The sequence below is a fragment of the Lissotriton helveticus genome, chromosome 9 (genome assembly GCF_964261635.1).
Source record: "Lissotriton helveticus chromosome 9, aLisHel1.1, whole genome shotgun sequence".
Lineage (NCBI taxonomy): Eukaryota > Metazoa > Chordata > Amphibia > Caudata > Salamandridae > Lissotriton > Lissotriton helveticus.
Window position 1 is genome coordinate 350,119,677 of NC_136070.1, and position 487,587 is coordinate 350,607,263.

At 46.8% G+C, this 487,587-nt stretch overlaps 1 protein-coding gene across 1 annotated transcript; it reads left to right on the forward strand.

Moving 5' to 3' along the window:
- The first annotated feature begins 23,251 nt into the window (after nucleotides 1-23,251).
- Nucleotides 23,252-487,287, forward strand: BTBD7 (BTB domain containing 7). The gene is made up of 11 exons (XM_078660088.1): nucleotides 23,252-23,562; nucleotides 126,669-126,863; nucleotides 134,258-135,340; nucleotides 221,609-221,817; nucleotides 276,775-276,850; nucleotides 298,675-298,835; nucleotides 345,292-345,435; nucleotides 412,848-413,037; nucleotides 426,887-427,065; nucleotides 428,202-428,630; nucleotides 483,166-487,287. The coding sequence occupies exons 2-11, from the start codon at nucleotides 126,767-126,769 to the stop codon at nucleotides 483,976-483,978; spliced, it is 3,381 nt and encodes a 1,126-aa protein (XP_078516214.1). The 5' UTR covers nucleotides 23,252-23,562; nucleotides 126,669-126,766; the 3' UTR covers nucleotides 483,979-487,287.
- Nucleotides 487,288-487,587: the final 300 nt, after the last annotated feature.

The following is a 487,587-nucleotide window of genomic DNA, read 5'->3' on the forward strand; positions in this document are numbered from 1 at the left end:
CAAAGGTTGGAGGAGGCACATAGCAAGAGTACAGAGTACTATAATGCTGCCCATAAGGTCATACTGATTCACATAAAAGTGGGGGATTGGGTGCAGATATAGAAGCAGGTTAAGGTGCCTAAGGCCAAAATTAAATTTTTCCTACTAGAGCAGGTGGTGGAAATCTTAAGGAATGCTGTTAAACTTAAGAATAGTAAAGTGTTGAATCTGAAGCGTGTGGCCTTATGTTCTAATGATCAGCAGATGGAGTGTGATGGTTAAGTGGAGGAGTTGATTCTCATTGGTTTGAGGATATTACTGAGTTTGAGTTTGTGGGTGCACTGTCGACATTACCACAGGATGATGTTGCTGATGTGCCGGAGTTGGAGGAATGTGTTGGTGGTGCGACTGAAGAGTAGACAAGCAATGTTGGTGAATGTTCCAAAGAAGGTGCACAGGAACAATATTCTGATGGTGAGAAAAGGAAAAGAGTATTACCATGATGGTTAAATGTTTATGTTGTAGGATAAATAGTAATTCATTTTCTGATGTTTTGATTTCTTTTATCATAGTTTTATTATTGTTCTACATTTTTTTCCATTTAATGGGGAGGGTGGTGTTCTGAGTTTGATTGGTAGTTTCCTTTTTTTTATTGCAAGGATGGGGTTGTTGTGGTTTGCATATTGGAATACAGTGGTACGACATGGTCTGGTTCCAGGGTCTTCTGTACTACCTTGTCTGGTTCCACTGTGAGCATTCGGTTTATTATGGCTGCAGCAGTAGAGCCAGACGAACCTGTTTCATGTATGGTCAGACCTTGAATAAAGAAGCAGAATTCTATGGCAGGACAGGAGGCTCCGATTATGCTGTCTCATTTCTTTACTAAGAAATACTCAGCAGCCAATCACAATGAAGAACAAAGTAACAAAAACTACATATCCCATGAGGGGTCGCCTCTCTTGATTCGGGCGCTTTGTGCCCGCGTCTTCCTGTGGAGTGGGAGCCGGGGACTCTGAGGTTGCGCGCGCTGCTTGTCGCGTGTCCCTCCGCATTCCTGCATGACAAGTAGGTGGCTATTCGCGCATGCGCGGAAGCTATTTCTTTGACGTTTCTGTGTTTCCTCACGGAGTTTCTACACGCTGAAGCAGTGTTTAATTGCTTGAGCCCACAGCCTACACAGGGAGTCCCCAGTCTACGCCCTTTCTTCTTAAAACGAGCTGGGGCTGTATAATTTCTATTAGGCATTGCCTAGAGTGGCCTGACTAGAGCAAGCCCTCCCTCCACATCTTACAATTATAAGGTCAGGTGTTTACCTTCCTTACTGGCTTGCTTTGGGGTTGTCACTCCCCCTGACTGGGTCTATAGGACTTATTGAAGACTTGTCAATTCCTCTGTGGGCGTATTTATTTTTCACTCTGTGAAAATATGGGTGATTATTATGATGATGAGGAATGTTACTACGATGAGGAACCCTCAGGTTCCATGGAACAAGAGCTGGTGGACGTTCTGGACCAGGGAGTTCAGCACGTGAATAAAGCGTTGGTCCGCGCAATTGCGCCTTTGAAGAGTCATTTGTCTGAGTATGCTTCTCAGTAAGGTTGGGTTCCCTCTGCAAAGCGTTCTTCCAAATCTCCCAAAAATCCTCATCACTCAGACTTTGCGAAATTGGCCAAGACCCTGTCTTCGGACACTGCTTCTAAGAAAGCGTCCAGAACTGCTCCCTCGTCCTCTGACGATGACAATGCTTCTTCTTCCTCTTCTTCGTCTGGTACTTCCCCTCCTCCTGCAAAGAAAGCTCGTAAGGAGCATTTTGTGAATGCGCCTTCTCACCCCCAAGTACTTACCTTTGATCCTTCTGATATAATCCATCCTAACTCAAAATCCTGGCTCCCTTCTTCAGAAGTCGCTGAGTATATTCAGGCGCACATTCGCCAACCCTTCGACCAGGAAGTGCGGGCCCGTCTTCGGTCGGAGTGCCCACGTCCTGAGTTGGCGTACAAGTTAGCGGACACCCCTGAAGTGGATCCCACTATGGTCACCTATCTTAAAAAATTCGCAAAGGATCCAAAAAAGGGTATAGACAGATCTTGGTGTCTGTGCCAAGATAAGGTTTTGGATCTCCTGGGACCCCTTACTAAAATTTTGGATTTGGGATTCCGGGCCAAAGAGTCTTCCACCTTAATCGACCCTGATGAATTGATCGGTTGGTCCCAAAGAGCTATCTGCCAGTTAGGTAATGCTAACTGTGCCATTTCCTGTGAGCGCCGTCGCTCAATCCTTTTAAAATTAGACCCCAAGTTGCTGAGTTGGCTACATCTGAATCTGGACCCCTTGCTCAAGGTTTACTGTTTGGTCAACCCTTCCTCAAGGAGTTGACCAAATTTGTCGCCATCTTCAGTGGCCTTGATAAGGCACAGTCGTCTCTCCGTCGGGCTCCCGCCCGGTTATTGGAAGGGCCGGACGTTCCAGGGGACGTTCGTTCGGCCGTGGATCTGGCCAACAGAATCAACGTGGCAATCAGTCCCAGAGGGGAGGAGGACAGGATAACTCCTACTCCGGCAACAGGTCCAACTTCTACCCCTCCCGCAAAGGTCGTGGACAGTACAATAAAGGCCGTTATGGAGGAAAACAGGGAGGACGTCAGGACTCCTCCAATTCAGGTGAGCTTGATTCCAGTTTCAGAAGTTGTTCTGGGGGGCAGGATACAATTTTTTCTCCAAAATTGGCGTGTGATCTCCAGCGATGCATGGGTGTTGGAGACTGTCCTCGGTTACAAGATAGAATTTTACAGTCCTCCACGTCAGACCCACCTTCCTTCGCCCCTTGTTTTTTCCCAACAAGATCAGGCAGTAATTTCCGTGGAAATCGAGTCTCTTCTGGCCAAAGGGGCCATAGTTCGCACATCACGTCATCCACAGGGTTTCGTCAGCGCTATCTTTCTGGTAGAGAAGAAAGGGGGTGGGTCTCGTTTGGTTCCCAATGTCAGAGACTTCAACGGGGGGGGTTGTTTATCGCCATTTCAAGATGGAGGGCACCCATTTTCTCAGGGATCTTCTTCGGGAAGGGGACTGGATGGTCCGCCTCGATCTGAAGGATGCTTACTGGTCAGTCCCAATCTACGGCGATGTGATACGGCGACCTCCCCTACCTCCCCGGCAGAGCGTCATCCAGGACGATCCCATTTCTCGGAACCCGACCCTGAAGCGTCCCTGACAACCTGGACTCCACCCTCTGTCCTTCGTTTCAGGAGCCAATCAAATTCGGAGTAGGGCAGGAAATACATTCTCGTGACCCCGGAAGTTCCACCCTACTCCCGGAGCCCGAAACCGGAAAAGACGGCGCTGGGGAGAGGTGTGCAATGCGGCGAACTCGTGGCAAGAGGCTCGGACGAACACAGCACTAGAGACGGCGATCCAGGATGAGGAAGAAGACGTGTGGAGTGAGGACTGGTGGAGTCCGCAGGAGGTGGCTGGGGAGTGGCCGCAACCCACGGAAGAGTTGCGGCGGGGCATGTGAGTACCAGAACCTCGAGAATATTGTCTCTAGCACCTTACGTGCAGTGTATATAGAAAATATCACCCTGGGACCGTAAGTGCACTGTATATAGAGCCTGTATAGCATCGCTGGAGCTTTCACTTGATCACTAGTGTAAATACCCGTGCACAGACCCTCACCTAAACACCCTCCCGTCTTTAAGCTCTCAACCTCCCTTATCTTACCCAAACCCCTCCCTTCCTCACGGTCTCTTTAATTTCCACACACCCCCTGGTGTCGGTTTCGGTACTCGCTTATTTTCAGTCCAGCCAGACTAGTAGCCCCTTTTTGTTTCTCTACTCCCTATAACCTCCGAGGACGCCATCCGGAGCAGCTCTCCCCGAGACCAGACATCCCATTGCACCATCTGGAGAGGATTCCTTCCACTTTTCCCGGAGAAGACCTGAACACCCATTCCTTCCACCTTGCCCGGATGAACTGTTGTACCATATAATAAAAAGACATCGCCCACTATATATGACCTCCACGCCTGTTATTCCGGTCCGCCACACCCACACGATCACAGGCCCTCATCGCCGATTCCTCCAGTTTCAATGGTTGGGGACCTGGTTCGAATACACTGTTCTCCCGTTCGGTCTCTCGTCAGCACCGTGGTGCTTCACAAAGCTTCTGAGACCGGTGGTGGAGTCCTTGAGGGATTGCGGGGTTCGTCTAATAGTGTATCTTGATGACATTCTCATTATGGCCCAATGTCTGGTCCTGTTACAGACTCATCTGAACTGGTCAATCGATCTGTTGCAGTCTCTAGGTTTTCTAGTGAATCCTCTGAAATCTGTCTTTCGCCCTTCTCAGTATCTAGAATTCCTGGGTTTTCTAGTCAACTCCGTCTCTTGCCAACTCCTCTTGCAAGTTAGAAAATCAGATCCATCAAGAGGGAGTTGAGATTACTTTTATTCAAACAGAGTGTGTCGTTGAGATCGGTAGCTCGGATTGTCGGCCTGTTGGCATCTTCCATCCAAGTGATTTTTCCGGGTCCTTTACATTACCGGGCTCTTCAGCGCCTAAAGATCAAACATCTCCAGAGGGGCCTTCGCTATTCCCATCTTGTTCCTCTGACGGAAGACGCGAAAATGGAAATGTTATGGTGGCTGGACACATGGACTCTTGGAACGGGAAAGCCCTGTTCGGCTGAGCCCCGGATGTGGTGTTGGAATCTGATGCCAGTCTCTGGGGGTGGGGGCCCGTTGCGGCCCCATTTCTACGGGCGGCCGTTGGTCGCAGGATGAATTGAGTCTCCACATAAATTGCTTGGAGCTTCTGGCGGGCTCTTTCGCGATCCGTTGCCTTGCACCTCACATGTCGAATTGTTGCATACTCCTCCGCATGGACAATATCTCTGCGGTTCGGAATGTCAACAAGCTAGGGGGGACGGGGTCGAGACTTCTAGCGGAGATTGCAAAAGATTTTTGGCATTTTTGCCTTCAACGGAAGATCACTGTTATTGCAGAGTATCTCCCAGGTCGCGACAATCAGATTGCTGATTGGAATTCTCGTCATCTGAAGGACTTCAGCGACTGGAGGCTTCATCCCCGGGTATTCCGGTCTCTGTCTCGGATTTGGGGTCAGTGTCAGATCGATCTGTTCGCATCTCGCCTCAATACTCAGTTACCCCAGTTTTCCAGTTGGCGTCCGGATCCAGAGGCTCTGGCCACGGATGCATTTCTTCAGGTTTGGCCTCATCACCTTTGTTATGCATTTCCCCTGTTCGCGATGATACCCAGGGTCCTGGCTCGCACCAAGCATTTCCAGTCGGAGCTCTTTCTGATCACTCCTCTTTGGAGGGCTCAGGCTTGGTTCCCGGATCTTCTGGAGATGAGTTGTTCGACGCCGCTCCTTCTTCCCCAGAAGTGGAATCTGTTGCTGAACCCTCTTCTCAATCCGCACCCTCTGGTTCAGTAGAGGTCAGCTCCTTCTGGTTGCGTGGCGGATTTCGGGGAACGCTGGCAAGTCCCAGGCCTTTCTGGAGACGCTGCATGATTTATCAGTGAAGCTTGGGCCCCCAACACACACAAACGTTATGATTCAGCTTGGAAACGATGGTGTGATTGGTGTTCACAACGGGATGTGAATCCCGCTTCCGCGGATATCGCTTTGATTGTTAATTTTCTGGCCTCACTTGCTTCGTCAGGCTTCGTCAGGCTTGGCCTATAGGACAGTCAACAATTTTCGTTCTGCAATTTCTGCGGGCCACATTTCTGTTGAGTGAAAGCCTGCAGGGGAACACCCTTTAATTTCCAAATTACTTTGAGGTATTCGGTGAAGTACTGAGTTTTTCGGAACCCAGCGGTGCCAGGGAGAACACCCAAAGACTTTGAGTTCTTCCTGTTTCAGACTACAGAATACAGAAACACAGAGTCTTCTAGGTGAAGTCAAAGATCGATTTTATTGGCTGCAGCCAGTAACAGTGTATCCTAGAAGTACAACACGGTGTATATTCTCAGGAGACTGCTCAAACTTACAAAGCCAATCTTCTCTTTTATACAAAATATTATGCTTTAGGCAAACATTCCTTATTTTACAGTTGACCATTCACATATTTTCACTACAAAGAAAGAGCAGAGTCATGATGACAAGCCCATATTTCAGTTTGTCCAGCCCACAATTAATTACCCGGCAAGGCCCAGTATTTTCATCAGATATCGACGGACCCTCAATAAAAACGGGCACCTCCTCCTTGTAAAGCAAGTCATAAAGAAAGAAACAGGGACAGGTGTGTGTAAGATTAGGCATGGTTTGTGTGCGATGAAAGGTTTATGATATGTTGTGCCTTGATACTAATCTCATTCGGCCACTGGGAGAGGAACTGCCCGAACGGGTTTGGCTTCAGGCAGTGGAGTCAGCTTGCCCAGGTCACAGAGAAGTCAGTAAAGGTGTACGTGTCCTTCGGACTCGTTTTCGGCTTCAGTCACCGGCCTATGTGAGGGCAATCACAAAATGGCTGCCGTATACAAAATGGAACCCTAGGGTTCAGGACGGAATCTCTGTTTTCAGGGTGACCTTGTGACTCGAATATGACGAAAATACTCGTGCATAGTATACTCGCCATTCTCAGTCTATTGATACTAAAATCGTCATGAAACGACGATGTTTATGACACGGGTCGGAATTTTCAGTACCACAGACCCTCCTTTTGCCCTTACATAGGCAATTAACCTATACTCATGCTAATCTGAGTCCAGGTCTATATTCGTAAAGTCATTGAGATGTTGCTGTAGCATCATCCTATTACTTAGCTCGTCCCTCGATACAGGCTTCCTTACACACTATGTAGCACAGAGGCCACATATAGCAGGAGCACACTGAACGCACAGACAGAACAGGAAAAGAATGGCTAAGATCATCCCAATGACCATCAGAATCTTCCATCCCCAGGCGGATACCAGTTCCCAGAACCACCCCAGTAACGACCAATCTCCTTTATCCACGTGAATAGAGTCGGAGATCTTGTGTAGTTTGGAAATGGCCTGGTACACTGTTGGAGCGTCATCTGGAATGAAAACACAGCAACTCGATTGGATCACTTTACATACCCCACCTCGGTCTGCAAGTATGACGTCTAACGCGACCCTGTTCTGAAGGGTCATAAGACGATCCGACTGGAGCTCAGCAGTCAAGTTACTAAGGGCGCCGGCAGTTTCGACTATGGTGGATTCAACCACCCTCGTCAATTGTCTAATGTTCCTGCTGTTAACCATGGGTCCCCAGAACGGCAGAAAACCCTTCACAAAATCTCCAAATTCTTGTCCTGCAGTGTCTTCTTTACTGAGGACACCTCTAACTATCCTTGTTTTATGGTAATCTGCCGTAGCTGTGTAGGTGGGAGGCAACAGGAACGACACAAAACATGTGCCCGAAAAATCAGGGGGCAACCATGTATAGGCTCTATCATGGCAGATGAAATAGGTACCCTTAGCTGCTAAGAACGAAGGGGAAGTCTGAGACGCAAAAACATACGTTTCAGGGCAGGTACTCTTCCCTAACTGAGCTCTGGGATTCTTGCCATTACCTTGCAGACATAGGTGACCCTGATGGGGTACAATCCAAATCGGGGAGGATCTCTTAGCTTGCTGTTTTTCATTCAGAGTAACTCCATATCCGGTCACGTTCCATCAAATGTATGCTAGTGTCTCATCTCTCGGGATAGTCTCATAGGAAGTATCTTCCCTAATCATATCTACTATACCCTTAACTAGAGCACTATTCTTAGGATTATCTTTCACAGAATGTAGGGGGTAAACTTCATGTGCGTAAATGAACATTGTCCTGTATGCCCACACAGAACCATTATGGCTAAAAGGCAGGACCAGATAGGGGATACCTTTGTCCGTTGTATGGGGCATAGAACCACACACCCAACAGTTAGTCGTGTTCATTACTAATTGGTGTTGGTGCAAGAGCTGAACGAAGGAGTTATTAATAAACTCTAATCTCCTAACAGACTCATGTTCGGAAAAAGGGTGGAAAGAATGCGAGGAAACAGTAGGAGGAGGTATGGGCTGTGTAGTGGGTGCAAATGTCACTCGAAAAGAATATAAAACATATCCTATTAAAAACATCATCACACTGAACAACATAAAAATGCACAATATCAGAAAACTTTTCTTGGTCATCATTCTGCAAATTTTAGCCTTAAAGTTCATCTGTTTGGCAGGTTTCTCCATCTCGAAAAACTCCATCCTCTCTAATTGCTGCTCACGGTGGTAGGGTGTTCTATGCTAAGGAATGCTTCTGTCAGTCCAGGGCAACTCCCTTAGACCAACCAGAACCGTCAACCTAACGTCTTTGGCTGCACCCCAAAGACTTGGGCAACCGCGACCCTACAGCTGAACCCGGATGGTTGTTCGAAAAACAAAAATAAAAAAGTTTCTCAGATGAGAGAACTGCACTTTTCGAGAATAGCAAGGAAAAGAAGAAAAATATTTTATTAGTTCATAGGTCTCGGCCTCACACTATAACTGTTTTTTCCAGGTATTGTCTGTTTTTGAAATAAAAGTTCAGGTTCGGTAGTGTCCAAGCGATTTGACGGTGGCACAGCTTCTTGTAGAAGATTGTCACTTTCTTGTTCAGAAATTGTTCCTTTCACACGTGCATCGCTGAAAGGAAGAAAACGAGGCACAGTTTCAGTCTCTGAGTCAGCGACACCCTCCTGGACCCACCGGTTGTATGCAGAGGCAAAGGGACCCTCTTGCAGTGTACGCCGTGGATCCAGTTCTTTTTCCCTTCCACTCGAACGGCTGATCTTGTTGAGAGAAGGACTAGATGGGGGCCGGTCCAGCGGGACTGATCATTCTTTGTTCGCTGGAAATTCTTGACCAGCACCCAAGATCCAGGATCGATCGGATGTCCTGGAGCTTCAGAGACCTGAGGCAGAGTATCGTGAACCTGTTGGTGTAAAACACGCAATTTAGCCGTCAATTCATACAAATAATCAAGCCGTATAGGGTGTTCGATCTCACTGAATTTTGTCGGCCTTGGCACTCCCCATATGTTGGCCGGACGGCCGAACACGATTTCATACGGACTAAGTCCCACTCGCGAATGCACAGTCATTCTTGTTGATAGGAGTGCTAAAGGCAGAGCGTCAGGCCATTTAAGACCCGAGCTTGCTTGAATTTTGGCCAATTTTAGTTTCAATGTGCCATTGTAGCATTCTACTAGTCCAGCTGATTGGGGGTGATTTGCAGCGTGGAATTTTTGTTGGATGCCTAGCCCTTCACATACTTTCTTTATCACTCGACCCACGAATTCACTCCCATTGTCACTCCAGACCATTCTCTGCATTCCGAATCTAGGGAAGAATTCTTTGACAAGGGCTTTAGCTGTGGATAAGGCAGTGTTGTCTTTCAGGGGATATGCTTCTACCCATCTTGAAAAGGCACAAACAACAACGAGTACGTATTTCAAATTGTTGCACCTTTCCATGTGGATGAAATCTAGCTGCAAAACCTCGAACGGATACGTTGGAGGCACAAAATGACCAGCTGGAGTTGGGGTTCCCCTACCAGGATTGTATTTCAGACACACCATGCAATTCTTGACCACATTCTCTGCACACTTAGGGATTCCAGCATTTTGCCATACCGGAGCCAACAACTTACAAATCCCTTTCACACTGATACGAGCCATTCCATGAGCCATTGTAACTACTGCGAGCACATATGCATCGGGTAGCAACCATCGCTGATGTTCTGACAATTCAACCCAACAACCATTCGCATCCAATTTACCCTTACTCTCTCTCCACACACGCAACTCTTCCTCTGTAGCTTCAGCTTGAATAGACTTCACACTCTCTATCGTGTCTTCACACATTCCAACGTCACCAACCCATCTTGCAGGGCCTGCAACATACATTCGACTCATCACATCCCTTGCTGTTTCTTTTGCGACTTCGTCAGCAAATGCATTTCCACGACCAACATCATCAGTAACCTTCTTGTGTGCACTACATTTCACAATCGCAACTTGTGACGGCAAAGTAAGTTAGTCAAGGAGCTCATTCACCAACTGACCATGCTGTATCTTAGCTCCATGCGAAGTCAGAAAACCACGCTCTTTCCACAATCGTCCAAAACTGTGAGCCACACCAAATGCATACTGACTGTCGGTATATATGGTCACTTTCATTCCTTTCGACAACACACACGCTCTCGTAAGTGCAATCAACTCCGCTGCTTGAGCCGAATTATGTGGAATACGTGCAGCTTCAACAATCGTATGCAAAGTCGTAACAGCATATGCCGCAGTCGTATCTCCATTCGGAAGCTTGAAGCATGAACCATCCACCCATAAGGTACCATCCCACTTCACAAGAGGAGTGTCTTGAAGATCTACTCTCCCTTTCGTTTCTTCCTCTGTCCTTAGAAAACAATCATGCTGTTCGGAAGCATCTGTCTCTGCTACAATCAGCAACAACGTAGCTGGATTCAACGTGTTGCATCTCTTTATGTGCACATGACTCGCTAACAGTGTCAACTTGTAACCTGACAATCGAGCACTAGTTAAGTGCTGTGTCTTGGTCCTGTTTAACAAAGTGTCCTCTGCATGTGGAACCATCACAATCAATGTATTATTCATCACTAAACCAGCAGACTGTTGAATGGAAACTGCTGCTGCTGCTGTGGCTCTCAGGCAACTCGGCAATGCTTTAGCTACCGGATCCAAAGTCGACGACAAATACGCGCATGGACGCTGCTTGTCTCCGAACAACTGTGTCAACACTGACAATGCACAACCCTCTTTCTCATGGACATACAATGTAAAGGGCTTACTGTAGTCGGGGGTACCCAACACAGGGGCCGAACACAATGCATCACGCAATTCAGAAAAACTTTTCTGACACTCTTCAGACCATGGAATGGGATTCGGTGTATCTTTACAAGTTAATGCCACCAAAGGTTTGGCCAACAAAGAAAAATGTGGTATCCATTGTCTGCAGTATGATGTAATACCTAGGAAAGCACGTACTTCTCTCTGTGTCCTTGGCACATTCAATTTCGCAATTGCCTGAATTCTTTCTGGGGTCAGTTTCCTTCCCTCCTTCGATAAGAGATGACCTAAGTAGGTCACTTCTTGTCGACAATATCGCAATTTTGAAAGAGACACTTTGTGATGCAAATCAGACAAATGACGCAACAACGACAACGTGGCTTCTTTACAAATCCCCTCAGTATCTGCAGCAATCAGCAAATCGTCAACGTACTGAATAAGTGTAGCGCCATCAGGTAAAACAATCGTATCAAGCTGTGTTTTTAAAGCCTGACTATATATCGATGGACTTTCACAGTAGCCCTGGGGAGCGCGTTTGAAGCGGAAACTTCGGCCTCCTAAACTGAATCCGAAAATGTCCCTACTCTCCTCGGCAATCGGGATGCTGAAGAAAGCATTCTTCAAGTCAATCACCGAAAACCAGGTGGCAGAAGCTGGAATCATAGTCAATAGGGCAGTGATATCAGGAACAACTGGAAACTGTGGCACAACAATTTTATTCTGCTGGTCAAAGCTGTTCATTGAATTTTGAGGCGGAAAGGGACGCGCGTTCTGGGGGAAATTACCACGTCCCCTACCTCTAGGAGCTTGTGAGACACCTCGACCTCTCGTGCTAGAAACACCATTCATACGCTGTAACAAAATAGGACAACTGTACTTGAAATGACCCTTTTCTTTACAATATGAACACTGATTGGGACCTACAGGGACACGTGGTTGAGAGAACTCGACCCTTTGCGAGTTTCTCTGATACTGTTGAGGTTGCTGATAGTTATTCTGACCACCATGAGGCGGATACGCCTGTTGTAAAAGGACCTTTGTCTTTAACTCTTTCGTTTTCTTGTCTGCCCTACCCTTCTCATCTTTATCTCGATTTTCATAATATTGTGCAGTAGCCAATATCTGTGCTGAAGAGGAAACGGCCCAAGAACTTTCTGAATCCTTTAACTTCTTACACAACTCGGGAAGCAAATTGTGCACAAATTTGTCAACGAACAACCGTTGACCACCTTCTGTACTCATATCTTGACCACTGTGGTCGACAAACGTCTCTTCAAACCTAGAGAAGAAATCAGACACTGTTTCATCTTTCTTCTGCTTACACGCAGAAAATTTGTCCCAATTCACACGCATAGCAGGCATTAAAGTCTTCATGTAATTAATAATCCTACCAGGGAGGTCTGCTACTAAAGGCTCGGGTTTAGCACCACCAACTTGTCTATCATTTCCAGCACTAATATTAGCCCATGAGTCACCTAACTCTTGATCATGATCCGCATGACAAATCTTTCCCCATAAAGGCTGTGGAACAACATTCCCAAACAACATGTCTATGTCCGCTAAATTCATAATGCAAGAGCCTGCAGTCTGTGACAATTCCTTGTAATACCCTAAGGATTTTTACGGGGATCAGGCAATGTCTGTTTAAGAGCCAAAACTTCAGCTCGTTTCCATGGAACATGTACCCAAACACGCTGAAAATGTGCTGGTACAGCATCAATATGATTAGCGACATCGGCCTGAACTGCTTCCTTCCATACCAGAGGGACTTCTCTCATGGGATATTGTCTCACCTTCTTCTTAACAGAAGAATCATGCTCAAACAACGACTGAGAAACACCCTCACTCCTAAACGACAATAATGTCGCAACTGCTTTCTCAACATCGGGACCCACAATTGTGCCTTTTGCAAACTCGAACCGGACACGACACAACTCAGGCGGATTGGATTCCAAATCATTTTCCTCTAAATCCTCACAAAGAAAAACACACATTTTCTCAAAAACGTATCTCTGTTTCGGTGCTTCCCACTGATGGAAGACATCCATAACAGATTCTATTTCATATCTTATGGGGTCAGTAACCCATTTATGTGCCAAATAATCTAACATTTCTTTCTCCCTAGAATCAGGCAGTTGGCTACATAACTGTTTACGCTCTGAAAAAGGAGTTACACTTGCTGCTCCAAAGAGAGGATATAGAAGACTAGTAACAGTGCTAGTCACTCTCTGGCGAACAGCGGGAGAAATCGATGAAAGGACAGGTGGAAAAGCAGAGTGAGGCAAGGCAGACGCAGAGGCGGTGTCAGGAGGAGTACCAGGAATGGTAGTCGATATAGTGGTCAAAGTCGTAGGAAGTAAAGGCAGAGCAGATGTCAAAGTCGGTGGCCCTTGAGGAGGCTGCACCGGGGGAATAGGAACCAACTGAAGAGGAGCTGGTGGTTGTGGAGGAGCAGGAGGCAACACAACCGGAGGTTGCACAACTAGAGGTTGCGGAGGTGCTGTAGCACTCTGCGCATAAGGGGGTGGCGAACTCAATAAATGAGACATTAAAGGATCTTTTTCAAGTTCTTTTGCTGCATCTTGCTGAAGAGGCGGCAAAACTGGATAACATTTATCGATTACCATTTTACGTTGCTTGTGCAACTGCTCATTCGCCTGTTCTTCTTCGTTATCTTTAAACTGCATAGCAGCTTGCATTATCGAGATACCCTTTTCTCTCTTATTTTTCTTCGTTAATTTCATTTCCTTCTGTTTGGCTTCCTTTCGCCATAAGCGGAAAGAGTCAAACATCGCCGGCCGGGCTTTCTTCTTAAACAGTTTAACCTCCAGATTATCTAAGATTTCGGTGTCAAAGCTACCATATTGGGGCCATTTTAAAACGCCATCTTTTCTGGTGTATCGGATCCATACTTTATTGTATGTGATGGGGCCTACTCCATGTTTCACATACAATTCATAGGTTGGAGTTCCAATCGGAGGAACCGGACACGAGTCCTCCAATCGGGAATCCCTATTACAACCAAGACAAAACAAATTTCCAAATCTGCTGAGACCAGGCATCTTCGCTCTCTAGTGTAGCTTCAAACTTCAAAGGATTATCGAATACGATATTCTCGTGAATACACGAGTCCCTCGGCTTTGGTACTTGCAAGTTCCAAATCAAAGATCCCAAGGGGATACCCAAACTAAGAACCAAACTAAGGACTGGGAGACGCTCCACTTATACTTAACTGAGGTATCGATGACGTCACCAGAAGACTCGTCTATCGTTTTGCTCTACCAATCATCAAGGGTCAAAAACAGGGCGATAGTCAGGGCAGCAGTCCTTCGTAGCCGTAGGGAAGCGGGGAACCTCGCAGCAAAGACTTTCGGACCACGTCGACATGCAGGGGTCGATGAAGTGGCGGCCTTCCTCCAGAATTTTCACACGAAGCTCCTCACGAACCTCTGGCTTGGACCGGTACCGCTGAAATCGCCCCACGTTGGGCGCCAACTGAAGTACTGGGTTTTTCGGAACCCAGCGGTGCCAGGGAGAACACCCAAAGACTTCGAGTTCTTCCTGTTTCAGACTACAGATTACAGAAACACAGAGTCTTCTAGGTGAAGTCAAAGATCGATTTTATTGGCTGCAGACAGTAACAGTGTATCCTAGAAGTACAATACGGTGTATATTCTCAGGAGACTGCTCAAACTTACAAAGCCAGTCTTCTCTTTTATACAAATTATTATGCTTTAGGCAAACATTCCTTATTTTACAGTTGACCATTCACATATTTTCACTACAAAGAAAAAGCAGAGTCATGATGACAAGCCCATATTTCAGTTTGTCCAGCCCACAATTAATTACCCGGCAAGGCCCAGTATTTTCATCAGATATCGACGGACCCTCAATAAAAACGGGCACCTCCTCCTCGTAAAGCAAGTCATAAAGAAAGAAACAGGGACAGGTGTGTGTAAGATTAGGCATGGTTCGTGTGCGATGAAAGGTTTATGATATGTTGTGCCTTGATACTAATCTCATTCGGCCACTGGGAGAGGAACTGCCCGAACGGGTTTGGCTTCAGGCAGTGGAGTCAGCTTGCCCAGGTCACAGAGAAGTCAGTAAAGGTGTACGTGTCCTTCGGACTCGTTTTCGGCTTCAGTCACCGGCCTATGTGAGGGCAATCACAAAATGGCTGCCGTATACAAAATGGAACCCTAGGGTTCAGGACGGAATCTCTGTTTTCAGGGTGACCTCGTGACTCTAATACGACAAAAATACTCGTGCATAGTATACTCGCCATTCTCGGTCTATTGATACTAAAATCGTCATGATACGACGATGTTTATGACACGGGTCGGAATTTTCAGTACCACATCGGCTGGTAAAACCGCCTTGCCCAAAATATGTCGCTCTTTGGGATGTTTCCATTGTTTTGCGTTTTCTGGAGTCTTGGCCCTCCAACTCTTTGTTATCTCGTAAACAGCTTTCAGCAAAATTGACAATGTTGCTGTGTTTGGTATCTTGCAAACGTGTCTCTGGCGTTCGGGCTTTGGACCTTGCTGGTCGGTCCTTTTCTCCGGAAGGTGTTACTTTTTCTATTTCCAGACGCACCAAATGCAATACGTCTTCTGTGACATATCCTTTTCCACAAAATCCGCAGTTGTGTGTAGTTCAATGCATTAAGGATTATGAGGTGAGTACCGTTCCTTTCAGACACGATTTAACTGGTCAATTATTAATTGCTTTACAAAAGCCTTTTAAGCCTGTGACGCCTGCTACTTTGGCACGCTGGCTCATGTTGGAGGCCAACATTGATGTTTCCATCTTTGGTGCGCATTCCGCATGGGGGCTATGGCTTTTAAAGCCTTTTCTATGGGTGTGAGTCTGCATGATATCATGAAGGCCGCTGACTGGTCTTCTGACTCTGTGTTTAAAACTTTCTATTTTAAGCCTAATGTGGATATTGCTTCTGTTGTGGTGGCACAGCTTTAGACAAGCATAATCGGAGCCTCCTGTCCTGCCATAGATTTAAAAATTGGCAAACATTCGTGACAAGAATTTTCAATTCTATTAAGGACACCGAGGCGAGGATTATCCCACCCGTATTATATGCCTGCATTCATCATGTCTGCTTTTATTTCCATCCATGCTGCATCGTTTTATGATGATTCTTGCACTGTTACCCTCCCTTATTGTCCATGCTTTTTTCAATGATGTTGGGTATAGTGTATTACGACTCTGATTTTCCTTTCAGGTTCGGATCCTAAATGAAGTTTTCTAATGTTTGGTCCTTCTTCTGCCTGTTGGCCGTGGATTGTCACAGAGTGTCTTCAACTACTGCGACCGTCGCTTCTCCGTTTGCCAGTGGACTGTTTCCTTCATGGCGTTCTTCCTTCCTCCTTGTTTTTCGTTTGGATATGACAATTTATTACCTTGAACTGTTGGTATTTGGACTAAGAAAGAGGATGGCCTATTCTCTATGGTCCCTTATATACTGTACATACTCTATGGTCACCAGAGTATTCATGGGATATGTTGTTTTTGTTACTTTGTTCTTCATTGTGATTGGCTGCTGAGTATTTCTTAGTAAAGAAATGAGACAGCATAATCCTCGCCTCCTTGTCCTTAATAGAATTGAAAATTCTTGTCACAAATGTTTGCAAATTTTTTATTCAGATCGCTATGCGTCTGTGTATACTTTTGTGGTATGGAATACAAAATGTTCTAGCTATCGCGACAAGAATTTTAGATTCTATTAAGGACACGGAGGCGAGGATTATGCTTTCTCATTTCTTTACTGCACAAACAGCAGCCAATGAAAATGAAACTACATATGTAAAAAACAACATTTCCCATGAGGCTTTGAACCACGCCTCCAATACAACAACCAATCACAGTAGTAATAAGCATATAAAGTATAGAGACACTAATCTGGCCTCCTCTTTCTTTGCGCGAACAGTCTCGTAATAATAACTAAGTCTTGAACTCTCAACGGAGAGAAAAAACAGTTCCTTTAGGAATTCTCACAGGAGAACAAACCATAACCACGAAGGAATCATCTTCCGCCAGGAAGGTACAGCAACACAATACAACGAAGGCACTCCACTCTTGTTGGAGTCGTTTCCTAAACTAGAAAAAGAAGTTTGAGAAAAGGAGCCCACCACTACATTTCTCACTGGGTGGGTATAAAGATGTAAACAACATAACTTTAATAACTCTACAGTTATATAACTGTCCCAACGGGTGGGATAATCCTTGCCTCCGTGTCCTTAATAGAATCTAAAATTCTTGTCGCGATAGCTAGAAAATGTTGTATTCTATGGCAGGACTGGAGGCTTCTGATTATGCTGGTTCAAAGCTCACCAAACACAGCATCAGAAACATGAGGAATAGGTTTATAATAGAAAACTTTAAACATTGAGTCCGAAGACCAATCAGCCGCTTTGAGGAAGTCCTCCAAACGGGAACCCAACAAATAGGCTTTAGAAGCCATCGCACCTCTAGTTGAGTGAGCACCATAAACAGAAATATCGATGCCAGCCTCTGACACAATCCAACGAACCCATCTGGCTAAAGTAGCCGCCGCGACTGGTTTGAAGGGTTTCTGAACAGAGATTAGCAACTGGCCTAAGGGATCAGTCCTGTGTGCAATAGTACGGTCTTCATAGCATTTCAGACACTGCAACACACATAACTTGCTGTTATGTGGAAAAGCGGGATACTCCACTGAGCGTGACATAGTCTTAGTTCGTCGTGTAATAACAAAGGAAACACCCTGTGGAGAAAACATCCTACCAGCCAAATCTAAAGCCCTAACATCTGAAACTCTGCGACATGAAATGAGACACAGTAGCATAGCACGCTTGGCAGAAAGCTGTTTTAAGGATAAATCACCATTATTGGGCCAGGTTTCCAACAAGTTAAGAACTTTTGTAACATCCCAAAGCGTGGAATACCTGGGCCGAGGAGGGTTGGCCACCCGAACCCCTTTAAGTAATTTACACACCAAGGGGTGCATCCCCACAGGCTTACCATCGATGTGATCGTGTCCAGCAGAAATAGCAGACCTGAAATTATTAACCGACCTGTAAGCCAGGCCTGAAGCTGCACATTCCGACAGAAAATTCAGAACATCAGTTACATTTGATCCCACGGGATCCACCCGCTTTGAAAGGCACCAACCCACCCATTTCTTCCAAGATGCAGAGTATCGTTTCCGGGTGGAAGGAGCCCACGCCTGCTGCATAATGCTGGAAGCCTCCTGTGAAAGGCCTGCAAGGCGTTCATGTCTCCGGACAGCGTCCACACCATCAAAGTCAACTGATTCTGCAGGATTAAGGGGTGGCAAGCTCCCACTGGATCCTGCAGAAGCGTCAGGAAAACTGGGAGCCGGAAGGGAAGGTCCACAGATAACTCCAACAGTGTGGGAAACCACGACTGAGTCGACCAGAACGGGGTCACCAACACTATCGTCGCCCTCTGCCAAAGGCCGCCACTCTCGGGATCAGAGCAAACGGGGGAAAGGCATAATTCCTCCGTCGCCCCCAATGGGGTAGGAACGCGTCCGTTCCCTTCGCCATCGGATCCGGTCTCCAGCTGTAAAACAGGGGAAGATGGGCATTGAGGCGAGAGGCAAACAGATCTATCTGACAGGGGCCTCGCATAGTCATGATCCGAGCAAACAGCGATGGATGAAGTCTCCAATCGCTGAAGTCTCGAAGAAACCGGGACTTCCAATCCGCCACCTGATTGAATTTCCCCGGAAGGTATTCTGCCACCACAGAGATCTTACGATCCAGGCAATAGTGCCAAAATTCCTTCGCAATGTGCACCAGCATGCGGGGCTTCGTCCCCCCTAATCGATTGATGTATCTCACCGTTGAGACATTGTCCATTCGAAGGAGTATACAACAATTGCTCTTCAGCGGTGAGACAGACCTGATGGCAAAGGACCCTGCCAACAACTCTAGACAGTTTATGTGTAGTGTGAGTTTGTCTGCTGACCACCGTCCGCCTGTGGTAAAGTCTCCACAGCGAGCGCCCCAGCCCCACTGGCTGGCGTCTGACTCGACTATCACATCTGGGGCTGCGCCGAAGATGGCTCAACCGTTCCAGGCCGACATGTGTTCCAGCCACCACTGAAGCTCCTCTCGGGCCTCGGGGGAAAGAGGAATGAGATGGTCGTAATGAAACCTCCTCTGTAAATAAAAGATTTTTAGTCTCTGAAGGGCCCTGTAATGTAAGGGGCCCGGAAAAATGGCCTGAATTGACGAGGCCAGGAGGCCCACAATCCTCGCCAGAACCCGCAAGGAGATCATCTCCTTGGTCAATGTGGATGTTATTTCTCTCTTGATGGACCTGATCTTGGGAAGAGGAAGGAGGAGTTGAGCTGAGACAGAGTCTATCAGAAAACCTAGGAATTCCATCTGCTGGTTCGGAATGATCACCGATTTCTTGGTAATGATGACGAACCCCAGATTCTGCAGTAGGGACGTCGTCCACTCTAAGTGGGTGAGAAAGAAGAAGGGACCGATCCTGGGCTAGAATGAGCATGTCGTCTAGATAAACAATGAGACGCACTCCCATTTCTCGGAGGCGAGATATCACAGGTTTGAGAAGCTTGGTGAACACCCAGGGGGCTGAGGACAGACCAAAGGGAAGCACCCTGTAACGGTACCACTGCCCTTTCCAAGGGAACTGTAAGTATTTTTGATGAGAGAGGCAGATGGGGACTGTCAGATAGCCATCTTTCAAATCTAAACGAACCATCCAGTCGTTTTCCAACAGAAGGTCTCGTAGAAGATGGATACCCTCCATCTTGAAGTGGCGATAAGTGACATAAGGATTGAAGTTCCTTAAATTTAACACTAGGCGCTGGCCGCCTCCTTTCTTCTGTACTAGGAAGACGTTGCTGCAGAAACCTCCCGGGATTAAGAGTCCTACAGCAATAGCCTGTTTGGTTAACAATTCTTCCAGCTCTGAGTCGATAAAACTCTGTTCTAGACGGGAAAAAAGGAGAGGTTGAGGGGGGAGACCTGTAGGGGACATTCCAACATCTCTATTTGGTAGCCCTGGACGGTCTGAAGGACCCAAGCATCTGACGTGAGGTTCTTCCAATTCATTGTAAAGTGATGCAACCTGCCCCCTAAAGGAGCCAAGTGGCACAAGGGACTTAACAGAGGACTGATTGTCGAAATTCTTGTAACCTCTGTTGACACCTCGATTAAAGCGGCCCCTGAAGCCGCGGGATCTTGACGGATAGAAACCGGCCTGGTCCGGCTCTTGCGTGTAGCCCCTGCCACGTCTGGGTGCGTACCCTCTTTGAGGACTGGTATTAGAATAACGGCCGGTCGAGCGTCCTCTACCACGCCCGGCCCTATTAGAGACCTGGTGCAACACTCTCTTCAATGAGGCTTGAGACTTATCTAGGGACGCAAAGGTATTAACAAATTTCGAAATATCCTTGACAAAGTTGTCTCCAAACAGCTGCCCTTCCGCCAGGGGACCCGGCTCAGAAGAAGCCAGTTCGACCAACTGAGGGTCAATCCGGAGCAAGACCGACTTCCTCTCTCAGAAGCTAGGGCGCAGTTGGCGTTCCCTAGCATGCAGATGGCACGTTGTGCCCAGCCCGCTAAGACCTCAGGATGAATGGCGTCTCCAGTCTCTTGAGCTTGAAGAGCCAGTTCCAGGATCTTGGCCAAATGACCCGAAAGGTCAAGGACCTTATCTTGGCACGCTCTGAGCGCGCGATCAATCCCCTTCTTGGGGTCTTTCTTATATTTTTTGAGGAAAGTAGTCATAGAAGTGTCAATGTCTGGGGTGACGGCCACCTTGTGGGCCAAATCGGGCCAGTGGCACTCGGACTTAAGACGTGCTCTCACCTCTTTGTCAAAACCTTTACGGAGGTGAGTTTCCAGGTATTCCGCCACCACAGGAGGGGGAACCCAATCCGAAGATCTAGGATGCACAATGTCCGATGGGTCAAAAGAGAAGGGCGAAGGGGTGGCAGGGGTGGGAGCATGCTTACGTTTCTTAGTGCGCTTGCGTGGGGCAGCGTCAGAGAAGTCCGTATCGGTATCAGTGCCAGTGGTGGTAGTATCTGGGGGGGGGGGACGGGACGGCAAGGCTTTGTCGCCAGCAGAAGACTCTTTGGATTTATATAACTTATCATAGGACTGGGCGTGGGGCCAGGCCGGGTCAATAGCCACCTTCTTGGGGGGGGGTGGGAATGGTCCTGATTAGGAAGAGGAAGAGGCTTACCAGGGACCAACAGCTCCAGTTTCTTGGCTAAGGGGAGCAGGGCTGAGGAAAGGGCATTATCAAGCTTAGTGTCCAGTTTTTTGTCAATAATATCCTCCATAGACTCCTCTTCGTAATACTCATCATTGCCCTGGTAATCACACGCAGTACCCTCCTCATCGCAGTATTCTGTATCTGCCATATCCACAAGGAATTGAAAATTCCACTCAAAGTCCCCAGAGGGAAGCACAATTACCAGCCCAGGTGAGGGCGTCAATCAGGGGAAGTGCCAGGCACAGGAGCCGGAAATACTAAGAGTAATTCAAATTCAGGCGTAGAAGTCCAACTCTAGGACTAATGGAGGGAAAAACAACCCTTATCTGGCTTAGAAAAAGGGTTGCCAAAAATTGTCCCACTTCCACACTCACTGGGAAGCAAGGGGTTAATGCTGTCTAGCTCCGATGCAAGAGCGCTAGAAAACGCTGCTCATTCGATGGTAAAAAACGGCCCCTGGCCAAACTGCGTGAATCCCCACTTCAGCCGGGGGCAGAGCGTCTTGCAGGAACTAGAAAAAGGCTGCGCGCGCACACAGGCGTGCGCGAGTTACCGACGGCGCACGCCGGGCGTCAGGCGAGCTCCGATGTGCGCCTCCTTCCCCGAGGGGGGGGCCAAGTCCCTCTTATTTGCGGACCGTGAGCAACGCGGCCGCGGATGAAGCAGCGATCGGGGGAGAAGGGGGCCTACCAGCGCAACACGCGCTCCAAGGGGAAATAGGCCGAAACGGAGTGGACCAGAAAAGCTCCGCTCCGAAGTCGGGGGGAAACAAGGAAGCCGACAGCGGCGTACAATTAAGAATCACAATACCGGTGAAACCTGCAAACAGGGTAAAATAGAGTAATACACAGTGTAAATAGCAATATTCAGCAAATAAGCGCCATGGGCGAAAAGCACAACATGAGGCCTGTCTTGAGACAGAATAAGCATATAATGTAAAGAGCACTTATCTGGGCTGCGGAGCAGCAAAGAAAGAGAAGGCCAGATTAGTGTCGCTATACTTTATATGCTTATTACTACTGTGATTGGTTGTTGTATTGGAGGCGTGGTTCAAAGCCTCATGGGAAACGTTGTTTTTTACATTTGTAGTTTCATTTTCATTGGCTGCTGTTTGTGCAGTAAAGAAATGAGAAAGCATAATCAGAAGCCTCCGGTCCTGCCATAGAATCCTCTCCAACATTTGAGTCCTGCTCTGTGTACTGGAAATAGTAACTTCTGTCTTGTAGTGCTACGAGGTCACAGCCTGCGACTAAATGCACTGTGTACACACCCATTGTTTAAAACTGTATTACATGCTGTATGAGACAAGCTGCCCTAAACCGTTCTTTAGTGTTCAATAAAAAGCAAGCATTAACCTTCCATTTCAGTGGGTTTGCAGCAGTTTCAATATAGTCAATAGAGCAGTTTCTGATATTTTTTGCGTTCCAGGCACTTCTTCATTGCTTTGATTTACGCGCGAGAAAGTGTCACTCTAAGTGTCACACATTTGCAGTTGAATGTGACTCTGAAACCATGGAAATGTCACGCATTAGCTGTAGCAATCTAGAAACTTGGCAGCTATGCATAGTTCACTGGCAAAGGGGTTAACAGGCAACATCTGTGAGCTATCTGAGAGGCGTAAAGACAGCGGAGAGGCGCTGAGATCCAGGGACGGCAGTTTTCTATTGGTATCTTCTAATAAATGAAGATTGGGAGCCTAAGTGGTACGTGGGTAAGTAAGACTGTCTCGGAGAGCGCTTCCAAATTCATCGTACGAAAACGAAAATAAACCCAGGGGTAAAACAACATAGAAAGGTAACAATTCAATAGATATGAACGAATTCTGCGCCATTTTAGAAATGAGCAGTATCCACAACTCACTAAATAAGACTACAAATCCCGGTCCATACAACTCCTTTAAAACAATTACACTACTTATGATTTATCAGAACATACTTTTAAAACAAGTTTAAATGTCAATACTCCAATGCAACAGTGCATAAAATAAGATTATTATTTGGCACTGGTTGCTAAAATATAAAATAAACATATTCGTTTATTTTTTATTAATGTGATATCAGGGGTTTCTAACACTTTATATACTTCTGTAACGTAAACTCATCTAACCTGCGTTTACGCACCTCAGCAAAATCCGAGCGAACCAGAAGAGTCCTTTTTCTCTGTTTAGACTGTCAATTCAGTCAACAAGCAAAGGATGTCGCGCGCACGTCAAACCCCGGGTTCGTGCGCGTTCATCTTCCCCAAGCACGCGCTCGTCTCTCTCGCAGGGACGTGCGCTCTTGCAATTCTACGACGTCGAACGTGAAAAAAAAGCCCCTGAGGGGGAAGGGAAGGAAGAGGGAAAATGGCGGAGGGAGGAAGCGGGTAGAGGTGGGGGTTGTGGCATCTATCTGATCGGACGGGGCACCTACGGGCTGCGGCCGAGGAAGAGGAAGGCAATGTAATGAGACCAGGGACGCAGAAGGAGCGTGTCTGCCTGAGGTGAGAAGCTCATAGGAAGGGGCGTGAGAGCTGTGCTTTGGCGACTTCTTGGAGGATGGGGGAGGGATTAGATATATTGTAACTAATTTTCCCGCAAATCGAAGCAGGCATATGGCATATGTGAACTCTCGTAACTCCTTTCAAGCGGTACCCCCTAACGTCACTTGCCTTGGCATTGTATAACCCCATCGTTGAGTACTGTTAATTAGGATCCCGGGGTTGGGAGGTTAGGATCACTGGGGTTACGAGTTACGATCTTAAAGGACCGGTCTGGGTGTTCTAGTTGGGGAGGTGTGGGATCAGGAGTTGTGTGACTCCTGGGGGAGGATAGGGGCGAAGGGAATAACGTTTGGCATGCAGGTAAAGGTGGGTTTAGGAGTGAGGTTAAGATTCATGGTTCCCAGGGCCAGGATTTTATTTGAAAGGGGTAGGAAAGTGTTGCTTGTTTAGGTGAGAGAGTGAAGAAAGGGTAGTGAACAGGAGGGGTGGGTGGTATTTGGGTTCCACGGTGAGGAAAGAGATAAGGGTCCATTCAGACTAGGGGGAGGGCGGAGTGTGTGTATCTTTTATTCTATATTCACTTTCATTTCTGTTATCAAGAGAATGTTGTCACTTATATAGTTGGGATGACTTTTTTTTGGGGTGGTAGGATCTAATTGAGGTAGTTGAGCCTTGAAGACCGGGCGAATGGCTGGGCGAAATACAGGGTAACGTAGGTGTGGTGAAGCTTTGGTGGTCGTATCGTATCGTAAGGGGTGCTTGTAAAGCGCACTGACACCATGGGTTTCCTGGCGCTGGTTGGAAATAGAGGGGACAGAGAGACTAACCAGATTGAGGGAAAAGCCAAGTTTTTAGAGATTTACGAAAAAGGGTCAGAGAGTTGGAAATTTTAAGAGAGAGAGGGAAAGAGTTCCAGAGCTTGGGGGCCAGGTATGCAAATCTCCGGCCTCCAGATGAGCGATGGGCTAGTATTGGCAACCTAGCAAGTAAGTGGCGTATTGTTGGGTATTTAGTTAATGGATGTAGTGACATATTTCGGTTAAGTGAGTAGTCCGAGAGTGTTGTACATGTCAGGAGGCAGAGGTGTGGTGAATATCTAGATGAGATGCGTTTGGAGTCCAGGTACTAGACTGATGTGTGTTGGGTGTTAGTTGATGGGGTTGGCTCCAAGGAGGAGAGTGGTGTATTAGTTGTGTTTGCATTTATATTCAGGGATAACTGGGGGAGACAGGTATGCAGTGTTACGGATCTGAGAAAGGGAATTGTGATGCATCTGTGGTTTGTTAACTGGTATGTGTTGATAGTGTTGAGATCAAGGTAGGCGAGGCCATCTTGGAGGTCAGATAGGTGTGTAAGAGGAGCTGTTTGTGTTAAGTGGTATTGGGGTGGTCGTAGTGAGGATAAGGGGGAATGATGGGCACCAGGTGGGAGAAGGATCGTTCGAGAGTTCTTGATGAAGTTTTTAAATAGAGGAGTTTTTCAGATCCGGTAAATGGAAGGATAAAGTAATGTTTCTGATCCAGAATAGTTGTGGATAACTTACAGATTAAGTGTTGCTATCTGATGAGGTTTTTTGTGGTACTGCAGCCGGGGAAAATGGAGCTGAAGTCCAGTCGAGGAGGGCTTAGTAAGGGTTGAACTATTAGTGGTCTATGATTGGTCGTTAGAGGGTTCAGGTGAAGAGTGTTATGGGTACAGTTGAGAAGTAAAGGGACGTTGGCCGTCCCCATGAAACAGGATCTTAGTTGTAGCGGACAAAGGTGAATGAGGGGCGGTAGGAGGGACAGAAGAGGGGGCGTTTTGGGTACTAAGCAGCAGCTATTTTGTCTGTTACATTTGCCACAAGTAGTGTTTTTTGATTCCAAAATATTTTATGAATTGTGGTTTGGGGTTTTTATGGCCGGGTTGCAACATGTTAATCTCTTCAGGGAGATACAGGGAGTGTGCTTACCTCTAAGTTTGAACTTAATATTTCTCTGTATTGCCATATTTAGGGTGAATCGGTTTTACAGGAACAATAGCGGCAACATCTGTACGCCACAGCCATGTGTTTTTATAGGCGATTTATTTTCAATCATTGCTGATTTAAGGAATGAGAATTTTTGTGCTTAAATAATGGACCTACTTAGTTAAAAGTAAATTCTGCACTTAGCCTACATGGCTGATATGCGTTTTGTGACGTTTGCAGTATAGAGAATCAAACAAAAGAATATTTGCTGCAAAAAAGTGTTTCCCTTCCAGAACCGGACTAGTTGAGTAAATCTACGAATTTATTTTCCATGCAGTCAATTGCTATTGTTAAAGGTGTAATTTGCCTGACACACAATGTGCTTAGATTGTTTTACTCGTTTGGGAACTAGGTAGTTCAGATACTAGGTTCTAGGAAAACATCTATTTCCTCATGTTAGTGTGTGATGCACAGTATCTTGCATTTTCCACATTGTATTTAAAATATGCATTAATTTTCATGCTTATTTCCCATTATTGCGCTCGCAGTGCTCTTGGTAAAACTGAGTAAAATTGTTTGTGCCAGTTTTTCCTTCTGTGCTCTGATATTAAAGATGCTGGTTGCAAATTTTAAATGAGGCTGTCTGTTATGGAGACCAAACAGCAAAAAAAAAGGGCTTGGTTGACAGTCCATAATCTCAACTTTTTCTACGGTTTTAACACTGCATTACCAACTGTGTTAATGATTGCAAAGACATTGACTCTGAAGGCGTTAAAGTCGTGATCCAGTACCATATTTGAAGATTAGGGTATAGAATTGCTAATAACTGCAAAATGTGACAGAGATGTCCTTCACGACCAGTCTATTGAATATAATACAGAATACGGTCAGTCTTTATTTACTTACTACCCTCTCTTAATTAAGAAAAGTTTTATCACTTGTAAAGTTAAGTCTTGTATTTCTAATAGTATGTTATTGTATGTTCTATTGTGTTTAATATAAATGAATGTTACAAATTATTGAACCTTTTTAGGTAAATAGGTAAAATTTGGCAACTATTGTGAAACACAGCACTAGTCATGTAATGAAAAAATGTGAAGACAAACTGTAAAGTGCTACTTAACAATCTGAGCGACTGCTGAAAATGGTTGTAAGTCTTTTTTTTGGCTCTAGTTCCTAGCACACTGCCGATTTATCCTTGAACGCTCATTTTGTGGGCCAACTTTTCCTGCTCACTGTCCCCCCCCCCCCCCCCTCCCCTTGATAATAAAGTGCACAACTAGGTCAGTACTAAAGTGGATATCCAGGTATCTGATGTGACCCGGCTGCCACTTGATTCCCGATGTACCCAGCACCTCTTTATTGCAGTGGATGTTTAGCGGTATGCATTCTGACTTATCATTGTTAAGTTTGTATCCTGAAATGGTAGCGTATTCGTTAATTTAGGACATGAGTGCTTCTAACGAGGTCTTTGGCTGTTCTGTCATTATTAGTATATCGTCGACGCAGGCAGCTACTTTTATAGTAGTCTCGCCGATACATATCCCTCATATTTCTCCGTTTAGTTTGATGTTTTGGATTAGGGGCTCTAGTGCCAGTAAGAAGAGGGCGGGCGATAGCGGGCAGCAGCCCTGTCTCGTGCCTTGTTGAAGGATCAGTGGTTCTGATAGGCCCCCGTTTATTAGGTCGCGCCTGCGATTGCAGGGGCGAAAGCCCCTGCTGTCGCAAAGCGATCTATTGCAATCATTTCAGCCATTTTCCCGTTCAAGGACTAGGCAGAGACAACAGACTGTCACGAGCACGCAGCCGGCCGGGATCGGATCAGGTCACGCGCTCCGATCCCGGCCGGCTGTTCACAACACATGCACACATGCACACGCAGGCACAGGCAGGGACACACACACACAGGCAGGCACACACGCAGGCACAGGCAGGCACACACGCAGGCACACACAACACACACACACACACAGACAGACGCACGCACACACATCCCCCTCCCCCCAACTCACCGGGCTCTTTTAGTGCATTCTCGATCCTCGATCTCCCTCTGCAGGCCAGCGCTGGTCTTCACCCGGGCCCCCTCCTGGGACCCGGGACTTCAGATGCCACACTCCGCCCTCTCACGCTCAGCCCGGGCTGCTTGCGGTTTGGTAGGTGAGTGATGAAACCTCGTCCTGCAGCCTGTGAGCGGATCGAGGGCTGTCCTGGCATTTCCAGCAGTGGGGGTCGGTTCTCCCCGAGTGCTGCTCTCAGCAGTTGGCCAGCGGTGTTGTAATTAGACCCCGCCCCGCGGACTGCTGAGCGCTCCAGAAGGAGTTTCTTGGTTTGCTTCACGTAGCATAATCGTGCGTCAGGTGGCAGTTTAAGACTTATGAAGTGACTCCACGCGACTGCCTCTCTGGAATGACGTCTCGCGGCAGTTGTGTCGTCACGAGGCAGCAGTTAACGTTATGAAGTGAAGTACAGCAACTGTTGGTGTTGCGAAGTGCGGTGGCGCAGCAGCTGTTTGAGTTCCAGTCTTCGGGCTCGCCCTGCCCCGAGCGGCGGAGGCAGCTCCGCGAGAGGAAGGAGCACGCGCCGCCCCGCCCCCGGCTGCCAGCAGCAGCTGCACGCGCTGCGCCTCGCTCTGCACAGGCTCCCTCAGCCCCAGCCGCTGCGCGGCTTCCCCGGCCGCCCCCATGTACGGATCGGACAAGCCCGTCCTGAACATGATGGACTATGGATTCAGGGTTCCGGCGCCCAGCGGAGACTTTAGCCCCTTCAGCGCTAGCATTCCGGCCACCAAAGTAGAGCTGACTGTTTCCTGCAGGTGAGTGTCCAGACTGGGCATAGGGAAGCATTCACGAGCAGTCTGGGAATATATGTGTGTACACGCTTTGGCTTGAGAGGTGGGTTCCATTGGACCATAAGTAGCGCTTTAACCATTATACTCAGACAGGCACGGGTGCTGTCACTAATGTGTTTAATGCAGGTTTGTTGTCACTGGGGAAAGATAGCGGTTCCTAACACAGGAATCCACTAATTAGGACGTGGTTGCAGTCACCAAAGAAGGATTGTACACACTAAGGCAGGTTCGCTGACATGGACACGATTGCATTCTAGCAGAATTATAGTAACTAAGGGAGGTTTGCTGTCACTGACAAAAAAGTGCATTCGCTTTGTTTTCTGTACTAAAGTTAAACTAGAACGTCGGGCACTAAAGCAGGTATGTTTTCACTTTAACAAGACTGACTGCAGTTTCTCTGGATTTCACTTATTAACTCAGGATTAATACACGACTACGGTCACTCTGGCAGAACTGCGTCCCCTGAATCAGGATCACACTCACTAACAAGATTGTGGTCACTCTTGGCAGTAGAAGTACTGCTACTCTCACAAAATTGCTACCACTCTGGTAGTATTGCAGGCGAACAAGTAGGGTCGATGATTGTGGAGTAGGATTGCCATCAGTGAGGCTGATCCAAGTCACTCCGACAGGACTATCCTCACCCAGGCAGGGCCGCAGTCAGAACCATATCTTCCTGAAAGTCTCCAAATCGCTATCCTACTGTTGCATTTGTTCGAAGTTTTTGAGCGTGCTTGCTGCCTGGCTTGTTCTATCTATATATTTTGTTTACCATAGAGTGCATGTATATGCTTCTTTTCTCTGGTCAGCTTGAGGGATCCTTTCTCCTGTTACTCGGGAGCATCTCTAGCTGCTCCTTGTTTGAACCATGAACACCGCTGCGTTATTATTACAGTAACCGGGGGAGGATTGCAGCCTCTCGTACAGGGCTGTAGTCACTCAGCCAGACTCGGTGCCTCAAACCACATTGCACTCACTTGGGTAGGATAGGACTCACTGTGGCAGGGTTGCAGTCACTGATGCAGACAGGTAGCTCCGCAGACGGTAGTGCAGTTGTTTTGAGGCACGGATTGCACAGGAATCTTTATGGGAGTGCATTCATTCTTTGACAGAGCTGTTGACCTCTAGGGCCCTACAGATCATCTGAGGAGGGGTTACGTTTTCTCAGCCAGGATTACATTCCTAAAAACGGGATGCCCCGCTGTTGTTTTTCGAGATCGGTTCTGACGTGAAACCCTAAATTAGCAGCACTGCCCGAAGACGCAGATTATTTACTCCCAAGAGCGAGCAAGCGCTAGATATCGAATACTCCATAAAATGGATCATTCATGGCGGGGTGGGGAAGAGAAGGCGGGCGTGACAGTCTCCATGCCTCATTCAGCTTGATGCCCCTTCTGCGGCACCTGGACCAACGAAAGCGCTGCCATGCTGTACTAATGGCAGGCTGGCAGGCTGTTTGCTATATAGATGCTAAAAACATTGACCCTGTCCTTAGAAACCCTGGAACTATTGCTAGTGAGGATTATCAATATTCAGTCCCTAGTGCACAGACTATCGAAAGTGCTTTGATGCTGAACAGTTTCATTTTGTTTGTGCGCTATATACTCGCTAAATAACAGCAGCATTGTGGTCAGAAGCTCCGAGACAGCTAATAAAACGAACCTGTCTTCGCTTTCATTGTGGATAGGAGTGTGAACAGGTTTGCAGTTTTTAACCGCTCATCACCTGTTGTGACTTGAATGATCGGAGCAGATGTGCTGCCGTCTACAAACTGACTGCTGTGCACGTTGGAGGAAACCCCTGGCACCCCATCTTGTCCTCAATGGATGCACATTTTTTTTATTGTTGCCTAATCGTTTATAGTTTTTGTTTCCAAGAGTCGACTAGCATATTCATAAGAATCCTGCTAATGCACATTTTCTTCTAAATGTTGTAATTGGGGTTTACCAGGGAGGGAAAGACTATCGTGATTGTACTTAAGATATGTGTTTCGTGTACACCATTATTCACGCTTGGAGGGAAGCGGGCTTCGCCTTAACACAAGTGATGTCACCTTTTCCACCTTGCATGGATTCAGTATACATTTTTATATGGCAGAATAACATCTGTCGTTCGTTGAACGAGATCTATGTACGTACGTAAATCTGTCAGTCTGGGGGATAAACAAGAGAACGCTTCAGTGATGGTGGTTGGTCGAGGATATTAAGGCGATTCGTATACATATTTTACAGTTCCAAACTATATAATTACAATAGTAAGTTTGTTGGAAATTAATGCAAAGGATGGATTGTCATATTAATGTTGAATACCCCACATTCACACCTTTAAGTAACGGTATGTTCGCTTCCTTTTTGTTGCAATGCTGATATTGACTCATCCAATCTAAGTGCTAATATTTCTGTATCTGAATACTGTCATTTACTTTCTAGGTTCAGTGGCTGTGAGATAAAGCAGACAGCGGTAGTGGTCATGTTTAATTGCCTGTGTTGGGTGGCATGGTATTGAAGTATTAATAGCCCTATTAGCCATATGCTGCTGGGCACAAACAGCTGATATTTGCCCTATTCTCATTTTGATTCCTCACATTTATCCCATATTAGTGGGCTGATAACTAAGATTTAAAGCTCTGTACAGCAGGCTTTAATGCTGAGAATTCCTTGAGTAGAAGCAACTGATGTGTAATTATTAGTCTGGTGACCTTGATGCGCCTCAGAGCTATTTTCACGAACAGTATCACTAATCTTTCAGTAGGTATACCATAAGTAGGAGAGGAAATTAGCATCTATCTAACTGCTGCCCTCCAACAGCAATGACATGAGCTTGAGAACACCAAAGTGATGGATGAAAATGCTTGAATTAAACTGAACCACTGGTAATTACTATGTGTGCTCTACTTTCCATATTTCTTTAGCTCGTTTGTACTAATCCAGACAAAAACCAACCACATGCACATTTTTTTGTGAACAAACATCCCCTGGCCTCTTTGTTGTCAGTCCATACCGAACTGATAACCCATTTTAACCAGAACACAAGCAACCTTTGATGCTTTTGGCCTGAGCCAGAGACCATTATCTAAACTGCTGCCTGTGACCAGATTTTTCTTAATAAAATGTGGACCGTTAAGAATATCCTTTCAAAGGTGTGTTAATAACACCTAGCCTACTTACTGGGGCAGTAAATATGTTTGTTTGCCTAGTATGTTTAAAGATACAGGTCTCATTCTTTGTATGTAAGTGTGGTTACATGAAAGGCTCTTGTGACTATGCTTGAGATGCGCTTGTCCCACACTGACCTACTTGTCCAAGTGAGGCCATTTGACCAGTTCTTACACTAGCTCTATAAGCTCGCAGCCTTACTTTGTGAAACTACCAGTACTGGAAGGATAACAAAGGAGATCTATCTAACACCTAGTGTGTCTTAAAGTATTCTCCAGTACATAGTACATGGGACCTCGGAATTTCCTTTTTATATCTATAAATTACATTTACTATGATATTGGACTCTGCTACTACTAGATTAGTCAAATTACTCAAAATTCCTAATGGAGCCTGAATATTATCTTAGCCTTGAAAAAGCTGTTGACCTTCACACTATCATATAGGGTGAAACACGTGTTGGCTGACAATTGGAATAGTAAATAGCCACAAAATTTGGATCTAAGGATTTTTTTTGTTAATCTGAGTACAGTTTACAACTTGTATGGTAGAAAGGTTCATGAAGACATTAATAATATTACGAGAAACATCCAATGATAACTGTTTTGCTCTCTGTAAATGAACCTTTACACCTTTGAGAGAATAATACATAAAGCAGGAAGATTTTGGTAGAAGCATTTGTCATAGGATCAAATAGTATCATTTGTGCCGACCTGCAAGAGTGCACATTTGAAAAACGTGATCAAAAAGAATAATGCTCAAAGGGATCTCAAATGAACAATAATGATCATTTGGACACGAATTATGAATATTAGAGCTTAACATAGTGCACTATCTCTGTACAAGAGAATAAAAAAGTCCATGTAGACATAAGGTCAAAGTGCACAGTATTGTGGAAATTGGCTAGTTGCACTCTTGTCACACGTTTTGATGCTCAGAGGGCTAATAAGATGTAAACTATTCAGCCCTAATTGTTTTTATTTCACTGCTCACCACTAGATATTTAGAAATATTTAATTTGACACTCATGAGCTTGATGCTCAGATGTAGAGTTAGCACTGTAGATGCACACATGTATATACTGCTAGAGTTTGTAAGTAGTTCATAGTACCACAGGAATACAACTTTGCTGGCATCTGATTTGTTATTAGGCTTGTTAGTCCCGCCTTAGTACCGCGTTGTCTTAATTTTTAACCTCACATGAGGACTGGCCCTTTTACTTCAGTTGTTACACAGTACTACTCCTTTAGTCTTTAAGCACTATTTTGTTTGAGGAGTTTCTCTTATTGCATGTGGCAGGAGGGTCTCTCTTGCGTTGTTGTGACCACCGGCTTGTTTATTTAACTCGTAGCAAACAGGGAGCTCTTCAGGGGCCATGGGAGACAGAAGGGGGGCAATTCAGCGATTCCTTCAAGCATTTGGAATGCAATAGTTCTCGCATTTGCAAGAGTTTAAGCTATTGGCATTGTAAATGACTGCCTTTTATTTATGTTTTAAAAAACAATATATAAATAAAAGGCATTGCCATTAACAATGCCAATAGCTCAAACTTGTGAAAATGCGCGACCTATTGCATTGCAGATGCTTGTTATGATGCCTGCCGTGGGTGTCTGCTACAGGGCCATTATCCTTATGCAGTCCTCCCCTGGGTTGAAGTTTTCCATGCATTGCTTTAGGAAAGCCCATTAAACTTTATCGAATGCTTTCTCCGCATCTAGCGCTATGGCAGCGGCTTGGGAGGGGCTCTTTGAGGCTTGTTTTAAGACATGACATAGAAGGAGTGTGTTGTCACTGGCCATTCTGCCTTTCATGTAGCCCACCTGGGTGTTACTTATCAGTTTGGGCAGTATCCAGTTTAATCTTGTAGCTGGAATCATTGCGTAGATTTTGCAATCTATGTTGATGAGGGAGATTGGTCTGTAGTTTTTGGGTAGTTGATGATCTTTGTGCTCTTTGGGTATAACTGTTATGTAGCTCCTGTCATGGTTGCTGGTATTCTCCCTGTTTGTGCTGCGTGGTTAAATACTCTTTTCATGAGTGGTGCGAGTTGCGGTAGGAAGGACTTGAATAAGTCTCCCGTTTAACGCTCCGGGCCGGGGGCTTTGTTCTTTTTTAGGGACCTGACTGCCATTTCTCTCTGTTGTGGTGAATTCTGCCCCCAGTTTCATGCTGTCCGCACTATCTAGCTTCGGAAGTCCTAGGTACTTTTTGCATGCATCTTTATCTAGTTGTTTTTCGTTTTTGTAAAGGTCTGAGTAAAATTGCCTGAAGACTCTGAGAATGTCCTTGTGTTTGGTGTATGTTTTGTTGTCCGTGTCAGTGATCGCTGTGACTGCCCTTTGATTGTTTTTCTATTTCAGTTATGAGGCCAGGAGTTTCCCTGCTCTATTAGCTTCGCATAGGTTCAGTGCCTTGCATCTGTTGAACCAGAGGCCAGCTCTTTCGCTAGTGATTTTGTTTTATTCATATCTGGCGGTCGTTAGCCTGTGAATAATTGGGTCAGCTCGATTGTCCTTTATGAATTAGCGTTCAAGTTTTTTGATTTCTGCCTCTAACTCAGTTAGCCTTAAGTTTGCCTCCTTTCGAATCCTAGCCGATATGTCGATTAGTTTCCCTCTGATTGTGGCCTTCAGAGCGTCCCATAGTGTGTCTATGCTTACCTCGTCATTATCATTTGTGGTCATGTATTCGGTGAGGGCGTCTATGATTTTGTTTTCTGTGTGTGTGGTCTGTGGTAGTGCTGCTTCTGTACCTCCATCGACGGGCTCTTACCTTGTTGTGTTGGCCAGCTAGGTTCAGGCTGACTGCTGAATGGTCTGATACTAGCCTTGGTTCTATTAGTGCCTCTTCTATCATGTGCGTGTGGGTCCCTGATATTGGGGGGAGCCGACACACTACCGAAAAGATATTCACCCTGCAAAACCACCTCCAGAGACTTATGGAAATCATTGGACAAGTCCCTACTAACTTTTGACCCACCATAAGATACAAACAATCCAAATGGACCCCTAGCCATCAGAAGTGTACCACAATGCCAGAATAATACCTTGCTGTTACCAGACCTAAGTTATAATCTCTCTCTCTTTACTTATTCACATCTTTCTCTTTCCTTCTCCCAAATTACTCCTACAAACTACAATAGGGGGCCCGTCATAAACTTACCATGTATGACATACCCACGCCGGCAGACTACCCATAGTGAAGTAAAACCCTGTTTACTGTATGTATATGTATAAATACCATTAAAAAAAACAGTGCACAACTAGACCCAGCATTGGCAAAGCAAATAGGCCTAGCTTTAAAGCGCCTGCACACTTAGAGGCATTAACAAATGCTGACTACATTTGTTGCATGCACAAATGCAGTATATCACATTAAAGTGTGTACTATTGGCTTTGCCAATGGTGTACGAAAAAAGTATTCCTTTTTGTTGAGAGTGCATATAAGAGATAAAGAATTAAAGATGACCAGCAGCTTGATGACCGAGTATACTTTTCAGATGTAAAAAAAATAATCCCTCAAGCATTCCAGTAGAAACAATTAATGGCAGGTTGAAAAGGTTAAGTAACTAGCCGATAGTATGAGATGAGACATTAATTTTAACTCTGCGTGGAACCACAGACCACTTTATGTATATATTAAAGAATTTGTAACAATGTCTACAAATCACTGTACTGTCAAGCCAGACCTTTACAGTATGGTAACTTGAGGAAAGACATTTGTGTACACTATGATAACATAAATGCCCAGTGCAAATGTTGTTTCCTCCGATTACTTTTGGCACTGGCCTTTAATAGAGAACCTAGGAATACATTTGTTTTTTCTGATCAGTTAGCTGAGAATTTGGGGACGTAACAGTCCAATGCAGAACAAAGTCCTACTCAGCCCTATAACTCTTCTGAAATAGAACTTTCCCTAGATTTAACCAACATAAAAACTTTCACTTTCCTCTAGTTTGGAATCATACTTCAGTCCTTAAGACAGCAATGAGAATCTATTAGAATTTCATTTTAGTAGCATGTTGCCAAGCACAGCTATTATAGTGACACTTGCAAGGTGGCAGTTGTGCGATCATCTTCGCTTGATCAATCTGTAATTGTGCTTTTCATATTTCTCGGCTTCTATAAAAGACTTGATGATGAAATTAGAAATAGAAACTTTAAAGCCATGTATTTCCACTCTTTTTGAGTGATTTGATGTACAATTTAGGGTTTTCCTTACATTTTGTATTCAACAAAGATGCAGATTCTGCTGACAAGGCTGTTTAGAAAACTAGCTTTATCTTGAGTACAAAATCGAAGTGACAGAATGCCTCCGTTTTGTAATGTGGCAAACTGGCTCTTTCATGTAAAGTGTGGTGGCACTGTACGCTGGATCGGTGCACAGCCAGTGTTTGATACCTTGTACTTTACTCTTTTGCATTTTATGTTGGGAAAGTAAAAAACAAGTCTCCTTGATAGATATATTATTTGGAAAGGATTCCACAATGAAAATATGAAACCACACTTTTCCAAATAACATTTTTGAGCCAGTTGCCAATCTGTGTACTTTTCCTGTTAATTAATTTTAACACATCTCGAGGTTACTTACCGGTAATCCTCATTATCTTTGAATCCTTTCTTCCTAGGGACATTAATTTCAGTTATAATGCATGTAGTAAGTACTGTGCTGAAAAAAAGGAACACTTATGTACATTGTCTTCCAGAGGTAACTTTGTTTTTGTCCTTTACAAATATGTTGTGCATTACTAGGGGGTTTCAAATTCATTAGACAGCCATCACATTTCAAGATGTTCCTACACTAGCTGTCAGTAAATTAATATACCTGCTTTTCCCAAGAGGATGTAGATGTATGTCACTGGAAAGTTTGATTGTATCCCTCCAACAAGGTCAAGGGTTTATATATTCTGAAAACAAATGTAGTATTATTTCAGTTGTGTTTATTGTAATGCTCCCCATCATGTTCTCTCTCGATTTTTGTTGCATATGAACAGCAGGAGTTAAACTAGATGATACATAACACTTTTTAGGATGTTGATTTGCCCTAGGTTTTCGGGGAAATCATCTCCTAGTTTAGTTCTTGCCTCTATCAGTGATCTGTCAGAATGTCTGGACCATCACTATTTTGATATGCACAGTTTATGCTGGCACTGGAGCTCTGAAGTGTGGCAAGTTGGTCGAAAGGGCGAAGGACTGATAAAAAGTTGAGTTTTTTCATGATAGCCTTCCAAGTTCGAGGGTGGATTCGGGGTTGTATCTGGTGCTCTGTGGATAGATAAGACAATTCATTTCTGAAGGTGGATACATACTCTTACACAGTCCAAAAAAATGATGCCGTTTTGTTTGTGTATTTCTTTTGTCTTGGCTAGAGTTTCTGTAAACCTTTAGTGGGGAGTTGGGGACAGTTCGAAATAGTATGGATTTGTTTTATTTAGCAATAGATAACAAGCAGGATGCAGTCTTTTAGAGAGGCTTTAGGTGAATGTTGCCTGATTTGTCTGTGCATTGAAAGATTGCGGAGGGTGAAGGAGAACCACCTCGATTTCACACTTGTATTACTTGTGCTGGTGGTTGCCTAAAATGGGTAGGATAACAGTCTTTCTGGAGTGATGTTTTGTATTCCTGGTCACTATCTCTGTTTTGTCACTAGTTACGCTAAGTCATTAAGGTGCATCTAGAGTTTAGAGATTTGTCTTTAGGTCTTCTCAGAGAGTTCCCCCAAGGTTTGATGTGGTTAGGTACAATAGCTCATGCCCGGGACACTCTACTCAAATTTAAAATACGTGGCTTTTTATTTTTTATATTATTTTCTTAGGCTAAGCCCATATTACCTGGGAAACATTGCATTTTTGAACTGTACCTGTGATGTTTCCACTGAACATGACCGGGTCAGGTAAATGCAGTGAAAATACCATTACCACCAGCCCTTTTCTTCCATATTTATTTTTCAGTCCAAGAACGTGTGGATTTTCACCAGCAAAATGCTGCCAGAGACATCTCTTGAGAATGATAAAGTTCTGTATAAATTATGTACTACAATTTGGCAATCTTATTTCCCCCCCCCATAGTTTCTTGTGACCTCATCCACCTGTCATTTCACCCTGGTTACCAAGACTGTTTACAGCTAATGACCCTGTTAAAGTTTCTTCAAAGTAGGAGTCGCTTCCCCCTCTTCCCTGTCTCTCTCAACAACACCATCTCGTAACGTGTTTTCTCCGTTTTCCCAACATCTTAAACCTAAATTTCCTTTTCATCTGTCTGTCAATTTGATAGACATTGTTAATGTGAAAAAGGTTGTGCGACTGTGCCAACAAGTTGGAGCGCATAAGATTTCTCCTGCATCTGTTGATTAAAGAGAGGACACGGTCACTACCAGTGGCTGTTAAGTATCTCTTGAACATTGCTCAGCCGCAGGTGATTTCCAAATTGAAAACATTTTGGACATCGACAAATCATTAAGGAATAAAATGTATCATTTTAAAGACCGCACCATTTCAGGGCGAGCTTTAAGAGTTAGTTACAAATTATGCAGCTAAGAAGTTTGTTATAGATAACTTGTTTTATTCAGACCCCAGGTTTTTATTAACCACACTGCTAACACAAAAACACGCAGAGAAAATATAAATAATTGGCTCATTTATATGTCTCGATTTCTAAATTTTTTATTCTGTTAAATAATGATGTGCTTAAATTATATGGCTGCAATTAGAAACGCGCATTGACTATCATGTCATGTTTACCTTGAGATGCGCTGCAATTTTATTACCGACCGTGAACACTATAGTCGTATATGTTATCAAAGATGTATATTTTACACAGCACAAGTTGTTTTTTTTGTCAAAACACGCTCTAAAACAACTTGTCTACATGAATTGAGTGAACCTGTATGATTGAGAAGATGTTTTTCACCCATTAATTTTTAACATATAGTGGCTAAAATTATGTAATGACTCTTTGTTTAATCTTTTTATGGCATCTAGCGCTTTAATGAACTTGATTGTCTAATAAAGTATTTTTGATGACTGTGCCAACAACATTTTCTGAAACTGTTTTTAACATCCTGAGTACTAGATGAATTCCTTAGATTGAACAAAACAATCCAGTTTGCAATGCTCAATACAGAAAAGTTACCTCAATTATTCATTGTACAGTGCATAGTTTACTGTGGCCATTGTTTATTTTTCTGTAAAGCATTTGTAAGACTGTTTATAATCTTGGTTTGTGGTGTACAACTGAATTTATTAAGATGTTTTACCTCTTAGGACAGTTTTGAATTTAGGGTTGTTTGCCCATGACTGCAGAATATAGGGTGACCAATGTACATACCTTAATCTGAAGATGTAGTGATTTTGCTCTAAAAGGCCTTTGTTGCAAACCATTCATGAATCTCTTGTCTACTGGATGAATAATACAGTTAGGGAGGCTCAAGACATTGGTCTTGGACCTCTCCAGATCCCCAAGTTGTATTTTATTTCTCCCGAGGCTGCTCAGACATGTTAACATAGAATTTTCTCATCCTAATCTATGCGGGGATTATGTCCATTTTCACCATGATTTTTTCTGAGCACCGTTTCATATTAGTCTTTCTGGGCAGTTCGAGAACTTACTACTGCTATTTCCGACTATGATGCAAATGTAATGGGGTTCCCCTGCTAACCAATGTGGTTCCTAAGGCAGGGATAATCATATCCAGTCCAGAACTGAATAGTTGCTGAGGAATGCCCGTTTAACCAGATTTCAGAACTTTCGTAAAAGCAGATATTCCGGGTTTTGATCTCAGGAGTGAGTCTATGGTGTAGAGTTAGGTTCCCCCCCCTAAGCTCTCCTAGAGCTGCTTAGTTAAATTTGGCTTGTATCCTTATTTCGTTTCACCAACTCAAGAGCATGATATGAAGTTTAATGGGGTACCAGTTTCTGCATTTGTTGGCTTCTTAATTTTCCTCATTAGATTGAATTTGTTTCTGTGATTGGGAGTTGGTGGAGTTCATTCGAGGCTAGCATGGTCAGTTGATTTCTTTAGGTTCGAACTGATCCTCGTAGCTTGACTTTTTTGCTGAGATCCGGAGCTTTAATTTTTTGACCTGCCCTTAAGTTCAATGCAGTGGTTCACTTGGGGTATTCAACTTGGATTGATAAATAGGATTCACTGATGTAGCTGTGATTTGTGGAAGGTAACATTGTTCTCTAAATGATTTGTTACCCCAACCACTCTATTTTTTGTGGTACTTTTTTTGACATGAGATTGATCCCAGGTTATGTAGAAGTACTACTATTCTGGTTTGAATTTGAGATTATCAGGATCCTGGCCTTTGAGCTGATGAACTTCATAAAATAGTTAGTGTCATAAGCAATTGTTCAGTGTTTATGAATTGGCATCCAGCCATAGGTGTCTGCTATTTTCAAATGAATTAAATTAAAGACCATATTGAGTGATAATTTGTCAATGGTCACACTAGATGTTGATAACTGGCACAATGGAGAGCCTTTCTGGATACTTTGAAGGAGGTTCACTTTGTTGTTAATTATTCTGACTTATTTGTTCCAGTTAATAACAATAAAGTCAGAAGTTAAGTGACCGCGATTAAGAACAGTAATTAAATCTGAAGTCTGATAGGAAAAATGTTCATACATGTTAAAGGATTCAGCGGAGTAAGACATTTTATGATTGAAGATAATGGTAAATTGATTTGCGCATCTGCATTAGTTTGATCTCCTCATATGTCATAGCAAATAGACTTAGAAGCCGAGTGAACACTTAAGGTACGTTCAGGATGTAATGTATGTAAGTGTAAAAATGTCAAAATGTTAATGGAAGAAGCTGAGGGCTATAGTCAGGGTGGCCACCAGTGCCAAGGAAGATTGTTCTTGCAGAGAATTTCCCTGCATCGGCTCTGGCGTGGTAGGCCAAAAGGAAGAAGTGAAGCAAGAAAGAGCAGTAACAATTACAGAAATAAAGAAAGTGCTCAAAGAAGTTATAAAGTAAGCAAGAGTGCAGGAAATGTATCCCAGATAACCCATCAAATGTATATCCTGCAGAAAAAAGTAGCTAATTCAAATTAGGCTGCACTGTCAACTCAATTTTACTTGATGATGACAAGAAAAAGGTAGAACAATTGAAACCAAAGGCAGTGAAACCAGAATATTAGTCTCATAAAACCTATCTTTTTGACTTTTAAAATACTTAATTTAGACTGTCAAGTCCATTAAAGTGCCAAGTACAATATACAACGAATTGTGCAAGCAAAACATTTTTTAAATGTATAAAATGAGCGCAAATAAGCAACAACTCATTGTGCAATACAGTCCATGCATATGGAGCATAAAAACAGATGAAATCATAACATAATATCTTTAAAATTTCGACCCAAATCCAGTATACATTTTCCAGGATGAATGACAGAGCTTGGAGCAGTAACTGAGTTCCTAAGTGTTTTATCCGCTCTGTCCATGAATTTTATGAGACAAGCAATTGTTTGAGAATGAGCTTCATTCAAGAGAAAATTAATAGCTGCCGGTTTTGACAACGTCCCTTGTTTAATCAAAACGTATTTACATTCAGGAGTTGGATATTTTTAGTCTAATTGTTTACTGAACTACTAAATTATTATTTTGTCAAGAAGTCCAGTGTTTTCACCAGCTTCTTTCAAATGGATGGTAAAAACAATAGGCCCAGATTGATATTAATATTCTTTAGGAATTTTTCTTTTTACATTTTGATTTTTTTTTTTTAATCATTCATGATATCACGACCTTGCAAACCATGAGTTATAGAAAACAGTACAGTTTCGTTAATGCCTGATAATGGCTTCAAAACTGCAAGAAAACTGTGGCAACTGGAAAAACTGACAACTAAATTTCATAACTAGTCAAAATTGAAAACCTGCTAATGTAAATAAGTAGGGCACTTGGGTCGATAAAGTCGTGTAGCGGTTAGCCTAAAATAATTTGAGGTAGCTGGAAAGTATACTTAAAGGCAAAGGTGTTCCAGAGTACAGAATTTGATTCGGCCCAAGATGTGTGCTTCCACTGAAATGAGTTCTTGTATTGCACTTTTTGGCTTGTGGCAAATACAGCAGTATTTAGTAGGTTATTGTGGCAAGTCAATTGATCCTGATTGAAGGCCTGATCTGTTTTAATAAAATATTATGTAAAAACCAGTAGGCCTGACATACTTATTATGAAAAGCATACAATAATAACCCTAAAAAGGGTGATTATTGTAACTTTGTATGAAAGCTTGCAGAAGAGTTTGCTACGTGGCGTATCGGAGATTACTGTAGTAGGAAATGGTTTTGGTTTTAGTTACCCTTTGTGACAAGCTGGATATAGATTTGTTTTGTGGGAATCCTTGTTCTCTCCTCTTAGGAGAGATTGTATTTTGTTTAGTCAGGTATCATTTTGTATACCTTTGCAATTTTGACTGTCTCTGATGGTCACTGTGTGTGAGAGCTTAAGCTAACAAAGTAGAGCTAAGTGGGTTATGGTGACCAATATTAGACCTGATTGGTGCACTGGGGAGTGTTATGTTTGATGCTATAGGTTTGATCTGCCTATGTTGGAAAGTTACGACAAAGGCAGTAGACCTATCCTATCTATTGTGAAAAGCATATGTTAAAGCTAGTAGGTCAGTGGGTTGTTGTCCCAGTTTGTTGCAGGTCACAGACTGGTAGTTTGATAGATGCAATCTTACAGATTACTATGTAGGCAAGGGTTTTGGTGTTGACCACTCACTCCCGAAGGTGTTTATTTGAGATGATTTTTACTAGGCTGTATTAAACAGGGGTTGCATGTTTTCCAAACTGTATTTATTCTACATAAGTGTAATTTTTGTTTGTTCATGTGCACTTGACTAAGTCTGTGTTGGTTATGGTTCAAGACAATAGTAAAGGCTATTGGCCTTATAGGTTCTTTGGTAGAAGTTATATCCGAGTCCATAAGTGTGTTCTGTTTATTACCCAATTTTATGACAAAACCATTGGCCTGACTTGCATATTGCGAAAAGCATGTGATACAAGGCAATAGGCTTTTAAGAATGGATTGGTGTTGCTAACGCCGATGGACAGGTACTTGATTTCATGGAATCTCACAGATTACAGTAGTAGGCAAGGTTTTTGGTGCTGAATGCCCTCTTTGAAAAAACATGTAAACCATTTGAATTTTGAGACCCTCGTATGAGAGATAGTATGTTGCTTTGCCGACTGTATCCTTGATGGTTACCTTGTGGGAATACTTTCGGTTCATACAATAAGCATGAGTTGATGGTGACTTGCCAATAATAACCAATCTATGCGTACTGGTTAATTAGAAAATTATATTTCGGCTGCCATAGGTCTGATATGTTTCTTACGGAAAATTACGAGAAAGGAAGTTGACCTGGTTTATTAACTGTATAACACATGTTAACTATAGCAGGCCGATAGAGGTGGATTTTTTATGCACTGTGTTAAAGCTGACCGGCATTTTGTTGCATGAAATCTCACAGACTACTTTTTCTAAGGAAGGATTTTGGTGCTGGTTACCCCCTTTCACTAACCCAAGGGGTAGAAGGTTTGCAGGCTAATTTTCACAAGTTTTGCTTGTCTCTTGGGAAAGTCTGATATGCCTAGCTGTTTTATCCAGGATATTGTAATCAAAAAAAGTTATAGCCATATAGGTCATAGAGGGCCTTTCGGTCAGCCCTCTCCCGTCATTGGTCTGGCTGTCATGAATTGAAGCAGAGTGTAACTAATACTGTGTACTGCATGGGTTTATGGTTCAGTCCACATCAGTCACTAGCTCTCTCTCGGCCTGTGAATGACTGCCTTTTCTGATCACATGAGCACACCAACCTGATGATGAATGCACTTCACTGTAAGTGATGGTTGGCCAGTCATTTAGTATTCTCCTTTTTAGGTTTCGCCTGTCGAAAGCTGCGCACCGCGCAGCTTTTCGGCGCAGGCGAAATCTAATGTTGACAATATGTGGCTTGGGAATCCGCCCTCAGTTCCATTGGCTAGCTCCATAAATGGAGGCTAGCCATTGGAACAGAGATCTGTCCGTCAATTGTGGAGCAGAATCGGGGGAGTTCCGGCCATTTTTACTCATCCCGCCCCTTTGTTGCCGTCATTGCGGCGGTGGGTGTAGTCTTATTTTTTTTTCGACAGGATGTTTGCGGCCACCATTTTTTTTTTCTAGGAGCTAGGGCGAGCGGGTGGGTTCACGTAATGCTCCTTTCTCGTCAGGAACCTCCTGCAGCCTCTCCCTGCCCTGCCAGAGCCGAGTACACACAGCCGCGGCATTTCTCCCCGTTCCTTCCACCCCCCTCCCAGTCCGATGCCTTTTCGCTGATCACGCAGCCGCGGCATTTCTCCCCGTTCCTTCCACCCCCCTCCCAGTCCGATGCCTTCTCGCTGATCACGCAGCCGCGGCATTTCTCCCCGTTCCTTCCACCCCCCTCCCAGTCCGATGCCTTCTCGCTGATCTTTTGTCATGCAAAAATGTGTGCTGTGATTGCCCGTCTTGCCACGAAGGACGAGGAAAAGAGCTGAAGCCGGCGCCGCGCCTGACGGTGGGCTGGGCCGGCCGGGACAGAGAGAAGAGCCTCGCAGGCTCCATTTCCGTTTCCCCAGGTTGGGAGGAAGCTATTGGCCAAGAGAAAGGCAGGAAGTCCACGGAAGCCTACCCCGTGCTCCTCCACCACCGGAGTGTAGCCAGCGTCCCTCCCCGAGGCTCCCCCAGCGAGAGGCCGGTGAAGGAAGCAGCCCCCACAGCCAGAGAGTCCCGCATGCCAGCAGCAGAGTGACCCGATCGGAGCGGGACCGGAGAGAGGATTCTCCCCCCTCCCCCCCACGGAAGCCGGTGAGTCGAAGCCGGCTGGGGGGGGAAAGGGAGTGGGGTGGCACTCCGCCGGTGCCTTCACCACGAGCGGCCCCACTTGATAGCGGGCCGCTCCCACGGTTGCGGAGCATTCTTGTTTCTAGAGCCCTGAGAGGCTCTGCGCCGCAGTTGTTTCTTCGGGTCCCCAGGCTCTAGCGCGAGTGGGACTCCAATGAGCGGAAGCATTTGTGCCGGACCCACGAGGGTCCCGGGGGGCATTTTTATTACCGAGCCCAAGAGGCTCCTGGCCCACATTTGTTGCGAGAGCCCACGAGAGGCTCAAGGGGCATAATTGAGTGAGAGCCTGAGAGGCTCCCAGGGGCATTTTTGATTTAAAGCCCACAAGGGCTCCACCTGGGCATGGTTGGTACCGAGTCCCCCGAGGAGGGACTCCCACATCTGGGCATAGTTGCTTTAGAGCCAGCGGGCTCAAACGCAAGTAAGGCCCACCTGCACCCTAAGCCAATGAAGACTTTTACACTGAAGGGCATCCTGAGGTTCTTTACTCCTCCCTTCGGTACATAGGTGATGATGATGTTTTTACAGTCATTAACCAGTGATGGTAACTTTAATAGCGACATGGAATATTTTATTTTTAGTATTTTACTTTTAGTTCCCTGCCCCCTCGCTGTGCTTGCTTCCCTGCAAGTATTGGCTGCATCTCAAACACAAATTCAGTCAACTGTTAGGATGTTCCTTATACCTGACGAAAAGCAAACTTTGGATATTGAACTGTGAATTGGTGCATTAGCATTTGGTAGATGCAATATCTGGTATTTTGATGTGAGCGTGTCACAGGAATTGGACCAAGCAGTGCAGCTGATCTGTCTGTTGCCTAAGAAAGTGATTGAAAATTATTTAGATTTTAAACTTTCCCTTTTTCTCCGCATCCTAGAATAGGTGGACTTTTTACAAACATTCATACTACCAAATCTTTCTATTTTTTTTTCTATATTGTTTTCTATGATTGTATTTTTTTTATTAACCCCTTCAGTGCGCATGACAAAGCCAGCTCGTCATGGGCCTTACCTGCACTACGCGCATGACGAGCTGGCTTTGTCACGTAACGCGCGATTTTCAAAATCGCAGCGCACAGCGGGAAAACCCGCTAGCGCGCATGCGCTTAAAGAAAGCAAAATGTATTCGTATAGAAATTAAAGAATGTTTCACCTCTTAAAGTCCAGAATGACTTTCACAAGGAGGCATGTATTGGCTTCTATGTACTTTTGCTTGTTTTTTTCATTATACTAAACTTGTGATGGCTTCTTCAAAATGTACGGAATGTATTCTCTCCATTGCTGAGGAATTATCATCCACTGAAGTAAGCACCAGCTTTCTGTTCAGTGTTTTCATCTAAATGCGGCAAGAAAATCTGCCTCAACTTGAATGAAGAAGTCTGATGTGGTGCAATATTTGTAATGTTATGAGGTTATGTTGGCGAGGTCTGCACGGACACAAATTCCTTATAATGTGACTTTAACATTCTCTTAGCGTTAGCCATTCCATTTATAGGCCTCGGATACTGGTAGCGTAAGTGTCAACGGCTGGACATGGTAATTGCCCTATTATATTCGACCCCCGGTAGCCCGCACGGTCTATTCTTGTATAGTGTGCCAGTGCCGGTGTCTGCAGAAAAGAGTTCCCAAATTGGAGAAGAAAAGCCTTACAATAAAATTTAAAAAACTTCCTTACTGAGCCCTAATGGCTTTTCTTGTTATTTCCCATGCCTCCCACCCTTGTGCTCCCTCCTGTCCCAGTCCCCACCCTGTCCATTGCTTCCTCCTTGACTTTGTTTACATTTTTATAAACTTTTCCGTTCACCCCGTGTGCTCCCAGTATCCGCTTTCCACTGATTCTCTTGCACACACTTCTTTGTTGCTCCCCCACCCCTGAAGTAGTTTTAAATAAAAAACAATAAATATTCCTAGTTGCCATTCATCAGCAGGCCACTCTGCTTTTAAGAGAGAACTCTTGTCCAAGTATTTTTTTTTAATTTGTTTTCTGATTTAAGCGGCTCCTATCACCTGGGATCGGTAAATGAAATAAAAGGGTAGAAAAGAAAACCGTGCTCATGTCAATCAGTAGGAATGCATGGTGGTGGGTGTGTGCACTTAAATCTTGAAGCATGCACAAGTTTACTGAATACCGCAATGCTAGCAGTGTTGTGTGACGCAAAGACGCTACACACACTCCATGTCTCAATTCTTTTGGCAGTGGCGTACAGCATCTACAAAAAGCATTTACACTTTTTACCCACTTTGACTGCTGTCCATGAATAAAAGCACATTTTGATACTTAATTTTCCGAATGGTGGGCTTTCTGTATGCTGGAACTGCGACATGGTTCACGTATGGAAATGTGTGTGTGTGTTTTGTTACACGAAACTGTCAACACATCTAAAGCTGTCTCTAGGGCAGACCTAAAAACAAATCCCCTTTCCTCTCTACTGTCTTTGATGTGGTTAGTTACCAAAGGGTGTAAGATTTTAAACTACTTTATTAAGTTGTTAGTTGCAAAAGGGCAAACACTACGTCTTCAAGGAATTTACCTTCTATTTAGCAGGCTCTTTTGTCCTAATGTATTTGCTAATTGTATAGAAAGCAAAATGCTCCCTCCTGTCGCAGGTGCAGCCATGCTCTTTACAAATCCAATAACATAACATTATTCACCAAGGGATGGTAATACGTTATTGTGCATGCAAATTGTGCTTCTCCCCTCCCCCCCCCACCCCCACACACTTGTCTCAAACCCCGACTTGTTGTTACAACAGCATGTCTGCTTCTGCATTTTAAAAAAATATGTAATGCACTAATTAGGAAGCGAGTGCTAGGATTTTTTTATACTTTAAAATCTGTAATATTTTAGTTTTATTCTGGACTCTTATCTGTTATGCCAGCTCAGTAAATGAGCTTATTCTTCAGTTATCAACCCCCTTTATCACCTCATATGTGAATCTAAAAAAGGAGGTAATCAACACCTTCAGAAACACGTAATGATAAATTATTCATTAAGCCTTTTCCTGTTTGAATTGCAGTGATTGTTTCCTGTAACGGAGGTTGAGGGCTTTTATGCGTTAAAAATCCAATGTGTCCAGTGACATTGCTAGCCTCTGGGGTGCAGCTTCGGGTTGGGGGGGGGGGGGCGGAGGTCTTACACCACCCTAAAAAACGTATTCTGTACTAAGTAGGTGGGTACAAGGGCTTTCAGTCAAGTTTGATGAAGTGGCTGTCGAATTTCACTTGGGATTTTTACATGCCCACACTGACACATGTACTCGTCTGTTCTAAAGGCCTCAATAAATGTGGATTATTTTGAATGTGTGGCGTCTTAGTGCCCCTAACAAGTCGCACTCCTCTAGCTTTCCACTGTCGCTTAAGCCTTCCCCCCCCCCCCCTATATCCTGCTTCTCATATAATCTGTTTTAACAGTATTTTATATTTCAACGATACTGTTGGGAATTTTAAAGCTCACTCCCGCCACCCTCAAGACATTTCTGTTGGTCATCCTTCTAAAGTGTTAATTTGTTTATCTAAAGTATTGTTCTTTGATTTTGATTACACAGACTGGACTGTTTATATTTATGCAAAATAGTTTTTGAATCAGTTCTTCTTAACTGCTCTTGATTATAAAGTAATTATGAAGTGGAAGAAACGCCTTTTTTAGCTAATGAATTCATTCAGTGGTGAAGCTTGCTCGAGCAGTAAGCAATAGGCACTCTAAATACATTGTAGACTTTTATTGTTACTTTATGGAATCATTTGCAGAATTCCTTCTTCCAAGGTCCACCCCCACTCTGTTTTTCCTCGAACTGCCAAAGTATGCATATATTTATTTAGCATTTTCCTACGGTTTTAGAATGTGCTTTTTATAAGTTATCGTTCTGGCGTAATAAGGTCCGGGTAATTAATGTTTCTGAACATTTAGTTTTTTCATTGCAACCCCATCGTCATATGTTAATCATGTTTTGCATAAGGTGCTGTAACCTAAGTACGCGGATTTACCCCAAAAGTACACGATATTCATTGTAAATATGCATGAAGCGCGATTCAGCTTTTAGCTCTTAATTTTGCGCTAAATGCCCTTGCACTTTTAAAATAGATGCAAAGATGTATATTCCACTATGAATAATACAAATTTAAAACTACCCAAAAACTGCGTGAGCAGCAGTTAGCGCTTGCTAAATTCATTGTGTGCTTATTCCCCAGCCCCCCGCTCCCCCAAATGACTCTTAATTATGCATGATATCATATTCATTGGTAATTCTGCATCAAAGAGTAATGTGGAATCACAGCGATTACTCCTGCATATTTAAAATTACTCCCAGGCCTAGTGTCTTACTACTTTTAATGCAGATGACATGACCTAATAGTAAGTTTTAAGCTGCGCAGTTTCCTGAGGCTTCGGTTTTATGTTATAGATATTTTGTGATTCGTCCTACTGCTCTTTCTCTTCAGAAGAGAGGAGCAGGTGTGTTTAATAGCACAAGGCTAAATAAAGTACATACTCTGAACCATAGACCGTTTTGAAGAGCTGTTTTTTCAGCCATCTACAAACCTTCTGAATGTGTGTTCTAGCTATTTTGAAGCGGTTGGGAGTTAAAAAGTTTGAGTATTTGCTTGCCCAGGACCTTCTAATACTTCTAGTCTCCTCTTACTGGGTGTAGGACTAACATTTTCACGATTTCTGTCCTTGGGTTCCTGATCGATTGATTGCCCTCGGGTTCCTCATCGATTGATTGCCCTCGAAGGTAACAAAATCAGGCAAATGCTTTTGGTGCCCTATAACTTGGGAAGGGGTATGAACAAGAGGGCATTGTGTGATTGTCTTACTAATGGACTGTTTATGTTTAGAAATTTTTTAGTAAGAACATAAATAATGTGAAAAATGTGAGTTACAGTCCACGAGTATACACATCAGTAGATTGGGTGCCTGCAGGTGAGATCTTTTACAGGATTCGGCAAATTAAAGGGTTGCCTCAGCCATTTCTTCCAAGATATACAAAAAGTCTTTTTAGTGGACTAATAACAAGGAACTAACTAGCATGTGTGAAATCATTGAGCAGCAAGACCTGTTCATAGCATTTGTCTGGAATCCAGCTAATAGCAATACTACTCTAGATCAGTGTTATGTTTGTGCCAGAAGCTGTAAAATGTGTCTTAAAGCATTTTATGAATAATTAAAAAAACTATTAAGTGTGGTCGACATTACATTAATGCAATACATTTAAAAATACGTTTTATTAGCTCAGGGAACAAAGTTTTTGAAGTATGTTTGCTGGCAAAAAGACAGGTTATAAAGGTAGTTAATGCAGTGCCCATTACCTCATAGACTGTAGTTTACCTGTTCCATGACCTCTCTTCCAAGACTGTTAATTGTGGAAAATGCCTGTTGCAATATTTTTCCAGCTAATTCTGTCCCTCATTTTTTAAAAAAAGTTTCATTTGTTCTATGTAATCTCCAATTTTATAATTTGATGCTCAAAATGATCTTCCCTAGTCTCTCTGGCCTCGTACACAGTGATGACAGTAGTGACTGTCATTGCAGAATGTTGAAATCAGAAAAGAGGCTGAAGGGATAAAGCAACACTTTCTGCATTACATCACTTAGCTACAAGGAAAAGATGGGTTCCATGGGGGGATGGGGCATGAAAAATTGAGCATTAGACTGTTGTCATGGTTACTGTGCTCACATGTTTATCTCTGTATGTTTCAATTGCATTGATTATTTTTTTCCATTTCTAAACGTCCATTGTTCGGAAGGGTACTATAGATTCATTTTCATGCTATGTTCGAAGTATCAGCTTTTGTTATTGGGTTTCTTTTTTCTCGCTCCCAGTCATTCGTCTGTATAGTTTCAGCACTTAGTATCTCGTTTGGTGCAAGATGCTTTAAAAACGGTAGGTCCTTGACGATATCTGTAGTGTTCCTGATGCAGAAGATGAAATCAGAATAGCAAAACCGTACTTGGGGCTCTAATGGTGTGCCTTACTTCATTGACACTTTTCACTTCATAAAATAACCAGCAGAGGAAAATGTTGAATACAAGTCCCAGATAATAAACTCGGTTTTTAACTTTGGTATGAGTCGTATGTGTGCATCCAATTTATTTAAAGGTATTTACTAATCATAATGTGACGTTTTCCAGAGGATAGAGTAAACCTTAGCGTTAATTGTGCCTTAATGTGGCTTAGAATAAACACTCAACATTAACAATCTTTTTTTATCAAGTTCGTTATCAGTCCTAGCTGAAATAACCCACCATTAAGAAAAAAGCTGGATCTTATACTGGGGGCCATATTTTTAAGGGTTTACATACCGAAAGATTGTATGCAACGATCTTAATACTAATGGGTGTAGAAATGAAGCAGATGAGCTAGGTTGGGGATATTTGGGAAAAATCATCCCTTTTGGAGTAATCCTAATTAATAAATTGTGAACTGTTCTTGGTAAAACACACAGACCACATTCTGACATTGGCAAAGGCTTTTTATGACTTTCTGGATGTCCCGGTAATGGCTTCCCATGTGGTTCTGGTGTGACCGTCACCGGCTTGAGTCTGGTTCAGTTTGCAATGTTTTAGGGCAGTGTTTCCCAAACTGTGGGTCACGGCCCACTGGGTCTCCAGCCGATTTTTGGTGGGGTGCGAAAATCTGAGAAATAAAGAACACCTATAAATTCTGTTTATATTTTTTTACATTTGGTGCTTCAAAGTCAGAGGTCAAATGACATACTATGTTTTCTGACAAATTGCAGTAGGGGAAAGAAAAGTAAACACCAATCCCATAAGCAGCAAGGTGACAGGAGTTTTTAAAATAAATTATGTGATAATTTTGCTGGAGTATATCAGTCTGATGCCATTTTTTGAAACGCACAAAATGTAGATACCTGTAAATGTACTGTATTCATTTAGCAGTTAGGAAAAGCAAGAATGAAGCAATTTTATTTTTTTCTTTACAATTCTGAAGTGTGCTAAAATAAGATATTGTAATACGAGCATAACAAATCCAGACACATTACTTGGTGATGCACAAATGATAAATATTCACAGAAACTTGATTTTCACACGCCATTTGTGCGATTTATATTTTTAGCACTTAAACACTATGTCTGCGCGAAGTTCGAGGCCACTAGAATAGAAAATGTACTGTCTGAAAATGTCAGTGCGCTACAACACAATGCTTTAGTTACATTAAAAAATAACACCTCCTAATGTCCATTAAAGTTAGGTGGTTTGTGAAAGTTCAATAAAGTGGGTTGTGGTCTAAAAAGTTTGGGAACCACTGTGTTCGGGTATTGTTCTCTGGTCATGTTCATGGTTACGTGGTTGCCTTATTTCTGTAGTAGGGGATCTCTGTGTATAGTCATAATCTAGTGAATAGTCCCGCCCATGTGCGTGGACCCCGGAGCAATCAAAAATAATCTCTTACAGTGTCAAAAAATGCAGAAAATGCATAGACACTTAAGAGAGAATTTAAAGACAGATAATGCAGCCAAAAAGGCTACACTGTCCAGTACTTCAACTAGAAATTCCACCATAAAATCCACAAAACAGCAAAGCCTGTACAGATTTCCCTTGCTTAACAGCAAAATCCCTCAGGAATGATAGAGAGAAGAACCTGGACAGACAAGCCCCATAGGCTGCCATTATGTGGCTTAATTAGGATACTGTGCCTTTAAGGAACCTTCCAGAACCTTCTCTCAGTATCCCAGAATGCATAGCAGGTCCAACTTAGCCTCAGTTCTTTTTTCCGGCTCCTGCAAGCAGGACCCTGGAGCATTGAGCTCTCCCTTTTCAAGGGTTTTTGTTAGTGTTTTACACTGATTTCGATTTTTGGTACTTTTAAAGTACTTTGGTGACTTTCTTTCTGTGTTTCTGCACTCTTTTTTGTCCATAATGCCTGCATTATTCGACAAATGCCCTGAGTGCTCAAGAAAGAAGGCCAGGTCAGACTCCCATGAGGTCTGTATTCTCTGCCTTCCCTCTTCCCACATTCCTGAGGAGTGTGTGATCTGCAGAAGCTTCTCTGGAAGGACCCTGAAGGAGAGGAAGAAGATCAGGCTTCAGGGACTTGAGGAGAGAAAGTTGAAGGCACGAGGTGGGTCAGGAGGGGCTCCTTCTACCCATGCTGAGGCCTCTGGGGGGCTCCCCACGGGCAGGAAGACCAGCCCTCGCCCAAGGTCTCCGTCTGGGTCAGTTGCGCTGACCACGACGTCGAGGGGACGGTCAACGGCCAGTTCCAGGTCTCCCCAGGGCTCTGGGTCGAGAAAACGTCGCCCGTCGACGTCGAGGAACGTGTTCCGGCCGCCGTCGAAGCCGGTGTCGATATCCTCGTCGTCGCTGTCGGCGTCGAGTGGTCGACATCGGAGGGCCCGGCGTCGGCGCTCGCCGTCGAGGCGACACCGCCGTTCGCCGTCGAGGGGATCCTCGTCGTCGAGGTCGCCGTCGAGACGGAAGGCGTCTCCGGCGCCGAAGAGGTCGACGTCGAAGCATTCCAAAAGACCGACGTCGAGACGGTCAAGGAGATCGACGTCGAGAAGGTCAGAGAGGTCGACGTCGAGAAGGTCCAAAGGGTCGACGTCGAAGCGATCCAAGAAGTCGACGTCGAGGCCGGCGAAGAGGTCGAGGTCGCCGTCGAGGCACCATCGCCCGTCGTCGAGGTTTCGTGGCTCGTCGATCTGGTCGGGGTCGACGTCGAGACGGAGACACGGTTCGACGTCGAAGTGTGATTCGGTCGACGCCGAAGGACCGTTCGACGTCGAGGGGACATCGGTCGTCGTCTGGACACCGGTCTTCAATGTCTGGAGGTCCTAAGGACAGGCCCAGGACTGTGGGGGGCTCCCCACGCTCCGGAAGGGATGGTGGCTCGCCGGGGACGGCGCATTCCGGGGTGGATACTCCGATGAAGCCTTCTACACCTCCTTTGCGGCCTGCTATGCCGAAGGGTCCGCCTCCGAAGGCCCCTACCCCACCTCCGAAGCCGGCTCCGCAGAACCCGCGTCCGGTTGCTCCTCCACCCCCGGTCCCACCGAGGGCGGTGTCGATGCCTAAGTTTCCGACGCCTCCGAAGAAGACTCCTAAGAAGCCTAGGGCTCCTGACCCTGGGAGGCCGAAGGAGCGTCCGAGGCCCAAGAGGTCGAGGTCTCGCTCGGGGAGACGGGACAGATCAAGGAGTGGCCGTGGATCTTCCTCACGATCCAGGCGTCATCACAAGAGACGTCGGTCCAGGTCACGTTCTCCGTCTGGGACCCGTTCCTACTCGCCCACGCTGTCCGATTCGCCGGAGACTAGGGTGTCTCCGATAGACGATATAAGCACATTTCAGGAGGTTCTCCTGCGTGGAGCGGCGAAGTTGGGCATTGAGGTTGAAGCACCTACGGCTTCTACCTCGGTGATATTTGAGACATTACACAAACGGCACTTGTCTCGCCCCCTGTTACCTCTGGTGCCGGGGCTCCTTGAGCCCGCCGAACAGCTATTCCTGACGCCGGCGACGGTGAAGTCTGTACCTTCCAGGATCCTAAAAAAGTACAGGGCTCCGGACTCAGACCCAGCCTTCTTGAGGAAGGACCCGGTACCGGATTCGGTCATCGTGACTGCTGCACGGAAGCTTCATGCCACCTCCCCTGCTTCCACGGTGCCTCCGGACAAGGAGAGCCGTTGGATCGATTCTGCTGGTCGCAAGGCGTGTGGGACATCCGCCTCGTCCATGAAGGCCGCCAGTGACTCGGCTTTGCTGGGATGTTACGACCGGTCCCTGTGGGACTCGATGGAGCAGTTCGCAGACCTTGTCCCTCGAGACCGCAAGGAGGACTTTGTGGAGATCGTCAAGGAGGGGATGCTGGTCTCTAATCAGGCCATCGGCGCCGCAGCGGACATATCATTGCTGTCCGCGCACGGATATTGCCACGGGATTCACCAGAGACGCCACGCTTGGCTCAGGTTGACGTCATTGAAACCGGAAGCACAGCAACGCGTGGCGAATCTCCCGTTTTCCGGAGATACCCTCTTCGGGAAACACGCGGATGATGAGATGGCCAGGATGAAGGCCGAAGCGGAGACCCTGACGGCAGTGGGCTTGGAGAAGCCCAAGGAAAAGAAACCCTTCCGACAGTACCAACGTCGGTTTGGGTCGCAGGGTCGTGGAAGGGGGCAGTCTGCTGGACAACATCAACAGCAGCAGCAGCAGCAGCAGTACAGGCGGCCCTTCCAGAAGCGACAGGGTGGTAGAGGTCGTCAACAGTCCTCTACCGCGACCAAGGGCCCGGCCGGGTCCCGTCCCTGAGCTGTTACTTCCCCCTCGTCCGTTACCCGCTCCGGTGGGGGGAAGCGTTCAATTTTTTCTGGCAGAGTGGAGAAAAATTACTCAGGACAAGTGGGTGCTGAATGTTGTTTGCAATGGATACAGTCTACGTTTCACCAGCCCTCCTCCATCGATTCCTCCCGTCAGCTCGCAGTATCAACTGCGCGAGCTTCAGACGGAGGCGGACATTCTGCTAAGGAAAAGGGCGATCGAAGACGTACCTCTGTCTCAAAGAGGAAGAGGTCTGTACTCTCGGTTCTTTCTTGTCCGCAAGAAGGACAGAAACGAGTTCAGGCCCATTCTGGATTTGCGGCAGGCAAACAAGTGGATTCGCAGAGAAAAGTTTCGCATGCTGTCGTTGCATCAGATCTACCCTCAGCTGCAACGAGGAGACTGGATGTGTGCCATAGATCTACAGGACGCATACTTCCACGTGCCCATTGCATGCAAACACAGGAAATTTCTGCGCTTTCAAGTCGGCACCAATCATTATCAATACACGGTGCTACCCTTCGGACTGAAGTCTGCACCCAGGACATTCTCAAAATGTATGGCAGTGGTAGCGGCACACCTGAGGAAGAACAAGGTGTTTGTCTACCCGTACCTGGACGATTGGTTGATCAAAGCCTCCTCCTTCTCGGAAGCTCAAGCACACTTCCAGAAGACGTGCGTTCTCTTGAACAAGCTGGGGTTGCACATCAACATGTCCAAGTCGGTCCCGATTCCGGTACAGTGCATCCAGTACTTGGGGGCCTCCATCAATACGCTGTCAGCAAGCGTGTCTCCTTCGGAAAAGCGACGTTTATCACTCGTTCGGAAGGCTCAGGCTCTCATGAAAACGCCGTCTACGACTGTGAGGACGGTGTCTTCTCTACTGGGATCGATGGCCTCTTGCATCTTTCTCACTCCTCACGCACGGCTACAGATGAGACCTCTGCAGGAGTGCTTGGAGGATCAGTGGGACCAGAGGAGAGGTTCTTGGGATGACAGGATACGACTGTCTCTACATGCTCTTCAGTCTCTGAAGTGGTGGTGCTCGAAGGAGAATCTCCTCAGGGGCGTTCCCTTCCACAAGGACATTCCCACACAGACCATCGTGACGGATGCGTCTCTCCAAGGTTGGGGGGCGCATTCCGGAGACCTGCAAATTCAAGGGACGTGGTCCCCGACGGAGTCCACGTACCACATCAATTTCCTGGAACTGAGAGCTGTTCACTTGGCACTGAAGGCCTTTCATCCGTCTTTTCAGACCAACTCTCTGCTTGTTCAGACGGACAACACGACAACGATGTATTACCTCAACAAGCAGGGGGGCTCGAGATCGCGCACTCTGTCGCAGGAGGCGCAGGCGATCTGGCACTGGCTTCTGGCTCGAGGACTGTCGATAACGGCCACCCATCTGCCAGGTGTGCAGAATGTTCAGGCAGACGAACTGAGCAGAATCGTGCAGGAAAACCACGAATGGGTCATAAACGACGAAGTACTAGGAGAAGTCTTCGCAAGGTGGGGAACTCCAGACGTAGATCTGTTTGCCACCGCCGAAAACAGCAAATGCCGAGGCTTCGCCTCCAGGTACTACCAGCCAGGGACGCTGGGGAACGCGTTATGGATCAACTGGTCGAACAGCTTTTTGTACGCTTTTCCACCAATTCCCCTGATTCCGGCGGTTCTCATCAAGCTGTCTCAATCCAGGGCGAGGATGATTCTGATTGCCCCGGAATGGCCCAGACAGTGGTGGTTCACGGACCTACTTCACCGATCTCTCCTTCCTCACATGAAGCTGCCGTGCTGGCCGGACCTCCTCACGAAGTTCGGGGGGCGGATGGTGCACCCCAACCTCTCGTCTTTGAGTTTGGCGGCATGGCTCCTGAAATAGTGCAATATGGCCATCTGAATCTCCCAGAGGATTGTATGGGCATACTGAAGGAGGCTAAGCGACCTTCCACTAGGACTTCCTATGCTTACAAGTGGAAGAGGTTTTGCATCTGGTGCAAGTCTAAGAACTATGACCCTACGTCATGCAAGGAAGATGTCATCCTTCCATATCTGCTTCATCTGGCGCAGTCGGGCCTTAATGTCCATTCCATTAAGGTTCATCTGGCTGCTTTGACTGCCTACAGGAAAGGACCTTCACAGACTTCCTTTTTCCAGATCCCTGTGATCAAAGATTTTTTGGAAGGCTTGAAGAAAGTGTTCCCTCCTGTCAGGCTTCCTTCGCCTTCATGGGACTTGAATGTGGTGCTGTCCAGATTGATGAAGGAGCCTTTTGAACCCATTCATAAGGCTTCGTTGCAGCACCTGTCCTGGAAGGCGGCGTTCCTCGTGGCCATTACTTCGGCCCGCAGGGTGAGTGAGATTCAGGCATTGTGTTGCCAAGAACCTTATACTGTATTTCATAATGCTAAAGTTGTTATGCGTACTCACCCTAAGTTTCTTCCCAAGGTTGTTTCTGATTTTCATATCAATCAGACTATCACTTTGCCTACGTTCTTTCAGAATCCTTCATCTCCGGCGGAAAGGTCTTTACATTCCCTGGATGTGCGGAGGGTGCTGAAGTTTTATCTTGATAAGACTAAAGATATTCGTAGGTCAGACCAATTGTTCATCAATTATGGCTCAGTCAGGACGGGTCTTGCTACCTCTAAACAGTCCATCTCTAGGTGGATTGTGTCCTGCATTCAGTTGTGTTACTGCAAAGCTAATAAGACCTTAGGGGGCAAACCTAAGGCTCATTCCACCAGGGGCAAGGCTGCTACGACAGCTATGCTCCGTAATGTTCCCATTGCAGAGATCTGCAAGGCGGCCACTTGGAAGTCGGTCCATACCTTTGCTAAGCATTACTGCCTGGACACTGATGCCAGGGCAGACGCTCAGGTTGGGCAGGCTTCGCTGCGGAATCTGTTCGCACAGTAGTGGCGTTATTTTATTCTCCACCGCCGCTTGGTGTGGGGATGGGCTTGCCATTCTATTCACTAGATTATGACTATACACAGAGATCCCCTACTACAGAAGGAGTAGTTTCTGTCCTGTAACTCCAGTTCTGTAGTAGGGGTATCTCTGTTATAGTCATAAGCGCCCTCCCGCCTCCCCGGTGGAGTGTTGTTCATGATCATAATGCTACAGGTCTGGCGTTTTCTACGCCTTCGAAAAGAACTGAGGCTAAGTTGGACCTGCTATGCATTCTGGGATACTGAGAGAAGGTTCTGGAAGGTTCCTTAAAGGCACAGTATCCTAATTAAGCCACATAATGGCAGCCTATGGGGCTTGTCTGTCCAGGTTCTTCTCTCTATCATTCCTGAGGGATTTTGCTGTTAAGCAAGGGAAATCTGTACAGGCTTTGCTGTTTTGTGGATTTTATGGTGGAATTTCTAGTTGAAGTACTGGACAGTGTAGCCTTTTTGGCTGCATTATCTGTCTTTAAATTCTCTCTTAAATGTCTATGCATTTTCTGCATTTTTTGACACTGTAAGAGATTATTTTTGATTGCTCCGGGGTCCACGCACATGGGCGGGACTATTCACTAGATTATGACTATAACAGAGATACCCCTACTACAGAACTGGAGTTACAGGACAGAAACTACTCCTTATTGAGGTTGTAAGATTTTGGTTTTTATGGAAATGCCTGGGATGTGCAGAATGTACGAAAGGTGTTTCACCTCTGTTCTGTCAGATGTTTGTGTTTGTTGAATCATAGTTTTGAGCTTCTTGACTGCAAACTCTAGGCTAAAATTGGCTATATTGTAAGTATTTTCCTTTGGTATCAATGAAGGTAATGCATATTATACAGGGCTTTGCTAAGACTGCTGTTATTGAGTTGCGAAGAGCTCTTAATGGAAAAATATCCAGTAGTGCTGTGGTCCTGTTTTTTGAATGTGCAAATAAAATGTGCTGTTCTGTTTGTTGCTTTGTAGCTGAATTAATTTCTACCCGTGAAGCAGAAATAATTACTCTTTGATAATTATATAGATTTCACGCTTGCTTCTAGGCATCTATAGCTCAAATCTAGACTGGACAGCAATCCAGTAATCTAGATGGTGACGTGAGCACACTCTTCAGAAACCTTTAAAGGTGTGGGTATAACGTGCAATTCTGTACATTTATGCCACAAAGTGAAGTAACAAATGGAAAAAAAAATATTTGGTAACACGAGCAGGCTCTCTGCAGCCTTTGAGGCATAGATTTCACCTACTCCACCTTCAGCAAGGATTTTGAGCCTCAAGCTCTTATACTAGCTTGTTTTGATGTAAAGAGTGTATGGTTCCCTATGTGTATAGAGTAGCGTATGATGTGGAAGTTGAAAAATAGAAAATGTCTAGCAGTGAAATCTGTAAGAAAAAATATTTTGTTAGTTGTCAATGATCTTAATTATCCAGAGTATCCATTTTGTTTTCAGATACTCACACAAAATGATTCCAAACACTTCTTATGAGATGTATCCTAGCTTCATGTACTTAAGTTTCCAATACAGTCAGGTATCCTTGGGTATGATAATTATTATGCAGGATATTGTCTGCTTTTAAGCCTGATTCAGCTGACAAGTGTTCCACCCCTTCCTTTTGGCACGCAACCCTGAAATTTGTGGAAATTTATGATGTAACCAATTGTAGTTAATTTTAAAGATTTTTGATACTCTGGTTAATGGTGCAAAACCATAGTGACTATATAGTCCTTAAGTTATTGCACTGCACTCGTGATTTAATGAGTACGATTTGTTTTCCATGTAAGTGTTTTTAATTGTCTACTCCTGTAATCAATTTAGTTGTAACAAGAGCAAAGTGACTGAATAGACAGCCCGACATGTTAGAGTAAATGTTCCTCTGAATGAGGGCAAAACGAATGAGCAGAAAAGCACAAGTCTTTGGTCCAAAAAGCTTACCTTACTCAGGCATAATACCCTTTTTCCGATCCCTGCTGTCCTGTCTGAGCTGTGGTCTGCTTTTGTGGCATCCCGGTCAGGCGCCATTTTTGAAAGACTTTGTTAATATCCTTCCTTAGTATTTATAATCTACATAACAGCGAAAGCACTAGTCATGAGGGCACCATGTTGGTGTTATTTGTGGTACAAAAGGGGGTGGTGATGGACGGAGCATCTGAATCAAACACTCACACCCAGTCAAAAGATCTGGGTTTAATCCATCACCGTTCTTTAGCCCACCCTGCCACCCCAGTTCAGACATGGCTATATGCAAATCAGTCTGACCCTGTACCTCATGGGAACAGTCCAGCCCGAACTGCCTAGCCATGTCTTCCCTGGACCGGAAACAAGCCTCTGAGGACCGGTTTCTGGCATTCCAGCCGTCTTCAGCCCGGCTTGCTTGAACCCAGTGGCAAAGTGAGCAAAGGACTCACGTCTGAGCATACCCTGCCACACTTATGGCGGCCAAAAGCGGTACAAAAGGGGGTGGGTGTGAGTGTTTGATTGGTTCTGATGCTCCGTCCATCACCACCCTCTTTTGTACCGAAGTGTTATTTGTAGCAAGTAGTAGGCTATGAAGGTCAGGAACAATAGTAATAAACTTGTCTTTTTTGCTGTTTATAAGATTTTAAAAGCAGAAAATAAGCCTATCGAGACATGAATATGATCACTTTATTTTCGAAAATGTATGAAAACATGAAATCCTTTTTGGTTACTTTCTGGTGATTAAGTAAAGAATGTGCTATGTTCTGCTCGATATGCTCTAGTTTTACCTCAACCTTTAAAACCCCAAGAGGCATCCTGCTCCCCTGCCGACCCCCACAGCCCCATCATTCCCCTCCCGCCCTGGGGGCTTACATCAACCCCATCCCCATGGTAAGTGTGAGAAAATTGGGATTTATTTGGGCATCATTTTGCCATATTGGGTGGCAAAGAGAGTAAAGGCCAATTTCCTCTCACTTCCCTTGCAGCAGAAAAAAATTATTAAATAGAATATGAAAATGACAAAAGTTGCACAGAGGATTAGGAGATGAGAATTTGTGATCAAAATGCCCAAAAGCACACCTGTTTACGAAGGAAATGCAAAATATATGGTAGTCCAGGCCTATTATCAATAGTGACCACTCTTGTACTAAAAATGATCAAACAGTTACCAGCAAACTGTTCTTCCCCACAGAGACAAACCGCGGGGGAGATGCAGGGGCATTTAGTTTCCAGTCTAGCAGTCAGTCAGTCAGTCTAGCACTCAAATTCTTGCGGTCTTCCTCACTGTCTTCCATGAGGACCACCCCCAGAGATCCGAGGGAAAGACAACCTTTACCAACCCTTGCTTCCTGCTACTTTAAAAAGTCCTAGTTTCTTCAGATGCTTATTAACGTCCTTCTTGGTCCATTTTAGTTCCCCAACAACTCAGGAGCTTTCTAGGGTACCAGCCTACAGTTAGCACTAGGAGGAAGGCTTAACCTTTTTTCACAAGTCAGGACACTTGGAACATCTGCTAGTCCCAGCTGGTCTGCTGATTATTATTCCAAGATGTCCTCCTTCCGTCTTTTATGTTATTGATGCTGCTAGCGACATACTGCCGTGACCTTTTGAGAAGCACTTCAATCTTTGAGACTTGACCTGTTTAACAGACAGTTGTCTTAAAGTCCAGTTGGTCTTCAAAAGTGCTGATAGTGGGTGGGAAGCTTTTTTTAGTGCACATTAGTCTGTGCTGTTGTTCACTCCTGAATCAATACTAAGAGAAATCCATTTGTGTCTGTTTTACGGTAATCTCAGTACACCTTTCTCTTTGGTTATTCAGAGTAACAGAATCTCTGTGTCAATATATGCTTTTCTTAATTCCTACAATTTTGGCTGTTTTATCGAAATAAGGGAAGCCAACCCTTCCTGTTGAGAGCAGAGACAGATTAGCTGGGAACAGACCACCTTCGAATGGATTCCTCACTCTAGTCCCGGTTTACTATTGACATGCCACACTCTTGGTCTTTAGGAAGCCTTTTGGGGGTTAGCTGAGCATTCACCTGGTTTACATGGCAGAACACAGTTGCTAGAAACTGTTAAGCAACTTCAGTACCCATAATCAAAACATAAAAGTACGAAAAGGCAAATGTCCCTACATAAACTTCTATTGTTGGAACTCTTTTACACAAAGAAAAAATGGTATAGTGGGTATAAACTATTTGGAATGAGAGGATTCTTTTTCAGGTATATTTTCTAACATTGAATGCCCTAGCCTATTTATGTACATTGGAAATGGCTGTAGTTCTCAACCTGGTCACATTCGTGCAAATAGAAGCAGAGGAGGGGTAAACATAGGTGAGAGATGTCTCGGGTCATAGGTAAGTGTTTGAGATGTTCAAAGAGTGGTAGTATGACTTGTAGATTTACTCAGTGGCGGCAACGTCTGGGTCCCGATTCTGCTACATTAGAGATGGAAGTGTTAAGACTGCTATGAGGTATGCATGGTGGTTGAGACATTCTGGTGGGCTTGTCTTCTCTCTTTTTTTTTTCTTTTCTTCTCTTCATTGTCAGTAATTTAATCTGAAGAGGTGGGTGAGATGCGGTATACAAAGATATCAGAGTTCTAGAGTGGAGAAAAATGTTTTGAACTTAACACGTTGAAAAAATAGCCTTCGTGTGTAGAACTGGATAGCCAGAGAATGTTTTGTCTGCTCTTTTTCAACTGTGATTTCCGTGTGCTGAGTTGACAAGGGTGTGAGAGAGCTTTAGGATGTGTACTGTTGTGAAACAGTTTTACCTTGAGTTTAGCATGTAACAGATATGATCCAGCGTGAAAGAAATGCTGCATTTTAAGTTTTCAGTAACTTGAAAAGAGTTGGAGATAGACTTAGTTCAAAAGACTGATTTTAAAATAGCAGATAATGAGAAACCATTAAAATGCAGAAGTTAGTTGCATTAATTACTTTTTGAGGGAGAAAAAAGTGTATTTATTTTTTATTTTTTGGTGTGTGTATCTTCCCTTTTTAAATAGAACTCCTTTTTCCATCGTATTTGTTGAATAACATCTGTGGCCAGCTTTTGAGAACTCTTACATCTAATTTCATTGCTAGGAAGGAGTTAATAAACTAATTGTATTTTTTTTTTTTTTTTTTTCTCAAAACCTTTATTGCACTTTGCATATTCACACAGCGGATCGCCTACAACCCTACGGGCCGGCCGCTAAAATGTGGATGATAAACATGGCATAGTTTTGCGGTGTAACACAAAAATCAACAGCGCTCGTAAGAGTCCAGTAGAGCATGCTACAAAGTAAAAGTGCATTCGAAATATCATTACAAACAGTAGACGAGGTTTTGATGGCATTTTGTCTTTTTGAAAAACAACAAACTCTACACCTAAAACAATAGGAATGATAATACGGTCATATACGGGTCAACAATGCAGATAAGCGCCTCTAGGGAGAGGCCTACTCTTATCCCTCGCCCCAGTATGTCAGTGTCCCTACCCACATTATGCTCACGTCCACCCCTGTCCCTCATTTTGCCAGCCAAAGGAGGTGACGCGCTTAACAGCCCCGGCCGCTCCCTTGCCTAACCATTTCTATTAAGTTCACCCCTCCTCCCCCTCCTCGTCAGAGTCCTCCTGTTCATCCTCCACTAATGGATCACAAATGTCCCCCCTATATCCATTCCATTGCAACCATACTTTGTTCCATTTCCCTGGGCAGGCTCGCCTAGAATACACCGCCCTCTCGGTCACCATCACCGTATCCATATGCAGGCACCATTGGGACTTGGACGGGAGGTCTGCCACACCCCATCGCTGCGCTATGTCACGCTTCGCCACCATCAACCCCACTGTGACCCAGAGTTGTTCATACCTGGACAGGTCATTGGGCTCCCAAATGTTAAGTAAGCACCTCCGTGGGTCGGGCAGTAGGGACCGATTCAATGCTTGGGAAATCGTACGGAGTATTTGCCTCCAATAGTCCTGTATCTTGGGGCACTCCCACATGGTGTGAAAAAACGTGCCCTCCTCCCCACACCCGCGAAGACAAAACGGATGGGGCGCCCTGTGTATGTGGTGTAACATGGTCCTCGTGTAGTAAACCCTGTGTAGGATTTTGAACTGTACCAGGCGCATGCGCGACGAGATGCCCACCTCTTTGGGGGATCCTAGAGCTTCATACCATTCATGTTCATCCATGTCTCCTACTTCCCCCTCCCACTTCGCTTTCAGTTGGAGTGTTGGATCCGGGGAGTTGTTGAGCAACTTGCGGTAAGTGAGTGACGTTGCCCTTTCTAACATGTATTCAGTGAGGAGGCGATCTTCCAACGGCGAGGATTCGGGTAACGGTGTGTCTGGGGATAGGGCCGTGAGCAGTGCGTGCTGTATTTGGATGTATCTATAAAGCTCCCTGTCGCCCAAACCATACAATTCTTTTAGACGGACAAAGGGCATCACAGCATTCCTCTCCCACAAATCACCCACCGTGGAAATACCTATCGTGTCCCATTGTTCAAAACCCTTAGTAGTCCTCATGTTGCCCAGTGCCCGCGAGTCCCACAGCGGAGTCATCCTAGTGATCTTCCCCTTCCAACCCAGCGCCGCCGTTGCCGTATGCCACAACTGAACGGTCAATTTAGTGGGGCCCACTAAGGCCCGCACCCTGCGGTGATCATACAACGGACCCAACAAGGTATTCGTGCCCAATTGTGCCCTATCTGACTGGAAGGCCGGTTCGGTTTGTGGGGCGTGAATCCAATGATTTATTGGCTTCAGGTGTGCAGCCCAGTAATACAACCTAAGGTTTGGCAGCGCTATACCCCCGTCGTACCAATCTCTATACAGCTTTGATTGTGCCACGCGCGCCGGGAGGTTCCCCCATAGAAGGTTCGAAACCAGAGCAGCCACATTCTGGAAGAATCGGGGAGCCACGGGGTAGGGTGTATTTTCGAGAACGTACAAGAAACGTGGCAGCGCCATCATTTTGTAAAGCGCTGCCCTGCCCAGGAGTGTCAGCGGCAGGCCAGACCAGAACTTGACATCCCGTTTCAGCCTGTCCAGGTGGGGTTTCAAATTTTTATCAACAAATTCACTCGGGTCTCTGGTGATATGGATACCTAGGTATTTAAATGAAGAGCCCACCAACTTCAGTGGGCAAGTGTCGGCCAGAACCGGGGCCGGACCCCGCAACACATAGAGCTCCGATTTGGTCCAATTCAACGCATAACCAGAAACACTGCCATACGTATCACAAATATCTAGCAGCGCTGGCACCCCGTTCACAGGGTCTGTTAAGTATAGCAGCATATCGTCTGCGTATAATGACAGACGGTCCTCCCAACCCCCCTTCCACGTTATGCCCTTGAGGAGAGGCGAGGTCCTTAAAAGGGTCGCTAGAGGCTCCAAAGAGATTGCAAACAGCAGGGGCGACAGAGGGCACCCCTGCCGCGTGCCCCTCCCCAGCGGAAGTGTGCGTGACATATGGCCGTTAGCCACCACGTGGGCCACCGGGTCGGTGTATAATAGTTTGATCCATGCAATAAAGCGGGGTCCGAATCCCAGGCGGCGCAACGTCTCGAAAAGGTACTCCCATTCCACCAAGTCAAAAGCCATTTTGGCGTCAAGTGCTAAAATTACTGCTGGCGTGTCGATGGTATCCGCCCTCGCCAGTACCCCATGCAGCCGCCGCAGATTCAACGATGTATTTCTATGCGGCATAAATCCGGACTGGTCCGGATGTATAATCGATGACAGATGGGGCAAGACCCTTTGCGCCAGGAGTTTAGCCAATATCTTCACTTCGGCATTCAGTAAGGAAATGGGCCGATAAGAGGTACATTCCACCGGCGGCTTGCCGGGCTTGGGGATGGTCACGATGGTCGCTTCCCGCTGGTCTGGCGGGAGGGAACCCCCTTCCAGGCAATCCTTATACATCTCCAACAGATGCACACTGAGGATCTCAGGCATCGCTTGGTACCATTCAATGGGAATGCCGTTCGGGCCCACCGCTTTACCCGGACGTAGGGCCTTAATTGCCAACTGGATTTCGTCAGCAGTAATGTCCGCCTCCAGCTCATCGGAGGCCTCCCGCGACAACGTCTGGACCGCTATCGGAGCTAAGAGGGTCCTGGCCCTCTCAGCCGTGACCGTACGTTCCGGGGTGTACACTCGCTCAAAATGGGCCGCCAGTATCTCCGTGATACGCCGTGGATCAGTATGCACCACCCCGTGCTCATCCTTCAGACTTTGAATCCCCCGAGAACTACCCTCCCGCTGATCTAGCCATACCAACATTTTCCCCGCTTTGTCCCCTACCTCATATAGTCTATTGCGAGTATCAGCTATGTGTCCTTTTACCAGCTGGCGCAGGTGAGCAGTATATAAGTGTTGTTGGAGGGTGAGGGCGTGAAGACCGGTGGAGGAGGGGTTACGCTCATGGGCTTCCGTTTGGTCCTGCAGTGCCAACTCAAGATCGGCTAGTTCCCGTGACAGCTGCTTTCTATGCCCCGTGATGGAATTAAGGGCTTGCCCCCGTAGGACCGTTTTATAAGCTTCCCAGAGTGTCGCCGGGGAGCGCACAGAATGCACTTTCTCAAGGAAATACTGCTTTGTTGCGGTTTTTAGAGCCTTACGAACCTGTGAGACCCTGAGGTATGCAGCACTAATGGGGTAGATGCGTTTACGTGTGCTAGTCTGCGAGGAAAGTGACAGCGTGAGTGGCGAGTGGTCAGAAATCCCTCTAGGGTGAATTACCATTGCATCAACATATTGGAGGCCCTCCCCCAGCGAAAGGAAATAGTCAATGCGCGAAAGGCTGCCATGCACCGCAGAGTGGAAAGTGTACTGCTGCGCGCTGGGGTGTAAGTGTCTCCAAATATCAGTCAAACCCATAGCTGCTGCGAAGCGCTGGAAGTAGGAGCCCCCCCCTTGTGGAACCGGTGCGGGGTGTTTGTCTAATTGCGCGTCCATAACCGCATTAAAATCCCCCCCCAGAATGGTCTCGCCCTCAGGAAGAGTCAAAAGGAATTTTCCTAACTTAGGGAGGTGGACCGATTGCAAAGCTGGCGGGATATATACAGACACCACATTGAAGAGCTTACCCTCCCATTGTCCATGAATGGCTGCGAAGCACCCCTGGTCATCAATCTTAGTCGATAAGGGCAGGAATCGTGAGTTTTTTTGTACCAGAATGCCGGACCCCCTGGATCCTGACGTAAATTCAGAGTGGACCCACATTTTATAGCCGCGTCTGTCTAACGCTTTCACTGCCCCTCCCACCAAATGAGTCTCCTGCAACAGGGCCAAGGCAGGTCGCTGGCGCTTAAGTGCAGTCAACACCAACCCCCGTTTAACCGTGTCCCCCAAGCCCCTCACATTCGAGGACAGCAAAGGTAGGGGAGGACAGGGTGAGTCAGAGGAATCTACGGCCACTGCCGGGCCAGATTCATCAGCCATCGGTGCATAACGGGCTCGGGGCGTACCGGATGAAAAGCCAATTAGTACTAGTGGCCGCGCCCTTGCACAGCAAAAAAGCCAGGGACATTATGGGGGCATAGTATCACAGTCCTTCCCCAGCAACATGCACTGGCGCACATAGGGACTAAACCAAGGACCCCGACCGCAGGTATACATTCCCAACATCAACAAACACAATTCAGAACAAACCCCCCTCCCTGCTCCCCTGCCAAACGGACTTTGAACTGCCCGCCACCCCAACCAAGCAGAGTGCTTTACCCATCCCACAACCAGAGTACTTGCGCGTAGGGGGGAGAGTGTCTCCCCGGGCGGGCGGCCTCCCTGTAAGCCGTCGGGGCGGCCATGCCAGAGTCGACGTGCAGCAGTTCAAACAACAAGCCATCTCGGGAACCAGCGACCTTTAGCAATGCTGAGTTTGGGGTAGGAGTCATTCGTCCCCCACCTCCCCCTTCAAATCCATGGGACGGAGACCGATCCGCTCCCTCCATTCGACCAGAGGTTTGGGAGTCTGTCTTGCTGCCACCCCTGCGGTCTGGATTCGGCCATTGCGTCTTGCGTTGTCTCCCAACAGTGTGCCAGCCCTCCAGCCAGTCTTGGGCCGTTTCAGGGTTATCGAAGAACCACACCTTTTTGTCTGCCACCACTCGAAGCCTAGCCGGGAATAACATGGAGTATGGTAGTTCCTTTTCTCTCAGGGTCTTTTTCACTTCCAGGAACGTTCTCCTCTTTCTGGACACCTCCGCCGTGTAGTCCGGGAAGAAAGCAATCCTTGAGTTCTGGATCTGAATGGCTGGCGCCACTCTCGCGGCCTGCAGAATGGCGTCGCGATCGCGGAAATTGAACATCCTTGCCAATATCGGTCGTGGCGCGCTCCCCGTTTTGGGTTTTCCTCCCGGAACGCGGTGAGCCCTTTCGACCGAAAAAAAGTTTGACAGCCCCTTGGGTTGCAGCCTAGACTTGATCAAGTCCTCCACGTAGAGATCCATCGCCCCCGTGTCCTCCGATTCCGGCACGCCTATAATACGGACATTGTTGCGTCTGGAACGACCTTCCTGGTCGTCCAGCTTGTCTTTGAGCAACTTGTTATCAGCCTGCAGCCGTTCCATCGCCGTTTGCAGTTCGGACACGTCCTCGACCAGCGATTTGGTGACCACTTCAACCTGTTTGACCCTCTCGTTCATCTTCTGGAGATCCGCCCGTATTAAGGTGACTTCAGTCGCTGTGGCCCCCACCGTCGCCTGCACTTGGGCCAATGCCGCCAGGACATCATCCAGTGTGGCTTTCTTCGCCCCTTCGGTCTCCGCCATCTTGCCAGCATTTTTACGTTGCTCCTGGGGCGGTGACTGTCTGTCATATGCAAACTTGTCCAGCCTGGCTTGGGTTGAGGTGTTTCGAGGGCCCCTATTTGACATGGCGCAGGCTGTATTCGCCCCGAGGGGGGGGCTGCTGTTGGACCCGTTCGAGAGGAGCCGAGTCGCCCCCTTACACCTCGACTGTCGGTCGTTTCAATGCGTGAATAGAGTATCCAATATGGGCTGAGGACGGTTCCTCGCAAGGTTGTAGCAGGCGGGGGCGGGGGGGGGGGTGGGGGGGGTCGCCCCCAGCCCACGCTGCGCACCGGCCGTCCGCCGGATCTAAGTCGGATCTGCACCCCAGTAGCGGGCCCGACGGGGAGCCTCGGGCCTCGCCTCCGTGGTATGCCCCGTGGGCCGCCCCACCACAGTGCCCCCGTAATGTGATGTTGTCCGATCCCCTGCCCTGCCGATGGATCCACTGGTTAGCGCCGTTCGGATGCCCCTGAGGCGATTTCAGCACCCCTACACAGCGGGCACCATGAGGAGTAGACGGCCGTTACCTGGCCCTTGCGCGTCGGTGCAGCGGGAAAGCGGTGGCGCCGAACTTGAGGCGCACAGCGACCTCCGCTCCCCGGAGTGTAGCTCGAGGGTCAAGAGATGTGCTAGGGCTGTTATCGGACGCCCCCAAGGCTGGAAGGCTCCGGACGGGGCTCCGTGGCTGCTCGGATCAATTCACCCGGCTCACCGGCACTTCCGGCCACCCCTCCTCCGACTTCAGGCCGCTTCCGGCCGGCTGCAAACGCACTGTGGCTCCGCGGCTGTGTCGTGGAAAGCAGGCCCCACTCCTCCCCCGCCTGCAATCGGTGATTCCGCACTCGGTGAAGCCTTCGCCGCTCCCAAAATTCTGGCAATGCTTGCCGCACGGACTCCGGGTCCGGTCCGCCTCACCCAGCTGACGAGGAAAGGATAATTATTACGGATCGGTGCGGGAAGCCGCTTCTTCCCGGGAGCCTCCCTAAGCAGCGGCCGCCATCATCGGCTGCTAGCCACGCCCCAAACTAATTGTATTTTGTTCAGTTCTCTACTCCCATGAAATGCAATTTGGGAAAGGGCTGTGCACTACTCTTGACCTATTTTAGGTCTAGATTGACTGCAGCTGTCTACATGACCTGTTGTTTTTGAGCAACAACACTCTCTCTCTATCTCTCTCTACATCTCTCTATATATATATCTCTCTATATCTAGCTTTCCCCCCTTAAACCAGTGGTTGATTCGATCAGTAAACTATTGGCTTAAGACACTGTCAGTAAAGTTACATCGAACCAGAGGAGTATTTCTGATTGTCATGCTATTGCTTTTTGTTTTGCCACCTAGAGTTCTTGCACTGCAGTGAGACTTACTTTTTTACATCTGAAAGGTAAACTGACCCATCACCCTTAGTGCCACATTCGTTTCTTTATCTAAAACATGCGTAAAGAAAACAAGAAGCATTTTTTTCCACTGTGGCAAGCACTTTGTGAATGTTTGTCATAACTCATGACCTCATCCTAACATGGCTCCCAAATTACTTTTTGTTTTACATAACTGAAAATACCACCTCTCGCAAGAACGCCAGTGCTACTAATATCCATACTACTACCAACACAACCACCAATCCTGCAAACTATACCACCACTGCCACCAAAATATTGCAACTGCCATTTACTCTAACTTTTATGTGCCTTTTCAAGGAAACATTTATTTTCTAGTGCCTTTGTGTTGCTACGTGAAACCCAGTCCTATTACCTTTGCAAGTGCTTGGTTTAAAGTGAAGTCTGCTTAAAAGTGATTCCCATGGAATGCATTCCAAATTGCAATCTTTCCCATGTGTCCTAAAGCCGTTGGGTTGAATAGCTTTTTGTGTTTATTAAAAAAACGAATTGCTCTAGAATGTTATTTTATTTAATGTTTTGGTTTCTGAATGTCACGGGGCCCATATTAAATGTCCTATACATTTTATGCGTGCGTTGACAATTTGTTCACCTGTCCAGCTAGCTAAAGGTAATGGTTGGATAAACTAAGTGCGAGCAAGTCGTGCACTATAAGCGCAAACAAATGGTTATATGTGGCGAAGTGCGGTTAACCTTTAATGACTTAAATGCACGAACTATGCTTTCGGTCCCCAAACTCGCTAATTTTAATTGACTTATTTTTATTTGAACTTTGCAAATGGGTATGCTTGTTATTGGATATTGTTGAATTTTATTCAAATGCTGTGTGCAACTGTATTGAATAGTGTAGCAAATCCTAACATTTTGCATGGGCAAAAATTCGAAGTTATCGCCTTTATAAATGGCATCTCGTTAAATGTTTTTTTTTGTTTTTTTTACAGAAATGGGATATTCTTTCTTTAACTTTTCAGTGCAACACGTTTTAGTGCGGCCAGTTAAATATACCATCTACTCCAATGTGTAATAGGACTTCATTCCCCATTAAAATCTGCACGCCTCACATCTCCATCCTTTCAGTGATGTCACCCCAGAATCGATGCACAAGCAAGAGCGCTGCAAGCGCATATAAACATAAAGAAAGCGCTTCACTTTACCGTCCAATCAAAAGTGTGAAACAATGCTTCTCTAGTACCAGAAAAATGCCGGTTGTGACAGTGAACAGACAAGTATGATACATTTAATATTGTTTGTCATCGCCATCCGTTCAGTGGAAGTATGCCCTAGCAGAAGTAGACTGCTGTACATAATTGCCTAGAGAACCAGCTTTTCACGACAGTGGTAATTCAGTCTTTTTTCCGATAGAAAGTCAAGGCCACGTGTCGCATTTTGAAACACAGCAGGGTACCATCCGCTGCTCAGCTAATAGGCTTCGTATGTTTGTTTGTCTTGACTAGTCACAGCATATGTTTTTGGTATCAGACCAGCTTTTCAGTTTATTGTGCCATTTTACTCGATTTGTTGAATATTTACTCTCGAGCAAGCAGTGGTGAAAAAGTAATTTTATACTGTTTGGATTTTTTTTATTTTTTACTTACATTAAATATATATGCATAATTTATGAGAAACTATAAAGAAAAGGAGTATCTGCTTGGATGCCGCTGTGACCTCCTGTGAAGCAGCACATGATTTTGCAGCTGGGTTTCTGTCCTGGTGAAGTATTTGTATTAATCTGTTGACGGGCGTGCATTATCTAAATTGCCACCCTGACATGTCACAAAATTTCCTATAAACCTTTATGCATTGTTCTTAAAGTTGTTCAGAGACCTCCAGTATATTTTAAACAAAACGTACCTGCCAAATGTATCTTTGTTCTACCTATCAATTCTGTCCATATTTCAAGAGTAAAGAAGGGCATCAGCTTTGTCTGCTATCACTGTCTGGCCACTTGGTCTCAAATATTTATTTGTTTTTCCTTGATGAAAGTATTTACGTACTTGTTTAAGGTTACCTCTCTTGAAGGTTGGTTCCTTGAGTAAACTTTTTTGATTGTTTAGTCGATCCTTTTCCCGAATGATTTTACTGATGTGCTGTATGAAAGTACCAGCTGTTAATTGTTTAGCTATTTACAGCTGGAGAACACCAAAATGAGTCTACTTTGTGATTTTTGAGTTTATATACTTAGATGTTGTTGTCGTGATCTTTTTTTTAATAGTAAATAACATATCTGAAGCAATGTTGACAGCCTTCCAGTCTAGGCATGTTCCATCAGAGGCTTCCAGGAGTTACCGGATCTAGATGTTAGCTGAATTATAGAGGACCTATAGGCATCCTTTGTTTCTTAAGCACGAAATAAAGGTTCTGCGATTGCATAGACGATGGGAGCGTTTTACAGTTGGTTACCAAAATGAAGAAAACTTTGCATTCCTTGTCTGCTGAAGTGGTTAGTGCATACCAGGTGCAAAGATACGTTGTTGATCATCCATGTAGTGGGACATTTTGGGGGGGGGGGAGCTGTGGGGGGAGGGGTGTTATGTCCCCACTACCTGCCTGACTCCTCCGAAATCTTCCTTTATCCCTATAAAGTGATATGTAAATTGTTAGGAAAGAGTCTATCAAGTTGCTCATGCTAGAGTAGCTGTAAAAGTCATAGAACATCGTGTAGGAGCTGCCCAGTGCAACTTATTTCTTCACATTGGTAGCTAATGGGGCATGCAGCGTGGGAGTAGAAGTGTTCTGCTGTCCTCCACTGTATTAGCTCCATATGTCAAAGCAGCTCAGTGAACCCTCTCGCCCTGCCCATTTACCTGGATTTTTGCTTACTGCATTTTCTATTCTAATGTGGAAAAGCGGTTGTCTGTTGACTCAGTTTGTAACTGGACGCGGGACAGAGATTCTGGTTGCAGCTCCGGATGCAATGACATTTTGTGATTTGGGACGAACACTGTATTCCTGGGGCTCACTTCTTTACTTTTGAAACCTGGAAGTGTTTAGAAACGTGCTTACCACATTATTGCATCTGCATATATTGTTTGCTGAAAACGAGTTTAGAATTCAATTTATGCTTCCAATATATGTTTACTTTGTGTCCTAAATGTAAAATGCATGGTATCACAGATGAAAGTTTTACTTTAATACTTCTGTTTTTCTGCTTAAGGTCTGTTGTTTTAGAGAACGATTTGATCAAAATCTTTACGGCAATGTCACCAAGGATGTTGAGCACGACTTTTGTTTTTTAACTTTGTACTGTGCAAAAGGTTGCCACGTAACATTTAATTACTCAAGATTTTCTCAGTTGCTCACTTATGGATATGACTTGCTACCAGTGAGTCTTCACCTGGTAAACTATATCCTTAATATTGTCATCGAATTGTCAAATTAACGTTTAGAAATGCCATATTAATTGGCATGCTCCGATATAAAATGGTACTTGTGGGAAGCTCTTCAGCGTTTCTTGAGCACTTCCCTTCCATGAGGACATGCTTTGTAAAATCATAAATGAATGTTGTTGTCATTGCATCACAAATAGTAACAGCCATAAAGAGATGGGATGAGTCATTTCCTTAAACTAAGTTTTCCATTTGTCATGAGTGTAAGTTTTTGTGGTACTACCGGCATGGCGATGCTAGTGGATTTATTATCAAACACAATCTGATCTGTGATCACAGAAGGTTTTACTTGATTTTGAACGCAAACCGTATTAACGCAATGGGCTGCCATGTTTTATATTTTTCGTCCATGAGGATTCATTGTAACTACTTTCTGTTGTCTTTAGGAAGGTATTCGCACAGAAAACTCCCCCATTAAACATGCAGTCTTTTATTTGTGCAGTTCAAGCACTATTTCTTGTTTTGTTTGGGTGAATCTTAGGCAGGGCTGTCCTAGATGTTTGTGTAATCATTGCATTGAAGTTATTCTTCTAAATTTGAAAGTGGTATTGTGCAATAGTATTTTGATTTTGAACTGACCTGGATGCAGCAGATTGAAGTATTGCAATGCAACCTGCGTGAATCTGTTAGGGGATTTTTTTTAAGCCATGTAAACATTTATTTCTTGTTTTAGCTAATGTGTTCTTTTGTGGATTGCAAAACTGAAGCGTACATTATCAGATCTCCATATTTTCAGGTCTCTACATAGATAATCTATTGGGCTCTTTCCAGGCTTGACTTCAGAGGGAAACCCAAGGATTTATCAGTAGTAACCCTTATGGGAGTAATAACCGCCAACTTATAAGCATTCAAGCCAGGTTGCTGGTCCAGTGTACTCCAATAGGAGGCAAGTTTGAATAGGACTGGCAGGCATTAAGAATAGATCTTTTTTGGCAAGCTGGGTTGGGAAGCAGAGCCGTCAAGACTTTAGAGTACTGTAGCCTCATCTGCTAATTTCAAGAAGGTTATGTTTTTACTTCTTGAGTTTATGGAGACACAATTTTGATGATTTAGCAAACTTGGACGTGCTATGAGCGGTTTCAGTTGGAGTTGAGAAAGAAACCGAAAGATTCAGGGAGCTATGCCTCACCTGTTGGGAGTGATATCTGCCAACTTTATGGATGTCCTATGTGATGAGAGAGGAAGAACTTAGCTTGGTTCAAGGGTGCAATGAGTAAATAGGAAATGGGGGTCTGCCTAGATTGGAGTACCTGTCTAATATATTTGGTGTGTTTAAAAATACAGCAAATTTGTGCAGCTGGAGCCTTCAGGACTAGGGGAGGCACTTATTTATTTTGATATGACTTAAGTACATTTAATTCGTTATTTACGTCTGCTCTTGAGAATGGAGTAGTTTGTTTTGTTGTGACTCTTCTAGCTCTTATAAAGAGCATCTTTTCCAATAGAGGTTGGCTGAGAACCCCTTGGTCCTCAGGCTTTTTATGGAGAGATAAGTGAGATAATCCAACAACAGCTTTGATACAAGATTTGTATCTTTAGTGTAGCCAATGATCATACTTCGGGCCTATGGAATATCACAGATGTGCACCATTATGTTGCAGGTGAAATGTTTGCACTTTCTGCTGAGCTATTTTACATGCATGCAACTGTTACCCAACCATGTCTATCCATGTATCGCAGGCATGCCAAACATGTTGGTATTGGCAATGCTTGTTTAAAGTGAAGTAAGTGTTGTAGGAGGCAAGAGGGTGGACGAAGGTAAAAGAAATGGAAGTGCTCTTGGCTCTAAGTCGATCACTGTAATCCCAAATGTACACTAGCTACTTTGTATGCCCCAGACCTCCCACTATTGAGTTACAAGCTGCTAAGTATTTTGCTTTTGGCATGGTTAATAGTGTAGTGGTAAAAAAATACTCATTATTTTTAGTTTTACTGCTTTGGAAGCAAGGTATTAAGCAGAAAAACGTTTATTTCTATTAGAATGTTTACTATTTGTTCTGTGCATGTATCCTTCCACTTATGAATAAGTTGATTGTTGATTTCATTAGCTAATGGTTAACCTCTTCGGTGCTCAGGACGGCCCCGGCCGTCCGACGTCATGGTGGGCGTGTGCTAAGGATGACCGGGGGCCGTCCGAATCCCGCCCACTTATTTATTCTCACGCACAGCGGGAGAATTTGCGCATCGCTGAAGGGGTTAAGAGTATTGAAATGTATGTTTTAATAAACAATATTCACATAACCAATGCACTGTTTGGGAGTAGTGTCTGCAGCAGTACGTTTTTGTGAATTGTGTTGCAGATTAGTCCAGCGATGGTCTCCTGTAAAAGTATGGATTTTCATCAAGGCGGTATCGTTCTACATTGCTAGTGCTTCAAAAATGCGCTCATAAGAAAACTCCGCTTAGATAAAGTAAAATCTGTTCTCTTGTAGGGATCCTACATCAGTCCCACAGATCAATGAGATAGATGGGTGTGCAGAACTTTCAAGTTCATTTTACACCTTCCTAATTTTTGGCAATTGAGAAATTGAATAATTATTTAGCATACTGATGCCTAATCTAATCTTGATGGCCATATTTATGGAAGGATTAGATCTTGTCTTGCACTTATATAGGTCTTGGAACACTGTGAAGATCGCAAAATTGGGCAGATTACCCCTTTTGATAAATATTCCTTATCATTGCACCTTTTAAGTATTTGAAACCGAAATTCCGTGTTGAAAGAACGTTCGTAATTTGTGAGAACACTGAGTGCTTTGGTAATGCAACTGAAAGCCACACACTCATCCTAAATATCATTGTCTGTTTTATCCAGTAGGATTGTAGAGTATTTTGTTGCAAAAATCCACGAGACCAGCCCAAATAGTCTGATCTGCTTATCTGCTCACTTGAAAAGATCAGCGTATATCAAGAATCTACTGCATACTTTCTAAATGCAGTGATCTCACAGAATTACTAGTTTGTATAGATCCGTAGCTGGCTGCCTGGTCTGGTTAACTCTTGCCGTTTTCTCTCTGGCACTTTAGTAGGTGAGTGGTTGGATATGTCATTGTACAGTGGTTCTTAACTTTTTTAGGTCTCGACCTGCCAATGCGCTTGCGCATTGCTAGCGAGACATATAGAGGGCCACCAGCAAATCCTACCTAGAGGTTTTGGAGTGTGGATTATGCCCAGTGCATGTGAGGCATTCAAGCGCGAAGCTTCGCCAGCGGGCGCTCAGCCTCATTTCCTGCTCCCCAGACTTGAAAGGAAGCCGCTTGCACACCACCATTTGTCGACTTGAAAGGCTGCTCCCCCGCCCATCAGACTTCAAAGTAATGCATTCCCGAACTTGCTGGCCTCGCTCTCGTGAGCCTTTATTTACTTGTTTTACTAGTTGCCTACTTATTTGCTGTGGTTTCCTTGACAACCTGACTCTTATCTGTGTATTTTAATGTTACGCGTGGAAACCGCTTCTCCCCGATTTCTGCAAAACACTAAGAATGTGAAGCCGAATATTTATCAGTGTCTTCTTTAGTTTCTCAATCATTCTTAACTGGTTCAGCGCTCCCATTGGTCGATTCTCTGCTACTTATCTTAAGGTCCCACTCTACATTTAGGCAGAGAATTCATGGAGCAATCCGAGCCAGGGACTGGCGTGGCTCCGAGACCTCAAACTCTTGTGGAGCTGGCAAACAAATTGTCATGTGACCACTCTCTCACATTCCCTCATTCTCCATCTGCCTCAGAGGCTGCCTCGCCTTCCTCATCCTCCCTATGCTGTGCTAATTGTTTTAATCTCCATGTTTCCTCAGCTGACAATATGATGTTTAAATATTTTTTTTATCTTTAGATTAATAGGACGTCATACTCTCACACTTCATTTTAATACTTGAAATTAAGCATGTTATATTGTTCATAACCTAGTTTGCTTGCAATAATTTTAATTAAGTGTGCAATAAAACATTATCTATCTATCCTCCCTCTTTCCGTCTTTTAGTGTCTCTATCGTTTCTCCTTGTGACTCCCTTCTCTTTTTCTCTCCTTTCTCTTCTGTCTTTCTGATTACTCCCTCCGCTGTTCCTCCCTTTACCAGTCTTTCTCTTCCATCCGCTCTTTCTTTCACTGTCTCTCCTTGGGCACCACTCTCTCTCTCCTTCCATCCCTCTCATGCACTGTCACGTCATTCATCGCAGACAGGCTGTTGTGTACTTCTGCATTTTGATTGTGAATAATCAACTACCCTGGCCAGCCCCTCTTGTGCTGCACACCGGAGGCTTTGGAGAATATAGGGACAGCAACTATCATCTTGGATTATTTTTGGCTTGTGGGTCTGGGTGAGCCAGAGCAGGACATCTGACTCGAACCAGGCTCGAGCCTTCAGTGACATCCAACATTTGATCTTTTACGCACACTTTCATCCATGTCACCTTTATTATTACAACAGTCTTCCTTTCCTATGTAACATCTTGAATGTTGGCCTTCTTAGACATGCATTTCTTAGTGTTTCCATTTGACACTAAACACCCTTTTAAATGTTAATTTAACTTTTATTTCATTTAAAGTCATAATCCGTTGATTTCTGTAATGTTGGGAACTGACTCCGGACAGAGCAAGTAAGGCACCAGGGATTAGTGACTGAAGTCTCCATGTGAGCGTAGCACTTCCCTTCATTTACCTGGTTACTTGTTCTTTTTTGTTATTGTTTCCGGCTTTGATTTTCCCACACAAATTTATGGCTGTCACGCTCAAGCGCAGCCCTTTCTCCTTATTGGGGATTAGCATTCTGTGACTCTTATCTTTGCCTGTTCACTAGGAACGATTCAACAGAAGAGATGCGTCACTCACTGTACTGGCTCTTTCAAGGCCAGGCATCTGTGTCCTCTAGTCATCTCTAAATACCGTGACCTCTTTGTAAAGGGATCGCTGCAGGTCTTCTAAACGGGTTACTGCAACTTGTGCCCAAATGGGTTTCCAATGCCGAGACGACAGGCAACGCCTTTCTATTGTCAAAATTAGGCTGGGGGGGAGGCCCAGCTGTCACCCAAATCCTCTTAGATATAAGAATCACCCGGGGGCGCCGCAGCATCACCCTGGGGCGCCGCAGCATCACCCTGGGGCGCCGCAGCATCACCCTGGGGCGCCGCAGCATCACCCGGGGGCGCCGCAGCATCACCCGGGGGCGCCGCAGCATCACCCGGGGGCGCCGCAGCATCACCCGGGGGCGCCGCCGCGCCCTCCCTGACCGCCGCCCTCCCTGACCGCCGCCCTCCCTGACCGCCGCCCTCCCTGACCGCCGCCGCGCCCTCCCTGACCGCCGCCGCGCCCTCCCTGACCGCCGCCGCGCCCTCCCTGACCGCCGCCGCGCCCTCCCTGACCGCCGCCGCGCCCTCCCTGACCGCCAACGTCAATCTGTACAACCATTCAACAACTGGTTCAAATATGTTCTCTCAATGTTTAAAGCTTTATTACAAATGTCACAAAAAGATGTTAATATTTCATATGCTTCTGTTCTTGTATTTTCGTCACAATAAAATACACTGAACATAATCTTCCCAAAAGTTATTTACAAAAGTTTAAGCTATTGCCATTATAAATTAAAATAACTTTTAAGTATTAATTATTTAAAAAAAATAAAAGCCATTGTTATTTGTAATATCAATACATCAAAGTCGCGTAAATACTACACATATTGCATTACAAATGCTATAGGTGTCACATTTGCGAAAGTTATAACTATTGGCATTGTAAAGGACAAAGCTATTAATTTACCTATTTTCAAAACCAAAACTTAAATAAAAAAATTGTCATTTACAAGACCAATAGCTCAAACTTTCCTAATGCGAGACCTATTGCATTGCAAATGCTTGTTGTCTGTGCATACCATTTTGCCTTCATTTGAGGCCACCAGTAGTCCATACAAGATTTAGTTTACTGTTCTAGTTCTGCCTTCACAAATCAAGATAATGACAAAAACGTAATTTTTAGCTTCCAATGTAAAATGTCTTCCCATATACAGAGCATTTTAAAATGTTCAGTTTTGCTTTTTTATGTATATAACTTTATTAATCTGCTGAAATTTAATTTTATAAACAGCCACAGCCCCACTGAATAGAATTAAGAAAAGAAATAATAGTCTTCAGATCTGAGTGATACTAGTGGCTGACAAATAGCACTTGGCCATTTGTAAAGGAAAGAGCCAGACACGCAAAAAGTGTATTCGTGGAATGCATATTGGGCAGGACTTCCAGCTCCCCGTAGTTTTTTAAAGATTTTTTTTATTTTATTATTTTATTATTTTTTGGTTTGTTTTTTAGTCTTGAATTACTTTGTTGTATATTATCACATAAGTGCAAAATATTAAAATGCAAGAGCCCCCTCTCCCTTGCTTAAAACATTCTGCACTCCTCTCTCACTCAATCATCTCATCTTCTTTAGGTCTTGGTTAGACAACCCATGCACTCTCTCTGAGACTGTTTTATCGTAATTAGTGGGCTTCAGCCCGCCCATAGGCTTACCATTTGTTTCTTACTTAGTCGCTCTCTTGTCCTAAATTTCTGCCGGTCCATGGCACGCATGCGTCATGCCTTTTCTTGTGTTCAGCCCTACCCCATAGCATGCACCAAGTACTTATAAAGTACTTATATCCATCCACTGCTCCCATGTTAGGAGCTACTCTATTCTATGTTTTGAAGCACTTGACACGAGTGCTTGTGTTTTCACTCGCTCAATTTTGCAGTTTTTATTTTTACTTTCACAGAACAAAGGATGCTTGCGTGGTCTAAGGTGGGCAGTTTATCAGGTCCCTACCCACCCACATTAGGAAACATGGACTCTGGTATGGATTGTTCACGAGCAATCTGAAATGCTCCAGGCGGCAGACTTTAAAGTAAACAAAATGCCCTCGAAAAACACCTGCGTCCAATTGGCTCTGAAAAGCTTCTTTCATCCTAAAAACATCACTTTTTTTTAAGAAGGGCAACCAACATTAACCCGTTTACTGCAGCAGCATTTCCGCCGCGGTGCAGGCGTTCCATTGCGCAGGCGGGGCCGCGCCGGCAACGTACGTGCGCAGCACTACCGAGGTAGTGCTTGCGACGGCTGTTGGCCGACGAACAGGGGTTAAAAAGGTTTGAACCCGCCAAATCATGGGTATCGTGAAAAGCATTACAAAGGAAATCCCCCTCCCCCCAATATATCCATTACCAAGAACACAGATTGTTGTAATTGTAGACACCAATGGAATGATAGCTGTTGGCGTACGCAGATCTTAGATATTAGGTTTGTTTTATCTTCTGATATGGCCTCCTCAACTACACGCTTATCAGTAGGTGTCCTCTTTGTGTGTCTGTTCCCTCTGGTGCTAAACCTATTACTCCCAATGTATGGTTGTTATACTGCCTCCTATTCCCTTATCTGTGTCTATGAAACTCGCCTAGTATTGGAGTCCATTGTCAGTGTTTGTAAACACTAGTAATTTTGTGGAGTGAAGCAAGCGTAGAATTCTGTAGTGACAGCAGGCACGAGGCGTGGAAGAGCATCCTCCGCGTCCCGGGAGAGGTAGTGAAAATACCCACGGGAGTAAAGCACAGCACCCAGAAAGAAGTAGTTTCTTATAGTTTTCCATGCCTGGTAGGGGGATCTGCATCCGCAGCCAAGGTGGCTGAAGCAGCATGGGGCCATGAACCGTAGCTTAAGCAGGTCGCATAACCTGTGTTTCCTGGAGAGAAACAACATTGTGGAAATGAAGAGTAAGGTGCGTTGGTTCAGCTCTCAATTGCATTGAGGTACAAGTACACTCCCTTTGTAGGTCTCGCCTAGCGAATGCAGCGCAGCTGTTTTCGCTTGTTCTGTACAGCACCTGTAGTTTGGAGAATGAAGGCTGTGGAGTAAGTTAAGCCTGGGAATCTCTGGAATGTCAGTAGCCAGTGCATCTGTGACCATTTTTGTCTTTCCCCGCTTCAGACCTATTCCCTTTCATACACCCCTTTCTAAGAGGAACAAAGCAGAGCTAAAGACCATGATCTCAGCATTGTATATAATTCTAATTGTTATTTGCAAAGGTTCTGTTAGCTTAAAAAGTACGATGAATAGCGGGCCTGCCTGGATTACACGTTTCTTACGCAACATAGGCTGTTGCTCAATGATGTACTGGATATACCAGCCTTTTGTCCCCACCCGCTTTTTTTATGGTCCCTCCGGCCACTATGCTGTCACTCTTTTTTGGTAGACAGTCTGCAGTATTTAGGTTTAGATTTTGTTGCTGTAGAGAAAGCGTGTGGGAGGTGGTGGTGTCACCAGTCCCAGTTTGCAAGTTACTGCAGTCTGTGTATCCCTTGCACTGTGAAACGTTTGCATTGCTCGCTACAGGCATGCATTGGAATCTGCTGTTGGGGTCAAGATACTACTGAAGGTCGTATGTCCATCACACAAAATGATCGCAAACACATCCATTTAAGAAGGAATCGATCCTGTATTCAAAATGTTCTCACCAGGCAGCCGCAGCTCCCTTCCCAGATCAAGCTGTTACTTTGCCCGGGCATCGAGGCTAAGGGTGGAGAGGACAAGGGTAAGTGCCTGTTTGAGCCTGGTCGGGACCAGGGCCAGGAATCCTGCCCATTTTCCCATTCATGAATACCCACCCTATGCATTTGTCCCTATGTAGATAAGCATTAATTTTCACTATAGATATGTACCTATCTTTGTGTATTACTTTGTATAAACGTGTACAATAATTATGTTGTTATAAAAACAAAAAACAATTCTTTGGTCTACATGTACTTGCTTCCTATTGTGCATCTATGTACCTCCATGTACTTGGATCTGTGTTTGTTACTTTTCTCCTGAAAAGGCATATCAAATGCACTACCCTATTTCTCATCTGCTACCTCTATCAATATCTTTAATCTGCATATACTTACCTCCTTTATGCATCTATATACTTTCAATATACTTATGGATCTATATATTTATCACTTTCTTCTAATTAAGCATTTCCAATTCTCTACCCTATCTCTCACCCTATAAATCTATCATTATATCCTCTACACCCACTCTCTCATTTATCCCAAACCCCATACCACGACTGTTCACTTAAATAACCCTTTCTTGACTCTCTCCTACTCTACCCCTCCTTGCATCATCTGACACCTTGTACTATACCGATCCCCCAAAACAAACCTTTCTAAACTCTTCCTTCTAACTCTTCCCCTCCAAAAACCCTTTTTACTCATCCAAAAGCCTCCTCCTCCTGCTATAACCTAAAAAAAGAAATCCTTCACTCTTCTATCCCTCCACGATCCTTTACAATCAAAATAACAGACTAGCATGTTCACTTCTCTAATTCCATATTCCACTATACTAATTCACCACTAATCCTTTATGGGTTCCAGAGTAGCGTGATACTCGCCAACAAAGCGTTTCAAGAACTAATCAGGGTTATAAGCCCTATATAAATGCAAACCTTTTTTCCTTTTTTTTACCCCTCCCCAACCCTTGTCAATCCAAATAACTGACTAACCTATCCACCACTCAAATTACTTCATATTTCAATATATTAATTTTCAACACTAATCCTCTATGGTTTCCGGACTAGCCTGCTACTTGCCAGAAAAGCGCTTCAGCACCCCATCAGGGGTAACAGGCGCTATATGAATGCAAACCTTTATTTCCTTTCTATCCTTCCCCTATCCTTCTCACTCCAAGTAACTGACTAATACCCACCACTCAAATTACTTTCATATTTCACCATACTAATTCACCACTAATCTTTTATGGGTTTCCGTAGTAGCGTGCTACTCATAAAAAAGCACTTCAACACCCCATCAGGGGTTAGAAGCGCTATATAAATACAAACCTTCTTTCCACTTATTTCCTTCTGCTATCCTTCCAAATCCAAATAACTGACTAACATATCCACCACTTAAAATTTACTTGCATGTTTCACTATACTAATTCAACACTAATCCTCTATGGCAAAAAGCGCTTCAATGCCTCATCAGGGGTAGTAAGCGCTATATAAATGCAATTACAATACAATATTCTTTAAAAATATATATTTTTATTGGTTTTTTACACTTACAACATATGACAAATAACATGTAATCATCAACCCATTGTCCATACTGGGGTGAAAGCCCATGTGGCTTAGCAGCTGGTAGTACAGTTTTACTCAAAGAGCACATAAGCTTGAACGTCCCTGCCTCACTTCCATCCAACATATAACATATATTCATTGGCGCTTTGTGCTGGGGGTAACCGTCAGGCTGATCGGACTGAAACAAAATATATGCATGATCGGCCCCCTGTCTATCTGTCTACTCTGAAAGAAAAAGAAAGATGGGGGGGGGGGAGAAGAGTTTAGAGTGGGGGGTGTTCTGCTCTAATGGTTGGTGTGGAGGTGGGCCCTTTGACTGTTTCTGACTAGCACTTTCATGGGGGTTCCTAAGGGATTGGGAACTTGTCCAAGGATGCCCACATACCCCTGTTGTGTTTTCTCCATGGTGTGTATCGTAAGGCTGTGATGTTGGCTCCTCTCAGGTATGACACCCAGTTGAGCCACCCCCTGAAGGTGGCTTTGGAGGTGTATTTCCACTTGGTGAGTACTATTTTGACTGCTGCCGTTAGTAGGAGATCTAGAAGGTTTCTGTCATTTTGCGTGTCTGTCAGATGTTATAAATGCAGTGGTGAGTGAGGCAAACTGTTTTAAGTGTGTACCCTAAGGCTTTATTTATGAAGGTGAATATTTTTTTCCACATTTTTTTTACCTTTGTGCAGTTGAAGATGAGGTGTGCCAGGTCCCCCTGCTCTGTCACAATTCAAACAGCGGTCGTTTTCCCTCAGACCTAGGGCCGCTAAGCGAACCGGGGTCCAGTAGGTCTTGTGCAGAAGCCAGAATTTTGTCTGAGCTAACACCAGGGAGATCATGTTTTTCGATGGGGATAACCAGAGGATGTGTCTTTCCTGCTCGCTAAGTTTGATGTCTAGATGTGATTCCCAGTAGCTGGTTGTCTTATTGTTAAGCTTGGAGGAGCTGGGGCGGAGTATTTTGTATATGTGGGACACCTGGTAGCCCACTTTGTTCAGATTCTCCATATACTGGATAATTGAGGGTTTGTTGCTTGTTATTTTTGATTTGGTTAGGGCTGTTCTGATTTTAAGGAAGTTGTAGAGTTCTATATCTGGTAGGTTATGATGTTTTTTTTAGTATGTTGAAGGTGTAGGGGGTTCCCCCTTCCTCCAGCTGGGCTGGGTATGAGATCCCTATTCTTTTCCATGAGTCTATGGCTAGGGATTTCCCCCTATATTTTATCGTAGAGTTTGCCCACAGCGATTCACAGTTACGATTTTTTTTAACGCTGTGTTCCAGTTTTTGATCTACCTTAAGCAGGGCGTATCTAGTGTTTTTAAGTATAGGGCTATCTTTTTGTCTGTTTGTTCACGGTGAGAAGTGTTATTGGGTCAATATTGTTTAGTATGGCTTTCTCAATCCTGAGCCAGACCGACGTGTAACCCTGGTTAGGCAGGATCCAGTACACTCCCTGTCTCGCTTTAAATGCAGTCTGAAATGTTCTGAAATCTGCCAGGTTTAGACCTCCTAGTTTCTTATCTAGTCTGTTTTTTCAGGCGTATCCTCTGCTTTTTTTCTTGCCATAGGAACTTGTTTATCATCTTGTCTGTTTTACAGTGGAATTAGTCTGTGAGTGTAAGTGGGAGCATTCCCACCAGGTAGTTGATCACCGGGGTGATAATCATCTTAGTTTCTATCCTCCCCCACCATGTTATGAATTTGGGCGATCAGGATTCCAGGAGCCTTTTTCTTTACTAAGGTTAGTTTCTCGTTTTGGTCGAGTGTGGTTTTGAGGTTTTTGCCGAATTGAATCCCTATATACTTGATGAACCTGGGTTGCCGGACTAATCCTGAGTTGTCTAGTACTTCTCTGGTGGTGTGGACGTTAAGTGGCATACATTTCGATTTGTCTGTTTAGTTTGTAGCCAGAGTGGGCTGATTATTTACCAATGGTGTCCATGAGGGCAGTGATAGAGGGCTTGGGGTTCTCTGTGACTATGAGGATGTCGTCCGCATAAGCTGCAAGTTTGGCTGTGGCCTCGTTGATGGTGACCCCAACATTTCTCTAATGGCTACAATATCTCTGATCAAAGGTTCCAGTGCCAGTAAGAACAGGGCGGGGTTCAGGGGACACCCCTGTCTTGTCCCACGTTAAAGGGTGAATTGTTCTGAGACTGCCCCATTGATAGCTATGTGCGTACTGGGGTTTGCGTACAGTGCCATCAGCTTCTTTGTATACTTATCTCCCAGGTTGTACGCCTACATGCACTGTTGTAGGAAGTGCCAGGACACACTGAACGCTTTCTCTACGTCTAGTGTTTTTGCCACCGCATGCTTATCAGACTTGGAGGACTGTTCGAGAACATGGCACATGTGTCTTCAGGAATCCTACTTGTGATTTGCTTATCAGTTGAGGGAGTACCGTGTTGAGCCTTATGGCTAGGATTTTGGCATAGATTTTACAGTCTATGTGAGATGGGCCTGTACTTTTGGGGCCATAGTGTCCTTGCCTTCTTTAGGGATAACTATTATGTTTGCTTCGTATGGACTTTGACACCACTCCCTCCCCCTCGCAGTGGTAGAAAACTTTTTTCATAGTTGGGAGTAGGTGTGTTTGAAAGCTTTTATTAGAAGGAGGCCGTGAATCCGTCTGGACCCGGTGCCTTGTTGTCTTTAAGAGACTTAATCGCCATCTCCATTTCATCTGCGCCTATCTCCCGTTCTAGTGTCAGTGCTTCCTTGTTTGTTATCTTAGGAAGGTTTAGTCTATCCAGGTATCCGGTGCAACTGTCCTAGTCTAGTGTTTCGTCCCTTTTTGTAGAGCTCCTGGTAGAACTCACTGAACGTACGTAGAATGTCCTTGTGCTGAGTGTGCATGTTACGTGAGTCCGTGATGGATGAGATGGTGTGTTGTATTTGTTTATGCTTCAGGTATGACGCTAAGATTTTCCCTGCCTTGTTTGCCTCGCATAGGTTAATCTTTGTATTTGCTTATCCACAGACCAGCCCTTTCACTCAGGATTTTGTTGTATTTGTATTTTTTTCCGTCCGCTCTTTTAAGGCGTAATAATTCCTTGTTATTGATGTGGGTTGCTTCTAGGATTTTGATGTCTTTTTCTAGTTGGTCTGGGTGTATGTTGGCTTTCTTATTCCGTCCTGCCTGTCGCTTTAAGCGCGTCCCACAGAGTCCTGGGGTCCATGCCTGGTGTGTCGTTATCTCTAATGTAGTCATTAATGGCTTGCTCTATTCTGATCTTGTCTTCTTGGTTTGCCATAACTTCATTGTTAAACCTCCACCTGCGGGTGAGGTTCTCGTTGTGTCGCCCTGCCAGTTGTAGGCTGATGCATGAGTGATCTGAGATTGTTCTAGCTGCTATTTCTGAGTGTTCTATTAAGTGGGTGTGTGAGCCGGAGATTGAGATGTAGTCTATTCTACTGTAGGAGTTGTGAGGATTGGAGCAAAAGGTGTAGTCTCTGGTGTCTGGGTGTTGTAGTCGCCATGGGTCCTTCAGGTTAAATCAGTTGCATATGTTCTTTAGAATGATGTGTGAGGTTAGAGGTAGGGGGTGGGCCTGCGATTGTCTGTCCGGGGTGTAGTCTAGTGCCAAGTTAGTCATCTGCAGCAGCGTCCTGTCGTTTTGGGGGCCGGCTTCCAGTCTCCTCGAGACTCCCTTCCAGGAAGCGTTGTTGTCTGTATTTGGGACATATGTATTCACTACCTGGATGGTTTCGTCCCCTCTTTTCAGTTGTGTTATTAGTAGCCTCCCTTCCTCATCGTGTTGTTGGTCTTCAATGGTTATCTTCGAGTTTGATTTATCAGCGTGAACACTCCTCGTTTCTTCCCTATCGCCGGTGAGCAGGCTACCTGTCCTATTCATCTTGCCCTGACTCTTGGTGCGTCATCAAGGGAAAGCTTGGTTTCTTGTAACAGTATGATGTCCCCTTTGGGCTTAGCTAGGTAGTCTAGGATCTTTTCCCTCTTGGCCGGGTGGTTGAGGCCCTTCAGATTTGCTAGCAAAGAGGAACTGTTAATCTGTGTCATAACTTATAGTGTGTGTGCGTCACGGTTCCTCTCCACCCCCTGTGGTGGGTTATGCTCATGCCCTTTTGTTTTGCTAGTGTTTCCTGTGGAGACAATGGGCTCTCCCTATGTTTCCTCACGTTGGTTCCGATCTGTCCCACCTCGTACCTTTTACCCGTGTTCTTGCTTTTATGTGGGACTGTAGCGAGCAGGGTGTAGATAGGGATGGAGAGAATGGAATATGACAGAGTAGATAGGTGAGACAGACAGTGAAAACAAGATGAACTAGACGACAAGACAGACCCCAGCCCCCCCCCCCCCCCCCTCCCCATCCCAATACCTTGCACGCTGGACGTGCGACCGCAAGATCCTCATTCCGCCATCCCTGAGAGTATTCTGATCGTATACTTGTCGGGAACGCGTAGGATTCTCCTACTTCCTAATTTTGTAACACAATCGACCGGTTCCACAGTTACTATGTACTTTTCTTATCTTGCGTAGTGCTCCCCCCCTCCCCAATTTCTCTCCCCCACCCTAATATGCCCCCAGTGGTCCTATCGCTAACTGCAAATGAAAGCAAAAGGATATAGAGGTAAACAGCTTGTAGTCTCTCGTTCTCTTCATCTTGTGGCATACTGCTTGTCCTTGTGAGTACCCTCTACAACGTAGTGCAGGCGGGAACATTTCTAATGTGTCCTGACGCAATGTCTTGAGGTAGCTTTGTTGTATTTGTTTAGGGCTGAGGTGGGTTTCTGATCTGAGGTAGGTGCGGTTGCTGTCCTGGTTGAGGCTTTGTCTCCTGCGCCTCACCTGCTCACTCCACTCTTGGCTCCGGCGAAGCTCTCCTCTTGCTTGATCCAAGTTGTGTGGTTTCCATATCTTGTTGTGTCGGTCCTTGTAGGTATCTGCCCAGCTCTCTAGGGTCCTCGAAGACGTGTGTTCTTCCCTTGTTGGTAATTTTTAATTTTGTGGCGCCCACAAATGACAACAAGATATTTTCTTTTCTTAATTTGTCTCTGGGCTAGGAGCCCCTTTCCTATGTCCACTGTAGTTTTTTAGTAGTCCTGGGTGAGTATTATCTTGTGACCATTCCACTGCATGTTTTGATTTTTCCTTTCTACTCCGATAGCTTCTGTGTGTATTGAGCGTAATGGTTTTCAAATGATTGGGCGCGGGCCCTTCCTATTTGACTCTTTGAAGGCTGGCACCCTGTATGCCTCGTCTAGCTCGAAAGGTTGGTCCAGTATGATGTTACTGAGTTTGGGGATCAGCTCATCGATGAGGGCCATGAAGGACTCTGCTTTGTCTTCCTCTCCCTCTGGGACCCCCAGGATTCTTATATGACCCCTTCTGTTAAGATCATCCAGCTCCGCCGTCTGCCTCAGTAGCGTTGCAGTGGTCCTTGTCAGGGCGTCTATGGCCTTGATAGTTTGTTGGTCTCCGTCCTCTGTCGCTGACTCTCTGCTCCACCACTGAGAGTCTGCTGTTCACCTCGTGGATGTCAGCCCTGACCGCCGCAAGCTCTAGTTGTATTGCGTCCGTGGTCTGTTTTGTAGATTTGGCTAGGTCTTGTACATCGGCTCGTTTTTCCAGGATCATATCAAGTGTGGCGTTCATATCCGCTCTTTGCTTGATGGGTGAGTCCGTGAGGGAGTCCCCCCTGTTCTGCTGCTGCTGCTGTTGTATTTTCCCCCTCGTTCCCTGCCATAGTTGGCAGACCTCTTCGTTTGTATTAGGATGAATCTTCTGTCCTTCTGTGCAGTAGGCCGATTTGTTTTGCCTCTAGGCTGCCGTGCCTCTTTGTTGATCTCTAGCAGGTCCCCCCGAAACGGAGCTTTGGTAGTGTGTTTTGTATATATTGTTTGCTCCTCTTTTACATATGGTCCCTTCTGCTTCTTTTGCCCTTCTTGCCGGTCACGTTGTCTTTGTGCTGACCTAGTTGCCCTTGTAGTTGCCACTTTCCTTACTCAGCGTCGTTTTGCTTATAGCAAGTTTTAGTGCCCCAGATTTGTATGGAGCCTGACTCTTGTGTGCTATTAGGCTTTCGTTTTTTGGCTCCGCTGGTGGCCCAAGATTCTTCGCACTGCGCTCACGAGTTTACTTCTGAACTTAAAGCTGGCTTTTAATGTTCACTGCCCCTTTTGTTCCTATTTTTGCCGTTGTTCGTGGTACATGGTACGCTGGAGCGCTTGGTGTTACCATGGACTACATCCGAGTTAACTCACTTCCTCAAAACACCCTTGCTATGCTGCTTTTGGTTTTCTGCCGGTCCACACGGTCGCTGGCAGCAATTGCCGCACTCGGGCTTCCGCAACACACTCTGTGGAGGTGGTGGCTTTTGCATTAATTAGTGTGAGCAGCTGCTCCGTTGCACCCCGCTCCACTGCCTTAGTTGTTTTTGTCCGCTATTGTCTGCCCGCCCAGCACTTCCACGAGCACTTCTTTGTTGTCTCGCTCCTTCTCTTAAGATGACGGCCCCCAGCAAGCGTATGTGGTTGCGAATTCGGTTTTGTTTCTGCTCCGGGTGGTTTGTGTTGTGCTGCCGCTCGCTTCTCTCAGGAGTTCATGGGGGGGGGGGGTTACACGGGTTATACTGTGCAGGCGGCGGTCTGCGGATCTGTTTGTTTAATGCCAGCCGCTTTACCTGCTCTTCTTTGTTTGGTGCTGCTCCCGCTTTCCTAAGATGACGGCCCCCTGTGCTAGTTAAGGTTTCGCTTTCCTTTCTTCGGTGCGGGTTACCCTCCTCGACTTTGGGGGTTTGATGGGGGGGGCCCGGGGGGGGGTTCGGGGGTAGCGATAGTCGCCCCGACCTTCTTTGCCCCAGTTTCGCCGTGATAGTCTGCAGACACAGCGTTCAGTGGGCGGGTGCCATGTTTGGATCGCGGAGGTCGGAGCCTCGGGCGGGTTTCGGCGTTTTTCTCCTCACTTCCTCAGCGGGCAGTGTCCCTTCCCTGCCAATCCTCTTCTCTGCACGTTCTGCTTGCCGGGATGGAAGTTTTTCTGTGTCCCCGGTTGTTGCTTGCAGGCTTAATTACTTGGCTTCTCTCCGGGAGATCTGGAGCTCCGTATTCAGGCAAGCTACCACATTGCCGCCCAAGCCACGCCATCTTGACGTCCAAGCCACGCCCCCAGATTGTCTTAAGTGTGCAAAAGCAATGTACATCGCATGGTTAGCAGAGGTGAGAATTAGTTTATGTAGGATTAGTTATGGACAGGTTTTTGACAATCCCAACAAATTAGACACTGTTGAGGAAAAGGAGCTGTGGGCAGCCCTGTATAGGCGCTATAGCGAGGATAGATTGGCCAAGGAGTCCAGTATACCTAGCATAGCTGTGTATATGAATATTGAGAATGATCAACATCTGGCCAGTTATCTTACTAAATCTATGGGCCGACAGGAGTGTGGCCTTTTGTTCTGCCTAAGGGCAGGCACTGTTAAGTACCTATTATGCTTTCCTCTGGGGTTTCAAGTAAATCTTGATTTTATCCCCTGTCCATGTGATGGGCATTCGGGCCAAACCCTGTTATATTTCTTATTTTTCGGTAAGTATTATGAACAATATACTTAACCGTTCCTCCTCCCTTTTGTTTTTTAAAACGCTCATACGCTGACCGTAGAGATGCATACAAAACCCTTATCACATTGGGAGAGGACGAGTTAATAATTTGGGTGGGCACCTTTTTGAAAACTGCAGTTTGAGCCCATATTTCGATGGACACTGTATAATTGCACTTTAGTAGCTTGTACTGAAATGAATGTGTTAAGATTTTATGACTTTTTATGTATTTATATATTTTATGTGCTTCCTTCTTTTATGGATGTTTTTATCCAAATAAAGTGGTAAAAGGTAAAGGTTAATTTACTATTCTGTAGCTACAGCAGGTGATGTATGAGCAATGGCAAGTCCCCAAAACAGTAGATTATGAATTTGTGTTTTAAAAACAGAGTATCCAGTCTCAAAGCAGATCTGAGATTTTAAGATCTTATAAATATTTAAAAGCATGCAAACATGCAACCTATTTAATAAAGCTGCTGTAGTAAAGTGGAGTATTATGTGGTGGTTGCTGGTTAGGCCTCGCCATTCAATACTCTCTCAGACCCCAAAGATGGTTATTTAGTTCACACTAATAAATCCTTGGCTCAGTTCTTGTAGTGTGGTAAAGAGCAGTCCTGTTTTACTAGAGGAACACGTGCTAACAATTTCGGAGTACCAAAATGAACGAAAAGTAATTGACATGACTGGAGAGTAATAATACACCAATTTATAAAAAGAGTATTCTTATATTAATCTAGACACCAAAACAAATGGTGTATATATAACTGGAGTTATAGATTTTAGAAGCAATATAAAATCAGTGCAAAATAATACAGTGAAACTTTAACATTGCCGACAATGGGGGAAAAAACAGTGACAATAATTCACTTGCAGGTCGAGTTGTGTGGTAGCCGTGCCGTGTACAGGTGATGCGGGTCCCAGGACCAGGTCACGACAGGCAGTTAAATTTTACCTGGCCTGCGACTCCCAGTTGTCCTGGCTGTCCCTGGTGCTGAACAGGAGCCGCAGGAAAGCTGCTTTTAGCGCTTACAGGAAACTGCAAGATGCAAAAAAACAACGGGGTAGTTGCTGACATTGGTCGAAGGTCCGATGGAGCTCCTTTAGGTGCAGCATCGAGCTCAGTTGCCGGACTGCGACCATCCAGCCTTGGCAGCGGTAATCCTTGGAAAAAGATACTTCGATGTCTGGTGGTCCTTCGGAAACGCAGTAGCTGCCTGTAACTTCGTGGAAGGCAGGACTACAGTTCCCACATTCACTAGAAAATCTGGATTTGGGAGAGGAGCGTAGTTTTACCGTGAGTTCGTAGTGGACTAGTGCCACAAGTTCAAGGTAGTCTAAGGGTGCTTCAGGCTTTCACAGGGGTCCTTCTGTCCGGGCGAACAAAGTTAGCCTAGGAAGAGCTTTGATCAGGCTGTTCCAGAAGCGTTGCCACAGGTGCAGAGTAGCCCTCTCTTGCTTTGTGCAAGTTCTGTTTGTCGCAGACACTGGTTGATGCAGGTTGTTCAGAACTGAGTTTCTGGTGTACGGGGTAGCCCTTAAATCATAGATTTTAGGGCATTAGCTGTGTGGGTGCAAGTGGCCAATGGGCTGATTGCTGCAGAGGGATAAATTCACCCCTGAGGTGACCACAAACTGAGGTGTAGGTCACCTTTTCTATCCAGAACCCTCTATTCTGCCACTTCTAAAAATGACAAAACCCTTCTTTCAGTCTACAGACAGGGCTGCCCACCCTGGAGGCTTGGCTAGCCTTCTGGGGGTGTACTAATTTCTTGCCTGCTCAGGTGCAAATGTGCCTGGGACAGGTAAAGGGCTGTTTATTTCTTTGGGAGTCAGCCCTCATGCATATCCGAGGCGGTGCAGCCTTTGAAGCTCACCTCCTTGATCTGCCACTTCACTAACTTTCCTGGGAGGGAGGAAGTGTGTCCTCCCTTCTGCCCGGGTCTTTGTTCCTGACTACTGGGAGTGCTCGCACTGCCTGGCAGAAGGTCCGAATCCTGTCTTGGTGGCAGCAAGCGCATGCTGCCAGCCACAGCACAGAGAAGCTAGCCATACCTCCCTGGACTCTCCCGGGTGTCTAGTTTTTATAAATGTGTGGATTTGGTAGGTTTCCCTAAATGGGAGAAAAACCCAGGTGACACCTTGTAAAACGAGGTCATTTTGTCATGGGTAATTTTGATGTCTCCACAATACATTTGCCTGTCGCAGGTACTTGGCCCACTCACACAAGTTAGGTACTATTTTTATCAGGAGAACTGGGAGGAATGCTGGATGGTAGAAAAATTGTGGAGCACACAAAGTAGAAACTGCCAAAATATTGCTCCCCAAAGGGGAGCGACCCTTGCTCAAGGGGCTGCTCCCCGCAAATGTATCCCTGGTGGTCAAGTGGGAAACAAATGGCCCGATATGCAGAAACAGCCAAAAACGTTGCTCCCCAAAGGGGAGCGACCCTTGCCAAAGGGGCAACTCCCCACAAACAGAACAATACCCTTTAAAAAAAAAAAAGCACCCCTTGCGCAATCGTGCTGCAGGAATGCTCAAAAGAGGCATTGAAGGAAAAGGAAAACTTGTTCCTTTCCCCCCCAAAGCCTCTTGTTTAAATTCCCTCCTCCCCGAGGAGAAACTCGCCTCCTCTCTACTGGATGCGCTGGAAGCAAATGGCTTCCAGCTCGTCCTGTTTCATGTAATGTCGCCGGCGGCCGCGATGCGCTGACATCATTAGATGACGTGGAGGGGCAATGGGGGCCAGCGGGAGGGCTTCCGCTGCTCTCCCTAGTGGGGGCACCATGAACGGCGGCCCACAGGGTGAGTGCCAGCAACTCCGCCGTTGTTGGCTGCTAGGACGGCCGGGAGCCATCCGACGCACGCGCCCACCCCGACGGCTCCTGTCAGTCTAATGCACGGAAAGGGTTAACCTGTATTATAGGAGATACCAGTTAGCTGGTCAAGGAGGGGGGTGGTGTCCTTTCTAGTCTCACCCTAATAACAACAAGCATTGGAAATGCAATAGGTCTCGCATTAGAAAAGTTGGAGTTATTGATCTTGTAAATGACATATTTTATTTATTTGTTGGTTTTTAAAATTGCTAAATTGATGGCTTTGTCATTTACAATGCCAATAGTTATAACTTTCGCGAATGTGACACCTATAGCATTTGGAATGCAACATGTTTTGTATTTACGTGACTTAGATGGCAGCTCTGGTCGTTAGGCCACATCTCTAGAGAGCAGGAGAGTGCAGCAGGGGAGAGAAGCACAGCAATGCAATAGGTCTCGCATTAGGAAAGTTTGAGCTATTGGTATTGTAAAGCACACATTTTTATTTATGTGCTTGTTTTGAAAATAGCGAAATTAATAGCTTTGTTATTTACAATGCCAATAGTTTTATCTTTCGCAAATGTGACACCTATTGTAACACAATATGTGTTGTGAGGGTGAGGGGGTGAGGGGGTGAGGGGTTGAGGGTGAGTGACGGTGAGGGTGATGGGTTGAGGGTGAGTGAGGGTGAGGGGTTGAGGGTGAGGGGGTGAGGGTGAGTGAGGGTGAGTGAGGGTGAGTGAGGGTGAGTGAGGGTGAGGGGTTGAGGGTGAGTGAGGGTGAGGGGTTGAGGGTGAGTGAGGGTGAGGGTGAGTGAGGGGTTGAGGGTGAGGGGTTGAGGGTGAGTGAGGGTGAGGGGTTGAGGGTGAGGGTGAGGGGTTGAGGGTGAGGGGTTGAGGGTGAGTGAGGGTGAGGGGTTGAGGGTGAGTGAGGGTGAGGGGTTGAGGGTGAGTGAGGGTGAGGGGTTGAGGGTGAGGGTTTGAGGGTGAGGGTTTGAGGGTGAGGGTGAGGGGTTGAGGGTGAGTGAGGGTGAGGGTGAGGGGTTGAGGGTGAGGGGTTGAGGGTGAGTGAGGGGGTGAGTGAGGGGGTGAGTGAGGGGGTGAGTGAGGGGGTGGGTGAGGGGGTGGGAGGGGGTGGGTGAGGGTGGGTGAGGGTGGGTGAGGGAGGGTGAGTGAGGGTGAGGGTGAGGGTGGTTGAGGGTGGGTGAGGGTGAGGGTGGGTGAGGGTGAGGGTGAGGGTGGGTGAGGGTGAGGGTGAGTGTGGGTGAGGGTGAGGGTGAGGGTGAGGGTGGGTGAGGGTGAGGGTGAGGGTGAGTGTGGGTGAGGGTGAGGGTGAGTGAGGGGTTGAGGGTGAGGGGTTGAGGGTGAGGGGTTGAGGGTGAGTGAGGGTGAGGGGTTGAGGGTGAGGGGTTGAGGGTGAGTGAGGGGTTGAGTGAGGGTGAGTGAGGGTGAGTGAGGGTGAGTGAGGGTGAGTGAGGGTGAGGGGTTGAGGGTGAGTGAGGGTGAGGGGTTGAGGGTGGGTGAGGGTGAGGGGTTGAGGGTGGGTGAGGGGTTGAGGGTGGGTGAGGGTGAGGGGTTGAGGGTGGGTGAGGGTGAGGGGTTGAGGGTGGGTGAGGGTGAGGGGTTGAGGGTGGGTGAGGGGTTGAGGGTGAGTGAGGGTGAGGGTGAGTGAGGGTGAGGGGTTGAGGGTGAGGGTGAGGGGTTGAGGGTGAGGGTGAGGGTGAGGGGTTGAGGGTGAGGGTGAGGGGTTGAGGGTGAGGGTGAGGGGTTGAGGGGTTGAGGGTGAGGGGTTGAGGGTGAGGGTGAGGGTGAGGGGGTGAGGGTGAGTGAGGGTGAGGGGTTGAGGGGTTGAGGGTGAGGGGTTGAGGGTGAGTGAGGGAGAGGGGTTGAGGGTGAGGGGTTGAGGGTGTGTATGTAAGCGATGGTAGAAATTTGGCAGCTACAATCTTTAAAATATGGCCGGTGGAATTTCCGCATAACTGTTTTTGGATGGTTTTAAAGGCAAATTGGAGTTGCTTGGCTTTCGATTTCCCCTGTTCCAAATGCTGGTTGAACCTTAACCTATGGTCCAGTAAAATGCCCAAGTATTTGTCTACCTGAGTTAGTATGGTGGAATTTATCTTCCAAGCAAATTTATTTCTCTTCTTGCGTGGACCAGAGAAACATAAGATGTTTGTTTTCTTAAGATTTATTGATAATTGTGCATTCGAGAGATATGTCGCAAGTTTGGAGATCATGCGTTGTAGACCAAGTGGAGTTTGTGACAAGATCACAAAATCATCTGCATATTGTAGACTAATGATGGGTGAATTACCCAATTTTGGTGGGTCTCCCTGGATGGAACGTAAGTCACTTTCTAGGTCCGCGGTGTAGATGTTGAAGAGGCAGGGGCCAATACACAGCCTTGTTTTAAGCCGTTGAGCGTACAAAATTTCTTTGTCAGGCATCGGCCGTCTCCTTTTTTCACTTGGACCCATGTGTGTGAATTAAGCTCAATTATTGATCCCAGTAGCTTTGCCGGCGCGCCCCAGGCTTTCATTTTGATCCAAAGTTTGGATCTGGGGACTTTGTCAAAGGCCGCTTTTAGGTCCAAAAAACAAGTGAACAGCGAGTTCGAATTGTCAATTGCCTTTTTAGCAAGGAGGGTTATCGCGGATAGATTTGTGCGAGTACCCATTCCTGGGCGGAAGCCTGTTTGTGTCAGGGGGGTTAGCCCTATGCTGCTAACCCAAGCTTCCAATTCTACCAATAGAATTGACTCGTAGATCTTAGCCTCCACATCTATTAGGGCTATTAGCCTATAGTTGTTAGGATCCGAGCAGGACCCGGATTTGTGTATTGGGTGTAAAATTGCTGCCCCTCCACGATTCGGGGATGTTCCCGGTCCTTAAACTGTGGGTGAATAAGGGGGATAGTTGGCTGGCCCAAAAAGTAGGGTTTTTCCTGAATAACGCATTGGGAAGACCATTTGGTCCAGGTGCTCTCTTTTATTGAAAGAGGTATACATATCACAAGGAAACATCGGAGAATGACTGAGCACCCTCTGTCACATACATCACTTGTCTCACTGATGCTGGTGTGTGCCCCCAGTAAAGCTTGCCTCATTACCTAAATTTGTTGGTGCGGTGTCCTTGTACGAGATTTATCGAGGAGCATGAGTGCGGTTGACAGCCAGCCCCACTCTAATTCTGCTACTTGTGTCCCTGTGCTTTACAAAGAGGAAAGAAATCTCTACTTTCGGTGATTGTCGTTTCTATAATCAATCAATACACTTGTAGAGCGCGCTACTCACCCGTGAGGGTCTCAAGGCGCTGGGGGGGGCGGGGGGGGGGGATTGTGTAAGGTGCCGCTACTGCTCGAAGAGCCAGGTCTTGAGGTGTTTCCTGAATGTGCGGTGGATCCCGGTGTTGTGGAGGCGGGTTATTAGGGTGCGATGGCAGACAGTATCAAAGGCGGCTGAGAGGTCTAGGAGGATGAGGGCGGTGGTTTCCCCGGTTGTCGAGTAGGGTCCTGATGTCGGTGGCTGCGATGAGGGCGATCTCGGTGCTGTGGTTGGCTCGAAATCCGGACTGGGATGGGTCGTGGGATCCATTGGCCTCGAGGAATGCGGTAAGCTGTTTATTGACTATCTTCTCGGTCACTTTCGCCGGGAAGGGAAGAAGAGAGATGGGGCGGAAGTTTTTTAGGTCTTTAGGGTCCGCTGTGGGTTATCTATAATATTCCTGGGTATAGACTACACTAGGGTTCTTTCTTTAGTGGACATCTTAATGGATATTGGTTTAGGTACAGCGAATGTGTGGGAAAAATGTTTGTTTATTGTTATGTATTTTACTGCATTGATTTTATGGTTGTTTTTTACACACCGAATAAAGCTAAATTGAATTGACATTGCAGATCAGGCGGAATTCTCAAGTTAGTTTTGATCTCTTTGAATACATTGTCTAGATCAGATGCTAGTGTGCTTAATTTTATCAATCAGTGGCGTGCAGGAGCACTCTGTCTGATATGCAACATGCTTGTGCACAAATTAATAGATTGTTCAGATCAGCGCGCTTCATATCTGTACACTGGACAAATACTACATGTGTGTTCAAAAGGTCTATTTCCAAGTCCATTTTCTTGTACTGATAGTTCAAGGCATCAACAGATGGCTGAAAGGTTAACAGGATGACCCAGGTATCCCTAGATGTAATTGTCAATTCTTCTGAGATTAATTGTATCATCTGTTGCTGAGTCTTTTTTAGGTTTTGCCTAGCAATGCGTACGAAGTACGTATGCGCTAGCAAAACCTCTTGAGTTCTATGTCGGGTGATGACCCGCCTCTGTCTATCATTGGCTAGCTCCATAAATGGAGGCTAGCCATTGGGAGACAGAGGCTGTCAATCGCGCTTTCTCTTGAAAACGCGATTCGGGGGTGTTTCTGGTGCTTTTTTAAGCCCCGCCCCTTTGTCCCTGGCCGCGCTGCGATTGGCTGCTGGCCCGGGACACCCCCGTGACGTCATTCCCGGGCCGCGCTGTGATTGGCTGCCGGCCCGGGACACCCCCGTGACGTCAGCCAATCACAGCGCGGCCCGGGACCTGACTTGTTTATGTATGACTTCTGAAAATTCTAATCCTGAATTTTTATGGTGTATACACTGCAAATGGCAAAATTGTAGACAGCTTACGCCCCCGAATCTGGTCCGGGATTGACGGCACCCGCCCTCATTGCAGCCGCCGTAAATTCTGAAGTGGTTGGCCGGCCGGCCGGAAGTCCCGCCCCCGCCCGGAGACGCATGGAGAAGTGCTGGATGGTGCGGGGCTCCCGTGTGCTGAGGGAGCCCCGGGGGAAGAGACGGCAGGAGCGGAGCTGTGTTCCTCCAGCTGACGGATCCGGTGAGTTTGCAGAGAGGGGAAAGCCGAGCGAAATCCTGGCCCGCCTCCTCTCTGCAGATATGCTCTGACTCCCCGCCGCCTCAGGTACAATAAGCGCAGTGGCAGGACACGGAGGCGGCGCTGCTGCTTGGGCAGCTGAGGATCGGTAGCCCCTGCGCCTACCTCCAGTCCCGAGCACGTTTACTTGGCACAGGAGCGGAAGACGCAAAATACCCCCCCCCCCCCCCAAACAAATGGCATTGTCATTTACAACAGCTTTCACCTTGCATCCATTATGTATCGTCTACATTTTTTCCCCCATGATGGCAGCCCTGTTTACTCACAGAGACTACTTCAGTAGTTCTGTTCGTTTGCAGTCTTTCTTCTATTTCCACGGCTTCGGTGATGCTCGGTTTACAAATTGTGCCATGGCGGGAGGTGTTGTATGTCAGAGCTTCGCTGTCATTAGTAGGTTCTGTGGGACCTTCTTATCTTGAACCATGCAGAGGGACGTCGGCAGCTTCCCCCGGCGGTAAAAGTGAAGCTTATCAGCGCCGGCTTCCAGAGTGCTCAAGAACTTCTAGAAGTCAGTCCTTGCGAACTCAGCAAAGGTACCATTACCAAGTTATTCCGACCATTCTGCCTTCCCGCCGTCCATTCCCGCCCCCCCCTCCCGCTGTCCGTGTGCTACAAAACCTTTCCGACCATTCTGTTGTTTCAAGTCGATTCCCTCGATCCAGCTGCTGCACATGAAATTGTCTCCTTTGCTGGTTATCGGTCTGAAGTTATAAATGGCCATTAAACCTACTTTATCTGACGTTCTAGCTGTAAACATGCTGTGCAGTATCGTACTTTGCACCAGACTGCAAACTTGTGTGTGTGTCACTGATTAATTTGTTCTCTGTGACACCGACTTAGATGCTTGCAGAGATAGTCCTAGCGCCACTCATCCCTCCACGCTGGCACTCATCACAATGTCAAGAGAAGAGCCCTTAACGTGGTTGTAGGTGGTAGGCAGGAAATGAGAATGTAGGAGGGTCAAAGGGCTAGTAGAGGGTATGTGGGGGCCGGAGGCGTCTCAATTCTGTGCCAACAATCAACACGCTCTACAATATCAAATGTATAGCCTGTGTTGCCACTCTTAACAAAAAGACGTAACGGAAATTAAGTCCGAAGTAGAACTTGTACGATTTCTTTGTCAGCCCACGGTAGTAGCGGTGGCGTCACTTGGGGGATGCGGACCGCACCAGCACATGGGGTGACACCAATACGCTGTGTTGTCCAATGTCCAACTTTGCAGCCTCGCCTCTGCCAGGTGTACCGAGGCTTTAACAGCGAGCAGCTGGACCACGTGTACCAGAATGCACCTGTGATATGTGAAGCTGTTGCTGCCTCAGAGGTCCTGGTGCTGGGCAACAGAGGAGGGAAGATAGACAGACGCAACGTGGACTCCTACTGAGCCTAGAGCAACGTGGGACGGGGCACAGGAGGACAGACAGAGGGCTGACCTCTTACTGAATCTCCCCAGCACGGAGGAGAAGCCGGCCCGGTGGCCGGTAACGCCCCAGTGAAGCTCAGCAGGCAGAGAGAGGGGGAAGACGGCGATCCGCAGGGGTCAAAACTCCTGCTGGCGCTAAGAGCAGCCGGGGTAGGGCAGGCGGGTGAAGCGCGGACAGACTGATACAGTCAACTGAACTCCCTCCACGCACTGGAATTTACCGGAGCATCTGTGCCTAGTCGAGCTCCCTCTGCTGCTCCAGGAAAAGCAGGTGAGTGTCTGTTACTGCTGAGGTGTGTAATGTTCTGCTGAGTGTCTGTGATCCTGTCTTGAACCCTACGCAGCCTCCTTTACTCCGTACAGTATCAGGAACACAAGGGTGTAATTATGGTAGTATGCTGACGTTTGTGAATAACCGGTTGCTACTGATGTCGGCAGCCTTGAGGTGCTTGGATGATACTAAGGTGGGTGTAGTGTCGGTACATACATAGCAGAATCCAAGCAGGGTCCTGCATGAGGGCTGGCAGTAGTACAGTGCGAAGATGGGTGGGTGTGATGGAACATCAGATGCATTCGCTACAATCTGCGTTTGCATCAATATTTTCTTAAGGTCGGTCCTGGCAGTGTGTGTTTGGAGTACTTGGGGAGAGGGGGCGTAATCTCCTAACGCATGTGACCCCGCCCTGGTTAATTTGTAAAGCAAAGTGTGTGGAGAGAAGATGGCCACGTGTGTCTCTTTGGCTGCTGCGTCCAGTTGGCAGAGGGGTGGGGGAGATCCCCCTGCCTTCAACTCACGTTTAATGCCTACTCAACACAACCAAGTGCGCCTAAAGAGGCGACAAGTGTGTGCATGCGGGTTAGATACCCACTATTATATGCGGCGGTGCCAGTGAACCTTTTTAGCCTGTAGCATTTTCGCATTTAAATATTGACACAGTGCGATGTTAAAAGCGAAACTACAAGTCCCAACATGCAAAGTTCTGTTGACTAACATATCAGGATTGACAAAAGTTATCACACATGGACACTTTTTGACCGTGTTTCCTTCTGTCTTGCTTTGGGTCATTATAGACCCTCTTTTCTCTAAAACTCATACATTTAAGGAATAAAAGCTCAAAGAGGGTGGAGAAGTCCGAATCATTGAAACCTGGCTTTAGACACATGGAAGCAAACGACCCGAGAGGCAAGAAAATTAGGCAGGAATGTACTTTCTCTGTATGCTTGAAGACAACCGCACACTGAGCCATTTCTTCTAAACTCTGTAAAATAAGTGTAACTTTCTGTGATTGAAACAAATAACGTTTTGTCTAATGGAATTATCCCTTTCCAAGTTCCGCAGCAGCCCGATTTTGGAGGAAAGATCTATATTACAAAATGTATGCAGCGGGGTCAATGCGCCTCGAGTGAAGGAAACAGGAAATCCTCATGTGAGGCTGGGCTGCTGATTATTTTTCTGCAGCACGAATACTGTCGAGTCCTTCCGTGGCGCTTGCAATGTTAGTCAACTTAATTAAATTTGAAGTTTAACGAACTATAAAACTGGCCATACATACAGTTTGCTGCTCTTTAGAATTGTATTACGTAAAGCAAGTACCTTTGATCAGATATGCAAGAGTAGCATGTTTACGGAATTAATAACTTTTTGTTCGGGTGATATATTTGCATAACCTGACAATTTATATTTTACTTTGGAGGACATTCTGTGAACGTTCTATTTTTCTCTGGTGAAGGATTTTGTGCATTTTTAAAACTCAAATGAGGCCGAACAAATTATGATAATTCTCGCCTTTAGTACTCTTTAAAGGAAAACTTCGGCATAATAATCCAATCTGTGCATTTTAAGATAATACATCTTCAGCTGCTGTGTTTTTACCGGCGCCCGGTTGAATTTTTAGGTAAATTGACAAAAGGAATGTAACGCCCATATCCTGTTGAAAAAAGGTGCAATACATTAAGGAACCGGTTGCTACCGATTTTGCGTTCTTCACGCACCCTGCAGTATGTGAATATAAATTAATCACACCATTGTATTTGGGCCCCCTCCTGTCCCCATACGTTTTTTTACATTTGCAATGCAGTGGGTGTGCCCTCGACCACCTAGGGTATTTTCTTTATCAAGAAGTTGCCTCTTTCCTTTGTTGTGCCGAAATGGTTGTGTTTGGAGGTCCATTAGCTGGGAAAATGGGAGAGCGCTTCCGCCGGTTTGTACTTAGCATGAAACAGCCTTATCTTTGGGGCAAGCCAGATTGCATCATAGTCCTCCACAGGCCGACTTTAGCCTGGGTCCCATACCCCGGCACTGATGGATTCTCAAAAGTTATAATATGCAGGAAAACATATAATGACATTTCCTAGGAGGAAGCAAATATTGGTTAGGCACGTACACCTGAAAAAATTGAAAACATATGGTTAACCCCTATCTATCATATTTACCTAGATCAGGGTTCGGGAGGAACTTCAGACATGGGAACGCTCAGGTATGGGGACCAGATTCCGGGAAGGGTATGTCTACACGGGACACCACCTGGGACTGCTACTGGGACAGGACAGGGGGGCTCTGTGTGGGTGTGGGTGGGGGGGATCTGTGTTGGGGGGTCTCTGTGTGGCTGTGTGTGTGGGGGGCTCTGTGTGGCTGTGTGTGTAGGGGGGCTCTGTGTGGGGGGGCTCTCTGTGGGTGTTTGTGTGTGGCATTTGCGAGAGATTAAGCTATTGGCATTGTAAATGACAATGCCATTTATTTATGTTAAAAAAACATAAATAAAAATGTCAAGAGCAATGCCAATAGCTCTAACTTTAACAAAGGCAAAACCATTGCATTGTAAATGCTTGTTTTTTTTTTGCTTTTCATTTTAAATAACCATACAAGAGAGAATAGCATGTAAATCACTGGCAAGGCACATACTTAACAAGTACAGGTATCTCTGGTGACCTGATTACCGAGCGTACAGTCCAGGTTGCAGTTGTACATATGTGAAGCAAATCGCAGCAGGAGTGGAAACACACCCCAGTACATCACCCACACGTCCCCTTACTCCCAGCCAAGGGAACCGATCACACTTTCCTTCCACTATCTCCACAGAACGAGTACAACCAACTGCTTCCACAGGCTCCCCTTACCACATTTCTTAGTGAGCACTACATACATTAAGCGGCTCTGGGGGTCTACACCGCCTGTTGTGAGCTCGTACCCGCACATTTGTACTTCACGCTCCCCCACGTTATCTGCCACAATGGCTGCTGTCCAAGCCAGAAAAGCCTGGTAGGGTCCCCAAATATCCTTCAGGCAGCTGCAAACCGGCATCAGGTCATGATAGGCATCAGACTAAGCATTGCAATACTCCATATCCACACGCCATTCCTTTAGTGTAGGGAGCTGTCCCTTCACCCACTGTATCACTATTCTACACCTTATGAGTAATTGTCCCAGAGCCACTTAATTTACTCCCCTGTTATCCTGCAAATCTGCGAGTACAGCTTCCCAATAGTGCTGCATCCCTGGACAAAACCATGCTACATGGGCAAACCTCGGCCCCTCTTCTCTGCATCAAAAGCAGCAAGAACTATCCCTGAAGCTGCAGCAAATTAACATTATTATTATCCTAATCAGGTTCTTGCTGATGTCCTGATGATTGTAAAAGTTGTAGGTCTGTAAGCCCACCTCTTGACACCACTTTTTTTTTTTTTGTCCCTAAAATTGATAATTGACGGATTTTGTTTCTTGCGGCACTTGTTGCATCTCAACGACTAGTTATAAGCCCCTGAGTCAAATTGTGATGTTTATGAGGTAGACCGTTCTTTCTCAGTCTACGAGGCATCCTTTACAATTGTTCCCTTGTTGGGGCCGATTTTGTGCTCTCTTAAGGGGGGGGGGGTGTTCTGTTTCTCCCTCGATGACCTCGGAGTGGACTTTTTAAAAAAAAATTATTTTTATTAACCAAACAATCATGGCATTGATACATACGGACAAAGTAATATACATTACGTGAATCCCTAAAAGAAAGGAGCTCCGTCCATTATCTGAGACAGTTATAAAAGCATACATATTGACACTGGAGCCTACGCACACCTATACATGGCGACACTGTCATTCTGAGGCACTGTCATTATTGTCAAGATGTGGGGGATCACAAATATTCCCACGAAATTTATTCCTGGCCCCCCATTTTTCCCCCCATTTCTTGGGGCATCCACGATGGATAAATACCGACTTTTCTGCCACCATCATTTCATCCATATCTCTGCACCATTTACGGAGGGTAGGTAGCGCCTCCGAACCCCACAGTAAGGCAATGTTACGTTTTGCCACCATCATGCCAAGCATTACCCAGTCTTGTCGGTGATTTAGGTCGTTTGGCTCCCATACATTCAGTAAGCAACGCCGAGGTTCAGGCGTCAGGGATATGTTTATAGTTTGGGATATTGTACGCATGACAGCCGTCCAATACATTGCTATATGCCTACAGTCCCAAATGGTATGGAAGAATGTCCCCTCATCTCCGCAGTGTCGTAAGCAATATTTATGTGGGGTAGACCCTATTTTGAATAATGTTGTTCTAGTGTAGTATGTGCGGTGCAGTATTTTGAGCTGAACTAGTTTCAGCCTGGAGGGTATTGCTGTTTCTCTGGGAGACGAAAGGGCTTCCCGCCACTCGGACTCATCAAAATCACCCACATCACTGGCCCATTTGTGTCTCAGCGCGGACGTCAAATTAGGGAGGTTATTGATCAATTTCCGGTAGGTTAAAGAAGTGATGGCATGTGCTCCGTCAGAAGTCTGTCTTCCAGAGGGGAGGATTCCAGTTCGGAGTTGATTTTTAATGTCTACTCCGTGTGCCCTTTCATTTTCAGTTATACTAGTTATGGTATTGTAATTGCATTTATATAGCGCGTACTACCCTAACGAGGCGTCAAAGCGCTTTTTGGCAAGTAGCACGCTAAAGGATTAGTGTTGAAATAGTATAAAATCAGTTAACGTTTTAGCATGCGGCTCCTTCGGTTCTCTTCTATCATCATGGCACACAATATTCCGAGTCCTTTTCAATCTGAATTCCGTGCTCCTTTCAGCACAGAAAGCAATTGAGATTTCAGCCACTAATGATAGTAACGTGAATCTGATAGACTTCTTGCCGCAGATTTATTACCGTAGAATGTTTCGCAGGCATCAGACTGAATCTGGAAACTTTTGAGCAGTAACCTGCATGCCGGTAACTGGTGTCGTTCGGCTCTGCGCCGGAATTGACATGCACGGAGACTACGTAGGTGCCACCTCAGCCTTCTGATGTTAGTTCTTTTCTTTCTTCTCCAGTCAGCTCAGATCTTTCAAGATCTACCACTCAGTCCATTTTTGGCAGACTTTTCCCAACATTTTTTTCCAGAATTTCTTCTCCTGGTTTTGATGGACCGTAAGAAACCATCAGGTTTCAAGCTATCTGGTGCATGTGCAAGCGGTCTTAGACTTTGCTGTGCCTGTCCAAGTCCTTGGACGAGGCGCTGGGGCTTCGGGAAGCTAGGTCTTGCTACTCTGCTGAGCCTGTGTCAGGGTCTGCTGCTTGCCGCCCTGACTTTTCCCTTGCTGGAGCCCCCCAACTAAATGAGTTTTGAGTCCATGTTTGGAGTGCCTTTGGGCCCCACCAGTTTGGGAGGAGTGCCTACTGGTTTTCTACTGGCGGGTTTCAGTCTGGCCCATTGGATCCAGAGCGGTGCCACTGGCGCAACCACAATCTTCCTCAGGCCTGCTTTATTACTGATGCTTCTACAGCAGACCATGGGCAGCAACAGAATCTCAGATTGTATGCGATTATCAGCCCAAGAGACACTATTCACCATCCGCAGTGCTGGGCTGGCGTAAGAGAACATCCTCTGATAAAATTAAAGACAGCAAAGTGGCGAAATCCATGGGAGCACTTCAGTCACCCTCTAACAGATTCTCCTCTTGCTGCTCATTTTATAGGGAAGACTCAAAAAGTACCTCCGCGGATGCCACTGCATCTTCCTACGGGCCTCAAACTCAATCCTCCCTCTCCAGAGGATTCTACAAGGGTGGTTATAGAGTAACCAATTTTAAAGGAAGAGGTACACCAACACACACCTCCATCTCCCAACAATTTGAGACTTCATAACAATTCTCCTTGACCATCATACACCTGTCAGGTGTAGGACTAATGGGAAGAAACTGCACCAGTTTCTTCCCATTAGTCAGTCAATAAAATCAGACAAATGGGTATTGGACATTATCCAGCATGGTTATTGCGTGGAGCTCACCAGCAATCGTCGCAATATTCCACATCACATTCACAAACACTCTAGAGCACCAACAACTGCTCAAACAAGGAGTACTAACTCTTCTAATAAAAGGAGCTATAGAATCAGTCCCAGTACACCACCAAGGGCAGGGGTTTACTCCCTTTACTTCCGAATCCCCCAAAAGGATGGTTCTCTACAGCCAATCTTGGATCCCAGGCCTTTACACCTTTACATACTATCAGAACACTTCCATATGGTCCCACTTCAACAGGTGTTTTCCACTCTTACAGTAAGGCAACTTTAAGTCTACACTGAACTTAAAGGACGCATACTTTCGCATTCCTATTCACCCAGCACATTGCAAATATCTCATATTTGTGATGGCAATGAAAGCACCATCAATTCAAGGTTCTACCATTAGCAATCGCTAGTGCACGCAGAGTATTCACCAAATGGTTAGCAGTAGTAGCAGCTTGTCTAAGGAGACAACAAATTCATGTCTTCCCATATTTAGACGATTGTCTCATCAAAGCCAACACACACCACAAGGGTTTACAACACATACAAATTACCGTAACTCTTCATCCGTTAGGATTCACAGTCAATGCACAAAAATCCCATCTTTTGAAGTACTGGGTTTTTCAGAACCGGTACTGAACCGGTAACCCAGCGAGCCAGGGAGAACACCCAAAGACTTTGAGTTCTTCCTGTTTCAGACTACAGAAACACAGAGTCTTCTAGGTGAAGTCAAAGATCGAATTTATTGGCTGCAACCAAGTAACAGGCGTCCTAGAAGTACAACACGGTGTATATTCTCAGGAGACTGCTCAATCTTACAAAGCCAGCCTTCTCTTTTTATACAAAATATTACGCTTTAGGCAAACATTCTTTGTTTTACAGTTGACCATTCACATATTTTCACTACAAAGAAAAAGCAGAGACATGATGACAAGCCCATATTTCAGTTTGTCCAGCCCACAATTAATTACCCGGCAAGGCCCAGAACTTCCATCCGATATCGGTGGACCCCCAATAAAAACGGGCACCACCTCCTCGTAAAGCAAGCCATAAAGTAGGAAACAGGGACTGGTGTGTGTGTAAGATTAGGCAAGGTTCGTGTGCGATGAAAGGTTTATGATAAGTTGTGCCTTGATACTAATCCCATTCGGCCACTGGGAGAGGAACTGACCAAACAGGTTTGGCCTTGGGCAGTGGAGTCAGCTTGCCCAGGTCGTAGAGAAGTCAGGGAAGGTGTGCGTGTCCTTCAGGATCGTGTTTGGCCTTAATCATTGGCCTATGTGAGGGCAACTCACAAAATGGCTGCCGTACACAAAATGGAACCCGAGGGTTCAGGGCGAAAACTATGATTTCAGGGTGATTTAGCCACTCGAACATGACTAAAATGCTTGTGCATAGTCTACTAGTCATTCTCGGTCTGCTGATATCAAAATCGTCATGATACGACGATGGTTATGACATGGGTCCAGAATTTTCAGTACCACAGACACTCCTTTTGCCCTTACATAGGCAATTAACCTATACTCATGCTAATCTGAGTCCAAGTCTATATTCGTAAAGTCATTGAGGTGTTGCTGTAGCATCATCCTATTACTTAGCTCGTCCCTTGATACAGGTTTCCTTACACACGATGTAGCACAGAGACCACATATTGCAGAAGCACACTGTACGCACAGACAGAACAGGAAAAGAATGACTAAGACCATCCCAATGACCATCCGAATTTTCCATCCCCAGCCGGATACCAGTTCCCAGAACCATCCCATTAACGACCAATCTCCTTTGTCCACATGTATCGATTCGGAAATCTTATGCAGCTTGGAAATGGCCTGGTACACTGTTGGAGCGTTATCTGGAATGAAAACACAGCAACTCGATTGGATCACTCTACATACCCCACCTCGGTCTGCAAGTATGACGTCTAACGCGACCCTGTTCTCAAGGGTCATAAGACGATCCGACTGGAGCTCAGCAGTCAAGTTACTAAGGGCACCGGCAGTTTCAACTACGGTGGACTCAACCACCCTCTTCAATTGTCTTGTGTTCCTGCTGTTAACCATGGGTCCCCAGAACGGCAGAAAACCTTTTACGAAGTCTCCAAATTCTTGTCCTGCAGTGTCTTCTTTACTGAGGACACCTCTAACTATCCTTGTCTTATGGTAATCTGCCGTAGCGGTGTAGGTGGGAGGCAACAGGAACGAAACAAAACATGTGCCCGAAAAGTCAGGGGGCAACCATGTATAGGCTCTATCATGACAGATGAAATAGGTACCCTTAGCTGCTAGGAACGAAGGAGAAGTCTGGGACGTGAAAACATACGTTTCAGTGCAGATTCTTTTCCCTAACTGAGCTCTGGGATTCTTGCCAACACCTTGCAGACATAAGTGACCCTGATGGGGTACAATCCAAATCGAGGAAGATCTCTTAGCTTGCTGTTTCTCACTCAGAGTAGCTCCATATCCGGTCACGTTCCATCCTATGTATACTAGTGTCTCATCTCTCGGGATAGTCTCATAGGAAATATCTTCCTTAATCATATCTACTATACCCTTAACTAGAGCACTATTCTTAGGATTGTCTGTCACAGAACGTAGGGGGTAGGTCTCATGTGCGTAGATGAACATTGTTCTGTATGCCCACACAGAACCATTATGGCTGAATGGCAGGACCAGATAGGGGATACCTTTGTCCGTTGTATGAGGCATAAGACCACACACCCAACAGTTAGTTGTGTTCATTACTAGTTGGTGCAAAAGCTGAACGAAGGAGTTATTAATAAACTCTAATCTCCTAGCGGACTCATGTTCAGGAAGAGGTTGAAAAGAATGTGAGGAAACAGTAGAAGGAGGAGGTATGGGCGATGTAGTGGGTGCAAATGTCACTTGAAAAGAGAATAAAACATATCCTATTAAAAACATCATTACACTGAACAACATAAAAATGCATAGTATCAAAAAACGTTTCGTTATCATTTTACATATTCTTGCTCTAAAGTTAATTGTTTTGGCAGGTCTCTCCATCTCGAAAAACTCCATCCTCTCTAAAATGCTGCTCGCGATGGTAGGGTGTTCTATGCTAAGGAATGCTTCTGTCAGTCCAGGGCAACTCCCTTAGACCAACCAGAAATGTCGACCTAACGTCTTCAGCTGCACCCCAAAGACTTGGGCAGCCGCGACCCTACAGCTGAACCCGGATGGTGGTTCGAAAAACAAAAATAAAAAAGTTTCTCAGATGAGAGAGCTGCACTTTTCGAAAATAGCAAGGAAAAGAAAAAATATTTTATTAGTTCATAGGTCTCGGTCTCAAATTATAACGGCTTCTTCCAGGTATTGTCTGGTTTTGAAATAAAAGTTCAGGTTCGGTAGTGTCCAAGCGATTTGACGGTGGCACAGCTTCTTGTAGAAAATTGTCACTTTCTTGTTCAGAAATTGTTCCTTTTACACGTGCATCGCTGAAAGGCAGAAAACAAGGCACAGTTTCAGTCTGAGTCAGCGACACCCTCCTGGACCCACCGGTCGTATGGCAGAGGCAAAGGGACCCTCTTGCAGTGTACGCCGTGGATCCAGTGCTTCTTCCCTTCCACTCGAACGGCTGATCTCGTTGAGAGAAGAACTAGGTGAGGGCCGGTCCACCGGGGCTGGTCATTCTTTGTTCGCTGGAAATTTTTGACCAGCACCCAGGATCCAGGATCGATCGGATGTCCTGGAGCTTCAGAGGCCTGAGGCAGAGTATCGTGAACCTGTTGGTGTAAAACACGCAATTTAGCCGTCAATTCGTACAAATAATCAAGCAGTACAGGGTGTTCGATTTCACTGAATTTAGTTGGCCTTGGCACTCCCCATATGTTGGCCGGACGGCCGAACACTATTTCATATGGACTAAGTCCCACTCGCGAATGCACAGTCATTCTTGTTGATAGGAATGCTAAAGGCAGAGCGTCAGGCCATTTAAGACCGGAGCTCTCTTGAATCTTGGCCAATTTTAGTTTCAATGTGCCGTTGTAGCACTCTACTAGTCCAGCTGATTGGGGTTGATTTGCAGCATGAAATTTTTGTTGGATGCCTAGCCCTTCACATACTTTCTTCATCACTTGACCCACAAATTCACTCCCATTGTCACTCCAGACCATTCTCGGCATTCCAAACCTAGGGAAGAATTCTTTGACAAGGGCTTTAGCTGTGGATAAGGCAGTGTTGTATTTTAGGGGATATGCTTCTACCCATCTCGAAAAGGCACAAACAACAACGAGTACGTATTTCAAATTGTTGCACCTTTCCATGTGGATGAAATCTAGCTGCAAAACCTCGAACGGATACGTAGGAGGTGCAATTCTTAACCACATTCTCTGCACACTTAGGGATTCCAGCATTTTGCCATACCGGGGCCAACAACTTACAAATCCCTTTCACACTGATATGAGCCATTCCATTGAGCCATTGTAACCACTGCAAGCACATACGCATCGGGTAACAACCATCTCTGATGCTCTGACAATTCAACCCAACAACCATTCGCATCCAATTTACCCTTACTTTCTCTCCACACACTCAATTCTTTCTCAGTAGCTTCAGCTTGAATAGACTTCACGCTCTCTATCGTATCTTCACACATTCCAACATCACCAACCCATCTTGCAGGGCCTGCAACATACATTCGGCTCATCACATCCCTCGCTGTTTCTTTTGCGACTTCATCAGCAAATGCATTTCCACGACCAACATCGTCAGTGACCTTTTTGTGCGCACTGCATTTCACAATCGCAACCTGCAACGGCAAAGTAAGTGACTCGAGAAGCTCATTCACCAACTGACCATGCTGTACCTTAGCTCCATGCGAAGTCAGAAATCCACGTTCCTTCCACAATCGTCCGAAACTGTGAGCCACACCAAATGCATACTGGCTGTCTGTATAAATGGTCACTTTCATTCCTTTCGACAGCACACACGCTCTCGTAAGTGCAATCAATTCTGCTGCTTGAGCTGAATTATTTGGGATACGTGCAGCTTCAACAATCGTATGCAAAGTCGTGACAGCATATGCTGCAGTCGTATCTCAATTCGGAAGCTTGAAGCATGAACCATCCACCCATAAGGTACCATCACACTTTACAAGGGGAGTGTCCTGAAGATCTATTCTCCCTTTCGTTTCTTCTTCTGATCTGAGAAAACAATCATGCTGTTCAGAAGAATCTAACTCAGCTACAATCGACAACAACGTAGCTGGATTAAGCGTGTTGCATCTCTTTATGTGCACATGACTCGCTAACAGGGTTAACTCGTAACCTGACAATCGAGCACTAGTTAAGTGCTGTGTCTTGGTCCTGTTTAACAATGTGTCCACTGCATGTGGAACCATCACAATCAATGTATTATTCATTACTAGACCAGCAGACTGTCGAATAGAAACAGCTGCTGCCGCTGTGGCTCTTAAGCAACTCGGCAACGCTTTAGCTACCGGATCCAAAGTCGACGAAAAATACGCGCATGGACGCTGTCTGTTCCCGAACAACTGTGTCAACACTGACAATGCACAACCTTCTTTCTCATGGACATACAATGTAAAGGGCTTACTGTAGTCGGGGGTACCCAACACAGGGGCCGAACATAATGCATCACGCAATTCGGAAAAGCTTTTCTGACACTCTTCAGACCATGGAAGGGGATTCGGTGTATCTTTACAAGTTAATGCCACCAAAGGTTTGGCCAACATAGAAAAATTTGGTATCCATTGTCTGCAGTATGATGTAATACCCAAGAAAGCATGCACTTCTCTCTGTGTCTTAGGTAACTCAATTTCGCTATTGCCTGAATTCTTTCTGGGGTCAGTTTCCTTCCCTCCTTCGATAAGAGATGACCTAAGTAGGTCACTTCTTGTCGACAATATTGCAATTTCGAAAGAGACACTTTGTGATGTAAATCAGACAAATGACGCAATAATGACAATGTGGCTTCTTTACAAATCTCCTCACTGTCTGCAGCAACAAGCAAATTATCAACGTACTGAATAACGGTAGCGCCGTCGGGTAAAACAATAGTGTCAAGCTGTGCCTTTAAAGCTTGACTATATATCGATGGGCTTTCACAGTAGCCCTGGGGAGCGCGTTTGAAGCGGAAGCTTCGTCCTCCTAAACTGAAACCGAAAATATCCCTACTGTCCTCGGCAATCGGGATGCTGAAGAAAGCATTCTTCAAGTCAGTCACCGAAAACCAAGTGGCAGAAGCTGGAACCATAGTCAATAGGGCAGTTATATCAGGAACAACTGGAAATTGTGGCACAACAATCTTATTCACCTCTCTAAGATCGATCACAAACCTGTAAACAGGTGGCTGAGAAGGATCAGTACGTTTCAAAACCGGCAGAACAGGGCTATTGCAAACGTTACCTCTTGTCTCTTCAATTACATCTTTTTCAATCAAATCGTAAATGATCGCTAGCAATGCTTTTTCACCTTCACTAGAAATCCTGTATTGGGGAATGCGTGGCATTTTAACATTGGCTTTCAACGTTACGACATATGGCGGTATTTCCAAGAGACCCACATCATTAGGACCAGTAGCCCAAAGAATATCAGGGAGAGATGACAATTCGGTCGGAAGTTTATCCTTTGACAAGTACATTGAAGAGACCAATTTCTTACCCAGTGTAAGTTGTACTCCCGAAGGAGAGCAATACAAAGTCGCATACAATCTTTTCAACAAATCCAGTCCTAACAAGTTTTCACCACAACCTGTCGTCAGAATAAGGGGTGCTTCGAATTCACAAGGTCCAACAGAAAGGGACATAGGAGAAGAAATCGGGTTCCTAACCGGGGCGCCAGAAAAACCTACTGAAACATTCATTTCGCCAGACAAAGGTGCGCCAGGGAGTTTAGAGTGCATTATAGAACTCTTTGTAGCACCAGTATCCAACAGAAAAGGCTCTGACACACCTAATGTAATCACCTCAACATAAGGTCCACTCTGATCTACTGGAACTGAAACAACTCCCTCTCTTTGTCTATGGCTGTCCTAGCAATCATTACCTTCCATATTCTCATCTTCTGCATAGTAGTCATCAGCATAGTACTGAGCCGTCCTACCAGACGCGTTATGCTGTTGATCAAACCTATTCATCGAATTTTGAGGCGGAAGGGAACGCGCGTTCTGGGGGAAATTACCACGTCCTCTACCTCTAGGCGCTTGTTGAACACCTCAACCTCTTGCACCAGAAACACCGTTCATGCGCTGTAACAAAGCAGGGCAACTATACTTGAAATGTCCCTCCTCTTTACAATATGAACACTGATTGGGACCTACAGGAACACGTGGTTGAGAAAACTCGACCCTTTGCGAGTTTCTCTGATACTGTTGGGGTTGCTGATAGTTATGCTGGCCATCACGTGGCGGATACGCTTGCTGTAACAGAACCTTCGTTTTCAACTCTTTAGTTTTCCTGTCTGCTCTATCTTTCTCATCTTTATCCCTATTTTCATAATACTGTGAAGTAGCCAATATCTGTGCTGAAGAGGAGACGGCCCAAGAACTCTCTGAATCCTTCAACTTCTTACACAACTCGGGTAACAAATTGTGTACAAACTTATCAACGAACAACCGTTGACCACCTTCTGTGCTCATATCCTGACTACTGTGGTCGACAAACGTTTCTTCAAACCTGGTGAAGAAATCAGACACCGTTTCATCTTCGGCTTACACGCAGACAACTTATCCCAATTCACAGCATATCGCGCATTAAAGTCTTCATGTAATTAATAATCCTACCAGGGAGGTCTGCTACTAAAGGCTCGGGTTTAGCACCACCAACTTGTCTATCATTTGCAGCACTAATATTAGCCCATGTGTTACCTAACTCCTGATCATGATCCGCATGACGAATCTTTCCCCACAAAGGCTGTGGAACAACATTTCCAAACAACATGTCTATGTCTGCTAAATTCATAATGCAAGAGCCTGCGGTCTGTGACAATTCCTTGTAATACCCTGCAGGATTTTTACGGGGATCAGGCAATGTCTGTTTAAGGGCCAAGACTTCAGCTCGCTACCAAGAACCATGTACCCAAACACGCTGAAAGTGTGGCGGAATGACTGGATTAGCATTTGGGTCCCCTTCTCTCCATTGTGGGGGAACCTCTCTTATGGGATATTGTCTCACCTTCTTCTTAACAGAGGAATCAGACTCAAACAACGACCGAGAAACACCCTCACTCCTGAATGATGATAATGTCGCAACTGCTTGCTCAACATCGGAACCCACAATTGTGCCTTTTGCAAACTCAAACCGGACACAACACAATTCAGGCGGATTAGGCTCTAAATCATTTTCCTCCGAATCCTCACAAAGAAAAGTACACATTTTCTCAAAAACGTATCTGTTTCGGTGCTTCCCACTGATGGAAGACATCCATAACCGACTCTAGCTCATATCTCATCGGGTCAGTAACCCATTTATGTGCCAAATAATTCAATGTTTCCTTCTCCCTAGAATCAGGCAGTTGGCTACGTAACTGTTTACGCTCTGAGACAGGGGTTACACTTGTTCCTCCAAAGAGAGGATATAGAAGGCTAGCCACAGTGCTAGTCATTCTCTGGCGAACAGAGGGAGAAGTCGACGAGAGAACAGGAGGAAAAGCAGAGTGAGGCAAGGCGGATGCAGAGGCAGTGTCAGAAGGAATACCAGGAGTGGTAGTCGATATAGTTGTCAGAGTTGTAGGAAGTAAAGGCAGAGCAGATGTCAAAGTCGGTGGCCCTTGAGGAGGCTGCACCGGAGGAGTAGGAGCCAACTGGAGAGCAGCTGGTGGCTGTGGAAGAACCTGAGGCATAACAACCGGGAGTTGCTGCACAACTAAAGGTTGCGGAGGTGCTGTAGCACTCTGCGCATAGGGGGGTGGCGAACTCAATAAATGCGACATTAGGGGGTCTTTTTCAAGTTCTTTTGCTGCATCTTGCTGAAGAGGCGGCAAAACTGGATAACATTTATCGATTACCATTTTACGTTGCCTGTGCAACTGCTCACTTGCTTGTTCTTCTTCGTTATCTTTAAACTGCATAGCAGCTTGCATTATCGAAATACCCTTTTCTCTTTTATTTTTCTTCGCTAATTTAATTTCCTTCTGTTTGGCTTCCTTACGCCATAGGCGGAAAGAGTCGAACATCGCCGGCTGGGCTTTCTTCTTAAAAAGTTTAACCTCTAGATTATCTAAGATTCCTGTGTCAAAGCTACCGTATTGGGGCCATTTTAAAACACCATCTTTTCTGGTGTATCGGATCCATACTTCATTGTATGTGATGTGGCCTACTCCATGTTTCACATACAATTCATAGGTTGGAGTTCCAATCGGAGGAACCGGACACGAGTCCTCCAATCGGGAATCCCTACTACAACCAAGACAAAACAAATTTCCAAGTCTGCTAAGACCAGGCATCTTCGCTCTCTAGTCTAGCTTCAAACTTAAAAGGATTATCGAATACGATAGTCTCGTGAATACACGAGTCCTTCGGCTTTGGGACTTGCAAGTTCCAAATCAAAGATCCCAAGGGGATACCCAAACTAAGAACCAAACTAAGGACTGGGAGACGCTCCACTTATACTTAACTGAGGTATCGATGACGTCACCAGAAGACTCGTCTATCGTTTCGCTCTACCAACATCAAGGGTCCAAAACAGGGCGATAGTCAGGGCAGCAGTCCTTCGTAGCCGTCGGGAAGCGGGGAACCTCGCAGCAGACACTTTCGGACCACGTCGACATGCAGGGGTCGATGAAGTGGTGGCCTTCCTCCAGAATTTTCACACGAAGCTCCTCACGAACCTCTGGCTTGGACCGGTACCGCTGTCATTGCCCCACGTTGGGCGCCAACTGAAGTACTGGGTTTTTCAGAACCGGTACTGAACCGGTAACCCAGCGGTGCCAGGGAGAACACCCAAAGACTTCGAGTTCTTCCTGTTTCAGACTACAGAAACACAGTCTTCTAGGTGAAGTCAAAGATCGAATTTATTGGCTGCAACCAAGTAACAGGCGTCCTTGAAGTACAACACGGTGTATATTCTCAGGAGACTGCTCAATCTTACAAAGCCAGCCTTCTCTTTTTATACAAAATATTACGCTTTAGGCAAACATTCTTTGTTTTACAGTTGACCATTCACATATTTTCACTACAAAGAAAAAGCAGAGTCATGATGACAAGCCCATATTTCAGTTTGTCCAGTCCACAATTAATTACCCGGCAAGGCCCAGAACTTCCATCAGATATCGGTGGACCCCCAATAAAAACGGGCACCTCCTCCTCGTAAAGCAAGCCATAAAGTAGGAAACAGGGACAGGTGTGTGTAAGATTAGGCATGGTTCGTGTGCGATGAAAGGTTTATGATATGTTGTGCCTTGATACTAATCTCATTCGGCCACTGGGAGAGGAACCGACCGAACAGGTTTGGCCTTGGGCAGTGGAGTCAGCTTGCCCAGGTCGTAGAGAAGTCAGGGAAGGTGTGCGTGTCCTTCAGGATCGTGTTTGGCCTTAATCATTGGCCTATGTGAGGGCAACTCACAAAATGGCTGCCGTACACAAAATGGAACCCGAGGGTTCAGGGCGAAAACTATGATTTCAGGGTGATTTCGTCACTCGAACATGACGAAAATGCTTGTGCATAGTCTACTAGTCATTCTCGGTCTGCTGATATCAAAATCGTCATGATACGACGATGGTTATGACATGGGTCCAGAATTTTCAGTACCACACTTTACCCCTCACAGCTGCAGCTCTATCTAGGAGCTATACTAAACACTCGGAAAGCTTTAGCCTATCCAAATGCAGCCAGGATTCACAATTTTCAAACATTCTGCTACAATTCCAAAGCAACCAGTATCTAACAGTCAGAACTTTCATGTCACTCCTAGGGATGATGGCATCATGCATAGCCATAGTGCCTCATACAAGATTACACTTGCGTCATCTATAGGAATGGTTAGCATCTTAATGGCATCATTCACAGGGTATGTTAAAAGATCTAGGGTTGGCAGACGGCTGCACCCATCGCTCTCTGCAGTGGTGGAACACACAAGGTCTGCCATTTACCGACCTTGTTCCACAGATCGTGCACACAGCAGACTCGTCCCTCACAGGGTGGGGTGCTCATCTACAGCATCTAACAGTTCAGAGTCTCTGGGACATCAAAATCTCCACATCAACTAGCTAAAGCTTCTAGCTGTTCACCTAGCGCTAAAAGCATTTGTACCTCAACTGATGGGCAAAGTTGTCCTAGTCTGGATGGACAATACGACAGCTATGTCCAGTAACAGGGAGGGGACACACTCTACAGTTATCATGCCTCTTTCAGACCATTTGGCATTGGCAATGCATCACAAAATCCAACTACTAGCAGAACACCTTCCAGGGATGGACAGCCAATGTGCTGACCTCAGCAGGATGCTGAAACAAGTCCATGTCCTCCTCCCATACTTCCACAAATGGGGGTTTCCACAAATAGGGGTTTCCACAAATAGATCTTTGTAATAGCAGAGAACTCAAAATGCCCAAACTTTGCCTCCAGGTTCCCACACCCTCTTTCCAAAGGCAATGCCCTATGGATGAATTGGCCATGAATATTTGCTTATACTTTTCCCCCTCTCGCTCTTATTCCATTTCTTGTTCGGCAGCTCAGGCAAGCCTCTCTCACCCTTATTCTAGTGGCTCCCACATGGGCTTGTCAACCATGGCTCACCACACTACTAGACTTCTCAGTTGTTTCACACCAGAAGCTTCACCTCACCTGAAACCTTCTCACCCAGAACCACAGAGATATCGGACATCCAAACCCCAGGGAGCTCAACCTAGCTATTTGGCTCCTGAAGTCATAGTTTGGATACCTAAATCTACCACCGGATTGCATGACAATTCTTAAAGAAGTAAGGAAACCTACCACTAGAGCATGTTATGCAGCAGAGTGGAAAATGTTTGTTATATATTGTAATAGCCAGACAATTGACCTACTAGATGCTTCTATACAACAAATTATTTCTTATCTATTCCATCTACAACATGCAGGCCTTGCCTACACATCCATACGCCTACCTCTTGCAGCGGTGGCAGCATATCTTCAAATAAGCCAACACTTATTCCGATTCAGAGTACCAGTAATTATGGAAGGCCTTAAGAGTGATACCATCAAAAGTTCCACCTGCATGGAGCCTTAATATTGTTCTAACAAGACTTCTGGGTCCACCTTTTGAACCACTGCTCAATTGTCCACTGCAATTCCTTACTTGGAAGGTGGCTTTTTTGATTGCTATCACTTCACTAAGATGTGTCAGTGAGCTTCAGGCAGTAACATTTGAAGAATCGTTCCTCCAACTCCATAGAGACTGAGTGTTTCTTTGCACTAACCCAAAGTTCCTTCCAAAAGTAGTCTATGCTTTTCATATCTGTTGTTACTTGCTTTCTTCCCTAAATCTGATTCTGTGGCAGAAAAAGCTCTACATATATTAGATGTCAAAGGAGCATCATTGTTTTATATTGATAGAGCTAAATATTTTCACAAAAAATCTTTTTGTTGCATTTACTCCTCTACATTAAGGTAAATCTATCTCTAAATCTGGTATTTCTAGATGGATTGTTAAATGTATCCAAACATTGTATGCTATATTAGCCCGTTGACCGCGGCGCGAATTCCGCAGCGGTGCGGGGGATTTATGGAGTCGGCGTGTTTCAGGTTAAAGCCAAATGAATGTTGTTGATGCCTCCTAGAGCACATTCTACTCGGAAAATAAGCACATATATGGTCTTTTTAGGTAACATTCCCATAACTGACATTTGTAAAGCAGCAACATGGTCTAAATGTACACATTTACCTAACTCTGTTGTGTGGATGTATTAGCACGTCATCAAGCTAATGTAGGACCGGCCGTGCTAGGAATACTTTTTCAGACCACTGCAACGCGCCCACTGGTTAGCCACTGCTTTGGGAGAGTTCTACTAAACAGTCTATGCAAAGCATGTGTACCTACAGTTCAAATGCCTCATACGAAATATGTTACCCGGGAGGCATCTGTTCTTGGCATGTAGAGCTGTAAATTCACATGCCGCTCTTCCTCCTTCTCGGATGCCTGTGGTGGTTGCATTTATTATTCACTTTATACACGCATGGACATCTCTGTACTACTCACTCACTCCGGTCTAGCCCTCTTGCGGGAAAGCAATCTAACAATGGAGTCGTTGCCCATGCGCAGTATCAACGAAAGGATGAGTCACCTTACCTCGTGACTGGAAAAGACTTCTTTGAAGAAAAAAATACTTGCAAACATCTGGACCCAACACTAGATGTCAGGAGCATGCAAAGCATGTGAATCTACAGCTCTACATGCCAAGAACAGATGCTTACAGGGTAAGTAACAGCCTTTTTTTAATCTCTCCACCTCGTGGCATAATATTCCTCATCCACTTCTGAATGACTGACTGACAACCGCGAACTATCAGTCAGTCAAAACTGCTTCTCACATTTCCTGACAAGCAGATCCAATGCACTATCCATAGCTCTTTCCATTTGGATCCTCTTTTAAAACAATACCTTCTGGTGTGCCAAAGGGATCAGCCCTCAGTTCCACACACACCAATATCTGTGGCCCCTCCTGCTGCCCTGATCCAGTCATTTGACTTTATTCTTTATGCGTACTTGGATGACATGCAACGGGTTCTAAGATTCTGCTGGTTTCTGCATCTGTGCAGTTTCGATTTAAAGAATGTAGATTTGCCATCTTATACTGGATGAATGCCAACTAATGCCTTTATTCAAATGGAACAGAAATACTTCGTTTTGGTAAATCTATCTGGAACTATACTTCATGGCTATCTGAACTTGGACCCCTGCAGACTCCTGCTGCGTTTGCTCACAGTCTTTGTAAACCATCTCTCAGTCTGCTCTGTTTTGTGCTACAAATCAACCAAAAGTGGTGTGGTTCCGTTTTAGAATCTCCCTGCAAGGTTCTGCTGTGCCTTCTCTCTGTGGTTGCTATAGATTGGTGTTACAGGCTTTTATCAACTTTCCTAGTTTCTTGAATTTCTTATAACTGGACTTCAATGGCTGTCTATCCTCTAAACATTAGCATATTTAAAATGGTGTGGCTAGATTAGTGCCCAGACTAAATGGATGCTCGCAAACTTCTGTCCATCCTAAATCACTACATTGGCAACCAGTGCAAAAATGCTACATCTTTAAGGTAGAAATCCAGGTTGGTTTGCAAAGAATGTTAACCTTCTACCACGCAACTGGCCATCTTCTATCAATAAAGTCCAATCCGTTGGCCATTCCAAAAAGCACACGTTTGCAAGCAGGATGCCGGGCTTTTGCTTGACATTGCTAAAGCATAGAATTGACTTACCCTGTCAGTGAGATGTCTAACCCGTCACTTCTCCTCTTGCAGACTCCTTCTTTGCTTTAAGGTTTCCTCACTTTCTCCTTTGCTATGTTGCTTTATAGTGCTGGGACGCCCTCTACATATCTGCTAGTCATTCCTTCCCGTTGAACCTCAAGGCTGCTGTATGCCGGTCAGCTCTCCTACCAATCACAGTCATAGCTGAAACAAAATCCTGCACGCCCAGCAGCTTTGGGAAAACGTAGGTTTGACCTATAATTGGAAATGCAAGCCAGGCCTAATTTCATTATTGAAAATAAGATCTCTGTCGTAAAGGGCGAATGAGTGTAGTTACTACAGTAGGGCGTCAACCCTGAAAGATACGCTTGCTTGCACAGTGTGTGCGTCGAAATTCGGAGGATGCGCAGGGGGATGGGCAGTTTGGTGTTTGCGTGGTATAGGGAGGTGGGCGGCCCAGCAGGAGGGCGACAACTTGGAGTTTGTTCTCATTTCATTATATTTAACTTAGAATTTCGTGTATTTTTTCAGCCTTGGTAAGACTTTCCAGTGCGGACCTCCAGCGCTCTTACGCTAAGATAACGCTTCATTGGTTGATGAACTTGAACTTTCTACGCCTTAGTTCCTGAAAACGCCAGAGGCACGTTTTACTTTTCCTTTCACCTCGTTGAACGTATTAATTACAGAAAGCATCCATCCATTCAGCAGGCAGGATGGGCTCAAAGGGAAACTCCAACGCCCTTTATATAGAAAAAAACTAGAAATTCCCGTTGGTGTATTTGGCTCATCTTTCTGTTATCAGTGCTCCGTCTCACTCGCTTCCTCTCTTCTAGCGCCAGCCAGACAGCAGATGTCCGCCTGCTCGAGGTTTTTTGTTGCTGATTTTATCGCACGCTAATCTCTGAAAAGAAGTATGCTGAACATTCTGAGCAAGAAAGCTTGTAAACAGTGAAAGGGCGTAAACATCTTTTATTCAATAAGAGCAGAAAACATCGTTGGAAAATAATTCGTGGTGGACTGGTTATTCCAGTCAGTGGTGAGATTGCGCCGTGCCCTTTATAAGCTGTGCTGTCTCTTAGCTTTTTTTGTGTCTTAAGTGTTGTCTTGTTTTCGAGGTAATAAAAACAATCAGATCTGCACCTGGATCATCTTAAACTCCGACTGGTCAACATGTTTCTTTTAATACGTTTATTTTCATGATACTGGTTGTGTATCTCTTCGTGACAATGGATGTTCTCAGGAAGTTCTTAGAACATGCTTTTAGACCAAAAGGAAATGGAAAGGAATATTTGATTCCAAGAAAGAAGCATTTGAGAAGGGAAATGTTATGTTTACTTTCAGTGCAGATTTATTGTGACAGCCGGAACATACAAAGAGCATCAAAGGAATTTAGGAATTACTCTCTTCATGATCAACTGTTGGAGTGCAATCCAGAATACCCTCTCACAAAATAAAGCATGTCACAAAAATATCAGTAGGTGAGAGCAGAGTAGGAGTCGCCACATAAACATTGGAGCGTTTTGTTTTGTTTTAAGCGCTTATGTCAACTTCTATTTACTTTTTGGGTGTGGTTGTTGGGATAATGTGTCTGAGGCTGTGTCAGGCACACTGGTAGAGTAGATGGATCACATTAGTGGAAGGTTGAGGTCCATTAAGAACATTGCCTGATGTTGCTGGACATATATCTTGAGATTGCTATTACAAATCGATTGGCGTGCAGAGCAGAAGGGTTTCTTCTGTTGTCATGAACCCAATGAAATATTTTGTAGTGCAGAAGGTTTAACCGCATGCGTGCGGGCGGAATTCCGCTCGTACGCTGAGATTTTTCAAAGCGCATGTTACGTGACGAGCTGGGCTCGTCATCAGCGTAGCAGGAGGCTACCTCATGATCGGCGTCGAAGGGGTTAAAGAGGGTGTGTGCTGGAGGGTGGATTCATTAAGGGACAATATAGCAAAGGTTACTAGTGGTCAAGCCCTTTCAACTTTTCTTCATGCCTGCTGGCAGTGTCCTCCACCATGGATCCTGTCCCATGCACAACCAGATTGTATCCTCCTGCAACGTGCCTTTCTAGCCACAGACCTACAATATTTCCCATATTCTTGTCAATTGTATTTAGAAATGTCTGCATCCTACCCCAACAACGCAATCTAGGTGTGTTTTGTTCCCTTCCCAGCTGCTCCTTTTTTGAACTGTTCCAGCTCCGACAGCTGATCTACAATAGGCCTTTAAGAATCCCAGATTGCTGGAGTGATGACTTTCTGCATAGGAGTCATACCTTAACTCCTTGTCCATTATTTTTATACCTTTTATTTTAAGGGCTTTGAATGACAGTGTTAAAAGTTAAAGGGGTCACCCTGAACCAGTCGATTTGGTGCGACTTGGGGCTAAAGGGCTACCATCTTTTTCTGGAGCAGCAGTGGTTCAGGGATTTCATTTAAGAGCAGTGTGCAGTTATTAGTCCTTTTACAGCACAAAGGCTAACTGGTCTGAAGAACTCTCCTCTTGCAATTCTGCTATAATGGGTACTTCTAACCGCATATTGCTCACCTTTAGAATATCTCCAGGAGCCAGACAGGATCCAGAGAATTTCAACATGGTTGATGCAGTGTGCTGGCATATGGCATTGTTGCTCTACAGCAGCTTTGTACTGCCCTGGACACATCAGAAAGAGGCACACAAGTGTCACCTCTGTGCCCTCGCATCTGTTTTTACCTGCTGTGCATTCTGGCTCCGTTCTGGAGCTTTGCTTTGCTTCCAACTTGTGGTTGTTAGGACTACACCAAAATATGTAGACCATGTACTAGGGAGTCGTGCACCTTTTTAAATCTTCAGACTTTAGACGCATGCTGAGACTGCAGGAAGCAGGTGCAGATAACAGACCTGCATGAGGGGTGCCTCTGGTGCCCGGGCTCTGCTTACTGCACTAAGTCATGCAATACATGTTCCCTTATCAATACGGACTGTGTGGGGTGGGGAGGAGGCGAGGGGTGAGGGGTTGGTCAAAGTTTTACATCTCTCAACACAAGATGCAGCAGTTAAATCTCTGTTCTCCCTCCTGCTTCATGTTGTGGGCCTGGTCTCGGTCATGAGGACATTTCCCTCGAATGATCTATTTCCTACTCCAAGCCTTTTATTTGTTTGTGGAGTTTTATATAGCGCGAACTAGATCCGAAGGTATCTGAGTGCTTTACATGAGCACCAGTTACGTTACAGACGGACACTTTCATTTTTGTTGAGCACAGGGAGATTCTGTGATTCTGAACAAATCACTTAATGTCGCGCATCCCTGCCAAGACTCTAACCCGGTTCCCCAGCTCTGAGGTCAACCGCCCTAGCCTTTAGGCCACATTCTTTCCCCTACCTTAAGCATTCAGTCAAGTCTAAACAAACTTTAAAAGACTAAATGGGACTTGCCCCATCCCCACACTCTAGCTCAAAAGAGAATGTGCATGGGTTTTGAGAATAATCTTCCAACCACAGACTTCCAAAGAGACACTCAAGAACCAATGAAACCGTGCAGATCCAGGTCCTGAGAGAAAAGTAATGTGAAGAGGGTGATAAGGGAGGGTGGCAGGAGAGGGAGGGAATGCGATGAGGGTGGTATGAGTCGGTGCCAGGTCTCGGGTGGTGTTTTATTTTTGGGTGAGAGGGGATTTGTAATTTTGGTGGCAGTACACCAGTTCATTTATTTTTGTTTGTGGAGGGGAAGGTTTTTATAGGGTGATTTGGGCTGGGGAGGAGCTGGACATTAGGTGTAAGTTGTAATGTTTATGTGACGTGTGACTGGGGAGGTAAAGGTTTTGCCATGACTGCTCTGTCCCTGTGCTGCTCATTTGAGCAATGCATAAGGGTGCAGGTGCAGTGGAGTTTAGGCATAACATAACATTGTGCATGGGTAGCATTGTATAAAGGGGATGTTTTTCACCTTAAGAGTTTAGGTTCATATCAGAGACCACTTGAGCTTCACCCTTGTTTTCTATTTGATGTCACCCAGACCATCACCATGTTTCAGTTACCTAGTACATTTCTTTGTTGGGCTTTAGAGTCCTGTAGTGTCAGTCACCCATGACATAAATGTCTGACTAGGAATGAGCATTAACAGCTCCAGGCAATAATGGCTACTGTTGGACCGGTTCTGAGTTATTGTGCAGATTCAACCTGGTCAATAGAAATGAATTACACTAGCTTTGAAGGAACTCTATTAGACCAAAGAAATAAGGAGCCTGAATTGCTCAATGCCATAATGAGCATCAAAGTTCCAGGGCTGTAGCGGGCCTGAATTAGCCTTGGTGCCCATAGGCATTACTGAAACCCACAATTGACATAGACAGTAATGTCTGTGAATGTATGCACCTATTAAAGGCGCATCAGTATACCAAGATAATAACTCTCCTGGATAACCTCGTGGAGTCTTGTATGAAAATAGAGGCTATTTGGGCTATCATGATGCATGCCAGGATGTTGATAAAGATCTTGGGTTCATAGATATGTAATGTTTGTTGCTTTGCTGTGTTAGGTCGAGCCTACTGGAAAGTGCAAGCCTTACATGCAGTGCCAATTGTCTGGTATTGGTAGGTTAGTAAGAACATACAGTGAGTGTAAAGTCCCACCCTGGTGCTTACTACTGGTTGGCTCTTACACGTTCATTTGCCTGTTTCTTATTTGATAGTTTGCTTTATCCATTTTGTTTGTCCCATGCTCACTTTTAATTAACTGTTCTTTTCTTTTTGATTAAAAACCCAATAAAAGTGCATTCGTCCAGCTGTCTCTCTTCTGTGCTTTTCTTCCTTCTGCATAGCTCTTGTCCATATGCTTCTTCCTGTGTTCTCTCATCTGTGTGCTCCATGATGCTCCTACCTGCATGGTTCTCCCTTCGCCTCTTTCCTGGTCTCACTCGGCCTCTTGTTGCTCCTTCGTGTGCTTCGCCCCTTCTTTCCTCCGAATGCCATTACCCTCCTTCCCCCTTAATTGTTTTTTACGTTTTTGTTGTTGTTGGCCCAAGCAGGAAACTTATGGCTGCCCTTCTGCTTTATACATGAAAGCTGTCGCTCTAATTAATATATATATATATATATATATATATATATTTTTTTTTTTTTATTTACCGATCCATCTTGGATCTGTGAATAAAAAAAGGTACCTGCTTCACATGCATACAGGATGGCACATTCATGCTTATGACATGAAGCATTTGTTCACCTACAAAATTCCTTTTTGAACTAAAGGAATTTGCAGAGCCATTGTGTCTCAAAGGTGAGACCTGTTGCCTTTGACAATGCTTGTGCTTTTGCTCTGATGCACCAAGAGCCACCGAAGCCAGAGAGAGGAGTGTGGATTGTGATGGAGTTGTAGAAGATACAGTTGGTTTTGAAGATGTTACGGGGGATTTAGTGCTGTTCCAACAGGGTGGGGTGGTGTGAACATGTTTCTTTAGGGCTATTATGAGGCATTCTGCGATGTGTAGAATTCCATCGAGTGTGGGCCTTGTTAAGCCTGGGAGGCAGTGGGGTAGGATATTGTCATCCAAGTGAAAAGGTGTGAATAGCAGTACTGAAGTAGTTTTATGAGAGGAACAGTTTCACAGTCTATAGAGATTTCTTTTTTTCTTAAACGAGAGACTTCATTATCCTCTGGATATTCAGTAATTCAAGGGATTAAGACTGCTACTTTTAATCATTCATATGCCTGTAGTATTCAAATTCAGGGAGGCAATTTGTGATGTTTTGATTTACTTTCTGTATTGTAGTTGCTGATTAAACACCTTGCACTCTTTAATGTATGCCACCTATATACTGATTCTCAAGATAGTTTGAAAATGTTTTTCAATTAATCTCTCGGCTCACCCTACTGGAGATTGCCTGACACACAGGGCAGGTCTGCCAAATGACAGATAGCAAATACAGCAAGCGCTCCTCAGTTTAAGTAAGATTATCCCTGCCCATTTGATGCACTCTATCCTGCTGACCAGTCCCTCATTTTAAACTCCAGTAGCAAAGGGGCAAGCTAGTGATTACGATTAATTTAGATACACTTTCTAAATCTGTTATAATCCGTACAGTGACCTCCATCATATCTTCACTGGGGAAAGCACAAATTCAATTTTGCATACTTTTTATTTTTCAGAGATGGATGAAGGCCGTCTAGTATGATGTTACCCAGACTGAACTTTTGCAATGGATTGTGGGGTTATCCAGAGGAGACACTTCAGGCAGAATGCCTGAATGACTGGAAAAAACATGGGCGCTAATGCATCAAACTACCCACACTCGTGTTCCCCGAGGGTAGGGGGAAATGCACCGACGCAGCAGACCTTCATTGGTAAGACGCTAGCAGGATTTAAAATCTATGTGTAATTCCTAAAATGTAATCAATAAAATATGCAAAGTGGTAAATGCAATTTTAAGATAGAACCTGAATAGTTGATTTTCAACCCTACTGACACTGAGCCATTACTATCAGTTAAACCCTCTGTGTCTAAATAGGCATCTGCTCATTTTATTTGTTTTCGGGGATATTTATAGAGCCCATACCGATGCCTAAAGTGCAGTGTAGCACTACACCCAGCAATCGGGATACATATCGTACATGTGACAGACAAACAGATCTGCTTATATTAAGAAGTCTTGCAGTACTACTAACTGTAGAAGTCATAGCAATCTAAAGAGGTAGGTTTTAAAGTCTTTAAGTTGCATCATTATGGGTAAAAGTCTTAAATGCATATGGCGATTGTTCCAGAGTTTTCAATCTTGGTTCCTATGCTCAAAAAGCCTTTTGGCGCATACAGACTTGTATTATTTAAAGTCACCGGGTTACATAGATAGAAAATAGATCTCATCAGATGTTAACTAGGCAAAATATAAACAGGTTTTGATTCACAGCTAATCATCAGCTACCCTCTATCTCCGTATCAAGGGGCGTTCTAATTGTAGCTTAGGGTTTTAGGGGAGGGTCAGAAGTATCTGTGGTGGGGAAGTATTCTAATAATGTTCTAGTTTATTGCAAGTATGAGCGTCTTCCAGATTGAACCTTAAATATTCCCAAGTTTGCTAAGCCATAGTTCTGTAGTAGGGGATCTCTGTGTATAGTCATAATCTAGTGAATAGTCCCGCCCATGTGCGTGGACCCCGGAGCAATCAAAAATAATCTCTTAGTGTCAAAAAATGCAGACCTGCATAGACACTTAAGAGAAAATTTTAAAGACAGATAATGCAGCCTAAAAAGGCTACACTGTCCAGTACTTCAACTAGAAATTCCACCATAAAATCCACAAAACAGCAAAAGCCTGTACAGATTTCCATTGCTTTAATAGCAAAACTCCCTCACGAATGATAGAGAGAAGAACCTGGACAGACAAGCCCCACAGGCTGCCATTATGTGGCTCAAAACAGGATACTGTGCCGTTAAGAGAATCTTCCAGAACCTTCTCCCAGTATCCCAGAATGCATAGCAGGTCCAACTTACTTTCAGTTCTTTTTTCCGGCTCCTGCAAGCAGGACCCTGGAGCATTGAGCTCTCCCTTTTCAAGGGTTTTGTTGGTGTTTTTCACTAATTTCGTTTTTTGTGTACTTTTAAAGTACTTTGGTGACTTTCTTCTTGGATTTCTGCTCTCTTTGGCTGTTCATAATGCCTGCATTATTTGATAAATGCCCAGAGTGCTCCAGGAAGAAGGCCAAGTCAGACCCCCATGAGGTTTGTATCCTCTGCCTTCCCTCTTCCCACATCCCAGAGGAGTGTGTGATCTGTAGAGGCTTCTCTGGCAGGACCCTGAAGGACAGGAGAAAAATCAGACTTCAGGGACTTGAAGAAAGAAGACTGAAGGCTCAAGGTGGGTCTGGAGGGGCTTCTGCTGCCCATGCAGAGGCCTCTGGGGGGCTCCCCAGGGGCAGGAAGTCCAGCAAACGTCCAAGATCTCCGTCTGGTTCAGTTGCTATGACCACGACGTCGAGAGGAAGGTCCACGGCCAGTTCCCGGTCTCCCCAGGGCTCTGGGTCGAGAAAACGTCGCCCGTCGAGGGACGTTTACAGGCCGCCGTCGAACCCGGTGTCGATCTTCTCGTCGTCGGCGTCGAGTGGACGGCATCGGAGGGCCCGGCGTCGGCGCTCGCCGTCGAGGCGACACCGCCGTTCGCCGTCGAAGACAAGGACATCGTCGTCGAGGGGATCCTCGTCGTCGCGGTCGCCGTCGAGACGGAGGAAGTCTCCGGCGCCGAAGAGGTCGACGTCGAGGCGTTCAAAGAGGTCGACGTCGAGGCGTTCAAAGAGGTCGACGTCGAGGCGTTCGAAGAGGTCGACGTCGAGGCGTTCGAAGAGGTCGAGGCGGTCGAGGTCGCCGTCGAGGCGTCATCGCCCGTCGTCGAGATTTAGAGGTTCGTCCATCTGGTCCAGGTCGACGTCGAGGCGGAGAAGCCGGTCGACGCCGAGGAGTGTGAAACGGTCGACGCCGAAGGGCCGCTCGCCGTCGAGGGAACCACGATCGACGTCTGAGCACCGATCGTCGACGTCAGGAGGTCGTAAGGACAGGCCCAGGACTGTGGGGGGCTCCCCACAGTCAGGACAGGATGGTGGCTCGCCGGGAACGGCATACTCCGAGGTGTATACCCCGATGAAGCCTACTTCACCGCCTTCTTTGCCTAAGGGCCCACCTCCGAGGGTTTCGACCCCTCCTCAGTTGCCTCCTCTACCGGCGCCTCAGGCCCCGGTTCCAACTGTTCCTCCTCCCCCGGTTCCACCGAGATCGGTGTCGATGCCCCAACTCCCGACACCTCCGAAGAAGACTCCGCAGTCGAAGGTTCCTCCTAAACCCAAGACGTCCGACCCGGGGAGGCCGGCGGAGCGTCCCAGACCCAAGAGATCGAGGTCCCGCTCAGGTAGACGGGACAGGTCGAGGAGCGGACGCGGATCCTCCTCGAGATCCAGACATCGCCATAGGAGGCATAGGTCCAGGTCTCGTTCTGCCTCGGGGACCCGTTCCTACTCACCTACGTTGTCAGATTCACCGGAGACGAGGGTGTCCCCGATTGATGATATTGGCACGTTCCAGGAGGTTCTCCTGCGCGGGGCGGCGAAGTTGGGGATCGAGGTTACGGCCCCTACGCCCTCAACTTCCGTGATCTTTGAGACATTACATAAGAAACACCTGTCTCGCCCCCTGCTGCCTTTGGTGCCAGGACTACTTGAGCCGGCGGAGCAACTCTTCCTTACGCCGGCGGTGGTGAAAGCTGCGCCTTCCAGGCTCATGAAGAAATACAGGGCTCCTGAGTCGGACCCGGCTTTGTTTCGGAAGGACCCGACACCAGATTCGGTGATTGTGACGGCGGCTCGGAAGATCCATGCCACCTCTCCTGCCTCCACCGTACCTCCCGATAAGGAGAGCCGCTGGATTGACTCTGCTGGACGAAAAGCGTGTGGGACGTCCTCTACAACGATGAAGGCCTCAAGTGACTCGGCGTTGTTGGGACGATACGACCGTGCACTGTGGGACTCCATGGAACGGTTTGCGGACCTTGTTCCGCGCGACCGGAGAGAGGATTTCATGGAGATCGTCCAGGAAGGGATGCTGGTTTCTAACCAGGCCGTTAGCGCCGCGGCGGATATCTCCCTGCTGGCCGCGCATGGATACTGCCACGGTATCAATCAGAGGCGCCATGCTTGGCTTCGGTTGACGTCGCTTAAACCTGAGGCGCAACATCGTGTGGCAAATCTGCCGTTTTCCGGGGATTCCCTTTTCGGGAAACACGCAGATGACGAGATGGCCAGGATGAAGGCCGAGGCGGAAACCCTGACGGCGGTGGGCTTGGAGAAGCCCAAAGATAAGAAACCCTTCCGCCAATTCCAACGGCGTTTTGGATCGCAGGGTCGAGGAAGGGGACAGTCTTCTGGGCAACATCAGCAGCAGCAACAGCAGCAGCAGTACAGAAGACCCTTCCAAAAACGTCAGAGGAGTAGAGGTGCACAGCAGTCCTCTACCGCGACCAAGGGCCCGGCTGGGTCTCGACCCTGAGCAGTTACTTCCCCTTCGTCCGTTACCCGCTCCGTGGGGGGAAGCATTCAATTTTTCCTGGCAGAGTGGAGAAAAATTACTCAGGACAAGTGGGTGCTGAATATTGTTTGCAATGGATACAGTCTTCGTTTCACCAGCCCTCCTCCATCGATTCCTCCGGTCAGCTCGCAGTATCAACTGCGCGAGCTCCAGGCGGAGGCCGATATCCTGTTAAGGAAAAGGGCGATAGAAGATGTACCTCTGTCTCAAAGGGGAAGAGGTCTGTACTCCCGGTTCTTTCTGGTCCGCAAGAAGGACAAGACCGTGTTCAGGCCCATTCTGGACTTGCGACAGGCAAACAAGTGGATTCGCAGAGAAAAGTTTCGCATGCTGTCGTTGCATCAGATTTATCCTCAGTTGCAACGGGGAGACTGGCTATGTGCCATAGACCTACAGGATGCATACTTCCATGTGCCCATTGCACACAAACACAGGAAGTTCCTGCGATTTCAAGTCGGCACCAATCATTATCAGTACACGGTACTTCCGTTCGGGCTGAAGTCTGCGCCCAGGACGTTCTCGAAGTGCATGGCAGTGGTAGCGGCACACCTGAGGAAGAACAAGGTGTTTGTCTACCCGTACCTGGACGATTGGTTGATCAAGGCCTCCTCCTTCTCGGAAGCTCAAGCACACTTCCAGAAGACGTGCGTTCTCTTGAACAAGCTGGGGTTGCACATCAACATGTCCAAGTCTGTTCCGACTCCGGTCCAGTGCATCCAGTACTTGGGAGCCTCCATCGATACGCTGTCGGCAAGCGTGTCTCCTTCGGAAGAGCGACGTTTATCACTCCTTCGGAAGGCTCAGGCTCTCATGTCCACTCCATCCACGACAGTGAGAACGGTGTCTTCTCTGCTGGGTTCGATGGCCTCCTGCATCTTCCTGACGCCACATGCGCGGCTGCACATGAGACCGCTGCAGGAGTGTTTGGAAGATCAGTGGGAACAGAGGAGAGGATCTTGGGACGACAAGATACGACTGTCTCTACATGCTCTTCAGTCTCTGAAGTGGTGGTGTTCAGCGGAGAATCTCCTCAGAGGGGTTCCCTTCCACAAGGACATTCCCACTCAGACTATCGTGACGGATGCTTCTCTCCTGGGATGGGGAGCGCACTCCGGAGACCTACAGATTCAAGGGACGTGGTCCCCGGCGGAGTCCACGTACCACATCAATTTCCTGGAACTCAGGGCTGTTCACTTGGCGCTGAAGGCCTTTCAACCGTCCTTCCAGACCAACTCTCTGCTCGTGCAAACGGACAATATGACCACAATGTATTACCTCTACAAGCAGGGGGGCTCGATCGCGCACTCTGTCTCAGGAGGCGCAGGCGATCTGGCATTGGCTTCTGGCTCGAGGACTCTCGATAACGGCCACTCATCTGCCAGGTGTGCAGAATGTTCAGGCAGACGAGCTGAGCAGACTGATTCAGGAAAACCACGAATGGGTCTTAAACGACGAAGTACTAGGAGAAGTCTTCGCAAGGTGGGGAACTCCAGACGTAGATCTGTTCGCCACTGCCGAAAACAGCAAATGCCGAGACTTCGCCTCCAGGTACTACCAGCCGGGGACGCTGGGGAACGCGTTATGGATAAACTGGTCGAACAGCTTTCTGTACGCTTTTCCACCCATTCCCCTGATTCCAGCGGTTCTCATCAAGCTGTCCCGATCCAGGGCGAAGATGATTCTGATTGCCCCGGAATGGCCCAGACAGTGGTGGTTCACGGACCTGCTTCACCGGTCTCTCCTTCCTCTCATGAAGCTGCCGTGCAGGCCGGACCTTCTCACGAAGTTCGGGGGGCGGATGGTGCACCCCAACCTCTCGTCTTTGAGTTTGGCGGCATGGCTCCTGAAATAGTGCAATATGGCCATTTGAATCTCCCAGAGGATTGTATGGACATACTGAAGGAGGCTAAGCGACCTTCCACTAGGACTTCTTATGCTTACAAGTGGAAGAGGTTTTGCATCTGGTGCAAGTCTAAGAACTTCGACCCTACGACATGCAAGGAAGATGTCATCCTTCCATATCTGCTACATCTGGCGCAGTCTGGCCTTAATGTCCATTCCATTAAGGTTCATCTGGCTGCTTTGACTGCCTACAGGAAATGCCCTTCACAGACTTCCTTCTTCCAGATCCCTGTGATCAAAGATTTTCTGGAAGGCTTGAAGAAAGTATTCCCTCCTGTCAGGCTTCCTTCGCCTTCATGGGACTTGAATGTGGTGCTGTCCAGATTGATGAAGGAGCCTTTTGAACCTATTCATAAGGCTTCGTTGCAGCACCTGTTTTGGAAGGCGGCGTTCCTCGTGGCCATTACATCGGCCCGCAGGGTGAGTGAAATTCAGGCGTTGTGTTGCCAAGAACCTTATACTGTATTTCATGCTGCTAAGGTTGTTATGCGTACTCACCCTAAGTTTCTTCCCAAGGTTGTTTCTGATTTTCATATCAACCAGACTATAACTTTACCTACGTTCTTTCGGAATCCTTCATCTCCAGCGGAAAGGTCTTTGCATTCCCTGGATGTTAGGAGGGTGCTGAAATTTTATCTGGATAAAACCAGTGATATTCGTAGGTCAGACCAATTGTTCATCAATTATGGATCAGTCAGGACGGGTCTTGCGACCTCTAAGCAGTCTATCTCTAGGTGGATTGTGTCCTGCATACAGCTGTGTTACCAAAAAGCTAATAAGACCTTAGGAGGTAAGCCTAAGGCTCATTCCACCAGGGGCAAGGCTGCCACGACAGCATTGCTCCGTAATGTTCCGATTGCAGAAATCTGCAAGGCGGCCACTTGGAAGTCGGTTCATACCTTTGCTAAGCATTACTGCCTGGACACTGATGCTAGGGCAGATGCTCAGGTTGGACAGGCTTCGCTGCGAAATCTGTTCGCACAATAGTGGTGTTGATTCTCTTTTCTCCACCGCCGCTTTGGTGTGGGGATGGGCTTGCCATTCTATTCACTAGATTATGACTATACACAGAGATCCCCTACTACAGAAGGAGTAGTTTCTGTCCTGTAACTCCAGTTCTGTAGTAGGGGTATCTCTGTTATAGTCATAAGCGCCCTCCCGCCTCCCCGGTGGAGAGAGACATATTCCTTTAAGGAATGCTACAGGTCTGGCGTGTTACGCCTTCAAAAAGAACTGAAAGTAAGTTGGACCGGCTATGCATTCTGGGATACTGGGAGAAGGTTCTGGAAGATTCTCTTAAAGGCACAGTATCCTGTTTTGAGCCACATAATGGCAACCTGTGGGGCTTGTCTGTCCAGGTTCTTCTCTCTATCATTCCTGAGGGAGTTTTGCTATTAAAGCAATGGAAATCTGTACAGGCTTTTGCTGTTTTGTGGATTTTATGGTGGAATTTCTAGTTGAAGTACTGGACAGTGTAGCCTTTTTAGGCTGCATTATCTGTCTTTAAAATTTTCTCTTAAGTGTCTATGCATGTCTGCATTTTTTGACACTGTAAGAGATTATTTTTGATTGCTCCGGGGTCCACGCACATGGGCGGGACTATTCACTAGATTATGACTATAACGGAGATACCCCTACTACAGAACTGGAGTTACAGGACAGAAACTACTCCTTTGTCTCCAGGCTGTCATTTTCATATGTTTTGGTTATGTAATGTATATATTTAATCACTGCAGTTCTTGTCATTCAGCTATTTCCTCTTCAATCTACAGGAACATCCTCCTACTCTCATCAAGGCTATGGGTATGAGGCTAAATTGTATAGCCTCGACCATGGACACGAAAAACCCCAAGACAAGAAAAAGAAAACCTCTGGCCTTGCCACACTCAAAAAGAAGTTCATAAAACGGCGAAAATCTAGCAGGTCTGCTGATCATGCCAAGCAAATGCGGGAACTTCTTTCGGGCTGGGATGTTCGAGATGCCAATGCTTTGGTAGAGGAATATGAGGGCACGGCTGCCTTAAAAGAGCTTTCTCTGCAAGCCAGTTTGGCAAGACCGGAAGCCCGAACGTTGCAGAGAGACATGGCAGATCTCTACGAATACAAATACTGTACAGATGTAGATCTAATATTTCAGGAAACATGCTTTCCTGTGCATCGTGCTATTTTGGCAGCAAGGTGTCCATTTTTTAAGAAGTTGCTTTCCTCGTCGCCGGAGTATGGTGCTGAGATTATAATGGATATCAACACTGCAGGCATTGACATGCCCATGTTTTCTGCATTGTTACACTACCTTTATACAGGAGAGTTTGGTATTGAAGACTCTAGATTCCAGAACGTTGACATTTTGGTTCAGCTCAGTGAAGAGTTTGGGACACCAAATTCTCTAGATGTGGATATGCGTGGGCTCTTTGATTACATGTGCTACTATGATGCAATTCTCAGCTTCTCATCTGACTCCGAATTAGTTGAAGCTTTTTCCGGAAACCAGGGCTGCTTAGAAGATGAGCTCAGAGCTCATAAAGCTATTATTTCTGCACGGTCTCCTTTTTTTCGAAACTTGCTGCAGCGGAGGATAAGGACAGGTGAAGAAATCACAGACCGCACACTCCGGACTCCAACCCGCATCATACTGGACGAATCCATTATACCAAAAAAGTATGCAAAAGTAATTTTGCATTGTATGTACACTGATGTAGTGGACCTGTCCTATGTTTTACACTGCAGCCCATCATTAGGGAGCCTAAGTGAAGTACAGGCTCTTGTAGCAGGAAAGCCTAACATGACGCGAGCTGAAGAAGCAATGGAACTGTATCATATTGCACTATTCTTGGAATTTAACATGCTTGCACAAGGTAAGTTTTCAGTTTACATGCTGTACAGCTGGCAAATATATTTTGGAAATGAGCATGTAAAACTGAATTCTTGTGTATGGACTATAAAATGCAATGTGTTGGGAAAGTTGGTGAGAGGGTTTTGCAACCAGCAATTCTCCAGAGATACATGACTCAAGTTACAACAATGTAATACATATGAAAAAGATTTTCAATCACGTGAATGGTGTTTGCATCTTTCTATAAAAATATATTATTTTTCTGATTCATTTCGTTCTTAATGCAGCTTCGTAAAAGGTGCAACAGTTGATTGGATGTAATAAAATTCCGACAATATAATGAACTGTAATTTAGAGCCAAAATGTTGTTTCTCATGGTTATACGAAAAGGCCATTAATTTCACCTCTTGCTGTTTTTTTTTATGTTGATACATTTTACTTGTCGCAGTTTCATCCTTTGAAATCTCTCCTCTTTTGGTATGTTGCTGCAGTTTTTTTCCTAGTTAAGAAACAAAAAAACAAAAAAATCTGGAAATTCTCCATTTATTAGTTCCACAATCTGTAATTCGCACAGTAGTCAAGCAAACCAGAACTCCTACACCAAATTCGTTCCTGATGACCTCTCCAACAATGTGACAGTGCCTGTCACAAATGCTTAATTCTCTCTTGATCCCTTTTATTTAGTAGATTTTTACTCTACTCAGAGCAGTTTAACATCTGGCGCCCACTTGCATGTCCGTCCTATCCATGGTTTAAAACCGCTTCAGACCTCTCCTTGTAACTCACTGAAATTAGCCATTAACTCCTCCTTTGAGCACGATCTTTCCTATACCCCTTAATTCTGTCTTTCTTACTCCTTTTATAAAGAAACCTGGGGCTGACTCTGCCATTCTGATTTCTTTTTTCTGTCTCTTGTTAGCAGCAGCAAAAATGCTAAAACATCACGTGGCCAAGACGTTAAGTATTCCTGTGCAACCATCTCACATTTATATAAATAAACAAGCAGGTCTGCACCATGATCTTAGTACAGAATTGATGATTTGGACCACATATGATGAGCTCAAGTTTGCAGTGTCAGCTTGGTTTGGCATTTTTTACCTCCGCATATTCTTTGGGGGGGTCAAGGGCAACAAGTCACCATGTTTATTTTGTCCACAGGAGAGGTAGGTCCAACCCACTTTATCACTAACCCCTTTGCCAGATTAGAGGCCGCCAAATGGTTGCGGGAAAGAGGATTTTCTACTAGTAAGACCAGATAAACACCTATATGTATATGTTCAAATTTATGGATCATTAATGTAAATGTATTATTGTTATGGCGAGCACTGTAAGAAAATAGTGGGTTGTACGCTCAGCAGCTATAATGATCCCAGAATGCTCCTTCGTTGACTGCAAATACAGACGGGAGAATGGAAGCAAATTTGACAATTGTATTTTGATTGACATTTCTCTACAGCATCATTTTATGTATGATAAAAATCGAGTGAGTGTAAAACCAGTATAGGAATCTTAAAACCAACATGGGAATCTTAAAACTAGCATGTCCCCCTATTCTTATTAAACAAAGTCAAAGAAGCACGTCAGTAGGCCAGTGATTGATATACCTTTTAATTGGTGTAAATTGAGGATTTTCATGAATTGACGAGTACAGAAGAATGTCTGGAAACCTGCAACAGTTTGAGGGTTACAGGTGTACTCCTAGCAATCGTTTGTTAATTTAGCATGGATAAATAGACCTGTTTTTGTTCATGCTAAAAATCTTCCTATTGCATGAAAACTGACTTGTTAAAACATTTATTACATTTTTCTCTCTAGAGGGTCGCAGAATATATTTCTAGAGCCCCACCTCTCGGGTAAAAACTAACTTTCCACCCTGGAAAACATTTTACTATTGCCCAGTCAATAATCTATTTCTGACCTTTTCCATGGTTGAACGAAGAGCTTGTGAATAATCTTAAACCTGTAGGTTTGTGTGTGTGTGTGCAAACTCACAACGCATTCCAGTACTCAACTGATTACTACCTGTTTGTTCCAAACCCTGTGAGTAATTTGCTGACTTTAAAATCTTCATGTGAGTGAATCCTTCTGTGAGTTAAAAAAAAATAATTTGCTTGCGTAAAATAAACATACATGCATAGATGGTCCAGAAAGTTTTGACTAAATAAAATATAAATGTCCAGTAATTGAGTTCACACTGTCTATTCTAACAATTATAAATAACAAAGATAACTGTGGCACAGTGAGATGAAGGCTCTGCCCCAGAATTGCGTAGTGTGATCAAGTGGAGAATTGTTAAACTTAAGCGGGTCCTTGGTCTTCCTAGGCACGTTATCCTTTTTGTAATCGAGTGAAAGCTTAAAAATACATTTACCAGAGCACTTCATAAGATGCTTCCTCATAGCAAAAGTAAGAAATATTGATGATACATCCTGAACTCTGCTATAAAAGAACTCCAGCATAATGCAAATGCACTGCCTACATCAGAAAGCTAGCATAAAGAAAGCCATTTATAAAAAGGCCATCTGTATATGCACACAGTGTGAAGGGCTGGTATGTCTAGAGCACTGTACAATCGGAACGTTTTATGATCTTAGTCTTGATAGAATCCAACCCCATGCCTAATATGAACCCTGGCATAATCACAGAGGCTATGAGATTTCACATGAGAATACTGCTGTAATTTGTCACATTTTTTCATAATTTCAACTAGGACAAGGGAATTGTTTATATGAGAGATCATAATGATTTAGTCCTTGGGGCAAGAAGACATTGTATACAACTCCCCCTTGAAGAAAATAAAACTACAGACCCCTTTTATTAGATTTCTCTGCTGCATTTGGCATAGTCCGCCGTTGTATCGGCTGAGGACGATAATGATTACAGACATAGCTTTGACTTGCTTCACCTCTCTATATGATATTTGTCAGAGTGCACGCTGTCTGTCAGGCTTCGTCTGTTTACCGTCCCTTATACTTTCCTTCTTGTATGTTGCCCCACAGGATTCAATCCTATTGCCCCACCTTTTTACTCTTCAGGGGTGTGGAATTTATTAAAATATCTATTTGTCCATGGGGCAGGTTGCTTCATAAATCTACTTGTCCTGTAACAAAATCCACTTGTCACTTCGGTGCCATGTAGTGGGGTGACAAATTATGGCAGCAATCATATTATATAAGAGCTCTGATACAGCCTCTCTGATTATGCCAGGGCTCATACCATAGTAGTGTTTGAATACTTGCAATCCCCTTATTTTGCCATGTTTCCATAGATCAACATAATGGGGCCGAAGGTAGTGGTAAGCAATACTTCCCGGGTTAGAATGCCCTTTTGAGTCTGTGCAAACCTACTAACTTGCATGTCTTAAGGGTTTTCAACAACTCTTCTTTAACCTTTCCATACTGAGAAATGTTGGAAATGTAATCCTGACCATGGCAGATGTAAACCTTCTTCTAGAGTTGGGGAAAAAAGTGGTTGGAGGGAAAGTGAACTTGCAAACACTCAGATTTTCGCATGAGCAAATCTACACATGTATTATATGCTCATGCTAAAATGCAGTTCACAAATATTTTCTAGGAGTACTATTTTTTGTCCTACTTCTGTAAATTCTTGAATTCACAAAACCCGTATAGCTGCACGTAATGCAGGGACATATACCATGGGTGCACTTTTGAGACTTTCTTAAATAATTGGGCCCTTAATTTGGTCTGGCGTTGACCATGACCTTTTGCATTTATTATAATTCTGTCTTTCTGTTTCAACTGGCTTCACTGTGAGCGACAGCATTCTGCACTTTCACAAGGAGCTTATCGGCACACAAAGTAGTTGTGTTCAGTGCCAGTAACTACTGTGGCAGTGTGTGCTTTTTGAGACCAAAAACAGTTTTGCTTTTGCCAATCTTTATTTTGGTGAGTGCCTGGAAGCTCCCACACCAATAAGGCTTTACAAAAATCATGCCAAAACAAGTCACACATTGACAATACTAAAAATCTGACCACCAATTTCAAACCTACTGGCTTTTCCAATGCTTGTTTATTTTTGTTTCCTTATATCCTATTGTAACTGGTTACACAGATTTTCCATTATGAATATTTTTGGGAAATGCTAGCATGTATGAACAGATGATGCTGCAAAGAAAAGGTACCTGAAATTTTACAGTAGTATGGTGAAATGTTTTTTTTCCTGCTTTAATTTTTTTATCAACATTTTATTTTGAAAGCAAAGAATCCTCAATCTTGCTACCAAGCTTCTGCAAATATTTGCATCAAATCAGTGAGCATTCTGGAAGCATTGTACATAGCCTCATATTACTAAACTATGAACATGTATGTACACATTTTTTACTGGAACCACTGTTAGAAGTGCAGTAAGAGCTTACAACATTTACTTAGTGCTCACTCTAATAATAAAGGCTTTCAATTAATGAACCACAAATACAAGTTTGAACAACATCAACATATGGACAAAAAATTATCTTAACTGCAGACAGTGCCCTTTCCTGATCCATAATGTGGGTCTGCAAACTGGCAGCCAAAGGGTTTGTGCTGCAGGGGGTTGGGCATACTTGTCCCAAGGACAAAAGACACATGAAAACGTGTTGCCCTTGACCCCAAACAATATGTCCTGCGCGTCGGGCTATAGGAATTCCACATCTCTGCTCTACCTCATACTATTTGCCAAATTCATCCTGTCTAAAGGAGTTAATTTAACCATGTATGCTGAAGGTAACCAGTTGTTAGTAAGATAGGTGGTGACCTTATAACTTGTGTACATTCCCAAAGCTGTATGAGGTGTATTTGGGAGTGGATGCATAGCAGTTGGCACAAGGTCAACAGGGAGAAGGTTGAATTGATTGTGGTGAGTTGGTAGCAGAACTTTGGCTTAATGATTACAGGCCAGCTGAATTGGGGACTTGTCTCCCCCCGTGGAGAAAGCAAGTTTGGTAGTAAAGATAGATGATCCATCCATTTTCTGTAAGGTCTCTGCTCTTACGTCAAATTGTTCTTATATAAATTACTGAGGAAAACGTATTTGTTTTTAAAAAGAATGGTGTAAGATGGACCATCTCTCTGATTGTTAGTTCCAGAGTAGACATGCCACTTCTCTTCACCTTTGCGCACATGACTACCTGATCCATAGAATGCAGCCACAATCAAGCAGCTCGATTAATACTGGCACCTCCTAAATGGCCATACTGTACTTCTTCATTCTTTGCACTGGCCTCTTAAAAACAAGCATTTGCAGTGCAAGAGGTCTCACATTTGTGAGTGTTTGAGCTATTGGCATTGTAAATGACAATGTATTTTATTTGTGTTTTGAAAATCTGCAAGCATTGCGTAAACACGCACTTTGTACTTATAGTAGTTGCTTACTAGAAGCAAGGCTGGCAGTACCTGGGCTCCTTTTACTGCCAGCCTTGCTTCTCGTAAGCAAGGACTACAAGTACAAAGTGCGTGTTTATGCACTGCTTGCAGATTTTCAAAACACATATATAAAAGGCATTGTCATTTACAATGACAATAGCTCTAACTCTCACAAATGCTAGAGCTATTGCACTCCAAATGCTTGTTTAATTACATTCTTTTAAAAGTACACACTTCAAAGTTTAACTGGCATCTCCTTTACAATACCTCTCAAAAAAGAATATTCCAGTCGGATTACCAGCCAGCAGTCCTGACTTCACTCCTGGAAGTAAATGGTTCAGGGATATTACAATTTCTTGAGAGATAATTTTGTTCCATTTACTAATGTGGCTGCTCTAAATGTACGAGGGTGTTTTTTTTGTTTTTTTGTAAAGTGCATCACATGTAATGTTTAGACCATGAGAAAAGTGTTCCCGCGTTAAACTCTCTAAAAACAGGTTGTGGGAGGCGAGGTACACTGCCTTATTAAATTGAATTCGAAACACATGGACATGAGATGTTACACTGGCACTCCACTGACCCATGCACCTGGACCCATCTCCTAATTTACATAGCGCACACAGAATTCATATCTTTCTCTTGGCGCCCCAGCGATAATTGTTGAAGGTAGCACAACACTAACAGGTCTTCAACATTCCTTATTCATAAACTGGACACAGCTCATTAAAGTTACACAGCACATCTCCGACTGAACCCAGGGTCAACAGAAGTAGTCCGAGGATCAACCAATGCTTAATATTCTAGCTGCATACTCCCTTTGCAGCAACACACACTTTATTTGTAACTACTTGAAGATTCCATAAACGCACAAGCTCCACAGAATAAAATGACCGAAAGGATGAAACTCAACACAGCCACAAATAATAAAAAAAATTAACATCGCCGATTTGATTAAATGGAGCCACATCCTTTGGGTAGGGGCATATTTTCCCATCACATGGCTCAAACCAAGCTACAGGCAACCAACGTTGAAGAGGGTACACGAGCACTCAAACTACTTCACACTACTCCAACACTTTAAAAGAGAAGGTAACAAGCATGCCGTTTAAAGTTGGATGGTCTGAAAATACAAGCAAGTTTTCAATGTGTGGCAGAAACGCTGACATTGAAAGGGCCATAAACATGGGTTTAAAGCCAGGTTAGGGAGTAGACCGTCTGGAGGGTTCGAGTAGGAGTACCAAACCACGCATGTCAGTGGTACTTTAAGGAACAAAGCATTGGCATCGCTAGAAACAGTTCAACCACACACTCTGACATGCGTCTACTGCTGGATCAAAACAAGCTTACCACGAAAATGAAATCAATGCATTCCTAGATAACATTACAGCGAAGAAAATGACTCTAAAAACTGTCACTGGTGAGTAAGATTAAATCTGAAGAGCAAATTCAGAAGCAATAAAATGACTGTAGCTGGGCTGAGATCTAAAACGCACCCACGAGGGCCTTGAAATCAAAAACAGATGCACAGACCAGCCTGGGCCACTTCCAGACATTTCAACGAGACCCTAAGATGCTCCGGGTGTTTGGGGTTTTTCGAGTTATCATACAAACAGTGTGGAATATCTTCTTTCCTGGAAGAAGAGGGTAGGAGACTGGACAGGACCCGGAGCAGACGAGTATACTGAGGAGCCGAGGGGGAGTAGGGGCAGCGAGCACCGCAAGCAGTGGACAGCAAGGGGGCTATTGGGATGGCTCTTGCCGGAGAACCCTTGCTCGTGATTTAAGCCCAGGATGGAGTGCCTCCTCAGATACAGCCATCAGGGTCTCCACTATATGATGCTCTGTCCATGAGGTCAGAATGGAAAGCACATTTCTCATGGCTGCATGAGAAGCACACTGCACAGATTGTGCATGAGGTACTTGCGTTGGGTTCCCTATCTCTGAAGTTGCACGGGATTCCTGTTATCTGCGGGCTGTGATGCTGGAGCTTGCAAAAGATCCGCATTGCATGGGTTTTGCACAGGATCTCCATTCTCGCGATGATGTATGGATTCTCTGTCCTTGGCACGAGGACGCATTCCCTGGCTTGTGCCTGGTAGCTATATTCTCTGGTGCTTGCACGGGAGTTGTATGCATTATATGAGGGTGACTGCACAAGGCTGGGTATCTGGGATAGATATGGGTGCACACGCCCTGTGTTTTAGCTACATTGCATGGGATTGGGTCGACATGGGGTTTCAAGCATTGCAATACACCCACTCCTAGTATTTGTGGTTTCCTTACCAGACTGCCATACGCGATAAATTACACCACCTGGAAGAAGCCTTCATGACCCTCCTCACGCGACTAAATAGGCGTGGAGAGAAGGAAGTGGAGGGTCTGTACGTCGTCGAGTGAATGGTGGAAGGGAAACAGGACACAACGTGAAGAGGCCAGCGCGAATGCCCTGCAACCCTAGGCGAGTGGGCGGGGCCTAACGAAAACAGGGCGGACAAGAAACCCCACTTCCAAAGAAGCCCGACACAAAACCAACAACAATAGATCTCGCCAAGGCGAAGCAGCGCATGCGCTGCAACGCAGGCGAGACCTAAAAATTTCCCACCTAACCAACGCATGATACTGTACGCTATGGTTTTAACAAAAACGTTTGACTAATTATTAACCTTTTGGAGCCTTACGTTTGCTTTCAGTCAATCTTTTGTTGGTAACTACTTTTGCCAAACGTAAAGTGTGAGGTCCAAGCTCCACAGTTCTTCATCAAACTTTAGAACTCCTGGCAACAGGTTTAAAAACGTGTGACTTCTTTAGACAAAGGTGTTACTAACCACTTAAGATGAAGAAACAGAATTACCTAAATCTAATATACTGTTGTGTTCTAATAAGATGCAGTTTTGCAGCGTGAATCTTTCTGGATTCACTATGCTGTGCATTATTCCGCGGTCTAGTGGTTGGGTCCGGAATCGTAGCTTTTTTTTTTTTTTTTTTTTCGTAGCCGAGGTGGGCGTCGACATCCCACCTTTTGTTGTACTTCCTGTGACGTCGGCACGCTTCCTGCGGAAGCTCCCACCTTTGGGTGCCATCTTCAGGTTCTTTTTTCCGCCGTACGGTCTGGATCGTCACCGAGAGGCTCCAGAGTTTTTGGGAAAAAAGAAGAGGAAAAAGACGAAACTTTCACAGAAAAGATTGGAGAAGATACCGAAGAACAAGATCACCAAGCCGGGACGACTAAGAAGGAGGAGAACTTCGAGATCTTCGACGTCCAACGGAGAATGGGCACACAGGGGGCCCCCTAAGCGCAGGAATGGACAAAACGCCCTTTAAATTCTGCCGTAACTGCCACCACAAATACGCGCAGAAGGACCAGCACCCGGTCTGCAACCTCTGCTTACTGGTCGACCACGAGAGCAAGGATTCCAACGCCTGCTCTGCCTTAACCCCAAAGACACCCTGGGTTAGAGAGAGACAGAGGAGAGCCAACTACAACATGCAAGGCAAAGGCCAACCTCCGTTGCTTCAGGACCTGGGCCTCTCAGCGACGAAGAGGACAACATCACCTAGGGACCAGATGACTACACAGTCATAGAGACAGATAAGAAGGCATCTAAAGAGGTAGGAGAGACGTCGACCCCTAAACCCCGACAAACTCTCAAAAGCCCGATCAGGACTTTCGAAAAACAGTCGAAGTCCTCGAAGGGAGCACTGGCGCCGAAAACCTCGACTGCTGCAGCTGCATCCAAGGACAAACAGCTCAGCGGATCCTTCGAGAAGGACTCCCAGGCGGCGAAGACCGGCGAAAAGCCAATGTCGTCGAAGCTCGTCCCCGAAAAGGACCGCTCAACTTCAAAGGAGAAGGACCCGAAGGTCGCTTCGACATTGACGACTAAGTCGAAGAGATCGACAGAAACGATTGGTGCCGAGCATGCCGCCGAGATGGAGGGAAAAAAAGAGAAGGCTCGAGGCCGAAATGGAGAACATCCTGCAAAGGAAGAAAAAGTTTGACGAGAAAATGAAGAGTTTCGCGCTTCAGTCGAAGGCGCCGACGATGATAGTTGAAGAGGGAGAAGAGTTCGACCATCAAGAGCTCCCGAAAATTCCAGCGCCCCAGGAACACCTCGAAGAAGAGGGCCTATACTATGAAGAAGAAGAAGGCGACGATGACCAGCGAACGACTTTCGGCTCGGCATCCTCGATGACACAAGACCTGGAATGGCAGGACATCGACTCCAAAAATCCGGAAGAGCCCGTGGAGACTTATCCTTCGAGGCCTTTGCCACCAGATGACATTGGGGCCTATAACATGGTCATCAAGAATGCGGCAGCGGCCTATGGAGTCAAATTGGAAGAGGAAAAGCCTAAGGCATGTTTCCTTTTGGAGACCCTGCTCCCCACTCAAACAAAGAGTCTGTTTCTCCCCATGTCATGGACCAAGGGAGGGAGGCGTTCAAGGACCCAGCAACCTGTGACACCGAGAACTGAGAAAAAATACAAACACTCTTCTCAGGATCGTCCCTACATCCAGGGATCCGTCACAGCGGACTCCATTATTGCGGCAACTGCCAGAAAGAGGGCTAACGTCCCAACACCAGGCCCACCACCAGACAAAGCAGGAGAATGGACCTGACTGGGAGAAAAATAGAGAGAAATGCAGCAGTACACTTGCGCATGGCAAACTCAAATGCCCTACTGAACAGACACCAGTACTAGCATTGGGACGAAATGGGGCAACTACTCAAGCACCTCCCAGAGGAATACCAGCAAAGGGCATCACATCTGGTGGAAGAGGGGAAAAATATAGCAAATGCTTACCTGAAAACAGCCTTGGATGGGGCTAACACATCCCACAGACTTATGATGATAGGAATTACAGAAAGAAGGCAGGCCTGGCTTAGGATCTCAGGCTTCAAGTCAGAAGTGCAAAACAACAGTGTCTCTCCATTGAAGGGAGTGCTTAGAATGTTCAGGGCACCGGTGGATGAGAAACTCACCCAGCTCAAGAAAGAAAATGAAACGGCAAGGTCCATGGGGGCCTTACAGTTCAGAGGGATGAGAAGGGGTACCCCGACACGGAGACTAAACGAAAGGGGAGAAAACCAGCTGGGAACGTTGCACCAGACATTCCAGCAGGCGCACCAGGGCGACAACCAATCCCAGCAGGGGCAGCAAAAGCAAACCTGGCCGTACCAGCCTCGGAGCCAGTCCTTTCGCGGGAGGGCGAATGGACGAAGGCATGCAAAAAGAGGACCAGCAGCCCACCTCTAAGTGACTTCGTCACGCAAAACGTGCCCACCCACACGACCCCTCCGAGGGTGGAGCACAACAAGACCAACAAGGGGGAGTTACACGGACCAAACATCGACAAACATGTAACACCAGTGGGAGGCAGACTAAGACACTCCTGCCAGGAGTGGAAGAAGATCATTACAGACAAATGGATACTCCACATCATACAGTTCACTAACTGCATAGAGCTGGTAAAGAAACCGCCAAGCAGAAAATAAAAAAGGAAGGTGCATTCAGGAAATGAACTAGCGCTACTCCTAGAGGAATCACAAGAACTCCGGAAGGAAGCCATCGTACCAGTTCCATTCAGAGAAAGGAACAAGGGAGTGTACTCAAACTATTTTCTAGTTCCAAAGTGGACGAAACGCTAAGACCCATCCTGGACCTAAGGTTCGTAAACATATACATAGGACACAAGTTCAAAATGACATCCCTACAAGAGGTCATTCCTCAGATAAGGGACGGAGACTTTATGTCCACCATAGACCTCAAAGATGCCCACCTGCACATCCCCATGAACAGGCAGCACAAACATCTACTAAGATTTACTAGCAACAAAGAACACTACTAGTTCACAGCCCTAGCCTTCGGACTAAAGTGCGCACCAAGGGTGTTCACAAAATGCCTCGCAGCCGTGGCAGCGTACCTGCGCAGAGAAGGGATTCACATATACCCTTACCTCTACGACTCGCTAATAAAAGCAAGTTCACACAGGACATGCAAGGAACACGCACAGCGTGTCACAGAGACCCTGAAAGACATAGGATTCTCCATACACCGGGGAAAATCCTCAATGGAACCAGAGCAAGTCAAGATCTTCCTAGGAGCACAGATCAACCCCATTCAGAGCAAGGTGTTCCCCAGCCACAAGAGAACACTGGCCCTGCTGAATGAGACACGCCGCTACCGGAAGGGGCGAGCTCTGACGGTGAGGACAGCAAGCAAAATCATGGGGATGATGGCGTCCTGCATACACCTGGTCCCCAATATACGGTTCCACATGAGACTATTCCAGGAATGGCTGCAACAGCAATGGTCACAGGCTACAGGAAGTTGGGAAGATCTAGTGGTTGTAACGCACGCAGTGCAGGAGGAGATTACATGGTAGAACAGGGAGAACATAACAAAGGGGAAGCCCTTAACACCACCAAGCCCAACAGTGACCATCACCACAGACGCATCCCAGATGGGCTGGGGAGCACATATGAACAAACTCAAGGTGAGTGGTCTGTGGACTCCAGCGGATGCGGCCAGACACATCAACTACCTGGAACTGAAGACCATGTTACTTGCCCTGAAGGCACTCCAGAAAAAACTGAACAACCAGAGAGTGTTGATTTAAACAGACAACACAACAATGTTCTACATAAACAAACAGGGAGGAACACAATCTGTTGCACTGTCAAACCTAGCGCAGGAAATATGGAGATGGGCCATCCCACTCAAAATAGACCTGCTAGCCATACACCTACCAAGGAAGGACAATGTGGAAGCAGACTGGCTCAGCAGACAGACATCGGCATCCCACGAGTGGGAGCTCAATGCACAGGAAACGCAAAGGCTACTCAGGAGGTGGGGAACACCGACAATAGACCTATTTGCAACACACCAGAATGCAAAATGCCGACACTTCGCATCCAGGCAACCAGAGGAGCGATCCCAGGGGAATGCCCTATGGATAAGCTGGTGGAAAACATTTGCCTACGCTTTTCCCTCGATACCACTGATACAGAGTACTCAACAAGTGCAGAACCAGCAACATGACGCTGATCCTGGTGGCACCCCAGTGGGCCAAGCAGACCTGATACTCACAGATAATGGAAATGGCACAGGGTGCACCCCACAAGTTCGGGAAAAGGAAAGACTTAATCTCCATGCAAAACTGAGAAGTACTACACCCAGAGCCTAAGAGTTTCAGCCTAGCAGCATGGCTCCTGAAGACATATTTTGCACACCTAAAGCTACCTGAGAGCACCCTGCGGGTGCTACGAGAGGCAAGGAGACCTAGCACACGAAGGTGCTATGTGGCAAAATGGAAGAGGTTCACACAATGGTGCAGCAAGAAGAAGCTACACAAGAAGATGACAAAGGAATCAATGGTTCTGAGATATCTCATGCACCTGCTGAAAGCAAAACTAAGTTCATCCTCACTAAGAGTACACCTAGCAGCGATAGTAGCCTACACAAGAGGAGAAACCGGGAAAAGATTCTTTATAACAGATAGTAAAGAGATTCCTGGAGGGGGCAAAGAGGATGCCGCCACCGGCATGGAACCTTAATTTAGTCCCAACATAAAGCACCCTTTGAACCCATTCATAAGGCCTCCCTACAAATGCTGACAATGAAAACAGCCTTCCTGGTGGTAATCACCTCGCTGCGCAGGGTGAGCTAACTACAGGCGCTAACGCTACAAGAACCCTACATCCAGATACACAATGATAGGGTGGTGATGAGAACTGACCCACACTTTATGCCAAAGGTGGTGTCAAGGTTCCACATCAACCAAACGGTACAAATACCAAGCTTCTTTCAAAAACCGGCCACAAGCGCAGAGAGGGCACTGCACACTCTGGACGCTAGAAGAGCAGTAATGCACTACATAGAAAGAACCAAGGAGCACAGGAAAATAAAGCAGTTCTTTGTGTCCTTCGCAAGTAGTTTGCTGGGTAGACCAGTAACAAAGGGAAACATTGCACGATGGATCGTACAAACTATGCAATTCTGCCACAGGCAGGCCAAGAACTAGCAGAAGGGGCATGAGCCCACTCTACCAGGAAAAAAAGGGCAACAATAGCCTGCCTGACTAACACACCCATTCAAGACTTATACCTGGCGGCAACATGGGCTTCAGTGCACACTTTCACTAAGCACTACTGTGTGGATATACAAATGAACAAGGAAGCACAAGTAGGACAGAAGGTGCTTCAACATATATTGAACAATTAACACTTATCTTCCACCCAGCCGCCACAAACATAACAAACCGCTACAAAGTCTATGCACAGCATAGTGAATCCAGAAAGATTCACGCTGCAAAACGAATAGTTTCTTACCTGTCGTTGTAGTTTTGCAGCTTGAAGATCTTTCTGGATTCACTAGCGAACCCACCCACCTCCGCCAGAAAGATGAGGCAGGAGAAGAAGGCGGTAATACAAGGACAATATGGAAACAGACACCTTAAAGAACAAAGCGGAGAAATCACTTACTTGAAAAAGAAATAGAGAACATTGCCAAAGGATTCACAAACCGAACACAAAAACAAGAAAAAAAAAAAAGAATCCGAAGAAGGTGGGAGCTTCCTCAGGAGGCGTGCCGACGTCACAGGAAGTACCCCAAAAGGTGGGACGTTGACGCCCACCTGGGCTACGAAAAAAAAAAAGAAAGAAAAGACTACGATTTCGAACCCAACCACTAGACTGTGGAATAATGCACAGCATAGTGAATCCAGAAAGATCTTAAAACTGCAAAACTACACAGACAGGTAAACTATTCATTGCTTGCATTTGGTGAAGAGAAGTTATTGACTTTTCCTTCTAACTCTCCATTATATGTTGGTCTCTAAATGTATAAACATTGATTCTGACCAAGTTCACACAGCCGTATATTGTCAGGGGAAGGTTCTGCCATCTAGAGAAAAGATGATCAATCTCCTTAGCCACCTTCTTCTTGATGGTCTGAGTAATACTATTAAGGTCTTGTGTTCTTATTATCCCCAGATACTTAAACTTACTGATGCGGGCACCGGCCCAGTTATCAACCCCCAGCACATAACCTCAGTTTTGGAATTGTTAAACAGGTAACCAGAGTACAGACCAAATTCAGTCAGAGCATCCTCCACCCTAGGCAACACCTCCGCCGGATTGCTGGTATACACCAGCAAATCATCAGCGTACAGGGCTAACTTACAGCTGTAATCCATGACTCTGAAGGGGGTGATCAAATCGTCCATCCTCAACGCCTGTGCCAGGGGTTCGATATAAATATCGAACAAAAGGGGCGAAATAGGGCATCCCTGCCTAGTTCCCTTTTTATGTTAAAACACAGCGTCAGGAGGCCATTTAAGAGTATAGCTGCGGAGGCGCCCTCATAGCACCCTCTGAGTGTTTGAATAAAGGTTGTACCAAAGCCCATAGTTCTTAACACTTCCCATAAAAAACCCCAGTTGACTCGGTCGAAGGCCTTCGCAGCGTCATACACAGCCACTGCCAAGGGCTACGACCATGCCAACGCTAAATCAATACCTCCTATTAATTGTAGAGTTAACTCTTGAATATATCTACCAGGAATAAATCCCTTTTGGTCCGAGTTAATAAGTTGTGGGGCCAGCTTAGCCAGTGTCCCTGCCAAAACACTGGTAAAGATCTTATAATCCACGTTTAGCAGGGAGATAGACCTATAGGAGTCTGCCTTAAGAGGGTCCTTCCCTGGTTTTAAAATAAGTACTATTATGGACTCTTTCCAAGATGGAGGAGCCCTACCATCTGGACTGTATACATAGTTAAACAACTCGCAACGCCTTGGGACCAAGACCTCCTGAAAAACTTTAAATATCTCTCCTGGAAGAGCATCAGTCCCGGCGGCCTTATTCTTTATTTTCTTAATATGGGATCTGATTTCCTCCTCCGTGAAGGGGCTATTCAGCATATCTCGGCCTTCCTCTGTCAAGCTTGGTAAGGCCTTGCTTTCCAGCCATTTTAGAGTGTTATCGGGACTTTGGGAAGATGACTTCTCATAGAGTTTAGAGAATAGGGAGAGCAGATGCCTCTGCATATCCTCCTGATCCCAAGAGATAGTTTCCTGATCGTCTATAATTGTATTGAGGTCATTTCTAACCCAGTCTGCTTTGGTCTTACGGGCCAAAATTGCTCCAGCTTTTTCGCCATATTCGTAATTCTCCATACCATGGGCAGCCCATTGCGCCTTAACTTTTAGATCTAACTTCCCCCTATATTCCAAACGTAGGCGTTCGAAGTCGTCAAACACTTATGATTAGTCCAAAAGAGGCCCAGAATAGGACCATCTGGAGAGGGCTATGGAGGGTATTTTTAAAGTTAAATTGTGCCTTATCACAGCTAGAGTACTGTTTGGTTTAGAGGCTGATCCCTTAACCCCTTCCATGCTGGTGACGAACCCCAGCCGTCACGCTCCACGGTGCTCGTGTGCTGATGACGGCTGGGGTTTGTCACGGCCCCGCCCTGTTCGTGCGGCTGCCGCACACGGGGGGAATTGTGGCCGCACGGAAGGGGTTAAGGGGGCTAATGGTGTCAAATGTGGCCCTGTTTTTTTGTCTAATCTTGATTGCCCGCAAAGAGATCTGCAAACTATGGAAGGATGCTAGTCCGCCTCTGTACGAAAACTGGTTGCGTGCAGAGTTAGGTATGGCGCGTTTAGAATTGGGCATGGCACATAATGTAAATAGCAATGTTTGGAAACCTTTGATTTCGTGGGGCAGAGAAAGGAGGCTGGTCTAAGGCCTCAAAGGTTCTATGATTACACCATGCCTCGGACAAAAGCAGGCCGGGTTCGCTCCAGGTGAATGCAAGAACATCAGCCCTGGGCGCCCAGGTTGGATCGGAATTTAAAATGTTCATTTGCAGATGCCAATGGTGAAATAAGGACCAAAAAAAAATTGATTCTGTCTCACCATGATGCAGGGTCATAGTTTTGCAGTGAGTTGCTTTTTAGATTTGTTTGCCAAACTGAAACCTTCAAAATACCTGCTTTGTATGAATCCTGAACTTACTGAATCTTATATTCATAGTATAGGAGCAATTTCCTCTGCTTTTTTCTCAAATTTAAAAATGCATCACGGAGTGCTTTAAGTCCATCATAATTTATTGCGGCTCATTTTATATAAAAGGGAGAAAATATTGTCTCCCACAGGCAGTTTTTCCGCCTAATGCATTTTAAAATTTAAAAACTTATATTTAAAAAATGTGTTTTAGAATTCTACGTATTTGTGGAGTCACTGACTTCAGCTGCACCAACATGTTCAGGCGTCTTTAAGGGTGTTTCCGGATTTGTGTCCATTTGCCATCTAAAGGATATGGAGGCCAGGTAGTCGGGTATTGCCTTTCCTGCAGAAAAATGTAGAGATTACCTCAGAGTAGGGGGTCTTATAGATAAAACGAAAGGAGTTTGTGACGAATCTCACTTCTCATCTCCCTTATTTTCTTCCATTTTTTTCAGTTTGGGGGGATAAAAGGTTTACTGTATGAGGGACTTGTGAAAGTTACTAAGTAGGTAATGTAGTAGGGGCTAGTTCTCAAAGTAATTCCTGTTCATTCGGCGTGGTTGAAATCTTTGTCCTGGACCGCATCGGCGTTCCTTAACTACGTTCCTCTTGGAGAACGCATTTAAAGTGATGTCCCTGCTTTAAATCCTCAAAGATTTGAAGGTGCAGGTTTGACTGGTCTTCTTTGTCAGCTACTTCTATTTGTCAGCTACTTTCTATTTGCTGGATTGTTTTGTTTTAAGCTCTCCAGCTTGAGTTGGTCCCTCCTGTGGAGTATAGCCTGTTAATTGTATTTTTCCACGAGTGGATTGAACAAAACCATTTAAAATAGGGTCCAAGGGATATATATTTTAAAGACCCACACCTGATTTTATCCCCAGCACCAACTGAATGTATAACACACGAAACACAGGGGGTCTAACAGCCAAATTGAGAGGCTACACTGTCGATACTGAGTCAACAAGATCTCAAAATATCTTTATCGCACACACAACGTATTAATAAGGATAAAGAAGGAAAAAAGGCTAACACTACATGCATAGAGGAGACCGGTACATCATCGATTATTCGTAAAATGGCTGATTAATCCACAACAGATTGTAAAGGGTTTCCATCAAATTAGACTCAATGATCAGTCCTATCATTTGGCCAAACCCATGTGCAAATGAGGCTGGTCCCCTGATCAGTGGGACAATCAGCTCCGCACCTTATTATTGTATCAGGATTTGGTCCACCAAATACACAAACCGTCCATGATGACTGATCTTTTGATAGTAAAGTAAGAAGAAATAGTGCAACGAACAAGAAAGTGATTTAAAATAGGATGGAATGTCCTCCTTCTAAATACTTTGTTCTGCGGACTGGACATGCCTCCTAATTAAAAAATAGAACAGTGCAAGAGAAGACAGTGACAATTATCTGTCCACATAAGGGCCAACATGTTTCTGCCTAACGGGTATTTAATCCCTTGGCATTCGTCAGGGCCTCTGCTCGTATAATAGTTGCACTCCTAATAGTGAAATATAGAATTCACCACCATCACCAAAACAAATTGTAGTAAAACTGGTTAGAAACGGTACAACCTGTAACAACCATGGACATTAACCCTCCGATTCACAAAGTCTCAGATGGGAGTTTGAGGTACCGACGGAAAGTGCGGGGCCTCTTAGTACCTGAGCAGTGTCCAGGTGAGGTGAGGTCTATTGCCCTACCACAAAGGAATTCACAGTAACCATTGTGAATCGGAGGGTTAATGTCCATGGTTGTTACAGGTTGTACCGTTTCTAACCAGTTTTACTACAATTTGTTTTGGTGATGGTGGTGAATTCTATGTTCGAGGCATGTGGGCTGCTAAATTCATATCTATTGCATAGATCGCCGCCTAGTGTTGGGTCCGGATGATTGCACATTGTTGTCCTGGAAGAGTCTTCGAAGTATCACGAGATAGGTGGCTCCTCCCCTGGACTACAGTGCGCATGGGCATCGACTCCATCCCCAGATTGTTTTTTTCCGCCATTGGGTTCGGATGTGGTTTCGACGTCTCCGTGTCGGAACCGATAAACTTTGTTCTTAAGGCCAAAAGGCCTTCGTTACCTGCGTCGGTATTGTTTGCGTACGGTCTCGAGCGTCGTCCGACTCTCTGAGCCGGAAATCTACGGAGTCAAGTAACTCCTCGGACATCGAGGCCCTCTCGTCGCAGCAAGACCCGACGAACTTAACATGGAGCGGAGCCCGTTCAAGTTCTGCCCCGTCTGTGGATCCAAATATCCACACATCGATGTGCATCCGGTCTGTAATAAATGCCTCTCACCAGACCACAACGAAGAAAACTGCATGGCCTGCTCTAAGTTCAGGTCAAAGAAGACGCTCAAGCATCGGCGCGCGGCGCGCCTCGAGGCACAGCGAGCGGCAACGGCACCCGATAACATATTCGACCCCGCAGAAGAAGGCGGTAGCCATCACCTCCAGATTTCACCACCGTCGACGGAGGTCCAGGCCGATCCCGAGGAACACGTCGAAGGACAGGGCCCAGACCTTGAATACGTCGAGGAGGTAGGGGACGACGAAGAAGTTTATGGGGCCGCGGAAGATAGCTCAGAGGAAGAGCTATGCCCCGAAGTCTACATTACTCAGGCTCAGGTCACGCGATCGCCACTCGGCCTTACCCACGACCCTGCACCGCTATCCCCGGCCCCGCCTTCTGGCCCGGCCACGGACACTCAAGCGGAGCCGCCATTGCACGTATCGAAACCGAAACCAAAACGTTCGGATTCTACGGCACCCAAGATGGCCGACGTCCAGCCGAAATCGAAACCGAAACCTACGGATTCGACAACACCTAAAATGGCCGACGTCCAACAAAAAGTATCGAAGCCTGCTCCTTCATCGACTCCGTCGCCCTCCGGCCCACAGAAGTCGAAGAAGGCTGTCGAGTCGACAGCGCCGCAGAAGGTGCACAAGGAACCATCCTCTAAGAAGGCCGTCCAACAAGTGTCGACCACTGTTGCTCCGGCACGGACATCTAAGCCTGTTGACACGCCTTCAGACGCTCCTACGGCGCCGTCAAGTAAACGCCCAGTCGAACCAAAGTCGACTAAAAGCCACGACCTGAAGGCCGCAGGCACTACGCATCCGCACAAGGATGCCGGATCTGCAGCAACGGCGTCAGCGCCAAAACCTACGACGGAGCCGCGACACATTGCAGCCGAAGATTCGTCGACGCAAATACCGTCGACACCAAGGGACTCCAACGCCACAGACCATCGGCCGTCGGTTATAAAACCCTCTGCCTCCTTCACAAAGCAGGTCACCGACTCCCTGAAACGTATTCGGGAGAAGACTTTGTCGTCACCGGCTCCGAAATCGGTGGACACACCTCCGAAGACCTCGACCAAGCTTCTTTACACTCTGCCACCGAAGGTGGCACCGAAAGCATTTGCACCAAGATCGGTGCCAAAAACTTCGGATCCTTCGATGCAAAAGAGCCGCTCGGATCAACATCAAGCCTCAGAAGACCAATCTGAGCATTACATCGATGCCCAAACAGGGAAATTGACCCTTTACAAAAGGAAAATCACTTCCCAACCACTGGAATCCTATGTTATTCCACTAAAGAAGAAGAGGCCAGCACAGGACATTCCTGCCCTTATTGAGCCTATTCTGCCACCACCAAGAAGGAGTCCATCACCTTCCCCCAACCAATCAGGAGGAGAGGATGATCAACAAGATGACCAATACAATTTCCCAGTTGACAATGACCCTGATGTTCAGCAGGACTCATATGACGACACTGGAGACCAAGGTGGACATCAGGTGGTACAAGATCCACCCGGTTTTGGGGCACGTACATCTCCAACAGAGGATTCTGCAGCATTTAATACTTTAATCGAACGGGCAGCAGCAAATCATGATGTGGACATGCATGCTGACCCGGTCGAGGAAGATTTTTTGTTTGACACTTTCTCTGTCTCAGAAAGAACAGTTAAAATACTTCCTATGCTCAAAGGTGTCCTTAAACATGCCCCAGAGATCTTTAAGGAACCTACCAGGGCAAGAGTGGTGAACCCACGTATCGAGAAAAAATACAGGCCAGCACCTGGAGATCCTGCATATATTCGAGGACAGTTGCCTCTAGACTCGTTGGTGGTCGCCAATGCCCGCAAGAGGGCAAACTCCCAAACTACGGGTGAAGCTCCTCCCCCAGACAAGGAGTCGAAAGTGCTTGAGGCATCCGGCAAAAGGGTGGCTGCGCAGGCTGCCAATGTATGGCGTATAGCAACCACACAGGCACTATTGGCACGATACGATAGGGCGCATTACGACACCCTAGAACAGCTCCTTCAACACCTACCTGATGAGTATAAGGAGGCAGCCGAAATGCTCATACAAGAGGGAAAGCTTATCTCAAACGCTGCAATAAAGTGTGCACTTGATGTAGCAGATACAGCGGCTAGGGGAATTAACACTAGCGTCATGTTGAGGCGACAAGCTTGGCTTCGTATATCTGGATTTAAGCCTGACATTCAAACTACAATACTCAACCAGCCCGTCAATCCTGACAGACTGTTTGGTCCAGATGTAGACACCACCCTTGAAAAGATTAAGAAGGACAACGAGACTGCGAAGTCCATGGGGGCGCTTCAGTCACAACAGTTCAGGGGAAGCACTTTTCGTCGCTCAGGAGCGCGTGGTGTTACCAGAGGACACTTGGGTCAACAATCACAATTCACAAAGGGTGGTGCACAATCCTCGCACCCCAAGCAGGGTAGAGGGGGTTACAGAGGTAACAGTGCCAAGGGCAGAGGCAGAGGGAACAACAACTCCCGTTCCTCTGCCGCCAATAAACAGTGACTCTCTGTCACTGCCCCCCGACCATCCAACACCTGTCGGGGGGAGACTCCAGCAGTTCCTGCCAGTCTGGACATCCATCACCACAGACAGGTGGGTGAGAAAACTTATCCAGTACGGTTATTGTTTGGAGTTAACATCCACTCCTCCCAACATTCCCCCAAGACACCGTCCTATGTCGGCAGAGCACTTGCACTTATTGCAGCAGGAAGTCTTGGTGATGCTGCAAAAAGGCGCAATCGAGCTCGTACCTGTGGAAGAGGAAGGCACAGGAGTCTATTCCCTGTACTTCCTCATCCCAAAAAAGGATGGATCCCTCAGACCTATTCTGGATCTACGCCCCCTCAACATGTACATACTGTCAGAACACTTTCACATGCTGACACTGCAACAGATTCTTCCCCTACTAAATCAAGGGGACTTCCTAGCAACCTTGGACCTCGAGGATGCTTATTTCCACATCCCACTCCACCCATCCCACAGAAAATACCTCAGGTTCACCATTCAAAACAGGCACTATCAATTCAAAGTCCTACCCTTCGGGGTGACTACTGCCCCCAGAGTGTTTACAAAGTGTCTGGCGACAGTGGCGGCGCACCTCAGGAGACAAAACGTACATGTCTACCCGTACCTAGACGACTGGCTTGTTCAAGCAAAGTCGGAACAACAGTGCGCCGCGGACATGTCCCACACTATTCAACTCCTTCACAGTCTGGGGTTCTCGCTAAACTACCCAAAGTCGCACCTTCAACCAGCCCATGTGCGGCAGTATCTGGGCGCGACAATAAACACACTGACTGCTATGGCTCAGCCAAACCCAGCCAGAATCAACAGCATTCAGTTGCTAATCCAGAGGTTCAGACCGCAACACTCCCTGCCAGCGAGAGTGTTCATGCAGTTGATAGGCATGATGGCCTCCTGCATCTTCATCGTCCCGCACGCGAGGTTGCACATGCGTCCGCTCCAAGAATGCTTGGCAAATCAGTGGACACAGGCTCGGGGACAACTGACAGACCTAGTGTTGGTGACCGGTCGGGCATACAACTCTCTGCATTGGTGGAATCCACACAACCTTTGCAAGGGACGACCGTTCCAAGAGCCAGTGCCACAGATTATCCTGACAACGGACGCATCTCTCCAAGGGTGGGGAGCTCATGTGCTCCACTACACTGTGCAGGGACTGTGGTCCACCCAGCAACAAAAGTTGCACATCAACTACCTGGAATTGATGGCAATCTTCATGGCGATTAAAGTCCTTCAAAGTACATTTGTGCAACAAAGTCGTGTTGATCCGGACGGACAACATGACAGCCATGTACTACATCCAGAAGCAGGCAGGTACTCACTCACCACAGCTGTCTCATCTGGCTCAGAGCATGTGGAAGTGGGCCATTCAGAGGAACATTTTCCTCATGGCGGAACACCTCCCAGGCAAGGACAATCAGATGGCGGATCTGCTCAGCAGGTACAGCCATCAAATGCACGAGTGGGAGATGCATCCATCAGTACTCCACCCGTACTTCCAGCAGTGGGGTCATCCAGAGATAGACCTGTTTGCCACAAGGGAAAACGCAAAATGCCAAAGCTTTGCCGCCAGGTTCCCTCACCCGGAATCGCAGGGGAATGCGATATGGATGAACTGGTCAGGCAAATTTGCGTACGCTTTTCCCCCAGCGCCTCTCATTCCGCTGGTGGCAAAAAAGCTAACGCAACACTCGATGACTCTCATCCTGGTTGCTCCAACGTGGGCACGCCAACCATGGTACACCACGTTTCTAGAACTTTCCGTGGTACCGCATCAAAGGCTGCATCTCACATCCAGGCTCTTGACGCAGAACCATGGCGACATTCAGCATCCAGATCCGCAACAGCTCAATCTGGCGATCTGGCTCCTGAAGTCTTAGAATTTGGCTACCTCAACCTGCCTCCTGAATGCATGGACATCATCCGGGAGGCAAGAAAGCCCACGACCAGAGCTTGCTATGCTGCAAAATGGAAGCGGTTTGTCATTTACTGTACAGACAACAATATCAACCCGCTAGATGCATCCATTCCTAACATCATCTGCTATTTGTTACAGCTTTATAAATGCAATCTAGCATACGCTTCCATTCGGATACATTTATCCGCCATAGCGGCTTATCTCCAGAATAGGCTGAGCACCTCTCTGTTTTCAGGGTGCCTGCCATTAAAGCCTTCCTGGAGGGACTGAAGCGAGTCATTCCTCCAAGAACACCACCAGCTCCGGTGTGGAACCTCAATGTGGTCCTCACTAGGCTAATGGGCCCACCTTTCGAGCCACTGCACTCCTGCGAAATTCAATTTCTAACGTGGAAAGTGGCTTTTCTCATTGCTATCACGTCGCTCAGACGTGTTAGTGAGCTGCAAGCGCTCACAATCCAAGAGCCATTCATCCAAATACATTCTAACAGGGTGGTGCTCCGCACTAACCCCAAATTCCTTCCTAAGGTGGTGTCACAGTTTCATATCAACCAAACTATTGACCTGCCTGCATTTTTCCAAAACCCACAAACGGTAGCAGAAAGAATGCTTCATACATTAGACGTTAGGAGGGCGCTAATGTACTACATTGACAGAACACAACCCTTTAGAAAGACACAACAACTTTTTGTTGCCTTCTCAGCACAGCACAAAGGCAACCCCATTTCCAAAGCAGGAATAGCCAGATGGATTGTTAAATGCATTCAAATCTGTTATCAAAAGGCTAAACGCACTTTAACAATACCCCCAAGGGCGCACTCCACACGCAAATTGGGGGCCTCCATGGCTTTCCTGGGGAACATTCCCTTGGAAGACATTTGTAGAGCAGCCACATGGTCTACACCACACACATTTACCAAGCATTACTGTGTAGATGTGCATTCCAAACAGCAAGCAGCGGTAGGACAGGCTGTTCTCAAGACACTTTTTCAAGCTTCTGCAGCTGGCACGGGCAACCGCCCTTAATGGAGGGACTGCTGTGTATTCTATGCAATAGATATGAATTTAGCAGCCCACATGCCTCGAACTGAATATGCTACTTACCAGTATGCATCTGTTCTTGGCATGTAGGGCTGCTAACATTCATATCGCCCGCCCTCCTCCCCGGTGCCCGTAGCGGCTGCAGACACTCTCTTGCATTCATCATTAGCATGGACATCCTTTACACTATTTCACTCCATCTCTGCCACAATGGCTAAAAACAATCTGGGGATGGAGTCGATGCCCATGCGCACTGTAGTCCAGGGGAGGAGCCACCTATCTCGTGATACTTCGAAGACTCTTCCAGGACAACAATGTGTAATCATCCGGACCCAACACTAGGCGGCGATCTATGCAATAGATATGAATGTTAGCAGCCCTACATGCCAAGAACAGATGCATACTGGTAAGTAGCATATTCAATTTCACTATTAGGAGTCCAACTATTATACGAGCAGAGGCCCTGACGAATGCCAAGGGATTAAATACCCGTTAGGCAGAAACATGTTGGCCCTTATGTAGACAGATAATTGTCACTGTCTTCTCTTGCACTGTTCTATTTTTTAATTAGGAGGCGTGTCCAGTCCGCAGAATAAAGTATTTAGAAGGAGGACATTCCATCCTATTTTAAATCACTTTCTTGTTCGTTGCACTATTTCTTCTTACTTTACCATCAAAAGATCAGTCATCATGGACGGTTTGTGTATTTGGTGGACCAAATCCTGATACAACAATAAGGTGCGGAGCTGATTGTCCCACTGATCAGGGGACCAGCCTAATTTGCACATGGGTTTGGCCAAATGATAGGACTGATCATTGAGTCTAATTTGATGGAAACCCTTTACAATCTGTTGTGGATTAATCAGCCATTTTACGAATAATCGATGATGTACCGGTCTCCTCTATGCATGTAGTGTTAGCCTTTTTTCCTTCTTTATCCTTATTAATACGTTATGTGTGTGCGATAAAGATATTTTGAGATCTTGTTGACTCAGTATCGACAGTGTAGCCTCTCAATTTGGCTGTTAGACCCCCTGTGTTTCGTGTGTTATACATTCTTCCACGAGTGCCCGCTTTTTATGAACAAGTCTTAAGATTTGTTTCTTATCTTGTCTCGTTTGCTGTACATTGAGTTGGAAGGCAAATGTCAGGCTCTGTCTTCTGAGGGAGCTTGGTGTTTACTTTTAATTCTCTGACTTCAAAGGCTAGGTTTTGTGTCTTGCTGTGAAAGGATAGTTTTCTTTCGAGGATTTTCTTTTGATATTAGGGCTTACTTTCAGGCTTTGGGAGGTCAGTGATTGATCCTTAATAATGAGAAATACCTTCCTCTCACCATAGCTGCACATTTTAGGCCACACCAGGCTTTGCCTCTTCGTTATTTTAGTACACCCACCTGTTTTCTTTTTGGCTTTTCGCCAGTCACTGTGGAGCAACGGTGAGCAATGTTGTGTTTTTAACTGTAATTTGAATTGTAATGTAAATTGAATCACATTAATGCTCGATTAAACTTGCTTTTCCCTATTAAACTAAATAGAATGACAACCCTGCTGCAGCTTTCCCCATTCTATTTAGAGTAAAACTGATAACAAGCAATAATACCTATATGAGTACTGGAAACTAGAATTCCTTCGGAGAATTGGGGGGAGCAGAGGAAGGAGGGAAGGGGGGATGCAACCTACACCAGAATTATGCTTAATTGTGCACACTGTTTTTGTACTCCTTTTAAGGCCATACAAAGGTTATTCTTAAAGAGAACCCTTCCATTGCCTCAAGCAGATATTACATTAGCCATAACATTCATCTCCGTTAAACCTTTTAAAATGTATTTCAAAGATAAATTCCTTCATATTATTTGTACCTATTAATTTAAAGTTGACTTCACAAGTTGACGTCACTTCAGACTGTCAGTTATGACCAGTGCATGCTATGAACCAACAAAGAGTATCTTAAACAACTTAGGAAATGTTCTGCCATTTACTTTGATAGTCTACCATTTCATAAATGGTGAGGCATACCAGACAAAGCCTAAATAATTTACCAATCTTATTTCCTGCTTTTGATCGTCAGTAATCACTTCTGCATTTCCTTTGCAGGACACTCATTGCACAGTGATCCTCGCTGGCTATTACTACTACAGAAAAGTCTACAATGTCTTACAAATGGCAGAATGTGTGCTGTTGAAATCCATCCTTTGTTGGTCAACTTGGTCCACACATTTAATTCTGCTCCAAAACCTGCCAAAATATTAATTTGTAGCAAACTATTAGCTACAAATTCTCATACCAATCTCCAGTCTTCATCTTGGTTTATGGTCTGCAATTATTCCTCCTTAATGATGGCCATTTCAGCAACCTACAAAGTGCTTCGACTGTCTGGCCCACTAACAGCATATTGTATCAATTACAGACTCTAGTCCATACTAACCTGTAGATTAAAGTTGCTGTGGGCATGATGAGGGAACCCACCAGTCTTCATCAGTGTCGACAGCTCCAAACATGCCCAAGACTGCACTCAGTGCTGACTGAGAAGAGGGTAGAGATAATGGAAAAGGGATGCAATAAGTTATTTGTTTGTAGTCCCACACCTCATCAGATGGAAGCTCTCTTGGATTTTCTGAAATCTGTTTAGTATACAAAGGCCATCGTTCACAAAACCACACCGGGCTACTGTTACTTTATGCGTACTTCAAATTAAAAGACATAGTTGTATAAGTTACGTAGATTTCGCATAAATGATCACATTCTACATGAACTGAGACGTCCACAGAATGTACTCCCAATAACTGATCCACTGTAGAAAGCATTTAGCCTATGATGTGCACAGTCTTGCTTGAGCCGGAAGAATAGTTCTTGTTCCAATGGCCTGATGTAGTTGTTAGTGCTCTGCAATTTAATACACGAACAAAGATTCACACAGGATCTGCATATAACACTGTAGAGGCTCAAGAGCCAGCTTTCTGATGGATACATCTGCCAGTGGATTCCTCACCATGTGAATATCCCCTTGCGTCGGCAACATTCGGAAATTCTTTTTGTAGCTTTGCGCCGATGTGGAAAACGTCAGAGGCACGACACCACGCAAGACTCCGCTGACGTCACCGACTCCATAATAGGCCCACGCCGGCGTGATGACATCAGTTCCCTTTTTTCTGCGTCGTCGACACTAACGGTTTCTAGGGATCCTCTGTAGCTGTTGGTAACTTTGTTACTGTTTGTTTCATTTCGGTGTCCATTTGCTTCTTTGTGTCAATGTCCTCGAAGAAGACTGGATTCAAGCCCTGCGGAGAGGGCGGCAAGATGATGTCTATGACTGATCCGCACGAGTGCTGCGTCTGGTGTTTGAGTTCAGACCATGACGTCGAGGAATGTTCATCCTGCAAGAAAATGAATCCTAAGGCTCTCCGTGAGAGGAGGCGAAACTCCTTGTTGCAAAGTTGAAGAGCAGGAAGGACAAGAAGAGGTCGAGGTCACGGACTCGTCGGTCGAGGTCTCCCTCGAAGTTGTCTTCGGTGCATGCTTCGAAGTCATCGAGGAAGAAGCACAAGAAGAGATCTCATGAGCCTCGTCATCATTCTGGGAACGACTAGAGCTCGAGACCGAAGTCGCAGGTGAAGTTACTTTGCAAAGAAGTGGAGGCTCCGACTCAGGAAGTTCAAGTCTCCGAAGGTGAGGCTTCGCCTGTGAATTCGCCTGTTCATTCACCGAAGCCGATGTCGAATCCTTCTCCGACTCATTCTTCTGACCAGGAGGGTGAGGGAGATGAAGAAGATAAAGGAGAAGAGGTGGCTCCGTTGCCTGCCGGTCCGTCGACCCCGGTGCACCAGCCTGAGGTTGAGGTCGAAGTCGAGAAGACTCCGCTCCCTCGAGAGCAAACTGTGGGCTCTTATCAGGACCCTACTCAGTTCCTGAATGCTATGTATGGAGTGTATTCAAGAGCTATGTACCCCTCTGGTGCACCGGTTGGTCCCACGGGTTCATTAGCATACAATCTGGGAGTCCCCCAGTCTTATGCTCCTGCGCCTTTTATGCCATTTATGCCGGCTCTGACGCCGCCTTGGCTGTACTAGGCGCCGCCGAAGCCTTCGACGCCGAAGCCTTCGACGCCGAAGCCTTCGACTCCAAGACGCCGATGCCGAATCCGATCCAACCTCGTGTTCAGCGGTCTGGTCCTCCGACTTGGGGCTCGATGCCGGCCCCGGCTCCGACTGAGTCGATTCCAGATCCGTCTACTTCATTCATGAAGGAGAGGTCGAGGCGTGAGGCACAGAGACTTCTGGAAGAGCAGAGTTATCGTGAAGCAGAAATGGAAGAGGGTGAGCTACAGGATTCAGAGGATCTTTTCGATGATCTGAGAGAGGCTAGTGGTCTTGAACTTTCCCCTGATTGGGATTTGGCCTCTATTTCTGACGCCCCTTCTAAGGATGTGACACCTTATCACGTGGTCATAAGAAAGGCTGCAGACTTGTTGAATTTAACACTTCCAACGGCAGAGTATAAAGTTAATTTACTGACTGAAGTCCTTCATTCGCCTACCTCTGTGGTAAAGCCTATGCTCCCTTTTAATGACACTTTGGCGGAGCCTATAACTGAGGTTTGGAAAAGACCGCTTACAGCCTCTGCTGTTTCGAGGGCGGTTGCAAGAAGGTTCAGGGTGGCGCCTGGTGACCCGGACTTTTTATCCACACACCCCTTGCCAGAGAGCTTGGTTGTGCAGGCGGCCTGCTCGAAAAAATCTGCGGGCGCTTTTCCACAGGTTCCTGGGGATAAGGAATCGAAGAAGCTGGACCAGGCTGCTAAAAAAGTCTTTATCGGCAAGCATGGCGCTTAAATCGACTAATGCAACTTGTCTAATGGGACGCCATATCCATGCGTTGATGGATTCAGTAAAACAGCTGGTTCCAAAGCTTCCTGAGGAGGATAGGAAGGATTTTCAAGAAGTGATTGTTGACACTCGGGCTGCCGCTAGACAGGTCATTCAGAGTGGTCTGGACACTGCTGACTCAGTAGCAAGAGTGATGGGTTCTTCTGTGGCCACAAGAAGAGCGGCATGGCTTAAATCATCTGAGTTCTCTGCGGATGTCCAAGCTGCCTTGATGGATTTGCCCGTTGATGGGTCAGGTTTGTTTGGAAAGAAAGCTGATGCTGCCTTAGAAAGATTCAAGGACAGCAGAGCGACAGCGAGATCTATGGGCCTGCAGTCCAGAGGTACTACCGGAAAGAGGTTCAGAGCAGCAACAGCAGCAAAATAAGCTGTACAAGTCGTACAGAGGCAGGCAAAGAGCTCGTCCAAGAGGTCGTCAGGCCTCCTCCTCCTCCTCTACCTCTTCCCAACCCCCTGCCACCACAGCAAACCAGCCCTAGATCCGCCATTCCGGATCATGTGGGCCCAGTGGGGGGGTGACTTACCCATTTTCTACGAGATTGGGAATTGATTACTTCGGATCTTTGGGTTCTCAATCTCGTGGAGAATGGGTATGCTTTTCCCTTTCGGGAATTTCCCCCCAATTACCCTCCTTGCCAAGATTTTTGTGCGGAGGACCACCTGCTGCTCTTGCAGGAAGAAGTCCTGGCTCTGTTCAGAAAGGGTGCAATAGAGGTGGTTCCAGAGCAGGAGAGGGGTCAGGGGTGCTACTCCCGGTATTTCCTGATCTCCAAAAAGGATGGCAGACTTAGTCTAATCCTGGATCTCAGGATCTTGAACCTTTACCTGAAGCAGGAGAAGTTCAAGATGCTCACCCTTGCGCAGGTTCTTCAAGCGCTGCTGGAAGAAGACTGGATGGTGTTGATCGACTTGCAGGATGCGTATTTCCACATCCCCATTCTGAAGTCGCACAGGAAGTATCTCCGTTTTACGGTGGGATCGCAGCACTACCAGTTTGCGGTCCTTCCGTTTGGACTTACTACTGCGCCTCGAGTCTTCACCAAGGTGATGGCTGTGGTGGCTGCACATCTCAGAAGGTCAGGGGTTCCGGAATTCCCTTGTTCGAGGCATATGGGCTGCAGATGGTACATTTATGAATAGATCGCCATCTGGTGTTGGGCTCGGATGATTGCACTTTGGTTTTCTTCTGGAGAAGTCTTTGTCGTCATGGGTGACTCCTCCTCTCGGTGTTAGTGCGCATGGGCATCGGCTCCATCCTTAGATTGTTTTTTTCCGCCATCGGGTTCGGATGAGGATCGAAGCGCTCCGGACCGACTTCAACAAAGAAGGTTATAACCGGCGCGTATTCCTTTCCAAATCGACGGTATCGTTATCGAACGCGACTTCACTCCATACCGACGCGATTCGAAGGACGACGACTACGAGAAACTCGACGTAGTCCAGCCCGGGGTCCATGGAAAGGACTCCATTCAAAAAATGTCCAACGTGTGGTGCTAAGTTCCCACACAAGGACCTACACGAAGTGTGCAACCTCTGCTTGTCCCCTGAACACGAATCCAGGGACTGTGAGGCCTGTGCAGCGTTCTCGTCAAAGTCGACGATTAGAAACCGTCGAGCCCGAAGACACGAGGTATCGAGAATGCAGTCACAAGCAATCCCGGAGCTGTTCGAGGACCAGCACCCAGAAGAGGAGGAAGAAGAGGCCGACGAGGCGGGGTCAGAAGCGGACGAGTCCGACGTCGAGGAAATCGACGTCCAACAAACCGTGAGTGACGACGTCCCTTTACCGAAAAACAGACCCCGCACGGTGTCGACCCCGCCCTCGAGCCCGGTCAGACAACCGAAAAAAGTTTCCAACGCCCCGCCTTCGAGCCCGGCAACGAAACAGAAACCGAAACACTCGGTTCCCCATCATAGTGGTTCCGGTTCCGATAAACCGACCACATCGACACCGAAGCACCAGGTCAAGGAAAGCTCGAAGTCGAAGCAGTCCATGTCGACACCGAAGCACGCTTCGGCGCCGAAAACACCCTCGACACCGGGGACATCTTCGATACCGAAGAAGTCGGATCCGAACAAAACTTCGGCACCGAAAATACAAATGGACATTTCAAAGAAAAAACACCTTTCGGAACCGAAAACTGCGGTACCGACACAGGAACACGGAACGGATCCTAAACAAAAGACTTTGTTTATTGACCCAAAGACTGGCAAGGTAGTCACAGAACTACCTAAAAAGAGGAAACATGAACATTTGGACGACGAGGCTCATCCAAAGAAGAGAACAATGGGGACGAATACAACTCCTCCCCCTTCTCCCAAACCTCACACACCATCTTCGCCTCTTCCTCACAATAGGCCAGATATTCCTCCCACACGTCCATCTACACCTACAACAGATGGAGAGAGTGACACAGGGGAGGGGGGACACCCTGGGGATGATGAGGACACAATCCCAGAGGAGGCAGACCCATGGGAGGAGTATAATGTGGGATCAGGTAATGATACCGACCTTGAGTCATATCCCTCAAAACCTTCACCTCCTGATGACAATACTGGGTTTGCACAACTCATTACTAGAGCAGCAACATTTCATAAGGTAGACCTACATACAGAACCTCTAGTACAGGACTTCTTATTAGAGACACTACCTACTGCACAAAAAACATCAGGAACACTACCAATGCTAAAAGGCCTTCTCAGTCATACATCAGAGATATTCAAAGACCCAGTGAGGGCTAGGGTATTGAACCCAAGAATTGATAAAAAATATAGGGCAGCTCCAAAAGACCCAATATACATTAAGGGACAAATTCCTCTAGACTCACTAGTGGTCACAAACGCTCGCAAGAGAGCAAACTCTTTATCTACAGGAGAAGCGCCACCTCCTGACAAAGAGTCTAAACTAATAGATGCCTCTGGCAAGAGAGTAGCATCTCAAGCGGCAAACAGTTGGCGCATAGCTAATACGCAAGCACTACTTGCAAGGTATGACAGAGCGCATTATGATGAGTTAGAAACACTCATCAAACATCTCCCTAAAGAACATCAAAAGAGAGCTGATCAACTTATACAAGAAGGGAAGTTAATTACTAACACTTCAATAAAGTGCGCCCTAGACGCGGCAGAAACTGCGGCAAGGTCGACAAATACAAGCATCATGTTAAGGAGACATGCATGGCTCAGAGTGTCAGGATTCAAACAAGAGGTACAAACCTCGTTACTTAACCAACCTTTTGATGGGAAAACACTTTTTGGCACAGGGACAGATGAGGCCCTAGAAAAAATGAAAAAGGATACAGAAACTGCTAAATCAATGGGAGCATTGCAACAGCCGACACAAAGAGGTTCCTTTCGTAGATCCACCTATAGAGGAGGATCCAAAAGTACAGGTACAAACCAACAGCAAACCTCTTTTACACCTACATCACCCAGAGGTAATTCTAGAGGTGGATACAGGGGTAACAACAACAAGGGTAGAGGTCGCGGAAACAACAACAACCGCAACTCTCCAACCCCAAAACAGTGACTTCATAGAGCTTCCCCCAGACCATATAACACCGGTAGGGGGACGCCTATCACAGTTCCTACCTGTCTGGGAAAACATCACATCAGACAAGTGGGTAAGACAAATTATCCAACATGGTTATTGCCTAGAACTCACAGCTACCCCACCAAACATCCCCCCCAAACAGCGTCCAATGAAACAAGATCACCTGACACTGTTAAAACAGGAAGTAATATCACTGCTAGAAAAGCATGCCATAGAGAAGGTTCCACAGCACCAACAGGGAACAGGAGTATACTCCCTATACTTCCTAATCCCCAAAAAGGACGGGTCTCTAAGGCCAATACTGGACCTAAGACCTCTCAACTCATACATAAATTCGGAACATTTCCACATGGTCACGCTCCAACAAGTACTTCCTTTACTGAAGAAAGGGGACTTTCTTTCTACACTGGATCTAAAAGACGCTTACTTTCATATCCCTATTCACAAAGCCCACAGGAAATACCTCAGGTTTGTGGTAGAAGGACAACATTATCAGTTCAAAGTCCTCCCATTTGGTGTCACGACGGCACCAAGGGTGTTCACAAAATGCCTGGCAGTGGTAGCAGCTCACCTAAGAAGACAACAAATTCATGTCTTCCCATACTTGGACGACTGGCTAATAAAAGCCAGGTCGCAAGAGGAGTGTCTGCAACACACACAAGACAATTCAGCTACTACACCAGCTAGGGTTCACGGTGAACTACACAAAGTCACACCTACAACCAAACAAAGTTCAACAATATCTGGGGGCTACCATAGACACAGAAAAAGCCAAAGTGTACCCCAACCCAATCAGAGTCCAAGCAATGCTTACAATCATTCAGAGATTTCAGCCACAACACTCACTAACAGCAAGAGTGTTCATGCAGCTATTAGGCATGATGTCATCCTGCATACTGCTAATACCATATGCAAAACTACAAATGCGTCCGCTACAAGAATGCTTAGCGACACAGTGGAATCAGGCTCAAGGACAGATTACGGATCTGGTGTTGGTAGACGACCGCACACACCGCTCTCTGAAGTGGTGGAACAGAACAAACATTACCAAGGGGCGGTCGTTCCTAGAGCCAATTCCACAGGTGACAATAACAGCAGACGCATCGCTCACCGGATGGGGAGCACATATGGACAAATACACAGTACAAGGAAGGTGGAGTGTGCAGGAAAGAACACTGCACATCAACTATCTAGAACTACTGGCAGTGTTTCTAGCATTGAAAGCCTTTCAGATACATGTTATCCACAAAGCAGTCCTGATCAGAACAGACAACATGACAGCAATGTATTATATTCAAAAACAGGGGGGGACGCACTCTCTCCAATTATCCAGACTAGCACAGGAAATTTGGAGATGGGCCATTCCTCAAAACATCTTTCTGTAGTAGGGGATCTCTGTGTATAGTCATAATCTAGTGAATAGTCCCGCCCATGTGCGTGGACCCCGGAGCAATCAAAAATAATCTCTTACAGTGTCAGAAAATGCATAGACACTTAAGAGAGAATTTAAAGACAGATAATGCAGCCAAAAAGGCTACACTGTCCAGTACTTCAACTAGAAATTCCACCATAAAATCCACAAAACAGCAAAGCCTGTACAGATTTCCCTTGCTTAACAGCAAAATCCCTCAGGAATGATAGAGAGAAGAACCTGGACAGACAAGCCCCATAGGCTGCCATTATGTGGCTTAATTAGGATACTGTGCCTTTAAGGAACCTTCCAGAACCTTCTCTCAGTATCCCAGAATGCATAGCAGGTCCAACTCAGCCTCAGTTCTTTTTTCCGGCTCCTGCAAGCAGGACCCTGGAGCATTGAGCTCTCCCTTTTCAAGGGTTTTTGTTAGTGTTTTACACTGATTTCGATTTTTGGTACTTTTAAAGTACTTTGGTGACTTTCTTTCTGTGTTTCTGCACTCTTTTTTGTCCATAATGCCTGCATTATTCGACAAATGCCCTGAGCGCTCAAGAAAGAAGGCCAGGTCAGACTCCCATGAGGTCTGTATTCTCTGCCTTCCCTCTTCCCACATTCCTGAGGAGTGTGTGATCTGCAGAAGCTTCTCTGGAAGGACCCTGAAGGAGAGGAAGAAGATCAGGCTTCAGGGACTTGAGGAGAGAAAGTTGAAGGCACGAGGTGGGTCAGGAGGGGCTCCTTCTACCCATGCTGAGGCCTCTGGGGGGCTCCCCAGGGGCAGGAAGACCAGCCCTCGCCCAAGGTCTCCGTCTGGGTCAGTTGCGCTGACCACGACGTCGAGGGGACGGTCAACGGCCAGTTCCAGGTCTCCCCAGGGCTCTGGGTCGAGAAAACGTCGCCCGTCGACGTCGAGGAACGTGTTCCGGCCGCCGTCGAAGCCGGTGTCGATATCCTCGTCGTCGCTGTCGGCGTCGAGTGGTCGACATCGGAGGGCCCGGCGTCGGCGCTCGCCGTCGAGGCGACACCGCCGTTCGCCGTCGAGGACATCGTCGTCGAGGGGATCCTCGTCGTCGAGGTCGCCGTCGAGACGGAAGGCGTCTCCGGCGCCGAAGAGGTCGACGTCGAAGCATTCCAAAAGACCGACGTCGACGTCGAGACGGAGACACGGTTCGACGTCGAGAAGTGTGATTCGGTCGACGCCGAAGGACCGTTCGACGTCGAGGGGACATCGGTCGTCGTCTGGACACCGGTCTTCAACGTCTGGAGGTCCTAAGGACAGGCCCAGGACTGTGGGGGGCTCCCCACGCTCCGGAAGAGATGGTGGCTCGCCGGGAACGGCGCATTCCGGGGTGGATACTCCGATGAAGCCTTCTACACCTCCTTCGCGGCCTGCTGTGCCGAAGGGTCCGCCTCCGAAGGCCCCTACCCCACCTCCGAAGCCGGCTCCGCAGAACCCGCGTCCGGTTGCTCCTCCACCCCCGGTCCCACCGAGGGCGGTGTCGATGCCTAAGTTTCCGACGCCTCCGAAGAAGACTCCTAAGAAGCCTAGGACTCCTGACCCTGGGAGGCCGAAGGAGCGTCCGAGGCCCAAGAGGTCGAGGTCTCGCTCGGGGAGACGGGACAGATCAAGGAGTGGCCGTGGATCTTCCTCACGATCCAGGCGTCATCACAAGAGACGTCGGTCCAGGTCACGTTCTCCATCTGGGACCCGTTCCTACTCGCCCACGCTGTCCGATTCGCCGGAGACTAGGGTGTCTCCGATAGACGATATAAGCACATTTCAGGAGGTTCTCCTGCGTGGAGCGGCGAAGTTGGGCATTGAGGTTGAAGCACCTACGGCTTCTACCTCGGTGATATTTGAGACATTACACAAGGCACTTGTCTCGCCCCCTGTTACCTCTGGTGCCGGGGCTCCTTGAGCCCGCCGAACAGCTATTCCTGACGCCGGCAACGGTGAAGTCTGTACCTTCCAGGATCCTAAAAAAGTACAGGGCTCCGGACTCAGACCCAGCCTTCTTGAGGAAGGACCCGGTACCGGATTCGGTCATCGTGACTGCTGCACGGAAGCTTCATGCCACCTCCCCTGCGTCCACGGTGCCTCTGGACAAGGAGAGCCGTTGGATCGATTCTGCTGGTCGCAAGGCGTGTGGGACATCCGCCTCGTCCATGAAGGCCGCCAGTGACTCGGCTTTGCTGGGACGTTCCGACCGGTCCCTGTGGGACTCGATGGAGCAGTTCGCAGACCTTGTCCCTCGAGACCGCAAGGAGGACTTTGTGGAGATCGTCAAGGAGGGGATGCTGGTCTCTAATCAGGCCATCGGCGCCGCAGCGGACATATCATTGCTGTCAGCGCACGGATATTGCCACGGGATTCACCAGAGACGCCACGCTTGGCTCAGGTTGACGTAATTGAAACCGGAAGCACAGCAACGCGTGGCGAATCTCCCGTTTTCCGGAGATACCCTCTTCGGGAAACACGCGGATGATGAGATGGCCAGGATGAAGGCCGAAGCGGAGACCCTGACGGCAGTGGGCTTGGAGAAGCCCAAGGAAAAGAAACCCTTCCGACAGTACCAACGTCGGTTTGGGTCGCAGGGTCGTGGAAGGGGGCAGTCTGCTGGACAACATCAACAGCAGCAGCAGCAGCAGCAGTACAGGCGGCCCTTCCAGAAGCGACAGGGTGGTAGAGGTCGTCAACAGTCCTCTACCGCGACCAAGGGCCCGGCCGGGTCCCGTCCCTGAGCTGTTACTTCCCCCTCGTCCGTTACCCGCTCCGGTGGGGGGAAGCGTTCAATTTTTTCTGGCAGAGTGGAGAAAAATTACTCAGGACAAGTGGGTGCTGAATATTGTTTGCAATGGATACAGTCTACGTTTCACCAGCCCTCCTCCATCGATTCCTCCCGTCAGCTCGCAGTATCAACTGCGCGAGCTTCAGACGGAGGCGGACATTCTGCTAAGGAAAAGGGCGATCGAAGACGTACCTCTGTCTCAAAGAGGAAGAGGTCTGTACTCTCGGTTCTTTCTTGTCCGCAAGAAGGACAGAAACGAGTTCAGGCCCATTCTGGATTTGCGGCAGGCAAACAAGTGGATTCGCAGAGAAAAGTTTCGCATGCTGTCGTTGCATCAGATCTACCCTCAGCTGCAACGAGGAGACTGGATGTGTGCCATAGATCTACAGGACGCATACTTCCACGTGCCCATTGCATGCAAACACAGGAAATTTCTGCGCTTTCAAGTCGGCACCAATCATTATCAATACACGGTGCTACCCTTCGGACTGAAGTCTGCACCCAGGACATTCTCAAAATGTATGGCAGTGGTAGCGGCACACCTGAGGAAGAACAAGGTGTTTGTCTACCCGTACCTGGACGATTGGTTGATCAAAGCCTCCTCCTTCTCGGAAGCTCAAGCACACTTCCAGAAGACGTGCGTTCTCTTGAACAAGCTGGGGTTGCACATCAACATGTCCAAGTCGGTCCCGATTCCGGTACAGTGCATCCAGTACTTGGGGGCCTCCATCAATACGCTGTCAGCAAGCGTGTCTCCTTCGGAAGAGCGACGTTTATCACTCGTTCGGAAGGCTCAGGCTCTCATGAAAACTCCGTCTACGACTGTGAGGACGGTGTCTTCTCTACTGGGATCGATGGCCTCTTGCATCTTTCTCACTCCTCACGCACGGCTACAGATGAGACCTCTGCAGGAGTGCTTGGAGGATCAGTGGGACCAGAGGAGAGGTTCTTGGGACGACAGGATACGACTGTCTCTACATGCTCTTCAGTCTCTGAAGTGGTGGTGCTCGAAGGAGAATCTCCTCAGAGGCGTTCCCTTCCACAAGGACATTCCCACACAGACCATCGTGACGGATGCGTCTCTCCAAGGTTGGGGGGCGCATTCCGGAGACCTGCAAATTCAAGGGACGTGGTCCCCGACGGAGTCCACGTACCACATCAATTTCCTGGAACTGAGAGCTGTTCACTTGGCACTGAAGGCCTTTCATCCGTCCTTTCAGACCAACTCTCTGCTTGTTCAGACGGACAACACGACAACGATGTATTACCTCAACAAGCAGGGGGGCTCGAGATCGCGCACTCTGTCGCAGGAGGCGCAGGCGATCTGGCACTGGCTTCTGGCTCGAGGACTGTCGATAACGGCCACCCATCTGCCAGGTGTGCAGAATGTTCAAGCAGACGAACTGAGCAGAATCGTGCAGGAAAACCACGAATGGGTCATAAACGACGAAGTACTAGGAGAAGTCTTCGCAAGGTGGGGAACTCCAGACGTAGATCTGTTTGCCACCGCCGAAAACAGCAAATGCCGAGGCTTCGCCTCCAGGTACTACCAGCCAGGGACGCTGGGGAACGCGTTATGGATCAACTGGTCGAACAGCTTTCTGTACGCTTTTCCACCAATTCCCCTGATTCCGGCGGTTCTCATCAAGCTGTCTCAATCCAGGGCGAGGATGATTCTGATTGCCCCGGAATGGCCCAGACAGTGGTGGTTCACGGACCTACTTCACCGATCTCTCCTTCCTCACATGAAGCTGCCGTGCAGGCCGGACCTTCTCACGAAGTTCGGGGGGCGGATGGTGCACCCCAACCTCTCGTCTTTGAGTTTGGCGGCATGGCTCCTGAAATAGTGCAATATGGCCATCTGAATCTCCCAGAGGATTGTATGGGCATACTGAAGGAGGCTAAGCGACCTTCCACTAGGACTTCCTATGCTTACAAGTGGAAGAGGTTTTGCATCTGGTGCAAGTCTAAGAACTATGACCCTACGTCATGCAAGGAAGATGTCATCCTTCCATATCTGCTTCATCTGGCGCAGTCGGGCCTTAATGTCCATTCCATTAAGGTTCATCTGGCTGCTTTGACTGCCTACAGGAAAGGACCTTCACAGACTTCCTTTTTCCAGATCCCTGTGATCAAAGATTTTTTGGAAGGCTTGAAGAAAGTGTTCCCTCCTGTCAGGCTTCCTTCGCCTTCATGGGACTTGAATGTGGTGCTGTCCAGATTGATGAAGGAGCCTTTTGAACCCATTCATAAGGCTTCGTTGCAGCACCTGTCCTGGAAGGCGGCGTTCCTCGTGGCCATTACATCGGCCCGCAGGGTGAGTGAGATTCAGGCATTGTGTTGCCAAGAACCTTATACTGTATTTCATAATGCTAAAGTTGTTATGCGTACTCACCCTAAGTTTCTTCCCAAGGTTGTTTCTGATTTTCATATCAATCAGACTATCACTTTGCCTACGTTCTTTCAGAACCCTTCATCTCCGGTGGAAAGGTCTTTACATTCCCTGGATGTGCGGAGGGTGCTGAAGTTTTATCTTGATAAGACTAAAGATATTCGTAGGTCAGACCAATTGTTCATCAATTATGGCTCAGTCAGGACGGGTCTTGCTACCTCTAAACAGTCCATCTCTAGGTGGATTGTGTCCTGCATTCAGTTGTGTTACTGCAAAGCTAATAAGACCTTAGGGGGCAAACCTAAGGCTCATTCCACCAGGGGCAAGGCTGCTACGACAGCTATGCTCCGTAATGTTCCCATTGCAGAGATCTGCAAGGCGGCCACTTGGAAGTCGGTCCATACCTTTGCTAAGCATTACTGCCTGGACACTGATGCCAGGGCAGACGCTCAGGTTGGGCAGGCTTCGCTGCGGAATCTGTTCGCACAGTAGTGGCGTTATTTTATTCTCCACCGCCGCTTGGTGTGGGGATGGGCTTGCCATTCTATTCACTAGATTATGACTATACACAGAGATCCCCTACTACAGAAGGAGTAGTTTCTGTCCTGTAACTCCAGTTCTGTAGTAGGGGTATCTCTGTTATAGTCATAAGCGCCCTCCCGCCTCCCCGGTGGAGTGTTGTTCATGATCATAATGCTACAGGTCTGGCGTTTTCTACGCCTTCGAAAAGAACTGAGGCTGAGTTGGACCTGCTATGCATTCTGGGATACTGAGAGAAGGTTCTGGAAGGTTCCTTAAAGGCACAGTATCCTAATTAAGCCACATAATGGCAGCCTATGGGGCTTGTCTGTCCAGGTTCTTCTCTCTATCATTCCTGAGGGATTTTGCTGTTAAGCAAGGGAAATCTGTACAGGCTTTGCTGTTTTGTGGATTTTATGGTGGAATTTCTAGTTGAAGTACTGGACAGTGTAGCCTTTTTGGCTGCATTATCTGTCTTTAAATTCTCTCTTAAGTGTCTATGCATTTTCTGCATTTTTTGACACTGTAAGAGATTATTTTTGATTGCTCCGGGGTCCACGCACATGGGCGGGACTATTCACTAGATTATGACTATAACAGAGATACCCCTACTACAGAACTGGAGTTACAGGACAGAAACTACTCCATCTGTTAGCCGAACACCTACCAGGAGTTCAAAACCAGATAGCAGACATCTTAAGCAGACAGTCGGAACAAATACACGAATGGGAACTGCACCAACAAATACTGCAGCCATTCTTCCAAAGATGGGGACAACCAGAGATAGACCTATTTGCCACTCATCAGAACGCAAAATGCCAAAGCTTCGCGTCCAGGTACCCACATCACCTGTCGCAGGGCAATGCGTTATGGATAAATTGGTCCAACAAATTTGCATACGCTTTTCCCCCTCTCCCACTAATCCCATTAGTGGTCAGGAAACAGCAACAACATTCAATGACCATGATACTAGTAGCACCCACGTGGGCAAGACAGCCGTGGTTCACCACGCTCCTGCAACTCTCACAAGTGCCACATCAAAAGCTACGAATTCTACCCATGCACCTTACACAGAACCATGGAGAAATAATGCACCCAGATCCAACTCAATTGAACTTAGCGATCTGGCTCCTGAAATCCTAGAATTTGGTTACTTAGATCTCCCCCCAAATTGCATGGAAATAATTAAACAAGCGAGACGTCCAACCACCAGAGCATGCTATGCAGCTATGTGGAAGAGGTTTGCTATACACTGTACTAATAACAATATCAACCCTCTAGACGTATCAACAAGGGAGATTATTTGCTACTTGTTACACTTACAGCAATGTAATCTAGCGTACACATCTATCAGAGTACATCTAGCAGCTATAGCAGCATACCTACAAAACAGGCAGCGCATATCACTGTTCAGAGTACCAGCGATAAAAGCATTCATGGAAGGTCTTAAAAGAGTCATTCCACCAAGATTACCACCTTCCCCAGTCTGGAACCTCAACGTAGTACTCACCAGACTAATGGGGCCACCCTTCGAACCTATGCATAGGTGCGAAATACAATTCCTTACATGGAAGGTGGCATTCCTTATAGCCATTACCTCACTCAGAAGAGTAAGCGAGTTACAGGCATTAACAATACAAGAACCATTCCTACAGATACACCAGAATAAAGTGGTTCTTAGAACAAACCCAAAGTTCTTGCCTAAAGTAATTTCAGCATTCCACATCAATCAGCCAGTGGAATTACCAGTCTTCTTTCCAAAGCCACAGACGGTGGCAGAAAGGGCTCTACATACACTAGATGTTAAAAGAGCCATTTTGTACTACATAGAAAGAACACAAGACTTCAGGAAAACTAAACAACTATTTGTAGCATTTTCCCCAACACATAAGGGCAATCCTATCTCTAAAGCAGGCATCGCTAGATGGATTGTAAGATGTATACAAATATGTTACATAAAAACAAAGAGAACATTAACTGTTCCTCCTAGAGCTCATTCCACAAGAAAACTAGGAGCATCTATGGCATTCTTAGGGAACATTCCCCTAGATGACATATGTAGAGCAGCAACTTGGTCTACACCACATACATTCACAAAGCACTACTGTGTTGATGTACAGGCTGCACAACAAGCCAGAGTGGGCCAAGCTGTATTAAAAACTCTATTTCAGACAGTTGCGACAGACACTGGTGACCACCGCTAGGGAGGTAACTGCTGTACAATCTATTCATAAATGTACCATCTGCAGCCCATATGCCTCGAACGGAATATGCTACTTACCAGTATGCATCTGTTCTTGGCATAGAGGGCTGCAGAGTGGTACATGCCCTCCCTGCCTCCCCGGAAACCTGTGTCTGTCCCAACATTATCTTATTTAGATACATTTACATGGGCATATCTTTATGTACTACACTACACTACTCCATCTAACCCTACTATGGCAAAACAATCTAAGGATGGAGCCGATGCCCATGCGCACTAACACCGAGAGGAGGAGTCACCCATGACGACAAAGACTTCTCCAGAAGAAAAACAAAGTGCAATCATCCGAGCCCAACACCAGATGGCGATCTATTCATAAATGTACCACTCTGCAGCCCTCTATGCCAAGAACAGATGCATACTGGTAAGTAGCATATTCCATCTGGAAGATTGGCTGATCAAAGCAGAATCTCCGGAGAAAGTGCTCCATCATCTGCAAGTCACAACTCAGTTGTTGTACAGGTTGGGTTTTTCAATAAATGTACCCAAATCTCACCTGGTGCCCTCCCAGCGCAACCTGTTCATAGGTGCAGTCCTGGATACTACTGTATGTCGGGCATTCCCTCCACCTGAAAGGATTCACGACATAAGGAAATTATTCCTTTATTTCTCAAAGGAGCGATCGTTCCAGTCCTGAAGGTCCTTCGTCTGCTCGGTCTGGTGGCTTCTTGCTTTCTGTTGGTCAACCATGCACGCTGGCATATGAGGGCACTCCAGTGGTGCCCCCGCAGGCAGTGGTATCAACACAACAGAGATCTCAGGGAGTCCATCAGGATCTCCAGAGAAACTGCAGTGGATCTGTCTTGGTGGAGTATGGAGGGCAATCTGTCTCAAGGAAAGCCTTTCCAACTTCCTCCAGCGGTGGCCACAGTGATAACGAATGCGTCCACTCTAGGGTGGGGTGCTCATCTGGCGGATCTGGAGATCAAGGGTCTTTGGTCTCCAGAGGAAAGGTTGCTTCACATCAACCTTCTGGAATTGCGGGCGATACGTCTGGCGCTCAAGGCCTTCCTCCCTTCCCTTCGCGGTCAGTCGGTTCAGGTCCTGACTGACAACACCACCGCGATGTGGTATGTCAATAAGCAGGGAGGAGTAGGGTTGCACTGTCTCTGCAGAGAGGCTCTGCGTCTCTGGTCCTGGGTTCAGGATCATCAGATTTGTCTGATGGCAAATCATCTGGCCGGAGTTCTGAACGTGCGTGCAGACAGTCTGTCGGCAGTTCTCAGCCGACTACGAGTGGAGGCTTCATCCAGAGGTAGTTCGTCACGTCTTTCGGACATGGGGGACTCCTCGGGTGGACCTGTTCGCCACTCGCGAGAATGCTCACTGCCCGTCATTCTGCAGCCTCCAGTTTCCGATGCAGGGAGCCTTGGGGGGCGCGTTTCAGTTGAGTTCGGACTCGCAACTCCTTTATGCTTTTCCTCCCATACCCTTGATTCCTCGGGTTCTGAGGAAGATTCGCCAAGACCGGACCCAAGTTATATTGGTAGCCCCGGATTGGCCAAGAAGGGTGTGATACACAGATCTTCTCCACCTCTCCTCGTGCCCGCCGCTCTGTATCCCTTTCAGGGCAGATCTCCTCTCAGATGGAGGGGCAGGTTCTACACCCCTACCTCCAGACCTTACACCTTCATGACTGGAGATTGAACGGGGCAACCTGAATTCCTTTTCTCTCCCACATGATGTGGTGGATGTCATTCTTTTGGCCAGGCGGGACTCCACTAAGTCAATCTATTCTTACAGATGGTCTACATTTGTGACATGGTGTGGGGAGAAGTCCATTGACCCTTTGAGGGCTCGTTTGTCAGATATACTTCTATTTGCTCTTTCTTTAGCGCAGCAAGGTTTTGCTGTGGCTACAGTGAAAGGTTATTGTAGGAGAGTAGAGTCTGCAATCCTATGATCACCCAGATTTTTGCTTTTTGCTTCACTGGTTTACGACTTTCCCTGGCTGTGGGCCTGCTAATCAGACCCACAGCCTAGCTGTTCTCTCTAATCCAAATTGTACCCAGGTACTGAATTGGCACTGGGCCCTTTCAAGTCCCTGTAACCAGGGCTGAGGTGCACCCAAAAGTCTCCCAGGGGCTGCAGCATGTATTATGCCACCCCTGGACTGACTGACTAAATCTGACACAACTGGCTGCACGACAGCTGGGGGCAAGGAGGTGTAAACACCCTTTGCTTTAGATATAGTCTTCCTATATCTAAACCTAAATGGACACACAGATCTCCTTTCAGTCACTCCTATGGCAGGCCTTAACATTCCTGAAGGCAGAGTGCTTGGAATCGTGTGAGATAGTGCTCTGGCATGAGCTGAGCCTGTCTGCGGCTTTCGGGATCTATCCCTTAGCCGTTTCCATGATATCGCATACCATATACTCTTAAGTGCATTATAATCCTCGCGGTTATATGCCAACTCTGGTATCGCTTTATCAAAACATGTCGAGTAAGGTGTCATACGAATTGGAATACTAACCCCTCGCCAATTCTGGCGACGGGGTTAGCATTCCACCCTTCTAGAGGGACACGACATGGAGGTAACCTGTAACCCCGGTTAAAGTCAGACAGAGCCTTGGCATCCACAAAATGGATGCTGCCACCGAGACACAAGTCTGCCCTCCTGCTGCTGGGAGTCCTCCCAGAGCAGGGGGCAAGGACAAAGGGTTTCCTGCCAGGGGCGGTGCCAGCACCGTCCCAGACAGGGTTTTGTGTATTCCAGGTAGGCAGGGCTACAGAGGAAGGTGACTGCAAGTGGCACCCCGGTGCTCACTGTGCATAGGCCGGCTTGAACCAGTTCCAGGGGCACACCAGCCCCTGAGCTGGGGAAAGCCCGCCAAAGGAGAGGGGTGTAACCACCCCCCTCCTGGTCCCACCCATAGGGCAGGACTTAGTCGCGTGCCAGCCCCCTTTTCCCAGATAAAGGTAGGAGCAGGCCCCCTTCCAAATTAGATCATCTTTGGAATCAAGACACGACTTTCTACGAAAGGACATCAAGATTTCTTCTTCAAGATTCTCCCTTGTGACTAAGGAGTAGTCACCCTGCATCCGCAGGCACCATCTTAAGAACATTGCGGTCTGCTGCAAGTCCTTCCTCCGGAATCTGACTGCCCAGCTCGACGAGAACCGGCTTCCCTGGCACCTCTGACCTCTACCCACCTCTACAGCCAAGCTGAGAACCGTGGGTGCGACGAGACCTCGAGGGACCGGCCATCTTCAAGACTGCACGACTTCTTTCTAGCACGACCGCCGAGGGATCCTCTGGTGAGTGCTTTGGGGTCCGAGAAGCCCCGACCCTGAGCAGCCCCAGCACCGAAGTTCAGCCTCCCAGCATCTCCACGATCTGCGTGGGGCCCTTCTGCTTTTTGCTGCTCACCGCGTTGTTTGGCTACTAGCCCGCTGGCTTGTGGCCTTCTTAACGACGCCCGACGACATCACTGTTGCTGGTCTGGTTGCTCCAGACTGGCCCTTGCTCCCTTCCAAAAGAGGAGCACCCCGGACCCTCCTGGTCCACTCCAGACGCCATTTTAGGTCCACCGCGTGGGCTTGAATTTGCCAAGACTTGTTGCCCCAATCCTGGGTCCAGCGACGTCGAGAGCATCATCCATCGTGGGACAGCTCGTACCTCCATCCTGGTCGCCGACAACGCCTCCTGGTCCGTGAGACTACCGAGCCCAGCGTCGCCCACTCACCTAGTCGAGGTGACTACCATCCGGTGCCCTCCTGGTGCCACCTGACTACTGGCTAGTAGTCACGAACTTGGTCCCCTCTGCTTTCAGGTGTCCTCTATCTTCGATCCAGGCTTGGATCACCCGAACAATCTTCACTGGTCGCCTGCCAGCAACTCCTTTCCTTCAGGCTCCTGGTTCGTCAACGGAGAATCCCGACGTCTTTTCAGACCTATGCAGCTGCAGCTCCTGGGCTAGGTAACTTCGGCATTTCGGTGCCTCAGCATAGCCTCACTATCCAAGGGTCCAGATCCACTTTCGTTTTTGACCTACCTAGTCGGGTTCGCCCGAGAACATTAACTTTGTCTTTACTAGCTTCCATAGACTTTGTCCCGCATCCCGCGTGAGAGTGCACACTCTGCACCCGAGTTCCCTAGGCCTCCTGCTAGTAATCTAAAGGTTCAGTAGTCCAGCCCTAGCGATCCCAAAGCCTCTGGGAATCGTTACTTACCTGCTAGTAATTCGCATTCCACTTTTGTAGTATATGGTTTTTCGTGCCCCTCGGGCATTTGTGTAAATTGTGCGACTTGAAGTATTTTTATAAGAGTTTTGTTGTGTGCTTAGCTCCCTGTCTCATAAAGAGCCAGGGTAGTCTTGTTATAAATAAATACACTGTTTATTTTCATAACAACTTGTGTGGTGTCCTTTCACTGGTGTTCAAGGGGTAATGTGATGGTAAAACAGCTGGCTTAACACGCCCTCTAGAGTCTTAGCCTTAGACTGCTCGTATCCATGCTACTAGGATAGCTGGTCTATAAGGTTGACTTACAACCAATCATCAATAAGGGTTGTTTGGACTGATACATAGTGATCACTAGAGTAGTGAGCACTGCATATCAGGCCAACTTCTCAGTTATCTTTCGGCTTTTCTCTGCCTGCCGGATCAGCCGTCCTTATTTAAATCTCCTTTTGTTTTGAGATTTCTGAAGGGCCTTACAAATAAACTTCCTCCTACTCCTTTTATTGTGCCTCAATGGACCTTGAATCTGGTGCTTACTTATCTAATGGGTTCCCCTTTCGAACCTTTACATAATTGTCCCTTGAGGTTGTTGTCTTTTAAGACGGTTTTCCTAGTTGCAATTACCTCGGCAAGGAGGGTAAGTGAGCTTCAAGCTCTTAGTTCAAAGCCCCCATTCTTGACCATCCATGCTGAACGAATGGTTCTTAGGACCAGTGCTGCTTTTCTGCCTAAGGTGGTAACTCCCTTCCATCTAGGACAGTCAATTACCCTTCCTACAATCTATCCTCCCCCTCACCCTTCCAAGGAGGAGGAGCGGCTTCACCGTCGGACCCTAAGAGGGCGGTGAGCTTTTATCTTGATAGGACTAAGGACTATCGTGTTGATGACCAGCTGTTTGTTGGATTTGCTCGTTCCAAGAAAGGAAGAGCTGTGTACAAGCGCACACTTTCGAGATGGATAATTCTATGCATCAAGATCTGCTACGCCCTGGCTGGTAAGGAACCTCCAGAGGGTATAAGAGCTCACTCTACTAGAGCAAAGTCTTCAACATCTGCTTTGTCTAGGGGTGTTCCTAGTGAGGATATTTGTAAAGCGGCAACTTGGGCCTCCCTCCACTCTTTTGCGAAGCATTACTGCTTGGATACCGAAGTGAGGAGGAAAGGCCACTTTGCGCGTTCTGTCCTCCAGGATTTTCTGGTATAGGAGAGTGGACACCCTCCTCCGGAAGTGGGGACTGCTGTGGGAATCTATTCACAAGGTGAGGAATCTACTGGCAGATGTATCCATCAGAAGAACAAGTTACTTACCTTCGGTAACGCTTTTTCTGGTGGATACAGTATCTGCCTGTGGATTCCTCACTGACCCACCCGCCTCCCCGTTGTCCACTCTTCTATACCGGAGTGACTGTGATGTTAATAGGTTTTTATTGTTGAAGGAAAAGTTTTATTTCAATTGATTTTCTAGATTGGTTTCACACTATGTGTGTTATCTTGACATTTGTGCACTGTGTATATATCTACTGTTGTTGGTCCGTCCGTGTGCCTCGAAGGCACGGAAAAAAGGGCGGAACTGATGTCATCACGCCGGCGCGGGCCTATTATGGAGTCTGTGACGTCAGCGGAGTTGCGCGGTGTCGTGCCTCTGACGTCGTCCACGTCGACGCGAAGCTACAAAAAGAATTTCCGAATGTTGCTGACGCGAGAGGATATTCACAAGGTGAGGAATCCACAGGCAGATACTGTATCCACCAGAAAAAGCGTTATCGAAGGTAAGTAACTTGTTCGTTACAGCACAGCTTTGAGGGTATAACCTAATGCTGGTATGTAAGTGCAAGAGACAATACATAGGCCCAACAGGAGTCCCATAATCCAAATAAGTACTATCCAACTCTCCCGGTCTATCACTAACCTGAGTTCTCTGTGGAAGAGGTTGGATAATCCCAAGGATGCGAGGAATGTCTGTGAAACGACATTGCAGAAGGAAATTAAGAAGTCTCAAACAGAAAGCTTTTCGAAACATGTTCTTGATGTCTGGCTTGAAGATTCTCGACTGGAGAGCCAGGAATACATATGAAGAACAGAACCCAAACAGTGGCTTTCTGACATCAAGAAAACCAATCATCTAGCCACACCCTGATGTGCCTTTTATAGACTGCTGGTTCCTCCAAACCTGAGATCCGTTAATCCTGTGGTAGATCCTTGAATCCCAGAATCTTGAAGTCTTGCTATAGATTTTGGAATCCTTCTGTAGCCCATCACTCAAATGGGGTTTGTGGCTACAGCTTGTGGGGTGACTGGACGGGTAAAGGATTGAGTGCTGCCGATGGGATGCAGGGGGCTAACTATGGAGCAGAATACATGTGAAACCCACAATCCTGGGTAGCATGACTTATGTCACACCAGTGTAGACTACATTTTGAGTGGCATGTCCCGTTTAGCATGAACGGTGATGCCAGCCAATGGAAAAGAGGGGCAGGGCAAAACCTCGCTAGTGAAACGTACTCTAACTCATTAAATCTCGTCAGTTTGACTGCGCATGAGCGCAGCCTACGCTAGCCGAGACCTAAATATGCCAGGGCTTTGACCTACCGGTTAGTCAACCGAAGCTTTTTTGTGCACCACTCCAGTAGTGGTAGTGTTTTGTGAACCCAGTACTCCTATCCAAATGCCTGCATGTGTATAGTCAGTTTTATTCATCATTCGCTGCACCCAGGCTGGGCCACTGTAACATGAAATTGAGTTGAACCTTACCATATATATGTGTGTGTATATGTATATATATGTATATATATATATGTATATGTATATGTGTATGTGTATGTGTATATATATGTGTATGTATATGTGTATATGTATGTATATGTGTATATGTATGTATATGTGTATATGTATGTATATGTGTATATATGTGTGTATATATATATGTATATATATATATATGTTTGTTAGAAATGGGGGTCTCTAGTTGGCGATGGTTTGCACCTTGTCCAAGTAGGGATTCTTCCTTCTAGTCAGGATAAGGGGGTTACACTCCTAAAATAACCCCTGCTCACCCACTTGGTAGCTTGGCACGAGCCGTCAGGCTTATCTTAAAGTCAGTGTGTAAAGCATTTGCACATAATCAACAGTAATACAGTGTAAGCATAAGCACTACAAAAGGAGACCACACCAGATTAGAAAAGTATCCAATATTTTTATATACTCAAGACAAGACTGTGAGAAGTTGGCCTGATGTGCAGTGCTCACTATTCTAGTGATCACTATATATCAGTCCAAACAACCCTCATTGATGATTGGTTGTAAGTCAACCTTATAGACCAGCTATCCTAGTAGCATGGATACGAGCAGTCTAAGGCTAAGACTCTAGAGGGCGTGTTAAGCCAGCTGTTTTACCATCACATTACCCCTTGAACACCCAGTGAAAGGACACCTTACAAGTGTTATGAAAATAAACAGTGTATTTATTAGAATCACAACAACCCTGTACTCTTTATGAGGACAGGGTGCTAGGCACACAACAAAAACTCTTACGAAAATACTTAAGTTAGCACGTTATACACAAATGCCCGAGGGGCACGAAAAACCATATATTCTAAAAGTGGAATGCGAAATTACTAGCAGGTAAGTACAGTACTAATAGGCTTTGGAATCGCTAGGACTTGACTATAGAATCGTTAGATTACTTCTAGGAGACCTAGGGGACTCGGGTGCAGAGTGTGCACTCTCACGCGGGATGCGGGACAAAGTCTATGGAAGCTAGTAAAGGCAAAGTTAGTGTTCACGGGCGAACCCGACCTGGTAGGAAGAAAACGACAGTGGATCCTGACCCTAGGATAGTGAGGCTATGCTGGGACACCGAAGTGCCGAAGTTACCTAGCCCAGGGGCTGCAGCTGCATAGGTCTGAAAAGACGTCGGGGATCTCGTTGCCGGACCAGGAGCCTGGAAGAAGGAAGTTGCTGGCAGGCGACCAGTGAAGGAAAGTTCGTTGGATCCAAGCCTGGATCAAGGAAGAAGGAAACCTGAAAGCAGAGGGGACCAAGTTCTTGAATCACTAGCCAGTGATTAAGTGGGCACCAGGATGGCACCGGGCGAAGTCACCGCAGTCAGGTGAGTGGGCGACGCTGGCTCTGCAGATCTCACGGACCAGGAGGCGTTGTCGGCGACCAGGATGGAGAGGCGAGCTGTCCCACGATGGATGAAGCTGTCGGCGTCGAAGTTACCCAGGATTGGGCAACAAGCCTTGGCTAATTCAAGCCCACGCGGTGGACTCAAAATGGCGTCTTGAGTGGACCAGGAGGGTCCGGGGTGCTCCTCTTTTGGAAGGGAGCAAGGGCCAGCCTGGAGCAACCAGACCAGCAGCAGAAATATCGTCGGGCGTCGTTCAGAAGGCCACAAGCCAGCGGGCTAGTAGCCAAACAACGCGGTGAGCAGCAAAAAGCAGAAGGGCCCCACGCAGATCGTGGAGATGCTGGGAGGCTGCACTTCGGTGCTGGAGCTGCTCAGGGTCGGGGCTTCTCGGACCCCAAAGCACTCACCAGGAAATTACTCGGCGGGCTTGCTGGAAAGAAGTCGTGCAGTCTTGAAGATGGCCGGTCCCTCGAGGTCTCGTCACACCCACGAATCTCAGCGTGACTGATGATGCAGGTAGAGGTCAGAGGTGCCAGGGAAGCCGGTTCTCGTCGAGCTGGGCAGTCTTGATCCGGAGGAGAGACTTGCAGCAGACCGCAGTGTTCTTAAGATGGTGCCTGCGGATGCAGGGTGACTACTCCTTAGTCACAAGGGAGAAATCTTAGGAAGAAGTCTTGAGTTCCTTTCGTGGAAAGTAGTTTCAGGATTCAAAGATGATCTGATTTGGAAGGGGGCCAGTTCCTACCTTTATCCTGTAAAAAGGGGCTGGCACGCGACTAAGTCCTGCCCTAGGGGTGGGACTAGGAGGGGGGTGGTTACACCCACTTCCTTGGCGGGCTTTTCCCCAGCACAGGGTCTGGAGTGACCCTGGAACTGGTTCCAGCCAGCCTATGCACAGTGAGCACCGGGGTGCCACGTGCAGTCACCTTCCTCTAAAGCCCTGCCTACCTACAATACACAAAACCCTGTCTGGGACGGTGCTGGCACCGCCCCTGGCAGGAAACCCTTTGTCCTTATCTCCTGCTCTGGGAGGACTCCCAGCAGCAGGAGGGCAGACTTGTGTCTCGGTGGCAGCATCCATTTTGTGGAGCTGAGGCTCTGTTTGACTTTAACCGGGGTTAGGGGTTACATACATGTCGTGTCCCTCTAGAAGGGTGGAATGCTAACCCCGTCGCCAGAATTGGCGAGGGGTTAGTATTCCAATTCGTATGACACCTTACTCGACATGTTTTGATAAAGCGATACCAGAGTTGGCATATAACCGCGAGGATTATAATGCACTTAAGAGTATATGGTATGCGATATCATGGAAACGGCTAAGGGATGGATCCCGAAAGCCGTAGACAGGCTCAGCTCATGCCAGAGCACCATCTCACACGATTCCAAGCACTCTGCCTTCAGGATTGTTAAGGCCTGCCATAGGAGTGACTGATAGGAGATCTGTGTTTCCATTTTTAGGGTTAGATATAGGTATACTATATCTAAAGCAAAGGGTGAGTACACCACCTTGCCCCAGCTGTCGTGCAGCCAGTTGTGTCAGTTTAGTTAGCCCAGGGGTGGCATAATACGTGCTTCAGCCCCTGGGAGACTTCTGGGTACACCTCAGCCCTGAGTACAGGGACTTGGAGAGGGCCCAGTGCCAATTCAGTACCTGAGTACAATTTGGATAGAGAGAACAGCTAGGCTGTGGGTCTGATTAGCAGGCCCACAGCCAGGGAAAGTTGTAAACCAGTGCAGCAAAAAGCAAAAAATCTGGGTGATCATAGGATTGCAGACCCTACTCTCCTACATGACCCCCCCCCCCCAAACTTTGGGACAATAAACTAACCTTGACCAGGTGAGTCTTCTTGCTCTAAGTGGAAATACCTGGAGAGCCCATCAGCATTGCTGTGATCAGTACCAGGTCTATGCTCCACTGTAAAATCCATCCCCTGTAGGGAAATGGACCACCTAAGCAGTTTGGGGTTTTCACCCTTCATCTGATTTAGCCACAAGAGGGGCTTATGGTCTGTCTGAATGGTGAAGTGAGTGCCAAACAAGTAGGCCCTCAGCTTCTTCAGGGCCCAGACCACAGCAAAGGCCTCCCTCTCAATAGCTGACCAATTTTTCTCTCTGGGTGTCAACCTCCTACTAATGAAAGCAATAGGCTGATCATTACCATCAAAATTCAGTTGAGACAGAACAGCCCCCACACCCAACTCAGAAGCATCTGTTTGGACAATGAATGGCTTGGAGTAATCTGGACTCTTTAGGATAGGTGCTGTGCACATGGCCTGCTTTAGGTCATCGAATGCTTTCTGACAGCTTGCTGTCCACTGAACTTTCTTTGGCATCTTTTTGCTTGTCAGGTCATTAAGAGGGGTCACTATGGACCCATAATTTCTGACAAACTTCCTATAGTACCCAGTCAGGCCCAAGAAAGCTCGAACCTGAGTCTGGGTGATTGGAGGAGTCCAGTCCTTGATGGCCTGTATCTTACTCTCCAGTGGCTGAACCTGGCCTCCACCTACAAGGTGGCCCAGGTATACAACCTGTGTCTGCCCTATCTGGCACTTTGTGGCCTTGATAGTGAGGCCTGCCTTTTGCAGGGCCTCTAACACTTTCCTCAGGTGGACCAGGTGATCCTCCCAGGTGGAGCTAAAGACAGCAATATCGTCAAGATAAGCTGCACAGAAGTCATCCAGCCCAGTGAGGACTTGATTCACCAACCTTTGGAAGGTGGCAGGGGCATTTTTCAGTCCAAAGGGCATTACCACAAATTGATAATGCCCTCCAGGGGTAGAAAATGCTGTCTTGGGTTTGGCCTCCTCAGCTAACCTGATTTGCCAATACCCAGCTGTCAAATCAAATGTACTTAAGAAGTTGGCAGAAGCCAATTTATCTACAAGTTCATCTACTCTTGGTATTCGGTGGGCATCAGTCTTAGTGACTGCATTGAGGCCTCTGTAGTCTACGCAAAACCTCATCTCTCTCTTACCACCCTGGGTGTGAGGCTTTGGCACTAGAACTACTGGGCTAGCCCAAGGGCTATCTGAGGGCTCAATGACTCCCAGCTCCAACATTTTCTGCACTTCAGTTTTGATGCAGTCTCTAACATGATCAGGCTGTCTGTAGATTTTACTCTTGACAGGCAGACTGTCTCCAGTGTCAACATCATGGGTACACCAATCAGTTTGGCTGGGTGTCAGAGAGAACATATGTCGAAAGGATTGCAGAACTTGCCTGCAATCCTGTTGCTGATGTTCAGTGAGGCTGCCACAAAAGACAACACCATCAACTGACCCATCATCAGGATTCTGAGTGAGCAGGTCTGGGAGAGGGTCACTCTCTTCCTCCTGTCCCTCATCTGTGGCCATGAGCAAGCTCATGTCCTTCCTGTCAACATATGCCTTGAGCCTGTTAACATGGAGCACTCTGAGAGGGCTCCTGGGAGTTCCAAGGTCCACCAAGTAGGTAACCTCTCCCTTTTGCTCAATGATGGTGTGGGGCCCAGACCATTTGTCTTTCAGAGCTGCTGGGGCCACTGGCTCCAGCACCCACACCTTCTGTCCTGGCTGGTACACAGTCAGAACAGCCTTTTGGTCATGCCAAGCTTTTTGAAGTTCTTGGCTGGCCTCAAGGTTTTTGGATGCCTTTTCCATATACTCAGCCATCCTGGAGCGGAGACCAAGTACATAGTCCACTATGTTGGTGGCAGGCTTTTTGAGAGGTCTCTCCCATCCTTCCTTCACCAAACACAGGGGTCCTCTTACAGGATGCCCATACAGAAGCTCAAAAGGGCTGTAGCCAACCCGCTTCTGTGGGACCTCTCTGTAAGCAAACAAGAGGCAGGGGATCAGGACATCCCATCTTCTCCTAAGAGTTTCAGGTAGTCCATGAATCATCCCTTTCAGGGTCCTGTTGAATCTCTCAACAAGCCCATTGCATTGTGGGTGGTAGGGTGTGGTGAACTTGTAGTTCACACCACACTCCTTCCACATTGCAGTCAGATATCCTGACATGAAGTTTGTACCTCTGTCAGAAACGACCTCCTTAGGGAAACCCACTCTGGAGAACACTCCAACTAGGGCTCTTGCCACTACAGGGGCTGTAGTGGTCCTAAGGGGAATAGCTTCAGGATACCTGGTGGCATGATCCACTACCACCAGTATAAACTTGTGCCCTGATGCTGTCTGGGGTTCCATTGGACCAACAATGTCAATCCCCACTCTTTCAAAGGGAACCCCCACCACAGGTAGTGGTATGAGGGGGGCCTTTGTTGTGCCACCTGACTTACCACTGGCTTGGCAAGTGACACAGGAGCGACAAAACTCCTTGGTATTCTCATTCATATGGGGCCAGTGAAAGTGTGAGACAAGCCTGTCCCAAGTCTTTGTCTGACCTAAGTGACCTGCAAGGGGAATCTCATGGGCCAAGGTGAGAAGGAAACCTCTCAGAGACAAGGGGATGACCAGCCTCCTGGTTGCACCAGGCTTGGGGTCTCTTGACTCAGAGTACAGGAGTCCATCTTCCCAGTATACCCTGTGGGCACCTGTGGCATTCCCTGCAGCCTCAGCAGCAGCCTGCTGTCTGAGGGGTTCAAGGGAAGGGCAGCTCAACTGTTCCTTCCCCAGGTCTGCTCTGGAGGGTCCCCCTGAGCCCAGAAACTCAACTTGATCAAGTTCAAGCTCTTTAGGCTCAGTTTCCCTCAGCTCTTCCAGATCAGCCTCCTCAGAGACTTGATCCTCAACCTGGGGTAAGGGGGAAGGCAAAGCCTTACCCTTACTGCTCTTCTTCTTGGAAGGTGTCTGGTCCATCATTTCAGGATCCAGCACCTGTTCAGTGGGGCATTTTCTGGCCTGTGACCTAGTCACAGCAAGCACATGTGCTGGCAAGCCTAACATTTCCATGTGAGTCCTCTGCCCCACTTCTGACCATTGTGATGACTCCAAATCATTGCCCAACAAACAATCCACTGGGAGGTCTGAACTGACTACAACTTTCTTTTGTTCCTTCACTCCACCCCAGGAGAAAGCCACAATTGCCACACTATGACTAGTAGTGACATTGCTGGCATTGGTCACCAGGAAATCAGTACCTGGCATGATCTGTCCAGGGTCCACAAAGTTAGGTGTCACCATGGTGACACTGGCACAAGTGTCCCTATAGGCCTGAGCCATTTTGCCATTTATCAAAGGTGTCTGCCTGTATTTGCCCAAAGTATTGGGACTTATCTCAAGGGACATATCCATATCCCCTGTACAGACAAGGACAGCCTGAGTGAGTGTGCCAACTAAGTTGTCAGACCCCTCAGTACCCAAGGTTAACCCAACTAATGCCTTGGGAGGTACACTACCACTACTGACTGTACTAGGGGGTGCAGTTGCCTTAGGGGCTGTAGTGGCAGGAGTTTGTCCTCCCCTTTTGGTGCACTCACTAAACCAGTGAGATTTACTTTTACAGTACTGGCACCACCTTTTTGACTGGCCTTCTTGAGTCTTCTTCTTCTGGGAAGCCTGACCCCCACCCTCTTTGGTTTGTTGGGGACCTGGTGAAGACTTCTGGTCATTTTGCTCATTCTTAACATTACCCTTCTGGTCTGCTTTCTTCTGACCACCCTGGTTCTGGTTCTGGTTCTGCTTGATCCTTGTCCTGACCCATTTGTCTGCCTTCTTTCCCAATTCTTGGGGAGAGGTCAGATCTGAATCAACAAGGTGCTGGTGCAGCAACTGGTTCTGACAATTGTTTAAAATTTGTTCTCTCATCATTAGATTATACAATCCTGTGTAATCTGTAACCTTGCTACCCAGCAACCAGCCCTCCAAAGCCTTAGTGGAACAATCCACAAAGTCAGACCAGTCCTGAGACTGAGTTTTCTGGGTGTCTCTGAACAGCAACCTGTACTGCTCAGTGGTTAAACCAAACCCATCAACCAGTGTATTCTTCAGGACCTGGTAATTGTTAGCATCCTCTACTCTTGTAGTGAGGAGCTTATCTCTACCTTTACCATCAAAGGAGAGCCACAGTATAGCTGCCCACTGACTCTGGGGAATGCACTGCACAGTGCAGGCCCTCTCCAGAGCAGCCATCCATTTCTGGATATCATCCCCTTGCTTAAAGGGGGGCACTATTTTAGTCAGGTGTTTAGTATCTAAACCCTTCTCTCTATCTCTTGGGAGATTGCTGCCACCAGTGGGAGCTAGCCCACTCATCTGCTGCTCTCTAGCAAAGGCAAGCTTCTCTTTGGCCAGGGCAAGTTCTTCCCTTTCAATCCTCAGTTCAGCTTGTCTCATTCTAGCTTCATGCTCTTTTCTCTGAGGGGAAGTAAATCTCCTCTGTGGAGGATTCCTTCTCCCCTGAGAAGAGGCATTAGAGTGCAGAGATCTATTGGAGTCCCTAGAAAGAGATCTATCTCTCCTAACTCCAAGGTTAGGCCCACTTCGGGTTAGTACTGGGGGTCCCCCAGATCCTAGCCCAAGTAAGTCTAAGTTGGTCCTAGTTAGCCTTCTGACTACCTCAAGACCTTTGTCTACCTCATCCCCAGAGAGTTCCTCCTGATCCTCCTCCTCCTCAACTGCAGTAGCAGTGTTGGGGAGGTCTGGATCCCCAGAGGTTCCCTCTAAGGCTGGCATGTTCTCATGTAACTGAGAAAGCTTTCTGGCATCATATGTCTCTAAGATTCCTATCAGAAAGGGAATGGTGGGGTTAGACCCCTGCTTCAGTTTTCTGGAGACACAGATTTCTCATCTCCTGGAAACTGAGAGCTGCATATCTTGAAGTGACCTGTGGAGGGTCAACACTGACCAGGGGAGTCTCAGTAGAATCTCCCTGGGTAGACATGCTTTTCTAGTGAGGTGTAAGTGGTGCACTTACCTACACTATATGTTTGCCTACTGATCCCTTGCTAGAGTTGTAGTTTAGGGGGTGCTAGGCCCTAGGAGCTACAACAGCTGGTTCAGTAGAACTCAGAGTATTCTAAGCTAAGTTATATGTACCTTTAGTACTCATGTGATCTTTCACAAGATATTCTTAGGGCATGTGTGGCAAAACAGCAAGCTCAAATCCCACCGCTGCCACCAATGTGAGAAGTTGGCCTGATGTGCAGTGCTCACTATTCTAGTGATCACTATATATCAGTCCAAACAACCCTCATTGATGATTGGTTGTAAGTCAACCTTATAGACCAGCTATCCTAGTAGCATGGATACGAGCAGTCTAAGGCTAAGACTCTAGAGGGCGTGTTAAGCCAGCTGTTTTACCATCACATTACCCCTTGAACACCCAGTGAAAGGACACCACACAAGTGTTATGAAAATAAACAGTGTATTTATTAGAATCACAACAACCCTGTACTCTTTATGAGGACAGGGTGCTAGGCACACAACAAAAACTCTTACGAAAATACTTAAGTTAGCACGTTATACACAAATGCCCGAGGGGCACGAAAAACCATATATTCTAAAAGTGGAATGCGAAATTACTAGCAGGTAAGTACAGTACTAATAGGCTTTGGAATCGCTAGGACTTGACTATAGAATCGTTAGATTACTTCTAGGAGACCTAGGGGACTCGGGTGCAGAGTGTGCACTCTCACGCGGGATGCGGGACAAAGTCTATGGAAGCTAGTAAAGGCAAAGTTAGTGTTCACGGGCGAACCCGACCTGGTAGGAAGAAAACGACAGTGGATCCTGACCCTAGGATAGTGAGGCTATGCTGGGACACCGAAGTGCCGAAGTTACCTAGCCCAGGGGCTGCAGCTGCATAGGTCTGAAAAGACGTCGGGGATCTCGTTGCCGGACCAGGAGCCTGGAAGAAGGAAGTTGCTGGCAGGCGACCAGTGAAGGAAAGTTCGTTGGATCCAAGCCTGGATCAAGGAAGAAGGAAACCTGAAAGCAGAGGGGACCAAGTTCTTGAATCACTAGCCAGTGATTAAGTGGGCACCAGGATGGCACCGGGCGAAGTCACCGCAGTCAGGTGAGTGGGCGACGCTGGCTCTGCAGATCTCACGGACCAGGAGGCGTTGTCGGCGACCAGGATGGAGAGGCGAGCTGTCCCACGATGGATGAAGCTGTCGGCGTCGAAGTTACCCAGGATTGGGCAACAAGCCTTGGCTAATTCAAGCCCACGCGGTGGACTCAAAATGGCGTCTTGAGTGGACCAGGAGGGTCCGGGGTGCTCCTCTTTTGGAAGGGAGCAAGGGCCAGCCTGGAGCAACCAGACCAGCAGCAGAAATGTCGTCGGGCGTCGTTCAGAAGGCCACAAGCCAGCGGGCTAGTAGCCAAACAACGCGGTGAGCAGCAAAAAGCAGAAGGGCCCCACGCAGATCGTGGAGATGCTGGGAGGCTGCACTTCGGTGCTGGAGCTGCTCAGGGTCGGGGCTTCTCGGACCCCAAAGCACTCACCAGGAAATTACTCGGCGGGCTTGCTGGAAAGAAGTCGTGCAGTCTTGAAGATGGCCGGTCCCTCGAGGTCTCGTCACACCCACGAATCTCAGCGTGACTGATGATGCAGGTAGAGGTCAGAGGTGCCAGGGAAGCCGGTTCTCGTCGAGCTGGGCAGTCTTGATCCGGAGGAGAGACTTGCAGCAGACCGCAGTGTTCTTAAGATGGTGCCTGCGGATGCAGGGTGACTACTCCTTAGTCACAAGGGAGAAATCTTAGGAAGAAGTCTTGAGTTCCTTTCGTGGAAAGTAGTTTCAGGATTCAAAGATGATCTGATTTGGAAGGGGGCCAGTTCCTACCTTTATCCTGTAAAAAGGGGCTGGCACGCGACTAAGTCCTGCCCTAGGGGTGGGACTAGGAGGGGGGTGGTTACACCCACTTCCTTGGCGGGCTTTTCCCCAGCACAGGGTCTGGAGTGACCCTGCAACTGGTTCCAGCCAGCCTATGCACAGTGAGCACCGGGGTGCCACGTGCAGTCACCTTCCTCTAAAGCCCTGCCTACCTACAATACACAAAACCCTGTCTGGGACGGTGCTGGCACCGCCCCTGGCAGGAAACCCTTTGTCCTTATCTCCTGCTCTGGGAGGACTCCCAGCAGCAGGAGGGCAGACTTGTGTCTCGGTGGCAGCATCCATTTTGTGGAGCTGAGGCTCTGTTTGACTTTAACCGGGGTTAGGGGTTACATACATGTCGTGTCCCTCTAGAAGGGTGGAATGCTAACCCCGTCGCCAGAATTGGCGAGGGGTTAGTATTCCAATTCGTATGACACCTTACTCGACATGTTTTGATAAAGCGATACCAGAGTTGGCATATAACCGCGAGCATTATAATGCACTTAAGAGTATATGGTATGCGATATCATGGAAACGGCTAAGGGATGGATCCCGAAAGCCGTAGACAGGCTCAGCTCATGCCAGAGCACCATCTCACACGATTCCAAGCACTCTGCCTTCAGGATTGTTAAGGCCTGCCATAGGAGTGACTGATAGGAGATCTGTGTGTCCATTTTTAGGGTTAGATATAGGTATACTATATCTAAAGCAAAGGGTGAGTACACCACCTTGCCCCAGCTGTCGTGCAGCCAGTTGTGTCAGTTTAGTTAGCCCAGGGGTGGCATAATACGTGCTTCAGCCCCTGGGAGACTTCTGGGTACACCTCAGCCCTGAGTACAGGGACTTGGAGAGGGCCCAGTGCCAATTCAGTACCTGAGTACAATTTGGATAGAGAGAACAGCTAGGCTGTGGGTCTGATTAGCAGGCCCACAGCCAGGGAAAGTCGTAAACCAGTGCAGCAAAAAGCAAAAAATCTGGGTGATCATAGGATTGCAGACCCTACTCTCCTACAAAGACCAAAAACAAAAAAATCCTCACTACAGTACTTAGAAATCTTCAGTTATCAAGATAACCTTGAAAAACAGTTCCTTGAAGTCGATAGCTCCCTCTGGGCTATCACTGTGTCGTGAGCAATCCAATCAGTTCTGGCTGACCGCGGCGTCGCAAGGCAGCTATGGTGTGAGAAGGACCCGCAAAACAGTACCTTTTTAGAAATGCAGGGTGTTGGCAACCTCTCGTTGAGCTTCCGAAAGCAAGTTGTCAGCAGGCGTCAGTTCTGGAGGTCGGTGCAGGAGCCGTCAGTTCCTCAAGTCACACGTTTCGCAGATCGAGCTCCTTGCGATTGAAGTCCGGAGCGCTGGCTTCGGGTGCTGTGGTGCGACATTTATTGGTGCGGCGTGCGATGCCCTCCGGTCACGTGCGAGCAGCAGCTCCGTGGCGGTGTCAGATGATGTCTGTGAGACCAGGGTTGTGGTGCGAAGTTATGCGGTGCTCGTCGCAGTGCTGTCAGGTCAGGGTGCAGTCAGTGACGTCGTTGTTGCTGAAGTGCTGTCGTCTGCCACAGGCATCGGTAGGCCAAGGCTGCGGTGCTGGGTGAGGGCAGTGTGCCGTTTAGCTTTACGAGCGGTGCCCTTGAACCACGGTGCAAGCATCGGCGTCTATTTCGGCATGGAGCAGCAGCGTCTGGGATACCAAGGCTGCGTCGTGCAGCGATGCGGAGCCAACAGGTCATGGTGCGAGCAGCGGCTCTGTGGCTGCGTCAACAGGCGTTGTGGGTGAGACCAGGGTCGTGGTGCGGCGTTGCGCTCTGCGGTGCCTTCAGGAGACAGAATCGGCAGCGGCATCGTAGACGGTGTCGGGTTGCTTTTTCTTCTGTTGCAGCACAAAAAACACAGTCCCCAGTGCTGAGGGCAGAAGCACTCGAAGTCTTCGCTATTCCTGAGACTTCTTGAACAGGGGGCAAGCTCTACCTCAAGCCCTTGGAGAAACTCACAAAAATAGATTTCAGAAAGTTCAGTCCGGTACTTTAACTGCCCAAGACAGAAGCAACCACTGCAGGACAACACAGTAAAGCACTCAGCAAAGTGATAGTTCCTCCTTACAGCTTCTCTAGCTCTTCTTCATCTTGGCAGTCTTCTTGGTCCAAAAGATTTCTAAAGTTTAGGGGTTTAGACCCCACTTTTTATAGCCCAAATCATTTGTTCTCTCAGGCAGAAGGTGTCGGTGGCCCAGCCAGAACCATTTCTGCCCTCTCTGGTGTGACTTTCTGGCAGGAGGTGGAGACGGCATTGTCCGAGGCAGACCAGGCCCATTCAGGTGAAAGGAAATCCTCCCCCCCCCCCCTACAGTAAATGCAGCCCAGGTGTCTATTCAGCCCTTTCCTGATGCACCTAGACTATCTGGAGCCACGGCTCCTCTCCAGCCCATGTCATCCAAAACCCAGACAGTCAATCCACAAACCCAGCAGACGCCTACAGGATGGCTGGGCAAGAAAATACCTACTTTCTAAAAGTGTTCTTTTCAAACACAGGATGTAAGAATCACCTTAACTAAAAGATGCATCTTTAGATTCTGAGTTCAGGCATACTAAACTTTATTTTTAGGTCGAGCTGGAGAAAGCATGCAAAGCATGCTGGAGTCCAGCTCGACAACTATAGGCGCCCGTCTCCTGGGAATCTGAGACAGGGGTCGGGCACAAGCGTCGACTTCACCTCGTGGGCGCGCACGCCCAGCCCAGTGCCATGCACATCCCCTGCCTCAGATTCCCAGCAAGTCAGCACACAGCACGCGCACACACACGCACAGCACACACGCACACACACACACACACACGTGCGCCCCCTCCCCCCTCCCACCCCCACCCCAGTCACGGGCTCACGCACACACACAGCCACCCCCCCCCACCCCACTCACGGGTCTCTTGGGCTCCTCTCGTCCCGCGGTGGTGGCGGCTGCACGCATTGGTAGGCGGCGGGGGCAGGCACCAGCAAGGCAACCTAATTAATACTAGGAGATCAAAACCTTCACTGGAATGAGACGAACAACCCGGTGATACTTCAAATGAGCTCCTTCACAGTAACAATCTGACCCAACACTGCACCGAACAAACTCACATCAAAGGCTTAATTGTAGATGCTATCATAGCTCATGAAGACTCAATCACCATCAACTGTACCCTCCCTGTTGACTGGTCAGACCACCATATCATTTGTTTCCATATTAATCAAAAGACCCAGCGACCGCCTCACACAAATTTACACTTTCACTGGACGAGAGACCTGAGCCAGATCCCCCTCGAAGAACTAGAAGAAAGGTTAAGTACACTCCCCTCCATCGCATGCAACAGGTCCACAACAGAACTTACCTCACAGTACAATGTGTCTATGACTGCCATGCTGGACCAAATAGATCTCTTGAAACAAAAACAAAAAAATCAAGAACATTACATCGAGATTGTGGTTCAGCACTGACCTAAACTTCAGAAAGAAGAAAACTAAGAGCTACTGAAAGACTTTGGTGCAACAACCCTTTGACAACACACCTTGATCATCTCAAAAAGGAACGTAGGAATTATAAAAAGTACATCAAAAATGAAAAATCCACCTTCTTCTGTGGTATTCTAAATAATGTTAAAAATCGCCCTAAAGAATTCTTCAATATCATTAGGCAGCAAACATCCATACCACCACCCTCTGCAGTTCCGGCCTCCAAAGACCTATGTGACAAATTAGCCAATTTCTTAGATGAAAAAATATCAAAGATGGAGCTCTCTCTAGAGGATTGCCACCGACACCCCACCCCTCCCCCAATGAAGGTCCGCCCCTCTATAGAGAAAAGCGATACAAAAGGGGATGATGGGCGGAGCGTTTGAGCAAATCAAACACTCACCCCCAGTCAACTGATCTGGGTTTAATCCATCACCATTCTTTAGTCTGAACTGGGGTGGCAGAGTGGGCTAAAGAACGGTGATGGATTAAACCCAGATCTTTTGACTGGGTGTGAGTGTTTGATTGATTCAGATGCTCCGTCCATCACCACCCCCTTTTGTACCTCTATAGAGAAGGCATGAACCCACTCCGTCAATCTGCAAACAACTGGAAAACATTCGAACCCATCACCGAAGCTGAAATTATTGAATTGACTACCTGATCCAATCCCTCTCCACATGTAGAAGACCCCCTTCCTGCCCAACTGGCTAAAACACTCAAACTCTCCCTAGCCCCACTCTGGTCGAAGATTATAAACAGTGCCCTGAAAATTAGAATCCTGTCTGACTGCCTCAGACCGGTCAAGTAACACCCTTACTGAAAAAAAGCAGGCGCCGACCCAAACTATCTCAACAACTTCAGGCCTGTCTCCAATCTCCCATTCTTAGCCAAAATACTAGAAAAATGTCTTTTCCGTCAACTCACTCATCACATGGACAACAACGATCTCCTCACCAATCCGGCTTTAGAAAAGGATACAGCACAGTCCGCCATCCTGAATGCCATTGATGACGTCCACAAATCACTTGACAAGGACCGCTGCTGCCTACTCATTCTCCTGGACCTTTCAGTGGCCTTCAACACGGTTGATCACAAACTACTCTCCGAGAAAGGGTAGGAGCAGAAGGGGTGGTCCTACAATGGTTCACCTCCTTCCTGCAAAACCGCTCTCAAAGAATAAAAATCAGAAACTTCACGTCTGACCTTCACCCCATAAACAGAGGCGTTCCCCAAGGATCAGTTCTCTCCCCCGCACTGTTCAACATCTGCATAGCCACTCACCACCATCCTCAAAAAAGCCAACATACCCTTCCACCTTTATGCAGATGACACCCAGATCTACTTTGAAACCTCAACCATAGCGGTCATGCAAAGACTCAATGACACACTAATAGAAGTCCAACAAGCATTGGCATAGCAAATAGGTCTCGCATTTGGGACATTATAAGTGTTTAGCCATGCAGCAGTTGGTGTTGTTGCACCAAGGATATTCTGCTGCATAAGTAAAAAAAAATAATAATAATAAAAAAAAAAATATATATATATATTTTTTATTTATAAAGTTTTATATTGCGCGGACTAGATCCCGAAGGATATCAGAGCGCTTTACAGTTGTAGGGAAGGTAACAATCAGAACTTGAGTCAAACATGGGTAGTAAAATAAACATAAGATCAATAGTTCACGCATAACAAATCAATTATAGTCCAGGGAGAACAAAGGGGGCTATATGAAGTAGCTTGGTGATATAAGGGTATTAAGTGAATAATCAAACATGAATAATAGTCAACAATATAGTAAAATCTAAACAGGAGTTATTTGGGGCTTAAACTAAGCATTGAGTCAAGTGGTAAGCAGCTAATAAACATTTACCCTTGATAACTTTATTTCGGTCAAAGACCATAAAAGTGCACATAAAATACAAACCAGCACAAGTTTTTAAAACCATAAATAATCTTTAAAAAATTTAAAAAGAGAATTAAACTATTAGTTATCAATTAAAAAGACAGTAATTTCATGAATACTAACATTTAGGTTAAAAATATTTGTCTCCTACGCCACATACTGAATAAATATCGAGATACAGCGAACACAATGGGGGGATGGGTGTCATAAGTCAATATTCTACATGCCTGGAAATAATGCAGAAATTTAAGATTCTTACAAATCGGAATCAGCCAGCAGTTTCTAATTGCAGAATAGGCAGGGCAAAAGAACAAAACATGTGGTACATCTTCAATTCTGTAGTCACAAGCAGGGCAAACTACAGTGTTAGTTTTAGACCATTTGGTTGTAAATTACCTAATGGGTAAGGTGCCATGCCTTAACTGAAGATACAGCTTTCTGGCAAGAGGGGGTTCAATTAGATCCATGAATTCCTCGATTTTAAACTCTGTTTTGACTAAGAGGAACTCAGACGTTAGCCTGCCCATAGTTGCAGAGCTCAGAAGTATTTGAGTATTCCATGTACGTATCAGAGCACGGAGTTCTTGTTTTGGTAACCCAGGGCAAAAAGTCTCCGGTTTTTCCCACAGTTCCGGAAGACCCAGCCGAAAACTGTCTGTCCTGATGTGCTCCAACCACGGGATCTTTATATTTTTAAGAGAAGTCCAGATCTCCGATAGTTCTGCTCTGTAGGCGGCCAATTCCAAGACTGACCACAACCTCTTCCAGTACATAATTGGTCTTGCACTCACGATTTCCTCTATTGTCTCCATCCCAAAGTCCATTCTTAGGGGGATCAAGGTGTACTAGCAGGTAATCCAACTAAGTTCCTCATAATCCTGGGTGCACGCGCGCTGGGAAGAAAAATCATTTACAAGGGTGAATCATGCTATACAACGAACGACACCTTTCGGGCGGAAAATAAAGTACAAGAAAGGTATATATAATGTCCCTCCTATTAAGGTAAGAACTTCTTCTTGAGGAATTTCTTCGCTTCCAATTAGAAGGTGGCCTTGGAAGAGATCCTCCGAATTTCGGGTGGAGGAGAGTTCCAGATTTTAGGAGCAAATCCTGAGAAAGCTCGGTGGCAAGTTCTTTTTTTGCGGAAGGTCCGTGGTTTCAGGAAGAAGGAATTAGCACTCCTTGACGATCTACCTCCTCCAGATAGTTTTAGTTTTTGTGCGAGGTAGGTAGGGGTTTTGAAGTGGAGGGCTTTGTGTGAAAGGCAGGCAATCTTCAGATGAATTCTAGCTTCATAGAGTAGCCAATTTAGTGATTTTAGAACCGGAGAGATGTGTGTATTACGCTTGGTGCCCATGATCAATCCGGCCGCTGCGTTCAGAGAGGCCTTTAGGGGGGCCAAAGCGTATTTGGGGAGTCCACATAGCGTGGCACTGCCGTAGTCAAGTCTCGGTAGGACAAGCACTTGGACCACTTGCTTGAAATCTGCTTGCGGTAGAAAAGGTTTCAGATTTCTGAGTGTTCTTAGAAGGTGGTTAGTTCCCTTGCACACGTTTCTGATGTGAGACTTCATATTCAGATGCTTGTCCAGAGTAATTCCTAGGGGTTTAGCTGAATCGATGATGCGGGGGTAGGAGTTGAAGGTGGTTAGTTGGTTCATCCATAGGTCGATATAAGGAGTATATTTCGGAGGAGATATGAGGAGGAATTCTGTTTTAGAGGTGTTTAGCAGAAGGTGGTTCTTAGTCAACCAATTTTGGGTAGTCAGGAGGGTAGAATTGAGTGAGGTGATGTCTTCCGGGGGGGAGATTTTTAAATCGAGTTGGGTATCCTCTGCATACATGTGGAACCTAGTGTCCAATGAATTTAGAACGTTAGCTAAAGGTTCCAGGAACAGATTGAAGAGAATGGGAGATAAAGAGGATCCTTGGGGAACGCCCATGATTACGGGGATGGCTGGGAGAATGAGTGATTCACTTTAACTCTTTGGGTTCTGTGTTGCAGGAAGGACCCAAACCAATGCAGCACCTGGCCTGAGAGGCCCATCCTATGTTCCAGAATGAATAGGAGATTGTCATGATTAACAGTGTCAAACGCGGAGGAGAGGTCAAGTAGGATAAGGAGGCAGGATTCATTTAGATCAAGCATTGTTAATATATCATCAATCACGTGAGTGAGGCCCGATTTGGTGCTATGTCCACTACGAAAGCCAGATTGATGTTGGTCCAGGAGGTGGTAATTTTCAATGTGTACACATAGTTGTGAATGGACGCATTTCTCCAGGAGTTTGGCAAGGGTAGGAATACTAGAGATAGGTCGGAAGTTAAGATCTGTACTATCGGCTGTGGGTTTTTTCAATATAGGCGTTAACTGTGCCTCTTTGAGGCATTCTGGGATCATACCTTGCGACAAGGAAGCATTCACTATCTTTGTCCAGAAGGGGGTGATTTCGTCCTGAACTAATTTGAAAATATTAGGTGGTAACGGGTCATTGAAGTGATTGGATGGGTTGATAATCCGCAGTACCTTTTTGATATCATTTTCGTTAAGGGGGGTAAAGGTGACCCAGGAAGCGTTATTCTTGATACCCCATCTAGTTGGTGTTTTCTTGTCAGGAGCAGCCCGTAGTAGTGCGGTTTTGTTGGGTGGCAATAGTGTCTTCCTGGTTTCCAGATCAGGGATGATCAGCCTATTTTTTTCCGTAAAAAAGGCAGCCAAATCAACACAAGAGGGAGGTATGATGTCTGAAGCTGAATGGTTAGGGGCTGCTATCAATTGTTTAACCAGTTCGAATAGTTTTTTGGGTCGATTCGCCGCTTGGTTAAGTTGGGTTCTAAAATAGTCCGCCTTGGCTGTCTTGATTTGTTTGTTATATGCCCTTCTTGCTGCTCTAAGGTTTTTTAGATTTTCAGCTGAAGGGCTGGTTCTCCAGGACCGTTCAAAGGCCCTTAGGTTACGCCGTTCAGAATTTAGGTTGCCATTGAATCATGGTTTGGAAATCTTTGCAGGCCATTTTTTTGTTGGAGTGGGGCCATCAGTTCCATGATATTGGAAATGGAAGAGTTGTAGAATTCAGTGAGAGCGTGTACTTCAGATAAATCCGAATGTGGAGAGAGGGCTTGATTGCAGCGGGTAGCTAGTTCAGCTGTATTGAAATCTCTGAGATCCCTTTTCCAGATCTTCAGTTTGGTTTTTTGTGTCTTACTCCGGTGAACCTCCGAGTTGATATGGAAGGAAATGATGTGATGGTCTGACCAATCACAAGGCATAATGGAATCCAAAGAGATGGATTGATCTTTGGAGATGATGAGATCTAAGGTTTCCCCTTTAGTGTGAGTAGGCTGGTCACAATGCTGAATCACGTCGTGGTCGAGTAAAAATGATTTTAGGCATGAGACGGCATGATCATTAGTGTTAGACCAGTGAAGGTTAAAATCTCCCAGGTAGATGTGAGACTGGGTTGAGTCTACATTGCCCGCAATGATTTCCAGCAGTTGTTCAATGAAGGGGAGATTATCACCTGGGGGATGGTAGAATGAGTGTAGTTTGCAGACCAGATGATTGTGAGAGGAGATACTGAGACAAAGGTATTCGCATGTTACCAGCGAAGATTACTCTGAAAGGTAGACCGCAAGTGTACTCCGGTGTATACAGGCTAGGCCCCCACCCATCTTCTCGTCTCTGTCAAGACGAATTATGTCATGGGTGGGGGGGGTACCAAGAGGTCGAGAATTGGAGTGGACGAAGGTTTGAGCCAAGTTTCTGTGAGGATAATGATGTCTATCTCATTCTGTTGAATGAGGTTGAAGATCTTGGAGGCATGCTTGCTAGCAGATCTACAATTAAGTAGTATACATTTGAGTGGAGCCGCACTAAGGGGGGGGGGTCTGTGAGATATTGACTTGCTTGAGGTTATCCTTATTTATGGATCTGCTGTTAAGGTAGGATTCTCTGTTAGTGTTAGAGTGAATGGTATGGATTAAACCATTAGGGTTAGTGTTCGGGACCACATTGGACGAGTAATATTTAACCAAATTGTCGATCTCGTTTGGTGTGAGATCGGACGAGCTTCTTGGACGATAGGTTGTGTTAGGTAGGGGAACAGATTTGTAGGTGGTAGGTGATAGGGGAAGATCGCAGGGAGGTGTGTTTGTGGCCTTGGAGGGTGCTTTGGGCCTCGGACTGGCGAGGAGGGGTCTTAACAAGGGGAGATATTCAAATGAAAGAGTTTTCAACCCGTGGAGTTCAAGGGAGAGATCGTCCAAGCGTGCCAACAGGTATGGTTGTTGGGAGAGGGGAGGAAGGTGAGTGTGGAGACCTGAAGAGGAGAATGGGTGACCAAAAGTGTTAGAGGGGTCCGAATCGATACCGGGGGAAGCACTGGGAGAGGGTGTGTCCCTGAATATAGGTGGTGTTCCGGGGAGCATGGACCAGGAAATTGATTGGGTGAGTAGAGCAGCGGAGGGTGAAGAGAGCTGATGAGTGTTACCGGTGCTAGTGACAATAATGGGAGAGTCAAGATGGGGGGGGGGGGGTTGATCACTAAATGTTAGAGGTGTGTCAGGCGGTATGGATAAGGAGGAAGGAAGTGTAGATAGGATTAGTGGTCTAGAAGTAGGATTCAACAGTGATTCGACCCTTTCAGCAGCCTGCAAGGGCATGGTAAGGATGATGGGTGAGGAAGGGTGTGAATATGAGGGGGGAGTGGGAGAGGACAGGTGTGAATCTGAGGGGGGAGTGGGAGCAGTGAATTGGAGTGACCTTGGACTGGTTAGTGTGGTATCACGACGCCCTGGGAGTTAGTAGTTAGCTACCAAACTTTTAATCTTCAGAAAGAGTTTGTCGAACTGCTTTAGGTTTGGATTAGCAGCTTGAATAAGAACAATCTTGTTGTTATAGATGGTAATGGTGAGATCTATGTTGTGAATCGAGGAGTGAGAGATGACGAGACTAAAACCATAGGGTATTTTCCTTAACTGTGTGCAATGGAAAAATTAAATGAAAGTTTTTCTCCATTGGGCTCTTAGTCGTGAAGAAGATTAGATCAGACATGGTGTTACCATTATACATACTGAAGTATGTATGTTACAAGAGTTTCAGGATATTTTTTTATTAGGTTTGAATTTTTTTGACGCATTCTTAGTGAGGTTAGTCGGATAGGTAATCTTAAAGGCACTGGCTCCAACTTAAGAAAGCGAACCTTCCGTTAGTCTATTGTTAGCGGCCATAGTGAAGACTGAGCTGGAAGGGGTGTGACTAGTCGCTACAGAATTGACAAGGGGGGAATGACTGCAGTAGAATTACCCGTGTATAAGTTTGATAAAAGTCGGTCAAAGTCGTACACCAGCCAACATAAACCGCATTAACTCGGGGGAATGAATGCAAGAAAGTTTCCAGTAGATGCAAAAAGTCAAAGTTTCCGCCGGTAAAAAAATAAAAATAAAAATCCTTTTATAGTTTTCACCCTTTCTGTAGTCCTTTTTCAAGTTCTAGGACTTATTGTAGTTCCTGGACTTTTTGTAGTCCCTTTTCAAGCTTTAGTGCCAAGACCTTCACCAAAAAGGGAGAGCTATTGGCTATGTCAATGCTTGTTTGTTTTTTGTTGTGGTTTTAAGTTGCCAGATTTACAATAGCTGGACATGGTTTTTGTTAACCGTTCTTTGCATCAAATGAACTTGTTTTCATTGCTCTGAATGTTTCCATTTTGGTTGTAGGAAGCAGTCATTTCCGGGGGTGTGGGGCCTGCCTAGCTGTGCCCATGCGCCGAACTTTGCAAATGAGAAAAAGCCAGGTGCAGGCGCAATTTACAAGTGTGGCGTGAGTGAGCCCCAGGCAGCATGACTCACTCACAAAGGAGTTCATGCACTGCACCTGCATACTCAGTAATGTTTAAGAAAACTCAACCCACTCCCTCCCAAGCATCGAACACATATTTACCAAAGAACTCTGAGAAGAGCCTGCCTGCTGCACTTACGGCTGGTGGTGTGTGCGCCTGCTGAAAGCGCGCACTGACGGCTGGTAATGTGTGTGCCCGGTAAAGCGTGCACTGACTGCTGGTGGGGTGTGTGCCTTGTGGAAGCGTGCACTGACTGCTGGTGGGGTGTGTACCTGTTGGAAGCGTGCACTGACTGCTGGTGGTCTGTGTGTTCCTGGTGGAAGCGTGCACTGACGGCTGGTGGTGTGTGTGCCCGGTGGTGTGTGCACTGACGGCTGGTGGTGTGTGTGCCTTGTGGAAGCGTGCACTGACGGCTGGTGGGGTGTGTACCTGGTGGAAGCGTGCACGGACTGCTGGTGGTCTGTGTGTGCCTGGTGGAAGCGTGCACTGACGGCTGGTGGTGTGTGTGCCCAGTGAAATCGTGCACTGACGACTGATGGTGTGTGTGCCTGGTGGAAGCAGGAGCATTCACAGTGATAGAAGACACAAATGAAACTGACGAAGAGGAGGGGGAGGCAGGGGAGAAGGGAGGGGGGAGTGCGAGCAGAGGAGCATTCTTCACAGCTAGAAGACACAAATGAAGCTGACCAGGAGGAAGGAGGAAAGGGGAGGGAGGTGGTGCAAGCAGAAGAGCCTGATTACAGCAATAGAAAAACATATGGCAGCTGTGCACAAGCTCGTGAACGCAAGCTGTAGGCCAGCAAAAGACTGGTGGCTCTTTTAAAAGCCACTTGCTAAATTTCTCGAAGAGACAGCGCATGCGCAGTCTGAGGCGAGACCAAAAAATGGCTGTCCCCAAACCATCTGAAAGTCAACAAAGACAAAACAGAAATCCTCCTCATAGCCAGCAAAGAGCAGACCCCTTGAATCATGGCATGAATAAAGTCTATTAATGCTCTTAACTGCACTCTCATCCCAGCAGACTCTGTCAAATCACTGGGAATCACCCTGGACCCTAACCTTGACATGGTCAAACACATCAAGAACACCGCAAGATGTGCTTTCTTCAACTTAAAACTACTTAACTAAATCAACCTTTTCATCCCTCCAAAAGATCTTAAGCAAGTCACGCAATCCCTCGTGCTATCTAGATTAGTCTACAGGAACGCCACCCTCACAGGTTTTGGCAAAATCACAACGTGCTGCTCTCATATCAACCCTAAATGCTGCAGCCAGAATGGTGACCGGAGTAAAGAACCTCGAACACATCTCCCCCGCTCTCCAAGAGCTAAATTGGCTCCAAATAGAAATGCGTGCTAACTTCAGAACTGCCTGTCCACCCACAAAGCTCTGCACACTGGCAAACTTAACAAAGTGGGGCAGACAAGAAATCTCAGAAGCACCAACACTCTTCTACTCATCCCCCCCCGAAAACCCGCAAAAAAACCATATCTCGTTCTTTCTCTGGAAATGCACCCAAAATTTGGAATGCTATCCCAGTACACATCCGGACTAACCCTTCCTTCAAAAAATTCAAAAGCTAGCTCAAAGTGCTCTGCCTTAATCGAGCGCTCATGAAGTGACAATGGACCCACAAAATGGAACTGCACCCTAATGAGGATCCAATCACTATGATAAGAACAACTTCCTACAGCTTATTCCTCTTGACCGGCACACCTCCCCCCCCCCCCTTACTACTACGACTACTACTACTTTGCACTCGAATGCTACGTGACATATGTTGATCGAGGATCCGTCTTTAAGCACTGTGTTTACTGTTGCCACTGTGTATACTCGACCTTCATTTGACAAGCACTGCGATACGTGTGGTGATAAACACGAACTGGACTGGATTAATAGGCTTATGGCTTTCAAGCAGGTGAAGTTGTCTGTTTACTGCATTCTCAATAACTTTAGATGGAAAAGGGAGCAGTGAGAGCAGTGACATTGCATTAATTACTAATGATGTTGGTGTCCGCAGAGGGCTTCTTTATTAGCTGGTTGGTGTATGCATGTTTTGCAGCAGGAATCTTTTCTGGATTCAGACCCTGTGCATTATTCCGCCATGTAGTGGTTGGGTGTGGAACTCTCACCTTACTACTGTTTCTCTTTTTTTTGTTTTCTAGGTAGAGCCTAGGCAGCGCACATGCGCGGTCTCTTGGCATGCTGCATCTACTTCAGTGGGCTTTCACCACACCCATCACTTTAATTTGTTCCTTGGCTTGCCTTTCAAAATTCCTTTGGTTTCATTGGCACATGGTTTACATTCGTCCCGCCTTTTGGTTGTTTTGGTCCTGCCCTGGAGACTGACCCTGTTACATGGATCAGTTCACTTCTGACTATTTGGTTAGTTCAACTTTTTCTTTCAACTCTGCTTTCTGGATACCTCTCACCCATCGCTGCGTTTTCTGTTCGTGTCTGCTAGCCCCAACCACCCCTCCCAGGTCCCTGCTTGCTCGTCCCAACTCCCCCCCCCCCCCCCCTTCCCTCCCCGCATCCCTGCTTGTTTTACATACAGAATGCTGCAATAAAATGTCTTGCTACACACCGACAGGGTTCATCTGGACTCTATTGACTGACCATTGATGTTTGCGACAATGTTATCATTGGTTAAAACTCTTCTCAAGGCATCGCGGAAAGTGTAGCTTTACTGCAGCAGTGTAATTGAAGCCTGAACAAGATTGGCATATTGCGAGTTGGATACACATTACAAATTATTAATTTGTAATCATTGGCGCCGGTTCACCTAAACACCACGGATTGTAGTGAATGACGCCATGTACTTATTGCCCCGCCTACATTTACATCACTGGGTTTACCTTTTTCCCAGCCCTAACCCCTTCATTGTTGCTTCCATCAACCCATCTCTGCAACCCCCTCCCACAACACTGCTTGCCTGCCCCCACCAACCCTCCCAGGTCGCTGCTCCTTCTTCACAAGCCCCCCACAACTGCTTGCTGGCCCCCACCATCCCTCCCTGGTCGCTGTTTGCCCATCCCAACTCTATGCATCGCTGATTGCCTCGCCTCTCTTGCTGCTTGATTTAAGTGCTTCTACCCCTATGGAGGCCATAGTCTCCTTAACTGTGAGGGCTACATGCAGAATGCAGCAATTAAATGTCTAGATACATGCTGACATTGTTCATGTGGGCTCTGTTGACTTACAATTGGTGTTTGTGACAATGTTATGATTGTTTAAAACTCCTTCCAAGGCACCGCGGGAATAGTAGTTTTATTAATGCAGTGTATTTAAAGCCTGAGCAGGATAGGCATATTGAAAGTATCTCTTCTTTGCCGTTAAAATGGTTGCTCCTCATTTCTAATTATTAATTTGTAATAATGGGTGCCGGTTCACTTCAACAGGGGTTGTAATGAGTGACGTCATGTACCGTTTGCCCCTCCTACATTTAGATCACTGGATTGACCTTTTTCCCGCCCTAAACCCCTGACCGCCTTTAATGTCCTACGGAAGGCTAGGGACGGATGTTGCTTATTTACTTACTGTTCCTGCTGCATTGTGGATGACCTCAGAATGTAGGGGCAGTAATTACTGCATTAGGAGTAACTAGGGCACAAGCAGAGAACAGGGGATCTTTATCTCACCATTATCATTCATCTGATTATTTATGTACTGATACAGGTTTTTTTTTCTCAAACTCCTGCCACCTCTATCTCCTCTCCCATATTCTGGCACCCGTTTCCCCACCCCTTAATCTTCTGGTTGGGAGGCAGCCTAGCGTTTACCCTATCCTTTCTGTACTTCGGAGCTCGTTCTCACGCTGAATGTGCAAACGAAATAGAAGGTATATTTTGCTTTGCTGTATTTTATCCTCTTAATGCAAAGAAAAGAAAAACATTTGTTTTTCATAATACACCACTCATTGCACATGTAACTGATGCTTTTAAAACAAACCGACTTTCAGTTGTCATAATTCAACAGCGCACCTCATAATTAAACTCCAAGGCATACCACTCTGCAACACAAAATACCATTCCACATGATTACACTCCACGACACACAATCCCACTCCACACAATTCCAGCACGCTGGAAGGTTGCAGCTGTTAGACCCCTTCAGAAAAAAGCTCTCCAAGACCCCACAGTTTTATCTAATTTACGGCCCATTTCGCTCCTACCAGCCGTATGTAAGCTTGCATAGGCCTGTGTCAACAAACAGCTCACGGCATATTAGGAGAAGAATAATGTTCTTCATCCGAATCAAGCTGGCTTCAGGGCCCACCATTCTACAGAGTCTGCTTTGCTGTTTTCCACGGAAACAATCAAGGCAAAAGGGCAGTCTTGATCCTGTTGAATCTATCTGCAGCATTTGACACGGTGTCCCATGCTATTCTATTACATCGCCTGACGAGTGCAGGCATAGCGGGCACCGTGTTAAAATGGTTTAACAACTTTCTGACGTAAAGACTGCAGATTACTATGCTGGGGCAGTTCTGTTCCGAAGAGAGGAGGGTTCATTCCGGGGTGCCTCAGGGCTCTAGTCTGAGCCCCATTTTATTCAATCTCTACATGGTCCCCCTGATGAGCTCATCTCCTCCTTTAACATCAGCACAATAGCATATGCCGATGACACCCAATTAGTCCTCACCTTGGATGAGGACCCGGCAACTGCTGAACAGACTCTGAAGTATTGCCTGAAGGCAACTTTTGCCTGGAGGAACAACAATCATTTGAAATGCAACTCTGCAAAGACAGAAATCCTACAGTTTGGTAAAAAAAAAAAACTTCTCTCCCCAGATTTGTTGGCCGGAAGAGGTAGAGGCCCCGCCCAGAACCATCGTAATGAATTAAATTCGATGAGACCCTATCTTTTAAACAACAGGCAAGAGAAGTGGCTGGGTCATGCTTTAATATAATAAAGGGCCTCAGGAAATTTTTTGACCTCCTCCCTTTGTCTGCCAGGCACACTGTGGCAGTGGCGCTAATCACATCCAGGTTGGACTATTGCAACAGCCTGTATGCGGGGGCAAACAAAGCGGCCCTGCACAGGCTGCAGATGGTCCAACATGCCGCAGCAAGACTAGTTCTTGGATGGCCCAGAGAAACCACAGCCTCTGCAGTACTGGATGTGCTTCCTTGGCTTCCCATTCAAAAGCGCATCCTGTTTAAGGTCCTGATAATTACCTTTAGGGCCTTTTACAAGCAGGGTCCACAATACCTGCTCAAAAACTTTAAACGCTACGATCCTACTCGAGAACTTAGATCTTCAACAGCCAATTTGATGGTCGTCCCAAAGTTTAGACTTGCTACAAGATGAGGAAAAACTCTAGCAGTAAGAGGTGCTAAGGCCTGGAACAAATTGCCTCATCAACTCCGCGAAATTACCTGCGAACAGAAGTTTAGAAAATCCCTTAAAAGATGGATCTACAGTATGGCGGATGCAACCTGCAAAACACTTGTCTAGGATTCCCAATGGCAATGTGAGAATAACAAACCTTACCATCTTTGAGTACACGAGTCAAAGCGCCAAGATGCTCCTTGGAGTGGTAGTGCGCTATACAAATTCCTCTCACATCACATCACAGTACACTCAATACCACATTATTACTATGCTCCTAATTCCACTACACACCAAATCACAAAATTCCACTACACAAATCCACTCCCCTCCATACAATCCCACCACACACATTTCCACAACTAACCATTCCAATACAACCCACATAATACCACTCCACACCACATCAAAACACATGGGTAAAAGACATCTTGATTTACAACTCCCAATAGCTCTAACACGCACAAATGTGAGACCTATTGCTTTGCAAATGCTTGTTTGGTTGAGCTTCGGCGCCTGTTACCATTTGGTGCCTTGTTCATCCCTCTGGTAACGTCAGATGCCCGCCCCGGAAGCATGCCCGCCATCCTCAGATAATTTTTTCCGTCGTTGAATTGTAAGCAACAGCTGAAGTTCTATGGATTCCATAAGTAAAGGTGAGAAATTTGACAGTTTGAATTAATTCTCAATAAAAATCGATCTTCAATCTACATAGAGTAGAAAGAAGAGGATACCAAAATGCCCAGAAAAGCACAGAAGTAGTAGGCGAAAAATGCACTTCACATACTGATCAGTCTGAAAATCCATAGCGAGTGGGTCGGAATCGCTGGGTGCTATGCAGAACACACCTTTTAGATGTTGCCCCTAGTGCCTCACAAATCTGCCTAGAGACCGCCTCCAAGTCTGCAGTCTTTATCTACCAAAGGACCACAGTGCAGAATGCTGCAAAGCGGGCACGGAGTTTCAGGCAAAAATGCGTTGAATCAGGAAGGAATTGCACACGATACTAAGGCACTGATCTTGAATAATCTCAACATGAAGCTCCTGTGAAATTTGCACCTAGCAGTTTGCATATTGCTGCCATGTTTTGTTTCATTGGATCCGGCAGCAACTTTGCTTGTAAATGAAACCTTACCTCTCCAGCACAGTATTTTTCAAAAAACCAAACATTTCTGATATATCGTTTATTGCTAAAGAGTATTCTTCTTTGTCCTTTTGATCTCCAGGCGTTGAGAAATGTTTCACTTCACAGCTCAAATGTCAAGATTTAATGTTCGAGGCATGTGGGCTGCTGAATTTATATCTATGCATAGATCGCCGCCTAGTGTTGGGTCCGGATGATTGCACATTGTTGTCCTGGAAGAGTCTTCGAAGTATCACGAGATAGGTGGCTCCTCCCCTGGACTACAGTGCGCATGGGCATCCTCTCCATGCTCAGATTGTTTTTTTCCGCCATTGGGTTCGGATGTACTTCTTAACTCCCGTTCGGAATATATATTAGATACTCTTTCTCAAGGCCAAAAGGCCTTCGGGGCGTCGGTATTGTCTTTCGTTTGGTGCCTTGTACTTGTTTCCAGTTTTTAGAACAGGACGTCGAAGGACGATTGCCTTTTGACACCAAAGGCCCTATCGACGATCGACAATGGAACGGAGTCCGTTCAAGCGCTGCCCCGTTTGCAATTTGAAATACCCTCACATCGATATGCACCCAGTGTGCAATAAATGTCTCTCACCGGACCACGACGAGGCCAGCTGCATGGCCTGTTCCAAATTCAGATCGAAGAAAACTCTGCGTCTTCGGCACGCTGCACGACAGTCGGCGCGGGAGTCGGCACCCGACCCAGAAAACATCTTCGGGGGTGACGATGAGGAGGGTGTACAAGAGGAGGATCCTGAACAGCACTCGGATCCTGCGTCGGAGCAAGACTCCAACTACAATGAGGACGAGGAAGAACTCTACGTCCATGATGAAGACATCGTCGAGGTAGGAGACGACGTACAACCTATCGGAGCCGTCGACGACGACTCAAGCGAGGAGCTAGGCCCAACTGCAGTAGCGGGGCCCCATAAAGACTCTTCCACGGCTCAGGTCGAGGCATCGCCGGAAGGCCTTAGCCAAGATCTTCGTCCACGTTCTCTAGTCCCGCTTCAAGGCCCGACTAAGAACATTCCCAAAGAACCATCGGTCGATCGGCCACAATCAGTGGAAAAATCGAAACCGAAACAGAAAGACACTAAATCGAAACCGAAACTGGTGAAAGCAACCATCGGCTCGACGACTTCAGAACCTACCAAGTCGAAACGTGTGCTCAGGGTCGAAAGGGGGCGTTGAACCAAAGATCGTATCGACTACGCCCGTGTCTACAGTTAAGCACGTCACGCTCACGTCGACGTCCGGCGCCAAAGATGGCGACTCTTCCAAAAGACTCGAGGCCCAAAAACCCATCGATCCGAAAATTAGGAAACCGCTGTTCGTCAAAGCCTTCGAACCGAAACCGAAACCCAAACTCGGACCAAAGGAACAGACCGCGTCGAAGCCCAAGAGCGTACCTGCTGCGCAACAACGGCTCGAGTCGACGCAAGGCCTCAAGCACACAGAACTATCGAAGTCGGTCGGATCGAAGACAATCGAAGCAAGCCAGTCCGTCACCGACGCTTCCGGCGCCGATAAAATACGGACTGCCCCCGACAGCAAGGCCTAAAACTGTTCAACTCCCAAAGGCTACCGACTCATCCAAGTCAACATCAGTAGCCGCACCCACTCAGCCTAGGACGGATGACGTTATGTTCCATCCACCGTCCCACGACAACCAGTCGAAACTATACATCGACCCCGAATCAGGTCGACTCACCGTTTATAAACGCAAAATCATGCCTGAAACTCCTATGGAGTCTTACAGGATACCACTAAAGAAAAAGAGGGACTCTACCACCTCCCCTATCCTTTTTGAACCCATTCAATCATATGGGCGAGACTATACCTACTCTCCCACACATGTCACTGAGGATGTGGAGGAAGGGGACAATGAGGACCAGTTTAACTATCCCATTGATACAGATCAGGATGAGTCACAGCCATGGGCTGACACTGTGGACCCTGATGAACCACACACCACCCCTGACACTCAGTCATATGCGGTCAAACCTTCGCCTACTGAAGATACTGCTGCGTTTAACGCACTGATTGAAAGGGCGGCACATAACCATGATGTCGACATGCACGCCGACCCCGTGGAGGAAGACTTTCTCTTTGATACGTTCTCAACATCAGAAAGATCTATAAAGACTCTGCCTATGCTCAAAGGTGTGCTCAAACATGCAAGCGACATTTTTAAAGAGCCCACTAAAGCAAGGTTGGTGAACCCCAGAATTGAGAGGAAGTACCGGCCTACGCCTGTGGACCCTACATATATCAAGGGCCAACTCCCACTGGACTCCTTAGTGGTGGCTAATGCTCGTAAAAGAGCGAACTCTCAAACAACTGGTGATGCTCCTCCTCCGGACAAAGAATCCAAGATCTTAGAAGCCTCTGGGAAACGTGTAGCAGCTCAAGCAGCTAATATTTGGAGGATCTCCAATACACAAGCCCTGTTAGCAAGATATGGTAGGGCCCACTATAACACGTTGGAGCAGCTAATGCAACACCTGCCAGATGCTTATAAGGAGGGAGCAGAAATGCTTATACAAGAGGGGAAGTTGATCTCCAACGCGTCCATTAAATGCGCGTTAGATGCAACTGACACAGCAGCTAGGGCCATAAACACTAGCGTAATGCTCAGAAGGCATGCCTGGCTCCGCATCTCTGGTTTCAAGTCGGAAATCCAAACTACTCTACTTAATCAGCCAGTTAACCCTGACTTCCTGTTTGGTCCTGAGGTAGACACCACTCTGGAAAAGATTAAAAAAGACACAAACTACAAAATCCATGGGAGCTCTGCAGTCTCAACAGTTCAGGGGCAGTTCCTTTCGTCGCTCCGGTAACAGGGGAGCTTCTAGAGGACAAGTGTCGCAACAAGCCCAATACACCAAGGGAGGCACACAAACAACCTATAACAAGAACAATAGGGGTGGATACCGTGGGAACAGCACCAAAGGCAGAGGACGTGGAAATAATAATGCCAGATCCTCCGCCACTAACAAACCGTGACGTCTTGTCACTGCCCCCCGACCATACAACACCGGTCGGGGGAAGACTTCAGCAGTTCCTGCCAGTCTGGGAAAGCATTACCAGGGACAGGTGGGTGAGACAACTTATACATCACGGTTATTGTCTGGAATTAACCTCCACTCCACCCAACATACCCCCAAGGCACCGTCCTATGTCCGCAGAGCACATGCACTTATTGCAGCAAGAAGTCATCACCATGCTGCAAAAAGGGGGCATAGAACTCGTGCCTTTAGACCAACAGGGTACAGGGGTGTATTCACTGTACTTCTTAATCCCAAAGAAAGACGGGTCTCTCAGGCCCATTCTAGACCTCAGACCCTTAAACCAATACATCCTATCAGAACACTTTCACATGCTCACTTTACAGCAAGTTCTGCATTGCTCAGTCAGGGAGATTTCCTAGCAACCCTAGATCTGAAGGATGCCTATTTCCACATTCCCATTCACCCCAGTCACAGGAAATATCTCAGGTTCACCATCAACAACCAGCATTACCAGTTCAAGGTACTGCCTTTCGGGGTCACTACAGCCCCCAGAGTGTTTACAAAGTGCTTGGCGAGAGTGGCCGCGCATCTTCGGAGACAACACATCCATGTCTATCCGTATCTAGACGACTGGCTTGTCCAGGCAAAATCGGCCCAGCAGTGTGCCAGCCACATGTCCCGCACAATTCACCTCCTACACAGTCTGGGATTTTCACTAAATTACCAGAAGTCTCATCTTCAACCCGCACCTGTACAACAGTACCTAGGCACAGAAATACACACTCACTGCCACAGCGCAACCGAACTCAGCGAGAGTCAACAGCATGCAGGTGCTGATTCAAAAATTCAGGCCACAACACTCACTCCCAGCGCAAGTGTTCATGCAACTAATAGGCATGATGGCCTCCTGCATCTTTATAGGCCCTCACGCAAGGCTACACATGCGTCCTCTTCAGGAATGCTTGGCACGCCAGTGGAACCAGGCTCAGGGACAGCTGAAAGACCTAGTGTTGGTGACCGGTCGTGCATACAACTCTCTGCATTGGTGGAACACACAAAACCTTTGCAGGGGACGACCGTTCCAGGAGCCTGTACCACAGGTAGTGCTAACAGCGGACGCATCTCTCCAGGGCTGGGGAGCTCATGTCCTCCATTATACTGTGCAGGGACTGTGGACCACGCAGCAGAAAAGGCTGCACATCAACCTACTGGAGCTGATGGCAATCTTCATGGCGATGAAGGCATTCAAGTTGCAGCTCTGCAACAAAGTCGTGCTGATCCGGACGGACAACATGACTGCGATGTATTACATTCAAAAGCAGGGAGGGACACACTCTCCACAATTGTCCCACCTAGCACAGTGCATGTGGAAGTGGGCCATTCAAAGGAACATGTTCCTCATGGCGGAACACCTCGCAGGCAGGGACAACCAGATGGCGGACCTGCTCAGCAGGCACAACCATCAGATGCACGAGTGGGAGATGCATCCCTCAGTGCTACAACCATATTTCCAGCAGTGGGGTCATCCAGAGATAGACCTATTCGCCACACAAGAAAACGCAAAATGCCACACCTTCGCCAGGTTCCCACACCCGCAGTCTCAGGGCAATATGATATGGATGAACTGGTCGAACATATTTGCGTACGCTTTTCCTCCGGCACCACTCATACCGCTGGTAGCACGCAAACTGAGGCACCACTCCATGACACTCATCCTGGATGCTCCAACGTGGGCAAGGCAAGCATGGTACACCACGTTCCTAGAACTTTCAGTGGTGCCCCACCAGCGCCTCAAACTCACACCCAGTCTCCTCACTCAGAGCCATGGAGACATTCAGCACCCAGATCCGCAACAGTTGAGCCTTGCGATATGGCTCCTGAGGTCATAGAGTTTGGCTACCTGAAACTGCCCCCTGACTGTATGGACATCATCAAGGAGGCTAGACGACCTACCACCAGGGCATGCTATGCGGCAAAATGGAAGCGTTTTGTCATCTATTGTTCCAATAATGACATAAATCCACTGGATGCTTCCACGCAAAACATCATATGTTATTTGCTGCACCTATACAGATGTAATCTAGCGTATAGTTCCATCAGGATACATTTAGCTGCAATGGCAGCTTATCTTCAAAATAGACAGCACCTATCCCTTTTCAAAGTGGCGGCCATTAAAGCTTTTATGGAGGGACTCAAAAGGGTCATTCCTCCAAGACACCCGCCTTCGCCTGTCTGGAACCTCAACATAGTCCTCACCAGGCTCATGGGTCCACCATTTGAACCTCTTCACTCTTGTGAGATACAATTTCTCACATGGAAAGTGGCTTTTCTGGTGGCAATCACGTCGCTAAGACGGGTTAGTGAGCTGCAAGCCCTCACTATTCAGGAAAATTCATGCTAATAGGGTAGTGCTGCATACCAACCCTAAATTTATGCCCAAGGTAGTGTCACAGTTCCACATTAACCACTTCCATGCTAATGACAAGGCCAGCTCGTCATGCAGTACACTGGAGCTGTGCTTATGACGAGCTGACCTTGTCATGAACAATGGAGATCCTTCATGTTCAGCACCCAGCGGGAATTGCCTTTGCATTGAAGGTGTTAACCAAACTATTGAACTACCGGTATTCTTCCCAAATCCTGATTCAGTGGTAGACAGAGCACTACACACACTAAATGTTAAAAGGGCTCTCCTGTATTGCATAGACAGGACTAAAGATTTCAGGAAAACTAAACAACTGTTTGTTGCCTTCTCTCCACAGCACAAGGGCAACCCAATTTTAAAATCGGGTATAGCCAGATGGATTGGTAAGTGCATACAGATCTGTTATCAAAAGGCAAAACGCACATTAACAGTTCCCCCAGGAGCGCATTCCAAACGCAAGTTAGGGGCATCCATGGCTTTCCTAGGTAACAAATTCTAACAGGAGGGGGGAGAGAGAGAGAGTCAGTGGATTCAGTCTCCCGAGTCATATAAATAAACAAAGTGGAATCCACTCAAGTGATAGTGATCCCTAGAGTGATGGGGAACACACAGTGTTGTTTAAATGCCCCTCACACACCAACAGGCCCCTTGGTGTCATGCTTCATCATCGGGGCCTTCGCACCCCTCTACGGGATGCGGCGTGCTACGACTCGCGAATACGCAGGAGCACTTGAAGTGAACTATGTGTGGGGGTGTGTGTTTAATATCAAGATGTGAGTGAGGTGAGGTGAAAAAAGTGGGTGGTTTTAAAAAAATACCTGGCACGTGGGAAGAAAAAACTTTATTAAATCCCCGGCTGGTATTATTAAAATAAAAGTGCAAGGCGTGGTTTTTTGAAAGATACGTATTAGGGTATCAAACCACTGTGTTAAAAGTCAACATGTTTCGGAGGTCAAAGCCCCCTTCTTCAGGACAAGGGTGAATGCACTCACCCTCCCCTTACTCACATGTAAGATGTAAAAGTGACAAATAAAAATTACCACAATGTGTAATGTTCCTCACAATGTTATATGTGAGTGAGTGTAGTTGCGCCCAGTTGGCGTAAGAACCTGTGAAAACAAAATCATAGATAAACATACAGATCTACGTATCACAGTTTTAGAGGAGAAGAATAATGCTTCTCTGAAAAAACATCAGGTAGCACCCAAAAAATAATTGGAACCTGGAACAGAAATAAAGAAGAAGGAAAAAAGGACACTACAAACATACACACACGCAAACCAACACAACTCTCTGCTCACATGGAATGAGAGCAGAACATTGAGGACAGAAAGATCTTACTTAAAGTTCCCAAATACAGGACTTCATGAGCCTTTAACGTATATTGGGGAATCCTTCCTTTCTAATCAGAAACCTAGGAGATCAATATCAGGGATTTAGTAGAGGAACTTAATAACCAGAGTGCCAAAACTACAGTATGGAAGTGCTTCTCATGGTGGTCTTATAACTCACGGTTACAGCAACAGCTAATCGCCTGCCTTCCCTCAACGCGGCTCCGATGAAGTGAGCTGCAAGGGGACTGGGGCCTTTTTATATGCTTGCCTGTAGGTAATTAGTGGAAATTGATTGAATAATTCAAGCCGGTATATGCCCAAATACGGAGAGAAATCTCCAAGTGTCCGGTAATGCGCTAGTGCCATACGCTGATCCCCCGCGCATGCGCACAACTGTGCCCGACAGACGCATGCGCGGCTGATTTATTGTATGTTCTACACATCCGTGAGAGTAGAGCAGGTGATTAGCTGTTGCTGTAACCGTGAGTTATAAGACCACCATGAGAAGCACTTCCATACTGTAGTTTTGGCACTCTGGTTATTAAGTTCCTCTACTAAATCCCTGATATTGATCTCCTAGGTTTCTGATTAGAAAGGAAGGATTCCCCAATATACGTTAAAGGCTCATGAAGTCCTGTATTTGGGAACTTTAAGTAAGATCTTTCTGTCCTCAATGTTCTGCTCTCATTCCATGTGAGCAGAGAGTTGTGTTGGTTTGCGTGTGTGTATGTTTGTAGTGTCCTTTTTTCTTCTTCTTTATTTCTGTTCCAGGTTCCAATTATTTTTTGGGTGCTACCTGATGTTTTTTCAGAGAAGCATTATTCTTCTCCTCTAAAACTGTGATACGTAGATCTGTATGTTTATCTATGATTTTGTTTTCACAGGTTCTTACGCCAACTGGGCGCAACTACACTCACTCACATATAACATTGTGAGGAACATTACACATTGTGGTAATTTTTATTTGTCACTTTTACATCTTACATGTGAGTAAGGGGAGGGTAAGTGCATTCACCCTTGTCCTGAAGAAGGGGGCTTTGACCTCCGAAACATGTTGACTTTTAACACAGTGGTTTGATACCCTAATACGTATCTTTCAAAAAACCACGCCTTGCACTTTTATTTTAATAATACCAGCCGGGGATTTAATAAAGTTTTTTCTTCCCACGTGCCAGGTATTTTTTTAAAACCACCCACTTTTTTCACCTCACCTCACTCACATCTTGATATTAAACACACACCCCCACACATAGTTCACTTCAAGTGCTCCTGCGTATTCGCGAGTCGTAGCACGCCGCATCCCGTAGAGGGGTGCGAAGGCCCCGATGATGAAGCATGACACCAAGGGGCCTGTTGGTGTGTGAGGGGCATTTAAACAACACTGTGTGTTCCCCATCACTCTAGGGATCACTATCACTTGAGTGGATTCCACTTTGTTTATTTCCTAGGTAACATTCCTCTAGAGGATATATGTAGAGCAGCCACATGGACCACCATACACACATTCACCAAACACTACTGCGTGGATGTACACTCAAAACAACAAGCTGCTGTAGGTCAGGCTGTCCTCCGAACTCTTTTTCAGACTGCTGCAGCTGGCACGGGCAACCGCCGCTAAGGAGGGTACTACTATTTATTCTATGCATAGATATAAATTCAGCAGCCCACATGCCTCGAACGGAATATGCTACTTACCAGTATGCATCTGTTCTTGGCATGTAGGGCTGCTGACATTTATATTGCCCGCCCTCCTCCCCGGTGCCTGTCGCAGCTGTAGCACTCAGAATTATTCTCAAGCATGGTCATCACTTACTATATCATACTCCATCTCTGCCACAATGGCGAAAAACAATCTGAGCATGGAGAGGATGCCCATGCGCACTGTAGTCCAGGGGAGGAGCCACCTATCTCGTGATACTTCGAAGACTCTTCCAGGACAACAATGTGCAATCATCCGGACCCAACACTAGGCGGCGATCTATGCATAGATATACATGTCAACAGCCCTACATGCCAAGAACAGATGCATACTGGTAGTAGCATATTCCTTAAATATCGTGAAATGGCATAGTAAAAGTTGCTTTCTATGGCGTCCAAATATAATGATCAACTCCTGTTTTTTATAGATTCCCTTTTTGATCAAAATCACTCTCACATTTGTGAAAGAAAAAGCGACCTAGTCGTTCTCGCGGAGCGAAACAGTTTTGTGCACTGTAGTCCATAAAGGTACCAAAGTAACTAAAATTAAAATATTAGTCATCAACTAAGCTTTGTCTTGTAGAAAAGAAGACCATGTCCACCATTTCATTTAATTGAGCCCTGCCATCGCTGACAAAATAGCATCCTTACGTCGCTAGTGCAGGACAGCTGTAGGATAAACTAAGCATGCTTGTGAATTCACTTGTTCATAGTAAGACCTGGTTTGTTGTCGGCGTACTGAGGTGGACAATTACAACAATAAAAGAGGAAGCTAGTAGCACATGACCACTGGAACATATTTCCTTTAAATCTTTCCAAAATCAATCCCGATATGCACAGTAATTTTGAGAAAAAATTAACAACTGCAGTTCTTTCAGATCCATCACAGGACATGCATTTTTAAATAATGTATATTTATATATCCAATTCATGGGCACTTTATTTTCCTACTTAATGAGTCTGTATTTGTAACCATTTTATCTAATTTAATAGTTTTGCTGAATTCTTCAAATAACTGTATAATAATTTTGCTTTCCTTGTAGGCTGTGAGGATATAATAGCAGAGAGCATCTCTTTAGAAACTGTCCTCGCCATTCTCAAGTGGAGTTCTCAGCCATATGGTTCCAAGTGGGTGCATCGTCAAGCTTTACATTTCCTCTGTGAGGAGTTTACCCAGGTCATGACGTCAGACGTTTTTTATGAACTAACCAAGGATCACTTGCTTACCATTATTCAGTCTGATTATCTCCAGGTAATTATATCAAATTCAACTCAGTGTGATTGGTATTATGGTTTGTTTTTTTGCAGTGTTTTCTAAAATAAACTTGATGTCATCGCTCTTATATTTCAAGTACCAACCCCTTTACACTAGGTCCATTCTGAAGTGCAGGTACAATACGATATCGGTGTCAGCATGCTAGATAGGCAGTGGGTGCTTTCACTGTTAAGCTTGTGGCAAAGTGTTTCTCACGGTGTTGATAGAATACAATAGAACTGCGCAAAGTGTGAACAACTCTTTGGCCGGAGAGGGTGTTTGTTCCTCAATGTCTGTTTTTTCAAAGATATTTCAATCAGTGGAGCAGTCTTTGGAATTAATGCAAAAATCTTAATAGTGAAGATATCTATTCGCGTTAATTGAAAACCTTTCCTGCGAAATGTGACTTAAAAGGACTAAGCAAACATTACCGTCAGAGCACAAGTTTAACAGTGTAATTTTTGATTCAACGGACCGAGTCAATTTACTTTCGTCTTAAAGTAGTGAAAAGGTTCAAACTGGAAAAAACTGTAGCACTACATCTGCATTTTCTCAAACTTGGGAGGTATTGCTTACGTATGCTTATCCACATCTGTGAGATGATCTTATTCTTTAACGTTGAGATGATCTTATTCTTTAACGTGCCTTCAGAAATTAGAAATGCATACTTAATTGTTGAGCACTAAGTATTTAAAGCCTTTCTCTACTTATCTGCTCAGTGGTCTGTAATTTGTCAAAGGCTCTTAGCACTCTGTCAGACTAGAGCTTGTTATTTTTGTAACTCTGAAAGTACACTGGTTCATTTAAATACATTTTCTCACAACTTGTAAAAAATACATGTTATAATAAGAAAGGCGTGCTTACAGGCGTAAATTGCAATGTAAAGGCATTGAATTCCCTTTTTGATCTTGCTACAGACGGCTTTAGCTTTTTGGTAAGGTCTTACGTCACCACGACACTCCCACCTTCATACAATTGATTACTGATAACAGATATACTCATAGAGCTGGAAGCAATTTGGGACAACCTTCTTAAGCCATCTGTTTGTTTAGGTGAGCCCCATTCAGTCATTGGGTCTAACTCTTGCTTTGGCTGTGCCCGCAGCATTTTGCAGATTAACACATAATATATCATCTTAGATTCTCTCATGCTCTGTCACACTCATGCACACACATGCACACTATTTGGCCATTAACTGTGCGAGCATTGAGAGTGCACACATACAAACTTTACGGCGCTTCGGGTGGTCTATGCATAACAGATCAGTTTTGATAAAGTAGACCACAACGAAGATGCCTACGTTGGAGTGGCATTCAATCACCCTCCTGCCTTGGACCGGAAGCCAGGCATATGCAGTCGTGCATGTTGTGCTCTGAAATGCGCCACAATATTCTTGAAAAGTCCTGGGCACATACAGCAAGGGCAGTGCACCAGGCACTAACTACATACATTTCTGTGAATTGAGTGAGTTCCCCAGAAGTTAACTGCTATTGTTTCATATCAGTAGATCTACCATCTGGAAAACAACAGTTTTATACTTCCAATGCCTGTGGGCGCATGTCACTCTGAAAGGGCTTCTCTCCATTTCCTGTGGTACAAGGTAGGCCAAGAGCACTTTCAGTGCACCGTGTTCCCCTTTGGCCTTACCAGGGCCCCTCGGGTGTTCACCATGGTGACGGCGGTGGTAGCAGCTCATCTGCGCAGGTTGGGCGGTTTAATCTTCAACTACCTCGACGGCAGGCTGTTAAAGGCAGCCTCGCCTCAGACTGTCTTCTCCTACCTACAAACTACGGCGGACCTTCTGCATTTGTGGATGTTCTCTATAAATGTGCCAAAGAGACACCGGACTCCTTCTCATATGCTCACTTTCATCTGAGCTGTTCTGGACACACTGGTTTCGGGCTTATCCTCCCAAACAGCGAGTCCAGGATATTCAAATTATGATATCGATGTTTCAGCCTCTATCCTGATTTTCGGTGAGAATGACTTAGGATGCAGGAGGCCTTGAGGCCTCCTGCATCCTGTTGGTAAATCATGCCAGATGGCATATGCATGCTCTGCAGTTGAACCTGAAGTTCCAGTGGACACAGCATCAGGGAAATCTCTTCAATGTGCTCCAGATGTCTGAGGGAACAGCAAAAGACCTGCAGTGGTGGCTGTCGAACCAAGTTTGGGTCAGAGGCAGTCCCCTCTCCCTTCCCAAACCAGTTCTCACCGTAGGGACAGATGTGTCCATCTGGGAGATGTGGCGATCAGAGGACTCTAGTCACTGGCAGAAACCGGACTCCCCATGTTGGAGCTCTGGGCGATACGACTAGTATTGAAGGCATTTTTTCCCTCAGTCAAGGGGAAGTTAGTGCAAGTGTTCACGGAGAAAACCACCGCCATGTGGTACTGCAACAACCGGGCGGACCGGGGTCAAGGACTCTTTGTCAAGAGGCCCTGTGTCTCTGGACATGGCTGGAACAGGGCATAACCCTGGTGGTCCATACCTGGCAGGTTCTCTGAATGCCAAGGTGGACAAACTCAGTTGTCGATGCCTGGCGGCTCATGAATGGTGTCTCCACTCAGAGGTGACGCAAGGTCTCTTTCAGCAGTGCGGAGAGCCATGGTTAGATCTTTTCACTTCTGAAGAGAACACAGTGTCAGCAGTTCTGCGCATTCGAGTTTCCAAAGCGGCTATTGCTCTGCAACACTTCCTCACGAGTGGAGCTCCGGCCTCTTGTACACCTTTATGCCCATACCACTCCTGCGCAGAGTTCTCAAGATCAAGACTGACCAGGCCCAAGTCATTCTTGTAGCTCTGCCAGGCGCCCCTCCTCCAAAACGGTAAATGTCTGCTGTGGGATAAATGTGTTAAATATTGTACAGAAAAGTCCAACCCTCTTCCTTCCTCTCTTTCTGATATTCTACTTTTTAGGTTTTGCCTAGCCAATGCGTACGAAGTGCGCATGCGCTAGCAAAATCGTATGTTTTTCTCTGTGGGGTCGGGTATCCGCCCCCTCCTCCCATTGGCTAGCTCCATAAATGGAGGCTAGCCATTGGGAGAGGGCTCTGTCCGTCAATCTCGGACCAGATTCGGGGGCGTTCCCGAGAATTTTTCGCTTTTGGGTACGTCAGCCGAAAGCCTGTTCTCGGGAACGCCCCCGAATCTGTGCCGGCATTGACGGCACCCGCCTTCCTGCTCGGGGCCCTGCTGTCTTGTAGGTTCATTGCTGTTCTACATTAAGGTAATATTAAGCAGCTGCCTGACCCTACCGCTACACACGGACGTTTCATTTCCCTCGTCCGCTTCTCAGCTGGTCGTCGGACTCAGGTCCGGACTTTCCCCTTGCCCCTCGGTGCTGGGCGGGCGGCGTCTCCTGCTGTCTGGGCGGACATATGCCGGTGTCTGCCGGGAGAGGAGCAGCCGAGGAGTGTGGAGCGCCGGGACCCCCACAGCAATATATACGTCAAATTGAATTTAATTCATAGAGTTTTCATTTTAGCCCAGATACTGCTTGATCCCGAATGCCAATTCTATAATAATATTGAGCATTTTCTAATTCTTTCAGTGTCTTTGTCAAGCTTTGAAATCGTGGCATTCAGACCATCGGAGATGCTTGCAGCAAACGGCTAACTCGCTGAGCCACCGTGTCTCCTCACATCTTGCAAAGCAGTGCTGGTAGTTCCTTAGATAAAGAGACAGTCTCACTCGTGGTCACATCATAAAGATGGCTATTATTAACAGTAAACATCTGTCTAGCAAAATGCACGTCCTAGCATGCTTTGTGGGCTAGCCCTGCACAATGACAACTGCTCGAACACCTGTGCTGCAGACAGAAAAATAAGTATGCCTTTTTTAAGGCTGTGCGTATAATGAAAGATTCGAGCAGCAGCGAGGCTTAGAAATATTTCTTTTTAAGGTTCTCGACGGGTGCTGTCATGCTTTATGATGTGGCGACAACTCCGTATCAGAAATGCTTCCTTGCGTTTACCTGTTCTTAATACATTATTCTGTAAATAAAGCCGCTCTGTCGCCTCATCCGTCAGGCAGGCGGCCGAGGAGCGCGCGCCCATGGCTCTCCCAGCGAGGCCTTGGCTGCCTGGTATCAGCGCCTGAAGAAGAGCGCGCGCCAAGAGCAGAGCGCCCAGACACGTGCTGCAGGGCAGGCCCATTCGCGGCAAGCATGTTTATTCTTAAAATAAATGCATGGCAACAGAAAACTTGCTTCTGATCTGCACTGCAGAAGGACCGGAAATATATTTGGAGTGTTTGCCAGTGCCTGGGCCACCACCCTTCAGCAGTCTGAAGAGGACATTCAAGGTCATTCAAATATTAAATACCTAATTTAGTGCTGCTGTAAGTCTATCTGCAAATACGCCCGTTAATTATTTTTGTGCTATGCATCATCGAGAGCCTTCTTCACCGGATTTACATAGCTCTGATAAATGCGGGAAATAACGCGTTAATTTCAGCTACCTATACTAACCAAACATTCGTTTCAGGAATTCTGTTGACGTTTCAAGGCCCTTGCACTTTGCTCTTTTGATGGTAGGAGTTATTTAAGAGGGTGAAGGTCACAGGAAATAAGATGGAATTCACCATCTCTGGCATTAGGCAAGACCTTTTGTTTTTTATACAATTATGTATATACTTATAGGCGTATTGAGCCACTCCTCTTCATCCATTGGGCTGTACTTGTGTCATTAACTTTGTATTTCCTGCAAATGCAGCATGGGGCACCGTGTAAACCCTCCTCAGTCATTAGCATCACTGTGACTGACAGCTTTTTGCTCATTCACAAGGAGCACACTAGCACACAAAGTAGTTCCCCAGGGATTACTAGGGCAATGTATTATATTGTGTTGTAATTGCATTTATATAGTGCTTACTACGCCTGACGAGGCGCCAAAGCGCTTTTTCAGCAAATAGCACGCTACTCCGGGTGCTTTTTAGTCCCAAAAAATATTCCTGTTTTAGCCAATTCTTTACGTTTAATATATTTATAACGTTTTACAAAAACCTTGACAGAACAATGTCGAAAGACCAATGGTGTAGCTAGACCTTTGGCCACCGGTGGCGGTCCCTGTGTTTGCCGCTCTTTGGTGGGCAAGAGTGGAGGGTGCCGGGAGAGGAGCAGCCGAGGAGTGTGGAGCGCCGGGACCTCCACAGCAGCCCTCTGACCTAGGGACCGCATTGCTCGTAATCTGGCTTGATCCTCCGACCCCCATGGGTTGCGTCCGGGCCTTGGAGAGGAAATGCTGCTGGGATCTTCTTGCGGCAGGTCGAAGGATCCCAGGCATGTGTTGTGGGCGGGAATGGGAACAGGCGGGGAGGGGGTGCATTGATGAGTGCTGTCGTCATGCCCGAGCTCTGACCCTAGATTAAACGCCTGCATGAAAAGATGATGGAGGGGTGTTGAACGTCTTGGGAAATGGATGGCAAGAATAGAGAGAGAGCCCGCCTTGAAAAGGTTCTGGAATCGCAGCATCGGTTTGTGCTTTTTCGTCGCAGTATGTTGTGATTAATGTTTACACACATTCTATGGGCATCTGCTTTTCTGCTCAGGGCGTGTGCTGTGCGACTCCGAGGCTCCTCTGTGATTTAGTCTGTTAGTAGAGGGCACTCCCATAGTATGTGTAGAGGGCTCTGGGGGCACTGCTTAGTTCTGCGAGCCCACAGAGGCTCGAGAGCAGTTTCTTATTTCCCCCCAAGTAGCCCCATTTGATTTCGAGTCCCGAGAGGCTCCCGACCGCATTTCTCATTTTGAGCCCAGGGGGGCTCGGGCCGCATTCTTTGTTAAAGAGCCCAGCGAGGCTCAAGGCTTAATCTTATTGGTTAAAGCCCTAAGAGGGCTCCGGGGGGCATTTGTAATTAGGAGCCCCGAGGCTCCAGGGCCACATCGTTGTATTGAGAGCCCAGGGAGGCTCTAGGGGGCATTCCTTTTGGCCAGAGCCGCGCTGCTCCCCTGCCTGTCCATGTTATGCTGCCCTCCTGTACGTCTCCCCCAAGAGTTGCGTTCTAATCCATGTGCTCCTCCCCACCCGCTCCATGACGTTCTTTCGCCTGTTGCTTCCCCCTAACCCCGACCTCCATGTTACTTTCCTCCACCCGCACCCTCTGTGTTGTTTCCCCACCCTCATCCTTTGCGATTCTTCATTCCACCTGCACACTACATGTTGTATCACCCTACACCGCTATCATGGGATCTCCTGGCCCGCGGCACAGTACCCCATCACCCAGCTCACCACTGCCATCCTCAGGAGAGTGAACGAGGCATCCGGCCTGTACCAGATGTTCGAGGTCCTAGGGGACGTGGTACTTCTGAGCCTTGTACACCTGATGTTACACAACGAGCTTCTCCCACCCAAACCTACCCATTATCTACACACTCCCTCTCAGACTTCTTGCTGTGTACAACCCTTTTCACACTCCTCTTTTATCTGCACAATCCCTCTCTCTCTCTCACTCCTACATCATCATCTCTCTCCCCAGTCTGTCACCTTTGAAGTCCTTTTTACACCTGTTGGTTACCTATGCGTTTCATCTCTAACAACAGTGTATAACTTGCACAGGGGGGCTCGCAGTGTGTGGGGGGCTCTGTGTGGGTGGGTGTGTGGGTGTGTGGGGGGCTCGCAGTGTGTGGGGGGGTTCTGTGTGGGTGCGTGGGGGGGCTCTGTGTGGGTGCGTGGGGGGGCTCTGTGTGGGTGCGTGGGGGGGGCTCTGTGGGTGTGTGGGGGGGCTCTGTGTGGGGGGGCTCTGTGTGGGGGGCTCTGTGTGGGGGTGTGGGAGGCTCTGTGTGGGTGTGTGGGGGGCTCTGTGTGGGTGTGTGGGGCTCTGTGAGGGTGTGTGTGGGGCTCTGTGAGGGTGTGTGGGGGGCTCTGTGAGGGTGTGTGGGGGGCTCTGTGAGGGTGTGTGGGGGGCTCTGTGAGGGTGTGTGGGGGGCTCTGTGAGGGTGTGTGGGGGGCTCTGTGAGGGTGTGTGGGGGGCTCTGTGAGGGTGTGTGGGGGGCTCTGTGAGGGTGTGTGGGGGGCTCTGTGAGGGTGTGTGGGGGGCTCTGTGAGGGTGTGTGGGGGGCTCTGTGAGGGTGTGTGGGGGGGCTCTGAGGGTGTGTGGGGGGGCTCTGTGAGGGTGTGTGGGGGGCTCTGTGAGCGTGTGTGGGTGTGGGGGGCTCTGTGAGGGTGTGTGGGGGGGCTGTGTGTGGGGGGCTCGGTGTGGGTGTGTGGGGGGCTCTGTGTGGGGGAGCTCTGTGTGGGTGTGTGGGGGAGCTCTGTGTGGGTGTGAGGGGAGGCTGTGTGTGGGGGCGCTGTGTGGGTGTGTGGGGGCGCTGTGTGGGTGTGTGTGTGGGGGGCTCTGTGTGGGTGTGTGTGTTGGGGGCCCTGTGTGTGGGGGGCTCTGTGTGGGGGGGCTCTCTGTGGGTATGTGTGTGCCATTTGCGAGAGATTAAGTTATGCCATTTATTTATCGGTTTTCAAAACTAACACATAAATAAAAAATTTGTCATTTACAATGCTAATAGCTCTAACTTTTCCAAAGGCAAAACCGTTGCATTGTAAATGCTTGTTATTCTTCCCCTTGCTCAGCAGGACTCTGCTCTGGGCACTCTCAAGGGCTATATTTCTGCTCGGTTTAGTCAATCTGTCCGAAGCCCACTGCCTGGATGGTATCCCTTGGGAATCTATTCTGAGGTAAGGAATTTGCAGCTAGCAGTCTCTATCAGATTAACAAGTTACTTACCTTCAGTTAAGCATTACCTGGTAGAGACCATAATCTAGCTGCATATTCCTTACAGACCCACCCATGCTTCCCCACTCTGCAGACATATTTAGACTAGGGTTGCTCCCTTTTCAAGCCCCTAGTTTAAACACTCATTAGTCAGTTCACTTCATGGCTCTGCGCTTCTGGCGTGGAAAGTCATGAAAAGTAACTGACGTCCACATGCCTAGCTGCCACTATCTAGGTTTCCTCAGCGTTACATCTGGCGCCAACAATGTGGACGACACCATGTGGAGCCGAATTGAGCCACCAGACGGCGCACAGGGGTACTTCTCAGGCAAAGGTTTCCCGGTCCAGTTTGATGCCTGGAAAATTCAAAAGTAAGGAATCTGCAGCAATATATTGTCTCTGCGTTACCGAAGTGCACTTAGTATAGTTCACGTTCCTCTACTCGTCAAAAAAAGGAACATTGACCTGACGATCAAGCGTCTTGAGTATAAAGCCCTACTGCAAGAGAAAGCAAGAGCACGCCTACTGTCCACATGTCACAGAGTGAATGAGATGGGGGAATGGGCGGGCAAGATGCTGGCCTGGCTGGAGCGGAGAGAGCAGGAACACAGATGGGTGCCAGAACTATCCACTGATGAAGGTGTGAGAATATCTGACCCACAGGACATTGCAGATGCTTTTGTGAGTCAATTGGAGGGCGTATATACTCCCTCTACCACCTACACATCGGAAGACTCCAGACAAATATTGATGGAGAGTAACCTGCCTTCCCTGTTGGAAATCGAAAAGGCTGATCTAAAAGCGGATACTACAAATGAGGAACTCTGTAAAGCCATTTATAGCGTTCACTCAGGAAAAGCGATGGGGCCTAATGGTATCCCGATAGTTTCTCAAATCCGTGGCGATGAAGGTGGCCCCCCACCTCCCATCTTATGTACTCAGGGAGCCTGGAGAAGGGCATATTGCCACCAGACCAAAGACTAGCCTCTATAGTGGTCATACGAAAACCCAGGAAGGCGGCAGATTGCTGCGGGTCGTATAGACCTATTTCGCCCATAAACTCAGAAGCCAAGATCCTGGCGAAACTGTTGGCCTCCAGCTTGAACGCTGTGTTGCCCTCCCTGGTCCACGCAGATCAATTTGGTTTCGTACCCGGTCGGAACAAGGCACTGAATATTCGCATGGTGAATAATGTGCTCGCGAGACCACCCTCCTTGGAGGAGGACACAGTGATAATGTCCCTGGATGCCTCGATGGCATTTGATTCAATAGAATGGCCATACCTTTTCTAAGTACTCGCACGCTTTTGTTTTTGCCCCAAATTTATAGCCTGGGTCCGTTTGTTGTATACTGACCAGCGGGTGCAGGTGAATGACCATACCTCGAGGGAATTCCAGTTGCTCCGAGGAACTAGACAGGGCTGCCTTCTATCCCCCTTGCTTTTCGCGCTTGTGCTAGAACCGTTAGCCGCATGGGTAAGACGAGACTTCGTGGGTTAAAATGGGATGACGACATAGAGGACAGAATATCATTATACGCAGACGACATCCTCATTTATTTGGCTTCACCATACGCCTCGATCCACACTATACTCTATATTTTTACTAATTTTGGGAAATATTCTGGCTATGCCATTAATTGGGCAAAATCCATACTCTACATTCTCCATGGCCCTAAGCCTCGACTACCTAAAGGGTGTAACGTAGAAGTAACTAGGGATGGCTTCATGTACTTAGAAATCTTCATCACCCCAGACCCCAAAACCTTTCATAACAAGAATCTGGCCGCCCCTCTGCAGAGATTCAGGCGAGAAGTCAGACTCTGGAGATCATTGCCACTGTCGTTATTGGGGCGTGCAGCCGTGTTTAAAATGTTAGCGCTACCATGGTTCTTTTACTCACTCCATATCTGCCCATATCCCAACCCGGACTCCTATTTTGTTAATGTGGAGGCGGAGGTTCGGACTCTGTTGTGGGAATGAGGGACGCCTCGTATTGCCCTAGGTAAATTGACGAAGAGCTGGTACGATGGGGGCATTGCACTCCCAGATTTGCATCTTTATTACTGTGCTTCACAATTAGTGGCAACAAACCACTGGCTGTACAGTCCCCCGTTGAATCCAGCATACCACCTTGAAAGGTATCAGACTGGCCGGGAGGGGTATTTAGGAGCCTTATATGCTAAACCCCGCAAGGGGAGATTTCTTGGTCCAATGGCTCACACGGTCTCAGTCTGGCAGGTTGGCTAATAAAAGATTGGGATGGCAGGGAAAGCTGACGAAGTCCACTCCTCTATTGTCCTCTCAACAACTGGGATTATTGTGTTATCAGGTAGGATTCGACAGATGGGATACGATCGGGATCTCCACGGTTGGGGAACTTTTACATAAAGGGAAATTAATCACATTCTAAGAACTACAAGTGAAACATGAACTGGCACCCAAAGAGATTTTCAGGTACCTACAAATCCGTCATGCCCTTAGCACAGCACTAACAGACCTGACTACTTTCCAGGACTCGTCCCCTCTGGAAGACCGACTCCTCTCTGAGCTCCTTCCTACTAAAGTCATTTCCCTCACTTACCGTAAATTGTGTAATAACCTCCCAGATCCCTTTCTCACTCTCAAGAACAGATGGCAATCAGATTTAGGACCGCTTGAAGACGAGGACTGGCAGGCGGCTCTGATGTCCCCTAGGGAAGTCGTGATTCACCAACTCTTCAGATTGGTTCAACTTAAGGTCCTACACAGGACATATTTTGCCGGGGTGACTCTAGCTAAGTTGGGGACACGACAGGATGCGCTCTGCCTTCACGGCTGCCACCAAATTGCCACATTTTATCACATATTATGGGATTGCCCCTACATACGCCACATCTGGGAACGGGCCAAAAACAAGATGCAGGATGCACTGGGAAAATCGCTTGTGCTGACACCCCCACTGGGAATCCTGAACGTTTGGGAAGCAACTGATCTCCCAGACATTGAACAGCAGTTCACCACCCTGAGGTACACCCTGGTTAAGAGAGCCATTGCTTTGAAATGGGGAGTTCCGACAAGCCGTTGGCGATTGGCTGGGTGGCGGAAATGGACAAATGTATGGTCACCGAAAAGGAAGTTTATAAAACCAGAGGATGTCCTAAAAAATGGGTTCAAAAGTGGGGGCCTGGAATGCCTATCGGGGAGAACTCTGCACTTCACCAACTGTGGAACTTGAACTGTCACAACGAAACTTACGACACTGTAATGACTGATTGATTGTATTGTTGTCTATACAATTGCATATCTTTTTCCTTTCAATGATACAGTATATACTATTAAGGCCTGTATATGCCGAAAGTTTATTTTCAATAAAAAAAGTTAAACCAAAAGAAAAAAAGGAACACTGGAAGAACTTGCAAGCGGTATGCAAATGAAATAACTTTCCCTGAATTGAGTGAGCCACCCCACTAGAGTGTAATGTAAACTGATTCTTTATAAAGATGTGCAACAGTCTCAGCTTGCTCTTACATTTATCAAATTAAAAGGACCGGGTCATCAATCTTTAAAGAGTAACAGCTTTAGCCTTCATTTATGGCCATGGAGTTTGCCACTGCATCACCAGGAGATTGAAACGAACATCATGGTGCTGATGGGCTTGGGTACCCAGTTCCTCTTCACTACACGCCAGCAAGATGCTCCCCTGACCTTGGGAGGTGACATCGGAAGAGGGTCAGGATATCTCAAAGGTAAGTTGACACCTGCAACATTCTCACCAAACTTCCCCCTCATGTCTGCCATCACAGCTCCCTTTTGATATGTGCACTAGTCTGGCTTCTTTTAGAGCTCTCACACACAGCTGGGCAGTAGCAGCTTAGGTCATCTAAATGCCACAAATATATTGCTAGGACACACAGATTGTGAACACTACACCACTTCTATTGTATGCGCAGTACAATCGGAGAGAAACTGAAGATAATGCACTATATGTACGATTGTATCATATTGTACAGAAAAGTCAATTTATCCACTTTCTGCCTTCTTTTCTCATATTTTGCTTTTTATTCTTACCCTTGACCAGCAGGGCTGTACTTTGTGTACTCTGAAGGGTTATCTTTCTGCTCTGTCTGTCTTGTTGGGGCTGCCTGACTAACCCTCTTTATTTAAGTCTCCTATTGTAAACAGATTTCTGAAGGGCCTTGTACATATGTTCCTCATTTCTCCTTTTACTATACTTCAGCGGAACTTTAATTTGGTTCTCGCATTCTTGATGTGTGCTCCTTTCGAGCCTCTTCACAATTGTCCCCTCCGTCTGCTCACAATTAAAACCGCCTTACTCGTGGCAATTACATCTTCCCTGAGGGTGAGCGAACTACTGGCTTGGTTATCCAAACCTCCCCTGTTCGAGGCATGTGGGCTGCTAAATTCATATCTTAGCATATCTTAGCATTAGATCGCCGCCTAGTGTTGGGTCCGGATGATCGCACATTGTTGTCCTGGAAGAGTCTTCGAAGTATCCTGAGATAGGTGGCTCCTCCCCTGGACTACAGTGCGCATGGGCATCGGCTCCATCCCCAGATTGTTTTTTTCCGCCATTGGGTTCGGATGCGGTCTCGACTTCTCTCTGTCGGAACCGAGTAAAACTAACTTTTTAAGGCCAAAAGGCCTTGTATTTATAGCGTCGGTATTGTTTGCGCACGGTCTCGAGTTCTTCCGACTCTTGGAGTCGGATTCAGCGGAGTTTTTTCACTCTTCGGACATCGAGGCCTTCTCATCGCGACACGACCACGACTTTCCAGCATGGAGCGGAGTCCGTTTAAGTACTGTCCGCTCTGTGGGTCCAAGTACCCACATATAGACCTGCACCCGGTCTGTAACAAATGCCTTTCACCGGACCATGACGACGGCAAGTGTAAGGCTTGCGCTCAATTCAGGTCGAAAAAGACTCTCAAGCTTCGGCGCGCGGTGCGCCTGGAGGCCAGACAAGCGGCCCCGGATCCAGAAAACATCTTCGGCGACCAAGAAGAAGATGAACAGGGTCATCATCTCCAAATATCCCCACCCGAAACGGAGGTCGAGGCGGATCCGGTAGACGACGACGGAGTCGTCGATCAAGGCCTTGAATACGTCGACGAGGTAGGGGACGTCGAAGAGATTTATGGGGCCGCGGCAGATAGCTCAGGGGACGAGCTATGCCCCGAAGGTTTCGAAGATCACGATCGGGTCACGGGATCGCCAGTTGGCCTTACCCAAGACCCCGTACCGCAAGCCACGGCCCCGCCTTCAGGCCCGGCCGTGGACATACTTGCTGGGCAGGCCGGATCGAAACCGAAACTTACGGTATCGACTACACCTAAAATGGCCGACCCGAAAACGAAACCGAAACTTATGGACTCGAGCGTCCCTAAAATGGCGGCCGGCCAACCGAAAACTACTGCACCCGCCGCCGCATCGGCTCCGTCGACCTCCGGTCCACAGAAGTCGAAGAAGTCGGTCGATTCCACAGGGTCAAAATCGGCGCCAGAGGAGGGATCCTCTAAGAAGGGTGGTCGGCACGGATCAACCGCTGCGACACCGTCTAAGCACGCCAAGGCCAGCGGCACGGCTCCGGTTCCGACTGGGACTCCGTTCGTCGGTCGCGTAGTGGAGTCGGAGGCGACACAAGCACACGGATCGACGGCTGGCACATCTGCGCATCGATCCAAGGACTCTGGGTCGGCGGCAACTGCATCGGCGTCCAAGACTCAGAAAGGCCACCATGACGTCGGATCCGAGGGGAAGGTCAAGGCATCCTCGTCAGCGCCAAAGGCCACTGTAAGTGAAGTGTCCCCCATCGCCGCTTCGCTACAGAGAATCAGAGACAAGGCCGCTGCTACGTCGGCTCCGTTGCCGTCGCCTCAGACGCCGAAAGACACTCCGGCAAAGCCTAAGAGTAAGCTTCTCTTCCTTCTGCCGCCGAAAGAGGCTCCGAAGGCCTTTTCTACGAAATCGACGCCAAAGAAGTCGGATTCTTCTACGGCAGGGGTACCTTCAGGTCGAGAACTCGAATCAGAGGACGATTCTGAGCACTTCATCGACGCCAACACTGGCAAATTAACCCTATACAAAAGGAGGATCACTTCGGAGCCTCTGGACTCCTATGTCATCCCTCTAAAGAAGAAGAGGGTTCCTCAGGACGCTTCTAGCCTCATAGAACCTATCCAGCCTCATCCAAGAAGAAGCCCTACTCCCTCACCAGAACACTCTGAGGGTGAGGGATATGATGAAGATGACCAATACACCTTCCCCATCAATGAACCAGATGCACATCCAGATGCATATGATGACATTGGTGACCAAGGCACCCAAAGTGTGGGGCAAGACCCACAGGCTTTCAGTGCACGTGCATCCCCAACAGAGGATTCTGCAGGTTTTCATGCACTCATTGAGAGGGCAGCTGGTAATCATGATGTGGACATTCATGCTGACCCAGTGGAAGAGGACTTTCTCTTTGATACTTTTTCAGTCTCTGAAAGAACTTGAAAACGCTGCCTATGCTCAAGGGAGTCCTCAAGCATGCAGCTGACATCTTTAAAGAACCTACCAGAGCGAGAGTGGTCAATCCACGTATAGAGAAAAAGTACAGACCAGCACCTGCAGACCCTGCATACATTCGGGGACAGTTGCCACTAGACTCTCTTGTGGTCGCAAATGCCAGAAAACGGGCCAACTCCCAGACGACGGGTGAAGCTCCTCCCCCAGACAAGGAGTCCAAAGTGCTAGAGGCAGGGGGCAAAAGAGTGGCGGCACAAGCTGCCAACTTTTGGCGTATTGCAAATACACAAGCACTCTTAGCACGTTACGATAGGGCGCATTACGACACCCTAGAGCAGATTGTACAACACCTGCCTCCAAAGTTTCAAGAGGGCACCAAACTGCTTATAGAGGAAGGGAAACTGATCTCCAACGCAGCCATCAAGTGTGCACTTGACGCCGCAGACACAGCAGCTAGAGCGATCAACACTAGCGTCATGCTAAGACGACAAGCTTGGCTCCGCATATCAGGGTTTAAACCTGATATTCAGACAACCATCCTTAATCAGCCAGTCAATCCTGATAGACTGTTTGGTCCAGATGTTGACACCACCCTCGAAAAGATAAAAAAGGACACAGAAACTGCTAAGTCCATGGGGGCCCTACAATCACAACAGTTTCGTGGCAATAATTTTCGTCGCTCAGGTGCACGTGGAGTCACCAGAGGACAAATGGGTCAACAATCGCAATTCTCAAGAGGTGGAGCACAATCCTCGTTCACAAAACAGAACAAGGGAGGTTACAGAAATACCAGCAACAGAGGTCGCGGCAGAGGAAACAACAACTCCCGCTCCTCTACCCCAAGCAAACAGTGACTCTCTGTCACTGCCCCCCGACCACTTAACACCTGTCGGGGGGAGACTGCAGCAGTTCCTGCCCGTCTGGAGAAACCTCACCACAGACAGGTGGGTGCGACAACTAGTCCAGTATGGTTATTGCCTAGTTAAAATCCACTCCACCCAACATTCCGCCAAGGCAAATGCCTATGTCCGCAGAGCACTTGCACTTATTGCAGCAGGAAGTAGTGGCGATGCTGCACAAAGGCGCAATCGAGCTCGTGCCGGTGGGAGAGGAAGGCACAGGGGTATATTCCCTGTACTTCCTTATTCCAAAGAAGGACTGATCTCTCAGACCCATTCTAGATCTACGTCCCCTCAACCTGTACATACTATCAGAACATTTCCATATGCTTACACTGCAACAGATTCTTCCCTTGTTAAACCAAGGGGACTTCTTAGCAACCTTAGATCTCAAGGATGCGTATTTCCACATTCCACTACACCCGTCCCACAGGAAATACCTCAGGTTCACTATTCAAGGCAAGCATTACCAGTTCAAGGTCCTACCCTTCGGAGTCACCACAGCCCCAAGGGTGTTTACCAAGTGTCTGGCGACAGTAGCAGCGCACCTCAGGAGGCAGAACATCCATGTCTACCCCTACCTGGACGACTGGCTCGTTCAAGCCAAGTCGGAACGACAGTGCGCCGCGGACATGTCGACCACCATTCACCTCCTTCACAATCTAGGTTTCTCGTTGAACTACCCAAAGTCGCATCTTCAGCCGGCACATGTCCGGCAGTTTCTAGGTGCGACGATCAATACCCTGACGGCCATGGCTCAACCAAACCAAGTCAGGATAGACAGCATGCAGTCTCTAATCCAGAAGTTCAGACCACAACACTCGCTTCCAGCGAGAGTGTTCATGCAGTTGATAGGCATGATGGCCTCCTGCATCTTCATAGTCCCTCACGCACGGTTACATATGCGCCCGCTCCAGGAGTGCTTAGCAAATCAGTGGACACAGGCTCAGGGACAATTGACAGACCTAGTGTTGGTTACCAGTCGGGCATACGACTCTCTGCATTGGTGGACTCCACACAACCTTTGCAAGGGCCGACTGTTCCAAGAGCCAGTGCCACAGATTATCCTGACAACGGACGCATCTCTCCAGGGATGGGGAGCTCATCTGCTCACTTACACGGTGCAGGGACTATGGACGACGCAGCAACAGAAGATGCACATCAACTATCTGGAACTGATGGCAATCTTCATGGCACTCAAGTCCTTCATTGTACATCTGTGCAGCAAGGTAGTGTTAGTCCGGACGGACAACATGACCGCGATGTACTACATTCAAAAGCAGGGGGGCACCCACTCGCCACAGCTGTCTCATCTGGCTCAGAGCATGTGGAAGTGGGCCATTCAGAGGAACATTTTCCTCATGGCAGAACACCTCCCGGGAAAGGACAATCAGATGGCGGATCTGCTCAGCAGGTACAGCCATCAAATGCACGAGTGGGAGATACACCCATCTGTCCTCCACCCGTACTTCCAGCAGTGGGGTCATCCGGAGATAGACCTGTTTGCCACAAAAGAAAACGCAAAATGCCAACACTTTGCCGCCAGGTTCCCTCACCCACAGTCGCAGGGGAATGCGATATGGATGAACTGGTCAGGCAAATTTGCGTACGCTTTTCCGCCAGCCCCTCTGATACCGCTGGTGGCAAGAAAGCTAAGGCAGCACGCGATGACTCTCTTCCTAGTTGCTCCAACGTGGGCGCGCCAAGCATGGTACACCACGTTCCTCGAACTCTCAGTGGTGCCGCATCAAAGACTGCGCCTCACGCCCAGACTTTTGACGCAGAACCATGGAGAAATTCAGCATCCAGATCCGCAACAGCTCAACCTGGCGATCTGGCTCCTGAAGTCCTAGAGTTTGGATACCTTAACCTACCTCCGGAATGCATGGACATCATCAGGGAGGCAAGGAAGCCAACTACCAGAGCATGCTATGCTGCGAAATGGAAGCGTTTTGTCATTTACTGTACAGCCAATGACATCAACCCGCTAGATGCATCTATCCCTGACATCATTTGCTATCTGTTGCATCTTTACAAGTGCAATCTAGCGTACACTTCCATTCGGATACATCTATCCGCCATAGCGGCTTATCTTCAGAACAGGCAGCATCTCTCTGTCTTCAGAGTGCCTGCCATTAAAGCTTTCCTTGAAGGTCTGAAACGAGTCATTCCCCCAAGAACACCACCAGCTCCGGTGTGGAACCTCAATGTGGTCCTCACCAGACTGATGGGACCACCTTTTGAGCCACTGCACTCGTGTGAACTCCAGTTCCTAACGTGGAAAGTAGCTTTCCTAATAGCTATTACGTCACTGAGGCGGGTTAGTGAGCTACAAGCGCTCACAATCCAAGAGCCTTTCATTCAGATTCATCCAAATAGGGTAGTGCTACGCACTAACCCCAAATTCCTTCCGAAGGTGGTGTCACAGTTTCATCTCAACCAAACTATTGACTTGCCGGCATTCTTTCAAAACCCACAAACGGTAGCGGAAAGAATGCTCCATACCTTAGATGTACGGAGGGCGTTGATGTACTACATAGACAGGACACAACCCTTTAGAAAGACAAAACAACTTTTTGTTGCCTTCGCACCACAACACAAAGGCAACCCTATTTCCAAAGCAGGAATAGCCAGGTGGATTGTTAAGTGCATCCAAATATGTTATCAAAAGGCCAAGCGCACTCTAACGATACCCCCCAGAGCGCACTCCACACGCAAATTGGGGGCATCCATGGCTTTCCTAGGGAACATTCCTTTAGAGGACATTTGCAGAGCAGCCACGTGGGTTACACCACATACCTTTACAAAACACTACTGTGTTGATGTGCATTCCAAGCAGCAAGCTGCTGTAGGACAGGCTGTTCTCAAGACACTCTTTCAGGTTTCTGCAGCTGGCACGGGCAACCGCCGCTGATGGAGGGACTGCTATGTATTCTATGCTAAGATATGAATTTAGCAGCCCACATGCCTCGAACTGAATATGCTACTTACCAGTATGCATCTGTTCTTGGCATGTAGGGCTGCTAACATTCATATCGCCCACCCTCCTCCCCGGTGCCTGTTGCAGCTGCAGATATACTATTGTATTCAGTCATTAGCATGGACATCCTTTACACTTTTCACTCCATCTTCTGCCACAATGGCGAAAAACAATCTGGGGATGGAGCCGATGCCCATGCGCACTGTAGTCCAGGGGAGGAGCCACCTATCTCAGGATACTTCGAAGACTCTTCCAGGACAACAATGTGCGATCATCCGGACCCAACACTAGGCGGCGATCTAATGCTAAGATATGCTAAGATATGAATGTTAGCAGCCCTACATGCCAAGAACAGATGCATACTGGTAAGTAGCATATTCATTTCTTGGTTTACCCCAGCGAACTGGTGCTGCGCACTAGGGCCTCTTTCTTTCCAAAAGTGGTCATGGTTTGATCCCCAGAGATGGGCACTTTGCTCGTTTGGTCCTTCAATACCTCCTAGTTTAAATTTGTCCGCAGACCCTCCTCCGGGGATGGCATTGCTTGGGTATCTATTTAAAGGTTAGGAATCTGGTCAGAAGTCTCTCTCGTATGAGCAAGTTACTTTCCTTGGTAGAGACTATATCAAGCCACAGGTTCCTTACCGACCCACCCATCCTCTCTGCTGTGTGGACACATTTCTAGGGCCAGGGACGATCCCTTTCAGGGCCCTAGTTTAGACACAACCGTGTCAGTTCATTTCATGGCTCCACGCTGCTGGCGTGAAAAGTTGTGAAAAGGTTATCGTGCCTGGGTAATGCCTATATAGGTACTGCAATGTCACTCAGGCGCTGACGACGGACACAGAGCCGATCAACGCCACTTACCACTTACGTCATATGGTCTGATCACCTCATAATCAAGTTCAGCATCTTCGTAAACCTCACTCAACCCCACCTCAGAAAGGAAGTGAAAATGAGCCGATTCTGGAATAAGATCAACCTTGATTTGTTCTCTACTTACTTTGTTCCTCCCCAAATCACACAGTCAACCCACCCCAATAAGGCGGCTGCCAATTTAGACCGGGCCATCACTACTGCCTTAGACATCATAGCTCCGAAACAGGCAACTAAATGCCCTAATAAACTTTCCCCCTGGTTCACCCCCAATCTAAAAACAGCTAAACAGGCTGCCAGGACAGCCAAACGACAATGGCGAAAAACAAAAAATATAGCGGACAAACAGTATAAATCCTTACATAAAGTTTACATGAACGAGATAGCCTCAGCAAAAAAAAAGTCTACCTCGGAAACAGGATTAGCCAGGCAGGGAATTCACATAGAGAACTGTACTCAATAGTAAAAGAATTAAAAAACCCCCTCATCCTGCCAACTCCCACTCACTGAGTCTCAGTAATGGGTTAATGTCCTCTCCACTTTCTTTACGGACAAAATAAATGACATTCATAACCTCTTTCCCAAACCGACCACGCCACCTATAACCATAAGTCTATCTGATCAATTTTCCAGAGAACAACTCCCCGTTCACAATGTCCTTAAAGAATTTCACACATTTTCAGAGAAGGAAGTGGACATCACAATAAAGAAAATCAAATCAGGGTCCCCAGCTGACCCCACCTCCTCCCAAATCTTCGCTAAAATGGCACCGACCCTGATCACCAACTTTTCCGCCACCCTTAACCTATCTTTAACCCATTGTACGGTCCCTGCCCACTGGAAAGCGGCTATAGTTGGACCAATACTAAAAAAGAACAACGCCGACCCAAAACAACCCCTAAATTACCGCCCGATCTCCCTCCTACCACTCTTTGGGAAGGTCATGGAATCCTTAATATATAAACAACTAGTTAATCATCTGGAAGACAACAAGCTACTGGATCCATCCCAGTCAGGCTTCAGAGCTTTTCACAGCACTGAGACTGCCCTACTTGAGATAGCGGATAATATTCGGCTGACCATCGATGCAAGACAATCTGCCATTCTGATCCTACTTGATTTATCGGCAGCCTTCGACACCATCTCATACTGGCATTCTTTTGGAGCGCCTAGTAGAGATCGGTGTCGAGGGCTCAGCCCTACTTTGGATCAAGAGCTACCTGACCAGAAGGCGGTCTAGGGTCCAACTCGGGTCTTTTTCCTCAACAAACGTGGAAAACGATGAGGGAGTTCCCCAGAGATCAATATTGAGCCCCACACTTTCCAACTTATACCTATCCCCACTGGCCAAGGTAATCAGAGCTCATGGCTTTGAAACTGTGTCTTACGCTGACGACACTCAGCTGTTAATCACCCTAGGTCCAAACCCTACAGACACTAAATCCAGATTCCAACATTGCATGACCTCTATAAAGGAATGGATGACCAACAACTACCTGATGCTTAACGCCGGAAAGACCGAGATAATACTGTTTGGAAATGCGCAGAAATAGTGGTCAGACGAATGGTGGCCACCAACATTAGGCCCCAGCCCTGCCCCGAAGAACTCAGTTCGGAATTTGGGAGCCACTATCGATAATAAACTGTCCATGTTGGTCCATGTCAACAAAGTAGTACACACCAACTTTGGACTGATGTGCAGCCTCAGGAAGATCTTTAAGTGTATTCCCATATCATCCCGCATGCCAAACTTCAGACCCTGCAAAATACAGCGGCCAGGATGGTACTCGATTTCCCCCCCCACCACCCCCCCCCCCCCCCCCCCCGCACTTCATCGGCCCCATGTTTCAGAAAACTACACTGGCTCCCCATAAAAAACGCATCAAATTTAAAATATGCTGCCTAGTCCACAAAACTATCAATGGCCAAGGACCTAAATATTTGGAAAGAAAACTCTCCGATTACTGCCCGACTAGAACCCTCCGTTCCTCAGATAAGCACCTCCTAACAATCCCGAAAGTCCGCACGGTCAGAAATGGGGACAGATGTTCTTCTAAAATAGCCCCAGAAACCTGGAACACCCTACCCCTTCAGATTAGAATAGACCCTAATCACAACACATTCCGCAGAAACTTGAAAACCTGGCTATTTTAGGTCCTCTAAGTCTGCCCTTCCCTCTGTTTTCTCACTGACTCTCTGCAAGCGCTATGAGACCTATGGGTGATATACGCTCTATACAAATTCAATTTCAAATTCAAATTACCGGCATGCAGAAGTATTGCTTGAAAAACGTCCGGATCCAGTCTGACACCTGGGAAATTCAAAGGTAAGGAATCTGTGCCTAACAGGTAAGGCATTACCGAAGGTAAGTAACTTGTTCAACATGCTGACATGGGAGGCAGAGAAGGGACACCAGTTTCCCCAGGAGCGTGTAGCCCTGGGGAAACTGGTGCCAAATCCCCTCTTATCCCCAGTTTAGGAAATCGCTCAAAACATGGCTTTTTTTCTCAGGCCTACAACTAGCTCCCTCCCGCTGTTTGTCAATGCCTCTCTGCCTAAGCGCCAAGAAACCGCTGGTGTACGCGCTCTCAACAAATTATTTTATCATATCGTAGCCACACCACAGAGGTGGGCTAGTGAGGTCTGTACACCAGGAGAGGGGGTCTTGCCATCTTGGGATGGGCAGAAAAGTGCAATCTGGGGTATCCAGATGCCGCACACCACAGGAAGCTGCCACCAGGTGGGAGAAAACCTGATAGCCCATTGGCTATTAACCGCATCCTTCCTTGAGGGCTCTTTCCAATCATAAAGGGGTCGCCCCTGGCACCGAGACGTCAGATCTCGGTTGACTTGGAGAGGACTCCCCAGCTGCACCGAGGGACCAGCAAAGAGGCTGCACCTACTGCACCTGGCGGCTAGCAAAGACACGGACTGTCCTGCTCACGGAAAAGCAGTCTCCAGAGCCCAGTCAAACCAACAGAACTCCAAGGGCCAGCTGACTGGCCTCCTGTTCGCAGCACAAGGATGCAACAGCTGAAGAAGCATGCTGTGACAAGTTGTTAGCCCAAAGTCTTCAAGCCGCTAGCACCACCACTGTGCAGCACCGTAACCAAGACTGGATGCTTAGTTGCACCCAAGCTCGCTGAGTGGGGCGGCGTGCTGTCTGAGAGATGCTGGGATCCTTCGAAGTAAAGTTAGCGGCCCACTAAGGATTTGCCTGTGACCAACAGAACTGGCAGTCCAGTGATGACTGAATTTCGGCCAGACTGAAGAGGACCTTGAGGGATGGCGACCCTGAAACTAGGGCTCCCTCACCCTGTTCGTGGACCAAGGAATCCCTGCAGGAAGACCCCCCCACCCCCCACCCCTCCCCCTGTCGACCACATAGCATCCACAGCATTCTTGGAACATCTTCAGCATCCTTCAACTCTTGCATCAGGACCACTCCATTGGAATCCATTGCAAAGCTAATAAAGTGTCTGGAACTGTCCTAAGACGACTACTTTGAAGGTAACTGTACTTGAGATCCTTGCTGGTCCCCCTGTCTATCTCGCTATCGGAGTTGGTTGCCCCAAGTACTTCTAACCAACCACATTGATACTTACCTAAGATTTTTTTTTTTTTAAGTTTCTAGGTGTCCAATTTGTTGACTTTGCCAAGGCTTGTTCGCAGTTGAAGTGAAATTGCACTTTTATTATTACTTGTAAAAATCTGTATCTCCGGTACCCTTTAGTGGATCTTTTTCGTTCTGGTGTCTAAATTCATATAAAAATATAACCTATGTTTATAAAATGGTGTCGGATTGTTTGAGGGTTGTTGGTTTTTTCTTCAGTTGTTTTGGCGCTGCCTACATGCTTAAAACCTGCTCCTCTGTGTAAGCTTTGATGCTCAGTGCCACAGTTACGCAGTGTTGAGCTTAGGGTTTGCCAGATGAAAACATACTGGACCTAAAGGCCTAAAGGGGTTGGTAAGTGCATTATACAGTGAGGTCGCACAACCACTCCATATATTACACCCCATTTCCTCACACATATACATTGCAGCTATTGGGAGAGGGGGGCATTAACCGTCCCAGTAAATTTGTGTCCAATTGGCACAGGTGAAAACGCTTGGCTTTGCTAATAGTCTGGTGCCACATAAACTGCTGCTTAATATGCCTTTCATTTCACTCAATAGCAGTACCACATTAGTGATGCTCCATTGGTGCATAATTCCTGCAACTCTAAATATATCACTCACTTTAAACAACATTTGTAGTGTACCATAAAGCTCCCATTATCACATTGTCAAGAAGTGGGGTGAGGTTCTGGAACAACCACATTTTCAAGCACCTACATAATCTCAACTGCTTTTTAGTCCCTCTGAAAAAGGGTTAATTCCACTCCAATTCTGGAATACTTACTTGCTGTTCTATTTAAGAGTGCTGATGCCTTCCTTTCAGCCACAATGAAAAATACAAAAAAGATGACATGCTTGAATTAATCTTGAATTGAGTTCTACGTTCTCACCTGAATAGACCACTCGTTCAGTCTAGAAATGTATCTCAAATTCTTTTTATTTATTCAAATTTTTAATTTTTTAATTTTCTCTTTATTGAAAACGTCCACATTTAGTATACAAGAAAAATTATTAATGAATCTACCTATTTACACTAGTAGTGATTTAGATGGAAAAATAAAAGATGAGTTTGTGAATATATACACAGGGGTGTCAGGGAGGATGTGCACACAATGCAGTAACACAATATTCATTCAACATGCATTCAGAAAGTTCATTTCTCAAATTTACAGACATACATCCAGAAATCATTCATAACAGTGAGTGTTGGGAAGGGAAGAGGGTGGTGTGGAGAAAAAAGAGTTTAAGAAATAAAAACCCTGAATCAAAATTATTTCCTTAGTCGAGGGTTTTAGAACAAAGATAGTTATTTATTCCTATAATCACCAGACAGGTGATTAGGCCATCTTCTACTTGTTTTCTTTTTGATTATTTACAACAATGATTGTCCTAATGGTATTGGGAAGGAACTTTTAAGAGGTAAAAAAACGATGTTACACCACATAACAAACAAAAGGCTCAAACAATGGGGTCATAAAAGTTCCTTCCCAATACCATTAGGCCAATCATTGTTGTAAATAATCGAAAAGAAAACAAGTAGAAGATGGCCTAATCACCTGTCTGGTGATTATAGGAATAAATAACTATCTTTGTTCTAAAACCCTCGACTAAGGAAATAATTTTGATTCAGGGATTTTATTTCTTAAACTCTTTTTTCTCCACACCACCCTCTTCCCTTCCCAACACTCACTGTTATGAATGATTTCTGGATGTATGTCTGTAAATTTGAGAAATGAACTTTCTGAATGCATGTTGAATGAATATTGTGTTACTGCATTGTGTGCACATCCTCCCTGACACCCCTGTGTATATATTCACAAACTCATCTTTTATTTTTTCATCTAAATCACTACTAGTGTAAATAGGTAGATTCATTAATAATTTTTCTTGTATACTAATTGTGGACGTTTTCAATAAAGAGAAAATTTAAAAATTAAAAATTTGAATAAATAAAAAGAATTTGAGATACATTTCTAGACTGAACGAGTGGTCTATTCAGGTGAGAACGTAGAGCTCAGCTGGATCTTTCTTTGTGAGAATAATTGAGCAGTATTGGCAATTGTTTTGTTACTTCTGATCGTGGCGTAGCCTTACTGCGCTAAAGCCAAACCCTTCTTTGTTCAAAAATGAATTAATCTTGGCCACTGGTAATTACTCAGGGCTGCATCCCTGTCCATCTATTTTTGCAACCCCTTATCTGCTTTGATTAGTCCCAGCCATGTACAAATCAGTGTTGATCCTGCTCCACTGGAATGGTCCAGCCCAACCTGCCAAGCCAGTTCTTTTCTGAACCAGAAAACACACCACTCAAGACACGTTTCTGCCTTTTTGAGCCTCTTGAGATGGTGCAGCTTGGTTCTAGTGGCACAATGAGCTCGAGGCTCACATGGGCATATACCCATCGCATTGAAGAATACAAAAAAGTGATGAATGGAATGTTTGAATTAATCTTAACCACCTGGACCAAGACTGATTTCCATAATGCAGGGGCCTGTCTAGAATGGCACAGTGGGCACAAAAACAATAGTCTAAAATGTGGCCTGAGCTATTGTCAGTTGCTAAGATTAATTAATGCCTTCCTTCCATCACCCTGTTTTTGCAATAGACATCCTAGGTACGATGAGTGTGCCGAGGTGTGGGTTCCTTGCTCACTGGGCTTTCTGGTTCAAGCTGTACCTCACTGCCGAGATCTAAGTAGGTTGAAACTGGCCTGGGGTAGCTTATGCTCGCCTCTAGAGAGGGCCTGGCAGTTCCGGATGAACTGTTCATATTGGAGCAGAAAAATGTTTGATTTTATAAGGCGGGTCTTCCTCTAGACTGACACAATGGGTAAAACAATGGTCTGGAATACTTCCTGTGTAATTGTCAGTGGCTGAGATTAATTAAAGCATAGTTTCCAACACATTTATGTTCTTTCAGCCAAGCATTTGTCCATTATGAGTTTTTTTTCCACTTACTCCTTGATGGGCCAGTACCAAAGAAATCTGAATATTTGTGTAGCTTCATTAGTCTCACCTTGTTAACCTCCTGCATTACAAATGCAGACTTTACACAAAATACTTTTCTGCACATTCGGATGTAAATGCATAGGCATTTACTATTGTAGTTTAGGTTTCCAGTGCATACGGATATGAATTTCAATTTTTTTTTTCTGGAGTGGGATTTTAATGACCCTTTTGAAGAGAGATTGAGATGCTGAACCTTAGCCAGAACTTGTGTTACAAGCTTGTCCCTGATTTCATTAATGCAGAACTACCATACCCACTGCCAAAGATCTTTGTTAGAGATTTTTCAAGCATGAACCTATTGAAGATTCAGATGCTGTTAATTATTCTGACATCTAGTGGATAGTTCTGGAAACTACTTGTAGTAAACAAAGTTTTTGGGTTTGCTCTTCAGACGTAGGCAGAGCACCTCCTCAAAGCCCAAAGATTTACACAAATGATCTCCTTTTAGATCAGATTCAGGTGGTCTTGCATTTCCTGAAGAACATGATGTCTGTAAAGAGGATGATGAATCAGAAGCTGACAAACTCCTTTTCTATTACAATATACATGTTGGTACCTATTCGATTTCGCAATATATCCACAAGGGTTCACTTAAGGTGGTTCTTAAAGCAACTAAGACGCTGCAGTTTACCATGTTTACCATTGAAGCAAAATCCAATATTCGAACTGAAATTGTACAACCCCTCTCCAGTTTTAAAACCTCTGCTGCGATTTAATGAAGTACTCTTGGTTAATGAGGTACTCTCAGAACCAGTGTTGGGTGCCCTGGGAGTAACCCTTATTGGGCCTGGCAATCCATATGCAAATTGACCTGCTCCTTGTGAGCCAAAGATTCTGTTTTCTCAAAGTTCAGCCTCCTTTCAAAACTGAATCAAAATGCTTTTCCTTTTCCCTCTAGACTGAGATTTGAAGAGGCTGATCTCTATGATCTGCAAAGTTTTGACGTCTGGCAGTGGCTTGGCTCATGGCGGTAGTTATTTAACCCTAGGTTGCCAGAGTTGGATGCATACCACTAGCTTTTCAAGCGATGGCTAAGTGCTCCTTCTGGACATTCCCGTTAAAGTGCAGACGTTTGCAAAGAAGGCATACATCTTCCCTGCAGTGCTTCAAAAACAGCAGAGCCACAGTACGATTGCTGGGCCTGGCTTCCCAGCGAAAAAGTTCAACCTGCAGTACCCAAAATTTGAGAGCTGCTTTTGGGCAACAGTCCCCGTAAGCATCAGTCTTTACAGCTGAGCCAAAGACCAATTTTGATCCTTTCCGGGCAGAGATGGATCTAAGGGATTAGAGGAAACAGGCACATTCCCAGCCATCTTCTGCTGGCTCTGCTGCCTCAAAACCACTCGAACTCCCCCACTACATCTTTACACTACTAGCTGCTGTTGGTTATTAAAGGTTTCACCACCGTTTGGGAGAGGATCACAACCAATCTTTGGATGATTCAGCTTATCTACAATCGCCATGCCCTCTTTTATCTCTATCCTTCCAGGCTACCCTCCTTCTGCTAGGACATGCTTTAGAGTAGGTGCCTCAATCTTGGATGTAGAATTTCTTGCTCTGTTGAACAAAGGGAACATGAACCTGTGGCCTTGGTAGAAGGGAATTCTCTATACAACTTCCTTTACTTCTTGGTTACCAAGAACAACATAGGTATAAGATCAATCCTGAGCCTTTGTCTCTGGAATTTGTTCATTCAGCCGAACTAGTTCAAAATATTGTCCTTTGTCCTTGTTGGTACTCCGAGGTGGCTTGTCTATTATGGCTGAGCCCCATCATAGGACTTGGAAGAGTAGATGACTAAAAATGACGTCCACGTGCTGGGAATGGTGACTTTATATGGCTCAATGCCATCACTTCTGGAAGTGGTGTAATGTTGCTGCGAAGTCCAATGGCGGCACCTGTCAGCACAGGGGAGTATTTGCTGGAAACAGTAAGTAACTATTCTGGTGCCTTGGGGAATCAGCAGTCAGACAGTGTCCTCTAGAAAGAGCGTTATTGATGGTAAATAACTTCTTTATTACTCCTAGCCGGATCTTGTGGGGCAATCCAGGTATTTTCTTTTCCATTTCCCCCCCCTAATGCTATATACAATATTGGCATCTTTTAAATGAGTCTTAGCCTGTCGTTTTTTTTTTCCTTTTTAGGTTTTGCCTACGCAATGCGTACGAAGTACGCATGCGCTAGCAAAATCCTTATGTCTTGCTCTGTGGGGTCGGGTATTTGCCCCCTCCTCGCCCCCTCCTCCCATTGGCTAGCTCCATAAATGGAGGCTAGCCATTGGGAGCCGGATCTGTCCGTCAAGGCCGGACCAGATTCGGGGGCGTTCCCGAGAATTTTTCTCTTTTGGCCACGTTATGCAGCGGTGGGCGGGGCTTTTTTTGGGGCTCGTCGAGGTTTGTTTGGGCCATTTGGCGGCCGACCGCCGGCCGAGGAAGTCCAGGTGAGTGGTTTCTTTACTTTCCTGTTCCCCCTCCCGCTGTCGGTTCCTTTCCCACCCCCCCCTCCCTCTGGCCGTTCCTTTCCCGCTCCCCCCCCCCTCCCGCCGGCCGTTCCTTTCCCGCCCCCCCACCCCCCCTCCCCCCGGCCGTTCCTTTCCTGCCCCCCCCCCCCCACCCCCGGCCGGGAGCGCCTCGCAAGCAGAGGAGGCGCCTCCAGGCGCTCGAGCCGGGGTTCACCCTGAGCCCCAAAAAGAAGCTTGAGCTGCACGAGGCGCTATCTACCCTGATCTTCCTAGAGGAGGCGCTACACACCCTGGTGTGCGCCTAGAAGTCTTGAGGCAGACAAGGTTACGGTGGGTAATGAGGAGGCGCATCTCCTGAGGACGTCGAGGCGCTATCTGCTCTGTCTGCACCATGTCATGAAGCCTTGAGGATGACAAGGGACTATCTGCCATGTGCTGCAAAGCCTTGAGGGGTTAACAAGGCGCTACCTGTCCTGCTCTGTCGTAAACCCTTGAGGAACACGAGGCACCATCTTTCCTGCTCTCTGTGCAAACCTGGCGGAAGTCGAGGCGCTATCTGCCGTGCTGCCTGCCGCCAAGCCCCGGGGTTGTCGAGCCGCTGGCCTTGCTGTGAGCGCCCTTCACGTGGAGAAGGCGCTATCCGTCCTGGAGGTGTCCAGAGGTCACTGGGTGCACGTGGCACTTACAGCGCTGCCCCTCCCTGAGCACTCTTGAGGCGGACGAGGCGCTATACCTCCAGCTCCCACTGAGAGGCCGCGGGTGGACTCCTCTGGGACCAGCAGACTTCTGAGGCGGTGCAGCTCGGGGGAGACCCCCCCCCCCCCGAAGAAGGCTTGAAGGGAGTCAGCTGGGAAGATGTCAGGTGAGAAACCCCACACTGTCCCATCATGCCCCCACCGCGTCCCTGCAGTGATACCTGCTGTCCGGCCATGACCCCTGCCCCCTGCAACCAGCCTGCTTTATCACTGCCCCCAGACCGCCATGGAGCCCCTCTGACTGGGTATTATGACCTCTCAGTTGCATTTTCAGTGCCCCCCCCCGGATTCCTTTAGGAGATCCTATAGCTTTCTGTAGGAGCCCTCTGACCTTCTGTAAGCCCCCATGCCTTCCTACAGGGACTCCCAGGCCTTCATATAACCACCAATACCTCCTGTACGCGTCCTTACCTTCCGGTCATGACCCCTTTCCTTCCGGTCATGACCCCTTACCTTCCTATAGTGGCTCCCAATACCTCCTGTAAGGCGCCCTTACCTTCCTATAGTGACTCCCAATACCTCCTGTAAGGCGCCCTTACCTTCCTATAGTGACTCCTAATACCGCCTGTAAGGCGCCCTTACCTTCCTATAGTGACTCCTAATACCGCCTGTAAGGCGCCCTTACCTTCCGGTCATGACTCCCAATACCTCCTGTAATGCTCCCTTACCTTCCTATAGCGACTCCAATACCTCCCTGTAAGGTGCCCTTCCCTTCCGTTGATGACCCCTTACCTTCCTAAAGTGACTCCCAATACCCCAGGTGAGTGGTTTCTTTCCTTTCCTGTCCCCCCTCCCGCTGTCGGTTCCTTTCCCGCCCCCCCCTCCCTCCCTCCCTCCCGCTGGCCGTTCCTTTCCCGCTCCCCCCAGCCCCCCTCCCCCCGGCCGTTCCTTTCCTGCCCCCCCCCCCACCCCCCCACCCCCGGCTGGGAGCGCCTCGCAAGCAGAGGAGGCGCCTCCAGGCGCTCGAGCCGGGGTTCACCCTGAGCCCCAAAAAGAAGCTTGAGCTGCACGAGGCGCTATCTACCCTGATCTTCCTAGAGGAGGCGCTACACACCCTGGTGTGCGCCTAGAAGTCTTGAGGCAGACAAGGCACCGCCAAGCTTACGGTGGGTAATGAGGAGGCGCATCTCCTGAGGACGTCGAGGCGCTATCTGCTCTGTCTGCACCATGTCATGAAGCCTTGAGGATGACGAGGGACTATCTGCCATGTGCTGCAAAGCATTGAGGGGTTAACAAGGCGCTACCTGTCCTGCTCTTTGTCGTAAACCCTTGAGGAACACGAGGCACCATCTTTCCTGCTCTCTGTGCAAACCTGGCGGAAGTCGAGGCGCTATCTGCCGTGCTGCCTGCCGCCAAGCCCCGGGGTTGTCGAGCCGCTGGCCTTGCTGTGAGCGCCTCTCACGTGGAGAAGGCGCTATCCGTCCTGGAGGTGTCCAGGGGTCACTGGGTGCACGTGGCACTTACAGCGCTGCCCCTCCCTGAGCACTCTTGAGGCGGACGAGGCGCTATACCTCCAGGTCCCACTGAGAGGCCGCGGGTGGACTCCTCGGGGACCAGCAGACTTCTGAGGCAGTGCAGCTCGGGGGAGACCCCCCCCCCCGAAGAAGGCTTGAAGGGAGTCCGCTGGGAAGATGTTAGGTGAGAAACCCCACACTGTCCCATCATGCCCCCACCGCGTCCCTGCAGTGATACCTGCTGTCCGGCCATGACCCCTGCCCCCTGCAACCAGCCTGCTTTATCACTGCCCCCAGACCGCCATGGAGCCCCCCTGACTGGGTATTATGACCTCTCAGTTGCATTTTCAGTGCCCCCCCCCCGGATTCCTTTAGGAGATCCTATAGCTTTCTGTAGGAGCCCTCTGACCTTCTGTAAGCCCCCATGCCTTCCTACAGGGACTCCTAGGCCTTCATATAACCACCAATACCTCCTGTACGCGTCCTTACCTTCCGGTCATGACCCCTTTCCTTCCGGTCATGACCCCTTTCCTTCCGGTCATGACCCCTTTCCTTCCGGTCATGACCCCTTTCCTTCCGGTCATGACCCCTTTCCTTCCGGTCATGACCCCTTTCCTTCCGGTCATGACCCCTTTCCTTCCGGTCATGACCCCTTTCCTTCCGGTCATGACCCCTTTCCTTCCGGTCATGACCCCTTTCCTTCCGGTCATGACCCCTTTCCTTCCGGTCATGACCCCTTTCCTTCCGGTCATGACCCCTTTCCTTCCGGTCATGACCCCTTTCCTTCCGGTCATGACCCCTTTCCTTCCGGTCATGACCCCTTTCCTTCCGGTCATGACCCCTTACCTTCCTATAGTGTCTCCCAATACCTCCTGTAGGCAATTTTACCTTCCTATAGTGACTCCCAATACCTCCTGTAAGGCGCCCTTACCTTCCTATAGTGACTCCCAATACCTCCTGTAAGGCGCCCTTACCTTCCTATAGTGACTCCCAATACCTCCTGTAAGGCACCCTTACCTTCCTATAGTGACTCCCAATACCTCCTGTAGGCTCCCTTACCTTCCGGTGATGACCCCTTACCTTCCTATGACTCCCAATACCTCCTGTAGGCTCCCTTACCTTCCGGTGATGACCCCTTACCTTCCTATAATGACTCCCAATACCTCCTGTAGGCGCCCTTACCTTCCGGTGATGACCCCTTACCTTCCTATAATGACTCCCAATGCCTCCTGTAAGGCTCCTTACCTTCCAGTGATGACCCCTTCCCTTCCCATAGTGACTCCCAATAGCTCCTGCAAGGCTCCCTTACCTTCCTATAGTGACTCCAAATACCTCCTGCAAGGCTCCCTTACCTTCCTATAATGACTCCCAATACCTCCTGTAGGCTCCCTTACCTTCCAATGATGACCCCTTACCTTCCTATAGTGACTCCCAATACCTCCTGTAAGTCGCCCTTACTTTCCTATAGTGTCTCCCTCCCAGTTTCTTAGCAAAATTTGCCACTGCACCTAGGGCCCTAGAAAAGGCAAATTTTCTTGCGGGCGCAGCAGCCTGCCATGTCCCATTTTTATCAAAGTTGATGCCTAGGTCAGAAAATCTGTTGGAATGCTCAATCTTGTTTTTACCCAAGAAAATAGCATGTATAGTCTTTATCCTGCTTCCACATATCATAGTATATGCTTTAGGCACATTTATTTTTAACCCTCTTACATTCATGTATGTTGCGAATTTTGTTACCGCCCACTGAAGACCAATCTTAGTCCGTGACATTATTACGGCATCATCCGCATACAAGAGGATAGGGATCGGGGTGTCTCCGACTCTTGGATAGGGGAAACATCCTTTACAACGCAACTTTTACCACGCAGTGCCTTTACAACGCAACTTTTACAACGCAAACCATTACAACGCATTGCGCTGGGGGGCGCTCTAGGATAGGGAATACGTTTAATTTACTATCCAACACCTTCCCTAGTGTCCACGGGGACTGGAGTTGAAATAGTAAATTAAACTATTCACAATCCAGCACCCCAAAGCGCTATGCATTGTAAAGGTTTGCGTTGTAAAAAGCGCGTTGTAAAGGCATGCGATGTAAAAGCATGCGTTGTAATGTCATACATCCCTTGGATAGTCGTGTTGGAATTCGCTGAGATACGGTCCTATACTGTTAATATTGAGGGTGAAGAGAAAGGCTGCTAAAATGCACCCTTGTCTCACACCTCTCTTTATTTCGAATTTAGTTGAACACTTCCACCCCCAGCCAAACCGTACCCTAGCTTCCGGACCCGATACAATTCCTTAATGAATAGGAGGATCTGGGGGGTCTACACCCACATCACTGAGTTGCTCCATAAATTTTTCGTGATCCACACAATCGAAAGCTGAGCTTAGATCAACGAACGTCAGGAAAAGATCCCCCTTCTTAGCCTCGGTGTATTTTGCAATTATCAAGGCAAGGTTGAGACCCTGTTCTGTGGTACCTCTCCCTGTCCGAAACCCGTACTCTAAATTGGAAATCACTTCCTTCCCCTCTGCCCATTCTTGTAAACTATTTAAAATTATCCTACCGGCCGCTTTCATGAAGGCATCCAGTAAGGATATGGGACGATAACAAGTTGGATCATTTCTGTCCCCTTTTTAGGTTTTGCCTAGCAAAATGCGTACGAAGTACGCATGCGCTAGCAAAATCCTTATGTTTTTCTGTGGGGTCGGGTATCTGCCCCCTCCTCGCCCCCTCCTCCCATTGGCTAGCTCTGCGGACGGACAGAGACGAGTATCTCAGCCACGCAGCTGATGGTCAGGGGCGGGTGTCTGAGACTCTGACCGCTTTATTAGCCTAGTGGGTTTAAACAGACCAGTCTCCAAGCAGGCAGCGCTGAAGACAGCCCTGTCCCACCCGCAGGACCCCGCCTCCCTGCTGCCTGTGCCTGGCTCTGGCTGTCAGTGACAGGCTGCGGCTGCAGGAGAGTGGAGGACCGAGCCAGGCGCCGTGCAGCCTCTCTCCCGGCAGTCAGAAGCCGTCACCCCTCCCGCAGGACCGTCTCCCAGCCCGTGGCGAGGCACCCTCGGATCACCCCACTCCTTGCAGTATGTGCACGGGCCGGTCACTAAATTCCCACCTCCAGTGAAAAGCTCTGTATGTCAGTCACCAGAGGTAGCCTCCCCTTGAAGCCCCCACCCTCCTCCATCCTTGGGGGCCTACAGATTCTACCCCTATCCCTTCTAAAGGCAGAAAACTCTCCATTTGCCAGACAAAGATTCACCGTCTGCTACAGCCATCTCTTCAACAAAAGTAACCCTGAAGCACTATCTCTGCATCTTTAGAAAACACCCTCTCCCAACCTCTGTTAGTATCCTTCCAGGCAGTTGATCATTTTCATCTCTCAGGAGCCCTGCCCATTCATTTTAATGATAGACCCCTTTTTACCTTCGGTGGGTGAGCTTTGACCATTCCTTTCTAGAGTACCCCTCTCCTGGACACTGCTCCTTTTAATCGCCCCTCCAGGGTCTCACTCTCCTCTGGTAAAGCTCCGGCACTCAGAATAAGGAAGCCTCCAAAAGGGGGTGCCCCCTCCCAAAACCAGCCAGGCTGTTGTGCCTGGGCAGACTGCCCCCGTCCCTGCCCCAGGGGTGCGGTGAGGCTTTGGGGGCCAACATGGAGCGCAGGGAGCAGCGACAAGGCCTGGACTTCACAGTGGAGAATGTAGAACAGGTGAGCAGTTGTGTGCCTTATTTATTTGTGTTTGGTGTACCTTGAGTCAGTAATATGGTATGCTGCTTGGAAAGAATGGAGGAAGTATCAAAGAAAGACAGGTGGAGCATAAGAACCGAGCTAGGGGATGCTCATCCATGAAAAAGGAGGCTGCTGTTCTTTCCATGCCCTCAGAAAGTTCTCTTTAGGCCACAGGCCCCTAGATTTGAAATGGCTTGCTACCTACCATTTTCAGAACAAAGAAAGGGGCGTGGCAGTTATTTTGATGAGGAGAAGAGATAATGGGCCAGAAGGTGTGTGGGGGGGCTTTGTGTGGCTGTGTGTGTGGGGGGCTTTGTGTGGCTGTGTGTGTGGGGGGCTTTGTGTGGCTGTGTGTGTGGGGGGCTTTGTGTGGCTGTGTGTGTGGGGGGCTCTGTGTGGTTGTGTGTGTGGGGGGCTCTGTGTGGGTGGCTCTGTGTGTTTGGGGGGGCTCTCTGTGGGTGTTTGTGTGTCATTTGCGAGAGATAAAGCTAGTGGCATTGTAAATGACAATGCCATTTATTTATGTTAAAAAAAACATAAATAAAAATAATGTCAAGAGCAATGCCAATAGCTCTAACTTTAACAAAGGCAAAACCATTGCATTGTAAATGCTTGTTCTTCATTGCTGCTAGAAAAAGAGCTGTCTCTGTATGCTGTCTGGAAAGTTGGAATGATTACATTTTGAAGTGTTGCATGGAGTCTGTCCTACTTCATCAAGTTTCCTCTCTCCATTGGCTTAGAGATCAAACCTGTTGGTTGGATCTCTTGGGAATCATGTTTAATTTGATGCTCAATCTTTTTCGTCCTTTTTTCTTTGTTTGTCATGGTTGCAAGGTTGATAAAATTAACCTGCAGTAACATCCTCTACATTGACCTAACCATTACATCTAACAGAAACTTCTAGTCACAGATTCTTTTAGTTGAAATTATCCCCAGGCCTTAGACTGGATCTGGAAATTTTACGTGAGCAGTACCTCAGTGGTGGTGGGTGCCACTGTTCGTCTCTTCATGGCATCATCGGCACTGGAAGTGACGTGCGTGGTGTCTATATAGGTGCCACCCCAGCACGCGGACGTCAGTTCTTTTCGTTCATTGCCAGTTAACGCAGATCTGGAGAGAGCTACCCACAGGCATTTTTTTGACTAACCTTTTCGAATTTTTGTCAGTCTTTTTTGGGATCTCCTAGTGTGGCAAGGTGTCAATTAGGAAGGCCCGCTTCAAGCCCTGCGGTGCCGGTCAACAACAGATGTTCGTGACGGACCCGCCCCTTGTTTGCCTCTGGTGCCTTGAGCAACCATGAAGCGAAGACATGCATCGACTGCTGCACCATGCAACCCAAGGCCTTGAGGGAGCACTCCCTCAAGCTCCTTGCTCCTTGCTGCTTGATGTGCGACGGTCTCTATCCCAGTCGAGAGGATAGTCCCGGAATCGCGGTAAAGCCTAAGATCTTCATCACATTCCAAGTAGTCTTCGAGTAAGTTCCACAAGAGAAAGTTAAATAAGAAGTCGAAGAGGTCCAATGAGAAGATGGAGCAAAGTCATTCCAGGCATGGCTTTGCAGTTGAGCCTGGGCCAACTCTGGGCCTTTACGAGTTTCCAGGAGCCTGAGCCACCCACCTGTTCCTGAGTTCTAGGAGGCCATGTAATTAATATGTGGGCGACCTGTTCCCGTGCCTTCAGGTCCTGCAGGTTCATGGGGTGGGGGCCATTGGTTCTACACCCACGGTTCTGGCTCTGCTCCAGTCTGGCCCCTTGGCTACATGGATGAATCCGGACGGGGGTGGTCATCTCGCCTCGACCTTCCCATGGGGGCCTGTCTTTGTTTTTGTGACGCTATTCTCATTCCTGACTGATATGGAACCGGAGGGGCGTCGTCCGACACCAGCGCAGACTGAAGCCATGCCTTCCAGGGAAGAGCCCTAGCCCTAGTCCATTGGGCTGGGACTCGGCAAGGATTGGGAGGGGTCGCTGGACCTTGAAGAACTTCAGCCTCTAACATGGACTGGTGTTCGGAATTGGTGGATGCCAATAGACTGGACAGCTCTCCAGATAATGGCATGGTCTCCTCCTGGCTATGGAGGAGGGAACCTCTTTTTCTGTGGTGATCAGGGCAGACGAGCTGCTGGACCTTAGCCTACCTTCAGTGGCAGTTAAGACTCATGTCTTGACAGGTGCATCAGCCTTTAGTACCCCATCAGAACCGCTTCTCCCATTTAATGAATCCCTCACTTATGTGCTGCTTGGGTTTTGTCCACGCCCTGCACAGGGGCTTCTGTGAACAGGACCATTGCCTGTTGCCACTGCCCTGTGGGACCCCAAATTCCTCATGCAACCCCCTACCCCAGAAAGCTTGGTGTCCATGCTTTAACCTCCCTTGTAAATCCTGGCACATTCCCTACCACTCCACTTCAAAGGGAATCCAAGAGGCTGGATACTTTAGGAAAGAAAATGCTTTCTTCCACCAGCCTGGCACTATGATCTGTGAACTCTGTGTGCCTTTTGGGCCGTTATTCCCATGCATTGTGGGATTCGGTTCCACAGGTTCTGCCCATGGTTTCGGAGGAGGCCTGGGCCATACTCTCCCAAGCTATAACAGACAGAGAGAATCAGCCAAGTTCATGATCAGATGTGGGCTAGACATGACCAACTTGTTAGGCAGAGCAGTTTCTTTGTCGGGGGCCTTGCGGCGCCATGCCTGACTAAGAATGCCTGGCTTTCCTAGTGATATCCAAGCATCGCTGTGGACATGCCCTTTGATGGCTCTTGTCTTTTTGGATACAAGGTTAATTCCGTGCTGGAGCGCTTCAAGGATACCAGAGCTACGTCCAGTTCCTTGGGCCTTTCCTTGGCCTCTTGCTAACAGTCCACTAGTTGCTTCTTTCTTGATCATGACTACAGAAGGGGCTTTTCAACCGCATCTTTACCCACCCAGCCATCATGGTGCACACGAGTCACACCCTTTGTGAGGATGCGGTACCTATAGACCCTGTGGGTCCGGCAGGCAGTGGTCCGGCCACCCTTGCCACTCAATTGCGACAGGCTGATAGAGGTCCATCTCACATTGCTCCACCAGAAAGTAGCTGCTCTCTTGCCCAAGGGAGCCAAAGAGGTTGCTGATGCCAGAAGTAGGTCATGGTTGTTACTCCTGCTATTTTGCTATTTTCTGGTGCCCAAAAAGGACAGAGGGCTTCATCCTATCCTAGACCTGTGCCCTTTCTATTTCTTCCTGTAAAAGGAGAAAATCCAAATGCTCACGCTCACTCAAGTCCTGTCTGCCCTGGACCCAGGAGAGTGGATGGTAGTGTTGGTCTTGCAGGATGCATACTACAATATTCCCGTTCTGTCTGCCCACATGCGTTTCCTGCACTTTCAGTTCGCCATGCTCCCTTTCAGCCTGACCAGTGCCCCTCTGGTGTTCACCAAGGTGATGGGTGTTGTTTGCAGCTCATCTGCGGAGATTAGTAATGCCAGTCTTCCCCTGTCTCGACGACTGTCTTTTGAAGGCGAACTCGCCCCAGGATGTCGTATCCTGCCTCCAGACTACAGCGGACCTCCTGCTTTACCTGGAGTTCACTATCAACGCACTGAAGTCATACATGACCCCCTCCCAGACACTTCCAACTGAGCTGTTCTGGACACAGTGTAATTTCTCATATCCTCTGGAACAGTGAGTCAAGGATTTTCAGGCTATTATACTGATGTTTCGGCCTGTATCCTAGATTTTGGTGAGACTGACTGTGGCTTCTGGGCCATATGCCTCCTGCTTCCGGCTTGTGACACATGGCCACTGGCATATGCAGGCTCTGCAGTGGGACCTAAATTTCCGGTGGGCGCAACATCAGGGGAATCTCTCCGGCATGGTCCAGATCTCAGAGGGAACTGCAAAAAAATCTGCAGTGGTAGTTAACAAACTGCGATTTGGTCAGCAGCAGACCCCCCTCTCTTTCCCAACCAGATCGGACAGTGGTGACATGTGTCACTCCTGGGATGGGGCGGCCATCTGGGAGAGGTGGAGTTCATTTGCCTCGGATCTATGGCAGAATCCAGACTCCACATCAGCCTGTTGGAGCTCCGAGTGATCTGCTTGACATTGAAGGACTTTCTACCCTCCATGAAGGAACGGCTGGTCCAAGTGTTCCCTGGGGTTCACATCGCATGCCCACTGGCATATTCGGGCTCTGTAGTGGAACTTAAAGTTCTGGTGGGCGCAGATTCAAGGAAATCTCTTCGACGTGGTCCAGATCTCGGAGGGAACTTCAAAAGATCAACAGTGGTAGTTAACGAATCGGAATTGGGTCAGCAGCAGACCCCTCTACCTTCCCCAACCTGATCCGACAGTGGTGACATGTATCACACCTGGGATGGGGCAGCCATCTGGGAGAGGTGGATTACAGATGCCTCTGATCTCCAGTGGAATCCGGACTCCACATCTGCCTACTGGAGCCCCGGGCGATCCAGGTGGCAGTAAAAGCCTTTCTGCCCTCCATCAAGGGAAAGCTAGTGCATTGCTCACAAACACCACCGCCGCCATGTGGTATTGCAACAAACAGGGCTGTGTCCGGTCGTGGACCATTTGTCAAGAGGCCCAGCGTCTCTGGAGATTTCTCAAACATCAGGGAATATCCCTGGTGTTCCAGCACACGGTGGGCTCTCTGAACTCCAGGGCGAACAAACTCAGCCGAAGATGCCTAGCCAATAACTAGTGGCGTCTCCATCCGGAGGTGGTGAAAGATCTCTTTAAGCGAAGGAGGGGGTCTTGGTTATATCTGTTTGCCAATGCTGAGAACGTGCAATGTTAGCGATTATGCACTCTGTAGTTTCCAAGGTAGCATGTGCTTGGAGACTCTTTTCGTGTTAAGTAGAGCTCAGGCCTCCTGCTTACCTTTCTGCCAGTGCCACTTCTGTCCAGAGTTGTCAAGAAGATCGGGAACGACTGCGCCTAGTTTGGCATCCTTAACTGTTGAACTTGGCCATCGGTCCTCAGATCAGGCTGCCCCTTCGGAAGGATCTTCCGTTACAGGAGCAAGGGAGGGTTCTCCACCCGAACCGGTCAATGATTCGCCTTCATGCCTGATTGAGCGGTGACAGTTGACAGCTGTTGACCTTCCGCCAGAAGTCTGCAATTTTATCTTGGAAGCCTGGTCTCCCTCTACTAATACTATATAGGACGGCCTTGGCACGGTGTGCAGAGAAACCGGTTGACCGTCTTTCTGCTCCCCTTGCTTAGGTCTTTCTCTTTATCCTTTCCTTTTGCCAAGCAGGAATCTGCCTTTCTGCAGTTGCCAGATTCTCTTGCCCAGCAGGGCTTTGTCTTTCTGTAGTTGCCAGATCAACCATCCTTGTTCAAATCCCCTGTGGTGAATAGGTTTTTGAAAGGCTCGCAATACGTTTCCACCTTTGCCCTTCAGTATTCCTCAGTGGTGCCTCAATCTCGTCCTTATATTTCTGATGTGCGCTCCCTTTGAGCCATTGCACAACTGTCCTCTCAGGCTCCTTACTATCAAGAAGCCTTCCTAGTGGCAATAACAGCTGACCGGGGGGGGGGGGGGTGGGGGTCAGTGAACTTCAGGCCTTGTCATCTAAGACTCAATACCTGAACATCTTCACAGACAAGCTGGTTGTTCGCACTAGATCTTCTATTCAGCCGAAACTTGTCACTCCTTTTCATGTAGGCCAGTCCATCGCCCTACCTACCTTTTTATGCTCCGCCACATCCCTCTAAGGAAGAGGAGCAATTTCACCGACTTGACCCAAAAAGTGTTGTGGTTCTACCTTGACCGCACATAAGACTTCTGGGTGGGGCGGGGTATGTTGGAGTGACGAAGGGAAAGGCCGTGCAGAAACGGACCATCTTCGGATGTTGCACTGCATTAAGATATACTACGCATTGGCCAGAAATCATCTCCCCTCAGGGTTTGTGTGCTCATTCTACCAGTGCGGCGGTTGCAACCACTGCATTATCACGTGGAGTTCCAGTCCTGGTTATCTGCCGGGCAACAATGTGGGCTTCTCTGCACACGTTCACAAAGCATTACTGGCTGGACAGTAGGGACTGTTGAGATAGGCACTTAGCTCGTTTGGTCCTGCCGGACTTTTTTTTAGGGTGAAATAGTTTTGCAGACCCACCTCTGAGGAGTTATTGCTTGGGTATCTATTTTAAGGTAAGTATCTGCAGCTAGTAGAATCTATCAGATGACAAGTTACTTATCTTCTGTAACGCCTTATCTCGTAGAGTCTCTCTCTAGCCGCTGATTCCTCACTGAATCACCCCTCCTCCCCTCTGTGAGAATGTATTTCTAGGGACATTGCTGTGCCCTAGTGTTTGTTTCCCTGGGCTCCTGCCGTGTAAAGTAGCGAAATGAAACCGACATCCGTGCACTGGGGTGGAGCTACGGGGAGCCGAATGCTGCCACTTATCAGCATGCAGGCGTTCTGCTTATTAGTAATTTCCAGATCCAGTCTGACACCAGGGGATGATTCTAAGGTAAGTAATCTGCAACTAGGCAGAGTCTCTACCAGATAAGGTGTTACCAAAGTAAGTAACTTGTTTATCACAGGGTAAATGTATTGAAGTTGATTTGTATAGGAAAGTGCCCCCTTTTGCATGGTTGCCCCACTCCTCTCCCCCATCTTTTGCCTGATGTTTGATGCTTCTTGACTAAGAGAGCCCTGGATTCCCCCAAACTGTACCTTTCCTCCCACATTGACACTCCTCTGGCCTATGTAAAAGGTGCTAGGGGCCTTGGTGCCTTGTAGACCGAGAGGGCTCTGTGGGCTGAAGCATATATTTTGCCCCCGCGAAAGCTCCTTCCCTGACCCATGCACACTTCCAGTGCAGTTTGTGTGCCAGAGAGAGACCCTAAAACTACAAGTCGACATGACACATCCCTGTGTGCCATGCCCACCAAAACACTGCCTGTGGCATAGGTCAGTCACCCCTCTTGTAGGCCTTACAGCCCTAAGGCAAGGTGCACTATACCATAGGTGAGGGCTCAGTGGCATGAGCCCTGGACCCCTAGAGTACCTGTGCCATTCACAGGTATTGTAAGTGCAGGGAAGCAATTTTAAACAATGGCCTAGGAGTTTGGCACCCCGAACTCACAGCTCCATGATGGCTTTACTTAAGACTGAGATGTTTGGTATCAAGCTTCTCAGCTCATTTAACCCACACTGATGCCAGCGTTGGATTTATTACAAAATGCACTCAGAGGGCATCTTAGAGATGCCCCTTGAAAAATTACCTAACTCTAGTGTCCTGGCTGGGTGGCGGCTCGCCAGCTGCCACACTCGGACATTTTTCTGATCCCCTGGGTCGAGAGCCTTTCGCTCTCGGGGTCCTGAAACAAAGCACATCCTGGGCAGAGGTGCCAAGCCTCCTCCCCCAGGATGGGCAGGGTCCACGAAGAGGAAGCTTCGAAGGCTGTGTCGCCTTTGTTAGCATATCCTGCCTTTTGTTGCTCCCAGCAACTGGCCCCACTGGTTCTGACCCCCACTTTGGGAGGTAGAATCAGTGGGAAAACCATGATAGGAGGGATGTGCCCACCGTTACCAACTCTACCCCTCGGGTGAAGGAGGCGAGGCGAAGCGCACCTCTCAGGCCTCACCATCTTGAAGATGGGGGCCCAGCCAACCAGAGAGGCTTATGCTCCCCTCCCACTGGAGGTTGGCATCATAGAGTATGTACCCACCCCAAGGAAGGGACCCATTGGTCCCAACCTGTGCCTACCTGAAACACCCCTAATTATATGATTTAGGGGCGACCCCGAACCTTGCCTCCTCAGACAAGCAAGAAGGAGGACCGAAGAGCCATGCTGAAGGAAGAAGAGAAGGACACCAACTTCCTTTGCCCCAGCCCTACCGCCCTGTCCTGATCTTGACCTGCTCTAGCAGTGTCCAGCAGCCCACCAGAATCCAAAGGACCTGCCCTGCCTTCCCTGCAATGACTAGGTCTCCCAAGAGGACAGGACTTGCTCAAGAACTAGGCTCTTGCTCCGGCCAAATCCGTGAGTCTTCACCCAATGCCCACGGCCAGAGTTCGAGTGACCCAACACCACGGGGAGGTTACCCCAGCGAACCTGACCTAGGATCTGGTGATCCCTGACCTGCCTCGAGCCTCCTGACGAAACCTGCACCCTCTACCTGGAGGATCCCACCAACCGCAACCAGAGCTGGTAAGGAAATCTGACTCCTATAGATACCCCTGCTCCCGACGCCCCTCGTCCTTGGATGGCCCAACCGACGGTGTCCAGGCACCCCCTTTCATGCCAACTTATCTTTCCAGCTGGTAGTCGATCCAGGAAGCCACCCTGCCTGAGCCTGCAATCTTTGTTCTGACCAGAGATCTCCCAGTGTAAACAACAGTGCGCCCGACGTCCACTTAGCACCCTGCACCTGGCCGCCACTGTGGGTGTGCCTTGTGTGCTAACTCTGACCCCCCCTTTTCCCTGAGCTTAACCCTAGGAGCGTTGCTTCCATAACCCAGTGGCTTGCCAGAGTGCAGCCACCAACTGACGGACCCCTAGCCCCATAGGCTGACATTGGGCCTTAGCACCCTGCACCCGGCCCCCCTAGTGCCACTGAGGGTGCTCTTTGAGTGCATCCTTGAACCCTGGGAAACTCTTCTTCTAACCCCAGAAACACGAGACTCAAAACCGATTGCTGACCTGTAAACTGATAACCACATTTTCTCCCATAGGATTGCATTGACTGTTTTTCCTCTGAAAAGGTTGTGTTGTGTTTGTATGGAAACCCAAGCAACTGTGTTTTAATGTTAAAGTGGGTTACTTACCTTTGTCTAGGAAATGTCCCAGTGTGATATCTAGGCATACCACACTGAGTAGAAAAAGTAATCTCAAAAGTACTCTAAAAGTAATCTCATCAGAAATCTCGAAGTAATTTTAAAAATAAATAATTTATTTTATTAATTTTCATAGAACAAACAAGTGAATACGTGGTACCGTCTTAAATTACACATAGCAAAAACGTAACTTTGAGATTTTCTAATTTACATAATCCTTAGCTCATTGACACACCATACTACTACCAGTCGGACTTCAGCAGGTTCATCTCCCCTCCCCCCACATCACGTAATGACTGCCTCCCAGCCCAATTCAAATGACAGTAATACAGATAGAAACCATGAGCAAATCTGTCACAATCTCAGATAGACATACCAGCAACTCAATTCGGCGGGCAGCCCTGCGTAGAATTCACAGTATCAGATGCCACAGATGTATAGGATGTGTATAACTCCCAGAAATTTCTTGGCCTATTACGAGGAGGTAGAAGATCACTGAACAGTTAGGTCAACGTGCAACAATAAGTCATGTCATGGGACCATTGAGTGATTGTAGGTACTGAGCCACGAAGCCAATTAAGGGCGACCCTGCGCTTCGCCATCAGCAGTCAACCAGACGCCTAACCCCTTTCTTTTTTTTTTTTTTTAAGAACCTTTATTATTGTATTACGGAGATACAAACATGGGCCTACAACCAATCCGGCCGGCCGCTATTCAAATCGGTTAGAAAGTAATGTAATAGAAAAACATACAGCAGTCCGGAGTTCAAAGGCTGAGTAGTATCCAGGATATGTCATATAATTAAAGTACCATGCGATAATAAGGATCAGAGACAGTTCATTTTTCAATAACGAAAAAGAAAGTAAAAATCAATGTCGCATAATCACACACACCCCTAAGACAGCTAACTAAAAGCAAAAGGTTTTACGCCAGTGATGTACATAGAGTGTAAGAGAGGGGGGAAGGGGTACATGAGTCAGGATAGATGCAGTAAACACAAAGCAATCATGGCGAACTAACCCCACCCCTCAAGGCGAAACACAATATGGGAGACATGGAAAACGACGACATCGGAAGAGGAAAAGGGCAAAGGGCCATAGAAACAAAGCGAGAACAAAATAACAAACCCATCCCCCAACCCTGCACCCTGCACCCCTGCAGAAGGCTACGGCCTACCCCCCCAGCAGCGTGCCTGTCGCCCTAAGTAAGAGACCCGAAATACAGTGAAGAAAAAGAGAAAAAGAAGAGAAAAATACAGGAGAAGGGCCCTCGATCCGGTCATCCGGCCCCTCCCACCCCCGCGTGCAAAAATTCGTATAAACAGTAACGGTAGAAAAAGTACAAGTAGCAGCAATCACTTATAACGCAATCAGTTACATCCCCGCTAAGCGCCCCTTAAATCACCATCAACCATCTAAGAGTCCCTCCATGTCCCAAGCAAATTCACCCCTGGCCTCGTCTGTCAATAGTACCAACGTCGAGCCATCCCTCAAACGGGATACAAAGTAGCACAAATGGTCCGATTGTACCGGGAGGATAAGGCATTGTCGCCGCTCCATAGGATCCCTGCCACCGAAATTTCGCCGATGATGCATGGCGGAAGTCTGATTGTGACAATGTCAACATCGCCAACAGTCTCGAGTCCAAACACAGTCCCGCCAGACATGGAAAGGGAAACACACGATGCGGGAAGTGCCGAAACCCCGACGGGGCCACCCAAACCGTGTATCGACGCTGTTCCTCCACTCGCCAATCAGAGAAAGGCCCCGATGAGACAATCACATGCGCCACAGGTGTATCCACAGTAAGCTCATGAATCAAATCAGTCCACGTCTCCAAGAATGTAGACTCATCCGGGGAATACGGCAACGAAGCAGAGGCAGACACATCGGCGCCTCCGTGAGAGCGATCTGTGCCGTTACAAGGTGGCGGGACAACAATGGCGGCCATCCTTTGTCCCAATTCTCGGGCCTCCCGGATCAGGGCAGTCTGCAGAGTTGTTAGTGTAGCCAGTATACGTTTGGGCGGAGGCGTTTTCTCGCATAGCCAAACCCCGGGATTCTCTTGTGCACCGGTTTTTCCGCCCGGATGAGGGGTGCACGAGAAAGTATCATCCGCCATTTCCGCCTTCACGTTCTCCTTCCCCTCCGCCTCACCTCAGGATCGGGTCCGACCCCCGGGACCAGAAGTATTCACAGCGGGATCTGAATGGTCGGGGCAGGCAACAGAAAGGAGAGTCACTGAAAGGCTAAACAAGCTCCCTGCTGTCTCCCAGGAGTCACCCACCGGCTCCCGGGGGGGTCTGTTAACATGACCGGGTATCACACCGAAGCGGAACTGGGCATCATGGACTCTCTCCGGCCCAGCTATATCACACCTCCCGCAGGGCAACCCACTATTGGGAGTGGGTTGGTATCATCTCTCCCGGCTCGCGGATCTCAGGTTCTCTCCGACCGGCTTCCCATCACAACCAGAGGCCGCTGGTGTTGCAATCACGGCCGGACACTCTCCTCACTCGAGATCCCGGTCTCGGCACCTCGAAGGCCGCCAAACAGACGGGGACATTTCTTCGGGTCTACTGCACGGTGGAGCCTCAAAAGCAGATGGTAAGTGAATGCTTTCCGTCACCTACTTAGATTAGCAAATACTGCTCAGGTTTATCAGGATATACGTGCGGGGCGGGAGGGCTCGCGGAGCCAAACGGTTATGCAGCCATCCCGATCGCCATCTTGGCTCCTCCTCCCCTAACCCCTTTCTTGATCGGTTTAGAGTAGCCCAGTTGAGGGTCTGGCTCCAATGGTAATTTGGTTATTTGCCTAAGTTACTTAAATACCGCCACCCAAAAGGCCGAGACACCCTCACAAGTCCGCGCTAAGTGCAGAAAGTCTGCCATCTGCTCCGAGCAACTGTCGCATCTAGAATCCCCCCTTATCCCATATCTATGAAGCCTCTCGGGGGTGTAATATACCCTGTTAAGATATTTGAAGTGAATAAGCCTGTGCCTCCCATTAAGTGTAATACGTTTGGTGCTAGTGCAACAATAGACCCAAATATCATCTGTTATGTCCATATTGAGGTCCCGCTGCCAAGCGAGGTTTGGAGAAATAATTTGCTCTATAAGCCATGGAAGTGTTATATATCTTAGACCCTATACGTTTTTGGGGATTTAGCACCAATAATGTGTTAAGGCCAACAATTCTGGTGGTTCCTGATATTGGTCCCCCAAGTTCTCCCTCAACACACGGTGCACTCTGTGGAATTGAAACGTACTCAGCAAAATGGGTTCTGAGTCAGATAGGGAAAGAAGCTCCCACTTTTTAGCCGTACCTTCCACAAACAAGTCACCCATCATTCTAATGCCCAGGGCATGAAGGGCAAGCAAAACCCCCCTTTCATTACATTGCTGCAACCATAAGCACCAATCTATTGGGGCCTGTGGCGAATATAGTATCGCACAAGGTTGCTGTTGCAACAGATAGTGCCCAGGCATGGACCGTGGAATTAATTGAATCCAATATACCCGTCCTCCTATCCGCCTCTTTAAACAATAATGTGGGCAATGTGAGTGGTGAGGCCACCTCTTTCTTTATGCGTAGGTGGGGGATATCCGGGGAGCTATCCATCCATAAATATGCATGCGCACTCTGTGCCGCCCTATAGTATAACTCAAAGTCCAGTGCCCCCCCCCCCCCCATATGATAAGGTAAGACCAGTATATGCCACTTAACCAGAGCCTGTTTACCTGTCCAGGCCAACTTAATTATCAAAGTGGTGAGGCGGTGAAAGAACACTCTAGGGCACCAAAGGGATGTTGGCAAACGAGAACAGCAGCCTCGGTAGTACAACCATCTTCATAATTGAGATCCTACCCAGGAGGGACAATGGGAGTTTTATCCATCTTTCCATATCATCTTCAAGTTTACTGTAGGTCACACCATAGTTCTCTCTAAACAGTATATCTGGATCTGTATGCACTCGTATGCTGAAATACCTCACCGCATCCGTGGACCAATGTAATGGATATTCCAGATCTATACCGAGAGTATTTGGCGTTAATGGGAAGATGATGGATTTAGGCCAATTGATTTGAAGACCTGACAGAGCGCCAAACCGCACTACCTCGCAGAGGACTGCAGCAAATTAATTTCGGGGTTTGTAATGTATAGTAGGGGGTCGTCTTCGTATGCGGAAAGTAGGATTTTATAGTGAAGATAGCTGATACCCCTATGCTGCTGATACTCCCAGAGCACGCATGCAATCGGCTCTACAACGAAAGCATATAGCAACGGGGGTAAGGGGCACCCCTGGTGCGTATCTCTTGTGATACTTATGGGCTCAGTGACTATGTTGCCTATTTTGATCCTGGCTTTAGGTTTTTGTAAAGTGTACCAAGCAATTGTAGGAAGGTTAAGCCCACTCCCATCCTGGACAATACCTGTGTCATGAATGGCCACTCCACAGAGTGAAAAGCCTTCTCAATATCCAGGAAGACTGCTACTGCAGGTCTCTCAGGCTTTGTGTGCTGTAATACACCAAAAATCGTGCGCAAATTATGTCCGGTTTCTGCCCGATACGAACCCCGCCTGCTCAGGAGCGACTAACAGTGGGCTAAGGGGACCAGACGATTGGCTAAGATTTTAGCAAAAATTTTCGTGTCAATGTTAATCAATGACAATGGGCGGTAGGAGGCACATTCCTCCGGCGGTTTACCTGGTTTAAGTAGCGCAACTATGACCGCCTCTGTCATTTAGGGTGGCATTGTACCTGTGACACACGTCATCGAACAAGGTGGTCAGTTGAGGCAGAAGTTGATCCAGAAAGGCCTTGTAAAAGGAAACGGACAGTCCGTCCGACCCTGGAGAGCTCGCCGCTTTCATACCTGAGAGGGTTAAGAGGATTTCATCACGTTCAATAGGTCTCATGAGAAACTTCCTGTGTCTGTGAGCCATGGGAGTTGTATATGCGATAAGTAATCTAGAATATCATCCTCCGAAGCTGCACTACGAGTAGAGTATAGCTCTGAGTAGTATTGATGGAATCTGTCTGCCAATTCGGCAACTTCCGTTAAAGCCTCACCTTCAATTGATCTAACCTCGGCCACCACTACTTTGTCCCTTCTTTTCTTTATCAATTGGGCCAGGACAGACCCCGGTCTTTCGCACTCACCGTACATACGTGCAGTGGCGTATTTACCCATATGTTTAACTTCGTCATCTGCAGCCTCGTGATATGATTCCAGCAGTTATGCAAGCTCCTTCTTGACAGAATCATCTGAATCAGTCAATTGTCGTCTCTCTAGTATCTTGATCTTCCCTTCTAAATCAGACAATCTGTTCCGAAGAGAACGCAGGACACCCAAGTGTTTAGATATAGTAACTCCTCTGATGTAGACTTTAAATGTTTCCCAGATAACTTGGTAGTCTTCGACTGAGCCCACGTTCACATCAAAAAATGTATCTATTGCCTCCGCCAATTCCTCTTTGAACACTATCTAACACGGAATATGGCGGAAATCTCCATGTAAATGAAGGGATTCCTTTCTGGGGGGTGTCTATAACCAGTAGGATCGGCGAGTGATCCGATAAGGTACGAGGAAGCACCTGACATTTGCGTACTCGATCACAGTGTGGTGGCAGCTAACCAATAATCAATACGAGTGTGTAGAGAGTGATGGGCTGAATGTGTAAAGCCTCCTTGGCGAGGGTATTTTGTGCGCCAAACATCCCTAAGCTCAAACCTGACCATCATAGCGTCTAACATCTTGGCTGCAGCGGTCGCAGGCCTTTCTGGACCGCCTGATCTATCGAGTTTAGGGTCCAGCACCAGGTTGAAATCCCCTAACCCCCCCCTCCTTCCAGAGCTACTCACCCATTTCCAAATTACTGAGTAAATCTGACAGTGAACCAAAAAAAGTCGGGTTGTCAAAGTTAGGACCGTAAACGTTAACTTCCAGTTCTCCATCATGGGTATCTTTGTTAGATTATTGAATACTTCATTGATTGATATATTTTAAAATTTATATAGCAATTACTGTCACCCCACGGGTATCCTGGCGCTTCAGACTAAAAACTGAACCATGATCGAATAGGTCACACCTGCCAGAGCCAAGATAGAGGACTCAAGCTAAGCTTTAGGAAAAAGCCAGGTTTTCAGGTTCCTGCGAAACTCTAGCAAGGCGCTGATCTGTCTAAGGCTCTGGGGAAGTCCATTCCACAACCGAGCGCCGGCCACACTGAATGCTCTACCTCCGAACCTAGCCCATTTGAACCTAGGCACTTTAAGTAGGGCGGCACTGGCCGAGCGGAGCTGCCTAGTGGGTTGATACCAAGAGAGCCTTTCCTGCATAAGAATGGCCCCTAGCTCATGTACCGCTTTAAAGGCCAAACATAGGGATTTGAAGCGGATACGTTCCATCACTGGTAGCCAATGCAGCTCTCTCAGAGCCAATGTTGTCGAGGAGCAGCGTTGCCAACCAAGGGCAAGTTTAGATGCTGCAGACTGGATTCTTTGGAGCCCCTGCAGAATGTATAATGGGGGCCCCTGATACAGGGAGTTGCTATAATCCAGCCTGCTACCTACTATACTACTTACTACCAATGATCGCGCCTCTTTAGGTAGCAAGGGAAGTATTTTACGCAGCATATGTATTAGAGCAAAACAGACATTGGCAGTCTTATTAGCCTGTGATTCTATCTGGAGATCATTGTCAATCAGCACCCCCAGATTACGTACTTTACTTGCTAGGGTCAGTGGTTCCTCCTCTGGGGTAAGCCTAAATTCAGAGGGGAATTGTCTAGGTAGCCTACCCGAGGAACAGTAAAGCACCTCTGTCTTTCCAGCGTTAAATTGTAGGGAGTTCCTACTAAGCCAGTTGTCTGTCCTCCGCATGCATTCCTGAAACCGGTCAAGGGAAACTGCGTTGTCACCTTCCAAAGAGAATGCCAGTTGTGTATCGTCCGCATAATTGACTAAGCAGACTCCGGCAGACTTTATAATGGGGAGCAGGGGCTGCAGATAAATATTAAATAAGATGGGACTGATCGCCGAGCCCTGCGGCACCCAATAGATGACTGATGATTTACTGGCAGTGAAAGGAGCTAGTGTTACCACCTGGTGACGTCCTGCCAGGTAAGATTGTAGCCATTGCAGTGCCCGCCCCCTCACTCCTAGATTCTGTAATCTTTCCAGTAGGATGAGATGGTTCACCGTGTCGAATGCGGCCGACACATCGAGAAGCACTAGCACAGTCGCATTCCCGTTGTCTGCACGCATCCGCAGGTTGTCCAACATTGTGACCAGGGCCGTCTCCATCCCGTGACCAGGGCGGAAGCCAAACTGATCTTTGTCCAGCAAACGCGACAGTTCCCTACTAACTGTTTTCTCTAAGATCTTCACTGGGTACGGTAGGAGAGAAATAGGCCTGAAATTGGCCGGCACTGATGGATCCAGGGAAGGCTTTTTAATCAGTGGTGTCACCACCGCCAGTTTCCATTCCTCTGGGACCTCTCCTTTCTCCAGGGACTGATTACATATCGGCCTCAACCAGGGAAGAGTGTCTCAGCCAGATGACTTCCATATTCTAGAGGGGAAGGGATCATTCAGTGAGCCTGGGGAGACACTTTCTACCAGACTATCAAAAGCAGCTTTAGGGAGGGTTTGGAAGTTATTCAGAGATACCAGTTGTAGTTGATCGTGATCTTCAGCTCCCGACTGTACAGGATTAAGTTGTTCAGCCTTGTTGTGGGCAGTGAGACTATCCACGATCTTAGCGATCTTGTCCTGGAAATGTGTGGCAATTTCATCGCAAAGTTTTTGAGATGCTGCCACTTTATTGTCCATGCATTTAGGGGCAGACAGTGCCTTAGTAATTTCAAAGAGGGCTTTTGTCCCATTTGATGCGTGAGCAATTGAGCTGGCATAGAAATCGGCCTTGACCTTAAGGATGCTTTCCTTATAGTGCAGCTGTCTCCGTCTTAGTTACATTTTCTCTTCCTCCCCATACCCCTTCCTCCATTTTCTCTCCGCCTTCTTGCGAAGCAAGCGGAGCTGTTTCGGCTCCTTATTGAACCAAGGCGCCATAACCTTCCTTTTATTTTTTTATCCTCTTCATGGGGATTACCTGGTCTAGGATGGCAGATATATGGTTAGTGTAAACTATATAGTTCACTTCTACAGATAGCATGGGGTCAAAGTATGTGGCCTCTGGATAAAAACTGGGGTTCTAGTTTGACCCAGTTTCGCCCATTCCCTACCTATCCTATAGGAACTTTGCTGACCTTCACTGTCCCTTGAATGCATCGTCCTGATGCTAAACAGGACTAAATAGTGGTCTGACCAACTCTGAGGCATTACATTTAGTACCCTCGTTGTGGCCTGATTAGGAAATAGCAGATCAAGGACATGCCCCCCTTCATGTGTCGGGCTTTCCACCATCTGGGTGAGATCTAGATTAGTACAAGTATGTCTTAAATCTCGCAGATGGTTATTAGCCTTCCCGTCTTCCCAGAGAATAAAATCTCCAAGAATAATCATTCTAGAGTGGGCCAGCGTAAGATTGGTAATAACATCAAAGAGGTTCTGATAATCTGTAGAGCCTCCCGGGGGCCTATAGTCCAGTAAGTAGGTTCCCACTTAAGGAGTACCGTGAGAACCCCATCACTTCTATACCCTTTACTTCATTAGTCTGTAGGAGTCTGAAATCGAGCTCTTCTCTAAAGATTACTCCCACTCCCCCCCCCCCCTCTCTGCCCGTGGCCCTAGGCTTATGTAGAATTTTATAGCCGCTAGGGCAGGCAAATCCCAGTACAGCGGTAGACTCTACATTCAGCCATGTTTCTGTTAGGAATAGTACATTGAGTCGCATATCCTCAATCAGATCTGAGACCTCTGTGGCATGCTTCGTGATTGACCGGCTATTAATCAGCCCTCCCCTTCGAATCTTCCCATCAGCCCTCACGGGGGCCCTCCGCCTTACCTAGCACCAAAAGTCTTTCTTTACCATATTTTATCCGCCTTTGGTCGGTTTCCAGACGGGCAGTGATTCGTGCGCCTCCAGGGCGCGTACGGGTGCAGACGGGCTTGCCGCTGGCGTGCCCGCTGCACACTTGCTTTTCCCCCTTTAAGTATACTGGGCCCTGTGACTAGAGCGCCTCACAAGATGGCGCCTGCCGATGGTCGTGACCCTGCCTCTCCCACACCCAAAATGGCGCGATGGTAGCTGCATAGGAGTTTCTAATCACGCAAAAATAGCGTGTGGTGGGTAAATTTTAATGTGCAAGTGAGCAAGTACTTTTAAAAGCAATACAATCAATCTGTGATTAAAATAGCACAACAAAAAGTATTGATAAATGCTGCGATTTTTAAACAGGTATACAGGTTCCTGTCTTCCTAACAAATACAACCTGCGAGATCGCGGTACAGTTTAGAGTCTAAGCTCTGGCTTGGCAGTTGCATAATGGCAGGGATGGAGATGCATTTTCTTTTACCTATCTGTCAATATGTCGTGAAGCCGTATCACATAATGAATTAATGAATTTAAAACTTGCAGAGGGCACTGCCACTCGCAGTGGAGCATCCTGGCGATGAAATATGAATCCATTGGTCCCAGATGAGGGGGAAATTAGGTGGGAGGTAAATTAGATTAGGGAATAGCAGTGTGTGTCAGGGGGGAAAGAAAAGCCAGGTCTCCAAGTGCTTTTTCTATAAGACTTTAGATCCTATGAACCGCAGAGGGCTAGGGAGTTGGTTTGGTTCCTAGTATCGAGAAGGATTAGCCGACTTGGATTTTAAGTCAGAAGAGATGGGGCATTATGAAGGTTGGCCTGGTAGGATCTGTGTCCCTTGGGCTGTATGGGGCGTGAATCTGGCAGTCAGGAATTTTGGTCTGGTGGCCTTAAATGCTCTAAAGGCCAGTGTAAGGATCTTCAAAAGGATCCTTTTGTGCATTGGTAGCTAATGTAAATGTTTTTGGAGCTGCGGAAGCAGAACACCTTAGGGAGTTTCTGCACAGATCTGTCCACAAACTGCAGACGATGCAACATGCTGTGAAGTATTTGTTTCAAAGATCCTGCATAACGACTATTACAATAGTAGAGTCTAGAAGTGATGAGCTCAAAGTCAACTGTTTTTCTGGCTGCTAGTTGGAGAAAGTCAAATAACTTGATCAATGATTTGATTAAGTTGAAATACATTCCTGCCACTGCATTAGCTTCAGGGCTGATTGAGAGTGTTGCATTTGACTCCCAAGTTTCTTGCAACTTCCACTGTGACAGGGGGCGGGGCACTGAATTCAACCACTATATGGGTTGGAAAGAACAGGTTAGATTTGCCAAATCTTAGTTTTATCTGTTACATTTTAGATGGCTCGATTGCATCCACCCACAAAGTGACATAATTGAGCCAGTTGTAGAAGTTTAATTTCGAGCCAAGGGATCATTTGTCAAGCAATAGGATCAGCTGCGTAACATCAGAATGACGTAGTGGCAATGCCAATTGAAGCTGTTGGGGAGATTAGGGGGGCCATATATATATTGAATAACTGAGAGCTAAGTGATGAGCCCTGCGGAATTCCCAGTGCCACTGACATTTCTGTTGATGAAAAAGGTCTTAATGTGACTGCTCGTCACCTACGGGTTTGAAAATATTTGATCTAGTACTGGGCTTTGAGAAATGCCGCAGTCCTTGATTCATTGAAGGAGCATGGATTGTGAGATGGTGTTAAACGTGGAGGAGATATCAACACAAATTATTTACCACGTCCCGGGTAATTTTTATAGACTCTTAAACTACCAGAAGAGCTGATTCTGTGGAATGTTTGGGCAAAAGCCAGAGTGCTGGAGATGAAGTTAATTACAATTTTCCAGAAAGGAAATTAGTTGCAAGCATTTTCGTTAAATGCTTACATTAACGTAAATGCAAGCATTTTGTGGGCCGAAGGTTGGACACTGGTGGGAGAAGATTTCTTTTCACGACTGCCAGTTTCCAGTCTGAGGGACTTCTGCATTTGATAATGAAGTGTTGAGAATTTTGTTGGATTAAGGGTTGGCAGTATCCACAGCCATATTGAATGGAAGAATAGCCTGTCATGATGGGGAGAATGAAATATTCCGAAAGGCTGCAAGAGTTTGTTACATTCTTTAAGGGGTTATCTAATGAAAGTCAATTGGGGAATGGTGGTTGGGAAGCCCTGTTGAATGACATGCATTTTCTCTTCAAAGAAGGAAGAGATCTAGCCTCAAAAGGTAGAGGTAGGGGGAGGAGGGGGACTGTGTGCGTTGGGAGGCGGTGGGGGGCTCCCTAACCAGTGATTTTGGTTGTAGAAAGGCATTTGAGATATTAAAAATAATTTTAGGGTCTTACTGGGCAGTAAAATCGGCTTTCATGGCTGCCTTGATCTGCGTACGATATGCTTTTTGTGCAGTTTTGAAACTGGAGGTCATCGGGTGTATGCCTGCTCCCATTTGCTTTATAGTTTTCAGAGCAGCCGCTGATCTGCTACATTTGGTGAGAACAACAGAACTGGGGGTTGGATCTATGATTCTTGATATTCGGCCTTTTCAGTCTGGGCAGTAAAATAGGCTTTCTTGGCTAACTTAAAATGAGTATGGTATGCTTTTTGTGCGACTGTCTTGGTTGATCGAAATTTTGAGGGGGATTAATTTATGATACGGTCTGGTCTAGTGAATAGGTACTTTTACTACTAGTTTGGGGTTGTTACAGTAAACCCAATTCATGCCCTTCAGTTTGTGTGGGGGTGGTTACTAGCTGGTTAAGGCCAATAATACTTGAGGTGTTTATGAAATTGGATACATCAGGGTTGTTGGTGACCTCAAGGTGGTAATTAAAGTCACCAAAAATGGTAAAATGTGCATATTTTCTATGGAAAAAATACTGGGGCCTCGGACATGGATGGAGAGTATTAAGTGTGTGTGTGTGTGTGTGTGTTAAAGGAAAATAGAACTTATAAGCCGCCTATTGGAGGTGGAACAGATTTGGTTAACCGGGTATTCTTACTCAAATATTCATAACAATATTTGAAAATATGTAGCTAATTCTGATGTAATTGTAATTTCATTTAATACCCATATTAACTACTTTTATCAAACTTAACTATTTTATTTTGTGCATTTACTTTAAAGTCCTTTTTTCTCTTACAGGCAAGTGAGCAAGAGATTCTTAAGTATCTCATTAAATGGGGAGAGCATCAGCTGATGAAACGAATAGCTGACCGAGGTGAGATTAAAGGATTGAGGTCCTAAGAATAAAGAGCTACATTTGGAATTGTTCCTTGTCTAATTATAAATGTTGTGATCTTAAATAATAAGGGTAATCTTTTTGTACCATAGTGAAAAGCATATGTCGTTGTTAGACATGCATACACCTATTTTTGTTTACCCAGTTTTCTCACAATCTAGACTTGAAATCCACTTTTGTAGTCATATAACTGAAATGTATGGTAAGTGCACAACTTTTCACAGAGTTGTTGTGATTGTCTGATTCTATCTCTTTCTTAAATGCTTTCCCAGACACAGACTGTATTTGGAAAGAAAACCAGAAATAATTGCTCTCTATATACAATGCTTCTGAAATAATTAAACAAATTTGTGATGATTCATAATATTTTTGGGATGGAAGCGTTCCTCGTGCATTCCAAAGCAGGCCTTCGATAAGCGGTAGAGGTTAGATCCAGAGTATCCTCTGGTTGGAGCCAACGATGAATTGAAATATGTTTTAAAAAACTGGTAAGAATATATCTTTCAGACTGTTGCATTAAGAAGCCAGATTTACTAAAGAAAAGAAAACCCTTAAATTTTAAAAATGGTGGTGAGCGAGGGAAACTCTGTAAGACCTCTTTATCTGGATTAAAGTTGAAAGCTACTCCTAGAACATGCAGAGAAGTCATTGACTCATGCAAACAAGACTTAGAATTTAACCAATACAGACAAGTCATACCCCCATCCAAACCCCTGTCCCAATAAAATTAGGGAAAAAGAAAAATAGCTGTCGGAAAAAAAATGATTTCTTTAGTATTGAAAAGCAGAATGTTAAAGAAGCTGCCAGCATTCAAACCTCTAAAGCCTGATGATAAAAAGAAACCTTAATAAGAAACAAACTAAAAAAAAAAGACCACACCATTGATCCCAACCACTTAAGATTTGTTAGGCGGCGCCAGTAATCCGAGCATTTCTTTGATAGGATTGCACATGTGGAGAAGGAACAGATAAACAAGCCTTGTTCAGATGATATCTGGCAAAATATTGAGGCAGATGCACCAGTGGAGTACATAGAACTTTACCCACGCAGCCTTTTATACGACATTTAAACCCATCCATACTTATACATTTGGCTGGTAAATGGAGGCACATTGAAGGAATGCTATATGAATGTACTAAAGATAATTGACAAGATGTTATCTGTGGTCACAGTGAATATGAAAGCCAGAGAAAAATACATCTTTCTTGGCGGCACAGATAATCAGACAGTCTTGGCTTACCAACACTGAAGAAAATTGTTATAGTAGTTTTCCCTTTATCGGGTGTAAGTCTCTGACACTGGAGACTGTGATGATGCTACCAGCAAACACGTCAGGCGCAAATCATTGAACCTAACAAAGTGGATACATGGGGATAAACCCATGAACACACTGGTTATTCAGTGACACTCTAGGTAACCCCATCTAGAGAACTGTGCTGCAAAATCCATCAAACAAACAAGCCTGTCTTGATAACATGACCTTAGCTGTAGCAAAAAAAAGATAATTTGCTCAGAGATAACATGGGCTCAGCAACAAAAGCTGGAAACACAGCTCCATTGAGCTCCACTGACAGGTCTTTCGTTGCCAAATCCAAAGATGTTGACACTCATTTTGAAGCGGCTACTGGAGGAGCTCTTCCAAAATGAAAAGGAAGACTTCGTGTAATATGCTGATGACCTCGTGCAGTAGGACCATTGGCATGAATAGAATGTGGTTAGGTCATAGTAGGAACGTACGGAGGGAGAGGACATTTGGGCCTGAGAGGGTGAAGAGGCTGGATGGAAGAGGTCTTCTATGTAAAGAATAAACCTCCTACTGATCATCAGCTACTGTTCTACCATCTAATTAGTGGAGTACGGAATAGAAGCCCCGCCCACCACCCCATATTTGTAATTGGCTTGCGTCATTGTCCTTCATAAACGCTGGCTTCCGATTCATTATTAGGCTTGTTAGTCCCGCCTTGGTACCGTCTTGTCTGCATTTGTTATCTCACATAACGAATGGATCTTTTACGGCTGTTGTTACATGGTCTGCTATATAAGTTGGTGAGCTCTATTTTATTTAATGCTCTTCCCCTATTCCACACACTATCTCGCAGCACGCCGCCCGCTTTTATTGTTTTAATGTTTACTAATGGCGGTCAGCTTTAACTATAGTGGCTGTTTTTTATTTATTTATTTTAGCAGCGCGGTCCGCATTTAGCGGCCGAGCTTCCTTTTTTTTTTTTTTTTTAACCTGCACCAATGCGGTGCTTTCCCATTCATAGAGGCCGCGTCCCTTTCTTTACACAAACTGCATCTAAATAAATGTATGTGGCCGACATTAAAGAAAACGCGCTGCATAGGCGCTTTTACCAGAAAAAAACATCTGTTTGTCAAACATACTTTTTTTGGTGAAAGCCCATACTCCGGTTTCCCTTTAAAGTAGGACAGCCCTTCATGAATGTGAAATTGCAGCTAGTAAAATAAAACAAATATTTGCAATGCAATAGGTCTCTCATTTGCGCATGTTTGATGTATTGCATTGCTAATAGCTTAAACTCTCGTTAATGCAAGACCTATTGCAATGCAAATGCTTATTTTTTTACCAAGAATTCTTTTCAATAAGGGCTTTGCTCATGGAAGAAGTTGGGGCGGGGGGCAGCTGTCGCAGTCCGAAACAAATGCTTTTAAATGCCCCTGCACGGATGCATTTTAATGTATTGTGCAGAATACATTATGTACCAGAAGGAAGAGATACAAATAACCTGTTGGAATGTCTTCAGCCTGATGGCGAGGCAAAGGGGGCATTTTTAACACTCATATGTTTCTGTGGGAATTTTCAGGCGTGGCCAGCTGGGCTATGATCTAGGATGGCCACAAAACAAGACGTCACCATACACTCACGCCACTGCGAGCGACAAGGAGGGGAGGGAGTTATCACAAGACGGCGGTCAACACGGGTGTATGGAGTCCCCTTGTAATGTTTAGAACGAGGACTCCCTTCCCCTTAGCCCAACCCGAGACGTGTGACCTTGTGCCCCAGCACTGCATGTATTTTTAAACACTGCAAGCATTATGTTTGTAAACCTCCATCCCTACTGGAACTGCCTTTCATTTGAGAGAGGGGGTTATGTTTTAACCTCTCATGTGAGGAACAGACTGTTAACCCTTCTATTGCTCAACGAATTGCAAATGTGAAGAATTGTTGTGCTTTGAAGCACAATAAAAAACTGAAGATGTCCGGTGTTCATTCGATGTTCTGGCTTTGCATTTCACGACGTCGAGCTAGACGATCGCATAGAGTTTTCTTGGATCAAAAGTATCTGCCCATTTTCCGCCTATCTTTTCAATTATCTCCTGTTACTTTTGTCGAAAAAACCTCCAACGGAGTTCCGATGCTTCCGCAGTAGGTACGGGCAGAGGGTCTCAGACCTTGATGAATGTGTGATAGGTCGGGCCCCCCATGGAACTTATTCCTGCAAGTTTCCGAGAATTGAGTCATTAGAGGAAACCATCCTCTTCCACATACCGCACCTTAAGGCGTGCGCCACATAGTTGGTCTCAGTACACACTTTTTAGACTACCATTTTAAACCACACACATAAGGTTCTGAGGAAAGCCACTGGGACCTGGCTGAAACAGGTTGACCACACTGGATATTGGAGTCATTAATCATCTCCACTAATATCCACTTCTCAGTTTTTTATCACTGCCAAGTGCCCACCTTTAAAATAGTCCTTTGATTTATGGGACCCTCTGAGCAAGAAAAATTAGAAGCACAAGGGACCGAAGAGGAACAGGAAGCACAGCCCTCATCGATTCCTGAATCTGAGATGGATGAGGACATACCGCAGGGTCAAGGTCCTGTGGGTACCGAACACCCTTTGCCCTGAAATCCAACTCAAATGAAACAAAGGGCTTCAGTTCCAACTCTGCCTCTGGGCCAAGGTCGGCACAGAGAGGATGTTTGACGCCCTGGCACCGAAACCCATTTTCAAGCCTTGCTCGGGATCGAGTCGCCCAAAGTCTGGCACCGAAACCTTTGGGCTCAAAGCTGCTTGGAGCCAAAACCCTCTACGCCGAAATCGAAAACTGCTTCGGAGCCCAAATCTTCCGCACCAAAAGGTGATTCCGTCCTGGCACCGAAGTCCTCAGCCCCGAAACTGAAAGATGCTCCTTTGAAGCCGCAGGATCCGATTCTCGACTTACCACCCCCAAATCGGATCCTAAACTAAAGGAACTTTACATCAACCCTGAAACAGGAAATCTTCTTACCAAACTGCCTCACAAACCCAAACCTGAGTCGGAGGATATACAATAGAAGATTTCTTTATAGAGGAAGAATTTTGGTACTAACCCTTCTCCTCCTCATTCACCACGTTCCACTACACCTTCACCACCTTCTCCGATATTGGAACATTTACTGATCACACCACACAATTCTCCACCCTCACAGCATGATGATGATGGAGATATTTAATTACCTGTAGATCACTGGAAAGACTACACTATTGATCCACCTACAGATAATGACCCAGACCGTTACCCTGCAAAACCTTCCCCTCCTGATGACAGTGTAGGTTATTTAGAGTTGCTTGCTAGAGCTCACAATATCATGGGGTACAAATACACAAAGAATCCCTAGAAGAAGATTTCTTGTTCGAAACTTTAAGTAATACACACAGATCTAGTCAGACTCTCCCTATGCTCAAAGGCAGGATGAGACATGCTGATGACTTCTTCAAAGACACTGTTCGTGCTCTCATTCTGACTCCTAGAATAGATAAAAAGTATAAGCCTGCTCCCTCTGATCCAGTCTTTATAAAGGGACAGTTACCCCTTGACTCACTTGTCTCTAATGCGGACAAGGAGTCAAAATCAATAGACACCTGGCAAACGAATAGCTGCCCAAGCGGCTAAGCATTGGCGCATTGCTAACACCCAGGCCCTCCACACACTATGATCCTGCGCCCTATGGGGCCTCAGGAGGAGGCAGTGGTGCCCCGGAAGGGGTGCATACATGATCACTAAAACTTCCTAGGGAGAAATAGGGCCCTCTCTCACAAGGTTAGGATTGAAGCTGTGCTTCTGTAGCGTTGCAGGCACTTTAAACATGCATATTTCAAAGTGGAATACTCTGCTAAAACAGTTTCCATTGATTTAAAGCTGAAAAGAATGATTGAGTGAAATAAAGTGCTGCAATAATGACGCAGAATTTCCATTTTTGTGCCGCAAAATCTGCAAATCTGTCGCAATAATCTGGGGTGGGGGGTCTGATTTAAGTCATCAGAAGTCTTCAACATATGAAGTTAAACGTCTGACTTTATCTCAACCTTAGTGGCGGCAGCAGAACGTTATGAAGATACATTTCTTTCCACACCCGTTCTCACTGATTTGTTAGCGGACAATTAGATTGTGAAGCTACGGAAGCATACAGACGTGAGGGACATGAGAGAAGCGGATGCTGCTGTTCCGCTGTACTAAATTCTGCTGTTGATTGGAACAAGTGGTACACCAATTGGGCAATCAGTAGTTTAGAGTAGTAGTTTTTTTTTTCTTTCTTAAACAAGTTATTTTCCACGCGCCGTTACATGCCTGTGGGTTTCTACTAGTCGTGTGCTGTTACTGTACGGCGCAATTATCCCTACTTGGTACGTGTTTGTGTCAGGAGGAACAGCCGTGACCAGCTCCGTAGGGACAATAGTCTGTGTCCACGGACTGTTTATGCAGCTGCATGCTCATCTCTTTATTTAGTGTATGCAGCTGTGCACTTATCACGTCAGCAGATGAATCAGTGTGTGAGGTGGCAGCTGCGTGCTCGTTGCAGCTGATTAATGCCTCTGAATCCTGGTACGCGTTCCCTGCAGCGCCTTTGATGCGGCACGTGCTTTGTGGAGGCCATTTTGAATTGGGAATACATGTGGTGTCTAGCGGGATTTTGGCAGCGACATGCACACTTTCGCAAGCTAAGTTTTGCGCTGTCATCAACCATAACACTATTCTTCCTCAAACTACATTCAGCTTTGCGTGTCATTGGCAATAACACAGACCCTTAGTAAAAGGAGCAGTTTCAGATTTGTGATCAGCAGTAACACGCACACTTACTCAAACTACATTCAGCTTTGCGTGTCATCCGCAGTGACACACATACTTTTTCAAGCTATTCTCGGCTTTGTGCGACAGTGACACACACAAACTCTTTGAACATTAATATATTTCCGTTTCTTCATGCTCCACAGAGATTCCTTATTGGTTGGGATATACAACAATTGGTACACTAACTGCCTGATGTTGTGTATTTATTTATTTTACCTAATGATCTGGAAGGAAAACTTGTTTTCCTGCAATGGTTGGAATGCGACAGTCTTGAAAGTATTTGTACATTGAACTTTAACTTAAAGTAATTTGCAGGTAATTCTGTCACACATTTGAGTGTCTGTGTTAAGCATATAGAACAAGTATCTTTTGTGTTCAGAGCATATTATTAGATTACAATGCAGAATATTACAGTGCACCATTTTTTCTAACTAATCCTGGTGATTTACCTGTTAAATGGCAAAAATGGAAGGAAGTTTTTGAGAGATATTCCAGAGTATCTGGCACTAGTCTAGGGTCTGAAAGGAAAACAGCGCTGTTTTTGCACTGTCTTGGCTCTGAAGGTCAAAACGTTTTTGACCACCAACTTGACATTTTTGATGAGGATGCTGAACATCTAAATGAGTACGAAACTTGTAATAGATTGCTGGACAAACACTATCTCCCTAAAGTAAGTACTATATTAGAAAGGTATCCATTTGGAAAACTTAACCAAAAGGAGGGGGTAGCCTGTTAAGAATTACGTTACAGCATTAAAGAAATTGGCCTCATCTTGTAATTTTACAGATCTAGTAAAAGAAAGAATATGTGACCAAATCATGTTAGGTTGTAGTATTGAAAGTGTACTAGAAGAACGTTGGAAGAAAGATGGACCAACACTAGATTTTTATTTTTTCTACCAAATTTTATTGACTTTTCAAGATAGTCGCATTGGTTACACACATTGATCTTGTCATTGTCTGGACATGTAACACATTCTTATACTTCAATATGCATGGTTTAACACTCCTTTTAACAAAACAAACCCCTCCTCCCCCCTTGAGTTGCGCTTAAGTGAATGTATGCTGATCTCTAGATTCTGCTGGGTTCGTGCAATATGTGGTTGTTAAACAGCGTATTTGGTGACATCTATTGTTGCTGCTCTAATTGGTCATTGCCCTCTCCTACCCTCTTGATGAGGTGTTAGTAGCTGAAACTATAGAGCACCCTCTGAAATATGTAGAAACCTTAAAGGGAAAATGCAATGGTGAGGAAGTGTCAGTTAACAAACTCATGAGGAAAATAAAGAAAAATAAACATACATATACTTAGAAGGATTAGTTTGCAAGGTTCTACGTAACATGATTGTGTTGAGTGTACTGTGTTTTAGTCTTTTCTAATATATTCTGCTCATAAGAATGAAGCGTCTTGTCATGACTTGTATAATTAGACATAATGTTTTTTACTATGAATTTTTATTTGGTTTTAGGAGGAAAGGATTCACAATTTATTGTTACGTTTAGAATTTTAGCAGAATTCTACCATGATATGTTTAATATTTTTTTTAAACAAATAAAACCTACCATGATTTTTAACTGCTTTGTATTGTTATATGTGTCTTTTATGATTATTTATGATCGAATAAAGACTGATTTGATTTAAAGAAGAGATTTTTCAGGATATGTGGAAAGACAGGGTTTTTGGCTAATGAGAAGTGTCCTGCCATCAAAGCGGTTTGTAATTATTACAATAAAATTGGACATTTTTGTGCCGTATGTAATAAGAAGGGTTTGACTTAGAAAAAGGTTTGTGAAATTCATGACCGTTGAAGTGCTACAGTGTCTGATTACGAAGGTGGTCAAATTATACTGCAAGTGGGTGGAATAAATCGCAGTTCTCCTGCGGTTGAGATAAGAGCGAATGGTGAAAAATCCAAATTGCTTTTCGATTCTGGGGCTAAAATCACACCTTTTTATGAGGAGAAACTCAAAGGAAAGGTTGAACTACACAGCTCAGATATAAGACCGTATGCTTATGGTGGTAAACCAATTGATCTTCATGGTTAATTTAATGTCACATTTGAATACAAGCAGAGGTATATAAGTGCAAAGATGTATGTTTCAAAAAGAGGAGACTGCATGTTAAGTTGGTTTCACCAAAGAGACTTGGGGATAATTCTTGGTTTTAATAGTGCTCCTCCAATTTTACTAAGGAAAAATCATGCAGTACAGAAAGTTGATGAAAGTAAATGTGATACATTGCTTCAAGAACTGAAGTCAAAATTTCCGAAAGTGTTTGAACGCAAATTGGGGTGCATGAAGGGCTTGGTTAAAAAATTCAGTTGACAAGTCATGCAAAACCTGTCTGTGGTAAGCTTCACAATGTACCTATAGCTGTGAGAGAGGGTGTGAGAAAGGAGTTTGAAAGACTCAAATCCGGGGAATCATTAAAGAGGTTGAAGGTATGGCATGGCTGGCACCCATTGTAGTGGCCAAGAAGGTAAATGGAAGTTTGCGCTTATGTGTAGACTCAGGGAGTTCAACAAAAGTCTGGTAGTTGATAAATATCCCCTGCCCAGTTTTGCAGACCTGCTTTTACTGCTAGAAGAGGCCAAGGTCTTTCGACCATCGACTTAACATTGGCTTATCACCAAATTGAATTGGATGAAGTGTCAAGAGACCTTACGCCATTCATCACCCCTTTTGGGACATTCAGGTATGCCAGACTGCCCTTTGGCCTAGTTTCTGTAGCCTCTGTTTTTCAGAGAGCTTTAGAGAAAATTCTAAAAGGCTTGGAAGGCATCAAGATGATGTATTGATATTTGGGAAATATTGAGCAGAGCATGATTCCAGGGGGAGGCAGGTCTTGCAAAAATGTGATGAGTGTATTCGAATGGTGAAGGTTGAGAAGTGCAAGTTTTTGAGAAACTCAATTGACTATTTAAGACATGCTTAAGCAATCGCAATGGAGCGCACACCGCTAGCCCCTCCTCCGGTTCACCCCTAGGGACTCTGGTACATGGAGTTCTCGAGTGGTTCACCCCAGTGGGTGCAAGTAGGTACTTGTAGAACTGATGATCTCTAGACCCGATACATGTCCCGGGTTTTTGGATATCGCCCGAGACATGGCTCGGGTTTCGGGATAACTTCCCTCATCAGTAGAGAAAATAGTTAGGGGTGGAAGAGAAGGCCGCCAAACAACCGTCAAAGGCCTCGATGCCAGAACCGGCACGCAGGTGCGTCGTCCAGGAGCCCGTCGGCTCAAAGCTCAAGGGAGCCAATTTGTATAAGCAATCTCAATGGAGCGCACACCGCTAGCCCCTCCTCTGGTTCGCCCCTAGGGACTCTGGTACATGGAGTTCTCGAGTGGTTCACCCCAGTGTGTGCAAGTAGGTACTTGTAGAACTGATGATCTCTAGACCCGATACATTTCCCGGGTTTTTTGGTATCGCCCGAGACATGGCTCGGGTTTCGGGATAACGTCAGTTTTCTTCTTTTCCGCGTCCCAACACAGATCCAGGAAAACCAGCCGTTCCTTGGCCTGTTTTTCGGGCCTTCTCGACGCCTTTGGCATCACAGAAACAGTGTGCGATGCCTTCGGGCTTTAAGGTGTGCGAGACCTGTACGCGGCAAATGTCTGTCTCGATCCGCACGCAATATGTATGTGGTGCCTGGGAATGCACCACGACTCCGAAGAGTGCGACCTCTGTCGGCAGATGAAACCAAAATCCCTAAGGGAGCGTCGTTTGAAGCTGCTAGCCGGCTGGATGTCCGGTTGTGTGCCTTCATGCCACAGATCTCCCTCTCTGGATTGGGCCCGCTCACGGGATAGATCCCGCGGACGTCGTTCGGAGACAGGTAAGCACAAGTCACGGAGGTCGTCCTCCCTTAAACGTGACGCAGGGGCCCACTGCCAGGCACAGACACCCAGGAGTCGTCATCCCCCATACCCACCCTTCACAGGTGTCCGTGACAAGGAACCAGATGGAGGCCTATTCAAAGGCTCTCCAGTCTTTCTTCAGGTCACCCCCTCTCCCTGGTGCGCCTTCGGGTCCCACAGAGGAGGAGGGCACTCATGTCGGGTCTTCGCAGGCAGATTTGTTATCTGTGCCGGCTGCGTGCATGGACTCCGGTTCCAGAGTCAATATGACGTCGGGACACTGCCCGGAGGGGCATCCCTATCGTCCGTCCAGCCCACCCATCCAGTCGCCGCATAGCCCTGTGCGGCTTCCTGCGCTGATGTCGGCTGCGGCACGGAGTTCAACGCCCTGTTGACTTCTTGCCTCCCCGCAGGTGGAGGTAGAGTCGCTTGCCCAGTCCATGCCCAGATTCTGTCTGCGTATCCCTTCACCCTAGAGCTAAGGGTCTGGTTGTCCAGGCGACTTTCGCCTTGCAGCTTTCGTCTGCTCTGCTGTTGCTACCTCCCACTGAGTCTCAGTGGCTAGAGACATGTGGTCGCCACATTTTTCCCTCCGCCATTGCGGTCCTTGACCACGTCTTGCGTGTTCGCACGTGCTTCCTTTGCCCTTTGGAACTTGGTTGAGCTCCTTCTTCCTTCTCTCACAGAAGGGCCCTGGGCTGACTTGCATCGCCTTCTTCTTGATGGCCGTGGAATGGAACATTTTTCCCTTCAATCGGCCCTGGACGCTACTGACTCTTTGGGAAGGGCAATGGCCTGGTCAAGTCAAGTCAAGTTAACATTTGTATAGCGCACTACTCACCCGGAGGGTCTCAAGGCGCTTGATGGGGGGGGGGTTGTTACTTATCAAATAGCCAAGTTTTGAGTTGTTTTCTGAAGGAGAGGTGGTTCTGAGTAAGGCGAAGGTGGGTGGGGAGAGAGTTCCAGGTTTTGGCCGCCAGGTAGGAGAAAGATCTTCCTCCCATGGTGTTTTTACAGATACTTGGAATCGTGGCGAGGGCTTGATTGGACGATCGTAGTTGACGGGTGGGGGTGTAAAAGGTCAGGCGCGTGTTGAGGTATTTGGGTCCTAGGTCGTAGAGGGCTTTGTGTGCGTGGGTGAGAAGACGGAACGTTATTCTCTTGTTGACGGGGAGCCAATGAAGGTCTCTCAGGTGACCGGAAATGTGGTCGTGGCGGGGTATGTCTAGGATGAGTCTGGCAGAGGCGTTCTGAATGCGTTGGAGTTTTTTCTGTAATTTGGCTGTGGTTCCAGCGTAGAGGGTGTTTCTGTAGTCCAGTCGGCTTGTGACAAGTGCCTGGGTGACTGTCTTTCTTGTTTCGGTGGGGATCCATCGGAAGATCTTTTTGAGCATGCGTAGGATGTTAAAGCATGATGATGAGATGGCGTTGACTTGTCTGGTCATCGAGAGGGAGGAGTCTAGAATGAATCCCAGGTTGCGAGCATGGTCCGTTGGTTTGCGCGGGCTGCCTAGGGCTGGTGGCCACCATGAGTCGTCCCAAGCGGAGGGTGATGATCCTAGGATGAGGACCCTCGTCTTGTCTGAATTTAGTTTTAAGCGGCTGTTCTTCATCCATTCGGCTACGTCTTTCATCCCTTCGTGTAGGTTGGTTTTGGCGGTGTTTGGGTCTTTGGTGAGGGAGAGGATCAGCTGTGTGTCGTCAGCGTAGGAGATGATGTTGAGGTTGTGTTGGCGTGCAATGGATGCGAGGGGGCTCATGTAGACGTTGAAGAGTGGGGCTGAGCGAGGAGCCTTGGGGAACGCCGCAGATTACTTCGGTGGCCTCTGATCTGAAAGGGGGGAGGCGGACTCTCTGGGTTCTTCCGGTGAGGAACGATATGATCCAATCCAATGCTTTTCCTTGTATTCCGATGTTGTTGAGGCGTTGTACAAGGGTGCTATGACAGACTGTGTCAAACGCTGCGCAGAGGTCCAGGAGGATGAGGGCAGCTGTTTCTCCGTTGTCGAGTAGTGATCGGATGTCGTCTGTGGCTGCGATGAGGGCGGTCTCTGTGCTGTGTTTGGCTCGGAAACCGGACTGTGAGGGGTCGAGGGAGCCGTTAGACTCGAGGAAGGCGGCGAGCTGATTGTTGACGGCCTTCTCTGACTTTGGCAGGGAAAGGGAGGAGCGAGATGGGGCGGTAGTTTTTAAGTTCAGTGGGGTCTGCTGTAGGTTTCTTCAGGAGAGCACTGAGTTCGGCATGTTTCCAGCTTTCCGGGAAGGTAGCAGTGTTGAGGGAGCAATTGATGATATTCCGTAGGTGGGGTGCGATGGAGTCGGCCTTGTTGACGATGTGGTGGGGGCATGGGTCGGTTGGTAATCCGGAGTGGATGGAGTTCATCAAGCGGATGGTGTCTTCGGTGCTGATCGGGTTCCAGACGTCAAGGGTGGTGGTGGGGGGGCTTCAGTTCGGTGGTAAGGGGGGTGGACTGGTCGCAGAAGCTGTTATGTATGTCAGCGATTTTACTGTGGAAGAACGAGGCTAGAGAGTCGCAGAGGCCTTGAGAGGGAATGAAGTCGTTGGTGTCGGCGCTGGGATTGGTAAGCTCTTTGATGATGCTGAAGAGTTCCTTGCTGTTGTGGGCGTTGTTGTCGAGTCGCTCCTTGAATGCTGATTTCTTGGTGGATTTGATCAGCTGGTAGTGTTTGCTGGTGGCCTCCTTGAGGGCGGTCATGTTGTCTGTGGTAGGGTTTCTTCGCCAGGCTTTCTCGAGGGTGCGGCATTTCTTTTTGGAGTTCTTGAGGTAGTCATTGAACCAAGAGGCTTTTTTGCTGCCTGGCTTGTTGTGTTGCTTTTTCAGGGGAGCTAATTCGTCGGCGCAGTGGGTGATCCATTGTGCGAGATTGATGGCTGCTTGAGTTGGGTCCGATGATTTGGCGAGAGGGTTTTGGTATAGCGATGTGGTGAGCTGGTCGGTGGTAAGTTTGTTCCAGTTTCTGCGGGGGACTTGTTGTGGGTGGTGGTGGGTCGTGGTCTTTCTGAAGTTGAAATGTACGCAGCTGTGGTCCGTCCTGTGGCGTGATTGAAGGAGACGTGCTTGCTGGAGGAGAAGATCGGGTCGAGCGTGTGTCCGGCAAAGTGGGTGGGGGTATTCACCAGTTGTTTGAGTCCGAGATTGGAGAGGTTGTCCAGAAGGGTGATGGTATTGCTGTCATTGTTCTTTTCCAGGTGGAAGTTGAGGTCCCCTAGGAGAATGTAGTCCTCAGGGGGGGGGGAGGGCGTGTGGGCTGATGAAGTCAGTGATGTCTTCGCAGAATTGTGTGCGGGGTCCTGGTGGTCTGTAGATGAGGGTGCCTCTAATTGTGGTTTTGGGGTCGGTGTGTATCTGGAACTGGAAGTGGAGGTGTTCGGCAGCTGTGAGGGTGTAGTCGGAGCTGGTCGTGATGCGGATGGTTTTCTTGTGGACGATGGCGATGCCTCCTCCTGTCTGGTTGATGCGGTCCTTTCGGATGATCTTGTAACCGTCCGGTATGGATATGGCGATGTCGGGCGCTGATGAGGCGTTCATCCAATTTTCTGTAAGAAAGGCGGTGTCCGGCGTGGTGTCTAGTAGGTTCCATAGTTCAATGGCGTGTCTGTGGATCGAACGGGTGTTGAGCAGGATGCACTTCAGGTGGTTGTTGTCGGAGCTCTGTTTGTCGTTTGTGGATTGAGTGTGGGTCTTGAAGCAGTCGAACTTGTAGGATTGGCAGGTGAAGGGTCCATGCGTGCGGCCTGGGGCAGCTTGGTGACAGTCGGGGAGACGGCCGGTGTTGAGTGCAGAGAGGGTTGCGACGTCTTACATTAGGCGGGTGGAGTGGATTTTGCGGGGGGGCAGGGGGTCTGGCGCTGGGCACAGTCCAGGCGCAGACGGGCGTAGACAGGCTTACCTTTGGCGCACCTTCGGCACGCATAGGGCGCGTCCGCTGCGCGTATGTTGCTCTGACATAAGTGGATAGTGGAGGGGGGGCGGAGCGAGGGAGGAGCAGCTGGGAGGCGGGAGCGGGGTGGCGAGTGGGTAGGGTCAGTAGGAGCTGGAGGGAGCGGGGGTGGGGCCGCGGGGGAGCAGCGGCGTGGACGGGCTAAGGGCACAACAACAATGCTGGGCGAGATCACTGGCACAAAGGAGGTCGTGGGCACAAAAACAATCACTGGCACAATCAATGGCACAGAATGCGGTCGCAGGCACAAATAGCTGGCACAATTGTAATCAATGCAGGCAACGATACCAGGCACAATGCAGGTGGTTGGCACAGATAGCAGGGCAGAATGCAGGTCGCTGGCACAGATAGCAGGTCGCTGGCACCGATAGCAGGGCAGAGTGCAGGTCGCTGGCACAGATAGCAGGGCAGAGTGCAGGTCGCTGGCACAGATGGCTGGGACGAGCTGCGAGTGGAGCGACCAGTTCTGACCGGAGTCAGGATGGTCACAGCTCCTTGTCTCGCGTTAGTAGCCTAAAGTTTGTTTGTGGGAGGGAGGAGCAGCTGGGAGGCGGGAGCGGGGTGCCGAGTGGGTAAGGTCAGTAGGAGCTGGAGGGAGCGGGGCCGCGGGGGAGCAGCGGCGTGGACGGGCTAAGGGCACAACAACAATGCTGGGCGAGATCACTGGCACAAAGGAGGTCGTGGGCACAAAAAACAATCACTGGCACAATCAATGGCACAGAATGGGGTCGCAGGCACAAATAGCTGGCACAATTGTAATCAATGCAGGCAACGATACCAGGCACAATGCAGGTCGCTGGCACAGATAGCAAGGCAGAATGCAGGTCGCTGGCACCGATAGCAGGGCAGAGTGCAGGTCGCTGGCACAGATGGCTGGGACGAGCTGCGAGTGGAGCGACCAGTTCTGACCGGAGTCAGGATGGTCGGTTGCTTTGCGACGCCATGCATGGTGCGCGATAGTCGTTTTCCTGACAATGTTCGGGAAGCTCTTCGGGATCTGCCATTAAGTGGCATGGACCTTTTTGACTGTCACGCTGAATTAGCGGTCTACCGCCTCATGTCTGGTCTTCCGTGATTTTCTGGTCCTTGCAGCATGGCTTTCTCGTCCTTGTTGCCTATCTTTTTCATATGTTGTATGACTTTCTTTTGCTTCTTAGGCAGAGTTGCCTTGTTTGTTTTGGACCCTGGGTTCATTACTTAATACCCAGATGGTCTAGGCGGCTACTCCCCCATGTTTGCATTTGTTCAGTACAGCTGTTCAGTGAGTTCTGCCTTCCTGTCTATCCTCTGTCGGTGAGTTTGTCTCAAGAGGGGCACCCCTGCTGGGGTTAAAACTTATCCTATGTGGGGTATTTGCAAGCTATTGTGTAGCTGCCTTCCTACACGGAAGGCTTGGCACGCTCCTGTGGAGTCTTCTTCACAGAGGTTCTTCTTTGGCTTTCTGCTGTTATGCGACACACAAGTTGGCATCGCTCTATTGCACTTTCAGTTAGAGTTGGGGGTCTACGGTTGTCCATAGTACTAAAGAAGCATTGGTAGAGGTTTCCTACTGTGAGGCTTCTGCCTTGGCTGCCTTTCCCTGGGGCGTTTTTCAGCTTTTCTGTGCTCCTCTTTGTCCATGTTGGCTGCACTTCTTTTCGCCAGCCCTTGTCCCTTGGGACCCCATGTTCTGTTCTGTTCTGTTCCGGCACAGTTCTTCTGCGGCTGATGCCCTGCCATCGTATAGTGCCAGGACAGGGCTGCTGCGCTGCACACTTCTTCAGTGTTTGCGCGTAGTGTGGGTGCACCCTGGTATGTTTGCTATCATGGGGTGCCTGCGTTCTTTTTCTATTTATATGTGCTCTGTGCTCCTCCCACAGCAGGGTCACGCAGGCAACATTCCCTGCTGCAGTGTCTGTGGTCTTTGCCCCGGTCTGCTCATGGTGCGAGCTCTTGTGTGTGTGTCTGGCTTGCCGGATGCCCCTATTTTCCGGTTGCCTACCTGGTGATGCCTCCTTCAGATCTGGGCTGCTCCCGCTACCCTCCAGGGGGATTTTCCCTATACTTGGTGTGGTTCTGGCATCCACACTGTATGCTTGTGTATTTCTGTCTTCCACATGAATACCAGTCTTACTGTGGTCCTGTTCTGGGTGCTTCTGCTTGTTACCGTCCGCCATCTCACATGTCTTTGTGAAGGAGCGACTCCGTACTGGAGTGTGTTGTGTTTCTGGTAAATGACTGCACTTTCTGGCCATGGGTCGGCATCCTGTCAATGCTGTCCCACATATCTTAGCTGGTGCAGGTTCAACAGTGCCTTTTTTCACTGTTGTACATACTCGACCGGTATGCGCGGTCATACCGTTTTATCCTCTCTTTGGGTCTTGCTTCCTGTCGACACATCGGATCCTGCGGATCCATCGGTCCCTAGGCTCAGTTAATTTTCTTTTACGAAGCCATGGACTCTCACTTTCGCACCAGCATTTCTGGCTCTGTGCTTTCTTTCTCTCAACATGTTATACACACGGGGGGAATTCCCTGCTGTTCTTTGACTGCTTGTGGTGCCTTTACCTCCCATTTTTTTCCGTTCTTTTCAGAGCTTCTTGGTCTGGTGTTGGCTGCGCTGGTATTGATGTCCCCATTGTGTTTCTTCCCCTTGTTGACGGCTAAGTTCTCTCTGGAACTTGGTGGGGGTTCAGTCGCAGACCCGCTCTTCTATGGGTATGGCTTTGGTATCTGTTCTAAGTTCAGGAATCTGCAGCTAGATGTCTCTTATCAGATGGATGAGTTACTTACCTTCGGTAACGATGTATCTGGTAGAGACAGTCTAGCTGCAGATTCCTTAATGCCCGCCCATCCTCCCCCTTCTGCGATTACCTTTTCAGGTTGGGTTTTCTGCATTCGCCTCCCTCCTGGAGGCTTTGTCTTTCTGCGGGGTGACATCTTAAACTTCACTCCTCAACGGGATGCTTCATTTGGTTTTGCTTGCTCTACTGAACCCATTCTCGTGATTGTGCAGTATGCTCATGTGTCATGTGTCCTATACATCCCTACGCCCTAGGTCATCCGGTGTGGGGTCTACTCATGTTCTCTCCCCCCCACCTCCCTCTCAATCACCTTGGGGTCTCTTACCTCCCCTGCAGTCCATTGGTTTGAAGTCTATTGGCTCTGCCTCAGTCTATAGGTCCCTTATAAGGGATACAACATCCCTTTCTGGTGCTACCTTGTGGTGGATTGTCATTGCTTATGTGTTCCGGACTTGTTGCCCTTCACAGTTATATATTGTGGTTTGCAGACTTTCTGTCGTCTGCCATGATATTTTTTCAAATCATCTTCTGTCTCTGGAGAGGGTTTAGCCTTCGCTTTTGCAGGGTTGCTACTCAGAGCAGTGCTCTGCTCTTTCCCTTCACTATTTTTCAGTGTACAGTGCCTGGCACTGTCCTTTATGGTGCTGTTTTTCACCATTCAATTTCTTTTTAATTTTTTTCGCACACTGTTCCTATAATCTCACAGTTTTTGGTGGTAGCTCCACATTGTGGCGTGAAAAAGTTTCTCTGACGAAAACTGACATATGCGTGCCGGAAGGGACTTATATGGCTCCACTGAAGTCACGTCCGTGGACGATGTCAGGGCGGAGCCGTGTGGCGCTGTCTCCCAGCGCGCAGAGGTGCTAATGCAGAAAGTTTTCCGGATCCAGTCTGATGCCTAGGGATAGTTAAAGTTAAAGAATCTTCGGCTAGACTGTGTCTCTACCAGATACATCGTTACAGAAGGTAAGTAACTCGTCCTTTAGGAAAGTTCAGGAGAAAATAAGTACATTTCCAGAATTAAGAAACTTTAATCCCAAAGTGAAATCTATTCTCATCATAGATGCTAGTTTAAATGGTGTGGGAGCGGTATTACAACAAGGTGAAGGAGCTCTCAAAGAATGATGTTGTTCCTCTCCAGAAGTTTTAAGGGAACCAGAAACAAGTTACTCAGTTATAGGAAAAGAGGCACTGGCAGTATATTGGGCAGCAAGAAAACTCAAAAGATGTTCGTGGGGAGGAACATTTTAGATTAGAACAGACCACAAACCTCTGTGTAATGTATTTAAAAAAAAAAAAAGGGCAATTGATTCGGTCTCTTGCAGAATTACCAAGTGGGTGATTGCATTACACGAATAGGAGTTTGAAATAAAACATATTCCTGGTGTGGAAAAGATTGTTGCAGACTCGTTATCTAGACTAGTTACTATGGATGAAACACTGGACACGGATACATTTGATGATGAGGATAGGTTTGATGATGAAATGGTTTGGAGTATGGATACTGCGACAGTATCAGAAGAGAAACTGTGACTAGAATAGACTGATAGTGTGCTTCAGGAAGTACTTTACATCCCTACGCCCTGGGTCATCCAGTGTGGGGTCTACTCTTGTTCTCTCCACCCTCTCCTTCTCAATCGCCTTGGGGTCCCTTACCTCCCCGGCTGTCCATTGGTTTGAAGTCTGTTGGCTCTGCCTCAGTCTATTGGTCCCTTACAGGGGGATACAACATCCCTTTCTGGTGCTGCCTTGTGGTGGATTGTCATTGCGTATGCCTTTCGGACTTGTTGCCCTTCACAGTTATATATTGTGGGTTGCAGACTTTGTCTTCTGCCATGATGTTTTTTCAAATCATCTTCTGTCTCTGGAGAGGGTTTACCCTTCGCTTTTGCGGGGTTGCTTCTCAGAGCGGTGCTCTGCTCTTTCCCTTCACTTTTTTTCAGTATACAGTGCCTGGCACTGTCCTTTATGGTGCTGTTTTTCACCATTCAATTTTTTTCTTTTTCATCTTTTTCGCTCACTGTTCCTATACTGTCACAGTTTTTGGTGGTGGCTCCGCATAGTGGTGCGGAAAAGTTTCTCCGACGAAAACTGACGTCTGCTCGCCGGAAGGGGCTTATATGGCTCCAATGACGTCACGTCCGTGGACGATGTCAGGGCGGAGCCGTGCGGTGCTGCCCCCGGCGTGCAGAGGTGCTGCTGCAGAAATTTTTCCGGATCCAGTCTGATGCCTGGGGATATTCGAAGTTGAAGAATGTGCGGCTAGACTGTGTCTCTACCAGATACATCGTTACTGAAGATAAGTACCTTGTCCTTTAGGAAAGTAAGAGAGAAAAGAAGTCAAGCTCCAAAATTAAGAAACTTTAATCCCAAAGGAAAATCTATTCTCATCATAGATGCTAGTTTAAATGGTGTGGGAGCGGTATTACAACAAGGTGAGGGAGTGCTCAAAGAAGGATGTTGTTCCTCTCCAAAGTGTTAAGGGAAACAGTCATAGGAAGAGAGGCACTAGCAGTATATTGGGCAACATGAAAACTCAAAAGATGTTCGTGGGTAGGAACATTTTAGGTTAGAACGGACCACAAACCTCTATGTGAGGTATTTAAAAAAAATAAAAAGGCAATTTATTCAGTTTCTTACAGAATTACCAAGTGGGTGATTGCATTACACGAATAGGAGTTTGAAATAAAACCTATTCCTGGTGTGGAAAAGATTGTTGCAGACTCGTTATCCAGACTAGTCACTATGGATGAAACACTGGACACGGATACATTTGATGATGATAGGTTTGATGATGAAATGGTTGGGATTATCAGGGAACGTCCTAAAGCTCCTTAGCAGGAATTTGCTTTGTACATACTAGGTCCTAATCAAGGTGTGGTGGCGATAGGCATGTTTTCCAGGTGGCCTGAAGTTTGTTTTACGTAGGGCATTGAGACCAAATGTGTGGTAAGGTTTTTGAGAGGTTTGGGGAGGAAGGTTTACAGCGAGTGATACGTACCGACAATAGGGTACTTTTAGTCTCTCACGAGATGGAGAGATTCTTGTGTGACTGTGGAATAAGACATGCATAGTGTGTTATACAATCCCGAAACCAATGGGATGGTAGAACGCTTCAGTAGGGTTCTGAAAGAAACCATACATTTGGCAAAGGATAATGGCCTGAATTGGAAAGAAGAATTTAACAAAAGTGGTGACTTTCAGATTTACCTCACACTTTGCAACTGGGAAAACCCGTTTTGATCTGTTTCATGGAAGAGCTCTTAACATTTTAGTAGTTCCTAGCTGGGTAAATGATGCCATGGGAAAAATTGTAGTTACCCATGGATGACAACTGGAAATTGAAAGAGGAAAGAAAAGTAGCGGCTTGTATGAAATTTCAACAGAAGAAATTTGTTAAAGTTGTAGTGAAGGTTGGTGACTGGGTTAGGATAAAAAGATCTTGTGGAAAAGAGGGGATTGTGAGATATTCTAAGGCAATAAGAATGCCTAACTTTTCACTAACGGAATCTGAATAGAGTAGTTCCATTTAAAGGAAAGTTGGATGCTGCAGGTAAACCGGAGATTCTCACTCCATTAACTAATGAAAGGAATACTAGTTTGAACAAAGTTTCAAAGAAAACGAAGAACATTCCTGATGGTATGGTGTGCAAAAGATCTCTTAGAGTAAAACAAAAAACTCCTGGCTATTTAAAAGGAGTATGTGACTGTAATATGAATAACCTCTTAGGTTGTTGTAAGGTTTCATCCAATTCGATGTATGTTGGGATAGTTAAAATTGCATGATTATTGTATCTACTTTCATCTATGTATTGTTTATACAACTTTATAATTTTATTAACCCGTTTACCACAAGCTTGCTTAATATAATAAGGGATGTGTGTAATATGCTGATTACTTTGTGCAGTAAAATGTGGTGGAGTGTACTGAGGGAGATGCCAGTTGGACCTGAGAGGATGAAGTGGCTGGATGGATGAGGTCTTCTATGTAAATAATCAACCTCCTGCTAATCATCAGCTACTGTTTGGAGTGATCTCTCATGGCGAGGGCACCTTGTTACATTTAGGCTCTTGCAGGAGTGAACTAAAACGAGAGATTTTGGAAGTTTACAAAGGCAAACATGACCTGGGAGGAAATGTTCTCACCTGGAGTCAGGGCATTACAGGGTCTAGTAACTTCCTATCCTGCGAATTGAATTTTATAAACTTGCTGGAACAAGAACTTTATCCTTCAGGGTCACAATGACATAGACAATCACTCTAGATGAAATATTGTAAGGATTGAGAGGGCAGGGTGAGGTGCTGAAGGTGGAGACATTTAGGGGTATTTGCATTGACTCTTTAAGTGATTTCAATAGAGAATGCAAAATTTGTGAAGGGGACATGGACTTTCTCACTATGCAACACCTCAATTTCAAACGTTCTACTCGCATACCATTTTAAGGACAAGGACTATGCAGCAATCAACTCCATGCCAAAATACCTTTCATGGGAAAGAATTAGCTAAGGTACAATATGTTCTTCAGCCCCCTGAACGTGTCTCACTCATTCCTCCCTGGCCACAAATCACCAGTAGGGGACAGATTAAAGTGTTACCTCAAGTGCTGGCAGTAGCACTAAATAAATGAGAGCACAAAAAGAACACCCATATCTGCTCCTCAAAGAAGTCATAAAAATGTTGTGATACTTGGTATAGGCAAGTACGCCACTTGTTCAATGCTGCTGTTAAACCTGTACACAAAAACCTGTGATTTCAAAGGTAATAAGTATTGCAATACCATGTAAAAATGTATTAATACACTTGGTTTTAAAGATGTCACTCATTACAGATTAGCTGTATCTCTGATGTATGAGACTTGGAACTTGTGAATAAAAGCATCTGAAGTGTGCATAAAGCTTATAATGCAGTTAGATTGCTTTTTTTTTTAAATCTAGGATAATTTTCACTGACTGGGTTCATCTGCTTTTTTGTTATTAAAGATTGACTTTGTGTAATCCTCATTAAATCAATTGTAAATTGAAGTTCTGCCAGAGACTTGTTTTAATTACCAGATTTGTTGGCTATAGCATTTCTTCTCAAACAATATTATGCTAATATCCAAATGTTTTGAATATTTTTCAGAGCCCAACTTACTGAGTGGTACAGCCCACAGTGTGAACAAGCGAGGCGTAAAGAGGCGGGACCTAGACATTGAGGAGTTGAGGGAGATCCTGTCGCCAGTGCTTCCTTTCGTCCGTATAGAACACATTTTGCCTGTGAACAGCGAAGTACTGAGTGATGCTGTAAGTTCTGTGCCCCTAATGGTGAATTCTGTGCGACTTAAGAGTGATATCTGTTTGACATTTTTTTTGTGGTACATTTCGCAAAAATATGTTTTCACTTAAATAATGAATGAGCGATATGATGATTAATTCCAAAAGTGTTGCAATTTTGAGTTGCCTTTTACTATGGTTTTGCCCCATTTTTAGGTTGAGCTTTCGAGACCTCTTGTACATACTTCAGTATATCCTTCATATATTTTAGTATAGCCATCTTTGTGGGCTTACTGCTTTTAATTTGGTTTTTTTGTGTCCTTTAAAAATCCTTGCCTGCTAGTGGTAAAACTTTCCTATTTGTTCCTCCTTTTCACTCCATGGAGCAATGTCCCAGCATTTGTACCCTTCCACTTGTCTCACTGTAGCATTTGTTAAGGGAATACTTTTCCATTTCTCTAAGAGCGTTTGACCAGAGCGATGTTTACCTGCTCGTGTTATTGTTTGCCTGTTCTCCCACTTCTATTTATGTAAACAGGGCTGTGTGGTAGCGGTCTAGTTGTTCCGGAGACGGAACAGGAAGCAGCTAGGCAGGAAGCGGAAGGCGGCCATGTTGTTTGCTGGCGCCGACCGCGATAAGAGTCACGCAGACCCGGCGCTCCGAATAAATACCTTACTTTAAAATCTAAACGGTGTCAATCATCATCATTACAATGGCGACGAGTCGGGATCTCTAAAGACCCGCGCAAACACACGCTACCTCGGCGATCACAACCGCATTGAGCGTGAGACACAGAATGAACCCCGGAGCGTGGCAGAGGAGCTGGGACCAGTGAAGTTGGCGCGAAGGTGAACCACCACGTCCCCATGCCAAGCAACGGACAGCCAGCCAGCCAAGCATAGTGCACCACCCTACCAAGCTGAAATAAAAACGCCCAGAAAAACGCCCAGACAGCAGAGAGCACCAAAGGACAGTGAGGGACCACTGCTGACAACTAGGAGGGCACGGCAGTGTGTGCACGGCGGAGGAACATCACCTGGTGACCAGGTACCCGGGCAGAGTGACACACGCTGGCGCAAAACGCAGGCCCATCACGTCCAGGGACGGTAAGGGCAAGGCAGGCGACATCCGACACCACTAGGGGCACGCTAGTGGAGGAGAGTGAAGAGGAGAACGGGGGAGACGAAGGAGTGGAGCAGGACGCTCCGGGCAGTCCGACCAGGCAGGCGAACGCCGCATCTACTGAAAGGAGGAACGCACCAGCCATGGCGAACCCGAGCAATTCCCTCACGCAGCTAGTGCCATTCCTTACGAAGAGCGGGGAACCTGAGAGAAAATGGGAGGACTGGAAGAGGTACTTCCTAAATTACCTGGAAGCATTAGAAGAGGAGGGCGACACTCCATTCACAAGCAAAAGGAAAAAGAAAATTTTGCTCCACAATTTAGGCCCAGAAGGGCTCAGGATCTACGACACCATTGTGAAAGGTGAGAGGACGGCGGGGGACGCGGAAGTGTTTGATCACGCCATTGAGGATTTAGACGCACATTACAGACCAGTGGTGTGTGTCGCAATTGACAGGTTCAATTTCTTTCAGAGAAAGCAGAAAAATGGAGAATCGGTGGACGAATACGTGGTTGCACTGAAGAAGTTGGCCATCACCTGCAAGTTTGGAGCCCTACATGATGAACTTGTCAGGGACCAAATAATTATGCATACCACCAGCTCTCACATTCAGGAGAAGCTGTGGGTCAACGGCGACGCTCCCCTCAAGGAGATCTGGGCGATGGTAAAGAAGGCCGAGTTGTCGAAGAGGTGTGCTCAGGCGGCGAAGAGAGAAGCCCAAGAATCTCAGGCGGTGTGCAGAGTGATGACGCCCAACAGGAATGATCGATGGAAACAGAGTGATGCGAGGAGGAACCAAGGAGGTAGCAGAGCAGAGTTCAATGCAAGACCGCAGTTGGACGGCAGGACACACAAAGCGGGTAAAGCACAGTGTTACCGGTGCGGCAGCAGCTCTCACTTGGGCAACGACAAGGCATGCCCCGCCTTCAGGGCCAAGTGCTCCTACTGCAACATATTCGGACACTATGAGAAAGTGTGTCGCAGGAAGCCCAAAAGCGCAGTGGTGCGGCTGGTGGACCAAGAGCAAGGAGGAGATCCCAGCGACCAGGAAAGTGCAGTGGAAGAGGAGGAATTCCTCTACATCGACGTACAGATTTTGGAAATGGATGGCTCCAACACGGATAGACCCAGACTTGACATGCACATAGGGGGAGTACCCCTGGAGATGATTGCGGACAGTGGGGCACCTATATCTATAATCCAGAGACGGGTGTGGGAGAAAGATTTCGCACCCATTCTCAAAGACACTTTGTTACCCATGGATGTGAGACCGGTAACGTACACCGGACAAAATATTCCCATGCTGGGCTATTGTCCACTCATGTTCGAATTTAGAGGCCGGCAGGCGCAATGTAAACTGTATGTGGCCGAGAAAGGCCCATCTGTACTAAGTTGGAAGGACCAAGGGGCATTGGGAATTCAACTCAACCCGGGTGGCATAGAGAAAATTCTACTGATGGACATGGAAGTCAAGGAGAATGTGCAGTTGTGGCGGGCAACGTATCCGAGAGTCTTCAACGGGCAGATTGGTGAGCTGAGCAAATACACGCATCTCATCAAACTCAAAGAAGGAGCAGTGCCGGTAGTGCACAAAGTGAGGAACATCCCGTTCCGCAGCAGAGAGGCGGTACAAATGGAATTGGAAAGGCTGGAGAGGGAAGGCGTCATCAGAGCAATTGAGAGTGCGGAATGGCTATCTCCCCTGGTCGTTGCCCAGAAGCCCAACGGCAAGGTACGTCTATGTGTAGACCTGAGAGAATTAAATAAGAACATTGTCGTGGATAAATTCCCTCTTCCGCGCATCAATGAGATGTTGGCTAAAACTAAGGATGTCACATGGTTTTCCACGGTGGACCTATCATCCGCCTACCATCAAGTGAAGCTTCACCCATCGTGCACACACCTCACCTCCTTTATCACGCCATTTGGGTGTTATGAGTTTGTGAGGATGCCGTTCGGCCTTGCCTCGGCAGCGGCCGTATTCCAGAAAATAATGCACAAACTGTTGAAAGACCTGAAGGATGTCCTTTTCTTCCAAGATGACATTTTAGTGATGGGGAAATCAATGCATGATCACAACGCAAAGCTTCACAAGGTGCTACAGAAGCTGCAGGATAATGGGTTGACGGCTGAATGGTCCAAGTGCAGTTTGGGAGTTCAGTCTGTCACATATCTCGGTCATGAGATTAGTGGACAGGGAATAACACCCAAGAAGGCAAACATCAGAGCCATCGAAGAGGCACCCACTCCAGAAAAGAAGGAGGATGTTCGGTCATTCTTAGGAATGGCTGAGTATTACAGCAAGTTCATCCCACAGTTCGCAACCAAGACACACTTTATGAGACAACTGCTCAAGGATAGAAACAGGTTCCAGTGGAGTAAGGAAGAGCAAGCAGAGTTCGATGCACTCAAACGAGAAATGAGCACTGCTATTCCCCTCAAGGGCTTCGATCCCAGAGCTGAATCCGTTCTCACCACGGACGCAAGTGACCGAGGCCTAGGGGCAGTCCTGATGCAGAGGGAGGATTCAGGTGTGATGTCTACGGTCAGCTTTGCCTCCCGTTCGTTGACGCCTAGTGAGGAGAAGTTCAGCGTGGTGGAGAAGGAAATGCTGGCTGTAGTCTGGGCAGTGGAGAAATTCAGGCAGTATCTATGGGGGGCCAAGTTCCTTGTCAAAACGGACCACAAGCCATTAGTTCGTGTCCTGACGTCGAGCGGACATGATCATGCCACACCCAGAATCGCCAAGATGACCCTCCGATTATTGGATTTTGTCTATGATGTTGAACACATACCAGGGCCCCAGAACAAAGTGGCTGACTTTCTTAGCAGGGCGGCGGCCATGGACGAGGCACAGAATGAGGAAAAGAATGAATGGGAAGGATATATGGTAGCAACCATTCAGGACACTGAGGAAGTAATAAGTGCCCAAGACTGGGAAAGTGCCTACAAAGAAGACACGGATCTGGAAGCAGTGAAAGGTTACGTGACACATGGCTGGCCTGAGAAGAGACATTTGAAGGAGGAGTTGAAAAGGTACTGGGAAGTTCGGGAGGAGCTGTCTATAGCGGACAACCCGGTGTTCCTACTCCGTGGTGACAAGGTGGTACCACCCCAGAGCATATTGGAACGGCTGATGTCCTTACTCCATGAAGGGCACCAAGGGATCACGAAGACAAAAGCATTGGCCAGACAGGCATACTGGTGGCCTGCCATTGATGCACAAGTTGAACGGCACGTGCGCAACTGTGAGTCCTGTGCCAGGGCTGACAAATCTCAAAGCATGCTCAGGCCGCCATTGGGAAGATTTCCTATTCCGGAAGGTCCATGGGAAATGTTATCGGTGGACATAATGGGGCCGGTCCTGGACAAAGATGGTACTCCGAAGTATGTACTAGTGGCAATTGATAAGTATTCCAAGTGGCCGGAGCTGCAAGTATTGGAACAGGTGGACACTGAGGCGGTGATACGTTTTTTGCGCACCACGTTTGTCAGCGAGGGCATCCCAAGGATCATCACCTGCGACAATGGTCCCCAGTTCACGTCTGAGAAGTGGATCGCCTTTACCAGCAGGAATGGCATTGAAGTGAAACACTCCCCGATCTACCACCCCGCTGGAAATGGACAGGTGGAGCGCTTCAACCGGGTGATAATGGGCACCATACAAGCAGCGATTGAAGATGGCCTAGATTGGGAAAGAGAGTTGGAAAAAATGATTTGGGCATATCGCATTACACCCGGAAGTACGGGCTATAGCCCCTTCAAGATCTTAAGAGGCAGGGAAGCATTCACCAAAGACAATGCGGCCTGGAAGAAATTGGTGGTGCAGAGCAAGTGGTCACTAGCGGTGGTAAGAAAGAACCTAGAGAGAGCACAGGACATATACACTGTGCATTACAACAAAAGGAGGAACACGCGCAGTACGGAATTGGACAAAGGAGAGTGGGTGAGGGTTAAACTCGCCATCAAAAAGAAGAAAGGAGAAAGTAAGTTTTCTCCACCCCTCAAAGTAGTGGAGCCATACTCCCGATCTGCACTGCTGAGCGACGGAAAGGTATGGTCTATGGACAGAATGGCCAGGTGCAGCAAGATAATGAAATGGGAGGAGGAGATAGAAGAAGGAGCGGAACAGGTCATTGAAGAAGGAGAAGGTGAAGTGAGTGTGAGACAGGAAGAGAATGTCGGAGGAAGTGGAGAGAGACAAGGAGAGAACGTCGACGCGGCTGATGGGAGATCTGCAGGTGAAGGAAGAGAAAGGGGGAAGCCAACAAGAGAAGGAAACAGAAGAGAAGGAAGTGGTGAGAAGAGAGAGAGAGACAGAGAAGAGGAAAGCAATAGAGAACTAAGAGATAAAGGTATGATGGAAGGTGAGAGGAAGGAAGAGAGAATGGAGACTCGTGCAGGAAGAAAAACCAAGGTGCCGGAGAGATTCAAAGATTTCGTGATGGACTAGAAGTAAGACATTGTAAATTGTTGTGTGATTAAAAGGGGGGAGATATGTGGTAGCGGTCTAGTTGTTCCGGAGACGGAACAGGAAGCAGCTAGGCAGGAAGCGGAAGGCGGCCATGTTGTTTGCTGGCGCCGACCGCGATAAGAGTCACGCAGCCCCGGCGCTCCGAATAAATACCTTACTTTAAAATCTAAACGGTGTCAATCATCATCATTACAGGCTGTACTTGTTATCTCCTCACATTTGCTGTGCATTCAAAGAACGAGATCAAATGCCAAACACAAGGTAATTTTCTTTCCCTGACTTTAAAGAGGATTTCCCCATCCCCCGAACCCCTCCTGCGTTGCTGCTTGACAGATTTTTGCTGTCGTTTTTTCTTTCACACTGATTTCCAGCCTCTTAATTTTGGTAATTTTAGTAGCCTGTGGTCCTGGTCTGCAAAATGTTACATGACAGCGACATCTTGTGGTGAAAGGAAGAAAGCACACGATGTGGCTACACCAACAGTCTGACAAAACAAACTTTCGGCATACACCGAACAGTGGCTCTAAAGTTACTACAAAAATTACAACGAGGGAAATACGGAGCTTCTAGCGCACTTCACTAGTGAGAGAAAGGCAAAGAAAAGACACTGCGACTGAGAGATTAAAAGCCAACACTAAAGCAAAAGTTATTTTACACATCCTTCTCTCGTGGCTGTTATTCCCGTGTGACATTTCTGCTTAACCTCTTGAGCGCTCATAACGAGCTCAGCTCGTCATGAGCCACGGCGCTCCGGTGCATGACCGCGCCCGTTAGATGGAACGCTGGCACTCTGGGCTGATTCCCCTGCTGTGCTGAATGTTCCATTGGAACGGGCGCGGTCTGCTCGTCATGAGCACCGGAGCGCCGTGGCTCATGACGAGCTGACCTCGTCATGATCATGGGGGCGCTGTACGTGCCCCGCCCCCCAGCACAGCGGGGAATCCCGCCAGCGGCGAAGGGGTTAAGCCATCTCTCCTGAGAGACAGTGTATGCAGTCGACATAACCAGTGCTTTAAATGGGAAAAAATAAGTGCAGGTACTCATTAAAATGCGCTAGAGGTGTAGTGAGTGGGCGGGGCTAGGGGCGGGGCTAGGGGCAGGACATGATGATACTTAACGACTTCTATAATAGTTGCAGCACACACCAAAACACATGATAAATGTGGTTATATAAACAAAGCAGGCTAAATCATTACATAAAATGAAAGAGAAATGCAATAATATGTTAACATTTACTTTTTTTGCAATATTTGCACCTTCTTAATGCCATACTGTTAATTGCTGTTTAGCACAATACTATATATTTTTGAGCAAGTGAGTAGGAAGAAACTGAAAATACCCCACTTCAAACCTAAGCTCTTATGGCACGAAGCAAATCATCATGACCCTCCCCATAAGATATCTCTTGTCTCTTCCATCGATCTATCCATTCATCCTTTCATCCAACCATTTACCTGCTGATGTTCACCATTTACCGTTTACATTCTGTTGTCTATTCAGTTTTTCATCCATCATTCAGTTGATTTTCACCATTCCGTCTGTCCACCCTTCATATCCAAACCTATCCATCCCTCCTTAAACCTATCCATTAATCTTTTCACTCATCCATCTCTTTATACACCTTTTCACTCACCCATCAATCCTTTCGCTCATCTATCCATCAACACTTTCACTCCTTAATACCATCCGCCCTTTCATTCCATCTACCCTTTCACTCAATCCCTCCTTTCACTCATCCATCATCCACCCTTTCATCCATCTCTACCTTTCATTCATTCATCCAATATTTAACTTATCCATCCACCCATTGTCGGCCCTTATATCCAATCATCCACCCTCTTTCACCCATCCATTCACTCATCCATCCATTCATCTGCACATCCACCCTTGCTCACTCATTCACCCATCCACTCACTAACCAACCCTCCCTACTACGTTATTTATGAACCTTTGTCGCCGAGCAGACATGTACACACAAAGGGCCACCCATTTTCTTTAAAATACCTCCTGAGAGTGTCTTGATTCTTTCTCTCTCACTTTTTTCTTACAAAAAACAGGCTTACAAATGCAGGCAAACAGACGAACATAAGCAGACACACAAAAGATTTTGGTATGTTAAAAGCCATGTTATACTCTTCAGTATGGCTTTTTTAATTGCCACTGCCAGGGGATTGCCAGGATTCCTCTGTTTACGCAAATGCAGAGGATGGTGTGAATGTGTTGACAGCTCAGGACCAGAATGGACCCCAGTCAGAGCTGCCAAGGTTTCAGATTTCTATGTGTGACATTTTCATATTTTCATTGTAATTATGAGTGACATTTCAACGATGTGAGTGACACTTTCTCACTAGCAAAATGAGGGTATCCTATAAATATAAAAAAAATTACACATTTGAGATTGCTTATGTGTGACATTTTCATAGAGTCAGTGGATTTACGAGAGTCAGGCAACAACTAGATGTGTAACATTTAGAGTGGCACATTCTTGCGAGCATAACCATGGTATGAAGTCAATGGAAGTAGACAAATACCATTTGCAAGGCACTATGCCGTGCTGGAGCCCTAATCATTTTTGTAACAAACAGTTTAAATGTCAGCAGCAGGAGAATATTAAATGATCTCTTTATTGCTGTACGAACGATCCACAGAGGAGCTGCTGGCTGGCACTGCGGGGATCGCTAGCCTGTCTCTTCTTCAGAGAGTCAGACAGCGAGCTCTGATGCAGTGTCTCTGCTTGTGCCACCTGCTCCCACTATGAGACTCACGATGGCGTGGTGAGTCTGGGGCAGAAGTCGGGCTCTACTGGGCACAGCAATAACAGGAGGAGGTGAGCAGGTGATTGATTCTCGAACACCGGCTTCCTCCTTCTACTCCAGGCAGCAGGGTAATTTCATGGGTGCACTGGGGCCCGGCTGGCAGGCAGGAAATGAAACATCCTGCCACAGCATTGGCATATAAGAAGCAGACCGGCCAATGGAGGCCTTTGGAAGGTAAGCGCCTCAATGCAGAAAACGGATTAGCCCTCCAGGGGCCACTTCAATCGCATTGTCTGGGTATTAACACTCACATCAAACCGACAGGACGTGTGAGATTCCGCTGCCCTTTTGTCTGATAACATTTATGTTCAAAGTGTTACCCTGCACTGACTTACTTTTCACTTATCACTACCTGAAGGTCGGCGCTTTGAAAATCACACGCGCACACTAGCAGGTAAAATGAATCCTGACCCACCTCTTTCAAGCACAGCATGACGGCGAGCACCGGACATTATCCACAAGAGCTGTGCTGAATAGTTCAGCTGGGGCTCTGATGGGTGGGAGGGGGCTGCAGAAGCGGCGCCTCGGCTGCCAGTGACATGTCCCACTCCGGCTCACCAGCACAGCCACGAGTCTACCTTTTTATGAGTACCGGTACTCTCCTTTTGAAGAAGAGAAGTGCCGGTACTCAAAGTGATAAATTTAGGAAGTGCCGGTACTCAGTACCAGTGAGTACCGGCCCATTTAAAGCACTGGACATAACAGTTACGAAAGCAAGCAGCTGCACAAGACCTTGGCAGCTCAAAAATTGGGAGCTATGCGGAAATAAGCTTGCTTAATAAAAATGATAAATATGCATGGGGCTACCAGTGTTGCCAGGGAATAATTTGTCTTTAATGACATTTTGTGTCACATAATTTGCTCTTCCTTGATGCATAATTTAAGCGCTTTGAGCCTCACAAGGGGCAGGTGAGTTCTATATAAAGAAAACACAATATAGTTAATCAGTAAACGCTGCAACATAATTTGGTCCTCTATTGGCCTCGATTAATTTATACTACACTTGTTGCCTATTTTATTTGAGCTCACAACAGCCAGGATGATGTGGAAAACTTCGCAAATTTCTGCAGCGCGTGCTGGACTCATGGAGCCATATTCATGTCTGTGAGCACAAACTCACTCTGTGGACTTCCCCTGTACAATGCGTTATGAAACCATCTCCCATTGTCAATGCATGGTTTAAACACTTCACTGGAAGGATCAACAACAATGCAATTGATGCTGATAATTATTCCCATTAGTGTTATTATTAATGTAATTAGGTTCAGCATATGACATTGCACAACAATGAGTATTTCTGTGACCATAAGGAGGTCTCTTAAGCCCGTGTAACTTTGGCGTAACTTGTAGTATTGTCATCCACCCGAATTATGTGATTCTGCAGCTTTGGTGTTTTCTGCATAGACATGGATTCCCCACATAATCCATTATCTGCTTCCTAATTTGCAGATTTCAACTAAATAAAAGGCTTGATTCTACCTCCAGCTAGGATCAAACTTTACTAAAGCATGACAACGTGTTTTGTCATGCAGTGGAAGGCCTTTGGCAAAGACGAACTGGTCAACTTTTGGTTGCTTATTGCTAGATTTTGGTGATAAACTGGTGCTAATGGGGTTGAAAACTTTTTCCCAGTGAGTTTGTAACGTGTAATAACATAATGCATCATGCTATCACAAAAAATTCATTTTTTCTTGCTACATAATTTGTTTCTCCCTTGTCACATAATTCCAATGGCCCTGTGCATGACTAAGGCAGAAAATATTTTCTGTACGATCGGTGTGATCGCATGGCATGTCTGTAATTCTAGAACTTCATACCCTGCCAACATAGGGCGAACACTGATGAATTTAACCCAGATCTGTGACTGAAAGTGAGTGTCTGAAAAGTTTCAGCGCTCTGTCCATCTCCTTGTGCTTGCTTTGTTCTCCCAAAGTTTGCAGGGTATGTCCAGACGTGGGTCCCTTGCTCACTTTGCCACTGGATTCAAGCTAGCCTGGCTGATGAGGGGTGCTACCCTGAAACTTGTCCCAGGATGCTTGTGTCTGATTCAGGGAAGACTTGGCTTGGCAGTTCGGGCTGCACTGTTCCCATGAGGCACAGGGTCAAGACTGATTTGCATATGCCTGGGTCTGTACTGCGGTTGTGAAGTGAGCTAAAGAACAATGATGGATTCAACCCAGATCTGTGACTGGGGGTGAGTGTCTGAAAGGTTTCAGCGCTCTGTCCACCATCTCCTTGTTTGCTTTGACCCTACTTATATACAGGAAGCAACAATCCTTTGTTCCGACCATGGTCTCCTACTCGAAAAATTTGCATTTGGTTTCTTTAGATAACTAGTGTAAATCTTATTTCAACAACTGTTTGTTTAAACTCAATCTAAGTGTTTTGTGGGAAAGCTCTTCTGTTCAACGCCTGAACTTTGATTTTCAGGTTCCACATGGTGAAACTCCAGTGTTATCCTTTCCCAGCCCTCATCTTTCAGACATCTGTTAACTCACTTGTTCGATGGCATGTGTGGCTGTAGTTACACATACTCTGCATACTCTTACCATCTTGTGTTGGGTTGGAGTTGTGTAAACTTGTTTTTTAGGTCTCGCCTCGCGGAGCGAGACTATAGGGGCTTAAACAGACTTTACCTAGACTGGCGATTTGATGCTGTGCCCGCACGCTTTTAGGTCAATGCGCAAGCGCATTGACCTAAAATGCGCGTGCACAGCATCAAATCGTCAGCCATCTGTTCCCCAGCAGCTCTTCCCGCTCCGCCCCACAAGCTTCCCCCAGCGTAGGCTCTGCCTCAGCCGCACTCCTCCCACACCTTTGAAGTGAAGCTTAGCTTCACTTCAAAGGCCCCTGCTGCTTCACACTATTCACTCTCCCTCATCGCCGCTCTCCCCGCTCCGCCCCCTGCTGCGGCCGTGTCGCATTTCTCCTCCCCCTCCCCACAGCAATGCCCTCCGTCTTGTTTTCATGCTTGTCTTCTCTTCACCTTGTCTCCCTTTCCATCTGCTTTCGCTCTGACCATTACTGCTTGCCGCAGCGGGGTAGATTTGCTTTATCAGTATGTCTGGACGCTTTCCCACTGCTGTGCTTAATGTTTATTCAATTTGTAAAGTGTGTTAACAATGATACAAAAAACATTTGCCTTTCTCATCTGATTCTGAAAATGTTGCTACAAACTGCTATGGTACAAGTGCAATCTACGTAGTTCATCCCTTACATTGTGTGACTGGTGCTGCTAATTTTCCCCATTGTTGTCAACAAATGTGGAACTCGCATTGAGAAAGGGTCATTCATTGTGTATCAATGGCGCATCCGCGCATGCAAGCTGCGTGTTTCTTCAAGGGCCTCTTGCACGATGTGCGCATTATTAGAACGCTTGAAATACCTGCTAAAAACGTGTTTTCCCAAAATTAATTGCGACCATGTGTCCAAAGCGAAAAAATAAAATGTATCTAAATAAAAAAAAATGTAAAAACAGATCCCAAAACCTCATGGGCACAGGCACAAAAACGAACACAGGTACTACACCGCAAACTCGTGCAGGTTTTGATAATATAGCCCCTGATGTTTTCTGAATTGCTTTTTATGTTCGTTCAGATTAATAGTAGTGCACATTTTATAGCCCATCCACCTCTAGGCGCTCTTCGGCATATTCATCAGGTTTCTATGTTTTGCTTTAAATAATCTTTATTAGCGTTGCAGTGGAAATATTGTTCACAAAGTTCCATGGTGTTTGCGTTGGAATAATACATGAAAGGCTTAATATCCGAAAAAAAAGGAATTGCAAATGTGTAAGGCCGAGTTTTCCTTGTTTTAAACGTGGGCAGAATTAGAAAGGATGCTTTGTTTTAGAAAGCTGCTTTCGCCACTCACGAGTTTCATTAACGCACAAGCGGCAGCTGGGTAGAGGTGGTCTTCAAGACATTCTAAAGCTGCAGAGATGTGGCTGATAAGTTTCCATTGCGTCTCACCCACAAACCCTTTACAGTACTTCCGTTAATTAGTTTAGTGGGGAACATCAAAAGGAAATGTCACCATGTAAAGGAAATGTCACCATGTAAATGTATTTATTGTTATTTAGCGCACTCCCCCGGAGAATAGGCAATTTGGTAGCCTTCCGTATTGCAAGCGTCCTGGTTTAGCGCTTTTGCTGCCATTTCTCTGCCAAGCGCCTCCCTGCTGCTCTAACTTTCCCGCCCCTACCAGGACTGATGCAACGTGCAAGTGCCAGCACACCTCTTCCACAGCCGCTCTGGGGACCCCGAAAGATAGTAGCACGTGGGAAACCTTAGCAGGATGAACAGGCAGAGCACCGAGGTCTTCCATAGCTGCTGAAAATGACGAAAGGGGGGACCATCAGCGCCGTGGTCTCCTAGTTTAGACTTCACATTGTTATGCCATTTGCCCATTCTTTCTGATGCATCCATCAACTGTATCAGGATGACCTTGCACTAAAGCCTTTCCTACTGCCCCGGATGCCACACCCACGTAACCAGTGGTCACACTTTTCCCGTTGTTTTTATAATATGTTTATTTACACATTACTGCAGGCACCGCTTTTCCATGCCGTACAGCTAATCTTTCAATACGGAGTGTCTGTTCAGATTTCACTTTTTGAGACATCCCTTACGAGTGACAGCTTTCAGAGCAGGTTGCTTAAAACTCACGGTTGTTCCCCATATCGTAGATAATACTCGCTACATTCACCATTTGCTACGCATGATATCTACCGCCCGGATTTTTTCTATCTCACCCTCACACCCACCCCTTCACCCTCACACACCCCCTCACCCCCACATCCCCTCACCCCCACATCCCCTCACCCCACATCCCCTCACCCCCACATCCCTTCACCCCCAGACACCTCCTCACCCCCAGACACCTCCTCACCCCCAGACACCTCCTCACCCCCAGACACCTCCTCACCCCCAGACACCTCCTCACCCCCAGACACCTCCTCACCCCCAGACACCTCCTCACCCCCAGACACCTCCTCACCCCCAGACACCTCCTCACCCCCAGACACCTCCTCACCCCCAGACACCTCCTCACCCCCAGACACCTCCTCGCCCCCAGACACCTCCTCGCCCCCAGACACCTCCTCGCCCCCAGACACCTCCTCGCCCCCAGACACCTCCTCGCCCCCAGACACCTCCTCGCCCCCAGACACCTCCTCGCCCCCAGACACCTCCTCGCCCCCAGACACCTCCTCGCCCCCAGACACCTCCTCGCCCCCAGACACCTCCTCGCCCCCAGACACCTCCTCGCCCCCAGACACCTCCTCGCCCCCAGGCACCTCCTCGCCCCCAGGCACCTCCTCGCCCCCAGGCACCTCCTCGCCCCCAGGCACCTCCTCGCCCCCAGGCACCTCCTCGCCCCCAGGCACCTCCTCGCCCCCAGGCACCTCCTCGCCCCCAGGCACCTCCTCGCCCCCAGGCACCTCCTCGCCCCCAGGCACCTCCTCGCCCCCAGGCACCTCCTCGCCCCCAGGCACCTCCTTGCCCCCAGGCACCTCCTTGCCCCCAGGCACCTCCTTGCCCCCAGGCACCTCCTTGCCCCCAGGCACCTCCCTTGCCCCCAGGCACCTCCTTGCCCCCAGGCACCTCCTTGCCCCCAGGCACCTCCTTGCCCCCAGGCACCTCCTTGCCCCCAGGCACCTCCTTGCCCCCAGGGCACCTCCTTGCCCCCAGGCACCTCCTTGCCCCCAGGCACCTCCCTCGCCCCCAGGCACCTCCTCGCCCCCAGGCACCTCCTCGCCCCCAGGCACCTCCTCGCCCCCAGCACCTCCTCGCCCCCAGGCACCTCCTCGCCCCCAGGCACCTCCTCGCCCCCAGGCACCTCCTCGCCCCCAGGCACCTCCTCGCCCCCCTGTTTTTAATTTATAAATTACTCTCGGTTGGGAAGCCTACGGCAGTCCAAGAAGAATTCTGCACGGTGGACAGCTGTAACCGAGTAGCAGAGTTTTTGCCAACAAGGTAGCAACTATCTATTCGGCCTTCCCAAGCCGGGCTATCATAGATCCCGAGATGGAAGAGGTGCCTGGGGTAAGGGGAGAACGGGTGCTAACCACATTCGTCACCCCGCCTACTGAGAAACTTATTCAGATCTGTGGATCAATAAAATCAGGCTCCCCTAGGACCCTACTACACCCAGCCGCCTGATGGGCAGTCTGCACGTATTAGGCACTAAGATGGCCGCCGGGTAGGAGCTCTGGGTAAGAGCTCCGAGTGCTTGGGATCCCATCCTTGGATTTTATCCCTGTTAGCACCCAGCAGCAGCCCCACCGTTTTGAGCAATGCAACTCGCAAGTAACAGGATTTGACAAAAGTAACTGGATTTAAACAAGTAACAGGATTTGAACGATATAATCCTTACCTGTCTGTCGGTGGACGAGGCGTGCTGGAGATCCCCGACCTGCACGGAGGCTGTGAGCATCGCTGGAGAAGACTTGCGTCCACCGGAGGGTCCGACCCGCCTGAAATCACCGCCGCTGGCGCCGGACTGGGTGGAAGTGGACCCGGACGGCTGGATCCCTGCGGCCGCCACCCGAGGGACCGACATCAAGAGGCGCCGGACGGACATCGAGAACCCAACGCTGGTGGAGACCGGGACGGCTGGTAGGAGCCCGCCGGAGACTGCTGAGGATCGCGCACACGTCTGGGACGCCTTCGCCTGGTGTCCCCCCCCACCCCCACCGGGCTGCTGCGGGACACTGTTGGTCCAAGACTTTGGGAACCCCCATCTGCATCGGATGGTGCCCGGGCGGAGCGGCTGGAGCACCGGGAAATACAGGGCGTGCCTGTTCCCGCGATCACCCCCACCGGGCTGCTGCGGGACACTGTTGGTCCAAGACTTTGGGCACCCCCATCTGCATCGGATGGTGCTCGGGCGGAGCGGCTGGAGCACCGGGACATACAGGGCGTGCTGGGTCCCGTGATCACCCCCACCTCCACTGGGCTGGCTCTGGACTCAGGCGGTGACCGAGACGGATGGACGGAGCCTGCCGGAGGGTCGCACAGACGCCCGGGAGGGTCGCGCATCGCCTGGAGTCCTCCCAAAACCCCCCACCCCCCTCCTCGACTGGCTGATGCGGGTAAGTGCGGGACGGACCCCCTCGCCCTCGGCTGGTTACTGCGGGACACCGCTGGCACTGGGATCGAGATCAGGATTAATGTCTGGGTCATTGCTGGACGGACCCCCCCCCGCCCTCTGCGGATTGCTGCGGATCGTTGCTTGTACTGAATGCTAAGGACCAAAGTTGCTTTCTGGGGTTCATGCACCTTGAGGCGCCCTCGCCTGCTGCGGCGATGCCCTAGTGGAGTGACTGAGGCACTGGGACACACTGGGCAGCGCCCCGACTCACGGAGCCGAGGTGCAGCACGGGGACAGACGGTGTCTCGCCGCACGGAGCTGATTAGGAGCCACGAGACAGACTTGGCAGTGTCTCGCTGCACGGAGCTGGCGGGTAGTACCGGTGAGTGCAGTGCAGGGTCTCGCCTCGAGGAGCTTTCTGGGGATCTCAGCTATCCCGGCCCCTTGGCTCTCCCGACTACTGACTGGCTTCCCGCCTGCACTGGGAGTCCGGACCGGGGTGGGGCGCTGGAGCAGAGTCTCGCCTCGAGGAGCTCGCGGGGGCTCACAGCGAGCCCGGCCCCTTAGCTCTCCCGACTCCTCCTGACTGGTAGACCGCCTGCACTGGGGACCAGGACCCTGGGGATCACCGGACCTGTCTGTGCAGTGGCTCGCCTCGGGGAGCTTTTTCTCTGGGGCTCACTGCGTGTAACATTAACCTGTGAACCTCGATGCCCTGAAGTTTTTAAGGTACTGGCATGCAAATTATTATTCTATCACCCATGCCGGCTTTCCATTCTCTGCCCGGAACTTTTTTTAAAAAACTGCAGAAACGTTCAAACTTTCTTCACGGGCATAACGGTCTTTTCTCTCTCCACTCCCCATTGTCTAAAATGGCGGGGGCCATTAACTGCTGCAATAAATCGCCTCCACTGCCCACAGATGACCATGAGGCAGCATACCAACGCGGTCCTGGGTCATCAAAACGGAGATAAGGCTCTCTCCTCCCGACCGAGCAACATAGAAGCTGGTCTTCTCCTCCCCATCTAGCAACATAGAAGCTGGACCAACTCGACTGCCCCAGAGTAGAAAGGGAAACTTAACCCTATAAATCCCAACAATAACAACAGACAAAGGACTACTACTCTTGTCTCCCTATATTCCATTTTGGCGGCCATCTTAGACTGGTCCTCAACTTTGGTGGCCATCTTAGACTAGTCATCCTCATTAAACTGCCCATACCTATGGCTATCCCCATCTCCTCATTCTCTTTGCACTTTCTTATCATTCTTAGAGCCCTGTAACGTCACCCACTCACCCTCGCACACCCCCCCTCCCCAACCTACCCAACCTTCACCTCCTCTACCATCGAACGCATGGGCACTTCACTTCACTTTCTTATCATTCGTAGAGCACTGTAACGTCACCCACTCACACATGCACCCCCCCCCCCCTCCCCAACCAACACCTCCACCACCATGGAACGCGTGGGCAAGCACACATACTACCCACCTGAATGCACCCAAAAAAACGCCAAACGCTTCAAACACAACTTCCTGAAGGCCCACCCTGATACCCCGTTTGTGGACACCTACTTCTCACTGATCAATGGAGCCACGAGCACCGACATCATCCTCTACACCTTACGGAGAGCACAATGGAGGAAAGCGTTCCTCTCCATTCTCACTGTCCCCACCACCAGAAAATCCGCTCATGGCCTAACGCTCGCTATCACGCCATCCCAAGTTTTCCCAGGCAAGGCCACCATCACCATCTACAACAACTGGATCATCCTACTCCAATCCACAGATAGGAACCTTGACCTACTCGACAACCTGTTCCCCACCTTCATTGAACATATCTCCAACCTGCGGACCCCCTTTCCTAACACCTCAGACTACTCAACACCCTCTACTTCCAATCATCAATCTAACAGATCACAACACCTGAACGACACACACCTCTCCTCTCAGCGCGGTAGTCAGTCACCCACTCGAGATAACTTCCCCTCTCCCCATAGTCACTGGCGAAGTTCACTCCTACACCCTCCATACCCCCACCCTCCCTAGCCCACACCTCACACCTCCTTCGAGTCCCGCAGAACCTACCTCCCCCCTGATCCTATCTCCCCCGTCCCGTGACAGGACCATCTCCCACTCACTCGCTGAGGAAGATCACTCCCCGTCATACACCCCCCATACCCCAACCCTCCCTACCCCCCACCTCTCACCTCCCACGAATCACGCAGAACCCACCACCGCCCTCTTTTCTCCCCTGCCCTGCGACAGGTCCATCTCCCACCCTATCTCCCCCCCCACCCTGACTCCCCACTACCCCACTCTCCCAACTAGTCTCACAGAACACACCTCCACCGCCCTGAGCATATCTCCCACGCCCCGCGACGTGACCAAATTTCACCCTATCTCCCCCCCCATTCTCACTCCCCACTACCCCACTCTCCCGGCCAGACTCTCGGAACATACCACCTCCCTTATCCTAACCCCTTATCATCTAGCCCCCCCCCTTCCTAGCCCCCATTATCCTACTGTCACTCCCACCTTCTCCAGCCTACACTCATCCCTCAACTCTCCTGCGCCGCCTACCACCAGCACCATCACCTACGCTACCAACCTCCCCCCTTCCTCATCCACGCCCCTTACTCACAAGCTCTCTCATCCATCGAATGCCACCCCACCTACTACGGCCGCAGAGCCCTGCACCGTCGCGTGCACATCCCGCCCCAATCTATCCATTTCCCACCCCATTGCCCCACTCAATCACTCACCCACTGCTCTCAGTCCCAATACCATCCCCAATCCAACCCTGGACATGATCATATCCACCCTCCTACAAGTCAAAGAAGATCTTCACTCCATCAAAGAACTTCTTTTCGCACACCCCAGACACCCTCTACCCACCACTTCCGCGCCCAACAAGTACACCACCCGCCCCTCAAACCATTTAACTCATCACTCCCCACGCTAGCCCTCTATCCCCGATTGCAAGGCCACCGGCCGCCCCCGTCGCACCCTAAACCCCCTCTCTGATCGAGACTTATACACTCTACTCCGTTCATATGGCCCAGGTCCCACAAAACACCCACCCACCACACACCTTCCCATACCCACGATTCTCACAAATCCCCTCAGGCCCCCCACACTGAGCAACAGAAGCTCTGTCCCCAGTAATCTCAGAAAAGTCCCCCTCTCCCTAGAACACTCGTCCACTCTCCTCACCCCCAGACTAAAGTGTATCCTGCTCAACTGCAGATCGGCCCCGAGACACTCCTCCGGCATCGCGGATCTCATCTTATCAATGGACCTCGATCTAGCCATTCTGACTGAAACGTGGCTAACTGAAGCCTCCACACCTATAATGGACATACTAGTCCCCCCCCAATTACCACATTATTAGACTCGACAGAAATGGCAAGACGGTCGGGGGAATCGCATGCATCTATAGGAGCAACCTCGCTGTTACCAAAAGTCCATCCCCTTCCCTCACCTCCTGCGAACTCATCTGCCTCGATATTACTAGCGAGGGCAAACCTGTATGCTCCCTACATGTCATCTACCACCCACCTGGGGACAACCTCACCTTCTCCCAACAACTCATGGACACGATAACCACCAACGCCGGTCGACAGATTACTCAAATCTACTTGGGAGACTTCAACCTCCACTGGAACGACCAGAAAGACGCTGTGGTGAATAGCCTTAAAACTTTTCTCAACGCGCTTGACCTCACCCAAATCTGCAACCGTCCGACACATAAAAAAGGCTCCATCCTCGACCTTATCATCGCCAAAGAAGACTCTACCCAGCTGGAGGCAATCCAACCCTGTGACTGGTCAGACCACCACATTATCACCTTCTTCATCAACGAAAAGGTCAAACTTAATCCGACTCAACCTACCAAAACAAAGATCTGGAAGAGGGACATGAAGAATCTTAACCCAAACTCCTTGCCTGCCCACACAGGCAGTCTCCTACTTCCCCCGACGGACGTCTCTGATGTTCATTCTCTGACCGACCTCTACCTAGACACTATGACTTCAATAATCAGTGAAGCCGCACCCCTGCAACTGAAGAGTCTCCACCAAGAACTCGAACCCATGGTATGATGGTAGACTCAATGAAGACAGACGTGCTATGCGCATGGCAGAGCGCACGTGGAGATCTGACCCCTCAGCACTGCACCTTAAAACGCTTAAGAATAAGAGAAACGCCTACTTCAGAAAAATCAAACGCTCGAAATCAGTCTTCTTTAGCCAACAGCTGGACCAAGCAAAAAACCGACCAAGAAAACTCTTCGAGTTGGTCAATACCCAAACCAAGACGCAACCTCTACAACCTAACAGCTCAACAAATGATATTCCAAGCTGTGAAGACTTTTCTGCTTTCTTCAAGCAAAAGACCGACAATATAAGAAGTGATCTCCTCAAGGATGTAAGTCGATACTCCTGTTCCATCTCCATAACTAACACTCAACTTAAAAACAACGCTGCATGGACGTCCTTCGACACCTATTCTGAAGAATCAATTCACAAACTGCTAGGCACCTTGAAGCCCGCTAATCACCTCACAGATCCCCTGCCTGCCAATGCTGTCAAAGCCCTCACCCCCCTGCTCCTCCCACTCTGGACTAAAATCATCAACTGTTCCCTTCAACAAGGACTCATCCCAGACTCCCTCAAGATGGGGCAAGTCACGCCTATACTCAAGAAATCCACAGCTGACCCGGTCGACCTAAACAATTACCGCCCTATCACCAATATCCCCACTCTGGCCAAATTGCTAGAAAAACGCGTACAACTCCAATTGACAAAACACATTGATCAGTTTGACCTCCTCAACCCTCACCAATCAGGATTCAGAGCAAAACATAGCACGGAAACGGCTATGACACACATAATTGATGACGCCCTCCAAATCCTTGATCACAATGAGTCCTGCCTCCTCATCCTTCTTGATCTCTCCTCAGCATTTGATACGGTCAAACACGAGAATCTACTGGAGCTGTTAAATACCAGAATTGGCATATCCGGGACTGTTCTCAAATGGTTCACGTCCTTTCTACACAACCGATCTCAGAAGTTCAAGATCAACAACGCATTGTCCTCACCTGTGCCTGTAACACTAGGCGTCCCTCAAGGTTCCTCCCTATCCCCCACATTGTTCAACCTCGTCATGGAACCACTCACTACCTTGCTTCAAGCATCAAATGTACACTTCCATATGTACGCCGATGACACTCAACTCTACCTCAAGCTACAATCCCCAGAAGACATCAAACTTCTGGACGCCACACTAAGAAATACCCAAGCATGGCTGGCCGATAATCACCTCAAACTCAATGCTCTGAAAACTGAGTTCCTTCTGATCTCACCTCCTGCGAAAAAGGCCATCACCCAAATCTGGCTCAATCATCTAACGGCACTCAATGTCCAGCCCACCATCGTGGACTCTGCGAAATCCCTTGGCATCACACTTGACTCCAATCTCAACATGCAGCAGCATATTAGCAAAGCAACTAAAGGAGCCAACTTCCAAATCAACACTCTGAGAAAACTTAAACCCTTCCTACCACCCAAGGACTTCCAAACTGTTGTACAAGCCCTAGTCATTCCTCGCATAGACTACGGAATTGTGGCTCTCAGCGGGCTCCCCCTAACAACAACGGCACCACTAAGAGCCTCTCTGAATGCGGCCGCGAGACTCATCACTGGCTCAAGAAAACACCCGCATATATCCCCTGACATAAAAGCCCTGAATTGGCTGCCTTTTGAAGCCAGAGTTCAGCTGAAAATTGCCTGTATGACACACTCGGCCGTACACCACAAGTCACCCAACTACCTCACTCACAAGCTGACTATATCAGGAGGCTCAAGATCCAACAGAAGCACAAAAAACCTCCTGAAACCTCGTAGATTCCGGAAGGAAAAAACATACAAACGCTCCTTCTCAGGAATGGCACCTAGGATCTGGAATGCACTCCCGCCAGAAACTAGGCTTATCCCCTCCACTGTACTCTTCAAGAAAGAGGTAAAAGCCATCCTTATGGCTAAGTTCACCTGAACCCTTTTGTTACTGGAACAATGACATTACACGGCTACTATATTATCGGCTACCTGAGTGTTTATCTGTGTTATACTCTTGTTTGATTGCTACTGGATCAAAGTCATTGCACGGATTCTATATTACTGGTTTCCAGATTGTTTATTAGGGTTTACACTATGATTTGATTGCTCTACTAACTTGCAATCCACTTACTACTGACTACTATACTGTTTTCAACAGTGTGTTTACTCACCCTCTGGGGGGCTATAATCTTATTCGATCGCTACTGGAGCAAAGACATTGCACGGCCTCTTTATTATTGGTTTCCTGATTGTTATTATTGTGTATACTCTTATGCGATTGCTACCCTACCTTGCACCTCACTCACTACCGAATAATATATTGTTTTCAAGAGTTTGTCTACCCTACCTCCTGTTTCTGTAAAGCGCTCTGAAATCTGCAAAGATCTTGTCCGCGCTATATAAAACCTTAAAAATAATAAATAAAATAAAAAATAAATCCGAGCCGTACATTCGCCACCTCCTGGACATCTCTTTTGGGACCCATACTGTCCCTGATGCCTGGAAACGGGCGGTGGTCCTTCCTCTCCAAAAGAAGCCCAATATCAGCTATGACAGGTTAGACAATCTTCGACCCATTTCTCTTTTGCCATATATGGCGAAGGTTGCTGAGAAAACTGTGAACCTCCAGCTGATGGGCTTTGTGGAAGAGGCTTCCTTACTTCACGACTCTGTTTGGCTTCCGTCCACGGCACTCGACGGAGTCAGCATTGCTCATGGCAGTAGTCCATACGACAGGGAGTGGATGAGGGCCAGACTATGGCCCTGATCCTCTTGGATCTAAGCGCAGCATTTGACACTGTAGCTCATTCCACCTTGCTACAGTGTCTATATGATGGAGGGGTACCGGGCTGCGCTTGGATGGATCCGGTCTTTCCTGACAGGTAGATGCTTTCAAGTCCGCCAGGGAGAATGTTATTCTAGGGAGATTAGGTTGGGCCAGGGCGTGCCGCAGGGCTAGTCCCTGAGCCCAACTTTGTTCAATCTGTACGTCTCCCCGCTGGCGGCTATAGTTGAAAGCTATGGCCTGCGCCTCGTGTCCTATGCCGACGACACGCAGCTGGTCATATCCCTCTCACGTGTGCCTGGTCTTGTGGCGAACAATTTCAGAGTTTGCATGCAAGAACTGGCAACCTGGATGTCCGCCAACTGCCTGAAACTCAATGGCAGTAAGACCGAGGTGCTCGTGGGGGGGGGGGGGGGGGGGGGGGGAGAGGGCATCTGTATGGTAGTCGGCATGGTGGCCACCCTGTCTAGGAGACACACCTGTTCCTTGCCAGGAAATAAAGAATCTTGGGGTATGGTTGGACGTTGACCTTGCCTTTGGTCCCCAGATTGGCCGAGTGGTAGGGACATGCTTCGGAATTTTAAAAACTCTGAGGAAGGTCTTGGATCTTCTGCCCATTACAGCTCGGCGGACGCTGGTGCATGCCCTAGTCACCTCGCGCCTAGATTACGGCAATTTGCTGTATCTGGGGGCCACGGGAAGGGTCTTCAACCGCCTCCAAGTGCTGCAAAATGTAGCCGCTCGCCTAATTTTGAGGCTCCCTAGAAGATCATCCTCAAAGGCAGCGCTCCAAGCCCTGCACTGGCTTCCTGTCAGGAGCAGGGTGGAGTTCAAGGCTGTAGCCATGTGTCACCGCATCCTGGGCGGCAAAGCCCCAGCCCCGCTACAGAGTTTGGTTACCCGGTATGAGCCCACAAGGAATCTGCGCTCCTCCTGCACAGGGCTACTGAAAATCCCTAAAATAAAGAAAGCGCGAATGGGGGGGCAGATCTTTCAGATATCAGGCTGCTAAGCAGTGGAATGACCTACCATCAGAGTTACGTCTGGAGCTTTCAGAATCCATGTTCAGAAGGAAACTCAAGACTCACCTATTTGGAAGATAGGCGGCTGTGATGGCTGCTTGGACTGCTTACCCCACTTACCATAGCGCGAGGACACGCCGGTGTGCGTAAACCAGGCGCTCTACAAATTTCCCTAATAATAATATCTATCGCCCTCACTCTATCTATCTATCGCAGTACCACAGCATCACTCAGGGGCACCACAACATCACTATGCGCTACCACAGCCTCACTCAGCATCACCACAGCATCACTCAGCATCACCACAGCATCACTCAGCATCACCACAACAGCATCACTCAGCACCACCACAGCATCACTCAGCACCACCACCGCATCACTCAGCACCACCACCGCAGCACCACTCAGCACCACCACAACATCACTCAGCAGCACCACCACAGCACCACTCAGCAGCACCACCAGAGCACCACTCAGCAGCACCACCGCAGCACCACCACAGCACCACTCAGCAGCACCACCACAGCACCACTCAGCAGCACCACCACAGCACCACTCAGCAGCACCACCACAGCACCACTCAGCAGCACCACCGCAGCACCACCACAGCACCACTCAGCAGCACCACCACAGCATCATTCAGCACCACCACAGCATCATTCAGCACCACCACAGCATCATTCAGCACCACCACAGCACCACTCAGCACCGCCACAGCACCACTCAGCACCGCCACAGCACCACTCAGCACCGCCACAGCACCACTCAGCGCAACCACAGCACCACTCAGCGCAACCACAGCACCACTCAGCGCAACCACAGCACCACTCAGCGCAACCACAGCACCACTCAGCGCAACCACAGCACCACTCAGCGCAACCACAGCACCACTCAGCGCAACCACAGCACCACTCAGCGCCACCACAGCACCACTCAGCGCCACCACAGCACCACTCAGCACCACCCCAGCACCACTCAGCGCCACCCCCAGCACCACTCAGCGCCACCCCAGCACCACTCAGCGCCACCCCAGCACCACTCAGCGCCACCCCAGCATCACTCAGCGCCACCCCAGCATCACTCAGCGCCACCCCAGCATCACTCAGCGCCACCCCAGCATCAATCTGTTCAACCATTGAACAACAACCGGTTCAAATGTGTTCTCTCAATGTTTCAAGCTTTATTACAAATGTCACAAAAAGATGTTAATATTTCACTTCTGTTCTTGGATTTTCGTCACAATAAAATACACTGAACATAATCTTCACAAAAGTTATTTACAAAAGTTTAAGCTATTGCCATTATAAATTACAATCACTTTTATTTAAGTATTAATTATTTTAAAAAATGAAAAGCCATTGTTATTTGTAATATCAATACATCTAAGTCATGTAAATACAAAACATGTTGCATTACAAATCCTATAGGTGTCACATTTGCGAAAGTTAGAACTATTGGCATTGTAAATGACAAAGCTATTAATTTAGCTATTTTCAAAACCAACACACAAATAAAAAAAATTGTCATTTACAAGACCAATAGCTCAAACTTTCCTAATGCGAGACCTATTGCGTTGCAAATGCTGGTCTTTGAAGAAGTCTTTCGAGTCACTAGGTAAAGTGACTCCTCGTCTCGATGATATTGAGCATGGGCATTGACTCCTTTGTTAGTGTTTTCTCTCCGCTGTCTGGTTCAGATGCCCGTGCCTCTCTTCTGTGTTCAACTCCAGTTGGTACAAGTCTTTGATCCTATCTCGCATGCACTGTGTGTGCTGAAGATACATTCCTGTTGTAAAGGGCACCTTTTCGATGTTGCCCGCTGTGCCACACCAAATATCTGCACACTGACCAACACCAGGTGTGCAACCTTTTCCTTACGCCTGATCATCGCGAGGCTGACTGAAACGCCTGCAAGTCCTTCCGAACAAAAAAGACTCCCTGTTTGAAGGGTGTGTCGACTGGAGATGTCTCACGGCAGTGAAGGAGACACTCAACATTTTCGATGAAGAGCACCCATAGGAAGAGTCTGCTGCTGAGGAAGAAGGGGTGTTCTCCATCGATGAGATTTCTGGCTCCAGTGTGAGGACGAATTGTAGTGTACCTGCCACTCTGGGAGCGTGCAAGTACTGTCCCCTAACACTGCTCCACCCCCCAGAGACATCCAAACATTTGCCCTTACCACTCTTAGAGGTAGCCAGCCGGCCACTTCCTATGGTCGGATCTGAAAACCTACTTTGGATGCCCCATTTTTGTCCCCTTAACCGAGAACTACCACCAAGTCTAAGTCATCGGTATCAAACTCCTCGTATAAAGCGCATTTATCAGTCTCCACCCAACTTTTGGTACTGACGCAGCAACCAACACCATCTCCCACGGTGTGGTGCAAAACTTTACTCCACTTCCAAACCCTCCGTTCTGAAATATACAAAGACAAAACCCTCGAAACAATCCTTTGATTCTCTGTCTCCTGTCGAGCCAATTCTGGAGAAAATGGATATTAGATACAGGAAAATCCACATTTAAGAAGGTACAGGGTGAATTATGGCCTCTCCACGACCAAAGAGGCAGTTGACTTTTGAGTAGGAATTTTACATTCCTGTACCTCTCAACCAGAGGATAAAGGACTGGGCTACCACCCCTACTCATCATCCTCCACCCCCCTCACCCCCACCAATCTCCACCTCCCTCCTCCTTCATCACCACCTCCACCATCATCACCACCTCCACCATCATCACCACCTCCACTAGCCCCTCCTCCTTTATCTCCACAACATGACCCTCTCGATGTTACACCTCCAAGTTCACCAAGGGCACATACAGGGAGTATGGGAGAACCATTAGGGAATCCTGATCTTTGAGAAAACCTACGGTACAGATACCATGACTCCTGATGACCCAGATCTCTATCCAGCGCTCCCCTCCTGAAGATGCTAGTGCTTATCAGCTGGTAATTTTTAGGACAGCTACTTACCAGGGAGATTCATTTTGTACAAAATTTCCTTTTTCATACTCTGTCATCCACTCACAGACAGTTTTTGCCTATGCTTACCAGTCCTCTACGTCACTCTGATAACGTATTTAAAGAGCCAGCACGTGCAAGTGTAATTACCCTATTGGTAGATAAAAAACAAATAAAGTGGCTCCTTCAGACCCTCTTTGTATAAGCACTACAGCTCGTAAGAGAGCCAACAGGCAACTGGGGATACGCCACCTCCTGAAATAAACATATTGATGTTGCAGGAAAACGAGTAGCAGCGCAAGCAGCTAATCATTGGCGCATTGCCAATTCCCAGGCCCTTCTCACACATTGACGGGGCACATTGGGACGAGCTAGAACAGCATCTCCCTGAGGAGCATAAACAAGGAGGGTAGCAAATTGGGCCAGAAGGTCTGGCCATCACTAAAAAGTCGATTAGATGTGCCTTAGGTGCAGCAGATACAGCCGCTAAGGGTGTTAATACCGGCATATTCTTATGAGACATGTTTAGCTCAGATGTTCTGGCTTTAAACCAGAGGTCCAACAGGCAGTCCTCCACATGCCTTTCGAGATCTGTTTGGCCCTCAGGTAGACACCACTTTAGGATGAAAAAAGACACCAATACTGCTAAAGCTTTACAAACTTCTACGCCTAGAGACTTCTTATGTTGCTCAGGATACAAATCCACCACCACAGGCATCTTCACTTCTCAGCTCTCAACAGAAGCAGGGCTAAACCATCTATAGTAAAGGTTTTTACAGAGGCACCTTCCAAGGTAATAACAGAAAGGGATATGGAAGCCTCTACAGGTGGAGCAGCCTCCACTGCCAAACAGTGACTTCCCAATCCATCCCCCGACCACATAACACCTGCAGGGGGAAGACTACAGTAATTTCACACACTCTGGGTGTCCATCACATCAACAGAGTGGGTACAGGCCATTATCCAATGTAGCTACTGTCTCAAGCTCATTACCACACCACCCAACATCCCACCTTGCACTCACAGGTTATCACACGAAAAAAGTTTAAGTGAATTCAAACTTTGCAAGTGAAAGAAACGTTTAAACTAAAAGGAATCCATGCCGAGTGGGCAGATAATTCAACTCGTTAGATTTATAATTCATTTAAAGACGTGGGTTTCCTGTTGTGTGAAACATCGAGAAAAGTGCAACCCTTGCATCTACACCACAATATTGGACGAACTCCAATTTAGACCTCGTTCCTAAGATTCTGAAGATCATTTGATGATCGGTGTCATAAGAGTCTTTGGTCCTGAAGAGAACCCCAGGAATCAGTGGGTTCGAAACGCGTATACCTGTCTTTTACCAAACAACTGTATTTTGTAAAATTGGTAGTGTAGTTGTGCATTTGGAAACATTCTTTTGTATTGAACAAATTATATTGTGATTATGTTTGATGCACAACTGGAAAAACGTACACATTTCCCTTGTTTGGTTAGGTATCATTGGTCCTTTGAAGTGGAAGAAAACAGATGTTTTAGAACACCAAGGAGGAAAATTAAGAGTGTTTGTGTGATGAAAGTTAGTATGGATGAGGAATGTGGTATGACTGATTCAGAATGAATGTAAATGGTGTGTGTAGCCGAAGATTGGGCTGGTCATTGTGTTGTGTAAGAATTTCTTTTTTTGACATATTTTGTTGTGGTGTATCTTGTAGATAGCATATATGTACAAAAATGGATTGCATAAAATAAATAAATGATCTAAATTATGGTGTTGATGATAAATATTATTGAAAAGTAAAGGTGTATATTGACTTGGTAGCTTGTACGCCAATTGAATTGCGTGGTAGTTAATCATCAGTATTGGCAGTGGTGGTTGTTTTTTCTTATAAGGCTCAGCCTTACTGATAAGAGCCAGACCCATTTTTGTTTCAGACTATCTCCAAAATAGACTGCATAGATGCTCTTCAAAATCCCAGTCATTAAAACATTTATTGAAGGACTAAAACTAGTCATTCTGCTTCGTGTACTTCCAGCACCCTCTTGGAATCTAAACATTGCACTTACTATGCTCTTGGGTCCTCCTATCGAGCCTCTACTCATGCCTCCTTCAATTTCTATCATGGAAAGTGGCATTTCTAGTTGCCATAACCTTCCTCAGGCGTGTTAGTGAGCACCAGGTACTAACCTTAGAAGAACTTTTCTTTCAAATAAATAAAGACAAATTGGTTCTTTGCACTAATCCCAAATTCTTACCTAAGATAGTCTCCCAGTTTCATCTCAGTCAATCTATTGAACTACCTGTTTTGTTTCCTAACCCTGATTCTGTAGCAGAAAGAGCTCTTCATACCCTAGACGTAAAAAGAGCACTCATGTTCTGCATTGTACTTCGTACATGGAACTAAGACTTTAAAAAACAAAGCAACTTTTTATAGTCTTTTCTCCATCTCGTAAAGGCAACCCTATCTCCAAAATATGGCATAGCCAGATGGATAGTTAAATGATTCCAAACATGCTATACTATAGCCAAAGGACCTTTACCTTTTATTCCTAGAGCACACTCCCCTCTTAAAAACAGAAGCGATTATGGCTTTTTTTAGGAAACATTCCCATTGCTGACATTGGCAAGGCAGCTACATGGTCTACCCCACATACATTTACTAAACCCTATTATGTGGATATTTTAGCACGCCAGCAAGCTAATGTAGGTCAGGCAGTGCTAAGAACCCTGTTTCAAACTACTGTAACTCCCACAAGCTAGCCAACGCTTCTAAGGAAGTACTGCTTTACAGTCTATGCAGAGCCCGTGTATATACAGCCAAACATGCCATCAAATGGATTGTTACTTACCCTCAAAGCATCTGTTCGTGGCATGTAGTGCTGTAGATTGACATGCATCCTCCCTCCTCCCCAGACGCCTGTGGCAGTTGCAGTTATGCTTTTACACTTTTTTCTAATACATAACTATTAGCATGATCCTCTTTAGTCTCACATTTGCCTTACACTCCTTTCTCACCTGCCTGTGGGAAATTAATCTAACAAAGGAGTCTATGCATATGTGCTATATCAGTCGGAGGAGCAGTCACTACCTAGTGACTCAAAAGACTTCTTCGAAGAAAAAGTTGACTAACTCCAACCCAACACCAGATGTCCAGAGGATGCAGAGCATGTGAATCTACAGCACTACATGCCACGAACAGATGCTGAAAGGGTAAGTAACATCATTTTGCTCTCACAAATCCATGTATTTGTTTTAAAAGACTAAAACACCTTATCCTTAATTTATTCTAGGCTACAGTTATGAAAGCAGAAATGGTACAAATAATTTAGGGCACAAAACATAGGTTGGTGAAACAGTTCAAGTGCATTAAAAGAGTTAAAATGACTGCTATTTGAAGGAATGAGACAGTAGTCCTAGTTTTAGTGAGCTGCTGAGCTTGTTCTGTTTCACTGCTGAGGTTAGAAACGACTTGCAATCCGGTTTTGTAGGCACTATCTGTTCCCTGTGTCCACAGTTTTTCTCTGATGTACCCAAAGGCCACTAGGGAGAGGGAAGGCAAAATGTATGCTGCCCAGCAAAAGAAACACACGTCCCGCTGCCAGCCATAGACTCACTTCGAGTTCTACTCATTGGTCCCCTCCGGTACCAGGTTTTAGTCACGCTTCATCTCATCGTCCTCGAATAAGTCAGAGGTGAAGTTGAGAAAAGCCTGACCACAAACTCAAGCAGGACTCTTCTCATTCCCATCACTCACGTGATGCGGAGATATCATGCAGCCTGCACTTACTGGAGAACCTGAAAAAGCACATTACCACGCTACACACCCCTCCCCCGTCAGAATTGGAGTCTATCCTGAAGCTGGTCCTGGAACACCATAAATCTCAAGGCCATTTTTCATTCTCCTGGATTGTGGCACAGACTGTTCTGAGGCTTCTTGCGTCTTGGCCTTGTGAATCCTCCTGATCTCTTGTACCTATTGGCACATGCTTGCTCCGCATTGCCTCCACCTGCAGTGGGCCTAACACTGGGGGTTTCTGTAAGAAAGTGCCCCTTTTTGCATGTTTGCCCCCACTTTTTGCCTAATGTTGATGCACTTTGACTGTGTGCCCTGGGTTTTTGCCAACCAGGTACCTCAGGGCCTATGTTCTTTCCCTAAACTGTTGCAAAAACCCCATTGGCAACTCTCTGGACACATGTAAGTCCCTTGTATAAGGTATGACGGGTACCGAGGGCACTGTGACCAGGGAAGGCCTCTAAGGACCGCAGCACTTATTGTGTCACCCTTAGAGGCCCTGTACCTTTACTTACATACATACATGCACACACACTCTCTGCATATGTGCAAAAACTGACTTAGTTCCCTTTCCTCTAGGAAATATCCCAATGATATATTGAGGCGTATAACACACTGAGTAGAGAAAGTACCTGAAAGGTAATTCAAACTGCTTTTTAATCCAATGACTTACCTGTAACCAATCCAGTTGCATTCAACTGCACTCAAACTGTACTTAACTGTATTATTCTTGCATAGTGTTATTATACTTATTATACTTACGTGTAGAAAATAAAATACAACTAAATAATAATTTTATACAAACAAACTGGTCTGAGTTCAGTCTTTGAGTGTGTTGCATCATTTCTTGCCTGAGTGTGTACAATAAATGCTTAACACTACCCTCTGATAAAGCATTACTGCTCGCCCACACCACCACAAATAAAGATTAAGGTATTATCTACTTTTTAGCTCTGCCTACCTTTGGGGTTCCACCGGACTCTGTGCACACTATTCCTTACTTTGTTATAGTATGTACAGAGCCAGCTTCCTACAGTTGTCTTGGACTACATCAGTGTTTAAGACGAGCTAGTCAGGAACCACCAGTAGTGGCTGATAGAAGACAGCCTCACTTGCAGAAGGCTGTTATGCCAACCTCATCCACAGCTTGCAGTAGTGACATATGCTTTTTCTTTTGTCTGGTCACCTGGAGCAGGTGGAAATCAGGAGCCTTTGAACCCTGGAGGAGCCAAAGCAGCAATCTTTTGGAGCTTCTTGCCATTCAGTTGGCCCTGAAGAAGTTTCTCCAATCAATCAAGGGGAAGCCGGTACAATTCCAGGCAGACCATAGAACCACTATGCGGTATTTTAACAAGCAGGGCTGTTTAGGGTAGCAGCTTCTGTGCCAGGAAGCGTTGAAGCTCTGTGGTGGGCCACTCACCAATGGATCTCTCCAGAGTGTGGTGTTGGGTTCAAATCAGGCCTACATACTCTGCTAAGCTCTCGAACACCTTAGTATAGAAGTTGGCACGGACACTGGAAAAGGTAAAAGACAAGTTTATTAAGACCCCATGGGGTGGTGATACATTCCTACAGCACCCTTCGGCAGTGTAAGAAGTAGCACACCGAACATTGGTGCGCGACCTCTTTTATACAGTTTAATAGCAATAAAAAGATAGGCGGTCACAAGTTACACATTTTAGGTACATATAAGGTCATTTTTGGAACACAGCCAGCATGTGGGAGGAGTTAAATAGCACTGGTCAGTTAGTACCAACATTCCTAAAGACTGACCAGTAAATGCATGATGCGCATGTGCGCTTGACCAGTACTAAAAATAGCCTGTTGCTGAGCAGAATAAGGGACCATGGATATCGAGAAAGGACGAAAGGGCACACTGACCACGAGGCAGCGTGTTCATAAGAAACGGAAGTTAGAGGGATTCAAAATGGCCCCCGTTCGTTTTGGTCAAGTTAACAGAAAAGACCGTGTAGCTGTGCTAAACGCTAACTCAGGAGCTGCCAAAACACGACAGACGGCCCTTTTAGCGTTTAGCAAAAGCTACCTCATACTGAACATAATCAGAATGTTCATCATCAATGTTAATAGCCATTAGTTTCAATACTTCGTCGTTGATCAGTTTCTCTTGTTTAACAATAGCTCGTTTGGACGGAATACAGGCTGTGATACATACAGAACATAACGTAGGGCCGCATTGAATACATAGACAAAGGGTAAAAGAGTGTACCAAGCATGACAAGAACCATTATGAGAAAACGGGAGAGGAATAAGTGGTGTTCCTCCCTTCTTCTGATGTCCGGGCAACATTCCACATACCCAACAATTGGACATGTTGGTCATGTTATGAGTATGATGCAAAATCTGAATAAAGCTGTTATTCAAATAAGTCTGCCTATGTCTTTCTTCGTGAAAAGGCAAAGTAAAATGAAAATGTTCAGATGGACTCGGAGTGGTGGGCAGCAAATGTTCTCGTACAGGAAACAATAGTTCTATAGTCCAAGCTAATACTGCGATCACCACTACGGTCAAGACAAAAAAAACAGCACCAAGAATTCTCCCTTTTCGTGTCGAAGGAGATGCCATAGTTCACAAAACAATATTCTTCAAAAGCAACACTAAGCGGAAAAATAAAAACGATGGTTCTGGACCGAGGCTGCCGTTGATTTGTTCTCCGGGATTCAAGACGGGTGTCGCTACACTGGGTAGAACTGATCCCCCCCCCCTTGATATTCCCGGCTTCCGTTTCACAAACCTCAGAGCGGTTACCAACCAGTTTCAAAAACACAAAAGGGAATCTTATTTCCTGGGACGTAGATTGTACTTCACTTTATCAGAAACAACGTGGTCCGGGAAGGCTCCCTCCAATTCATCAGGCGTGACAGCTGGGCTCTTTTCTGTATCCAAAATCTTTCTGTAGTCGGATAGCACCACAGGGCTCACCAGATCCGGAGAGACACGTCGGCAGTGCGTTGAATGTATCCACCGCTTCTTGTTGGTGACTCTTACAGCAGTTCGCGTAGCCAGCAGCACTTGTTCAGGGCCATGCCATCTCGGTTCCAAACTGCTGGATCGCTCAAATACTTTGACCATCACGTGGTCCCCAGGGTGGAGATCGTGAGCCTCACCAGTGGAGTTATCAGGGAGCGCCTCTCGAGCCTGTTGATGAATAGAAAGCAAATCATTTGTTAATCGTGCCAAATAATCGTTCATCATTATACAAGGCACATCATGTATTATACGAGGTTTTGGAATTCCCCAAATATTCATCGGCCTTCCAAACACCACTTCATAGGGTGTGAGGCCAGATCGGGAATGTGGGACTGATCGAAGGGACAGCAATGCCAAAGGCAAAGCATCCGGCCATTTCAGAGATGTGGATGCCACTATCTTTGCTAGCTTCAGTTTCAGAGTTGCATTGTATCTCTCGACCAAACCTGCTGATTGTGGGTGAAAGACTGCGTGGAATCGCTGTTTGATTCCCAATCCTTTCAGGATGTACTCAATTACTTTCCCAATGAAATGAGGACCATTATCACTCCACATAAGTTTACAAACACCATAGCGCGGGAAGTACTCTTTGAGTAACACCTTAGCTGTTGTCAATGCTGTATTGTCTTTCGTAGGGTAAGCCTCAATCCATTTGCTGAAGGCACACACCACCACTAGGACATACCTGAGATTATTACAGCGCTCCAGCTGGATGTAATCCATCTGCAGTACTTCGAATGGTGCAGTAGGTGGAACAAACCCTCCTTTGGGAGTATGAGTCCCTTGTCCAGGATTGTGCTGTAAACATATCAGACAAGTCTGTACTACTCTCTTAGCCGTGCTTGCAATATCAGCATTTTCCCAAACTCGTGTAAGCAATTTAGTAATTGCGAGAGCTCCAATGTGTGCCAGCCCGTGTGTCATTTGCACCATTGTTTGTAAATAGGCCATGGGTAGTTTCCATCTCTCCATATCTTTACTACGCCAGCAACCCTCATCATCCAATACTCCTTCAGTGGCCCATTTCGTAAGTTCTGCCTCAGATGCAGACTTCTGTATATCTAATATTTCTTCTCTAGCATCATGCCACCGCTCAGCTTGTGACTTCACCACATACATGGGGAAATTATTTTGCAGCATAGCGGTCTCTCTCGCAATGCGATCTGCGAAAGCATTGCCTTGCCCTATTTTGTCCGTCACCTTTTTGTGTGCACTGCACTTGACTATTGCAACTTTCTTTGGGCACAACAGTGCATTCAGGAGATCGCGTACCAATTCTCCATGCATGATGTGTACTCCGTGTGAAGTCAAAAATCCTCGTTCCTTCCAGAGTAAGCCAAAATCATGCACTACTCCAAAAGCATAACGACTATCCGTGTAAATGTTCACACATAGTCCAGTACTTAACTCACATGCTTTCGTTAAGGCTATCAGTTCAGCTGCTTGAGCCGATTTCTGGGGTATTCGTGCTGCCTCTACAACTGTCTTAAGTGTCGTGATCGCGTAGGCTGCAGAAGTCGTACCATCTGGTAACCTCACGCACGATCCATCAACCCACAGTTCCCCATCTACATCTGGAAACGGTGTATCCTGTAAATCGATACGACCCTTTGTCTGTTCCTCAGTCAGAAAAACACAATCATGTTGTTCTTCCTTCTGAGTCTCAGCAACAGGATCCGGCAGTAAAGTAGCAGGATTCAGTGTCGTACATCGTTTTAGTGTGATGTGCGGCGCCAACAATGTTAGCTCATATCCTGTCAAACGGGCGCTGGTTAGATGCTGTGTTTTCGTTTGATTCAGTAACGCATCTACCGCATGGGGAACTAACACCAACAATTTGTGTGACAAAACTATTCCCTCACTTTGTCGTATCGCAACTGCTGTTGCTGCAACTGCTCGAAAACATCCAGGCAATCCTCGAGCCACAGGGTCGAGTACCGCCGAGAAGTATGCACAAGGCCTCTGTTTGTCTCCGTGTGTCTGCACTAGCACTGACAATGCGCACCCATCCTTCTCGTGTACATACAATGTGAAAATCTTCGTGTAATCAGGTGTACCTAACACTGGTGCAGAACAAAGAACTTGTCTTAATTGTTCAAAAGCATTCTGACATTCATCCGTCCATTCAATGGGGATCGGTGTATCTTTAGACAACAATGCCAACAATGGTTTAACGATGTGTGAAAAACCTAATATCCATTGCCTACAAAAAGACGTCAAACCTATAAAGGCACGAACATCCTTCTGGGTGCGAGGAACTGGAGTGTCTAGGATTGCCTGAATTCGATCTGGTGTCAATGCACGGCCCTCCTTAGACAAAAGATGACCGAGGTAGGTCACCTTTGGTCTACAATATTGCAGCTTTTTCTTCGAAACTTTATGATTATGTTTGGCCAGGAAGGAAAGCAAGGAAAAGGTACTCTTCTCACATTGTTCTGGCGTGTCTGCAGCAAGTAAGATATCATCTACATATTGAATAAGAGCCACTCCATCTTGTAATTCAAAGGAATCAAGCTGTCTTTTTAATGCCTGACTATAAATGCTAGGACTTTCAGTATAGCCTTGAGGAACTCGACAAAATCTGTACGATTTGTTATTTAATGTAAAGCCGAATAGATATCGACTGTCAGGATGTACAGGGATCGAAAAGAAGGCATTCTTCAAATTGATGACTGTAAAAGTAGTTGCCGTCGAAGGAACCAACGTAAGCAACGTGGTGATGTCGGACACCACCGGGTATTGAGGTACTACTATCTTGTTTATTTCCCTCAAATCAATAATGAAACGGTAAACCTTAGCATCTGTATCTCTTTTAAGGATCGGTAAAATGGGGCTATTGCAAACATTGTAGGGGACTTCCTCAACTACTTCTGCCGAAATCAAATCATTTACAATGTGTATCAAAGCAAGTTCACCCTCTCGGGAAATCTTATATTGTGGGACACGTGGTAGAGATACTCCCTCCTTTACAGTAATACGTACTGGAGGAATTATCATCCGCCCCACATCCGTATCGGAAGTGGCCCACAACGTTTTCGGTAAAGAGGCCAGTACTTCAGATTCATGGAGAAAACACACTCGTTCTAATTCTGGGTAATTCTCATTCAACACAACTCGCACTCCTTCTGGGGCACAGCGAATAGTGGCGCGAAAGTGTTTTAACATATCGAGTCCCATAATATTATCTGGTGTATTTGGGGACAACAAAAAGGGACAAGGGGCAGCAAATTTATCAACATGAAATGCAACTGGTTGAGACAGTGGGCTAGAAGTAGGTGTTCCATCGAACCCTATAGCTGTAATTACCTCGCCAGACAGGGGAGCCCTTGGAACCAAGTATTTGGACAAGGCGCTACGAGTAGCTCCTGTATCGACCAGATATTGATCAGTAGAACCCAGAACATGTGCTTCTATATATGGACCCCTTTGATCAACCGGTACCTCAACCGATTCCACACCCCATCCTACGCAATCCTATGCATAGTGCTCATCCCGTGGTTCAGCAGAACCACCCTCATTTATCTGATATTGATTACGATTATCAAACGTATTATAGTCTGTCTGACCACGACCCCTTGCTCCATATCCTCCGCGATCATTCGTGCCATAACTTCCTCGATCAGTCGTTCCATAGCCTCCTCTCGACCCCCCATAATTACTTCTAGACCTCCCACTTCCTCGTCCCCTCAAATTACGCTGCTCTCGAAACACCGGACAGTCTGCAATCCAATGCCCAAACTGTTTGCAGTATGCACATTGATTCACAGAAATGTCAGAACAAGGGGGAGGAGCATTACTGTACGATCCTCGCCCTCCTCTATTGTTTCCTCTCGTAGCCTGAACCTGAGCTAACATTACCTTCGTCTTCAAATCCTTCGCCTTCTTTTCACTACTTTCTTTTGCCTCCAATTCCTGTCGTTCATAATATTGAGCCATAGTCAATAAAGAAGCAGGGGTTGCTGTGGTCCATGAACTTTCACTCGCTTTTAATCGTTTCGCAATCTCCGGTAGGAGATTAGCCACATACTTATCAACGAATAAATGCCTGCCTGTATCTTCTGTCAATGATTGACCACTGTAATCATGGAACGCTTCCTCGAAGCGAGAGAAAAAATCAGAAACCGATTCATCCATTTTTTGTGTACAAGAAGCTAACATAGTCCAATCAATCTTTTTAGCGGGAGCAAGAGTCTTTAATTTTGTTAGTATGGCCTGTGGAAGGTCTAATATTAATTGACACGGCTTACATGCTGGTTCTCTATCTAAATCAGCCTGAACAAGATCTTTCCAAGTGGCCCGAGAGTCGTGAGGTCATCAAACTTACGAATCGCTCTCCACATATCAGGAGGCAATATCAACCCGAAAAACAGGTCAATATCAACTAACGTCATAATACACGAAGAAATCGCGCTTTCAACATTTTCATAAAAAGCCGCAGGATTTTTACGGGGATCAGGTAAAGCATTCTTAAGCGCCATAACATCTGCTCTATTCCAAGGCGTATAAACCCAGTTATATACAAAATACCCTTTCGCATCTTTGGATCTTTTATCATCATCTGTGCCATCCCCTTTATGAGGGACATATAAAGGCGCAGCTTCTCGCATAGGTCTAACATTAATCGCAGCAATCTTATCTGTTTCAAAGATAGGGCATTCTTTGGATATCCCCGTCGCTCCGGACGCAGACGAATTCTTCGACTTTGCCAACTCCCGTAGTCGTGTCGCCTCATTTCGCAGTGGAATCAAACGCTTGAAGAAGTCGTCCGCATCTGAAAGAACAAAAAGACCTTTACGAAAATTCTCACGACCCTCGGATATCTCCTTTGGCTCTAACTCGAGAGAATATTTTCTGTACCGCTCAACAACTTCATCTCCAAAATGATCTAAAAAATACAGTCGCTCCTGATCAGACCACTGTTCCATTTTCGCAGTAATGTCAGAAACAGTAACAGTATTAATATTTAGCTTTCGTGCAAATGAACGTAATTCCGCAGTTCGTTCCGCATGTAACCTGGTACGCTGTGTTCGATCACTATCCTCGTCTGATTCCTCGTTCGGAGCCGTAGGTGCGACGTACGGAGGCGGACAACGATCTAGTAATGAAAAATCATCTGTTTCATTAGTAAGGACTGGATAAAGAGGACGCCTGATAGGGAATTGACCATTAACCTGTAAATTGCGTTCTCGTCTCTCCCTCTCTTTCTTTTCCTGTAATTCCTTCTCCTGTAGCTGTAAAGCTTTGTCATGTGCAGCCTTCCGCTGCACTTTCTCCGCCAAGGCTTCCTCACGCTTCGCTCGCTCACGCACCTCTTTCTCCCACATACGCACACAATCAAACATATCTTGTCTAGACCTTCGCTGAAACAAACACTGCTCTACATATTGTACCTTTCGAATGTCAAACGATCCATATAGTGGCCACTGTAATTCGCGATCAGTCTTAGTATACTTATGCCATAATGTACTATACATTATTGGTGGAATACCGAATTTGACATACATTTCACGATTTGGAGTCCCCTCTGGGGGAGCCGGCTGTTTTTTACTTAATCGATAATTGGTACCATTTTCCGGACAGCACATCCTGCGGAGTGTGCTAAAAACAGGCATGTTTCAAAAAGTACCACGAGAACGCGATACTACAAAAATGACACCTAACGCGGTGTACCGTTCAAATCAAATAATATCAGAGAAATATCCCTACATGCCTGCCTATGTGAGGTGCACTTCACATATTCAAATTCAAAGATTCAAACGTTAGCTAACTTCAAACAAATTCAAATTCAAAATTCAAAAAGCCACAGTAAGTGTCAGTAGACTACCTCACCAATCAAAAGCTTACCAAATATTTTCAAACGTCCAAAGTCCAACTGCCAAGTTCTGTGGTCAAATCAGCCAAAACGGCACATCACGACAATCCAAGATCAGAATCTCAGTCGGAGACCGGCGCCACCTGGAAGGTCAGATCAGAAGGAAGGAAAAACACACCGTGGGTGCCAAGACTCGGGTCACTCAGTGGCAGCGTACGCGTCCATGGCGAGTTTCCTAACCTTCGTCACGACCTCTCCTTCGGGCATCCGAGTCGCCGATGAGTCCCTTTGTGATCGCCAATTGTGGTGTTGGGTTCAAATCAGGCCTACATACTCTGCTAAGCTCTCGAACACCTTAGTATAGAAGTTGGCACGGACACTGGAAAAGGTAAAAGACAAGTTTATTAAGACCCCATGGGGTGGTGATACATTCCTACAGCACCCTTCGGCAGTGTAAGAAGTAGCACACCGAACATTGGTGCGCGACCTCTTTTATACAGTTTAATAGCAATAAAAAGGTAGGCGGTCACAAGTTACACATTTTAGGTACATATAAGGTCATTTTTGGAACACAGCCAGCATGTGGGAGGAGTTAAATAGCACTGGTCAGTTAGTACCAACATTCCTAAAGAGTGACCAGTAAATGCATGATGCGCATGTGCGCTTGACCAGTACTAAAAATAGCCTGTTGCTGAGCAGAATAAGGGACCATGGATATCGAGAAAGGACGAAAGGGCACACTGACCACGAGGCAGCGTGTTCATAAGAAACGGAAGTTAGAGGGATTCAAAATGGCCCCCGTTCGTTTTGGTCAAGTTAACAGAAAAGACCGTGTAGCTGTGCTAAACGCTAACTCAGGAGCTGCCAAAACACGACAAGAGGAACCCATTTGGCTGGCTAAATAAATGTCTAGTAGGATGAACATAGTAGGTTTCCTCTGGCAGACCGCGAATGGAGTCTTCATCTTGAGTTTATGGCGTCTTCGCCTTGTGGGGCATGCCTTGAATGGATCTTTTGTCACTGTCGGGAATGTGCAGTGTTATGACTTGTATGCTGGAGTTTCCTCCTCTAGCCTCCCTTGAAGTCTCGGTTATCCTTCATTGGGACTTCTGTTTGCTTTCACACCTCTAACCCTCCTACTCAGAGTTCTGAAGAAGGCTAGGAGTGCATGAGCCCTGCTCATCCAGATAGCCTTGGTTTGGGCCAGGAGAGTGTTGTACTCCAACATGCTGTACCTTGTTCATTTGCCCTCTAGTTCATGTGCTTCTTCATTAGGCAATGTTCTGCACCTGAAACTCAACAAACTACACCTCAAGGCTGGAGATGGAGTAGAACTAACTGAGTGGATTTGACCTATTTGCGAAAGTAGTGGCTGTTATCCTTGCCACTCTGTACCAAATCCATTTTTGCTGGTCTTTGGTAAAAGTTATTGGTGCACAGACAGTCAGGTTGATCCTCTTCAAGCGAAGGCGTCTAATGTTTTCATCACTGGCCCAACAAGTCTTTTCTTTGGGCACCGCTAATGATAACTTTTCAGCCTGCTTGGCCTTTTCATGTTTGCCTGATGAACCCTAGTTATTAAAGTCACCGATTCTGATGCCTTTCTTCAAACAGCTCACATTTTTATTCCCTCCTGTGCCCTTTCATTTGATAGACTACTAGTCCTTACCTTCGAATAATCCCCGGGCATCAGACTGGATCCAGAAATGTTTCATGAGCAGTATCCCACTTGCGCTGTGCCTATATGGGCACCACCCAAGCTCACTGACATCAGGTCTTTTCTTTCCACACCAATCTGCGCAGATCCAAAGATTAGCACCTCCCTAGTCTTTTTTGACTGACCTTGTTTAGGCTTTCTGTTGAGATTTTAATGAGGCCATGCACCTCATATTTGGGCTGCCCCTCTCTGCCTTTGAGCCACATGGACTCGGAGGGGTCCCTACTAGTCTCCAGCTGGCAGATTCTCCCTGGTGCCAGTCAGGCCCCTTGGATCCGTTGATGGAACCAAAAAGTTGCCAGTTTATCCACCTCGACCATCTCCGCTTCCTGCCTCTGTGCTGACACCCTGATGGCGCCGCCCCTCGATGATGCCATTACATACCAAACTCTATCGGAGTCTGACGGGCATCGTCCGGCGCCACCGGGGAGCAGACTTCCCATAACGGAGCCAGTGCCTTTTTTTGTATGGGAGGCCTGGATTGGGGACGAATGGGAGGGGTCTGCGGACACCTATGGTTACCAGTTAGAGGGAACCAAAGACAACTGGTACGAGGATCTGACTGGGGCTAGTTGACTGGATACCTCCCCAGACACTGGCCTGATCTTTACCCCAACCGGATGAGGGCGCCAAATTCGCAGTGGTGGGTCAGAGGGCGGTTGAGGTCCTGGACCTTAATCTTCCTTCAGTGGTAGTCATGACAAACGTCTTGACGGAGGTGCTTCAGCTGAGAGTTGACCCCACCAAACCTTTACTTCCATTCAATGAAGACCTTACTGACGTCCTACTCTGGACATGGTCGCACCAGCCCAGCATGAGAATTGTGTTTCTGGGAGAGAAGGATATTCTCGAGGCTGACCTGCAATTTCTCTATATAACTGATCATCAGAAAAAAATATATTATTCAAACACATGCTCATAATCTCTAATACCATTGTGTGTTCTCGAAAAGACCCGTTTTTCTCTAGTTTAAAAAGTATGTGTTCATTCTTGTTTGATCTTCGCAGGTATATAGCAAGATCACATTCATTGTGATGAGGTTGTAACTATCTAACAATATATTTTACAGGTGAATAAACATCTGAGAAATTTCATTTATCCTCTTCGGTTACTCATATCTCTTTTCGCTTGTTCCTTTTTACTTCATATTCTTCCATATATTTATTCTGTAATTTGTCTCTGGTTTCTATTGTTTCATTTAGTGCTGTAGTGCTTCTTTGATATCATCTTACATATTCATTACAACAATGCTTCCTCCTTTGCCTGCATTTTGATTTCTATAATTTTTTTGTGCAGGTTGTTTAGAGATTTTGCTGTTTTTCTGTTAGATTGTCGTTTGTTTGCGTTTCATGTTTTTGTGTGTTATGTCCAGTTCCCTTTTCCTAATAGCCTGCTGTCTTTATTTCCACCATAAAAGTTCAGGACATGTCATATCATGATTTTTCTGGACTATCTGTAGATCTTGTTGCACTTATTTAATATATATGTTCCATTAAGTCTTTGGAGAGCTTCATGTTGTAATCAACAGATTCTCAGAAAAGTTCAGCAGAAAGTTCTTGATTACTTGACATTATGAAGATTCTTAGTTCCTTAGGAACTCTGTTGACTTCAGTATATTTTGCCACGGAATGGGTGTCCCCAGTGGGCCTGCAAAATTTGACATTGAAGTTGCTGTCTTTGTAGCCATTGTTTCTTTCATTCAGCTATCGGAGCAGCAATAGGGCTTTTCAGGGAAGCTTAACGCATCACTCCACTCCTCCCATTAACAAGCATTGGCAAAGCCAAAGCCAATAAGTCTTGGCAATGCCCGAGCTATTGGCGTTCTCAATGTGAATGTCTTTTAGCCATGTTGTCTAGCAGCACATCTGCAGTTCAAGTTACTGAAAGACCAGAATCACAGGATGTTGCGACGACAGAGTCTTTGCCCCCCCATGTTGAATTTGTCCTTCCCCTCCTTACACACAAAAGCGTTGACGTGGCCTGCGCTGGCTGCATCATAGCACCTTTTCAGTGACATTTAGCTATGCTGAACAGCAAATGTGCTGCTAGACAACATAGCTAAAAGGTATTCAAATTGATAAGGCCTGTAGCTCAGGCATTTCCGAGATCTATCGATTTTGCCAATGCTTGTTTGGTGTTGACTGAGTTTTTGCTGAACAAATGTGGAAATGATAGTGAGAAACACTTGACGAGCTTTGAAGTGAGATGAGGATGTGGTGTAACGGCCAGAGCTGCCGACCGGAGAACTGGAGAACCAGGTTCGAATCTCCGGGTCGGCTGAACAGTTTGTGATTCTGGGCAAATCACTCACACGTCTCCCTGCCTACGACAATGCATGTATCATTGTGTAATGTAACTGGTAAGCACTTAAAACTGGTGACTTAAAAATTAATAGCTACATAACAGACGGGTAGGTAACAGATGGGTAGCTAAAAGATGGGTAGGTGGATAGGTGGGTAGGTAAAAGAGAAAGATAGGTAAAAGAGAAAGGTATGTAAAAGATAGCTAGATAGGTAACATATAGATAGGTAACTGATAGCTAGAGGGTAGATGATAGGCGACATAACACGTATTTGTAATGCGCACTTATCCCTCAAGAGTCTCAAGGCACTGAATAACAGATGTTTGTTACCCAACTCAATGGTACTCATGTTATCGATCTCCGAAGGATGAAAGGCTGAGTGGACCCGCGTGGATTTGAACCTGAGAACGTGAGGTAGAACACGGGTCCCTGCAGTGGATGCATTAGTCCACTAGGCTACCAGACCTCGGCTAATAGACGATAGGTAGATGATAGCAAGATGGATAAAATAGCTAGCTGGTTAAAAGACGGCTATTTGAAAGACAGCTAGCTAAAAGTTAGATAGCAAAAAGACTTTGTTATGCTTTACTATATGTATATAAAGCTGTGATTGTCGAATTAAATATAAAATAAGCCTCCACAACGTCTCCCTAAAAAAAAAAAGGCTGAGTACATATGTCTGGCATTACCTGACATGAAACTGATGTTTGCAGCAACGGAGCTCCCTCTTGCTTGAATTTCCGACCATGCACTTATTTTATATACGGAACGACTACCACATAATCAACCAAGACCTATTTGCATTGTAGTGGAACCAAGATGTACGCACATAAAACGGGATCCTGGGCGTTTCTCTGTCAAGTTCCTTCCTTCCCTGGGTGCTGCTGCTGCTGCTCATTCGATGTGCACGCCTTGGATGCAAAGAATCTACGCTGCCCGGCTCAGGCGAAGGCAGAGAATGAGAGGGAGTGCAGTCCATGTTTAGAAATAATTATTTCAGTGTTGTACGTGGGATCTTACAGAAAACCATGCTATTGACTTGTTCGTTATGTTTTTCCACTTTCACATATCGAAGGGAAATGACCCAAGCTTGAAATTTAGTTGATGGATATTTCATGATGAAAGCGAAAATGCTCAAAAACAATCACGTGAATTGCTCATTTGCTGTTCAACTCTAAAGATGGCAGTTGCCTGTTAAGAACGGGTTCAAACTAATGTGCCCTGTTTGTTTTTTTGTTGAGATTTGATAGCAAATAATTTCCCTACAGGGAAAAAAGTGCAGTGTGAGTAACTGCAGAAAGGAAAGGCATGTGATGACCCCTGTGAAAACAGGGTCTGTACTGACTATTGTCCAACTGCTGGAGAGAGGATGTAAAAACAACAATTGATGGACAGAATGCAGAACAATGTCATACATTCACCCCAGTACAGAGATCTGGGCCTAAATCCATTGTTTTTTTGCACTCCACACCACCCCAGGTCAGACATGGCTATATGCAAATCAGCCTTGACCCTGTGCCTCATGGGAACAGTCCAGCCCGAACTGCCAAGCCTGGTCTTTCCTGGACCGGAATCAAGCATCCAAGGACCGGTTTCTGGCTATCAGCCTTCATCAGCCTTGATAGCTTGACTCCAGTGGTGTGGAGAGCATGGGACTCCCGTCTGAGCATACCCATCCCACTCGGGGTGACAAATGCAAAAACCAATCAATCAATCAATCAGTCATGAAATTTGTATAGCGCGATACTCACCCGGAGGGTCTCAAGGCGCTTGGGGGAAGGGGGTCCGCTACTGCTCAAACAACAATTGATGGACAGTGGCAGGGTATGCTCAGACGTGAGTCCCTTGCTCATTTTGCCACTGGATTCAAGCAAGCCGGGCTGAAGACGGCTTGAATGCCAGAAACCGGTCCTCTGAAGCTTCTTTCCGGTCCAGGGAAGGCATGGCTTGGCAGTTCGGGCTGGACTGTTCCCATGAGGCACAGGGTCAGACTGATTTGCATATAGCCATGTCTGAACTGGGGTGGCAGAGTGGGCTAAAGAACGGTGATGGATTAAACCCAGATCTTTTGACTGGGTGTGAGTGTTTGATTCAGATGCTCCGTCCATGACCACCCCCTTTTGGAGAGAGGATGTGGCATAATGCCTAGAGCTGCCGACCTTGGCGCTGGGCAACCAGCTTCGAATCTCTGCATCGGCCCAACATCCTGTAATATTGGGCAAATCACTTAATCTCCCCGGGGCTACCAAGAAATTAATGTATACTTGTGTAATATAACAGGTGCTAAGGCAAAGCACTCCAATCTCTTCTGGCTGAGTTAACTCCATTAAAAAAACTGCAAAAGAAAAAAACCTAGAGGGAGACGGGATGCAACAACAGACAGTGACAGAATGGGGAGTGAGAGCAACATAGAGGGATTGTGCGAGGCAAAAAGAAATAACGAGGCAGCACAAGCAACAAAGAACGGCGCTAGTAAAAACAGTAGTGCTTGTGTAAAATGCACTTATCGTAATAAAATGGGCCCCAAACAATGCCTTAACATGACCCCTGCATATGTTTAGCAGTAATTGGCCATTGCGCTTGAGGTGGGCTAAAGACTAGAGGAGGCATGTCGCATGCATGCCATGGGCAAATTTGGAGAACAAATGATGGAACGACGAGGGACCCAGCAAATGGCAAACCGATTAGCGGACTGAAACTCACAAAGTACATACAACAGGTTTCTTTTCGAGACCGTGCATGCGCTTTTCTCTAACTAGTTAAGACATATGCTTACCACGCATTACAACACAAAAGCTAGTTCCAGAGCAGATAATAAGTCTGCCATCCATCTTCTTTGGACAATGTATTTACATGATCACCTGAGCCATTCTTTTCTACTGCCTCTGAGCTTGGGTCATGCTTGCTATTCTATTGTTTATCTGTGTTAGAATCCTATGCAAGTGTCAGTAAAGCATGCACATGTTCACAGTGCTCCATTATTGGTATTCTGAATTTAGAAACGTCCAGGCCTGCTCTCCGTGGACCATGAACAGAGATGGATCAGATGTCAATGGATCCTTATTTATGTGGATTTCTAGAAACAAATTGTTTACACCCTGCTCAACTTGGTCGTTCTGGAGTTTAGAAACTTTGTGTTAGGTTGTCACTTTAGCTACAGCCCAAGCCTAGTGCAACATTTTCTGCTTTGTTTTTCCAGCATAAATTTCTTTTACAAAATGGCCTTTTCACTTTAATGTCCACTGTTTTCATGAATCTCCTAATAACATTATACCAAATGTAGGCTTGTTTCCTTGGTTATAGTTATTCAAAGAAAAATTTATGAAAATTGTTACAGATTAACGTACAAAGGGTAGTAGATGATCCCTTTTTTTGTAAAAAGTGAGAATACCCATGACGAAGAACTAGAATAAAAAGAGTAAACATTTTTGTCCACAGGATGTTATCTGTTCACACTGTTAATTTGTGTATTCCTTATCTTTTTCCATTTCTGAATCCAGATGAAGAGAGGTCTAATTAGTACACCACCTTCAGACATGTTACCAACAGCAGAAGGTGGAAAATCAAATGCCTGGTTAAGGCAAAAAAATGCTGGGATATACGTCCGGCCTAGACTGTTTTCACCTTACGTGGATGAGGCTAAGGTGAGTTGAAACATATTGTTACCAAGCTTTTAAATGTATTTTTAAGTGAATTAGGGCCATATGTAGTTAATCCCTATTTACCGATTCTTAAATACCGAATGATACCAAATCGATATTTAAGAATCGGTAAATAGTATGTAGGTAATAATTTGGTACATTTGCCTGAATCTGTAATATTCGGTATTACCGATTCGGTAATTCCCATTCATTCCTATGTCCTATGGGCCTGGAGGCCCATAGGAATGAATATAATAGGGGGGAACATATTCAAAGGTGGCAGGATGTCACATTGACACCCTGTTGCACCCCTGAATCGTGCATATGTGGCGCACATACGTGCCCTAAGGGCATATATGTCTGCCACATGGCACTGAAAAAAAAGCAAAAAATTGCTTTTTCAAGGGTATTCGGTATTTACCACCAACTTATAGTTGGTGGTAAATAACGAATCCTGAATGCAAAAATGCACTCACTTGAGTGCCTCCTATATAGGATTTTAAGAATTCTGTAATTTACTGATTCCTTAAATTACCGATTACTTGAAACCTGCCTGACCGGTATTGCCCCACCTACAGGTGAGTTTGTATATGAATGTATAAAGTGCAATCCTATCTACAAAGCTATAGGTTCGAGGCATGTGGGCTGCTGAATTCATATCTATAGCATAGATTGCCGCCTAGTGTTGGGTCCGGATGATTGCACATTGTTGTCCTGGAAGAGTCTTCGAAGTATCACGAGATAGGTGGCTCCTCCCCTGGACTACAGTGCGCATGGGCATCGACTCCATCCCCAGATTGTTTTTTTCCGCCATTGGGTTCGGATGCATATTCGATATCTCCAGTTCGGAATCGATATAAACTTTCCTTAAGGCCCGAAGGCCTTTTCTTTAAGCGTCGGTATTGTCTTGCGTTCGGTGCCCAACTCTGTTCCGACTCCGGTCCCGAGTCGGACTTCCTGAAGAGTCGCGTGTCTCTTCGGTGCTCGAGGCCCAGTCAACGCAACCAGACTTTCAACGACACATCATGGAACGGAGCCCGTTCAAGAGATGTCCCGTGTGCAACTCAAAGTATCCCCACATCGACGTCCACCCGGTTCATGATGAAGCCAACTTTATGGCTTGTTCCCGTGTTCGCTCCAAGAAGACGATTCGACTTCGGCGCGTGGCGCGCCAGGAGGCCCAGCAGTCGGCCCCGGCACCGGTGGACATTTTCGAGGGGGAAGAAGCAGACGAGCAAGAGGATCGAGAACCGATTTCAACTCCAGCGGTAGAGATCGACTCCGACTATGACGCAGACGTCGAAATGCTCGATACAGAAGAAGTCATCGACGAGGTAGGAGACGACAATGAGGCCTATGGGGCCACGGAAGATAGCTCGGGAGAAGAGCTATGCCGCGTTTGTACGATCACTAAGGCTCAGGTCGAGGGATCGCCACATGGCCTTACCTAAGATCTTCCACCTGAATCCAAGGCCTCGCCTACGGGCCCGGCTACGGACACTTAAACGGAGCCGCCGTTGGTCAAACCGAAAGTGAAGGCTTCGGTGTCGACGAAAACGAAAGTGATAGAGACGCCTTCGAAACAGAAGAAGTCTGTCGCTCCGGTCGCCTCCTCGTCTTCCGACGTGTCGGGGCAGCCGAAGCCGAAGAAGGTTGTCGACCAGGTGAAGTCGCACAAGGGCGTCGAGCCGAAGTCGATAAAGGGCGTCGAGCCCAAATCAATTAAGGGCGTCGAGCCGAAAACTGGGACACCAAAATCCATTGTCAAGGCCGCCGACCCGAAACCGTCGGCGCCGAAGGCCGTCGTCTCGGAAGAAGGCCGCGGCGCACCGAAAGGGGCTGATCCTGCACATCGGCCGGAGAAAGCCAAGACATCGGCGCTCGAGTCTGTACATGCTGGTGGACCGAGAACGTCTGTCGGATCGACGAAACCGTCCGCATCCTTCACAAAGCAGGTGTCGGACTCGTTGCAACGCATCAAGAACAAGGCTTCCGCGGTCGATCCGAAGGATACTTCCACCCCGAAGCAAGCTGCCAAGACGCCAAAGTCCTCGGCGCCACTCTTGTTCACGCTGCCGCCGAAGGTGGCGCCGAAGGCGTTTGCGCCCATATCGGTCGCAGTAGCGCCCGTGAAGGTGTCAACAGGGTCGAAGCCTTCCCAGCCACTTGTGACCTCGAAGCATCGACAACCCCTGATGGAGGAGCAGTCGGAACATTTTATCGACGCCAACACCGGGAAAACTTACCCTCTTTAAGAGAAAGATCACACCGGCACAGCCTATGGAGTCCTACACTATTCCGTTGAAGCGCAAGAAGCCTTCTACGGATTCCCCAGTTCTGGTTGAGCCAATTACTCCTCAAACTCGAACCATTGCTCCACCCTCACCCACTTATTCAGACATGGACGCTGGGAAGGGCAGGATGAGTAGTACAACTTCCCTGCCGACACTGATCCTGAGGATAACCAGGACTCATGGGCAGATGCAGGTGACCCAGGGGATCAGCAAACTGCCCCGGACACTCAGGTGTACAATGTCAAAACCTCTCCTACTGAGGATTCGGCAACATTTAATGCCCTAATTGAGAGGGCGGCTAAAAACCACGACGTCCAGCTGCATGCTGACCCCATTGAAGTGGACTTCCTGTTTGATACCTTTTCCACCACTGAAAAGTGTCAAGACTCTCCCTATGCTAAAAGGGGTTCTGAAACATGCTGCAGACATTTTTAAAGAACCCACTCGTGCCAGGGTTATAAACCCTAGGATTGAAAAGAAGTATAAGCCGGCACCTGGCGACCCTACCTACATCAAGGGACAGTTGCCGTTGGACTCTGGTTGTTTCTAATGCCCGGAGGAGGGCGAATTCACAAACCACGGGTGATGCTCCTCCCCCTGACAAAGAATCTAAAGTGCTAGAAGCATCAGGGAAGAGGGTGGCGGCCCAGGCGGCCAATATCTGGCGTATTTCCAACACTCAGGCACTCTTGGCCAGATATGACAGGGCACACTATGATACACTAGAGACCCTGTTACAACACTTGCCAGATCAGTATAAAGAGGCAGCAGAGATGCTCATTCAGGAAGGGAAGCTCATTTCAAACGCTTCTATTAAATGTGCACTGGACGTAGCGGACACCGCGGCCAGAGCCATTAACACAAGTGTGATGTTGCGACGTCAGGCCTGGCACAGGATCTCCGGGTTCAAACCAGAGATACAAACCACCATCCTCAATCAGCCTGTGAACCCTGATCGATTATTTGGCCCTGAGGTGGATTCCACCCTGGAAAAAATAAAGAAAAATACCGAGACTGCGAAGTCCATGGGGGCTCTCCAGTCCCAGCAATTCAGGGGCAGCACTTCTCGTCGCTCAAGTCATAGAGGTGTTTCCAGAGGCCAGATGTCCCAGCAAACACAATACACTAAAGGTGGGGCGCAGTCCTTTTACAACAAGCAGAGTAGAGGAGGCTATCTGGGCAACAGCACCAAGGGCAGAGGTCGTAGAAACAACAACTCTTGCTCCTCCGCCACCAGCAAACAGTGACGCCTTGTCACTACCCGCCGACCATACAACACCTGTCGGGGGGAGACTCCAGTAGTTCCTGCCAGTCTGGAAATCCATCACCACAGACAGCTGGGTCAGAAAATGTATCCAGTACGGTTATTGTCTGGAGTTAACATCCACTCCACCCAACATACCACCAAAACACCGTCCTATGTCCACAGAGCATTTGCACTTATTGCAGCAGGAGGTACTGGTCATGCTGCAAAAAGGGGCAATCGAGCTCGTGCCAGTGGAGGAAGAAGGCACAGGAGTGTACTCCCTGTACTTCTTAATCCCAAAAAAGGACGGGTCCCTCAGACCCATACTGGACCTCAGACCCCTGAACCAGTACATTCTATCAGAACACTTTCACATGCTAACGCTGCAGCAGGTTCTTCCGTTGCTCAATCAGGGAGACTTCCTCGCAACCTTGGATCTCAAAGATGCATATTTTCACATTCCACTACATCCGTCACACAGAAAATACCTCAGATTCACCATTCAGAATCAGCATTGTCAATTCAAGGTCCTCCCTTTCGGGGTGACCACAGCGCCCAGGGTCTAAAATGCCTGGCGACAGTGGCTGCGCACCTCAGGAGGCAGAACGTTCACGTATACCCCTATCTGGACGACTGGCTTGTCCAAGCAAAGTCGGCCCAGCAGGGCGCCGCCAACATGTCCCACACCATTCACCTTCTTCACGATCTGGGATTCTCACTAAATTATCCGAAGTCGCACCTTCAGCCAGCCCATGTGCGGCAGTATCTGGGCGCGACTATAGATACTCTGGCAGCCACGGCTCAGCCCAATTCTGTGAAGATCGACAGCATTCAGTCGCTAATCCAGAAGTTCAGACCGCAACACTCGCTTCCAGCAAGAGTGTTCATGCAGTTGATCGGCATGATGGCCTCCTGCATCTTCATAGTCCCGCACGCGAGACTCCATATGCGTCCGCTCCAAGAGTGCTTGGCGCACCAGTGGACTCAGGCTCAAGGGCAGTTAAACGACCTAGTGTTGGTGACCGGTCGGGCATACAGCTCTCTGCATTGGTGGACTCCACACAACCTTTGCAAGGGCCGACTGTTCCAGGAGCCTGTGCCACAGATTATCCTTACGACGGACGCATCTCTCCAGGGCTGGGGAGCTCATGTACTCCACTACACAGTGCAGGGACTATGGACGACACAGCAACAGAAGATGCACATCAACTACCTAGAGCTGATGGCAATCTGCATGGCGTTGAAGGCGCTCAAGGTACATCTGTGCAACAAAGTCGTGTTGATCCGGACGGACAACATGACAGCCATGTACTATATTCAAAAGCAGGGAGGAACACACTCTCCACAGTTGTCTCATCTGGCTCAGAGCATGTGGAAGTGGGCCATTCAGAGGAACATCTTCCTCATGGCGGAACACCTCCCGGGCAAGGACAATCAGATGGCGGATCTGCTAAGCAGGTACAGCCACCAAATGCACGAGTGGGAGATACACCCATCAGTACTCCGCCCGTACTTCCAGCAGTGGGGTCATCCAGAGATAGACCTGTTTGCCACAAGGGAAAACGCAAAATGCCAAAGCTTTGCCGCCAGCTTCCCTCACCCACAGTCGCAAGGCAATGCGATATGGATGAACTGGTCAGGCAGATTTGCGTACGCTTTTCCCCCAGCACCTATCATACCGCTGGTGGCACGAAAGCTAAAGCAACACTCGATGACACTCATCCTGGTTGCTCCAACGTGGGCACGCCAACCATGGTACACCACGTTTCCAGAACTCTCCGTGGTACCGCATCAAAGGCTGCACCTCACACCCAGACTTTTGACGCAGAGCCATGGCGACATTCAGCACCTAGATCCGCAACAGCTCAACCTGGCGATCTGGCTCCTGAGGTCTTAGAATTTGGCTACCTTAACTTGCCTCCCGACTGCATGGATATCATACGGGAGGCGAGAAAGCCCTCCACCAGAGCATGCTATGCTGCAAAATGGAAGCGGTTTGTCATTTACTGTGCAGAACACAAGATCAACCCGCTAGATGCATCTACTCACAACATCATTTGTTATTTGTTACATCTTTACAAATGCAATCTAGCATATGCTTCCATTCGGATACACTTATCCGCCATAGCGGCTTATCTCCAAAACAGGCAGCATCTCTCGGTTTTCAGAGTGCCTGCCATTAAAGCTTTTCTAGAGGGACTGAAACGGGTCATTCCTCCCAGGACCCCGCCAGCTCCTGTATGGAACCTTAATGTGGTCCTCACCAGGCTAATGGGCCCACCTTTTGAACCTTTGCATTCCTGCGAGTTTCAGTTCTTAACATGGAAAGTGGCTTTCCTAATAGCCATTACGTCTCTGCGACGTGTTAGTGAGCTCCAGGCGCTCACCGTACAAGAGCCATTATTACAAATTCACTCGAACAGGGTGGTGCTGCGCACTAACCCTAAATTTCTTCCTAAGGTGGTTTCACAATTCCATGTCAATCAGACTATTGAACTGCCTGTGTTCTTTCAAAACCCAGAGACAGTAGCCGAAAGAATGCTCCACACTCTGGACGTCAAACGTGCTTTGATGTACTACATCGATAGGACCAACGATTTTAGGAAGACGAAACAACTCTTAGTTGCCTTTTCTGCCCAACACAAAGGCAACCCCATTTCGAAAGCAGGTATAGCCAGGTGGATCGTTAAGTGTATTCAGATTTGCTATCAGAAGGCTAAGCACACTTTAACGGTCCCCCCCAGAGCCCACTCCACACGCAAGTTGGGGGCCTCCATGGCTTTTCTTGGTAATATCCCTTTGGAAGACATTTGTAGAGCAGCCACATGGTCTACCCCACACACATTTACTAAACACTACTGTGTAGATGTGCACTCCAAGCAGCAGGCAGCTGTAGGGCAGGCTGTTCTAAAGACACTTTTTCAAACGTCTGCAGCTGGCACAGGCGGCCGCCGATAATGGAGGGACTGCTATATATTCTATGCTATAGATATGAATTCAGCAGCCCACATGCCTCGAACTGAATATGCTACTTACCAGTATGCATCTGTTCTTGGCATGTAGGGCTGCTGACATTCATATCGCCCACCCTCCTCCCCGGCGCCTGTAGCGGCTGCAGAATTTACACTTACTCTTAGCATGGTCATCGCTCACACTGTTACACTCCATCTTCGCCACAATGGCTAAAAACAATCTGGGGATGGAGTCGATGCCCATGCGCACTGTAGTCCAGGGGAGGAGCCACCTATCTCGTGATACTTCGAAGACTCTTCCAGGACAACAATGTGCAATCATCCGGACCGAACACTAGGCGGCGATCTGTGCTATAGATATGAATGTCAGCAGCCCTACATGCCAAGAACAGATGCATACTGGTAAGTAGCATACTCATTTTGCAGCATGAATCTTTTCTGGATTCACATGCTGTGCATTATTCAGCCATCTAGTGTCTGGGTCGGAATTCTTTTTAAAACTTTTTGTCTTTGCAATATTTTTGTGTTTTGGTGGGGGTTGATGTACCCCATTTAGTGTCCCCTGGGACAATGTCATGCTTCCTGTGGAAGCTCCCACCTCATGTCGCCATCTTCAGATTCTTTGTTTTCTCCTCATCTTCTTGGCGGAGGAGGGTGGGTTCACTTGTGAATCCAGAAAATACCCCAAGCTACAAAACTATTCCGACAGGTAAGAAACTATACACTTTGAAGCATAAATCTTTCTTGATTCAAATGCTGTGCATAGATTTTTTTCTACCGTCTGAAAGCATACAGAAGCATCTCCAACAATAGGTAATCTCCGAAAGTTCACAGGAGTGAGGAAGCCATCAATAGAAGATATCTGGAGAAGTTCTGGATGCAGGACTGGGTATCTTCCCTTAGCAATGGATACAGGAAAAGTTGCGTGCAGGGGGCTTCCTGTACTTGGTAATGGAGAAGACACCATTCCAATTTAGCAAAAGCTGCCACCACAAGTTTGCAAAAAAGGATCAAGCACCCGGTCTGCAAACTCTGCCTGCTAATAGATCATTGGAGTGAGGATTGCAATACCTGTGCGGTGTTCACCCCCAAGACTGAGGGTAAGACAGCGACAGAACAGCCCACCATAAAACGCAAGGACAACATCACACTCAGTCTCTACGAGATTTGGGCCTCTCCAGCAATGAAGAGGAGAATGTCCCCAAAGGACCAGAAGGGGACGAGGAAGCTGATCTCCAAATAGTGAATGCTGACTGAGGGGGAGAGAAGTCTTTGAGATCAGAGGTAAGAGACTGTGTCCTAAACCTTCAACCGACTCTAAAACCTCTAAGGCGGCATCGGTGTTGAAGCACTCAGTGACTGCAACTATGTCCAAAGAGAAAAGCACCCTCTGATCCTTTGAAAAGGACACTGCAGAGGTAAAGACCACCCAAAAAATCCAAGACGTCAAAAGACGGTCGAGGAAAAGACGCATTGACGTCGAAACAAGAACGATCGAAAGTCACAGGTAGACGAGCATGCTGATTCGTCATCAAAACATGCATATGAACATCTCGACGACCAACAACAAGCGGCTGAGATCGAGAAAGAGAGAAGATTACTTGAAACTGAAATGGCCTGCATTTTCCAAAGAAAGACTTTGACAAAAGCCTTTGATGTCGAAGGAGTAAGGGGACGAAAGCCTCGAGGAAATAGAGCTGCCTTTAACCCCAGAAACTGAAGAGGACTAAGATCAAGAGATCTTCAAGGAGGAACAAATTTACCAGGGTTCTAAGGCTGCAGAGTACCAAGACTCTCAATGGCAAGACCTGGAAACACTCACCAGACGAAGGGGTAGACTCATAGCGCTCAAGACCATCGCCACCTGATGATATTGGAATGAACAATCCGGTGACAGAGAAGGCAGCAGAGAGATTTGGGGGTAGTGTTATAAGAAGAGAGGCAACAATCATGTTTCATATTAGAAACTCCCCTGCCTATACAATTAAGGAATCCGTTTTTACGAATGCTCCCCAGTATCCTGGATCATGGAAAAGAGGTTTTCAATGAACCGGCAACATGTAAGACGGTCACTCCAAGGGCAGAGAAGAAGTATAGACATTCTTCAAAAGATTCCAGTTATCGAAAGGGAACAGTACCATCAACAGCCAGGAAGAGAGCTAATTCCCCAAGCACCACAGGGCCGCCTCCAGATAAGGAAATCAAAAGGATGGACCTTCTGGGGTGAAAGGTAGAAAGAAGATTGCAAATCAGTGGCAGATTGCAAACGCACTGCTAAATCGTCACGCCTACCAACATTGGCAAGAAATAGGTGAACTAATTAAACATCTCCCAGAACAGTACCAGAAGAGGGCAGCACACCTGGTGGAGGATGGCAAACACATCACCAATCCCTGCTTAAAATCTGCACTGGATGCAGCAGAAACTTCAGGAAGACAAATGATATTAGGAGTCACAGAGAGATGCCATTCCTGGCTAAGAATTTCAGGTTTTAAACCAGAGGTGCAAGATAACATGCAAAATGCACCATTCATTGGTAAACAATTGTTCGGAAGTGCGATAGACGAAACCCTGAATCAGTTGAAAAAAGAAAATGAAACTGCAAAATCAATGGGGCCCTACAGTTTAGAGGTAACATGCGGAGGTGGACAGTACCCTCACAAAGGCCTACAGGAAGAGGCCCCTTCAATACATGTTCATCCGATTGAATATAAGCTTTATCAGTAGGTAATCAAAAGGGTCACAAACAGCTGACACAAAGCTGACAGTACCAACAAGGCAGACAGTCGTTTCGCAGACCACGTGGTAAAGGACAGACCCAGCAAGTGGGGTCCCTCCCAGTAAGTAAGTAAGTGACTGCTAGGGGTCACACAAAGCACTCATCAAATAACAGAGTGCAACAACAAATGTACAAACAAGATAACTTATACATTAAAACTGGTAGGGGCAGAGTAAGAATGTTCCTTCTAGAGTGAAAGAATATCACCAGACAAGTGTCTTAAAATCAGTGCAATTTGGATAATGCAGCAAATTAAACCAGACACCTCCAGAAAAGAGACCAAGGTACATTCAAGGGAGGAAACAACCCGTCTACCTAAAGAGGTAGAGGAGTTGCGTTCAAAGGAGGCTATAGAATTGGTGCCAAGCATGGAGAGAAATGAAGAAACTACTAAAGATGTTTTTTGATTTCAAAGGTAGATGGGCCATTCAGACCAATTCTAAGATCTCAGGTTTTTAAACAAGTTCATAAGAACTCAGAAATTTAAGATAACTACCTTATAGGCCCAGATAAAAGTGGTGTATTATATGGCCACAATAGATTTAAATGACGCTTGTTGGACCCGGGGTCACCGGTCCGACTAGGGTAGCCTGGCACAAAGTGGGAAGGCTAAACTCCAAGGCTTTCGTGTTACACTTGCGTCACACTCAACTCAGCGTCACAGCGTACCTCCACTAGAAAAATGACACCACACCATCTTTTTAGAAAAATAGAAAGACTTTATCAGTTGCATAAGCCTTAACATACCATCATTTTACATTTAATGTTCCTAACTCTGTGAATCTAGGACATGGCACAAATCATGTAATTCTAGCGAACCTCACTTAGCCATGAAATTAATCAGCAGGATAAATTCAAACAGAATCCTTTTTCAAGTAATAGCCCATTTAAATATTATAAAGACTAGAGGGAGGACCTGAGGCGGATCAATAGCAAGGCAGTATAATAGAATCAGCAGATGGTTGCTTCAATTGTCTAGCAGAATAATGCTTGAATGGAGAAGACAGATAATTCTCAGTAAAACATTTCAACTTAAATTCAATTACAAATTTACATTCGCCTTTCAAAGTCTAAACATTAGTTTTAGAAAAGAATCACAGTTCATGCATTTAGTCAGACAAGGTGCAACTCCAAACTCGTGAATAACCCTGCCTTTAGTTGGTTATTTCACCATTACTTGTATTGCTACAGTTGGATCAGCAGTTGTTCCTTGGTTCGCTGATCTCGAGATCTCCCTGGGTAGCTCCGCTGAACACAGATTCCCAGTCCCCCCCTCATTCACTAGACTTCTGTGAGGCAGGAATTCCAGGTATTCACCATGCCCAGCAGAGGGATCCGTGGGACACACTCCTCCCTCCCCAAATCCCTGCTTACTTCTGGATTAGGCGTTTGATTGGCCGTTCCGACCAGTGCTGGCTGCCTGAAGGGCCAAGACTTTCCTCTCGGGAGTCTCAAATGCTTATTATGGCCCAGTTCGATAACGGAAGACTCACGGAGGCAGGTTCCACCCTGGAGGCAGAACACGCTTCAGTTTCTGCTGCTCCGCTGCCACACGCCCACTGAGAGAGGATGAACTCCTCCCCTCCCAGCCTCTTGCAATCCCGCCTTACTCTTTCCGGGTGCTTCCCTCGCAAGTCCCGGGGCAGGGCTCCACCCGGGTCTCCTCCGCTGTCAACAACCTCCCAAGGACGGCCCCTCCGGTCAACTCTGGCGCCCCCGGGCTCTCCTCAGTCAGGAACTAGTCCACCGACGGGACCCGACATCTGTTCCTGCCTCCCGCTTCACCCCCGTGAGCTCCGTACTGAGGGCGCTGTCCGCTCCGATGAACCAGCGCAGCGTCCCTCACCTCACGAGAACCCACAGACCCGCAGCGGAGAGTCACACAAGCGCGGGGAACTCAGGACCAACTGGAGACCACCATAAATTTAGTAAGTTCCTGGTCAAGGAGTGAGGGCAGACTCCGGCAGGTCACGAAGCTGCAGTTGAAACTGATCGCGCCGGGGTACTGAATGTCGGCAGGGACATGGGTCTAACTCCGCAGGGGTTTTAATTCCAAAAAGGAGGCAGACTTAGCTGCCCTCACCTGACCTTCTTCCTCAGTCCACGTCCCGGACTACCCACCTGAGGGTAGGCACACCTTTTCAATGTTGAGGGTAACAGAAGTAGTTATTCCTGCTGGGTCAGATCAACGGGTGAGGGATAGCATCAGCAAGTAGAGAGAGCAGCCCCACGAGGCAGTCAAACCCCCCACACTGCGCCAACCTCCTCTCCCCACAGCCTGTACTCCAACTGGCACACTTCTCAGAACAATCCACAAAATGGTCGCTCAACATTCCACCTCATATAGCCTGTCCCTAGAGTGACCTGAGAGGTCCAGAAGGTTCTGGAATCCCTCATATTACCCTATGGCACTAGACTATGAGGTAAACTTGTCAGTTGGCAGGCCACCATTTTGTAAATGATCACTTACTCCTACCTCCATTTTAAAAGAGCATCTGTGCCTCATTGTTATTTAGTAGCAATGGAGCGCCCAGAGACCTAAGGTCAACACCAAAAAGAAAATGTAGTGGACACTAAAATGAAAAAATAGGAGGCAAAATGGGAGAAAATAAGGAGGGACCACCCAAAGGGCTGACAGGTCTAACAATGCTTATTTACACTTTCCAATGAACCCACGCCACAAAAACGTCCTCAGATTTGTGGTACACAAGGAGTACTACCAGTTTGAAGTACTGACTTTTGGGCTATAATCCGCACCAAGAGTATTCAGAGTGCCTAGCGACAGTAGCAGCACACCTACGAAGGCAAAAAATACACATTTACCCCTATCTGGATGACTGGCTGGTAAGGGAAAATTCATTCAAAGATGCAAAGACCACATACAACAGTTGATCACATTGCTTGTTCAGCTGAGGTTCTCAATACACATAGAGAAATAATCACCAGAACAGGAAAAAATGTTTTTGGGAGTAATAATAAATTCCAAAGAGGGAAAGTGTTTGCAAGTGAGAAGAGAACAATAGCGCTTTTGAAGGAGACAGACACAGCTGTACCAGAAAGGGCAAGCTCTGACAGTGAGGAGGGTGGGCAGGAATGATGGCTTCTTGCATTCCTTTGACACCAAACACAAGACTTCACATGAGATCATTTCAGGAACAGCTGCAAAACCAATGTTCACAGACAAAGGGCAGTTGGGAAGATCTAGTGGTTGTCACGCAAAGGATAGAGAAAGAGAGCCTGGTGGAGTAGAGCAAATTTATCACAAGGAAAAACGTTCACACAACTAACTCGTACAATCACTATAACATCAGATGCCTCCCAGATGGGATGGGGAGCACGCATAAACAATCGGTCAGGGGAGTCTGGAAGAACCAGGAAGCAGTGCAACACATCAACATCCTAGAGCTAAAACAGTATTCCTATCCTTAACCCCTTCCATGCTCGTGACAGAACCATTCCGTCATGAGTCACGGTTGGGCTGTGCTGATGACGGAATGGTTCCGTCGCGACCACGCCCGCAATAGGAATGTCCAGCACAGGGCTGGAATTCCTGCTGCACGGAAGCAGTTTAAAGCCTTTCAGAAGGAGCTCTGAGGAACATTGATATTAATACAGACAACACAACAACCATGTTTTATACAAATTGAGTTGGGAGGGAGGGGGGGGGAGATTCACAGTCTCTACCACTATCAAGACTAGCACAAGATATTTGGATATGGGCTATTCAGAGGAAAATAGAGATTGTAGCAGTCCACCTACCAAGGAAGAACTACACAGATACCACTTCTTATCCAGTATTAGGGGTGTCTTTCATAGATTCACATGCCTGAATCATTCCCCGTCGTCGAGACGGGAGCCTCCGGTATATAGAAAAGTAATGTCCTATAAACATACATAAAGAAAAATAGGCCTAAGGGATTCACCTTAGTAGCCTATCCTCGTCCTTATGCAAAAAGGACCAAACTCTTAGAGCCAGCCAATCAGCTACCACCTCCCTCTAGAACCTTCCCTGCAGGAGCCTCAGTCTCTCAGATTTTCTACCGCACGTTGTGCTAGGGAGTCTCCAACCTGAGCTCTCCTCAGGATATCTTCTAAAACTACTTTTTCACTTGTGAAAAGGATTGCCTTCTCCAATTCTTCAACAGAGATACTTCAGACTCTTCTCTTGCAGTAAGTGATTTCTTTCCTTACAATTTTAAGGAATGTCTGGATCCCAGAAGAAAGCCCTTTTCAGGGCCTGCTCTTCATGTGGGAAGAAAAGGCTCCATGTCGAGGACAAGCACGACCTGTGCTTATACTGCCTTTATCCGGACCACGTCCCCAAAGACTGTAAAATATGTCGCTCCTTCCCTAATAAGACCTTGAGGGATAGAGAAGGTCGACTTCTCATTTGGCTGGACAGGCTTAAACAGAGGGATAATGTGGAGTCCTCAGAGGGCAGCTTCTCCATGACTTCGGACGTCTCCCTCAAGAGGCCAAGGGGGGACCCCCTGGCCCCTCAGACACTCCTCCTATGAAGATACAAAAGAAATCTTCAGAGGCAAAATCTACAGCTTCTTCAGTGTCTGACACAGGCTCCCATGCCTTTAAGAAACCTGCGCACTCATCCTCCAAGCCTGCGTCATCTTCAACGCTAAAGAGAGCTGTGATGACACTCGCCGTCTCCACAAAGACGACGACGGTGTCGACGACGGCGTCGTCAGTCCTCGCCTCGACGACGACGACTCCATCATCGTCGTCGGCGGGTAGACCCATACCATCGGTCATACTGCCAAAGCTGTCGTCGACGAAAACACCTTCGGCGATGAAATCGGGTCCGTCTACGACGACCCCGTCGACGAAGATCCCATCGACGACGAAATCGGGGCCGTCGACGACGACACCGTCGACGAGGATCCCATCGGCGATGAAGACAGGGACGTCGACGGCGTCGACGAGAAGCCCGCCGTCAACGGAAGAATCGGTGCCGAGACAGTCGACGAAGAAGACGTCGACGAGGAATGAATCGTCGACGAAGAACGAATCGTCGACGAGCGCGTCGACGACTAGGATGTCGTCGACAACGAAAATCTCGTCGGTTGAGCTGACGACGGAGGACATGCCGTCGACGACGAGACCGTCGGCGGGAGGGTCGTCTACGACCCGGGACAACGCGGAACCATGGAAGAAGTCCAAACTGGTAGAACCGTCGTCATGGACATTACCACCGCCGACACTACCGCGCAAGGTGCCTAAAAGCCTAATCACGCCAGAAACTACATCCCCGAGCAAAGTACAAAGCCACTTACCTTCTGACATTCTCCAGAGCGAAGAATCGGAAGAGGAACCTACAACTCAGGCTATGTCCATTTCAGACCTTCATGTCAAATGCCAAAGCACTGATGAGGAACAGGAGGAGCTGGCCTACCAGGAACACTCTTTCCAAGCTCATGTACGGACGGAAGTGACCCCAATGGTGTGCCTTCCTTCTTCCATCGTGGATGACCTTAAACATCTCATCCAGGACTACAAGCAACGTTTCCCGGAAGCGCAGGCTACTGAGGATAGGGGCCCGACGCCGGCTACCTCTGCTCCACCGGCAGCCCCACGACAGACGCGACCACCTCCGCAGGCCTACCATGAGGCAGTCTCGCCTCAGGTGGTGGAGTCCTCAGATGAGGAAGCTGAGGAGATGGAAGAGGGCGAAGTCCATGAGGATCGCACGGATCAGGACGACGACGAGGAGTATGTCGCACCCTCCCCAGCTTCACCCCAACCGCGCCAGTCGGACTCTCCGCCAGTGGTCATTGGCGGTTTCCATAAGATAGTGGAACGGGCAGCAAAGCGTTTTCACATGGAAATGGAAACGACGGAAACAGAATGTTTCTTATATGACTTTAAGGAACAAACTAAAAAGATCACGAAATCCATTCCAATTATTGAATTTCTCTGGGAGCAGGGAAAGAAACTGATGGCCACGCCGGCCTCCATACCTGCAGTGATCCCACGCCTGGACAAGAAATACAAAGCTCCCACCAAAGCGGCAGTTTGTTTCAATGGGCACCCAAAGCCAGATTCGATGGTGACCCAGGCAGCTCAGAAGAATTCCCGCAACCCTTCCTCTCCCTTGTCAGCCCCACCGGACAAGGAGGGAAGAAAGTTGGATACCATCGGGAAAAGGTTCACCACTACGTCAGCCATGACTATCAAAGTTGCCAACTCTATAGCCCTGTTGGGACGTTATAATCGCCAACTGTGGGAAGACATAGTCCCTTATTTGGCGGAACTACCAGATACAGTGCAGGAAGAGGTCAAGGCTCTGCTCTCGGAAGGACAAGCCTCGGCAGCGGAGATCATAGATTGTGCCATAGACGGAGCCATGACTGGCTTTCGTCAATTAGCTGGAGCAGCGGTCCTGCGGCGCCAGGGCTGGCTTAAGGCTACTTCATTTAGACAAGAAGTACAAACAAAGGTGCTGGACATGCCCTTCGACGGACAACATCTTTTCGGAGCCACAATTGATGAAGCGCTCCAGACCATCAAAAAAGACACCGATACGGCTAGAGCACTGGGTACGCTACAGGCTAGAAACCAGTCCTTTCGGGGTAACCGGTCCAGAGGTCAACCCTCCTACAGGGGGTCCTTCCAGAATAGATCCTCATATTCCTACCAAAATAAATCGCAGTATCCACAGAAGCAACAGCAGAGTCGCCAAACTTCGTACGGAAGATCAAACTTCCGAGGGAAGAACCAGAGGAGAGGCACTGGCGGATGCCAGTGACCGATTACTCCAGCCAGTCCAGCAGCAATATCCCTCATTAAAAATTGGAGGGAAGTTGACCCATTTCCTACAAAATTGGCATCTCATAACCACAGATCGGTGGGTCCTACAATTGATAAGATTCGACCATTCCCTGGAATTCACCTCCATCCCACCTCCAACACCGCCACGCAAACTGCCACACAAACATCTACGGCCGTTGCTCCTGGAAATATCTGCGATGTTGAAGAAGGGAGCGATCGAGATGGTCCCATCGTCTCAAAGAGGACAGGGATTCTATTCCCGCTTCTTTCTTATTCGCAAGAAAGGGAAAAAGTGGAGGCCCATTCTGGATCTCAGAGCCCTCAACTCTTTCCTAAAGAGTCAGTCGTTCAGGATGGTGACGATCCAGGAAATACTAGGCATCCTAGAAAGAGGAGATTTCATGACATCCCTAGATCTCCAGGATGCCTACTACCACATCCCGATACTCAAAGGGCACAGAAAATTCCTAAGATTCAAGGTGGCAGGACGCCACTACCAATTCAAAGTACTGCCATTCGGCCTCAAATCCGCCCCGCGGATTTTCACGAAGTGCCTTTCTCCTGTGGCAGCCTTCCTACGTCAAATGGGTCACCAGGTCTTCCCTTACCTCGACGACTGGCTGGTGAAAGCTCCCTCAGCGACAGGCGCAACCTCCTCCTCCAACGCCTGCACCAATCTCTTTCTGCAGCTGGGATTAACTCTCAATCTCGAGAAATCCTGCATGACCCCAACCAGGACCATCTCCTTCTTGGGGGCGACCTTGAACACGGAATGCGCAAAAGCATTTCCTTCCAAGGAACGGAAACACAAGATCGTATCTCTGGCCACGGCTGTGGCTTCAAGAAAGACCATAAGAGTTCGAACTTTCAAATCACTACTGGGCATGATGTCGTCCTGTATACTCCTCATCCCGCACTGCCGCCTCAGGATGCGCCCATTGCAAGAAGCCCTCGCATGCCAATGGACTCAGAGTACGGGTTCTTTCGAGGACACAGTGAGAATAACACCACAAATGTCCAAGACCCTGCAATGGTGGATGAACCACAGGAATCTGTCGGCAGGCCTACCCTTCCTTCTTCCAGCAGCACCTTTGGTGATCACCACGGATGCATCCCTGGAAGGATGGGGAGCGGTCCTCCAGGACCTCCAAATAAGCGGCAAATGGACAGAGCAGGAGAGGCAATTCCACATAAACCTTCTGGAACTGCGAGCGGTGTTCCTGGCACTGAAGGCCTTTTTGCCACGTATCCAAAACTCCCAGGTGCTCGTCAGGACGGACAACACCACGACGATGCACTACCTGAACAAACAGGGAGGGACGCGTTCGCTCACTCTATCACGCGAATCGCAAGGAATCTGGAACTGGCTAGTGCTCCAGGGGATCACGCTCAAAGTGGACTATGTCCCGGGCAAGGACAATACCATTGCAGACGCACTCAGCAGACAGACGTCTCTCACCCACGAATGGGAGCTCGACCAAGGTACGCTGGATCGGGTATTCTCACAATGGGGAACCCCAAGAATCGACCTGTTTGCCACCAGGTAGAACGCCAAATGCCCAAACTACGCAAGTTGGCGTCCCCAACCACGGTCACTCGGAAATGCCCTTTCCATCGGTTGGTTCAGCCTATTTGCGTACGCTTTTCCCCCATTCCCGATGATTCCCAGGGTCCTCAGGAAGATGAAGGCGGAGCCTTGTACCCTGATCCTGATTGCCCCGTTCTGGCCGAGGCAGCACTGGTTCTCGGACCTTCATCGCCTCTCCATCAGAACTCCGATTCGTCTGAGACAGCACCCGACCCTGCTGACTAAGTCCAACGGACAGATCCAACACCCGAACCTACAATCGCTCAGATTATCAGCCTGGCTCCTGAGCACAGAGAATTCGGTCATCTAGACATCCCACAAGAATGCAGGGAGGTCCTAGCGAAAGCAAGAGCGGACAGTACCAACAGAACGTACTCTCTCAAGTGGAAACGGTTTTGCTTATGGTGTGTGGAACACGGACTGTCACCTCTCCAGGTTACTCCAGTACAGATATTGCCATACCTTCTACACCTGGCGGAGTCAGGGTTGGCGCATGCATCTATAAAGGTTCATTTGGCTTCGATTTCTCGATACACTAGGTCCTCGAAGGCCCCTTCGCTTTGGTCCAGCAGACTTATCAAACAGTTCCTCAAAGGCCTATACAGGTCGTACCCAAGACCTAGAAGGATTCCACCTACATGGCAGCTAAATTTGGTCCTCACCCAACTTATGAGGCACCCTTTCGAGCCCATTCATCGAGCACCCATCAAGTACATCTCATGGAAGGTGGCTCTTCTACTCGCTCTAACATCCGCCAGGAGAGTTAGCGAGTTACAAGCTCTATCCATTCAGGAACCATTTATGCAATTTAAACAAGACAGTGGTGCTGAGGATGAATCCCAAGTTCATACCAAAAGTGCCTTCAGACTTTCACCTCAATGAACCGGTGGTTCTCCGTTCCTTCTTTGCAAACCCTACCACTGCAGCAGAAAGGACATTACACTCCTTAGACCTTAAAAGGTGTATAAAGTTTTACTTGGACAAGACGAAAGACTTCAGGAAGTCGTCACAACTTCTTGTGGCCTATAGTAGACCAAGGCTTGGTCTACCTCTAACGAAACAGAGTATCTCCAGGTGGATCTCTTCGGCGATAGCATTCTGCCATGAACAGGCCGGCCGGCCGTTGAATGCCACGGTTCATGCACATTCCACAAGAGCAATGTCCACATCAGCAGCGCTGTTCGCTGGAGTGCCGATTCTGGACATATGCAGAGCAGCGTCGTGGAAGTCACCGCATACGTTCGCCAGACACTATTGCCTGGATGTTGAGCTTCTGCAGGACGCAGCAGTGGGTCAGGCGGTGCTTCGACATCTATTCCAGTGAGGTGAGCCTTCCTACATCCCGCCATCCTGGTATGCACATCTCTTCTATTTGGTTATGTTGATGTATGCTAATGCGTACAGTCGCATGATACTAACTGTATTTTCTAACTGATTATATGGCATCATTGCATCAGAAATGTGCATAATATATTGCTAACTACTCTGATTCAGGCATGTGAATCTATGAAAGACACCCCTAATACTGGATAAGAAATGCGTTACTTACCTGTAACAGCAGTTATCCAGTATTGGTGTCTTTCATAGATTCACATGCAACCCTCCCGCCTCCCCTGGAAGGTCTCATCTCGCTCTCTAACATATATTACGCCTACCTAGCTTGGTGTGTACGAAAATCTGAGAGACTGAGGCTCCTGCAGGGAAGGTTCTAGAGGGAGGTGGTAGCTGATTGGCTGGCTCTAAGAGTTTGGTCCTTTTTGCATAAGGACGAGGATAGGCTACTAAGGTGAGGCCCTTAGGCCTATTTTTCTTTATGTATGTCTATAGGACATTACTTTTCTATATACCGGAGGCTCCCGTCTCGACGACGGGGAATGATTCAGGCATGTGAATCTATGAAAGACACCAATACTGGATAACTGCTGTTACAGGTAAGTAACGCATTTCTTCACAAGGTGATCAGCAAATGCAAAATCAGCAGTGTGACCCTAATACTATTTGCACCACACTGGGCAAGACAAACGTGATTCTCTGAGCTCATGAACCTTTGACCAGAGAATATTCACAAACTACCAAGAAGGCACAATCTGCTCTCAATGCAAGAAGGAAGGTTGCTCCACCCAGAACCAAAGTCTTAAAGCCTGGCAGCATGGTGCCTGAAGGCTTTGAATTTGAACATCTGTAGTTGCCGGAAAAGACAATGGCTAGAGAAGCTAGAAGAGCAACAAGTTGAAAGTGTTGAATAGCTAAATGGAAAATATACTCACTATGGTGCAGGAAACGAGGATTATTAAAAAGGATTTCCAGGGAGAAGACAGTGCTAAAGTACTTTAAAACACCTAGAGTGTAAGCTGACCTGATCATCTTTAAAGGTACATTTAGCAGTAATAGTGGCACACACAAGGGGTCACATTGAGAGAAGTCCCTTCATGTCACCGGTCATCAACCGCTCTTTGCTGAGGCAAAAAGAAATTGCAGCCCCAAAGAGGATGCCAGCTGCCGCATGGAACCTAAGTATTTGTGTTCACAATTAAGGAAGACACCCTTTTAACCATTACATAAGGTAACATTACAAATGCGCTCACACAAGACTGCCTTCTTGGTGACTATAGCGTCACTGCACAGCGTTTGTGAATTACAAGCACTCACGATACAGGAACCTTACTTTCAAGTTCACCAAGCTTCTTTGAAAATCCAAAGACTCATTCAGAAAGAATATTGCACACTCTAGATGCAAGACGGGCATTAATGTACTACATTGAAAGGACAAAGGCTGACAGGAAAACAAAGCATCTTAGTATCATTTGCAGACAGTTTCTGGGGAAAACTGGATATAAAGAAAAAAATTCCAAGATGGATAGCACAAACTATTCACTTGTGCCACAACAATGCAGAAAAGAGGTTTCAAAACCCTGCTGGCGCACAGTCAATGAGGACAAGGGGGGGCAACCATTGCTTTTCTGCCAAGTACTCCAAGTTCTCCACTACAATACATCTTTATGGCAGTAAGTTGGTCATCAGTGCAAACGTTCACCAAATACTATTGTGTAAATATTCAAATGAATAAGGGAGCACAAGTAGGACAAAAGGTCTTACAACATCTGTTTTCAAATCCACGCTCATCTTCAACTCAGCCACTGGTATAGTAACAAACTGCTACAAAATCTATGCACAGCATTTGAATCAAGAAAGATTTATGCTGCAAAATGTAAAGTTTCTTACCTGTCAGTGTAGTTTTGCAGCTTGAGGAATTTTCTGGATTCACAAGTGAACCCACCATCCTCCACCAAGAAGATGCGGAGAAAACAAAGAATCTGAAGATGGCGTCATGAGGTGGGATCTTCGGAGGAAGCACGACTACGTCACAGGGGACACCAAATGGAGGTACGTCAACGCCCACCAACACCAAAATAAAACAAATAGTAGAAGGACAAAGTTTTGCAAAGAATTTCGGACCCAACCACTAGATGGCCTGTTAATGCAGAGCATGTGAATACAGAAATGTCTTCAAGCTGAAAAACTACACCGACAGTTAAGAAACTGTTACATTACTGCAGAGGTAGGCCGGTTTGAAGTACAGAAGGGGAGGAAGGATACACTATTGTCCATGGTAGAGGGATGAGTTACTAGCCAATGGCTGGGATCTACTGGTGCACTGTGGAGAATGGTGGGTGAGGCAAGTGGAAAAGATTACTAGTGGCTGGAACCCTACAGGTGCACTGTGAAGGGTGGTGAATTGAGCATATAGAAAGTGTTACTCGGTCTGTTCTTTGAGAAACCTGATGACCTGTTTTGTTCTTATTTGCTGAGAAATTGGTAATGTTTTATTTTTATAAGGCACAAATACATTTGTTTTTTGCACAAGCCTGGCAATTTTTTCCACTTTGTGTTAATGAATGTAATGGCATGTTGTGCAAGGGGAGACTGATTGGGCAGTTCCCCTCACAAACCAAAATATATTTGCTGTGATTTGATCCACTCCCAAGTGTGTATTTCTCATCCCCCTCTCCATGTGTCACTGTATGTCCTCACTGTTCCTCCTCAAAACTTTACTGAGGTACACATCTAGATGGCTTGACTAGGAAGTAGACTGCCTTACAGTCCAGGAGAACCATGGTGCATGTATGTTTTTTTTTCATCTTTTTAATTACCATGTAAATGGTGAGCCCTTCTGAGTATTCGGTCTGTCATTCAAACTTAATTTTGGCTTTATTTCTAAGATTTGTTTCTTGTGATGCCTTTTCACAATTACCTCAACACGGGTTCTTATGTTGTGAACAGTTGAAAATAATCCCACCAAGGCCCCCATATTTTCATGTTTGTTTAGGCATCCTCTGTGTCTGTAAATTGCTTCTTCTATTTTTGAGCGCCAGTTTATACCCCCAGGGATGCCTGATGCATAGGAGTGCTCTCCAACATGTAGTATATGGTTATATCCCTCAAAGTCTGCCTTTGCCCACCAGAATGTGTTTTTTCCCTGGAGGCCCAGTGTGAGAAAGTGAGTTTCTGTTGCAGTACCCCCTCACTTTTTGCTTGATACCTGATGCACTTTCCCTTGGTGTGCCCTGGGTCCCTGCCAATCAGGGACCCAGGGCCTGTGTTCCTTCCTTAAAAACTGTACTAAAGCCTAAACCCAATTGGCATCTCTGGCCACATGTCTACCCCTAGTAAATGGTACCCGAGGTACCCAGGGCATTGTGACCAGAGAAGACCCGTAAGAGCTGCAGCACTTATTGTGCCACCCTTAGGGCTACTGTACCCTGACACACACACACACACTGCCTTGGCAGGGTGAGTTCCTAGGTACAGAACTCAACAGTCGACATGGCACACATCCCTTTGTGCCATGCCCACAAACCCACTGCCTTGGCACACATCAGCCACCCCTCTAGCAGGGTGCCCTATGCCAGTGGTGTGGGCACAGGTGCATGAGCCCTGTGCCCCTACAGTACCATTCCTGGGCTCTGAAGGCTGACAAGTTTGATATCAAACTTCTCGGCACATTAAACCCACACTGATGCCAGTGTGGGATTTAATGTAAAATGCACTACAGAGGGCATCTTAGAGATGCCCCCTGAAACCTAACAGACAATCCACGTCTTGTCTGAGTGGCTGCCTAGGCTGCCACACAGCAGACATGTTGCTGGACCCCTGGGTGGAGAGCCCCCACTCTCCTGGGCCTGCAACAATGCACATCCTGGGACGTGATGCCAAGCCTCCTCCTCCAGGATGGGCAGGGGAAGATTCAAAGGCATTCCGCCTTTTTGAGCTTCTCCAGACCACTTGCTGTACTCCGCAACTGGCCCCCGCCAGTTCTGACCCCCATTCTGGCAGGAAGACTGACGGGAAACCCTACATCAGAAAGGGGGATGTGCCAGCCTGTGCCAACCCCACCCCTCAGGTGGGAGAGGCAAGGTGAAGCACGACCCCGAGCTAGGGCCATCTTGAAGATGGGGAGCCCTGCCCAATCCCAGCTAGGCTCCTGCCCCCCTCCCACAGGAGAGAAGCAGGCTAGGGGGTATACCCACCCCAGGACAGGGACATATTGGTCCCTACCCTTACCCTACCTGTAACACCCCTAAATTTAGTATTTAGGGGCACCCTGAACCTTCCTTCCTCAGATCCTGAAAAGAATAAGGAAGATAAAGACCACCCGCCGTGCAGCAGCTACCCACAGGACAACACCAACTGACTTTACCCCAGCCCTACCGGCCTGTTGATCCTGGAACCTGCTCCTGCCTAATCCCGGCGACTCCTGCGGACAGCAACCTTGGGACAACCGGAGGACCTGCCTGCCTTGACCCCCTTAAAGACTGGGACGCCCATAAGCAGAGGCTCTGCTTCAACAACCCTACTCCTTGTGCCAGCCAGGAAGCACAAGACCAACCCACTCTGAACCTGCCCGGCCCGTGTCAGAGTGATCCAAGACCATGAGGACGTCCCCCCGGCGACTGGGACCCGAAGTCCAGTGCCCAAAGATCCTCCTCGATGACCCAGACGATGCCTGCAGCCTCATAACCAGAGACCCCCCACGCCCCCAACCGCGGCCAGCCGTGGATAAGATTCCAGACACCAAAAGACACCCCTGCACCTGGCTCCCTGCAGCCCCCTGTGCCTTCCTTTGGGGTACATACCTCTTCTCCAAGATCCCAACTTACCTCTCGAAGTGGTGGAGAATCACCATCCTCGAGTCTGCAGCCTTTGTTCCCTTTTTACCTTTTCTATTGAATAACATTGGGCGCCCGATGGCTCAAAAGCACCCGGCACCCAGCCGCCTGAGTGCCGCAGAAAGTGCAACTACTACCCTACACTACTTCCCCACTTGCCCAGAGTAAGTGACCAGGAGCTCAGCTCCCCCAGCCGCTTGGCCTGCTTACCTGCAGCCATCAACCGAAGGCCCCCTCCCCTCCATTGGATAACATTGGGCCTACCTACCTCTGCACCTGGTTTCCCCTGTGCCGCTGAGGGTGTACCAACTGTACCTACCTGACCCTGGGGGACCCCTGAGTCTATGTTCAGAACCTTAACTTCACCATTCGAATATTCACCTGGAAACCGGTAACTCACTTACCTGCCGGTGGATAACATTGACTGGTTTGACTTGAAAAATCTTATAAGTGTGAAGTTTTGAAACTCTGAAATTTTCCTATAAAATCATCTGAGTAACAAATTGTGAAATACTCACCTAGTATCAGGAGAGGAGCTTGTCCCTTTCAGCCCAGTACTGACCTACAAAAGTAATTTTAACCGTACTTGCCCATAACTGAATTTTCTCCCATAGGAAACCATTGACTGCTTTTTGCTGAAAATTCTTCTGTCTACTTTTGAAAATTACAAATATTCTTCAAATATCGTAACAACTACTGACACGTAATTGCTTACCTGTCTTGGGTAGAGTTCCCAGTGCTGGACCTAGGAGCCCAGTACTGGATTACAAAAGTAACGAGAACCTACTTAACCTGCGACTTGAATTTCCTGCCATAGGATAACATTGCCAGTTTTTCATTGAAAAGTTTGTCAACTTTTAAAATACCTTTTTATTCTTTAAAAATCATTGCAATAACCAAAACGTTTTTACTAAACTGTTTCAGATTAGTCTCTAAGACTGAATCTAGGATCCAGTCCTGGGATTACAAAAGTAATCTATAAAGTAATCAACTGCATTTATGTAGAAAAGCCCATTGAGCTCAATGTTAAATTGTGTTTAGAATTGTGTTGCCTACTGTAACCCCGGTACCTATTGTGCTTACAAAGTTTATTGCCTTTCTGCAAAGTATTCATCTGAGATCACCCATATTGAGAAAAGTGTATTTTGATACCTGTTGGTTCTAAAAATAAAACTATATATTTTGATATAAAAACAATTGGCCTGGAGTTCAGTCCTTGTGTGTGAAACCTTTTGCTGACTGAATGTGTACAACAAATGCTTTACACTGTCCTCTGGTACTGCCTTACTGCTCGACCAAGCTACCACTTTAGAGAGTAAGGTAACACCTGGCTTTAAGCTCTGTTATACCTCTGGGGATTGTGGGCTCTATACACACTGGAGAAGTGTGGCTCAATGGTTAGAGCGGCAGCCCCTGAAGCGGAGGTCTAGCCCGGGACCAGGGTTCAATTCCCCGCCTCGGCGGGTCTTGGGCTCAAAATTCCACGGACCTGATAATTCTCGCCTCGGTGCCTATTCCAATAATGGAGCCCCACTCTGCAACTCTGGGCAATAGCTTGCTTAATCTCCACAAGGGCCCCCACACCGCTAAGGATGCCTGGCCTCCACCTTGGGGGTGCCCAGAAGTGGACACCTCACAGGGAAATCCAGGATGGGTTCCACAGCGGTATTCGTGCAAGCGCCTTGAGACCCTTGGGGGTGAGTAGTGCGCTATACAAGTATCAATTTACATTTTACCTTTTTTTGTTCCTGTATATATAGAGCCACTTTCTCACATTGGTGGAACAGCTGTGGGATACAAACGTGCATTTGTTGGACTACTTGGTTACCATCTGATCACACGACAGCACTCATGAATTGCTTTTAGAATTCTGAAATTGTTTTTTCCAAAATACTAAGTCTGGTAGGGCCTTGCTTAAGTCCCATTAGAATTTTAGAAAAATAAGTCACTATAGTTAGCGTAGAGAGTGAGAACTGTCAGGTTAGAATGTCTCAACAGAACCCAGCTATTAGTGGAGATAACATGGACCTGGTTGAGGAGCTCGTCCTCACACCTTACTTGCACTTGAATTTCAAGGAATTGAGGTCCCTATGCAAACTTAAAATATATATTCATGGGCCTGCATCCAACCAAACAAGGGCTCCAGGAGCTCCTGGGTGAGTATGCAAAAGGCCACCCCTCTGAACAGGGTGACACCAGGTCAGAGGAGGAGGAAGAAGAGGAGGAGGATAATGACAACCCCCCCTCCGTTTCTAGGGAGGAAAGGATCCCCGTACCCTTTACTCCAAGAGTCAACTTCTGGGAGCTTGGGAACCACACAGGTGGACTAGGCCCCAGAGAACACATTGGGGAGTCCCCCAATGAAGAGGACAACTTTTTAGCAAAGTTGGCCAAGAGATTAGATCTAGAGTCCAGACTCCTGGCTCTCGAAAAAGAAAGGAAAGAGATGGGGTAGCCCCAATCTCTGGTGGCAGCAATACCAATAATAAGGATAAAGAGCAATCATATGATCCTAAAATCACCAAAGGGATTGTCCCTAAATTTGAGGAAGGTGATGAGATCACCAAGTGGTTCATAGCCTTTGAGAGGGCTTGTGATATCAGAAGATTAAAGAAACCTCTCTTGGGGGGGGGGGGCACTCCTGTGGGAACTGTTCTCTGGTAACTGCAGAGACAAGCTTCTGACCCTCTCGGGCCAGATGCAGGGCCTTATGACCTCATGAAGAAAACTCTGATTGAGGGATTTGGACTCACTACTGAGGAGTACAGAATTAGGTTCAGGGGGGGCTCACAAAACCCAGACCCAATCCTGGATAGATTTTGTAGACTACTCAGTAAAGCCACTGGATGGTTGGTTAACTGTACACAATGTGCATGACTTTACTGGATGGTATAATTTGTTTATGAAGGAACACCTTTTGAGTAATTGCACGAATGAAAAGTTACATCAGCATTTTGTAGACCTAGGTCTAATTTCTCCCCAAGAAGTGGGAAAGAAGGCAGACCACTGGGTCAAGACTAGGGTGACAAGGACAGCCACTGCGGGTGACCAAAAGAAGGTGGTTACAAAACCTCCCCAGGGGAAAGGTGGTGAGAACCCCCAAGATAAAAAGTCTATGTCTTCCAAAGGGCCCCAAAAACCTGTTCAGGGGGGTGGGTCCCAATCTACTCCCTATGTGCCTCAGCCCTATAGGGGAAGAAACTTTGATCCTAACAAGGCCTATTGTAACAACTGTAAGAAGTTGGGACATTTAACTGTAGAAAAGAACTGCCCCTACAACAAAGCCCCTAAGGCACCCATTCCAGCTTCTCCAGGGACAGTAAATCTACAGATGGGATCAGAGGAGTGCCCAGAGCAAATCTGGGAATACACTCAAGCTAGTCTAGTCTGCTTGGGGAATATGGAGGTTGCCAGTGTGGCTGGGTGGCCAACCAACTGTAACAAATATATGCAATACCCCTCCATAAATGGAACAAGAGTAAAAGTCCTGAGGTATACAGGTGCCAGCATCACTATGGTAAGGGAGAAGCTGGTTTCCCCAGAGCAATACCTGGTTGGGAAAACTTACCCAGTCACCAATGCTGACAGCATTACCACACAACGCCCCCTATCTATGGTAACATTAGGATGGGGGGGGGTTACTGGCCTGAAACTGGTAGTGGTCTCACCACAATTGCCAGCTGACTGTCTGCTTGGAAATGACCTGGAGTCTTCAGCCTGGGCTGAAGTTGAGCAAGTAACCCATGCAGCCATGCCGGGTATCCCTAGAATGGTGTGTGTCCAAAACAGAGCACAGAGCAAAAAGAAGGGTGAACAAGTGGGTTTGGAGCCTGAAAGTATGGCCCAACCAACCAAGAGAAAAATCAAGGAGACTGGGGAACCAGCTTCTACACAGCCAGCCTCCCAGGACCCCTCTCCTCAGGGAGAGGACTTGGAAACCCTAGAGGGAACTGAGCCTATGGAGCTTGAGCCTTACCAGGCTGGTCTCCTGGGCCCAGGGGGCCCACTAGGGAAGGGCTGTGACAGGGCCAGCGAGACTGCCCCACTCTTGAAAGCGTGAGGCAGCAAGCAGCTACAGAAGCAAAGGGAGATTTCAGTGGTTCCCACAGAGCTTATTGGGAAGAGGGATTACTGTATGCTGAGGCACGAAACCCCAATCCTGGAGCTACCAGGAGAGTGGTAGTGCCACAGAAGTACAGAGAGTTCCTCCTAACTTTGGCTCATGGCATCCTCCTAGCTGGACACCTGGGGCAAACCAAAACTTGGGAAAGGTTGGTTAGCCACTTTTACTGGCCCCAGATGAACCAAAAAGTGAAGGAGTTTGTGAGCTCCTGTGCTACCTGTCAGGCCAGTGGCAAGACCGGTGGCAAGCCAAAGCCCCCCCTGATACCACTGCCAGTGGTGGGGGTGCCCTTTGAAAGGGTAGGTGTGGACATTGTGGGTCCTAGAACCTCCCACAGCCTCAGGGAACAAATTCATTCTAGTAGTAGTGGCTCATGCTACTAGGTACCCTGAGGCAATTCCCCTTAGGGTGACTACAGCTCCTGGAGTAGACAAGGCCCTCCTAGGTGTCTTCACCAGGGTAGGGTTTCCTAAGGAGGTGGTTACCGACAGAGGTACCATCTTCATATCTGCTTACCTGAAACACATGTGGAAGGAGTGTGGGGTGCAGTACAAGTTCACTACCCCATACCACCTACAAACCAATCATCTTGTAGAAAGGTTCAACAAGACATTGAAAGGTATGATCATGGGACTCCCTGAAAAACTCAAAAGGTGATGGGATGTCCTGTTGCCATGCCTGCTTTTCGCTTATAGGGAAGTGCCACAGAAGGGAGTGGGGTTTTTACCCTTTGAACTTCTGTTTGGTCATCCTGTAAGGGGACCACTTTGTCTTGTGAAGGACGGTTGGAAGAGGCCTCTCCAAGAACCCAAACAGGACATTGTGGACTATGTGCTTGGCCTAAGGTCCAGAATGGCAGAGGACATGGATAAGGCATCCAAAAATCTTGAGGCCAGCCAGGATCTGCAGAAGCACTGGTATGACCAAAAAGCTGCCATGGTTGAATTTCAACCTGGGCAACAGGTGTGGGTTTTGGAGCCAGTGGCATCAAGGGCTCTCCAAGACAGATGGAGTGGCCCTTACCCTATCCTGGAGAAAAAGAGCGAGGTCACTTACTTAGTGGACCTGGGCACCAGCAGGACACCCAAAAGGGTTATCCATGTGAACCGCCTCAAGCCCTACCATGACAGGGCTAACCTCACCATGCTGATGGTGACTGATGAGGAACAGGAAGCAGAGAGTGAACCTTTCCCTGATCTCCTCTCTATCAGCCCAAAAGATGGGTCAGTGGATGGAGTAGTCCTTTCAGACACCCTCACCCCCCAACAGCAGGCTGACTGCAAGCAGGTCTTGCAGCAGTTTGCTAGAATCTAGTCCTTGACCCCTGGTCTGACCAGCTGGTGTACCCATGATGTGGACACTGGTGACAGTAACCCTGTCAAAAACAAAATCTATCGACGATCAGACCAAGTCAAGGAAAGCATCAAAGCTGAAGTCAGCAAGATGCTGGAGCTAGGGGTGATTGAACCCTCTGAGAGCCCCTCGGCCAGCCCAGTGGTACTAGTCCCCAAACCTCATCAATAGGGTGGAAAGAGAGAGATGAGGTTAAGTGTGGACTATAGAGGGCTCAACTCTGTCACCAAGACAGATGTTCACCCCATTCCAAGAGCAGATGAGTTGATAGACAAACTAGAGGTAGCCAAATTTAGAAGCACCTTTGACTTGACTGCAGGGTATCAGCAAATTGACATGGCCCCAGGAGCCAAAGAGAAAACAGCATTCTCTACCCCTGATGGGCACTATCAGTTTACTGTGATGCCTTGTGGGTTAAAGAATGCTCCTGCCACCTTCCAGAGGTTGGTGAACCAAGTCCTGACTGGGTTGGACTCCTTCAGTGCAGCCTATCTTGATGATATTGCTGTCTTTAGCTCCACCTGGCAGGATCACCTGATCCACCTTGGGAAGGTTCTGCAAGCCCAGCAATCTGCAGGACTGACTATCAAGGCATCCAAATGCCAAATAGGGCAGGGCACTGTGGTGTACTTGGGCCACCTTGTTGGTGGAGGCCAGGTCCAACCATTACAGGCCAAGATCCAGAGCATCCTGGACTGGGCAGCTCCAACCACCCAGACTCAAGTCAGGGCATTCCTTGGCTTGACTGGATATTACAGAAAGGTTGTGAAGGGATATGGGTCTATTGTGACTCCCCTCACAGAACTCATCTCCAATAAAATGCCCAAGAAAGTGAACTGGACTGTTAGCTGCCAAAAGGCTTTTGACACCCTGAAAGAAGCAATGTGCTCAGCACCCATTCCAAAAGCACCAGACTACTCCAAGCACTTCATAGTGCAGGCTGATGCCTCAGAGCTGGGGATAGGAGCAGTCCTCTCCCAGATCAATGAGGAAGGCCATGACCAACCTGTTGCTTTTATAAGCAGGAGGCTACTCCCCAGAGAGCAGCGTTGGAGTGCCATCGAGAGGGAGGCCTTTGCTCTGGTTTGGTCCCTGAACTTGAGGCCCTACCTGTTTGGGACTCACTTCCTGGTTCAAATGGACCACAGACCTCTCAGATGGCTAATACAGATGAAAGGGGATAATCCAAAACTACTGATATGGTCCATCTCCCTACAGGGTATGGACTTTGAAGTGTAACACCGACCAGGGACTGCCCATGCCAACGCAGATGGACTTTCCAGGTTCTTCCACTTAGAGAATGAAGACTCCGCAGGGCAAGGTTAGTCTCATCACCTATCGTTTGGGGTGGGGGTGGGGGGAAGGAGGGGTTGTGTGAGAAAGTGCCATCTTTCTTGCCTTGGTATGCCCCCACGTTTTACTGAACTGCTGATGTACTTTGACTGAGTGTGCCGTGGGTCCCTGCCAATCAGGTACCCAGGGCCTGTGTTCCTTCCCCACAAAGAAAAGCTATGCTAAAACAAAATACCCAATTGGCATCTCTGGCCCCTGTCAGCCCCTAGTAAATGGTAATCTAGGTACCCAGGGCATGGTGACCAGAGAAGACCCCTGAGGGCTGCAGCTCTTATTGTGCCACCCTCATGGGCCCTGTACCCTGGCTCCCACACACTGCCTTTGCAGGCTGAGTGCCTAAGTACAGAACTTAAGCAAGAGTCGACATGGCACACTGTGTGCAATGCCCACAGAACCCACTGCCCTGGCATACTTCAGTCACACCTCTAGCTGGGTGCCCTATGCCAGAGGTGTGGGCCCCGGTGCGTGAGCCATGTGCCCCTACAGTACCCTGGGCCATTCCTGGGCACTGTAAGTGCAGTGTTTCCATTTAAGAGTATATGGTGCTTGGAGGTTGTCATTCACGAACTCCACAGCACCATAATGGCTTCACTGAAGACTGACAAGTTTGGTACCAAACTTCTCAGCACATTAAACCTGCACTGATGCCAATGTGGGATTTAATGTATGATGCACGAGAGGGCATCTTAGAGATGCCCTCCAAAAACCTGAACCTACAATCCACGTCTGGGCTGCAGAGGCTGCCACCCAGCAGACATGTTGATGGACCCCTGGGTGGAGAGCCCCCACTCTCCTGGGTCTGCAACAAGGCACATCCTGGGTGAGGTGCTATTTCTCCTCCCCCAGGATGGACAGGGTGAAGCTTCAAAGGCATTCCGCCTCTGAGAGCTTCCCCAGACCATTTGCTGTACCCAGCAACCAGCCCCCCACCAGTCCTACCCCCATTCTGGCGGGAAGACTGGCGGGAAAAACTACGTCAGGAAGGGGGGGGGGTGCCAACCGGTGCCAACTCTACCCCCCAATCCCAGCTAGGCTCCTGCCCCCCCTCCCACAGGAGAGGAGCAGGCTAGGCTAGGGGGTGTGCTCACCTCAGGACAGGGACCCATTGGTCCCTGCCCTTGCCCTACCTGTAACGCCCCTAAATTTAGTATTTAGGGGCTCCCTGAACCTTCCTTCCTCAGATCCCGATATCAAAAAAGAAGAAAGATCAAGAAGAAGACGACCCACCGCGCAGCTGCTAACAGGACAACAACAACTGACTTGGCCCCAGCCCTACCGGCCTGTTGATCCTGGAACCTGCTCCTGCCTAAACCCGGCGACCTCCGCGGACAGCAACCTTGGGACACCCAGAGGACCTGCCTGCCTTGACCCTCTTGACGATTGGGACTCCCATCAGCAGAGGCTCTGCTGCAACAACCCACCTGGTGCCCACCAGGAAGCTCCGGACCAACCCCCTCTGCACCAGCCGAGCCCGGGCCGGGCCAACCCGAACCAAGACCACGAGGACGTCCCCCCGGCGACTGGGACCCGAAGTCCAGTGCCCAAAGACCCTCCTCGATGAACTAGCCGACGCCTGCAGACTCAGAACCAGGGGCCACCCCAACCGCGACCAGTCGAGGGTAAGGTTTTCCGACACCCAAAGACACCCCTGCACCCGGCGCCCTACAGCCCCCTCTGCCTCCCTTTGGGGTACCTACCTGTGCTCCGACATCCCAACTTACCTCTCGAAGTGCTGGTGGCCCCTAGAGAGTCACCGTCACCGAGCCTGCAGCCTTTGTTCCTTTTTCAAGATCCTCATTGGATAACATTGAGCGCCCGACGGCTCAAAAGCACCCTGCACCCAGCCGCCCGAGAGCCGCTGGCTGTGACCTCTTTGCCCTATCCTACTTCCCCCCCTTGCCCAGAGCAAGTGACCAGGAGCCCAGCTCCCAGAGCCGCGTGGCCTGCTAGCCAGCAGCCACCAACCGAAGGCCCCCTTTGCCTCATTGAATAACATTGGGCCTACCTACCTCTGCACTCGGCCGCCCCTGCGCCGCTGGGACTGAACCAACTGTACTCACCTGACCCTGGGGGACCCCGGAGTCTATGCCCAGAACCCTAACTTCACCAGCCAAGTACTCACCTGGAAACCGGTAATCCACTTACCTGCCATTGGACAACATTGACCCATTTTTGACTCGAAAATTTTCGAAGTGTGAAGTTTTCAAAACTGAAAATGTTCCTATAAATTCAGCCAAAGTCCGAATTCGAAAATACTCACCTGTGATCAGGAGAGAAGCCAGTACTGTACCTTTCAGGCCAGTACTGAACCGCAAAAGCAATCCCTAGCGGGTTTACTAGTAACCTGTATTTTATCCATAGGAACACATTGTCTGCTTTTCTATGAAAATTCTTCTAAGTGTCTACTTTTGAAAACTGTAAATACTCTTTAAAAATCATACGAAATACTGAAACGCAATTACCTGCCTGTTTTGAGTTATGCCCCCAGTGCTGGCCCTAGGAGACTAGTGCTGGGTTACAAAAGTAACACAATCGTACTTTACCTGTAACCTGAATTTCCTCCCATTGAATAACATTGTGAGAATCACCTCGAAAAGTTTCTAAGTGTGAACTTTTAAAACCGCTTTATATTCAGGAAAAATCATCACTGTGACTAAAACGTTTTTGCTAATCTGGTTTCAGCTTAGACCCCAGGACTGAACCCAAGATCTAGTCCTGGGACTACCAAAGTAATCCGTAAAGTAATCAACTGTACTTTCCTATGAAAACCTATTGAGCTCAATGCTAGAGTGTGTTTTAGAACTGTATTGCTTATTAGCTAAGCTGTGATTAATGTGTATACAAACTTATTGCTCCTCTGCAAAGTATTTACATGAGAGTACTCGTAATGTGAAAAGTATATTTTTTCTACATTTTGGTTCTAAAAATAAAACAACCATATCTCTGGATATACAAATAATTGGCCTGGAGTTCAGTCCTTAAGTGTGTGAAACCTTTTGCTGACTGAGTGTGTACATCAAATGCTTTACACTGTCCTCTGGTACTGCCTTACAGCTCGACCAAGCTACCACGTTGGAGAGTAAGGTCAGTTCTGACTTTAACCTCTGTTATACCTGTGGGGTTGGTGGACTCTATACACACTGTACTTCCTTCTATATAGAGCCACTTTTTCACATTGGTGGCAGCGGTGGGATACAAACTTGCATTTATTGGACTACTTGGTTACCATCTGATCACACCACAGAACTCAAATTACCTTTAGAATTCTGAAATTGGCCTTTTCCAAAAATACTAAACCTCTGGTAGGGCCTTGCTTAAGTCTCATTAGAATTTCTGAAAAATAAGTCACTACAAGCTGGGGTAGAGGGTTAGAACTATCAGGTTATAATGACTCAAAGTGCCCCAGCTGTTAGTGAAGATAACACAACCTGGTGGAGGAGCTCAACCTCACACCTTACTTGCACTTGGACTTCAAGGAAATGAGGGCCCTATGCAAAGCTAAACACATAACTGTAGGTCTGCATCCAACCAAACAAGAGCTCCAGGAGCTCCTGGCTGAGTATGCAAAAGACCACCCCTCTGAGCAGGGTGACACCCACACAGAGGAAGAAGTGAGGGAACAGGGGGAGGATAATGCCCCCCCTCCTTAGGGAAGAAGGGGTCCCTGTACCCTTGATTCCAATAGTCAACCTTTGGAAGCCTAGGAACCACACAGACCGACTGGTCCCCAGAGAACCCATTGGGGTATCCCCAGTGCAGAGGACGACTTTATAGTTGGCCAGGAGATTAGACCTAGAGACCAGGCTCCTGGCTCTAGAAAAAGTAAGAAAAGAGATGGGCCTAACCCCCATCTCTGGTGGCAGCAATACCAATAACAAGGACAGAGAGCAATCTTATAATCCTAAAATCCCCAAAGGGATTGTCCCTAAATTTGAGGAAGGTGATGACATCACCAAATGGTTCACAGCCTGTGAGAGGGCTTGTGATATCAGACAGCTAAAGAAACCTCTCTGGGGGCACTCCTATGGGAAATGTTCTCTGGTAACTGCAGAGACAGGCTCTGACCCTCTCTGCGCCAGATGCAGGGTCCTATAACCTCATGAAGAAGACTCTGATTGAGGGATTTGGACTCACTACTGAGGAGTACAGAATTACGTTCAGGGGCTCAAAAAACCCAGACCCAATCCTGGATAGATTTTGTAGACTACTCAGTAAAGACACTAGATGGTTGGTTAACTGGACACAACGTGCATGACTTTTCTGGACTTTACAATTTGTTTATGAAGGAACACACTTTGAGTAATTGCACAAATGAAAAGTTGCATCAGCATTTGGTAGACCTAGGTCTAATTTCCCCCCAACAATTGGGGAAAGCTGGCATACCATTGGGTCAAGACTAGGGTGACGAGGACAGCCACTGCGGGTGACCAAAAGAAGGTGGTTACAAAACCTCCCCAGGGGAAAGGTGTTGAGAACCCCCAAGATAAAAAGTCTGAGTCTTCCAAAGGGCCCCAAAAACCTGTACAGTGGGGTGGGTCCCAAACTACTCCCTATGTGCCTCAGCCTTATAGGGGGAAGAACTTTGATCCCAACAAGGCCTATTGTAACAACTGTAAGATGTTGGGACATTTAACTGTAGACCGAAACTGCCCCCACAAAAATGCCCCTAAGGCACCCATACAGCTACTCCTGGGACAGTACGTCTACAAATGGGATCAGAGAAGTGCCCAGAGCAAATCTGGGAATACTCAAGCTAGCCTAGTCTCCTTGGGGGAAGGGGAGTTTGCCAATGTAGCTGGTTGGCCACCCAACTGTAAGAAGTATTTTCAATACCCCTCCATTAATGGAACTAGAGTAGAAGCCCTGAGGGATACAGGTGCCAGTATCACCATGGTGAAATATATGCTGGTTTCCCCAGAGCAATACTTGATTGGGAAAACCTACCCAGTCACCAATGCTGACAGCATTACCACCCAACGCCCTATGGCTCTGGTGACATTAGGTTGGGGGGAGGTTACTGGCCTCAAACTGGTAGTGGTCTCTCCACAATTGCCAGCTGTCTGTCTGCTTGGAAATGACCTGGATACCTCAGCCTGGGCTGAGGTTGAGCAAGTAACCCATGCAGCCATGCTGGGTATCCCTAGACTGGTGTGTGTGCAAACCAGAGCACAGTGAAAAAAGAAGGGTGTACAAGTAGGTTTGGAGCCTGAAAGTATGGCCCAACCAAGAGACAAAACAAGAAGACTGGGGGACCAGCTTCTACACAGCAAGCCTCTCAGGACCTCTCTCCTCAGGGAGAGGACTTGGAAACCCTAGAGGGAACTGAGCCCATGGAGCTTAAGCCTTACCAGGTTGGACTCCTGGGCCCAGGGGGACCCACTAGGGAAGAGCTGTGCCAGGGCCAGCGAGACTTCCTTACTCCTGAAAGCCTGAGGCAGCAAGCTGTTTCAGAAGCACAGGGAGGTGTCGGTGGTACCCACAGAGCTTATTGGGAAGAGGGATTACTGTTTGCTGAGGCAAGAAACCCCACTCCTGGAGCTACCAGGAGGGTGGTAGTACCACAGAAGTACAGGGAGTTCCTCCTAACTTTAGCTCATGACATCCTCCTAGCTGGACATCTGGGGCAGAACAAAACTTGGGAAATACTAGTTAGTCACTTCTACTGGCCCCAGATGCACCAAAAGGTGAAGGAGTTTGTGAGTTCCTGTGTTACCCATCAGGCCAGTGCCAAGACAGGTGGCCACCCAAAGGCCCCCCTAATACCACTGCCAGTGGTGGGGGTACCTTTTGAAAGGGTAGGTGTGGACATTTGGGGGAAACTTGAACCTCCCACAGCCTCACGGAACAAATTCATTCTAGTAGTAGTGGATCATGCTACTAGGTACCCTGAAGCAATTCCCCTTAGGGTTGCTACAGCTCCTGCAGTAGCCGAACCCCTCCTTGGTGTCTTAATCAGGGTAGGGTTTCCTAAGGAGGTGATTTCAGACAGAGGTTCTAACTTCATGTCTGCTTACCTGAAACACATGTGGAAGGAGTGTGATGTGCAGTACAAGTTTACTACCCCATACCACCTACAAACCAATGGCCTTGTTGAGAGATTTAACAAGACTTTGAAAGGTATGATTATGGGACTCCCTGAAAAACTCAAAAGGAGATGGGATGTCCTGTTGCCATCCTGCTTTTCGCTTATAGGGAAGTGCCACAGAAAGGAGTGGGATTTTCACCCTTTGAACTTCTGTTTGGTCATACTGTAAGGGGACCACTTTGTCTTGTGAAAGAGGTTTGGGAGAGGCCTCTCCAAGAACCCAAGCAAGACATTGTGGACTACGTTTTTGGCCTGAGGTCCAGAATGGCTGAGTATATGGAAAAGGCATCCAAGAATCTTGAGGCCAGCCAGGAGCTTCAGAAGCAGCGATATGACCAAAAAGCTGCCATGGTTGAATTTCAACCTGGGCAACAGGTGTGGGTCTTGGAGCCAGTGGCACCAAGGGCTCTCCAAGACAGATGGAGTAGTCCTTACCCTATCCTGGAGAAAGAGTGGGGTCACTTACCTACTGGACCTGGGCACAATCAGGACACCCAAAAGGGTTATCACTGTGAACCGCCATAAACTCTACAATGACAGGGCTGACATCACCATGCTGATGGTGACTGATGAGGAACAGGAAGCAGAGAGTGAACCTCTCCCTGATAACCTCTCTTACAGCCCAAAAGATGTCAGTGGATGGAGTGGTCATTTCAGACACCCTTTCTACCCAACAGCAGGCTGACTGCAAGCAAGTCTTGCAGCAATTTGCTAGCCTCTTTTGCCTGACCCCATGTCTGACCAACTGGTGTACCCATGATGTGGACACTGGTGTCAGTCACCCTGTCAAAAACAAAATCTATCGACAATCAGACCAAGTCAAGGAGAGCATCAAAGCTGAAGTCCGCAAGATGCTGGAGCTTGGGGTTATTGAACCCTCTGAGAGCCCCTGGTCTAGCCCAGTGGTTCTGGTCCCCAAGCCTCATCAACAGGGTGGAAAGAGAGATGAGGTTCTGTGTGGACTATAGAGGGCTCAACTCTGTCACCAAGACAGATGCTCACCCCATTCCAAGAGCTGATGAGTTGATAGATAAATTGGGGGCAGCCAAATTTCTCAGTACCTTTGACTTAACTGTAGGGTACTGGCAGATTGGCATGGCCCCAGGAGCCAAAGACAAAACCGCATTCTCCACCCCTGATGGGCACTATCAGTTTACTGTAATGCCTTTTGGGTTAAAGAATGCCCCTGCCACCTTCCAGAGGTTGGTGAACCAAGTCCTGACTGGGTTGGAGTCCTTTAGTGCAGCTTATCTTGACGATAATGCTGTCTTTAGCTCCACCGGGCAGGATAACCTGATCCACCTTGAGAAGGTTCTAAAAGCCCTGCAATCTGCAGGACAGACTATCAAGGCATCCAAATGCCAGATAGGGCAGGGCACTGTGGTGTACTTGGGCCACCTTGTTGGTGGAGGCCAGGTCCAACCCAAGATCCAGAGTATCATGGACTGGGCAGCTCCAACAACCCAGACCCAAGTCAGGGCATTCCTTGGCTTGATTGGGTACTACAGGAGGTTTGTGAAGGGATATGGGTCCATTGACTCCCCTCACAGAACTCACCTCCAAGAAAATGCCCAAGAAAGTAAACTGGACTGTTAGCTGCCAAATGGCTTTTGACACCCTTAAAGAAGCAATGTGCTGAGCACCCATTCTAAAAGCACCAGACTACTCCAAGCAGTTCATAGTGCAGACTGATGCCTCAGAGCTAGGGTTAGGAGCGGTCCTATCCCAGATCAATGAGGAAGGCCAAGACCAACCTGTTGCTTTTATAAGCAGGAGGCTAGTCCCCAGAGAGCAACGTTTGAGTGCCATTGAGAGGGAGGCCTTTGCTGTGGTTTGGTCCCTGAAGAAGTTGAGGCCCTACTTGTTTGGAACTCACTTCCTAATTCAAACTGACCATAGACCTCTCAGATGGCTAATGCAGATGAAAGGGGAAAATCCCAAACTACTGAGATGGTCCATCTCCCTACAGGGAATGGACTTTGAAGTGGAACACCAACCAGGGACTGCCCATGCCAATGCAGATGGACTTTCCAGGTTCTTCCACTTTGTTAGAAATGGGATTTCTGGTTGGCTGAGGCTTGCGCCAAAGCCAGGCAGAAACCACCACTCTAGTCAGGGCAAGCGAGTCACACGCCAAGATAACCCCTGCTCACCCCCTTGGTAGCTTGGCAGAAGCAGTCCGGCTTATCCTTTAGGCAATGTGTAAAGCATTTGCGCAACACACACACAGCAGCAACACACTAGGCACACCACAAAAAGGAACTCCACACAAGGTTATATATAAAAATAGCCTTTGTATTACCATAAACACATTAGATCATAATAATAATAATAATCCACATTTGTAAAGCGCACAATCACCCGTAAGGGTCTCTAGGCGCTGGGGGCCGTCGGGAAGATTAAGCAAGCTATTGCCCAGAGTCACATGGTGCTGGGCTAACCTGCCGCCGGAGCCGGGGATCGAACCCTGATCCCCAGATTCCAGCGTCAGTCGCCCTGGCCGCGGCGCCACACCTCTCCTAATAATTACACTGTGCCCACTGGCACTGGGCAGTATTTACAGGGGATTATATACACCGGACAGGGCCACGTGGACCACTATCAGGGATAGCACTTAGTAGGAATAGCACGTAGAACATAGGATAATTGTAGCACCAAATAGCAACTGTAGCACACAACCAGTAACCACTGGTAAAAGGTAAGTACACACTACGCAATCCTAACCACCATAGGCATATATCACGCAGGGAACCATGAACTCAGTAGCATAACTATTCTAGGTCAAACAACCTCCTAGGCATGAAAACACATTTAAAGGTATAGGCAAAAAGGCATTGCATATTATGCATAAATCACATTAGGCAAGTAATCACCTTTGCGCAAAAATCACATAAGGCATAACCATGTACCCCAAGCAAGGGCACAACGCATGAAACTGTCCCCAGGCCAATTTGGCTTTTCAGGGGTCTGAAACGCCCTTTGTCCAAAATGTCAGGGCTACCAGCTGCCAATGCAGCGATGAGCAGGGGCACCACCTAAATGTTGCAGCTGCCCACTAACTGCTGGGCAGCTGGGGAAACTGAGCCTGGCACCAGCGTGCCTCCTGGCTCTCCTCTGGGCTCTTAGAGCAGCAACAGTGCCTAAAACAATGTGGGAGCCTCTCGGGCTCTAGATACAGAATGCCCCCGTAATTGTTGGAGCCTCGTGGGCTCTGACTTCAACAATGCACCAAAAATGATGAAAAGGGGGATCCCCACGCCGGGGAATCCTTCGCAAATGCGCTCGCAGCTCCGTGCTGCAGTGGAAAACAGCAGCGCTGCTCTGGAGGAAAAATCACGCGCTTCCCAGGTGCTGGCAGGCAAAGTTCAGAACAAAGTCCTTAGGAAGGCAGGGGGGGGCAAAGGCTGGGCCCAGGGGCTAGCTCACAGGGCACTCCAGGCAGGGAGGCAGTCCCCAGTGGCGGTTCCTCCTGGCGCCCAGCAGCAGCAGGTCCCCCTCAAGTTAGGATCAGGAAAGAACATTTTTCATGGGGTCACAGCCCCTTATTATACACCAAATCCCTTTGTCTCAGGCTGCAGGGTTAAGGAAAAACCAGATGCAACTGGTTTTGGAGCACTCTGTTGTGCTCAGCCCCTCCCCATTCACAGGACCGGCTAGGGACATCAGACGCACCACAGGGGGGGGGGAGCCAGCATTGTGGAGGGAAAGCCTAGCCCTATTCAGGTCCCAGGTGCTCTCCTCCCTGCCATCAACATGCAGATCTCTCCATTCACCACTGGGGCAGACCTATCCTGATTCCTGGAGCCAGGCACACCAGCCAGCTCCAGCCAATCACAAGCCAGACAGTCAATTCACATTTACTACACAGACATGCCAACTTCTAGAAGTGGCACTTCCACAACAAACACATTAAATCTACGCACATCATCGCGCAACATTTAATCTCACGAGTTTGCACATACCAAACTTGCCTCTGCACTCCCCCCACATCAGGAACTACCATGGACACATACATTCCCCATGTATTCCAATGGGAGTGCAGGCCAATCTCACATGTACTCAGAGTGCGCACGCCATTTACACTGGGAGACAGTGTTAAAGTGCGCAGAAGCCAGAAACGACCAACACCAACAAAAAGTTTAGGGGTGAACCTGCCAAAATGGCCAAGTCCAACATGCTTAGACAATGAAGACTCCCTAGGGCAAGGTTAGTCTCATCACCTTTTGTTTGGGGGAGGGGCGGGGTAAGAAAGTGCAATCTTTCTTGCTTTGGTATGCCCCCACTTTTTTCTGAACTGCTGATGTACTTTGAGTGTGCCCTGGGCTCCTGCCAACCAGGTGCCCAGTGCCTGTGTTCCTTCCCTAAAACTGTACTGAACCTAAAACCCAATTGGCATCTCTGACCACCTATCAGCCCCTAGTAAATGGTACCCAGGGCCTGGTGACCAGAGAAGACCCCTAAGGGCTGTAGCACTTATTGTGCCACCCTTAGGGGCCCTGAGGCCGACACCCACACACTGCCTTTGCAGGCTGAGTGTCTAAGTACAGATCTAAACAAAGAGTCAACATGGCACACATCACTGTGTGCCATGCCCACAGAACCCACTGCCATGTCATACTTCAGTCACCCCTCTAGCTGGGTTCCCTATGCCAGTGGTGTTGGCACAGGTGCATGAGCCCTGTGCCCCTACAGTACCCAGAGCCATTCCTGGGCACTGTAAGTGCAGTGATGCCATTAAGAGTATATGGTGCTGGGAGGTTTTCATTACGAACTCCACAGCACCATAATGGCTACACTGAAGACTGACACGTTTGGTACCAAACTTCTCAGCACATTAAACCCACACTGATGCCAGTGTGGGATTTAATGTAAAATGCACCAGAGGGCATCTTAGAGATGTCTCCAGAAAACCTAACCTACAATCCACGTCTGGTCTGAGTGACTGCCGAGGCTGCCACACAGCAGACATGTTGCTGGACCCTTGGGTGGAGAGCCCCCTGCTCTCCTGGGCCTGCAACAATGCACATCCTGGGCGAGGTGCTAGGTCTCCTCCCCCAGGGTGGGCAGGGGGAAGCTTCAAAGGCCTGCCGCCTCTGTGAGCTTCTCACAGACCATTTGCTGTACTCAGCAACTGGCCCCCACCAGTTCTAACCCCCACTCTGGCGGGAAGACTGGCGAGAAACCCTATGTCAGGAAGGGGGTGTGCCAGCCTGTTTCAACCCCACCCCTCAGGTGGGAGAGGCGAAGTGAAACACAACCCTGGGCTCCGGCCATCTTGAAGATGGGGAGCCCTGCCCAATCACAGCTAGGCTCCTGCCACCCACCCCAGGACAGGGACCTATTGGTCCCTGCCCTTGCCCTACCTGTAACGCTCCTAAATTTAGTATGTAGGGGCACCCTGAACCTTCCTTCCTCAGATCCCGAAAAGAAAAGAAGAAAATCAAGAAGACCCGCCGTGCAGCAGCTACCCGCAGGACGACACCAACTGACTTGGCCCTAGCCCTACCGGCCTGTCGATCCTGGAACCTGCTCCTGCCTAATCCCGGCGACTCCTGCGGACAGAAACCTTGGGACTCCCGGAGGACCTGCCTACCTTTGACCCTGGGACACCCATAAGCAGAGGCTCTGCTTCAACAACCCTACTCCTGGTGCCAGCCAGGAAGCACAAGTCCAACCCACTTTGCACCCGCCGAGCCCGGCCTGTGCCAGAGTGATCCAAGACCACGAGGACGTCCCCCTGGCGACTGGGACCCGAAGTCCAGTGCCCAAATACCCTCCTCGACGACCCAGACAACGCCTGCAACAATTGGCCTGGAGTTCAGTCCTTGAGTGTGTGAAACCTTTTGCTGACTGAGTGTATACAACAAATGCTTTACACTATCCTCTGGTCCTGCCTTACTGCTCGACCAAGCTACCACTTTAGAGGGTAAGGTCACACCTGGCTTTAAGCTCTGTTATACTTCTGGGGATTGTGGACTCTATACACACTGTACCTTACTTTGGTCCAGTATATATAAAACCACTTTCTCACACTTGGTCCAAGCCCTCCACAGTGCCCCCTGTGGATCGGAATGTGGCCCGACGCCACTGCCCGGCTCTGGGCGACCCCTGCTTTCTGTCCTTACACCCCACCCCCGAGAGCCTGGTGATCCAGGCCTCTATGTCCCAGACTGCATTCCCGACTGCTCCTCCAGATCGGGAATACAAAAGGTTTGACCAGTTTGGGAAGAAACTGTTCTCCTCACTTAGTCTGGGTTGCGGTCTATCAAAACCGTTTGCCTTTTGGGCCGTTACACCCACTCTTTGTGGGATATGGTTGCGCAAGTGCTGCCCCAGTGTCCGGAGGAGGCCCACTCACGGCTCTCCCAAGCTCTTGCTGAGGGGCGGGATGCAGCACTTTATTCAATCAGATGTGTACTTGATATCACGGACTCGCAGGGCAGAGCGATTTCCATGACGGTGGCGATCGTCACCACGCTTGGCTGAGGTCTGCCAATTTTTAAGGGGATGTCCAGTCCACGCTCATGGAGATGCCCTTTGATGGTGGTATCTTTTTGGCGACAAAGTAAACAGTGCGCATGAGCGTTTCAAGAACTGCAGGGTTATGGCCAAGTCCTTGGCCTTGTCCGGCCAGCGACAGCAGACTTCTGCTTTTCGCCCCTTTCGTGGCCAAGGAAGGGGCGCCCCCACACATTCGTCCAGCCTCAGGCAGCAGAACCAACCTGGTCACGGACGTGGTATCCGCCATGGCAGTGCAGGGGGACAGAGGACTAGTCAGTCCACATCCACTCCCGCAGCATCTGCCTCAAAGCCTTCCTAGTCCGAGCTTTCAGGCCCATTCTATGCCAGTGGGGAGCATGGTTCGCCATCACCTCCTCCACTGGCGTACCATCATTTCGGACAGGTGGGTGCTGCAAATCGTCCGAAGGGGCTACTCCCTCCCCTTCGAAGCGACCCCTCCAGCAATGCCACCTCAGTGCCACCGCATGTCGGGGGATCACTTGCAACTTCTGCAGGAGGAAGTTACAGCCCTCTTGGCCAAGGGGCCCATCAATCGTGTTTCTGGGCCAGAAGTAGGACATGGTTGCTACTCCCACTACTTTCTGGTTCCCAAGAAGGTCAAAGGAGGGCTACACCCTATCTTGGACCTCCGGAGCGTCAACGGCTTCCTCCGGGAGGAGAAGTTCAAGATGCTGACTTTAGCTCAGGTCCTGGCTGCCCTGGACCCTGGAGACTGGATGGCAGCGTTGGACTTGCAGGACGCTTATTTCCACATCCCCATCCTGCTGGCCCACCAGTGCTACCTGCTGTTCACGGTAGGCCACAAGCACTTTCAGTTTACCGTGCTCCCCTTCGGCCTCACCATTGCCTCTCAGGTGTTCACGAAAGTGATGGCGGTGGTCGCACCTCATATGCGCAGATCAGGGGGTTGTCTTCCCCTATTCGACTGGTTGTTGAAGGCGGGCTCGCCCCAGACAGTCATCTCCCACTTCCAGACTATGGCCGATCTCCTGCACTCGCTGGGGTTCTCAATCAACGTGCCGAAGTCACATCGGTGCCCCTCTCAGAAGCTCCTCTTCATCGGAGCGATTCTGCACTCTGCGCAGTTTCAGGTTGATCCTCCCGAACAGCGGGTTCGGGATATTTAGGCTCTGATTCTGATCTTTCAGCCTTTATCCTGAGTTTCGGTCAGGCTGACACAGCAGCTCCTGGGGCTGATGGCCTCCTGCATCCTGCTGGTACATCACGCGAGGTGGCGGATGCGTGCTCTGCAGTGGGACCTGAAGTTCCAGTGGGCACAGCATCAGGGCAACCTGTCTGACCACGTCTTGATCTCGGAGGGCACGGCAAGACAGTTGTAGTGGTGGCTCATGGACCGCAATTGGGTCAGGGGCAGATCCCTCTTCCTTCCCCAACCGGAGCACGTAGTAGTGACGGATGCGTCCCTCCTGGGATGGGGGGGGGCCACATGGGAGAGTCGGAGATCAGAGGCCTCTGGTCACCGCCAGAGTCCTGGCTTCATAGCAACCTTCTGGAGCTGTGGGCGATCCAACTTGTACTGAAGGCATTCCTTCCCTCTGTCCGGGGAAGTGTAGTGCAGGTGTTCTCGGACAACACCACCGCCATGTGATACTGCAACAAACAGGGCAGGGTGGGGTCATGGACCTTTTGTCAGGAGGCTCTGCTCTTCTGGACATGGCTGGAACACCAGGGCGTCAGTCTTGTGGTTCAACACCTGGCAGGTTCCCTGAACGCCAGGGCGCACAAACTCAACTGCCTGTGCATGATGGATCACGAATGGTGTCTGAACTCGGACGTGGCGCAAGGTCTCTTTCAGCAGTGGGGAGAGCCTTGGTTCGATCTATTTGCCACCGAAGAGAACGCACAATGTCATCAGTTCTGCGCGTTGGAATTTCCAAGGCAGCACCCGCTCGGGGACGCTTTTCGTCGCGAGTGGAGCTGCGGTCTGTTGTACCCCTTTCCGCCTATATCACTTCTGCCCAGAGTGCTGAAGATCTGATGCGACCAGGCCCAAGTCATCCTTGTAGCTCCGGACTGGGCACGAAGATACTGGTATCCCGAGATATTCAGCATGTCCGTCGATCCCCCGATTCATCTGCCTCTTCAGGAGGACCTTCTGTCGCAGCAGCAGGGGACGGTCCTCCACCCGAACCTGTCCAGTCTCCACCTACATGTGTGGAGATTGAGCAGCGACAGTTGAGGCCATTTGACTTGCCTCTTGAAGTCTGTGATGTGATTCTGGCAGCCAGGCGTCCCTCCACAAAAACGGTATACGCCTGCAGGTGGAACAAATTTGTGGCATGGTGCATAGCAAAGGCTGTGGATCCACTTTCTGCCCCCCTTTCAGAGGTTCTCCTCTTCCTTCTTTCTCTTGCCCTGCAGGGCTCTGCCCTGGGCACTATCAAAGCCTATCTCTCTGCCATTTCAGCCTTCCTGATCAGCCTTCCCTTTTCAAGTCCCCTGTTGTAAATAGATTCTTGAAAGGCATCACACACATGTTCCTTCCTGTTCCTTTCGTGATGCCTCAGTGGGACTTGAACCTACTACTTATCTGATGTGCGCTCCCTTTGAGACACTTCATAATTGTCCTCTTTATGTTCTGACTCTTAAAACTGCTTTCTTGGTTGCCACCACCTCTGCCAGAAGAGTGAGTGAGCTCCTGGCTCTGTGCTCTAAGCCTCCTTTCCTCTCTGTCCATCAAGGTTGTTATGAGGACTCATCCTTCTTTCCTGCCCAAGGTGGTTACAGCCTTTCACATCGGGCAGTCCATCACCTTGCCCACCTTCTTTCCGCCTCCGTCGAAAGAGGAAGAGAGGCTCATGGGCTCTCCATGTTCGAGGCATATGGGCTGCAGATGGTACATTTATGAATAGATCGCCATCTGGTGTTGGGCTCGGATGATTGCACTTGTTTTTCTTCTGGAGAAGTCTTTGTCGTCATCGATGACTCCTCCTCTAGGTGTCAGTGCGCATGGGCATCGGCTCCATCCTTAGATTGTTTTTTTCCGCCATCGGGTTCGGATGAGGATCGAAGCGCTCCGGATCGACTTCGATAAAGAAAGTTATATTCGGCGCGTAACCCTTTCCAATTCGACGGTATTGTTATCGAACGCGACTACACTTCCATATCGACGCGTTTCGAAGAACGACGACTACGAGAAGACAACTTGATGTAGTCCAGCCCGGAGTCCATGGAAAGGACTCCATTCAAAAAATGTCCGTGTGGTGCTAAGTTCCCACACAAAGACCTACACGAGGTGTGCAACCTCTGCTTGTCCCCTGAACACGAATCCAGGGACTGTGAGGCCTGTGCAGCATTTTCCTCAAAATCGACGATTAGAAACCGTTGAGCCCGAAGACACGAGGTATCGAGAATGCAGTCACAAGCAATCCCGGAGCTGTTCGAGGACCAGCACCCAGAAGAGGAAGAAGAGGGCGACGAGGCGGGGTCAGAAGCGGACGAGTCCGACGTCGAGGAAATCGACGTCCAACAAACCGTGAGTGACGACGTCCCTTTACCAAAGAACAGACCCCGCACGGTGTCGACCCCGCCCTCGAGCCCGGTCAGACAACCGAAAAAAGTTTCCGACGCCCCGCCTTCGGGCCCGGCACCGAAACCGAAACACTCGGTCTCCCATCATGGTGGTTCCGATAAACGACCCACCCCGACATCGACACCGAAGCTCCATATAAAGGAAAGCTCGAAGTCGAAACAGTCCATGTCGACACCTAAACATGCTTCGACGTCAAACAACCTCGATACCGAAGACACCCTCGACACCGAAGACATCGGATCCGAATAAAATCTCGGTGCCGAGAATACAAATGGACAGTCAAAAGAAAAAACACCTTTCGGACCTGAAAACTGTGGTACCGACACAGGAATATAAAACCGATCCTAAACAAAAGACTCTGTTTATTGATCCACAAACTGGCAAGGTAGTCACAGAACTACCCAAAAAGAGGAAAAGTGAACAATCGGACGACAAAACTCCTCCGAAGAAGAGAACAATGGGGACAAATACAACTCCTCCCCCTTCTCCAAATCCTAGAGACACACCCTCTTCTCCTATTCCTCACAATAGGCCAACTATTCCTCCCACACGACCATCTACACCTACAACAGATGTAGAAAGTGACACAGGGGAGGGAGAACATCCTGGGGATGATGAAGACACAATCCCAGAGGAGGCAGACCCATGGGAACAGTACAATGTAGGGTCAGATAACGATAACGACCCTGAATTGTATCCATCAAAACCTTCACCTCCTGATGATAATCCTGGTTTTGCGCAACTCATTAATAGAGCAGCAAAATACCACAAGGTAGAACTACATGCAGAACCTCAAATAGAGGATTTCCTATTAGAAACACTACCTGCTACACAAAGAACATCAGGAACACTACCAATGCTTAAGGGCCTTCTCAATCAGACATCAGAGATATTCAAAGACCCGGTGAGGGCTAGGGTATTGAACCCAAGAATTGATAAGAAATATAGGGCAGCTCCAAAAGACCCAATATTCATCAAGGGACAAATTCCTCTAGACTCACTAGTGGTCACAAACGCTCGTAAGAGAGCAAACTCTTTATCTACAGGAGAAGCTCCACCTCCTGACAAAGAGTCTAAGCTAATAGATGCCTCTGGCAAGAGAGTAGCATCTCAAGCGGCAAACAGCTGGCGCATAGCTAATACACAAGCACTACTTGCAAGGTATGACAGAGCGCATTATGACGAGTTAGAAAAACTCATCACACATCTCCCTAAAGAACATCAAAAGAGGGCAGATCAACTCATACAGGAAGGGAAGTTAATTACGAACACTTCAATCAAGTGCGCCCTAGACGCAGCAGACACTGCAGCAAGATCCATAAACACAAGCATCATGTTAAGGAGACATGCATGGCTCAGGGTTTCAGGGTTCAAACAAGAGGTGCAAACTTCATTACTGAACCAACCTTTTGATGAGAAAACACTTTTCGGCACAGGGACAGATGAGGCCTTAGAAAAGATGAAAAAGGATACGGAAACGGCTAAATCAATGGGAGCATTGCAACAGCTGACCCAAAGAGGTTCCTTTCGTAGGTCCACCTATAGAGGAGGATCCAAAAATACAGGTACAAGCCAGCAACAAACCTCTTTTACACCGACATCACCCAGAGGTAATTCTAGAGGTAGTTACAGAGGTAACGGCAAGGGTAGAGGTCGCGGAAACAACAACCGCAACTCTCCAACCCCAAAGCAGTGACTTCATACAGCTCCCCCCAGACCATATAACACCGGTCGGGGGACGCCTATCACAGTTCCTACCTGTATGGGAAAACATCACATCAGACAGGTGGGTGAGACAAATTATCCAACATGGTTATTGCCTGGAACTCACATCTACCCCACCAGACATCCCCCCCAAACAGCGTCCAATGAAACAAGATCACTTAACACTGTTAAAACAAGAAGTACTATCTCTGCTACAAAAGCATGCCATAGAGAAGGTTCCAAAGCAACAACAAGGAACAGGAGTATACTCCCTATACTTCCTAATTCCCAAAAAGGATGGGTCTCTAAGGCCAATACTAGACCTAAGACCTCTCAACGCATACATAAATTCGGAACATTTCCACATGGTCACGCTCCAACAAGTACTTCCTTTACTGAAGAAAGGGGACTTTCTTTCTACACTGGATCTAAAAGACGCTTACTTTCATATCCCGATTCACAAAGCCCACAGGAAATATCTAAGGTTTGTGGTAGAAGGACAACATTATCAGTTCAAAGTTCTTCCGTTTGGTGTCACGACGGCACCAAGGGTGTTCACAAAATGCCTAGCAGTGGTTGCAGCCCACCTAAGAAGACAACAAATACATGTCTTCCCATACTTGGACGACTGGCTATTAAAGGCCAAGTCACAAGAAGAATGTCTTCAGAACACACAGAAGACAATTCACATGCTGCACCAACTAGGGTTCACTGTGAACTACACAGTCACACCTGAAACCAAGCAAGGTTCAACAATATTTAGGGGCTACTATAGACACAGAAAAAGCCAAAGTATACCCCAATCCAGTCAGGATCCAGACAATGATTACAATCATTCAAAAATTCCAGCCACAACACTCACTAACAGCAAGAGTGTTCATGCAGCTATTAGGGATGATGTCATCCTGCATACTGCTAATACCATATGCCAAACTACAAATGCGTCCGCTACAAGAATGTTTAGCGACACAGTGGAATCAGGCTCAAGGACAGATTACAGATCTGGTGTTGGTAGACGACCGCACACACCGCTCTCTGAAGTGGTGGAACACAACAAACATTGCCAAGGGACGGTCGTTCCTAGAACCAATTCCACAGGTGACAATAACAGCGGACGCATCGCTCACGGGATGGGGAGCGCATATGGAGAAATATACAGTACAAGGAAGATGGAGTGTGCAGGAAAGAAGGCTGCACATCAATCATCTAGAACTACTAGCAGTGTTTCTAGCATTGAAAGCCTTTCAAATGCATATTACCAACAAAGCAGTCCTGATCAGAACAGACAACATGACAGCAATGTATTATATTCAAAAACAGGGGGGGACGCACTCTCTCCAACTATCCAGACTAGCGCAGGAAATTTGGAGATGGGCAATTCCTCAAAACATCTATCTGTTAGCAGAACACCTACCAGGAGTTCAAAACCAGATAGCAGACATCTTAAGCAGACAGTCGGAACAAATACACGAATGGGAACTGCACCAACAAATACTGCAACCATTCTTCCAAAGATGGGGACAACCAGAGATAGACCTCTTTGCCACTCATCAGAACGCAAAATGCCAAAGCTTCGCGTCCAGGTACCCACACCACCTGTCGCAGGGCAATGCGTTATGGATAAATTGGTCCAACAAATTTGCATACGCTTTTCCCCCTCTCCCACTAATCCCATTAGTGGTCAGAAAGCTGCAACAACACTCAATGACCATGATACTAGTAGCACCCACGTGGGCACGACAACCGTGGTTCACCACGCTCTTGCAACTCTCACAAGTGCCACACCAAAAGCTAAGAATTCTACCCATGCACCTTACACAGAACCATGGAGAAATAATGCACCCAGATCCCACACAACTGAACCTAGCGATCTGGCTCCTGAAATCCTAGAATTTGGGTACTTAGATCTACCCCCAAATTGCATGGAGATAATTAAGCAAGCGCGACGTCCCACCACCAGAGCATGCTACGCAGCTAAGTGGAAGAGGTTTGCTATATACTGTACCACTAATAATATCAACCCTCTGGACGTATCAACAAAGGAGATTATTTGCTACTTACTACACTTACAGCAATGTAATCTCGCGTATACATCTATCAGAGTACATCTAGCAGCTATAGCAGCGTACCTACAAAACAGGCAGCACATATCCCTGTTTAGAGTGCCAGCGATAAAAGCCTTCATGGAAGGCCTTAAAAGAGTCATTCCATCAAGATTACCACCTTCCCCGGTCTGGAACCTCAACGTAGTACTCACCAGACTAATGGGACCACCTTTCGAACCTATGCATAGGTGTGAAATACTATTCCTTACATGGAAGGTGGCCTTTCTTATAGCCATTACCTCACTCAGGAGAGTAAGTGAATTACAGGCACTGACAATACAAGAACCATTCCTACAATTACATCAGAATAAAGTGGTTCTTAGAACAAACCCAAAGTTCTTGCCTAAAGTAATTTCAGCATTTCACATCAATCAACCGGTGGAACTACCAGTCTTTTTCCCAAAACCACAGACGGTAGCAGAAAGGGCCCTACATACACTAGATGTCAAAAGGGCCATTTTGTACTACATAGAAAGGACACAAAATTTCAGGAAAACTAAACAACTATTTGTAGCATTTTCCCCAACACATAAGGGCAATCCTATTTCTAAAGCAGGCATCGCTAGATGGATTGTAAGATGTATACAAATATGTTACATAAAAACAAAGAGAACATTAACTGTTCCTCCTAGAGCTCATTCTACACGTAAGCTAGGAGCATCTATGGCATTCTTAGGAAACATTCCCCTAGATGACCTATGTAGAGCAGCAACTTGGTCTACACCACATACCTTTACAAAGCACTACTGTGTTGATGTGCAGGCTACACAACAAGCCAGAGTGGGCCAAGCTGTATTAAAAACTCTATTTCAAACAGTTGTGACAGACACGGGTGACCACCGCTAGGGAGGTAACTGCTGTATAATCTATTCATAAATGTACCATCTGCAGCCCATATGCCTCGAACGGAATATGCTACTTACCAGTATGCATCTGTTCTTGGCATAGAGGGCTGCAGAGTGGTACATGCCCTCCCTGCCTCCCCGGAAACCTGTGTCTGTCCCAACATTATCTTATTTAGATACTTACATGGGCATATCTTTATGTATTCTACTACACTACTCCATCTAACCCTACTATGGCAAAACAATCTAAGGATGGAGCCGATGCCCATGCGCACTGACACCTAGAGGAGGAGTCATCGATGACGACAAAGACTTCTCCAGAAGAAAAACAAGTGCAATCATCCGAGCCCAACACCAGATGGCGATCTATTCATAAATGTACCACTCTGCAGCCCTCTATGCCAAGAACAGATGCATACTGGTAAGTAGCATATTCCTTATCTAGACTGCCCACGCCAGTTCCGGGTGGATGACCAGCTCTTTGTTGGTTACGTGGGCGTGTGCATCAAGGTCTGTTATTCCTTGGCGAAAAAGGAGCCACCTGTGGGGCTGCGCGCCCATTTCACTCTGGCCACAGAGGCTACTACTGCCCTGGGTCGAGGAGTTCCCTTGCAGGACATCTGTAAGGCAGCTACGTGGGCCTCGCTGCACACATTTGCTAAGCACTACTGCCTGGACAGCCAAGTCCGGAGAGATGGCTTTTTCGGCCGTTCCGTTCTCCAGGACTTCCTGGTGGGATCTTGGTTCGCAGACCCACCACCGGGGATGGTATTGCTGGGGTATCTATTCTAAGGTAAGGAATCTAACACTAACGTGTTTCTTTCAGATGCACAAGTTACTTACCTTCGGTAACGATATATCTGTAGGTAACATTAGTTAGTGTTAGATTCCTTACCACCCCACCCATTCTCCCCGTTCTGCGAACCGATATCTAGGGTTAAGGTATCTACCTTTGAGGGCCCTAGTTTCATGGCACCAGTTTTGGTTTCTTGCCTGGCTCTGCATTCCTGGCGTGGAAAGCTATGTACAGAACTGACGTCAGCGCATGAGGGCGGCGTTTAAGTACTCCGGCGACGTCATCCCAGCAATCACGCCGCCGGACATGGAGCCGCAGACGACGCCTACCGATGCGCAAGGGTACTGCTGATGAAAACTTTCCGGATCCAGTCTGACACCTGGGGATATTCTAAGGTAAGGAATCTAACACTAACTGATGTTTCTTACAGATATATCGTTACCGAAGGTAAGTAACTTGTGCTTTGAAGACATCTATTGCTTATTTGTTTGTCTCCTGCATCTCAGATTGACACACTATCTAGATTGGATTGACTCGCTCTAGAAAGACTTTTTTTTTTGCAAAAGACTGAGCCCATTGGAAAAAGTTGCAGGCGACTCAGCTAGGCTACACCCCTCACTTTCCACAATGAATTCCTTCACAATAAGCTTTAGAGAAGTTGCTCAGATTCAACCATCGTTTATACGAAAAAAAATTATTTTGCCTATGCATAGTGGTTCTTGCAAATGCGGTTCTGTGCTCTTGCTTTTCACTCTCACCAAATATTAGAAATGGAAAGGAGGTGGTGTTAATCCACCATGTCACCAGTAAGCTGAGTAATTATGCATAGAAGGGACTGTACTACTAGTGTCTAGATGTTCTGATACCGATGATGACATGTTGGGAAATTGTAGCGTTTAGAGCAGTGTACACAGAACTTGTTAAAACAGGTGGGCAGGCTTTGCAAAGTTTTAATGATGCTAAAAGAGTGCAGGATCTGAATATAAAAGCGAACAATTTGAGTTGTGTTATTGAGTTTTACGGACTTGGAAGGTAGTGGCTGTGGGTTAGGGTAACCGCATGGTTTGGTTTTCATGTCCTTGTTCTTTCAATGTGTTCTATTGTGGAATCTATCACATTACTTTTTAGTTATTTAGTAGCCATTGTGAAAAAATTAAAATCAGTTTTTCTGCCTTATAAGCCGTTCACTTATAGGAAGCCTCCTTCTTGATCGTTTGCTGTTCTAGCTGTGTTCCTTTGGTTATTCAATATATGCAAATTCGTTTGTTTCTTTATACTGTTTATTTTAGATTACTTCAAAGTTCATATAACATTTTTAAATAGATAAAATCTCTTGATTTTTGTCTTAGACCTCATTTGGGCGATACAGAGAAAATATTGCAAGTGAAGTGCTTTTAGTTGGAATCCACTTGTAACTGCAGCCAGTGATCTATATAGCATACCAAACGTTCAATTTTTATATATCCCTTGCGGCTCCTGCTAAATGGTTGGCATCTTTAACCCGTGCAAAATTCAAAGTTTTCATTCTCATAGTGAGTCAGAGTGAAATCCACCATTAATGAGGTGTAACATGCAATTCATTAAAAATAGGCACAGCGGAAACCTATTAATGGACTGCTCCCCTCATTTTAAACCCGAGTTATCTCAAAAGTTTCAGAACTTGGTTTGTTTTGATCCAGCTGTTAACAAGCTGTGAAAGTGTTTCTCTTGGTATTGCACCCACCTAAAGTGGAATTTTAAGGACTGTAAGGAAATGTGTCCTACCTAAATATTGATTGCCTCTAATCCTATATTGTTTCCCTTTAGGATTGGCCATCTGCCATTATCACATTTCACTTAACAAAAATAGATTTACATCTCTGCTTCAACATATAAGTACTGCTAAAGGAGCTTACAAAATATATGTTCGAGGCATATGAGCTGCAGATTGCACACTATGCATAGATGGCCACCTAGTGTTGGGCCCGGATGTTTGCAGTTTGTTTTTCTTGTAGAGAGTCTTTGGAAGTCATGGGATAGGTGACTCCTCCCTTGGGTGATACTGCGCATGGGCATCGGCTCCATCCCCAGATTGTTTTTTCCGCCACCGAGCTCGGATGTGGTTCCAGCGCTCCGTGTTGGAACCGATTAACCGTCGACGTGCAATCTTCATCGGCTTCAAGAAACTACTCTACAAAGCTTTTTCCAGTCGACACAACTCTTCGACTCCAAGGACGTCCATTCCGGTAGTCGAGTCCAGCTAATGGAAAGGACGCCATTTAAAAGGTGTCCTCAATGTGGGTCGAAGTTTCCCCACACCGACCTCCACGAGGTCTGTAACCTCTGCCTCTCTCCGGAGCATGAGGCCAAGGACTGTTCAGCCTGTGCCTCGTTCCGCTCCAAGAAGACTATCAGGGACCGGAGAGCCAGGCGAACAATGGCTCAAAGATATTCGACTCCGGTTCCGGACGACATTTTCGAAGAAGGCGCCGACGTCCCAGAAGAACACGACGTCGACAGCAAATCGGAGGCAGAAGATTCAGATGTCGAGTACCTGACCCCAGCGCAGCGGGTCGTAAGTAAGATCGTCAACCCCCACACTTCCTCGACACACCCAAAAAAGGCTACGGTCACGCCCTCTGGCTCGGGTGCATACCGAGACAATACTTCCACGGCCCCACCTTCGGGCTCAGCCAAGAAGTCGATAAGGCCTTCGGGCGACTCGGGCTCGAGTCGACCCTCGCTCGGTGCCGGCACACCATTACCGACACCGAAAAAAACATCTACTACCGCACCAAAGCCGTTGGCGCCGAAACACTCAGTTTCCTCGGCACCCAAACCAACTTCGGAGCAATCGAAAGCTTTCGGCACCAAAAAACCACCGGAGCCGAAGCACCCATGGGAGCCGAAAAGAGTGTCAGACTCGAAAAAACACTCGGAACCGAAAAAGCCTTCGGATCCGAAAAAGACACCGGCTTCCCCCGTTAAAGATAAAAGGTCGAAAGAAGCCGAAACGTCCTTCCACGCCGACAGGTCATACTCCTGAAAGAGACTTATTTGCTCCAGATCCAAAGCAAAAGACTCTTGTTAAAGACCCAAACTCTTGTCGACTGACATTATCAAAGAAACGACCACCAGAGGCGCTTGCACCAGCTCCGGCCCCAATGAAGGACATGGCTACCTCACCGATGCATGTACCTCACCCAGCTCCTGCACCCACTCCTCCACCCCATATTTCACCACCTCTCTCCCCTGTACCATCTAACACACATGGAGATAATGGGGATGATGAATCAGACACAGGGGCTGATCCACAAGAGCCAGTTGATCCCCCAGACTCGCCAGACCCATGGGTAGATTACAACACACCAGACGTCCCACAAGATGATATATACCAGTCTAGGCCTTCACCACCAGAAGACACCATGTGGTTCAACCAGTTACTAATCAGAGCAGCACAATACCATGGGTTGGACATGCATCTGACCAGTTAATAATCAGAGCAGCACAATACCATGGGGTGGACATGCACTCAGATGCAGTGGAGGAAGACTTCCTCCTGGACACATTTGACAACGCACAAAGGTCTTCAACAATTTTGCCAATGCTCAAAGGGGTGGTTAAACATGCCCCTGAGGTATTTAAAGACCCTGTTAGGACTAGAGTCATAAACCCAAGAGTGGAGAAAAAGTATAAAGCTGCACCATCTGACCCAGCATATATAAAGGGACCAGTTCCCCTCGACGCGTCAGGGAAAAGAACAGCCTTACAAGCAGCAAACGTGGCGCATTGCTAAAACACAAGCTTTACTAGCAAGATACGATAGAGCACATTATGATGAGCTCGAGGAAATAATGCGACATCTCCCTGACCAATTTAAGGATAGAGCTAGTGAGCTAATTCAAGAAGGCAAAATTATTACTAACACATCTATCCGCTGTGCACTAGATGCAGGAGACACTAGATGCAGCAGACACTGCCTCAAGAGCAGTCAATACTGGCGTCCTGCTGCGCAGGCATGCTTGGCTGCGTATATCAGGCTTTAAGCCAGAAGTCCAAAGTGCCATAATCAATCTGCCATTCGATCAACAACACTTATTTGGCCCCGAGGTAGACGTCTCCCTCGAAAAGATGAAGACAGACACAGCAAAATCTATGGGAGCCCTGCAGTCACAGGCTCCCAGACGTCCCTTTCGTCGCTCCACATATAGAGGTGCGAACAGAGGGTACTCATCAGATACACCATCCACAGGTTATAAAAGCCCCACTCAGTCTACCTACGGTAAGGGCTACCAAAGGGGAGGTTACAGCGGTAACAACAACAAAGGCAGAGGCAAGAATAACAACTCCCGCTCTGCCTCCACCCCTACGCAATGACTCCCCTCCTCTTCCCCCGCCCCATTCCACTCCTGTCGGGGGAAGGATACAGCAACACCGGTCAGCTTGGGAAGACATCACATCAGACAGGTGGGTGCTTCAAATAATTCAGTCAGGTTACTGTCTAGAACTAACATCTACCCCCCAAACATACCACCCAAACAGTGTCCAATGTCACAAGATCATTTAACGCTGCTCAGACAAGAAGTACTTTCTCTCCTGCAAAAAAATGCAATAGAGATAGTTCCAAAACATCAACGGAACAAGGGAGTATATTCCCTGTACTTTTTGATTCCAAAAAAGGACGGATCTCTAAGACCTATTCTAGACCTCAGACCTCTGAACGCTTACATACAATCAGATCACTTCCATATGGTCACACTTCAGCAAGTCCTTCCACTCCTGTTACAGGACGACTTTCTGGTCACACTAGATCTCAGACGCCTACTTTCACATCCCAATTCATCAGGCGCACAAGAAGTATCTACGATTTGTGCTGGAAGGACAGCACAACCAGTTCAAGGTACTCCCATTCGGAGTAACCACAGCGCCAAGAGTGTTCACCAAATGTCTAGCAGTGGTGGCAGCACACCTAAGAAGACAGCACATACACGTCTTCCCATATCTAGACGACTGGCTCATAAAGGCACAGTCATACAACCAATGTGTACAACACGCTCACAATACAATACTGTTACTTCACAACTTGGGCTTCACAGTAAATTACACCAAGTCACATCTGCTACCGTCTTACACACAACAGTACCTAGGATCTACAATCAATACTCAACTAGCACAAGCTTATCCCTCTCCAGCAAGGATAACAAGTGTTCAAACGCTCCTAACAAAGTTCAAATCACAACACTTGCTTCCAGCTCGAGTGTTTATGCAACTCCTAGGGATGATGGCATCTTGCATATTCATAGTACCTCACGCAAGACTGCAAATGCGTCCGCTTCAAGAATGTCTAGCACGTCAATGGAACCAGGCTCAGGGTCAGATAATAGACCTAGTGTTGGTAGACAGTCGGACTCATCGCTCTCTGCAATGGTGGAACACAAAAAACCTGTCAAAAGGGCGACTGTTCCTAGAGCCAGTTACACAAATTACACTAACAGCATACGCATCGCTCTCTGGCTGGGGAGCCCACTTACTGCATCACACCACGCAGGGAAAGTGGACACCAATGCAGAAACTACTCCACATCAACCATCTGGAGCTATTAGCTGTGTTTCTAGCTCTAAAAGCATTCCAAAGGCAAGTGGTAAACAAGACTGGTAAACAAGACTGTCTTAGTCCGCACAGACAATATGACAGCCATGTATTACGTAAACAAACAGGAAGGGACACACTCTCTGCAGATCTCTCAACTATCTCAGCAGATATGGAGGTGGGCTATACCTCAGAACATCTTTTTAATAGCCCAACACGTCCCAGGCGTTCAGAACACCATGGCAGATCTGTTAAGTCGGCAGACCCAGCAAATGCACGAGTGGGAACTTCATCCACAAGTTCTACATCCGTTTTTTAAAATGTGGTGTCAACCCCAATTAGACCTCTTCGCCACCCACGACAACGCAAAATGCCCACACCTCGCCACCAGATACCCACACCCATTAGCCAAAGGCAATGCGATATGGATGAACTGGTCAGGACTATTTGTGTACGCTTTTCCTCCTCTACTAATGATTCCTTTACTAGTACGCAAGATGCAACAACACTCACTAACGCTTATACTAGTAGCTCCAACGTGGGCCAGACAACCGTGGTACACCACACTGCTACAGCTATCTGTGGTACCACACCAAAAACTAAACCGATCTCCACATTTTTTAACCCAGAACCATGGAGAGATCAGGCACCCGGACCCAGCTCAACGCAACCTTGCGATCTGGCTCCTGAAGTCATAGAGTTTGGCTATCTTAAACCCCCTCAAGAATGTATGAATGTTATCAAGGAGGCAAGGCGTCCCACCACTAGAGCTTGTTATGCAGCCAAGTGGAAACGTTTTGTGATATACTGTCAAACCAACATGTTGAATCCATTAGATGTATCCATCCAACACATTATAGGCTATTTACTACATCTTCAAAAGTGTAATTTAGCCTACACATCTATCAGGTTGCACCTAGCTGCCATTGAAGCTTATTTACAAAACAGGCAGCACCTGTCTCTATTTAGAGTGCCATCCAATAAAGCTTTTTAAGGAGGGTCTCAAAAGAATAATACCTCCAAGAATGCAAACTTCGCCTGTGTGGAACTTAAACATAGTGCTCACACGCCTCATGGGACCTCCATTTGAACCCTTACACAAATGCGAATTGCAATTTCTCACATGGAAAGTGGCTTTCCTAGTAGCCATTACTTCTTTAAGAAGAGTTAGTGAAATGCAAGCATTTACCATTCAAGAACCTTTTATGCAAATGCATCACAATAAGGTGGTCCTTCGTACAAACCCTAAATTCCTGCCAAAGGTAATTTCACCGTTCCATCTAAACCAATCTGTGGAACTGCCAGTTTTCTTCTCGCAACCACAAACAGTAGCAGAAAGGGCTCTGCACACCTTAGATGTCAAAATAGCGTTACTATATTACATAGAGAGAACACAAAGCTTCAGGAAAACGAAACCGCTTTTTGTATCCTTTTCTCCACCACATAAAGGCAACCCAATATCGAAAACGGGTATTGCCAGGTGGATTGTTAAGTATATCCAAATATGTTATCATAAAGCTAAGCGTACACTGACAATTCCTCCAAGAGCCCATTCTACTCGAAAAATACACCGCACACTTTCACAAAACACTATTGTGTAGATGTGCAAACAAAACAAGCCACTGTAGGCCAAGCCGTACCTAAAACACTTTTTCAAACAACTGCAACAGATGCGGGTGGTCGCCGCTAGTGTGGGTACTGCTATATAATCTATGCATAGTGTGCAATCTGCAGCTCATATGCCTCGAACGGAAAATGCTACTTACCAGTATGCATCTGTTCTTGGCATGTAGAGCTGCAGAATTGCACACGCCCACCCGCCTCCCCGGCTACCTATATCTGTTCCAGTGTTATTGACATTAGATACAAACACACATGGTCATCACTATCTCTTAGCTCCATCACTTCCCTAATGGCGAAAAACAATCTGGGGATGGAGCCGATGCCCATGCGCAGTATCACCCAAGGGTGGAGTCCCCTATCCCGTGACTTCCAAATACTCTCTACAAGAAAAACAAACTGCAAACATCCGGGCCCAACACTAGGTGGCCATCTATGCATAGTGTGCAATTCTGCAGCTCTACATGCCAAGAACAGATGCATACTGGTAAGTAGCATTTTCCTTCTAGAACCAGGATAGCAAAAGTGTGGGAGATGACTAGTAGAGTGTCTTGGTGAAGCGCTACTTGAGAGGTACACTTGGTTCTCAAACGTTTCATTATGTGTACTTAAGTTCCAATCTTGCACTTTTGCCAAGCAGCCATTACAATACATGAACATTATTTTAGGCAGGTTACATTTCCTTTGTTTTACTTAAACATAATTTATGTTGTCAAGCTCTGGCTACTGTACTTTGATTTTCTGCGCCAAAGTTTTTGGACCATGGCCGTTTTAAAGACCGATACTAACTTAAGTTCTGAATGCCTGGATCTCTTGTTTTCCCCATTTTTATTAGGTCGAGCCTGGCGACGCAGCACGAAGCGCTGCCGCCAGCGAGAACTATTGTTACGGAGTTGCCTCTCATGCGAGACAAGAGATGGGCACTCGCAAGAGACGGACTGGCAATGAGGATAGGCGCGTGAACAGGAGATGTTCATGTGCGAAGGGCTCATTTCCAGTCCGTCTCTTGCCCGTGCCCATCTCTTGTCTCGCTTGAGAGGCTACTCCCTGTGTAGTGCACGCAGGACAGGAGATATGCATTCGCGTCGCGTTCGCACAACACCAACAGCATTTTAAAATGTGCCTCGGCGGCTGCCCACATATATCCCTCCCCCCCCCCCGCACCTCAACCTCCCAGAACCAACCCCTCAATAGCACCATGCCTGACACCCACCGTCCCGCACAAGCAAACCAAGGACACCAGCAGCTCCCCATCCTGCGAAGCCCCCTTGTGCCGTCCATAGTCAGCTGATATTGCAGAGGTGGAAACTCACACGAAGCTTCAGGACAGCGCGCAATGCTTTCACTTTCCCTCCCCCCCGTCGGCTCAGCCGCTCCTTGCAGCCTTATTTCATGGGAGGAGGCTTTCGAGCAGCTTCAACCCAGCTAAAACTCCCTACTGGTACAGCACACGTAGCAGAGCTGACAAGAGACCCCAAATCACAAGAGAGAAAACCTTAGCCAGTCCTGTATTGTAGGCTAAACGCCAAGACGGGCTTTAAGTGTGCCATACAGTCACATGGCAGATATGGGCACAGCATAAATGAATTGCTGGGAGAGACCACACACTCGATTGCTGAACCCTTGAACTTAACTTTCAGCAGGGTATGTAATTTATATTAGATTTTTTTTTATGTAATACGATTTCACTGTCACTGCCTGTGATAGTGTATACACGAAGTCTGAATAACTAAACCATACAACAATAAAAAGCGCAACCAAAGACTTTAAAAATATGTTAAGCAGTATCTGACCTTTCTCCCTCTCTCCCTAGCTAGGACAACCAGTCAACCATGGGCCCGGCCGCACATCTTCCCGGGGCAGCAGCGTGGGCACCCAGTTTTACAATAAGTGTGCTGTGCCACTGCTCTAACTGCAGGGCCTTGTCACACAATGCACAGAGATGGTAGTGTGCGTGGCATATCATTTTCATGCAGTTGCGTTATTCTAACCCGTGAAGCGTGGCTCTGGGCAGGTCTGAGAATACAATGACAAGATGTAATCTGCCCCACCAAGGACACTGAACGAAAGAAAACGTCTTTCAAAATGAAGAAAAAAACATTAGAATTACCGGGCTTCACACTAGGTTCAGTTACTGAACTGCTGATTAACTGTATAAGAATTAGTGTTCAGAAAATGTCCGCGAAGGGAGACTAACCATGGGCGTGCACGGACAGCCAATGTTCGCGTGCATGGCGTCTCCTCTCTGGCGTCTCCTTTCTAGTTCAAAGTTGCGGGCATCTAAAAGAACGAGCCATACTTATCTAAAACAAAAGAAAACGCTATTTGGGAGGTGAATTGAGACCGACAAAACGTTTCACTCGTCAACGAGAGAGCTGTATTTCTTGGATATATAGAGCCCAGAACAGAAGCAGTCCTCTGTGCTTTACACGCTGTGCTTGCCGGCCTCAAGGACAGTGGTCGGGGCACTGAGCGCATTCCGCAGGGAGGAGCCCGGCACGTCCGCAGACCCGGAGGGGTGTGCACCACCAGCCGTGCTTGCACATACACGCACGGCTGCTAGTGTGAGGACCCCTCCCCCACCGCCCACTGGGGCCCCTTCACTACAAGGCGGCCCTCCTGTTCCTGAGACCACTCTGTAGTGGGTGCGGTTTAATGGGTCTGGCGGCTATGGAAGCATGCGGGCTTGTTTTAATCCCGACTTTACCAGAACAAAAGTGTGTGAACACAGGCAAATAAAGCTATCCACCGGTGACCAAGTTCTTGTGCTCAGAAGCATTCACAAATGATGCGGACACCAACACGAAGCGCATGTTTGTGAAAAAGAGATTACTCTGTTGAGCCTGGTTGCGCCTAGAAACAAACAGCTCCATGGCGCTATTATGTACAAGTTAGTCTCCGGGTGTCGTTAGTTACTGTGACATGCACTGAATAAACAACACGTGTCGAACGGGTTTTCTACTCTAAAAAATTAAAACCAGTTACAATTCGATATTATCAGTAAAGAACTATAAAAACAAATTCCTGACATCCCTACCGTGCATTGTGTGATCTTGCCCTGTTAGTTTAATTAACCTTTCCTTTTTTTCTGTGATGGCTTCAACGGTCGTTTATTTGATTTATTCTGTTCGGCTATCCAGAAGCCTGGAGCTGCCTTCGGTTAAACGCAGTGCTTTTTAGGCAATAATATAAATATGTAAACGTTTTTAAAATGAAAGCAACATCTTATCTCTCTGTCCCTGACCCTCATGGAACCCACAGAATGTGTGGTCAGTGCTGCCAGAGTGCTGAACCATCAAAAAGGAGATGTCGACATTTATACGATTCAACTGTGTGTTGCTGTTTGGTATAGCGCCAACAATTTGCCTTTTAGAGAGTGCACTCTCGGGTTTTTTAACAGGATACACATAAATATTATTAGCCTACTGGTTCGTATTTTGTAGAGCGTTAACGTGGTGCCTTCAAGGCACAAATGAATATTTTGAGAATCTGGAGTGATGGAGGGAGCTAGGCTCGCCATGCTGTATTCCTACCCAGCAAAAGACCCAATAATGCAGTTATTGGTGTTTTGCGTCACACCAACACGCTGCCTTCCAGGCACTTCAGTGCGCCTAGATAGCCTGCAACGATTGATGAAACATTCTATCATTTGCATACAAAAGAAATACATATTTTACATTTCACCAGGGCTGACTTTTGAAATTTGTGTAGCGACTGCATTTTGCCTTAAAGATACTTCAGTTAGCAGGAGAGGGGTCACTTCACCTACAGGGAGGTCTATCTGGAGAGTTTCTTTAAACACATGTCTTCAGTGTAGCATCAACCGTGCCATGTTGTAAGCCCCAGTGAAAGGTAGAAAAACAATGATGAAGGGATAGGATCACTGCAAGTGTAAGAGTAATTTAATGATGTCTATAGGAGATTGAGTATTCACAAATGCATCAAAGGCTGTAAAACTGTTCTTGGGTACATTGTTTGCATCCATAATGTTGGGTAACTTGGAGTTGAAGATGCATTCCAAGTTTCTGACTTTACTTGACGGAACTGGTGTAGCAGCAAATCAACATTTAATCCTACGTGTCTGCACAGTCTGAGCAAGGTTTCTGTATTTACTGTACTGATGCAAAGACAATTTTGGCTTACCAAATGATTTACATGTGAGAGGCTCTCTTTAAAAATGTAGCGATTGGGGAGGAGCTACGCTAGGAACCAAGATGGCCGCGTAAGCTCCCGGCTCCGCCGACCTCCGCCAGTTGCTCATAAATCCTGCTATTAATCCTGAATTCGCACCGGACTCCTGTGTGGCTGAAGTGTTGCTGAACTCAAAGCTGCGATCCCGAGCTTTTTATCATCCCGAATGGTGATACTACGCCGTGTTTTCATTCTCGGCCTAACTCAGCGTGGAAGCCGGGGCCTCCATTTCTGATCCACCCTGATTGGAATTGATCAACATCGGACGCGGGACCTGGGCGGAGACCGGTCTCTCGGAGTGGAACCTATCCTGTCTGGTTTGGATGGTGGTGCTGAGATCGTGCTGATACTGAGTGTGCGGTGGCCAGCAGCATCGGCAACTGTGAGCCAGGGTCTGTGGGCCGAAGTCCCTGCTGGCCCCTCGGGGTCGACGGCATCGGATCCTCGCGGACGGCGATGGTGTGAGAATACGAACTTAACGGTTGCACGCCGCTACAATCTACACCTCCTGTGCTTGTTGCCCCGGAGTAGTTGACCTCCGGGGTTAATAACTCGGATCTGTTGCCCTGCGGGAGGTGATGGAACGAACGGATTGTACGCCATCGCTTCGGACCGTTATGGCCGCCATTGAGAAGCTTCACTTGCGGGTCACCACCATCATCCATAAAATGACCGTAACAGCTGAAGGTTTGATTTTGAGACCGGACCGCGACCCATTGCCAGATCTGGAACACGCTGTGTCACCCGCGAACCTGATCCCGCCTAAGACAGGAGACCCGGTGCGGAAACTGGACCTGGTGTTTTTTGTTAACTCCCGAACCACAACATACGAACTCGGAACTTCCACCACTTGATATCCTCAATGGCGCAACCGCCCAAGATGGACACAGTTGATTGTACACCCCTGGACTGCGCCCTTAGTGACTATCGGACTGATTTCTTCCTTGTCCCCCAGTTGGCTCCGGTACATTCTTGTGACTTACTGATTATGGACGGATCTCCTTGTTTGGTTTGCGGACTTTGTGGACCAGTTCTGTGGTATTGCCTCAAATGTAATGGCTCTGGCTCTATTGACTGTTTTGATTCCTTCCTTAAGATGGCGGCTCGAGCAGAGAGAGTGCGCACAATGGATCGCTGTGGCCAAGGATGAGTTCTGTTGTTCGGGTCTTGATTTAAAACTTTCGTAAATGGGATTTGCAGCTTACAATGTGACGGGAGTCGGGCGGTATTTGTGACCTCCCCCGGGTTGTTTGGCTTTTAATCGTTGCTTCCGTAATGTTTTGATTATCCTTAGGGGTGGGTTGCTTCTGGCCGGGGATACGGGAGACCGGGAGCCTGTTCGATCTCTCCTCCTCCACTTTTCCTACTTTTAGGTCTTTAGTTCTGGGGCGACAGGCACGCTGCTAGTGGGGTTAGGCCGTAGCCATTGCAGGGGTGCAGGGTGGGGGGTATTGGGGGGGGGGGGGGGTTGTTTTTGCCTTTATTTAGTTCCATGGCCTTTTTTTTTTCCTTTTCCTTTATACGAGAGGTGTTTGCCTATCCTGATTTGATCCTTTACACATTTCTGGGTGTCTGCTCTAGTATTAATTGTCCTGTATGTGGGTGGATGGGCATTGACGTTTTTCACTTCACAGGGTTGATGATTCTAATGTTTGCGCTAAGTGCCTATTCAATGTCGATATTCATACCCCTTGTTTGAAAGTATTGTCGGTTTATGAACCTGCTCACCGTTTAATGGTACCTTATTGTATGATGCCCATTGTGTGTATTATCTCCTCTCGTTTTTCTCTATTAATAAAAAGAAATATAAAAAAAAAATGTAGCGATTATCCACATCCTTGAATATTTTGATTTTGTTGTCGGCTTACAAGTGATACCCTAAATTGTTGTTCATCATTTCACTAAGATGGAAAAACAGAGATCATGTGAATCCTGCAGGTCTCTGTAGAAGGCCATAGTTCTTTTGTATGAGCAAAAGTAACCTATTTGTATCTGTTTTGTACAATTTACTACGAATGACCTAAATGAATGAATAGCTATCGCATCTGTTGATTGGGAGGTCATGAACCATGGTTCACTGTGTCCAGGGGCGCCGATCGGTTAGTGAAGATCTAGTACAGAGTCTTGGCACTGGTCCTTGCTGATATTCATTGGGTAGTCCTGGCGCTTCTGCTTGGAATTAAGTAAGACTGGAAATCAGAGAAAGTGTTATTTTTCTTTGTTGGCAGAGAACTGGACGGCGATCAGTTTCAACAAGCATTTGCAATGCAATTGGTCTCGCATTTATGCAAGTTTAAGCTATTGGCATTGTAAATGATAATGCCTTATATTTATGTTTCAAAAACGAAAGCAAAAATAAAAGGCATTGTCATTTGCAATGTCAATAGCTCAAACTCTCGTAAATGTGCGACCTATTGCATTGCAAATGCTTGTCTATAATTCCAGTAAGTGCCCTGAGGCATCCAGTTGTTGAGTGTGGTTCTGTGTAGAATCTTTATGCCCAAAACCCGAATAATACCATCTAGATTTTGTTGACGTAATGGTAGCAGGGCCTTTGTTATCAATAACTTTGGTGACAAACCTTTATGTTGTGAAATTTACGCAGCAATGTGTACTGATATACAGAATATTTCAAGTTGGTGATGTATTAAATATCAGTACAAGAAAATATTTTCCTGTTGTAGGTGAATATTTTTTTTTGATTGATAATTTGAAGTCCAGAATTCAGGTCTTTATACTACTAATGATGCTTCTATGTGGCTTGTTGCTTTAACAAGTCAGCGTTGAAACATCCAAATTATTTGTTTTCAGCTCTACATTAAATCATATATATTCCAAATTACCCTGTGTAGACATGTCGTTTTTTTTCTGAGAGCAAAATTCTTAATTTTTTAGGTACACTTGACAAAGCAGTCAAGAAAAAGCGCTGTCTTGATTTTACTTTGATTTTACCAAACACTACTGAAAAGGAGCAAAACTTTACATTGAGAAGGCCTTTCGTGTGCGAAGGAATGCCTGCAACTGCTTAATATGTTGAGAAAAACACTTGGGGCATGATGTACAAAGATATTCTGCAGCTGCAAAGCCTGTGAGTCGCAAATCATGGGGTTTAAGGATAGCAAAATATATTTTTCCTTTGTACGAAAGCCCTTTTTAGGAGTCTGTTAAGCCTTTCGAACTCGTATGAGGCTTTTGCACTCGAATCATAAATGGGGTGTGAATTAGGTGCCCCCCTTCTATTTGTAATTCAAAGAGGAATGCATCAATGACTTGTGACCGCAGTTGTGTATCTGATTCGCAACGGGTAAGCTGTTGTGAAATGTGTGCTTTCATTTTGGGGGTTGCCACTTGCCCACTTATATTTCAGAAAACAACTTTGGCCTTAGCTTTAGCTAAAAGATCACCTCAGGAGGATTCTTCCTGTTTATCAAATGATTTAATGAATGCTGAAAAGGCTTGCACAGCTTATTCTCTTATTGGAATAATCAGTGATGTTTGTGTCTCTGGCTTAAAATTAATACATTTTAAATGGTGCCCTTAAACGAAGAGTCATGCAAACAGTACTTTTGCTTAATTTCTTTGTACTTTGGAATTAATTTACCTTGATGTATTTGAGAATTGTAGTGACATTTTTATCCTGTGTTTTCTTTAAAGAATTTCTTCAGTGTCTTTAGCACCAGCACAGTATCTAAACAGTACCCATGTAAACTTGGATGTATTATTGGCTAATATTAATAGTTGTATTCATGAAGTGTTGTCTTTTTTCAGTCTGTGCTAGATGAGATGATGGTGGAACAAACAGATCTGGTTCGGTTGCGAATGGTTAGAATGTCCAATGTTCCCGACACACTGTACATGGTAAACAATGCAGTGCCACAGTGCTGTCATATGATCAATCATCAGCAAATGAACAGTAGCCAGTCTAGTCCTCCCACAGTGGTTGCAAACGAAATTCCAGGTAAAGAAATATCTATTGTCTTGTTTGAAATGTGTTGACAGTTTAGGTGATTGCGTTTTTTTGCCAGTCTCCACTGGTGGCAGGAAACCTTAAACTTGTAAAATGTGCATACTAAAGCGTTCAGGGTGATATTCAGTCTGTTGAGTCCTCACCGTCATTCCTCTCTGGTACATTTTGCAACAAATAATCATAAAATCACTCATTTAAATTACACTTCTCAATATCATTATTTTATATTGCTACAGTTAATTACCCGTTGTTCAAGTCACTAGTTTCCCGGTTACTTAAATCAATAATCACATTTTTTTGTTGTATTTTTTTCTTGTCCTTTCTTGTCCTTAAAATCTGAAGAATGTCTCCTACCCTCTTGCAATGTATGCAGAACAATGACTAGCAAGCAAGTATTTTGCGCGGCATAATAAAAATACACAAAGTGTAATTTACCATATAGTAAAAACCAAAAAAATGCAGTCGTAACAACTTTTACATGATCACAATATTTCATTGTAGTTTTATATGGGTGTGAACAAGATCTATTTGGTAGCAGAGCACTTAACATAGCAGAGGTTGATACATAAAGCAACAGACAATATACAAAACTGATCAAAAAGGCGTGTAATATAAAATGTACAGTTTTTGGGGCTGGTGCTTGTCCTCTAGAGCAGAAGGTTTTCATAATATAGTATGGATTTGGTAGGAGTAATACAAGCAATCAGTACCTACCTAGGCCGGGCGGAGATTTCAATTCTGCTGGTGGAATTCAAGGAATTTTGGAAAATCTGTGATTTACTTGTAATGCTGAATTACTGATTTAATAAAAATGCCTCCGCTCGGCCGGCGTAACTCCATTATGCAGTTGTTTCTAAAGTTGAGAAACCACTACATACCACTCGGCCCCCTTACATACTCTGCAGTGATTAAGACTTTTAATCACTGCAGAGTATGCAAGAGCTCCAAGTGGTATTTGGCTGCGCTGTTTTCATAGAGCAAAATGCACCCTTTCATCCATTTTTGGACACAGGGTGCATTTTGTGCTATGAAAATAGTGTCAAATGCACACTCCGCCCAATTGTGGAATTCTGTGGAATATGGTGGAATTTTAATGTAGTTCTGTGTGATTCCGCAGAATCAAACTCTGACAATTTCGCCAACCACTGTAGATGTGCTAGGGATCACTGTGGATTAAGTAAGCCTAGAAATTATGTAATATATGTTGGCTTTTTGCAGCGATACTTCCTCTGGGAAAGGGTTCATTGTTGTGTATCAGTATCTTTGGAAGAGCAGTTCTTTGAGTTATTTTTTCTAGGTTGCCTATGGGGGGTTAATTTTTCAGGAGTTTAGGGTAGTGTTCAAAGTTTGTTCCCCACTTCTCCCCCTGTCAGGGAATCAAAGAGGATGGAAACCTATGGTAAAGTTCTCCTTCGCAAGCGTCACACTTGTGTCTAGCTGCCTCCTAGGCCACCACTCTCACGCTGTGTGGGACTCAGCAGCTCGGTTATTGCCTATGGTCCTGGAAGAAACATGTGCCATCCTTTCTCAGGGCATGGAGGATGGTTGCGATACAGCCACATTCACCATTTGCTGTGGGCTCAATAATACTGATTCCATTGTAGACATGCATGGATGAGATCTACTGGCATTTCAGAGACATCACGGCTAGCCTCAAGGACATGCCTCTTGATGGTTGCCGACTTTTCGAGGTCCAAGAAGACTTAGCATGGTTAAAAGATAGTAGGGGAACAGCATGCTGCTCCCATCAGCCAGTTGCATCAACAGCTTTGTCCCCTCTGTTGCTACAGTAGGTACTTCCAGGATTGCTAATAGCCTCAAACGGTGCGTCAATCGCCTACAAAAGTCAGGTGCCTTTGTCCCATATTAGACCTTCCCCATCTCAATTCTTTCTTGTGAAAAACAAGCTAAAAATGCTCATTCTGGCCCACATCTTGTTTGCCCTTGAGCCTGGAGGCTAAATGTTAGCGCTGGACCTGCAGGATACTTATTACTACATTCCCAGCATACCAATAGGCATTACCTGTTCATGACAGGCCAAAAGCATTTTCAGCTTTCTGTGCTCCCTTTTTGGCTTTATTAGCACTTTTGGATGTTCACGAAAGTAATGGGAGAAGTTGCAACACATCTTTGAAGGTCAGAGGTCTCAGTCTTCCCCCTACCTTGGAGACTGACTGTTGAAGACCGTCTCGCCCCAGGCAGTCGTTACCCACCTCCAAACTATGATGAACGTCCCAACATTGTTGGGATTCACTCCCAAGATTGTTTGGGTTCACTGTCAACGTGCCAGAGGTCACATCTGAGTCTCTCAGATGCTCCCCTTCATGGGAGTCACTCTGGACACTGCTGGATCGCAGAGTCTGGCATGTTGGAGCCAAAATCCCAATGTTTCAACCTCTGTCCTGGTTGTCAGTAAGGATGACTGTAAAGCTGCTGGGACTGACAGTCTCCTGCATTTTTCATGGTCCAGCATGCCAGATGGCATTAGCAGGTTTTGCAGTGGGATCTGAAGTCTGTGGGCTCAGCACCAGGGAATTTCTCCGATCAGGTTCAGATTTCGAAGGAGACTGCAAAAGCTCTGCAGTGGTGGCTACAAGATCGCAGTTTGGTCAGCGGCAGAACCCTCTCCTTATCCCACCCAGAACTCAGTGTTGACCATTGCATCGCTTCTAGGTTGGGAAGGCCATTGGGGAGGGGTGGAGATCCGAGACGTCTAGTGTCTTGTGGAGTCCTGTCGCTATATCGTCCTTCTGGAGCTGCGAGGCACCGCTTGGCGTTGAAAGCTTTCCTGCCCACAATCAAACGGAAGATGGTGCAGGTGCTCACTGAAAACACCACCACCTTGTGCTTCTGCAAAAAGCAGGACCGGTTGGGGTTGTGGACCCTGTACTAGGGGGTTCTGCGTCTCTGAATGTATGTGGTCTGCCAAGGTATTTTTCTGGTGACACACAATCTGGCGGGTTCCCCAAGCTAAGCTGTTGACGCCTTGTGGACGCCTTGTGGATCAGGGCCCTTCCCGTGAATGGGAAGAACCCTGGCTCGATCTTTTTGTCACAGCCGAGAACGTGCAATATCAACACTTTGTGCTTTGGAGTTTCCAAGGAGTCTCTCACTCTGAGACTAGTTCAGCATTGAGTGACACTCTGGAGTCTTCTGTGCTTTCCTGTCCATGCCTCTCCTGCCTAGAGTTGTGAAGATGACCAGGACCAATCTGCCACAAAGCATCCTAGTAACCCTGGAATGGGCATGGAGAGTACAGTATCCCGAACTCCTGGGCATGAAAATCTGCCTTACGTTTAGGCTGCAACTTCTGGAGGATCTCCTGTCACAGCAGCAGGGCAGAGTGCTGCACCCCTGAACCTGCGCTAGCTATCATCTTCATGCTTGGAGATTGAGCTGTTAACCGCTTTTTACCTCTCCCCCCCCCCCCCCCCCCCCCCGAAGTTTTCATCCTGACATCCAGGCATCCCTCAACCAAATCTGTATACACCTGAAAGGAGTCTATTAAATTAACTTTGTTCTCCAAATGGTAGGCTGGAGCACACAGTTTGCCAGACAAGCTCTGAGGGCCAAGAAGCACTATCAGGGAGGACGATGGATCGGAGACTGACCTGAAAGAGGTAGCGATTCGATATTAATTGAAATATGTGTTGACATCCAGAGCAAAGTAGACTCCAGCGGAGTAGCTGCATTGCTCTTCTTTGACATCTTATCTTGCTAATGTGGTGGACCACTCATTTCTACTCCAAAGACCAAATGACACTGTAATGCGGGCCACTACTCCGATAGATTCAATCATACCTCACAAAACTCTCATGTCACTGCTTCTATTTGCTTCAACACCGTGCTTCTTGTAAAAGGTGTGTCCTGCAAAGCTCAGTAATTCACCCCATTTCCGTCATTGCATACTTAACCCTAGCTTAAGCTTCTCTCCCTTAAACTTAACTTGTTACAGCTATGTCCAGGACATCAAGGTTATTCTTCTATTGGGAGCCTGTAAAATGTAGAACATGTGGCCCCACCTAATGCCTGCAGGCAGTATCCGACTGTTACAAGAACATCTGAAGCGAAGTCTCTCAAAAGTTAAGTTTAATTTTGAAACGTGGACAACAATTGGTCCAACTGGAGCTTGACGTAAGGCGATTGGACCTGCATACAACACATCGACAGAAGTAATAAACTTGGAACTCATTAGGTACTTTAAAATATCACTTGAAACTTAGGTGCACAATGTGACAAATTGTATCTTTTCACTGTTGGAGCATTAAGGGAGATCTTCCCCTACCTGACTTATCCACTTAGTTTACTGATCTTGCTTGCTTTAGTACTGTCACACCTGGACAATGCTAATACATGGGGCTTACTATGCTCTTGCACAGCAAGTTCTAGCTAACACAAAATGCAGCTGCCAGATACTGTCTTAGGCTGAACTAACAAGGCCACACCACCCTTTCCCTCAGTGTTACGTTGTCAGTGGAAGAATATCCTTCAAAGTGGTCTGCATTTTGCATGGACTATCCGATCTAAATTCAAACATTTCTCCCAAAATAGGAACATTGGATCAACAATTGTATTGTATTGTAATTGAATTTGTATAGCGCTTACTACCCCCGACGAGGCATCCAAGCGCTTTTCGGCGAGTAGCACGGTACTCCAGGACCCATAGAGGATTAGTGTTCAATTAGTATAGTGAAACATGCAAGTACATTTTAAGTGGTGGATATGTTAGACAGTTATTTGGATTTGGAAGTATAGCAGAATGATAGAAGAAAAAAAGTTTTTATTTATATAGAGCTTCTTACCCCTGATGAGGTGTTGAGGCGCTTTTTTGGTGAGTAGCACGCTACTCCGGAAACCCATAAAGGATTAGTGGTGAATTAGCATGGTGAAATATGAAAGTAATTTGAGTGGTGGATATTAGTCATTTGGAGTGAGAAGGATAGCGGAGGGATAGAAGGTAAAGAAAGGTTTGCATTCATATAGTTCCTGTTACCCCTGATGGGGTGTTGAAGCGCTTTTCTGGCAACTAGCAGGCTACTTCGGAACCCATAAAGGATTAGTGTTGAAAATTAATATAGTGAAATATGAAGTAATTTGAGTGGTGGATATGTAGGTCAGTTATTTAGATTAAGATGGGTTGGGGAAGGGTAAAAAAGGTAAAAAGGTTTGCATTTATAGATCGTTTGTAACCTTGATGAGGTGTTGAAACGCTTTGTTAGCGAGTAGCACGATACTATGGAACCCATAATTAGGGATGAATTAGTATACTGGAATATGGAATTAGAGAAGTGAACATGTTAGTCTGTTATTTTGATTGATAAGGATAGTGGACGGATAGAAGAGTGAAGGATTTCTTTTGTTAGGTCATAGCAGTAGGATGAGGCTTTTGGATGAGTAAAAGGGTTTTTGGAGGGGAAGAGTCAGAGGGGAGAGTTTAGAAAGGTTTGTTTAGGGGGATCGGTATAGTAAAAGGTGTCAGATGAACGGAGGGGTAGAGTAGGAGAGAGTCTAGAAAGGGTTATTTTGGGGGTCATAGTCATGGTATGGGGTTTGGGATAAATGAGAGTGGATGTAGAGGATATATTGATAGATGTATAGGGTGAGTGATAGGGTAGTGCATTGGAAAAAGTAGTAGAAAGAAGTTAGAGATGAGTCAGAAGGTTGGCCCAGAGGATATATTGAGAGAAGTATAGGCTGAGAAATAGGGTAGTGCATTGAAAATGCTAAATTAGAAGAAAATGATAAATATAGATCCATAAGTACATTGAAAGTATATAGATGCATAAAGGAGTAAAGTATATGCAGATTAAAGATATTAATAGAGGTACAGGATGAGAAATAGGATAGTGCATTGGATATGCTTTTTCAGAAGAAATGTAACAAACACTCAGATCCAAGTACATGGAGGTACATAAATGCACACTGGAAGCAAGTACATGTAGACCAAAGATGATTTCTTTTTTTTTTTTTTTACAATATATTTATTCTACATGTTTATACAAATCAATATACACAGATAGGTGCCTATCTATAGTGAAAATAAATGCTTATATACAGGGGGACAAGTACATGGGCAGCATTATTGGGACAGATCCCGGCCAGTCTCGAACAGGCTCAAACAGGCACTCACCCTTGTCCTCTCCACCCTTCGCCTCGACGCCCGGGCTGAGAGACCCTAAGCCTTGGCCGTTTATAGCCCTAGTAGTCAGGTGACCCCTTCAGCCAATGGGAACCCTAACACTATCCAATCACAACACTAGCCCTAACATCTAGAACCAAAAGGAGACCAGGACCTTACAGCCAATCTTAGCCCTAGTCTGAGCACCCAATCAGTTTCAAAAACCCTGATCTCTACGTCCAATAGAGACCCTAGCCCTAGCAGTAGTCCCAACCCTAATCCAAGCAACCAATGACACAGGAAGCCCTAGTCCCTACTTCCAATAGAAAGCCTACCCCTACTCTGAGTCCAACACCTAGTCCAACAACCAATAACACCAATAGCCCTAATCGCTACTTCCAATTAAAGGCCGAATTCTAACACTAGTCCCACCCTAGTCCCAACAACCAATAACACAGGAAGCCCCAGTCCCTACTTCCAATAGAAATCCTAACCCTAGCCCTAGTCCCACCCCTACATTGATTGAATCACAGACCCAGAAACCAATCATAACCCTCAAATACCCAACCAATGAGGACACTAACCCTAATCCAATAGAAAAAACTAGTTATGGGACTGCTGGTAATCATCTCTCTACAGGAAAACCCAAATAGGTGGCAACTCGTCTCTACCAATATGTTTGGAACACCTTACCAAGAAAATACCAGTAATCTGCAACCAACTAGACGTGAACATTTTTTGTAAAAACTTGGCCGTTTCTTCTTTCATGGCTCAACAGATCAATAATAATGATACATTTTTGTGACTTGCCATCTGTTAATTAAAAAAAATACCCAATTTGCCATCCAGCGCTGGAGCTAGGCACTGCTGCTCTATTCCCACTGTGCTATTGGACAGCTGGAAATATATGGAGGATCCCGGTCAGATCCCAGAGTTCCATTTTACCCAATATATAATTATAATATGTGGACTGCACAGATGGCATCAACGGTTTCCTCGTTTTATATCAATCTACACTTAAAGATGGTTATTTTCATTGTGTGCAGGGCTCCATACCATCCATACGTATGCACTGCACCAATTGTATCCTGGCTCCAATTTTCACGCCTTGTACCCATTTCCCCCCTTGATAGGCCAAGCCACAACCAACACACGTTCAACCATACACCACCCAGAGCCCCAACACCTAGATGAAAATTGGAACTCTGTGACCTTGCCAGAGTCCTGAAGTGCTATATAAATACACATAACTAAGTAGTACTCCGCAGCCAAAAAGTACATTGGGTTTCTCAAGAGGTATGAAAAGATATAGATATAGATGTATTTGGATGTTAATCGGGTCCCTCGTGGGCTCCGTATCCTTCTAGCACCAACCTATGACAAACCTAACCCCACACTAATGCGCGAATGGGCTGACTTCAATTTGAACAATTCGAAAAGACTAATGCAAATTTTAGTCAAACATGCAGAGTTGGACAGAACTGAACTGTTGAAAGAAATCGATAAGATCAATGAGGAAATTGAAACTCTCAATAATGTGGAAGAAGCCACTAAATTAAGACAGGAAATGTGCACGAAATTAAAAAAAGAAGAAGAAATCATAAACAATCGCAAAACCTATAAATTTTTCCGTGACAAAACGGATTACAAAACAGGACAGATCTTTACCTTCTCTAGGAAATTTGAGGCACTAAGAAAAAACAAACAAGCAGCCAGAATTGTAAGACCAGAAAACATAAACCCAGGCTCATCGACCTCTATACCAGAAGAAAGTTCAAATCCTGATAGTGATCTAGAGAGAGAGGAACAGGCAAGGGCAGCGCAGCGGGGCCTAAAAACACACTGGATGAAGAGTTGGCCCTTTTTTGCGAGGACAGAAGACAAACATTACGTCCTCGGACAAGACAACAACATTATGCCGCTCAAAAAACTGCAAGCGAAGAGAGCGGAGGAAAGCCATCAAACTCAGGGGGAAACTGGAAAAACAAAAAGAAAGGGGGTTGGAACAAAAATCGGTAACCCTGACAGATCCTGACAAAACAATTGTGAACCTTGCTGGTATTGAATTGAACCACAAAGATAAAGAAATTCTCAGCCTGGGTCTATCATACGGTCCCAAACGGGACTTTAACTATGTAAATACAAGACTGGATGTATATAAAAGTACAAGGAAGCTCAAATTAAAGAAACATTTCTTATTAAATAAATTTGAAAGAGAACACAATATTGGGCCTGAAACTTTGACATCTGATGTAAATCCAAGCTCTCAAGCCACAGAAAATCTAATGGAGGAACTAGCAGAAATGTGGCAATCCAATGCACCAAATGAGAGTGGATTATCTCCAATCCAGTCCGACAGCAATACTTCGATTGGTGGTGAAATACCTGCTCAACCAAAAAAGCCGTTGACAAATTTCAAAGCCAAATCCAAATATATGCCAGTCATGTTAAAAGACTCTATAGATCTCTACCATGAACAAGTCACCAGCCAACTCAAGGACTTGAATATGAAAATCTATAGAGGCAAACACAAGTACAATAAGGAAACGGCGAACTACAGAGCTCTAATAACCAAATTACAAAAAAACTGTAAGGTCATTGTCCGAGCTTCGGACAAAGGAGGCAATATTGTGCTAATCCATAGAGACATGTACATGAAGGAAGCTCTTTTACAATTCAACGACAGATCATGTTACACTAGATTCTCATGGACAGAACTTAAGACTATGTATGCAAACTGCAATAAAAAACTTTCCAAATGGAAATCCAAAGGCCTTATCACCAGTCAGGAGCACAAATTCCTCAAAAATGACTATCCTGTCGTTCCGACAATGTACTTTTTGTCCAAGCTGCACAAAAATCCTACAAATTCCCCTGGACGCCCAATTATCTCTGCCAGGAACAGTTGCCTAGAACATATGTCGCAGTATGTCGACTTTTTTCTGCAGGGAGAGGTCAAAAAGCTTCCGTCCTATGTCAGTGACACTAGTGACTTTCTAAATAAAATCAGAAACATTGAGTGGCAACCTGACTATATATTAATTGCATTGGATGTATGCTCGCTGTATACAAGTATCATTCATTCAGATGGACTTAATGCACTTGATTTCTATCTCAAAAGATCTCTACCAGAAATGCCTGACCACAGGGAAATGTTGTTGGAAATGGTGAAGTTGTGTTTGGACAATAATGTTTTTATGTTCAACAACTTGATGTACAGGCAGTTGAGGGGTGTTGCCATGGGGGCCAGCTTCTCCCCCAGCTACGCGTGTTTACACATGGGCTGGTGGGAGGAGCTGGTCCATTTGGTTCAACCCTCAAGAATCATGCAACTCAATGTTATAACGTGGTTACGCTTTATTGACGACCTGTTTGTGATTTGGAGGGGGGATATGACATCTGCTGAAACCTTTGTGTCAGAATTAAATCAAAACAACCTTAATCTCCAATTCACAGCTACATTGAGTATAACTTCCATCACCTTTCTGGACACTGAGATTTTTATCAACAAGGTAGAATAGAAACCAAGTTTCATCGTAAGGCCACAGCGGGCAACTCCACCCTGCATGCTGGAAGTTCACATGTCAAACATTTAGTGAACAGCATCCCTTATGGGGAGATGCTACGTCTGAAAAGAATTCACAGCAGGCAAACTGACCTAACAATTGCACAAAGTGACTACAAGGCGAGATTTACTGAAAGGGGTTACTCTTCTAAAATGATAGATGCAGCGATTCTCAAAGCCAATCAGAAAGACAGATCCTCGTTATTGGCTGGTGGCTTACAGACAACACAGAATAGTGGGGAGGGCACCACAAAGTCACCTGAATTCAGATTCATAGTGCAGTATAACGCTCAATACAAGGAGATAGAAACCATCATAACCAAGAATTGGCCAATACTTCTCAGAGACCCGGTGATAGGAAAAGACCTCCCTAAGAGGCCCTCCATTACGTATCGGAGAGGACAGTCCATGAAAGACGAAATAATAAAAACCAGCCCTGAAGTCTTAGAAAGTTCTGCCTGGTACCAAACACACACAGGATTTTTTAATTGCAAGGTATGTAAGGCCTGCCAGCAAGCTATAAATAAGACCAGCTATCACTCACCCTTTGATTGCAGGGAACACAAGATCAACAAACTACTGACGTGCAAGACGGAATTTGCAGTCTATGTACTAGTTTGTCCCTGCAATCTGTGTTACGTAGGGAGCACTAAACTCCCTGTACACAAGAGAATCTTACAACATCTACGGGCAATATCCAATCAAGACAATACATACCCAGTAGATAGACATTTTAAGATCAAACACAAGTCTAGAAGCAGTGAATTAAGATACTTTGTAATTGATTGTGTACTGGCTAGCAGACGGGGTGGTAACAGGGAGGAGAAACTTCGCCGACTCGAGACACAGTATATCATCGAACTGAATACAAAGCAGCCTTCAGGCCTCAATATTACGGAGGACCTGTATACATGTCTGTAAATATTGAGATTTATATTGGCCGCAGCTTGTAAAATTGTACAGTAAGGTATAGGATTCGTAATTTTTGCAATGAATTTTATGAATTTCAGAGTTATATTTATGTATTAATGTTGAATCAATTCAGATTTTTAACAATCAATTTATACAATCTTATAGGTTTTTAGATGCATTATATGAAATACATGCTTTTAGCCTGTTAGTAACCAATCTTTTAGGTTTTTATAAGCATATTTATGAACCCTATTATGATGTATTTCTACTACTTGCCTTATATTGATTGTTATTACTCTATAATATTCTATGTAAGTTCTTATCTCTTTGAAACCAGCACTAGTTGCACAAATTGCGAATCTGAATTATCTAGGATGACCATTACTTACCCGGGGATCACATCTAATCATTAAGGTATTTGACCGATATTAGATGTACTTAATGGTGTGACACCGGTGTACTTGTGGCATTTTCCCTTGTACAAACACAGAAATTTATAAATCACTGCAGCACTTTATTCCCTCTAATACGGCCTGAAACATACATGGACATTTCGAACATATGGGGCTCCGTAGTGTTTCCATGCTTATAATTAAATATGTGTGCTAGTACACCTTGCACAGAAAAGCACAAAATAATCTTTAATTGTTCATACATCTGAAAAAACGTCGCACTCTGTACGTTTCACATTATTTTAAAAAATACTAAAAAAAATCTTTTTGGATTGTAAATTCTAATATTTACTTCTCTCCGTTTTTGCACTATCACCCTTATTTAATTTTCACGCATCAGGTTTACTAATTTACATACCATACTACCACGATAGGCTTTGGCTCAACCACTTATAAACAACAAAAGGTAAAGTGTAATGAATGCCTGATAAGCCCGAATGTCGTGCGTAGTTCAATGACTTTAGAACTCTTCTATGTCTATACAAGTTGTAGGCTCTAATGTCATGTGATTTTTGTATTTAAACCTATGCTTGGTGGATAACTGTGTCATGTGATCAAGCGCTCTGTGAAGCGCGAAACGCGTCGTGACGATTGGGAGCACCGAGGTCGAATAAACTAATTTTACACTAAAACTGGGTTCGTGTCCATGCTTGCAGCCAAGAAGTAATTCTGCGCCTTGTCGGATTATTCCTGGGGGAAATATATATATATATATATATATATATATATATATATATATATATATATATATATATATATATATATATATATATATAATTTCTTGTATAAGAAACACGCCGCACACCACTCTTTAAATTCCGCTGTTTATTTCTTGTAGGTCTCCCACCTACGCGTTTCGGACTGCAAGAGTCCCTGTTCACGGTTTGACAATCAGGTAAGCACAATTAGAGGAGCTTTCAGAAACTCCGCCACACCGGCCACTGATGAAGGGATTTGGTTTGTCCTGAAACGCGTATGGCCATTATTAACTTTTGAGAACTGAAGCCTTGCACTGTTTACCGGCAAAACGTGAAATAAACCTAAGTGTAAGATACTTCGAGTGGCTTCCTCTAATTGTGCTTACCTGATTGATTGGATATTTTCGGCTGGCCACGGTCGAGGAAGGAAGCCCGCCGCCGCTGATGGCGGAACCGTGCAGGCGACATTCCGTTGTTTGCAGCTACGGTGAGAAGAGCAGACAAGGCGCCATTCAGGTTGGTGCTACCTGCGGACACTGTTTCATGTTTGGAAAGCGGGGTACGCAGTGAAAGGAACAGTGCCTCGAATTCACTTGAATAACATTGACTTGGTTATGGAGGGACTGCAAAGCCGCCCCACTTGGGAAACATGTTGTTACTGCACTACATTGCCCAGGTGTCCCAGCGAGGACACGCCCACTGGGGCAGGTAAATGGAACTACATTTAAGTGCGCTACGTTAACAGAGCTTTCAGAAACTCCGCCACACCGGCCACTGATGAAGGGATTTGGTTTGTCCTGAAACGCGTATGGCCATTATTAACTTTTGAGAACTGAAGCCTTGCACTGTTTACCGGCAAAACGTGAAATAAACCTAAGTGTAAGATACTTCGAGTGGCTTCCTCTAATTGTGCTTACCTGATTGATTGGATATATATCCATATATCCAACTACTTTGTCTCTCCACCACAGAAATAACGGACCACCAGGCAGCATAGAGTATTCCACTCGGCATGACGCGTTTCGGGTAACAAGCACCCTTGTTCACATAACGGGCATGCAGTACATATCGGCATATATATATACTTGTTTTTTTACATTTCAAACACCACGTGACCATAGATAGTGAAAAAATACTTGTGTGCAAATAAGGCAATGTTATGGATTCCACTTTCTCCCTTTGTGTATATATTATATAGCCTTTACATTTTCTGACAGCATGTAAACATATCCATATTACTATTTTCGGTTCATGGCAGCTTATATATATATATATATATATATATATATATATATATATATATATATATATATATATATATATATACATATATATATACATATATACATATATACATATATACATATATACATATATATATATATATATATATATATATATATATATATATATATATATATATACATATACTCAAACACTTCTCACCAACCGGTAGAAGAACAAAGGACACAACAGGGGTTTCACAGGCTGCTTTATTCTGAGATTTAGGCAGACCGATTTCAGCGCATAGCTTTCATCAGTGCCAGCAGTCCAAATACACAGTTTTCCCACTGAGTCTTAAAATACGGCCCCTCCTTCCCAGTCGAATGAGGCTCCCCTGCCCTGGGTTCTTCTTAGCGCTGCGCAGATACCGAGGACTACCAGTCCCACAATGCAGCGTGCGAATATCCAGTGCGTGTGGGAAAACGTGGCAAGATTTAAATGTCACTAGCCTTGTGGCCCCTTCTTTCGACCATCGAACCCACAGGCACCTAGGTTGGAGGCGCAAATCCAGTGACCTATTCCCGTCAAGCAGTCTTGACCCGCTTCTCGGTGCTTTGCAGGTAATGATGGTGGGTCAACAGATGATCCGATGCCTCGGCTAACTACAAACAAAGTTCCCATGTTTCTGTGACCATATATATATATATATATATATATATATATCATACAATTAATTAAATGTTGTCTGTTCTATGTTCTATGTGCAGTCAGCACTGAAGTGCATTCCCATAAAGGAGTTCTACAATTACGATTCAATCCACAAAGTTTTCCTTCCTTTTTCTGACTTTTTTTTCTGTTTTTCTTTCTGCAGTTCCTCATCTTAGTGTTGTCAAAGAGATGGTCAAGCGTTTGCAGGAACTTCGGCACACGGAACAAGTGCAAAGAGCATATGCTCTTAACTGTGGAGAGGGAGCCACTGTCAGCTACGAAATTCAGATTCGTGTGTTGCGAGAGTTTTCTCTCTCGGACGCTGCTGCTGAACTTCTGCAGGTAAATACTGGATGGATTAGATCAAAACATTGCTCTGAAACTGGACCTATTATACAGCAGAGGAGATACATAATGACATGCACTTTCATTGGGACAGTTTCCTGTGGTGCCATGTGCATTGCAAGTTACTGCACAAAGACTTAGCTGGCTTATGTCTCTCTGCACAGTCTAGTACCAGGTAGTGAAGGGCTGTCCATTATTCACCAGTTTGAGACTGTTACACATTTCTTGGATTTAAAAAAAAAAGGGCCTGGTATTTTCTAAAATTACTGAAACACCATTAGGAAACCAAACTGATGTTTTTTTTAAATTTAACCACAGACATGATTTTAAATATGGGGCGACCAATGTTAATGTCTAAACATTTTCTTTCCGATCATCTTCTAGTGGTATTATTTAAAGAAATTATACATTAAATCCTTGTTTAAGTTTGAGAGGCCGGTCATCCATCCATTTTATTTTAAAGAGTTGGTATTCTCGATAGGCTAAATGACTGCAACTCAAAAGTGTTACTCTGGACCATGATGGGCTTGCTTGTTCTAGAGAGAAATATTAGACTGGGAATAAAACTGTGAAGGTCCACTGTCAGTCACCTGCTTTAGACTCTTGGGAATGAAAGTTGGATGATTAGTAGTCCCATGTTGCTCCTTTGAGTTTTTGAATTGTACAGCTCTGATAGCCGTGTAATTCTTAGGTATCCCTTCATTGGTTTAAGATATACAAACTGAAACACTAAGGGCCTGATTTAGATGCCGGTGGATGGGTTACTCCATCACAAAGGTGTTGGATATCCCGCCTGCAGAAATATAATTCCGATAGTACAGAGTGGGATTTGTAATTCAGTGGATGGAATGTCCTTTACCGTTGTGATGTAGTTACCTGTCTGCCGAGATCTAAATCGGACCCTGAGACTACTGAAACAAGTGTTTTTTTTTAACTATATTCCTAGACGATTGTAAAAGAAGCATAGAAGGTTTTCAAGCCCATATCGTGCAATAAACAAATTGTTTGTTACTGTATTCTGGTCTTCAATCAGTAAATCCTCACTTAATTGGAATAGAAATCTATTTTAACGAAATGTATTAGTTGATGAATGAATTTATACTAAAGTGTTATCTGTCTTGTCTCCTTTTTAGAACCCTCACAAGTTTTTTCCAGATGAACGATTTGGAGATGAAAGCCCACTTCTACCTGTACGTCAATCTGGACGATGTAGAGTGAACAGCACCCCTGCTACAGAAACCATGTTTACAGATCTAGACTCTTATGTGGCCTTTCACCCACCATTGCCCCCTCCACCTCCTCCTTACCATCCACCAGCCACCCCTATACATAGCCAGTTCCGTGTAGGTTGGAAGCAGCGGGTGCCCAGCCAGCATCCCTCACGTTCTTTTTCATATCCCTGCAATCATTCGCTCTTTCATACCCGAACTGTTCCAAAATCCAACCCACCTGTTTACTTATCTGGTGCCAAAGTTGCACCACCTGATTGCACTAATACTACAGGAATGGGGAGACAGACTGTAGCAGCAGCAGCCGCAGCAATGGCAGCTGAGCAACAAGCGGTAAGAGTTTTTGAAATACAGGTTGTTTAAGGTTTACAATGCACTCTTCCCCAATATTGCCCATCTAATAAATTACCACAATTCATATTGTTGATCTGAGTTAATATAAAGAACTTCTCATTTGCTTTTAATTGTAAGCCAATTGTATTTTCAAAGTGTGATGTGAAGAGCAGTGAAGCCATCTTCATCCCTTCTCTAGACCAAAGATTGAAGTCCTGTTTCTGTAGATTCGCAGCTCTACTATTGTTTGTGTGCATATATATGTTCATGTTTAAACAGATATGCAAGAGTTGTTAAGACAATTGCCCGGCGCCACACCTCCTACATACACGTTACCCTCCAGTTGCACTTGTTTATATCTAATGTACCAGACAAACCTTAACACTCAGAACGTGATTATAGTTATGAAGTGCGAATGATGCTGATTTCTTAACATTAAAAGGATTTTTATTCATCATAATGTCCATGAATCAAATCAGTTGCCATTTCTGTAGTTTAACATATTTTCATATTCTTTGTTGCTACAGCCACCACGTTTCGTGGATAAGCTTCTTTCTCAAGGCTAGGTGGACTCGCCAAATTGCAAGATTTTCATATGTATCGGCGTCACTCTTTTAGATGAGTGTCAGGGGGATGATAAAAAAAAGAAATGAATCAATGCTCAAGGTTAATTTGCAACAAATTTCTTGCAACGTTGCTTTGTGGTGGCTAGTAGCTCTGCAAAGAAACCTACAGTTTTCTGTTGAAAGAAAACATCCTTTAGTACTCAATCCCTTTTCGGACCAGCACGGATTCTGCACTTACTCTTATATTGGATGACCTACTAAAAATGCTCAATTGAAATGATTCATTCCTTTTGATATTGCTTGATTTATCGGCTGCCTTTGAGACGGTCAAACACGATAAACTACTGACCTTACTGCAGCAAAGGATGGGCTTATCACGGGTCATTTTACAAAGGTTCTCTTCATTCCTCCCAAAAAATACCCAAGAGTCAAAATGAATCAATCTTTGTCTAAGCCCCATGCGATCACTCTTGGCGTTCCTCAAGGATCTCCCATTCTCTTTATCCTATTCCTGAAACCACTGGCAAACAACCGCTACCATATGTACCCTGATGAGACAGCTGTATCTCAAAATACTACCGACCCCCCCCACCCCCCCCCCCCCCCCACCCCCCTTCCCGGACATTCTATCCCTCAGTTTTGCAGCCTGAATCTTTCTGGATTCATTATGCTGTGCATTATTCCGCGGTCTAGTGGTTGGATCCGGAATCGCAGTCCTTTTTTTTTTTCGTAGCCCAGATGGCCGTCGACGTCCCACCTTTTGGTGTACTTCCTGTGACGTCTGCACGCTTCCTGCGGAAGCTCCCACCTTTGGGCGCCATCTTCAGATTCTTTTTTCCGCCGTTGGGCCTGGATCCTTCCCGAGGGGCTCCAGAGTTTTGGAGGAAAGAAGATGCAGAAAAGTCGAATTTGCACGAAAAAGACTGAGAAGACGACGAGGAACAACACCATCAAGCCAGCAAGGAGAAGAAGAACTTGGAGAACTTCGACGTCCACCGGAGAATGCGCACACAGGGGGCCCCTGAGCGGAAGAAATGGACAAGACACCTTTTAAATTCTGCCGTAACTGCCACCACAAATACGCGCAGAAGGACCAGCACCCGGTTTGTAACCTCTGCCTACCGGTCGACCATGAGAGCAAGGACTGCAACGCCTGCTCCGCCTTCACACCGAAGACTCTCAGGGTTAGAGAGCGACGGAGAAGAGCCAACTACAACATGCAAGGCAAGGGAAACCACTGTCTCTTCGAGACCTGGGGCTCTTGAGCGACGAGGACGACAACGTTGCCGGAGAAGACAACTACTACACGGTCGTAGAGACCGATAAGAAGACTTCTAAAGAGGTAGGAGAGTCGACGACCCCTAAGCCCCTGACAGAACCTCGAAAGTCTGAGTCAGACTCTCTAAAAACAGTCGAAGTCCTTGAAGGGAGCTGCCGAAAAGTCCCGAGACCCTGGACCATCCAGAGGAAGAAACCTTCTACTACAAGGAGGAGGGCGACGACGATCAGCGGACGATCCTCGGCTCGGCATCCTCGGGGACACAGGACCTGGAGTGGCAGGACCTTGACACCGAAAGCCCAGAAGAGGCCGTGGACACGTACCCTTCGAGGCCTTTGCCGCCAGATGACATTGGGGTCTATAATATGTTCATCAAGAACGCGGCAACAGCCTTTGGAGTCAAGGTAGATACCTTCCACCCAAATCCACGGCCTCGCCTACGGGCCCGGCTAAGGACACTTCTGCGGAGCCTACGTTGGTCAAAACGAAACCGAAACCTTCGGTGTCGACGAAATCGAAACTAATAGAGACGGCGTCGAAACAAGACGTCTGTCCCTCTGGCCGCCTCCTCGTCTTCAGACACCTCGGGGCAGCCGAAGAAGGCCGTCGACCCGGGGAAGTCGATCAAGGGCGTCGAGCCAAAATCGGCCAAAGGTGTCGAACCAAAGACTGGGGCCCCGCACCCAGTACTAGAGTCCACCGACAAGACAACGTCGGCGCCGAAGGCAGTCGGCGCCAAAGGAGGGCACGGTGTGCCGAAGAGGGCTGATCCTGTGCCTCGACCGGATAAGAACAAGGCATCGAAGCTCGAGTCTTCACTCGCAGGTGGACCGAAGACGTCTGTCGGGTCGACGAAACCGTCCGCTTCCTTTACGAAGCAGGTGTCGGACTCTCTACAACGCATCAGGAACAAGGCTTCCGCGGCCGCACCGAAGGATGCTTCCACCGCGAAGCCGGCTGCCACAACGCCAAAGTCTTCTACGCCACTCCTGTTTACATTGTCGCCGAAGGTAGCACCAAAGGCCTTCGCTCCACGGTCGGTCACCGAGGCGCCCGTCCAAGTGTCTACGGCGTCGAAGCCTTCTCAGCCGCTTGGGAGCTTAAAACCTCGACAACCCTCGGTGGAGGAACAGTCGGAACACTTTATCGACGCCGACACCGGGAAACTGACCCTCTACAAGAGGAAGATCACGGCAACCCAGCCTTTGGAGTCCTACACTATTCCTTTAAAGCGCAAGAAGCCTGCTGTGGACTCCCCTGTTCTGGTGGAGCCTCTTGCTCCACGGACTCCACGAGTGGCTACACCCTCACCCACTTATTCAGACGTGGAGGGTGGAGAAGGTGAGGACGAGGAGTATAACTTTCCTGCCAACACTGATCCTGAGGATCACCAAGACTCATGGATGCAGGGGATCCGCAAACTGCCTAGGGCCCTCTGGTGTACAATGTCAAAACCTCTCCTACTGAGGATTCTGCGGCATTTAATGCTCTAATTGAGAGGGCGGCTAAAAACCACGGTGTCCAGCTGCATGCTGACCCTATCGAAGTGGACTTCCTCTTTGATACCTTTTCCACGGCAGAAAAGACTGTCAAGACACTACCCATGCTGAAAGTGGTTCTAAAACATGCTGCAGACATTTTTAAGGAACCCACACGGGCCAGGGTGATCAACCCTAGGATTGAAAAGAAATATAGGCCGGCACCTGGCGACCCCACCTACATCAAAGGCCAATTGCCATTGGACTCTCTGGTCGTTTCTAATGCCCGGAAGAGGGCGAACTCGCAGACCACTGGTGATGCTCCTCCCCCTGACAAAGAATCTAAAGTGCTGGAGGCATCAGGGAAGAGGGTGGCGGCTCAAGCGGCCAATGTCTGGCGTATCTCTAACACTCAGGCACTACTGGCCAGATATGACAGGGCACACTATGACACGCTAGAGACCCTGTTGCAACATCTTCCAGATCAGTATAAGGAGGCAGCTGAGATGCTTATTCAGGAAGGGAAGCTTATCTCCAACGCTTCGATTAAGTGTGCACTGGACGTGGCGGACACCGCGGCCAGAGCCATTAACACAAGTGTCATGTTGAGACGCCAGGCCTGGCTCAGAATCTCCGGTTTCAAGCCGGAGATACAGACCACCATCCTCAATCAGCCAGTAAACCCAGATAGGTTATTTGGTCCTGAAGTGGATACCACCTTAGAAAAGATAAAAAAGGATACCGAAACTGCAAAATCCGTGGGGGCTCTCCAGTCCCAGCAGTTTCGGAGCAGCACTTTTCGTCGCTCAGGCAATAGAGGTGTTTCCAGAGGCCAGATGTCCCAGCAAACGCAATACAATAAAGGTGGGGCCCAATCCTCTTACACCAAGCAAAGTAGAGGTGGCTATCTGGGCCACAGCGCCAAGGGCAGAGGTCGTGGAAACAACAACTCACGCTCCTCCGCCACCAACAAACAGTGACGCCCTGTCACTGCCCCCCGACCATACTACACCTGTCGGGGGGAGACTCCAGCAGTTCCTGCCCGTCTGGAAATCCATCACCACAGACAGGTGGGCCAGGAAACTTATCCAGTTCGGTTATTGTCTGGAGTTAACATCCACTCCACCCGAAATGCCACCAAAACACCGTCCTATGTCCACAGAGCATTTGCACTTATTGCAGCAGGAGGTGCTCGTCATGCTGCAAAAAGGGGCAATCAAGCTCGTGCCGGTGGAGGAAGAAGGCACGGGAGTGTACTCCCTGTACTTCTTAATCCCAAAGAAGGACGGGTCCCTAAGACCCATACTGGACCTCAGACCCCTGAATCAGTACATTCTGTCAGAACACTTCCATATGCTCACACTGCAGCAGGTTCTCCCGTTGCTCAATCAGGGAGACTTCCTCGCAACCTTGGATCTCAAGGATGCCTATCTCCACATTCCACTGCATCCATCACACAGAAAATACCTCAGGTTCACTATTCAGGGTCGGCATTATCAGTTCAAGGTCCTACCTTTCGGGGTGACCATGGCGCCCAAAGTGTTCACAAAATGTCTGGCGACAGTAGCTGCGCACCTCAGGAGGCAGAACGTTCACGTTTACCCTTATCTGGACGACTGGCTTGTCCAAGCAAAGTCGGCCCAGGAGTGCGCCGCCAACATGTCCCGCCAACATGTCCCACACCATTCACCTTCTTCACGATCTGGGATTCTCACTGAATTATCCCAAGTCGCACCTTCAGCCAGCCCATGTGCGGCAGTATCTGGGTGCGACGATCGATACTCTGGCAGCCACAGCTCAGCCAAATTCTGTGAGGATCAACAGCATTCAGTCACTGATCCAGAAGTTCAGACCACAACACTCGCTTCCAGCAAGAGTGTTCATGCAGTTGATAGGCATGATGGCCTCCTGCATCTTCATAGTCCCGCACGCGAGGCTACATATGCGTCCGCTCCAGGAATGCTTGGCTCATCAGTGGACGCAGGCTCAAGGACAGTTGAATGACCTAGTGTTGGTGACCGGTCGGGCGTACAGCTCTCTGCATTGGTGGAATCCACACAACCTTTGCAAGGGCCGTCCGTTCCAGGAGCCTGTGCCACAGATTATCCTGACGACGGACGCATCTCTCCAGGGATGGGGAGCTCATGTACTCCACTATACGGTGCAGGGAATATGGACAACGCAGCAAAAGAGGATGCACATCAACTACCTAGAACTGATGGCAATCTTCATGGCATTGAAGGCATTCAAAGTACATCTGTGCAATAAAGTCGTGTTGATCCGGACGGACAACATGACGGCCATGTACTACATTCAAAAGCAGGGGGGTACACACTCTCCACAGTTGTCTCATCTGGCTCAGAGCATGTGGAAGTGGGCCAGTCAGAGGAACATCTTCCTCATGGCGGAACACCTCCCGGGCAAGGACAATCAGATGGCGGATCTGCTCAGCAGGTACAGCCACCAAATGCACGAGTGGGAGATACATCCATCAGTACTCCACCCGTACTTCCAGCAGTGGGGTCATCCAGAGATAGACCTGTTTGCCACAAGGGAAAACGCAAAATGCCAAAGCTTTGCCGCCAGGTTCCCTTACCCACAGTCGCAGGGCAATGCGATATGGATGAACTGGTCAGGCAGATTTGCGTACGCTTTTCCCCCAGCACCTCTCATACTGCTGGTGGCACGAAAGCTAAGGCAACACTCGATGACACTCATCCTGGTTGCTCCAACGTGGGCACGCCAACCATGGTACACCACGTTTCTAGAACTCTCCGTGGTACCGCATCAAAGGCTGCACCTCACACCCAGGCTTTTGACGCAGAACCATGGCGACATTCAGCATCCAGATCCGCAACATCTCAACCTGGCGATCTGGCTCCTGAAGTCTTAGAGTTTGGCTACCTTAACTTGCCTCCTGAATGCATGGATATCATACGGGAGGCAAGAAAGCCCACCACCAGAGCTTGCTATGCAGCGAAATGGAAGCGGTTTGTCATTTACTGTACTGAACACAACATCAACCCGCTAGATGCATCCACTCCCAACATCATCTGTTATTTGTTACATCTTTACAAATGCAATCTAGCATATGCTTCCATTCGGATACACTTATCCGCCATAGCGGCTTATCTCCAAAACAGGCAGCATCTCTCCGTTTTCAGAGTGCCTGCCATTAAAGCCTTCCTAGAAGGACTGAAGCGGGTCATCCCTCCCAGGACCCCGCCAGCTCCTGTATGGAACCTCAATGTGGCCCTCACCAGGTTGATGGGCCCACCTTTTGAGCCTCTACATTCATGTGAGATTCAGTTCTTAACGTGGAAAGTGGCTTTTCTCATTGCCATTACGTCTCTACGACGTGTTAGTGAGCTACAGGCGCTCACTTTACAAGAGCCATTCATTCAAATTCACTCCAACAGGGTGGTGCAGCGCACTAACCCTAAATTTCTTCCTAAAGTGGTTTCGCAGTTCCATGTCAATCAGACCATTGAGCTGCCCGCGTTCTTTCAAAACCCAGAGACGGTGGCTGAAAGAATGCTCCACACACTTGACGTCAAACAAGCTTTGATGTACTACATCGATAGGACCAAAGAATTTAGGAAGACACAACAACTCTTTGTTGCCTTTTCAGCCCAGCACAAAGGCAACCCCATTTCCAAAGCAGGTATAGCCAGGTGGATCGTTAAGTGTATTCAGATTTGCTATCACAAGGCTAAGCGCACTTTAACGGTCCCCCCCAGAGCCCACTCCAACCGTAAGTTGGGGGCCTCCATGGCTTTCCTTGGTAATATCCCTTTGGAAGATATTTGTAGAGCAGCCACATGGTCTACACCACACACATTTACTAAACACTACTGTGTAGATGTGCACTCCAAGCAGCAAGCAGCTGTAGGGCAGGCTGTTCTTAAGACACTTTTTCAAACGTCTGCAGCTGGCACAGGCGGCCGCCGTTAATGGAGGGACTGCTATTTATTCTATGCTATAGCTATGAATTCAGCAGTCCAAATGCCTCGAACTGAATATGCTACTTACCAGTATGCATCTGTTCTTGGCATGTAGGGCTGCTGACATTCATATCGCCCGCCCTCCTCCCCGGCGCCTGTAGCGGCTGCAGAATTTACACTTACTCTTAGCATGGTCATCGCTCACAGTTACACTCCATCTTCGCCACAATGGCTAAAAACAATCTGGGGATGGAGTCGATGCCCATGCGCACTGTAGTCCAGGGGAGGAGCCACCTATCTCATGATACTTCGAAGACTCTTCCAGGACAACAATGTGCAATCATCCGGACCCAACACTAAGCGGCGATCTATGCTATAGATATGAATGTCAGCAGCCCTACATGCCAAGAACAGATGCATACTGGTAAGTAGCATATTCAATTCTAGCCACGCATTTCTTACCTGTGTATTATCCCCAGGTGTAAGACTGGATACAGAATTTTTTCTAAGCAGTACCTCTGCGTGTCAGTAGAGGGTGTTGAGTGAATCCGTAACAAAATCTGTATCAAAGCCCTCCCCTAACATCAGTTTCTTTCCTATTTGATCCGTAGAGCTTTCTCTGGCCATTTTTGGCCTCCCACGTCTAAACAGTGTGATTTCTCTGGTTATCTTCAAGGTCCTGTGGACTATAGTGTCGACCACTCATCCTATTTGCATGTGGTGTTTAGGCACACTCTGACTCCGAAAGGTGTGACTAGTGTCTTCAGCTTCAGTCGGTGCTGCAGAAGTGCCATCTGCCAGCTCCCGAAGTCCTTTGTCATCACTGTTGCCTGGTAAGCCACACTATAGGGGGTTGGCACCGCGACCTTCAAGTTTACTGCATACGTTCGGTGTCCCTGACTCGCCTCCTATTCTCCTAATGTTGGCATGTGCGTCTGTCCTATACCTTCTGGATTTTCCCGGCGACTGTCTCAGATGAGAGAATACTATTTATCCCTTCATGCTATTTTTGGTTCTCAGCCTCCCTCTTGTAGGAGGTAGATGAGGCCTCTACTACCTCCAAACCGGTGGAACCTCGTCGGCAGGGCCCTCCAAATCTGTGATGGACTTCATCTTGGCTTCGATGCACAGCCCTTCGGGGCCCTTCCAACTTCAGCGACACTGATTGCCCCTCCTTTATCACTCCTTCACAACACTGAGGTGTTTCCCTCTCGACGCCGGTCCATGTCTGGATCGGCGTCGGTGGCACCGTCCTCTTCGTGCTACCTTCCTTCTCCTTAGGAGGAGCCCCCTGTTATTTTCTCCTTGACACACATGCATTTTGGTTATGTGGATGATCACATGACTGAGCATCCTCCAGAGTTTTATTGGGTTTCTGCCTTGGTGACGCTAGTGACCTTGATTATTCTCCATCCACATGCCTGTTTTCTCCTCCTCGCCTCACTTCGGAGGCTAGGTCAACTTTTGCAGAGTGTTTTAGTTCTGTGGCTGCAACTTCCTTCTGTGTAAGTGGCCATTGATCCTCTACTTGGAGTCCTTCAGCAGGGCCAATTGAGAACTCAGCCTCTGCTTCCCTTCAGTGAAACAGTCTGATATTCTGTTGAGTACTTGGGCTAAACCCATTTCAGTGGCTGCTGTGAAGAGACCCGCTCTGCCTTTCCTGTCAGCCTACTCCGCACAGCTATGTGATTCAGGCTGTTATGGCCTCCCTCAGCATCTGCGCCGTGCTTGACTTTCCTCTGTACAGGGAGTCTAAAGGTCTGGATGCTTTAGGTCGATATCTCTTTTCTGATACCGGCTCCGCTTTATGGTCCTTAAATACAGCTAGTGTGTTTCTAATGTGTTGTGTGATTTGGACTTGTGCCTTCTCCCCTCTTTGACTGATGAATCCTGGGACATTCTTACTCAGCTGATCCAGGATGGGCATTAGGCAGCTACATTACTTATTCATTGTGGCATGTATAACAGATTCTGTCAGACGGGCCATGTCCCTTTCGGTAGGTCTTCACAAGCGTGCCTGGCTCTGTACCTCCAGCTTCTCTGAGGCTGTTTAGTCCACCTTGTTGGACATGCCTTTTGATGGTCAATATCTGTTTGACTCTCAAGCTGACTGCTTTGCTGTGTTTTTGGGATAGTCTGAGTGGGATGAAATCTTATTACCTGGTTGCCATGCCACCACCCCCCCTTTTTTTTTTCTCTATCAGGCTGGGAATGGTCAGCTACATTCTCTTCTGTGTGTGCTGCTCTAGGGCAGTGCCAGTTGGCTTCTTTTATTCACTTGCTACCTCCGCTTGTTGTCCGGTGTGGTGCCTCTGCCCTGGCAGGTATTTCCTTTCTTGCTATCTTATTCTGTTTAGTACAGGTTGTGGTCCCTGGCTGTATGGTGTGATCTGTCTTGATTACTGACCCTGTTTGGTGTGTACACTAGTGGGTGCATGGTGTTCTTTATTTTCTACCCATGTTCTGATTGGGGGTGTTTTCCTGGTATAGTGCAGATGTCTTATAGGTGTTCCTCCGTAAGTTTCTGACGAAATAGTACCTCTTTTTGCGGACTCCACCTACCGTGCTTTGGTGCATCGGCGCAAGTTGGACGATGGTGCCGCAACCCCCATGGTTGTTGAGTGCTTCTCCACTTAGCCCAAGGATTCCTTTCACTCTGTCTGGTGCTCTTCTTCCTGTCTGACGCAAGGGAAGGGGCATGGTTCTTGGCTATGGTACATTGTATGGTCCTTCCCTGCATGGTGTTGCTTCCTTTCTTCAGGCTTTAGCAGTTATTGTGGTAGCTCTCGTTGTACACTGGCAAGACTGGCTCCTGCCCTATTTATTTTTTCTCTTAGGTTCCTTGTGGCCATGCCTAGCCTGGATCTTGGCATGGCTGGCCTACTTGGCCGTCCTACCTCTTCTTTGCCTCTACATTGCCTGTTTTACCTCTGCTTTTCCCTTGTGCGAATCTGCGGTTGCTTTCGCTTTCTGGCTGGTGATATTTCCACGACCCCTCTGATACCTAACCCAATGTTTCGTTAGTGGTCTGGCTCTTCTTTAGATGTACCTACTACCCTTTTTCGGGTTGCCATTGTTCTTGGACATGGGTTCCTTCCCCATCCACTCTGGGCTGGGTCATACGCTGGTTTGTGATACCTTGGAATTCTTTCCCAGGAGTTTTCTCTGCTTCTTGCAAGTGCGGTTGCAATTCTTACCCTTTTGGGTGTTTGTATCCCTTGCACTAAAAGGCATACCAAGTACGATCTTAGGTGAAGTTGGGATCATCCCTCACATTGTTCCCTGGATTGTTAGCCAGGTACAGGTTGTCCTGTACACACATGAGTTTTCTTTTGCTTCTACCCTTCATACGTTATAAGCTGTGGGCACTGCCTCTCCATCTGTTCAATTCTTTACAGTGGCCCTTAGTATGGGAAGACCATTGCTAGAAATAAGGTCCAAACATTTCACTTTTGCAATGAGGACTAGTTATCTTAATAGGCCTCCCCTTTGTTGGCCCTGTCCAACTCAAATCTTTTTCTGGTCCTCCCTTGTGGTATTTCTCTATTCTAGTGGGGTTGTTTCTCCCCTGCGGTTTTCTTTTCACTTGTTTCTCAACTTCCTATTTGTACCTGTTAATCGGATTTGCTGTTTGTCACCTCACTTGGCTTTCTGGGGTCTATGAATTCTACCCTACCCTCTCCCTTTAGCCAGGCCATGCAACTGGTTTCCAGTTCTTAGTTGTCTCACCTTCGACCCATGGCTGTTGTGGTTAGTTGTATGTACTCTCCTTGGGCAAATGTTATTATACAGTGTAATTTCTGTATATGCTTCTCTTAGATGCTCTCTGCATTGCCTGCTTCTATGGCTAGGAGCTTTGGCCCAGTAGTTTCAGTTGTTGTCCTTAGCCTCCTGACTTGGTCTCTTGGGCTGACTGACCTTCTGGGGGGCATTGTAGTGCTCTGTTTATATGGAGTGTTCTTCCTAATCATCTTTTTCTTCGGCCATGGTGTTTTCCTTTGTTTTTCCCATGTTTTTGCACAGCTGCGGATTCAGTTCCGTACAGGGCGTTCTCCGTTTTCTGGTGGGATGTTTTCTTTCTCGCCCTCCTTTCCCAGTGAGCTGGCGGTCTCTCTCTCAGAACGTAGTCGCAGAAGAAACTTCCATCAGCACATCAGGGCAGAGGTTATATGGACTCTGACGTCACAGCCGGTAGACAACATTGTTACGGAGTCGTTCAAGTGCCTTCTACCGACGTGCAGAGGTACTGCTGTAGAAACATTTCTGGATTTAGTCTGGCACCTGGGGATAATTCAAAGGTAAGGAATCTGTGGGTAGATCTCGTCTCTACCAGATAAGCTGTTACCGAAGGTAAGCAACTTATTCTTTAGTGCTCATTAGAGCGAGGCACACTTGACAGAGCCCCCAGGGGACTGTATTTAATAAGTAGTCCATCTTGCAGTTCAGTGTAAGCACGAGTGGCGTTGAAAGTTTACCATTTTGTAGGACAAAAGAGCGACTACGGTTCAATTGGTCCCTTTGGTTTTAATCTTGTACTACATTTCTATAGTGAAAGTAAAAGAAAAGCTACCTTGGTCCTTTACGGGCAATTTTATTCTATAATTGATTTTTCATCTTGTTATTGTTGTTGTTATCTGGGTTTTATATAGCGCCAAATCACCGTCTGGTCTCTAGGCGCTTCTGACAGATATAGCAACAGAGATTAAAAAATAAACAAGGAATTCAGATTTTATCAACCTAACTCACAGAGACCCAAAGGCGTCTCTGAATAAAAGTGTCTTCAACGATTTCCTAAAAAGGAGGAGGTTGGCTTCTTTACGAAGGGCCTCGGGTAGTTTATTCCACATTTGTGGGACTTGGATTGAAAAAGATCTCCCACCTTTGGTTGCCATTTTGAAGCGTGGGCATGACAGCAGTTGGGAATTGGAGGATCTTAAAGCTCGCTTGGGATTGTAAAGTTCAAGCCTCTTTTATATAGGCAGGTGCCTGCCCATAAATTGCCTTATGAGCGATGCACAGGCTCTTAAATTCCACCTTTTGCTTTATGGGGAGCCAATGTAACCTGTGCAATAGTGGGGAAGCGTGGGTCTGTCTGGGTAATCTGAAGATTAACCGTGCTGCATCATTCAAGGTGACCTGCAGGCGGTTAGTCAGATTTTTTGGCAGACCTAAATATAATGCATTCCCATAGTCGATCCTAGAGACTATTGTTGCTGAGACGATAGTTCGGAGCATGTTCAAGGAAAGTAGGGGGGCTAACTTTCGCAACTGCCTAATCAAATTAGTACAGGTTCCAACAACGGAGGATACTTGGCTGGTCATTGAGAGCTCCTGGTCGATCTTAATACCAAGGCTCTTTACGCTAGGGCATGGCTTTGGGGTCGGTCCGAGCTCTTGGGGCCAAAACAGGTCATTCCAAGGTGAGGTGGCAGTTGAAACTACCAGGACCTCCGTTTTATCTGGATTAATTTTTAGCAAATTCGTCGTCATCCAGCTCACCGTGAACCTTAATATATTCTGGGCCGTGAACTGAGCCGTTGTTGTATTCTCGATACTCAGCAACAGCTGAGTATCGTCGGCATAATTAAAAACTTTACAGCCCATGTTGGCCAGAGAATCTATCAATGGCTGCAAATAGAGATTGAACAGGAGTGGTGAGAGTGCGGACCCTTGCGGGACTCCACACTCCAGGACACCCATCTCCGAAACACAGTCTGCTAGTTGAATCCTCTGAGTCCTCCCTAACAAAAAGGATTTTAACCATTGGAGGGCCCGATCTTTTATCCCAAACACAGCCAACCTGTCCAGGAGCAAGGCATGGCTGACAGTATCAAACGCCGCTGAAAGATCTAAAAGTATCAGGGTGCTTGGTTTTTTACTGTCAGCCATGCATCTAAGCTCATCCAGCACCGAGAGCATTACTAGCTCGGTGCTATGATGGGCACGAAACCCCGCTTGCCGCTCCTGGAGTAGATGAAATGACTCCAGGGAAGATGACATTGATTTCAACACATGCTGTTCTAAAATCTTAGACAGGAAAGACAGCTGGGATATTGGCCTATAGTTTTTCAGGCAGGCCGGGTCCGCCCCTGGTTTTTAGGGCTCGGCTGAACGCGCGGAAGCGCGTCTCCGCCGAGAACCTATTGTGGCCGTGTCTCCTTTCCAGGAGATATTCCTGGCCGCGCGCATCGCCTTGGAGGCGATTCGAAACGAGGACGCGCACGCGAACGTGCTCGCTGCATTCACTGTAAACTCCTCAGCCCCGTGCGCCGTTTTCAGGCTTCCTGTGTGTGATAAACAAGCGCCAGCTTTGTTTTCCTTCCCAGCTCGCTCGGTCCTCCTAAATATGACTCAGTGCAAGGCTGGGTGTTTTAGGCAGGGTGCGTGTAGCTTCTGAAGGAAGTGGGCGTTTTTTTTGTTTGCAGCTAGTTTTAAGTTTGGGACCGCTACTTTTATTTTTTTCCAGTGAGATTTTGGATGCTTGTTTGCACATATTCAGTGAAGTTACATATTACCGTACGCGTTTCAGGAATAGCTGAGTTTAAAATCAACATTATTCAAAAATGAAGATCTCTTGTAGGTCTGTGAAACTTCAGTCACCCGGTAAATCCACTTATATTGATGTACCAAACAATTCGACCTCTTACTTTCCAAGTGCTTGCCTTAACGAGTTCACACCCTCATTTGAAGCACTGGAATGGGTCTATTTTAGTAGCATTTTTCTTTATTATTCCTTTCCTAGTGTCGATACAACCTGTCTTCTTTTGTGACTCAAAACCAGTAGTGTTGGGAGGCATAGGCATGCTGAACAAGACAAAAGCAGAAGCAGTGACCCATCCAGCTGCCAATGCACCGCATAGTCGGACACCAGACACATGAAGACGTATGACTGCTTAGGCCTATTTCACTGGAATGTCAGGCATGAGGTACTTTAGTTTCCATTTTGATGGCCGTCCGAGTACTTATCCAGATGCGTCGCACTGCAGCATTGTGCCTGCATTTCTCAGCTGAGACATTTAAAAGGAAGCCCTTATTAATGTGTCACACAAACACCGGGACACGTGAGATTTATATCTGGAGCCAGAGCGACAGGAAATAGGGAGGAGTGAATTTATTTCCTGTCTCATGGGACACGTGCCTCGCTCCTTACACGATGCGGCTATCCAATAGAAAATCTCGTTGGCTTATCGCTGCACGACCACACTAAAAATAGAGCCCAGCGATAGTGTTGTTACTGCCAGTGGTTTATCATCAGAATCGACCTCGGAGGCAAGCATTTTTAACCGCGAATATTTGCTTTTGCCTTCTCAGTGGATTGTAAAAATACTAAGCTGTTTAGGGTGCACCTAGCAACATGTCCATATTGAATAATCATTCAAGCTACTGTAAATAGACTTGACCAGTTCTTTACAATATATTGTTAGTGACAGAAAGTAACGTTTTGTGATCACATCATGGACTGTGGGGTCCTCAAGGAGCCAAGTTAGAGATGTTTTTGCTTGTTTTACTTCTTCAGGGCAATCGTCTAAACGAAAAATAGGGCATAGCCCCAATAATAACAAGCATTGGGTAACGCCAACGCGTTTTACGTTTCGAGTACTAACTAAACATTTTAAAAATGCTTGCAGCAGTGGATTTTTTTTTTCTGTCGAACGGTTCATCTGAGATAAATAATGTAAGGTGTTAGACTCGCAGTACATTTGAGATGTAAAATGGTCCCTGTCATCTTACTTTTGGAATGTAAAATATTCCCTCATGCATGGGAGTGCAAGCGCTCCATAGGCTGTGGATTGATAAACCAAGGAGCCAGTACCATGTGATGAGACCATAAAACTCCTCTGAGTGGAACCAATGCTCACAGTGTATTTTTAAAGAATGGTAGCATTAGGTTATTAGCCGCGGCACTATGAAGCCAAGCTTAAAAATGATGATTTAATAGATCTAAATCAGAATCCTGCTTCACTGATATGTTGAGGTAAATGCTATCATGATGCTTCTGTTAGCAGCGGTGCCTGATCTGTGGGGATACGTTTAGTGCCTTTTCATATATTTGACATACATGCTTACAAGAAGGGTATGCTTTCAACAGAAATAGCGATTTATTGAATTGAAAATCCATTTTTATTTGTGACAAGGGCTGCGAGCCAATTCTCAGAGCGGAAACGTGCAGCCTGTGCACCAATCACAGCCCGAGGAAGGGTGGGCCACGCAGGGGTGGTGCAGCTGCACCACACACACAACACAAACACAGAGGTGTGCAGGTGGCACGCTGCGCAGAAACAGGCAGGTACTACAGTCATGCTGCAGCACACTCTGTACAAACGACACAAACACAAAGACGTGCAGCAGACTTAAGCACCACTGCCATGCACACACGGACACCACCACTGCCATGCACACACGGACACCACCACTGCCATGCACACACAGACATCACCACTGCCGTGCACACACGGACACCACCACTGCCGTGCACACACGGACACCACCACTGCCATGCACACACGGACACCACCACTGCCATGCACACACGGACACCACCACTGCCATGCACACACAGACACCACCACTGCCATGCACACACGGACACCACCACTGCCATGCACACACGGACACCACCACTGCCATGCACACACGGACACCACCACTGCCATGCACACACAGACACCACCACTGCCATGCACACACAGACACCACCACTGCCATGCACGGACACCACCCGTGCTTACTTTGTAAAAAAAAAAAGTGCCAGTGCTTTCATTTGTAAAACATTACGTGAAAGGGCACTCGCCAGGAGGCTACTGTAGTTAGCCATACACATTACGCGACTTTGAGCTATTGGCATTGTAAATGATAATGACTTTTATTTATGTTTTTGTTTTTAAAACATAAATAAAAGACCTTGTCAAGACCTTAAACTCGCGTTCATTTACAATGCTAATAGCTCTAACTTTTGCAATGCCGTGACCGTTGCATTGTAAATGCTTGTTTTATCAAGGGTTTGACACAGGCCTCTTTAAAACTAGCTGGTAATAGGCCTGTGTCTAGTGAGTTGTTTAAGAGGCCTAAGATCTGGTCCTGCAGAGCGGGGAGCGCCAACCGAAAGATTTCAGGGGGCAGGGGTCTGCGGGGGAGCCTGACTAAGTCAAAATGGCAAGCTGTCTTAAAGTTGTAGAATCTATGCTTGGAAATCTAGAGATGGTGCAGTTCGGGGGAGTTTTGGGGGCCTGCAGGATAGTGGGCATATTAGGGATATCCTTCTTAATGTCTAACAGAATTGTTGCCACTTTCTCAAGGAAGTAGCCTTGAAAGGTGTTACAATCTATTCCTATATCTATCTTTTCATCCTTCTTACTTAGTTCTTTTAAAATTTTGAAAGTCTTTCTGGACATTAACTGCATTTTTTATGCGGGTTTCATAATAATCCCCTTTAGTTGATACAATAAGTTTTTTATATGCCTTCAAGGATGTTTTATAAAGTTCGCGGTCTGTATCGTTTTTTGACTTCCTCCAGCATTTCTCAAGGTGGCGAAGCTTTCTTTTTTGATCCCTCAAAGTCGGGGTAAACCAAGGGGCCCCTTTTTCTGCGCCCTTTCTTTTCTGTGTTTTTTCCGGGGCTATCTGGTCGATGGACTGTCTAAGACTCGCCACTATGGTGTTGTAGTTTTGGTCTAGATCTAAGTTGTCGTGTGGGCTCGTTGTCTGTTGTAAATATTTAGAGAAGACATCAGTTAGGGTCTCCGAGTCAACTTTTTTCCATTGACGCACTTTTTTAGTTTTTAACGAGGGTTTGACCTGAGGACTATCCTGTGGAACATCACACAGGAGTAGATGGTGGTCCGACCAGATACACGGTACAATACTCGTGAGGGTCACCTCTGGGATGGAGGTCCAGATTAGGTTGAGGGTGCGGCCCTTTATATGAGTTGGGGCTTCCACTAGTTCAAAGCCTAATGCAGTCATGGAGGTCTGTAACTGACGTGTTGGCAGATCTTTGTCTGCCTTGTCCCAATGGACATTGAAATCACCTGTCACCAAAACTTTCTTGTATCGTGTACATATATCCGATACAATAGGGGAAAAGAGTTCATTGAGCACTGAAATACATTGTGGTGGACAATAAACAGTAAGAACGATAAAGCAGGAATTATTGCGGGTGATTTTTACTCCAAGTAAGTCTACAGAGTTTGTTTCAGCTAGGATTTTGGCCACTGTTAACTGTTTTTTGAAAATGATTGCAACGCCTCCACCTCGAGTCTCACCCGGACGATTATGCCAGATCATGTCGTATCCACTAGGGAGAGCAGCTATGATGTCGGGGGAGGAGTTTTCACCTAACCATGTTTCCGTAAGGGTCAGTATGTCGATGGTCTCATCCTGTAAGAGAGTGAATATTTCCAGGTGATGTTTCTGAAGTGATCTAGTATTTAGGCTGGCAAGCTTCAGAGGAAATAGTTGGAGAGTGCCCCTACCATTAGGAAGACGTAGGATGTTAGATTCCATTAGGATGGACCAGGTTGTGGAATTTACAGTATAAATGTAAATTAAATGTAAAAATGTAAATGTCGGAATTTGTAAAGCGCACAGCTACCTCCACCGGAGGTGTCCCGGCGCTGTCCGTATACCGCTTAGGAACCCTTCCTGGCTTCCCTGGGAAATGTCCACTCCTGGGCATCCCCCAAGTGCAGCCAGGCATCCCAGCGCTTTTGGGGCCGCTGTGGAGATTAAGCAAGCTATTGCCCAGAGTTGCAGAGTGGGACCCATGATTAAAATAGGCACGAGGCGAGAATTATCAGGTCCGGGGAAATTGAGTCCAAGAGCCGCCGAGGCGGGAATTGAACCCTTGTCCCGGGCCAGACCTCTGCATCAGGGTCTGCCGCTCTAACCATTGAGCCACACTTCCCACACTACCTGAGTCCAATAACAAAAGGTCACTTGCCGAGTAGGTCAGACGCCTATCAACATGCCTGGTCCCTGAGCCCGATCAAGCGCGGACGGGCGCAGACGGGCAGGACTCTGGCACGACTCCGGCGCAGGTCCGGCGCGTCCGCTGTACGCGTCCGCTGCCAGAGTCATCACCGTCCGTTTTTGTAGTGCTGCCAGAGCGCGTCACCAACCCAGCCCAACCCAATATGGCCGCCGAAACCGGAGACCCTGCCCTCGGCGTCTACACTCGGCCAAGAGCCGGTCCGGAGGTAAAGGGAGGGGGGAGGAGGGACACAAAGCGCCAAGAAGCGCAGGGGAGTCTCTACACACTTTTTTTAAATCAAGTGTGCAAAAACGCAATCAAGTATGCAACAGACGATTTTACACAAATAAAAATGCTAATGGTTAAAAGTACAGGTAGGAGACCTCCCGGCTTCCGCCTCAGGAGGGAAGAATAGCTATTGTCAGAATCACTCGCTCCGGCAGTCTGAGCTCTTTTGTAGTGCTGCCAGAGCGCGTCACCAACCCAGCCCAACCCAATATGGCCGCCGAAACCGGAGACCCTGCCCTCTGCGTCTACACTCGGCCGAGAGCCGGTCCGGAGGTAAAGGGAGGGGTGAGGAGGGACACAAAGCGCCAAGAAGCGCAGGGGAGTCTCTAAACACTTTTTAAAATCAAGTGTGCAAAAACGCAATCAAGTATGCAACAGGCGATTTTACACAAATAAAAATGCTAATGGTTAAAAGTACAGGTAGGAGACCTTACTTATCTTATACTTGCAATATTATGTATTGTCTAAAATTGAACTAGATCATGGTGGTTTGTTGTTAAATTGGAACATCAGTTGGTCAATCCGGGATTTGTCAAGCGTGCTACTCACCCGTGAGGGTCTCAAGCTGCTTGGGGGGGTGTATGGGGGTAATGAATGCAATCTCTTCGTCTGTGGGGCTGTTTCTCACTATGTTAGACAATGTGATGACTGTCTGCATTCTGCACACGTGGGTCCTTCAGCGTTATTTAGCTTCCATTTTCTTTCTTTTTAGGTCTCGGCTAGCCGCGCGAAGCGCGTCTCCGCCGAGAACCTTTTGTCGGCATGTGAGCTTCCCAGTAGACAATCCTGGCCGCGCGCATCGCCTTGGAGGCGATTTCAAACTGACACGCGAACGAGCGCTGTAGCCAGGCGCTGTCTCCTGGGCAGCACACACGCATGTGCATACACACACACAAGCGCCCACGCACGCACATACATACAGAGACACCCCCCCACACACACACACACACACACACACACACACACACACACACACACACACACACACATACACACACATACACACACACGCGCGCGCACACACACACTAACTTTTCTGTAACCCCTTTTCGATTAGGGAAATTACTATGCAGGGTACAGCAACACCACCACAATATGAGCTGATTGCAAAGGTGACGTGTGCGGCGCTCTGCTATACACCCAAAATACATATGTAAACACAGACCGAGCGCTGGTCAGGTGCAACACATGATGGAACAAGGAGGCCCAATTTACTAAAAAAAAAACCAGTGGCACCGCTAGGTGTAAGTAAGGGAGTAGGAGAGCTTGAGTGAAGTCTCCCGCTCGCACTTTAGAAGTCTCAAAGCAGTGGCGTAACGCCCTCCCCCTCCATATCATCACCAAGGGAAGGCATGAGATAGAATAGGTTCCCCCTGGAAGCAGCACCCCCTGCCCCGCAGAGGCCTATCTACGCCCCGTCTCAAAATGTCAGGAATTATTACAAAAAAAACCAACAACTGTAATGAAAATATTCAATTTGTGAACCACGTAACAAAACCCGCGAGCCGGGAAGGCTGAAGTTAATTCCCGCTGTAGCCACGCAGGAATAAAGTGAAACTGACCAGAAACAAAGGTGGGTAAACATTACAAGTTATTGGAACAGGTAGGAAATGAGCATACATTTGTTGTTCGGCGCCCGTACAGCGCACGCAAAGGGAAGGTGCGGGAGACAAGGCACGCCTGCCCAGGGTCACCGGTTCCCTCTTCCTAGCATTGCAGCGCCCTCCTCTGAGACTTACCCGCGGCGGGTGCACCGACTCCTGGGCGCTCTGCGCCTCTTTGTCCTCGCAGGTGAACTGGCTGAAAACGCAGCAGCCGGCGTCAGTGGCACCAGAGGAAGGTTTGAAACAGGGGAGTCGGTCGCGGAAACGAGTCCTTCTCTGCCTCCCCTCCCCTGTGAATACTATTGGCAGGGGAGGTGGCACCAGCGCCGCCTCCGAGGGGCGGTCACCCGACGCAGGCGCACGCCTCTAGGAGAAGGGAAACCGACAAGCTTTGAAATTTGTGAATGGAGCACGCGGCCAGCGAGTGGTCGAGGTGTGACCAGAGGCCCACACACCAACTGCTGCCCCCCTGCCCCCAGGATCATCTCGTGACAGCTGCAGGACGCGGCTTTTCTCTTTCATTGCCCAAGCTTTTGTGAAATTTAGTTAGGTGATCAGTTAAAGTTCGCCTTCTGTATATTTTATTTTTCACAAGGTTGTTTCGTATGCCTGGCACTTTAGATTCTAAAAATTCAACGTAAGGTGGCCTTTGTGGACACCAGCGACATTGGAGAAAATAAATAGAGCGTAGACAAGGAAGAAAGAATTAAAGCCTTGGAGGGTGCCAAGTGGGAATTGCTTACAGTTTGCCACACACCGGGAAAAATCCCCAATACGAAAACAACTAATTAATTAAACATACAGAGCATTTGCGAGACATTAAGCTATTGGCATTGTAAATGACAATGCCATTTATTTATCTGTTTTCAAAACCAACACATAAATAAAGACGTTGTCATTTACAATGCCAATAGCTCTAACTTTTGCAAAGGCGAGACCGTTGCATTGTAAATGCTTGTTTTCTGTGATGCTTGGTACAGTAGTACCAACTTTAATGTATAATACTCGTTTTAGGGCTGGAGGTCCTTTTAATTTCTTTTCCTATTTTTGTAGCAGGTCTTGTGGGATTTCCTCACTTTGCCTAGGTTGGATTTCCTTCTTGATATTCTTACATCTTTTTCATGATGTCACTATGGCTTTCTACTTTTCTATCCACATGTTTTCCAGTGTTAAAGCTTTCATAGGCGGTCATGCATAAGTAATTCCTAGTAATTGAACGGGGACATTCCAAGGTCTTATTGCAAAGAAATCTTTGTAGAAAACCGAAGAAAATTATTCACTGTAGTAGGTCAAATCACTTCATAATAGAAGATATGACCCAAAATTCAACTCCGAGGTGGGAACAGTCTGAACTCCAACTCCCCTTGAAGCCATGTAGTTCAGATTTCTGAAGGGGAAAATCTCCTTGTCACCTCCAACCCCTGAACCACGCGATGACGACCTCGAGGAATACATAGACGCACCAGAGGAAGAAGAAGCCTATGAAACTTTAGATGATCAATGGAACGACCTCGACACAGCCCAGAGGAGGAGATACGCTGTTATCCATCGAAGGCTTCTCCCACACACCCCTCCTGGATGATATCGCCTTCTACAACGGCCTAGTGAAGAGAGCAGCTGACACTTTCTGGGTCACCCTTGAAGAAGAGAAGGGAAATATGCTTCCTCTTAGAATCATTAGCCCCTGCCAACAGGGACACAATACTTTCCGATGCTACCAAGCATCCTGTATCAAGGCTAAGAAGCCTTCAAGGAGCCCGCCTCAGTCAAGGGGGTGACACCAAGGGTCGAAAAGAAGTACAAAGACTCTTCCAAGGACCCCAAGTATATTTAAGGAAATATAATGCCTGACTCCATTATTGTCACCATGGCAAGGAGGAGGGCAAATGCCCTTTCGAACAGTGGACCACCTCCATAGAAGCCCAAACAAATGGATATGGTGGGCAGAAAGATGGAGAAGGATGCAGCGATGCTATAGCGCATTGCAAATTCAAATGCCCTGCTAAACAGGTATGGCCACCAGCAATGGGATGACATTGAGGAGCCCATCAACAAGCTCCCGGAAGAGGACAAGAAAAGGCCTAAAGCTGTTGTCCTGGAAGGCAAAAACATAGCAACCACATGACATTCGACCCAGCAGACACAGCCAGCAGACAAATGTGGACAGGCACTACACTAAGAAGGCATGCTGGCTACGAATATCAGGCTTTAAACAGGAGTTTCAAAGCTCCATCATTAATAGACCGTTTGCAGGGGACGCTCTGTTCGGAAAGGCGAATCCTTCCAGCAAATAAGAGGATAGTGAGACTGCGAGAGCAATGGGAGCCCTGCAACAGACAGGTGCCTTCAAAAGAGGAGGGTTTAACAGAAGAAAACCCTGAGGAAGAGGGCACTTTGCTCAAGGAGAGCAAATGTCTTACCAACAACAGGGCCAAGGCAACAGCCAACAAGCAAATCAACAGGCCGGATCCCAGAGCTGACAACAGCCGAAGCAGTCCTTTAGAGGGAGAGGCAGTGGCCAGTCCTCCAGAGGAAGAGGAACTGGATCAAATTGACTCATGCTTGGAAAAGGACCCACACACCACACCAGCGGGAGGCAGGATATCACAATACCTGCTACAGTGGCAAAAAATCACAACAGACAATTGGATATTACATTTGAAACAGTATGGGTATTGCATAGAACTGACAACAAAATAACACCAGCAACCCCCCCTCCCCCACATGAGGATAAAAAAGGTTCCTCAAATCAGAACTGGCACAGTTAGGATCAGAAATCAAGGAACTTCTTCAAAAACAAGCAATAGAAAAAATGCCAAAGCAAGACTTTTTCAAAGGAAACTACTCACTATATTTCCTAGTTCCCAAACAAGACCTTTCACTAGACCTAAGGTTCATAAACAAATGTATTTTGACGTAACATTTCAAAATGCCCTCACTCAAAGAAATACCGCAAAGGGGAGATTACATGGCAACAATAGACCTCAAGGATGCCTATTTACACATTTCCATGAACAGGTATCAAAGAAAAGATTCCTACACTAGGGAATACAGTACCAGTTGAGGGTACTCCCTTTCGGAATAAAATCAGCTCCACGTGTCTTCACCAAGTGCCTAGCCGCAGTAGTAGCGAATTTGCGGAAATATGGAATACACGTCTACCCTTATCTAGACGACTGGCTTATAAAAGCAGATACAAAACACAAATGTCTCACCCGTTTTCAGACAGCAATCCTCACACTCGATTAGGATTCTCAATAAATCACAAGAAATCCTCCACAAAGCCAGAAAAAGAAAAAACATTCTTAGGTGCAATACTCAACTCAAAACTCGTATTTGCTTATCCCAAACAAGAGGATACAAGCCATCAAACAAACTTCCCTTTATTTGAAGGGTCAATCACTTCACAGTGAGGAGAGTCATGACTCAGGGGCATGATGGCATCATGCATCTTACTCATTCCTCATGCCCGCCTCCATATGCGCCCCTTCCAGGAATGGCTTTCCAACAACTGGCCATAGGGAGATGGGAGGATCTCGCGGTTGTTACGCAGAGATTGCAAGCAGAAATACAATGGTGGGCATCCAAGAACATAACACAAGGCAAACCTTTCAAGAACCCAACTCCTCCTGTGACAATCACAACCGATGCATCCCTCAACAGGTTGTGAGCGCACTTCCGCAAACTAAAGATACGATGCCAGGGGAACGACCTCGACTCCATAAAACACATCAATTACCGGGAGATGAAAACAGTCCTCCTAGCATTGAAGGCGTTCCAGAAACCCATTTGCAAGAAGACTTTCTTAATCCAAACAGACAACAACACCACAATGTTTTACCTCAACAAACAAGGAGGTATGAAGTCATTCCCACTCGGCAAGCTAGCACAACAGATCTGGCAATGGGCAAGCTCACAAGAAATCAATCTGCAAACAATACACCTACCGGGAATATACAACACAACAGCAGATCAACTGAGCAGGAAGAACAACTGCTCCTACGTGTGGGAATTGAAACACAAATCAATACAATACATCTTCAAACTCTGGGGAACCCCAGAGATAAACCTGTTTGCTACAATGCAGAACAAGAAATGCCAGTTCTTTGCCTCAAGGTTTTACACCACCTGTCAAAAGGGGATGCCCCGTTGCTACATTGGTCAGGGACATTTGCATATACTTTTCCACCAGTGCCTATAATCCAAAGAGTCCTAGACAAAGAAAGACAACCGGGGACAGACCTAATTCTCAATGCTCCACAATGGGCCAGACAAACATGGTACTCAGGTCTGCTAGAACTGTCGAAGGACAAATAATCCAACTCCAAGCGTACAAGTACCTACTAACAATGCAACAAGGCAAAGTATACCACCGGAGCCAGCGACGCTACGCCTAGCGACCTGGCACCTGAATACGTAGAGTTTGGTCACCTAAAACTGCCTCAGCGAACAATGGAAATTCTAAGGGAGGCAAGAATACAAGCCACAAGGCAATGCTATGTCGCAAAATGGAAGCAGTACACCACTTGGTGCACAACAAACAACCCAATGGACTCAATCACCACACAAGAAACAGTAATCATATACCTAATTCACCTCCTAGACAGTCACATCAACTACTCATGCCTGAAAGCACATTTTGCGGCCATCATAGCCTACACAAGGGGAAAAACATGCAAAAGCTTCTTCAGAAGACCGGTTGTAAAAAAAGATTCCTAGAAGGATCTCAAAGAATTGCACCCCCAAGGACCTCTCCAGCTCCTCCCATGTGGAGTTTAAATACGGTCCTCACCCAACTTGTGACCGAACCATTTGAGCCCATGCACACAGCAGACCTCAAACACATCACTTTAAAGACCGCATTCCTAATAGCCATTACATCATTATGAAAAGTAAGTTTGGTACAAGCATTAACCATACAAGAATCATACATTCAAATCCATGAAGATAAAGTTATCATAAAAACTCATCTTCAATTCTTACCAAGGTTGTGTCCACGTATCACTTGAATCAAAGCATTCTCCTGCCAGTCTTCTAAAGAGACCCGCAAACAAAAGAGGAAAGAGCCCTCCATACCCTGGATGTAAGGAGAGCGCTACGTCTTATCTATAAAGAACAGAACAAGCTCACAAAAGCAAACATCTGTTTGTTACATACTCGCATACTAAGACAGGGACGCCTGTTACAAAGGCAGCAATTGCACAGTGGATAGTCCAAACCACCCAACTATGCTATGCCACCTCAGGGAAAACTCTAAGCATATGGTCTAAAGCTCACTCAACTAGTAAGAAAGGAGCAATTCTAGCATTCATGGCCAATGTGCCAATAGACACTATAGGCTGCAGCAACATGGGCTTCCCCACACACGTTCACCAAACATTACTGTGTGGACATACAAATGAACAAGGAAGCACAAGTAGGACAAAAGTTACTTCAACGCCTGTTTGCAAGAATGGAGAAACATCCACATTTTCTAATGCACAGCATGTGAATCTAGAAAAGTATTCATGCTGCAAAACAAAATGGTTACCTACCAGTAGGAGTATTTTTGCAGCTTATAGAGTTTTCTGGATTCACATGCTACCCACTCAGTCTCCCCTACAAGGAATACAAACAGGTGAGGAACCTAACAAATCTCTAAAGAACCATCGAAATAACTAAAACTGAAACACAGAAAAAAGAATCCGAAGGTGGCTACTACGCACAATGACCTTTGGGGCGCTGTCTGAGGTCACGCAGGGGATGGACCTGGTACCAAATGGTGGTTGACGACTCTCCAAAACAAAAACAGACTATTCCGGTGGCAACCACTAGATGGCGGAATAATGCACAGCATATAAATCCAGAAAACTCTTTAAGCTGCAAAACTACTCTTACTGGTAAGTAACCATTTCGTTCTCCCTCATTCACAGACGCACATATACCTGTTGAAAGGTAGAAAGTCTGGATTTTTTCTAATTCTGTCTTTCATTTTCATTCTTGAAGATTCCTTTCTTTAGTCTCAATGCACCGTTCTCTTATTCTTTACTGAGGGTTTGTTGTCTGGTTCACCCAAATCCATCTTTGGACCATAGTAAGTATCCTCCAAAGATCACTAACTTAAGCTCCTGAACTTTCAGCATATATCTTGTCCTTGGGGAATTATGTAGCCACAAATGTCCAGAACTAATCACAGTTAACCTTGAAATGTGCTAGTATCAATTCACAATAGTGAACTCTATCTGAGCTCACCTTTACAAAATCTCATTTAGTCTCCAGAAATATTCATCTTCTTGACCTGAAAAAAATAAGATCTTTCTCACCTCATGAGTTGCTATGTTTTCTGAAAACATAGCTTTCTCTTTTGAATCCTTTTTAAGTCGAAGCCTACCAGACAGTGCACCTGTCTGTTTTTCTAATGATGCCTTAGGGACATTACAAAGCTTCATCTGCAAATATATTCCACCCATTGCTTACAATTGGCTTTGTGGTTTTCAAACCACATTCGATTGCTTTCTATTTGCTGGCTTTGTTTTAAGCTGTCAAGCTGGAGCTCTCACCCATTTTACTATATTTGGTTGCAGCTCACTTTCTGTGAACAGGCCTTTGAATATTCTTATCTTGTCACATTTGCTGTGCATTCAAAGACAAGTCACATGTCAGACACTGTCATCCGAGGTAGCTTGGTGTTTGCTGTTCTATCTCTTTTTTCAAAGTGAGTGGATTTATGTGACAATTCTACTGGGTACCCATACGAGAGGATAGACAGGAGGATGTTATTTTTTCTACCGTACAACAAGATTTAAATGTCTGGAAATGATGTGGAAATATTTCAGAATAGATCAGAATTAGGAAAGCACAAAGCAAGCAATTTGTTCGAGGCATATGAGCTGTACATCATATGCTATGCAATGATCGCCATCTAGTGTTGGGTCCGGATGTTTACACTTTGTTTTTCTTCGAAGAAGCCTTTCCAGTCACAAGGTAGGTGACTCCTCCTTTCGGTGATAGTGCGCATGGGAATCAACTCCATTGTTAGATTGTTTTTTTCCACCATCAGGTTCGTATGTTACTGGCTGTGCTCTTGTTCCACATGGTTCCTTCGGTGCGCAAGATGTCTTACTCAACCTCGATGCTATTGTTTCCGATTGTGTATACTATTCTTCGCGTGTCGGGTTTTCTGGTTAAATCTCTTTCGACCAGGAAAGTTTGTGGTGGGTCGTCGGGCCTACCCGCGTCGGTTCGACTTAGCGGTCGATGTAACAAACTCCCTTTAAATTCTGCCCTCGGTGCCACGCAAAATACCCGCGCTCCAAACTTGTGCTTGTCTCCTGAGCACAGAGAACAGGACTGCGACAGGTGCAAAGTGTTTTGCTCCAAGAAGACACTTCCCGACATGCAAAGTCAATGTACAGCCTCCATTCAGGACCTCTTCAGGCCTCATTCAGATGAAGAAGCCGAGGACGCTATCGGGGCCGAAGAAGAGCAGGAACCGATCTCCGTTTCAGAGTATGGCTCCGTTCAGGATGATGACATCCCACAGGGACAACGTACTGTGAGTACAGAAACTCCCTTGCTCCCAACATCCACTTCAACCATAAAAAGAAGGCTCAGGATCAACCCTCGCCCTTATGCCCCGGTCAGACCCGAGATCACGCTTCCGACGCCCTGCCTTCGGACTCGGCACCGATGCCTACCAAAAAGCCTTCTGGCTCCCAAACGCCCCAATCCAAAACGGGAACCGAGCCGGAACCTTCGGGATCGAAATCTAAGTCCGGCTCCCACCCAAACACACTTCAGATCCGAAAACACCAGCCCCTAAACCATCATCGCAGAAGAAACAACCGCAGGCACCAAAAAAACACTGTTTCGGCGATCTGCTTGAAAAACCGGACCGGAAACAGAAAGTGTTGTACATTCATCCAAAAACTGGGCATATCACAACCACAGCGACTCTAAAGAGGAGGACTGATGCTGAAGAGGAATATCACATTCCTTTGAAGAAAAGAACTGTTAGAACTAATCCTTCCCCTCCTCCTCTGCCTCTCTAATCTCCTCCTTCTCCACAGTCTATACCTGTGCCTACTTCACCTCAGCATGCACCACATACATCTGACAACCAGGATGATGGGTATGATAATGAGGATGACAATGGTCAGCCAATACCTGCAGACCCATGGGACGAATACACATTAACATTAACTCGCCCACAGGCAATGACCCTGACCTATACCCTACCAAACTCTCTCCACCAGACGACAGTGTAGGTTACATTGAATTGCTGGGTAGGGAAGCCAATTACCATAGGGTGGAGCTCCACAAAGATTCCCTCGAAGAGGATGTCCTTTTTGAGACCCTTAGCACTACTCAAGTCATCACACAATTTACCAATGCTCAAGGGGATGATCAGACATGTGGATGATACCTTTAGTGATCCTGTGAGGGCACTTGTTACCCCTAGGGTAGGCAAAAAATATAAGCCTGCACCATCTGACCCAGCGTACATTAGGGGACAATTACCGTTGGACTCGCTAGTAGTGTAACGCACGCAAGAGGGCTAACTCACAAACCACAGGAGAAGTTCCACCCCAGATAAGGAATCTAAGCTTCTTGATGCTTCGGGAAAGAGATTCGCATCTCAGGCAGCAAACTTCTGGCGCATATCCAACACAGGCGTTGCTACTAGATCCGACCGTGCACATTGGGCGAGATGGAACAATTGCTCCAATATCTACCCCAAGAACATAAATCTAAAGCTGAAGACCTGATAAGGGAGAGACAACTTATTTTCAACAGTCAAATCCGGTGCTCCCTCGAAGCTGCAGGCACAGCTACCAGAGCAGTCAGTACCTGTGTCCCCTTAAGAAGGCACGCCTGGCTACGTATATCTGGATTCAAACCCGAGGTTCAAACCTCTATATTAAACACACCTTTTGATAAGGAACACCTTTTTGGCCCAGTGGGAGACTTCACTGGAAAAAATTAAGAAAGACACTGAAGTGGCAAAATCCATGGGGGTGCTTCAGTCACAAGGCCATGGTTCCTTTCAGCGCTCTTTCTATCGAGTGGGGCCCAAGAATTATTCCTCAGAAAATACCTCCACCTAAAGGGTAATAACCAAACCCTCTGGCTCTAAGAACTATTTCCGAGGGGTTACAGAGGAAACAACGGTAAGGGAAGAGTTAAAGGTTCAAACACATGCACCTCCCCTTCCCCCTAACACCTGTCTGGGTAAGACTGTCAAATTTCTTAACAGCTTGGCAGTCAATAACACACATGTGGGTTCTGCAGATTATCCTTTCTGGTTACTGCCTGGAGTTCTTCAACACTCCTTCAAACATTCCCCCAAAGTCACACAAACTCTCACCGGATCATCTACACCTCCTCAAACAAGAGATACAGTCTCTACTTTTAAAAGGAGCTATAGAGCCCGTACCTCTACAACATCAAGGGTTGGGCGTGTCCTCCTTTTACTTCCTAATACCAAAAAGGACGGGTCTCTCAGACTAATCTTAGATCTCAGAGAACTCAATTTTTTACATACAATCAGACCATTTTCACCTAGAAACACTTCAACAGCAGGTACTACCTCTTTTGCTAAAGTGCGACAATCTCTCTACTCTAGACTTAAAGGACACCTACTTTCATATTCCAATCCACCCTGCTCATCACAAATTTCTCAGGTTTGTGTTAGCGGGCCAACATTACCTGTTCAAGGTACTCCCATTCAGAGTCACAACTGCCCTCAGTCTTCACAAAATGTCTGGCGTTAGTAGCCGCTCATCTCAGGAGACAAAGCATCTTTGTCTTCCCCTACTTAGACGACTGGCTCATCAAAGCCAGCTCGTACCACCAGTGTCTCAAATACACTTTTCTAACCATCAAGTTACTGCATCGACTAGGATTCATAGTCAATGTGCCAAAGTCAGATCTTCAGCCAGCCAATATCCAGAACTACCTAGGAGCCACTTTAGATACTCAAAAGGCTTTAGCGTTTCCCAACGCAAACAGAATTCACCACATTCAGGCTTTGGTTCCCCAGTTTCAACCCAATCAATCTCTTCCAGCTCGGGCTTACATGCAACTGCTGGGGATGATGGCCTCTTGCATCATGATCGTCCCGTATGCCAGGCTCCACATGTGTCCGCTTCAGGAATGCTTAGCCAGTCAGTGGAACCAGTCCCACAGTTTATTAACCGATCTTGTGTTGGTAAGCAGCCGTACTCATCGCTCTCTGCAATGGTGGAACACACAAAATCTGTCAAAAGGACGGCTCTTTATAGACCCGGTTCCACAGACTGTTCTAACAGCAGACGCGTCTCTAACTGGCTGGGGTGCTCATCTACAGCAGCACACAATACAAGGCCTGTGGAGTCACCAACAACCATTTAGAGCTCATGGCCATATTTCTAGCCCTCAAAGCCTTTTAAACCCATCTGGCTGGCAAAGCTGTCCTGGTGAGTACTGACAACATGACAGCTATGTATTACATACAAAAACAGGGGGAACACACTCCCTCCAACTGTCCCACCTAGCCCAGGACATCTGAAGGTGGGCCATTCATCACAAAATGTATCTCTTAGCAGAACACCTCCCAGGAGTAGACCATCAGATGGCAGATCTGCTAAGTCATCCGACACAGCAAGTCCACAAATGGGAACTACACCCTCAAGTTCTCCTCCCATTCTTTCAAATGTGGAGCTTTCCAAACATAGACCTGTTCGCCACACACCTAAACGCAAAATGCCCAAACTTTGCGTCCAGGTATCCACACCCATTGTCCAAAGGCAATGCACTATGGATGAACTAGTCCGGGATATTTGCTTACGCTTTTCCGCCTCTCCCACTCATTCCATTAGTGGTTTGGAAACTCAAAAAAGTGTCCCTGACACTAATCCTGGTTGCTTCCACATAGGCACGTCAACCATGGTTCACAACCCTTTTGGAACTCTTGGTAGTTCCTCATCAAAAACTGTCTTACACCCAATCTCCTCACACAGAGCCATGGAGACATAAGACACCCAGACCCCAGTCAACTCATTCTGGCGATCTGGCACCTGAAGTCCTACAGTTTGGCTATCTTCATCTACCGCCAGACTGTATGAATATTATCGAGGAAGCTAGACGTCCTACCACAAGAGGTTGCTATGCAGCAAAGTGGAAGCGGTTTGTGATTTACTGTAATAACCACATCAACCCGCTTGATACTTCTGTGCAAAACATTATATACTATTTGTTACATATACAACGTTCCAATTTGGCATACACGTCCATACGTTTACATGTAGCTGCAATAAATGCATACCTGCAAAATTTACATCTAGAGGACCTGTCATTAAAGCGTTTATGAAGGACTCAAAAAGGTTATTCCCCGCGATGTCTACCTGCTTCAATATGGAATCTCAACATTGTCCTCACCAGACTAATGGGTCCACCCTTTGAGCCATTGCACAAATGTGAACTGCAATTTCTCACAAGGAAAACTGTTTTCCCGATGGCTATCACATCACTCAGAGTGGGTGAGTTTCAGGCATTAATTCTAGAAGAACCTTTTTTTTACAAGTGCACCAAAATAAAGTTGGTATTCGGACTCATTTTAAATTCCTTCCTAAAGTCATTTCTGCTTTTCACATCAATCAATCTGCTGAGTTACCTGTGTACTTACCTCAACCAGATTCAGTAGCAGAACATGCCCACACACATTAGATGTAAAGAGAGCATTGGTGTATTACGTAGAAAGGACAAAACCTTTCCGTAACACAAATCAACTTTTTGTGCTTTTCCTTGGCCACACAAAGGAGATCCCATACCAAAGTCAGTATTTGCAAGGTGTATAGTCAAGTGCATTAAAAATCTGCTACACAAAAGCAAAACGCCTAGAGCACACTCAACAAGCAAACTGGGGGCTTCTATGGCATTCTTAGAAAATATACCCATAGATGAAGATGACTTATGCAAAGCTGCAACATGGTCTACACCGAACACATTCACAAAACACTATTGTGTAGATGTGTTAGCAAGACAACAAGCTAGAGTCGGCCAGGCAGTTTTACATACACTATTTCAGACCACTGCAACAGATACAGGTTAGCCACACCTTTGAGAGATACTGCAGTCTAGTGTATGCATAGCATATGATCTACAGCTCATATGCCTCGAATGGAAAATGCTATTAACCTAGAATGCATCTGTTCTTGGCATATAGAGCTGTACAGTCATATGCGCCCACCCACCTCCCGGGTACCTATACCTGTTGCAGTAACATCTTACTTAGATCCATACATTCATGGACATCTCCTTTTACTACTCATACTATCTCCATTATCACCCTCTGCGGTAAAACAATCTAACAGTGGAGTCGATGCCCATGCCCACTATCACTGAAAGGAGGAGTCACCTACCTCGTGACTGGAAAGACTTCTTCGAAGAAAAACAAAGCGCAAACATCCGGACCCAACACTAGATGGCGATCTATGCATACCATATGACTCTTCAGCTCTATATGCCAAGAACCGATGCATACTGGGTAAGCAGCATTTTCCTTTTTGTCATTCTGAAGTGTGATGGAAACAATTATTTGAATGGTGCCATACAATTATTTGAATGCCATCAAAATAAGTCAGTATACTTGGTGATACCATTTCCACACATTGTTTGTGCACTCAGTAAAACGGTATGCCTGTGCAAATGTTATTGTACTTTCAATAGACAATGAGTTGTCTGTAATGGCAGTGCACTACCACACCACGTGCACTCCACTCTGCCACTCCTCAAACACCTACTCCAGTCCTACCTACAACACTGTACTCCATGACTCACTATGACACTATACTCATCTCTGCGCCACTCCACACCACTGTACTATACTCCACTCCAAGCCTGCCACTCCATCTGACACTTTACTCCACTCTTTGCTACGCCACTCTACACCCCTGTACTCCGAAACTCCATGCCACTGGATGACGCTTATGCCACTCCAAGCCACTACTCCACGCCACTTTACTTCACTCTAAGCCACTCCACTGACACTTTACTCCACTCTATGGTACTGAACTCTATTCTACGCCACTCTGTGCCCCTTCACTCATCGACACACTACTCATTCCACAACACTCTTTACCACGCTACACCACTCTACTTTACTCCACTCTGCTGCTCCATAACCCACCACTCTGACACTCCATCCCACTCTTTTCTATGTCACAAAACATTGGCGATGCTTGTGTACAATATGGCTAAAGCACATTGGGAAAGCAAATAGCTCTTGCATAGTCAAGACCAATTGGCTTTGCCAGTGCTTCTTTCAGTTGGTGATCTGCGTGGCTCTCGGCATGATTGTTCCTGGATGGATACACGCTACTGTCAAATGGCGGGGACTGTATTTGTGCCGGAACTCTGCCCATGATGGCCTCAAGATATTGTATTTTTCCCAACACACCATGAGATCTCGGGCAACCCGTCTGCCATGAAGGAACCTGCCCTGGGCATAGTTTTCCCCAGGAGAAGCAATGTGTAATACCATGCTGCAGTTTTCCACTAAGCCCACTGAGCCTGAACCTGGGCTGATCACTCTAATCACATGATCTCTCCCCGAAAGGTAGATGGGAGTGTTGGCTGGAGGGCAGTCTTGTGAGGCAACAGGAGGGGTCTGATGTGTCACATGGGTTAGCTGGGTCCTGACACCGCTATAGCAAAACCTGCTGATCCATTTCTTACCAAGTTTTTACCAACCTGGCTTTGTTAATGAAGCCTAAAGAAAATTTGGATGACAAATTCATGACTCAGTGGGTTTATATGGGCTGAATATTTAGAACGAGTGTGCAGTTGCCAAGGGATTCCCAGCTCTGCAACTAGCAATGAGTTCCAAGAGATTCTGGCCAAAGCATGTAGACTACTAGGGCATACCATGCAAAGTGAAAGCACTTTTATATCTGGTGCAGGAAAAAATACCTGCATCCTATATATGCTCAGCATTATGGGTTATTTTTCCTTGCCTCTCTGTGTTAGCCTTCAGGTCTGAAATACACCTCCACAAGAGTACAATTAACAGCTATAATCAAGAGTTAAACACTCCACTACCTCTGCATCACTGTTTTCAACAAGAATGTGAATACAAAAATGAATTACCTGTAACTGCAGTTCTCCGGAGTTGGTATCTTTCATAGATTCACATGCGTCCATCTTTCCTGCTCATTGATAGGTGCTGATTATTTAGAGCCTTTTCACACAGTCCTTAAGAACTCTGAGCTGTGGTGGCCTCTCTGGACTTGAATGTCTCTTTGCTCTCTCATTGAGTGAACTTTGAGTCTTCTGAAATTAGATGATTGGGCTAGTTAAGTTAATGTTTGTGGTTTTCTGTGAAAATCACATGGTTGCGGCTATTGAAATACAATTGTAGAGGACTCAGTTTTGACAACTAAGAATGAATCAAGCACATGCATCTATGAAGAATAACAACGGTGAAATGTACTTCAGATAAGAACTTCCTTTCTTTTTTTAAAAAAAGAGTACCACTGCAAGAGTAACGTTTCAGGTTTTCATCTCAGCCTTAAATGATGGGTTTGGCCGAAGCTCTTGTCCAGCTTATTTCTGTCTTTTTAGGTCTCGCCTAGGCAGCTGTTGCACTGTCTCTTCGAGACATGCTGTATTCAGGATATGTGTTACAGCAAACAAATGATGAACGGAATGCCAACAATGCAAACTTTCTCCCCCAGTCAAAAGATCTGGGTTAAATCCATTGTTCTTTTGCCCACTTCGCCAACCCAGTTTGGACCCAGCCATATGCAAATCATGTACCCTGTGCCCCATGGGGAACAGTCCAGACCGACCTGCCAGGCCAGGTCCTCTATGGACCGGAAACCAGCATCCTGGGACCAGTTTCAGGGTATATCACCCTTTTTCAGCCAGGCCAGCTTGAATCCAGTGGCATTTCGGGTTGGACTGTTCCCACAAGGAACCGGGTCAAGACTGATTTGTGATGGCTGGGTCCAAACTGGGGTGGTGTGGTGAGCAAAAGAATGATGGATTAAACCCAGATCCTTGTGATGGGGGTGAATGTTTGCATTGTCCAGCATTCCATACATCAATTGTTTCTTTTGCATATGTCGCCCTATGTGGGAAGGGTATTCCCAGACATGGGTCCTGTGCTCGCTACACCACTGGATTCAAGCGCCTTGTGACTGGGGGTGAATGTTTGCATTGTCCAGCATTCCGTCCATCAATTGTTTCTTTTGCGCGTATTCAGGATTTAGTCACAAAGTCCGCCCACTTTCCGCCCATCTTTTTAATTGGCTACTTTCCTTTGTAAATGGTGGATTTTCATTGATCAATAGGCTTGGTAGTCCCTCCTTAGCACCGCCATCTCTCTTCTTATAACCTCCCATGAGGACATACTCTGTTACATATGTTGTTACTCCCCAGGTTTTAATTACAGCTTCAGAGCACTATTTTCTTAAAGGGCTTCAGGTAGGACACCGCTTCGTCCTATGTAAGGCTGGCAGTCGTTACTATACTCACTATTACATCTCACATTTTTATGAGACAGTTTATAAATTTCCCTTCATCAGCTCCACACAGAGTATAGCCTAACTGAATTAACATTATAATTCTTTTGTTACATTTCAAAGCTACTAATTGTATATATGGACATAGCTATTTGAAAGTACTTGGGGTACTGTCTTGCATGCAATGCATTATGGGTAGGGTGGATTTCCCATATCTTGTGCAGGGTGCAGTACCATATTTGACCAAAAGAGATCCCATGGGACCTCTTTTGGCTACATATGCTCCTGCAACATGGCTAGGTAAAAAACATTGCAGTTTAGAATGGCAATAACTCCAAAAAATGGGAGACTGATTGTATTTCCAATGCAATACATCTCGCATTTGTCAAAGTTGGAGCTGTTGGCGTTGAAAATGAGTTTTTTACTTTTGCATATCATTGGCTAAAGTGCTATGCAAAAATAACTTCACTGCAAATAAAAAAACAAAAGTAAAAAACATTGTTATTTTCAACGCCAACAGCTCTAAGTTTAACTAATGCGAGACCTATTGCATTACAAAAGGTTGTTGTATGTTATATCTCTGACAGACCTCATTGGTCTAGGTCTAGTTTCTCGCTTCAAGTGGGCATATATATATATATATATATATATATATATATATATATATATATATATATATATGAATGAAACTAGTTTAGTTTATAAAGCACACAGCTACTCCAACGAAATGTCCGCTTACCGGTTTACTTCTTTATTTTGGGGCTGTTGATGAAGGTCCGCATTTCTGGCCTCCACATTTCCTGCATTCACTCATAGAGCATCATATGAATAAAACTGCAATACAGTGTAAGAGTTGCAGATAATTTTTGTGATGTACCCCCAGATTTTTGCCTGAACTGTTTTTGCTCATTGTTGAACTCTGAACTTGACCTCTGCTAATCAGTGGTACGGTGCCTGCACTCCCCCTTTAAACATAACTAAATTGATGTACACCTGATTGGCATACTTAACTTACCTGTAAGTCCCGTACACCTGATTGGCATACTTAATTTATCTGTAAGTCCCTAGTATATGGAACAAAGGGTGCCCAGGGCCTATAAGTTAAATGTTACTAGTGGACTGCAACAACCATAATGCCATTCCCTACAGTGACAGTGCAAACATGGCTGCAGGCCTACCATTTGTAGCCTGGCTGTTGAAGTTGGAAACTGCAAATTTGATCTGTCAAAATAACCCTTTAGCAGGTCAAAACTTTCCTTTTTAGATTTCGCTTGTGCTGTGCTTGTGAAATCTATTGTATTAAATATATCTTAAAAGGGACTTACATCCCGCCTTCACTTCCTATTGGCTCTTGTGCTTGTCACTTTAATTTTCATTGTTTCTATTGGATTGAGGCGTTCTATTTTCTGTTCTTCCTTGTGTCTTTCTCTGATCAGTTTCCTTTCTGCAAAGTACCATGCTAATCCGCTTTGGTGGAACTTCTGTAAAGCGGCGCCAGCAACAATGGGGAAAATAAAATAAAAACAAGAGCTGCACCCTTGCTTTAAAGTTAAAGCGCTACCCGAGTGCCGTGTGCTCAGTGCACTGGGCTCAGCGGAAAACTCGTGAACCAAGTTCTGGCACGGCACTCACCAGTTTTCAAGGGGCCGAAGCAGGCACTCACTATAGCGCTCCCTAGGGCTCAACAGTTAAAGCAAGATATGTAAAAATGTAAAGCTAATCGATGTGGAACTGTGGAAAACGTTTCTAATCTAAGTAACATCTATTCCTCAAGAAAAGACTGGACGTTTGGTTGTAAAGTCTTATCACACATCTGTGGCTTCGTTAGCAAGCCCATCTACTTCCTGGGAAGATCCAAATGATCTTTTTGCGATTTTATTTAGGCAAGTTTTCTGAGGCTCTACCAAGCAACAGAAAAAAACGTCTTGAAAATGGTTAGGAGAACTTCTAGTTTAATCATATACCAGTCATCAAGGTCATGATGCTTGGTGGAAAAAATTACAACCCTCTCTTTGATTGAAGATATATTATTTAGAGTCAGGACTGATGTCTAAGATCTTGGCGTGAGATCGTTGGGTTAAAGAAGGAACAAACTCTGAGAAGAACAGGAGGAGACTCACAGAGACAGTGTTTGTTAAAGCTTCCATTCTTGGGGAGTCAGCGATGGTACCCAGGGCAATTAGAGTTTTGTTGGCTAAAGAAAAAGCTTCAGTGAAAGCAAGTTACCAAGCAGCTGCTAAATCAAAATCAGTGAACACTGAGTCTTAAGCAACCGGACTTGGTGAATCGGGCTTAAATAGAAATTACAATGTCAAATTTGTGGCACCCCAGGGACCCTCAGTTTTCAAGGGGAGTTAATCCCCCAATTTAAAACGCGCCACGGGGCGCGTTTGCACAGTGGTGAAGGAAGGGGCGTGGCCTGAGGTGACATGTCTGCAAATGCGCCCTGTGATGCGTTTTAAGTTAGAGAATTAATTCCTCCTCAATCCTCAGGGTCCCTGCACCAGAGAGCTGCATTGCAGAGAGGTGTTCAGAGGCCATGCCCCTTTTTAAAACACTCTGCATTGCAGCTCCGTGGCGCTTACTGGAGGTACCTGGTGGGCTAGTTGGCCCCCAGGGACCCTCAGGATTGAAGATGAATTAATTCCCCAACTTAAACCCCGCCACAGGTTGTGTTTGCACACATGTCAACTCAGGCCCGCCCCCTCCCTTCACCACTATGCAAACGCGCCCGTGGCGCGTGTTAAGTTGGCGATTAACTCCCCTTGAATACTGAGGGTCCCTGGGGTGCAACTAGCCCATCAGCTACCTCCATTAAGCACCACAGAGCTGCGTTGCAGAGGGGTGTAAAAAGGGGCGGGGTCTCAGAACACATCTCTGCAACGCAGCCCCCTGGTGCATACTGGATGTTCCTGGTGGATTAATTGGCGCCCAGAGACCCCCAGTATTCAAGGGGAATTCTTTCCCCATCTGCAAACGAGCCAGGGGGCGCGTTTGCAGAGTGCTCAAATGAGCCCCGGGGAGGTGGCGGTCCCCGGGGCGTGTGGGGGGGCTTGAGACTCCCACACAGGGTATTTATTTATTTTTTTAAAAGCCCTGGGGAGTGGCGGTCACCGGGGCTGTGGGGGGCCATGAGCCCCCCTGCCATTTTCTTAAAGCCCCGCGGGGTGGCGGTCCCCAGGGCTTGGGGGCCTTTGAGCCCACCACCATTTTTCGAAGCCCCCGGGGGTGGCGGTCCCCGTGGCTGGGGGGCCTGAGAGCCCCTCCGCACATAATTTAAAGAAGCCCTGGGGGGTGGCGGTCCCTGGGGGGCTGGAGAGCCCCCGCACATAATTTAAAGAAGCCCCGGGGGGTGGCTGTCCTGGTGCTCGGAAGGCCTGAGAGCACCCCGGCACAGAATTTAAAGAAGCCCCGGGGGTGGCGGTCCCCGGGGCTGGGGGGGTCTGAGAGCCCCCCGCACATAATTAAAAAAAGCCCCTGGGGTGGAGTTCCCCGGGTCTGGGTGGCCCCTCTGGGCCAACTTTACATAATCAGTATTGTCCCTGGGATTTGGCCCCCAGGGGGCTAATTACCAAGGAAGCTTTTTTTCTTTTCTCGGCAGGATCCGCGCACCCTGCGTGGATTTTGTCGATTTTCTTTTTTTTGGCCCGGGGGGTCCTTGTGGGACCCCCCCCCCCCCCCCCCCCCCCAAGCAGGCTTAGGGGGTCAGGGTGTTTCTACCCTGCCCCCTTGTTGCGTTTTTTGCTGTTTTTTTTTCTGCTTTCTTGTGTCTAGGTTCTACCAAGGCACAAGATGGCTGCCAACACTTCCTGGTTTGGAGTGTTGACAGCCAATTAGCATACAGCTTGTCATCGGGAGGATGCGCGGATCCTGTGCGGCCATAGATATATATGTGATTTTACTTTTGATTTTCTCAGGAACTAATGAACGGATTTACACCATTTAACAAAAAGGCACGAGTCTGAACCAAGGACTACCTCTTTGCCAAATTTGGTGTGATTCCGTTCAGCAGTTCGGGCTGTAGCTGCGGCTAAAGGTTCCTATGGGAAATTGCATGGGGAAAACACATTTTGGGACCCCGTATTTTTGTCGGCCCCGGCTTGACGGATCACCCCCAAGACTTTCAGGATAGGAGGAAACCAGAGCGGGCCATAAGTTTTGCAAATTTCGCGAAAATTCGTCGACCGGCGCCAAGGTTATTGGAAATAGAATGTTGCGGGTTTCCTATAGAAAATAGGTCTAACTATAACTACCTACTGGCGACCACCTGTAGGTAATATATATTCCCCTAACCAGCATGTACAATGTGTGCTGTGAAGGTTTACATATGGTTATGCCTGCTTTGGAATCGCCACGGTTCGGTCCCTTATTTGGGTTTGGAAGGTGTTTAGTGCTAGGAATATTGTTTTAGATTGTTTTAGATTGTGGTAGATATATGTGCTTTGCTGTTTTTTTATGGGACACCACAATCACCCTATTTTCTGATTTGGCTCATTGTACTTAATTTGTACTGTTCAGAATGGGCTTTCGGCCAAACTATTTGCGATAGGGCCCCTTTTGCAGCAGGTGAATGCATGCTTTTAGTGGTATTGAGTATGCCAGGTATAAAGTGCAAAGCTGAGATGCTGTAACCTTTAAGCATGCACTTTCCTGATCTGTGTACTTTTATTGCTTAGCAGTGAGATTTGAAAAGTACACCTTGTAATTTTTCAACTCTGTGTTTATGTAGGTTCATAAGTATTGCAACATGAAAGCAACGTGGTAAAGAGCTTTGTTTTCTTTGCATTGGCAGTAATGGATTATGTTGATTAGGAGGCTCTGGCTGGAGTGCCGGATGATGTGAGGGACCCTATAGTGAAGTCCCAGGAAGCTTTACCTTGCTATGTAATATTCATGTGTACGTTTTTTGTGTGTGGTTGCATATGTGGTGGACATGTGTTGTCCCACCACCTTGTGTGTCAAGTTTAAAGGTCGCAGTCAAACGCAGTTGCCCGCCCTGTGTGGCAGATGGAAGTCGCGGTCAAATCCCTTTGAAGAGTTGCCAGCCCACTTATGGTGTCAAGATCAGTATTCTTGGTAGGAGCTGACTCACTTTGTTGAGGTCACCATGCCCCATAGCATGGTCGAGATCAGTTTCCCCAAAGAAGCTGTCTCAACCCCCACCCCCCTTTTTTTTTTACCCAAGTAAAGCATCGTAATGGTTGGTGGTGCCATGCCCAACCATGTGTTCGGAAAAGACACCGTAGTGGTTAAGACTTCAAAAAATTTAGGACTTGAAGGATAGCCGAGGGAATGACGTATATATGTTGAAACATGAGCGGTTTAAAACAGAATGACCCGGTTTGTCGATATGTTGTCTTCAAAGGACTTGGCGTTAAAGAGAATGGCTGATAATCTCTAAGCCCAACAACAGGCAGCCAAGATCGAGAAAAAAGGAGCCTGCTCTAAGCCGAAATGGCCAGTGTCCTGCAAAAGAAGAAAGAGTTTGAAGAAAGTCCCAAGCAATGTTGAATCCCAATTAAGTCTTCGACTTCAAAGGATCAAGGAGACGAAGGACTCAAGGAAATAGAACTGCCTTTAACTCCTAAACTCCCAAGAAGATCGAGAACAAGAATTGTTCCAAGAGATGGAAGAGCATTTCTACCAGGGTTCAGAGGCTTCAGAATGCCAAGACACACAATGGCATGATCTGGAAACACTCACCAGAAGAAGGGATAGACACTTATCCTTCAAGACCCTCATCACCCGATGATATTGAAATATATAACAAGGTAATAAAGAAGGCAGTAGCGAGATGTGGGGTACAGTTGGAAGAGAAGAGACAACAATCATGTTTTTTACTAGATACTCTTCTGCCTACACTATCAAGGAACCAATGTTTTACCTATACTCCCAAGTGTTTTAGGTCAAGGAAAGGAGGCTTTTAAAGGTTCCCCCAGCAAGTAAGTGGCCTGTCAGAGTTCACAACGGACACTCAATGGAAGGCATCCAAGAGTGCAGCAATAAAAGTACAAACACACAAGGCAAGAATAGGTAATCAAACACACTTAACACCAGTAGGGGAAAGAATAAAAGATTTCCTCCAGGAGTGGAGAAAGATTACCGCAGACAAATGGGTTTTAAAACTAATACAATTTGGATATTGCATCGAATTAAACAAAAAACCTCCATGCAAAGGACCAAAGAAAAAGGTACATTCAAAGGAGGAAACAGCCCATCTACTCAAGGAGCTAGAGGAAATGCTGTCAAAAGATGCTATAGAGTTAGTGCCAAGACTAGAAAGAAACAAGGAAAACTACTCAACATATTTCCTAATTCCAAAGATAGATAGGTCACTCAGACCAATTCTGGACCCGAGGTTTATAAACAAGTCCATAAGAACTCAAAAATTCCAAATTACTACAGTGCAAGAGATAATACCGCAAATACAAGTTGACAATTTCATGACAACAATAGATTTATAGAATGCCTATTTCCACATTCCCATGAACGCAAGCCTCGAGACATTCCTCAGATTTGTGTTAGACCCAAAACACTACCAGTTCAAAGTTCTGGCTATTGGAATAAAATTAGCACCAAGAGTATTCACAAAGTGTATAGCAATAAGAGGGGCACACCTTGGAAGGCAGGCAATATACGTTTATCCCCTACCTGGACGACTGGCTGGTAAGGACAAACTCATATAAGGAATGCAAAGAGGACAAGCAGAAAGTAATAACGCAATATAAGCTAGGGTTCTGAATACACATGGAGAAGACCTGACCCGAACCAGAACAGGGGAAAATGTTCTTAGGGGCCAAAATAAATTCAATACATGAAAAAATATTCCCCAGAAAGAAGAGAATAGTAGCACTATTAAAGAAGATACAGCTGTACCTGAAGGGGCAAGCTCTGACAGTGAGGACGGTAGAAAAGCTGCTAGGAATGATGGCTTCTAGCATCCCTTTGATACAAAACACGAGACTCCACATGAGAACACTTCAGGAATGGCTACAAAAACAATTGTCACAAACGGGGAGTTGTGATGATCTAGTGTTGGTCACACAGAAGGATAGAGGAAGAGATAGCGTGGTGGAATAGAGCACAGATAACACAAGGAGGAACATTTACACAACCAACTTCAACTGTGACCATAACAGCAGACTTTTCAAAAAAGAGTTTTCCAGAGAACCAGAAAGGACTGGATATCAAATGCAGTAAAAAAGAGATTCCTTTCTGTGTTACTGATTTCCTTTTGTGGCCAAAGGCCTCCACACTAGTATCACTTTACTTGTGTTCAGATTTAACTTTCCTTTCTTGACCAGCGAGATTAGACATTTGTTTTGCTTTGATAGTGTTAGGACTTAACTTTCACCTTGTAGCCAACAGGTCTACACACTAATCTATCTTAAGTGGTCTTTCTCTATGACTTAGATAGTTATTTTTACACATGCACAAAAATTATTTATATCTCTCAAAGATTTTTTTATTTTGTAAAGTTTAGTATTAAAAACATTTGATCACTTACACAATTTCAAAATTTCTAATGAACATGTACTCCGGATTGATCCTATTCTAATACAAATGACCAAACCTAATCTAGTTTTCCTTAAATTAAAACAATTCATATACAAATTCAAAATCATACATATACATTTTAAATTATTTTTTTTTTTTATTGAAGACAGTCCTTTGTCGACGCGTTTCGGTGTGTAATGTTGTTAGTACACCTTCTTCAGGACAGACTTATATTTAAAACCAAGTGATCTTCATTTTTTATTAATATGCTGTCACTCTTCTTACTTTAGGGTTCCACACCATTGAGGAATGGTTTATTCTTGTTCCTCTATGCATGTGGAATAGGTGTTTAATAACCTCTGTTATTCGCACTTACTTAAAACCGGGAGAATTGTCTATCTTGTGTCTGTTTTTAGGTATCTTGCGACTTTCAATCTGCGCGAGATCTCACGTAGTTGTTTTACTTCAAATTGACCTTGTTGTATCATGTATGTGGTCCCTGGTTTGGAGTTCATAGACGGAGTTCCATTTGGTTATGGGGTTTTATTTCCTTTTATTCCCTCCTACGACTGGTTGAGAGGTATCTTTCTCCCAAGGGTTCCTCGTCTGATTTTCTACGGAGCTTCCGACACGTCCTCTCTCCCGTTGGAACCCTAAAGTAAGAAGAGTGACAGCATATTAATAAAAAATGAAGATCACTTGGTTTTAAATATAAGTCTGTCCTGAAGAAGGTGTACTAACAACATTACACACCGAAACGCGTCGACAAACGACTGTCTTCAATCAAAACATTTTTTTTTTTAAATGTATATGTATGATTTTGAATTTGTATATGAATTGTTTTAATTTGAGGAAAACTAGATTAGGTTTGGTCATTTGTATTAGAATAGGATCAATCCGGAGTACATGTTCATTAGAAATTTTGAAATTGTGTAAGTGATCAAATGTTTTTAATACTAAATTTTACAAAATAAAAAAATCTTTGAGAGATATAAATAATTTTTGTGCACATGTAAAAATAACTATCTAAGTCATAGAGAAAGACCACTTAAGATAGATTAGTGTGTAGACCTGTTGGCTACAAGGTGAAAGTTAAGTCCTAACACTTTCAAAGCAAAACAAATGTCTAATCTCGCTGGTCAAGAAAGGAAAGTTAAATCTGAACACAAGTAGTGATACTAGTGTGGAGGCCTTTGGCCACAAAAGGAAATCAGTAACACAGAAAGGAATCTCTTTTTTACTACACCATAACCGCAGACGCCTCACAGAGGGGATGGGGATCACACATGAACAGTCTTAGTCAAGGGAGTCTGGAAGGACCAGAATGCAGTACAACACATCAACATCCTAGAACAGGGTACTCCAACGTCTGTTTTGGAGGGCCGGATCCATGCCAGATTTTTAAGATAACTACAGTTATCTAAATGTGGATATGCAGAAAATCTGGCATGTATCTGGCTCTCCAGGATCGACATTGGAAGGTCCTGTCCTAGAACTTAAGACGTATTCCTAGCCTTAAACACCTTTCAGAGAGAGTTATATGGAAGATCAGTATAGATCCAGACTCAACACAACCACCATGTTTTATATAAACAAACAGGGAGGGACACAGTCTCTACCTCCGTCAAGAATAGCACAAGAGATTTGGATCTGGGCTGTTCTAAGGAAGATGGAGATATGGTGACCCACCAGCCAGGGAAGGACAGTGTTGAAGCAGACGGGCGTCATGGTCTCACGAGTGGGAATTGAACCAAACCGTACTCATAAAATTTTTTTCAAAGATGGGAAACACCAGAAATAGATCTGTTTGCAACTTCCCAGTACGTGAAATCCAACGTGTTGCCCCTTCACCCTATACCGGTTTGAGTATAGGGTGAGGGATGCAGCTTTTGGGTGGAGGGTGAGGGGTGTGCCTTTGTGAATTTACAGTGAGTGCGCAGGGTTAGTTGTGTGTATAGTGCATGCCAGAGGATGTGAGTCTGTACGAGTGAATAGTGAAGGGATTTTCATGTGGGGGTAGTCGGTGGTCGCAGCTGTGACATCTAGCTTGCTCCCTGCTACTTCTGGCACTTCCTTTGCGACCCCTGGCCTCAGAGGAAGCAACCATTTCCCTCCTCTGAGGCCAGGGGGTCACAAAGGAAGTGTCTGGAGTAGCAGGGAGCAAGCTAGAGGTCATAGCTGCGATCCCGGACTACCCCAAATGGCATCCATGATTTTCAATTGTATACTTGCAGGGTAAGCAGTCTGCCTTTGTGAGAATAAGAAGTGTTCAGTTTGTAAGTAAAGTGTATTTTGAGTGCAGGTTGAATAGTGTGTATTGAGTGTTGGGTTGAGGTCTATCTACCTTTGTGAGTTCAAAATGAGCAGATTGCTTGTATGCAATGTGGGTGCAGGGTGAGTTGTATGCATTGGGAGTTCAGGGTGAAGAGATTGCTTGCAGGGTATCAAATGAGTGGTGTGTAAGGTGAGTGGTCTATGTGAGTAGTCTGTGTGTGTATGTGTACAGTGAATAATATGCCTGAATGCGGAGTTTAATGTGTTTTATTGTATCTATGCACGGTAAGCAAAGTGTTTGAATGTAGGGTAAGCGATGTGTGTGTGTGTGAATGTAGGGTAGGTGGTATATCTTTGTAAGGGTAGGGACAGTGGTGTGTTTTGTGAGTGCTGGGTGAGTAATGTGCCTCAGTGCAAGTTCTCAGTGTGTTTTGAGAGCACAAGATGAGTGGTGTGTCTGTGTAAGTACAGGGTACAGTACATTAAAGCCAGACCTATTGGGATCGACAATGCTTCTTAAACAATTTAGAAGGGAAATGAGTTTTCAATTCCACTCTTTAATATTTAAATTTTTGTGCAGGTGTCATTTCTGGTCTCAATAGAATGTAGTATCATAGTTGCTAGTATCGCTCAGTTGCGCACACAAACAAGAAATGTGCGCACACAAACAGGCCACTGTTGCACAAACATAATAATTAGAGGGAAACGGGGAGGGATTTCAACACGTTACACATCCATCTATGCCAAGGCGTGCAAAAGATTACACAGGAGTACCCTCCCTCAGAGAGTATGGTATGACAAACACATAGTGCCCCAGACTCCACACAAGTCAGTGGGGCACCACAAGACTACATACTTAGGGATTTCTCGACCTAATTTTGATATAGCATATACACAACTACATATGACTCGTCCTGATGAAGTCTGCTGCTACAGTTCTAGCATTAGATGAAACACGTGTTGGCAAAATTAACTAAATGGATGTGTAATAAAGAACTTGTATTGAAACCACAATTTCAGCTTCTGACTTTTGAGTGCTTGTAGATCATCCTCTTTGACATTTGGAATTCTTCCAGCAGAGGAAAACTTGGTGGCTCTTCCTACTCCTAGAGCACCAGATACTAATGCTCGTTCTCAAAAAAGCTATCGAACAGTGTTTAGTTGCGTCTACTGTGATAGTGTGCGCTGTCTTCCCCAGCCCCTACACTTATATGCTTTATAATTACACAAGGCTGCGCTACAGTTGCTCACACTAAAGACTGCTTGTTTTATTGGCCATAACATCACTACACAGTGAGTTACAAGCTTTCGCGTTACAGGAACCTTACTACCAAGTTCTCAAACACAGAATTCCTAGGGCTACTTCAACAACAATACTAAAACATGTCTATTTAAATAATAGCAGTGACACTAGAAATGGAAAAATACAACATTTTGAAATAAATTCATAAAAATTTGAAGCTGGCCATTAACACAACATACTAACTGCATTCAATCATCCATTCATTCATACTTCACTCTAAAGTTTTTTACACATTTGTCAGCATATTGAATTAATTAAATGTCTGACCACAATACAGTACGTAATGATTTTTTAAAACATAAATTCTCTCGGGAGGTCGGAATCTCCTCGAGACTACGACTAGTGCAATTGAAGATATTACATAGGGTATACTACACTAGAACAATGCTACATCGTATTCACAGGGTAGAACACCCTTACTGCCTTCGTGGGTGCGGGGAGGAGGGCTCATTCTTCCACACCATATGGGATTGCCCTCGAATTCAAGAATATTGGAAACAGATATTACGGACAATCTCACAAACACTAGAATTAACGCTACTACCTGACCCGAGGAGGTGCCTCCTCAATATATGGGAGCCTACAGACCTCTCACGACACGGCCGAATCTGGGTCACAGTGGGATTGGGGGTAGCGAAGAGAGATATCGCGCAGCGCTGGGGGGTTCCGGAAACGCCATCCAAGTCACAATGGTGTTTGAACATGGACAAGACAATGGTGACGGAAAGGGCGGTCTATTCTAGCCGCGCCTGCCCGGCGAAATGGAATAAAATATGGTCCAAATGGAACACGTACAGAGGAGAGATCTGTGACCCATTGCCAGAGGAAGACCTGGAGGACTCAGATGAGGAAGGGGAGGGGGAATAGTTGGATAAGCGGTGTGTGAGAGTGAGAGGCACAGACACTGAAGGGGTGACAACGGCTCCAATACCTCGCAGCGAACTAGGGCCAGGAGGGCATAGACTTGTACATTGTAGGCCCATAGGAATGGACATAGACTTACCTTTTCCGGGTTGGGATGCCACCTTAGACGGATCTGTCATGGGGAACCTCAGTGAGTTACTTCTAAATGATCAATATAGCACTAAACCTGACCGCAATCTTGTTCCTAAAAGTTATTTTGTTTGTTTGTTTGTTTGGTTATAAAAATGGGAAATCAACAACCAATACTTTCGGCCTAACTGCTCGAAATGCCGAGACCTGTGAATGTAACGGTTGTCATGCTCCAAATTTTGTAGAATATCTCTCTGGATTATATGTAACGTAACCCTGACAACTTGACTGAATAATAGCGGCCGGCCCAACGGGTTGTAGGCATTCCGCAGTGTACTTGAAAGATGCAATAAAAGTTTTTGATCCCAAATAAAAAAATAAAAAAATACATAAATTCTCATGGGTTAGACTAATAGGGTGGTTTCCAAGATGTCTCAACGCACGTTTCGGCAGTAACCTGCCTTCTTCAGGGGAACCACCTCCAATTAATTTTTTCGAATAAAGATGTCACAATACGTAAGACAAACGTCTTGCCAATGAAACTTTTGGCCCAAGTCTGAGCACGTCCTAATAACTGTACACAGTCCTAAATAATAGAGCGGAGCATAGTGATGGAAATATAAAGTCTCAGGAAGAAACCTGATGGAATGATGCTGGAAGCAGAGATCCTGCAGATCCCCTTAAAGTAGCTTGTGTAGTTAAATGGGGCGATCTGTCATTCCCTGGAGTAGCTTGATTAAGGTTAAAAGAATCCTCGATAAGATGGATCCAGACGTGCAGCTCAGAAACCATACTGGCCGTATCGGATAAAGGAGCTGTCCACATGTTTTAGTATTGTTGTGGAAGTAGCCTTAGGAATTTCACAGTATGTATTTCCTTGCCTAGGTGTACTTCACATTAGTATCAGGGGCCCCTTGTCTTTACAGTAACTCCAACACTGAATTGTCATGAGAACTGATCCACAATTCATGCCAAAGGTTATCTCACAGTTCCACATGATCCAAAGTATTCAAATACCACGCCTTTCAAAAACCGAAATGGCAAGCAGAGGGACAATTACACACTCTGGATGCTAGTATTGCATCGAAAGGGAAACAGAGCAATTCTTTGTATTATTTGCAAATCGTTTTCTAGGAAGACTGGTTACCAAGAACACAATTGCATGATGGGATAGCACAGACTATTCATTTGTGCCACAAGAATGCAGGATAGACATTACGAAACACTCCTGGTGCACATTCAACAAGAAAGAAGGGAGTAACCATTTCTTTTCCAGCAGATACTCCCCTTCAAGATACTTGTATGGCAGCAACATGATCATCAGGGCACACGCTCACAAGATACTATTGTATAGATATTCAAATGAACAAGGAAGCACAAGAAGGAAAAAGGGGCTTACAACATCTATTTTCAAATCCATGCTCCTCTTCAACGCAACCACCACTGTAGTAACAAACTGCTGCCAAATCTATGCACAGCATATGAATATAGAAAAGTCATGCTGCAAAAAGTTTCGTTTCTTACCTGTAGGTGTAGTTTTGCAGCTTGAAGAATTTTCTGGATTCACAAGCGAATCCCCCTCCCTCGCCACGAAGATGAGGGGACAAAGGCTGTGAAAAAAAAAATCCGAAGATGGTTGCCAAAGGTGTGAGCCACCTGAGGAAGCACGAGGACCTCACAAGGGGTACCAATTGGAGATACATTGACGCCCACCAACAACAAAAGACAAAAAATAGTAGAAGAAAAAAATGTTTTAGGAGAATTCTCCACCCAACCGCTAGATGGCGGAATAATGTACAGCATGTGAATCCAGAAAATTCTTCGAGCTGCAAAACTACAGACTGGTTAGAAACTGTTACCCGTATTCTCGTTTCTCCTTCAAGAATATCTTTATTGAATTGATCCACATCCTAACCAGCTCATTGAGTAATACCCATAGTGATGGATATTGAATTCAATGGACCCATTGTACTAGTTTGCTCTACCAAAAGATCTGGGCTTTACAGTTTCTGCACTGCAATATCGTGCTGTAGAGTTACACACTGGCTACATTTAAGGAGCAGATCAGCCTATGTTCCCAGTTTACATCAAGACAATTTTTCAATATAGAAGGGAATTCAATTTTTTTTTTATTACTTGCTTATTTTATGTAATAAGTTGAATTGCTTTAACATAGAAAAAGTACCCTTTAGACAGCTATTGGGTTTAAAAAGAAGTTTAGTTTGTTGTACAGTAGTGTGCTTGGGCTCTGAATTCCAAGAATGTAATGATGAACCGTACTGTCATCTGGATCCCTAATGCAGATTTCTTTTTTGTCATAGGCGAACCTGAATCAATCATGTGCGCCAGGACATAGGCCTGTCTCACAGATTGCGTTTTTCTTGGACCTGGAGGGGCGCCTAAAGCGCTACCCTCCCGCCTTCACCAGGAGTTACAAAAGGGGGTGGTGATGGACGGAGCATCTGAATCAATCAAACACTCACACCCAGTCAAAAGATCTGGTTTTAATCCATCACCGTTCTTTAGCCCACTTTGCCACCTCAGTTCAGACATGGCTATATGCAAATCAGTCTGACCCTGTGCCTCATGGGAACAGTCCAGCCCGAACTGCCAAGCCATGTCTTCCCTGGACCGGAAACAAGCTTCAAGGAGTTAAGCAGCACAAGCGTGGTGTGGCAGCAAAACCTTTAGTGATCAATAGTAGTAAACCAGTCGTTTTTCAACTGGTCACTGGAGTGAGGCTTACAGGCTCACTCACTGTTTTCAAACATTTTGCTACTGTGAGCTTAACTCAATCTTGGCCTACATCAGGTAGATGTGGAGTGCTGCACTGCACAGGAGTAATGCATCTTCTCAGAATTTATTTGTGCCTGGGTAGGGTATAGTGCAGGGATAGAGCAGTCCTGTCAAAATGTGTGGTTAGTGCATGTACATGTGCCTGCAAGGAATGCATTAAATGAACGCTATAGTGCTGTGCAGTGTGTGCGCAATGAAAGCATGTGCTTGGGTGTATGTGTGCTTGTGTGAAGTAAAATACATGAAGGGTGAAGTGTTGTGCAGTGCATTTGTTGAGTGCCTGTGCTGACAGTGTGCTTGTAAATGGCACACCTTGGTACAACACAGAATAGCTACAGTACTACACAGTGCTCGCGGACTGAATGCATCTGGTTCTATAGAGGCACAATAGGCGGCGGCTCCTCTGCAGTGGCAGTGAAGCGACGCCCCACTGCCTGGCAAAGAGCCATCAAACGAAAAGAAAAACAATGTCATTGTTTTATTTTTCCTTTTCCGGCACTGAGAAAACTTGTGCAGGGAGGAACGGGGCATGGGTGTGGGATGGGCCTTTGTAAGCCCACTGGTGCAGGGGTTCGCCCTTCTTATCGCACTAGTTCTTTAGACTGACAAAGAAGAAATTGGCACGGAAGCTGTAATATCAAATGAGAAAGTTTATTAAACCTCATGAGGTGGAACTACATCTATACACAACCCTCATGCAATGTGCGAGGCAGCACACAGAGTACAGAAACCGTGGCGCCTTTATAGCATAATATTTGAGAGTAGGCATGAAGCTCAATAGGAGGCGGTACAAGTGTTCACACAAATAGTCGTTTGTACATATATGAACACATGAGAATTGCTTGGTCAACAAGGTGGGAGGAGCTACATAACTGCTGACATTAGCTAAAATAGTCCGACAGTTCCGATTATAACCGGTTTATACCAACGACTACAAGTCTTTCTGAGCATGCCCAAGGCTCTAGCTCAGTTCTGAAACAGTTAACTATACTTGATGACTCCAGCAGAATACAAGGGCAGACAACAGTGAAGACGGAAAAGCACGTGGCGAGCACATGGCTAACTAAAATGGCTGCCACAAACAAAATGGCTTCAGCTCATGCTAACGGCGGTCACTGCCAACTTCCACATGGGGAGAAGGAGTGCCATGTGCCTTCCCTAAGTGCGCATGTGCTTGACCGGCAGTCTCAGGCCGACCAAAACACACGTGTTAGGTTTCTCCAGCCCGGCTGGGTTGAACAACTGGGCGAAAGAAAGCCCTACAGGCTCCCTGGTCTGTGTGGAGCTTCAGTCCAGCCTGCTCAGACCAATCCCTGCGCTGCTTTCACATGAGAGCAGCGCAGGGATTTCAGGGAGTCCCTGACGCGGCCCCAGTGCTTGTTTGGACCATGAAGGACGAGGTGTGATGCAGGAGGCAGGCGGCAGCTCCAGGGAAGTAATTATTTTATTTAATTGTTTTTATTATTAAACACCGTCCACACACGTTTGCGTCCCCCCACGGTCCGCCGCACACCATCCAACTGCTCCACCACCTTGTTATTGTGTTGGCCGCTACTGGGTACACTACATGGAAGTATCCGTACTGGAAAGTAAGAGTTCTGTGAATGTACACAGAGTGCAAGGGTGTCTGCATGGGACATTACATGGAGGACCCTGGTTTCCATTTTGAGAAGCCAAGCCCTGCCTGTTGAAGACATGAGTAGAGGCATCCCCCCAGATGTGTGTATTGCTGTATTCCTCAGAGCTGGGTGGTGCATACACTGGAGGAAGAGATACCCCCTTACCCTTCAAAAGGTTACTCTTTGATTCAGTGATAGATCACAAGGAATGACACATCTCAGTAAGGTAATGGGCCAGAGGAGGGATCAAAGAATAGGACTCTGAGCCTGGGATTAACCTTTTGATGCATAGTTCACTTTGGCTGACATCCAGATGTGAACTGCGGACACTCCTGTGAATTGTGTTGTGTCAATCCGCCTCGCAGTAATGCCTGCCGTGACAGACATCCTTTCAAGAGAAAAAAAGAAAGACGAGTGAACAATTCAAAGGAAGCAGAACTCCAAATCACAGTCTGTGCCTTGCAATGGACTATAAGAAGGGGAAGTTGAGACCCCAACAGTATAATCTACTAAGCAGCCAGACTGGCTCTATGAGCATGGGAAGCTCTGCAAGACTTCTGCCTGTGACTTCTGCAAAGGACTGCCAGTCTCTTTTGGTTAGGGAAAACCAAGATCTCTACCCCTGGAGCACCAGCACCTGCCCACTTGCCATATCCAGTGTGCCACGTTAGGCCAAGAGAGGAGTGTTGGAGGGAACAAGGTCTATTGGGGTGCCCTACTGAGAGGACTAGCATGGCGAGGTATAAGGGAAACTGCTGTGCACCGATCAGGTCCTTGCCGATGTTCAGAGGCGATCTGGGGGCCCCGTACGTTAGGAGAGGGCTGTCGTGATCTGAGCCAAATCTTGAGCAATCTTGCAGGAAGCGTCAGGCCCCCACGGCCTCATAGTGATGACTCTGTATGCCAGAAGGGGCAGCTGCTTAACGATTTGTTGCCCGAAGTGTCAATTCTTGTTGCCACCTTAATCTCCGACCCCGTGTGCCCGAAGACGCTGCTATGTTGAGTCAGAGTGCTGAGGATACGTCTGAGCCTCAGCGGGGAGAAACATGGTGGTATGCTAGGAGTAGCTGCCGGTACACTCATTTCGAGAAGTTCACATTGTTACCTGGATTGAAGATTGGGCTGTGTCTGTCTGGGTCAAGTCTGCACACCAAGGCCTGCACCTGACTGATTCTTTGAAGACCCTCAAGTTCGTTGCCTAAGACATTGCATACTCAGCCCCAACACATATCCCCATGGTGAAAAGAGTGACTTAACTTCAAGATTCAGGATCAGCTCCGATCACTGGGACAAACCAGCAGCGTGACTCGAGGGAGAGATCCTGTGCCTGCAGAGTGTGGACGTGTGCACAGCGGGCAGCCTGACTTCTCATTGATCTGGATTTGTGAGTGCCAGTGAAGAGGGCACTAGTTGCACTGCTGAACATTTCCATACTGCCATAGTGGGTAAGACTTGAACTGGGCCTGCGGGGAGCCGGGGGACTCACTGCGAACAGTGCTTTCACCCAAGACACTTTTTGACTAATTCGTGAAGAGTTAAAGAGGGACTCCAGTGCAACTTATTAGTGAGCATTCCCTGGATGTAGCCACCAGTAAATGGGGATAAACATGACCGCATTATAAGGAAGAGGGTGGGACAAGGATTTGCCTGACAAGTGTTAGAGCTCCGACCTCAATGAGATTGTGTTGTTGCTCCTGAATGTTATTCCTATGTATGTGTAGAGAGAGAAAAAAACATCTTTTTCTTTTAAAAGTAAGTATTCTAGTGGACCTCGATTTATTGTTCATACTGTGTGCACTTTGAGTTTGGAGTCCTGTTCACTTTAATGTATTTACACTCCCGCCCCAGGGAGCCTTTGACTGCTCATCCACAGCTACCACTGAAAGTCAAGTGTAAAAGGGATACTTTGGCCAGTTGCTTAGGATCCATAATTGTTTGGACCTAAGACATCCGGAGTAAAACGCCTCAACTACCATGGTTGGTCCCAGTATCCCTATGAAAGGAGTTCTGACATGAGCCATTACAGGTAAGCAACTGGTTCTTTACCAGTGTACTACGTAGCTTGTATAGGATGACATTCTCTAAATCTAGAAAGTGGAGTCGTCCCCCAAATGGTTTGCCATCTCCTAGCTTGTTGTATTGCATTATTTAAGAGGGCTGAAATTATAGGCCTAGACCTACATCCCTGGGGCAAACTATGTATTTTAATAAATGTTTTTCAAAAAATGATATGGAGCAGATTATGTATGATGTGTCTGTTGTAAAATATTCCTCCTATCTAGATTTCCGACAATAAAACATTTAGAAAGATACAATCGAATAGTAAACAGGACTATATTGAGATAATTGTGGAACAAATCAAGTATAATGCAGCTTTTGTGAAACTGTAAAACTCCAAGGAAAGTGGTTCTCAAAACCCTGTGTTTTTCTCTTTTTTTATTAGTGTGGTGAACCTGTTCTGAACGAGCTTATGCCAGATATTGCGATGGGAGTGTCCTCTATGTCTCTGAAGGACAGAAGGCTTCCAGAACTCACAATCAACACTGATCTTAACCAGCCTGTTTCAGAGATGGTACTAGGGCCTCCACAACACTTGTCATGCATTCAAAGCAGACACCTGCACAACTCGCGTAAGAAACACGTGTTTGAACAAAAAATGGATGTTCGCGATAGCCAGAAGGAGTATCCTGATTTCTATGATTTCTCGAACGCTGCTTGCAGACCTTCTACTCCTGCACCCAACAGACATTCATCGCCATCACAAAGCATATACTTTGGCCCAGACTTGCACAGCCACACTAAACCATCATCAAGTGGTTTAAAGTCTGCATACCTACCTAATCAAATTTCTCCTAAAAAGCCAGAAGACTCTAGGAGAGATTATATGCTTTCACATGATGGGCATCCGCACAGACAAAAGAATGAACCAATGCACCTTGATGTCTTAGAACAGCCTCCTCAAAGGTTGGATTTGGCACTGGCTGCCCAGGAGAATGCAGGAAGTGGTGGTCCTCATGTTAGGGGAAGAACGAAAATGGAAACTGATTTGACATATGGCTTAACCTCAAACAGACCTTCGCACTCTGCTTACAGTTCCGACATTCAAGATGAGAGGCCCAACAGAAGACTGGCAGACAGTGAATCTTTAGATCACGGACCACAGAGAAACACAGACATAGAAAGGGAAGAGGCTGTTAGCAGAGAACGAAGGTCTCCAAACAAACCAGATTTCCTCTATAAAAAATCAGCCCTATGAAAGCAACCTCTACAAGTTATCTCTGTGCCTAAAAGTTGTTGAGTGTCTGATTTGTTGCAGCTTTTAGTCTTACTAGACAAATGCAAACATGCCAGCAAATAACTTTTTTTTAATTTCATTTCATCAGAATCACATTTCTGTATATACGTGCTTTGTCAGGGATAGCATGCTCTCAGTTTATTTGAATGCTGTCGGTGTTTAATGAGTTTGTTTTTTATGTTATCAGCATAATAATTGGCAGAGCCTTTTGCAAAAATGTATAGCTGGCACCTTTTTTTTCTTTGTGCCCATAAATTTACTTTACTTAGTATTAATTCAATATACATTTCTTATTTTTCTACAAATATGTGCTTTGAAACATCAGTTATCTGGCACAGTATAAATACATATGATGTAGCATTTTTAAAGGCCTACAGTTTGGCATTTTACCTTCCATGTTAGTTTTCTCTCTGCAGTGGGTTGCTCAGTACATGAAATATTTCATACTCAATGCAGTGCATTTCTAAGCAAGAAAATGTCCAAAGACCAGAGCTCCAACACATTCTCCCCTATAAAACTCATTTCATGTTGCCTACTTTGCCTGATTGACAGTGTTTGAGTATTTGAATAATCATTTAATGCTGGGCCCTCAGTTGAATTAGATGGTCTGTTTAACAAATAGTTGACCCGTAATTGAATTGCAAGCTTGAATTTGCAAGAACGGTCACCTTGAATTTAGCTTGAGCCGCAATTCGGGACCATTCATAACAGTTTGGCATGAGACCCAGAACTTGCGTGATTTCTTTGATTTGAATAACTATTCTTATGATCGGGATATTTTGATGACGAAGCTGCAGTTTTATTTCAAAGCCAAGTAACAAGTTGTGTCTGCAAAAGAGGAAGTGCACCATTTGAGAAATGTTATTGTTTTGAAGGGGATCTGGAGACATCCAGATAAAATGCTTAATCTAATTTATTCAATCAACAAACACTAGTGAAAATGTAATTGCAAGCTGCCCCTAAGACGTACCTCTCCTTGTGCAATGGCAATTAGGAAAAGATACCCCACATATCTTTGCAATGCAGGCGCTACCAGAGTATTTTTATTCACTGTGTTTTTTAAAAGGTAAGACTGTTCAAGCATATTTTTTTAAATCAGAACAAATCTCTGCCTCTGTCCATAACTTACACATTGTTTTCTATTCATATTTGACTTTCAAAATCTGCACAGGGCTGATCCAATTAGCAATAACATATGAGGGGATGTGAGTGGGCAGTTTCAAAGCATCAAGATTTAGACTGCGTTTTCAATTTGGAAGTGTTTACTTTGAAAATAACTCTCAAAGAGGGTTGTAGGTTTTTTTTTTTTTTTGCACTGACTGAAGTATCCTCTAGTCATCTGTCAAGCCTTCAATCAATTCCCCATTAACTAGATTATCAAGGTGTAAAAAACCTTTTATAAAACATTGACATGGTAATGTGCTATATGATGCATCCTACTCAACAAAACGGATTTTTGAAATGTGAATGGCATAATATTAATGCACATATAGAACATATTATGAGACGTACTGCTGTTGTATTCAGGATTAGACTATTTCCTAAAAACTTTTGTGGCTCGTGTAACAATGCTAATTTTTTGGAGAAAGGTTTGTTGCAATTCTCCCCATAACAAATATACTACAAGAAGGTAGTGTAAACGCTTACTTATTAGTATTTTCTTCAGTTTTTCAAATTATTGTTGGGTTTTTGCTGGCAGAGGTCTTCCAATAGTTTATCAATAGCTTATAAGTGCAAAACCTTATGATATTTAACTACAAGCTCAGTGAGGTTCATGTATCCCATAAAATATTTCAAAGGATAAGTTGGGAACCACTTGTGATGAACTATGTCCAGTGCGCAATTAGTTTGTGGAGGACTTTGGCATTCTATAAAATATTTAGGTTTCCATGTGGTTACTGTATGATTAAGATTAATGGCCAACCCATACTGTGACAATTCACTGCGAGTGTCTCTCACGGAAATTGCTGAGCCGGTGACCATGAAATTGATGAAAGAAAGTGAACTGTTTTTTCTGTGAGAAATGTTTGCAAGTGACTGCTACGTCTAATAACTGACAATATGAAAATAGATGACCATTAGCCAGAAATAGTAAGGGAATAATTAACTTGCAAAACAAGATTTTCATGAGTTACAATACCATGCCATGACCACTGGCATCTGCCTCGTCTCAGACCTTAACATTGCTTCATTAATAGAACGATCTCTAGTTTACAGGCAGAAAATAGGATTCAAGGGTTACATTGATGCGGAGACCTCTATTAATTTTCTCTTGTGGAAGAAGGACATTCCTGCATCATTCTCAGTTTGAAAGTACATAAACAAAAGCAGATTGTTTTAAAAACACACATTTAAATTGAATGTAAAAAAGATGATTGGCAAGGATACTGAAATGAAACGCCAAAGTAATGAGTTGCATTAGAATTCAGTATTCCAAGTGACTTGAAATGCATCTTTCACATGTGAAGCATTTTAAAAAAGGGTTCATTTCTTTTGGTGCTTAGTTATTAGAAACCATAGTATGTATGAAATGGGTTATTCATTGCTATTTTTGCTACTACATTAATTTGCCACATGTTTTTACACTTATTGTACCATAAATGACTGCTAAATTTGCCCACTTGTTACCTCAAAAACAGTAGTTTTGTTTCTGATCTCATAAAACTAAATTTTCTTTAATCAATCATAATTAGAACATGTTGGTTTTCACTGTTCTAAATCCTGTTATGGTTAGTTTTTCATCACTGATTCATAACACTCAACCTTCTAAAGAAAATGCATCAGATTAGGATTCTGTGTGTTGAGAAATGTTTGACTGTTTTGTAGGTTGCTGGAAGGATGGCATTGAGTATATTCCATTTGGTAAATTATGTATACAAAACATGACTAATCTCTTCTATCTTATGTTTTTGTCTGTGGATGTTTCCTGAACCAATTTCACTGAGGCAGTAAAGGTGAAGGGAGACTTGCATTTTACAATGGATTTCATTGTGCCCATTTAACAGGTGCATTTCTTTTCTTGTAATTTTTATTTTAGTTAATGTGCCTCACTTCAGTCAGAATCCATCATGCACCTTTCTTGAAATTTTGTTGTACCATTATACTCTGAAGCATAAATATATTAACTGCAGCATGGAGATTGAGAATTTTAGATCATTGCTGAAGTTGTCCACAAATGATAAATTGTCTTTAAAATGCTAAAGGATGAATACCATTCTATCGTTCAGTATCTGGCTTTGCTTTAAAGAAAATAAAACATAGCCACCTTTACATGATGAATAAGAACCTTTGCTTTTATATGTGTAAGGTTACTAGTCATTGTTTTGAATAATTAAGTCCAAATTTGATGCTACAGACCATGCATATGACAAATGAAACAAATATATATTTTCACGTTAGTTCAAATGTCCTCCTTCGGTAAGTGCTAGAGTGTATAGCTACAAATCAAAAACTATCTGAACATTAGGTCAAATCGAAACTCTGTTTTGCTAATTTGATGACATCTCCCAAAAACTCCCAGCTTTGAATTTTATTATCACTATTTAATGATCGATCTGGTTTGTGATTCCG

Bases quoted from the DNA above. Each gene is read 5' to 3' on its own strand.
- BTBD7 (XM_078660088.1), top strand. From the start codon at position 126,767: ATGACTGGAAAAAACATGGGCGCTAATGCATCAAACTACCCACACTCG. The intron at 345,436-412,847 runs GTGAGTTGAAAC...GTCTTTTTTCAG, and splicing joins CTTACGTGGATGAGGCTAAG to TCTGTGCTAGATGAGATGAT. The intron at 413,038-426,886 runs GTAAAGAAATAT...TTCTTTCTGCAG, and splicing joins GGTTGCAAACGAAATTCCAG to TTCCTCATCTTAGTGTTGTC.